This window comes from Pipistrellus hanaki (assembly GCF_964339955.1).
Source record: "Pipistrellus hanaki genome assembly, chromosome: 4".
NCBI classification, from domain to species: Eukaryota; Metazoa; Chordata; class Mammalia; order Chiroptera; family Vespertilionidae; genus Pipistrellus; species Pipistrellus hanaki.
In genome coordinates this window covers 52,148,521-52,667,614 of record NC_140506.1, presented here as the reverse complement: position 1 = coordinate 52,667,614, position 519,094 = coordinate 52,148,521, and the positions used below count along the sequence as shown (strand labels likewise).

The 519,094-nt window shown below is 36.9% G+C and overlaps 4 protein-coding genes and 1 pseudogene across 32 annotated transcripts; 1 reads left to right on the top strand and 4 right to left on the bottom strand.

The window, feature by feature from the left end:
* Positions 1–32,260: 32,260 nt before the first annotated feature.
* Positions 32,261–93,973, bottom strand: PPIP5K2 (diphosphoinositol pentakisphosphate kinase 2). Of its 16 annotated transcripts, none has more exons than XM_084881806.1 (32): positions 93,837–93,973; positions 88,833–89,219; positions 85,557–85,752; positions 82,977–83,067; positions 81,408–81,493; positions 79,711–79,865; positions 78,461–78,562; positions 76,935–77,096; positions 75,107–75,228; positions 73,833–73,934; positions 73,164–73,250; positions 72,088–72,167; positions 71,895–72,000; positions 70,914–70,999; positions 67,811–67,936; positions 67,550–67,671; positions 67,092–67,274; positions 62,065–62,206; positions 61,087–61,310; positions 59,580–59,707; positions 58,891–59,005; positions 54,688–54,795; positions 54,481–54,597; positions 51,336–51,500; positions 49,390–49,510; positions 48,549–48,718; positions 47,180–47,252; positions 45,542–45,661; positions 44,614–44,676; positions 40,659–40,799; positions 36,074–36,212; positions 32,261–33,968 (listed from the first exon to the last, which is right to left on the bottom strand). In XM_084881806.1, exons 2-31 carry the CDS (start codon positions 88,944–88,946, stop codon positions 36,082–36,084), a joined length of 3,738 nt encoding a protein of 1,245 aa, XP_084737932.1. In that variant the 5' UTR covers positions 88,947–89,219; positions 93,837–93,973; the 3' UTR covers positions 32,261–33,968; positions 36,074–36,081. The 16 variants fall into 16 exon arrangements, with proteins under 16 accessions (XP_084737932.1, XP_084737921.1, XP_084737929.1 ...); XM_084881795.1 differs by having other exon boundaries at positions 36,087–36,212; XM_084881803.1 differs by having other exon boundaries at positions 36,087–36,212; positions 67,550–67,668.
* On the bottom strand, positions 90,297–93,312 carry LOC311621096 (S-adenosylmethionine decarboxylase proenzyme-like; annotated as a pseudogene). Its single transcript has 3 exons — positions 93,181–93,312; positions 91,120–91,243; positions 90,297–90,800 (listed from the first exon to the last, which is right to left on the bottom strand). The product of its transcript is annotated as an S-adenosylmethionine decarboxylase proenzyme-like (transcript).
* Positions 93,755–120,755, top strand: GIN1 (gypsy retrotransposon integrase 1). Of its 4 annotated transcripts, none has more exons than XM_084881817.1 (8): positions 93,755–94,163; positions 100,274–100,419; positions 102,307–102,500; positions 103,395–103,697; positions 108,410–108,601; positions 108,695–108,871; positions 109,381–109,666; positions 117,215–120,755. In XM_084881817.1, the coding sequence occupies exons 2-8, from the start codon at positions 100,281–100,283 to the stop codon at positions 117,487–117,489; spliced, it is 1,566 nt and encodes a 521-aa protein (XP_084737943.1). In that variant the 5' UTR covers positions 93,755–94,163; positions 100,274–100,280; the 3' UTR covers positions 117,490–120,755. The 4 variants fall into 4 exon arrangements, with proteins under 4 accessions (XP_084737943.1, XP_084737942.1, XP_084737945.1 ...); XM_084881816.1 differs by lacking the exon at positions 93,755–94,163 and adding an exon at positions 94,188–94,272; XM_084881819.1 differs by lacking the exons at positions 93,755–94,163; positions 117,215–120,755 and adding exons at positions 94,188–94,272; positions 112,927–115,923.
* Positions 120,756–127,047: 6,292 nt separating this feature from the next.
* PAM (peptidylglycine alpha-amidating monooxygenase) lies at positions 127,048–365,249 on the bottom strand. Of its 10 annotated transcripts, none has more exons than XM_084881780.1 (27): positions 365,105–365,249; positions 327,851–327,943; positions 259,061–259,524; positions 257,949–258,069; positions 233,157–233,214; positions 221,246–221,333; positions 211,909–211,994; positions 210,484–210,567; positions 187,728–187,776; positions 186,210–186,277; positions 184,630–184,710; positions 184,267–184,343; positions 183,823–183,926; positions 177,574–177,758; positions 176,476–176,541; positions 167,511–167,834; positions 158,965–159,094; positions 149,366–149,482; positions 147,169–147,241; positions 146,043–146,253; positions 145,447–145,647; positions 143,403–143,518; positions 138,319–138,418; positions 136,147–136,200; positions 131,354–131,557; positions 128,496–128,552; positions 127,048–127,843 (listed from the first exon to the last, which is right to left on the bottom strand). In XM_084881780.1, exons 3-27 carry the CDS (start codon positions 259,153–259,155, stop codon positions 127,662–127,664), a joined length of 2,931 nt encoding a protein of 976 aa, XP_084737906.1. In that variant the 5' UTR covers positions 259,156–259,524; positions 327,851–327,943; positions 365,105–365,249; the 3' UTR covers positions 127,048–127,661. The 10 variants fall into 10 exon arrangements, with proteins under 10 accessions (XP_084737906.1, XP_084737912.1, XP_084737913.1 ...); XM_084881786.1 differs by having other exon boundaries at positions 128,496–128,549; XM_084881787.1 differs by lacking the exon at positions 128,496–128,552.
* Positions 365,250–473,575: 108,326 nt separating this feature from the next.
* On the bottom strand, positions 473,576–475,160 carry LOC311621592 (tubulin alpha-1B chain-like). The gene has a single exon (XM_084881779.1). It carries the CDS (start codon positions 475,071–475,073, stop codon positions 473,733–473,735), a length of 1,341 nt encoding a protein of 446 aa, XP_084737905.1. The 5' UTR covers positions 475,074–475,160; the 3' UTR covers positions 473,576–473,732.
* Between the last annotated feature and the right edge of the window lie 43,934 nt (positions 475,161–519,094).

Below are 519,094 nucleotides of genomic sequence, written 5' to 3'. Positions count from 1 at the left end.
TGGACATCTTGGTTGCTTACTAGCAATGCTGCAAAGAACACCAGGGTGCACCTATCTTTGCAAATTAGTGTTTGTTTTCTTCAGATAAGTACCCAGAAGTGGAATTTCTGGATTTTATGGCACCTGTATTTTTAATATTTTGAGGAATCTCTATACTGTTTTCCATAGTAACTGCACTAACTGACAACCCATTGACAGTGTACAATGGTTCCCTTTTCTCCACATCATCACCAGCACTTGTTATTTGTTGATTTATTTATTATTCATCCAAGTGTGTGGTGATATTTCATTGTGATTTCAACTTGCTTTTCTCTGATGGCTAGTGATGTCAAGCATCTTTTCATATACCTGCTGGCCATCTCTGTATTCTCTTGGGAGAAATGTCTAATCAGGTCCTCTGCCTATTGATATAAATAGTGTCACCCAGCAAACAGCCAGCTACAGAGAACAGGGTAGGTAGACTTGATAACATAGTGAATATAAAGCAAACACTGCAAACCCAGTTGTGCAAGAACTATCACATCTCCACCTTTTCTCTAAACATGCATGCTTCAATCTGGGGCTAACCAGGAAATTAGAGACTCCAAATATTTACAAAGACAATTGAATGTGAGGAATTGATAACACCAGCAATGGAAGAACTCAGACGCTAAAAGGGAGTTGGTGAAGTAATCCAGAAATTAGCAAGTGTAGCCCGTAGCTGGAGAAATAAAGGGAGGAAGCAGGGTTACTGGAACCCAGAGGCCAGGCAGTATGGCCAGCCTGGTGAGAACTGGAGAACAGCCTGGTGAGAACTGGAGAACTACTGTACAGAGGAGAGACAGCCACTGCCACAGAAGTTGTGTATGGCAGGGAAAATATACCATAGATTCTCCTCTCCTCCTGCCCTCTAATGTCCTGTCAGTGCCTTCCAGGTAGCCAAGCCTAGACACCAACTGCCATAAGAGCCAGGAAAACAGCCTGCAAGCCTGCAACATAGAGGTGAATAGGGGAAGGGCTTGGAATATGAAGCCGAGGGCAAGCAGGCCCCAGGTCAGTACAGTATTTTATTTCACTTTCAAGGCGTCAGTCTTTCAAAGGTTTTCCCCCGCTCCCTTGGGTAGGGTCAAAGTTCCAAGAGCATATGTTATTCCAGGCCATGGGTAGGTAGTAATGATGGGAAGTAGGAGGAGGTCTTTTGGTTTATATTCAACTGTCCACAGAGGTTTCTACTGTCCTTTCCCACAAGCTGCCAAACACTCTTGATTCCTCTCGTCAGCTCTCTCCTGCTCCAGCACCACATTTGGACCAAGGATTATTAGTATTTCTAAGATGTGGGACCATCACACTAAGCCTCATCAGTATTTCTATATAGAGTCCTGTATGAAATATAATGGTATAGACAGGTTCAAGTAAAAGAATACTAAAAGATATTGTATGTAAACAAAGTAAGATTAGCTACATTAATAATAAATAGAATACACTTCAGAGAAAAAAAATTACCTGAAACGGATGTTATATAATGATAAAATGGTCAATATACCCAGAAGTCCAATGTATATGCACCAATCAATAGAGCTATAAAACATGTGAAGCAATGCTGACAGAACTGAACAGAGAAATAGGCAACTATACAAGTATAGTTGAAGACTTCAAACCCCTCTATTAACAATTAATAGAACACCTAGACAATAAATCAACAAGGATCAACACCACCATCAAACAGAGGGATACATTTGACATCTATAGAACACTCCTTCTAAGAATAAGAAGAATGCACCATATTTCAAACACCCCTGGGCTATATACCAAGATAGACCACATCCTAGTTCAGAAAACAAATCTCAACAAACTTAAGATTTGCAATCATACAGAATGTCCCCTCCAACTACAATGAAATCAAACTAAAATGAATGACAGAAAGATAACAGAAAAATGCCCAAACACTGGGAACAAAACAACAAACTTGTGAATAATCCATGATTCAAGGAGGAAGTTTCAAGGGAAATTAAAAAAAACAACAACATTTGACTGATTACAATATGTCAAAATGTGTGACACACAGGTAAAGCAATGCTGAGAAGGAAATTCACAACACTAAATGTGTACAATAGAAAAGAGGGAGATCTCAGGTCAGTAACCTAAACTCCTATCTCAAGAACCTAAAACAAGAAGAGCAAAATAAACCTAAAACAGAAGGTGAAGAAATAATAAAGATAAGATTAAAAAATCAATGAAATTAAAATGGAAAAAACAAGAAAGAAAATAAATGAAACAGAGAGGTGATTTCATTGAAAGGATCAACAAAATTGACAAACCTTTAGCAAAATTGACTAATAACAAAGAGGAAAAGACCTAAATGACCAATATCAGGAATGAAACAGAAGATGTCTCTACAGACCCTACAGACAATTAAAAAAAAGGACAATAAGGAACTATTATGAACAACTCCACACCGATAAATTTTACAACTTAGATACAAATTTTAATTCCTTGAAAAATACAAACAACCACAACTCGTGAAATAGATAATATGAACAACTATATAACCTTTAAGGGAATTTAATTCATAATTTTGAAACTCACCCCCCTCACAATAACAACTAAAACAAAGAGGCAATAGCTGAGCCTGGAGAACTCTTGAAGAACTCTACCATACGTGTAAGTAAGAATTAACACCACCTCTGCACAATCTCTTACAGAAGGTAGGAGTGAATATTCCTCTATTCATTTTATGAAGCTAATGTTACTCTGATTCAAAACTAGAAAAAGACACTATTACAAAATAAATATATAAACATCACTTATAAATATAGATGTAAAAAATCAACAAAATATTAGCAAATACATTTTAGCAATATATAAAAGGAAATATATACTACGACTAAGTGAGTTTATTCCAGAGATGCAAGGCTGGTTTCATATTTTTTAAAAAAATCAATCAATGTTATCCACTACAGTAATAGACTAAAGTAGAAAGTCCATATGATCACATCAATTAATAGAGAAAAGGTGTTTGACAAAATTTAACATCCATTCATGGTTAAAAAAAAAACAAAAACACAAAAAACTCATAGGAAAATAGGAGTAATGAAGTTTTTTAATTTAATAAAGAGCATCTATATAAAAGCTACACCTAACAGTATACTTAATGATGAAAGACTAAATGCTTTCCACCTAAGATTGGGGAAAAGACAAAAATGTTTTTTGTCATCACTGGTATTCAAATTGTGCTGGAATTTCTAGCTAGTACAAAAAGGCAAGAAAAGGGAGACAGATTAGAACAGAAAAAAGTAAAACTGCCCCTATTTGCAGATAACCTGATTGTTGACATAGAAAATCTCAACAAATAAACCAAAGCAAAAACAAAAACCATTAATAAAAATACACTCCTAGAACTATTGATTTCAGCAAGGTCTCAAGATAAACATAAGAAATCTATGTATCAATAATAAATATTTGGAAACCAAAATTAAAAACACAATATCATTTACATTTACTCCAAAAAAGATAAAAACTTAGCAGAGATATAACCAAAGAAGTTTAGGACTTGTACGCTGAAAACTACAAAATACTGATGAATAAAAAATATATATATCTAAATAACAAAAACCTATTGTGCTCATGGATTGGACTCAAACTAATAAAGATGTCAATTCTCTCCAAACTGACCTATGTGTTTAACGAAATCAAAATCCCAGCAAAGTTTTTGTAGCTACAGACAAGCTTATTCCATAATTTATCTGGAAAGACACAGTTCCCAGAATAGCTAAAACCTAACAAAAAAGAATAAAGCCTATCCCATTGTATTTTGTGAACAAGACCAGTAGGACAGCATAGAGAACTCAGGAATAGACTCACACAAGTATGGCATTCTTATTTTTGACATAAAAACGAGTCAATGGAGGAAAGACAGCCTTTACAAGAATAGTTCTGGAGCAATTGGACATCTATAAGCAATATGAACCTCCACCTGAGTCTCACACTTTATACAAAAATTAACTCAAAGTGGATCATGGACCTAAATTTAAAACTGAAAACTGAAAAATGTTTACAAAAAGGTAAATTTCTTGGATACAACATGAAAAACATTCTTCACATAAGAAAAATTGATAAGTTGGACTTTATTAAAATTAAAAACGGTTGCTGTGCTCAAAACTCTGTTAAGAGCAAAAGACAAGCTAAGACTAGGAGAAAACATTTGCAGATCAAATAGCTAATAAACAAGTAGAAGCATATCCAAGAAGTGGAAAAATATTAGTTTCCTTTAGGGAGGAAAAATAATGGTTGGGAACAGAGGTGGAAGGTAAACAATTTATTTACATATTCTTTTGCATATTTTGATTTTTGAGCTATGCAAAATTAATGCTTACTCAAGAAATAAAATTTTAATTATTAATTTTAAAATTCCTCAGCCAATCAAAGCTTGATGCTTTCCAAATGCTAGCAGTTTTCGTTAGTCTGTTAACTTTTACTTAGAAATTTTCTGAAGTGGCTTTTTAACCTTTCTAACCATTAGCTTACTTCAATATTATAACTTCTTGTTCTTCCTAAACACTTGGCCAAAATCCTTATCCTTTTTTAAGTTCTGAAGATTCACTTCTATATACTCATTCTTTTCCAGAATAAAAAGCAGCTTATGGAAGGAAACTTTGGCCCTATGTATAACTATTGCTGGGAACTATTTACACACTATGGGTCAGTTGGAGCTGTCTTGACATCCTACCTTCTCACAGAATTCCTTTACCAGACACTGTGATTACATAGAGATAGATGGACCTGGAAATACAGTCCAGGATTTCTAGTCATGCGATCTTGTTCTAATTACTTATCCTACCCAGCCCTGTGCCATTCCTTAATCATAAAAGAAACAAAATAATATCCATTGTCCCAGATTGCTCTGAGTATTAAGATAACCTATATACAGTAACTGAGACGTGGTAGTGGCTTGAGAGTTAAAATTAATGAAAGAAACATTTAGTTGCTAAAAGCCTAAGTCCACCAAAATAACATGAGTGGGAATAGTCTATGGACACACACCTTAGAAAAATAAGGCCAGGAAACAAAGTACCACCAACTTTGTGGCAACTTCAAAGTTATGAGGAGCTTAGATGTCTTTTTGCTGCATGGTCCGTGTCCCTGTTATATTAAACATTCGCTCCAAGGACAATATCGGGAGCTGGAGGCTCCTGTAGCAGGGTGTTATGGGAATCTGTCAGAGGGGCAACTTAATCTCAACTTGAGGAAGCCACTTTTTACAAAATACTCTGAAGATACTTTTATTATAAAAAGGTGACCTTTATGATATTTGAGACATGAGGTAAGGTCACCTTTTCTGTCTAATGCACATTGTTTTATGTAGCTCTGCGTGCTTCTATGTATAGTCATTGCTGGCTCTTCTTCCACAGAAATTCTTCCACAAGAATCTAGAAAAATCAGCACAATATTTAAAACTGCAGTCCTCGGCCATCTCCAGCAACTCTACTATATCCCCTTCCTTGTTTTGTTTGTCTTGCAAGTATTTATGGCATTCGACCCATTCATTTAATTGATCTTGTTTGGCATCTGCTTCCACCTCTAAAATGTGAGCTCCATGAAGACACAGATTTTTATCCCATTTATTCACTGCTGTAGTTCTAGGACCTTAAATGTTCTGAGCACCTATTAAGCTCTTGATAAATATTTGTTGATTGGATAATAAAATTCCTGGGCCTTACTTCCATTTTCTCATTCATCATAAACAGAAACCTCTTCATATGTTGTTTAGATATATAACAGTCCTTTAGAAATCATATCCTGAAATGCTTTCCATTAATTTTTTATTTACTGCTCAAATTTCTTTCAGAGTTGTCCTTCTGTGGTCTTCAGCCTTTTCTTAATTTATTTGTTAACTCAGGCTACCTGATGAAAAATCACTTCCATGTCTCTGGACTACTATTCTTTTTTTTTTTTTTTTTTTTCCAATTTAATGACAGTTGTTAGGCCTAGCCCTGAGTCTCAACTCCTGACTCTTTACTGTGCAAAGCTGGGACATTGCAGACATTTCTGCATTGCCTGGTGAGCTCTGCCAGTAGGGGGCAGTGGAAGGAGATGGGGAAAACAGGAGGAAGAGGGTACTCCCTGCTTCCAGCTTTGCATTTTGTGCCTGTCAGTATCTCTGAAGTAGGAACTCCTCTTCCCACTTGCAGCAATTAGTTGTTCAGTTTCCAGCACTTCCCACCACCAGCACTGCCAACCTCTGATGGGTAAGCTCAGCCCCATAGAGCCCCTAGGTCACCCCAGTCATCAAGCTGCTTCCTGTAGTTACCTACTCTGTGTTGCCTTTCTCATGCACAGATTGACCTATTTCACCAATTCTCCCTTTCTAAATGATCTCTGTTAAAACAAATGGTATGATTTCTGTTTTCCTGATTGAACTCAGGCTGATAGGTAACTTTAACAATTTAGCATTTTGAATTATTATAATATCTTCTGGCCATTTTGAGACATATTTTGAATAGATCACTGTGCTTCTGTTTGTCAAAATAGTGTGAACTACAGTATTTGTAAGATCAAAACCTCTTCTCCCCAACTTGGGCCAGAAGTTGAAATAACCACAGATTTCAAAAACCAAAAAATAAAAGTGTAATTTCAAAGCTGTTGACAGAACCCTGTGTAGCAAAGTAGAGGGCCTGGAGGGTAAGGAGGCTTTGTAATGTACCTGCTGAGTAAGCTAGAGGAAACTAACATGGCTGAATAACAACCTAAAGTGTATTCCATCAGCCTATATTGTATTACAGTCAGGAAAATGTTTCTAACTCTCAATATGAATTTAGATGATTCTGCTCTGAGATTTGTTGTTCAAGCTTGGTGTGTGTGTGATCCAGCAGTTATCCCTAGGAAGGATAAAAAGGCATAGCTTTACCTTAAACCAGTGGTCGGAAAACTGTGGCTTGCAAGCCACACGCGGCTCTTTGGCCCCTTGAGTGTGGCTCTTCCACAAAATACCACCACCTGGGCAAGTCTATTTTGAAGAAGCGGTGTTAGAAGAAGTTTAAGTTTAAAAAATTTGGTTCTCAAAAGAAATGTCAATGGTTGTACTGTTATTTGGCTCTGTTGACTAATGAGTTTGCCGACCAGTGCCTTAAACCTTAAGGATGCTCTACCTTTACAGTAAGCCCATCTGGACTCTGTTGAAATCTCCTTAATATTCCTAATGGAGTATCTCATCGAAAACATGTGGTTGGATATGATTTCATTTTCTGGATTGAACTCTTTGGGGAAGGAGGTTGGAAACTAGAGCAAGACAAATCCCTGTGGGGGCTGGCAATAGATAGCATTTTACTACAAATGGAAGGAATGGACATCGGAGACAAGGAAAAAGAACTTGCCTTTCTTCTTCTTCTTCTCCTTCTCCTTCTCCTTCTCCTTCTCCTTCTCCTTCTCCTTCTCCTTCTCCTTCTCCTCCTTCTCCTTCTCCTTCTCCTTCTCCTTCTCCTTCTCCTTCTCCTTCTCCTTCTCCTTCTCCTTCTCCTTCTTCTCCCTCTCCCTCCCCCTCCCCCTCCCCCTCCCCCTCCCCCTCCCCCTCCCCTCCCCCTCCCCCTCCCCCTCCCCCTCCCCCTCCCCCTCCCCCTCCCCCTCCCCCTCCTTCTCCTTCTCCTTCTCCTTCTCCTTCTCCTTCTCCTTCTCCTTCTCCTTCTCCTTCTCCTTCTCCTTCTTCTTCTTCTTCTTCTTCTTCTTCTTCTTCTTCTTCTTCTCTTGGCCTAGAGAAACAGATATAGTTAGGGTATAATATTAAAGTGGGTTTTTTTCCTCTGTTGAAATGAACTTTCTTAAATTCCTTGTAGTTCTTCAGGGAAAACTGCTTCACACAAACTTGACTGCTGGTGTTCTGGGGAACTTAGACCAGACAGTAACAAAAGAACTTGTGGTAGAGCCACATTACAGCAACATGCAGTCCAGCCCAGGACCCTAGCAGGAAGGACAGCAGGACATTCCAGCAGCTAGTAGCCTGTGGTGGAGCTGGAAGCATGGATGAGATGCAGTGTGGAGAAGCAGGTTCCAAACAGAGGCCACAGGAGTAGATATGAAATGAACCTTTTCTGCAAACCTCAGAGAGAGTTCAGTCTGTGAAAAGGGAAGAGGCTGCCACAGAGATTATACTCTGTAGATACAAGAATCCTTACTCACAACATGAAAACCACCCGTAAGAAAAGCAACCAGTTCCCACTTTGGCCTCTCTCCTTCTTATCTTGGGTGCTTTCTTGCATTACAGGCAAACTTCCAATGTGAAAGACTCATCAGCTGTGTGGCCACCTAACCCAATAAGACAACAAATCAATCTGAGCCCATTGTAACAGGTGAGTTCCTATTAAATCGGCAAGTTAACACGAGTAATGTGTTGTATCTACACATGCACCCATCTCAATCGACAGGGCACCAACAGAGCAGAAGTCCCATGACGCTAAACTAGTGTTCATCAGATCAAACTTATAACTATCCAAGTGACATTTCCTTGATGTTTCTGTATTTCCATATTGCTTTAATAGTCACATGTGTTAAATGTATTCCTGCAATGTTGTAGGTAAAGAATGAAATTTTAAGATAAATCTTTTACTGTAACTTTCTGGTTGACATGTTGAAGTCCCCAAGATAATATATAGTAACTCTAACATTCACTTCCCAAAGCATTCTGCTCTCAGTCAATGTGCAATACGCACGTGGTTAAGTTCTTAGTTCAAACTATAATTTCGTCAAAAGGACAGTCAAATCACAGATCTTCTATATGCTCATTCAATAATAGTACACATAGGTTAATGTGAACCACATGGGGTGATTTTTATTTCTTAATTTTCATTTTTAACTCTAAGAGACTTTTATACTGAACTAAACATCCTGCCTAAGTATTCAGCAGAATTCATGAATAGAAGACTCATAGAGACAGAATGGAATGGCATGGATCCCGATGTTCACTAATCTCAGTTTCATTATGTTCATTTATGAAAAAACTAGTCTTATGACAAGGCTTTCCTTCTCTTGTAAATGACAGAAGTTTTAAAATGTTATTAAGGAGGTATGTACTTATGAAGGATAAACTGCTATTCAAAAAGTATCATGCAGTTCCTTTTCTCTTATCCTATGCTATAGTTTGTTTCATGGTTTTCCAACCATGAAAGATCAACTAATGAATTCCCTGGAAAAATTCACTACCAAAAGTTGCACAAGACAAGTTTGGAATAGAAAGTCCATGTAATAACTTATCAAGGAAATACTGCTTCTTGGAAGAGAGACCAGTTTGATATGAAATGCCTGCTTATCTAGAATGTGGGATAGGAACTATGCATACCATGGAAAGTCTGAGCTGATTATCCAGGTCCTTTTATGGGCCCTTTGGACCTCTCTTTCCTGGCTAACCCTGAAGACAAGAGCCCCAAATTGTTCTCAAACCTACATCTCCATTCCTCCAACCTACCGTTTCTGTTCTCTGAATATCTGAGTATTGGAAAACATGCCTGGTTGTCTCACTGTGGAGAGAGCATCTCTGTACTAAGCTCTTTTTAAAAATCTTGACAGCTTCTGTTTTTTTTCATATAAGTGGTATCTCTACCCACCTCAATTTAGTGTGTTTAATCAACATGCCATCATGTTAAGTACCATTGGCAAACAGTAGGATGACTGCAACTTCCTTATAAGGCACTGTGATTTTGCACTATCACTTTATTGATTATTTTTTAAACTCAAGGCCACTCTTAATGCCTCATCAGCCAAAAATCATAAATCTGCTCTTTGGTTCCTGTACTTATCAGTAACATAGCCATCTCAGAGACACTACATTTTCAACCTCTATCATAGGCACCAGGCAAAGTTAGCCTTTGTTCCTCATCAAAGTCAGATGCTAAGTCATCAAAGTCAGATAAAGTTGGTTCTTTTTCTTTCTTTTCTTTTCTTTTTTTTTTTTTTTAAAGGAGGGAGCCATTTATTTATTACATAAACACTTATTGATGACCTATAATGTCAGATATTATGCTGTAATATAGGAATAGAAAAATAATATAAAATTATACTGTGTGTGCTTAAGGTTAGTCCTTGAGTCAAACTTGATGAGTGTGTGTGTGTGTGTGTCTGTGTGTCTCTGTGTGTGTGTGTTTGTGTGTGTGTGTGTGAGAGAGAGAGAGAGAGAGAGAGAGAGAGAGAGAGAGAGAGAATTACATGGTTCAGATTCTTCACTTCCTCAAGTTTCTTAGCCCCCAGCATATTCAGCATAGGACTGCTAAACATCTAGCAATTGCTCACCAATCCTTGAGGTCTTGCAGAAAGCATAGGTCGGGGACTAGAGCTTTCTTTCTCTTTTGTCACTAAAATCATTTAGTGCTGGTAAAAAATAAGTGCTCAATGTTAAGAGAAGGAAAGGAGGAAAGCAAGAAGAGAAGGGAGGGAGGGAAGGAGGGAGGGAGATTTTGCAAATGATTTGGTAAAAAATAAACAAAAAATCTAGGCACTCATGTTATAGAGAGATTGATGGCAAGGAAATACTAACACCCATGAGGGTCATGATCATGGAGATTTTGCAAATGATTTGGTAAAAAATAAACAAAAAACCTAGGCACTCATGTTATAGAGAGATTGATGGCAAGGAAATACTAACACCCATGAGGGTCATAATCATGGTGACTACAAGGACAATGATAACAATGCTTACTCTAAACCTGCTGATTTTTAACTGGAAGACCAAAAAAATAAATAAAAAATGAGAAGATAGTTAAAATTTTGATCACTGCAATAATATTACTTACAATCAGGAACTGTTTCCTATCTAAGCCAGGTTACTTTGCAATATGATCATGATGATAAATACTTTTAAGTGGACAAGATTACTTTTATTATAATTTTATTCAATTAGGCTATTAATCTACCTATATACTTCATCATAGTTGTCCTGTAGCATTCAGAATGTTGCATACTTAGGACTTTAAAAGGATCAAAGGGAATATTGCATCTATTCAAGAAAATATATATTCTCTGGCCTTGTTGAATTCAAGTTGTTTTGCTTTGATATTAATTATTAATGTCCTCAAGCCAGTTTGGATTATTTTTATAATAAGCTTTTGCAAATAATTGTTATCTTATTTCAATTAACAGGCAAATTAAATACAATAAATGTTAGAATAATCAGAATGAACACAAATTAATAACTGTCAGTGAATTGGGGAACATGATTTGCTTTTTCTAAAATTTACCCAAAATTGTCCTTGATACATATATAATAGGTCTAAATGTGGCTTTTTCCTTATTTCTCATTTTTGTCACTCTATAGGTTTTTTCCCTCAAAACTGAAAGCATTCATCTTTAAGTCTGAGAAAATGATCTCCATTACTAGATGCCTGGTGCATGAAATTTTGCGGGGGGGTGGGGGTGGGATGGTGGGGGGGGAAGGGTGTCCCTCAGCCCAGCCTGCACCCTCTAGCAATCTGGGACCCACAGGGATCCCTGTGGGATTGGGCCTAAACCTGCAGTTGAACATCCCTCTTACAATCTGGGATCCCTGGCTCCTAACTATTATACTTGCCTGCCTGCCTGCCTGCCTGATCCCCCCTAACCACTCGCCTGCCTCCCTGATTGCCCCTTACCCTCTGCCTGCCTGCCTGATCGCTCCTAAGTGTTTGCCAATCTGCTTGCCTGCCTGATTGCCCCTAATCACTTGCCTGCCTGCCTGATCACTCCTAACCCCTCTGCCTGCCTGATAGCCCCTAACTGCCTCTGCCTTGGCCCCTGCAATCTACTCTTTATCTATTGTGCTCTTTATTTCAACTATCACATTTTTACACATAATATTTCCATTTGGTTCTTTCTTTACATTGTCTAATTATTGTTTCATATCGCCAATATCTTTCTTTAGCTGTTTCATTACATTTTATTATGTTTATTTTGAATCCTTGTCCCGACAGTTGTAAAACTTCCTCTTTTAATGGACTCTAATCCAATGAGCCATTTTCTTTGGAAATTGCTGTGTTCCTCAGATATCTCCTTATTTTAGCCTGTCAGTTACTATTCCTTTTGAGGTATTCATTGCTCTGTCCAGCAACATATACGGGAAAGGCCAAGGGTCAAACTGCAATCTGTCTCCGACCTGATGACCTCGGATTGTTTGTGGCCAAGAAGGGAGGTGTGAGCCTAAAGGTGAGTGCCTTATGAGCCAGAAAACCATCTTAGCTTGTGTCAGCAGTTGGGTGAGAACCCAGGGGAAGAGGAGAAGTGACTGTTTGAGGTTTATGAATTCTCACATGCTTTTGAAGATCCCCAACTAGCATTTGTGCTGCCAAGATTTCACACCTAAGGACACCTACATAGATATAGATTCTGGCCCCACTGGTGGCCCTGAGTGGAGGCAGAGAATAACAGTAGTCACGGCAGAGTGCCCTGGACTAGGACCATCATCCCCTCAGTCAACAATTCGGAAAAGTCCTCAATCTTTCCAGGAATTTCTGACAGTTTCATGTCTATTGACATCAGGGTACTTCTTGATGTTTCTCTCTAGTTCCTTGAGGTTGATCTTGGGATCTGATCTTGGAGTACTTAATAGCTCAGTACTTGACCTTACTTGAACTCTGTAGAAAACCATTTGTAGCACTCCAAGTGCTTCAGGAAAATGGTTAAGATTCTGTGTAGGCCCACCTGGGTAGGAAGATGCCTGACTGCAATGTGCTAATAATTGCAGTGTGGACTTTCAGGTATGTAAATGGTGTCCCATGATAAAATATATGAAGGATCTTAGACTGGAAATAGTAAAGCAATACATACCCTCCCCCCCCAAAAAAAAAGTTGCTATATTTTTTTTAATCTCTTCTATCTGAGCCATATGATTATGTTGTTTTTCCAATCCAGACAGAGATAACCATTTAAGATAGCATCATAACTATTGTAAGCTACCTCAGGTCCACCAGATCTGGCTGGAAAATTTGCTTTGGCTGCTCTGACACACAACAAGGCTAACTAACCCCTTGCTTCATTTGCTAGTGAAGCCAGCTAAAGGTATGCTTTGAAAACCAATCAATCCTCAAATCACAGTCGTTTAGCACCATATAAGTGGATTTTCTCCATCATGTTATCTGTCGCTATAAAATGCTCTACTTCATGTGGTCATTCAAGGACACAGCTGAGGGACATTCACCACTCCAACTCTGGCAGGGAAGAGAGTGAAAGGACATCTTTGTTCTTATCCGGCTTGCCACAGAATTGACACCTACCACTGCTGCGCAAAGTTCATTGGCTAAAACTAGTCAAATTGCCATGCATGCCTGCAAAGAGGCTGGAAATACTATTCTCTACGTGCCTGAAAAGAGAGGAGAACAGGATATTGATGAGCTGGTAATGTCTTCCACATGCTCTAAATGCTATGTCAATACATTAATGATATAAACTTGATTGCCAAGATGACACGATGCTCACATCCTCCTCTTAACTCTCTTATCCGTTTTTCCCTCTCTCCTTCCCTGCCACTCCCCAATGAATTACTTATTTCACTTATCCCTTAAAATGTGTTTCCTAAGGTTCAGTTTCCATTCTTATACTACTTTTCTTATATTCTATCTTTCTTGGTGATTTAAGAATTACCCATCATGGTTTCTCATAGTTCCTTAAGTAAAGTTTAATAAACATTGAATGATTGATCTACCAATTAACAAGTAATTGAAAGCGAAACAATGACTTTAAAAATGGAATATTTAGTAATTTTTTACACCCAAATAAAAGTCTGCAGCATTTTATATCCTTTTTTTCCTACTTTTTTTCCTCTTAACTGTTTTTTCCTTAACACCATAACTTTACTATAAAAATATTAACTGTATAATGAGCACTGTACTTTATAAAACAATTTGTAACAATAGCATGACAATATTCAAATTATGAAAAAGTAGACAAGAAAAAGATAGTATTATTTTTATTTTCTGATATTAAATCATTGAATGACTATCTTCCCTTTCAGATGTCTCTAATTAGTGTTACACAAATAATGCTAACTTCAATGCCAAAATACTTTTGGAACAGCATTTATTTTATTTAGCCTTCAATTAGAAACTATTTAAAAGTGGTGCTTATAAATAAATAATATCAACTTTTAGCTTTAAAGGTCCAAAACAAACTTATTTTTAGTATTATAAGTTATTTTTTATTATTAAAAGACTTTACATGAATATATAAATATTTTGTGATGCAATATTGTTCATTGATTTATTTTTTAAAATATTTATTCAATACCAACTGTGCTTTAGGCATCTTTTAAAAAAATAATTTTTCATTTTTCAATTATAGTTGACAGAGAATATTAAATGTCCAACATAGTGATTGGACATTTATATAACTTATGAACTCATCACCCTGATAAATCCAGTCCCTACCTGGCACTGTACCTACTTATTATAATATTATTGGTTATATTCCCTATACTTTATTTTACATCTCCGTGAATCTTTTGCAACTATCACAATTTATTTCTATAAATAATATATTTATTGAATTTGTTGGGGTTACATTGATTAATAAAATTACACATGCATCTTAACAAATTGAAATCTCTGACATATAGGTACCAATGAATATATTTCTAAAGATCTATCTAATCCCTCTAGATATATTTAAATTTGTGCATTTCATTCTGTGTAATGTATACAGACATATATGCTAATATACATTTCCCTAATGACTAATAATGTTATGCATTTTTCATATGCTGCTTTGCTGTCCATACATAGTATATTTAGTGACGTATAGATTAAGATATATGGAAATATTTTGCAAATCTGAGTGAAGGGTATAATAGGAGTGGTTTTTTTGTTTGTTTTCTTTAATATTTGTATTGATTTCGGAGAGGAAAGAAGAGGGAGAAAGAGATAGAAATATCAATGATGAGAGAGAATCATTGATCAGCTGCCTCCTGCATGCACCCTCCTGGGGACTGAGCCCGCTACTCGGGCATTTGCCCTTGAATCAGACCCAGGACCCTTCAGTCCACAATCTGATGCTCTATCCACTGAGCCGAACTGGTTAGGGCTAGAAGTGTTTTCTTATACCATTTGTTTTTGCAACATTTTAAGTCTGAAATTATTTCTGAATAAAAAGGTTAAAAGGAAAAAAATGTTATAAATATCACAAGATTGATAAATGGTAAATCATCTTTAACTATATATTACTATATTATTAATAATTGCATAGTATGACATAACATAATATGATATGAGTGGTAGAGTAGAGTAGATTAGTATAGTATCGTTTGGTAAACTCCAAATGATGTTAACAGAGATCAGGAAGTGGAGGAGGACAGTTTTGAAGAAATAGAAACTTAGAAAACTTCTCATCTGTTGAAGTGGGCTGAGTAAAAAAAAAAAAAAAAAATCAGTTTCAATCTTGATTTGCATAATCAGAGACCTATTTGTTCAATGCGAGTACAAAAAGTGGAAACCATACAGATCACTGCAGAAGACAAAGCAAACAAACCGTGTTCCTTATATTGAAAGAGACTTAAGATGACAGGACAAACAGGATAGTTACAAACAGTTTTTCAGATATGGGACAATGTTTACAACATACTGTTAAGTAAAATGTGTAAGATGGAAAATGTATTTAGAATGACCTCACATAAATTCAATATAGAAAAAAAAAAAAGGAAGCAAATACATCAAAGTACTTACCTTTGGGCAGTGAAATTATAAGTGACTTGTATTTTCTTAATTACAATTTATGTGTTTTTTTCCCAGAATTGTCTCTACTTTCATACCAAAATATGAGTTATATTTAAAAAAAGAAAAATATAGCTTTCTATCTCTCCCTGTTTCTAGAGCTACATCTGATTAAATGGTGCATGAAATGACATCACGTCCTTCTGCATAACGTATTTCACGAAAAATGTAAGTCTGCCCCTTGGGCGACATTGCCGAGGTAACAGGTTTTATCACTTACGTAGTCTTACCTGGAATGCTATCCCTCACATCAATTTTAGTTTCATCTTGGGCATACAAAAGGTCATATCAAGAAATGACAGGGATTAACATTAACGTCAGTCAGTTTTGATTAGAGAGATTTCTCCCATTTCTGAGGGGGAGTTTTTCCTTTATATTTGCAATTGTTGTTTGTGCTATAAAATGATTCCGGATCCCCTCCAGCATTCACTGGGGCAGCAGAGAGCAGATTAGGAGCGTGGGCTCTGCAGACAGAGGGTCTGGGTCTGACTCCTGGGCCTTGAGTAAGTTAGTAACTACCTATGTGCCTCAGTTCCCTTCTCTGTAAAACGAGGATGATGATAAGAATACCGACCTTAAAGATATTTTGAAAATGTAATGAGTTAATATTTGTAATGTTCGGAACAGTACCTGGTACATAGAGAGTCGTACAGAAATATTCATTAAATAGATAAATTTCACTCTACTTTCCAGGCTATGGCATTTCTATCTTCCTCCAGTCTTTTGTCCTCTTGGTGACAGAACATACCATTTCTATATCTTTCCGTACACTGAACTGTGAAACACACCCCATTCCTCCAATGGGCTCCTGTTCCCTTTTGGCCTCCCAGTCTTCCAGGTAGAGTGATTTTCATTCCTTTCTTGAGTCTCCATCACCTCCTCCACCTGCCCCTCTCCCATCCTATGAATCCTGCTTTCTGCTTTGCAGCATCATGGCTTGTTTACTGATTTGCATGCTGTTCCTTTTCACAGGGCCTGTTGGGAACAGTGACTCCACCCTGTGCATGCAGATTGGTGCAAAGCAGAACACTGGTCCGAGGTGTGTTAGCTGGTGTGCAGGGAGGAAAGGGTTCTGAGCTCCCATAAAGCCGGTAAACATGCCTTTGTGGAAGGCTCTAGGTCGGAGATGCTTATGTGCGTGTCCTAGTGGGGGAGGACCAAGGGCAGCATTTCCCGAACTGCTTTGACTAGTGAAGCCTGGCATTTCCTCTCTCTATTCCTGTGAATGGAAGCGTTGGCAGAACACCCCTGAGAGCTGGGGCCTTGGCTGAGGAGAGGCGCTCTGCGGTGACAGCGCCCCACAGCCCGTGGGAAAGACCTACTTCTGAGAGCGCCATTCAGCTCACACCATTTTTGCTTTGGTGACAGGAATAGGTTCACCACCAAAATCCCAGAAGAAATTCAACCCCCTCATCTTGCTGGAGGGCGGCATGCGTGCGCTCATTCTACAAATACTCAGGGAGGGCCAGAAGCTGTGTGGACGGGCCCGCCTGCCTTCCTTGCCATGGTCCCCACCGCCCAGTCTTACCCACAGCTCAGGAGGTCTCCGTGCTGAGGACTGGGAGCTCTGCGTCAGGTGTTCAGGTAAGAGACGTTCCCCTCCTGGGGACCCCCAGAAGAGCAGAGCCCGTCTGGGCGGGGCGGGATGGTGAAGGAACTAAGAGGAGTGTGGGTGTTCATGGGACCCGCTGACTTGGTGTCCTTGAGAACCTTCGTTCTGTAGTCAGTAAACAAATGACAAGGGCTGACTGTAAGAACAGTGATGAGTGATGGAAATATATATATATATATATATATATATATATATATATATATATATATATATATACCTCTGTGAGCACCTTCTACACATTACATCTGCTTCCTCTCTTCTTGGAGAGCTAACTCTCAGCCAGATCCCGTAATGACCTTTAGAATCTTAATAACTTCGGTGCTCTAACCCCCTCTAGGCACACGGATAGTCTCATTTTAATAGCTAATATGTTCAGTATGGTGAGTGTTATGATTAACATTCCAAACTTTCCTTCAAGGCAGCGTCCCTTCCGGGTGCCCGCAGGGAGTCTGGGGCCAGGGGAACTGGTGGGCAGCTTTCTTCCGACCCTTCCTCTGTGGGCATCACCTCCCGCACTCCCATCAGAGCTGGAGGGAGGGTGGGAGAGGAAGGGAAGGAAAGCTCTGCTTGGCTGGGACAGATGTAACCTCTGGGCCCTTCTGGCGTGGTGGATCCCCAGTGTGGATTCTTTCTCTCGTGGAGCTCCTCAGAGATACTGCTGCCAGGGCCCTCACACTGAGATGCTGCCAGTGCCTCAGCCCAAGCAGTCACCATCCCTCCCTCACGTCCTGGGCATCTGTTTGACACTCCATCTTCTTTGTGGTGTTACAGAAATTAAACAAGGAAGCCATTCTACTGAGGTAACTCTCTAATGCCTTGAAAGCCCATGTAAGCGAACAGAATCATAAGCCAGAGTCAATTCCTTTAAATGCACTTATATGGAGAAAATGAAATTTAAGACTAACCAACCACAAGCAACCAACTAGGTTTTCCCAAATGGTTTTCTTTTTAAATATATATATATATTATTGATTTTTTACAGAGAAGAAGGGAGAGGGAGAGAGAGAGTTAGAAACATTGATGAAAGAGAAACACCAATCAGCTGCCACCTGCACACACCCTACTGGGGATATGCCCGCAACCAAGGTACATACCCTTGACCAGAATCGAACCTGGGACTCTTGAGTCTGCAGGCCAACACTCTATCCACTGAGCCAAACCGGTTAGGGCCCAAATGATTTTCTTGCTTTGCTTCCTGGTCTGCTTTCTAACAGCCTTTCCCACAGCTCCTGTCCACAAAGAGCTCCTATCCACTTCCGGTTTGGCACCTCCCAATGCCAATCAGTTTGCTCAAGTCAACTCTTGAAAGATGTAATGCACCTCCTTTATCTTGTGGCAGTGGATATCACATTGTCCTTCCCAATAGGGATTCCTCAGAGTTCACATCTGGTTCATGAGAAACACCTGTAATGTTTGCGGGTCAGCTAGAGAAGTGACTTGGTTTCCAGGGCAGCTCTCTCCTCTCGGCTCTGTCTCCTCAGGCCTGAGCAGCCTTAGCCTCAAATCAGGGGACTCCTGCCAAGCCTTCCCCATGATCCTCCTGGAGATCCCTTTACCACTTGGTGACAAGAAACATTGCCCACTCTTCACTAAGGTGGAGATGCACAGTCCTCCAACAACTTTCTTCAAATACATGCTCTTCAAAAACTATGCTTTCTTTTCACCTACCCAAGCTCCCTTATATGCTTCAGATGGGTCTGAGGTTTGCAGTTTTTGACTACTCCTTTTGCAGGTACTTCATCAATGGTCTGCTGAATACCTTGCTACAAACGGTAGAGAATGGGAACTATATGTATACCAGTTTTACGAGTGAATTTATACATTGGCAATACTAGGAGTTGATCCCAGGCAATCTAGCTACAAATCTTATTCTTAACTATTATAGTCTCATGCTTTGTTCTGGCCTTTGGGGATTCAATGAAGACTAAGGTAGAGAGTCTCACTTTAACATCCGTAAACAAATAGTATTTGATTTTAACTAGTAAAAGTTCTCTGATTATTCTGTAGATTCTAGTGACTTAAAGTATAAGCATCATGAAGGCAGGATTTCTGTCCTTTCTTAAGTGCTGTATCCCCAACTCCTAGAACAATGCCTGACACATGGTAGGACCTCAACAAAACTTAGTTAAATGCATGTACTAATTTACAGATAAGAAAACTGAGGCTTAGAAAAGGTAAGTAACTTGTCCAAGGTTATTCAGCTAATAATCCATGGAGCACAACTTGAATAATTAGTGACATAAATCAATTAATCATAAGCAGAACTGTTTTATTAAAGCTTATTTATGTGTATTTCTGTGACCTTGTTTATAACCACTTTCAGAGAGGTTTAAAATTAATCTTTTTTTTTCTTCGTAGAAATCTTCTACAATTTGGTTACCCTTCTACAATTTCATTCAGATAGTCAGACTGGCTCATCAACCTGACCACTCAATAACCTAAATTTGGATGGCCACACTGCCATCTGGTGTTGGGTATATGACTTGCAAGTTAAATGTCTATTATTATAAGCCTTTGGGATTTCTAAACTTTACATCTATTAATTCATTTAATCTTCACAACAACTGCAAAATGGGAACAATTTGTATGCCAATTTTATCAATGAATTTATATGGTGGCAGGACAAGAAGTTAATCCCAGGATATTTAACTACAATTCTTATTTTTAACTATTATATTCTAATGTAAAAACAATTAATACTTTCAAATTCAGGATCCCACTTCTGAGTAAGCCACACAAACTTTTATTAGAAAGCAATGGTATATAAGTGAGGAGATTAGCCTAAAACATGAATTAAGGTACAAGCATACAGAAGAGTAATTCATAACTTTTATTTTGTTATTATAAGATCAAGGTGCTGGCAAGTTTGGTTTCTTCTAAGGCCTCTCTTCTTGGCTTATAAATGGCTGTCTCCTCACTGTGTCCTCAGAGTTTCTTCTCTTGGGCTCTATATGGTTTGTATCCATATGTTTCCTCTTCTTATAAAACCATAAGTCATATCGGATTAGGGCCCACCTCAATGACCTAATGTTACCTTAATTACCTCTTTAAAGACCCTATTTCCAAATACCGCCACATACTGAGGTACGGGGAGGGTTAGGACATATGAATTTAGGGGGAAGGGCACAAATCACTGATAAGGAAATATTATCTACCAACTTACTGTTTCAGTTATGCTAACTAAATGTCTTAGGATCTCTGAATCTTCACTCTTCTCCAACCTGCCTATTGTCATTTTATGGGGTTATCAATAGCTCCACTATTCAGCTGATGCTATGAGGATGAAACTCAAAATCATTTTATTATTTACTCACATAATTTCCCCCACTTGTTATTTAATATTTGATCCTTAATCCAAGTGAGAAAAGTTATAGTCTGGCATTTCACAAACTATAATGAAGTCTACTTTTTAACATTTGTCACCTCTAGTTCATAAGCACTGTGCAAGAATTCACATGTGATGGTGTTATAAAATCATAAACCACACGAAAACATTTGCCTCATTCCTTTACAATTATTTCTCCTAAAGTTAATACTTCACTATCTGAATAGTTTGGAAGAGAACAACTCTCCTTTGCTGAATCAGGAAGTCTAATTATTGCACATCATTAATCTAATGTCAAAGCACATTAAAAAAAAAAAAAGAGAGAGAGAGGTTAAATTTTCTTAGTGCTGTACTTTTAACGCTGTACCCATTATTTTCACCATGCTTATAACTTTAAGATGCCTTGCAATTTACAGGGCACTTTCATAGAGCTTTGTAAAATTCTCATGATTCACATTTGAAGTTAAGTACTCTTATTCTCATTTGCAGATGAGGAAATTGAGGCTCAGAAAGGTTTTTGAGACATTTCCAGGTGCATAGTTAATAATAGCAGCACTAGGGCTAGAATGCTGATTGTTATCCAGATCCAACCTATTTTAAAGGCCTTTCTGACATCCATGCTAATGTCAATTCCTAAATTATCTTCTTTCCCCAGAGATGCCTTCATGAGAAAAGGATTTCATGGTCGGATACATTTGGGGAACACTGTCTATTATATTCCGTGTTGGAATAATCACAGACTTATTATCATTCCTAAAGGCTGTGAGGGCTTCTGCATTAATGAAGCCCATTTAACTTTGTTTAATCTAAGCTTATTCCAGGATTCAATTAATCATTGAACTCCCTTCTCCCCCCCCCCCCCCAAGTAATTGCTACTAACATCCAGAGTATCTGTATTAATAACTGCTCTAAATGAGCAGCTTAGCCAGGACTGGTTTGGCTCAATGGATAGAGCGTCGGCTTGGGGACTGAAGGGTCCCGGGTTCGATTCCAGTCAAGGGCATGTACCTTGGTTGCGGGCATATCCCCAGTAGGGTGTGTGCAAGAGGCGGCTGATCGATGTCTCTCTGTCATCGATGTTTCTAGCTTTCTATCCCTCTCTCTTCCTCTCTATAAGAAATCAATAAAATATATAAATAAATAAATAAATAAATAAGCAGCTTATTATCAACCATTCAAATAGGCCTAGGTACTACTAATTCTTCATGTGGACAGGCCACGGTTTGGATGAGAGTTTAGCAAAGATTAAAGCAAGAATGTGGTCTTGAAAGAACAAAAAGAAGAGAATGTAGTTAATTATATTATAATAACTATATTGTGTCAGATGGATTCTAGACTGACATAGGTGATGACTTCATAAGGTGTATAAATGTTTAACCACTATGCTGTACATCCAAACCTAAAATAATTTTGTGTATCAACTGTAATAAAAATATATTTTAAAAAAGTTATCTATAAATTGGAGAGAGGAATAATTTTTTCTAAGATACTTATTTTTTACTTAAAAAAATGAATTCTTCTCCCTCCCCCCCCCTTTTCTATTCATTCCTCTTTATCTACTTTTGTTGATCAAAAATTCTTTATCTAGGAATTATACAGTAAAAGGATCTGCAAAGTCAGGGAAAGTGGGCAGGCCTGGGTGGAGTGCGACCTTCTTCAGTGGGACAGAAGCACTGGGACATCTGGGCAACCACAAATACAGTCCACACACAGATGCTTGTTAAGTTGGTACATTCTGCTCCCTCTCCCTCCAGCAAAGTGGAAGATAAAACATAAATCTAAAATGTGTATTATGTCATATTTCTGTCAAGCCTTTTAGGTGAATAGTTCAGGCTTGGCACCATATTGCAGTCTTTGTTTCATGAGTCTTCCATGAATGATAACTCTGCTTGTGATAAAAAGTTAACATATTTGAACATGTTACTAACTATTTAATTCTTGCCTGCATGAGTGACTACATACACACAGAGTTTACTAAATTATTTCCTTCAAAAATGCTGTTCATTGATAAGAGAATTTGAAAACCCAGCAGGAAGATAAAAAGTCTGAAAACAACTTGTAAACTACCAAGTTGTAGTGACTTGGATTTAATTCTACAACTGATTCTCTATTACTCTCACCCCAGGAGATTAAGAATTTTATCTCGCTCTAACTGGTGTATGTTTGTACTTTGGGGAAAAACCACTAGCCTATTGTAAACTGCAGCCCTCGTATAGCTTTCGTAGCAGAAATTTTTACTAAAGGTCAACGACTTGTATCATTCATTCCAACAAATCTTAACAGAAGCGAAGGCTGAAATGTCTTAAATGTCTTTTCACTTTCTCCCTTCCATTAGCCTAATAGCATCTCTTCACCTGTTCTGTGTATTGAGGAAACAATAGTATCTCACCAGTGTGGTGTGTTTTACAATTTACCATGCACTCTCCTGAACATCATGTTATTGTTGCTTATAAAACACCCCATTCCTGGTGCCGCAGGAAAGTAGATGTCATTCTCAGTTTTACCTTGAGAAAATTGAGGTTCGAGGAAGGTAGCCAGTTTGCCCAGGGTCGTGTACAGTGGAGGGTAAGACAGATAGGCCTCCCAGATTGTCGTCCAGTGCTCTTCCCATAACCACACTACAAAGAGTTGTGACACAGGCTGGATAAATAAAAGACAAAATTGAGTTATATTTCTTGAATGAAGAGTTCTGAAACCCATTAAGCTCCCAGAATTGCTGTGCCCTAACTAAAATACTGGTACTTCTAATTTGGAACAAACATGCTCATTATGAAAACCCAATGATATTTCCTGGGAACTAAAGCCACTCGGCAAGGTTAGAAAGTTAAAGTAATAAACAGGGAGACAAGAGAACTAGTCCTTGAGAGATGGTTCCATGAGACAAAAATGCATGGGCATTGGGAAAAATAATGCACGGGTGGTGGGATACCGAGTTCCTTTTCCAGCTTTGTCACTGACTTACTGTGTTTCCTCTGCCAACTCTATAATGTCAACTTTCTTCCGACTTTCTTCAAGTAAGAATAATAATACAAGTACTGCTGACCTCCTGGGCTCTTTGAAGAACTAGGCCAGATTATTTATGATGAAGTTGAAAAGAATGTTTCCATACAAATGAAAGGCCTGTAGTTAAATTACTTGACTAGAACTTCAGCTGTTTAAAACCATGTGAATAATAAATAGGCTTAGCATTTTTGTGTGTATTTTTGTTTCTGATAACATTCAGAAAAGTATAACCAAATAGTGCTATGTTCCTTTGTGATGTCCTCTACTCTGTTTTTGCTTACACTCTTTTTTTTAAAATTTTATTTTATTAAAGGTGTCATTGAAGGTGAGATATATACTCAAGGAAATAGTTTATTGTTTGTCTTTAGTCAGAGTAGAGTGAAGCAAGAATAAAAAATTGGGCAGGATTCAATCCAAACAGATTTTCTAGTACACTATTCTCTACAAACTGAAAACAGAAATTCTAGGAATTTATTCTGTGCACTTTCAGCAATCAACTTTTTAGTAATTCAAGTAGGACAAAGAGGTAAGAAACCACCCTCCCATTAGCAATAGTTTAATATCATTATCTAAAAGCTGGCAAGGTACCAGAAAGATATAATAACTTCGTCTATGGATTACAAAAAAAAAAAAAAAAAAGTATTTCTTTTTTCAGAGGGAGAGAGCTCCTTTTTATTATAATAGCACTTGCTAAGCTCTAATTAGGTGGAGAAAAAAGCACTTGTCAACCTTCAGATACCTAACCTAGAAAGCCTTGAGGGTGTGAACAGTTGGTTAAAATTTAGAAATGATTTGATACCTAGAAACTTCAAAACCAGAGACTTTTCAAGGGTAGAAAATGGTAATTAGTGAAATTAAATGTGGTAGTGAGGTTATAGAACAGGGTGTTAACACCAGAGGACTAATTTGTTTTTTATTTTTTAATCCATACTTATAGCTACTTTTAACGTTATTTATTTACTTTTATTGTACTTGATTTTACATTGCAGAGTATTTTGATTTGGGGAATAAATGTCTCAGTATGAATTTTGATATTGAAACTCAGGTTAATTTTTAAGAAATGCTTATCACACAGAATTAGGAGATTGAACTGTATACCAAAGCCTGCACTCTACTACCCCACACTGTATCCTTTATGGCTTTTTACCCCATAATTTCACTTCTTATAATTTACTGCAAACAAAACAAAACAAAACAAAACAAACAAACAAAAAAAAAAACAACAACAGAAGAAAACAAGCTGACAGGAAAAGAAAAGAAGGCATGTAAGTGCGCTACAACAAATTATGGTAGGTTAACTAATAGGCTATATTATACTTACTGTGAAAATGATGGGATTTCACAGCAGTGAAAGTTAAACTCATGCAGCTTACCTACACCTCCTCCCCACACCACTCCCAAATGACAAGATAATAAATAATAAACCATAAAGAGAGTATGAATGAAAAGTACATCAGATGAGAGGTATCAACAACTTTCAGAAAATAGAAAGTACACAACAACGTGTTACTGGATTTCAAGAGCAGAGAGAGGCAACTGCAACCAACGCAAAGCAAACTGGCCGCCCCAGAAGCAAGAAGACTGGGACCAGCAGCACTGTGTTGCATAGAAAAGCACAACTTCTCACCCAGCCCCTTACGTGCTCACCCTTCTCCACTGAGTCCTCAGAGAGTGACGGTGCTACCCTGTGACTCAGAGGAAGACGCAGACTTAGAATCTGGGAAAATTGGAGTTCACACAGGCAGACAGAGGATGGGGTTTAGGGAGCAACCTGCCCAGCGTTGCTCCCTAAACCCCATCCTCTGTCTGCCTGTGTGAACTCCAGAATGTGTGTCCTCTGATGCCCTCCAGGGCAGCCTGGGGGCACACAAAAAACTCACAGAGCACTTTGGTTTTTAAAATGCTCAATTTAGCAAAGCTAACAATTTCAAAATTCCTAAGCATTTAAGTTGATGCAAAGATAACAGTATTCCATTTGTAAACCTAGTAAATTTTAATCACTTTTGAGCGATCCTTTTATTAATATTCAATCTCATTTATTAGCTTGGTTCACGATACCCACTGAAGCATTTGAGACTGCATTTGAAACGCTTTAAATGTCTGACAACTATTCCACGGCACTGGTATAATTCCTAGAAAATCAGGGACGGGGGCTCTCTCCCTTATGAATGGAGCTCAGCCTTGTGTGTAGTCTGCAACCTCAGCTCCTGTTATGCCTCCTTCAGAGTGCCATTAGCTATAGCTCATGTTAACCAAATCAATTAGCTCTGAAAAACCCGGGACTGAGGTGCCCTTTGAATCCCTCGGACAGAGGGACTTCAAGTTCGATTTAGCTGTTGATTCCTTTTACATTTGTGATAACTTCTGGCTTTAATGTCTTGCTTTGAAGCTGTTACATGTATTTCCAAAGTAAATATTTTATCTAGACTTTTTAAGTACTTGGAATTGGAAGTTACTCAGGCATTTTGCCATGGATTCTATGATTGCTTTAGAGCACTAGATCCCTACTAGCCAGTACACTTCTTGTGGGATGGAAGCAGGACTTTTTAGATTTGTATCACCAGGGTTTAGCACAGTAACTGCTTTATGATCAGCCCTCAGCACACATTTAGTGAAGGAATGCCGGTTCTCTGAGGACTGTGAGAAAAGCATTTGATTAATTATGGGATTAATGGCTGGATTAGTGAAGTAAGCCTTCCTAGGGCATTTGCATTTAAAAGGGGGCTATCTACGTGTTCTGAAAAGGAGTTCACCAAGGTTTTTTTTAATGATCCTCTTTTCTCTGCCCCCCCCCCCCCAATCCCCCTAATAGGATTGCCTGTTGACATTTCAGGCACTAGATCTAGCAAGGAGGTGTTATTTTCAGCAGAAAAATTCCTCCCAAATTCTCACACCTTATAGGCAAACAGCTTTTCTGCTTATGTAGCTCCCTCCTGGCCCAACCCAGTAATATGAGGTCATCTGATTCTTTTGGGTCACTCTAGTTTTCCGGGATGATTTTCTTTTTTTGGGGGGGTGTCAAAATTAGTTATAACTTGGTTTTATGATAACATTATATCAGGTCTATTCTTCCTCACAGAGCAAGATAGATACTTATCTGTGGTTGCAGCATTAGTCAGAATACAGAGGGCAAAGGTAACAAGAAAAAGGCCTTTCTTAGACTCACAACATTATAGACTGTGAGAGAGAGGTGAGAATCCAGATAATTTTACAAATCAATTTTACAGATATGAGTTTTAACAGCCAATCAGACAAGGGTAATAATGCACATGTAGTAGGAATATGAATCATATTCAGTACACACAAAAATGTCCCCACAGTCAACTGATTTTACTCAAATCTATCAGACTAGACTACCCAGATTGATACTGAGTATATATTGTTCATTGTAAAAGCATTTTTATAATATATTTCATTTGTTTAGACTACTATGAAATATTAGTTTGCATTTACAATATCAACTAATATGCAGAACTAAATGCATTCTGGGTAACAGAAAGAGGCCATTATATAAATATTCTCAGATTGATAATTCTCAAAATTATTATAATAAATATTGTAGCATTAATTGTATTAACTGTAAATCCCTCAAAAGATCCTCTGGAAAGCAAGAGGGAGTAGTAATGGGAATCAGTCCACTAACTCTTTTGTTAGTTATGCTATCTACCTAATTAGTGTTCAAAAAACACTTAACTATGATGAAGGAAGGAGCTGGTGATAGGAGGAATGGTTAAGGGTCTAGAATTCTGAGGAAGAGAAGGAAACACAAGTTGAGACAGATTTTGGAATGAAGTGGCCTGTAGATGGCAAAGGTAAGGGACCTAGCAAAGTCTGGAGCAGTGCAGTCTCCAGTAGCAGAACTGAGATTCCAAGTCAGGTCTCCTTTTTCTTGGACCCTTACACATACCCGTTATAGCAATGGCCTTGGTCTTTCCTGAAGAGGCTTTGAAAAGTGTAGAGAAAACCATTATAACCAGAAGACTCAATATATGTTATTACATGCACACATTTCATTGCCAAAGATTGGATTAAAGCATTCACCTGTCCAGTGCTCTGTGGTCTTGCCCAAGCTGTGTAATGAGCATGTGTTGGCATCTTAGTCACGTGATTCCAAGCTGGACCCTTACTGTTTCTTATAGGCCTTCTGAAATGACTCCGTGTTTCCTTGAGCTATTTATTAGACATTATTCTATTTCCATCTTTTAAAAAGTTGATTACATTTCCCCCAGGTGGAGCAGACTCAGTTCCCTTCCAATATGACTATTGTATGGTTTATTCTCTTTGTGGTTTTCCCAACTATCCCACTGGGAGGAGGTATGGAATATGAGACTGTCAAATATGTTCCTAAAAAACCAATGAAGAATCAGTTATACAAAATTTGGTAGATTATAACATTTGTGACTCCCAGGTCTCAGTTTATTGTCATTAATTTTGAGCCAGGCATTATAGGACAAATTAGCATTCCTATGTGTATGAAAGAGACATTCTTTAATTATTTGGCTTCCAATTTCTTCACATCAGCAATTATGTTGTTGTTTTAATTGTAATAGAGCCTATGTTCTCTTATTCTGTCTCACCTCTACTTCACTTTCTCTGTTTTCTTTTATCCATCCACCCACCCACCCACCTTTCCATCCATCCATCTATCTTTATCACCGCTAGTGGCATTGACTAGCTTGAGAAAAATGTTTGTTTTAAAGTAGCAAAACCACTTTCAGAAGGCACATTGTTATTTTCTTTAAAAAAATAATCCTTCCATATATCAAGTACTCTTAACGCATTTTATATAGAATGCTAAAGAAATAGCCTTCTTTCCTCATGAGATCCATCCTTATCAGCTCTTTAAAATAAGTATCTAAACTGTACAGCCATTACCACACAACTGTGTCATCCACACCACACACAATATGAGGTGCATGGGTGGGGGGGCAGACCTGATTTTACTTTGTTAAATATTGTTGTGTTTTCTTAAAACTCTTCTTTACAAATTACTGTATTGCCTTATTTTAAAGATTTTTCAAAAGGGAAAGATGCCAGTAACCTTGGGGTATTTTGTTTGTTTGTCCAATTGTTACTAGGCAGGCTGTTCCCGTGACAACAAGAGCAACCTGAAAGAGTATTGAGAGCTGTCTAGAACATCCTTGACAGTAAAAGTGTTGAAATACCATTGAAAACAGAGGCCTGGTCGATACTTGAACTACATACAACTAGATTACAACAAAAGAATACACAAAATGCTCCAAATAGGTTCTTCTCTTTACAGTTTCCAAATTATATTTGATCCTGACAACATGTTACTACAGGCAGGACTGGCATTATTAACTTCTTTTAAAAAATATAACTGTAATGGAAAGACATGGGCTTCTCCTTTCCCACTTCCTCCTTTTTTCTTCTTATAGTAACAAAAGATGTAATGCCCAGTTTAAAAACAAAAGAGAAATCACTTCCCAGCAAAAATTTAACTCTATATATAAAACCAATATATATTGTCTTCAACAAAATTAGAAGACACTTGTAACCTTAACTACAACATATGAGAAAGAGGCACCAAAGGGAGGAAAGGTCAGACAGGAAGATGCCAGAAGAGAATGTTTATAGTTTCCGATCTCAGTCATTAGAACAAGACTAAAATCAATGGCATAATCTGAGTGGCAAACCAATTCTTTGTCTGAAACAGTGGAGATGGGCGAGTGCCAGCAGTAGGGGGCTTTCTGGATATCGCCTGGTACCAAGGGAGGAGCAGGAGAGACCAAGCCAAAGGAGCAAATGCAGACACATCACATTCATAAGCAGCAGCCTGGAGAGGAGAGGGAGGGGAGAAGAGAGACTCCAAAGGTGAGAGAATAAAAGGCTAAAACCGTTCCCTAAGCTCCACAATCTCATCACAGGCAGCTCACTATAACTCTGACAGAACTGTTAGCCCAACGTGCTGACCTACCCATCATATATGTTTATATCAAATAGGTGAGCCAAAAGGAAACTTGCCTCATTTAAAGATGAAACTGCATAGCACTCATACAAAAACACTCCAATAAAAGGAGGAAAGAAACAGGAGAAACAATAGCAGATAAAACCATTCAAAAGAAAAAATAAAAATAAATAAAAAAGAGCCCTAACCTGTTTTGCTTCACTCAGTGAATAGAGCGTCTCCTGCGGAATCAAGAGTCCCAGGTTCAATTCCGGGCAAGGGCATGTACCTTGGTTGCGGGCACATACCCAGTAGGGAGTGTGCAGGAGGCAGCTGATCGATGTTTCTCTCTCATTGATGTTTCTAACTCTCTATCCCTCATCCTTCCTCTCTGTAAAAAATCAATAAAATATATATTTTAAAAAATCTGATGAACAGAATAAACTGGTGAATATAATAGAATCAGGGGCATAGAAAGGGAGTGAACTGACAATTCTCGGTGGAGGGGAGGGGAATGGGATATAGGGGGTGCAGGAAGAGACTGGACAAAAATCATACACCTATGGATGAAGACAGTTGGGGGGGGGCACTAAGGGAGAAGGGTGGGGTGGAAACCAGGTGGAGGGGAGATATGGGGGGGAAAAAGGGGAACAACTGTAATAATCTTAATAATAAAGATTCATTAAAAATAAAGAAAAATAAAGAAGAAAAACGAGTCTACTGAGCACATGAAATATGTGACCAAATATTGTGTCATAACTCAAAGAACTTAAGGAAACAAACAGTTCATACAGAGGTAGATATAGGTGGTCAGAACTGCCATGGCAAAACAACCATAGGAAATGCAATATGAACTAACAGAGTTCAGAAAAGAAAGGGAAAAGAAAAAACAAAGCCATCCCAGAAATGCATTAAATTATGAGAAGGCAAAGAGGAGATAAAGTGGAATGATTTTTCATCTCCATTAAGCAGGGATTCAAAATATAGCCTTTAAATTGCTAAGCATGTAATAAAGGTATAAACATATTTATAGGCACAAGGTTAAACATAAGAATAACCAAAGAAATAATACAATCAAATAAAACTACAACAGAGGAAAGGCAGAAGAAAGCATTAAGTATACTAATTGGCCATTGCTCAATTAGCAGAGTCAGTAGCATCTAAAAAAATTAACATGTAATTCAAAATTAGAGTTAAGAAAACCTCTGAGAGAACTATAGTAAATATAAATAAAATAAATATGTATAGTATACATTGTTGATTATTCATGTTATTCATCTCTCCCACCCTTTCTACCTGAACCCTAACTTGGATCATATATCCTTGTTTTCGTCACACAATCTTGTGCTGTAGGGCAGTGTTGTTGTTTTTTTTTTTGTTTGTTTGTTTTTAAACATATTTTATTGATTTTTTTAGAGAGAGGAAGGGAGAGAGATAGAAACATGGATGAATCATTGATCAGCTGCCTCTTGTACAACCCCTACTGGGGATGTGCCCGCAATCAAGGTACATGCCCTTGACCGGTAGAACCCGGGACCCTTCAGTCCGCAAGCTGATGCTCTATCCACTGAGCAAAACCAGTTTTGTCAAGGGCAGTGGTTCTTAACTGGGTGTGATTCTACCCACCAAGAGACATATGTAATATCTGGAGACATTTCTGATTCTCAAAATTTAGGGGGATGCTACTGACACATAGACCATCAAATTTCAACCCACACTAGTTTTTGCAGCTGAGATGCAGAATAAGGAGACTGGCTCCAGATCAAAATCCTAAGAATGATCTTTCAGGCCTTACCATAGGCAGTTACAAAGGTGTTGCCTAGCAGGCTTCATAGAGTAAGATTGTTCTACCAACAGTCTTCTAAGAGAGCTGTAGTCAAGGATTCAGGCCCCCTCAGCCAGCATCTCATATGCATACCTGTGTTCCTAGCTCAGGCAACTCCATGACCTGATCAGGGACCTGGACTGAGATACCTTTTAGCTGTCTTCACTGAGATTCCACTCCTGACCTGTACCGCCCCCCTCCGCCCCGCCCCCAGTCTCCTGGGTTCACAAAATGGCAGGAACCTTTTGTTCAGTGCTGTCAGCAGTGAGACCATTTCCTCCATCTGAACCACATGCCATTTGATTGACCTTGCCTAGTGCCATTCCATGGCAGAAATGCCACGAGGAGCCAGCACTACATTTCTTTTTGGCCTCTTGCTTAGATTATCACAGTAAGTGAATAAAGACTTGCTGTTTTCATTTTGGCTCACTGTCTTAACTGATGACCTCAATCCTTGCAGCCTGGCACAGAGATACTGCTAACCATTGTACAATGTGCAGGACATCCTCCCACAAAGAATTATCTGGTCCCAAATAGCAACAGTGCTGAAGCTTTGGGGGAACATGACCCCAGGACCATCTCCACAAACAGCATTCTCCTGGAGACCGTTAATCATTCGGAAGTAGACAGATGACCACACAGATTGGCCCTATCACACTGAAGTGAAAGTGGCAGAGGATTTCATTCATATGTGGAATTTAATGAATAAACTGGACTAATAAGCAAAATAGAAGAGACTCACAAACAGCTCTGATGCAGGGATGTGGGCAGGGTTATTGTTGAACAAAAAAGGAAAAGAGAGAACTCATGGACAGGACAACAGTGTGATGATTACAGGGGGAGGAGGATGGGTGGATGTAGAAACAAATAAAAATTTGCCATTTAAGCCACTCTCTGATTCTGGAAATAAAATATTTTAATTCACTTAAAAAATAAAAGTGGGTTCCTAACTCCCACTATGAGCACATTAACCACATTTTCACATACAAAAAGCTTAGATACATTCGACTGTTTACAAGACATGTCTCCGTATAATACATTTACATTCATGTGAAGTATATGAACTTACATAATTGTATATATTTGTGATTTCACATCTGGTACCTTTTAAAACATGTAATATGATTATTTTCTAAAAGTCAGTTCATATATGATGATTTAAGGTTAGTAGAGTCTCTTTTGAAGAACTGTAATAGTTGTATTCATATGAGAATTCAATAATTTTTTAACTATAAGTTTCAAGCTAATGCTCTAGCAGTTTAAGTTACCTGACTGGCAATGCATGAAATTCTTATCAGGTTGCATTGTTTGGTTTACAGTTTAAGTCATTATAAGTGGCATATAATTAACTATTTGCGCAGAGGGGAAAAAGCACCAAGGATAATATTTTTTTTTACATCATAGATGAAATCACAACACAATCTTAATTTCCCTTTGAAATCTAATCACTTGAAAAAAGCATTTATTTCAAATCCTCAATCTTTAAGGTTTCTTAGTGAAATCAACTGATACACTAGAGATAAGGATGGAGTAAAAACAGATGCTATGTATAATCTGTACTAACTACAGAATTCAGATAGTCTTCTCACATTGATGATTTCTATTTCTGAATTTGAGTTCCTTAGATCTAAAAAGAACCGAAAATAAATGTTACATTTATAAACTTGTCATCTATATCTTAAAAAGAAACTCTAAGGATGACTTTCTTGCCAATTTGTGGAGCAAAATTTTTCTGAACAAAAGCACCTTATGGTAAGAAAATATATAAAGAAAATATTTTCTACAAATTAATATACAAATTTATGCACATAAAGATGTAGCTATCCCAGCTGTATCTGTAATATTTTAAATAACACACAATAAAAAAATTCAAAGCACAGATTGAAAAAAAAAATAACCCTTATCCTGTAACTCCAGTTATTAAATATTGCAGCATATATGTAATTGTAACAACTGGGGGGGGGGGTGTTATAATCTAAATGGTCAATATCTCTTTGGAAATGTACTTTTTTAAAGCCTGAAATATGTAATTCTGACCATCAAATTTCAACCCAAGCTACAGGTTTTACAGCTGATACACAATCCACGATACTGAAAGTGAGTACAGAAGCCACTTCACAGATTCTTCATTAAACAGCATTACTGGAGCCACATGGTACAGGCCAGCTGGGCATTCATGTTCCTTTTCTTCCCACAGGCATACGGTAAACATCATATTCAGAACAACAGACCTCTATCACCATAAGTTTTGCTACTCATAAAACGCTAATAAACATGGTTTTAAAGATTCCCAGATCATGACAAAGGTTTCTTACCTGAAACTATACAAAGAATTATCTAGATTTAACATATTTTTAAATGAATACAGAGATGTATAACAAGAAACATAAATTACTTGCTTTGACAGTTTTTAGCCAAGGCTTATCACGTTTTTTTCTAATGAACATGTGATTTTGGTAAGTATAAGGATTTCTAGCTCCGGCTAAGAAGATTTTATTTCTTCTTCCCAGTGGTTTTTTTGTGTTCATGCACTTCTGTTTTGCTACTCATAATCTTTTTTCGGCTTGAGGTATTAGGAATAACTGCACTAGAAGGTCCGCTGGTAGCTAAACAAAAAAAGAAAAAAAACTATTGCTTAGATTTTCACAAGCAACCAAAGGGTAGTAATACTGATGAGTGACAAAATAATACAGTTTATGTTGTAATTATAATGTAAGTGAAACATTGCAACATTTAATAGAGCATTTTTAAATTTTGAGAATTCAACACCAATACAGAAAAGAAGTGTCAATGGGCTGCATTCACCAAACACATTTTTTTTTCCCACTCTACATTCTTCCTGGAAAACTAATTTATTCCATCATTTTAACTAACATCCACTGTGCTAACAACACTCAAATTCATAATTCTTGCCCAGGCCTTTCCCCTACCTTAAGATCTGTATATCCTACTAGAAATCTCTAACAGGAAACATAAACTTAACATACTTAAAATAAAACTCATCAGTTTCCCAATAAACATCAATTTTCTCCTATATATCCTATTTCATCCCTATTTAAAAAGTTAAAAGGCTAGCCAAAACCAGTTTTGCTCAGTGGATAGAGCATTGGCCTGCGGACTAAAGGGTCCCAGGTTCGATTCCGGTGAAGGGTATGTACCTTGGTTGTGGGCACATCCCCAGCTGATTGATGATTCTCTCTCATCGATGTTTCTAACTCTCTATCCCTCTCTCTTTCTCTCTGTAAAAAAACAATAAAATAGATTAAAAAAAAAAGTTAAAAGGCTAGAAAACTAGAAAATTGGCTTAGGACTCATCCTTCTACATGCAAACATCATACTCTGGGTTATCAAAAAGCAATTCTAAGCTGAGTTACATGTCTATATAAATGGGTAAGCTCATGTCAGATGAATCTTCCTGCACATAACAAGTATTAACTCTGAATAAAGTATGAAAGAGTTACTGAAGACTTGGAAGAGTGAACAAAGGCAGGCACATACTGGGGGGAAAAAAAATCAACACTTGAAAGAAGTGAACATCATGAGATGGGTATCTTCCCCCAAACCCAACCCTAACTCCCAACCCCTTTTTAAAAAACCAGAAGACGGGCATTGGGAAACCACAGCTACTGGAAGGTCAGAGAGCCTCCAATTTGTTATACAAACAGATTAAACGTATGACATGAGTAGAGCAAGCTCTAAGAATTCCAGCTAAGGCCTAAAAAAATGAGTGACAGTGGAGCTGCCAGCCACTTCAAGGGGCAGAGTTTTGCAACTTGAGGTCAGTCAAAGTTAACTCTTTGCTTTAGAAAAATCAAAACAACCCAATACTCTTTGGAGGAACATAACAAATAATAGAGTCCAAAGTTTCTATCGTATATCATTCATAATATCTAGGATATAATCCAAGATTACTCAATATATGAAAAAACATCTTCCTCTCTGACAATGGGTAAATTCATAGAGACTAATTCTGAGGTCAGCCACATTAATAGATAAGAACTTGAAAGCAACTATTTTAGCTATGTCTAAGAACAAAAGAAAATATGCTTATAATGAAAAAAATATTGAAAATCTCTAAAGAAAAACTATAAAGAAAAAGAATGTCTAAATTTAAATAATAAATATTTGGAATAAAAAATTTACTAAATGGGTTTGACAGTAGAATTAAAAATAACAGGTAAAAGTGAACAATAACAAAGGTTATTATCCTCTGCCCCTCCTAAAACATCCTTTCATATAAAATTATGTCTAAGCTTAACAGAAAACCAAAGGAATACAGTCCATAAATTAGTTTGGAAAAATGTATGAGTATGGAATACATTTTATTAACAGATGTGGGGGAAGGAGAAGACAATAGAGAAAAAAATACATACATATCAAGAGACTACAGTAAGATTTTAAAAATACATATTTTAATTGATTTTTAGAAAGGAAGGGAGAGGGAGACAGAGAAACATTGATGTGAGAGCAAAACATTGATCAGCTGCCTCCAGCTTACCCCCTACCAGGGATGTGTCCAGATCAGAAATTGAACCAGCATCCTTTTGGTGTATAGGATGAAGCCCAATCAACTGAGCCATACTGGCCAGAGCTACAGCAAGATTTTTTAACTGTTAGGATCAATTAACTTCTTAGAGTGTAATGATCCCACTTAAAATAGATCACACAGTTAAAAAGCAAGCTAATTGCTATATAGAATCTATAAACTTACACATTCACCTAACCTGGTTTGCTGCTTGCTTTAGTACTTTTTAAGGTAGCTGGTGGTGTTGGGAGGATCTTTGCAGGTGTATATGTATTTAAAGGTGTTTTTCCTCTCATTACTGAACTGGGACGTGAAGCTGTGGAGGCTGAAAAAAAAAAATAGTGGTAATTCAATAATTTTCTGTCAATTCTATCTTTACATTTTAGAAAATTTCTTTTGACATGTTTCACAGATGTATTTTTTTACACAGTAAATAATAGGGGAAAACTGATAAGACATGGTTTTCAGACTAAATTCAGCAAATCCCTCTTTCCTATAGGACCTTTTCTAATACTCTTAGTCAAACACATGTTCTATTTATATTGTAAACAATAAGCATTTGACAGTATTCTCAAAGGAATGCTAATAAGAATAGAGCAACAGACAACTTTATTCTGCCCTAGTAGAAACTCAGATACTTAAGGGATGACAGCTGACAGCATAGTTTTATTGACTGGTAACAGAAAACAGAGTCCCAAACTGTTTTTCTCTCAAAAACATCAAATAGAGATTCAGAAATAAATAAGCACGATAGATTCATCTTTAAACTATCCTATGTAAGGGCTTGGAGATCAACTCTCCCCAGTGATACCAACAACAAGCAAGGCTTAACAACAAGACTGCCTACACAGTCCACAAAGGGCTGCACCAAGACTGTCCACCTCAGGTAACTGGGAAGGCTGAGCTACTGGGCCCAGCTAGGACACCTAGCACACAAAACTACTCCATCAACTCAGGGAAGCAGTTAAAATGCAGAGAAGAGGCAGGCCACAAAGGAAGGAAATGGAGGAAAGCAAAAGAATGAACATAGAGTTCAAAACCACAGTTATAAGGTTTTTCAAGAATTTCCTAGAAAAAGCCGATAAAATAAACGAGACCTTTGAGGATATGAAAAGGGATTAACTAGAAATAAAGCTTACACTGACTGAAATAAAAATATTATACAGAGTCCTAAAAACAGAATGGAAGATCCCAAGAATCAAGTCAAAGATTTGGAACACAAAGAACCAGAGGACACTCCTCTGCAGAAGCAAGAAGAGAAGAGAATCCAGAAAGTTGAAGATAGTGTAAGAAGCCTCTGGGACAACTTCAAGCGAACCAACATCAGAATTATGGGGGTCCCAGAAGAAGAGAGAGAGCAAGATACTGAAAACCTATTGGCAAGATACTGAAAACCACCTGGTGAAAAAAAGAAACTTACAAGCCCAGGAAGCACACAGAACCCCAAACAAAAGGAACCCAAAGAGGACCACACCAAGACACATCATAATTAAAATTCCAAGAACAAAAGACAAAGGGAGAATATTAAAAGCAGCAAGAGAAAAGCAGTTAGTTACCTATAAAGGAGCATCCATATGACTGTCAGCTGATTTCTCAACAGAAACCATGCAGGCCAGACGGGAATGGCAAGAAATATTCAAAGTGATGAATAGCAAGAACCTACAACCAAGATTACTCTACCCAGCAAAGCTATCACTCAGAATGGAAGGCCAGATAAAGAGCTTCACACACACACACACACAAAAAAAAAAAACAAACCAACAAAACAACAACAAAAAAAAACAACAAAAAAACAAAACTAAAGGAGTTCATCACTCACAAACCAGAATTACATGAAATGCTGAAAAGTATTCTTTAAGAGGAGGAAGAAGATAAAGATAAAAATTATGAACAACAAATACTTAACTATCAACAAGTGAATCTAAAAACCAAGGGAATTAAAAAATCTGATGAACAGTATTAACTGGTGAATATAATAGAATCACAGGTATAGAAAGGGAGTGGACTGACGATTCTCAGGGAAAAGGAGAGTGGAGGCTGCGGGAAGAGACTGAACAAAAATTGTACACCTATGGATGAGGACAGTGGAGGGTGGGGAAAGGGCAAAGAGTGGGGTAGGAACCTGGTGGAGGGGAGCAATGGAAGAAAAAAAGAGGAACAATGGTAATAATCTGAAAAATAAAAATCTATTTAAAAAAATAATAAAAATAATTATTTGTGCCAAGAAAAAATGCGGGGAGATAAAAAAAATAAATAAAATAAAATAAACTATCCTATCTGAGAATAAACTAACTAGATTACAATAATTAAATAAACCATATTGTCTTCCTATATTACCCAGCTAAGATGTATATTCATGCAAGGGAATTGTATAGATTGTGTTAACTTCTAGCTCTAACTTATCTAGTTGGGATTCTCACACCTTTTCCCTCAATCTGATACTGTCAGTACCCCATTATAAACCAGTTAGTTACCACAAAAGTAATTTTGTCCTAGGTGAGGAAAAAAAAAACTTTTGTAATGATAGAAGATGAATGTTTTTTTCCTTGTAACACCACACAATTAATATAGTTCTATATTATGATGGTTCTTCCTTGACAAATTGGGGAATTAAGTATAAATAATATAAATACAGGATGGGGGAAAATAGGTTTACAGTTGTGAGTACATGAAACATGTACTCATTTATTACTACATTATTATTCATTAATTATTGTACTTTTTCTATATAAACAACTATAAACCTATTTTTGCCCCACCCTGTATATTGTGACTACTAAATATTAATTCTGCAATTACACTATAAATACAGGATTCAGATGCTTCTATCATAATTGGCATCCTATTTGAATATTCAAAAACAATAAGGAAACCCATACATTTTAGAGGACCTGAGTTATAGTCTTGTTTGATCACTAATTGGTTGATTTCTTTAGCAGTGTCACTCTAAGTGGTTTCCTTTAAACAGTAACCTTTTCTCAAATGTTAAATGAAATGGATCAAAGCAAATACTCTAGTTGAAGGAGCCCTGAAAGACACATTCAGTACCCCTCTTTTTCTGGAGCTTCCAGAGAATATAGTTTGAAGACTAATGAGCTAAATTAATTCTAAAGTTCACCCAATTCTATGAACTGCATTAACAATATTTACTTTCTTACTTAGTTCCTTTAGTAAGTAATGGCATGAAAATTTAAGAGAGCCACATGAATTTGACTACATCTTGTGTCCATGACACAGAGGAGAGTTTATTAGAACTGGAAAATGAATTTAATATTCTTCATTTATTTACCTCAGTATATACTCTGATGAAGTAAATTCACTAACCACAGATATAAAGCCATCATAAAATAACAGCACCACACAATAAACCTTCAAAAATGACCTTTTTACACATATTTCACCAAAATATTTTCCAAAACAAACCCATTATTACTACTGCTGTTATCTTTAAGTCATTCTTTGAAAACCTTCTAAATAGCATTGATACCTACTCTATGTTCTTCCATTTCATATGTAATTTTTTAAACTAAAGCCTACTTCTCAAAACTTAAAGTGAGATATTTTAGATCATACCAAGATTCCTCTGTTTCAACTAATGACTGAAAGTTGATCTCTACTACCAGAAGCAGAGGAAAAGGGAAAGGCCACTCTACTGTAGAAACGCAGGGGCACCATTTGGATAGAATACCATGTGAACAGAATTCTCTCAAATAGCACGTGTGGTGGCCCAGGAAGGGAAGGAGAGTAACAGCAAGATATGAAAGAGGTTTTCATTCCAAGATCTCCATTTCATTCTTCCAAGAAACATATTTATAGCATTCTGTTTACAAAGAGGAAAATGGTGCACACAGGAAATTTGTAATTTTTCTAAGATATTACTAGAACTAGCAGGTTCTTAACTCTAAGCAGAGCATTGTCTCCCAAAACTAATGTATCTGACACTGGAAATTTCAATGTGCTGAAAGATCTCATTGAGCTGAGAATGACAACAGCCAACAGACTCCTAACACCTAAAATGTAACCCTGAACATTTCCTAAAATGAAATCCCTTAGAATAGTACTACAAGATGTTTAAACATTACCAAAATATATTTTCTCAAATGGTAAGTTTTGGAAAATCTGGGTACACGTTTCCTTACAGAAGGACCTTAGCTGTTGTAACTATACCTCCAAGTGGGGCTGTAATTCCAAGAGGTATAGTTACAACAGCTAAGGTCCTTCTGTAAGGAAATCTGTATTATAGGAGATAACATTGTTTCCAAAACTCAATTAGCCATAAACCCTTTTTTATCTCACACACAAACCAACTTCTTCAGAATGTTTTCTGAAGAACATAATTTGAAAAAAATGTTATTAGTCATTTTCTTCTTAGTCAAAAGTTCTTTCTGAATCAGTATGAGTAATTACCATGGGCATGTGTGCATGTATGGGTTAATGTAGATGGAATATTTTACAATTTTTTAAAAAGTTCATTATAAAATGACATATAATAGGAATGTGAAAAAAAGACCCTGACTCTATATTATGCTGTTGACTTCTATTGCTAGGCCTTAGATATTTTTCCTCCCTTTTTGTACAAAAGTTTTGAGAGGAGTCAAAAAAAAGTGGTATATTACATAATACAACAAAGAATTCCAAATAATGTTTCCTTACACTGCTTTCTCTCCTAAAATTCTATTCGCTACCACTACTTGAGTTTGTTTTATAATTTTTTTTATATTCAAATAATATCTATGTCCCCCATATCAAATAACAATAATAATTTTCCTACAGATCTCAGGGGCCGTCTGTGGAACTTCACTTGATGGAGAAGCAATGGAAGCAAGAAATTCATCCACCTGCTTTAAAGACAGGGCATTGTGAAGAGTTTCTAGAGGACAAATAGATGGCACCATGGAATACAACTCAAAGCCTGGAAAACAAAAGCAAAAACAAAAGTTGGATATTGAAAAAAATCAGTAATTAAAAAGGAAGCAGGGCATTGTTTTGACTGGACAGTTTAGGTCTTTGTAGTCTAGCACATGCAAACACACGGATCTCTGAAGTCATGACACCAGATGCTATGCAACACAGGCCTGGAACAAGATGTGACAGAGATTTCACTTTAAAGTAATCACATAGTACAGCATGCACACAATTTCATTCTATACTTTCATAAAATCTAAAAATAATACTTAAAGAAAAATACCTGGGGAAAAAGAAAAAAATTATAATTTTTCAGTATTTTACATTTTAAAAGCAGTTCTATTTGAAAGGTGGATAAGCTGATTCCAGGATGCTAAAGGTTAATTTTTTAAAAAAAAACAATATGTAATTACTTGCCAAGAGAGACTTTATAGACTTTTCTAGTCTTACCAAGGCCAACAATACTCTCTAATGTGAACCCAAAAGAATATTAACTTATGCTGAGATTAAAATACCAGAACATATTTCACCCATCTTTAATTAATTAACACAATAATTCTATTATTGGAAATTGCTAGCTGGGTAAAGTTAAGTCAAGTAAAAAGCAATACAAAATATACATGTTTGCATTCAACAATGGCACAGAAATACAAGAATTTCATGAAACAAACCATGCAGATATGTGTTAATACCATCAGTAAAACAATTGTTTAAACATAGTTTTCTTTTAAAACAAATAGGATCTAGATTATTTGCCTTTTATAAAAATGTCTTGTCTACATATTCAACTGAATGGATTTTAAAATTGCTTTCCTATACAACCAAAATTAACAAGTCCTTTTGCAATACTCTTTCAAAAACACAAATTAATTTTCTTCCAAAGAAAATATTTTTAATACTTAAAAGTTTTATATTAAGTTTAATATATAATTAAAAAATAAAAATTAAACTCAAATGGGCTATAAAATTATGCATCTATAATAATAGGTATGTGCTCATTTTAACAATGGCATATTTATTTAATTTTGGGAGAAAATATTGACCCAAGAAATGCTTAATTCTTAACTGGAATAGGAAAAATTTGGTTAAAAAGAATTTAACTTTCCTATAAATATAACCAAAGGATTAACAAAACTGGAATGTCTGATTTTCAAGTGCAAACCAAAGTATGACAGAACATACATGTATTTAAAAAACAACCAACAACTATAATACCATAAGAGCAGCTAAAGCACCTAAATTAAACACTAAAGAAACTAAGTTTGCACAAGTATTACTTTTTTTTTTTTTTAAATACAAGATTCATGCAAATAAGCACTAACCCTTTCTTTTGCAATTAACAATGTGGTTTTTATCCTTTCCTTAGAATGTTTATAAGTCTTCGGTAACAACTATTTTCCTGCATTTGCCTATTAGACTTTATAACAGGCAAATGGCAACATAATCACGTTCTTCTGGACTACAATTTCCCCCATTTATCTCCAGTAAAACATTTCCTTTAATGCACGATGAAAGGGTTAGCGCAGCAATTTAAAAAGCCACCTGCTGTCATGTTTAGAAGCTATGAAAACATACCACTGAAGCCTAGAAATTCCACAGAAGAAATGAACCAGCACCTACAGAGGTTTAGATGTTCAGCACAGAGGCCCAGATAATAAGGTAAAGTACTGTCAGAAGATAACTTGATTCACCACGTTCCTTGAACTAAAGATGGAGGCAGGGGTAAGTCCATGATATATGTTAAGATGGAAATAACATGAAAGTTAGGAAAAATAAAAAGTGAAAGAGTCAAATGACAATTCATAGGACAGATCAGACAACACAATATAAAAAAGAAAAAAAAGACTCAAAGAAATATTTCTTGAGTTGAATGAAATGCATTTTATATGGATTAAGTTTCACAATGTGTGGACTATCCACATTCTTTAAAAGCCTAAGTCAAAGAAATATAAAATTATTATACTTTCTGTTAAATCTAACAACAGTACTTTTTTTTTAATAGCTTCAATAAACAGATTACTCCTTGCAATATAAAACTTGCAATACTGGCTATTAAGCACAAGCATTCTGCAAAAAAAAAACAACAAACATATTTAGTCTTAAATCTGCAAGGTCTCTTAGAATTTTATGACTTCTCTTTTTCTTGTGATTTTGGTTCTCATGCAGGTTCTTTCGAAGCTGAAGTGTATCAAGTAAGAATCGTTTTCTTCGAAAAGTAGCATTTAGATAGCTACAATGGAGGGAAAACACATTAAGCTTTGAGGTTACATTTTGACTTGTTGAGAATGAGATCTTATACAACCTTCAAGAAGTATTGGTGCATTGTTATTTAGGTGTGCTATTAAAGGATCTAGAAGGGAAGAATAATTATAAACTTGTGTTCAATCCTTTAGTTTCATACAAGTTTTTGAAAGATCTGACTTGAATTTTTGAAATACTTAGTAGTAGTTAAAAAGAAAAAAATGTTCCAAGATAAAAATACCTTTATTCTGGATAACCATAAAAACCTGTATGTTTTCTTTTAAATTCTTAATCCTGAATTATTTAAAAACTAGAGGCCCAGTGCATGAAAACTCATGCACTGGAGGGGGGTGGGGATGTCCCTCAGCCCGACCTGCCCCCTTCAAAGTCCAGGAGCCCTCAGGGGCGGGAAGTGACCGGTGATCAGGGGAAGGCAATGCCCCATCACATGTCTGCTGCTGCCACTGCTGGCCACGGTTACCTGAGCCTTGGGCGGCCCTGGGCAGCTGGGCAGCCACCATCAGAGGCTTGCCTGTGCCTCGGGCTAGCCCTGGGCGGCTGGGGGGCTGAGGGAACTGGGCGCTGCCATTTTGTGGTTGTGGGCACCGCCATCTTTGAGAGCAGGGCAGTCAGTTAGCACATTCCCTCCTTATTGGCTATGGGTACCACCATAATTAGAATATTTCCACCTTATTGGCTGTGTGTGCCACCATCTTCGAGGGAGGGACAGTCAATTAGCATATTCCCTCTTTATTAGATAGGATGATCAGTAAACATTCCCTCTTGCCTCATAAAAACAAGCTCCATGTAAAAAAGCTGTAGCAGTGCAACAATGTGGTGGATAAATAATGGCCACAAAACACTTTCCTGTTCAGCCTCAAAAACTCAATTTAATTGAATTGGATTTCCAGATGTTTAGCTTAGTCTTCTTCCTATCAGTGGTTCTCCAAATTTTAACAAAAAGCAGTGGTACCAAAAGAAACTGGTTGCTTGACAACAGTGAACATGTAAGTGAATGCTGGATGAAATTTTCAGAGTGTTCCAGACCAAGTCGGGTTTTGCTTCAGACAAAGAGCCAGGGATAAATGATGCCACACAGTGAAATCCACATCCTCTGGTTCCCAAGAATGTCTCAAAGATACATCTCATTTGGTTATTTGATGAGTGTGGCTCTGTATTTGTTAAATAGCTCAATAAACAACCATGTGTTCAAAAAAAAAATTAGGAACAAAAACAAAAATTATTATGAATTAATAAAGAATACTAATTAAAAAAATTTTGTGTAGACAGATCACCTCAGAAATTAGAGGAAATTTTCAGGTGCTGATTTAGTATTAAAACTCATCATCATTGTGTTCATTTAAAGTCTGATGAGTAGTGTTAAATTATTGTGCAAATTAAAGCTAAAAAGAGGAGCCAGCCAGTATCAGTACTTTGGGTGAATTATAAGCTGGAATTACATGCCAATTGAAATTAAGGATGGATAAATGAATGATACTGTATATTCCAAATATTGAAATAAAATAAAAATAAAAAAGGATGAAGCAGGGAGTATCTTTTAAAATAAAAGCAAAACGTACCATTGGTTGGGTGTCGAGCAAATGAGATAGAAAACCTTTTAACAGCAGAACCGCGTGTGGCGTCTGAGAAAGAGAAAAACAGGTACCTGAAATCGTAACAGCTACCAAAAGAAGGACACTTAAAAAAAAGGGGGAAAAACAAATATAAAAGGAGGTTAGTAATAGGTGACATGCAGAAAGGACAATGAGAGAAGGTAATAAGCCAAATACTAGTTAGAGAAGAAGTAAAATGATGAAAGAGGCAAAGTATTTAATGAAATAGACAAAAGGAAGAAAAGCAGGATGAGCTGGCAACTCTGACAAATCCATGTTTTACCGACTAAGGTAAATTTGTGGATACATAAGAAAAAGTTTTCAATAAAGCTAATCCTGATAAGGCTAATTACCACTCCTATTAACAAAAGGGACAAGGTTCCTTGAGCCTCATGTGATTGAGAAAACAACAACATCCTAAATACTAAAACTTAACTTATATTAACAGTACTGAGAGGATCTCCTTCAACTAGGGATTCTAAAATATTCTCATTCTGTTTATTTTTATAAATATTGCCAATATATTTTTTTCTATTTATAAGATCAATCAGCAAAAATAAGGGTTAACTATGAACAAAGTTTAAAAGATCATAGGTTTATTCTTTATAATATGGCTTATCATCTATCTAAAAGAATAATACACATGATGCAGTTCTAAATTTCACATTTCAACAAACTACTCATTGAATAAGTACTGTTAAGTCTAACTATAATTCACTGTTTGATGAAAATGGATCCAAGCTGTGGATAACAGAGAGAATTGATATTCTTTTAGGCAAAGGATTCTAGGATTCCACTTGATTCAGTCAATGGCCTTAAGCTTGCCTTTGTGAAATACTGTCTCCTCTTGGGTGTGTGCGTGGGTGTAGGTATAAGTGTGCATGTGTGCACATACCATCTATGCAGCCAGAAGAGGTCAGCTTTTTACGATGAGTACGAGCATAATCCTGTAGGTTAGGTGCGCTTGAAGAACCCCCGAGCACCGAGGTGCTAAACAGGCCCGCACAGTGAGACCCTGATGGGAGTTAGAGAAAATACATACAACAACGGGTGTTCTTCCATTCACATTGGGAATTCATGCAGCATGCAATAACATGGCTCTTACCACACGTATTTGGAAGTGCCTTGAATAGGCTCACAATCTGCTTGTAATTCAACTTCAATACAATCAACTAGCACTATTTATCATATGTACAAATGAGGGCATTTAACACTGGACAAAATGTTGTCTTTGAAGAAAATAATATGTCCATACAATAATTAGATATACACATACTAAAATATTAAAACATTATTATAAAAATTAATTTAGGATGATAAGGAATTCTGTCAGTCAATTTGCATGAACAGGCCATGGGGGGGGGGGGGGGTGCTCTGAGCACAAATTAAGCTATATTAAATCAATATTTCTGGATGTATGTCTTTAAATAATTATCAGTATTTGTTATGATATAAAACAAATCAAAGTTTACTTATTTGTGAGAAGACCAGGTAAAAACAATTACTTTTAGGTCATCCAGGCTTAAATCAGTTTAAATTCCAATACTTAAATGACTTAAGATCTTTAATAAGACCCCAATGAAACACATTATTAGCATATAAAACACAGCCAGAATAAATTGATGCTTATTTTGTAGCAGAAGTCTTTACAACCAAGCAAAACTTTTACTACTGGGTAAAGATTAAATAAATCTAGCTAATACATCATAATACATAAGACAAAGTATTTTGAAAATAGTAAAAGCTATCAACATTAGCTATATATAATTAACTAAAGAAGTATCTTCAAGTAGGTAGGCATCAATAGACAGTTCATATACTTACTATAAAGATCATAGTACATACACAGTTGAAACTTACTTATGCTTTTATTAAACCTAATTAGACAGCTATTTCCAGAAAATAATATGCCATCACCTCATATAGTTTATCAACAATGAGCTTAAAAGCAAATAAGCTTAGAAAGGTCTTTTTTAATGTTGCTTTGTTTGCGTGTTAGCAAAAAACCAATTGTGTTCTATAAGTCAATAAGTAACATTGCTAACTGCATTAGTTTTGCATTGGTTTTTCATAAGAGATGATCAAACGAAAAATTAATAATCCCAGATGGGGTCGGAAACACTCCCTACTTGACTTTTTTTTAATCAGAAAAGAGGGTTCTTTTTTGTATGTAATAGCTTATTTTCATCTTTATCAACTGGGAAAAGAAGTTGCTTCCTACGTTGAAACATGCTGGAATTTTAACTTACAGAATAAAAGATTAAAAACTAGCCTTGGCAATTGAGCTAAGTAGTTTATATTGTGGGCATTCAAAAGGGTTATAAAACAAAACTAAAGGCTATTTTTAATTCATTTTACCAAAACTTTGTTGTATATTTTGAGTTTTACAACTCAACATTTCTAAATTAGTGTACATTAAATTAAACAAAAACTAAAGCATAGCAATTGGTCATGTTTTCACCACTGAAGAGTTTTACATGTGTGCAAAATAGTGAGTTTAAGGTTTGGAGTACAATTTTTTCAGACCACATACCTACAGGAGGATTCTGTTTCTGTTCCACAAGAGTTCTTGGTGTTCGTAGGTAAGTAGCATTTTCAGTAACAGCCTGAACAAGGAAAACAAAATAAATGAGGTAAAACAGTAAAATGAATTCAGAAGTCCATATTTCATTTGCATCCTGTTCCAGACAGACAAAGGTTAATAAGCTGTATGATAAATATTAGTAGAAATAGATAGAATACGAAGATCATGCAAGATCCCCTTCTCAAGGGAGTTCATTTCATATGAGATCCTTGCAATGAAGTGGTGCAAAGCAGGCATTCAAGAATGAAAGATCATGTATGAAGCAAGACAGATGAAAAGAAACAATTAATAGAATGATATAGTTTCACTTCTCTTACAAGAAGCCAAATACCCACTCTTAAACAGCTCCTGTATTTGAAGGGAGGAAAAACAATCACAAACAAAAGAAAAGACAGACAGAGACTGTTGAGGTCACCATACAATTACTGATCCATGCATGGGCTTTATCAGAGTAACCTTTAAATATTCACAGCCTTAATGGATACCATAATCCCTTTTCCTATAATCAAAAGCATTATATTTCCAAAAGGAAATAGCTAAAATTCTCGGAAAAGTCATGTGTAACAGGCAGACCTTTCATTGTAAAAACAAAACAAAACAAAAACACACACAAAAAGACAAAAACAAAACAAAAAAAACTTTTAAAAATCCCAAATGTCATCACAGAAAGTCCTTCAGAAATCATTTTATTTGACCCATATTGTTATTGGGCAGACATAAATTGCCCCCTCTTATTTTAAAGAGAGCATTAAAACATTAATACAACTTAAAAAAAACCCAATGTATCCTTTCAATTAGATACTTCCAGACAATGGAATAATGAGAATGATCACTGTTAGATGTATCCTGCTAATTAATTCAGGGCCACATAAATTTTGATATTTTAAAAAATGTTCATTCTCAGCAAATTCCAAGTGGAATCTCATTTTTCAATTATGGGGGAAAGATTATTTTTCTTACCAGTGAATTATGTAATTTTGATTCTGAATGTTTTAAAAGATAATTAGGTCAAAGAAAAATTCTATTCTTTTTAAAATTTTTACTAACAAACTAAAATACCGGGACTGTGTAATTTATTAATTTTTTAAATCCTGAATATTTTAAACCATCCCAATACAAAAGATAAACACATGCGATTTAAGTCATTTATTTCCCCCAAATATTTTAGGTATCATAAGCATTTTAAAATAAACTCAAAATTAAAAAAACAGAAGGATTTACTCTGATGTAAAATAAGGGATTAGATGTCCTCAAAGATAGCTGTTTGTTGCTCTGAATGCAGGGAGTAAAAATGTTTAATGAAGTAAAGTTTAAAAACCTGTTGCCATGAGCCAAAAATACTGGATGTGAAAGCCAATGATTTGGGGGAGACAGGGGAAGAAGTGATTTGTTCCCCTGATCTGCGTCTTCGACGCCCAGTACCCACACCACTGGTATAATGCAGCCAGGTACCAGTACCCTCTGGGCTAGACACACTCAGGGGGCTCTCTTCCTGGAAGTGAGAAAGGGGGTAAAGAAAAAAAAAAAAAAAAAAAAGCAGAGCATGCAAAGTTAGATACAACAGAGCCAATGACCAGAAAGAAAAAAAAATACAGTTTGTTCGCATTTGCTTATCAATTTTTTAAAAACAGTAATTTGGGAGCCAAATATTTCAATATCTGAGAAACTGATAGGAATGACATACATACATTTAATTGTATTGTGATAAAAATTGTGAGAATTACCTTATTATCTTAAATATACAACATATATTTATACTGCTTAATAGTTATTTCTTCCCTCTTAAACCTGGAGATTTAAAAAATGTTTATCTTAGCAGTTATAAAATATGAAAGTATTCTGCTTAATTTTGTATATTCAAGAGGTTTTGTGCTATAGCGGGTAAAGTTTCCAACCCAAAGCATGAAAAAATTATGCACGGGGTGAAAGAGATTTCAATGTATATAATGTAGAAAAGAAAATCTGTCTGCCAGACACTAAAAAAATGTAACCCTTAGATGGATTCAAATGGTACTTGTTTATACTTTCAACACTATCTGTTTATGTACACCCTCCAAAGATTATTTATAGAGTACAGTAGGCAAAACATGCAGCAAACATTCTCATTTTATATGTTTGCATGTTCAGGTTTCAGACAGTGAGGACAGAGTAAAATCTACTTGCACAAAATGAAGAGAATAGTCTTTTTCTCTGTGTGTCTTTTGGAAGTACAAACTTCTGATATCCATGCAGATGGCAGACGCTGGAAAGAGTCTTCAAGGTTTTACTTGAATAATTTACCTTATGAAAGTAAAAGTTTAGCATGGCATAGAAATAATCTCTTGAAAGCAACTATTTAACTATTTATGAGAAAATATTTATAAATGTATTCTGTGTTTTAAGAGTTAACAAAGGGCAGTGATTTTGTTGAAGATTTTACAAATACAGATGAGTTGCAAAATGATAGCTAAATCAGTGTTTAAGGCTTTTTGGAGTGCAGGAGAAAACTGGTAAAATTCTGAAAACCCGATTAACAGCAAATTGCTTTGTTCAGCAACATCAAAATCACTGCCCTCAAGTGGTAGCTTAGGTTATTTTCTGAAATTAAAGATACTTAAGCATAACCCCAGGTTTTATTATTTTTAATTAAACTATAATAGAACAAATAACCCAAGTTCTACAATTGTTAATCATCTTCTATTATAATTAACCTAAAATATTAAATTAGTGGGAACCCTAACTACTATACAATTTCCATTATAAAATTACAACAATTTATTGTATTGGTAGATGCTTTTTCTAAACATAACTGTCAAATTAAGGCACAGATATATTTGAAACTTAAGAATCATAAGTCACTTATGTTTGTATAATTTGGGGCCATAGAAATGAGCATAATTCGTTTTTTGTTGTTGTTTATATTCTTATTCATCAACTGCTAGATAATGTTATACTCTTAAGACTTGGTATACTTAATTAGCAACAAAATATATTTTCTGCCTTGGCTGGTTTGGGTCAGTGGATAGTGTCTGCGTACTGAAGGGTCCCAGGTTTGATTCCAGTCAAGGGCACATATCTGGGCTGCGGGCTCGATCCCCAGTAAGGGTTGTGCAGGACAGCTTATCAATGATTCTTTTTCATCATTGATGTTTCTATCTATATCTTCTCCCTACCTCTCTCTGAAATTGATAAAAAATACTTTTTAAAAAAGCTTTAAAATAAAAAATATAGATATTTTCTAACTTACAAGTTGATGTTTCTTCTGTGTTAAAGTTAAATTATTGCTTTATACTGCTACTCATGCATTTAGGAAACATTTGTTAGCACTGATCTCAATCAGTGCTTGAAAAATCATCTGACAAAGAATATAGATAATCTAGCCGAAGCCGGTTTGGCTCAGTGGTAGAGCGTTGGTCTGCGGACTGAAAGAAGATAGATAATCTAAAATAATGGCATTTAAAGTAAAAATATATACAGATATTAAAGATTTAAAAAAAATATATTTTATTGATTTTTCACAGAGAGGAAGGGAGAGGAATAGAGAGCTAGAAACATCGATGAGAGAGATACATCGACCAGCTGCCTCCTGCGCACCCCCTACCAGGGATGTGCCGGCAACCAAGTACATGCCCTTAACCAGAATCGAACCTGGGACCTTTCAGTCCACAGACTGATGCTCTATTCACTGAACCAAACCGGTTTCGGCCAGATAGTATAGATTTATTTAACAAACTCATTCCAACTGTTCAACTTTCCTTTTAAATGTTATTTTAGTAGCTATTTAAATGTTATTTTATTATTGAACATAACAATTAGCTTTAGTTATTTAAATGTAGATCTTAATACAAATTTTTCAACTATATAATCAAATTTCAAATTCCTGTATTGATTTTTGCAATCAGGCTAACAATTTAGAATTTCATATCTTAATCTACAAGTATCATTGGAATCAGTTGTTGCTGAAGCATCACTGGCAATTTCTCTTTACTTTTAACCAAATATTATTCCTGATACAATATTAAAAAATTATGTCCTATTCTATAATTAAAGCTGTATTTTCTTTTCCGTTTTATTAAAATATAGTTAGTTTCCTATATGAAAAACATGCTTTGACACATGCACTTACTTCATTTGTAACCATCTTCCTAGATCTTGAAAGTGGAGATTTCCTGTGTATATGAATTGGGTCTGATACCATAGGTTTGAACAACAGCACACCTCGATCAACCTCATCTTTTTTAGAAGTATGTGGTTCATCATCATCAATTTTAAAAGGTCGCTTGCCTTCATTCTGTGGGAAACAAATATACCATATAAAGGTCAGATAAAACAACAATCTCTTCTGATGAACAAATTGTACCACCAATTGGTATTGTCACTGAAACTACATATACAGGTTTGTTTATTCAAGTAAATTAATAATAATTAAATTCTTACAACAGCCTCGTATTATTCTGGGTATTGTGAGACAGATGACAGAGTTGCTGACTTTAACAAATACATATACTCTATGGAGAAATTAAACAATAATCCAACAAAAAAGCCATATAAGACAAATTGCACAATTAAATTCCATTATATGCCCAAATATAAATGAACAATACTGTAAAGAAGAGTAAAGATCAGTTTTGTTATACAGTATCAACCCAAGCATGAACTAAACTTCATTCGAATTTATACATTTCAGAATACTTAAATTCTATGCCAAATATTTCCACCAAATGGGATGACTGCATACATAAACAACAATCATTTGATGAATCATTAAATATTTACTGAGTGTTACCATTTGCCAGGACACAGATGAATAAGATACAATCTCAGATTGCAGGACTCTCACAGTATATAAAGTGTAGGAGACAGATAAGTTAAAAAATTTATACCAAATACCTGTCTATAATAGAATGAGTAAATTGGGGCATAATTATATAGTAAAACACATATTTTAAAGCAATAATAATGAATAAACTAAAACTAAATACAACTATTGATATATCAACAAATCACATAAACATAAAGTTAGACAAAAGAAGTGAACAGAAATACATAAAAACCCTCATCAAACTAAGTGGTATAGAAAAAAAAGGGGAACTTCTTTAACTGGATAAGAGATATCTAAAAATTTGAAACAATCAACACAGTTAACAATAAGTCACTGAAAAACAAGAGTGCCGCCATTACTAAATCTATTCAACATTTTACTGGACTTTTGTTATCATTACAATCATATACTTAGAGTTACAATCATTTACATAGAAAATCATAAACAAAGAGATACAACCATATACATAGAAAATCCAAATGACTCTCTGGATAAATTATTAGAATGATCAACACTATTTAGTAAGGCTGCTAGTTATAAAATCTTTATACAACCGAAACCGGTTTGGCTCAGTGAATAGAGCGTAGGCCTGCGGACTGAAAGGTCCCAGGTTCAATTCCGGTAAGGAGCATGTTCCTTGGTTGCGGGCACATCCCCAGTAGGGAGTGTGTAAGAGGCAGCTTATGTTTTTAACTTTCTATCCCTCTCCCTTCCTCTCTGTAAAAAATCAATAAGATATATTAAAAAATAAATAAAATATTTATACAAAAATTAGTTAAAATTCAATATGACAATAAAAGAAAATGAAATTTACATAATTTATGATGGCATAAAAATATAAAGAACTTAGGAATTAATCTGACAAAACAGGTCTAGCATTTAAAAATATCTTAATTTTATCAAATATATAGTATCTAGCAAAAGATATATTAAGTCCTTGGACTAGAACAGGGGTCTTCAAACTACGGCCCGCGGGCCACATGCAGCCCCCAGGGGAGTCTGATCCTGCCCGCCAGGTTTTTTGGGCAGTGAGCGCAGCCAAGGTGTTATAGTAGGGATTAGTAGTTCATATAGTCCGGCCCTCCAGCTCTCTGAGGGACCGTGATCTGGCCCCCACTTTAAAAAGTTTGAGGACCCCTGGACTAGAAGATCTAACACTGTAAAATTGTTACTTCTCTCAAAATTCATTTACAGAGTTTCTGTAAATCTCAAAATTCCAAAAAGGTATCTCTGGAACATTCCTCTTCACTTTAGTTTAAGAATGAATAAGGATGCCTAGTATCAACACTTCTATTCATTATCATAATGGTCTTAGGCAGTAGCACTTCACCAAAAAGCATATCCAAATGGCCAATAAACATGCTAAAAGGTGCTAATCTTTACTTGTCATAAGGATAATGTAAATTTAAACCACAATGAGATAGCACTACAAGCCTCCCAAAATAGTTACATTAAAAACACTGCTCATATTAAGTATGTAAAAGGATATGACAATATCTTTAGAAAACAACTGGGAAAACTATTTGACTGTATCTTCTAAAGTTGAATACATGCATATCTTATGATTTAACAATTTACTTCTAGATGTATGTTCAAAAAAAATATGTACATTTGTTTTCCAAAAGATTTGTAAAATAGTGTTCATAAAAACATTCATCTTCATAACTTGAATTAGAAAAAAAAATGATTATCAAAGTGTAGTGGAGTAACACATTCTACTATATTTATTTAATAGAATCCTACATGGAAACAAAAACAAAGAACAAAACAGATGAATCTCACAAACTTAATGGAAGAAAAAGCCAAATCTACTACTCATATATTTTGTGATTTCATATATATAATTAAAAATAAGCAAAGTTAATCTATGACAATATGTACCTTTGGGGAGAAGACAGGGAGGTTGTGATAAAGAGAGGGCATAATCTGATCTTGTGGAATAATGATACTGTTATAGTATGACTCAGCTGGGTGTTCAATTGTGTTCATTTTATAATATATCATTAAGGTATATACTTATGATTTATGTACTTTTATCAATATGTAATACATTTTAGTACAAAGTTTTAAACTGAGTACGTATTTAACCTTGTAAGGTTACTATAAAGATTAAAATGCAATTCATGCCAAGTGCTTAGCACAGTGTTTAGCATGAATTAATCTTCAAGTAAAACAATAATAAAAACCAAAACTAAAACAATTATAGTTTTTTATCCATCCTAAATACTGGTCTTAAAAATCCAAAATAATCTAAATAAAAGATAAAATTCAACCATGCCTAAAAATGTCCATCTAAATCATAATTTAAAAATGTAAATCATCTTGCTACTCACTACTTAAGATAAGAATTCTAGCACATGATAGAAAATTCTTTTAGAAACTTCATGAAAAGCTAACACTGCAGTGCTCTCTTGTGGTCACCAAGCTCTGAAAGTTTCAGCATCATTACCTCTCTTGAAGCTGGTCTATATCCATAGCCGGATGGTAAATTTTTGTCTTCTTCACATCCTTTGGCTCCTGGACTAAAGTGTAATTCAACATGAAAGCGTTCTTCTGAAGTAAGATCCTAAAAAATATCACAGAACATCTGAAAAATAAGAAACTTAAAACTATTTATTTACCTCGGGTAACACATACACATCAGTAACTTGGTTACCTTGTTAGGATCCTCATAAAGCATGATAACGATCTGAGTCATGTAGTTGAGCTCATTGACAACATTTAAATAATCCATAGCTCGTTTCCACTGTTCATCCTTTGATTCCTGAACAAAAAGTATATGGAAAACATTTTCTCATTTCATATTACTTGAAGTAACTTTATATTTATTATGGTACTTTGCTTAATCCTGAGTGATATCACAAAGAAAGGTGAATATATGTACAAATCTTTCAAAATAACTCCACTATATTTAAGCTTAAGTAAATTATTTAAAAAAATATCTTATCAACCTGGCTGGCATGGCTCAGTGGTTGAGCATGGACCTATGAACCAGGAGGTCATGATTTGATTCCCAGTCAGCGCACATGTCCAGGTTGCAGGTTTGATCTCCAGTGGAAGCGTGCAAGAGCAGCTGATCAATTGTTCTCTCTTATCATTGAGGTTTCTATCTCTGTCCCCCTATCCCTTCCTCTCTGAAATTAGTAAAAACATATTTAAAAAAATAAAATTAAAAAACATCTCATGAGAAGTATTAGAAATTCTTGTAGTAACTTAACATAAGGCTTTCTGACAAGATGGTAAAAGCAGTATTGTCCTCCTCCACAACCACATCAACATTATAGCTAAACTACCAAACAGTCATCATTGAGAACCACCTAGCTGAACAGAAAACCTATCACTGAAGAAGCCATGTAGAGAATGGTAGGAGGGACAGGCTGGTCCGACACAGAACAGGCTGGTCCGACACACAGGTGGCAGTTAAAAATCAGTAGGGCCCAGCCTCTGTGGCTGTTGGTTGAGCATTATCCCATGCACCAGGAGATTGCTGGTTAATTCCCGGTCAGGGAACATGAATGAATGGGTTGCAGGTTCATTTCCCAGTATGGCTATTCATATCTCACATTGCTATAATGCCAAGCCACTAGATCAGCCACTCGCCACCTAAGCACTACTCTGGAGCAAAAGCTGCATCTGTATTAAGTGTTTATATGTACATGCAAAGATGTATATATATTTTTTCAAACTTGATAAAACATAAATTAGCATAGCATCGCTAAGTTTCATTAGATGTAAATTATTATAAATAATGAGTTTAAGTTAAATACTACACTATTAGTAAGAACATCATGTAATACCTAATTTACTGTTGCAGTTATATTTTGCTAGGTTTTAATGAAGAGATAAAATAAAAATTAGTAGCATACTCCTGAACACAATATTTAAGAATTCATAAACACACACACACATATGAACTAGAGGCCCGATGCATGAACTTCGTGCAAGAGTAGGCCTTCCTTCTCCCTTATGCCGGCACTGGCTTCCCTCTGGCACCCAGGACACAGGTTTCCCTCATAGCCCCGGCTTTATCTGGAAGGACATCCAGTATAATTAGCATATTATACTTTTATTATTAGACTAGAGGTCTGATGCACAGAATTCGTGCCCTGAGGGGAAAGGGGGGGGGCGTGCCCCGGCCCAGCCTGTACCCTCTCACAGTCTGGGAGCCCTCTGGGGATGTCCCATTGATGGCTTAGGTGGGGGAGTGAGCCTAGGCCATTAGTTGGACATCCTTAGTGCTGCCATGGAAGTTGGAGAGGCTCCTGACACCGCCGCTGTGCTGGCCAGCCATTAGCCTGGCTTTTGGTTGAGCGGCACTCTTTAGGAGTGCACTGACCACCAGGGGCAGCTCCTGCGTTGTGTCAGCCCCCTGGTGGTCACTGTGCATCATAGCTACCGGTTGTTCCACCATCAGACCAAAACCGGCTTTCTGACATCCCCAAAGAGTCCCAGATAGCAAGAGGGTACCAGCCAGGCCAAGGGACCCCACTGGAGCATGATTGGGGCCAGGGAGGGATACAGGAGGTTGGCCAGCCAGGAGGAATTATGAGAGGGCTCCAAGGTATGTCTGGCCTGTCTTGCTCAGTCTTGATTGGTCAGACTCAGCAGCAAGCTAACCTACGGGTCAAAGCATCTGCCCCCTGAGGGTCAGTGCATGACATAGCGACTGGTCAACAAGTCAACTGTCTGTTTCCTGGTGGTCAGTGCATGTCATAGCAAGCAGTTGAACAGCCTTAGCATATCATGCTTTGATTGGTTGAACGGCCAACCAGACAACTGGACACTTAGTATATTAGGCTTTTATTATATAAAAAAATTACATAGGGTATGCATTTTTAGCATACAATATCTTTATGTTTTATTAGCTATTAAAGACTTAATTTGGTTTTTACTTTTCAAACATGCATCATTTTGCTTTCAACATGGTGAATGGTATATTAAAAACCAAGCAAAATCAAGTGCAGGCTTTACTGACTTAACTTTGAATATTTGCAATTATCCCTTCATAGATTATTCATAACACTAAATATCCCTTCCATGTTGCCAGGATACAGAATTTTAAAAAGAATGTTGAATCACTTTAAAGAAATTTAGAACAATGTATTTAGGAGAAAAAAATATTTCTATTGTTCATGTATTAACCGATTATTTTCATTCAAGGCCACTGGATATTATGTTTTATATATGGGAAATTACATCTATGGAATAATAAAATATACATATATCCTTCTTTCCCCCCCGTTTCTGGAACAGAGCTCCTAAAACTCTTGTCATTTTCTAAGTGCTAAGAACACTTAGAGCATCTTTTGTTTTAACATTTGCTCTTTGAGCTCCTAAAATCCCTTGGAATTTTCTTGGTAATAGGAATATCTTGTTCTAATGAGATGGTTCATTTTTTAAAAAAATTTAAATTCTTTATTGTTTAAAGTATTACACAAGTATCCCTTCCCCCCTCCCCATTAAACTCTTCCTGACCCCTCCGACCCCCCCAGTACTATGCCCTTACCTCCCCCGATCTGTGTTCATTGGTTATGCTCATATGCATATATACAAGTCCTTTGGTTGATCTCTTAACCCCCAACTTTGGTCATAGGTTAGAGAGTCTGTTCAATGCTTCTATGACTCTGGTTCTATTTTTGTTCATCAGTTTATGTTGTTCATTATATTCCACAAATGAGTAAGATATGTGATATTTATCTTTAATTAAGGCTCATTATATGTATTCCCTGAAACCTTACTTAATCTTATTTCCCAAACCTTTTAAAAAAACTATTATAGAGGAATAGATTTTACCCAAGCCACATTGAAACATCAAAACTTTCAACTGGGAAGATATTGAACAAGGTTTTAAGTATATTAGTTACAGGGTCTTATATGGGCAATATGAGTTGGGATAATATTTATAGTTCATTTGTTATAGCATTTAATTTTTACTTTAATAAATACATGTAATGTTTTTTCTTTTATTTGGGAGCACAGATTTTTAAAGAATGGAGTTATGCAGCTTTTGTTTTTGAGAAGTGCATCCAAATACAATATTTACTCAACAAGCTCTAATTCTAACTGCCACCACCTTGATTCAAACTATATCATCTTTTAGACATTTCGGTAACTTCCTGATTTCCTTATATCTACACCCACCTATGTAATGTCCACACAGTAATCAAATATACTTACTTCCCCTACTTAAAACATTTCAATGGCTTTCCAATCCCCTTGTGATCCAAGGCACTGGCTCTCCAAACTTACCTGTTGCCATCTATCCATCACTCATTATTATGTTCCAACTACAGGCCTTCTATTGGTTCCTATGTCCTGCACATTCTTTCCACCTTCTAAATAAGTGCAAAAGGGTTAAAAGGGGACTACACAGGAGACATATCCCTCCTCTCCAAAAACAATTCCATTGTTATTAGTGAATGGATTAGCTCTTGCCTTGCTAATTAAGGACCACGTTTTTTCCACTCACTATTTCATTTGTTAAAGTTCCACGAACCTACAATGTTGCAAGGGATGCCACTTTGCTATTCTTTGTTGAAACAAAGAAGGACCCAAAACAAGAGGAAAGGACATATGAATTGGAAAATATGATAGGCCCAGAACTTCGAAATAGCCTTGGAGTAACTTGGATAATAACTTAAGCTATCAAGTCCAAATAATAAGATAGATTCAGAATCTAGATACCAAATCTTCATTATTTGAAGGGGTCAATGTTGAGGGGGGGGGGAGGAACTTATGTAATACTTTCAACAATAAAGATTTAATTAAAAAATTACACAGTAAAAATAGACATTAGTAATGTGATGACAAATTCAAGGAAACATTTGTTAAGTAGACTGGAATAACTTATTCTACTTACATTGCATAAGGCACCATATCGAAGAATAGATAGTAAAGAATGTACATGACTTTCACTGGTGAAATATAATCTGGTACGGACATGACGTTCAGGAGACAGAACACCCCTGGAATACCTAAAGTTAAAAGCAGACAATGGTAAAACAACCATATAGTCAAAACTTAATAAGCATTAAAATTATTCTGTAAAATGGAATTTAATCTTACTAGAAGTAAAAGACCCCCGTAAGTAAATCTATCCCTCTTCCAACTACAATTGAAAAATATTTTATTAGATATTCCTTTAACATGAAAATAATTGAAACTGGGACCTCTGAGATTAGTCAAAGAAGAATTCACATTAGTCAAATTCACTGCTGACAGCTCACTGTAGCTCCTCTACTAAAAATAACAGAGGTCACAGTACTAAAGAAATTCACAATGTTTATGCTGCTGAATGGGGTACATGCTTAATTATGTGAATAATGACACATATTCCTTTTTCCTTTTCACTTCAGTTCTTACCCAATTTGGAGGAAAAAAGAATCCTGGTTGGAAGTTAGTTACTAGGAATACCTAGGCAATCCTTATTTCCACAATGTGCCACGTGACACATTCCTAATTGCTTCACAGGAACATTAAAAAGTGATTTAGATTTGAAGTATACCAAAACAGATAACTATAGATTTAAATACCAGTACAGTCTCTTACACAGGATGGAGTTTATTTACAGTGTCATCATCTTGTGTCCTCTGAAGGTCTGAGCGAATTTTTCTAACTAGAGGAGTACAGTAGCCTTTGGCAATCTCCAGCTTTTCAGCTTTGGTTATACCATATTCCTGAACAGAAACATATGATATTAGAAAAAGAAGTATAATGCCAAAGACCTCTAACAAGTGCACTGCTAAATGAAAAAATTGTAATAAGACTTTTAGAAAAACGATACACAACTTCTAGTTTACATTTCTGTAGCTTTTTAAGTATACTATTCCCAAAACTATTAAGTATAATTGAAATAATTTTTGGTAGGACTGAAAAAAAAAAAACACCTAATAATTTCTGAAGAAGGGATGATGAATGGATGCATGTAATATTTATGGGTTGTAGTCCAACTCAATTGGCAGGTTAGGTTTTGATGGATTAAGAATACGAACACTGAAGCACAGAACAAATAGTCAATAAACATATGAAAAGAAATATAAGTTAAAACTGAGATTTTTATCTATTCAAAAGTCAGATTAAAAAGGTTAACAAATTATATTAAGCCTTTGGCCAATACTTTTAAAAGTTTTAATTAGTGGTGGGCAAAAAAAAAAAAAAAAAAAAAAAAAAGCCATAAAATTACCAAAATTCATGATATCTATAATTACTATAGGTTAAATAAATTTATTTGAGATTGTAATATGAGGTATAAATAAAAATAAATTATAAAAATGACTCTAATAAAAACTAGTTCAAAGGGGTAGGTAAAAAAATGATGATATGAGAAGAGAAAAATCCACGATGTGTGTGTAGATGGGATAAGAAGAGAGAAAAGGAAGAGGGCAGAAAGTGAGGTGGACAAGAGAGGTGTACTATATGAATCAGTTATTTGAGGGGGTCCCTCGGCCCCACCTAAACCCTCTCCAATCTGCAGGTATAATTTTTCTCTTAAATTTATAGATGTAACAAATGTTCTTTGTAAAAATAGAACCAGGAAAACCACACTGTTTTACAACATAATTCCCCCACCCCCGCCCGCTTCACTTAGCATTAAGAACTTCTCATATCAGTACAGCCCTCCTGTAGCTCTTTTGTTCTTTAGGTTCAATGAAAAATGAACCTAAAGAACAAAATAAACTGATGAATAAAATAGAACCAAAGATCTTATATGCATATATGCATTACCTATGGACACAAACAATAGGGTGGTGAGGACCTGGGATGGGATAGGAACCAGGTGGAAGGGGACAATGGGGTAAAAAAGGGGACAACTGTAATACTCTCAACAATAAAGATTTTTTTAAACAAGTTATTAGAAACAAACTATTAGAAAATCAAATAATAATTTCATATAATAAATAAAAGGTTCAAAATATAAATTCATAATTATTTAGTTTCCTTTTTGAAGTTGTGGGTTTTAAATGAACATGAAAATCAGCTGTCTTTTTTCCACTGATAAGACATTTGTAAAGTATCTATACAACACCAAGAAATTTGATTCCTAGGAATTACTTACCTGAGGGATAACAATATCTGCTAATGCCTTTGAAAGACCATATAATTCCATTGTGTCTTCTAACTTCAAAGAACAGTTATGCTGGACGTCGTATTTTATACAGTCATATATGTCAGGGATTTTGCTAATGTCATATCTTCCATTCTTTGTTTTAAAGTCTTTCTCCAGCTTGGACCATCTACGTAGCATAAGCTCTAATGTCTCACTATGGTAAAGCTGGATATCTAAAACAACATGACATTTTTAAAATATTAAAGTTAAAAGTCAAATTAAGAATATGCTAAAAGATTGATAATTAGCAATTTTTTTGAATGTCAAAGATAAAATTATTAAGGAGCTAGGAAATGTTACCATAGGCATAAGCTATTAACAATCATATATTTTATAGACTTGAATAAAGGTGTATATATAGGTTAAAACTTGGGCTTATAAAGACCTTTCCATACGGTACACTCGTCAATAGTAAGAAACAGAAGAATTATATACAAAACTCTTTGAAGCTAATAAATTTTCAATTTTGAATTTTAACTTTTTTAATATTATCATTTATTATTTTATTAGATTCACATAACTGAGTAGACAGTTATTACAGAAAGAAACCGTACAGATTAAATAATTCAAAGACCTACTTTTACTAGTAAGTAATCCAAGATTACAAGGTTGTCCAAGTTATTAACCAAGCTAGTCTCAGAACTGGGTCACCTTCTTATTGTTTGCTCTTGCTTTTTATGCTGTCTATTTGCTATTTAGCTATTTGGCAATGCTGCAGAATGAACCAAATAAGAACTTTTTTTTTTTTCATGCTATCAAGGCGGGGGCGGGGAAAAGCAACTAAAACTTAGCTATTTATTCTTTTTCACACCTACATGTAGTACGAGAAGTTTTATTTTTTAAGATTAGTGCACCTTATTTTAAAATGTTTATAGTAACCAAATAGCAATTTTTATTTGTGTTATGCTCTAAGAAAAACATATTTACCTGATGATTTGGGATCTTCCATGCGATGTCTGATTTGAGAAGTCAAACTTTGTATCAAAGAATACACTTTGTCACAAGTCTTCACAGGATTTTTAATTAAATGCATTGATTTAGTAAGAGAAATGCTTCCAGACGGAGTAAGCTACAAATGGATAAAGTATATATTTTACATCTGTTTGTGCACAACTGTCCAAGATAACAATATACAAAACTGAAGAATAATTCCATACTACAAATTAAAATGAACACATCATATAGTAATAAGATTAAAAATGAAGCAAAACCCTCAGAATTTCATGTTAAAAAAAACCTTAGCTTGAGATCATCTTCAGAGAAAATATGGCAGACGTACTACAACTTACAATGCCATTTTATTCTAACTTACGTCAACAATTTGTTGACTCAATATGAGTAAATGTTGTTCTAACAATTTGACACAGATTTACATGTAATAACCCTAAGGTTCTCTCTTTATAATAATTTTTTTCTTCCAGTTGAGGTATTTAGAGGTTAAGCCCAAGCTCAACCACAGGAATGTGAAGAGTGGGATAAAAAAACAGGTAGTCTGGCTATAGAGCTGGTGCTCTTAAACACCATGCTAATTCCTTTGTGATAAGATTTTTTACAAGTCAACAAAAGCCATTAATAACAACATATTGATAGTTTCAAATTCTAGTTTTTATACTTAGCTTGGCAAGTTACTTAACTCCATCAAATGAGGAAGTTTCTACAAATAATAAAAAGTGTAGAGTTCTACTTCTCATTATGATGAACTAGTAGTTCAGCTTAATCTAACCATTGTAAATACATAAAAATTTTGGGCAAAGAACTTGTATACTTCTGCTTTGAGGTATCTGATAATCTATATAATAAAAGCCTAAGGGACCATTACGGTAAAACAACCAGAATGACCGGTCGCTATGATGCACAATGATCACTGGGGGCAGATGCTCAATGCAGTAGCTGCCCCCCTGGTGATCAGTGTGCTCCCACAGGGGGAGCGCTGCTCAGCCAGAAACGGGGCTCACGGCTGGTGAGCACAGCAGTGGTGGTGGGAGCCTCTCCTGCCTCCACAGCAGCACTAAGGAGCAGCAAGCAGGCGGGTGTTAAGGAGTGAGTTGTCCGGACATCCCCTAAGGCAGCGTTTTTCAACCGCTGTTCCGCGGCACACTAGTGATGTTGCCTGGTGTGCCGTAGGTGCAGACAAGACAAGAATTTTATAATTTTTCACTATTTTGTTTACTTAATATTTCATAATAAAGTAATTATAAAATACTTTCTTTGTGTTTATTTGATTCCTATTCAAGAGAATTACTTTATATATAGTCAATATAGGCACAGAGTTAAATTTTTTAACATTTTCTAATGGTGGTGTGCCTCGTGATTTTTTTCATGAAACAAGTGTGCCTTTGCCCAAAAAAGGTTGAAAAACACTGCCCTAAGGTCACTCCCCATGCACAAAATTTGTGTACCGGGACTCTAATAATATAATAAAGAATTATAGAACCAAAACTCATATAGAGAGTGTGAATGTGGCATTTAAGGCTGTTTCTGAACTGGAGACAATTGTTGATCTTGAATAGACAGCAGAGAAGTGGAGTAGAGCTTTAATAGTCCTACGAGGCCAGTGGTCGGCAAACCGCAGCTCGAGAGCCACATGAGGCTCTTTGGTCCCTTGAGTTTTTAGCAAAGGTCAGCTTAGGAATACCCTAATTAAGTTAATAACAATGTGCCTACCTATATAGTTTAAGTTTAAAAAATGTGGCTCTCAAAAGAAATTTCAGTGGTTGTACTGTTGATATTTGGCTCTGTTGACTAAAGAGTTTGCTGACCATTGCTCTAGGCTAAGGGAGCAAAAGTGAAGTCCAGAATTTCCAAAGGTATAACACTGATAAACTGCCTCAGAAAAGTGAGAGTGAATCAGAGGCAAACTAATCCACCAACAAAATGCAGATCAGGTTCAGGTCAACTGCTGATCCAAAAAGATCTGTTCTGAAACTGGATTAAGGCAATCTTAGATTGCTATGTCCAAAGGTATATAGCAAGGACAAATAAAAAATCTTATTGGAAGATGGTAATATTCTATTTATTTCCACAAAGTATTCAACCATAATTAAATGTATTCAGGCACACAAGAAAACAGGACATCATGAATAACAATCAGGAGAATAAACAACAGAAATAGAACTAGAGACTCTAAGTAATAAAATTATCAAAATCTAAAAAAAGAGAGACTTTCTATGATCAAGAAGATATAAGAAAATATTGAAAATTATCAAAGAATTCCATATTATCAAAAAATGAAAATATTATACTTAAAAAAGAAGTTAACAGAAATTCTGAAATTAAAAAATACACTGGCTGACTTTATAAGTACATTAGATACAGCCAGAGATAAATATAGTAAATTAGAAACTGGTTAGAAGATATTATCCAGAATAAATTACAGAGAAAAAAGGATGAAAAAAAATCCAAAGAAAGGATAAGACAAAGTTCTAGCAAGCATATGTTTGGAAACCTAGAAGAAAGTAATAAGGAAAACAAAACAAAAACTTCTTAAAACTAAAGCTGAAAACGCAAGAATCCTATTAGAAACTATTAGAAGGAAAAATTAAAAAGTAATTTACATCTAGACATAAATTAGAAAAACTGCTGAAAACCAAAGATTAAACTATGCCAAAACGAGTTATTTTTAAAAATTATCTTCAAAGGTGAAATAATAAGATCAACAACTAACTTCTCAAGATAAACACTGGAAGCTATTAGATAGTAAAACAACATCTTCAAAGCAATAAAAAAAAGTAAGTGCTATCCTAAAATTCTATACTCAGAAAAAAAATATCTTAAGAGGAAAGTTGAAATAAAAACATTTTTAAGCGAAGAAAAAAGAATTCACCATCAATAAAGTGATACTAACAGAATGACTATATTGCTCTCCAAACAGAAAGAAAAAAAGGTAATTTAAGAGTCAATTCATAGGTAAATCTAAATAAATATTGCTTTTATAAAAGAGTAACAAAAATAACACATTGTGGGGTTTAAAATATACAGAATAAAAATAAACAACATTGTATTTATTGTATCATGTAAATTGCTAGCTGAGCAAATGTTACAATGATTTGGGGCCTTACTGCTATATAGTTTAAGGACTAATAGTATTGGCATGAATTGGAAGCTTATTAAAAGTGCAAAATTCCATTCCCCACTCCAGATATGAATCAGAATCTGCATTTTTTTAACAAGGCCCCAGACAATTCTTATGCAATTTAAACTTTGAAAAGCCCTCTTTAGGGTCCTTGCATTGTCCAGGAAGAGAATAAAAGCATGATGTAAACCTTCAACTTTTAGAAGTCATAGAAGCCTACTGCTATCTCTGGGGTAATATCAACACAAATAGTAAAATGAAACAAAAATGTCAAACTAAGAAAAATAAAAAAAGTATCAATTCCAACGAGAGAATAAAACAAAATTCTCATAAGAATTATTCAAAAAACAACTACCCGTATTTTCTGGCGTATAAGACGACTTTTGAAATGAAAAAACGTCAACCGAAAATCGGGGGCAAAAGACCAAAATTGCACAAAAATTACCTGCAGATCTTGACGGCAAAGTAAGTCTTTTCTTTGAAGTGGGGGGTAGTCTTATACAGTGAATATAGGCCTAAACCTATGTTTTAACTGTAAAATTAGGGGGTCGTCTTATACGCCGGAAAATACGGTATATGCAGATTTTAAGAGAGATACCTAAGAAATACAGTTTCAGAAAGATTAAAAGTAATCTGATATACTATGCAAACACCAAATAAGAGAAAAATGACTGTTGTAGCTATATTAATCTCAGACAAAGTAAACTTTGAGGCAAAAAGTACTGATTGAAATATATCTACTCTAAATTTATATGCATTTAATAACATGGAAAACATTGAACTTGAAATTCATGAAAAATAGGAATTTCTGTTTATCAAAAGATATAATAAAGGCTCAGAATAAGTGGTAGTATATATAAAAAGGAGCTCCTACCTGAAATATATAAAGAACTTCTACCACTCAAATAGAAAAACACAGACAAGTAGTAGAAGAAAAAGGCTTGAAGAGAAGTCCTCAGGAAAGAGGATTATCCTATGAAGTACTACTATACATCTATTGATATTTTCAGAATGGTCAAAATTGATTAATTTGAGAATGACATGAACAGAGACTATGTAGAACAATGACAATTCTCAAGGAACTTTGATGGGAGTGTAATTGGGACAATGACTTTGGAAAACAGTTGGCCATTGTCTACTGATACTGAAACATAAGCATATTGTGGGTTACAATTCTACTCCTAGAAGAGATCCAAGAGAGGCATATACTCATATGCAATAGGACCCACACAAGGATAGTCATAGTATTATTAATCAAATAGCCTAAGACTATAACAATAATAGAACATGGGGTAAAAATAAGGCCTGCAGGGCAAATGTGGCCATTGACACAGCCCACTAACTAAGAATGGTTTGTCCATTTTTCAAAGGTGGTTAAAAAAAAAAAAAAAAAAAAAAGATTATGCAACAAAAGACCAAATGTAAACTTCAAAGCCTAAAATATCTACTACCTGGTATTTTACAGAGAAAGTTTGCCAACATCTGAAATAAACTACTACATAGAGATAGATGATTATTAACTATTAAAATCCTCAAAAATACATGTGCATTTCACATACAATGTTAAGTAAAAGAAGCCACACATAAAAGAAAACATAATTCTATAATTTGAAGCTTAAAAAAGAGCCCAACCTACTAAAACAATAATAATCAGAGATGCAGATTTATCCAGTGATATGATTATGAAAAAGAGCAACATAAAAAGCCAGGATAGAGGTTGCAATCAGGATAGGTAAACAGAGGCTACAGTTGTTGAAATGTTCTATTTCTCTATTTGAATGGTAATGATTATATGATACAATACAATAAAGGCTAAGTGTATGTTTTTGTACTTTTCTGTGTGTATAATATTTCACATGTAAAAGAGTTTGTTAAGACCCACCTTTTCATAATCTTCAGTAGTAAAATCTCTGTCCTTCTGAAGTATTTCATGAAGTCTTGCTTTCACACGTTGCTGACAACTGCTCAAAGAGTCGCTATCACTGTCCAGAAGACCGTTCATGTTAGCACTTTTTACCATCTGAACAAGGATGGGTGTGAGCTCTCCCTCCAGTGCCAATAGCCCCTAAACATGTTAAATAAAGCCAACACAGTTTTTAAAATTATTATATAAAACAATAGAAAGTATCACAATTATTTTGTTACCTGCTGAATTTTATAAGGTGTAAACTATTTACAATAAATTTTATTACTAATATAATTTGTCACTGTCATTTCAGGGCTTTAGTTGAAAGTTTCAGATTTGAAAATTTAACACTGTCTTAGTAAAAATACTTACTAAAATATCTGATAAAAATATTAGGTAAAAATTCCAGTAATTCTAAAAACATTGACTTATACCTTGGCAAAAGCAGCTGCAGTCATCTGCACTCGTCCTTCATCAGAGGCATATATTTTGAGGTCATGTCGGTAGGTACTATGCAATCTAAGTAATCCACAACCAGGAAATCCTGCATAATCTCCTGAAAATAAATCCTCAAATCACTTAAGCTATATTTTTATTTCACTATATTTCTATAAACATTTAATGTCTCAAAATACATAAAGATATGAAAACATAATGTATAAATTTAACCAAATTAGAGAAACTCCAAGATTTACCTTGACCTCCAGGATACATACACCTGAAAGCTCTTCCAAGTTCTTCAGCCTGGACCCTGCCTGCAGGAGTTAGTTCTCCTCCCCATTTTAGAACCAAAAGTAAGGATGGCTCTTCTCTTCGGCTGTCTAGGATACATGTGAGTGGATAAAGCAAATGTCAAATTTGTTTATTTTAAACACATGTTTCAAGATTAATTTTTCTTTGTGGCGCTTAGGTATTACTTTGTACCTTAAACATACCTCTCTTGGTAGGCTTCTGACAGAAATACCTCTTATTCCACCTATTAAAAATCTCAAAATCTCATCCATACTTTGGGATAGGCTCTTTCCAAGTTTTCTGAAAGGAAGTATTGCTTCTCTCTCACTGCTCTCATAGTGGTATAATGGCAATGTATGTAATTGTGCTACACAGGCTAGATTAAGAGCTCCTTGATGATGGGATCCAGATCTTGTCTTTATATCAAGAGCTGTAGTGAAGAAGATATATCCCTTTTCTATGATTAGGAATCAGTGATTTGCATAATTTTTAGGAAGATGTGAAATGACAGAGCCTAAAATTAATTATAATTGAATTATATAGGTGAGATATACAAAAAAATGTAGCCAAGAGCAGCTTTTAAAGTTAAGACTTGTGAAATGTTTAATTGTTGTTTTGTACATCTGAAACTAATGTAATACTGTATGTCAAGTGTAATTTAAAAGTAAAATAAAATTTGAAATTGTGGAATCTCTATATATCCCAGACCAAGTATTTTCTCAGACTCAGAGGAGGTACCATAAGTAAGCAATTTGTATACTTAATTTTGATCTGACCTTTATTATGTCCTAACTTCTGTGTTATGCTACAAAAACAAAGATATTTTAAAAACAAGCAATGTAAGTGCTAAAGAACTTGATGATTCATTAGAAATGATAGAAAATCACCCTTCCCCTAGGGCTAGTTAATAGTTCTTTGTGCTTTACCATGCACACGAATATTAATTTATGGAAGAACATTTAATTAACTGACTTTTAATTTAGTTATTTGTGGAATGTATATTTATCATAAAGATTAAGATAAAAGAAATTAAGCTTATTGCTATTAGTCATCAGTACAATAAGAAGACAACACATCAAATTTTTAAAATCCTATGTAATATAGAGGTAATATGCAAATTGACCATTATGCCCTCACACAAGATGGCCACCCCATGTGATCACAAGATGGCTGGCAAGGGAGGGCAGTTGTGGACAATCAGGCCAGCAGAGGGCAGTTAAGGGGTGACTAGGCAAGCAGGGGAGGGCAGTTAGGAGTGACCAGGCCTGCAGGGGAGCAAAGTTGGGGGTGACACAGCCTGCAGGGGAGGGCAGTTGGAAGCAATTGAGCCAGCAGGGGAGCAGTTAGATATCAATCAGGCTGGCAGGGGAGTGGTTAGGGGGTGATCAGGCTGGCAGGCAGAAGTAGTAGGGGCACTCAGGTAGGCAGGCAGGTGAATGATTGGGGGCTTGCAATCCCAGATTGTGAGAGGGATGTCCGATTGCTGGTTTGGGATTGGGCTTAAACTGGCAGTTGGAAACCCCCCATGGGGTCCCATATTGAAGACAGTGTAGGCTGGGCTGAGGGACAGCCCTCCCACCCAGTGCACGAATTTCGTGACAGGGCCTCTAGTCTATAAAAATAAAAGCATAATATGCTAATTAGACCAGATGTTCTTTCAAATGAGTCCTTCCAGATGAACCCGGGGCTGCGAGGGAAGCCCCAGTCCTGGGTACCTACCAGAGGGAAGCCAGTGCCAGTAGCCAGGGGGAGGAAGGTCTACTCTTGCACAAATTTTGTGCATCGGGCCTCTGGTAAATATATAAAGATCAGCATAGTCTAAGTTCTGTTTGTATGTATGAAAATCATTACTTCAACTTTTGTAGTATAAATAATGCCATTTTGAAAGTTCCAATAGATCAATCTTCCCCTGAATATTCAATTATTTCCTTGGGATAAACTCGTGTAAGTAGAAGTAAGGTTAAAACATATGAATATTTTTTGAAGTGCCTGATATAAAGATATTGACATATTACTATTCAAAGAGTTACATCAATTTATACTCCTACCAGTAGACTGAAATCCTGCCATGCTACATTCTCATCAGCATTATTTATTACCAATTTGAGAAAAGAATAAAATAAGAAAATACTTTCCCAATGTGATAAGCAAGAGTAATTATCATATTAGAGGCCCAGTGCATGAAAAATCATGCACTGTTTGGGGGGGTCCCTGTCTGGCCTGCCCCTTCTCACAGTCGGGGCACCCTCAGGGATGGGAGGCAACCTGGCAATCAGGAAAAGGTGATGCCCCCATCATACCTCTGCTGCTGCCACTGCCAGCAGCACAAGCTTTGGCTGGTCCTGGTTATCTGAGCCTTGGGGGCCCTGGGCAGCTACCATAAGAGGCTTGCCTGCACCTTGGGACCGCTCTGGGTGGCTGGGGGGCTGAGGGTGGGTCTGGCCACTGCATGCCTGCCACCTGCCCTCAGTGGAGCTGAAAGGACTGGGGAACTCTGTCGGGGCTGAGGGAACTGGGTGCTGCCATCTTGTGGCTATGGGTGCCACCATCTTTTTGATGGTGTGACAGTCAATTTGTATATTCCCTCTTTATTAGATAAGATTATATTATTGGACATCTGCATTTCTCCACAAAATGACTTTTCTAACCTCTATTTTTCTTTTGAAAGGTAAATTAGTATATGAACTTTTGAGCTGACTGCTCTGAAGAGACTAACCATATTTAAATGCTCATTCTGAGAAAAAATATCTATTTTCAAACACATTGATTGTGTATTTTTTTAAAATAGTCTTTTCATACTTTTTGAGCTTCCATACTGAATAGTTTGACCACTTCTACCAATAGAGGGAGAGGCTCATTAAATACCACTTAGTTATAAATAAATAAGTTTTCTGAAACAACTCCAGAGTAAAAGAGTTCTATGAAGTTTTCAATATAATAAAATCTACCCTTTACTTAAAGGATAAAATCTACATTTTAGATAGAAAGCAATTAACAAAATACCACTAAAAAGCAAACCAATCCTTTCATATAATTAAAGCACAATAGGCATTAAGAATGACACACCTTCCTCTTCACTAGATGTTTTAGGACAACCATGAGGGAGATAGGTTAATTGCACCTTACGATTTATTCCAGAAAAGTGGCCATACCTGAAAAATAAAATGGCAAACAGAATGAACAATATTCAGTAAGTGTTCAATATTACCTCCTGGAAAAAAACTAATCCATCTATAGAAAAAAACTAAACCTTACATTTATTGCCTCCTCTATTTGTAATTACCTTGTTGAATGCTTCGAAATATCCTAGTAGAAAATCAGTTAGAAAAGTAGTCATTCTAGCACCTTAAAAATGAAAATGGAGACATGGCAGGTGTGGCTCAGTTGGTAGGAGGATCCTCCAGTACCCTAAAAGGTTGAGGAATTGATTCCCAGTCAGGGCATATATCTAAGTTGCAGGTTTGCTCCTGGCCCAGTTGGGACACTTGAAGCTTGCAGGAGGCAACTCATGAAACTCATGAATGTTTCTCTCATTTCTCTCTCTCTCTCTCTCTCTCTCTCTCTCTCTCTGTCTCCTCTCTCTCTCTCTCTCTCTCTCTCTCTCTCGCTCTCTCTCTCTCTCTCCCCTTTCCTCGTCTCCAAAATCAAGAAAATGTAATCTGATGAGGATTACAAAAATAATAATAATACAAAAACAATGTTTCTCTACAAAATTTAGATGATTCTGAAGAGATGACAAAGTATAGACATTATGTTGTCAAGTTAGCAAAGAGAGCTTCATACTAAGTAGTACTTCATAGAAGATCCAAATTTGATGTCCTCTTTTCATCTTTTCATTAAAATTAAAAGTAAAACAATAAACTTCAATACAACATCTATTTTCTCACTGGTAAGAATAAAAATCTCAATAGGCTTTCACTAATTTCTCCTCTGCTATAGTGATAAAAATTAAAAATATCGAGCTGAAGGACATTAACAAGGAAAGTCACACATATTTTCAAAACATTACAAGTCATCATGAAAATTAAGGGGTTCATAGATACTCACATCTCTAACACAGTCTTAAGTTGTTCAAGTTTTGACTTGTTTTCTTCAATGTCAGAATCATTATTTTGCCCCAGTTCCGTAAGAAGTTGCCGTGCAATATCCAGCACTTCCTGTAAAATAAGTTAAGAAAGAATTACATTTTTATATAACTTTCCCATTAACAACTTAAAATTCAACAAGAAATCAAATGCACTTGCCTGTAATTGTTTTGGCTTTTTGAGTTTTAATTTCCCAGATTTATATCCATCACACTTTTCAAAAAGATCAAAAAATCTTATAAAAAAGATAGAGCACTATTAGTTATTTGCAATAATTAATATTTTCACCATATATTTAAATCAATTTTAATAAATAATAGACATAGAATTATAATAATAACAAATCATAGATATGGGACTCAGGCTCTTTGAATTTCAAATAGTGTCCTCTTTCCCTCCTTCACTATACCATGTTGTTTCTTTACATTGATTGATATGTATATATATTAAAAAATATATATATATTATTGAGTTTTTTACAGAGAGGAAGAGAGAGGGATAGAGAGTCAGAAACATCGATGAGAGAGAAACATCGACCAGCTGCCTCCTGCACACCCCCTACTGGGGATGTGCCCGCAACCAGGATACATGCCCTTGACCGGAATCGAACCTGGTCAGTAGCCGATGCTCTATCCACTGAGCCAAACCGATTTCGGGGATTGATATATTTTTATATTTCCCTAATCCATATCAAACTAATAATCACCAAATTATATGAAAAAGTTTCTCATGATAAAAATATGATTTTTTATATGATTATAAAACAAAATATCTGAAATATATGTTCTCTGAAGTCACAACACACACATATATACTTAAAAAATATGTTTCAGTATATATTTAATGGCTCAGGTTTCCCATGTCAAATACTAAATAGAAAAAAACATAAACTTTTATCATAGTAATTTTCTTCTAGAAGTTTGGGAGGTTAATGACTATCAGAGAGCAATATAAGAGAATAATAAACCGAGATTAAATAGAACATATTTACAGCAATAAATGAAAACTAGGTGAGACTGAGGGTCATTTATAGATACTGCCACAATAATTTTCAGATACTGATATATACAATTATTTTAAATGGATTCTGTTTGCAACCATAGGTTTAAATATTAATGCCAATAAATAGTAGTAAACAGTTTTTCTATATGATATAGTAATAAATAGCTAATCATCTATCAAAAATAATAAATTATCTTCTGAGTATTAAATTATCTCCCTTAGCACATACTTTTGATGCCTCACTTCCATTTTCATTTTTTGTTTTGGTGTTCGATCCCCATGACGAATAACAGCTATGACACATCTAAGTTCCATCCTAAAATTAAAACAAAAGAAATTCTCAATTTGTGTTAAGTAAGTTTGGAAATATGGGTTTAAAAACAAAATTAAATACTTTTGTCATCCTCCCTCCCAGGACTTCTGAGAATGTTTAATATGTTAATGTAAGTCTCTAAGCTGTGAATATGAACAATTTGGTCAATTCACCTGAGTATAAGTAAGTTTCAAGCAGTAACGTAAACTAGAATGTTATGAAACACTTTGGCAATATTCGTTCAAATAACTTAAAATATAACTTTACATTTTTCCTCTACATGCTAAGCATTCCAAAGTTGCATGACCACTAATTATAAAAGTTTAAGTAATACATCTGTTGTCAACTCTTTTATTTTTATGGTTTAATTAAACAGTTCTACAATTATTCAGCGTTTTGGGGGATTTTATTTCAAGAGAATCCCTGTAAAAGCATATATTCTATTGCTCCATCTGCAAAGTGGACCAAATGAAAATATACTAAATAAAATATCTAATAATCATTCAGAAATTTAATCTTTATTGTAATAGCACAGACTACTGGGGAAAACCGAAGGAATTTCTAAATGAAAATACTCAAACTTACATAGTTCCAGATGTAGTTGGTACAATTGGGATATCTTCAGCTTCTAAGGGTATTGACCAGGGGATATGAAATTGTGGAGCAAGCTCTCTCATCACAATATTGCTTTGAGGAAAAGTACAAATAAATAAATAAATAAATAAATAAATAAATAAATAAAATAAAATAAAAAGTACTTCATTTTAAGACAAAAATGAGAAAATCATAGGAGCAAAACTCTATCTAGTGATTATTGTAACAACTGCACATAAGTAACCCAGAGAATCAATCCTGATCATGAAAAATTAGACAAACAGTTCTAAACTCGTGTATCAGAACACACTAATGGGATACCATAAATTTAAAAGTATTTACTTATATACCTTAGTTTTAAAAATGTAAGTCACATTATATTCAAATAATTCACTATAACGGTATCAGATCTATCGATACTTTACAAAGGTTCTAAAACCAAAGATGATCTCTTCTGTATGGTCACTAATCAATTCTTACTAATGTATAGGTCACAAATAAGCTATTTTAAATACCATTGCCCGTTTTTAACAAATTTCTATCACATTATTAAAAGGGTTAACAAACATGTTTAAGTAATTAAAAAATACTTTTGGTTTTGTTTTAGTTTAGAATTTGTGCTAAAATTTAGTAAGCTCCCAAATTTCACTTTAAGGATAAGTTCACAAACCTTTGAAATATACAATAAAAGCTGATTCCAATTATGAAAATACATTTTAAAGTGTAAGTTTCTTATGGCTTTGTCATATATACTTTAAAATGGTTTAGAGATAGCTCTTGTTTTGTACGTCTTTTAAATCAGGGTATAAACAGGTTAAAGAATATAAAGATGGCATTTCTGTAAGCAATAATTTCTCTTACATTCAGTTGATAATCTCATAAGATCTTTAAGTAACATACTTTTTAAAAAGTAGTATTATTCAAAACAATCCTCAATTCCAAATACTTCTATTTCACTCTGGTTATATACTTCATGAATGTTAATTTTGTGCCACATAAGAGAATGAAACCATAGCATTTCTAAATCTATGAAGAAGCCTTTAAGCCTTTATCTACACTGGTCATAAATTAATCTATCTTTGATAACTCAAATTATAAGTCATGATTTGGCATGGTCTTCGGGGTTGCCATTTTATAAACAGTGATTTTTACAGTGCTAACAAAATCCTAATCATTTGATGTTGATAATTATTTAGTTTCTGTATAACTAGTATATATTAGCTGTAATAAAGGTAAAGAAGAAATATAAAGAAAAAAATTCATACCCAAGTATTTTTGCACAATCATCATAATACTTCATGGAATTTTTCACAAAACTGAAGCCATTGACATCACAGACATAGGACTGTCCATTGGCTCGCAATAAATCAAAGCCACAAACTGTTTGCTATTTAAAATAAATTATAAAATTTAAAGTTCCATTTGAATTAATATTCACAAATTCCCAGGCTTGTTAGAACATATCAAATTATATAAATGCCAAAAAGTGTATTATTGTTTACTAGTTTACTTTATAATAAAAAAAAATGGTATTACTTATTTGTAACTTCAGTACCCTGAAAATATATAACACATGCCATATAATCATTATTATAAAGTAGATGTAGAACAATAATGTTTAAGGAACTAAGGAGACAAAAAAAAAAATTTTTTTAATCCAGTTCTCAAGAAACATTTCTTTAAAAAACAAAAGTAAAAACATATATAGGCTTTGATAAATTTTGTGCTAGTAGGAATGACATCACTATAATCAAAAAAAAAAAAAAAATGAAAAAGAAAAAACAATTTTGAAGAAATATCACAAAGGAAAAGTCAAATTATCCCTATGAATCTTTCAAACCCTAACAATCACATATTTGTGAGTATCCAAAATAAATTTATTTTATTTGGGAGAACAAAACAGTTGAAAGGTATGCATTTCCTGTTCAAGCTCTAGGAATTTTCCTATCTTCTATTTTATATTTAAAGCATCACATATTAGCATAATTAACATAATGTGATGCTAAGTCATGGCTTTGAAATCTTAGTATTACAAGTTTAAAATGATTTAAACATAGTTAGTAAAACATATTTATAGGCTAATATTCCTTCCATAAAAGAGACCTCAAATTATTAATAAAGAATTGACTTCTCGTTTACTATCCAATACACACTCATCTTTAAGTTATATTTCCAAGGCAAGTCTTCAAAAACGTAGCTTTAGAAGTTATTAGACACAAGTTTTAAAACTTCTATCTAAATCTTTATAGTAGATTTAGTACATCCTAGCTGGTTTGGCTCAGTGGATAGCACGTCAGCCCGTGGACTAAAGGGCACATGGTTGGGCATGTGTAGGAGGCAACCAATTGATGTGTCTCTCTCACATCTATATGTCTCTCTATCTCTTCCCCTCTATTTCCTCACTCTAAAGAAATCAAAGGAAAAATATCCTAGGGTGAGGATTAGTAAAAAATGTAAAAAGAATAATAAAAGTATACTTCCATTAACATAATCATAATAACAAAAATATTAACCGTAGTAAATGCCTAACAAAATAGATTGAGGGATGTAGTTAAATATTGGAAGTAAAAAGTTTTAAGACATATATTTGTATTGCTTTCATGAACATACTTTATTAGATATAATAGGCTAATAGATTGGTTGTCAAGGCTAGAAGAATACTGAGGATCTCTGCTACTCGACAACAACAAAAATTGTTTATCAATTCTATGAGTAAATAACACAACCTGTTTTGTTTTTGTTTTTGTTTTTTTAGTATGTTAAATAACAACCCTAAACACTGGTTAACTCTAGTGTTTTGTTTTTTCTTCATAATTTTAATTTCTGAATAAATTGACAGTTACCTTTTATGTAATATAGAAAGAATACAGAAAAGCAAAGGTCTTTACTTATTATGTATTTTTATATTTTGGCACTACAAGAATCCCTTGAAGAGTACATAAATTGTTCAGATATACCACTTTTATTTTCTCAGCTCATTCTCCAATTATAAGCCCAAATAAGTTATTTTACTAAAAAAAAAAGAAAAAAAAAAAAAGAAAAAAAAAAAGAATTCCTTTTACATAGGTCTATATGGGCTGTTTAACATCTTACCTTAAATGCAAGACAGACTTTCCAAGCAATTAATTTTTCTCGTGCATTGAGAATAACAGGGTATCTTACTTCTTTTCCTTCACTGTCTCGTTCCACCTTGCCATCAAGTGCTGGAGATTTTCGAGCTTCAGCATGGGCATAATCTGGACCCACTGTATAAACCTTTCATGAATGTTAAAGTATATATTTTATTAAAATATAAAAAATATTTGTCTCTAGATAGGCTTTCACACATCTTTCTACTTACATGTCAAATTTTTTAATATGTTGGAGATGTTATAAATAATTAATTATATGGAAAAACTGGTAAATTGAAGTTCAATTCTCTAGAAAAAAATTATACTGAGCATTATGAGGGAATAAGAGGATGTAAATCATGTAATTTTTCTTTCTTTTTTTTTTTTAAATATATTTTACTGATATTTTACAGAGAGGAAGGGAGAAGGATAGAGAGCTAGAAACGTCGATGAGAGAGAAACATCTACCAGCTGCCTCCTGCCCACCCCCTACTAGGGATGTGCCGGCAACCAATGTACATGCCCTTGACCGGAATCGAACCCGGGACTCTTGAGTGGCTCTACCACAGAGCCAAACCGGCTTCGGCAAATCATGTAATTTTTCTTAAAATTTTTTAGTTTAACAAAGGAGAGATACAAATAACAACAACAACAACAACAAAAAAACCACACAAACACACACACACACACACACAAACAAAACATTATAGAAGTAACTGCCAAAAGATGATTTGAAAAATGGGGAAGGTGAGGGAGAGCATAAATTTGAAGGCAGACAAGAGAGGGAAAGGCGTTCTAAGCAAAGGTAATAAACACAGATGGAGGGCAGAAGCATGAAATAGCACAAGGTATTCAGGTAAGAGTATGTTATTTGACCTGGTTTATACCCTAAGAAATAAGGCTCATAGGACCAACAGCAGACAAACTATGAAATAAATATCTTGTATGCCAGTTTTATGAACCTGATAATTATCCTGAGGTCAATGAGGATCCACAAGATAATTTTTAAAAGGACGTTCATGATCAGATTTAAGAAAGAACACTCTGGTTAGACAGACTGACAAAAAGTAAAGCAATTAAGACTTGTCTATACCTGATTCTTTGCCAGCAGAAATCACACATTTTTATAACACATTACAGTTGTTGCATATCTTAAAACATCATTTACGCTGATCAGTGATGGCTATTACACTCACTGTATTTTATTACTTAATGTCCTTTTAAAGAAGAATACATATTATATCACAAGGTTGGTTTTTAAATATCTTGATAACTATATTTCAATAAAATTTATCTCATTTTTTTTAACCTTATATGTTTTATTTTAAGCATTTAAAAACATATTCTATAAAATTTATTTTTTAAAAGGGTCATAGCTTTCAGACTTCCAAAGGCTTTCACAGTACAAAACAGATAAAGACTAGACATTGCTAATTAAAGGGTGTTCTATTTTCTGATATCACTGGTAAACTCTAAATACAAAATTAAAATATACTTTAATCAACCTACCTTAACATCAGTACCATCTGTGGGCATAAACTCTTCATAGATATATGAGCCCGTTTTCCGCACATTGCTTTCTGGGGAATAAACACTACTTCTACTGCCAATCTGAAAACAAAATATGTCCATCAGCATAAAAACTAAATTATTCTCCTCATTTTTTATAATACAATCCTTTAGCATCTATTTCCATCTTAGACAAAAATAATTTGTTTTAATCCACAAATATTTAACAACACTGTGTAGCTGACACTATATTTTCTGCTGCATTTGTAACTTACATGTAGTTAAACAGTATTAAAAAATACAATGAACACTAAGAATAATGTTTCTAAGATCCAACCATGTTGTTGCATGTAACTCTAGTTTGTTCATTTTTACTACTATAGAATTTTTCACCATATAAATATACTGTAACTTATTCATTCTCCTATCAATGTATATTTGAGTTGCTCCAAAGCTTTTCCTATTAGAACAACATTGCTTTAAACATTCTTAAAAGTGTCTCTCTGGCACATGTGTGCAAGAGTGTTTCTAAAGTACATATTAGAAATGGAATTGCTGGGTGAGACTATGCCCATATTCAACTTTCAAAAATAATGTCAAAATCTTTTATACAATGTTTTAACAATTTACAGTCTCTCCAGCAATGTATGTGAGTTCCCACTACTCTACATGCTTGTCTATACTTGGTATTGTTATACTTTTTAATATTTGCCACACTAGTGGATATAAAATAGTATCATTGTGTCTTTACTTTGCACATCCATGACTATTTATGTATATGTGTGCTTGTTTTCCAACTAATTCCATCTTTTTTTTATCTTTGCAAATACAAAGTAACTCAATATCATTATCTTTTATTCCTGATTTGCATTTATTTTATTATGGGTACAATTTTGAGCATACTCGCAGGTATATAAAAATTATTGGTATTACTTTTTCTATGAACTATCCATTTTGGGAGCTGCTGATATTTTCTACAACACTGCTGATATTCACTTAAATTTTTCATATGAAAGATATATAAATGAAAGGTAGAAAGAAAGCAACTTCTTAACATTCTATAGGTAGAAATTTTGCATAAGCAACATTAACTAAAAGGATGCCTTGTTTTTCTAACATAGTATATTAGTTTTAATAATTTATATCTAAATGATACATTCTTAATCATAGTTTTAATAATTGATTTCTTTTAGTAAAATTTAAACAACAATGTATAAAGAACAGTATTCACTAGGATAACAAAAATTTACCTTTCGAAAAAGTCTTTGACTTCCACCACCAGCAGATGTTGGATAATAAATGTAAACATTGTGATCTTCTGCACTAACTGGCTTTTCTACAAATGGCTTTTGAAAAACTTCCCCATTTACTTCTACATGATCTTCCCCTTCAATCAGGCTGCATTCTATACATCAAACATAATAGCAAGCAAAATTAAAATACTAATTTGATTTTACTTTAAAACAGTGTTTTTCAACCTTTTTTGGGCAAAGGCACACTTGTTTCATGAAAAAAATCACGAGGCACACCACCATTAGAAAATGTTAAAAAATTTAACTCTGTGCCTATATTGACTATATATAAAGTAATTCTCTTGAATAGGAATCAAATAAACACAAAGAAAGTATTTTATAATTATTTTATTATGAAATATTAAGTAAACAAAATAGTGAAAAATTATAAAATTCTTGTCTTGTCTGCACCTATGGCACACCAGGCAACATCTCGTGTGCCGCGGAACAGCGGTTGAAAAACGCTGCTTTAAAACACGTATGCATACAACATATACCAACACTTATGATATACTAGAGGTCTGGTGCATGAAATTTGTGCACAGGGGAAGGAAGAGGATGGTGGTGTCCCTCAGCCCAGCCAGCACCCTCTCCAATCTGGGACATCCCTCTCACAATCCAGGACTGCTGGCTGCCTGCCTTCCTGATTGCCCCTAACGGCTTCTGCCTGCCAGCCTGATCACCCCCTTACCACTCCCATGCCAGCCTGATTGATGTCTAACTGCTCCCTTGCCAGCCGGTTTGCCCCCAACTTCCCTCCTCTGCTGGCTTGGTCACCCCTAACTGCCCTCCTTGCAGGGTTGATCACCACCAGCTGCCCTCCCTTGCAGGCCTGGTGCCTGCCAACTGCCCTTTCCTGCTGGCCATCTGTGTCCTCATGGGAGCAGCTATCTTGATCTTGTGTGCTGGAGTGATGGTCAATCTGCATATTACTCTTTTATAAGGTAAGATTAGAGGCCAGGTGCACAAAATTCGTGTATGGGGGTGTGTCCCCCTCAGCCCAACCTGCACCCTCTCCAATCTGGGACCCCCTTGGGGGATGTCTGACTGTTGGGCCTAAACAGGCAGTTGGACATCCCTCACACAATTCTGGACTGCTGGCTCCCAACTGCTTGCCTGCCTTCTTGATTGCCCCTAACCACTTCAGCCTGCCAGCATGATCACCCCCTAACCACTCCCCTGCCAGTTTGATCGATGTCTAACTGTTCCCCTTCTAGCCTGATCATACCCAACTGCCCTCCCCTGACAGCCCGGTCACCCCCAAATGCCCTCCCCTGCATATTCCCTTTATTAGATAGGGTTATTTTTCTGCCCCACCCCCAGCAGTTTGGCGCCTGCACTCATAGGCTCCGAGTGGCCAAGGGGCCTTCTGGGGCCCCTGCCGCTCAGGGCCTAAACAAGGGCCTACAGGCTAAGAGCAGCCTGGGTCCGGAGAATGTTTCCAGGACCCAGGCTGCTCAGCGCCTGCATATGCAAATTAACCGCCATTTTTGTTGGGCTAATTTGCATACTCGCTGATTGGCTGTGGGTGTGTAGCAAAGGTACAGTCAATTAGCATTTTTCTCTTTTATTAGTGTAGATGGTTTTAAGAACTATAGTTCTTCAAAATACGTCGAAAGATAGAAGATAGCTTGTTTAAAATCTCTTACTTTTACCTTTGGGATTATTTGGATCACGGTTCAAAATTGCATAACGAGGAAGTAAAATACCTTCAGCCTGAAGAATACTATATACTTCTCTCCTGAAGAAAAAGGAAAACAAACATCCTTATTGTTTTATAGTTGTTTCACAAGTATATCATTGTATTCTTCATAAGTATATTACTGTTCTACCACTAAAAATGAAATGTATGTTAAGTTTTTATTTTTTAAAGAAATGTCATTTAAAATATTAAAAAATGTATTCAGCAATTAGAACAAAAAATGTATGCATAATACATTATGTGGCATATTAAAATACTAACTTTTAAATTAAGAATGTAACTGTATAAAAAGAAATGGTTAAAGTTGCTACATTGCAATGACAGGATATTACCGAACCATTAAAAACTTTACACTCTATATAAATTTAATAAAATGGGAAAACAAGAGAACAGTGACCCTAATTTTGTAAAATGTGAGTGTAGGTATAATATATATCACTTTCTATATGAACAAATATGGTAGATGTAATGGTAGGGTTAAATGTTTTTCTTTATGCTTTTGTTTTCCAAACTTCTTAAAATGAATTTGCATTTGTATATGCACATATATTTATAATACATAAACATGCATTAATATGTAAGCCTAAGAAAAATGTTGAAAAATTTTAGATATTAACAAAGTTACTATCTGAAAGAATAGTAAAATACAAAAATAGAAAAACAAATAAACTATAGGGTCATATACTTTATAAAACCCTTTCATATATATAATCTTATATTGTAATGCTAACACAAAAGAAAACACAATGCTACCATGTTTCCCCAAAAATAAGACATCCTCCAAAATTAAGACCTAGCGCATGGAAAGATAAGATATCCCCTGAAAATAAGACCTAGCGCAACTTTGGGAGAAAAATTAATATAAGACACTGTCTTATTTTCGGGGAAACAGGGTAGTAAAATTATAAGGGTAGCCATTAGACTAAAATATCAATTAAGTGAAATACATTCATATTTTACCATTTCTCTTAGAAATGCATGCTTTTGGCCTGTTAAATTAATTTTAAGATATAAAGTGAAATGTTTTTCAAATGGTTATACTTTACCATTAAAAATAATCTAATTATAACGAGTAAAGCCCTAATTGCCTCATCAGTCACATGTTTAAGTAATTGTTCATCATTTTCAATGGTTTAGTAAGCTTTGGAAATTAAACAAGACTGGTATAAGTCCTTGCCCCACTACTTGTGGAACTAGCAACTTTAGGCAAATTTACCTAGAGGTAAGATTACCTCATAAACAAATAGAAATCTCTATATAAATAAGAATATCACAGTTACCTGGTGATTTTTTAAAAATTATATACATGATTTAAAAATTATATACATGATATATTGATATGCTTAGATCTCAAGTTTCTTCATCCATAAAACTGGGTATGAATACCTACTTCCAAGTATTATTTCAAGGATACCACAATTTAAAGTATATGAAAACACCTGATCCCATGTTTGCTTACAGTAGATACAAAATAAAGTTAATTTTCCTTCCCTTAATTCAACCAACTTCACCACTCACTCACCTATCTTGTATGAGATACTGCATATTCAAGTCATTGATTATAAATGGATTCCTGAGTTTTGCATAGGCAACTGCTTTGTCCAGTGGAAATCCTAAGAACACATATCATTAATATAGGCTGTACAATCTTAAGATAAGCTGACATCTATAACTTTATTGACTTAAATTTAAGCCACTTCTGATCAAAGTTGAATTTCATTATGCATATAACTACTTTCTTTATAGACGTGGAATAATAAACACATAAAACTTGATTTGACATGTACTATTAAATAAACTTTATTATTTCATAGTTAATTTGATTGATAAGGCATAGCAAGCCAGTGATTATATAATCAAATTTAGAACACTGACGTGTTAGTCACTGATTGGTTATTTAAAGTAACCTGATAAAAGGTAAGATTACCTCATAAACAAATAGAAATCTCTATATAAATAAGAATATCACAGTCACCTGGTGATTTTTTAAAAATTATATACATGATTTAAAAATATTTAAAATATTTTGATGCTTATATATATATATAAATTAGCTGATAGTTCAAATAACATATACATCTTTAAAAATAGCAGCAAAACAAAAATTAATTCACATGTGACAGATATATGCTCAAAACATAAAATACAAGAGCAAAAAACACTTGCTGCTACTAATAGGTCAGTGTTAAAATATCAGCTATTAACTCCCTAACCTTTCTAGACTGGAATAACTAATTATAATGGAAACAAATCAAATGGCAAATATAGTCTTTAAAAATCTAAAAAGTTTTAATGATTATATGTCACTCTTTGTATTGGCAGTAGAAGCCTACAATTTTATCCATCAATTCACATTATTAAGACAAGCAGTATACCATAGAGGTTAAGAGCATAAACTGGGGTTCAAATCCTGGTTCCACCTTTCACTAGCTATGTGATCTTGGCAAAAAACATTTTTAAACATCTCTAGGCCTCTGATTCCTGGCTATAAATGGGTATTACACCATTCTTACCGAGTAGGGTTTCTGAGGAATTAAATAAAAGTGTATATAAAATACTTAAAACAATACCTGGCACAGGAAGTACTCAACAAACGTTAACTGTTATTATTTCTTAAATGATAATATTTTAATGGATATTTATCTAAAGAAATGGGTAAAAATCAGCAAGCATGCATAACTTTAGCATTAACTATATTATACCCATGAAGACCTGAAGGAAAGAAGTATTAAAGCATACTCAAGGTAAAAATAAAACAAAATACTAGTCAATTAAGGAAGATTTATTCCAAAGTTACTCATAGTTTTTAAAATTTAAATAGAAATACTCTATACCTATACCAAGAATCACATGACCACAAATTACAAACCCTTTTATGGAGACTCTCAGAATTATTCACTTGTAAAGATGTCTCAATGTCTCTAATTTGAAGGCTCCTAACAGAATTGAGCAACACTCAACCCCCTGCTTTTGTTGTTGTTAAGAGGAACTTTTTCCTCACCAAAAGACAGCATATGGGATATGACCTTATATCGCACCTACTTTTTTATAGACAAATAGGTTTTGTAGAAAGAACCATGTGGTAGTAGGGGAAGAACAGTTTACCCTCAGGGATAAGCAAATTTTAAGGTTCTCTGGAATGATGTACTCCAGTCTATAAAGGGGACCAGGACCTTAGCTCCTTTAGAATAAAAACCAATATAGGCTGTGGAAGCACAAAAGGTCTGAACCATAGTCCATCTCCATCGTGCTGAAGGAAATACTTCTTGAACACCTAACTAAAGTGAGAGTTTAATACAGCTGGGGACTACATATTTGGTAACAAGAACCATATATTATAAATATGTTATAAGTTAGCACATATCTCCTATAATTCTTAGTGAGAAATTCACTTAATTCACAGTCTTAGGTTATAAATTTTCAGACATACATTTAACAATAATTTTGCTTAGTAGACTTATCATGAAGAACTACTTTACTAAGAAGTAAAACTTAAGCTTAATGATATTTCAGTTTGATTTATAGAAGTAAAACCTAATATTATAAGTTTAAGTTCTTAAGAAATAAAGTATGAATATATATATTTCCTATCTGGCAAAGTATAAAGAATTAAAATGTTAAATAATTCAAAATTTATCCTAAAAAATTTAGAGGACTTCATCAAAACCTTATTTTTTTTAATTTAATTATTATCTGTGTACATATTTTAACATTGCCCCCCCCCTCCCAGTTTTAATAGTGAAAACTGGAAACCATGTAATTGTATTGATTAAATATGCTATCGTACTTTCATACAATGACACACTAAAAAATAATTAAAAACCAGGTTTTTAAAGAATGATGTGGAGGAAAAAAAACTTCTGATATAACTAGTTAAAAAGTTAAATATAAAATTACATATACACTATAATACTAAATATATTTCTAAAAATATGCACACAAAAAAAGGTTGGAAATATGTAAAAATGTTTATATCACCAATCTGTGAGAGTAGATAAGTTTCATTTTATTTTTCTAATTTATCTAATATTCTATAATTAACATGTATTAGTTTTACAATCAGAGAGGATAAAAGGGGGTTTCTGTCCCCATTCTTTAATACCTTTAGAATGGAAAGAAATAAGACAATCACATAAAGGCCAGTTTTCCACTGGTTCATTCAAAATAACTTCCTCTTCAAATACTTTTACTGTAATATATTTAAATAAGGAGATCCTTTCAAGAATTTCCTTCATTGGTTTTGATTTGGACTTCTTTGCCATGGAACATATTCCAACCACAATCTGCCTTTCCGGTGGCTAAAACGGAAAAGAAACAAAAAAAATCAGGTTGACTTAATAAAAACTCCAAAGTACTGCTATTGTAAATCTTTCTCAGAAGTAGATGAGACTTGTGATGAATTAATAAAAAAAAATGGCACATTAACAAAACAAGGCATTTTTAAAAATTATATCGTCATAATACATATTAACAAAATAATAGTTTTCTACAAAGCTCTGAAAAACAATTTAGAATAAACTTTCAGGACATTGTCATTAGTTTCTTTCAAATTTTAAACTTAAACAAATTCTCCTTTAATTGTCCCTAATATTTACCTTCTTCACACCACAAAGGGGCAAATAAAAGACAAACCCTATCTAATCCAAATAAAAGGCCAATGGGAGTGCGATAAAGAATTCTCTTGACTAAAATATGATGTTCTGACTACAAAGCTATACAGTATTAAACTATTTTTGTAGATTAAGTGTGACTATTAATTGGTCAACTATGATAAATTAGAAGGAAATTTTAGAGAAGGCCACACTGCTAAGTACTGTCAATGCTCTGTGACACCCCAATCATCATACTCTAATATTCCTATTTAATGGTACTGTTCCTCTCTGGCACCACTGCTACAGTTCAAAGGCCATGATTTGGCCTGAAACTAAAAAAGCAGAAAATGAAAATAATAACTCATAAGTAGCTCACAGGTTTATAAAATTACTCAAGATTCAATGAGGCCTTTGCATTCAGGTGCTTAGAGTTTTATCAAATATATAAAGAAAGCTGTGTCCAGTTTCTCATTGCAATTCTCTTCCATTTTATATATTTCATATGACATTATAATCTGGGCTCAAATTATACTAGAGCTCGAAAGTTTTACTAGACTCTAAAAATAAAACTGGATAACATCATAATTAAATTGGTATTTTTAGCCTAGAATTATATTTCTTCACTGCTCTAATTCATATAAAATTCAAATAGGTATTGGATTTGATTGTAAATCCTAACTTCCCTGGGATCTGCTGTCTTTCTCACTGTGATCATCCACTTTAATGTTCCCTTATTAAATTTTTTCCTGATGAAAAGCTTAGGCATAGCTCATTATGATGTTCCTAAAGTAGATTTCATAGACAACAAAAGTGCTCCATCTAATATTGCATACTGCTTTACAGTTGAAAAAATTAAAAGCTAATAAGTTTTATTTGCTTATTACAGATCTATTTAATGAATAGCTGATCATTGCCTAAGATGAACTGAAAACATTACAGTTTAAAATGTACAAATAAACCTATATTAAGAAAAAATAACAGAATTTTTCTATTAGGTAAAATCTTAGAAGAATGAAAATAATTTTTAAAACAGGTCTAAATTATTTAGTTAGATTTAATGTCTAAATGAAATTCTTTGAAATTTTAATAGAAGAATGTTCTGAAACAAACTGTTTTATCAATTCATAGGTCAAATAAATCATATCAAGCTCCTCAAAAATGACAACTACACATCATGAATATAAACAATTTAATTAGTTTGAATAGTCCAAGAACTATAAATTAAGCACTAAAGAGTTAGACATATAAAAACTACCTGTCCTCAAAGTTCTTTGAGTCTAATGGGGACAGAGTACTAATATAGTATATTATGATACATGAAATAAAAATATATATGTCAAGTTACAGAAATAGTATCAAGGAAGAAGTGCTCAATTTTCTCCTGGGGAAGAAGGGCGAGAGTGAATATGAAACCTAAGCATTGTTTCGAAGAATGAAAAACTGTTCACAAAGCACCCCCAACAAAGGCATCTCATAGAGACAAAGGAGTGCATACAACAGCAAAAAGGCATGATACAACATGGAATACATAGTACCTTTGATATTGCTAAAACATAAAAGGTAAAAGGCATGAGAGACAGTACAGGTCTAGATAGAGTTGAAAAAAAAAGTCCTTATGTATAAGACTAGACTTGATCTACCAGTGGTGTCCACAGTGTGTTCAGAACTCTATAGAAAAGGGTTAAGTTCAGTAGAAGCTGAGTCAATAGTTCTTTTCAGTCTGTCAGCCAGAGAAGCTGTTTTTATGTTTATTTACTGGCCTTGTAGATAAAACTTTAGAGAAAGAAAAGTTTTGGCTGGCAAGAAAAGCTTGAAAATCTTTTTTTTTTTTTTTTTTTTTTCTGTAATGAGGAAGGTGGTGGGATAGGTTTTAAATGAGTGACAGTCTGATTTGTATTTCAGATGTGTAACTGCACTGTGAAAGAATTTAGAGTCATGTAACAACTATTTTTGGTCTGTTTTTCCTGCTTTTACCAAGTATAACAGGTTTTTGTTTTAAGACAAAACTATTATTTCAATTAGAAATGTAAGAAACACAAACATAAGTTTGTATTTTAAATTGGTTCTCAGAGTAAAGCTATCTCAAGTTGTAAAGAGAAAACAATGACAAGAATAATATTGAACTAAGGGAACTATAGCAAAACAAACATAATAAATGTATCCTCAAGATCCAACATGGATGTACATTCCTCAAGATCTAACATGGACAAACATTCTAATAGATAAGAGAACAGAATTTGCACACACTTATACATACTTAAACCCACATACATACACAATCTGCAGATATGTAAGGTAACCTCTCCTTCTAGCCACACAATTTATTTAATTCGGATTAGTTAATAAATAGGGATATTCTACGGTCAATCACCATCTGTGATGATGACATGACAAACTTAAGCTGGTTAAGTGTCCTATTTTGGTACCTTTGAAATATTTCCTTCTTTATCTTGATGTATTTGTTATATATTTCTACATGCAAACCCTTTCGATTCATGACACTTTTTCAAGCTAGTCCTTTGTTGTGGTAGGCATATCACTGAATGACACTATAATAGGAATCATTAACTAATTTAAAAGTCTGAGCCCTAATTGTATTTCTTGACACACCATAAATTCAATGTCACTTATAAAATATATTTTCAGTTCAAAATATCCCCAACAAATTTCCATATGAAAAAAAATTCTTCACAATTCCAGATAAAATATTAATTCACCTTAACAATGATCAGTAAAAAAAATCTATCCTCTATTGATCTTTTCTCACCAAAAAACAAACAACTTACACTCTCATCCTCCTCCTCCTCCTCCTCTTCTGCATGGTGGAAGAAATGTCGATAATTACCAGGGTTGATTTCTGTATCTTCAGGCCCAACAAAGAATCTGGCGGCTTCACTCATTTTTATTTCATTTGGTATAGATTATAATTTAAATGTGCTACATTAAAATTGCTTCTACATAAATAGCATCACAAGAATGCATTCTCTTTATACCAGCTGACACATAGGTCTGTTGCAGCTTATTTCTGCTTATACAGTCACTTGAATTGTGATGACACTTAGTTGGCAAATGCTCCTTTGTTCTCAGATATCATTGCTTCATTGTTGATGCAGTTTAGAAAACAAAGATAGTGAGGCTATTGCTTCAGTGAGATGATTCAGCAATCATTTTACCTAAAATACAATGAAAAAAAAATAATTTTAAATAACGCTTATAAAATCTGTATCAATAACTTGAAAAGATATTTTCTTCCATAAAATTAAGAAATTAAGACTCAGATCTTCAATATACAACTTTGTAACTGGACAGATTGATACAAAATAACAAAAAGACTAAACACTAAAATCCTTAAGTGCAAAATTAACAAATTAGGAAAAAAATATTAAAATTGTAACAAAATTAAATTAAAAGCTAAATTCCTCTGCATACAGTTCGGTAATATCTGAATGAAAAACAATAGATAAAAGGTAATGGGGTTTAATAAACACTGACCCCCATCCATCAGTCTGAAATTACTTTAAATCAATTCTTTTTAAAACAGTATATCACTTTATTGGGGTAGGGCTGAAAGGGGAGTCATCATGGTGGGAAATTAAATCCAGTAAAGGAATACAAGTGCAGGAAGCAATGATGTTAAAATAATAATACACAAAATGGATAACTACAATCACTTTGTTAAGAGGACTCAACTTGTGGAAGAAAACTTTTAATTGCTGTTGCAAAAAAAACAAAACAAAACATATCTGTATGAAGTAGAATTTGGTTTCAGCAACATCAGTAGAGAATATGTTCTAGAATTTGGAGGTAATTGGACATAATATCCTGGTAGCGATTTAATAGAATAGTCCCAAACGATTAGGCTGAGGCCAACACCTAAGGGGGATGAAAGCCAAGTGTTCGGGGAATTTTGGATGATACTTGGAGAAATCTTACGTTGTGCATAAACCAAACTGAATTATCACAGTGTTATAAAGTTTAATATAGTAAAAGTTTTTTTCTACATGCACTTCAATTTCACAGCAAGGGTGGCATAGAATACTTAAACACAGGAGAGAACATTCATGCAAAATATCGAACTCCTTGATATAAGAAAGTATTCAATTCAAAACGATTACACTATCACTGAGTCTAGGGCTTTCTGCAACTACAAGTGGTGGCTATGGAAAGCATGGCCTCCCGTATCAATATCTGAAGAGCAGCACCACCTTCTTCTATGTGTGTTCTCTTTTTGCATTTTTTCCTCGTTTTTCTTAACTCTGCTGTTGTTACTTTTTCTTAGCAAAACTGGTAAAAAAAAAAACAAGGTTGTAATCACTGAAGGTAGCATTCTGACAATTAAGACATTTAAAACCTTCAATCTGTGTGCCACTTAGAACTCTGGTTCATAAATAAGATGGTCACAAACTTTCCTGGTTTGAAGACTTCCTGATCATAGCAGGCCTGACTTAAGTTTGTTTCAAAGCTAACATAAGAAAATTCTGGTTCTAGAATAATGTGAGTAGTCCAATAAGTTCCATATCCGATTCCATGCCATTCACTGAATGCCCACAAGGATTAAACACTGTGGCATCAAGGACAGAACCTGGTATCAGGTCACAAATTACATTCTAACGGATGGCATCCTGTGCAGTAACACCATCTTTAATGTAGAACTGGTCCATTAACTGCTGGGTCAAGCTCACTCATCAGAATTTTCAAGGTTTACCGTAATCTGGCTAATTCCCTTCTCTCTTGGAAATCTAAAGTATACAACAGTCAGAAGTCAGACATCCCATACAATGTGCTGCTCCACTTGGGAAAACTGTGATAAGAAGCTGTATTTCCCCCCAGAAATTCCAGTGTCAGCACCCTTGGTGAGAAGGCTTCATGAAATTCTTACGAGAACAAAAGCAACTTTAAATTGCGTCCAACCCACTGTGATCCCGTGTAAGTTTCAACAGGGGAACTAGTGCTTTCAGCAAGAGGATGATACCACATATCTTCAAAACGAAATGTCTCTCAGAGACAAACATGTTACTCTTCATAAGCACACTTATAATTGGACAGTGCACATCCTTCAAAAGTAGGTGCTACTAGATCTTGGGATGGTGCGAAGATTCCCAGATGCTTGATGTGTGTCAGGTTGCTGCCTGGAGAACCAAACCTCCAGTAGCTTCTCAGTCCCTTTTAAAAAATGTGCAGCTCCTTCACTGTGAGACTAGTTAACAATCAATAACCACAGAAAATCAACTAAATTAAATCTCTTCTCCCACTGCTGCTGAGGATGGTTCCAGCTGTTATTACTAAAACTATCAGGTTTCCTTTTTTTTTTTTTTTTTGGTTTGTTCTAATTTTATATTAACTTTTCCTTCAAAAGGATGAATAAAATTTTCCCAGCTTTTGTGTGTGTGTGCAAGTGGGACATGAGTCTGTTGGAAATAGAGGCAGATACACTTACAGTTCAGTCTCTTGTCGTCTGCTTTTCCCTGTTAGAGAGAGCAGAGACAGAGTGAGCTAATGTTGCCTACTGCACTGAGGAAGCTGAATCAAAATGTAAAAGGCCCCAATTTGTAAAGTAGATTTTGAAAAAAAAAAAACAAAACACACACACACACACACACACACACAAACACACACAAAAAAAATGTATGTAGATTTTTAGAGAATATAACTATTCTGTATTCTGGTCTCATATAAATCACCAAAACAAGATTAGAGTGAAAAAAGTATTTGATCCTATCAGCCCTTAAACCTTCAGAAGTAAAAAAACTGGCAAATCTGATATAATTTATGGATTCTCTTAGGGAAAAAAGTGCATGTGCACTAAATCCTTCATGCAACTGTATGTGATGAATTCCCATCCAAACTCCTCCACATAAACATGCCCAGGAACATCAGTTTAAGAACTACACACAACAGTGATATATCTCAAGGCTGTTTACATGTACTTGTCTCTTGGTCATATTAAAACTAATTACCTATCAGGATGAAATTACATATCAAATATTTCATTTGATTACTGGTAATATAAGAACTTACTTGATCAAATATTCTTAAGAGCTGAACGCTATGCTAGATAGAATTGCAAGCATAACTCCAAAAGTTCTATTCCCAAATAGCTAATTCCAGTAAAATGGGGTGATAAATCTGAGATTATTTTGATGATTAAATGACTATGCAGACAACCATAGCAATTAGCATATGGTAAACATAAAGTAAATATTAGCTGTTCATATATAGTTGTTATAATGATGGCAGAGATTCTGACCTTAACTTAGCTAGCACAGAATACATACTATTTTTTCATCTCATGGCACACATAAACTAATTACTTAGATTTTGCAGGACACCAAAAAATGTTACAATTTTTGCTGATCTGACAAAAAACAGGTATAATTTTGATTCATGCACACTGGGTATCTATTGCTGTGTTGGCTCTTGTCATTTTTTTTTTTTTTTTAATGTGGCAATCTAAGGGAAAAGAGGTCAGTGCCCCTGACTAAAGAGTTTGTTTTAAACAAACTATTGCATGTTTTAAAAATTCTTGTGGCACACCGTTGCTTTAATCCCTTGCTTTAAACAAGCCCATGCTACAGTAAGTTCAGTATTTTGGTTTCTGAAGTACTGAATTCTGCATCACAATACTGATGCTCCATAAAGACAAGAGATCATGTCTGTCTTTTGTTAGACACTCAAAAAAAAAAAATTTTTTTTTTAATGAATGCTTTCAGCCATTGCAAACGTTAGTCAAGAAACCGGAAGCGATGAAGCCTATAGGCAGGACAATAGTAGCTGTAATAAGGAAGCATGCAGAGGCTGGAGTCTGCAAAAAACCTGGTTTCCCATGCAGGTTCCACTGTTTAACAGCAGCAGTAGTGTATTAGGGCCAGTGATGCGACCTCTCCCAGCCTCAGTTTCCTCTTCTGCAAAAATGAGGATAATAACCTGCCTTCTGGAATTGTTGAGGGGCATAGGAGAAAACATGTAAAAAGCACTTGGCACACGGCTCAGGTCAGCTATCCTTATTGTTTTATCTGCCCGAAACAAAAAACTTTAGTTTTCATTGCAGAATTTTTTCAATAGTAAAACAAAAGCCTATCCGCAGCGTGGAGAGCAGCAGTGGTAGGTGCTGGAGCCAGCAGCCATGCTCCTGACCTCCAGGGGAGCCTTCCAGCGCGCCAGGCAGGTGCTACCCACAGGCTCCAAAGGTCGCAGCTCCCCCGGGAGAGGCGCCGAGAGCCCGGGGACAGGGATCCAAGGGTCACCCCGCGCTCCTGCCTCCTCCATGTGCCCAAGGATGCACCCGGCTCCCCAACGGACTCGGCGCGGTCACGGGTCCTGGCTCCGGGAAGCTGCCACGCACTGAAACGAGGGCGGAGGCAGGGATGGGCAGGGGATAGAGGCGGGAAAAATAAAATAAAATAAAAAAATAAAATAGCCATTTCTACGCACATGTAGTCCCCAAACTCGAGCTCGCCTCCTTTGGTGGAGCCAGACCAGCAGCCGGGAGCCCCCGCGAGAAGCGCTCGGCGGCTCCCCGCCCCGCTGACACCTCTGGGATCCCAAACCCAAGAAATTGACAAGGGGAGCGATGGAGGAGGAGGAGGAGGAGGAATGGGAACGCGAAACGACCCGCAGAGCGGTGCTGTCACTCCCCCACGCCGCCTTCCGCTCCGGCCCCGGCCCCTCGAGGAGCGCGTGGCGCCGGCTCCGCCCGCGGAGCTCAGCCGGAGACAAAGCGACGAACTGCCCGGCGGCGCGGCGGCCGGGCTCCGCGCCTCGGTTTTTTCCTTCGGTGTCGGCACCCTCACCTGCCAGGGCTGCGGGTGTCACGCCAGCGGCGGGAGATGGCCCGCACCGCATCCAGGTCTCGGTTTCCCTTTTAATCCCGAGGGCAGGGCGGAGGAGGTATCCGTCCGCAGGCTCCAGCTGTCAGCGTGGTCGCGGGTCCCCTTTCTTCTCACCAGCCGAAGAGCCACATGGAGGTAGCGCCAGGAACTGCCACACCGGGCAGCCTCCGCCACGCCTCCTCCGCGCCCGCTTCGGGTCTCACTCGGACACCTCGCCGGGCAGAACCCGTTTCCCGCGGGAGCCAAAGGTTCCGCCCTAACCTGCACGGACCAGAGCTCCACCTCCCCGTAAGCCCCGCCCCCCCTCTTAACGACTCGGTTAGTTCCGCTTCCGGCGGCACCAGATAAGTCGCGAGAGGAAGCTTAAGTCCTGTCGCTTGCCTTTAGGACCACTTCGGTGAGTGGTCGTTCCGGTGTGCTGGGTCACACCTGATGGATTTTTTTTTTAAAGCAAGGCGTAACCTGACCTTAGTTTCGAAGCCGTTCCCGTCGACTGGCCTGGGAAGGGTTTAATGGGATGTTGCGCAGGCGCCCTTGGGGCGGCGGGGCCTGGCGGTGTCCCGTGGGCAGAACTGAAACGGGGCGATTTCCGTTTTCGGGCCCGGGGAGGCGCCTGCTCGGTGGAACTCCGGGTTTTGCTTTTAATGGTCGCTTTTCTGTGTGTGCTGAATCTTAGCCGGACCTTTTTGACTTAAAGATTTAGCCGCTTAAACGCTCTGGAAAATACTCCTTTAAAGTAGCGTCAGAAGTTGGGTGCTGCACTTGGTTGACATTGAAGAATTCTCCCTCCTTTAAGCGTAGTTGTCATTGAATCTGAAATATTACCCTCCCCCCCCCCTTTTTTTTTTGCCCCCAATTAAAATCTCCTGTGCAGGGAGAAACGCTAGCTCAAGGGAGAATCCGGTGTCCTGGTGTTGAAGGAAATGCACCCATTTTTATCTCTATGGGTTTTCCTTAAAAGGGTGTTTCTGACCTAAAGTAGAGAAGTAACTTTCAAAGTGAAATGCATGTATCACACGTGAATTCCTTTGCATGCATTTGGAGATGAAGACATTTTTTTGTTAAACGAATGCGTGCGTTGAAAATGAAGCGCAGATTACAGGGACTTGTCTGGTGTACTTAGATTTCCCAGTCCTTGACGCTACCTAAAATTGTGCTCTTACACTTTTAGAAATTAAAATAGAAGACTCGAGAAGTGAAGTTCTGATCAACAAGTTAACATGCTTACGGAAATATTACTAATTTTGAGTTCTTAATTTGGAACATCTGCATATAACTTTTAGAGGCTTTAAATTGGTGGCCTTGGTGAAACAGTTAAATCCTGATTTTATTTAAAGTGATGCTTCACTGCCTTTATTGCATCCACAAGATAAATTTATTCAAGGAATTAAGTAATAAATATTAACACAGATATTCGTTAATTTTATTTGATGTTGTACAAGGGATAGAGTAAAAAGTTCAGCCATTTCCTCTTGCAAAGCTAGAAGTTGTAATGAGCCACCTTCATTCAGTACTTTTTTTTTTGACTGTCCTAATTGCTTATTAGGTAAGAATTTTACGAACATTACTTACATTGGCGGGGACGGTGGAGCTGGAGAGGATTGACCTTCCCCGGGCGGCACAGCAGCAGTGTGCTGGGACTTGTGGCCCTTCCCAGGGTATGCAGCTGTTGAGTTTTCTAGGTTTCATTGTTAGTAAAACTTATACTTTGCCAGAAAATATTAATCAACCTTTAAAGAAAGGAGTGAGATTTTAAAATCTTATTCCTTGTAAAGATTTTGAGAAGTGTTCTCTTACTTTAAACAGCTTGATATAGATGATAATACTGAAGTACTTAAACAATCCTGTATAATAAAAGCCTAATATACAAATTGAGGACAGCAGAACCACCAGTCGCTATGACACGCACTGACCACCAGGGGGTAGATGCTCAACACAGGAGCTGCCCGCAGGCCCCAGGCCAGATAGCAAGGGAGGGGGGGTGTCCAGATCGCCCAGCCCGTAACCCAGCAGAGGGAGGGGACCTGTGGTCAGTGATTGGGCGGTACCAGGCCAGCTAAGACAGGTGCCCTTGGGGCCAGTGGGGGCCTCCCGATTGCCCTACTGGTCACCCCACAGATTGGCCCTGATCGCCAGGCCTAGGGACCCTACCCGTGCACGAATTTCATGCACCAGGCCTCTAGTATTTATATATTGATTTACCATTTGTAAAAGACTTTTCAAATCCATTATCTCATTGATCCCTGTAATTATGAAAAAGGTGGGATAAATATTATGTCCTTTTTCTTTTAAAAAAAATATATTTTATTGATTTTTTTACAGAGAGGGATAGAGAGTTAGGAACATCGATGAGAGAGAATCATCGATCAGCTGCATCTTGCACCCCCCCACTGGGGATGTTCCCGCAACCAAGGTACATGCCCTTGACCGGAATCGAACCTGGGACCTTTCAGTCCGCAGGCTGACGCTCTATCCACTGAGCCAAACCGGTTTTGGCTATTATGTCCTTTTTCTAAATGTGAATACTGAGGCTTAGGTAACTCACTCACTAGAAATGCTGATTCCTAAAAGCCTTATCTTCTTAGACACACCGTACTAACAGTACCACATGCATTCAAGGAAAGTAGTGTTTTCCCAATGTGAACTTTGGAACATGTGGCCTCTTTTAATCCAATGCTAACTCTTCTATTAGGAAATGCAAGTAATACTTTACTTATTGACAAATAGTTGAATGATCATTCTGTCCCAAACACTCTGTGAAACAATGTAAGCATTAAGAATTAATAAGACCTGTTCCTTATTTGTAATTTAAATTATTTATTATAAAATCACTTTATAACCTTTACTATCAATTCTCGTCCTTGGTAATACTTAGTATTGTTAGGTTTGTTTTGATTAGTTGTTGTTTTTGCCATTTTGATGGATATGTACTGGTATCTTATTGTGGTTTAATTTGCATTTTTCATTGTGTAATGGTGCTGAGTATCTTTTCATGTGTTTATTTGCCACCCATATCTGTGTACCTAAACTCACAAAGATTTTCTTTTTTGTTACCTTCTAGAACAGGAGTGGAGAAGCTTATATATGCCAAGGGACCATTTGGATATTTATAACATCATTCCCGGGCCATACAAAATTATCAGCTTAAAAATTAGCCTGTCATACATTTAATAGACTCACCCCTAATGCCTTTGCAGGACCAGAACAGATTATTTTGCGGGTCTAATATAGCCTGCGGCCCGGACGTTCCGCACCCCTATTCTAGAAGTTCTGTAATTTCAGATTTTACCTTTTGGTCTATGGCCCATAGTGGGTTAATTTTTACAGTTGGTGCAAGATATGAGTTGAGGTCATTTTTTTTTTCTTCATATTGATATTTAGTTGGTCCAGCAACATTTCTTGTGAACATTATTCATTCTCTGTTGAATTACCTTGGTGCTTTTTTTCAAATATCAATTTATAATTTCTGTATGGCTTTTTTTTTTTTTTTTTGATACTCTATTCTGGTCAGTAGGCCAACGGCTCTCATTTTGCCAGTACCACACAGTCATGATTACTACAGATACACCCCATAGATACTGCAGGTTCAGTTCCAGACCACTGCGGTAAAGTGAATATCACAATAGCGAATCACACAAAGTTTTTGTTTTCCCAGTATATATAAAAGTTATGTTTACACTATATTGTAGTCTGTTATAAAGTACACAATAACATTCTCTAAAAAAAGTACTTACCTTAATTAAAAAATACTTCATTGCTAAAATGTGCTAATCATCCTCTGAGCCTACAGTGAGTCATCTTTTTGCTGGATGAGGGTCTTGCCTAGATGTAGATGGCTGCTGATTGATTAGGGTGGTGGTTGCTGAGGGTTGGGAGTGGCTGTGGCAGTTTCTTAAAAAAGACAAAAATGAAATTTTCTGCATTGAAAACTCGTCTTTTCATGAACAATTTCTGAATGCTTTTTTCTTGCATAACTGAAACTCTAACTCTCCTTTACTACCAACCCCCACACCCAGACAAACACCATTCTACTTTCTGTCTCTATAAATTTAACTTCTCTAGGTACCTCATATATAGACTTATACAGTATGTGTTTTTGTTACTGACTTATTTTACATTAGCCATAATGCCCATGTTTTAGTATGTGCCAGAATTTTCTTTGTTTTTTAAGGTTGAATAATTATTCCATTGTATGCATATATCCCGTTTTGTTTATCCATTCATCCAGTGATGGAAACTTGGGTTGCTGCCACCTTTTGGCTATTGTGAATAATGCTGCTAAAAACTTGGATGCCAAAACAATCCTTTAACCCTAATAGAATGTAAACTCCATAAGGGTTTAGAGGATACATGTCTTGTTTATTATTGTATCTCCAGTGTGGGTCCGACACATGGCAGGAGCTCAATAATATTTTTTTAGATCAGTGAATAAACCTCATATTTGTCTCTAGCAACTGTCTTCACAACTAAATTAAACTTATTGAGTACATTTTTTCAGTGTCTCCTTAGTCTGGTTTCCACCTGCTCTGTGCTACTCTATTACCAAAACCACTAGACAAATTTTAGTTCTGATATTATGCAACCTCTCCTCTACTTGGTGTTCAAGAGCTCTTTATTTCTAGACATCCATGACAGAACCTCTTCTGTTTCTTTTTTTCCTATTTCTCTGGTTAATCTCATCTTGCTGAGGGATTTCCAACATACTAGTATTTGGAGAGAGACATATAAACTAGTAAGTTGAATAAAGTGTTGCAGATTTTATGAAAGTGGTGTACGTATTGTGGGAGCACCAAGGAAGGTGTGCACAATTCTACCTGAGAGGATGATGTGGTCAGGAAGGATTCATAGATGAGCGTATTTATCAATGTGAATGTTAAAGGATATAAGGATATGTCTACTGTTCTTTTTAGGTGCACTTTCCATGAAATCCTTCTTCCACTGCCTTAACTTCATCTACATGCTTAGGTCATCCATGAGCTCAATATAACATGTTCAATACTGTCATTGTTCTCCCTAAGCCAGAACTTCAGAAATGATCCCAGCCTCTTAATTTCATTCACTCACAATCCAGTCGGTCACTATACTTATAAAATGTATCTGTCCATTTCCACTGATACTGCTTTGACTTAGAATTTTATCTTTTCTTGCCTAAATTATGCAGTTGTCCCCTAACTGTACTGACCTTTCTGTTTCCCACCCCAATCTGTCTTATTTGTGCAGAATGGACTTTGTGGGAAAGAAAGCTATAAATGCAGCCTGTAAAGGTCAGTCTCCTAGGGCTCAGCAGCATGGAGAGAAAAGCAGAAAATGATTCTGGATGGGGTAGGGGTGGTGCCAAACAAAACCAGCACAGGCTCATTCCTTTCAACTGAAAATATGAAAGAAAATTTTTTCTTTTTAAAGAAAACTAAAATAGAGAAGTGTTCCTTTATTTTGGCCTATATAACCAGATTTTTCTTTATAACATAGAGAAGGTATACATAAAATAAAAAATAATTTCTATTAAAAAAAAGCAGCGTATGTATTGTTCAGAAGAGTGTATGAGCTCTAGAATAACTAAATATCTCCTTTCTTCTTTATTATATGAACATTTCCAAAATATATCTTTCCCATAAATGATTTGAATAGAGTTGTGTGGTTTTTTTTTTGTTTTGTTTTGTTTTTTTTTTGTGTGTGTGTGTTTTGTTTGTTTGTTTTGTTTTTTGGCATTTTGCAATGACCATAAATATATATAGAAGTAATATAAAGCTGAATTTCTCTCTTTATAACCTATTGTTTATTTAAATGTCGCATAACAGAACCATCCTGTATAAGTAACACTTTAATTAATGGGTACTGAGAGACTTTAAACAAAACTCTTTGAAGTGTACTTCTTCATTTCCTTTTCCCCCCAATATGTGGAAAATTGTCAACATTTCTTACCATGTAGAAAGAGACAAGATAATTTGTCATGATATATCTCAAAAATAATATTTAAATATTTTAGCTCTTATACATCATACTGTTCCTTTTCTGTACTACAATACAGTAATCTCTCTCATGTAATATTTTGTGAATATTCAATTCATATGTAAAGCAGAAGTGTAACAGAGTCTGAACTGAAAAAGCAACTGAACTAGCTTATTTAAATTATATATTTTAAATACAGATATATGTAATTATTTTTTACTGAGCTCAGAGAGAGAAAGGGAAAGGAAAAGAAGAATAGAAACATCAGTGATGAGAGAGAATCCTTGATCTGCTGCCTCCTGCACGCTCCCTACTGGGGATCAAGCCTGTAACCCAGGCATTTGCCCTGACTGGGAATCCAATCGTGACTTCCTGGTTCATAGGTCCATGCTTAACCACTGAGCCACATCAGCTGGAGTAAACTATATCTTTAAATATATTTTACCTAGGTTCATAATGGTACGTAGTGGAAAAAACGGTGAACTTCATCTTAAACAAATTGCATATTATAAACGAACTGGTGAATATCATCCAACTACACTGCCGAGTGAGAGAAGTGGAATAAGAAGAGCGGCAAAAAAATTTGTCTTCAAAGGTAAAATTAAGGCCCCAAATCTTGAATGTAGAGTGAACATGGATGCTTCTCCATATGTGTTCTTTATGGAATCCTGAGAGTTTCTGTAGTAATTGGTTGTTGCCAAACAATTACTAGTTGAATAGATGATGACACTCAGTCAAAAGCAAAATAAAAATCACACAGAAGTTAACTGAAGGCCATGAAAAGGGCATTTAAATTTATAGTCAGAAAATGATACCTTGAGATAAAAAATAATAACATATACCTAAATTAACCTTGCCTGCTTTTTCCCTCAGGTGGTTTCTAATGGTGTATTTTTGAAGCACTTACCATCAATGAAAAACTTGTTTGATGCTTAATATGAAAATGTTGACAAAGTTCACTTGTTTGTTTATTATACTTATTTCTGTGGTCCCCTCCTTTCACTGCTATTAAATAATTTCTGAATGGGTTAAATATTAGGCAATAGAATATATGTATTGGAAGTTTATGATAATTTTTGCCTCTTTGCCCTCTTCCAAAGAGGAAGGGAAGTTTGGAATGAAATAAGAGGTATAGTCACAAGATAACTGAACGTTGGTGCTACTAATGAGAATTTTGGCTAGAGGCACAGAACCAGGCTTTCCTCAAAGAAAGTCAAGAAAATTCTATGATCCTATATAATAAAAGTCTAATATGTTAAGTGTCCAGTTGCCTGGTCATCCATTTAACCAATCAAAGTGTAATATGCTAAGGCTGCTCAACTGCTCACTATGACATGCACTGACAACCAGGGGGCAGATGCTCTGACTGGTAGGTTATCTTGCTGCTGGGGTCCAGCCAATCAGGACTGAGTGAGATGGGCTGGACACCCTGGAGCCCTCCTGTGGTCTTTCTCTGGCTGGCCAACCTCCCATGTCCCTTCCCAGCCCCCATCATGCAGCTGTGTGGTCCCTCGGCCTAGATTGTGGCCTCTCGAAACCCGGGTTTTGGCCTGATCCCACAGGCCAGGCTGAGGGACCCCACTGTTGCATGAATTTGTGCCCCGGGCCTCTAGTAATAAATAAACACCTATTCATTTCTCAGTGTGTACATAACTCCCTTAAGCTTAAGAACAGACATACTTCTTAGACTAAAGTGAGGATTTATTTATTTATTTATTTAATCATTTATGTAAAAAATGTTTACAGAGTTCCTAATGAGCAGGTCATTAGGCTTGGAGATACATTGATAAGAGAGTAAGATTTCTGCCCTCAGGTTGCTTAAATTCAAGTAATGACTCTTTCACTGAGCATGTGCTTAATTAATCATATTAGTAACATAATGGTGTAATCTGGATTTCAAACAGTTACCTCATCTACACTGGAGAGGCGAAGGTTCTCTCCCTGCTAGATTCTTGTCAGGTATCCTCCAAAGGAAAGCAAACTATCTTGAGGATTAATGTTCTCCCACTTTTTGGCTTTACCAACCCCACCTCCTACTCAAATCCAAAAAAAATTTTAAGAGAGAAGGTCGCTTACAAAAATGGAGGTATTATGACAAATTCTGTTCCTGAAGTGGCTTATCAGTACATAGGTTGCTAATTCATGCTATTTTTAGAAGGTGTCTGCAAGTATTTTTCTAGTTTGAGTAACCCATAGAAAGTTAATTTCATACTTCCATAGTTTCCTTGTTTTGGTGAGCAAGCTAGTTAAGCTAGTTAAGTAGTTATAGAAGCTAGTGCTCCTCATATATATCTAGTAAGTCTAACAGCTGAAAGCCTTTCAGATTGTATGTTAGCATCATTACAAATATTCTGTCTTAGAGATAAAAAGGTTTTTAATTTTTTTTTTAAACCTTCATGGTTTAAAGAAAAAGGCCATGATTATCTTAAAATTATATAGATCTCTAAAAATTGCAATTATATTTTTGTCTCATTTATTCCAGATAAAAAGTTGTTTTATGTTGGAAAAGACAGAAAACAAAATCGTTTGGTTATTATTTCAGAAGAAGAAAAAAAGAAAGTCCTAAGAGAATGCCATGAAAACAACACTGGAGCCCATCATGGCATATCCAGAACTCTCACTCTAGTGGAATCCAATTACTACTGGACTTCGGTGACCAATGATGTCAAACAGTGGGTATGGCACTGATTTAGAATATCTTGAATAATGTTACTGTAATAGATTATCCAAAATTCATTATTGCTCCAGATTTACTCTGGATAGCAGTTTTCATTAACCAGTTAACTGCCACAATATTTTGAATTAAATTAAAAAAGGCCCACTACTTGGGTCTATAAAACTTATGGCATACAAATGGTTTAGTACCATTTGTGTGGGTAATTTCTGTACAGAAGCATTTTGGATGTTTTATTTTCCTTCAGAATTCTTCTTTAAAATCACTAAAGTATAATATGAACTAGAACAAAGCATTATTTAAACATTATATTTAGACAGATTTTTTAGAACCAGACTTCCATCATTTATCTCTATTGTATAGGCAGAATATAAATGGGGTTGAAATTCCTTTAACTAAATGAATTCTTGAAGTGAATATGTTCATGAAAAGTCAGGTCCTATGTGTGCTCTCATCCTTTGTGCCCATTTCATCTTGCCATAGAAAATGTCAAATATGGCAGAAACCTAAAACCAACTAAATGCAAAGTCAAGTTGTAAAGATAGTGAAATTAGTCTGAGTTTTGTAACTTTGTAACTCCCTAGGACAGTGGCTGCGACCCTTTAATACAGTTCCTCATGTTGTGGTGACCCCCAACCATAAAATTGTTTTTGTTGCTACTTCATAATGTAATTTTGGTACTGTTAATGAATCGTAATGTAAATATCTGTGTTTTCCGATGGTCTTAGGCGACCCTGAATTGAAGGTTTTGTTCTATTCTAGAATAATCCAGAAATTTCTTCTTCAATACACAAAGTATCTTTTAGCTATTAAAGTTTTAGCTTTGTAAGACTGCTTTTATTATGTTGAATATATTAAAGTTTACGTCTTTTCTTCACTGTGTGCTTGTTTTGCAGGTATATGCTTGTCATCATTGTCAAGTGGCAAAAAATACAGTTATTCTAGCCCCTAAGCAGCACCTCAAAGTGGAAAATCCATGGAGTATAGTTACTGTTGATCTAATGGGTCCATTTCATATAAGCAACAGACGTCATGTATATACTATAATCATGACAGATTTGTTCACAAAATGGGTTGTGATTTTGCCTCTGTGTGATGTTTCAGCATCAGAAGTTTCTAAAGCTATTATCAATATATTTTTCTTATATGGACCTCCTCAGAAAATAATAATGGACCAAAGAGATGAGTTCATTCATCAGGTAAGACAGCTGAGGTCTAAGCTCTAAAATCAGTAAACATATTCTCAGGTGAGGATTAAACAAACAAACAAAAATCTGAGTAAAGGATTTTACTATATATATATTGCATATTCACTTATTGACATAGATAATTATGTAAAAAATAGGTATTAAAACACTAAAATAAAAACCCTTAACGTTAACCATGGAATTATTTTTAAAAGGAATAAGATTATAGATTTTTTTCTTAGTTTTTCAGTTTATATGTATTATCAAATTGCTTTTATAATTTTAGTGATTGAAATATGCATAATTATCTGTTGCTTTTGTCATATAAATTACTAGTGCTCAGCAATAATTGGTTCTCATACTCTTTAGATATAGATGGCTCCTTCTTGTAGGTAGAGAAGCCCAAATAACTAGATCTAGCCAAAGAAATTGAGTAGATGGATGTGTGCCACTTTTACAGCTCGAGGTAGTGTGAAAAACTCATGCCCAGTTCTTCAATCTCCCAATCTTACTCTTTTCTCTGGAGAATTGACAGAATATTCCAGATACTATACTAGAGACTGATGGGATTTCTCTCATCCAGAATTGCTGAGGCACCTAGTGGAGATAGTTGCTTTGGAAAGACATTCTGACCTACAACTGACTTTGAATGAGCAAACGGTAAAACTGTTGAATTAAGCCACGGAAACGTGAATGTGTTTCGTAACTGCCACATAATCTTACCTAACTTGACTGACACAGCTGGAATATGCAAAATAGGGATGTAAGGCCCTGTTTTGTTTGATGACAATATTAGATCTTCTGTTTATATTTCTTTTTTATCTAATAAGAAAGAGATACATCTTTACTGATAATGTGGACAGATTGATAATATCATCCTGAGTCAATAAGGCAAATGATTGTGTGTCACACCTAGTGTGTGACGGTATCATAAGAGAAAAGTGAGAGTCCTGACTGGTTTGGCTCAGTGGATAGAGTGTCGGCCAGTGGACTGAAGAGTCCCAGGTTCGATTCTGGTCAAGGGCATGTACCTTGGTAATGGGCACATCCCCAGTAGAGGGTGTGCAAGAGGCAGCTGATAGATATTTCTAACTTTCTATCCTTCTCCCTTCTTCTCTGTAAAATGTCAATACAGTATATTTTTTTTTGAAAAAGGAGAAAAGTAAGAATCCTCAATATATAGGAATCTTCAGTGGTTTCCTTTCTCTTGCTTTCAGCAATAATTGAATTTATAGCTATCGTGTAATTTTCAGCAAAGCAAATCCTCACAGAGTAGCCAGGTGGCATAAGTTTTTTGTAATAAAACATGATAATATCAATAATGCAGTCACCTATCAACCACAAGAAAATGATAGAACTGACACTTTTAATTAACTTGTGATATTAGATCTTTCATAGACACATTAATGAAATGAAAATAAATATGAACTAATCCAATCTGATAGGAAATTGGCCACCAAAATTCAAAATTATAAAGAACGCTATTTGGAAATATTTGTTTACCTCTATTAATGAGGAGCCTCACCTTAAGTGCATATAGTGCTTCAAGAAATGAAATAATGACAGCATAAAGCCAATATGAATCATCAGCAGTTTTTCCAGTCATGTTTAAAATCATAATAATCCAGCACTTTGAAAATTTTACCAAAAGCAACAATAAATATTTATAATTCTCTTTAATAATACAAAAATTTAAAAATTATACATGATTGGGAAAATGTGTCCTTTTTGCTATGATTTAAATGGCTTAAATATTACAAAGAAAGCATAATGACTTCCAAATGTTTTATTTTGTCAGCAAATACAGAAAACACTGGTAAAGTATTGTAATAAGATTAGAACAGTGTACACAAAGTGGGAGATTTATCATATATTGGGTCGGCAACTAAGTAATTGCGGATTTTAAAAAGAAAATCAAAAACAATTTTTTCATGGAACTAAATAACTTTATTCTGTAATGTATTGCCCATTTTGATCAATGACCTTTTGCCATCTTTCAGGCAGCATCATAATCCCACGTTCAAAAAACTTCTGGTTTTTATTAGCAAAAAACTGAATCAGGTACGATTTGACATCATCATCATTATTGAAATTTTTACCATTCAAGGAGTTTTGTAAAGTTCGAAACAAAATGTAATCAGATGGTGCAAGGTCAGGACTATATGGTGGATGTGGCAAAACATCCCAACCAAGCTCCATTAATTTTTGCCGAGTGACCAAAGATGTGTGTGGCCTTGCATTGTCATGATGGAATACAACACCTTTTCGATTTGTCAATTCGGGCCGCTTTTCTTCAACTGCATTGTTTAATTTCGTTAGTTGTTCAATGTAGACATCAGAATTGATCGTTCGGTTGGGTGGTAAGAGTTCAAAGTAGACAATTCCTTTGTAATCCCACCAAACTGATAACAAAACCTTCTTTTGATGAATATCAGCTTTTGATGTTGTTTGAGTTGGTTCACCTGGCCTGCTCCACGATCTTTTCCGCTTGATATTGTTGTAAACAACCCATTTTTCATCGCCAGTTATCAGTCGTTTTAAAAATGGATCATTTTCATTACGTTTCTTTAGCAAATCGCAGCTGCTAATGCGTTGCGTTAACTGTGATTCTTTCAGTTCGTGAGGAACCCATGTATCGAGTTTTTGAACATAGCCAAGTTGTTTTAAGTGATTTTCAATGCATGTATGTGATACATGAAGCTTCTCTGCAATCTCACGTGTTGTACTGTGACAGTCCGAATTGAATATTGCTTTGATTAGGGCGTCATCACTTCAACTGGACGACCAGAGCGTTTTTCATCTTTGAGTGAAAAATCACCAGAACGAAATTTGGCAAACCAATTTTGACACTGCCGTTCTTTTAAGGCTTTGTCACCATAAACAGCACATAACTTTTTATGAGCTTGCGATGCGTTTTTCCCTTTGCGGAAATAAAAAAGCAAAATATGACGAAAATGTTCCTTTTGATTTTCCATTTTTCAACGAACGCCAAACGAAAACTACAAAACAGATCAAAAAACTTTTTTTACTGATTAACAGCTGAATAGCCAACTATCAAATAACAAAATGTGTTTTACATTTGTACTACGTCTGCAAACCTAAAAATTCAACTGAAGCCATATATGTGTGAAACCCGCAATTACTTAGTTGCCGACCCAATAGTTGGATGAAAATATACATTTCTACTGTAACTTGGCTTAGAATATTTGCTAATTGTTTCAATAAATATAGATTTTTGTAAGCCTCTGAAGAAGAGAGAATAAACATTTTCAAATGTAAAATTGCTTCTTTAATTTTAGAAATATGTTTTATGGAAAACAAAAATTGTAACCACTAGTGGGATGTCTGGTTTAATGGGAAAGGCTATTGTGGTAAGGATATCAAGACAGCATCTCAAAAGTGGATTCACTGGATCATTGCTAGGCAATTTCCTGAAAGAAAGAAGTTGAAGCCACTCCAAAGGTGCCACTTAAAACCACTGATATGACCCCAGATTGAAGCTTACCCAAATATACCTATTCTCTAGGATTCCTTTTTAATTATTTCTTAATTAAGAGGAGCTAGCTTACTAATACATAGTATATTAACTAGAAATTTTATTCAGCTGCAAGTAACACAGAATACTTCTCCTCCCAGTATATAAATTTAGGTAAAAGAAGGCCCAGGAAGGGTAACTCTGAATGTCATTGGGAACTGATGCTTCTAGCTTACTCTTCCATCTTTAGGAGGTGACTGTCAAGCTTGTGCTTCCAGTATTGCTGCCAGAGCCCATGCCACAAAGTCTACATTTTAGTTAGAGGGGAAAGGTAATGGGCAAACAAAAAACAAAACAAAAACAAAAAACTAGTACCAGCTTAGTTCACCCAACAACTATTAATAGCCCAACAATTGCACTTGTAACTTTAAAAAAATATTCTTTTATTGATTTTCATTTTAGAGAGAGAGGAAGGGAGAAGGAGAGAGAAATAATTGATGTTAGAGTGAAGCATCAATCAAGTGCCTCCTGCACTCCCCCTACTGGGGATGGAGCCTGCAACCCCAAGCATGTGCCATGTCTGAGAATCAAACGGGCAACCTTTAGGTGCACAGGATTACGCCCAACCAACTCAGACACACTGGCCAGGGCTCAAACTCATTTTAGGTCATGTACATTACAACAACAATAATAGTAACATCATGAGTTATAAATTGCCAGGAACTGTTTTAAGTCTTTACATTTACTCATTTAATCCTCAAAAGAATCCTGGGTGGGATTTTCCTGATTTTATAGATGAGGAAACAGTACACAGAGGTTTGGTGAGTTGGCCAGGATCATATAGCTGATGATTGGATTATGTGACTAGTGTTTTTTAGAAACTATCTACTGAATTAAAATGTTATTTGTACTCAGAATTGATGTTCAATTCTGTTCTTCCACTGTCTTGATGTATGTGTGTCTCTACCAAGGCACTAAACTTATCAAAGCTCCACTTCTTACCTTTAAAATAGGGTTAATTTTACCTTATATGATTGTCATGTATTATGACAACAATATAAAGCATCTAGTCCATTGACCAGCACATAGGACTCAATAAATGATAATTACTATTTTAAATAAAAAACATGTTTTTATATAAAATGGCCATGGTCAATGCAAAAGGCAAATTTCAATTTCTTTTGAAACCTTTTAATCAAGGGGAAATAAAATAAAAATTTAAAGTCAGCTTTGTTTGATATATTTTCAGATCAATGTTGAACTGTATGGAATGTTTGGAATGAAGCAAATTGTAATTTCTCATGCCTCTCAAGCTGTTAACCAGACTGAAGGTATACCCAAAACCATCAAAACATTTCTTTCCAAACACTGTGCTGACTACCCACACAACTGGGATGATCACCTATCAGCTGTTTCATTTGCCTTCAATGTAACTCACTTGGTATGCCCCTTTTTGTAATTCTATACTTTTATGAGTATTCCTTGCCAAATAAGTGTTTTTATTGTAAATTGTTGTTTATTTTACTTAAAACAGGAGCCTACTAAAAATATGCCATACTTTCAAATGTTTAATCGAAATCCTTATATGCCTGAGACTTCAGATGTTCTCCATGAAGTGGATGGTGACGATACAAGTATGTTTGCCAAAATTCTAAATGCAATTAAAGAAGCTGATAAAATAATGGAGAACAAGACAACTTCAATGAGCCAGGTGATTCTATTTAATGGAAAACTCTATAATAGAAAAATCTATAAAGTGATATTTTAAATTTTGTAGCATACACACACACACTCTCACACACACACACACACACACACACACACACACACACACACCTGATAGATCCTTAAACCAAATTCTTTTCCCACCAAATTCTGCTTGTCTTGATTAAAACTAGCAATGAAATTCTGAAAGAATTTATAGAAAAACCATGCATTTTGGACTCAAGTAGAGCAGAATTCAAATCCCTCATCTTATTGCTTTCCAGTTGTTTGATGGGCAAATTACTTAATCTACTACAGTTTATTTTGTTTGTAAAGTTGGGGTAATGCTGACTTTCAAATATTATTTTAAGGATTAAGTGGGATTCATACCTAACTTTAAAGTAGTTTCTTAATAAATAATCATTTTTTTATTATCTGCACTTACCTTCAAGAAGCTATAGCTCTTCATCCCCTTTGTTCTCTTTTTTTCTCTTTTTCCCTGCCCCATACTTGTAGATGGAGAATAACACTGTTGATGAAACACATAAAGACAAAATCATTGTTAAAAAGAAACCAAAGCAGTTAAATCCATTTCATCTAAAAGTGGGTCATGAAGTTTTAAGGCAAAGGAAAAACTGGTGGAAGGATGGTCGTTTCCAGTCGGAATGGGTTGGTCCTTGTGTCATAGACTATATTACAGAAAGTGGATGTGCTGTTCTGAGAGACAACACTGGGACTAGGCTTAAGAGACCTATCAAAATGTCTCACCTTAAGCCCTATGTAAGAGAATCCAGTGAACAAGGTAAATATCTGTCATTTCTCTATATTTTTACTTTCTTTGAATGAGGAGAGAAGTTAAAAATAAAACCCCACGCATTTTCATTTTATAAAACATGGTATAATTTTAGATCCCAGGTAGTCTGTTTTATTAGAATTATCTCTTCTGGAAACATCAGGCTTAAAAGATTTTATTTTGATTGCTAGTGTGTTTCTCACACTTTCCCATAGTTCATGTGAGCAATACTGAGCCAATTCACAGATGAATTACATGTTCTCTGCTTTCATATTCAGTATTTTATGAGCAACTTTGTGTCTCATTTTAGCATGAAAAATCAGCAACTAAGATAATGCCAAAAACAAACATACTGTCCCAAATCCTGTTGTGAGATAAATTTACTAGAGGACTTAAATGTGATTAGTTTTTAACATTGCATCATAGATGGGTATTGGGGAGGGGGCAGAATAGGGTGTACTCAGAATGTTATAAGGTGCTATAAGAAGAGGTCATAACACCCTAAACAAAGTTATACTTTCCCCCCAAAATGGTACTGAGCAGACAAGATATCCTGATTTCTTTAACCCTTTCTTTCATAGACTAGAGCTAAATGACATTTTGCTATGGGTTTCAGATTAAATCCCACTTTTGTGAGACTTGTTTTGTCCTAGTGTATCTGCTCCTTAGAGTTTCTCTGTGCTGGATAACTGAGAAGGAGTTCTTTGGTACCTTAGCCATTTAATTTTGCCTTTTCCATAAAGAAAGATAAAGCATCAATATTATTTGAATATGAATAACAATTTATGGAAGATATAATTTAGTATAGTTTTAAACAGGATAAACAGCTGAGTTCTTTACCAGTCTTAATAATAATTAGAAGAGCACAGATAACCTACACTTAATAGGACACTAGAGGCCCAGTGCACAAATTCATGCATGGGTTGAGTCCAGCTGGCCAACTCTCCCAATTGGGGGGGAAGTGACTGGAGGTAGGGATGGCTGGGGGAAGGGGCCACAGCTGGCTGGGGGGAAGGGCTGCAGGAGGTTGGCTGGCCTCCCCCGCCCCTGATTGGGGTAGAGGGGCAGGTCGGGGGCTCCCCCTCAATCAGGCCGGTTGGCTGGCTGCAGTGGGCGTCATAGTGACTGGTTGTTATAGTCGTTCCAGCATTCCAGTCTCTTGGCTTTTATATATATAGTGGCCTGGTGCATGAAATTTGTGCATGGGGGAGGGAAGGGGTTCCCTCAGCCCAGCCTGCACCCTCTCCAGATGGGTATCTCTTGGGGGATGTCCAACTGCCAGTTTAGTTGAATATCCTGGCAGTCGGACCTCCCTCTCGAAATCTAGTACCACTGGCTCCTACTGCTAACTGCTCACTTGCCTGCCTGCCTGGTCTCTCCTAACTGCCTCTGCCTGCCTGCCTGATCACCCCTTACTGCCCTCCCCTGCTGGCCTGATCTCGCCCACAATGGCCCTCCCCTGCCAGCCTGATCTCGCCCCCAACTGCCCTCTCTGCCTCGGCCTCCACCACCATGGCTTTGTCCAGGCGAAAGGTGGATGTCCGGAAGATGGCTAGTCGACCCGGTCTAATTCGCATATTACCCTTTTATTAGTATAGATAGATGAAGCCCTTGCTGTCTGTTTACTCAGTAATAGTTCAATTGTCGTTCTGATTTGGGTCACAGCTCTCATTAGAAGCTCTTAGTGCCTTTCCATCTGCTTGTGACAGACCCAGTTGCTCTATTAGTAATCTTATCTTGAACTATTTGAATTCTGAAAGCTCATGGTACCTTCAATTTCTTTGTTAGAAGATAAGCACTTTATTTCTTGTGTTTCTTAATTCTGAGCTCTCCCTTATGATTTCTCCCTTCTGTAGAAAAAGTTTATGCGGGTACATGTGCTTTTATCTTTAGCATGATTTTCTTCTTAATCTTTGACATTCAGCTTCTTTCTAATGTGTTAACCTCATTAATACGAAATTTATATTTAAAGTATTCCTGTTTCAGGATCTGTTCCAACATTTTGCAATTTGCTCTTGCCAAAGAAACAAGACAAACATTTTGTTTCTCTGTATATTTCAGAATCCAATTATATATAACAGTTTCTAAAAAGAAACTGCTTGCTTGAATTCTCTGAAAATACTTTTTCCAGCATATAAAGGACGTTGCAATTTTAGTACTAGTGTACACATTAGAAACCTGAGATTGGTGGGTAAACTTGTTTTTCTTGTTAACTAAGAAAGTGTTCATCTAGCCATCTTGGAATCTGGTTTATGATTACTGTTTGGTCCTTTTTATGTTTCTCTTACTTGCAGCAATTCAAAATACAGTGGAACTTCAGTTCTCAAACTTAATTCATTCCAGAAGGCTGTTCGAGTAGCGGTTTATTTGAAAAATGAATCTTTTTATTCCATTAGAAAAAATGTAAATTGAATTAATCCGTTCCAGATCCCCAAATGATTCCCTGTTTTAACCCTTCTTACATACAGTGCCTGTCTAATGTACTATTTAATCTATAAACAAACACTTCCTAAATGCATTAAACCGTCCCCTAATAGCCTTAATTTCTTTATTTAAAAAAAAGCCTCAACAAAGTATATATTTTTTCAATTGATTTTTAGACCCAGTGGAAGGGAGGGGGGCAGGGGAAGAGACAGAGACACACACATTGATTGGACCCTTTGGTCTAAGGGCCCACCCTAGCTAGGGCCTTAAATGAATTTTTCATTTATCACTGTCTCTGAAATGCAATCACTGGCTAACTGCCTTTTGTTTATCCAGTCAGCAACAGGTTTTGTACCTGTTCATTTGCTTGTGATTGTTTTAAGTGTACTTTCACACCTTTAGCAACATTAGCATTCTTTTTTTTGTTTGTTTGCTTATCCTCACCAGGGGATATTTTCCCACTGATTTTTAGAGAGAGTGGAAAGAAGGGACTAGAGATGGAGGGAGAGAAAAACATCAAAGTGAGAACACATTGACTGGTTGCCTCCCACACCCAACCAGGAGAGCCTGCAACTGGAGGTATGTCCCTTTGACCTGAATGGAACCAGGACCCTTCAGTCCTCTCACCAATGCTCTATCCACTGACCCAAAAAGGCTAGGAAATATTAGCACTCTTGATGGTCTCTTTATGTTTTAAAATTGTGCTAATCATTTGATTTCCACAGCAACTAAAGCATTCTGTCCTTTGTTGCCTGAGAGATGCTTTTTGACATGCTGGTATCAGGATGAAAGGGTTGTCAGATCTGAAACTAAAGTTTTGGTTGATAACAGACATTTTTTCTCAGTGAACTGTTGATCAAGAACCGAATTGTTGGAGGTGGGAGATGCTCCAGAAATGAGGTTTGACTATAATGTGATATCTGCAGTCTTTTTCTTCAATATCCCATATTTTTCTGAAAATCTTCACCTCAGAAGCTGATTTTAAAGAGTCTTGAACTAAATGTAAGGCAAACAAAATGTCTTTGAATAAGCACCCCATTCTTTTATTTGACATAAATTTGGATGAGCTATAGCCAAAAGAACTATGAATTTGTCTATACTTGTGTCATTGCTACTTTTACTAGCCTTGAAAGTTTGTATTAAAGGCTCACTGACCAAAGCAGATATGCTTCTGATGCCAACCTCTTATCCAGAACATGGTGTAGAGAGAGCGCATTCTGTACGATGTCTACAATGTTTCTCATTATTTTAGCAAGTCCTATTTGTCATTTTGTCTCTCTAGTCCAATGTCAGGTGTCTTTTCAAGATTAATTATTTTAACAAGAAATTTAATGATATATCATTGTGTCTCTTTGTAATCATAATGTTCCCCTTTGAGATGAAAATGTTATTGAACCATTGTTTTATCCATCATAGATTTGAAATAGTTTCATTTGTTTGTTTTGTTTTGGATAGGAGTTATTGTGATAGATTGTGTTTGTCTCCCTCAAAAGATAGTGTGATGACCCTTCACAATTTGTAAAATGGTTTTTATTATATGTTGTTTCCTATTGCTGCTGAACAAATTATCACAATTTTAGTGGCTTAAAACAATACCAATTTATTATCTTTCAGTTCAATAGCTTAGAAGGTCCAATAGCTTAATAGGTCTCACTGGGCTACTAGTAAAATCAAGTCATTGTCAGGGCTTTGTTCCCTTCTGTAGGCTCTAGACAAGAATCTGTTTCCTTGCCTTTTTCACCTTCTAGAGGCTACTTATAATGCTTGGCTTGTGGCCCTCTTCCTCTGTCTTCAAAGCCAGCAATGGCAGGTGGTCCTTTTTACATTATATAACTCCAAACTTCTATCTTCCACATTTAAGAACCATAGTTTTTGGGCCCAACCAAATAATCCAGGATAAACTCCCCATAAGCTTGTTAGTAACTTTAATTCCATCACTATCCTAGTTCATCTTTGCCATCAAGGTAACATATTCACACATTCCAGAAATTAGGACATGGAGATCTTTAGTGGCCCATTCTTCTGCCCACCACAATATGGATTATATCCATGAAACAAAACAGAGCTCAGTCTCTATTTTATCAAACCCATGATCTCGACTTTATTTAATATAGTTTATGCAAAGAGCCTCCCTTTGGCCTTTTACTTATATAATCTGAACTCAGTCATTCAGTTTTCTGTTGTTAGTATTGGTTATTTATTACAACAAAAACTATTGTATTATAACAATATCAAATTATAGTTATTGTTATTTTATCATGAGAAGATGAGTATGGCAACACATTCTAATGGTTTTAGGATTATCAGGCCATATACACTGAGTGGCCAGATTATTATGATCTCTGAATGCATAATAATCTGGCCACTCAGTGTATACCTTATATAATAAAAGGCTAATATGCGAATTTTTCCCTCGACCAGGAATTCAACAGCAGGCAGGCTATCCAACTGCCCATGTGCCCTCCCTGGCCAGGCTGGCCGGACCCCACCCATGCATGAATTAATGCACTGGGCCTCAGATATAGATATAGATATAGATTAGATTAGATATAGATATAGATATAAATATAAATATTTTGAGTGGCCAGATAATTATGTGTTCAGAGATCATAATAATCTGCCCTCTCAGTGTATAGGAATAGTCAAGTCACCTCTCTTCTGAATAAGAAAATTAAGTATTTTTAAACCCTATACCCTATACTTTTGTTTCTATTTGAAAAAATAAATTAATCCAAATCACTCAGACTGCTCTGAGGCTTTGACTTTATTTTTCTCCTTAGGAATATTTAATTTAATTTAATTTTTTACAGAATAGCCATGGGGGTGTAAACTACAGCAAAGGGAATAGTCAATAATATTTCATAAATAACTGTGTATGGTGTCAGATGGGTACAAGGTTTATTGGGGTGATTAGTAAGTTAAATAATATCTAATCACTGGAATGTACACCTGAAACTAATATAATATTGTATTTCAACTATAACTGAAAAATGAATTAAAACACATAAATAAGTAAATAAATAAATAAATTCTTTAGAAAGGGTAATATGAACACAAATAAACCTTAAAAGCCTAAAAATAATTTGCTGCTTAAACTTATGTTTTACTCCTTAAAACTGCATAAACTGAAATATTGCTTTAATCAGAAATAACTAAGTCAATATATTGAGAAAAGAAAAATACTTAGTCTCTTCTGTAATGGGACTGAGTAGAAAAGTCCTTTAAAAATGTTTGTTTAGCCCACCCAGTGTCACTCAATGGTTGAGCACTAACCAGTGAATCAGGAGGTAAAGGCCCGGGTTGAGGGCTCAAACACCAATGGCAGTGCACAGCCAATCAATGATTCTCTCTCATCATTGATGTTTCTATCTCTTCCCCTCCCTTCCTCTCTGAAATCAATAAAAATATTTTTCTAAATGTTTATCTCTCTTTAGTGAAGACAGAACTTATCTTGTTCTTTTTTATATCCCTAACTCAGAATTCTAGATCAGTCCCATCCAATAGATATACAATGCAAAAAATATGCAATATGTAACTTTAAACTTTCTAGTATTCACATTTAAAAAGTACAAATAGCCAAGACCAGTTTGGCTCAGTGGTAGAGCGTCAATCTGCGGACTGAAAGGTCCCAGGTTCGATTCCTGTTAAGGGCATGTACATTGGTTGCGGGCACATCCCCGGTAGGGGGTGTGCAAGAGGCATCTGGTCGATGTTTCTCTCTCATTGACATTTCTAGTTCTTTGTCTCTCTCCCTTCCTCTCTGTAAAAAGTCAATAAAATATATTTAAAAAAAATAAAAATAAAAAGTACAAATAGATGAAAATAATTTTAACAATATATTTTATATAACCTAGTGCAGTGTTTTTCAACCTTTTTTTGGGCAAAGGCACACTTGTTTCATGAAAAAAATCACGAGGCACACCACCATTAGAAAATGTTAAAAAATTTAACTCTGTGCCTACATTGACTATATATAAAGTAATTCTCTTGAATAGGAATCAAATAAACACAAAGAAAGTATTTTATAATTACTTTATTATGAAATATTAAGTAAACAAAATAGTGAAAAATTATAAAATTCTTGTCTTGTCTGCACCTACGGCACACCAAGCAACATCGTGCCGCGGAACAGCGGTTGAAAAACGCTGACCTAGTGTATCAGAAATATTATTTCAATAGGTCTCAAGAGTCATTGTTCTGGTAATTTTTGTAATCTTTTTTTTAAGTTAAAGAGCATTTCTATTGGCTCCAGTAGACAGACTATCGTAGGAGTTAAACATATTTGACCTTTCTGAATGAATGAGAATATTGTTTTTTTTCCCTACATAAATAAGGCTTGAAATCTCCAGAGTAGTATTCTATTACATTTGTGTAGAATTTGCTGAGTATAATCCTTATTACAATAAGTTATATAAAAGCCTAAGTGACTGTTCAACCAGTAGCTATGATGCACACCAGGGGGCAGACACTCAATGCACAAGCATGGAAATATTGAACAGACTGATGAATCTCAAAGGAAAGGGGGGAGGCAGGAAGAGATTAACCAAAGATCCTTTAATGCATACTAGAGGCCTGGTGCATGGCTTTGTACACCGGTGGGGTCCCTTAGCCTGGCCAGCGGGGACTGGGCTAAAACTGGCAATCTGACTTTCCCGAGGGATCCCAGATTGCAAGAGGGTACAGGCCAGGCAAGGGCCCCATTGGTGCATGAATCCATGCACCGGGCTTCTAGTTTAAAAGAAAAAGTGTGTGTGTGTGTGTGTGTGTGTGTGTGTGTGTGTATCACATATATAGAGTGTGTATCACATATGTATCACAAACTTATTCTGACAAATAAGTTTGGTAAAGTCCATTTGTTACTAATTCTAATATAACTAATAAGTACTTAAGCTCAAGATCTATAAATGCATTTCTAGCATATCAAAGTGGTAACTATTTCAAAATATATAAACTTTCAAATTCATATATTATTTTATTCATTCTCAAATGTTTAGTGGGTAGGAGAATCCAATGAAAGTTAATCTTGCTAGTTAATTCTTACTACTAGGGATTTTGTTCTTCATTTAGCATTATTTAATTTGAAGTGATGTTTAATTATAATTCTAAAAGGCAAACTTATGTTTCTTCTTTCAGACAGTCTTTATCTCTTACAAAGTTCAGTAGTGGCAGATCATGACTACATTGGACTGCCTGAAATTACAGTTGGAGCATACCAAGCCAGTATTCTGGTAGAAGACGCAACTATTGGTGTAGCCGATAATGAACTGTTGACATCAAGCAAGGATGGTGAACTATTAGAATATAGAAATACTAAAATCTCTCCGCTAATAGAAGATAATAGTAATCTTGAAAAGCAGACATTCAGTTTGTTGGACTCCTCAAGCCAAGTCCTTGAGTACTTAAGTTAGTAAATGCCAAAATTTATTTATAGTGCTTGTTGAGAATATATAACTCCTTGAAACTTGATATTTTTTCCATTGAAAAGGTTGTATAGAAGTGTCTGGACACACTCTTAATAACTAAATTCTGAACATTTATTTTATAACTATTTATTGATCTAAAGCTGTACCTTTTGGATGTTAGTGCATATATATAAGGGCAAAGAAAGCAAATAATATATAAAATTCACTTTTTCTAAAACAACAACCAAGCAATGCTTGTTTCGTAGGAAGTGAAGTAAATTCAGCTCAAAACTTTTAGATCTATTGATATGGTACCATGTTTCCACTTTTAATTTTTTAAAAAACATGTCTTTAAAAAATAAATTTGAATTACCTTGAATGGGATTAATAAATATTTATTTAATCATAACAATGAACGAAGTGAAATTTCTCTCTTTGTCACTGGGACGTCTAAAAACAATATTGTAGGGCCCTAGCCAGCATGGCTCAGTGAAAAGAGTGTTGGCTTGTGGACTGAAGGGTCGATTTAATTCCATTCAAGGGTATGTACCTCTGTTTCAGGCTCGATTCCCGGCTCTGATCCCTAGCTCTGGTCAAGGTGTGTGTGGAGGCAGCCAGTCTATGTGTCTCTCTCACATACATGCTTCTCTCTGTGTCTCTCTTTCCCCTTTCCACTCTTTCTAAAAATCAATGGGAAAATATTCTTGAGTGAGGATTAGCCAAGAAAAATTTTTAGAAACAGTATTGTAGAAAAATATTTAGTTATTTAATTGGTTCTTACAGGAAGAATATTGACAATTTTACCTTGTTAGTCTCAGGATTAACCAGCCCAGCCTAGGATTGTGCTCTCCAGCTGTCTATCCACCCTCCTGGAACTGACTAGAAAAGCTGTCCAGGGAAGAAGGGCATGTCTCTAGGCCCTGTGGTCTCACCCTACCGGGAACGAGAGACTCCAGCAGGCAGAACCTAGCCCTCAAGCAAAGGGTCCAGAGTTGGGTCTCTCTTGCCTGGGTTTAAAGAGGTTTTCGATATAGTAAAATTTTGAAATTTCTGAAAAAAATTCAGAAATGTTTTTATGAGGTTTTGTGTGCCACCTTGTGGTATTACTATGAACACTTAAAATTTAACATGATATAGAGAAGGAAATGGAAACGCTGAGCTAAAATGAAGGAAAAGTATATTCTGAATGAGAATAATTGCCTGGTTTGAAAAGTTTTTAGGTATCATGGTTAACATTTCTTGTGTGAAATGTTCTGATAGTGCTATCTAAAAAAATTTAACTCACTAAGATTGGTAAAAGTAAACTTACATATTTACCTGTCAGATTCATTTAATAGACTCAAAAAAAAAATGTAAGTAAATGCCTCCCATGTTTCAGGTACTGTTCTGGCACTGAGGGTATATCAGTGAGAAACTGCTCTCCTAGAGTTTACATCCCCAATGCAGAGTGAAATAGTAACCAACAGTTTTAAAAATATTTCTTTACTTACATCCAATCCTAAAATGTCATTTATAGCCTTTACACAGGCATCTTGTTGGGATCCCTACCTGAAGCCTTAAAAAGCAAGTGTTCTGTTCCTCTTATTTTTGGACTGTGTAGAAAGTCGTAACTATTATAAGAGGTTTAAAAAGGACTGGGCCTTATATTGGAGAAAAAAGTTAAAAAGTAATAATCTAAGCATCCAATTTCATGTGTAAAAAGAACAAGTGAATAAACATAAAGAAAATAGGTTTAAAATAAAAAAAGGTAATAGAAATTAATGAAATAGGAAATAAATATATAATATGAAGAATAAGTCAAATGTTGCTTCTATAAAATTACTAAGAGAGACAAATCTAGTAAGCCTAATAAAAAAAATAAACTTAGATAATTCATAAATAAACAATATTGTGATGTAAAAGAGACAGAACCATGTATAAATGAGGATGTTTAAAAGGGATATTACAACTTTTCCTAGTAAGTTTGAAACTAACAAAATGGATACATTTTGGAGAAATTTAGCTTGCAAAAGTGGTTCAACAAGAAATAATAAAAATAAAAGAAGAAATAATAAGCCAGATGATTTTACAAAACATAATAAAATTTAAGGAATATGTACTTTAAATCTTACCTAATTTTTTTCTGAGTGTAGAAACCGAAGGAAGACTCTGAAATCTTGGCATGAGGGTGGCATCATCTTGATATAAAAATCTGAAAGGGACAGAATGAGGAAGGAAAATAACAGGTCATTCTCTCATGGACATAAATACAAAGGCCTGCAAAGAATTTAACAAACTGAATCTAACAACCTATAACAATATGCATTTTCACCAAATTGAGTGGATCTCAGAAATGCGAGGTTGGTTTCATGTAAAAATAAAAACCAATTAATATAATTAATGGCTACGTTTCTAAGGGTTCTGGTAAGAAGGAGATGAAACACATAAAATGATTTCAACTAAAGATAAAGAACTGTTTAAATGGAGGATTAATGGGGCTCACAAAGGATGGTGGAGCATTTGGTGATGAGCAGTAGCCAGAAATCTATAGGCCTAAAGGATTAAGAAGAGGAAATGCCCAGTGAAGGATGGGTTATGGAAAAGGGTTTAACCAGAATTTGTATCCATAGAAGAATGCGACCTCTGCTGCCAGAATCATAACAAATCAGAACCTTTGTGATAATCCCTCTGGAAGCTGGAATGAGAATGGACTGAAAAAGCAATGGAGGACTAGTTTGGAGGCTGTTGCAATAGTTCAGGTGCTGGATGATGATGGCATTGGTAGCAATGGAGGCGGTGAGACATGCTTAGTTCTGTTATATTTTGAAGCTAGATTAAACAATTTGCTGACATTAGGTGCAAGAATTTAAAAAAGGAGAAAAGAATATGATGACTCTAAGCTTTTCAAGCTAATCTATGATGACTAAACTTTTTTAAAAAAAATTTAAATTCTTTATTAAGGCATTATGTAAGTCTCCTTTCCCCCAATTGATCTCTCCTTGGCTGCGCCCATCCCTGAGCACATGCCCTCACCTCCCTATGTCCATGTCCACTGATTATGCTCATATGCATGCATACAAGTCCTTTGGTTGATCTCTTACTCTACCCCGCCCCCTTGCCTTTCTTCTTAGGTTGGACAGTCTGTTTCATGCTTCTATGTCTCTGGCTCTATTTTTGTTCATCAATTTGTGTTGTTCCTCATATTCCACAAATGAATGAGATCATGTGATATTTATCTTTCTCCGACTGGCTTATTTCACTTAGCATAATGCTCTCCAGGTCCACCCAGGCTGTTTTTTAATCCACTCATCTGCTGATGGGCACTTAGTTTGTTTCTAAATCTTAGCTATGGTGAATTGTGCTGCTATGAACATAGGGATGCATATATCCTTTCAGATTGGTGTTTCTAGTTTCTTGGGATATATTCCTAGAAGTGGGATTACTGGGTCAAATGGGAGTTCCATTTTTAGTTTTATGCGGAAACTCCTACTGTTCTCCACAGTGGTTGTACCAGTCTGCATTCCCATCAGCAGTGTGGGTTCCTTTTTCTCCGCATCCTCGCCAGTTCTTGTTATTTGTTGATGATAGCCATTCTGACAGGTGTGAGATGGTACCTTATTGTCATTTTGATTTTCAGCTCTAGGGTGATTAATGACTTTGAGCATATTTTTATATGTCTCTTGACCTTTTATATGTCCTCTTTCAAAAAAAGTGCCTATTTAGGACCTTTGCCCATTTTTTTTTATTGGATTGTTTATCTTCCTTTTGTTAAGTTGTATGAGTTACAATCTCCTGTAAATTTTGGAGATTAAACCCTTATCGGAGATAACATTGGCAAATATGTTCTCCCATGCAGTGTGCTTTTTTGTTTTGCTGATGGTTTCTTTTGCTGTGCAGAAGCTTTTTATTTTAATGTAGTCCCATTTGTTTCATTGTTCTAGGAGCTGTATCAGTAAAGATATTGCTACAACGTATGTCTGATATTTTGCTGCCTATAGATTCTTCTAAAATTGTTATGATTTTCCGTTTTACGTTTAAGTCCTTTATCCATTTTGAGTTTATTTTTATGTATGGTGTAAGTTGGTGTTCTAGTTTCATTTTTTTAATGTACCTGTCCAGTTTTCCCAACACCACTTATTGAAAAGACTGTCTTGACTGCATTGTATGCTCTTGACTCCTTTGTCAAATATTAATTGAGCATAATGGCTTAGGTCGATTTCTGGGTTCTCTCTTCTGTTCCATTGGTCTATATGTCTATTCTTGTGCCAGTACCAGGAAGTTTTGAGAATAGTGGCTTTGTAATATAGCTTGATATCTAGTATTGTGATCCCTCCAACTTTGTTCTTTCTCAGGATTACTGAAGTTATTCAGGGTCTTTTTTTATTCCAGATGAATTTTTGAAGAGTTTGTTTAGGACTGTGAAACATGCCGTTGGTATTTTAATGGAGACTGCATTGAATCTAGAGGGTGCTTAGTGTAGTATGGACATTTTGATGATGTTGATTCTACCAATCCATGAACACGTATATTCTTTCATTTGTTTATGTCTTCCTCTATCTCTTATTTCAACATCCTGTAGTTTTCTGAGTACAGGTCTTTTACCATGACTAGACTTTTTAGGCTTACATTCTGGAAGGGATGGAATTGATGGTAACTGAGATGAGGAAGACTAGAAGGAGCAGGTTTGTAGAAAAGAGTTCAGTTTTAAACGTGTTGATTTTTGAGATGCTTTTTATACATTCAAGTGGATCTGTGGAGTAGACATTTGGATATAAGAGTCTGGAGTTCAAGAGATAAGAAATCAGCATTCATTTATGCACAATTCAGACTTCCCAAAATAAAACTTGAATTAATGTGTCATTTGGGGCAGCCAACGCAGTCTCTGCTGCAGAGATCTGCACTTGCCATTGACCTGCCACACTTCTTGTTCCTCATTGCTGAGGCAGCGATCCAGAGCGCCTGGTGATTGATTAAACATAATCTAGGACATTATTTATATTACCTGGCAGAGCAAACAGATGCTGAAGCAGGTCTCCCAGCTTTGTGAATGATGGCAGCAGAGCATTCCTCCCCTTTCCCCGGGTTGATGGATATAGCTGATGCTAACACCATGTTTAAGGGACTACAAATAACGCAGGCAAGTTTTCAAGAATCTCATTCTCATTTGTCAGTGGAAACTGAAAGAGGCAAAACATTAGTAACTTATTATTTTGCAATCACATTGTACTTTGGCTTTGCTAAGGAATTCACAATCCAATGCAATTTATATAAAATTTCTGAGGTTGTTCCAATATCACTTTTCTATTTTAACCTCAATTTGCAATTTGAAAACTGCAGAGAGGAGAATTTCTTTTTTCCAGAATGAGAATCTGGATTTCTTTAGAACATCTTTTTTTTTATTCCACCTCACAAAGTTAAAGTTATTAACCTTTAGTGATGAACTTTCCTGTGAATTCCTGTCAGTGCACCTAAAATTCTTAGCATTGTACATAATTTTACTAAGATACCTACATTATCTAGGTCATTGGATACAGGTCTTTACTGAAGAAATATGCATTTCAGTCCTCTCTGAGGAGGAAGCTGTGCTTGGCTCTAGTGGTAGTTTTATTCCCACTATGATAAATGACTGGAAGGTCATATGTAATTGGAGAAGACAGTAGTCATTGGGGGCAGGAAAGAACCAGAAAGCCCAATGTGTTCTGTTCTTCGCTCACAGGAATTCAACTTTTCCTGTAGCTATCTTCACATCTCTCCCCTCTGGCATTTGATCATCTGGCTGATTTCCATGTTCAAGACCATACAACTCCCAGCAGGCATGATAGTCAGGATAACCACCTGCCCCACGTGGACAGGTTCACTTGCACGTGGTGGTTGCCACTGGGCTGCTCACCAAGCTCCCGCCTCCATTCTGTCCAACAATACTCACCCGATTCTCTTTTTTAAAAAAGCTGAACCTAATTTTAATACACCCTTATTTCTTAACATGGCACTAGATTAACAAAATATGCAAATGATTTTGAATGACATCACTGTGTTATTTTTGCCTCTTGAAGTTCTCGTGTAAAAAACAGCCAAACAATTTCATGATTTTTTTGGTCTCTGGTTAGAGAATAGTGACTATTAGCAAAGAGGACATAGATACTGTCGGTATCTGTGTGAGACCTGAAATTCCAAATATTTTCAAGTGTCTGGATGCTTGGCATGATGCAGACATAAAAAATGCATGACTAGAAGAATTTTAAATTACTCTTCTTGAAAACAGAGCCATAATTCACTGAATAGCACCTCTTTAATGAGGACACAAACCCACACATGTTTTTTACTGAGTTTTACCACCAGATGTCAGCCATACCCTGTACTGGTAATAACTACCCTGAAGAGAGTTTTATGAGGAATCCATGTAAGTGGATGGCTCTTTCATCTCTCCTTCCCTCCATCTCTTTTCCACTCTTTCCGGCTATCACCGTCAGTCTGTCTAACCAATCAGTCATCTATTGATCTGTCATCTACTTAGTTACATTGCACATAGGTATTCTATCTAAATAATGAAATAGTATTTTGTAGAAAAGAAAGTTTAAGTATTTACATATGCAAATATGAAAGTAAAATGCTTTCTAAACTTGGATCTGGAATTCAGCCTTTTGTTAACCCAGTCACTTAAGTACTAATGCCATATATTTGGCCTTTGTTTCAGAGTATACTTTCCACCATCACACAGAACCTTTGCCTTTTGGAACTTTTATTAGATTGTTATTGTCATTCTGGAATTATATTCTTATTGGAAGAGTATCAACCTCGTATTGAGAAAACTATGCAATACTCGGTCTTCAGAAAGGCTTTGGGTGATTTAAAAAGCTAACTATTAGAGAACTATGCAAAGAGAAGTTTCCTGTTCCATCAACTTCTAGTTAATTTTTTTTTCTATCTAATACCTTCTTGAACTTTTAACACTTACCTTCAATGATTCTTCACCCAAACTTTGTCAGGTGCCTGGCTCTACTTACATCACTGAACTTAACACAATGAATTTATGCTTCTTTCTCCTCTGGATAGTGAGTTATTTGAGGTTTGGGAGCTTAGCAGGCATCTATTGATAAATGGATTTTATTCTCTAAACAGGGACTGCAGCCAGCCTGTAGTCAATTGCTGGTTGCCTACTCAGCAACCATTTTCTTCTATCTTTCCTTCCTATCCAAATTTTGTTTAAAACTCAAGCACTTCTCTTTTGGAGCCATGAAATTGAGGAAAAGTTCATCCCACCCAAACTTCTAAGTGGTCTAAAATAATCCCATTCTGTCACTAAGGATTAGTTCAGAAATGACCATGTAGTACATGGGAGGGAAATTTTTCTTAGAGGGTCCAATGAAAGCTTTCCTCACTCCTGAGTGAACTGCAAGATGCACTAGTGGGTAAATCTTTGCAAATCCATTGTCATTTCTGAAAAAGAAAACAGTTGTTCCTGTGTGTCTGAATCCTTTGCACTGAGTTTTCATGGAGAAGATGATATCTGAGTAAGGGAGAAGAAGGCTAAGGGACAATACTGGTCATATTAGGGGATTAGCAACAGGACTTGAGCTCAGGGTAGTTAGAGGAGCAGCAGTAGATAGGCTGGATAGCCAGGTTGGTGCAGCAAAAAAATATTTCTAAACCATGAGGAGAAATGGTGATTTAATTGCATCTGATCTACTTGCTGTTTACAGGTTGTCCCCCCTAAAATGTACACACACTTTGAATTAATTCCATTGGGTTAAATCTCAAAAGAAACATCAATTGAGCTACCAGCTATTAAAATGTGCATCTATATCTATATATCTACTAGGGTCCTAGTGCACAAATTCATGCACCTTGAAAGGAACTGTGGGCTGTGAAGCTGCAGTAGGCACAGGGGTGTGTCTCAGCCCATCCTCTGTGCCCCCGCCCAACCCCTCCCACTGTGGCATGCATCCACTGACAGCACGGAGCATTGGGACTGGCACCAGCAGCAGGTGGGAGCAGTGGCTGCCAGCCCCAATTACTCCTCAGGAGCAGGTGGAGGTGGAGAAGCCTTGAGGGGCAATTGGGGCCACCACTCGCACCCACTGATGGCACCAAGCTATTTTTTTGGCAACTCCCAAGAGAAGGAAAGGTGGGAAAGCCTACCATCGAAAGGCTGGTAATCAACTTTCTGCCAATAAAAAAGGTAAAGACTTGAGCAATTAGCTGGGAAAATAAAAGGCATTTGACCGTATTTGTACCATGAATTTGTACCATGCTACATTGGTTACAAATAAAATGAGGGGAACATTTTATGCCATTGAGTAGATGCTGCTTGGGCTGAGAGTCAGCAAGATTCTCAGGCTTTCACAGAAGAATGCCTGCTAATGAAGGTGAAAGGACAGAATTAGAAATTCATCACTATAATTACCACTGATGTGGTGAAGGGCATAAAGGAGCCGTCATTGAGGACAAATGTGGTGTTCTTTTGAGAAAGAAGATAACAGGAATTTAAAAAAATAAAGTTTCTACCTGGGGAAGGCACCCAAGTTACATTTTAATAAGGGAAGTAAACATATAATAAGTGATAATTTCAATCAGATCCTCTTTGGTGTTAATTATGAAGGAAAATAAATCTATGTTAAGTTAGATTTTCTATAGAATATGGATGAAAGTTATGTATTTTCCAAGTAGCATGAACTGTCTTCATGATTGGTTCAGTCCAGCAATTTTCAACCAGTGTGCCGCGGGTGTGCTGCAAGAATTTTTAAAGCATGCAATAACACTCGTGACTCAGGGCCACGGACCTCTTTTTCCCTCAGATTGTCAAATAAAACACTGATAACAGCCAACACAATATCTATCTGGTGTGAATGAATAAAAATTAAACCTATCTTTCTTGTCAGATGGGCAAAACATACATTTTTTGGTATGCCGCGTAATTTTAGTAATTAGCTTCTGTGTACCATGAGATGAAAAAGGTTGAAAATCACTGGTCTAGTCAATTAAATCACTAATATCCCAACTATAATAATGCCTGAATTAATAAGTTCTAGAGTCTGGTTATTCTGAAAAGAACCATCATCAGCTTCTTCTAAATTGCATGGTTGGGACATGAAAAACATGTTTTTAAAATTAATTTGTAGTCACTTTAACAAAGGAATATTATTATGAATACATGGGAATTTGAGTAAACTTTTTTTTTTTTTTTTTTTTTAAGAAAACTATTAGTAACCTACACTGGGATTCACGTGCTTATGTATTGAGATGCAGTTTTCCTCTTAGCTCTATTAAAATGTGCATCTATATCTATATATCTACTAGGGTCCTAGTAGATATATAAAGTATTTACTTTCTGATTGATAAACAGGCAAAAGCTCTCTTTGGATTTTAAAAGAGAGCCTGGTTTTACACATGTATGTAAACTGTTAGGCTGGCTTTTAGTTTATATTGGCTACATAACAAAATATCTTTTTAATCTTAATGAAACATTTCTTTGGCCTGAAGACATTGAGAAGGTTTCACGATATCTGTGGTTTGTGTAATTTACACGAAAGTTGTATATAAAACTCTGAAATCTGCAAACATTGCAAAATACACGCGGACAGCTAATGCTCTGAAAACACTTTATTACACAAGTTACATTCAGATTCTGAAAATAGTGTTCTAACAGTGGAACCATCTAAAAATAAGACATCCCAAAAACACACCAACTAAAGAAGAAAATTTAAAAAAAGAATTTAAATAGAGACTTCTTTTCTTTCCCTTGTTGCAATATAATGCTAGTGATTTTAAAAAAATAGGAGATTTAGCAGCTTTGTCATCAGGCTGAGAATGCTGAACAGGAAAGGCACCAAAGAAAGACATTGGCAATGGAAGCGCTATTGGGAAATACTGTGTTCAAGCAGAGCGGGCTTAGTCACACCTACAGAAAAGTCTCAAAAATGTAAATGAGCAAGCCTTCCATCATAAAGCAGTAGTGTGATGGAAGAAGAGGACTGTTTCTATATTCTATGTCCATATATAAAGACCATGGCACTGTTATGTACTTTTAGGAAACTCAACTAGAAACAGAGGCCAACTAAACCCAAATGAAGTAAATAAAATGTGTACAGCCCCGCACAGACTTGTACAGCTTACAGTTAAACACACAAAACTCTAACGTGCTAAAGGGAAAAGAACTGGCATTCTTGGTACATCTCCTCAGCCGGACCAAAGCCGGGCGCTCAGGAGGAGGGCGGTGCGGGTGGGGGCAGCGGTGCCGAATACTCCTCTTCCGATTCACTCCCATCGTCTTCATCTTTCTCTTGGTCGCTGCCCTCGGTGCTCAGGCGGTCAAACCCTTTTCGACTGTAGCCTTTACGGCTTGCAAAGAAATTTCCAAGGTTTAAGCCTCCACTTCCCTTCCCTGAAGAAAGCAAACGACATAGAATTGAGATGAAGGTCACACAAATGACTCACAGGTTCTCTGCATAGTCTCACATGGCACAGTTGGAAGTTGGGGATGGGAAATGGTAGATATTAGCAGAAGAGAAACAAAAGACTGACATACAGAGACACTTATCCTACAAAGTCAGATGGGCACTACACACAGTTATTGAAATACAGAAGGCAAAGACAAAGCTCCCGGGGACTATGTGTGTCTGCAGGATTGTTTCAGGTTCGCTTTTCACCTCCTGCAGTTTCTAGGCTCTGGGGAGCTGGCATCCCACAAGCAGCTTTCCGTTTCAGTGAGTTTACGAAAAGGGCATCTTCAGATGCCCACTGACATGCCCACAGGAGGGACAGGACATTTACTGAAGACGAAGTCAGATAAAAGGCAAGGGGGGAGAATTAGATAATGCAGAATGGCAAGGTGGAAAAGAGACGGGAAATTCACCACCACAGCCACACACTTTAGTTTATAGTTTGCATTCTGTGTTCAATGCTGGGGGATGCTATGCTCACACAGGGGCTTCATTTCCAGAGAGGACATGCAAATTATCTCCTTGCTCTTTAAGAGACACGAGCTTGCTGACTTTGAACCAAATGTGAAGGATTTTAAAAGGTCAAGGGCATACCTCTAAGTTTTCCCAGCACTCTTCCTGAACTTGACTCGAGTTTATGTTCAGAATCTGCTAGAAAAAGATGGCACATTTCAAAAGGAGCCCCAAGCACACTCCTCAATCCATGGGCTCAACTTTCAGTATAAATTCAGGAATTCATAAATAATTAACAAGGTCTGGCTCTGGCCTGCATGCAATTCCAAAGGGAAAAGGGTGATATAGTATTGTGATGCACACAGGGCCACAGCTGGGTTCGATGTCTGCCTGCTCTCTCATAGGCTGTGCAATCTCAATCACTTCCCTGAGCTTCAGTTTTCCCCTCTGAGGAAAGAGGGATCAATGACACTACCTACCTACCTGGAAAGATTAGAGGCACACAGCATGTAATGTACTTAGAACAGTGCCTGGCAAGTATACAATAAGTGCTCAATAAATATTACTTTCCATGGGACAAAATTAAACTACCAGTAGTTTGTAAAAATTGGGAAGTTTTCATTATTACAATTTAGAAATATTTGTCTTGGGCGTTAGTCTTTTTTTTTAAAGAATAGTACATGCCCTGCTTGAGGAAGCTTTGGGGCCCATGCACATCATTCCCCCTTTATATGACCGAAGTGAAAGCAAAGGACCGGGAACCCTGAGCATTTTCAATCAGATGAGGTGACCCAAGTGTCCCCCATGCGGCTGCCCAACTCCATGAAAGATCAACTTCCTTTCTTTCTGGGGAGGCAGAACGCCAGCGGGACTTCATTTCTCTGTTGCTGTGTACCTCCCTGCACTCTCTACCTTGGCTTCCACCTCTGAAAGAGCTGTGTAGGGAACAAGGCTTGTGGCTCTCCTATGAAATCTCTAGCCAGGGATGGAGGCAGCATTATGAAGAAAGCGAGCAGGCAGATAACAGAGGTGAGGCAGCATAGCAGGTGGGGAGGGGAATAGGGAAGAATGGAAGAATCTAGGAGGACTGTTAGAAAGCCAACACATTGGGCTGTAAGGTCTACAAGGGTGCAGGACAGCCGTTAGCTGGTTTCACCCCCTGAGCCTACTACAGGGAGCCAATACGCAATGAGGGTATGCTGAATAGACAGGGGGTCCTTTAGGAAGGTTTCAAAAACCCTCACAGAGTGGATAAGATCTGTCAAGAACAAGTGTTGAGAAAAGGTGAAGTTGATTTCCTTTTAGAATTAAATGTGCAATTATAATTGCAGTTTTTACTAAAGAAAATGTGATTGCACAATAGTAATTTCCTATGGTTCAACCTGGGTCTCTCTGCCTTCCCAACACGCACGTGTGGACTCAGCATTCTGTGACCGTGCCATGGCAGGGGAGGCCAGACTTTGACTCTCTGGTATTCCTTCATCCAGTATAGTTTGCTTGCCAATAGTACTGCTACCTGCCCAGTCCCCACGTGCATCCAGTACTCCTGGTAATTACCACTGCACTTACCACCCTTGCTAATCAATTTCATGTGTCATCTTTTTTTTTTTTTTAAATGTCATCTCTCTTTTGTGTGTCATCTATTCTGTAAGCTCCATTTATTTCTCCAACAATTATTTGTTGAAGCCCTAGTGCCAGGAACTGTTATTTGTCCTAGGGACATACCGATAAACAAGACAACTTAGCCAGATTCTTGTTGGTTTGAAGCTACCACCTAACTCCATGAAGATAATGACTACGTCTCTTTATCTTTGTCGCTGCTGAAGAGTTCCCTACCCAGAAGAGGGGCTCAACAGAAGTGTTTTTGGGGAAGAGTTAACTGTTTTTATGCAGGGCTTTGCCAATTGCCTAGGAAGAGTAAAAGAAAGTCCTAGGAAGACTCCCTTTCGCCGCCTATTAAATTGAATCCTCTGGTTTTTGTTTCTGTGTCAGGGCTTTGCTGTGGGCACTGAATTCCTGCCATGGCCCCTCTGGCCTGAAACAGTCAGATGCTGTCTCCTGATCAAATGCTGCCTCCCACCCCAATCCATGGACTCCTTTCCAGACGGAGCTGTAGATTCTTGCCTTAGGCCAGGGGACCCAGCCACAGGACTGCTTCTGAGATGTGAGAATCACAGGCCTAGTTGTTTGTTTGTTTGGATGTCCTAAAAGGAACGAATGATAATAATTCGATAAAATACTGACTCCGGTTTTGGAACCTGCCTTGTATGGCCAGGAAAGGTGGACTGATGGCCTATTGGATGACGATTTAAAAACTACCAGATGGTCTGTTATAGAAATAGATGGTTTCCTGAAATAGCTGAGTTTTAAGACAAGTATGTTTTTTTTACTCCTTATGACTTTTTTTACTTTGCTACTCCTTAATAAAAAGCACTTACTAGGTACTAGGTACTGAGATAAATGCTTTCTGAACATTATTTCATTTATTCCTCACACAACCTGATTGAATCTTTTATTCCAACTTTACAAATGAGGAAACTGTGGCCGAGAGAGATTAAGTAATTTGCCCAAGGTCAAGGAGCTAAGAGCCAGGACCAGCAGGTGGGGAGAAAGACAACTCCCCAAATAACCAGCCCCGCTATTTTTGAGAACTGAGCTTGTTTCTAACAGCGGGGGTCTCTGTCTGGACCCTGCAGCTCATGTACTCTGACTATACAGTATACATCAATTGGGCTTAAGCCAGTTGCTAAAAAGCAATATCAAAGGTTCTATTTTAATCTAACCATCCAAATATCCACATTTCTGAGGCTCCAGATACACTTTCTACTGTGATACTAACTATAGACAATATTGGGAACATAGACATTAATGTCTAAAAAGGCAGATAACACTTAAAAAAAAAAAAACATTGGAAAAAATCACAATGGAACTTTGAGAATAATAAGGCCAAACACTCTTTCAAACGTAGACTTTAAGTTCAAGGGGCACATTTTACTTGCCTCCAAAGGCCCTTGACTTTTTCCACCGAATAAACACGGCAGTGGCCAGCAGGACAACCACCGGAATAACCAGAAGGGTTGTAATGAGAACAACAGGCACTCCGGAGTCTGGCTCTTTGATCAGTTTCTGTTTCTGTTGCAGCTTCTGCAATTCTGAGGAGGCGGGTTTGTTCTCCACTTTGGTGTCAACAACTGCCTCGGATTCTTCAGGGAGAGAAGAGTTCACAATATTCAACTGACCCAAAGATTCCAAAGCCCTCCCACCACCCCACCCAGGCAGACCAACAATGGCTCACAAAGAACTTGCTGAGCCCAGTGCACCCGGGGTTCAGGCTTCATTGTCTGAATCTATGAAACTGGCAGCACGCATTGTGATGGGTAATACCCACTGAATGGTTTTTCACCTTTAAATTGTTTTGTTCTGTTGTTCTATGTTTTATTTCCTCTTAGCTGTAATTCCACACAAAAATATAGCCCCCTTTTGCATCTTTTCAAAGATAAAGCGAACAGGCAGCATGGTGTAAGGGATGGAATTGGTGTGCAGGCTGGAATGGAGTCAAGAGGATCTGGCCTCTAACTCCTGGTGCCTGTGCAACCGGCTGCGAAACTTTGGGCAAGTTACTTAAGTGATCTGGGCCTTAGCAACCTCATCTGAAACTTGATATGCCTCCTTTGTAAAGCCGCTGGGCACAAATGTTATCATAAAGAAGTTGTTTAATAAGATTTTGTGTCCTTATATCTTTACGAATCTCTTTCATGTTCAATGAATTATTTGTACATTGTATGCATACATTTATTCTGGGACTAAAACCTGGGAAGAGGAAGTGTGTCTTTTTCGGGGTCTTTTTTTACATTTCCCAGCAAACTGAAAGTGCACACATATGCACTGTGTGTCCTTTTGAGGTTGATGAAAAGAACAGACAATTATTTTGTGATATTGGCAGGTTTTAGGCAGATATCAGACCTAAAGTATTATTTGGGAAATTGATACAATGACATTATGTAAGCTGATGCAGGGATCTTAATAATTAGTGATTTAAAAGTGACGTGAGCCTTGAGGCACTGTTGCCCTCAAGAGGCACAGATGTGTGTTGGTATAAAAACCCTACTGTCCCAAGTCTAGAAGATATAATCAGGATTGCCAAAACGCCCAGTTTCCGGAACTTCAATTTCTTGCAATGCCCTTCTAACCTATGATACAGAATGAATCAGATGGCCTCATGGACATTTTGATAAAATGGCAGGGATAGGTGGTTTACCATTGTCAGGAAAACCTTTGGTTAATGTTTAATATATGTAGACACAGCTTAGTAGATAAACTGGACACTTTTCCAAGAAAGCATTTCTCAAATTACTTCAGACACTGTAAACACAATGTTTGACATACACAAATGGCAGGTCCCAGCCTTTTTGCTTAAATGTTCTGCGCCAGCCTCCTTCATGTCTCATTGATGCCTATTGAGCACTTAAAGAGGTATCAGGCCTTGTTCGCATTTAATCATCACACCAAGCCCATGAGGAGGCACTATTATTACCACTGACTTACAGATGGCCTGTCATAGTCCTTATTTCCTTCCCTGCACTACGGCTAAGAGGAGACCATTATTTCTCTTCTTTTGTCAAATGAAGTGGCTCTCAAAACTTCAGTGGAGAGAAGGAAAGGGATTGGTTCATAAATCTAGAGGGTTCAAATTTAACCTTTCTAAGTCTCAGTTTCCATGAGGAATATAAATGTGACTTGTATTCTTCCGAACCACTGTTTTGTCTTCATATTATTGTAGAAGAGGTATGCAAGTTGTTCAATATTCAAGCATATTCTATATTAAAGCAGAAAAATACATAAAATACAACAGGATTTAAATATATATATATAGATTTAAATATATATAGGATATATATGATTTATATATATAAATCATATATATCCTATATAATATATATATATATATATATATATATATATATATATATACCCCAAAGTTACAGGTTGGCAATCAAGAATTTGTTGCCTTGGAAGAAAGGTTTATTTCTTTTTGAAGGTGACTGTAAACAGAGACATTACTTAGCAATTTCTACCTGTCATTAAGTATGGTGGGGCTATATCAACTATATCTAGATCCTTTCATAAGGCAGGACTAGGACTGGGCTATGCTATTGATAAAGTAAGTGATAGTCCAAAATAATCAGTTTAGCACTCATAGAACGTGTGCTGAGAATGAGGCAGTAAACTTGTTAAAATATAAGGTACATTCATTGGACTTCTGCAACTCCTCACGCCAGCTGGGGCAGTGAGTGTCATCATCTTTTCCTGGGCAATGGAGCAGGGGTAAAGACTGTACTTTTGGTGGGATACTGGCATATCTCTTATCCCTGGTAACTTTATTTGAAAAGTTAAATTTCTTTCCTGAGTTTCTTATCACCACAAATTCTTTTATCCCCACAACTCCCTGAGAACATAACACTGGTTCTGACATGGTATGTCAGATGGTATGAGTGCCACTAAGTAATGTCACAGAGTTGCCCTGTGAACATTCACTGTTGGAATGAGTGTCATCCAAGGTGATTCAAATTTGGAAATTTACAATCAACATGTATGAACAAGTCTATTAAGTTTGGGATGGTGTTTCTCACTCTATTTTGTAAGGAGTGGTTTAAGTTTAGCTTCTGGATTTTGGTAAAAGGCATACTCTGGAGATCCAGCATGATTTATATTCCTTTTTGAAATGAGAAAGTAATCTTTAAAAAAAAAAGAGGGGGGGGGGTTAATGAGTGTCATATGGGCTCAAAAATGAAAAGAACAACTTCATTTGGACATTCCTAACTATTAAAATGGGACTGTCATGACACGACACGTCAATAAAATTTACTATTGGAACCGCTGCATTCTGCCACAGACCGGGAGGTTTTCCAACCAGATGACTCAGTGGGCGCACTGAGGAGAGGCAAAATGAACTACAGGGATGAGCACAGTTCACCCCTCACTGGTCAGTGTGGTTGGGCTGTTCTCAACAGGCCAACCAGAACAACCTAGAGAGAGAAAGAGAGAGAGAAAGAGAGAGAGAGAGAGAGAGAGAGAGAGAGAGAGAGAGAGAGAGTGTGTGTGTGTATGTATGTGACCTATTTAAACAGATATGGTTTGAGGCCTCTTTGAAATACCAGAGGATTAAGAGTAATCTACAGCCCTCTCCACATGAGTGAATTTAAACTTATTATTACTACTCCGTTTATTAGAAACAACGATGCTAATTGTGTAGGTTTAAAGGTTCAGGATACAGCAGAAATTATTGATCATTTAACAGATTCTATTTGGAAGAATTTATGGTGAGTCAATTGGTAGTATTCATCTCTCCTCAGTGGTACAGTACTAGTGGGTAAGAGCCCAGGCTTGGTGCCAAACAGACTTTGGTCAAAACCTAGCTTTGCCACTTACTATTAGAGTAGTCATTCTTATCTTCACGTCCTTATATATAAAATGGAGATAATGCAATGATCACATTGTTGGTGTAAGGATTAAACTTGATAATTCTGTGTAGCCCATTGTTTGTGCTCCATAAATGATAGCTATTAATAATAATATCGTTCCCAACATATCTTTATTCCAGACAGAAATTATCAATATTTCTCTATATAATAATAAAAATATAGGGGCCTGGGAACTTTGTCATTATATGAGTATGGTATGAATGCCACTAAGTAATGTCACATAGGTAGAATCACTACAAATGCCAAACAATTGCTATTTATTTACTTTATAATATTATCTTACCCCTTTCAACCTTGAGCCGGCTATATTTTCTTATCTGCCTACATAAACTCCCTAAACTCTCTCTTGATTCTTGCTTCTTTTCATCTCTTTCCACCTGCTTTCATGAGAAAGGAAAACAAGTAAACCTAGGGTTAAGTCTGAATATCTAGGCGAGTCATTTGTAAAGCAACTAATAATGGAATCACTTTGCTACTTAAATATTAGGACCATCTCTAGTGAGTTCTTAACTATATACAATGATGCCCAAACTCTGTAGAAGCAGACAATGTACAAATATAAACTGATTTTAGACTAGAGAGAAAATAACTTGACAGAGATTCCATACGACCCAAGTGGTTGCTTACTAGCAGTTTAATCTTATCTACCCATTCTTGATAATATATACCATTGTTATGCATATCTGTATATATGTATATGTATGCACACATACACATACACACACACACACACACACACACACACACACACACTCCTTATAGGGTGTAAGTCTATTAAAGTCAGGCACAGTTTCATTTCCCTAAGACCTATTACAGAGATTTACACATAGATGGCTTCCAGGGGAGCTAAATATTACTAAGATAGAAACTTGGGGAGCAGCTAATCTTCTCAGGCTCTTACAATATTAACTCATCAAAGTTTATTTTCCACTCCTTTAGACTAGAGCCCCTTAGGAAAAGGCCTTTTCCAGTACTTGAAAAGTATTTTTCTGCTTGTCTGAGGTTAAGATACTTATAAGTTACCAATTTATTTTTTTCCTCCCTGAATGTTTCTGGTCCATTTTTAAAAATAGATTTCTTAATCACTTTTCACCTGAAATGAGTGAATTTGAACTTACTATTACTACTCCGTTTATTAGCAAAAACGATGCTAATTGTGTAGGTTTAAAGGTTCAGGATACAGCAGAAATTATTGATAATTTAACAGATTCTATTTTTAGCTTGATACTATTTTAAGTGCAATTAAGAGCCATAAAATAATCCAACACAAATAGCCTTGGGATTCACAGTCAAAGAGGAACCTGACCAACCTTTGGTTTCCTGGACCTCAATGCCAGCCTTCTTCACTGACCGATGTTCCATTTCTGTAACACAGCAAGGAGACAGAGCATCATAACCCCACAAGGACAATGGAAAACTCAAAGGACAATGGAAAACTTAATTTCTATACTAATTTTACTCAGTAGGAAATATCTCCTTAATTCATCAAATTCATTCTCATATTAGAAAAGAGTTTAATACCAATCCCTAAATCTATACTAATTTTACTCACTAGGAAATATCTCCTTAATTCATCAAATTCATTCTCATATTAGAAAAGAGTTTAATACCAATCCCTAATTAGGTGCCAGGTATAGGAATCCTGGATAAAATTTCCTAGGGGAAGTTGAAATAATATTTCTAAGGTCTTCACATTTAAAATGAGATTTCCCTTTTTGATTTTTGAAATAGCAAGTTTTTCTGTTTTCATGTGACATCTCAGAGATAACTAGTCCTGCCATGTCCATCAGTTTTCTAGCTGACATAGATGGATGTGACTAGCATGCAGATACAAACACACTTCTTTGGCCCCAGATGACAGTCTGATTGTCCCAAAGGTTCTACTTTCCTGGTTTGTTATTTGGTTACATTCTGGACTATGCAGAGAACTTTTCTGTTTCGAAGCTGAAAGCTTTATTCAGTGCTTCTCAATCAGGAATACATAAAAACCACCGGGGAAGCCTTTCTAAAATGCACACATTTTCATTCCTCTTCTTTCTGTTGATCTCAAGTGGGGTGCGACCATGTGTATTTTGAAAAACCCTCCCCCAGTGACTCAGATATACATCTCTGTTGAGCACTAACTATGAGGATGATATGAAGAGCCTAAACTGGAATCTTACTGAATTCAAGTAGCACATTCCTATCTGCCAAGTGGAGATATTGGCTAGGTTTCTGAAAGTCTGTTCCACTTTGAAAGGTATTCATTTATTTCTTTATTCTGAAGAAAACCTGGGCTCAGACATGCGATTGGGAATTATCCATCTCTCTTTGCTCTCCTGTCTGCCCACACCTTCTGGTTCCTCTTGAGGAGGCAGGTGGTGGGAGCCGTACTTGCAAGGGGGATGGGAAGCTGCTGCGAGAGGGGAACCATCCTGGGCACCGCGGTGCACTCAGCCCTAACGGGTTTTATTACAAAACCAGCAAAGGCTACTCAAAGGATAATTCTGAAGACAGCAGTTCTCAAATCTACTTGGGGTCCAAGACCTGCAAGGTACCCAATTTCTTTGTTATCACTTGTTTTTGTCCCTTGTTATAATTTGCATTTTTCCCTGTTTTAGTTAGCATTTCCTATCTCCATCAAGTCCATGTTTCCTTATTATTTCTCTGTCTAAAGCTGCCTGTTGCAGCTCTGATACCACAAATGTATCAGCTCTGATACCTCAAATTTATCAGTTCTTCTCCCTAATTCCATCTTCTCCTACTTGTTTAGACCCTACCATATTTTAAAAGGATTTCTGGACACTAAGGTTTGTGACTTACAAAGCATTTCGTGCTTTTAATTTAGAAAGCTTATGTTTTATTAGTCTGATATCAGAGGCTAGGTTAGTATGCTTTCTAAGAATTAAAAATAATGTCCAAATTGCAATCAGAAACCCTCCCCCCCATACTCCTTTCTTGATCCTGACAGAGAAACTCTTCTGTCCCATACATACTTTTGAGCTACATGAAAACAGCGGTGTATAATTGTGAGTAAGCTGAAGCCTAAAGGAAAAATGCCGAGCGCCTCTTATTTGGAATGATGTGTGTCTGACACGGACGCTGGCGTTCCTAGGTGCTCTGCAGCCACGGAGAGCTGAAGAGTCACTTGGGGAGTGATGCCTGTGTGGAAGCTAGTCAGCCCATCTGCTTTGCCAAAGCCGTCTCCCTCCCTCTGGAGAGAAGTTGGAATTAACATTGGCTTTCAGTGCGGCAGACATTACTTCAGGCATCAAGAATTTCCTGTGGAATATCTGTGGAAACAGAGGGACAACTGCCAGCAAAAAAAAGTCTCTTTCCACTTAAAAAATTTAATTCCTGAAATGAATACCAAACAACTACCACCTATACCTTGACTTCCCACACCTATCAATAAAAAGAGAAAGAAACACATTTTTTTCACGTGTTTTTTAAGCAATAAAACTGAGGGGGAAATATGCACCGTACTATTGCTAAAACCATACTTTCAGTTGTGATGAACTTCCACACGGTATTGGTGTGAGCATCTCCAACGTACACAGTCCCGTCCTCAGCGGCAGCGATGTCATGAGGCATGTCGAAGTGCTGCCCAAACAAGAAGCACATATTAGGGTGGCATGCCCGTACTTGGATTCTCCATAAACAGGCAAAACCCCACAAAACCACCCAACAAAACATGAGCATATTACTCAAACCAAAAAACAAAACAAAACAAAAACAAAAAACCACAAGCAAAACCAAAACCAGTAATTCCCATCAAAGCAACTCTGGGCCAAAGGGAGTCACTCATTCATTCTCGGGGCCCTGACTCTGCCAGGCACACCTTTAAAAGAGTGAACATGGACAAGTAGAACCTCTTTTTACAGTGTTGATTACTTGGTGTTGCAATATCTACACATTTATTTATATTTATTTTAATAACTATCAAATTTGCCCATTTAAATCTATACAAGTCAAAAAGATCAGGTATTAAGTTTTGGCTATTATCCCAGTCAAATTATCGTGTGCTACCTTAAAAACTAGTTATATATTACTGATTAGAGAAATCATTTTAAAGATTCAGTACATTTAGATTTTTTCTACCTAAGTATATTCTTACTGATTTTGAGAGAGAGAGAATGAAAGAGAGAGAGAGAGAGAGAGAGAGAGAGAGAGAGAGAGAGAGAGAGAGAGAGAGATCAGTTGCTTCCTGTAAGCTTCCTACTGGGGATTGAGCCTGAAACCTGGACACTTGCCCAGGCCAGGAATTGAACCAATGACCTTTTGATTTATGGGGTGATGCTCAACCAACTGAGCCACACCAGCCAGGGTGATATCTAAGATGTATACCAGGAGAGAGGCAACAGTGTTGAGTTTTATACTCTGAAGCCCAGTGTTTACAATATCTTCAGGCAACAAAGGAGTGATGAGTGTTACCTCCAGTACTTTCTCAGCTTTGGTATCTACTTAGCTATTTGGTGTTTCATTATGTCTTTCTTCATGACATATTTCCGTTTCAATCATCACAACCTCAGTCCGAGGACACAGGAGACTGGGAAGCACTTTGTAGAAACCACACTTTCAGGTGGACCCAGGGTCACCACCCAGTTTCTAGAAGAGCAGCCTTAAAGCAAGTGCGGTGGCCACTTCCCTCTGCCTCCTGGGGCCTGAGGAGGTGACGTGTGGCTGCCAGTCGGCAGGACCTGAAGGTGCTTTTGCCTTTGGGGCCAGCCAGGCCTGCCTGAGCGCACAGCTCTCAAATACAGGACCCGTGAATATGAACAGGAGCATTATCCCACCGGTGGGCTTACCAATCAGCATCTGCCCACTCTAGTTTGCTGAGTACAACGGCACTGATGAGGCAAACTGCAGTGCTCAGTTCACTTTAGGACAGAACACACGCTTTGGAGATACTATCGTGCTTTAAAATTCAGCAACCATTTGTCACAATGAAAAGAAAAATGAGACGGCAGTGCCAAGGAGGCTCAATCCTTCATACTACTAAATGAGCTGTGACAAATGTGCACGAGAAGGACAGAGAGCCAGAAATCAAAATGCTGCCTTGCTGAAACCTAGCAAGCCTGTCATTAAATGTTCATCTTTATTTTGGGTTCAGCTAATGGGTGGCAACCGACTTGCAAATTATAGGCAGTTCCTCTTCTATACCAAAATATGTTCTTTAAAAAATGGCTTTGCAAAACATATGGTTGTAAAGTGCTCCAGATTTTCTGGTAGAAAGTATTATAATGGGGGGAGGGGGGGGAGGGTGGTGATAAGGGTGAGGGGGGATGTGTGAGCTGTTCATCACTAAGTCACACAGTTTGTCATCAGTTCAAGGCAACAATAACAGCAAGCCTCTATCTGTTCTCACACTGACACAGGGAGCCAAGAGTTCTGTCAGAAATACTTTGGGACACAGGAGGAGTTCAGGGGAGGCGTAGGGGGCGGCGCCTCGGGGCTATACCACTACTGCGATCAGAAGCACTCAGGTGCTTTTTAATGAACTAGCCTATTGTTCTGCATCATTTGAAAGAAAAAAATGATGTTGTGAGTTTTCAGACTTCAGAGTTTAAGAGATTCCAAGATCTTCTGACCGAGGCTTTGTAAACGCTTCTTTGGAGGTTCTCCTCCCCAGCGAAATGAAATAGAAAAAGAGGATGACAGCATCCTCCTGGGCCACCCGGTGACAAAGCCCTGGACAACCGCCCTCAGCATCTGTTATTCTGCCTGAAATGCTCCTAAGGATTTTGTGTTTTCTATAACCTAGCTTGTTTGCTATGACACAAAAAGATATTGAAACTTACTTAATGTTAAGTAAAACAATTCTCTAAGAAATTACACCAAGTTCATGATGAGGTTGGAAACATCCCTTGGCAGACTAATGTGTGCCTCAGGGGAGTAGGAGGTGAATCACAGTCCCAGAGACCTGGGTTTGAGGTTCAGGTGTGCTTCTTACTATGTAGCTTTGGGTAAGTAATTTAACCTGTGGGATCCTTTCAGCTCAAATATTAAAATTTTAATCTCTATTATTTAGCTCAGAGAAATAACACAAATCTGGGTCTACTGGAGTTGGTTTTTTTTTGTCATTATTGTTGGTGTTTTGCAAGGAGGGGTGGGGTTCACTTTCCTCCTTTTCCACATGGGCTGCCTTGTAGAAGAGAGAAGAAAAGAAAAAGAAAAAGAAAGACAGCCTGAAGGATGTGTGTGAAAGCAGACAATAAGGATCATAAGTCTTTCCTCTGATGTGTGTGTGTGTGTGTGTGTGTGTGTAGAATTTGGGGGACAACCATGTGCTTTGCCCTTATAGCTTTTGACACCATTTGACAGAACCATCTTATTTATTGTCCTCTGTCTCAGCTTCCCTGCATAGACATAATGAAGATCAAACGTTGGAGAAAAAAATTCTCTGAAGAATGTAATAGAAGAGGGAAAATCAAGACACACAAAGAGACAAGTAATGGATGGGCACGAGCAGAGGCATACACGCGTTACATAAAACTTGACTTCTGACTTGAAGGAAGAATATCTTCTTATATAGGAATTAATACAACTCATTTTTTCCTTCACCCACACTTAATCTTTGTGATGACAACTTAATTAGGTGACAATTCAGAGAGGTTCATGAACTGATTTTTCAGTTTACTGAGTCAACACAGAACCAATTCTATATTCTGGTGTAATATCAAGTCATGTTTATTGAAAGAAAAAGCAAATTTCACCTTGGAGTTAGACTCTCTTTTCAGGTTTCCTGTGCTGATCCATATACAGTGACTCATTCATCACCGAATGTCTGATGAATGCTAGTGTTTGGGCACAATGCTTTCTGAAATTTTAATTCAGGGCTGTTCACATTTTTGTGAGAGTAAGGTTCATTTAGAATCTAACTCTTGCTTAGCATTTAGTTTTGATTTCAGGATGCATATTTGAATTAAAAGTTAATAGCTGGCCGATACAGAAAAATCAAGGCAAAATATTGCAAAATGAAGATCTAAAGGAAAGTTAATCTTCTCACTTTATTAGTATATAAGAGAAATTTAGCTCAAAGTGGCAAAATGATGAAGATTGGATAACCAATAAGGATCTGAAACACCAATAAAATAAAATATGTTATCAATGTAATTAATTTCCTTCTGAAGAGCTACTATGATTTGATATTTGATTCCTTAATGCTTTTCAGGTGAAATATGTCTATGAAAACTTTTATTTATTATATATGAACTAGAGGCCCGATGCCTGAAATTTGTGCCCGGGTAGGGTTCTTAGGCCTGGCCAGTGATCAGGGCTGATATGTTGGGTTACTGGCAGGATGATCAGGGGGCCCTCGCTGGCACTGCCTTGGCTTTTCTGGGGCCTGTAAGCTGGCTGGGACAGCTCATATGTTGAGTGTCTGCCCCCTAGTGGTCAGTGTAACCAGTTGTTCCACAGGTCATTCTACTGATTGATCAATTTGCATATTAGGCTTTTATTATATAGGATAGAAACCCACACAGGGAACTTGTACTGGAATCTTTAGTTCAGATTCAGTTTGCTTCCAATCAGATTCTATAGCTCTTGTTAAAACTCCATTTGAGTGAGAGGGGATGTCCTGTTTTGTTCATCATTATATCCTTAGTGTATAGAATAATGCCTAACACAGATTAGGCACTGAATAAATATCTTGAGAAAGAATTCTAATAAACCCCAGACTAGCTGTCAGTATTCTAACAGGCACATTTCTAAAATATCAAGGCATTTTAAAGTATTTTTTTTTAAATATAGCAAAGTTGATCTTAAACAATACTATAAGCATTATGAGTATGGAGTTGCAATTTATCTGGTGGCTTATGATACCTGTATTTTGGTCCAAATAAGCCCAATAAATCTTTACATGTTTTTAAAAATAAAATCTATATATGTTTTAAAAATTCAGCCTGCAGTATTTTAGCAGGCTGAATTTTCTAAAACTGAGGTACCACAAGTATATTCAGGCAGTGTGTGTGAACATTCTTATCATTTTGGTCATATGCAGAGAAAGTAAATTGAGAAGATAGTGGGCACAGTTCCCATCATTGTAAAAGACATTGGTAGAGTAAATAGTGGTAAGCCATTTGTGAAGCCAAAACTAGCCTTTCGTCTCTTATGTAGGCCAAGTCTTTAGGACCTGAATAAATTCCAGGAACTGCTATTTTCAAGTATTGTTGCTCAGTGTAGTCATAGTACTAAAAAAGCAAACAAGATTTCTGTTGAATCTAAGAGAACTATGAAAATACAGTTTAACATACTGTGGTATCTTCTCTACTAGGATGAAACCAGAAAAGCCTACTTTTTTTGGTATTCTAACTACAGTAAATTTAAACCTGCCACTGTATGCAGAGTCTATTAACAACCTTAGAACTGCGTTCAGTGTTAATTTGCAGCTGAAGAAATTGATCAGAATATAGGACATTTATTCTAAATAAAACATTGTATTAGAATGTGTCCAACCTACCTAAGAAAGTGATTACATCTCCTTCAAGCTTTTAAGAGATTATTCAAGTATAAATTGAATGCTAGGGTTTGCATTTTAATTCTCTCACATAAAAATTAATTTTATCTCATTACATGTGAATACCTTGCGCACTGGCTTGAAGACGTCTATAATTTCCCCACTGGAAAAGTTCATCACAAATCCTTGCACTGGTTCTTGATCCCCAAAGTGAGGTTTCCCATTCACCACAAAGAGCAAACCTGTGACAAGATATTCCATTAACTATTCTTTAAAATATGGATAAGACTGGCCTTCAAAGATATGCATGTACATTCACACAAACAATAAATATTGGGTCAATCTGGTCCCTACAGCTGGCAACCAAAGTAGGAAACAAAACACTTAGCAAACATCTTCTGAGTAAGAATAAGATCAGGTTATGAAAATAACCTCCTTGTAATGGAAAATCAGAAGAAGCTACGCCTGTTCCACTTAGGAAGTCAGTAGAAATCAGGAATACATAGATAATATATATATAGATATAAATGTAGATGTTGATTTAGAGATAGATGTAGATGTAGATATAGATATATGATATAAAAATATAAGTATAGACACATAGATATCACAGGCATCCTAAACTGGGAAGAGTCAGGTTATTTGAGCAAATCATTTTAGAGTATCAGATTTTTAAAAAGTTACATAATTCCTGCTATAGTTAAGAGAAGAATTAGAGGAAAATATGCTAAGAAAGTAAGTTATAGTATAGGCAGAAGAATGGTTTGAAAATGTGAGTGCATATTTCAGATTACCAAAGACACAAATTTTTCATAATTTAAAAAATTAAACCATTTTATTTTTATTAATTCAATGAATACTCTTTTTAGGAAACTTTTATTTCTTAGTATAGTAGTGTTTATCCAAAATAATAGAAATTACGATGTCTTGGTTAAATAAGTACTTTAGATGATGAAAATTACATTTTCAAAGAATTAAAATATGCACAACACTAAATCACTATTGAAGATATTTTTATCTTTAAGGATTTCAGAAAAGGGTTCTTTAGCATATTACAGTAAAAAAAAAATCAACATTGTCAAAATCAAATACTATTGTGCAATATTGTAAAGAGAATTCCAATTGTAATAAACATCATCTTTGGCTTAGATTCTGTTTTTAATCAGATTTCCTCTCATCTTCTCTCCTGATGTTTTTCTCTTCACATTTGATTTGTTTTTATTCACTAGGTCAATGGTCTTGCCAAATTTATTCCTTAACCATGAGATAAAAATAAAAATGAGACTATCTTTTGTAAGGATATTAATGAGAGTCTTTTATCACTTTTTTATTATTTATTCCATGGTAAGGCAAACTAGCTCCTTACCCAACCACCTGAACCCCTTTATTTCATGTTCTAAATAAACTGGAGGCTGCTTGGGGAGATAGTAGCTATATGCAACTTTAAAGGCATAAAAATATAAACATTATAGCAATAGCTATAAATAGCAATGCTACTTTAATATAGATATGTTTAATAAAACTTATGGCAAAATCATATGCATATTTTAGAAATTAAATATCCTTTCAAAATGTTAAGTATTCATTATTTAATGAAAGATTATGCTAAGTTATCTTGTACTATGAATCAAGTGGATCTTATTTTATGAGTTTGGATAATTTTTTCTGGTTTTCTTCAAGTCAAGAAAATCTATTTTGCAAATGAGAAAAAATTTCCAGATTTTATTGGTCATTCCTCCTGGCATTTAGACATAAACCTCACTTTACATATTTATCTTTATGAAAAAATTTGGTCATCTTTTTAAAAAATATGTCAGAGGTATTTTGAATACTGATTTTATCAGGCATATATCATCTGTTGATGATGTGAGAATCCATAACTAACTAGAGCAGATGATCATAATCAAGGAAAAATAAAAATCAATATTTGGGAAAACATTTTTAACCCATTGCAAACAGTAAAATCTTTGAGTTCTTCATTAGATTCATATAAAACTTCAGTTGAAATTGATTTACAATGAACTAACAGTTTAAAAATTATTTTAAGATCTAATATATAAGGTATCTTCAATCCTTTAAGAAAAAAGAAAAAGAGCATGATACTAAGACAAATACTTTTTAAGAACGGAGTATAGTATGACAAAAACAAAAATAAATTAAGGTAAAATACCTGGTATATATGAAATTGCAAATACATTTCTTCCAAATGATGCATGCTTAATCTCTCGCACGAATTCTTTGGTGTCAGTTTTAAAACACTGGATCCGACCATTTTCCCTGTCTGCCACACATAATTGACCCAAATGAGGCACAAGGGCCAAACTGTGAGGAACAGTAAACTGGCCTGGTTGGGGATTGCTCCCTGAAGATTCTACAAAACACAGAAAAACCTCAGATATATAAATCTGTAATAGCACCAAAAGTCTGACTCTATAGTTTTGTTTTCTAGATTCATGACAGCAAACCATTAAATATCTGGAACCAGGGGGGAACTAGGGTAAAGCAGTATATACATTTACTCCATTAATATCTATCACCCACCAACACATTAGATATTTACTCTCTATTTAGATAAAATCTGGGGGTAGAAGTATTCTTTTTCCTCTTATAAGATGTAGAGGGGTGTGTGTGAGCGCGTGCATGCGCCAGGTAGATGCATACAGAGGCCCTGTTTTCTCTACTACAGGGGACAATGGCATCCTAAAGGACGTGAGGTGTACCAATCTCCTGTTCTTGCAGATATTGGCAACGAGTCTGATTTGGTACCTTCTCCCCACTGTGTGATGAACTTCCCACTTGGAGAAAATTGCACAATCCGACTGTTGCAGTAACCGTCTGACACATAGATGGCTCCGGTGTCGGGATCCACGGCCACATCAGTGGGTTGACAGAAGTGATTCTGGTCACTGCCTGGTTGCATGCTCCTTCCCAGGATTAGCAGAGGGCCTGCTTTGCTGTTTGGATCCAGTTTGAACACCTTTTTCAACAGGAACAAAAGCCTCATTGCATGGTTATTACTGACATCCACCCTCATGGCTAAGAACACTTGCACAGGCAATTAGAGTGTAAGCTCCCAGAGAATTACTTAAAACAAGATACTTTTTTAAGAACTGGAAATCAACTGGTCAGTTCCTTCATTAGATAAGGGAGGAGAATAGAGATTAATTAGTTTGTTCAAGGTCACCCAGGTAATTATTAGTGAATGAAGACTAGTACAAGGATGTCCTGTTCCATCCACACCTATTCCATGCACTTCCTTATCTTTCCTTAGCTTACAATGCTCTCCGGACAATACATGAACAATAAGCGTTTACTGAGATAATGCTTGAAGACCCTGGTAGCTATGTCTTCTGAGTTCTAGCATTCCCTCCCCCCGCCCCCTCCCAACCCCCTAGTTTCTCTAGTTCTTTGCTGCCTACTCTAAAAACAGGTATCAAATCTGAACTTTGCTTCTAAGGGAAAAACTTATGACTATTCTGTGATTGAAATATAACTTATTTTAAAAAAGACAGAATTTTAATATTTAATACATAAACATGAAGGTACCAGAGACCTAGTCTTCAATTTAGTGAAGATGAAGAAAAGAAAATAGAAAGCACAAGGAATGAAATAGAACTAAGACCTGAGGACAGAGAAAAGCAAAGAAAACGTGGAAGCAAAGAAGGAGGTTGGCACTAAGGTTCCTGTCAATTCAAAGGAGGAGGTGACTTGATCATTTACGAGTAGCTTTTCCTAGCACTAACTTCTAAGAGAAATATTTGATATGGGGCCACTCCTTTTTCTTGTTATAAACTAACTGGGTCACAGGAAAGATGCAGGTAAGGCAGAGCGTTTTGAAAGCAATACCTCATGATCTTGTATTTGAATAACTGCCAAATGGAAGATAAATTACCTGATGCAGAGCCACGTCAGTGACCCAGTAATTTCCATCTTTATCCACACTCAAGCCATGTGGCAAGTAAAACCTGCAAAATAAGAATAACTGTCTAAAATATAAATTAATTTCCAAAGCATGTGTATGATGAATGTTTTGGTAATTAACCTATAAAGACAATATAAATTAATAAATGTATACCAGCATTACAATAGAAAAGACCAAAATGAATTGTTAAATTAAAATACTTGTTATAAAAAGAGATAGCCTTATGACAAATATGAGAGATCAACCAAAAGACTTGTATGCATGCATATAAGCCTAACCAATGGACACAGACAACAGGGGGAGTGAGGGCATGAGTGTGGTGGGGGGTAGAGAAAGAAATGGAGAGATAATGTAATACCTTAATCACTAAAGAAAAAAATTAAAGAAAAAGTTCTAAGATCATAAATATTAACATCTTAGAAATGTACATAAACAAATTTGGCTAGAGAAATAGAAATTGATTTATATAGTTTGAATCATTTAAATACACTGCAAGATAATGTAATTCTGAAGTAATATAGGACATCAGTATATGACTTAAAAGCTTTAAGAGTGCCTACTAAAGACACTAAAGTATAACACACAGAAAACAACTTCCAGCAGACATGGGCTGTGCCCATCCAAGCAAAGTGAAGTGGTGTGCCGGATAATCATTTAACAATCAATTGGGATGATCTGGGTAAGCAAGTTGTAAACTAATGTGGATAGAAGCTCACAGGCTTAAGGAACTTGGACGGAATTAACAAATACATGGACAATATCTTAATATGGTGTGGTCAAAAGACATCGGACAATCTCCAAGCTGTTTGTCAGCGTCTGGCCTTAGCATCATGCTGGCACTACACTTTTTTTTTTTTTTTTTTCATGACTCAAGGCTATGATATTAATTCATTGAACTAGATCTCTGTTTTGGTGACTGAATGTAAGAGCTATGATATGATTTTGACATAACTCGCCACTGTTAGCCAACTCCATTTACGGTAGCAGCCATTGCTCTGCCCTCCTCTTGAATTCCTTTCTGGAATGAGAATGTTTCTGATTAATGGGTGGAGCATCAAGGAGACAGGTTCAGACACACCGAGTGGTGGAGCTGGTATTAGAATTTGTTCCTTGACTCACAATCTTAGAATCCTATAAAACTCTAATTATTGCCCTTCTCCATAAGCAGCTGCATTCAAAGAGGTGGCTCCGTGCCTTGCAAAGAAGCTGGCTCTCCCTGTGCCCAAGCAGATGGAGAGGGAACAGTTCCTGAAGACGCCAGGTTCAAATGGTTGAGGACACTCTGTAAGCAGGTGACCTTTCTTCCCATGACCATAAAGTGTCAGCCAACTTTATTTTTGGCTGCCAAATGCCATCCAGGAATAAGATCAAATAATGAGTGGCTTTCAAGGCCAAATTACCTATGCATACTAAGGAAAGATAAAAAGGACATTTGGTCAGTCTTCAATTTGAGATTGAAAGACAAATGCCTTTTTTCTTTAATGAGTTTGATTATATCACTTTTCTGCTGAATAATTTTTTTTAAAAAAATCTTCAGATGTAGCTGAGCACAACTCCATCAGCTATGTGTATTCATGGCTCTCTCAAGCCTGACTACCTATTAGAATCATCTGGGGAGTTTTACAAGTATTCTGATGTCCAGGCCTCATCCCAGACTATATGTGAATCTAATCTTTTTAAGCTTCCAGGTGATTTTAATATTCAACCAGGGTTTAGAATATGCTACTTAGAAATTGAAAGATGAGATGGCCTAATTATTCTCCTCCTTTTTTTGTTGTTGTTAATCCTCACTGGAGGATATTTTTTCCCATTGATTTTTAGAGAGCGTGGAAGGTAAGGCGAGAGCAGAGAGAGAGAAACATTGATATGAGAGAGACACAGCAATTGGTGCCTCCCACAGGCTCTCCAACTGGGGCCAGAGATCAAGCCTGCAACTGAGGTATGTGAGTGTCCTTCACCAGGATCGAACCCACAATCCTTCAGTCTGAGGGTTGACATTTTAACCACTGAGCCAAACTGGGTAAAACAGCCTCCTGTTTTCTTAAGCTGTGCTTTCTCACCATGGCTATACAGCATACTCTTCCCAAGACCAGACCCAGCGATGCCCTTTGTACCCAACACTCTATGTAGTACTCGCCTCAGTAACAATATAAATACTTCAACTCACAGATTTTTCCCACTGGATTGGAGAACTGCAGCAGTATTTGGATCGATGACAAGAATAGTGTCTTCTTTAATTGGCCCAAGTCCTCTTTGCTGGTAAACAAACTTGCTGTCAAAAGAGCTTTAAAAAAAAAAAAAGCATTAGAATAATAAATAAATAAACTAAGTCAATGAGCTTGAGAATGCAGACTATTTACTTGAGATTCTAAATACAGAGTAAAAAGAGTAAAAAGAAGAGCTCAGATGTATCTGACTTCACTCTGTCCTGGACGGTTCAGCACCCTGGATCACACACACAGCAGCCGCTTGCAGAACTGCTGCTCAGAATGGCCACGGAGCAGCATGGGAGCTGCTGGAGATGCAAGGTCTCAGGTCCCAGTGAATCTGAATGTGTAGCTTCACACCATCCCCACGTGACTCAAGGGCACACGATTTTGAGGAACATTACCTGTAACTCTTAAAGTAACTAATATTTTTTAAAAGGTCCTCAAACTACTTTAATAGTTATTTTCTTTCAAATTACAAAAGAAAGTATAACTTACTTTAATTTTCTCTGTGATGATAAAGGAATTATAAATGATAGCAGGAAGAGTAGTGATAAAAAATAGGTTGCTATTGTACTAGCCATAGATACAACATACAAATCACATGAAAAAAATATGAATGACATTAAATATTGATGGAGACATATTGGTACTTTGGAAAACCAACAGACTAGACTGCTCAAATCTGCATACAGCTGTTGATCAGTTGGTTGGTATTTTTATGGAACTTATGTAGAGTCCCAGTAGAACAAAAATTTCAAAATATAATCTGTTGCCATTAAGAATATACATCACACAATTATGTGAGCATCTTGACTATTATAGTCTTTTGGGTATATTTTTCCTGAAAGATAACAATAAGTCCCTGAGGTAGTTCTTATTAATGACCCATTCAATTGAGTACAAAGTATTGATTCATCTTTGTCAACCTAAAACTGAAGTAATACTGGTTACGTATGCCATTATGTATAGTTAAAACCACACAACAATATGTAGAAAAAATCGACATAGATTTATGAAGTAGAAGTGACATCACTAACAGAGCAGATTTTATAAGATATTCATGGGATCATTATTAAATTGAAATGTGACATTTTATTCGTAGTGCATAAGGTGTTATTAAATCAGGAAAGTCTGGTAAAGGGCAAACATGAATGCTCTCTTTTACTACTGTGAGATATCAAAAAGTTTACACTATATCTGAAAGTATTTTCAGTATGAATTTTTATACTAAAGACATCATAAATAATTTTCTAGAGAACAAAGGTACCAAGTTCAGTATCAATGATGATTTCTTCCCAATCTGACCATGAGATTGGATAACATCAGTAACATCAGTTCAGCATATCTGAGACTCACAGCATGCTGTTTCATATTCATGTGTAATAGGATGAAGTCTCTTCATTTATTGTCTCTTACAGTGTAAGTCTTATATTCTTCATTATTTAGAAATATTCCAGTGCTTTGCAATGGCACTATGGCAATCTAAATTACGTGAGAACTATGCTTTCCCTGTCTGTAAGAAGTTAAAAATATGGTTTCCCTTTTTCTTAAATTGAAAATTTTAGATAATTGTAGACTCACATGCAGTTCTAAAAAATAATACAGAGTGATTCCTTGTACATTTTACCCAGTTTTCCCAAGCGTAGCATTTTGTACAGCTATTATAAATATCATAACCACAATACTGATACTGATAAAATCCACTGGTTATATTTAGATTTCCCTCTTATATTTCCTAATTGTCTTTTTATTCTTGCAGTTTATTTGCTTGGGCATGGAATATACTAGTATATTACTAGTCCCCACATAAGAGTTAGTAATATGTAAAGTTGCCATATATTCATAATTCTGACAAGTGCTATCATTGCACATGTAGACAGTGATCTGACCCACTGCTGGCTGGTAGTAATAGTGCACTCCAACTGTAAACACCGATAAACAGAGAGCAGATAAGACCTCAGCATACCTAATGTCATCTCTTATTTGTAAAATGACAAACTGAACAAAAAGCCAGATACTTTTACTTGTGATTTCCTCAAGAAATGGGCTGCAATAATTGTGGAAAATAACTGCCCCTTTGGTTTGTCCTGTCATTCACTTAAATAGTCACCGTCAGTCCTAAATCTCTGGTCCTAGGGTCCTACTATTTTAGGAAATGACATTCGTACACCTCATAGAATGGGAGAAAGTATAAAGGAGACCCCCTCCCCCAGAAATAGATACTGAACTCGAACTTAAAATTATTTTTATAGCTCCAGCTTATTTCTCCAGCACTCAAATATTTCAAAATGTAAACTTTAACTCACTGGAAGCCATGTCTCTCAGAGTCAAGAACCTGAAATGTTAAACTTGACTTCCAAGAAACCAAGCTATGGTAAGGAAGAAATATAAATAACCCAGATCCATATCCTATGTCAGTCAGATGGAATGAAACTGTTGTAGCTGATAAATAGGTAGAGGAAAAACATCCTTTATCAATGGCACTGTTCTGTACTGCCCACAAGTGTAGGAAAAAATATATCAAGTCATTGGTGCTTTGCTGTGATAAACACAATTTGTGTGTGGGCATCTCTACTCATAATCTAGAAATGTCAAATTTCTAGTGGTGGTAATATATAGTAGCTAACTCATCTGAGGATCATCCCCTTTCATTTTATTATTTACTTGTTGGTGGTGTTATAGCAAATGGTGAAATAGCAAATGAAGGAACCAAGAAAAAAAAAGTAATAAAACTAAATTAGCTACCGAATAAATAAATCAGATATTTTAATTAAAAAATTGGATACAAAGAAAATATCAGATCTCTCAGTTTATCAAGGTATCTTTCTCAGTAGCATATCACAATGTAACAACAATTTACTTTGTGTGCTTTTTTAGACTCTTGGTTACCATAAATTATCCTCCTGTCATTAGTGTGTAAAGAGGGTATTTTATGTGATGCTTTAGACTAGCCACTTTTCCTACAGTATATAGCTTTATGATTATTATTCATGGTATTACTATCATTCTGCTATATCCATTAAGGATCTCAGTGATTAGACAAGTTCTTGAATTTACTGTTTAGAGAATCTGTTCATTTAAAGACCACCTCTCAAAACAGAGGGAAAAAAATGCAAAGTAAACATGACAAAACAAAAACTAAAGATGACATCCTACTTATATTAGCATCATTTAAATATATCAATTTACTTCAGAAACGTAAAAAGCAAATAATGAAACTCTAGAAGTCTTAAGAAGATTACAGCCTTAAAGAAATTAACCAGAACACAACAGGCCTGACTGTTGCATTAAAAGTCTTTTGTGGTACCCTTTAACAGACGGCCATATGTTTAAACTGGAACATTCAGTCACTCTAATGGTTGGTGGGCCAGTCCTAATCCCTTCACTTGGGATGCTAGGAGTTCCATGTAACTAACAGCTGCCCCCTGGTAGCTACACAGAGTAAGAAAAGAACTTGATATTTCTTTAAATGACAAATCTCTCTCTCTCTCTCTCTCTCTCTCTCTCTCTCTCTCTCTCTCTCTCTCTCTCTCTCTCACACACACACACACACACACACACACACACAATCTGCCTAATAAACTAGTTTATAAATTCTGTTATAATTCACAGAAAGGTAACCTTTGAATAGCTCACAAATAGATGTCAAACTACAAAGTTGGCTACGGGGTTGCTATAGCAAAGTGCATATTTGGTGTTCTAAAGCAGCCAGCCCGGGTTATGTGTTGCAGAGAAGTCTTTATTTCAACCACATTTAACTTTTTACAGGATATAATAATACCCTGCACATTTCACCATGCCTGGAGCGCTGCTGATCTTTGTTTGCTTCTTAAGAAAAAGCACTCAGCTGAAAAGACTGAACTGTGGCCTGTGGGCCAGAATTCATCAGCTCTTTATTTTTAGCAGTTTGAATCCCCCACTAATGATTTTGCACATTAGCAGCTAATCAAACAGTTTAGATAAGGCCGAGAAGAAATGCTCTGCTGTGGTCATACAGAGAAAGAACTAGAGTAAGGAGAAAATAAACTTCTGTGCCATCAATCCCAATTAAGAGAAACAAAATAAATAATAGCAACTGAAGAGAGAAATAAAATATAATGTTGTAATTACATAAATTAAGAAGCTGGGGAAACAGCCATAGATTTTCAAGTGAGAATTTAAATGGAAATGTACCCTCAATGTTAGGAAAGCAAAGACATACCATACAAAGGCTAGAGGTTTTAAATGGAGTATAATTTGATACTACATTAAAAAAAAACCACTTACTTCTGAATATATACACATTGCAAAAAATCCCCGTGAGGAGAGAATGTGACTATTCGGTGCCCTGATGGGGTTAGCAGGAGAGATGTCACAGACAGGAATAAAAAAAACAAAAAAAACAAAGGATGAGATATCAGGGCAGTGGGGACTGGTCAGTTAGGGCGGGCACTTGGGGATGAGTCACTTAGCACTGGTTTTTGTTACTCACAGAATAAGGCACTATTAAAGACCTTATGTTTTTGGACTAGAGACCTTGAGAGTTAGCGAGTTCAAATGTCTTGATGCAGGCCTCAAGGTTAGGAATTGATAACCAAGTTTCAAACCCAGGTCTGTTTTTAAAAAAGAAAAAAAAAGTGGCCTTCTCTTACTGGGAATGTACTCTATTAAATTGAATGTAAATGTGGGAGACACAGAAGAACTTAACTCACCAAGAAGAATGAGAGGAAGGGGTGTAAAACTGGAAGAAAGGAGCTGGAGGAAAATGGGAAATGGCAATCTTCGAGAAAAGGGTAGGAAATGGAAACGTTGTTGTTGCAGATTCCTTACAATTTTCTCTCAGATAGGAAGGCACTAAGGTTCCACTCAGTCACTTTGAGTTCTGTTTTCCAGGCACAATTAATTCTTAAGGTATGAGAGAATTTGCAGATGTAGTTGCAGAACCTCGAGCTGGTATCTTGAATGAGTCACCAGAAAACTAGTGAGGCAAATCTTGAACTAAGTCTCCTGCAAGTTAGGAAGTGGATAGATTTCTGAAATAATTGATTTTGTCAAAATTCTTTAAAGCATTGATGAAGAGAGGGACTGAGAGCTATCTGGGGAGCAAGAGGAAGAAGATTCCCAGAAGACTAAATCTTTGAGAACAACGTTTGTTTAACCAAGCATTTGACTACTCAAATTTTATAAACAACATTTAAGAAAGATATGACAGGCATGCTCATCCAGCAGATCTAATACAAACAAGGCTGGGAGGGACAGCTCTCTCTCTGGTTAATTAAGAATAAAATGGTATCTGAAAACTGAAGCAATGCTAAATCTACTGAAGTGAAATATAACTGGAATAAAGTCTTGCATTTAAAAAACACTCTATAAGTTTCCAGTAAAAACTTGAGCACAGTTTATAGAATATATTTGGAGATCTTAGCATGTTACGAGTCCAACACAAGTCAACAAGGTGGCAATATTCTTGCTGAAGAAAAGTGAATACAATCGCAATAGATACCTACAATCACATCAAGGAAATAACTGTATTGCTGAGCAGATACTACATGAGGTGCTGTGGCCAATTCTCAACCAAACCCTTTAAGGGGCTTGGAAACCAGAGCCCTTTCAGATGAAAGTATCATGTCAGCACCAAGACTGGGTGAGGGTCTGGGGGTATTTAGTCTGCAGAGGACAAGGCTGTCTTCAAATAGGCAAATAACCACCCTGGGTAAATGGGAGTAAATTCATGCTGCATCAGGCTGCCATGAGATGGAGTTAGGGACTCAGATTTGAGATTAACATAATGAAGACCTTTATGACATCTGGATGAGTCCCGTAAATGAAGAGTAAGTCTCATCTCTAGGGAATTTCTTGGCACTGAAATAATGCTAGCACTGGCTGACTGCAGGAGATTTTGTAAAGAGATGTCTGCATTAGGCAGGGAGCTGGAGAGGAACTATTCATGGTATTACTACAATTCTGGTGGATGTGTGCCATTCTGGGTGCCCAATGTCTGCTGCACTATTTTGTGCTAATGAAACCTCATTTTTCCTTTAGTTGACCCAATATTTTGAACTTCTCTCTCAGCCCATTATTTTTTGATGATGTCAACTCTACTCTCACATCCCAGGAATAGAAGAATAACAACAAAATTGAGACTAAGCCAAAGAGTGGATTTCATTCTTCTGCCTACAAAGACTGGTTCAGGGATGGGGGAGACATGGCTCAGTCAGACTGAAGAATGCTAAAAGACTCAATTTAAGAATTTTTCTATTGAGTTATCAGGGACATAAACCATATCTTCACTGTAACTAGTATGATAATGGATTCTCAGGGACTAAGAAAAGAGCCAATTAGGAGAAAGTGTGTTAAAAAACAGATCCCATTGATACTGTTCGGGCCATCATACCTTTGAAGTTTTCATTTAGTATGCAAACTAACAAATTTCTTCTTTCCCTAAGCTTCTGTGTGTTGGGTGTTCTCTCTTACTGGTAAAAGAAAGACTCGCAAGTGATACAACTCCTGAGATCTCTTTCAACTCCATGTGAAGAAATAATAAAATATATAAAGAAAGCAAATTTTAACACCTAAAAATTAGGGGTAAAACACATGGCTAGGTTTAGTTGGTACGTGATGTGAGTCCTGCACAGTAGACCTTTGACCACAGCTGGGTAAATAAAAGGTCAAGAAGTGATTCTTTGACAGTGGGGGTGATTTTAAGACAGAAACCCAGGAACAGCTGTTACTGAGCCAGGAGCTACCCAGCTCCTACAGGGAAGCATTTAAACATCAAAGAGCTCTAGCTGCCATGCTGCCCTAACACCAGGGCAGACAAGAGGATCTTTAAAATTTCATTACACCCTGCTGGTAATAGGTATTTCCTATTTTAGCTGGAAGAAGCTTCTTAAAGTAAGAGACAGAGAGGAAGAAAATAGAAATCAAATTGAGAAAGGGAGTGACAATCATCTTTCAGGATGTTAACTGGTTTATTATTATTATTACTAACTGGTTTATTATTATTATTACTAGGGTCTCTAGTGGCTGGCAGCGGCCACTGGGTACTCCTTCCCTTCCCCTGGCTGGTCCCACCCCCTGGTCAAACTCCTGGAAGTTTGAGGGGATAATTTGCATACTATGCTATTATTATATAGGATTTTGGTTGCTATGCTTATTCAGCATGGTAAAGTAGAAGAGTAAGAGCTGATCAGGGATGTTGGATGAGAATGAAGAGTAATAGTGAAGACAGATGGTGTGATGATGTCAAAGGAGCTTTGGGTAACAAGTATAATTAGAGATTATCATTAACTCCAAGCATTGTCTGATACTTAAAAAATAACCTTCTAAAAATTAGGGGACACAGAGTGTATAGAGTACTTAGCTTTGGTTGAAAGCAAGCCTTGGCCTTATGGAACCTATAATTTTGTGAACATGAGGAATGTTCAGCATAGGAAAGACTCCAAGAAAAATTAATGTAGGATTTATCACTACTCTATCCAAGCAGTGGTAGCAATAAGAATGCAATTTCCACACCATTTTAAATTTCCATTGTCTCTCACCAGCCCAACATAAATTCTACAGGAAAGTGCTTTTTTCTTTGTAACAGTCCTTGGATACTTAACAAGGGAGAAGAAAAACTATGTACTCCGTTTTATTTTACATAATGTGACTTGTGTATGCAGGATGGGTGATCATGTGTGACTGTTCAAAGAACAGAGCTCACAAATCCGAATCTATTTTTCTAAAAAAAAGAACCTAACAATGAACAGAGCAATCCACTCCTAATTCCCCTCATGAATGATAAAGCAAACAGTTGTTGAAAGCAGAGTGCTGGGAGCTGGGAGAGCGTTTCCTCACAAGCACGACTGCAAAGGGTGCTAGAGGCCAACTGGCAATACGGGAGAGGCGGAGGGCACGAGGGAGAACAAGGATTCTCACACCTGAAAGGAAGAGATGAAGAAGAAAGGGGACACAGAGAGGTAACGAGTTGAACCAGCACATCTGCTCTGAGGAAGTCTTGCGTTTTAAACACCACCACGTGGTTGGTGCCATGTATGAGGATAAAGACACCAGGGCTTTGGCAATGACACCGGAATTGCTTTACACATGACACTGGGTATCCAGATGAAAGCTAGATGCCAGGAAAGAGCGGTTTTCCAGTTAGAACCACATGTCACAGATAATGTTCTTACGTGGTTCTTGTTTCGAAGTCTCGTGTCATCTCCCGCCCAAAGCTGCCTTTCACTGACTCTCTTTTTTCTAATAAGCTAGTCCAGCCTCTGCTGTTTAACTGGAATAAATATAACATTAAAATGGAAAATTGGGCTTTGTCCAACTCAACTTTAGCCAGCTAAGACAGCATCAATGGGAGGGAATGATGCCGCAATTTTCTTCTCTGACAAAATGAGGCTAGAAATCCATGCAGAAAACTTGGCAATGTTCATTAACATGAAGAATATGCTACAATGAATAGTAATGGTTTGCCTTGAAAAGCACATGTTAAATACCATTAGATGTTCAATAATGGCTAAGACGATGTATGAGAGATGCATGAATAGGAATATCGAGTCCGATTGTTTCCTCTGAACTCTGCAAATGATCTCTTTCTCCGGCCCCATTTTCAAGCCTGACAACTGGAAAGGACAATTAAACAGGAACAAAGAGACCAATCTACTCTGAAATGCTGATTGCACTCTACCTTCAACTGCACAAAGAAAGCTATCGACATGTGTCTGTGATGCGGCAGGTTTAGCATGAGTAATCAACATCTCTGAAAAAAAAAAAAAACGAGGGAAAAGAACCATCGAAGTACACATGTGGATCCTCCATGTTCCGGACCCTACCGATGTATTCTTGAAAGGAGAAGACTGATCCACTTAATTGATAAGATATTTAAAAATGTACCTTCTGATGTAAATGTGTGATAAGACAAATTCATAAATGGGTATCCATTACTCAGGAAATTTAAAATAACCAGCTAAATTTTGGAGCAATCTTTAAAAAAAAAATTTATGTGAATGTGTTTATAACCATGTAACAGGCAGCATCTCAAAATGGGTACCGATCATTTCTACGCGGGTGGTGGCCAAACTGCTCCGGCCACAGTCCCTAGAGGCTACTTGCCATCACAGTCCGAGGGAAAGGGCCAGTCCAGCGGCCTTAGGACAGGCTTCACCCAGGATCGGGAAATAACAAAGTGCGGTTATTATAGTCGAAGAGTAACTTTTCACACACTTCCTTTGAAGTCTTAGAATTCCTCAGCCCATTTCTTAACTGCTTTCAGGATTATTCTCCTTAGAAATGTGAAGGTAAGCTTAAAGGGAGCAAAACATGGTAGGTAGGCAGAATCACAGATTGTTATTGCCTTCTTCTCATAAACTAGATGATAAGACCACTACTTTGTTTAAAGATGCACCAGAGTTCTGCTCTGTTACTTGTCATACAATAAAAGAACAAATATATTTTGCTCGCACAAATCAAGTTCAAAAAGGACCTTGAACGTTCTGTTCTCTCAGCCCTGTTCTTTAAGCGTCATAAAAAGTGTCGCATGCTCTTTTTATTTTCTTTGACTCTTTGAAGGAAAAGTATTACTTACTTTCCGTCCCAGACATGGTCACCTCTGTGGAAAATCACCAGGTTTTTCTTAGGGTCCACGGCCACCCCCGAAACCTGGCCTGCTAACAAGTACACGCCAGGCCAATCCAGTGCCTCTTCTATATGGAAATCTACGAAACAAAGCCGTACATTGAGTGTAAACAAGAAAGCTGGTACAACCTCATGAAGATTCACATTCATGCAGTAACGTCACTAGATGCAAAGAAAAAAATAAATCAAGCCGTGCTCTACATGATATTCCACATGCACACGCCAGGCAGCCTCTGGAGCTGTGAATCGGGTAAGCGATTGTGAACTGCCCGGGAATTGCATGCTCCCTTGTCCTATTGATAAGATGCCTATAAAACCTGCTTACCTTAAATCAGTAAGAACAAATGTGAGACCACCTTCTTCTTAGTACGATTCTTATTTTAATTAGTATCTTTGGAAAATGTGGCTACATGGATGGCATCATTTTAATATAAAGCTTCTAAATGTTGTAAATAAATGCCAAACATGGCTAATTAAGCCTCTCTCTCTCTCTCTCTCTCTCTCTCTCTCTCTCTCTCTCTCTCTCAACTCTTGTGTACAATCTGATGTTCAATATACACCAGACCCTACAATAAGCCATCCCTGTACAAGGAACTATATAAGATGCCAATTTCATTTTTTCCTAATTTCAGAGTTCCTATGAAAAAATGGGAGTGGGGAGACATCCGTTTTCACTGCTTATATTTCACTGCTTCTTAACATAAGAAGAAGGAAAAATTACAGAAACTCTTTGTCTGAATGACTTCCAAGCCATTCTTATTTCTGACCAGAATACATTTACAGAGAATAGCTGGGTTCATTTGTGGTAATCCCTTTACAGACATTCAAGTAAAGTGGTATGATGTATGGAGTAGCTACGCTCAGGATATATAGTTACAAAGATGCTATGAAATCTGTTGTATCAGTGTCAATATTTCTTCCCCTCCAAAATGCTTCAAGAGAGATGCTGAGAAGTAGAAAAGAAGCGATTCCAGTCTCATTTATCCTTCCACCCTCTGGAGGATGTAGCAACACTGCAAAAATCTCAAAGACGGGCATTCAAGACAAGGCAGAAAGGGAGGCACAGGGCTTCCAGAATTAGCTTCTGTCTGGGAACTTGAGAGGACGCCAGTGTGAGAATAAACACTTTAAAATAATTCTCTTGACTATAAAAATTAGTAATTTTTCACTTAAAAATATTTTACCTTTGCACATTTATCATTTCTCTTTCAAAAAAATTAACAAAGCATAGCACAATCAATAGGATGTTAGATCAGTTCTGCCTACAAGCTCTGCTGAAGCATCTTTAACAAACATCCCCTAAGTGTACCGTGTAGGTGAGGCATTATGCTAGATTCCGGGAACACACACACACACACACACACACACACACACACACACACACAAATAAACCTACTAGAAATAAAACATAATTTTTAGCCTTGAGGAACTACAGAATGAGAAACAACAGAAAGCAAACATAGGGCAGAGAATGTGGGAGAGGCTGGGAGAGGGGAGGGTGAAGGTCAGACCTGAGAGGTTTCCCAGAAGAAATATTTGTGCTTACACTTAAAGGTAAGTGGGGGGAGAGCATTCAGATCAGAAAGATCAAAAGAGAGGATGCTTATAATTCCAGGATGTGTTTCAAGTTCTTTATGTAACAGGGAAAGAATGCTTGTGTACCTCAGGTGGGAATCCGGAAGCAGGAGGCAGATGAACAGACCCAGAAATCTAGGTTAGACTGGAAAATGTGTTGTAGACAATATGAAGGAATACGGATTTAAAAATAAATGCATCCGTAGTTCTGAGCTGGGGTGTCTTGCTCTATGATTAATTTTGAGGCATGCTGCAAGTACCTCACCAGTAGCAGTAAAGCACAGAGTTTGGGAAAATTTGCTTTTGAAATATGTGAGCGCACATGAGAATGTCATTCCCGCTCACGTGTGCTTTGATATGCCCTCTTGAGTTGGGGAGGAGGGGGGCAGAGTTACAGCTGGCATTTCTAAATCTGTAAACAGTTCTGGGCGCAGCAGTGGATGTGAGAGGGGCTGCTCAGATGAACAGCATTCATCATTTATCACGCTTGTCATAATAGGAAGAAAGGACACAAATTGCTGCTGCAGGCGGTTGGGAGCCGCTGAAGGTTTTAAGCATAGAGTGGCATGATTAAAACCATGTTTGTGAAAGTAAACTATGGAAACAGGGCATAAGCATAGTAATTAGAGATGTCTAGATGGATCAACAGATGGATAAATCATTCCCCAAAGAAAAGGTTTTAAAATATTTTAAAGGTGCTTGAATTTCAGGTTGTACTTCATTCATTCTCATCTCAGTTACAGCGTGTCTGTTTGGGGGTCATGATGCTGTACTCATTCGCCAGCTCCTGAGGATTCTGGATAGGCTCCAAGAAAACCTCAAACCTCATAACAATATAAATTATTAGTTGCTTTAGTCAGATTTTTGAAGCCTAGAACTACGACAAATCTAGATGGAATTTCTCGAGAGCAGGGATCATGTCTTATTCACTGTTTATTCACCAAGGCTTGCACGGGGCCTAGCCTACTGCAAGGGCCTAATAAATGCATGAACCTGAATGGGATGCTGGTCTTTTTTGCTTATTGTTTTCAACTAGCATTTAAACAGCCTTATAATTAACTTGTATTACCCCTTGTTTATCCCTAGCACTACACTAGAGACATTGTGAAGTGACTCAGTAATAAAGGCTAATTGGTGAATTATTTTCATTAAATACAATAAATAGATATTATGGTTCCTGGAACCTTTCTAGTCAGTGGTTCACCAGCTGGTAATGGAATCGAGGTGCTCATGAAGGTGCAGAGATACTAATTCTGATAGAAAAGATGCAATTTCCAAAATTAGTACATTGTTCTGGGATCAAATGTGATTTTCTTTTTATTGTTGTTATCCTTCACCTGAGGATTTTTTACACTGATTTTTTAGAGACATTGGAAGGGAGGGAAGGATAGAGAAAGAGAGAAATGTGAGCGAGACACATTGATTGGTTGCCTCCTGCACATGTCCCAATGGGGGCCAGGTAAGTGCCCTTGTCTAAAAATTGAGCCTGAGACCCTTCAGTGCCCAAGCCAATGCTCTGCCACTGAGCCATACTGGCCAGGGCTCAAATATAATTTTAATAAAATATTGGAAGTATTGTGTGAAGAACTTTAACCTAGCTATGAATGATCCCAATGATCACTGACCTTAGATTGATGTGTTTGAAAGTCTACAAAAATCATTGACTAATGGGTTGCTAACAAGCTATTTTGTCACATATAAGAATCTTTTTTGGTCGGAAATTTTCAATAAGAAAATTTCAAGTAGAAAACTCAGTTAAATATGTACACATTTATTTAAAAGTATATGCTTTTGGTGAATTTTCAAAAGGTAAGGTGCCATCTGAGGAAATATGTAAGAGGTCTAACACTGAGCAAATTGGCTCCTTTATTATTGAGTCACTTTGAAGGAGAAATGTTTTGTGCATGGCAAGAATGTTTGTAGAAATTATATTGAATTGTATTAAATTTCATTAAAAATATAATTGTACATTTATTAAGCTTACCTACCCAAGACCTCAAAATCTTCAGGATCTAGGTCTCTGAGTTAACTAGAAATTCTACAATAAAGGAAAATTGTTCTCATCTGTGAACATTAGCTCAGTTAACTGATGTTTTTGCTTCCAGTGTCACCATCTTTTAAATTATTAGGTAGTTAAAGGCTATTTGCTTCAAAATGAAATGATCAAGAATCAAGGCAATACTTTACAACCAGTGATATGTATATATGGAATTAATACAGATGTTTTCCCAATACCAGTCCACCTCTACATGAGAATCATAGAAGGCTAGAACATACTGGCTCACCCCAGATAATTTTATCATTTCATAGAAAAGAAACCGTGGGCTTAAGCCAGACTTCAGGCATCAATGTCAAGGATGGTTATTTTCTATTAATAATAATAATTTCTCTAATGAAGAAAAATCTCAAAAACCTTATTAAAAAATTGTATGATAAAATATATTTGGGTTCTAACTTAAATTTAACATTAACAATCACAGAGAAGTTCAAATTTTGAGTTCAGATTCATCTTAGTTTTTATTTAAGAATTGATTCAGTACATAATTAATTAATTCTGTGGACTTAAAGTTTTAATTTGAAAATTAAATACACATTTCTTACACATGACCTTGGGAAGCTATTCCCATCAAGAGTCTGCTGCTCTAAATTTGGATGTCAAAGAATAGGATTATTTCAGAAGAACCCTTGCATTTATTATAAATAAAGGTAAATGTTCAGCCTTATATTCCACCATGAATTTATAAAAAAAAGTTACTGCTTTCAGAAAAAATTAAACATTACTATTAAAATTGTATCAATAAATCACTAAAAGGATTAATGATTATACCTTTCCAAGAAAAGATTAATGTTAATGATCAATGCTGCTTTCATATGAAATTATTAATGAGCATTTAAAGGTTCATTTATCTGTTACATAAGGACTAAAGGAATTAGATAACATTGAGAAAAAAATATAATTCCCAACCCAGAACTATGACCTAACCTGAGCATAACAAGGCTCTTCACATTTAACCTTATGGAAAGGATCCTGATGAAATTACTGGGAGACCACAACAAGAACAAAGGGTGGTGGTTGTATTTTCTACACTGGCAAATTCTCATCTAGTGAGGAGAAGATACATTATTTTGGTCAGGGATTGTTATTCATCTGAGGTGCAGGAATAACAATAATTAACTAACAGCATAGGAAAAATATTTACCTATGTCAAAAAGAAAACAAGAACTAATTATAATGTTTCATTTCATGGGAGTGAAGTGAGGAAGAAAGTTAAGACATAACTAGGGGTTCAAAGCATTAGCAGAATTTATTTTCTTTTTAAATAAGAAAATTAGATCAGCATTTTGCAAATGAGATCTTGGTCAATTTGTTTGGATAGTGATTGAGAAAGCATGACCAAAGGTAATATGCAACTACAGTTATTATGATCATAGATGAGATAATGGGATGATTGGAAAAAGGCAGTCATCTTATCTATCTATCTATCTATCTATTAGTATGTTTATTTTATTGTGATAAGGGGAATAACAAAATGATTAAAAAACAAGACTTGGAGCAAGTCTGCCTGACTTTTTTTTTTCTTTTTTCTTTTTTCTTTAAAACTTGGTTCCTTGCACTATCTCCTTCCAATGCCCCAGTTTCTTTCTCTCTACATAAATTTATAAATACCATACTTGTTATGATGATGAAATGAGTTAATGCATCTAAAATACTTAGCTTAGCTCAGAGTAAATGCTATATAGGTGCTTGTGCTTATTATTTTCTTCCCTTACAGCGATTAAAAAATCAGCCAAATGAATGACTCATTTTACTCTATAAATATTTCAGATTTGAACCTAGAGGTAAGCATATGGCTGAAATATGTTAAAAGGATGGACTCTGAGTTAAGTAAAACTTGTCCGCAGAAATTGAATTCAATCTAAGTGTATCATAGAATACTTAAAAGACTCTGAGTTTTCTTATCAGATGGAAAGCATCACACAAACACAGATTATTTTTAAATATATCCAGTGGTGTGTAATTTATGCTGAATCAGGCTTCCATGTGCAATAAAATTTGCCAGAGAATAGCTACTGTGTTTTTTAATGCATTGTTCAATGAATCTAGTTTCCAGAGGCAACTAGAATAAAGACAGCTAACATTTTGCTTTTATTCTGTTAATGTTGTCTCAATATAGATATCAAACTAATGATGGAAATCAAAATAATGTTTGGTGTAAAAAGGAGTGCACTTGCGTCTCAATTTACCAAGTTGAGTATTTTCAAACCGTACATCAAATATCACAGGCAAATATCAAGGCAGATCAATATAAGTAATCAGAGATTTGAAGAGCCATAAACCCAATTATGATAGAACTCTTTCAAATCATTTTCATAATTTATCAAATTAGAGTGCCAGATTCTGCAGCTTTCCTACACATTAGAAGGAAATTCTCTCAGAAGATGCTGCTTATGTTAAAGTAATTACTATTTAGTTCTACTGTATTGGTGCTTAAATTTTTGAAATTTTCATCCAACATGACATTAATGGTAGCAATAATAATCATAATTGTTGTTAACATATTATAACATTTATTAAATGTTTTCTATGTGCCAGAAATTGTTCAAAGCACTTTCCATGCATTATTTGCCTCGGGACCACATATAAATGGTGTTCCCAGGATTCAAGCCAGGCAGTCAGCCTCGAGTCTGAAGTGTTCTATGTATATCATACTACCTCCATGGAGTTGTTTTCAATTTTTTTTTTATTAGACAAATGGAGAGCTACTTGGGCGTGAGGCTGGGAGGAAGCTGTAGTGTGTGTGTGTGCTTCTTTGCATATGTGGTAGGGAGGCGGAGGTTACTACTTCCTGCTGGAGGCACCCTCTATCCAACAACAGTTGGAAAGTCTCTCTGGGCTAGCTGAGCCTGTCTAATACTGCTTCACAGCTGTTGGGAAGAGAATAGATTCTGAACCACCAAAGGTCATGAAGACAAGACTTTTAAAAAGGGGGGGTTTGTGATGGTTGTGTTCATAGAGACACATTGAAGGCACTTAACCATCTTGTTCCTTGGAATGCCAAGGACTTTCTCAGCTCTGCAAAGCTGGAAGATATCAGTCTATGCTGCTCTTCATGGATCTTGGTGCTCACTGACACTCAACCCATAATGAGGTGGAAAGCTCAACTTTAAAGGCATTTGCCAGGGTCTGGAACCAAGTGAAATCCACACCAACCAGAAGGTCCACAGAATGGTGCTGCCCTTGAAACATTCAGGTAGTCCTGGGCCTACCATATTGCAGGTCCAAAATCTGGGAGGGTCAATGAATCTGAAGTGCTGCTTCTGAAAATGGGGATATAAGTGGTAATCTTATCTTCTGAATATGAAGAGATTTGGAAAGTCAATGTATTTTGGGGATTTTAAGCACTTCTTTCTTTGGAAAACAGAGTAGGTTTCAGGTATGTAATGTCTAAATCAAACTATGTTTTTTTTCATTGACACTTACGATGCTTATAAATGATGATGTTTTTTTAAATCGAAGAGTAACAAGCAAACACAAGCCCTGGAATAAAGCAGGCTGAACTCTAATGTTTAACACTTGAATAGAACTGTATTCTAACCCGAGGCCCTTTTGCCTTTTATTCTTATGTTGTTTGGACTGCAACTTATCGTCCTTACTACAGAGGTTCAGACAGATACCCCAGTCTATTTATGAAATGGAGAGGGACATACACTGCCGATTTCTGGGTAACATACTCAAGAGATGCAATTCACGGTTCTCTGGTAGGATTTGAGAATCTAGGTTTCTCAGAAGCACCCTCGATTCTGATGCAAGGGAGTGTAGGGACAGCCTTTTGAGAAACACAGTTTTATTCAACAAATTTAGAATCCATTTGAGCAGAGCTAATGTCTAAATAGGAAGAGGTAAAACATCTGGGTTCCAGTTAACATCTCATAGAGACCATGAGGCCATTCCCAAGGGACAATGCTAGACATTTGTGTCAGAAAAAAAACAAAACCCCGCATGCTAATTTTTTTCAATTATAAATACAAATCAGATGGGTGTTGAATAATTTATGATTTCCTACAAAGCTGTATTGAAAACATTAAATTGGCAGCCTGCGCTATTCCAGCCCACGCACAGGAAGATGCCACGCACGGCCATCGGTTACTTTCTGGAGACGATGCCCACATGCTGTGTTATCAGGCTTCCCACATTAGCAAGGAACACAAAACACAATCAACATCACAGAGGCCACAACACAATGAAAGACAAAGAAGAGGCATCCATCGCTTGCTGGTACAGAAACCTGAAGGGAATAAGGTATTGTCCTCTAATTATGGCAGCCAATCATGGTTAGAAATAAAGATAAATCTGATAGTTACTCCTTGACTGGAGGTCCTTTCAGAAATAACTACTTGACTTCCCAATTAAGGTAGTAATTAACGATGGAACTTAAGGAATCAAAGTCATAAGCATAGTTACAATGTACAAATCAATGGGATGAGACGTAAATGATTCCTTTGAGAAGAAGGTAAATACCTTAATAGCAGGTAGTGCATTGTAAGTATTTCATACATGGGGAGTTTACATACCATGTTTTTGAATTTTCAGTTTCTTCCCATGGAACAACATGGAGAACGTTGATATAATAAGAATTTGTTACCATGAACTTCATATGCTACCATCCCCAACACGATACAAGTGTTTCTGGTCCTGGTAATTCTGGCTCACCAGTTGAATGGATCTGAATTTACTTAGCATTGGACCAAAACACAAAGAAATACTCCTCAAAACAATGTGATATCTGATAACCCAAATCTGATTAACATTTTTTTAATGATAAGTCCTTTTTATTGATGAGTTTTTTCACCATTGTTATTCCCTTCAGATTTTGCTACTGTGCATTGCAGCATTTATTCTCCCAAAAGCCCTGAACGCACCTCCTGTGTGTTCTGATTCCCAGGTGCCTTCACCAGGTAGGGGCTGCGGTACTGAGGAAACTCTGCTCTCTGCGGGCCTCAGAGTAGATTCTAGTCTGTGAAACTTGTGAATTCTGTCTCTGACAAGAATAGCATTGGCCCTCTCCTCATGCTCTGCACTCTCTCTTGCATCAGATCGACCAAGGTCCTTCTTTTGGACTACATTTGCAATCTCAGCTACCAGGTCTGCCTCTGATTCTGCCTTTTCGGTAGGATTGTATTTATGCACATGAACAACATCTTCCCTTTCTCCTAGCAGCTTGGAAAGCAGTGAATAGAAATCACCTGTGGAAAAAAGAGAAGAGATAAGGGGGGGAGGGTTGATAAAATTCCAAAGTTGACAAACTTTTGTGTCTTAAAAATAAGTGGAAGAGAAGGTTGCTCTCAAACTTTCAAGCATGGGGGGGGGGGGGGGGGAGATAATCTTCCAGAAAATGAAAAAATATCATGCTTCACATTTCATTTTATACACCACCTATTTCTGTTATCTCAGGAGCCAACCATACTGAAAAACCTCTATTCGCATTTTAGTAGAAACAAAATAATGCACATATGATTGTATAGTGCATGCATTTTTCAATAAATGGTTTTCACAGTATAGTTGGATTGATTTGAAGTTAGAGACCATCAGATTTCTAAAAGAAAATATTATCAACAGCTATATCAAAAACAGTTATCTTTACCTACAAAGCCTTTGAGGTTGTCTTTAAAATTCTATTAAAGTATAATCTACAAGAAATTAAATGTATATTTTTGAACAGTTACTATAAAACACAAAAAATATAACAGATATGAATCAGCTTGGCAACTGGAAAACCTAAGTTATATTGTGTTACTATAAGTAGCTCTATTGTTGACTTTAAACAGTAAGTGAACAAATTCCAGAAAAATAATTTTGTGAGAAAAGAAAACGTTTTAAATCAGTTTCAAACAAGAGAAGATGTTAACAAACTAATATAATTGGAATGATTCCATGCTAAAATGTATTCAATGTCTTCCAATGCTAAAAAGTAAACTTGGATAGGGTAATCTACTTCCATAAAAATAAATTATTTATAAAAGATTTTGACAGGTATAAAACATGCCGTGGAGACTTCATGGAGTATTTTAATCATCATTTACATGTATGGCTTCAAATCCATTTACAAAAGCTGTGTGAATGGGAAACATATGTATATTCTAAATGGAAACACAATTTGCTTTCCTAAGCCAAACCCAAAGGTAACCCATAGCTCCTCCTTTTCCTTATTCTAAGTCCTGCTAATAAAATTACTAATTCGATAGAGTCCTATTGCTTGTTTTAATTACATTTCCAACACCATCAGATAACATTTGTAAAATCTTTCTTATGATCATTAGGAAATGAAAATGATGACTGATTTAGCCATGGTATATTTCACTAAAGAATATGTTATTGAGAAACTGGTATAAGGAGGATATAAAAATCTTTCCAAAATGATGCTAAGAGACCCTGTCATGTTTACAAATATTCTTGGGTGAATAATTCCAAGTAGGTTTTCAATTCTTGCCCATGAAAGCAGCTTATCCCAGGTGAAATCTTCAATCAGAAAATAATTAGCAGTTAATAGGGCCAATCTCAGTAGAATGAACAAAGCAAATTACAACTCAACCAAATCTGTTAGGCCACAGTGGCATTCTGCCTCATAAAAGAGAAATTAATCCATCACTACTAAATTCTCCTGCCCCAAACACTACACATGAAGAGTTCAATATGCTGTTATACAGCGAAACATTTTACATGGAAAATAAAATACAAGATTATTTCAGGGACAGAGAAGCAATATGATTTTAAATCTTGAATCAATGCCATTAGGCTAATATTGATGGAGGGACACAGACTCAGAACTATGCATACTATTCAGTTTTGTCAGTTAAAAACCTAAAATCTGTGGTAATATACCAAACACAGAGCACTCAGTTCCTCTGAAATTATCACTTACAATGATCACTGGGTTAGGACAACCAAAATTTAACACTGTAATAGGCATGGCGGCAGGCAGGTTGCATTGCTCTTGTGAGAATAGTTTCTGAGAAGCATCTCGATAAATAGCTGCTCCTGGGGACAGAGACCACTAGATGGCTATCTCTTACATTCTTATACACAAACCAGAAAGGGTTTCCCCCCATCTTCTGGTGTACAAAATATATAAAATCTTGACATTTAACCATTTTTATTAGTCATATCATGATCCCGATTTAGGGAATATACCTAACCTTGAGTGTAATGGATGAAGTAGAATATAAACAAAGGAAGCTTTGTGGTCTCTACCACAACCTCATCTCCTCTCAATGTTCCTTTCTTTCAGTTCCATCAACTCTCATATGTTGCTTTCTCTTTCTGGGACATTCTTTCTCTAGTAATCAACTCTTTGCTCAACCTTCAGCTATTATGTAGGCATCACTTATACCCAGGAAACTACTTCCATTAAGAATTATTTTTTTTAGATTTAAAAAAGATTGTTAATGTAATATGCCCAGTCCAATGTATATCATAAACAGGTACTACTAAATTTCAGCCATTATAATTACCAGTGAAAGATATAAACTATAGTTGCAACAGGCACCTGCTTTAATCTATTACTTACCTAAAATTAAGTAATTTGACTGAATGGGTTTGGTATTTGGAAAACACGATTGCGGTAGTCAGGAAAAGAAATGCAGCATAGTTAGCTACAAGAGAATCTAAAACACTACCAATTAAACTCCAAGTTGTGTGCTTGCAATAACTTCGTCATGCCTCAAAAGGCATTTTTTTGTTTTTTGTTTTGTTTAGTAAAGACCACACCCTATTCCCTACCATTAACATGGAAATTCTTCGGTTTACTTTTAGGAATATGGTGAGATCAAACTAAAAAATGAAAACACTGAAAAAATTGGCCGATAAGTTTGTTTTGTTTTAAATAAATGCTTTAAGATTATTGGATGAAAAAAATGTGTATCACCACTTTTAGACAGTATAAAATCTTAACTGTGGCAGGCATTTTAATTTTTAAAATGACCAAAAACCTCTTGATAATCTTTCAGAACATAAACTCCCATTTCCCCACATATATCACCAGTATTTCATTACCTAAAACAAGCAGCTCTTGTTATGGCTAATTGTTCTGTGACTTCCATGGGACAAGGAGAGTAAGTGCGGGCTCATCAGCAGTTTAACCACTGACAAGTATGCCAACTGGCCAAACTGAGAGAGAAATGGGGAATGAAAAAATGAAAGCACTTCTTTTTAGATTTGAACGTTTTGCTTTTTGACCCAGTCATGGCTGGTTAAGGTCTATTTGGGTTATTGACTGTTTACTTATTACTAATCCACAACATTTTATCCTGCTAGCCTTAGAGAAATAAAAGGCATGACCACGGTGACCCGCTTAGGGATCAAATTAAAGTGAATATGTTTCCTCTAACAGGACTCATCTGTTTGAAAAAATATAAAAAATGACTTGAAAAATAAACGGAGAGAAATATTTTCTAAAAGGAGAAATTAGAAGATAATGGCTTTTGCAACTAGCACACACAAGATCTGTATTGGAAAGCCAGCCACGTGATAAATGATCATTCACATCTGCCTATTCTGTTATTAGGAAACTTAGCTTCCCAGAGCCTTGGGGGGCATTTAGAATGGTGTTTGATAGATGAGTTCAATAAATAAAGACTTTGAGCTGCTCATAAATCACAGCAAACTGATAGATTTTTAGTGAATGGGAATACAAACAAGAATTGTATCTTCCTTAAAACAGTAAAAAAACATTGGGAGCGCTCAAAATTTGCTAAGAAGATGCTGCTAAAGTCATTTGTACTTTATTAAGAAAAGAAGGGACTATCCTATTTTGAAAAGAGTAAAGGAATATAAATTTTAGCTACTAAGCCTAGTCTTTGTCTCACTGTTCTCATAGTTTACCAACTATTACTTTACTAATCTTTTACAGTAATCTATTGTCATTTTAGCTTGCAGCTTTGATCCCTTGATTTGATAAAACATGCCAATGATAATTTCATTTTTGTGAGCATAAAATCACTATGAAATTACTCTGTTTCACAGAAGGGGTCTGAAGACCTTTAATTGTCTGGGGTCATAAAGTGTTTTCCCGCTACAAATTGTATTTTTGTCATAGTCTCCCTGCCTTGGGAATATAGTAGCTCACGTTGACCTTTGAGCAGAAAGATTGATTATATGTGGGCACAAAGACTACAATGAGAAGAGTTTGGAGCAAACTGAATAAAACATGTTAAAGGCCCTTTTTGCAGAAAAAGAAATGCTGTCCAAAGTGTAATGTACATTCACAAGGACACACTGGTTTTATAGAATTTGACTTTCAATTTTGCCTTGAGTTTTTTCCAATATATTGAATCTTCCCAACACAGCTGACATAAATTTCAATCCTACAGCTATACTCTGAATTTTAAAGGAGAGGAACACTCAAATCCCGAACTCTTAAATGCAGCTGGCGAGCCTTTTAGTTTCAGCCCATATTCCCTGCCTAAACAATGTTGATACAAAGCTCGTATATAAGAAATCATAATGGAAAAAAAATAAAAGGAAAGTACAAAGCATGCTTTAGTTTTCTGAAAGTGCTAACCATTAACACATAAGTAAGGGACAAGTGTGTGCGTGTCTGCTCTGGAAAACTTCAACACTGTCATCTCATTCTGTACAGTCTCCTAGGATTCATTTCCTTTGCCCAGAATCACTGTCTAATTGGGTTTTATTGTTTAGCTTATTGTACTTATTACATACATAAATAATTCTTCAATTACAATGCTTTAAAAGATGAGGACATTTCAGTTTGTTTTGAATATTTATTAGTGTTGTTTTGCAGGCAGGCATAATCAAGTCATTCACAGAAAAGCTCACCTATAGGCAAATAGGCTATTTTCAAAACAGTTTGTTTTGGGATATTATAGAGCAATTAAAAAGTGTGCTTGCCAACCTGCTGAATGGGAGAAGATATTCGCTACTGACACATAGAAAAGGAGTTAACATTCAAAATTTATAAAGATCTCATATGACTCAACACCAAGAAATAAACAATCTAATTAAAAAATGGGCAGAGGACCTGAATAGACACTTCTACAAAGAAGACATACAGATGGCAGCAGACTTATGAAAAGATGCTCAATGTCACTAATAAGGGAAATGCAAATTAGAACCCCAAGGAGGTATCATCACACTCTGGTCCGAATGCCAGCAAGTGTTGGTGAGGATGTGGAGAAAGGGAATCTTCATGAACTGTTGGTGGGAATACAGATTGGTACAGCCAGTAAAGGAAAATAGTATGCAGGGTCCTCAAAAAAAAGAAAGAAAAAAAGAACTGCCTTAAGGACTCAGCAATTCTACTTTTGAGTATATATCTAAAGAAACCCAAAACCCTAATTCAAAAAACTATATGCACCCCTATGTTCACTGCAATTTTTTTTATAATAGTCAAGGTATGGAAACATCCAATTCATCAATAAATGATGGAATAAAAAACTGGTGGTATACACACACACACACACACACACACACACACACACACACACACATATAATGGAATATTACTTGAACATAAAAAAGAATGAAATCTTACCATTTGTAACAGCATGGATGACCTAGAGTATATTGTGCTAAGTGAAATAAGTTAGTCAGAGAAAGACAATTATTATATAATTTCACTTACATGTGGAATCTAAAGAATAATATAAACGAACAAACAAAATAGAAACAGACTCATACATACAGAAAACAGACTGATAGTTGCTAGTGGGGAGAGGGACTGGGGGAATGGATAAAGAGGTGAAGGGATTAAGAAGTAAAATTTGGTAGTTATAGAATAGTCACAGGGATATAAAGTACAGCATAGGTAATATAGACAATAATATTGTAATAACTATGCATGGTGCCAGGTGGTTACTGGAAATACCATGGGGAACATTTGTAAAGTATATGTTTTTCTAACTAATATGCTATACACTTGAAGCTAAACCAAAATAATATTGAAGGTAAACTGTAATTGAAAAATAAAATTAATAAAAATTAATTAAAAATTGTGCTTGCCAATAATTTTTACAGGAGAAATATTCAAGAAATAATACCGTTAAAAAGATAAAACTATGCATATATTTAAATACTGTTAAATAATGTGCATATATGGATAATACATATTTTACACACAGATATACATATATACCCTTATTTCTAGGAATTATGTATGATTTTTATTTGCTTCCTCATACTTTCCTGTAATTTCTGCATCTTCTATAATGAATATTATTTTTAAAATCAGTCAAGCAGTATTTTTAAAGTACTTAATTAAAGCCTTATTAAAATGTTTCCCATGTTGCATGATCCAGACATCCTGACAGGTAGAGCTATATCATATAATGAGGTCTTCCGGTGTGTTCACAATTACATCTTTTGAGACAGACTCTGAGATGCAATTGCCTTACCCCAATTTTGGTGTAGAAGGCGCAAATAAGACAAGGATGCTGCAGAAAGCTAATGTGCTGTGAGCAAGCACAGGCTGAGTTACATGGATTTACACAACTCAACATATTTCTTTCAAACTAATTTGCAATTAAGATTAATATTCTGGCAAAAAATTAATAGCTAGCAATTTTAGTGATAAGAATTTCAAAGAAAATAAAATACTTAGATTGCTCCTAGGGAAACAGAGTATTAGATTAATCTGTGTTATTTAAATAGTTAGCTGATTTACTTTGAATTTTTTCCCTCCATGTTAGAGGTACCTAAAAGTTCCTGCCAATTTGAGGCACAGTTACACATTTTGTTTTCAGCTTATGAAATATGAGTATTTCTCTTTTTTACTACCTTAATAAAGGTTGTCCTTTCTTTCCAACATAACGTATATTATATACCTTCACTTTTATTGCTCCTATCTGCTTTCCAATGTTTTAAAATACAAAGCAAAAATAAAATACTGTTTGTCTTATTCATGTAGAACTATATCTAATATTAAGGCACTGATTGATGGGCACAGTGCCTGCCTTGGAGAGTATGTCCTCTGATGTCTCAGATCTTTTCCTTCCTGCACCTCAACTGTTTTTTTTTTTTTTTTTCAATGAGGGTTGGTCACCTTCTGTGAAACCAACATAGATTCTGTTGTTTAGCGTGTGGCTAAAACAACTGAAATAATTCAGGGCTTTCATTTATTGGAAATTAAAAAAAAATAAAGAATTAGTAGAACCTGGAAGAGTACTTAGAACATACATTTTTTTTTTTTTGGCCTGATCACAAAAAAAAAAAAAAAAAAAAAAAAAAATGCAAAGGGTTAAGTTGAAGGCTTAATTTAAAAATCTGCCTACATGGAATAATTTATATGAAGAATTAGAACCCTTCTATTAGCCACTTGGAGGGAATGAATGCAAATAGACATTTGTGCAAACAAACATCTCCGGGAAGCACTGGATACTCTCTTGGTAATAAGTTGATTTACCCTGTGTATTGCAAGGAGATAGATTGATCTCATTAGACTATGTACTGTGGTGTATAAATACTTATCTGGTATATTTCTATACTTCTCTTTCAATCCTAGACCAGTGGTCCCTAAAGACCAGTAGAATAATACACAAGCTACATGGGTCACTAAAATGACTTTTGGTGAGATATTTATTTTCACAAAATATAGGAGGTGACATTCTGATAGACCCACTAATTTCAATATATGAATACCATAGCCTATTTTCTTCGTTATGAAAACTGAGTCAGAATAATGTTTCCTTTTCTTTTAAAATATATATATATATATATATATATATATATATATATATATATATATATATATATATTATTGATTTTTTTACAGAAAGGAAGGGAGAAGAATAGTTAGAAACATCAACGAGAGAGAAACATCGACCAGCTGCCTCCTGCACACCTTTTACTGGGTATATGCCTGCAACCAAGTGTACATGCCCTTGATCGGAATCAAACCTGGGCCCTCTAAGTTCACAGGCTGACGCTCTATTCACTGAGCCAAATCAATCAAGGCAGAATGATGTTTTCTTACTTCCCAAGTAAAATCACTTTATAGAATTTTTATTCATAAATAGAAAGAAACAGTTACCATAGTAAAATAATTCATGTGTTCATGCAATTCTTTCCTGGTACCAATAAGACTTTTGGGTATATTTAAACTTCTTGATACTATATATGTGCTACCAAACACAAAACGGTAAAAAAATGAATGCAAAGTATACAAATGTTTTAAAGGATTTGGTTTGCAGGCATATATGATATTCCCTAAATCCTATTATTTAGAAAGTACTAACTTCCAAACAACTGGCAATAAACCAAGATTCTGGAGAGCAATTTCTAAGTGCCAGAATATGCAGTATTTGACATATAAGTATGAAGTATTCCACTTAAAATAAATAGAACCCAGGAAGAACGATGCCTTAACTCATCCAAGGGCAATTTAACACAAAACTACAAATGCATAAAACAAGAATCCCTCCTACCTTACTGAAGTCAGAGAAGAAAGACTTAAGAGAGTCAAGAGGTGGGTTCAATTCTTAATTTCTTTTTTTCTTGAACCTCAAATATAGTTAGTGAACACACCATACTAAATACATAGGAATTTAAACGGTAAAAGTTATTAGATTTCAAAAGCAGACTTCTAATTGTTTCTAATGGTTATATTTGCACTATGTATAAGAGTTACAATATTAAATAAGTAAAAACAAAGAAAAATCTAATGGGACTAAATTACACTAATGAATTTTACTTTCAATGCAACCAGTAAGAGCAACAATTGACCATTTTCTCATAAATTATGCATTAATCAAAACAGCAATACACAACATTGGAGGCTCATAAAGACATAAAATATTTCAATAACTTTAAAATGTGTCTGCCTACTTAGATAATGAACATTTTTATAGGCCTAGCTACAGAAATAAGCATACATACCCTGTCCTAACACTTCTTCTTGTTTTGGCTGCTGAAGTAAAGAAGTCTTATCTTTGTTCTCTGTTTCTGTAAAGGATCAAAGAAGCAGAGCATAAATTTTTAGTATACATTACATGCTTCTAAGTAGTTTATTGGAAATATGCCACCAACATAAAAATATTATTCAGGGACTTGTGTTTCATTAAAGCAACAGTAATATAAATTTACATGTAGAAGTACTCTAATTCACCCAGAAAAACTAAGGTAACCACCAATAACTTAATAACTAGATCTATTACCCTTTTAGTCATCTATAAATGATACAGAATTTTATACATGCAATAATAAAACTGTCCATGTTTCTTTTTTTAACTGAATTTTATAATATTTTAACGCATATTCTTTAAATACACCAGGATCTTAATAAATGACCTGATTGCTATGTTAACTTCTTTCATAAATTTCCACCAAAAATTATAAATTTCTCTAGTATTTTAAGAACAAACTTGCAAAACTCAGTAAAGTCTCAGCATACTGCATTTAATAAAGCAGGGTGTAGGTTTTGAAATTTTAATCTAAAAAATGACCACCAATATGACTGTTTTGCAACGATTCTGAGAGAATAAGACCAAAAAGGCCAAGACTAGTAATGCTTCATAAATCAAGAATTGTTCTTTGCTTGACAAGGCCCATTAAATAGATGATTGAGGGTATGACTGGAAGCGATACACCATTTTCATTGGCAAACTCTAGCACTCTTTAGAACATGGTATATAAATTCATAAATTGCATAAGTCATTACTGGCTATGGGTAGAATGAAGTGTGAAACTAGAAAGTACACTTTAAGTAAAGAAAAATCTAAAATAATTGGAATCAATCCCCAAACTAATACCTTGCACCACTAGTTGAGATTTTTCATTTTACCTGTTTTGATGGGGGCATGTCAGGAGGGAAGGAAGGATTTAGAAGAAGGAAAAGAGGGAGTCAGATTATGGGAGCAGATGTGATTGTTGGACAGAGAAGAATGATTTTAAAAATTTAATCAGCTAGTTAAATGAAACACATAAGGCAATAGAAAATACAAAACCATATGTTACTTTAAATGACACCAATTTTACCTCTGTGATGTCCATGCATCATAACCATATCAGACTTCACAGGAATTGGAATATTGGCCTCTGGTGGTATGTTTCTGAACATATCAGGAGCTACATTCTGTGTACAGGTCATGAAGGAAACTGCATGCAAGGCTTCCATGTAATACATAATGTATAAGTTGCACATTTCATCATTAGATGTGCCACTGTGGGCAGAAAAAACAGACACAACAAATCAGCCAGTCACATAAAACACATTCTAATGCAGGAAAAATGCAACCAGTAAATCTGCCAGAAATGGATTCAAAGGTGAAAATAGTGTGCATTTATTTTATGGCTTTCATTAAAACCCATCCCAGTTTCCAGCACCAAAAGCACATTGTCAGAGGCAGAGTTCCACTTAACAACGGAGTACCCATTTGCAGTCTCTCCATGGATATCAGCAAATACCGCAGCTGGAAATAGCAATGGAGTAGCAGCGAGATAACTGTCTTTCCTCTTCTAAAGCCTTTTATTCTTTAGTCTTTCTTCCATTCGCTAAAATTCGGATTGGGCAGCGTACCTCGCTTATGGAAAAATCTTAATTATTTACTACGTAACAGTAAAATCCAGAACACTTAGACAGAAATGTCGTATGTTATTTACAATCTTTAAAAATGACTTTTTCCACAACTCTGAGAGTCCTGGAAGTTGTTTTTGCTTACTGCCACCTCCTCCCTTGTGGTCAGGTGAATCGTGAATCATGTGCTGATACTAAAACATCATAATTGTTTCCCTAATATCTGATGTGGCACCTTGGCATCGACAGCAGAGAAAAATGGGGCCTCGGATGATAGAAAAGGAAATCAGCCATAATACCCATGTTTCCCTGAAAATAAGACATCCTCCGAAAATAAGACCTAGCGCATGGAAAGATAAGACATCCCCTGAAAATAAGACCTAGCGCAACTTTGGGAGAAAAAATTAATATAAGACACTGTCTTATTTTCGGGGAAACAGGGTATCTCCGAAGGGCTCAGCCCTGAATGGGATCTGCTATGCAACTGAATGACTCACTGTTAAAAACAGATGTTGCAACAGAGAGATGGGCACTTCCAAGAAACAGTTCCCAGCAATATAAATAATGCTTGGTGGTTTAGAAAACATGTTTTTTTTCTTCCTCGGTTCACATGGGTTACTATGCATTTCCTTCTCTTCACTATTATTAGGAAGGAATTGTTTACATCACCACAGAACTTATATATACCACGGCAGGTCGGGCACAGGAATAGTCCATGAACTCTGACAACGTTTAGCAAGCCCATGCTAATAAACAAGTTACACGGTGGACGGTTTGCAGGGCAGAAATGCGTCACTGTTGGTTTTTCCAGCCATGTCATGCAGCACTCACTTCCTCTCCATAGCAACAGTAATGACATCAGCAAGGGGAAGAAAAAAAAATCGTTTCCAAACAGGGATGTGGTTTCTCTCAGCTCTGAAAATTGAGAGCCCCTGAAAGGCCACAGGCATGAGCCCCTGCCCTTGGGAAGCTCTGTCGATGCTTTAAAAATAATTTGGCTTTTCACTCTCTGAATCTGATACCTGGAAACATACTTGTTCCTCCTGTGGAATGTAAGCAAATGTTGAAGTGCAACCCCAAACAAACACATGTTCCCCACACATATCTTTAGGTGTCAAAACACCATTCCTTAAGAGTTACATTTTAACAGCCGTGGAGGTGGTTAGAAAATTGTGTGCTCCACAAGGAATGGCTGGTGCTAAAGTAATAAATCAGAGCCTCCTGCCATAATGTCCTCCCTCCCTGTTCAAAATGAGGAAAAATGTTCAGATCAAGAGAGAGAAATGATGGAAAAGAATTTTAAATTGTGGTTCCTTCTTAGAAAACCTTGAGTCATCTAGCAGACAAGGAAAGCAAAATAAGCATATAAGCTTCTCTAATTAATGAGAGAAAAAAATTAATAACTATATAATAATAAATGAACTTGCAGCTGATTTTTGGACAGATCCATCCATATTTTTCTTTTTTGGGGGGAATACAATGCCCGTGTTAGCTCTAAACATGTGGTTTAGTGATACAGCCTGATCTACTCACCAATGTAGTTCATTTAAGGTACTGATTCCTATTCAAAATAGAGCTGACCAAACAATTTAAGAATCTTTGCTATTACAAATAAAATTTTATTGAAGAGCTGAAAAGAAAGTAATATTTTATTCTTTTCCATCTGTAATTAAACTCTGAGTCAAGCTAACTCCGAGCTCTTATCGAAAGGATTATATCCTAAACATGTGTGGATTCCAGTCATTTTTAATGCTAGAGTTTGCCTATTTTATTTCACATTCATCCTTTTTTCACTCAGAAAAAAGATAGCAACCCCCAAACCTGACTTTAGCCAGAGAAATTGCTTTCAGTATTTCTATGGGAGAATTCTGACACCCCAACCCTTATTTTCCATAGAGAATAATTCTGTAATCAAACTCTGTGAATCTGAATAGCTATTAACATGAGGAAGTATGGAGGGAGACTGTGTTCACACATCTGCCCTGACTCCACTGAATGGCCTTTTAAACATTCCCTAACGCTAGTGTGATTCTCTAAATGATGATTGCAGGCATCACTTATATTCCAAAATTACAGCGTGCGTTCCTTTCACCTTCTTGCATAATGAAGTGCTTTGGGGATAACTACTTCTTTATGCCAGCTAGCTTTAAATCTGACAAAGGGTGGCGAGCCCGGACATAGCCTTCAATAAATATTTGTTAAATGAAGAAAGAATGAATAACCTATTTTAATAAATGTTTACAAATTACTATGGCATAAACTGTTAGCCCTGGTATATACTATACTGCCAAGTCAGGTCAATTTTGCAAACTCAACTGATTTATGGCATTTAAAAAATATTTCTATCTATCTATCTATCTATCTATCTATCTATCTATCATCTATCTATCATCGTCTAGCTACCATCTATCTAGTATCTAATTGATTGATCCATCCATCCAGGTTCTATGAGAATTTCCATAAAAAGTAATTATTTCATATTATAATGATATATAACAGATAATTAAGTACCAAGTATTCTGAAATGCACCATTTAAAAACTCCTCAATATTATGGTACATATACCTTGACTATGTCTCAGACAGTGACACTTCTCTTTGATGAGTCACCCATTCCTAGCCCCTGTCCCTTACTAGTATACTCAACAGATGTGAGGCTTAAAAATAATCAGTGATGGGTACTACTAATTTTGGAAAGAAACTAGGACATTTAAAAAAAGTTATTTTATAAAACTTTTGTTTCCTAAGATGTTTCATGGTGGCTTTAAACTTATACATTAAGACGTTATTGATCATATAACTCTATCTTTGCACATAATGCATTTTTAATGACTGAAGTGTTGTGCTTGGTATCTGTGCATATTCACTAGACATTCTTATATATACATGAAATAATTAATTCCACATGAATAATATGACTAACAAAACTGACCAATTCTTAAGAATTAATTTTAAATTTTAGCATATAAACTTTTAGGCAAATTAGCTTAATTGGCTGACAATCAAATTCTTTTTTTGCTTGTTTAAACTTGACTAAACATTCAAAATAAATTTAGGTGTTTGGTTAAATATAAAATGCATTAATAAATGTTTCATGTCTAATGCACTCAGGTGTAGGATATTGTTTCCTCATAGGTTAATTAATACTATGCTGTCAGTTTATACATTAGTACAATTTTGTCTAGGAGATACTATTCAAATTTACTAAAATATTAAAAGAAATATACCTGTATTAAAAACGTTACCATTAAGTATTAAGTCTTTATTGATCTGACTTGTCTTAAACCCACCTATTTTTAAATGGTAAACCCACCTATTTTTAAATGGTTTTATTTTGAGATAAATCCCAGGAATGGAAAATCAGTCCTTAGTTTTTAAAGTTTTTTTTTTTGTTTGTTTGTTTATTTTTTAGTTAACTATGCTTGTTCTAACTAAGCAACATTTTCACCAATCCGAAAATGTCCAGTTGAGATTAGCTTGGATTGGGTGGGAGAATCACTCATCTGTAAATCTTCCTAGTAGGCCACTGATGATACAATTTTCCTTTAAAACCTAGTTTCCAGATGGCTGCATCATAAGGGTAAATACCTAAAGTTGATACTTTGCCCAGTGCATGGAGGGGGTATCTACTGACCCCACACTACCTTTGGATACTTGGCGTTTGTACTACTAGTAAGTTGGCTTCAAGTTGGGGGTTCTAATACATGGGTTGGGGGTAGATGGGAAGGGAAAAGAGGGAGAGGAGAATTACAGAGTATCATTTAACTTCATAGACATCATAAAATACTAGTTTTCGTTTTTTTTTTACTGGTTACATTCTCACAGTGATTCCATAGTAGCCTATGGTAGTGGTATCCATTACTTCACACAACAGAATATTGCTGCTATTACCTTTCTAACACTAAAAAGCATACAAAGTGCTATAGGAAAGTTAGGCATTATTATGAGAATTTTATTCATATGTACATTTATTCAAACTTGTCTTACTAGTTTACTAGTATCATTCCACTGGAAGAAAATTGCTTCTTTAATATAAATGAAATATTCAGTTAATGGACTTGCTCAATAACTTAATTTCCTGTAATTTCTTTGTTCCATTTATCTTACAAAATGAATTTCCTTTGGCCCACATGATATTTACAAAAAGACAGATTAGCATAGTCATTTTAGGCTATTATTTTAAAGCAAAATGCACATTATAAAAAAGACAGAATTATTCTTAACTCATGGAACTGCGAGAGGCCTGCAGAGATCACTTCATTCTCTCATCCTGGTACACAGGCATTAATTTCTGTGGTTAATACTGCCTCACCGAGGATACTCAGAGGGCAGAATCTGACCAACATTACAAGATCCCCACACCACCACCAAATTATAAAGGGACCCCCAAGCAAGACATTCTACTAATTCCACACTTAAACTTGCAGACTAACACACAGAATGTGTTGAATGGGTTATTTTTACTACTTGGTATACCTATTACGAAGGTTGATAAAATAACCAGTGGCATTTAAGCAAAGTTCCTGGGGCTCTACAGAAACATAAATCAGAGAACAACTGATCAATATCTTCTGAATTGTATTACTTCACATAGTTAAAGGCTGTTATGAAGTGAACTGTCAGACTCCTTACATCTAATTTTGTCTATTTTGTCAACCCTTTTCTTACCATTACCATTTCATGCAATTCAATCATGTTATTGCTTTCCTCAAGTCTCTTTCCCAAATTTATCAAGTTTATCCAAAAGTAAAGGTGTTGGAATCTCCTTGTTTAATATATATATATAAATTAATAATTTAAAAGTTTACTTTTAGCCCCAAAATTGGTGCTTAGTGATATATAAAAACTCTTTTAGAGTAACTTAAAAAAATGCTACTCCACCATCTCAGGTGTCTTTTTCTTTTATGTGAATTGGCACTTTCATCTTTAGTGCATCTCATACTGTTTTCAGATGTCTACTTTCTCTAAGTTCTCACTGATCCAAAGATAAATGTTTTAATTCCTGCTTCTAAGTGGCATCAATAAATATTTTATAACTTAGTTTAACATGGAAGGGAGGCTCCTTGTTTTTCTTTCTAACAAAAGATATGAAAAGGGCTTTTAACCTTTATTTTTAATTTTAGCAAAAATTTTTGAGAGTTCAGAGTGCCTTGAAATTTCAGTTAGTATTATAAAATATACTTATTTCATGGAGGCTCAGTATTTTGAAAATTATTTGATAGTATGACATTCTCTTTTGTAAAGTGCTGAGTATTATTCTCATTTTGTATAATAAACTGGAAACATTAAGTATATGGAAGTTTTAACAGGAAGAAAAAAATCATGGTTGTAACTGGTGTGCACTAACCAAGTGCAGAAACCATATATTTGCCTAAGTGTGAACACAGGGCAAAATGACTCTTGAGAGGGCAAAAACTCATAATCATTATATTTTTCTTTAAGATGAGAAATATAAACTCTGTGATAATCGTAATCATGTAGAGGCATGATAGTGAAGGTCTTGAGTAAGCAGGAAGAATGAAACATTAAAAAAAACCCTTATGTTCTAGAGTTTATCCAAATCGATCAGTTCTAGAATGATACAATGCTAAAGTTAGTTGTAGTTGTTCATGATAAAAAATAACACAATTCATTCACAAAGATAACTATCACCTATAACCATGCCTTGTCCCAATAAAAGCTTTTTAAACAGTGAAATCTGCAGAATCATACCCAATGTGGGTGGCTTCTGTCCTTCCTTCACCAGTGAATACACATCTTGCTGCTAATATGTCACCGAAACTTACATCTACTGGGTGCTCCACAGGGTAGAAAGCCTGCCAAGAATCGAACAAGAAGATTCATTAAAACTACCAATAAAGTCCAGAAACACTTGCTTTAATAACATGAGGCTTGGAGCATCCTGGGTAGAAAGTATGAAGAGACAGGCCTCCACCCCACCCCCACCACCAGCACCACCAACCTTAGAAATATTAAGAGAACTGATAAGAAAACCACCAAGTTCAAAGGTGTATGGAACTAAATCATACACAGTAAAGGTAGATTTAGAGAGGTTTAGAGTCTAGAGAAATTCACAAGGGTCCTAGGAGAGCTTTTAAAATTGCTATCTGCTGCTTAATATTTTTTTTCTTCAAAATTAAACTAGATTCTACACACCTGTGGCAGTTGGGGGCTCTGGCGTCCAATCAGCGCCCACTGTCCATTTCTTACTCTGTATCCACTTACTACCTTACCTGAAATGAACACAAATTATAATTATATAATACAATAAGGTATTAAAAAATATCAAAATCATCGTTTGCTTTCTTAACTCAAAATAAAATCTAGATATTTCCAGAACTCCAAATGCACTAGGTTTTAATGAAAACTGAATGATGAAAAATCATACAGAATTTCAAAATATTGAGCAAAATCAATTTCACTGAAACAGATTTAATGTCAATTTGCATTTTATATTTTTAGTATTAGCAAGCACAATGGTAAATATTTATAATTTAACAGGTAGTTTAATGTTCTTACCTAAATGATGAGTGTGAACTCTATAGGCAAAGACATGCATTGGATAATTATTATAATGACATGAAATGTCAGAATTCACCACTGTTAGAAATAAAAACAAAGAAAAAAGTCATCATTCAACTCTAAAAGTATGTACAAGATATTCACAAGCTGATTTTCTTATGAAGTAAACACAGTCGCATATACAGCAGACACTAAGCACTCATTATGCAACAGCCTCTTTACTAAGATAAGTTCAAATCCCTTTGTCTTCACATTTTATAACATTCATACACAAAATGACTAGGGCCAAATCAAAATATCCTATCAATGAAAATAATGGCTTAATTTGTTACCTTTATCATTAAATTTACACATTGTTTTTTAAAATTCATTTTATTTTATTATTTTTTTCATCCTCACTTGAGGATATATTTATTGATTTATAGAGAGAGGAAGGGAGAGAGGGAGAGAGGGAGGGAGGGAGGGAGGGAGAGAGAGAGAGAGAGAGAGAGAGAGAGAGAGAGAGAGAGAGAGAGAGAGAGAGAGAGAAACACTGATCGGTTATCTCCCATATAAGCCCCGACCAAGAACTGAATCCACAACCTAGGTATGTATTCTGACTGGGAACCTTTTAGTATACACAGTGATCCAACCAACTGAGCTACCAGCCAGGGCTGTTTCTTTTATTTTTAAAACAGAAGGAATTTTGAAATTTGATTGCAAACACCTAAGGCGTCTAGATTCACAGTTCCTAATGAGAAGGGGCCATTCTATATACTTTTCCTTCCTTAGAGTCTAATGCAGAGTAGCTATTAAATAAATGCCTTTATATTAAGCAAGTGAACTGTTACAATGGGACCCTATTTGTCATTGACTTTAAAAGATTCCCAGTAAATCAAATAAAAAAAAATTTACTACGGCACTTCCATCAGAAGATCAGATACAATGATAAGTAATATTTTACTTATTCCAGTAGTTTTTTGTAACTTTAGGAGAATCAGCTATTATCCCCATTTTACAGATGGAGAAATAAACCCAATACTGTCTTATCCAGGTTTAATGATCTTGAATAGGGTTTTCTTAGGAGCAGCTTTTAACTTTAATGAAGAAATGTTTTTCCTGATATCAGTGGAGTATTGGTATGAATTAATTAAATGATAATAAATAAAGCACTTTTCAAAGCAAAAACAAACCAAACCAAACAAAAAAACTTGCTAGTTTCTTGATTTTTGAACCTCACAGTCTTTGGAGTAGTTTATTACACAGTATTTTATGAAATTTATTTTGTGCATCTAAAAATAGGTAATTGATTTCTAAAATACTAGTATTCAAGATTTATTCTTTAATTTATATAACCCATTACCTACCCAGGGCCTCAGTGCTGAACATCTCAATAAAATAATGAAAAATAATAAACTACTGTGTTAGAATCATGTAAAAAATATCTTTTCAATCCAGAGATAATAAAGAATTGATTTATATTTCAGGGACTTAAAAGTATTGGTCATTTCAAAAGTTTATAAAAACTATACACTAAATCTCTCCTATAGTTTAGGTAATGAGGTAATAGTAAATACTAGAAGGCCATCATTACTCACCTTTCTCTCCTGGTGGTATAACAGTGTCAACAGACATCATAAGGTACATGCCAGCAATTAAGGGCTGTCTGCAGAAAACAGTGATATTTATTTCATCTATTTGAAAAGTCAAAACTATTGCCTTGGAAAAATAATGTACACTTCAATATACTCGTCTATAAAATATAATTTATGTGAAAATTAAAACAAGATAATATTTTTAAAAGGTAGAATTTTTTCTGAAAAAAATAACCTATTTTGTTGGGCAAATAGCTTACTACACATATTTATGATGTAGTGTATGTGGAAGGCAGCATTTAAATGGCTCCTGAGATGGTTGATTGTGTCAATGTGGCTAGGTTTAGTGACCAGCTGTTTGTTCAAATACTAGTTTGGATGTTGCTGTGAAGGTATTTTTAGATGTGATTAATATTTAAATCATTGACTACGAGTAAAGCAGATTACGGTCCACAACGTGGGTAGGTCTCTTAAAAGAAGAGATTGAGGTCCCATGTAAAGGAGGATTTCTACCTCCAGACTGCCTTTGAACCCAAGATGACAAAACTGACTCTTGCCAGAGTTTCCAGCCTGCCAGACAGCCTTTCAGATTTCAGACTTGCCAGTTCCCAAAACTGTGTGAACAAAGTTCATTAAAGTAAACTAATCTCAGCCTCTTTCAAGTATATGTAAAGAATTTATAAGCATATATGCATAACTCATGGACACAGATAACAGTATGGTGAAGGTCTGGGAGGGGGAGTAGGATGGGTACGGGAATCAATGGGAAAAAAGGGGAGCATTTGTAATACCTTTAACAATAATGATACATTAAAAAAAAAACAAAAACATTATTTTGATTCATTTTCTCTGGAAAACACTAATATACCTACCAATGATTCCCATCGTTCGTATTCATGCCCCTTTCTAATCCTCTTCCCTTGACTTTAAGTTGACCTAGTAACTGAACCCAGTAGTAATTAGTTATTCCTAGCAAACAGATATGGCAAAAGTGATTTCGTGGGTTTTTTTCCTCCCTAACAGGAGTCAGACTATGAAGATTTGTGGCTATTTTCTTTACCTATCAGACATTCATTATTTAGTAACTTATGAGATTAGGCTATGAAAAACACTCAGCCTGCCACCTTGCTTTCTCCCTTGCTGGCTGTGATGGAAGCCAGATGCGGCATTGTTGTGAGTTGCCCTGTTTAGAGTCAACATCGAAAAGAAATGAGGGAGTGCCCTAGCCAACAACCAGAAAAGAACTGAATCCTGTTACAGCCAGGTGAGTGATTTTGGAAGTGGCTCTTCCCAGTCCAGCCCACAGATGACTGATATACCAACCAAGAGTGAGACCACCACTCACAGTTAAGATGTGCCCAGATTCCTGATCCACAGGAAACAATAAGTAATTGTTGCTTTAAGCCACTAAGTTGAGGGTAATTTGTTGACAACAGATAACGAGCACAGTGGATTTCCCCCTTTCATGCTCTCAAAGATCTCAAAAGCTGTCGCTCAGCTAAGACAACTAGAAGTACTTACGGCAGGCGTGTGAGATGTAAGGACACACCAGAACAGTCCTTGTGATTATCTGAAATGCACACACAAAATACACATCTTAACTATGAAAACATGCAGAATAAATCTCAAAAATAAAACATTTTAAAAGATTATAACTCAATACTAACAAAAACTATGTTTCATTTGTATGGTGCTTTACAATTTGCAGAGTATTTTCATATTCATGAATTCATTCAAAGTATCATTTCAAGCACGCTGTGATTTTTTCTTGGCTTATCAAAATGACCAGTTATCTGCTCGCCTGCAGACATACTAGATACTAATAAGCTCACAGAGGGAAGCTGTTGCTACTCTCTGTGTTGTCTAAATATCCAGAAAAGTTGTTCTATGGCACTCTAAACAGCTACTTTTTATTCTTTAAAAAATAGAAACCACATGGAATCTCCTTGTTTGGTTCCTAAGACTTGATCATCCCCACATTCTAAACAGAAACTACTCATTCTTATTACATCCTAACTTCAGTGGAAAGCCTCCACGTATCTCTTTATCTTTGCCAAAGACACTTCAGAAACATCTTACAAATCCTCCCTCTTCTATTTTCCATTGCCTTCCCCAAGTAGAAATTAGGTAAAAAATTAAGTCATTCATTCATCTAAATCCTTATCTGTGATGAACTTGCTGATGTCTCACCAGAGACTACAAATAGTAACTCATACTTATTCATTCTATTTCTGTCCATGTAAATTTCTTCTACTTTGCATTTTATTCTAAGAAATTATAAAACTTTATATCTTGATGTTGAGAGTTGATTTTAATAGAAATAACTATTGCATTGTGTACATGTGTAAAATCGACAGATTTATGCTAGAAACGAAGAACTGTGCTAATAAATAACACCAGATGGAGTAGTTTCTTTAAGGTAATTTTTTTTTTCTTTAGCTGTAATTCTCATGAGAAAAACAAAGGAGCTTCATAGAGATATATGTAACAGTTAACAAGACACGCATTTTGATTTATCATAGACAAAGTTTAGAAAGTATAACAAATCATATTTAATACTTTGCTAATAAAATATAAAGGAAATTTCTTTGTACATATTATATAGGGTTAGGGTTAGGGGTAAGCTTGATTTTTATAAAGGTGGTTCAGAAATAAACTTATGACAAAAACTTTATATTTAATAAACTGTTTTTTGTTGTTATTGTGTGTTTTTTTTTTTTTTTTTTCATTTTACAAAGGAATATCTATCCAAGCTAAATCAATTTCAGTAGGGTGCTATTTTCAAAACAATTTCAGTGGTGAACTTTAAAGAGATGGGAAAATAACTAAAGTAGCAATGAAAATAACAACCACTGTTTTATCTCATTTTTGCCAATGTTTTTAAATATAGAGAGAATAAATGAGTACTATTCTTTAATTTATTAAAAGAAACATTTAATTTTGAGAACAGATTTCCTAAATGTACTGCATGAGATTTACTAAATTTGCGGAGTTTGTACTACTTTTAAAATGACTTCACTCAGAATTATTTAAGTAATTCCACTGATCAAATGAGAATAGTGGGGGGGAAATACCATTCATTCATAGTAAATGAATTCTAAACTCTAGAGCCTCACTTAATTAGCTTAGTAGATTTCAGGGGAAACATTTCTCATGTGCAAAAAAACATCACACCTATCTTAAAAGGTTACTCGGAGAAATGGCAGTCATTCATCTAAGTAATATTTATTGAGCAATCGTGATATTTAAGCCCTGTCTTATACACTGTGGATACAGTGAAAATCAACATATTCAAGTTTCCTGCCCTAGTGGTATTATCCTCTGACAGGAGTGGAGCCAGGGGGAAATAGGGTAAGAACAGGAAAAAACAAAACCCCAATATATAAACCAGATAATGTCACACAGTCAACTTAACAAGGTAAGAGATCGTGGGGTAGCCGTTTTATCTACTGTGGACCAAGAAGGACGGAGTGGCCACAAGATTGGCAATTATCTAGCAACACAGAGCAAGTAAAAGTTTATTTTATTCTCTGTCTGTAAAGAAGCCATTGGAGATTTCAAGCAGTGGAGTGACAGATCCTGGAAGGTGTTCATCTAGCACAGTATCTGGCACTTGCTAATTCCTGGATTTTGTGTTTGTAATTTTTTTATTTTAATTAATACCAGGAAAGTGTTTGTTCCTTGTCCAATGTTCATCCAAATAGAAGGGTAAAAGTGCAATGAGAATTGTCACTGGTTTTACATTACATCTTTGCATTGAATGAATCAAGTGAATCACATGTTGATAACCAACTTGGTTGATATTTGTACCATGACTTAAAAAATTAAATGGAAAAAATTAATAAGTAAATGAACACATTTCAAGAACTATTAAAGAAGTTTATCCTTGAAGTTAAAACATGTCTACAAATTCAGAGCAGCAGGAATGTTACTATTGCCAGTAGCAGTGCATCTTCCTGTTAGATAATGTTTTCATTAGAATTGTCTAAATTGAGAGCTTTGTACTCAGAAAAAGAATAGCCTCTGCTATATAATTGTTGTCTACTTGCTTCCTTCTTTACAGGTGAGCCACAGTCTTACCACTCACTCCACTGCAAAGACATAAGTTTTCTTTTGAGCCTACATGTTTATCAACGGCATGTCCTATAAGAAAGTCAAGTATATCACACAACAATAACAAAATGGCTAAAATTCAAGTAATAATATGATGTAATCAAGTTTTTAGAAAAATATACTGAACATCTGACTTACATATTTTATAACAAAATGACTTTAGGAAAAACTGTATTTTAGAGGCTCTAAGCTTTGTCTAATAAAATGTAAATCTTATACAGATAGAGGGGCGGTGAATATAAAGACCCAAAGTGAAAATTTTGCCTTTTTACAAAACAACAACAAGAACCAGAAAACAAAATACAAAGAAGGAAAATTAGTGAAGAGATATACTTTTAAAATCACATTAGAGTTTAAGTCATGGCTGAAGTAATTTATAGCAAATTTATCTGGCCAGTTTGATGCTGTGTGTGTGTATGAATAAAACTCTGCTGTGCATGTGGGTGCATGTGTGAATAAGCATGTATTTATTATGGTTTAAATTATGGATAATATTTTATCATTATTATTTAACCATAGGGTGAGAGAATTATAATTCTAACTATGTGACTTTAAGAAATTCTGTTATTTGGTAATGGATATATACACATTTAAGTGATATTTTAGTTGAACAAAATTCTAGATGTTATCTCAAAGTAAACACTTACAAAGCATATTTGCATATGTTTTTGACATTATTAAAGTCAACTGCTATTCATATAGTCATTATTTCAAAATCAATTTTATTATTGCGAATGATTGTGATATTTTCTAGTACAACTTTCTACAGTTTGACCAAAAGGGCCCATACGCTTGCATAAACACAGTGGGAACAACTTAAACTCCCTCAAATGAGGTGGTCTGGGATTGGGAGGGCTCCTGGATAAATAGCTAAGTATTCTTATAGCAAGTGCAGCTTGGGAGGGAAGCATATTTCAGCCTAATGTTTGGTGTGAAGATTCTGACCTTCTAACTCCAATGCACAGTGATGCATTATTATTTCCATAACCTCTGTACTGATCTTACTTCTGGTGAACTCAGAAACTTCAGCAAGTTTTGCATATTTTACCGATGATTTCCAGTGCGCTTTGAATTTGTCTGCCCTTCTATTGTAACACAGTGCGTTAGACACAAGATATGAAGCCCCGTAAGAATTCATTCATTTCCATTCACTAGGCTATATATATGAAGTCTGTCTGACATGCATAATCATAAAAATGAATGACTAAATATGTCTATTATAACTAAATACATCAGTGCTAGTATTTTATCACATAAGATGAAAAAACAAAATCAGGACTGAGATAATTTAGAGATATACAAAGAATGAACTCAGAATATCAATATTATATGGTGGCTGAAAAGGGTAGTTGAAAGGACTGATTCTGTGTCTAAAATGAAAGTCAATAAGAGGAAAGAGAGGAGATAGATGAAAAATTTAATGCAGGGCAGAAGACCACAGAAATGGATTTCCATAGCTTACAAATAGATGGGAAATGGTCTGAAGTTATAGATTAAATTTCTCTGAATGAAATGTACACTAGGAAGTGGAATACTCCCTTAATTTATATTTCAATATAGATATTTTACAAGAATTATTGCATAGAAAATTTAGAATCAGTATATTTTAATCACACACAATTACTGGACCACAGTGCCTTGTAAGATCATCATCAGATTTCAAATATATCCTTATTGAGTTACTTTATCTAAAATGCATAGAATCTAGAAGGCTATCTATTTGATAATTAATAGATTTGTACTCATCATCAATATCGATACCACTAAGAAATTTCAGTCTATAAATGAAATAATCTATGTAAAGAATATAGAACTCTATTTGGAGCACAGAAAAATAATCCAATAAATGTTAGTTATTAATATCATTATTTTTATTGGTAGTTTAAAATTTTGGATAATATTTTATCATAGTAAGTTTACTTTAAAATTATATTTCAGTCATAGGTCTGGAATTTCTTTAATTGAAGAAATCAAAGCACATCAATTTCTCTAACTAATAGCATAGGAATAGAAGAAAGGGGAGAGCAATTTGGGAATTCTAAATGAGTAAAGAGATGGTCAAAAAAAGAAATTAGAATTGAAGTGGTATATTAAAGAAATTGCAAAAAATAGATATTCTCAAAATGGGAACAGAAATGCTGATTCAGAAGAGTCTGAACTAGGTCGAAACAGAATAGAATCGCCAGTGAGATAAAGACATTTTTAGTAAGAGACCATTATGCTAAATGAAGTAAGCCCGTCAGAGAAAGACAAGTACCATATGATTTCACTCATATGTGGAATCTAGTGAACAAAATGAACTAACAAGCAAAATAAAGAGAGACTCATAGATAGAGAGCAGGCTGACAGCTGTTAGAGGGGTACTAGGGGCTTGGGTGGGGTGGGGTTGAGGGATTGGACCAAACAAAGAAAAAAAGAAACTTCATGGACACAGACAACAGTGTGGTGATTGCTGCGGGAGGGAAAAGGGGAGAGGTAGAAGAGGGTTTTTGGGGGGATGAATGGTGACATATGGAGACTTGACTTGGGGTGATGAATACGCAATACAGTCTACAGATGATGTGTTGTGCAATTGTGCACCTAAGCCTGTATAATTTACTTTTAACTGATTAAAAAGAAATAAACCCCATGGTCCGGCTAAATCAAAATTCTTGGGTTCGGAACAATAGGACTGTGAAGAAGTTGATAATGTATTATTTCGAGGTCCTTCCCTTGACCAGACACAAGACAGTCTGCTGCTTTCTGAGTTCTGGGCTAGAAGTCAGTTCAACAGGATTCTATGTTTGAAGGAAAGAGGGTGAGGCCATTTTTATATTGATGGCAAAGCTGTTTTCATCTGTATTTATTCACTTATCCTACACAACGTCATTATGCAAAAATTGTGACAGCTCTTCTTCCCAGGCAGTTCATTTATCTTATTTTAGCTTTCTTATTCCAACATAAAAGCATTCTCTCCTTCATTGGACTGGGTGACAAGCTCACTCTCTCTCCAAGGTACGCTGGCGAATACTTGACTTAGCTATTAGTGTTCTGTACTTACAAAGGATTGAACCCGAGACATCCCTGTTAAAGAATATTTCATGATTGCCCTTCTCCTTTAGTAAGACATAGTTTCAGCCTACTGGATTTCAAGATAAGGAGATAGAAATTTCATTCACTAGACAGATATCAGATGACATTAGAAGGTATATTTCATTATATCCCATTATAATGACATATGTATGTACTAGTAGCTTTTGCAGTGGTGAAGATGCTAACATTGTAAAATTTAAAAGAATCATTTTTTAAAAAGAAATGTAAAATAAAGTCTGGTAATGCCTTAGAAGCATACCACAGCATAGTGCAAGACCTCTGTACTGGTAGTTGAGTGGTAAGACTTCTAAGGAGTAGTCTGATAATGAAAGAAACAAGTATTTCCAGACACTGGATGACACTTGAAAATGGCATTCAATCAGAATCTAATCTCCAGAAAGATGAGCACTGGATGGCCGCTCTCACAGGGGCTCCGCTCGCTTTTTTTTTTTTTTTTTTTTTTTTAGAAATTGCTCTCCTCTGCTTAGACAGAGATGAATACACAAAGCAACGTATTTATCAAACATACAGACTCACAGAATTTCAAAATTGAAAGCAATCCTGCCTATAATGGAGTTCAACTCTTATGCTTTCTAAATAGGAAAAAAAAAAAAAAGAGAGAGAAAAAAAAAAGTGATTACAGAGATTTAGAGCGTGAGGCCAAAGTAATTCAGCTAACTGGTGACACCGGGGTATCAAAACCAATTCTCCAATGTAAACATTTAGTCAACATGATTTATTTAAGAAGAAGAAAAGAGTTGCATGTATTAGAGACGTCCAAGGCATTTTATCTTTGAAATATCCTTTAGCTAAGATAAAGGAATAAACCAAATGGATAAGTAACCAGTGGTACTCAAGACATGCATTTAAGCAGGAAGTTCATTTTTCTTAATGGAAGGTGGATGCATGGAATATGAGGTTATCCATTCCAAACTATTTAGCCTGCTTTTGTAATAAGAGCATATAGTTCCTGCCTGGATTGGTAGCTAAGTAGTTCAGGAAGTATGTGGGATAATGCATGATAATAACCCATTACCTCTCAGGTCCTTAGGAGTCTGTTGGTGTCTCCTAATCTTCCCCTCTAGAGATAGCCCTCTGTACTGCATGAGCTCATCTTTTCCTGGTCGTTTCCTGCTTCAATAAAAGGATAGGCTAACCATCGATCCTGAGGGAACCTATGTAGTGTTATGAACTATATCCCACTAATTGGAATGAGAGTTGTAGAGTGGATTTCAATTCACTGCTCTCTCCTAGGAAGGTACAGGGAAAGGATAAAGTATACCCATTACCTACTACCCCAACCACAGTGTTGGATAATGAATCCCTTCCTCATGGAAGTCCAGAGAAAGCATGCCTGGATCCACTGCCAAGTCTTATGAAAAACAAAGAGGTAAACATCTCCAATAATAAAAACACATTCTAGAAACTGTATAAACAAATAGTTCTAAATGGTATTGTACCCTTCCACCTTCTCAGTGTCCTGAACGTAATTTAAAAGCTGCCTTCCTGGCTTTCTCCCTGTCTTGAACAAACAAAAATGAATCAAATATAGCATAGCAATAATTTTGCAATAATAATATGCACATAGATATTGTAATAACTACATGAATATTCAGCTGGCTTAATATTTACCTTATGGTTCTTTGTTCTAAATTCACAAAAATCAGTGAATGGGATAGATGTTGTTTTCCTAATATTAAATCATGGCTCCCAAGGTGACCAAGAATAGGAGATTACTTGGGGATTCATTTCTAAAGTCTGGGAAAATTTCATATAATCAAAATGACTTGGAAAACCCCTTAGGAGAGAGTAGAGTCAGGAGCCAACAAAGCCAGTTCCCTGAGCATTGGAACAGATTGCTGTCAGGTGTGCTGGCTGAGCCATGTTGTTAAGACCAAGTTATTTCTGTAGAATTGGACTGTGTTTCTACACAGAAAGTTTATTTCTGTACATCTGAAACCCCGCAGCAGCGGAGAGATGGGCACAAGCACGGGAAGCAAATAAGAAACAGCAGAGGGAACAGCTGACCAGGTTCTTTCTTTTGTTCGCTCTGGGCACAGGAACATGACATGGAACCCTGGGTTTAAGAAAGCAAAGATGCAGCTCCTTTATTGCTTTTTGGTACCGCCTGGATTTTTAGCGCAGGTCCTATTGATAGCACTCAGTAAAAAGATGATCCTCTATGCAGTTTCCCAAACTTTTGACATATGTGTACCCCTTCTATAATTTTCGTGACGCTGAGTACCCCTCGTACTCATGAGAACTTAGAATTAGGTGCAGCTAAGCACGGTGCAGTGCATATCCCCACCAAACTCTGGTGCAAAGCGTACCCCCACCAAACTCTTCCCGTACCCATAGGGGTGCGCGTACCACACTTTGGGAAACACTGCCAGGCCAGAAAATGCACATATTAGAGTCTTTCATTTGAGTTTCTTCAAAACAAAATCCAAGTCACCAAATTTCTCAGAGGGAATGAATGGATCCCTGAAAGCATATTCTCAGAATATCAGGACTCCTCTGTTACAGATACACTGATGTATAATAGTCTCCGTTCAAAAAAGCACAAACACCTTATGCTGTCAGGGCAAATGCGTATCTGCTTGGCAAAAGTACCTGAAATAGGAGCACTGTTAATACACGACACAAGCAGCACAGGTCTCCTGGGGGATTCTGAAAGCTGATTTAGCAGACAAGCTTCAGTGCTAAATAAACCAGCACCATGAAAAAAACCCTTCAGAAAAGAATTCCTTTTGAAGCTGTCACTGCAGTGAGCCAGCCTCTTTTGATTTTGTATTCCCTGCGACGGGACTAGAAATTACTAGCTCCCATTTGTCCTGTGGCAAGGAAGGGAGAATGCATTTACCCATCCTGCAAGAAGATGGCTCTCACAATGATGGTCTCCGCCGTTTCCAAGAGAGATCAAATGGAAGGCGGCAGGCAGGCAGGCCCGCCAAGGTGCTTTTATGATCACTCTGTGTGTGGAGGATGTTACAGCATGACTAATGTCAGAGCACGTTCCTGTTTCCATATTTTATGAATGCAAAAAAGTAAAAATCTACAGCAAAAGCTTAGGATGTACAGTTTTTCCCCTCAGAATTATGAACCTGTTTCAGAATCATACCTCTAAGAAAGTAAAATTAAAAGACTACACCATGGGTAAATACACTGTTCTTAAAAACTGAATTTTTAAGTTATTGATAGGTTTTTGAACTCTTTTTGAACCATAATATATAGAAAAATGTACAAATCAGAAGGTACAGCTATAGGAATTTAAAAAAAACAAACACATCCTTGTAAGCAGAACCCAGATCAAACATCAAAAGCCCTCCACTTGTGTCCTGAGGCATTAAATTTTAAATCTTTACGTTTAGGTACAGACAGTATTTAACTTCTTCCTGAAGGAGTTGTCTTTTGGCTAAAACCAGGCACATTTAACTAGCTTGTCCACTGGCTTCATTAGCTTTGGATGGATAATTTTAAATATTATACTTAACAAATATTTTTAATTTTCCCATCTCTCAGTGAAAAGTCCTATCGACCAGTTTTTACTTCTATATTTCTACTTTTAAAAAAATGCATATTTTTATTGATTTCAGAGAGGAAGGGAAAGGGAGAGAGAGAGAGACAGAAACACCAATAATGAGAGAGAATCATTGATTGGCTACCTCCTGCATACCCCCTACTGAGGATCGAGCCTGCAATCCTGGGAATGTGCCCTTGACTGGAATTGAACCCAGGACCCTTTGGTCCACAGGCCGACGCTCTATCCATTGAGCGAAACCAGCCAGGGCTATATCTCTATTATATATAAATATATATATATATATATATATATATATATATATATATATATATATATATGAATATATATATATTCATTTTAAAATGATAACCTAAAGTTTCTTTTGCATTATTCCAATTATTGTCTGTTCTTTCCACGGAGGGCAGAATGTACTTGTAAAAATGTAGGAATGAAAAGGAGTTTAGAGCTTTTATCAAATAAAGATTTAAATTTAATTTGAGATATAAAGCCTAAAAACATGTTTCTCATATAAAATCCTCAAATCCTCTATAATAAATTTTGAATCATTTTAAGAGTAATCATTTTCTTCACACGCTTTCAATTTCTCAATTATTTTGTACAACGTTTTCTCCCTCTTTTATTTAACTTGCACCTCTAAAAGCTCAGGAGTGATAAATATAGGATACCTAGGAGCAACACCATTCCATTTTGTTTTAAAAATAGTAAGTTTATCTTCTGCAAAGGCTGTAACTTAACTGGAATATGATTTTTGAAAGTCAACCTAAAATCAGTGGCCACATTTTCAACCCTATTATCTTCAACAACTTAACATACTATTGTGTATTGTGTTTAATTTTCCAAAGAAAAAAATCCAAAGCATATAATTTACATATAATTATGCATACACTTTGAACATTATAGCTTATATATTTGTTTTAACATTAATTTGCAGTCTTTCAATATATTTATGTTGTAGTGTGATATGAGGATTCATAAAGTAACACTTATAAAGCAATTCTGAGCTGAAAACTCATATAAAATGCTAGGTATCATTACTCTACTGGTATTAAAGGAAAAACACTGAAACCCCCAGGTGAGCCACATTATCTCTTAAAATTCCCTCAGGTAATAAGCAAGGCTTATACTGTAAGATAAAGGTTCAGTGTAGAAGGGCCTGTGGGTACTAATTAGGTTTCTCTTCCTTTCAGTTATTAGTAATTATTAGTAGGTGGTGTACTATAGTTAAGTTTGCCATACAAGCATAAGGGATACTTAGGAAGAAATGGGGCTAGAAAAATGGGTGTGGGGGGAGAAATATCCCTATAAGAAGACGTGAAAGTTTTCAAAGATGGAAAAAGGAGAATCCTATATAATAAAAGGCTAATATGTAAATCGGCTGAATAGTGGATAAACGAGTCACTATGACATGCACTGACCGCCAGGGGGCAGATGCTCGATGCAGGACTTCCCCCTGGTAGTCATGTACTCCCACAGGGGGAGCACTGCCCAACCAGAAGCTAGGCTTATGGCTGGCAAGCACAGGGGCAGTGGAGGGAGCCTCTCCTGCCTCCACAGCAGTCAGACATCTCCTGAAGGCTCCCAGACTGAGAGGGTGCAGGCTGGGCTGAGGTCCCCACATCCCGCAAGTGCACAAATTGTGTGCACCTGGCCTTTAGTTAATATATATAAAAAAGAAATGGAGAGCAAGGGAAGGGTTTCCAAATTGGATGAAGAAAAGAGTAATGTTCCTGTTGGCAGAAATAGGGAGAGTAAAGGGTATCTTCTGGGCCCAGAAAAGGTTGAATTTTATCTTTCTAACATATTTTATAAATTTCATTAGGTGTTATTTCAATGGTTTTCAGCAAATGCGTTTTTGGTCATGTATTTATTTAGGGTATCTTTTCCATATTACAAATAAGTCAATCAACTAACATAAAAAAATGAATTAATAATATAGGAAATGGAATGTGCAAATCCTAGCATTTTTTCTCAAATGACTTCCATCTTTTACTGGAGTTCCTACAACACATATGTAACATGCCAGGCAATGAGAGGAGCAGGGAGGGACAGGGTGAGGGGTAGGAAAACAGATGGAGTATATGTGGAGTATGTGGGTCATGGGTGAGGGTGGGGGGAAGCCATGGATAGTGCTGCTAGTGTTCTAGACTAGATTTCACAGAAATTTGATTGTATCTCCTAATTTTTATGAGACAATGGACTAGTGACTTGATTTCTTCTCTCAATTTCTTTTGGTGAAAAATGAAATGTTGTCTGCTATTAATTTAAATTATTTAATGATTGTGTAGCCCTGACCAGCTTCAAAATAGAAGTTAATTATGAATGATTTAATAAACATGAGTTACAAAGGGGTAAATGAAGGTAAAATATAAGGCTTTCTCAAAAATCCATAAACTCTAAAAAAATTAAATGGTATTAGGGAAATTTTTCCCTTAAAAACTCATCATTTAAGCGAAATATTATATTATTCAATGTTAAGCTGCTTTAAAAACACATTTTAAAGGATAAAAATATTCTGAATATATTCTTTAAAAAGAATACTGCAGTGCTTTGCATATCTTCTCATAACCAAATGAATAAAAATATAATTCCTGATACTTAATGACCATATTTAAGTGTTAAAATAAACAGGTGTCCCATGGAAGGCATGAGAATAAGGATCATTAGTTTTCCATACCAGGGATGATTAGCAAAGTTGAAATGCAGGGAGCTAGAGAATCAGGGCACTCATATTTATGTGAAGAGAGTGGCAAGAGCAAAAGAATACTTCAACATAATAAGCTCCTTTTGGATCATTTGAGAGGTACAGAATAGTTCTAAAACCATTCCCACGACTCACATCAAGCTGCTTGTGTATAATGAAGGTTAGAGAAGAACATGAAGAACATCCAATTACAATTCTTCTAAAATCAGTGAGATTATCAAGCAACCTGATTTAGAAATATTCTTACATGATAAGGGAAGTGGATTACTTCATACATCAGAATGAAAAGGCATAAATGAGATAAGGTAAATGACTCGAGTCTTTATTCATATTCATTCTATTGTGCATGAATAAATCCATTCATCTCCATCCCCAGTGGTTCAAATGACTTCCAGAAACACTGACTCCATCACTTGTTTTATGTTGTTAGGACATGAACTTTGGCACCTATACGAACTAGAAATCCAACACAAATTAAATTCGTTTAGTTTTTAACAGCATTGGTCTAGTAACTATACCACCTTAGGCAAGTCATTTAACCTTTCTAAGCATCGATTTCCATTCTGTAAAATAGAGGGGCCAGGCTAGATAATCCCTTCCCATTGGGTTCTCATGCAACCCGCCTGAAGACTCAATCTCTGGTGCTATAAAAACCAGTGCTTTAAAAACCAATTAGCTTACGACACCTAAGAGCTATAGTTTTTACTCTTTTCTTTTCAGGAGAAAATAAAAGAAACATTGCTTTCTTTTCAAAATGTCTTTTCAGCATGTTTCCATCTTTCCCCTATATTTGGAAGAGCCCACGAGGCTATGGATTTTCATGCACCTCAATGTTACCTTCTTGCCAATCACTTAATCTCAGCATTGGTCTGGTGGTTTCTGCTTTTCACTTTCTAGTCCCTGTCACCCATACATTCCACTAAAAAGAAGAAAATTGTAAAAATGAAGGGATATAATATTATTTTTGCTTATTCTTCAAAAAGGGCTGCCAAGCATAAGTGTAAAAAAGAACATTTGCACACCTATATAAAGGGAGGGGGTGTCCAAGAAAGTCATAGATGCATTTTAAGTGACTTATACTATTACAGTATGTTAAAACCCAAAGACCAAATTTTGTGAAAAAAAGAATAAAAATAAACCATTCTCACATCTCTAGGTAAAATAAAGTGCTGGAATAACCACATAGCAATTAAGTACATTTTCTTATTTCAAAGCTCCCCCTTTCTTAAGAGAATTGAAATTTAATTATACTTATTTTGATAAATGCAAATGATTCTGCTCCTATCTCAAGCCTCAGGAGATTGCCCTGACATACCTGTACCAAAGGGGAAAAATTCAGAAGTAACTTCAATGCTTACTAGGACAATTTGAGCTGCAGTTGTCAAACTTTGGTTTGAATAAAAATCAACTGGGGAGCTTGTTAAAATTTCAGAATCCTGGGCTCAGCAGTGTGCATGGCTCTCTGAAAAATATGACTATGTGTATGGATACATTTATTATATTTTTATTAATATAATTTTTAAAATAATAAAACATGTAATGCTCTTTATTATAAATTACATATAACCAATTGAATATCACAAAATTAAAAAAAACAAACAAACCTCTTTTGGTATGGTTGGAATTGATGAGTGAGTGGTTAAGACAAAAATGCTTGTGGATATTCTCGTTTATTAAAACTACAAAGATATGTTGGAAGTGCAGTTGTTCATCACTGATGTGAGCAGAATCCTTGCTGTATTGGATAACAATTTGTAAATACTAGAAGAACATTTCCTCAAATTTTTGGCTATTCAGAATAATCTGTATTATTGACATCTTTTCCTTCTTTTAAATCTACACAACCAACAAAATAGTTTACCAAGCACTGATCTGTAGCATTTGCCAATTCCCATGGTATCATTTCCCTCACCCTGATGGATTTCAAGCTATCAATGTGACATCACTGAACACTGGGCTGGGAAGAGATGAGCAGTTAGCACATCATTTTATAATATTTTCACCACAGAGACACAATAGATATAAATACCTTCAAAAAGATAGACAATAGTAAAATGAGGTAAAATAACTGGATGTTGATGTTTGAGTATCCATTGCCTTTATTTTTAATGATGGCTATAATGAACAATCAGTTCAGTGTGGTTACTGTGAGATGTAGGAGATGGGTGGAAGTGGGAGAGGGTATATGGAGGATAAATGGTGATGGAAATAAAATAAAGTAAAATAAAATAAAGGGGGAAAAACAATCAGTTCATAAAGTTCCTGAGAATTATAATTGGCTCCTGTGAGTCAATATGAGGCTATTCCAGTACCTCACTGCCTAGACTCTACTTATTGTGCATCTAATTCAGTAGGTCTGGTCGCAGCCAGCAGTTTTCATTTTAAGAAGTACCTCAAGGAGATTCTGGTGCAGGTAGTTCTCAGGTTAGAGTGTGAGAAATCCTGACTTAGACTATATACTTTTGAGGTAATTCTACTCAGACCTTCCAATTAATTCAGATCCTTTAATGAAATAAAAGGAGTGTCTCTGTTTAAGCAAACACTGAGCAAACATTTTAAAGTATGAAAACATCTGGTACTGGTAAGAATATGGGTCTCATTTATTCACTATAGATTGTAAATTGGAAAAATTGTTTTGTTGTATTTGGTGGAATCTGTTAAATGCTCCATGACACAAAAATCTCATTTCTAGAAATCTACCTTGCAGTGGCAATACATAGTTACCTAAAACAATTCTAATGATAACATTCATTGCAACATTGCTTGTGATAGTAAAAAAACCCAGGACTTAAACGTCTTTAATAGAAAACAGGATCTATAAATTACAGTATATCTGTACAACAGAATACTAGGCAACTGTTAAAAATAATGAAAGAGCTTTACATGTGCTGCCTTAGAAATAAGTCCAGGGTACAGTAAATAAAAAACAACAGCAGGTGCAGATGTGTGGAGAGTTTGGTCTTAACTTTGTCCAAAAAGAAAAAGTTCCTATATACATGTGTGAGATTTCTGTGTGTATAGAGAAATGTTGGGATAAGCCTGTGAAAAACTGGCAGACATAAATGGTAGTTATTTGGAGGTGGCGGGGGGGGGGGGGGGGGTAAAAAAGGAAGAAAAGGACTGAAGAGATATAATTCACATACCATATAATTTACCTTTTAAAAGTGTACATACAATTCAATGGTTTTTATTATCTACACAGACATGTGCAACCATCACCTCATATTATAAATATTTTTCAATATATTTTATTGATTTTTTTTTTTTTACAGAGAGGAAGAGAGAGTGACAGAGAGCTAGAAACATCGATGAGAGAGAAACATCGACCAGCTGCTTCCTGCACACCCCCTATTGGGGATGTGCCCACAACCAATGTACATGCCCTTGACCAGAATCAAACCTGGGACTTTTCAGTCCACAGACTGATGTTCTATCCACTGAGCCAAACCGGTTTTGGCTAGATTTTTTAAAATCATAAGGCAGTATGAGTGATATTTTACTTTTATTATTTTCTCAAAAGATGCAAAATAAAGTTTGAGAGAACATTCCAATTTATCCAGAGTCTTCCAACCTGTGTTAGTATTTTAACTGATATATCATGTATCAAGAAATAGGTTTCTTTGTTCTAATACTAGAACTATTTGCAATTCTGAAAGCTGAAAAGCCTAAAGCTTTTTCATAATAAAATTTGACAAAAAAAACCCGGTCTAAATGAATGTAATGCTACTTATGGTCTATTTATCTATGATAGTGTAACTATTTGAATATTTTGCTATAGGTGAATATTAGTGTATTTGATCAGAGATGGTGCCTCAGACCCTCAATGTAATATACAAATTATGTACTTGAGTACTTTCTTTTTTTTTAAATATATTTTTATTGATATTTTACAGAGAGGAAGGGAGAGAGATAGAGAGGTAGAAATGTCGATGAGAGAGAAACATCGACCAGCTGCTCTTGCACACCCCTTACCGGGGATGTGCCTTCAACCAAGGTACATGCCCCTGACCGGAATCGAACCTGGGACCTTTCAGTCCCCAGACCAACACTCTACCACTGAGCCAAACCGGTTTGGGCTACTTGAGTACTTTCAAAAAGGTTGTACGTTTTTAACACTAAGCAACATGTGGTCCAAAGTATTTAAATACAAGTTTGTACTGCTTATAAAGGGCCAAAATATTTAAATAAAAGTTTGTACTGCTTATCAAGGGCTATTAGCGAAATAGGAAGTGGGAGTTGGGGAGGGAAGAAAGCAGACTTGCTGAATGGCACGGGACTTGGAAAGAGAAAAGGGAAACAGGTAAAGTTCACCCTTTCTGGAGCCGCACTTCTATAATTATTGAGGATGTGGCTTGTTAAAGCAGGTGGCTGTCCCCAGTGTTGTGAACGTGGAAACATGGTATGTGCCCTAGAGTAAAAAAGATTAGGCATGCTGGGCCACGTGCATGCCAGGGCCCCACTCAGGGAAGGCCAGGCCCAGTGCAGGCTGAGTGCGAGAAAGGTGCAACCGTGCCTCCCAGGGTAGAGACTCAATGGCTTCAAGCATCTCCATGGGGGTGGGGAAGCTTTAACAACACCCTCCTTATCAGTAATTTCAAAGGAAATTCTTAGGTATGAAAAGCAATCCAAAATGCTTGAAAATACATGGTGTAAGCACCCTGATGCAGAGTGTCTGTCACTTCCCAGAGGAGTGAGAAAAAGCAGTTTGTCTATCTCACTGGGAAGCATGCAGGGGGAAGCTGCCAGGACAGATTTAGAAAGGACAACAGTGGGAGCAATGGGGAGCAATCTTCCGAGGTTTCCCGCTATCTCAGCAATCAGGCAGCAAGGAGTCAAGAGCACTCTAATGCTTACAGGGGAGTCACAGGCGTCTGCTTTATCCTGGAATGAAATAATTTTAAATGTAGCTGCCCTGCCACTGATCTACGCTCCACCTTCTTAAAAAATGCATTAGCAAGGGATTTCTCCTGGGCTTACAATTTCGAAGCTTTCCCAATAGCTTCCTGGCGGTCGTCCTGTAAGGCAGAGATGCAGGGGCATTGGGATTCCTCTGGGGTCCTGCGTTGCCTCCTGCTGCCACTGTTTCCAACCCCCTGGGTTCCCCTACTACTCCTTCAGCCGCGGTGTGACAGGAACTCCCGCTGTGTGTATGTGCACATGAGTGTGGAGTGTGTGAGCCTGAATGCAGGTTCCCTGTGCAGTTACACACACCTGTTTGGGCCTAAGCTACAGAGAAGCCATGATGAAACAGCACAGAGAGGGCAAGGAGAGTTCAAATCTGAACGTCACCAAGGCCAGGGACTAGTGTTCCAAGATTTCATTATTTAAAAAGTTCCCTTTAAGGGCTTCAATTCAGACTATGCTTTTTTAAAATTTACTTTATCATTTAATGATCAGAAAATGTAGCTACCTAGATTCTGCATCTAACACATCGATTTAGAACCGGGGAGAAGGATGCTTCTAGGTAATCCATCTGGCAACAAGAAATCTCTTTCTCCACTTGGGGTAGTCTTGCCTACTTTCAACCCCCTCCCCCACTGAACTGAGAGTGTACTAGCTTATGTGATTACAGTTGTTTTATTTGTTCCCATTTGCTCCCATTGGACAGTGAGCTACACAAAGCAGAATCTGTTTTTAGTCATCTTTGCCTCCTTCCATGCAGTGCTCTGAATTAAAACGAATTGAAGTGGTAGCTTGACAACAGAGGAAGCTATAGAAAATCTAGAAAAGCAGATAGGAAAAGGCAGCAAGCCCAGTAACATGGAAAAACTCTACTCTTAAAATGAGTGTTTGTGTGTGTGTGTGTGTGTGTGTGTGTGTGTATGTACATGTGGTCTGTATCCTTCATAAGGAACATCTATTAGTTTTCCCTATGCATAACCGAGGCTTATGGGTAGTAAGCAGCATGGACATTTTGCCAAACCAAAGAGTCAGAGCCTATGCACATGGGAATTTTAAGAACATCAGTTCCAGTTCCAGTTCAAACCAGATTTCTAGTTTGAGAATGAGTTACTGTTGGAGACCAATAAGCTAATGCCAGGCACTCTGGAAAGGAGAGGCCAAGAGTTTGCTTAAGATTTCCCTGGGCCAGACATCCTGAATATGGAAAATTTTTGCAGCAATCTCAGAATTGTCTCTTTGCAACAAGATTATTGAAAAAACATAGTAAGAGAAAAAGGAAGAAGAGGAATCTCTAGTTCCCACGGTTCTAATCTCCTGAAGTACAGGGACTTGATCTTGTAGTTTCTTTGTCTAACTGAACTACAAGTAACAAAACTGCTGTGGAGAACAAACCAAAACTAGGAAACATGTCCAACAATGTGACAGACATGAACATGGTTCTGGCTAAACATAATGAGAAATTATAATACCCTTAAAAAGTAACCAATATACTCTTCCTATTATGGGCAACTATGACAACTATGCATTTCGGGAGAATTTATGTGCCCTTAAGTCTCTCACAGGGACTATAATGACACTAGTTAACATTTATTGAGTACTTTCCAGGTACCTTTAGAAGAACCATTATGATCCCACATTATAGAGGGGGTGAGCAGGGAGGTTTGGAAACTTGGTGAGGGTAACAAAACCAGCAAGTGTCATTGCCAGGACATCTGGTTCAATCACCTAACCCCTGTTCCCTATTGCCTATATGAGACTCTCATTTCTAATTAGATTACATTCTGTTTTCCACAGAATATTAATTTATAGAAAGCCTACATTTAAAAAAAAAAAAAGAACTCATGCTGGCCTTCCAGGGCCCCTGGCCTGGCTCACCTTGGCCTCCTGGAGCCCCGGTCCTTTTTTCATAAAGCCAGTAGTAACATTTCCATGCCCTCAAGACTAGGACTGAAGTGGAAATCTGATTGGATTATTGCTTGGCTGATCAACACTCTGAGTGCCTTCAGAATCAGGTCTGAACAAGAATCTTTATGGTCTGGTCCCCACCTTTCACCTCTTTTCTCATTTCTTGCCACTTCCCCCTTTGCGTTTCATAGTAATGCCATATGACCACCAGTTCCTTGAGGACATGAGGCTCTTCACTCTCCTGTGTCTACGCAATGCCTTTACCTTTGTCTGGATTGGGTCTTCTCCTTCCACTGTCTACAGGGGGCTCCTGATCACTGCTCAAATCCTTACTCTGGTTCCATCCTCTGAGATGCCTTTCATAGATGACGGGCCCCTTCCCTTCCGGGCAGACCCATCCACCGCCTTTCTACAGCCTCCAGACCTGGAATGCATTTCTACAATCGCCTATAAACTCTGTTTTTGCTTTTCTTTCCCCTGCTGGAATATATTAAATGCCCAGGGTTAGGTAGATTAGTATACCCAGCACAGGTCTGACACTCGGACTGACATGGCATTTAATAAAGTTGGCTGCTTATAAATGATGTTTTTACAGCTTCACATTCTGTGCAATTTCCCAAACAAACAAAAACCCAAACAAAACAAACATTGAATGTTATCCAGCAGAAGTCGCACACAATTTTTCCCCACTAATAGAGATCATACCCAGTTGGCTTCAGGTTATATTCTTCCTGATACTTGACCACAGTCCAATAAATTTTAGAAGAAATTTTACCTTCACTGTTGGTACTTCATTAAATAAAAGTCCTAGGCATGTCCCCTGTCCAAGGCCTTCCCTGTGTGGAAAATGGCTCATACCTTTATGCAAAGTACTGCCCCCTTTTCAGAAGAGTGTAGTAATTTCCACATAGCCTTAGTCTGCTTCTGATGCACAATTTATGTCATCATCAATAGCTTTAACATTAAGTTCAAATCTTCACTAATACTAATATGATTATAAATGAGTGTATGGTGCATATATAACACCTATGATGTATTTTTAATCATTAGAAGATATGATGATATAATTATTTTCCACTTCTAGGTGCCATCTGAGGGCAAGAGTATGATCACACTATAGAAACTTTTTAAGAGTACAAGTCACTCCTTACATAAATCAAACCAGTCATATAGAGATTTACATGAGCTCTTCTCTGTCAGGAGAGCAGGGAAGGGAATGCTGTACACTCACTGGTAGGTACTGAGGGACTTAGCATAGAGCTTCTACTTGTGGGATTTAAAAATATGACATTTAAAGATTCTGAAGGGGAAAAATATCCACACAATCCTGTCTTTCATATTTATTGACTGTTCCCTATTCTTCCTTGTTCTTTATAATCCTTGCAAACATATAAGCATACATATAGTTTTAGGTAGTATATTTAAAACTTTATGCTCAGCTATTTTTGTTGTTGTAACATTTATTTAACTAGTCCCCTATTAAGGGATATTTGTTAACTTCTGGTTTTTCATATTAATAGTTAATGATGCATAAATAACTGGGGGTAGGTAGATCATTTAAAAACAAAAATCAAAAAACTCTTTCTTTAGAATAAAAGTCTAGAGCAAGATTTTAATGTTCTATGTAAAATGTATATAATATACTAAAATTGCATTTCAAAACACTACACTAATTTATAAAGCTCCCCAAACTGTTCCAGATTCATAAACCCTGGCAGTCCTAGGTTTTAGAATTCAATCTCCATTCACCCCTAATTTAATAAATGTAAAATGATCTCTCATTGTTTTAGATGAGATTTGACATTGTTTTAAATGAGATTTGACATTTCCCCATGTGTTTATTTACTATCCTAAGACATGTATCACTTAAGACATAAGATAACACCTAATACAACTGAGTGAGTTACATGAACAAAAATTGTTTATATTTTCATTACAATAAGTTCTATGAATCACAGCAACAGTAATCTTTCTATCTCATACCCTCTTTCACAAAAACGACTCTCGAAAAAGTGAAAAATAAAAAATTAATATAAAAGTTTCACATCGATCTTTTATATATATTTACATAGTAACTACCAATACTTTTTAATTACCCCTAGATTTTACAAATTCCTTAAAAAAAAAAACTGTTGAGACTATTAGAGATGTCCCATTTCTTCCCACTTTGCGCACCTTCACCTAACCCTCTCCCCCTCCCCCCCCCCCCCAGCCTTCACCACACTGTTGTCTGTGTCAACATAGGCTATGCACGTATGTTCTTTGGCTAATCTCTTCACCTTCTTTTTTCCAGTCCCCCAACCCCCTCTGACCTCTGTGGGTCTGTTCCATGTATTCATGCCTCTGTTTCTATTTTGTTCATCAGTTTATTTTATTCATTAGAGTCCACATATTAGTAAGTTCATATGGTATTTGTCTTTCTCTGACTGGTTTATTTCAATTAGCATAATAATCTCCAGGCCAAAATTCCTCATCAGTAATAAATTAATTTAAATTGAATTATTACAGTAATATATTTTAAGAAATAGCATATATCATCCATTTCCCCAGAGCACCAATGCAGTATCTGTTAGGACTACAAAGCTAAGAGGAATTAGGTTGAAAAGGAAACTCTAGGGGTTCTATAGAGGGATATAGAGCAGGGAGCATGTGTGGATATGTTAATTGTGTGGTCAGGGAAAGTCTTCTTTGCCTTTTTAGAAAAATTACAGTATTGTCAATGCTTTGGAAGTCAGCACTCTGACACCAACATAGTAAATTCTTAGAGCCTATAATTTCTGTCTTTGTTCCTTAAACACAAACATTAGTTATTCCTTTGTTTTCAACAAAACCTTGTCTTAGCACTATAGTTAACAATAAGATTAGGTTCTGTTCCCAAAATGAAAAGCTATTTATATATAACTCAAAGCATGTTTTAATATGAAAACAAGTTTTATTTGGAAGCTGGATTCATGGGCTGGTCCACAGGAGCTTGCTTAATTGATGATACATCTAACTGAAGTACTAATTGTAATTTTTCAATGACATAAAAGTATTATTCCCAACATCTTTTCCCGGAGGAAGATACATTTATTGTCACTGTCCTGGATGCTGAGAATCTGTGGAACGTCTCAGCTAAGGCCCCAGAGGACATTCGTAGGCATGGATGAACATGTACTTCTAGACTTAGATGTGGGACAGAAAGCTAATATGTCTGGAGAGGGAAATGTATCCAGTTAGTTAATAGAAATATAATGTTAAAATAGAGAAGTTGGGGAAATATGAGTAAGTCAGCAAGACAGTATGAAAACTGACAAGCCAATGAGAAGACTGCTCAATGTTTACACTCCCATGAACAAAGGAGTGTGAACCTAGAATTCAGCTGAAGTTTAACCAAACGCAGCAGAAGAAATAGCAAGCACCAGTCCCAGCTGCCTTGGGAACAGGGACCCTTCCTCAGGTTAATGATTCTATAACAAGAAAAGGAGCATTTAAGTGAAGTGCACAGTAATCACGGGCAGAGCAGCAGGAGCCTAGGGTAGTGCTCAGCAGCGGGTGTCTCAGGGGTGGGCGGTCTTTGCAGGAATACCGTGGTCAATGGCTGAGTTCATTAAGTGGAATGTGTGGGTTATAGATACAGCACTGACATGAGCCTGAGGGTTGAGAACATCCCTGGTATTGCAAAACTTGCTGATGCTCCCAAGGGCTTGCTTACAGAATTAAATAATTTACTAGTCCTTACACTCTCTGACCATGCTGCTTAGAAGGAATCTTCTAATGGAAGGGGGTAGATAAAATAATACCTTGAAAAGCCAAAGCACCCTAAAATCAGCGGCGTAGAAGAAAGCACAGTGGGATGCCTAAGACAATAAATACGCCCTTCACAAGAAAAGCCTTTACCCGCATCCTCCCAAATGAAAAGAATCAAAGACAGTTGTTTCCTAGTGGGCCCCGAGGGTGTGGCCAAGTCTTGCTTTTAATAAGTGAATAATAGTTAGTATATATATTTTAAACGGTACAGTCATGAAAGCTGTGCTTAGTTTCAATATTTCAAAACTTACCTCTAAATGCACTAATGTCCCCATAGTGTACTTGTAGTACGAAGTATTTACTTCCAGTCTCTCCTCCAACTCTGAATCCAACACCTAAAGGTTTACAAAAGGTGAAAAATTAATATTTTAGAAATGGAGGCCTAACATGGAGCTAATCTCAGGTTAATGATCTGTGAAATCCAAAGGGAAATAAAATAGCCTATTGCATATGAAACCGTAATATGAAAATGAAAATAAACTAGGCATTTTCTGATAATTTCTAATATAACTATCAATCCTCTCAAAGCTCTGATAGAATTCTGTGCATAGTTCCCTCCTCAGAACCAGGGTAACCACCTACACCTTAAGAGGACAATTCGCTCATTTTGAAAGGAACAGGATAAAGCAAAACAAAATTATTTTCTTGATTATGCAAGACATTTTACTTTGTATATATTCATATTTATTTTTATTTGCTGAGTGACTATAGGAGCCTCTCAGAAAAATTACTTTTCTTTCCATATGAAAACAGGTACCTGCAAAAATGTTACTGAGGAAACTGTTACCAACTAGATTAAAAACTCCAGTATGCCAATAAATTTTTTGACTCTGAAGGGATCCTAATAGTCTTACTATTAATAGAGTTTGCTAGTAAGCTAAAAATTATCTACCGAGAAAATATTGAGAGGTGGAGAAATATTTTTCTTTCTGCTCTACTAATAGGTCTTTAAAATGTCAACAAATAAATGACAGACCCCCTTATTAATTTCCAAACTGGCTTGGTGGTGGCTGCCTGGCAAACTGTAGAGAGGAACCTGAAGCAAAGCCAAACAGACGTCAGTTAGAGCTGACAGGAGTTACTGAGGCGGAGAGGACTATGTACTTAACAAGCCCCCTTCTGCGCTCCCCCCCCCCGCCCTCTCCCTTTCCCCACCATGGCAGACCTATTCTGTAATGGAATGGTGCATCCACTTTGATATTAAGAAACATTAAGGTAATAAAAGAGAGTCCGATAATTCACTCACACATTGGAAGCCATAAACAGTTAGAGGTGAAGTCAGAAAGCCAGTGAGGTTTGGCATCCTCCTAAATACCCAGGTTCCAGGACTATAAAAGAAATCTGTTTGCTGAAGCAGCAGTTTCTTTCATTCCTGGCTGTCCTGGCCCCTGAACCTCTCCCGCTGGCCAGAACCAATGTACCCGAGGCCAAAGGTGTCTTGAGGTGAACTTGGTTGTTTTCTATCTAAACTGCCATGTAGGCAAATTGCAGGGAGAAAGAGTAACTCCCTAATGAAACCTTTTCCATACAAATCAAGCCATCCCGGTACTTTCTTAGTGTGGAACTGCGAACAGAACATGTCAAACACTGCTGGAAAAGGACACATAATAAAAAGTACTTTGGAATCAGAAATCAAGCAGCTTAATGTGAAACTGTCCAAGAGGCCCCAGAGGTACCTTCGGGGAGTCTGGTAGGGGGCGCGTTCCTTGCCCAGGCATACAGGATGTTGGCCTTGTCTGTGCAGGTTCCTTCATCACAAAACCTGAAAGAAAGGAAAAGCAGCCATAAATAAAGATTCAAATAGTAAAATGCATACATCACTCACTGTGAAGGGGGGATAAGAGAAAATGTATAAAAACAAAGTAAAATACTACATCAATATATTTTTATTGTAGTCATATCAGCCTTAACAACCTAATAAAGACTGAAGCAATGAATATTTTCAATGTGGGGAAAAAAGCATATGCAAAAGGAGATTTTGTTTGTTTATTTGTTGGCTAATGTAAAACAATTCTGTGAGGTAGCTATACAATTTCTAATTCAGTATGTTCATATGTGGAATGTACATGAAGTAATCAGGTAGAAAACTAAGCATCACATAGGGAGTCTGAACAAACGAAAGTTAATGCAGAGGAAATTTAAAAGTGGGCTAAAAGGAATGGCACACCTTTCCCCTTTGGGGATCAATGTTGTAAGTCTTTGGCTGTTGCAACAAACAGTACACATGCCTACACTCATTTGGGTGAACAATACAGGGATCACAGGCAGAAAGACATCTGGAGGTGAGTCCCAGAACCTCCCTTAACAGCTGGGTATTTTGAGCAGGTCCATTGGCAGACATGGCCCATACAGAAACCTCTCTGGAAGGGCTGCGATGGTGATGTATAAGGCACCAGGTACAGTAACTAGCACTCTGGCACCTTTATCGCTAGATCCAATTTCATAAATGGTAAGTTGACTCCAAACCACATAAGCCCCAACCCCCATTACACTATTTCTCCTAATGTGTTCTGTTATAGAATGGTATTTGTTCAAAACCATCATTAGGTGACATTTTTATAAATCTTTTATAAATCTATGCTTTGAGAAATTAGCACCAAGCAAGGTCAGAATCAGGAGTTTAGGCAGATCTGAAAGATCTGAGGACAATCACGGACAAGGTCAAGCATTCACCCTACAAATTTACCCTATAAAATTCACCTTGGGCAGAAGGCTGACTCACAGAGAAGAAAATGTGTACTGCCCCTGACCTGGAGGGAAAAAAAAGGGCAGACTCTAGGGACTCCCTAAAGAGGTTAGAAACCAAGGCAACAAACCTGAGAACAGCCAGGGCGCAATCAAGAAAACCATTGGTGCGAAGTACCTTCCTACTCAGAGGAAAGGACTCCTAACCTGATTCTTGCTTGTAGCCAGAAATAGGGTGCAATCGGCATTGAGTGCAGACAGCTGTGACCTGTCTGAATAAAGGGTGAGGGGGCAGGAATCAGGAGGTCCCCACAGGTTACGTACAGCAACTATTCTTGCTTTTTTATAAGTCAGGCTGCAGAAAGAAACTGGGTAATGTGCCATGTAAAACACATTGACCGGTGAGTTCTTACTGTTCACTGTCAAGAACGATGTACTTACAGCGAAGGATCATCACCTGACCATGTGAGACACCACGCACGGGAGCAAACGTCTGGGACGTCCTTATGCCAAGTGTGCTGAAAGGCTGAGGGTCCTGGACCGTGCCCAAAGCACTTGGCCTCAGGCTACAGTGACTTAAAAATGGAGATTGTCTGATGCGATGAACTTAGTATCTCACTGCTGTCAGCTACTAAAATGTCAAGATCTGCGTGACAATTTTTATAGCTTTCAACAAAGACCATGAATGTACAGTGCCTAACATCACTGTGACGACAGTCTTAGTTTAAGCAAGATAATTATTTCCTCTGCTATGGAAGGTGATTCAGTGCGTGACTAGTAAGAACCAGAAGGAAACAGTGAAATATAATCGAGAGAGCTGGTTTAGTAAATTTTTCTCAGTGACATATTTGATTATGTCACTCGCTGGCACAAAATCTTTCGAACGCTTCCCAAGAATCACAAACAGTGGAATAAGCTCAGAGAGTTTTGGTAACTGCCAAAGGTCACGCAAGTGGAGCCATGATTCCAACCTCTGGCTATCACACCTCCTTCTGCCTCAGTTTGTGAGAATGGCTTGCAGGCAGAGAAAGGTACTATCTGAAGATAAGCTTTGATGACTACTGTCGTCTCTGCACTACCTTGCAATTTGTGTATGCAACTTCTAAAACCAAATCCTACATCAGTTCTTCTGACTTATCCATTCTGGTAAAAGAGCTGCAAAAGCAAACTTCGGTTTGCTTTTCAAAATCCCATCTTATGATTTTTTAAAAAATGTACTAAATTCAAGACTGAGCAAAGAATGATTCATTGGAGGGAGCTGGGATGTTGAAACGAATCCTAAAACCTAGTGAGTGAGAGGACTAAGGAAGAGGAAAAACAAGAGGCCGAGAGCAACGGATTCTATAGGGAACAACACAAGAGAGTGGCAAACAGCACTGGGCTCCAATCCCTGCACCTCCTCATTTTCAGATTCCCATTTCCCATTTTAAATAAAAATAGTATCCTATTTTCCTCCACATCAAAGGAATGACAGGATAAAGTGGACATTGTGTATTTTGGCTCTCCAAAAAGGGTCTTAACCAAAATAGAATTTTTACTATCCTTATTTATTATATAATATATATTTATTATGTTTTAATAAATATATTAAAGGAAGAGGGAGAGAGAGATGGAAACATCAAATGATGAGAATCATGGATTGGCTGCCTCCTGCATGCCCCAGCCAGCAACCTGACAGGGAAACCATGCATGATCTCCTGGTTTGTAGGTTGACGCTCAACCACTGAGCCATGCCGGCTGGGAACTCTCCTTACTAATAAGAGTCTGAAGGTTAGGAAGCAATGTAACCAACCCTTGATCAATGGCTGTTGTAATTTCAGGCCTCATCAACCAGGCTCCTTATTCTTTTAGCAGCTTCTCCTAAAGGCTCCTCCAGATTAAGCCAATTAATTGTGAAAAGATTCACATAGCTCCCTTGTGGTTTCCTAGTATTCACTGCAAAAATGATGAGAATTAACATTTGAAAATAAAACCATTCCGGATTCCTGAACCTTTGCTGTAGAACCTTTTCACCTCTAATCCATGGGGAGACCATTCAGATGGCACGAATATTTTTAGACTATGCCAAGAACTGAAAAGTGCTAGCCTGTCATTTTAAATTATCCAAATAAAGCACAACCGACTGTTAAAAAGTACTCTCTGGTTGTAGCTTTTAAAGGCTATTTAAAATCCAAGGTTACTCAGGGAAGATCAGAAATGATAACTCATTTCTTCTTTTGGCTTAAAAAGTTAAAAAAAAACACAAACCTGTCAGGCCCTCAAGTTAATAAGTTCTCTGCCTTCTCTTCCAATTTTAATGCATTACATCTCTAACAGAACCACAGGAAAATGAATCCAAAGTTAGAACGTTTCTTTAAGAAACACAACATAAAATCAATCAATGGCATAAGTGGAATATCTCTACCTTTCAAAATTGGATCCAGTGAGTCATGTATTCAAATTTCATTAGCTGTTTTATAAAACCACAGAACATAATTTCCCATTCAGACAACCTCTATGTGAATTTCAATGCAATGGGTATCCATTAACATAATATCAGGATATTTAGTGGGAAAGCTAAACAAGAGCATCGATGAATCAGCAGCAGCCTGATAAACAGTGCCGCAAAATCCACTACCCTCCATGTGATTAGAGAAGCAATAGGGTCCATATGAGCAGTGTGTCTATTTTGTCCATGCCGAACTCTCAGTGCCTAATAAAGTGCGTGCACATAGCGCAATTTTTATTAACCAATATTTTATTAATAAATGAATAAGGATAATAACTACCATGTATTCAGTGCTCCTATGTGCCAGGCACTGTGCCAAGCACATTATTTACATCCCCTTATTTTTCATAATGGCCCAACTAGGCAGGATTAATATCCCCATTTTACAAACGAGGAAGCAACCCAATACAGTTAAATAATATGAGTGATATTTATTACAACTACTAAGGAGTAGAACTGAGATTTGAACCAAAGATGTTCTGCTTTTGAAGTTCTGGTTCTATGTTAAATGTTAGATATGAGAGTACTGTGCTATAATATTGCTATTTTGTTTAACATAAACACTAGTTTTCTGAGGCAAAAAAAAAAAAGTTCAAAATTACATAATGTTTGCTTCTATTGAAACTGTCAAAATGGTTACATCCATGACATTCTATTCTCTTAAAGGTGACACTAGTCTACTAGAAATTAGCAGTTGCTAAGAAACTCTTATCAACACCTCTAGTCCAGGCACCTAAAAATTAGCCAAGAAATATGATCACTGGTAACTAGGAGTTAGAACAAGATGCCAAGTGTATTGTAGTGATCTTTTATATTGTAGTGATCTCAATATAATATGAACATATTATAATATTGAAGTAGAATAAGGAAATGAATAAAATTAATGTTAGTCTAGAAAAATATATGTCTAACCTCTGCTACTATACTCAAAGACACACTTTACAGTGTTTAGAACAAGGAAAACGGTAGATTTTGGAGACTATATTATTTCTGTTTATATTAACAAGAACGTTATGTATATTTAACTTTAGAAGTTTGTTATGGGAGAAAACAAGAGGAGATTGCAGAAGCCACAATGTGATTCTTACTGCATAGTGTACAGATGGCAAGTAGCTGGGCATAGAGTAGATGCATAAAGACAGCAAATATCATATTCAACCAAAGGATCAATGTCATCATGAGGGAGGCAAGGAAGTTTTAACAACATCAACCCACAAAAGAGTCATTTAAATGAGTAAACAAGTGGGGTGTTTCATGCTTCTCTCTAAATATATATTTATGTATATGTTTAAGCTATTTTCTCTTTCCCTTCATCAGGGTCTGTAACCCTGTGGAGACAGTGGCATTTAAAAAGACACAGCAGGTGGTTAATAAAGAGAAGCAATGGAAAGGGATTCAAGCTGAAGCTTCAGAGGATGGTAAAGCACTAGTGCTTTAGCTGGAGAATGATTCCAAGTTGGAACAGCTAGAAACAGCCTCATTTAGTCAGTTGGGATTCGTCTTCTCAAAAAGATCAAACAGCCGATAGCAGCCATATTTCATTTGTAAAGAGTTATTGGTCTTGTTAAGCGTCTTTAGGAATAGTTTCCAAATCAAATATTAACTGCTATGACTAAATACAATTTCAGCTCTGCCTAGAAGATCACACCAAAGTACAAAGCAGGATACATAAGAGGCCTGCTCACTTTAATCATGGAATATTAGGAACACAATCCTGGGGTGGACAGTCATAAATTGCTTTAAGCCTTAAGTGCTTTACTCAGCAGAATAAAGGTACACAAGCCTGTGGGACCTCACACTACAAAAAGCCAAAGTACTCCAGGATTACTCCACATGCCAAGGCAATTTGTATGAAGAAAATACCAGGCTCTTTCAAATCCTAGAGCTCTTTGTAGTTAACCATTCATTTAAAAATGTTATCATAAGAGTAAAAAAAAAAAGTAGAGAAAGTTCTCATAAAATAGATATATGCAATATTTCAATATCCAAGATTTCCTAAAATTTGCTATTATTTTTAGTGGAGAGCAGTAATAAAGTGTATATACCGAAATGACTCCATTTTCACCACATTTCCCTACTGACCCTAGAAAGCCCCAAAGAGCATCTGCTCACCTATGAATCCTATGTAGCCAACAAATCTGAGGAACTTAGAATGCTCTGCTTTGAATAAAGTCTGCAAGCTCAAATAAAGTACAACAAGTCATGCTATAGCTATGCTTGCTCCAAGCTTGGTGCTAGTACTTTCCATTGGTCCCGTGATATTTTAATTGTTTCTTTTCAAAGCGTGAGGAAGAAGGTGTGTGGGGTGTATCTGACAGGCGCTTTTGCCTTCTCTGGGCCAGGAGAGCTGCTGCTTTTCCACCAGCTGGTCCTGATTTACATCCTCCAGAGATATGTAAATTCGGAATTGAGCACCAGGCCCACTCTAACCATAAAGGGACCACCCTACAGTATATTAAAAGGTTCACATCAATGTGTGCAATTTAAATGCACATGCATATAATTAACTAGACACATTACCAGTGTGAGCTGCTAATTTGGAATGAGACACAAAAGACTGGAATATGTGCAGAGGAAAAAAAAAACTTTAAAATTAAAATGACTACATAATGAAAACTGCTTCATGCTGTGTCTACTATTTTCATGTAAACTTAATATAACTGTAAATATATTTTAATGAACAGTAGAAAGAGGCAATTACAGAGAGCAAAGGAGGGCACTGTAGCGGTGAAACATCATCAGAATGGCTCTTTGCCTCGATATTAAAAGTGCTGCTTGAAGACAGGGGATGAATTATAACTTCATAATTTCAGGGAAGATGTTTTATTTTATTAGAGACACAGACCTATTTGCCAACCTGCTGGCAATGAAAATAGAGCAGTCAAGTGAATACAGGGACATCCTATCTAACCAGCAGTGAAGAGAGGAAATCCTAGCTTGATGTTTTGGTGTTAAAATAGCCCAATATTAGCTTTTTCTTCTTTCACTAAAACATCCTTACTTTTCCATAAAGACTTCTCTAGAGTGTGAATCAGTTTTTGATATTCTGAAGCCTCAAAAAACCATTATATTAATAATAACCAAAAACACAGGTGAAATTTGGAAATCTTTTAAGCACTGTCTGCATCTTAGAGCAACTGAAAATTAGATTTGCATCTGTAAAATGAATGTGATAAATTCCACAACTTAGATACTTTAGATAAATAATGCAGGGCTTCAGACAGTGACAGATTTTGGTGCTTGTATTATAATTCAGGTGGGACAGATAAGAGGCTAAGCAGCTGGAAAACATTCGCTGTTGGTTCTGGGGCTGAGCCTGTGCAGTGTTGGGGGTAGAGAAACAAGGATATACTTGTGAAGCAACTGAAAAGTTCATCCCATAAAATATCCAGAGAGGTCTAATTCTTTCAAGACCAATGAGTTTTGCTAATATATGGGGGGGGGGGGGGGGGATCTAACCCATCTTTCAATGGGGAGTATGGCCGGTTTGCAGAAGTCAATCACTAGAAACAGTTTTACGTAATGCCTGTCTCCCAGTTTTCATATTGAACAGGCAACGTATATATCCTACTTTTAAATGTCAGATGAACACTTTGGGCTTGGTTAAAAAAAGATAAATAACAGCATCGATTACTGTCCTTGTTTTATGGTTACAAAGTCAATTATAACAAGCCTATTGATTAAGTTGAAATAGGGGCTGCAAGACAGATTTTTAAAATCTATTTAAAATGCTGTGGGTATAATGTCATTAAGAATTCTAATTACTTAATGATACAACCCAATGGCAAAAGGCAGCAGACGGCCTGCTTGAAGTGATTCAACCACTGCACACATCTCCAGCTCCCGATGATGATGCCTTCCAGTCTGACTCAGCCTTTGCATGCAACTTCTATTCACAGAACTGTGGGATTTTATAGATAAATGACCCAGTGAGAGTATCTTGATAAAATGAAAAACCAGGGCCAAACACGTGCGACAGGTAACATGCCCAGGGAATCCAGCCAGTGAGTTCATTACTCTTTCTTTCTACTATGCTGCCTTGCCAGTAATAATTTTAGCAAAAGAGTATATGAGTAGCAATTACGCTACTCAAAATTACTGTTTTCACTTTCATTTAAAATTTGCTTTGAGTTCTCTTTCCTCAACATAGAAGTCCTTTGGATGGATTTAATATCAAAATAGTATATTAAAGAATATGAATATAATAAAATAGCTAAAATAATGTGTTTGCTTTGATATTCCTTTAACATGAGACCACTGAGCTAGGCTTAGTTCACTTTATATATTTCCCCTTAATAATCAGAACCATAATAACGTGTAAGTGACGTTTTACTTTTTCACTCATTCTCTTCCATCAGGGTGAAACTAAAGCAGATTTTTCAAGTTCACATCCCTCCTAGCTATTTTTAACCATTTTAATCCAAAGGTAAATTTTGCTAATTTCAGAAAATTTATTTTTTAAAAACATAAAAACCAAGGGATATAATTGGTTAAGTCAGATTCAGAAATGCTGTCAGAGAATAATCTTTTAATTCCAACATTTTATTTACAAAAATCTACTGGAGAACAAAAACTGGAATGTTGATATCAAAGGATATTAACTGTGATTTGCTGACTCCATTTTTGCATAAATTCAGTCACGTGAGAGAGGTTCCTATGTGATATGCCCCTTTCATCAAATACTCATGCCTATTAACAAATGCTTTGATGTTACTTGGTCCGTGGAGATTTCCGCTAATATCCCTGTGCTTTTAACAGTTCCAAATACATATAACAATTGTTTATTATAAAATTGACCAGAAAGCAGTTGCCGCATGCCTTGAATCAGCACAACGCATACGAGGATGCGCAGAAAAGGGTCTATCAGCCTCCGTGATCACGCAGCAACAGGACCACAAAACATTCCCCTTCCCAGTGCAAAGGAAGACATACCAGTCATTGTGCCCTGTTACACATGTAACACGATTCTGACTATTAGTGCAAAATGTGAGGCTTAGAATGCACAGCGATTTTCAAAGTTCACTGATCATCTCACCACCAAAGAACAAAATGAAAGGGAAGATCTCAAGCCATAATTATGCTGTAAGCTTCTGGGGGCAGAAAATATATCTATTTATCTTAGAACCTCCCACAGCATCTGCTGCAGTTCTGACATATAACAAGCATTTAATAGATGTTTATTGATTGTTCATGACATGGTATGAAGGCTCACCGCAGTGATTAAAATAAATTCTAAAACAGCAACAGTTACTTGAATAAATAAGACACAGTGTGGTGAAACAGAAGTAACTGGATTTGGACCAGGACAACCTAAGGTTCAATCCTGGTCTGACACTAACTGGCTGTGTTACCTTCAGCAGGTTAGTGAATCTTTGTGCTTTCAGCTCCTTGTCTATAAAGGGAGGTAATAATAGCTGCTTTGCAGAGATGTTAGGGTAAAAGGAAATGGTGTACACAGATCACCTAGCCTGGTGTCTGGAATAAAAAAAGTGTTCAATGAATATAGCCACGGTGCTATATTCACGGATGTAAAAACAAACAAACACCAGAGTATACGTTATCTAATTTTTTAGTCTTTCTTTTCAAGCTGCAGGCATTTTGACACACACTCTCTGTGACATTATTAAGTCAATGTCAAAGATCAACGGATGTGCTCCAGAGCAGAGGAAATAACTGTGATAAGCAAAACATGAGCACGACTTGATGCAAAAGAACAAAATTCTTTTTTTAAAGGAGAAAATATTCTGCCTGTTTATTAATCAATTGTAGAATACTTGCACAAATGCACTCTGTACTTATTAAAAACACACATTTTCTACTATGAGCCCATTATTCCTTACCAGTAACTTCCCGTGGACGAAGGCATGTTACATCCAAAAAGTAACATATGATGGACAGTATCCATGCTGGCACGAGGTTTGAAGTCAACTGTTAAAATAAAATAATACATGAATATGAATACAAGTTACATTTCCTTATACAAATGTCACAAGAGACTATTCAACCGTTCCAACAGCTATATAACAAAGATGTTTTGATGCTCTTAGGATAGAATTCCCTCACTGTTTAAGTTGTCTTATTCCTTAAGATGAGCATGATTTGATCATTTATTTAGTACGATAGTAAACTATCATCTAACAAAAATAAAATGAGTTAGTGGGCTGAAACTACACATACACCCACTCACACTTTTAAATGGAAGGCCTCTTTTAAAATGAAGAGAGCATTATGTGGGTATAAATGAAAGCTCCAGGCTATGGATTTACAAGATATTCTGTCCAGATATCAGCAGAATACTAAATGCCATAAAACACACAGCACCACACGGCACGAAACAGAAACCACAGTAAGGGGTCAAACATGAGCAAAGGGATTCATAACGCAGTATAAGCTTATTACCATCTAAAAATTACAGAAGTAACTAGGATATGATCTGGAGAAACAATTTACTAGAAAAGTGGAAAATATATCTTTATAAAAATACATAAATGACTATTTAGGATGAGTGCTGTGCACTTGTTAAAGGGATACGGAAACACACTCAATGTCCCTTCTCTTTTTCTCCTAATAACAGTGGTTGAAAGACATTAAAATAAACAAAGATCAGTTCAGAGGAAAAGCAAAGAAAGAGATCAAAGCTAAGTATACTATTATGGATGATCAATATTGAGCACAAGCTCTCTTTTCTGGTTTGGGTTTGGCTCATCTCCTTTAGTCTGCAAACTGCTGTCTTATGAAGTAGTTTACAAGTCACCTTTACACAGAAAAATGCTAACCAGACTCAAATGTTCTTATTTTCAAGTATGTATAAAACTGTATCTTTTAGCTCTTTTTGTCTGGTTGATAAAATTAACAAAGCACCCTTTGCTGCTAAAATATGTATCTGAGACATGCATATTTATAAATAAAAAATATTATACTATAGCATCATGACTTGCAAAGTGTGGTTGATCAGAAAACACAGGCTACCTACTAGGAGACATCTTGATTTATAACTCTCAGGGAAAATAAAAAGCTTTTCATTTATTGTGTTGTAAAGAAAAATTTAAAGTCTAAAAATAAACACCCGCACACTGTGAGATTTTTATACCACCATTAAAAAAAACTAACAGGAGAAGGCTGGAAAATGGACTTCATATAACCTGAGGCTTTGTTTTCTATTACAAAAGAACACAGTAAGCCTAGGAGATTAAAGAAGATATTTGGAAGGAAAGAATCAATTGGCAGTTACAACAGTTCACAAACCATAGAAAATCATATTGTTACCAAGCCTTAGTTTGTTAGCAAGAGAAATAAAAAGAAGAGGGATTCTATCTCTACAAACTCTCAAACTCTCAAGCTCTGCTTCCTCTCTCCCATGATCCTCTCACAATCATCCCTGGCAGAAAAGGAAAACTGAAAAAGTCCCGAGGTGGGCTTTTTGTCTCTGTCTTTTTATTTTGGTACTAGAGGCCTGGTGCATGAAGTTCGTGCATGGGTACAGTCCTTAGGCCTGGCCTGCGATCAGGGTCATCTTCCCCAGCTGCTGGCAGCTAGCCCTGCCCCCCGTCGCCACCCCCCCCCCCCAACTCCTTGTTCACCATTGGGCAATCAGAGCAGCTCCTGCATCAAGCGTCTGCCCCCAGTGGTCAGTGCGTGTCATAGCAACCAGTCATTCCACTGTTCGGTCAGTTTGCATATTATCCTTTTATTATATAGGATGTGCCTCAGTGGCATGGGGATTACTTTGAGCTAAAGGCAACTGAGAACCTGCAGGCTCAAAGAACTTTCTGCTCCCCTCCCTTAACTGTCGACAGGTCAATTTAAATTAGGAACCTGGCCCATGAGGACAGTCATCACCATAAATGACTTTTTACCTTTGTATACGGCAGGGCAAACCAATAACTGCTGAATATGTGGTTTCCCTGCAATTACCTTCTGAAGCCCCAAGCTGCATTACCTCAGCCCTAGCTCAGAACATCTTGTATACCCATATTTCCTTTCTGTCTATGAACCTCTCATGTATATAGGGTCTCTGACTCTACATATGTAATTAAATATGGTTATTTTTTCTTGTTAATCTGTCTCATGCCTATTTAATTATTAGATCACTGAGAGCAGAGGATAGTTCTTCCTCCCCCACGGAAACAGATCGATATCGTTAAGTGGTAGTAAAAGAAAATTCCTCATGGTTCCCTTTCATAAACACTCTAACCCATACATTCTTTCAAAACTCAAGATCTAATTTAAATGCTAAGTAAATTATTAGTACGGAGTGGAAATAGGCACCCAACCAACTTTTCCTTATCCTAACAGAAGAGTATGCTGACGTATTTGCATTGTTACAGCTCAAAATACAATTTATTGCCTTTGAAAAATACCTCCAGCAAAAAAGAATGTCATATCAAAATGTAAATCTAAAACAAACAGTAGATACATAAAATAAAGCAGGACTGGGACAATTTCATCAAAGGGGTCAACTGGGAAAAGACTGGCTGGCAGGTTCATTTCCTGGGTTTCTTCATTCCTATATATATGCCTGGCTGTGCAAATCCAGACCCCATCCCTTGTCAACAACAGTGAGGACCACTGAGTAGGCTGGAGCTTTCAACACTACACAAGACAGAATATGGAAAGATATTTTAAAAGCACATTTTATAAGAAATTCCCTCCTCTTTCTTTTTCTCCCCTCAAATACCAAAGAAATAATGGATCCAAGGGGAAAAATACCTAATAATGAAGACAACTGCACTTAACTGTGTGTCTCTGACAGGCAGAATAAACAAAGGCAGCCTCGAATGGGGACAAACAGGCATAAACACAGCCTTGTGAGCATGCAAGGGAATGCTATATCTGATAAGATTTAATGTGCCACCTACTCTTCTAACTCAATAATAAGATGACAGTTGCTTAAGTGGAAATGGTACTTCAGCCTCAATGGCTGTTCACAGTTCAGATTGCCTGAGGCAGAAGATCAGGGAAAGTTTTATAGGCAACTAAGTGTGACTAAGTCCTGGGATCCAAATTCTCCTGAAGGACTAAAACTCCAGAAATAGTGCCTCATGCATATTAATTAGAGGGAATATGATGACACACAGTGCACAGGTTGAAAGATTTCTCAAAGGATAATGCCATCTGAAATGAAAGACATATTGAGCAAGGAGATAACTGGGTCTATTTTCTGGAGTTCTAAGCAAAAATCTGTTTTAACTGTATGAAGTTGTTGGGGATTTATGGTCTCTTTTAGCTAACATCAGACTACAATCAGGGCCATAAAATACACTAAGAATGTGAACTAAGACAGAATTTCATTTAACTCTTGGCATTCTATTTTTCCTTTCCAAGAAGATATCCGGATCTGCATGTCAACATTTGACATATCTGCCAGACCCAGGATGTGGAAAGACTTCGAAGAACACAGATAGCCAAGTGGAGGAATGAGCAATTGAGGAGATATCCATGTACATACAACCAATCCTAAATTACCCTCTTTATAATGTGGAATACCCTCTTTAGCTAAAAGTACTCAGTAGGGGAATCCTATCTAATAAAAGAGTAATATGCAAATTGACTGTCACCCCAACATACATGATGGCTGCCCCCATGTGGACACAAGATGGCCACCACAAGATGGCCAATAGGAGGGGGCAATTGGGAGGGATCAGGCCAGCAGTGGAGGGCAGTTGGGAGGGACCAGGCCTGTGGAGGAGGGAAATTGGGGGCAACCGGGCCTGCAGGGAAGGGCAGTTGGGAGGCACACAGGTCTGTAGGAGAGAGCAGTTGAAGAGGACCAGGGGAGGGCAGTTAGTGGCAATCAGGCTGTCAGGGGAGCAGTTAAACATCAATCAGGCTGGCATGGGAGTGGTTAGGGGGTGATCAGGCTGGCAGGTAGAAGCGGTTAAGGGCAAGCAGGCAGGCAGGCAGATGAGCAGCTGGGGGCCAACAGTCCTGGATTGTGAGAGGGATGTCCAACTGCCCATTTAGGCCCGATCCCAATAGGCATCGGACAGTCGGACATCCCTGGAGGGGTCCCAGATTGGAGAGGGTGCAGGCTGGGTGGAGGGACACCACCCCTGCACCTGCTGTGCACAAACTTTGTGCACTGGGCCTCTAGTACTATATGTAGGCTTTGATAATTAACCTATGGAATAAAAAAGAACTGATTTGCAGGTGCAAGTTTGGATCTCCAGAACTTAGGCCTTTTAGAACTGCTGTGTAATATATCATTAGAGAAAATTGTTGCTAACTCTATTTCTTTTTTTCTCCAATAAGTGGGGAACATATTATACAAAATAAAAAGTTTATTTTGCATACTGTAGGTATTTTTCCATGTTACTAAACAATTTCCATCAATAGTACTTTACCCTTGGTTTTGTGCATGAGAAGTACCTTGTTCAAAATACAAGTGTCAAGAGTCAATGCCAGATCAGCCCTGTCCCTTCCTTCATCAATATTTCATTCAAATCTCCCAAGATCATTACAGGCAAGTGTATCTTTGAAAAGTTTCACAGATGAATAACAGGGGACTCTGACTATAATCAACATTTTTAGTGCCTGAATTTACTGCGTAGTGTGAGCATACTAAAAATTCAGTTAATTCATCTTAGTTGACTTGGACTGCCTTACTCTTTTATGCGCATAGGACAAATAGTAAAAACAAGGTTTCTCTCAAAATAAATATATAAAAAAGTTTCTGAAGGCAAAAGTTAGTTGATCCTTTAGAGCTGTTTCAATATTGAGAGAATAGAGAGGTGTAAGGTTTAAGAAACAATAATGTGAAGAAATTGTCACAATGAAAAAAATTACAAATAGGCCTCTGAATTTTAGTATCACTCATATAAATATGTCTTTATTTCCAAAAAATACAGATTATATTTCAAAAACCATTCATAGGAACTGAGGATAATGCTCTAAATTGTAACTGAAGTGTAGGATATAATCAGCCTTAATGTGTGTCATCTTGCAGTTGAGCCAAAAGGTTCAGAAAAATGTAAAGCTCACAGCAATTCTGCCCATTGGGCAGCATGTTAAAAACCCACAGCAGTGGCAGATTATATTATCTTCTACCAGCTCCCTGTGTGCCCATAAAGCAATTCTACGCAAGCAGAAAGACCTTTGGCTTTAACATTTTAATCAGAAAATTTAATAGAGAAATGGTCTTTAACTCTCACTAGCAAGGACAATAATACACAATTCAGAAAGCATCCTTAACATGGTTTATAAGGACTTTAAGCTACTGTTGCCAAATTATCCAAGAAATAAGATACCTGAGCAAGTCTATAAATTTAACCCAAATTAAAAATGAAATAAAATAACACTTACTTCCAAATAAAAGAATTTTAGCCCATGATGGGGAGGGGACAGGAGTGGGCTGGAAGAGGTTAATGAGTAAAAAGTAGGACCTTTGCAATACTTTCAACAATAAGGATTAAAATAATAATAAAAAATAAAATAGAACTCCGAATTTAAAAAAGGAATTTTAGCACAAAAAGATTAAAACTTGTAGATGCTATACCTTTTAAAACTGAACTTCTTGGGCATATTCCAGGATCAAGGAAATAATCAATAAATACAGTGTCAGCCAGGCTATGCAAGATGAAACAGCAGAAGCCCCATTAAGCTCAGTTTTTGCGAGGTCACTCCTATAACAGTCCCCTATTACTTTCCTCCAGAACTGAATCCATATCCTCCCTCTTGCCTTTCCTGATCATGCATAATATTGCACCATATTTCTAGCATGACCGCTGCCAACCTGCATTCGGCACTCACATCAGGCAGCCCATCTCACTTAACGGCCAGAATCACTAACATTTCCTGAGGGCTTACCCTATGCCAGACTCATTTACTTCTCACAACAACCACAGGAGCAGGTCCCTCTTCCCTCCCACAGATGAGCCTGAGGAGAGAGAGGTCCAGTAACTTGTCCTCAGCTACGCAGCTAACAAGGAATGAGGCTCACACTCTTGGCTGGCTGGCTCCTTCATTGCTCATACCATTGGCCGCTGGAGTATTCTCCTCCCCTCTGCAGACCTTCCCTGATCCAGATCAATTCTTGCCTATCTCTCTCATGAAATTTTCTCCGACTAGAAAAATTCATACTAGTTATGAATTAGAGAGGTCGTCCCCTTTCCCCCATGAAATAGCTGAATCGGCTACTTCAGCATGACTGTCAAAGCAACACAAACTCTCGCCATTGAAGGACATTTGCACAGCAATTCTGATTCAAACCCGGCTTTCTGAATTGAATTGACAGTTTTACTGGGGGTAGGATGATGGTGGCATTTTGATATTACTGCATTAAAACAACTATGTCCACATGTTATATATATATTAGTAGCCCTGCACATGAATTTGTGCACCAGTAGGTCGCTGCTGCTGCCCTCCTGTAGCTCTCTGCCCTGCCCTCCCATAGCTTCTCCCACCCCCCTCATAGTTGCTGCTCTGCCCCCTCCTGTAGCTCTTCATCTCCCGCTTGCTTGCTGCCCTGCCCCGCCCTGTCCTGTAGCTCTCTGCCACTCACTTGTAGTTCGCTGCCTCACCCTCCTACAGATTCCTGATCAGGTTGTTATGCAGTTGGTCATTATGCCTCAGAGAGTAATAGATAATTAGCATATTCCTCTCTTATTATATAGGATATATGAATATAATGGACATATAACATTATAATTGTTTTAGGTGTACAACATCATTATTTGATATTTATATATTTTGTAAAATCATCACCAGGATAAGTTTAGTTAACATCCATCAGTTATGTTTTAATAATCCTACATTTATCTAATTAAAGACTTTCCTAAATCTGAGCTATATGAAATACAATCAAATGGTTCCTACTCCTCTCCCCTCTTTTTTTTTATTTGATGAGAAAACCCTGAGGTTTGTTGAGGGTCTTGGGCATTTGGCTGACCTACGGATAGAGGACATTTAAGAAATACTCTGAAACAAGGTCCATAGCAGCAGCTTCTCCTTCACGATATGACCAGGCAAATTAGGTTTCATCTATTAATCAGAGACCCTAGAATAGAGTGTCTTATCTGTGCTACCTCAGCTCTCTCCACGTAGCTTTTGCTATGGAACTAGAACAGCTTCCTAGGGTGCCTGCTGGAAGGTATGCAATGGTCATGTGGGAGACAGAAATTACATTATTCATTCTGAGGAAAATCCTAGGTGGAAGCAAAAAGGTGACAGAGTGATTGCATGAGGATGGGAATCTACACACACACACACACACACACACACACACACATTTTTATTTACTGCTGTCAAAGCCATAAAATGTGGATATATGAGCATTATAACTGTGCCAGACCTTGATCTTATAGTCACACCATGTACTAACCCATGAACATGATCAAAATTAGGTTGTCCCTGCAAGTTTTGAAGTATTCCAGCATCACCTCAACATGCGCTTTGTTTAAGAAAGGCCACGTTTGGAAATAGTCAAGTATAACTGTGCAATACTGCAATAGGAATTGTTCTACATTCAAAAGAGAAGCCCAGGAAAACAAAAGGCAATAAATCATTAGATTAATTTCATCTGTTTCTAAATCCCATGGCTTCCATCTCATTATATAGTGCATTTTGATAGATAGGGACCTGCCATCATTCACTAAGGAAAAGACACATTTATTTACTCGTCATCCATGTGAAGGAAAGCAAGTGAATGACGATGACAGTCAAATTTCTTGGCTGAATGGGCTGCTGTCAGAGCCAATTCCTCTGAGTGTCTGTAAAACACCTTTTAGACAGCCTCACAGTTCAGTGGTCAAATGCAGATTTTATCAGACCTTCCCAATTCTGGGACTTCTTAGTAAAACAATAAACAAAAGCAATGCTCTAGGGAGAGCCATGATTTTGTTCAAAGTATACAAATTATACTTATTTTCATTCTAATATTTCCTCAAACACCCACTTTAATTTACACTTAATAATTCAACACAGGTAAATGAACACATCAAATGTTGTGTATGCTCATATGTAAATGTGACAGGCATATCCACATATAAATTTCATGACAACTGTGATGGTTGGTGTTTTCTCAAAATTAAGAACTATGCTTATCTAAAATGAATTACCTAATTTGTCACACAAGCATAAAGCCCAATTTATGATTTTTTTCAAATGCAACTTCATTTTTTAACACCATCTTTCTAAAAAATATATTTTTCTTGATTTCAGAGAGGAATGGAGAGGGAGAGAGAGATAGAAACATCAATGATGAGAGAGAATCATTGATTGGCTGCCTCCTGCATGCACCACACTGGGGATTGAGCCCACAACCAAGGCATGTGCTCTTGACCAGAATCGAACATGGGACCCTTCTGTCCACAGGCTAACACTTGATCCACTGAGCCAAACTGGCCAGGGTTTTAACACCATCTTAATAAGCAATCTGAATTGTACTCTTCCTTTTGTGATTTCCCCCCCAGAAATCTAAAAACCAAAAGAAGAAAGTCCTTTCCCTATGCTTTGACATGTTTAGTCATTCTTTCCAGAATTCTCTCAGGCTGTGGTTTCCTTGAATTTATGTCGCACCTCACATCTCCATTAACTGGCACACAGCAGAATTTATGAACAAGTGGCTTTTCTTAAAAAACACATATTTCTTTACATTCAAACAAGGATATAATTTAAGGCAAAAAGGTAAATTGGCTACTACTCGATATGTTGCCTTAGAAATGGCCAAACAAAACACTTGTTCAGTGTTCACTTGTGTATTACACAAACAATTACTGAGTCCCTACACACCCTGTGGTACATGTCCTGCTGGCATTCAAACATTTTAAAGGCATAGATAATAAAAGTAGGAGGTATAAAGCAATAAAAGTGACCTAAGAAATGAATAAACCAAGTATTATAGGTCTTTACAATCTTCATTTCCAATGAATAAGGCATTCTGCAACCTAGAATTTAGGACAACCCACAAAAAAAGGCTTCATTCATGAAAAAGCCAAGTTACCATTACCAAACTTTCACTTTGGGAGTCTGGAAAAGTTATGTATGATCATGCTCCCAACATACAATCTAAACATGCAAGCCCCTTTCCTTTGGCCAATCTTTAAAATTTCACATGTACTGGGTTTTATTTCATGAGATGGCTCTTATTCTTTCATGAGGTTTACTTACTTGTGGGCAAAATTTTCCGGAGTTGTTCCCAGTAGGGAGTGAAGGTGAGGGAAGGAAAGAATAATTGTATTTGATGTGAGGAAGACAGAGATGTGCTATTACTGTATTTCAGTCCCATCTACCCACTTGATAACTTCTTTTCTTTCTTTCCTGTACCACTATCCTTGCACCCAAATCTGTTAGTATTTAAATGGCATACAAGTAGGGTAGCTAGCAAAAAGCTTGGGCATGTTCCTTAATCTCTCTGACTCCGTTTCCTCTTCGATAAAATGGCTAAAAATACAGTGTCTGGCAGACTGTCAGTAAATTGGCTAGTGTTGGGCTGATTATATGAACACAGATTCCATATAAACTATTGTCCCAACACCCAAATAAATCAAGAACACTGATGTTCCTGTCACTGTTTCTCTAACTCTAAAATGGGACTAACTTCAGGGTCATACTAAGAATTAATGAGATAACATATACAACATTTCCTTATATAAATAATTTGTGGTATTTCTCTTTGGTTTTCTATTTTAGGTGCCTACACATAAATTTCTGCGGTTGCTGGATTATGCAAATAATGGTAATCAGAAATCATCTGGGGGTAGTACATTAAAGGACTTACATTGAAAATGAAACAACTATTTTGAAAAAGAGACAAAATCTTTAATATTCATACAAACCTCCAGCTATAAAGAGAAGAAATACGAAATTTACTTATTAATCATGTAAGATTCTTTAAGGACTTTAGAACTGGGAACAGTTTAATCTTAGAAGAGAGTTGCCTGAGAAAATGCAGGAATGTCTAGTACCCTGATTCTATTATAGCCCTTTATGTGTTTCCCGTGAATATTTTTCTTGACTAAATATATTTTCTTGTACTTTTCAACTTTAAATTACATAAAAGCAAACACATTTTTATTAAGAGAGCAGTAATACATTCCAGGATATATATTTATAGTCCTTATAGTCCCCAGCTCTGAAATCATACACTACCACTAACCTCCAGAAACAAACCAGTAACCAGTATTAATGTGAGACCTGTAGTCCTGTTGTGAAACATGACCTTCATGTTAACACAGATGTGCAGAGTGGCCTTCGTTCAAAGCAAGTGTGAAACAGGAGGAAACAAGACTATCTCTGAACTTGCACAGAGAAAATATAAAATTAATAAGGAAAAAAACCTTCATGTAAAATTCTTTTTATGAGTAACTAGAGGCCGATGCATGAAATTCGTGCAAGGGGCTTGGCCCTCACAGCAGTGGCAGTTGCCTTGGCCCTCTTAGCCATGGCTTCATCTGGAGGGACATTCAGAAGGTCATTCAGCTGCCCCATCTAATTAGCATATTACACTTTTATTATTATAAATTATTATCTTCTAAGACTGCCAAATACATGGCTATGAAATTGAGGAGATTTTTAATGCTAACATTTTAATTATTTATACCTAAATAACATTTGGTGTTGCTCAGCATTCTACAATTAGGAATCTAAATTATTTTTCTATCTCTAGAGTTAAAATTCAGGATCTGGGAACATTGTCCTGACTTTTTTCTTGGAGATGTTTAATTATTATACAGAATAACAACAATCAGGCAATGGTCAACTTCCTTCAACTTTCTAAGGTCTGATTTTAATCTTTAGCTATTAACCATAGAGGATATTCTGTTTAGAGAGTTTGTTACAGGTGTATTTTCCTTTGTGATCACCACCAAAGTATGTGGGGGGAAAATAAAGGCACATTGCTCTGGCCTTACAGGTCTACAGTGTATATTCCCATGGGGAGCACCTCATGGAAATTCATCCTCAGCTGGCTCCAAGGCTACTGTACACATTGTACAATCCAAATAATAGCTGTTTCAGACAGCCCACTTGAAGACTAGTTTCAAAGGACCGAAGTACAACTCTCATTATCATCACTTTTTTTCCAAAATCAACACTTCAAACAGGAAAGTGAAGTAGGAGGAAAAAGCAAATCCATGAATAATTTGCCAACCACACTTCTTCCCTAAACAGTTAAAAGAGTCTGCCATAAGGCAGGTCTAAATTAAAACAACCTAGATGGAAACAGATGGTGCTTTGTCATTTTCCTATCTGATGTGAAGATCCAGTTAGGGAAGGGCTTGTCATTTACAAGTCCTCTTATTCTGTAATACAGACAACAAGAACAACATTGCTTCCGTCCTCAAACCATCCCTCCTTCTCTTCTTTCAGACTCTCTTTTCTTCCTTCCTTCCTATCCATTTACCTGTCTAACAGGTAAAATATTACATCCTCCAATGTTGATTCTAAGTGCATTCGATTTACAGCATGACCCAGCAAGTAAATAAACAGTCTGTTGAGTGAAGCAGAATTAAGCATCCAGCCACAGACAGAAAGTCAATACAATACAAATGGGACCACATGGTATTGGCAGCCATTGACATCTGCATGCAACTGCTTAACTACTATTACTCATGCTTCTCTCCAGATACAGTTTGTAATCCTATCTCTCAGTGGCTCTCACTAGTTGGTTTCCACATTAGGCATGATAAATGCATTTTAGAAACTGACAGTAAAAGATTAATATGCTCATAACCATCAAAGAGGACCTTTCACTGATTTCAAAGAGCTTGCCCTCCCTTCAACTGCCAACCACTACCCCATCCAATTATTACTTACTCACGAAGGCTTCCTCGTCCGTTGGCAAACGCATCGACATGCAGAAGTATGTATCAGACTATTAAAGAAAGAAAGACAAAATTCAAATTAAATTGCTGCTAGTGAGTAAAAAAAAAAAACCTAGTCAAAGCATAGGCTATATGACAGGTGAAGTTGCCTGCCACACACTGGGTGCCGGGTTCGTGAAGGGGCTAATTGTAGAACTTCGGTAGTCTAAAACTCTTCAAATCCTATTTATAAAACCAATTATCATGAGCAATATTTCTAGTATGTCGCAGTTAAAAGGCAACCATTTTAGATGCTTATGTGAAGAGCGATACAATTCATTAATGCATCTGATTTTAAAATGGTAGAAAACTGGTTTTGAACATATTTGCTATTTGAAAAATTAAGGATTTAATTTCCTGGTTCACTTTACAATGTTCCAAATGTTAACTAGAAAAGTACAATGAGTAAAAGTTGGTGTTAAAATATATCATATTTGTGTTTTTTTTCTTATTTTAAACATTTTATGTAGTTTATTAAAGGAATCGATATTAATTCAATTATTCTTTCTTTTCTAGTTATTGGTCTTTTATCTAAATGGCTACTTTCCTGCTATCAAATGTATTAACATCAAGAATTTTTAGTGATAAAAATTGAAATTTAAGGAGAATGAGCTTCTTTTGATCTATGCATTCCTCTTCCTTAACAGAAATCCATATTCAGTGAAGTATGTGCTATGGTTGCTAATATACCAAATACAAATATAGACAACTCATTTAATAATTCATACTTCATGGATTATCACTGCACTGTGCTGGATCAAGAGACTACACAACATGAATAGATATAATTTGGGTTTCTCTAAACCTACTGGTTAGCACCAAAAGATTGCAGAATTGTATCTCTTATTTTTTTTTCCTGTGTTGGGAGTCAAGGAGGTTCAAATACACATCAAGCAAGTATATTATAATTTGTAAAATTATAGAAATATGACTCAGTCTTCATTTCTACTTTTGAATATGCCATTTTGTTTCTCAACTGAACAAACTGTTTCATTTCTTAAAAGACTTCATAATTATTTCAATTCACTATTATTTTGCTAAGAAGGAAATGTACTGGGAAATGTTGAAGTTTCATAGTAAGAAGGTTAAGCCACATAAATACAAGAGATGTGAACTGTGTATCTAAAACCCAAAAAATATACAGGCAAAATAATGTTCAAAGATCTCACAGTCATGTACAAGATTGCTCATAAATATTTTCCAACCTCTGAGTTACTAATTTACAAAATATTCCTACTCTGTTCTAACAACAATAACAAAAGAATAAGCTCAGATTCTTTTCTATGTGCTCACCCTTGGCCATGAATAAATAACTACTGCAAGATATTTTGTGTCTACTACAGCTGCTATTGTTACAATTACTATTTCTAGTGAACAATTATTGAATGCTTATAATGTGCCAGGCATTGTTCTCAATGTTTTATTTGTATTATATCATTTAATAAATAAAGCAATCCAAATGACAGATATGCAGTATTATGAACTCCACTGTAGATATACTAAGAATGACAACATTAATTGAGAGCATAGTATGTGCCACTACTGTTCTAAGCACTTTACATGAATTAATTCTTTTATTCCTTAAAACACAATCTTATGATATAGGTAATATTGTTATACCCATTTTAGAGATGAGGAAACTGAGGTAAGCCATGGTTAAGTAATTTCAATTTGTTCTAACCAAAACCTGACAATAGGCAGATAGGCTTCTGAACACCCTTCTTATTAGTGCAGTTACTTAAGGAAGCTGGCAACTCTTTTCTCTGTCTCTGAGATCTAAAGCTTCTACCACCTGGAACTGTCTTCTCACACTTAAAGAAGTACTTCTGCTGATTCTTAGCCACTAAATGCCTTGCTCTAACTTACATCGCTGCTTCCTCTCATAAAGATAGTACAAGTTTGTTATTCCTCTGGTTAAGTGCCAAGTCACATGGACCAATTACCTCAACACCCCTCAGTCCGTATCTCTTAACACATCCAGCCTTTAAAAGGTCTCCTGTCATTTGTGTCAGCAAAGTTGAGTTCAGTTCACATTTCTTCCCTATTGCAATAGTTAACATTGAAGAAGTCTGCCTTTATCATTTTAGTGTCCACCTAGTTTACCTTTGGAGCTGGGATCTGAACATCAGTAGTCTGACTAATAATGCATTAGAAATCATTCAAAGCACTGTGAACAATTAATGACCTAAAGGCAAATATTAAAAGAGTAAATTTAAAGTAGAAAACTTTATACTTCTAACAAGAAAGGATCCAAAGGTTGCAATGTAATGCAAACCAAATAGAGGTTGTTTTAAATTTGGACTAATAGATTTTGGTTTTATTTTATCTTTGATGTTATTATAAGCCACCTCAAGTTGTTTTTGGAATAGACAAGTTATATCCATAAATAGAAATATGAAATCCAGCAAGTGGGTTCTTTTGAGATAAGAAAAAAAACAACAATGATTACACACATAAAACAAGGGAAACTACTACTTATAGTGAAAATTGATCTGATCCATATTATAATTCTTGTTCTTATCATCAGCTAAGCAATTTAAAGTGACAGAATACATATGTAACACCTTAATCAATAAAGAAAAATTTTAAAAATAATAAAATGATAATAACATGGGAATGTCTTTCTTCAAACAGTTTGTATTTCTTGGTTTATAACTTTTGTATTAATGAGAGTGTGTTCAGATTTCAATGGTTTCTTTACTGTTATGTTAAGATCAGTTTAAAGAAGAAAAAAAAGAACAAAGAAAAGGCACTGGCTGGTGTGGCTCAGTTGGTTGGAGCATGTCCTGTACACCAAAAGGTCTCAGGTTCAATTCCTGGTCAGAGCACGTACCCAGGTTACAGGTTCAATCCCCGGTAGGGGCATGTAAGGGAGACAACCAATCTACGTTTCTCTCTACTTTTTCTCTCACTCTCATGTTTCTCTCCCTCTCCCTCTCCCTCTCCCTCTCCCTCTCCCTCTCCCTCTCCCTCCAATTCTTCCTTTTTCTCTCTCTAACTGTCCGTTTTTCTCTCAAATCAATAAACAAATATCCTCAGGTGAGAAAAAGAATAAGAAGAAGTGATAAAGGAGATACTCTGCAGAATAACTAATCTACAAAATTATTTTGCAAGAGCAAAGTCAATACCATTATGCTCTGATTGAGTATTTTACTCATGAGCCATTTTTCAAGATGAAGACTAATTCTGTTAGAAGAAAAAGAAGTAAAACTTTTTTTAAAAAAAAAATAAGTACATTAAAGATACAGTGTGGCCCAGCTGATGTGGCTCAGTGGTTGAGCACTGACCTATAAACTAGTTTACAGTTTGCTTCCCAGTCAGGGCACATGCCTCGGTTGCAGGCTCCATCCCTGGTGGGGGTGTGTTGGAGGCAGCTGATCAATGATTCTCTCGCATCACTGATGTTTCTATTTCTCTCTCCCTCTCCTTTCCTCTATGAAATAAAAATATATTTTAAAAAAATACAGTATGTATCAAATCAATAATTAGCCTTCAGCTGAGAGCTCTGAAGACCACAGTTCAATAGATCAGGGACTAGTTAAAGGTATTTAATTATTTTTTTCTACAACTGTAAAAAGTACCAGTAATTTTGGTCTGGAGTATTCCAGTTCCATAGTTTGGTTTCCAGAATTAGGTTGAGAGCTCAAGATCCAGGAGCTTAAGATCCATGTAAAAAAGATACACCATGAAGGGTCATTTACGTGGCACAACTGGAGAAGCCTGCTCTTAAAGCTGCTGCAGGGCCACGTTCTGTCTGTCTCTCTCAGACTGGATTAGTATGAGTGAGCACTCTTTTTTTGTTGTTGTTCACTTTCTTCTCCCAGTTTTTCCCTGAATGGTTTAACAGGAACTGCAACTTCTTTTTTTTTTTTTTTTTTTTTTTTTTTTTACAGAAATGGGAACTAATTCACAGAAATGTTTCTGATCTACCGAAGGCCACCCAGGTAGGTAGTGTCAGAGTTAGGAATAAAAATATTTGAGTTTATGCCTTCATGACTATTACAGACAATTATATATCTTTTTTGACACTTACTAAAAATTTTTTAAAATTTTTCAATTACAGTTGATATTCAATATTATATTAGTTTCAAGTTTTAAACTAATTAAATTGTGACTCTGGAGAGTCTTTCTACCTTCATACCTCTGTTTATGTAACTGATGAGACTACATCCTATATTTTAAATAAAATTTCATGCTCATTAATACAGATTTATTTCTATAGCATGTCACCATGAAGACTATTTAAATTTAAATTTTATGCTATAAGCAGTTGGTTTAAGAATTTAAGACTATAATAATGTGTTATCACATAGTTAACTACCACCAACCCTGAGAATGAGAAACACACACACACACACACACACACACACACACACACTAAAGCCTCGTGAGGCAACAATATTAAGAAAAGCAGAATGATGCATTTCTCAAAGTAATAAATTCATCACATCACTAATATGTGCAAATAACCAGTTGTGTTTTTCTTTTTTGCAAGATAAACACCAGGAACAATATTTAACAATGTCCTGATCAGGTAAATATGACCTCACAACTTCCGTCATTCAACAAGATAAAAAGATTCAAATGATTTAAACATATGATCGGTACTTAGCATATGATACCTTGAGGGAGAACTCTGATTGTGCCTCCTACTACAATCTAGAAGATTTCCATCATAATTATTTCCCATTTTAATGCCACCAAGTAGGTATTACTGACACTCATTTAAAGATGGAAAAAAACTTAAGTTCAAGAAGACAAATAAATTGTTTGTGATTTTTAAAAAATTCTGGAAACGGATGAAATGGAATTTGAACCCAGTTCAATACAGTACTTCTCTTTCCAATATTGAAGACAGATATTAAAAAAGGGGGAGAGGCAGGCAGAGAATAATCAAAGAAGTTATACGTATGTATGCATAGTCCATGGCCACAGACAATAGTGTGGTAAAGGCCTGGGGTAGGGCAAGAGCCAGGCGGGGGTGGGGAGCAATGGGGGAAAAATGGGGGACAGCTGTAATACTCTCAACAATAAACATGAAATTTTTAAAAGGCTATTTTCAAGCCCCTTTAATATTTGAAAAGAAAATGTCAGTTCTTAGGCACAATGTTAGTTGTTTACTTGATTAATGGGAGAAATAAAGGAATCTAAGATGTATAAAATTTAATGAGAAGTTTTTGTTCAAGTCCTCAAAATTTCCAATAGCACTTGAAAACATTTCGTGAAAGCTTGTCAACGAACTGCAAAAAGCCAGACTATAGAGCCACAGCTATCTAATTCTGTCACTATTTTGATTCTGCAAAGTAAAGCTATTTGAAAACATATACATAACTCAGATCAATGTTTCTCTCTAACACATCCTGAAGACACAAAAACAGCACCTTCTGCCCATTATGGTACTTCTTTTATTCGAACACACTGTCCTCGAAAGGATGCTTCTATAATTCACCCCAAACTACCAGTACAACCTTTCACAATTTTCCATATATCATCATCACGAACCCTCTTTTCCTGTCTCTGGGAAGAACACCATAGCTGAGCTCGGCACCAGGGGATTGACTATAAAATTCTGTAGATTCAAACTGCTAGCATAATGCTCAGCGGCACAAAAAGGGAGGCATATCCTGTGAATGTACACAGCCAGTCTCCGGTGCTGTCTGCTGTGGTACATCAGCCAAATCTAATCGAGAGGGACATGATATTGCTGACGCCTCTTTACTGCTGCTGTTGGGAATGATCCTGAAAAAGCACTTTTTTTTTTCCTGACAAAAGAAGATACTGTGCTAGAAATGAAAACAAATGTGCCTAGTAGTAAAGAACTCCTACTATAGTCTATTACTACCAATTTTAAGCTGAGTTCTCAATGCAGACGATACCAGTAAAACCTTGTTTACGTTATTTAAGAAAAGAGTTCTCTCTTTATTTTGATTTAGTCACTTTGGAGATGACAGAGATATAGTGGTTTCTATGGAATAAGTACTTAATAACACCAACTGCCTATTTAAATCAATACAGGACAAACAAAACCATCTGTATACCATTACATGGGAAAACTGTTCACATGAAAGCAGTAATTTCTGTTTGGGGAAACCAGAGGTACCATTCAGATGCTAGTGCTGAGCGCTGTGATCTGATCCTGACTGGATAATATCCTCACTGCCCTTTTATTGTTCAGGCTTAGAGAATCCCTGCAGACCACCTTCCTTACAGAGACTGCTCAATGTGGTAACACAAATGTGTGTACAGATAGACAACATGATCCTTTTGCTTATTTTGCGGCTACTTGCAAATTAGTTGTAACCCATGGAAATATCACGTTGTGTACAGTATGGTCTCTGGTAACTTTTCTCTTGTTAGCTAACCAGAGCAGTGCAACCATCTTATGGGGGCAACTGTGTCTTTGTGCCTGCTCGAAATAGGTAGCTACCTCTCTACTAACCCAGGGCATGCACATTTTGAATCCAATCCAGAAAAACAGTGAAGGATCCATGAAGCCCTACACATGTTCACATACTCACTCTGGGTTAAATTACTTAAGTTCTCTAAAGAACTGGTGGAAATCTCCGGGATGGACCATGGTTCTTACCAGACCAACAAGACAAAAGTACAGAAAGTGTTCATTCCTCTTTGACAAGAAGGTGAATTATATTGAAAGGAAGAACACAATTGGAAAATTATTTTTTTAAGTTTTCTTTGAATTGATCCAGATAGAGGATACAATCAAATTGCTATTTCCCAAGGTAATTTTAGTACATGCCTCTTAAGCTTATACTGACTTCAGTGGTCTTTGTACTTTCAACTTTATCCTAGTATGAAAGAATTAGAACTAAGGAAAACTATACCAAAGTATAGGTGATTTTCTGCAGCAAAGAACTCAGGTTTAAAAAATTTACCTCTCTGAAACCAGAACTGAAGATACTTCATTACAGATTTTTTTTTTTTTTTTGCTAAGTCTTTCTCTTACCATATAAATTAAAAAATATGTTGTCCATTTTTTATATTTATTAGGCTCTGTAAGAAATAGTTACAGTGAAGATTTGATGTTAAATCCGTCGTAAGTGACTATAAAAGAGCATCCTCCAAAGTGCTCTATTATTGTCCTTAGCATTAAGCTAAGCTCCATTCCCAACAACTTTGTGGATGTTTATCCTAACCTACAATGCAACCTTGTCATAAAAATGTCTGCTGGCATCCTAAGCATTTAGAATAATATCTGGCACATACTGGGAGCTCTATAAATATCTGTTGAATTTTGCATGAATCACCTTCTTCCTTTGGTGGCAATAAGCTCAGTTTAAGAAAGGCTGAACGGAAACCTGTGTTGTAGATGCTGCCTAATTAGGGTTTTACATAGCGTCCCTTTTTCATATGAGTTTTATCCTTCAGTTGATTCATCCCAGAATCCCATTTGCATTTTTAAACTATAATCACATTGTGGCTGATGATGACAAGATGCTCCATGCCAAGTAACTGAAATGGGAGCTGCTTTCCTGGCAAGGACTCTTCTTTGGGAATCACCAATGCATACTAGCAAATGATTAAGAAAAAATATTTTGGTGAGAGAACACCTCTTAGAGCTCTCACACAGTTTCATTTCAGAGGAAACCAGAAAGAGCATACTGATAATCCTATATAATAAAAGCCTAATATGCTAAGTGTCTGGTTGGCCATTCAACCAAAGTATAATATGCTAATATGTTAAGGCTGCTCAACCACTTGCTATGACATGCACTGACCACCAGGGGGAAGACAGTTGACTGGTCAACCAGTCAATATAATGTGCACTGACCACCAGGGGGCAGACCTTTCAACCACTAGGTTAGCTTGCTGCTGGGGTCTGGCCAATTGGGACTGAGCAACACGGGCTGGACATGCCCTGGAGCTCTCCCACAGTCTCTCTCCGGCTGGCCCACCTCCTGTGACTCCTCAGGAGATGTTGGAGAGCTGCTTTCAGCCCAATCCTCAGGCCAGGCTGAGGGACCCCACTGGTGCAGGAGTTTGTGCACCGGGCCTCTAGTGGTCTATAATTGATTACCAAAGCACAGCAGGGGGTAACAGTGGTGGGATCCTCCTTGGCTCCGTGGTTTCAGGTTAGTTATGTGATGGGAAGTATACTGTTTTGAACAGGGAGTTGCTGACAATCTATGCTACTCACCTTCCCTAAGCTTAAGCCAGTGGTTGGTGCTTTTCACCAAGTTTCCCTAAAAGTGGAAACTGTCAATTTTCTGAACCTTGTGTCAACAGTCACTAGCCACACCTATGTTCCTCTCCTTTAGCACAGCTGACTGGAAAGGAACTATATTTATCAATCTGTTCAGCAGGCCTGGCCATCTTGAGGAAAATATGAGAGGGAAAGCTAATTCAATTCTAGGTAAAATGAAGAAAACTGTGACTTCTGCAAAATGACACTTTTTCTTTAAAAGAAGAGGTACAACAGGCATGGAGTACTTCTGCTTAATGATGAAGTCACACATTTGGTTAACTATGATGAAGGGCAGGATCATTCTGCTTCTCTTCACCTCCCTCACAGTGATTCCATTACCACTAATTTCCCTCAGACTTGCAACTCATAAAGAAATCATTATAGCAGGTTTGCATCCTTTGCTTTGAACTTCTAAGAGGAACTATAAAATCAAATACAAAAATATTCTTTGGACCCCTCTTTGCTTTTCCTCTGCAGGTCATAAACATCTTGGTTTCACAGTAGGTGTTACAACAAACCTCCTTGTTTGCTAGTCTGTCTCTTGCTATTGGCCTGTGTTTTAATGGCTGAAGCCTTGATTTATTCTTGTTTGTATTCCCAAAGATCACCTGGCATAAGAACTGGGTATGCAGTGCTTGTTGGTTGAATTGGTCTGTTGAATTCTCTCATGCTACATGACTAATAACCTTTCATAAAGGGCCTATTCCTCCTAAAATAGCTCCAGAGCATTGAGTCACTTTTTCCTTTACAGACTTTATTTATGCTTTTTTTAAAGGCTATCAAACCAAGTTTATCCCACTGTAATTTTCCAACTTCCATCGAAAGACAAATATTCATAATTCAAGGAAAGGAACGAATCTACAAAGGTTGTCTTCTCTTTGTATTTTAACTCCCAGGGGTAGATATTTGTCATGTAGTTAATGGGGCTTTTGTAATAATGAACCAAATAGCTGTAGGAATTGCAAATGCCCACTTCCCAGACATGTTTTTACTTGTCATCAGTTCATTTTACATTGTAAACATAAATGCTGTACTTCCGTGCATATTGTCCTCCTTTAAGCCAAATGGGAAATTCCTAACACTAAATAAAAAAGTAAATTTAATGCTTTAAATTTTGCTTTGTTTTCTTACTTTTCTGAAACTTATATACACATACAACCTAAGTACAACAAAACTAAATAATCTTAAATTATCATTTTATAATTAGCTTTCTATTGTCGGTGACCCCTAGTAGGCATTATAAGAAAACTTGACCTTTTATACCCAGCGGTACCTCTGCAGACACCAAAGGGGAATATCCAGCAAGTAGAGTACTTCCCTGCTTTCATACTCCTGCTTTGGCATTTTAAAATCTATAATAATAAAAGCATAATTTGCTAATTAGACTGGACATCCTCCTGTCCTTCTGGACAAAGCTGGAGCTTCGAGGGAAGCCCCGGTCCTGGGTGCCAGAAGGAAGCCGGTGTCGGCAGACGAGGGAAGGAAGGCCTACTCTTGCACGATTTTCATGCACTGGCCCTCTAGTATTTAAGTAATAATACAATGGAAAAAAGAGAAAGTGACCCTAGGCTTCTCTTAGCATCTGAGAGGCCCTGAGCAGAGAAGCTGAGTCTCTATGCATGAGGGGAAGAATCAGATAAACAAAGGTAACCGGAAGATCCCCAGAGTTGAAAACTCAATTTGAACAAATCCCAGAGATGGAAGCAAGCAGGTGAGGCAGAGGCAGAGTGGTGACTGGACTAATAGACACAGAGGTGACACTTCAGGGAGTTCTGAGGAAGGAAACTGGGTAGGCTGAATAAAGCCAGGGAAAGAAAGGGAATGGGAGCTGAAAACTTAGATAAGGCTAGTGACTGAAGAGACAGAGCATGAGATGATGAGGGTAGTCCTTTAGGAAGAACACTTGAGGAAACTGAGAATGAGCAATGAGGATGCAATGGGAGGAAGTCAAAAGAGTCTGGAAACAAACCAGGAGGTGTCGCTACCCATTTGGGTTAAGTCTGTAACCGGAGAGGAGCAATGGAAATCCAGCCAGCCAGTCAGCCACTGGTCTCATATATCTAACTATCCACCCAATAGACACCGAGTCCACTATTGCCAGGTCCTGGACTAGACAGGGGCATACAATGGTGAGCAGAAACAGATGTTTCCTGACCTCAGATGGTCTGCCGTCTGATGAGAAAACAGAGGCATGATTTGAGTAATGACATGAACAAATGTAAAGTTGACATTGTAAAGGGGACCCTGAAAAGAGGCATGAGGTGCTATGAGACCTATGACAGCTCTCTGAAAGGTGGGGGTGGGATGGGGAAGGAGGGAGAGTGGGAGGGGATCCAGAAAAGCTCCTCTGAGAAAATGATGTTCAGGTTGAGGTCTGGAAGCTGGGAAGACATTACCCAGTGTAGACAGGGAAGGTGAGCAAGAACACAGCAGGGGCAAAGACTCGACAGGCAGTGTAGGAAGCACAGGGAATGAAGGAAACCACTGTCATTGAGACAGAGAGGAAAAGGAACAAATTTGAAAGACATTTCAAAGGATGAAGTAAAAAAGATTACAGACACCTAGAATTTAAACCATTAAGGAGTTAAACAGCCTAATGTGGTTCTAACCGTTTTAACCAAGGAGATAAGATGTTTAAGTGCCTAATCAACCTGTATTTGCTAATGTGCTTTGTGCCTTGACCAAAGAACCCAGCCAATAAATATTTGATCTACACAAATATTTATTAGGCCCTGTGCAAGGCACTGGGAATATTGCCTTAACCAGACAATCTATATTACATCACATGGATCATCAGCAACTTGCTTTCCTACATATACTCAAGAGCAGAAGAGCTAGGCATAGATTCCTGAATGATCAATTAATCAATGAATATTCACTGAGTACCTTCTATGCAAAGACATTTTACAAAACACTCTGTAAATAATATCTTGTCTGCAGCACAGACAGGGGCTGGCTTCTTTTAAATATAGATGTTTGCTCAGTATGAGCCTGAACTGACAAAAATATGCACAAGGAAGAATGCGATGCAATCATTGGTTTCAGAGACCCTTCTGTGTGAAAGATTTAAAACAGGACAATGAATCACTGAACGTACAATATAACCGGTCCGTAAGAGTGATGCAAATTATCATGGCCTTCGGATCAGATCAGTTTCAGGCAATCTGGTGGGTTCACAGGGAGAGGGAACCATATCCTGTAAGTTAATGAATGGGGTCTGATTTCAGTAAGTGAAGATGCAGGGCAAACATATTTTCACAGTCAGAATAATGTCAGGAGATTCAACAGCATCTAGGAATACCAGGTGCCCTGTGGTAGAAAATGGGGAGACTCGGGTAGGAGATGCAGAGAATAGAACTTAAAGCAGCACTGACAGGGATCAGAGGGTAAAGAATTTAAAAACCACGTTGCATTATGGAGTGGTTAGGACAACGGAAAAACAATATAGAGACTATTTGTTTTAAACTTCTTTGACTGTATTACAGTCACCTTCTTAATGCCTCATTTACTAGGCTGCCAATCCATTTTCTTCCTTACATTTACTGCGTCTGCCTTCAAAGTTCGAGGCAAGTAGTTTAAACAATAAAATGTCTGTGAATACTGCCTTAGTATTTATGGAAAATACACTAAGGACAAAAAACTAAATACTTGAACATGCCCAAAATGGAGAAGTTAAATATTATAACTAATATATAACATCAATTGCAGAAATAATGAGGTAAACAGAATTTACATTTTTATAAAAGCAAACTGATCACTCATTTGGAAGCAAATGGTTTAACCATAGTTCAGTACAGCATACCATACACACTAGTTTTTATTTCCATAAATGATGAAGGCTAAAATATTTTAGTGGTATTTTCCTGCTTATATTTAATTTGATGCCAGTTTTTGTTAAGAGTTTTTTATTCTATAGATATTTCCAAATTAAAACATTTAAAAATAATCAATTAAGCTTTTTCAGTTATGTATACATTTATTTTAAAAAGGGATAAAAGCATTAACTGTGTGCACATCTGAGATCTCTGAAAGGAAATATTCCAATCTCTCAGAAACATCATTTGCCCTTTGTAAATTGATGTTGCCATGGCAAATGTTTTCATTTAGTACTGCATTAGCTGAGGGTAGGAGGATGACACAATGTACTCATTATTTTTAGACGCCTTCCTCTTTAAAATTGCTCTCAGGTTTGTTGGGTGGGGTGACTTTTGCACACGAAGACACAGCAATTCCTTTAATGTACATGTCGGATTTGTCCCTTTAGACTTGATTAAGTAGAATATATTATCTGTGAAAAGCAATCTGTTCCTTGAAAAAGTGTGTTCTGCATTTTCGCTTAAAGAATGCAACATGAATGCAACATGGTTCCTAATGCTCCTCTTGGATAGGGTTATTGAAATATCAATTCAGTTTTGGAAGATTATATGTTTCTAGGAGCTTATCCATTTCACTGAGTTTGTCACAACTTGGTAGCATATAGTTGTTCATAATATTTTCTTACAGTCCTCTGTATTTCCAACTCGTCAGTTGTTACTTCTCTTTCATTTCTGATTTTATTTTGGTGGTCTCTCATTTTCTTGAAGAGCCTGGTTAAAGGTTTGCCAATCTTGTTTATCTTTTTTTAAAAAAAAAAAGCAGCTCTTTGGTTTAATTGATATTTTATATGGTTTTCTTTTACACTCTATAATCACTTATTTCTATTCCGATCTTTATTATTTCCTTTCTTCTACTCATTTTGGGCTTTTTTGTTGTTCTTTCTCTAGTTACTTTTGGTATAAAGATAGATTGTTTATTTGAGATTTTTCCTGTTTCTTAAGGTAGGCCGGCAATGCTATGAATTTCCCTCTCAGGACTACTTTCACTGTGTCCCACAGATTTTTTTTTCCTTCTCATTTTCATTTATTTCAAGGCATCTTTTTATTTCTTCCTTGATCACATACTTAACCCATTCATTGTTTGATAACATGTTATTTAGCCTCCATGTTTTTGTGTGTTTTTCAGTTTATTTCCTTGTGATTGATTTCTAGTTTCATACCATTATGGTCAGAGAAGATGCTTGATATGATTTCAGTCTTCTTAAATATCTGAGACGTGTTTTATGTTCTAATAGGCAGTCTATCCTAGAAAATGTTCCATGTGCACTTGAAAAGAGTATATATTCTGCTGCTTTGTGGTGAATGCTCTGAAAATGTCAATTAAATCCATCTAATCTAGTGTGTCATTTCTATAAGCATACAATCTTAAAAAAACTGAAACAGGCAGAGTCAGAGAATCTGAATAGACAGATTCAACTAATGAAATTGAAGCAGTAATCAAAACACTCCCAACAAACAAAAATCTTGTACCAAATGGCTTCATAGACAAATTTTACAAACATTCAAAGAAGAACTAAAACCTATCAGTTTCAAACTATTCTAAAAAATTTAAGAGAAACTTCCAAGCTCATTTGTAAAGCCAACGCCAACATTATCATAATTATGAAACTAGATTAAGAAACTATGAAAAAAGAAAATTATAAGCCAATATTCCTAACATAGATGCTAAAGCCCTCAACAAAATATTAGCAAACAGATTCAGCAATACATTGAAGAGATCATACACCATGATCAAGTAAGATTTATTTTGGGGATTCAAGGTTGATACAATATTTACAAATCAATAAATGTAATACACTACATAAACAAAATGAAAAAAATCACATGACTATATCGATAGATGCAGAAAAAGCATTTGATAAAACCCATCTATTTATGATGAAACCTATCAGCAAAGTGGGAATAACTCAATAAAATAAAGGCCATAAATGACAATGGGCAAATACTATAAGCTTTTTCCTTATGATTGGGAAAAAGACAGGAGTGTCTGTTTTCACCATTCTCACTCAACCTACTACTGGAAATTCTAGCCATAGCAATCAGACAAAAAAGAAGAAATAAAAGGCATTTAAATTAGAAAGAAATAAGCAAAACTAGCATTATTTGCAGATGACATGACACTATATAGAGAGAACCAACCCTAAAGATTCTACCAAAAAATTATTAGAACTTATCAACGAATTCAATAAAGCAGCAGGATATAAAACAAAATATTCAGACATCAGTTACATTTATATGCACCAATAATGAACTATGAGAAAGGGAAACTAACAATTCCATTTACAATTGCATAAAATAAAAAAAACACCTAGGAAAATAAATTTAACCAAGAATGTAAAAGACCTGTACTCAGAAAATTAAAAGACACTGACTAAACAAATTGAAGAAGATACAAATTCTTCCTCTGTTGTTCATGGAGAGGAAGAATTAACATCATTAAAATGCCCATATTACCCAAAGCAATCTATAGATTCAATGGGGCCTGGTCCCAGTGTTGCTCAGTGGTTAAGCATCAAACTATGAACCAGGAGATCAAGGTTTGATTCCCAATGAGGTACACGCCCAGGTTGTAGGCCCCATTCCCAGTAGAGGGCATGCAGGAGGCAGCTCATCAATGATTCCCCCTCTTCTATAGTTAGTGGTCTGTTCAGTTCTTACTAGTAGGTTAATTTGATGGCTAAGTATTTTCTAGAACATTACCCATTTCCTCAGGATTATAAAATGTATTGACATAGATTTGCATATAATAGTGTCTGAAATTTTGTCTTTATACTTTCTAATAAGTAATCATGCATAATTTTTTAACTTTCTTATCCATAGTTAGGCTTGTCATGAATTTATCCATTTTAATGGATGTTTCAAAAAAAAAAAACCAGTTTCTTATTTTGTTTATACTTCTTGTTTTTTATCCTATTAATTTCATCTTTTATCTTTAGTCTTCCTTTTCATTTACTTAATTGCTCTTTTCCTCATTTACTAAGTTGAATGTTTATATAAATTTACTTTTATTATAGTTTTCATTAAAAAATAATTTTAGGCTATCAATTTTTCTCTGAGTACTGATTTTGATGGAGCTCATGGGTTTTGTTTGGAAGTATTTTCCTTATCAGTACTCTCTAGATAATTTATAATTTCGATTTGTGTTTTTTGCTTATCTCATAAATTATGTAGAAGAATTATCCTTAATTTCCATGACATCTCTTCATAGTCTGTTTCTAGTTTTATTGGGTTGTTATTAGAGGACAAGATCTATAAAATTCTATTGTAGTAAAATAAAGTTCCTTAATGTCTAGTTTTGTGATTTTAATAAGTGTTCTATATGCATTCAAAAAGAATATATATTCTTTCTAAAATTTAAAATTTTATATCTACATAGATATTGAATTATATTTACTCTACATTATTCTGTTGATTGATATAGTTACATGCTTTATATCCATCCCCTTTGGAGTTTATTTGATATACCAAATATCCATAATGATATTTTAACCAACATCACTTTGAATTTTTGTTACACATGTTGGGCACATGAAGAAACTGAAGCTCACTAAGGTTTAAGTATCTTGCCTACGATTTTGTAGCCAACAAGTGGTAGAACTAGAGTTCTGAACTGTTTTGTAAATATAATGACTGATAAGAGAAATGAGGGATGAGAGACACAGGAGTGAGAAAAGGTTGCAGGAAAAAAAGGGCTTTGTAAATTGTTATAAAGTTTGTGGTTTTAAATGGGGTACAGGAAGCTCTTAAAGGGGTATTTCCAGAAGGGTGGTGTGATCTGACTTCTGTATTTATCATATCCCTGCAGCTGCTGCATAGAGCACAGGCCCTTAGGGATGTAAGGGTCCAAGGGGGACAGTTAGGAAAGCTACTGTAATAATCCAGGAAAGCGGGGATGGTGCTTGGACCAGAGGAGAAAAGATGAGTATGCGGAGAAAAGACTGGATGCTGGATATATTTGGAGGGTAGAAACAGCAGGATTTGCTGGCATATTGTTTATGGGGTTTGAGAAAGAGGAGCCAAGAATCACTCCAGTATATTTGGCCTAGAGGAACTATAACTGAGGAATTACCATTTACGGATATTGAGAAGTCTGAAATACAATATTCCAAAACAGAAAACCCTTGTTTATGACCATTTACTTAGGAAAGCCAAATAGGTAACAAGGATCAAAGTGCTGTTAACCTTTCACTAGTATTTTTATTCTCTATGTTTTGTAAGTCAGAAGACATCGTTTGTGAGTGGCCAAAGGTTAAATCCATTTATTAGCGTAAATGGCATATGCAATGGTTTCGATCAAGGATCAGGGAACTGCAGCCTGTGGGTGGCTGCTGTTTTAGTAAATGAAGTTTTTTTTTATTGGAAGACAGCCAACTCGTTCATTTACATACTGTGTATGGCGGCTTTCTAACTGCAGTGGTTACAACTGGGACCATATGGCTCTCAAGTCAAAAATATTTACTACCTGACATTTTAAGAAGTAATTTGCTAATCTCTGGCTTAGATTTAGACAGGGACAATCACAATTGTGTTGAAATAAACCAGGTTGATTATAAGGTATCTTTTAACAGTCTGATGATCAGGAATATTGTACCAGAATTCATATTAGTGACATTTCTTTCTGAAGATGAAAAAAATGCAGTAAAAAAAGTTATTCAAGGATTTAGGATAGAGCCAATATCTTTTATTTTGGTTGTTTAACAAAATCAAGCTTTTATTTTACAACATGTGTATAATAAAAACATGTATGAATGTGTACATATCCTTCACATTTAAAGCCAAAAACATCATGCATACATAAAATATATATATATATATATATATATATATATATATATATATATATATATATATATATATATTAACATTCTCTGGGAAACACATAGGCCATTAACAGATTGGCAGTGCAGATTATCCAATGAGCATGGGCTTCAGATTCAAATAAATCTATATTTAAATCCTTATTCCTTTATTTACTGGCTATTTGGTTAGACAGATTATTTAATCTCTTTGAGTTTCAATTCTTTATAATAAATGAGAATAATAGATAATAGTACCTTGAACAGTTTTTATGAAAATTAATGAGAATGCTTATAAAGTGCCTCATACAGTAGTGATACATAATGAGCACTCATTAAACATAATTTCTCCTTTACAAATTTACTAGAAAAAAACACAGAAAAGAACTCTAAATCTTATTGAAAAAAGAGGTGATCATAAAGGAGTCTCTTATAGTGTAGATACTTTTTCTAATATTCTCTTAAGTTTCACATTATTTAAAAATATAAAAAGTTAATTGAAAATAAAGTCTTTTTATGTTTCAGATTTTAATAAACAAAGGTCTATGTATATTTGCAATTCTGAACCCAGGTGACATGTTTAGATTATTCTCTCAGAGGAAAACATTATTAATAGTTCAATCATATCTTTCTGAAATGAACACTTAATAGGTTTTATAAAAATAAAGAGGAATTATGATAATTTAAACTTAAACAATAGGCATTGAGCTACATGCAACTTTAACCTGCTGTTTATAAGCTTCATTTAACATTTTTTGTTTTCCATTAAATTTGTAGCATTGAGCCTCACTGATAAAGCAAGGGGAGAATTATACAAATAAATACAAGTTGAGAATTTGACTGACACTTATCCTGAGCTTTCAAATTAGAAAGTGGAAAAACCAATTTCATGAGAGACAGATAAGTAAACAAAACAAGAGCCTGGAGACTGTCCTCTCTAATAATCAGCTTCTCCATTGGTAAAATAGATAAAGTTATTTCCTGGGTTTGTGGAAAGGCCAGGCTATATAGCTTTTTAATCTTTTTTGTTGCTCTTCTTCCAAACTTCAAAATTTTAGAATACGCATTGCCTAAGTCTTCCTAAATAAAAAGCAAATGCTGGTCCAGAATTAGGATATTCCTCGATTTTTTTCCTTAAAGATCACCATGCTACTTTTGTTTTTTGGGGAAGGGAGAAAAAACTAAGAATGGGGAAAAAAGAAACACTAAAAGCCATGAGTCATGCTCATATTTACAATAGACAATGACTTAATGTACTCAGGGTCTATTTTTTTTCTAAGCAACCAAAACGCACTGGTGCAGGACTGGCTACTGGAACCACCACTCTTTCACACTCATGGCCTCACAGTTTTTAACATTTCCGATCAGCTCCTCTCAACCAAATGGCCTTGTGTCAGAAAGCAAAAGAAAGGGAGAGATAGAAACATCCTACTGGGGATGGAGCCCACAGTCTTGGTATGCGCCCTGGGGAACTGAACCATGACCTCCTGGTTCATAGGTCGACACTCAACCACTAAGCCACACCTGCTGGGCAGCATTATTTTTTTTAATGCAAGTATTGTTTTATACTAGTAACTAAAGAGAAGGAAATAAGAAAATCAGAACCTTCAAAGAACTAAAAATTATTCCAGTAAAGCATCACCTTTTTTCTGAATTCCTTGCTAATGTTGTCCTGAATTTTAAACACTGACTGGGGCCATTTCCCCCAACCCCCCCATAATGAGAGGATTAAAACATTTAGACTCAACATATTATAATTTCCATAAAATCAGCCAGAAGCCGAACTTCTGTTCAACTAAGTGACTAGACATGAAAAAGTTAACTTAATCAATGTTCTGATTTTGAGAAAAATTAAGGATCCACAGCAATTATGCACTTAATTTGTATATCACTTCTTTGATAAACATATTCTGAACAAATACCGGTTTTAAGTGATGTTATGATTATGGCTTGACATTTTAAAATTTATTTCTTAAGTGGGTGCTGTTAAAAAAAAAACAAAAAACCTGAAGTGCTAGATTCTTATTACATGATCATATGTATACACTACTGAGGCAAGGAGAATCTCTTTCCTCTTCTGTTAGAAAATGAAAAAGTTAAAATATATTAGTAAATACTTTCTAACTAATGTTCATTTTTAAGAAAAAAAAAGATAAACACTGGGAAGCTTTTGAAAAAACATTTGTAGAAGTATTTTGTTCATTCTGGTTTTATTTCAGTGACTACATTCTTTCATATTATTTTAAAATAAGTGGTAACTTAAGACTCTAATTTCAGGTTTTTCAACTTTCTGCTCTGGGTTGTCTGATGTGATCTTTAAACTCAGAATTGTTCCATTTCCTAGGGTTTCTGGAGATAGATAATGTATGCTAATAAACACAGAGAAGGCTGCTTTCTGATTTCAAAGCATGATCTGTTACTCTTTAAAAAACAAATAAAGAACAAACAAGTGTACGCATGCACATTAACATAACCAATGGACACAGACACTGGGGTGATGGGGGCTTGCCCGGGTGAGATTGGCTGGAGGGAGGGGACAATTGGAGAAAAAAGGAGACATATGTAGAACTTTAGACAATAAAAAGAGGGGGGGACAAACAAGAATTTGCAAGACCTTTAGAAAGGAAAAAGTATACTCCTCCACAGTTTTCACACTTCTCCCAATGACTACACTGATGACTGTATAAAAAATGGGGGGGCGGGGGGGGGGAGGATCTCAGTTACATGATCTCAAGTTATTACGTTCAAAGAAAATATTTAATTTAATATTTAATTTGTAAAATCATATCATTTTCAAATTAGTTTGCATTTATAAGTCCATAGCCAAGAATATAAAGTATCTAAGTTGAACAAGTAATAGGCAAATAAAATACTATATAAACCTAGGATATGAAGGGACTTACATTAGGAAAGAGTAATTTTTTAAGAAGATTAATGTACAAAAATCCTCAGCAACCTGAGGAAATCCAGGCTAATTTCAAACTGCTATCAAAAAAAAAAATTAAGGCTTCTACTGATGAAACTGCTTTTGATAAGTTCTCTTCTAAGGAGTATAAAATATATATAAGAACTTGGAGGAAAACAGTGTTCTTTGATTCTCTGATCATAAGGGATATTTAATGGAAATACAATAACTACCTAAAAATAAGCTGATTGAAAGATTTACTTCTTTGCTTACTTTCTCCAGGTCTCCCTTGTCCTGGTTCAGTGGTTTTTGTTTTGTTTTTTCAGGTTTGTATTTTCTGTTTGGCTACCTTTCCTCTCCTTCAGAATTATTACAATGCCTTACTTTCTCCATGAAGTCATTATTGAAAGTATAAGGTTTGGCAATTTCTTTCTCATCTTAAGGCTCATTCACATTTTCCCCAACACATATAAAAATAATGAGTTCACATTTTCTGAGAGTTTACCATGTGAAGGGCAACTGGAACATGCACTGGTCTTACCTTGCTTAGACCCCAGGATAATCCTGAATAGATACTACTATTACCTTGTCTACGGATGAAAGAGCAGGACTAGCAGGTTAAGAAACATACCTGACTGGCTTATTTCACTCAGCATGAGGTCAATGAAAGAGAAACACCACATGATCTCACTCATTTGTGGATAATAAAGAACATTATAAACTGATGAACCAAAAGATAGATATAGAGACAGTAAAGCAACAAGCAGACTGTCAAATTACAGCAGGGAGGGGAGGGAGATCTGGGGGAGATAATAGATCAACCGAAGGACTTGTATACATGCATAAAAGTACAACCAATGGACACAAAACTCTGGGGAGGGAGGGTATGTATGGGGGGGAGCAATGTTAAAATATGTACACAGATAAATAATTTAATAAAAAAATGTAAAAGAAAAAAAAATAAACATACCTGAGCCCTGGCTGGGTTCCTCAGGGGGTTGGCCCACCATCCCGTACACCAAAAGGTTGCAGCTTTGGTCCCTGGTCAGGGCCCATACCTAGGTTGCAGGTTCCATCCCCAGCCTGGGCCCATATAAGAGGCAACTGATCAATGTTTCTCTCACTCTCCCTTCTTCTCTCTTTCTCTCTCTCTAAAATCAATAAAAACATATCCTCAGGTGAGGATTCTTTTAAAAAAAAGAAGGAAACATACCTGAATTGACACATCAAGAGCTGGGACAAGAATGCTATCAGCCTGGCCCCAAAGCCTTCATTCTAATCCACTAGATGTTGTTTAGATTTAGATAATAAATCTTATGTAAAATCATGATAATTATGCCAAATTTTATTTAAAAATCAACCCCTATGGAATATTTAACACATCAAACTGATGATAACACCTTCCTATGACCATGAACCGGCAGTTTGTCAAATTGTCAGGTTTATTGATATGAGAGTTGGTGACACCAAAAGCCCACAGGGTCCCCAGTGAAAAAGGAATCAAATGAGGAGGAAAGAGCTAAAAGAAGAGTGTGGAGGTACCACCACTTTGAGGCACTGCTGGATATGAAGCCAGTGCCATCAGTCAACAGATTCTACCCAGGGCTACTCCAAAGCTGCTTTTTCTTCTCCCTAATCTTCCCACAGCCTGGAAAGAGCACTGATCAATGAGAACTTTATGAAAGAAGACAAAAATTCCTTTTCTACATTTCAAGTCAGAGGAGAAAAAAGAATAAGCTCACTTTGATTATAAAATTGGTATTGGTATTACAATTGATAATAAAATACTTTCCCTGGACTCTCTGGAGCTAGTTTAGCGGGAGCAATTTTTAAAGCCTGCTCTGAAGTTTACGGAATAGCAGAGTGGACTGCAACTCAGAGAGGCCTGACACGACTGGATATTCTTTGGTAGAACATTAATCTAGGCATGTGCTTCATCAGCAAAAAATAAGTTAGCTGTTCAATCTATATTATAGGTGAGGTTCTCTCAGCTTCAATTCTACACCTGCTGTTTCTCTATCCATAGCTGCCTAACAATCTTAAGCTTCCCAAGGAAAGGGCTTACACAAGATTCACTGATGTATCTTTTATTCTTGCCAAAATATGTGCTTTATTATAAAATCTATTGAATGAACATCCCTTACTCAATTTGGTGTGCCTCAATTACCAACTCAAGTTCTGGTTCTCAGTCCTTCCCTTCTTTTAATTTTGTTGTTTTCTTGATCTTCTGCCATTAAAAAAACAAACATTTTAACTCCTCAATGCTTTCCTTGTTTTTATGATTTCCTTACTCCTCTCTTTCTGATATAATTTTTAACTGTTCTGTTCTTCATATTATAGTTATTCTTGATTTCTTTTTTTAAAATTTTTGTTCTTGATCATTCTAGTTTCTTGTATTTCTTTTCTTTTGCCCTACTCTTCTTATTCCCTTCCATCTTTTATTTCTTTCCTCTGGTACTTTATTTTTCTTCCCTTGCTTTTTTTATTTTATTTTATTTTTTATCTACTTTTCTTTTAAGGATCTGTGTTAAATTTACTTTCACCTGCATTTTAAGAAAATAATATTTCTTCATCAAAAGTGCTCACACAATTAAAGCACCATGTCTTCCTTATTAAGCACACCAAGTTCAGGAGAAAAGGGATATGGAGTTTCTTTATGCACTTCTTTCGGAGGATGCTCAATAAGAAGTATACCTACCATTTCTCATGAAGGTTATAAGGTACACAATCGATATGTCAACCAAATCAAGTCAGTAAGTACTCGTGGCATACAGTCAGTAGAGGGTGATGGGGAAGTGGCAGAAACTTTAAACAGCCTGCTCTGAGCTGATTAGACAAAACAAGTGAATCACTTATCCAGTTAGGTAATTTCAGCCGCCAAGTCAGAGAAAACCCAACTGGGCTTGGCTGAAATAAGAACGGCTAATATAGATGCAAATTCCCTAAGGAGCATTGCCACCAAGAACCTATATACCTTCAGTCTTTCTGCATTGCCTTCTACAGTATTAGTTTTACTCTAGGCATGGCTCCGCTCATGAACTCAGCCAATCCTAGGACTGGCTCACATACAACAGAAAAATCGATTCCCAGCAAAAGTCCTAAGATTTAATTCGACTCGTCTTGATCATACACCTTCTTCTGAACCAATCACTGTGAAAGGGAAGGTGGGTTACAACAATCTGCTAATGCTAGTTCGTGTGCTCCACTTCTGGATCCTGGATAAACAACTCCTGAGAACCACAGAGTCTCAAGAGAAGGAGCAACAAAAAATTCTATGCTGGGAAGGGAACTAGCACATTTTTACTGCATGAGGCAAAGCTGAATGCAGATAGTGCAAAATAACAAGCCTGTAATTTACTAAATATATATTCTTTTTCCATGGAGTTACTTTGATAATTACTAGTATAAGATTATAGTAATAATGAGTAAACACATTTTACTTTAAGAAAATGGTGCTCTACATTTTTTTAAAAAAATAATGAATCCCTCTAGGAACTCTTTCTGAGAATATTGACCCCAACACAATTACTTATTATGTTACATAATTTAAATGTTCTTACTATAAAATAATGAGAAGAAAAAAATAACAATAATGAACCACATGACTATTTGAGAAAATAAGAATATTCTTGGGAGGAAAAAAGGTGCAAAAGATCACAGTGGTTTAAAAAAAATAATATAAAGTCAGTTAAGCAAATATAGGAGGAAAATCACTTAAAAATGAGGACAAGAAGAAGCAGACTTCACAAGTGAGCAACTGTCAATAACTCCTATTCCCAATTTCATTACAGCTCTTCTGACTAAATATTAAATAATGACCTTATGGTATTAAAGGCCAGAACATTAAGAACTGAACATACAGAAGAGTCATCTGGCTGGTCATTTGAGTATGGGCAGGGGTTAGGAAGGTGAGGGAAATCCTCAGAATAGTAAAAGAAGTCAATTATAGATTGTTAGATCATATACAGGTTTTCAAATAAATGAATGTCAATCCTTAGTTCCCCCAAAGAGGACTATTTATATTTTCTCGAGCTTCTGAATGTCTGCTTCAAAGGAATTCTCCCCAGTAAGGAGAAGACTTTTATTTTCCCAGTACTTAAAAAGACAAGAAAAATAGAATTTTATCTGCAACAGTGAGTCATCAGCCACTGCAGTTCTGTAACGGTCAGGCCTCTCCCTGTTGCTGCAGCCCTTAGGAAGGAGAGGGCTATCTTTTAAAGACACAAATAAATCCCTGCACTGCCTGCTTGCAAAGCATAATTAATTCTGGCCTTTTCATGCTTAATGAAACACCTTCAACACATGAGAGAAGTGAGTTTGAGCTTCTTGTGTATACTTACAACAGGGAAAGCCCTTGCCACAACCTAGTTCTACTCAAAATGCTGTATGTGATGCTTGTATGAGTTCTGCAATCATTTCTTCATAATCTCTTAAAACAAGCAAATTGTGCTACGGAACACTTACAATCCACCACCTGTATGAATAATTCTCTTAACTTTTAAAGTGTGAAATATTTTATTTTTCCGATTCTTGGCAGGAAACACATGTCTTTGGCTCTTAACTTGTGGCTGCGATAGGAGGGTATGTAAACAAAGTAAACTCCGAGATGTAGCTGCTCAATATAATTTCCTTTTATTAGAATAATTTTTCATATTTTAATCCATAGGACATGCTGCAGTACAGAAGCTATTATTCCACTGAGAATTTCAAAACGTAAATTTTCAAGGTTCCGTTTCCAAACACAACTAACAATATGAGTAAAATTTGGGGGGGGGGAATTTAACTGAAATATATACCTTGAAAGATGTGCTCCTCTCTATTATAGTCAATTATTCTAGTCCTGAAAAGTCTTGAAAGCAAATTCTTCTTTTTAAAGAAGTTACTACTGCTATAAATGCAGTTTCTCTGCTTTAATTATAAGTTATACATAGAACAATTGAATAATAAAATATAGAACTCCCCTCACCTGTTTAGGTGTAACCCCAGGCATTCGAATGTCCAATGCAAAATCAGATGAATCGATAGGAGTTACTGGTCGGGAGGTACCAAGACATTCATTGGAAATTGATCTGGTAGTTTCTTTAAACCTTAAAAAAAAATTTAAAAAAAAAGGTAATTTCAATATCTTTGGACATAATGGAATTTTAATTTGACCATGAGAAAGAAAAAATAAAGGGATTCTATGACTGTAAAATTAAATATTATTGAGTTAGACCTGATGAAAAGATGTGATAACTACATAATATTCTAAAACATTCTCAGAATTGGACTTTATAGTCCATGAGCAACAAATGTCTAACTTGTAAACAAAATATAACCAAAGCAAACAAGCAGGTTACATTTAAAATTCAGTTCAATAAAAACTTGTCAAATTATTTGTTTCTAATTAATGAATATACAGAATTAATTAATTAGAAATTATCACAGGCCTGACAATTTTCTAATGGAAGAAATATTAACTATAACCTAGTAACATTTTTGTATTTTATGAGTGCCCAGTATTACTAGTCAGAAACAAAAACCAACACTAATAATGCTAGGAGGCACAACAGGAGGAGGGAGGGGGGCTGCGATGTGAATTACAAATGTATAAGTGCATAAATATTTAATTATGGTAATTATGAGGCGTGTGTCTACAGCTCGGTGTCTTCTCCTGAGCTATTACAGCCCCTGATCTGCTTCTCCCCATCACTTACCTGGACAGATGGGTTATTCCCCCAGCTATGCTAAAAGAAGGCATTCCAGTCTTCTTTTAGATGTAGTTTCTGAAAAACCTCCCCAAGAGGGAGCGATTTGTATTGGAAATCACAACTTCTAATTGAAGTTTGGAAAAGCCAGTCAGTGCAGCTCAGCTTACACGACAGTGGGGCTTTTTGTTATGTTGTGGTGGTTGTTGTTTTCCTGTAAAGGGGGACTTCACCAGAAGTTCCTGTGCTGAAATCCCAAGCCAGCCGGCTCAGCAAAGTCAAGCAGCCTGGCCGGCTCCTCGGACACGCAGGTCCCTAAAAGTGATCCCCATTTCCCACCGCGGGCACCCCCGGCCCCTCCGCCCCTCGCCCAGCCAGGGCGCACACCCACCTCTTGAAGACGGAGAGGGGGCTCCGGAAGCCCCGGCAGCCGCTCTGGCTCTGGAGCACGAGGAGGACGAGCAGCAGGCGCCGGGCGCCGGCCATGGCCACGCCGGCCGGGGAGCGGGCAGCGCGGCGGGGGCCCGGGCAGCGCCGCTACTTCATGGCCCGGCGGGGGCGCGGGGCGCGGGGCGGGGGCGCGGGGGTCCTGCTGCGGCCGCACCACCGGCGGGCAGGACCGGGAGGTGCCCGGGTCCCCAGCCGCACGCAGAAATCCCTGGGAAGGCGGTAGTACTTTTGTCCGGTCCGCAAGCGGAAGCTTTCCTCCTTGGAGAGCTGCTTTTTCTGTTTCTTTCTTTTTTCTTTTTTTTACTCTGGTGCTGCTGGAGCTAGACGCGCGGGTCCCTTATCGCTGGGCAGGGACAGGGACTGTGAGGGATATCACACAAACCCGCGTCAGTCATCATTCGGGACCTGCAAAAATAGAAGCAGATAATGGATGACTAACACATTACAGCATTTGTCCTCAGCAAATCCCAGGCTGAGGCTCTTTAATACATTCGCAGTTTCACAAGCCTGAGCCCAAGCCTGGGGAAAATGCTGGTCAGTGGATCGCCCTCCCCCGCGACAGCCCCCAAGATTTCACAAAGCCCCCGTGGTCTCTCCTTCTCTCTCTGGGTTTGGCTCTTTCTTCCTACCTCACACCCACTCTCTCTTTCCCTCCAGACTTTTCTGTCCCCCCTTTTCTCTCTCATCCACCCCACTCTCTCGGTATTTCTTCTGACTTACTACATCATTCCCTTCTATCATAAAAAATGCACTTAATACTCTGCTGAATATAAACAAACTTATTTACGCAAATGACAGGCTAAGGGCAAAAGAAAGGGGGCGCTAAGAGAAGCAGAGACAAAGCACTTGGATACAACAGTAATCAGACAGAGAAAGATGTTGAACACAAAGGCATGTTTATGTAGATGTACCACAGAGCTACAGATCTGAGGGAGAACACCCCCTGCTAGGAATGAGCACCACAGAAGCAATCAGTGAAGTTCCCAGGATTATTTCAAAGACAACCAAAAGTCTACAGCTAACATGATACATGAAATGCAAATGCCTATTGAATAATTATGCATCTAATATGCAAAGGAATAATGACTTATAAGGTAGGCCTCCCGAAACATATTCTTCCCTGAATAAAGTTTGGACATTTACAATGTGATGCATGCAGAAACAACAGGGAGAATCTCAGCTGGCCTCCAAATGAATCGATCTACAAAGGGTATGATTAAGAACTTAGCATTGATATAAAAAGAGGCCAGGCAGAACTGGTGCAGCATCTCAACGTTTTATGAAGAGAATCAACTAGGCTAAAATCTAACATATGCATGTTTTGATATTGTGTTGTGCTGAACATATTTCAGACTATGTTTCAAGTTTGTAAATTGTGGCCAGAAGGCATTGTTTTCAAATCTATTATTCACAACATAAAAATGCCAGAAAGATTTCTTAAAGTTTAATTTTAACCACTGATCATAAACTTAGTTTGGGAAACCTCAAATCCCATGGCCAGATGACTAGCATCAGTAAGATCACATAGAAGTGCTCCCCAGTAATACATTAGCTTCTACACTATCCTCAGGAAATCACAAGATAGTGAAGCTAATCTAAAAAACAAACAAGCAAAAAAAAACCCCAAAACTAAAACAAAAAAAAGCTCAAACTAAAATTAAACGTGTGAAGACTTCATGGTCAAAGCTTTCTAGATAAAACATGAGAGAGTATCCAACCAACCCAAAGGTGCTTGGGGCTGGCTCAGCAGTACCCAAGGACCACTGCTAATTTACATAAGCAATGATATTTTTAAAAGACTGATGATATTTGTTTGAACTTTCTCTTTGGCTTGCTGTTTGAACTTTCAGGGGGGAAAAAAGAAAAAGAAAAATACTTCAGCTTTGTCCCAGACCCTGAGTAAAGGAAAGAACTCCTTAAAGGGGAATGGAAACAATTGGCCTGAAGGCTATGCCAGCAACAAAGTAAAATCCTGTCTGATGACAATACTTAACATTCCCTGAAGTTCCTGTTTTTTTAAATATATGTGGAGTAGGGGTAATATTTTATTATTTCATGCAGAACAGGATTCAAGGACAATCTTTTCAGTTGGCAGGGAAATGTGGTATTATACAAACACTTGAAAACAAATTTAGTATTGAAATTCTTTAACAGGAACACATCTTAAGTATTAGCCTTTGAAAAAAAATTCCACTTATCTCTGATTGATTTTATTACCTTTGATGTGCCAAAGCACCCACTAAAAGAAAAGGGAACTGAAGTTGTGGGTGGAAGCAAAGCTGAAATTTGCAGCCATGAACGAAACACAAGGTCTTACAGGCATAAAAGCCAATTATGGTTCTCGGTACTGATGCCTTATAAATGAGAGACAAAATACAAATCATCAGATGAAAAAAAAAATCATTTCTAATCATTTCATTTGTTATTTTATAATTCCTGATAATTTTTAAATATATAATATTCAAAACAATTTAGTAGTCTTCTGATTTAGCATTTTAAAAATTCAAATATATTTCTTTGAAATAATTTATTCCCTCATGTGTAATTCCATATTCTGTAGAAAATATTGTTAACATGTTGGGGTTTAATAAATGAATAAGACTAAAAGAGAATATAGCCTATTATGGGAGATGAGGACTTGACACGATTAATAGAAGGTATGTTTAAAATGTTATAAAACGAGTACTGTAAAAAGGATTCAGGGAGTTTTGAGGCAGGAAAGGTTATTTTAACCTTCAAGAGGAGGGTCGGGAAGAACAGAAAGGTAAAGCAGTCTTCAGCGGGAGAGGTGACTCCTGAGGGGAGGGTGGAGGGTGGTTGGGTTTCCACTGTAGGAGATGGGCATGGGCATTCCTGGTGCAGAAAAGGGCAGGGGCACAGGAGTCCAGGTGGGAGCAGAGGATGTGTTTAAAAAATAAGTAATGCAATATAGGTTCTGCCTCGAGGACTCCAGCTGTAGATCCAGGTTGACTATTTTATTTATAATACAAAGCAAATATTCTGTTTACCGACCCATAAATTCTTAGTAAGAACAATTTACAGTTTATACCTGTACAGATATTAATTCCAGGAGCAGTACTATTACATAGCGCAGTCAAACCTAGTATAAAGGACCATAAAGCTAATTTGGCTTTTACAAAGTAAGCAGTCCATTCCATTTAATTTTCATTTGGAAAAAAAAAAAAAAAAAAAAAAAAGAAAGAAAGAAAAAAAGAAAAAGAAGAAAAAGAAAAGAAACCCCTAAAGAGTTGAATTTTGTAATGGGTTAAAGAATTAAATAAATATATTGATCATTCATTCATTGATTTATTTTTTTAACAAGAGAGAACCAGGATAGCTTAGTGGCTTAGAGCTTGTAAACCAAAGAAAAACTACTCATGGGTTCCTGGCTCCACCATTAACTAGCCTTGTGAAACTACTGCGTGTCCAGCCTCTCTCTGATTCAGTTTCCTCAACTGCAAAGTGGAAATAATCCCACCGCACATCTCATAGGGTTGTTACAAGGAATAAGTTAATTCAGATTCTTAGAAGAGTTCCAGACACATAATAAATATATGCTATTCCTATGGTTGCAACACATATTTATGGAGTATCTCAGACTATCTTAATGATGGGATGGTAATAATTGAAACAGATCAAGTTCCCACTCTTTCCTGGGGGGGGGAACAAATGAAAGTAACTACCAAATATAAATTTCATTTTATTTTAAGGATGTTCTATGTGGTTTCCTACAATGACTTATGATTAAACTGATTAAAGGGTACATATCCATTCACATAGCAATTTGATTCCAGGGACTTATTCTTGGGCAAAATTGAACAAGAGTATAAACATGTTGATAAGGATATTTACTAACACTGTTTATGATAACAAAGAATTGGATGTTTATAACAGGAATCCATTTAAATGCCCATCAATGAAAGACTGGTAAAAGAAGTTATTTTGAATACTGTACATCTCTTTAAAAACATTTTAAAAATATTCTATATTTTTCCTTTTGGCTACTTTAAAAAAAATTTTCAACAATCTCAAACTTACAGAAATATTGCAAGTGGAGAACTTTTCTCTTCAATTGTCTGAGAGTGAACTGCTGTCCTGATGATGCCTCGTCACTTCTGAATAATTTAGTATTTTCAAAAGTTAACTGACCCCCACTGCCAGCCAGGTTGCGCCCAACTGCCTCCTCCCTGCTTGCCTATTCGCTCCTAACTATCTCCCCTGCCGGCCAGGTCGCCCCAACTACCCTCCTTTGCCACCTAGTTGGCTCTAACTGTCCCCCTTGCCAGTCTGGTCGCCCCCAACTGCTCCCCTGGCCTAGTCACCCCTCACTGCCCCCCCCGCAGTCTAATTGTCCCAATTAACACCCCCCCCCCCCCAGCTGGCCTGGTTGCTCCACAAGTCTGCTTGTTCAGTCGTTTGGTCGTCCCTCACTAACCCCCCTGCTGGCATGGTCGCCCCACACAACCTGCTTGCTCAGTGTTTGGTCATCCCTTAGGCTGGCCCTGGGAGGCTGGGGGCTGAGGGGACTAGGGGATTCCGAAGGCAGGTGTGAGATGTGGTTGGATCCACTGGGTGTGGCCTGGCCATGCCGCACGCCTGCCGCCCCAGCAGGGCTGAGGGGTCTGGGTGTCGCGATCTTGTGGCTGTGGGTACCGTCATCTTTGAGGGCATTGCAGTCAATTAGCATATTCCCACCTTATTGGCTGTGGGCACTTCCATCTTTGTGAGGGTGTGACAGTCAATTAGCATATTCCCTCTTTATTAGATAGGATGCTTTTGTAGTCTTTTAACTTTCAAAAGCTTATATTATTTTTGTAACCAAAAAAAGGGATTTTATACATATTATATACATACATGTGTACATTTAAAAATATTTCATCAAATGTGACTCTACAGATTTCAATTTAAATGTAATGTCTTATGATATTTTGAAAAAATAAATAATTCTTTTTTGCTTGGCAAGAACTTTAAAAACTAAATTTTATGATGCTTGTGTAGCTGGAATGCAGGGTTTTTAAGCTCAGCATTAGAAACATGTTACACTGCATAATTCTTTACTGTAGGGGACTGTCCTGTGTATTATAGACTGTTTAGCAGATCTCTGGACTCTACCCACTAGCTTCCAGTTGCACTCCTTTCAGCTGTGACAACAAAAATGTCTCGACAATACTTTGCCAAGTGTCTTCCGGAAGGGAAAATCACCCTGGTTGAGTGCCATTGTCTTAATATTGTTCAATAAGATGAAGCTTAATTTGTAAGTCAAATGTGATGTAATTCCCTTCAAATACATGTAATGAGACATAAATTTCCTAAAATAGTTTGCAAATATGGAACTTCTAAAGAATGGGGGAAATCATTATAGCAAGTAACATGTATTGACTATATGCCAGGCATTAATTTTATGCACATTACCTCACCGAGTACTTATTACTTTTTTTAAATGTTCACCTGAGGATATATTTTATTGATTCTAGAGAGAGAGGAAGGAAAAGAGAGAGGGAGAGGGAGAGAAACATCAATCAGTTGCCTCTCATACATGCCCCAACCACAGATCAAACCCATAACCTAGGTATGTGCCTTGGCCAGCAATCGAATCTGCAACCTATTTGGTGTATAGGATGAGCATCAATCAAATGAGCCACCTGGCAAGGATAGGTTTTTTGACTTTATTTTCCCATTTTACAGAGGAGGGATTTGAGGTTTAGAAAATTTAGGTAATTTTCTCTGGTTATAAGGCAAGAATTCAAATACTGGCTTGCAGACTCCAGAAGCTATCTTTTCAATTCAGATTCTTCAACACAGAACAGGCTCAATACATTGACAATGGCTATTTTTATCAAGTACAACAAAAGGCAAATCCCCTGAATATGATCATATTGTAAAATAATAATTGCCAACGTTTATTAAGCAATTACAACGAAGCACTGTATACGGATTAGCTGATCTGAATCCTGACAAAACTGTATGACATTTGTACCATCATCATTCCCATTTTACTGAAGAGGAAACTGGACACAGAGGGACTTGGTAACTTGCCCAGGGTATATAGTCAAGATATAAACACAGGCAATCTGATGTCTAATAGTTAATAGTTAAACCCCTTCACTATTCAGCTATAAATTATCCGTCTCCCCCCCCCCCCCATTCACATATTAGGAAGCATGAACATTTCCTCTACAACCTTGCCAACATTACTCATTAAAATAACTCAAAAAGAACAAATTGAAGATCTATGACTAGGGTCTAAATCTGATACAAAAAAACAAGGTTTAGTTTGGCTTGCAAGAATTGTCCCAACTCCTCCTGATTTTGAATTCTGAGTAAACATTTCAAAATGAAAATTTCACATAAAAACCAAGATTTCCAGTGTCTCTTGGAGAGTTGTGAAATGTGGCATCGCCAGCCCTCCATTTCCATATGGCAACAATTAGCTGGGTAAATGTCCTCCTCCTCAGACAGGGCCAGCACTCTGCACAGCACCACGGTCCCCACCGCTCCGTTAGCGCCCGCTCCTGAAGCCCAGAGCAGTTATTTGAACTGCCACTCGGCACTGAGGCTCAGTTGTCAGTCTATTCGTTTGTTTTTGTTTATATACGTGGCCATCTTTTTTTATTAACATTATTTGCTGTACCCTAAGATCATCTGTGCTGTGATCCCAGAGTTATAACCTTCTTTATGGGAGGTCAACTTCACCATGAGTATAGCACAGAGTTGGCCACACTCAGATACACTAAGTCATTGCTTCTTTTCTTTTAAGGCTCTGTTCCTCTTCACTAGCAAGGCACACCAAATCGAATGGCAGTTTCCGCACATGGATTTGTTTAGACAGCAAATTTTGACCTTTTCCATCTCATGGCGCACATAAACTAATTACTAAATCCTGTGGCACACCAATATATATATATATACATTTTTTGCCAATCTGACAAAAAAAAAAAAAAGGTATAGTTTTGATTCATTCACATGAGACTATTGTGTTGGCTGTTCCCATTTGTTTATGTGACAATCTAATAGAAAGAGATCAGTGCCCCTGACTAGTCAGGTATTGCATATTTTAAAAATTCTTGGGTCACACAGTTGAAAATCGCTGGTTTAGACGTATGCCTTTCAACATACAGACAATTTGAAGTGTACTTCCCTTGCAAGTCAAAATTGGTTAGGTGTCTATTAGAATATATATGTTAAAAAAAAATCTCAGGGGTAACATTCAGTATATGATTCTACTGCAAAAACAAAACAAAAACACACACACACCAACTTGCCAGAAGTAACATTTTTATTTATTTATTTACTTGTTTTTGTCTCCATGGTCAGTAAGTAGCAGATGCCCTTTAAATATGTCCATTAGTCATCAAATCACTGAGTCCTGTAAATACTTCCACAGAGGGGAAAACAAGAGACATTATTCTTAATTAAATTTCTCAACTTGGGCTAATACAAATGTTACTTCATAACACATGTATCTAAATTCAGTGCTGGCATATTTTAATGTAAGACAGAACAGATCCCTGTGTTCCCATCGGCACACATCTTTAGTTCTAAGGACTGCGCCGGGAAGTTCTCAGGAGACTGGTGCACTGCCCAGGGAATCATTAACCATTACTGATGACATCGGAGAAAGAGAGAACAGCTCCTTTGTATGCTGCTCATTTGCCCACCGGGTATCTTATTTATTTATAAGCTAAGAATGTTACATAGACTTTAGTTTCAGAAAAAGAGCACAAAGCACTTCTGTAGTTATCACCTCTCCTTTAAAAAGTCTTCTGGAGTGTGTGCATGTGTGTGTGGTGGGAGGTTCGGGGGTTGAGGGGGTGGGGCACAGGCCATTAGCCTTGCCCTGCGGTGATTTATTTAGCAAGGTGTAGGTCCCCAGTGACTTCTGTCCCAGCTCATGGATGAGTCAGCGATGAGGGCCTAAACTTCTAGGCTATCACCACAATATGCCATGTCAAAAATTAAGAAGCTCTTGCCAAAACTGGTTTGGCTCAGTGGATAGAGTGTCGGTCTGCAGACTGAAAGGTCCCAGGTTCAATTCCGGTCAAGGACATGTACATTAGTTGTGAGCACATCCCTGGTAGGGGGTGTGCAGGAGGCAGCTGGTCAATGTTTCTCTCTCATTGATGTTTCTTGCTCTCTATCCCTCTCTCTTTCTCTCTGTGGAAAATCAATAAAATATATATTTTTTTAAAAATTAAGAAGCTCTTGCTCCTCTTCAGTGAAGTTTTTGAGAAACTAGTTTGAAACTAATACACAAGACCTGACTAAATTTCAAATGTCTGGGTTGGTTTTTCAATGAAGTCTGAATCGTGGGATGACCCACTGATTTAGGTACTGAAAGATCTTTTGCATTACCTTTGTAGAGCTTCCTCTGTGTCTTTGCATTATTATTTTCTTCTAAAATCATAGCATTTCATGTTCCTGTACACTGTATGCGGATACTACCGTATTAATAATGAAAATGATATGTAACATTACTGAGTATTTGCTATATATCAGGCAGCATTTTAAATACTTTTAATTCTTAAATACTTTTAAATACTTTTTAATTCTCACAATAGCATGAGCAATAATACTATCCCACTTTACAGATGAGAAAATAGAGGCACAGAGAGGTTAAGGAACTTGCTTGACACTGGCAGATTTTAACAGTAGGAGCTATTAACTGCAAGTTACACTTGATGGAAGGTATATATCTACTACATGTTTATTAAGAAAATATGTAAATATGTAAGATAACTTGTTGACTTAGTAACACTTTAAATTAATCTATATTTTATTCCATTTATAACTGAAATCAATAGTACACATAACTGCAAGGCATGCTTTCCATCACACAATGCCCACTTCCTGCCAGTGACTTAGACTTGACATCAAATCTCCCTCCTCCAGCTCATTCTGAGTCGACACAGGGTGTAACATGCAGTGCAGACTTGCACTTGAAACCACAAAATCATGGTTCTAAGCCCCATTATAGTATTCTCTTGACATTTCTGAGTCTTGGTTTCCTCCCCTATAAACAGGAAATATTGATAAATGTACTGCCATGGGGCAAACATGAGAAACAAAATAATCTGAGGAGATATAAATTCTTGTTAGGGTTTACTATTCAGCTTTCTTGTAACCTCATAAAAACTTCCTTTCTTTAACATGACCTTTTCTCCTTTCATTCCTTTTGCTTCTAACTGGCCTGACCCAGCACTCAGACTGACCTGTCTCCTTTTTCCTTGCCCATCCACCTCTTTAATCATTAAGCCCTCAGGACAATGAGGTTCTGATCAGCATCAAATAATCTTAGGAACAAAACCTGTCTGAAGACCCTGGAGGCAAAGTTTAGATCAAACTAAAGATAACATCTAGGCCTCAGTTGTATTTCAGCTCCAGGCCCAGAAAAGCTTAGAAAGGAGACAAAGTAACACCATGGCTTACATTAGGAGCAGATGCGCTGATCAACTACTCCATCCTAGCACTTAACAATCAGTAGAGACCAGGACCCTGACCATGACCCTAACTCCCTTAATCACCATGATTAATTCTTTTTCCCCTGGAAGCCATCAGGGAGCCAGGTCTTGAAGCATGAGCTCACTTGTGACTCCAGAAATGACCCACTTCCTAAAAAGTATCCCCCATCTTGTCTTATTGGGCTTTGATGCATGCAGGGGATCGATCCCTTTTGTCCATTAATATTCTCAATAGATAAGTTTTAACATATTCCTTTTATTTTTCTAATTTCTCACTGCTCATTCTTATATCTCACCTTTGAGTAGTTTCAGAGTAGCACAATGTCTTCAGATGGCAGACACTGAATCACTGAGCTGGGGATGGGAGATTGGGGGGAGGATAGGGCTAAAAGATTCAAAAGGTCCAAATTTAAACACCCTTCCTAATGCTAAAAATAAAAAACAGTAACTCCACCATTTAGCAAAAATGTAACTAAAATCTTAACCTAAATCATTTGAGACGTGCTCTAGTAATTGTGAAAAACAATTTATATTTCAAGGAGATTACCAGTGTTATGTCCAGATTATTAGGGGACATTTATTGGATACTGCCTCCGACAGGTACCAATGTTCTGACTTCAAATTCATTTGCATGACAAACTATAGAGAGGCAGGCTTGTGGAACCAACTGAACCCAAAAATCAGTGGTGGAGGTAAATAACCCAAAACCAGATAGATGTTTTATAGGAACAAATAAGTATAAAATGGTAGAGCCAACTAGGTACCTGGGATTTAAATGAGACAAATAGGTTCTTATTAGTAATACCTGCTTATTTCTTTATAGGAAGACTGTCATAAAAATGTAACATAATTGTAAAACCTTTAAAATTGAAATGTGCTGTGTGACTACTAAGTATTATACAAGTACTAAATGCTATATGAGTAATAAGTTGACTACTATTTACTTGATTCTATTTAATATTTATTCCTAAATAGAAGAATCATGTGAATTACCGGCTGGAAGATGGTTCTTTTGAAATGGAAGTTTTCTCAGCTTTTCAAATGCAATTTTAAAAGGCCATATATATGCACAAATTTTATTTTTTTTAAATGTTTCCCAAGATAATGAATTTCCATTACCTTAAGATTAACTCTCAAATGGTAAAGAAATCATGCAGATAAAAGAAACTTAGATCATACCACTAACTCATGACAATATGTAAAACTGGTAAAGCAAACAATTTCCTACTATTCCGGTAATTCCGCCAAACTTGTTATCTCTTTTTAAATGGCATATTCCTAAAAACTGCATAAAAATAGAAAACAAATAGAAAAAAAATAGGAACTTAAGCTATTATTTATACTACTAGAGCCCTAGTGCACAAAATTCACGCACTCAGGGGGGATCCCTCAGCCCAGCCTGTACCCTCTCACAGCCTAGGAGCCTTTAGAGCAAGTCCAACTACCAGCCTAGGCCTGCAGGGAGCGGGCCTCAGTCAGCAGGTGGACATCCTTAGCACGCTGTGGAGGCTGGAAAGGCTCCCACCACTGCCGCTGTGCTTGCCAGCCATGAGCCTGGCTTCTGGCTGAGTGGTGCTTCCCTTGTGGAGGCAGCTCCTGAATTGAACATTGCCCTCTGGTGGTCAGTGCATGTCATAGCAAATGGTCATTCTGCTGTTGAGCTGAAACCAGTTCACTGACATCCCCTTAGAGGCCCCAAATTGAGAGAGGGCACAAGCTAGGCCAAGGGACCCCACCAGTGCACCATCGGGGCTGGGGAGGGATGCATGAGGTTGGCCAGTCGGAAGGACTGTGGGAGGGCTCCAGGGCTTGTCTAGTCTGTATTGCTCAGTCCCAATTGGCCAGACCCCAGCAGCAAGCTAATCTACTGGTTAGAGCATCTGCCCCCTGGTGGTCAGTTCACGCCATAGTAAGCGGTTGAGCAGCCCCATATTATTAGCATATTACGCTTTGATTGGTTGAACGACTGACCAGCCTACCAGACACTTAGTATATTAGGCTTTTATTATATAATATAGAATTAATAAGGGTAGAATAGTTATAGGTTTAGAGTCATCATATTTATTGTTACTTTAAAATACATTAAGGGCATAGTCAAATTCTTTAAATTTGACAAAATAAAACTATAAAATAATCAATGGATCTCATAATCAGCCATGAGGTATATCAAAATGTACTTAAAAGAAACTGAACATTTTATCTCTCAATGTGATTTTCAGAAAAATTTATGTCTCTATCAATGCATTCAAAATAAATGGCCCATGCTTGACCGGCAGGTCATTTCCACTATCATAATGGCCAACAAATGACCACTTTGTTAATTCAAGGATGGATACCAACTGGGAAGGCAACTTCTAGATTGGTGATGGTGGTATACATCTAGGAAAATACTGTACCCATACTGCTCTTTATGCAGGGTAGAATTTGTATTTTATTTCATGTTATCTTCCTCTATGATTAATGAAAAGATAAACTGAAAGACAGGAATCAAAGAATAATAGTTAAATATAAATGGAGTTAATTAAAATATAATATACTTTAATTACTCTATCAATTAGGTTAAAGTAAAAAAAAATATGTGAAATTTATTCTTCCATAGACAATAACATAGCACTAATATGCTGTCTTTGTCTTGAACTGAAGGCCACAGAGTTGTTTTAAGATACTAAAAAAATACTATTAATTCTTTCATTCTGATTAAGCAAAATTAACATTTTGGATGGCCTACTTCATTCCTTGTTCCTGACACTCAGTAATTGTCTCCTTATCTTTTCATAAAATATTAAAAAATTTATTGCTATCCAAAGAGGTCAGCATCTTTTATCACTAAGTTTTATCTTAAGGAAATGTTATTTTTAAAAATCAGAAAAATGAGTGGGTTAAGCAGTATTAATTTCCCTAAAAGAAAATAAAATTGATAAATTTCCCCTTTCATTTTGATATTTAAATCACTATTGGTGTAACATTGTAATGAGATAAAGGTTCATTAAGACAGCCTTTGTTATATAAAAACAAAACACACTACAGGAGAAATTCTTTACTGAGCTACAGTTATCCTCCAAGGATATAGCAAATGAGACATCATTAAAATATTTAAGTTTAATTATTCAACATGTTCCAATACAAAATCAAAATACATATGTGCACACATAAGGATTTCATCCACTCCTGAAACTCTCTGAATTTTTCTCCTAAGAACATTAATAAAATTACATATCATTTTAGAAATAGGAAATGCATGTTTAAAAACGATTTTAAAATCAAAGCTGTATATACACATAGTTTAAAGTGAAATAGTACTAAAATCTTACAATGAAATAGCAGTCTTCTGCCCAAATACCCCAATTCCTACTTCTCAGCAGCAATGTTTCAATTTACAGATTCACAGTTTTATTCATTATCTATTGACTTTTTACTTTGGAAGATGAGAATTTAACTTTCTTGAACTCCATCCTCCTCCCGCCCCTCACCCCCTCGGCCCTTCTCATCCTGCCAGCTTTCCAATAGACATCTCACAACTGTTAGTAAAATCTATATTTAAATTATTAAAATTATATAAATATTGCTTTCCATTGAGCCAAATAAGTGTACTATGATTGTTACATTTCTTGTACACTTTTTTTTTTTTTGCTAGAATTCAGGAAATACAGCATGGTTCCTGAGCCATGTTTGAATAACTTTATTTTAACTTATTCCTTCATGTATTTGGCTATATAGAGATTTACAAGATGACAAGCATTTCTTCTAAGAACTTGAAAGGTATTATTCTTTTATATTATTTCTTATATAGTCAGATGCCATTCTGATTTTTCATAATTTATCTGTGATCTTTCTCAATATCTCTCCTTCTTTGCTCTCACTCTGGAAGTTCTTAAAATTTTCTCTTAGTCTCCTGTTCTAAATGTTTACTGATATACACTGATACAATTCTTTTCTCATTCATTCTCCTCAACATCTCATTTATCTTGCTATGCTGTTTTAAGATAGAGATTTATGAACTGCTCTATTGATAAACATTCTTATATCCTCCCTTGATTATTTGTTTTCTTCAATTACCTTTGTTATTTCTTTTTTTAGAACTCCTATATTTGGAGTTCTTTCTAGTGTCTCTCTGTTTTGTTTTCATCCTTTAGATATTTCCTCAATTTTACCTTTCAATTTTTTTTCTAGTTTCAGCTCTTTCTATTTTCTATTCCTCTTTACATTGTTCCAGCTGGATTCCTTTTTCTTCCTCTCCTCCCCGCCCCCCCCCCCCTTTTGAGTCCTCTCTTTCAAGTCAGATACCCCCTAAGTTCCCTTTTACCCCAGAGCTTTTCAATTAACTAGAGAAGAAGCCGCCTCTCTCCTGAACCAGTGACATGTGCTGCCAATGTTCTAAGAGAAAGGCAGGGCGAGGAGGCCAAAGTGAGCTCACACGCATCCCTGGTTTTAGCCCCCTATTGCATCCCTACTTTCCATGATAGGCTCAATGCTTCTGTGTTGTTTTTGAAGCCAATCAACTTGTTTCTTATGTGTCTTGCCTCTCAGGGCACACAGTTGAAGAAGCTACTACTATTGGTAAATCTGTTATTAGTCCTTTACTTTCCACTTTCCAAATATGTCGTACTTGGCTGTGGAATCTCTCCTATGCTTTTTATCTTTGCAGATTTATAACTTTTAAAATTCCTTTTCCAACCATTTTAGAGGGATTTATGGAGGTAAAGAAGATAAAAATCATGTACACAATCTGCCCAGTTGAACATGAAGTCCCAGAAGTATAATTTTAAAGGAGATTATCTGGAGATTGTTTAGTTCCCTCATTTAATAGACTGAGGAAAGAAACAAAGGTAGGTTAAGTACTCTGCTCAAAGATCCTTCTCTACGTTCAGAACAGAACCAGGGACAAAATGTACCATCTTTTTGTCCAGACTTTCTTCAACTCCCAATATAATGTCTTCATTTAAAAAAAAACATTTTGGTGACCTTCTTGATAAGGGATAAACAATGTACCACTGAACCTTTCATAAAATTACATGATTTAAAGAGAAAACTAATAACAAGGGGAGCATACATTGAGTGCTGTAAGTAAAAAATAATAAGCATCCAGATGTTGAGAGAAGGGGAGATCCCTGAGGGTAGGAAAATTTTAAAAGGCTCCATGAAGCAACTGAGATTTGCATTTGATCTTGTGACAGGCCCTCCAGGTAAAGGGTGAACAAGAGCAGTGTTTTGGCAGAAGGCTTATGTTGGGAGTCGTAAGGGAGTGGGTGCTTCACAGACTTTCATTGAGGCCACTTTCATGGAAGGTGGAATCCACTCCTACAACACGTCCCTTTCTCATCCTGCATTCCGGCAAACGCCCAGGGTGCACTAACCACCAGGATCACTGTTTGCTCTTCTGGACTCTCTATCTGTACCAGACAACAGGATTTTATTGACTCTGTCATTTGTATTGTGAAATCAATGGGTAATTTTTCATATATATATATATATATATATATATATATATATATATATATATATATATATTATGGCTGTTTCCAAACTACATACCCTGCTATAGCTTCAATAGTTCTCTATATAACTATAATTATAGGACAAAAATATGGCTAAGTGGGCCAGGTCAAAGGTACAATATTAAAAATGTAACTGAAAAACACCAAAAGCATCCAAAATTTTCTACTTATCTCTCTTCCTATGTCACATATCAAAAGAAATCTGAGAGCAAGAAGAAACACTTCTCATTAACCAATGCCATGGAATACACTACCTTGCAGAATTACAAAGTCACTATTTTACACAGCTTTATTCATTTTCATACAATATTTTTGTTCCCAGAAGGTAGGAAGCTATCCAATTAATTGAATGACAATAGGTACACTTGGATATTTGTCTGTCTAAAACGTTTTAAAAAAAATCAACGTAAATCCCAATGTATAATAACTTATGATAGCCGATAAATACAGAATGGAGAAAATTAACAAAAGATTTAATTAGAAGCTAATTTACTTCTATCTACTCTGAATGCAATAATTTTTTTCTGGAAAATACTGTGTATGTTAATGACTTTAATTTTATAAAAATGTGTGCCTATCCCAAACTGAAACTATTTTAAGAAAACTGTTTCCTAAAATAAATGGCTAAAAATAGAACTGAAAAGAAAATTCTCATTCATAATAGTGCTAAATGTCTTTAGTATAGCAATTCTAAACCAATAATAAATTTCACAAACAGCAATAATTTTCACAAAAGCTTACAGTGCTAATTCTCAGCTGTGGGATTTTGGAAGATATACATTTGTGCTCAAGAACAATAACATGTAATAAGGGCCTTCCTCTTTCTGCCCTATTAAAATTCCTGCTGCTCGCTATTACTAGGCTTAATTTTCTTAACTATTTCAGTTATTGCACACTTCCACGAGGAGTAACTGGCTTTTTGGTAAAATCTTTAGACATGGTTTTGCTGTACTACAAATGCCATGTAAAAAAGAGGAGGCTTGGCAAAAGAAATAAGCAATAGACCAGGAGCAAAACAATCAGTACAATAATCTTGTATGTTGGGAAAGTATGTTAATCTCGATAGTAATAAATGGGTTGTTGGCCAACTGTGGCTAATTCAATTACATGGCCTGATGATAGTGAAGTCAAAAGGGTATATCGTTACTCCTTCCCTCTCCTTCACCTTCTGTGTCAATGTTCTGCCTTCAAAACATACATATGCACATAATGTGGACCTGCTAAATTTATCATGGCTAGTGCCTATAATTCTAAACACCACCAAAACATGAGCCCTGGCCCACAAGAGGAATTTAATGGGAGCATATGCCCAGATCAGACAGTGATCAATCTACCACCACTTCTAGAAAAAACACAGTGGTGCACACCTATTGTGCATCACCAGCTACCAACTGTGAATACAGTGGGCATCAACATTCCCCAGGAGCTCTGTGGTCCCTTCTAGTGAGGCTCTACAATTTTGATTCTGTGGTTCCAGCCAAACAATTAAAGCTCTAGTAATTTATGTATGTGTCATGGTAACAAGATATAAATTACACAACAGGGCTGGCAGAATAATATTATTACAGAATAATAATGACTCTCATTTCTTGAGCGCTGGCTGTATGATGGTGTTCTGCTTCTTCCTTTTCACGGCTATATTCCTAGCATCTAACGCAGTGATTCCCAAAGTGGTCTATATTGACCCCCAGGGGTCTATGACAACCTGCAAGGGGTCTATGTCAGCGGAAAAAAAAATTGGGGGTCCATGAAATGAAAATGGGGGTCCACGATAGTGGATCTCAACATACACTGATAGTACCTATTTAGTTACATCATATTATCTTATAATATAAAAATATATAAATTATTTATAAAAGTACCTATGAAGTAAAAAATTTATTATATATGTTTATAAAATTGTGTAAGTTGTAGGATAAAAACCTGCACATAATGATATACCAGTATCATCTTGTTACAAGCATACACGCAGTAAACATTCTTGCCAATTTTTGTCTCAAAGCTTCGCAAACTTGCACCGACTTGTTCAATCCGTCACTCTATAAATATGAATGTGAGAAAAATACGTTCATTCGTTTCCTGAATCTTGAATAGGAAAGTGCTGAGAAAATATTTAAAAAAATATAAACTGGTAGTTTATCATACAAATTATAGTGAATCAGTGTTATTTTGTTTGAGAATGCCGGAGAAAAGTAGGTACATTATTTTTTATTAAATTTTAACACTAAACTTCACTACAGTTAGAAATTTACAAAAAAATCAATATCAGGTAAGTAGGGGGTCTACCCAAAACCGAAAAACATGGCAAGGGGTCTACGGCACAAACAAGTTTGGGAACCTCTGATCTAACGCAATGCCTGACAAATAACAAGCGATCAGGAATACTTGTTGAATGAATGAATGATGAGTGCTTTAGTGACTCACAACAATCCCATACGCTAGGTTTTATTATTGCCCTTATGGTAGAAGTGAGAAAAATGATGCCTATGAGGTAAAGTGACGTGCTCCAGGTTACTTGGCTATTAAACAGAAAATCCAGTATTTGAAACCAAGTTCTGTAAGATGCCAGGGCTTGCCCAGTAACACCCCCTGATTCCCTGCTTCCTTGCACACACTACCTCTCATAGTGGTAGGCCAGCACAGGGAACACCTCTCCTCTCCTTCCCAAATGGAAGTAAGCTCTTCCTCCTACTGCTCTGAAGTACCAGGACACTTTATTTGGGATAATTGCCCTTGGGATTCTGATCAATTCCTTATTTTATTGAAAGGTAGGAGGACAACCATTTATTAAACACGTATCACGTTCCAAGCACCATGTGTGTACTTTCAGGAATATTCTCTTATTCATAGTTCATCACAATCAATTGGGTAGGCATTTTCTTTTAACCTCCATTTAATGAGTGAAGAAAATGAGAGTGAGATCTTTTGTCAGTATTTCCAAGACTTACCCAATATCAAGAATCTGGAGGGGGGAGAGTTGCTTGATATAATAGCAGGCGATACCCCAAATCTTTTTACTTTGAATGTTGAGGCAAAGAGCCTACCTTTGTCTGACTCCCAAACTAACTGCTAGTCCTTTAGGGCAGGAATCACATGTCAGCATCTTTTTTCTCTTCACTGCATATACTAGGCCCAAGCTGTGTCTCATCTTTCTAAAGCACAATAGTCTATAAGGTACATTCACAGTCTTCCCCCAAATACTCATAAGTAGCAAGCATAAGAGGTATCACTAACCTCTTGTAGATGGAAAAAATAATGCACAATCAAGTTGTATGGCTCCTAGTTAAAGAGAAAAAGGAGAAAAAGAAGGTAATGGGGAGAGAGAAAGAGAACATATTTGAAAAAAAAATTTTAAATTACCCACTTCTTCTCTTTGGGTAAGAAATCATGCTTATTTTATTCTGCAAATTCCAGGATGAAGCAAGAGGTTTGTCAAGAGGATCGTGCAAGATATTTGCAATAGGTCCCTCAAAAAATAGTATTTTTCATGGGCAATAATCAATAAAATCATTATCATGTTTTATTCCCTATTACAGAACTGGTTCTGTAAGATAAATTCTCAAAATAGGGCATCATGGAAAAATTTAAAGAATGTAGTATGTATTTAAAGAAAAAAAAAACCCTCTATAATTCTCAGATCGATTTTAGCTTTAATTGAGTTTCTTTAGGATATTCCCAGTCAAATAAGCTTTCCTAGAAAAATTTTGCCCCTTATCATCTAAAGCACTCTCGCTGGAATAGTCTTAGGAAGTAGTTGAGCTGAATGATATTAACCTAAATGTAATTTTACTATCTTTAGCTCACTCCTGTAGATAAATTTGCACAGCATAAGGGATTTAAAAATCTTTCTTTTATAATTTATTCCAATGTTTTCTTCCCAAGTAAACAAATAGTTAAGTCCTCTGAACCAACCAACTACAAAAAAAAAAAAAAAAAATTATAATCCCAGTGAGAGCATGTCTAGTGAAAAAAGTGAACTTGCTCTTCTTACTTGGCATGAAACTGTGAGAGGAAAAACCACCCTGAAATTTGGAGAATTTCTCAATATGAAGTCAGAAGGCAGAATATCACTTTGTACATCAAAAGAAAATGAAAGAGCCAAAACCGGTTTGGCTCAGTGGTAGAGTGTCAGTCTGTGGACTGAAAGGTCCCAGGTTCGATTCTGGTCAAGGGCATGTACCTTGGTTGTGGGCACATCCCCAGTAGGGTGTGTGCAAGAGGCAGCTGATCGATGATTCTCTCTCATCAATGTTTCTGACTCTCTATCCCTCTCTCTTCCTCTCTGTAAAAAAATCAATAAAATATATTTAAAAAAAAAAAAAAAAGAGAGAGAACGAAAGAGAGAAGAGTGACAGAAATCAGACAACACCTGGGAGCATCCATGGCTCCTGACTGTCCTCTTCTATCCCAAGTGACCTAACATATTTCCTGTCCTAGAGGGGAATGTCCATGATGTGGCCTGCTCTTTCATTTATGTAAACATTTTTATTTGCGATATTCTGAGTGGGTTTCTATTCCTTGAAACCAAACAGCCTTGACTAAGACAGGCAGCTTCACAGACAAAGTACCTATCTGAGCTAAGCAGCAGGTATTCACCAGGTGGCCAGTGGAGAATGAGCATCTCCAAAAGAGGAAAAGCCTCTAGGTCAACTTTGAGTTCCAGTTCTAAGAACTACAAGTAGTAGGTACAAAGCACAAGGAAATAAGGTGTAGGAGTCTGGGGCGCGGGGGGTGGGGGGCTGTTAAAAACTGAAAGGAAGGCCAAAAGCCAATGCAAAAAGGACCTCGTGATACATGCCAAGGTACTTAGTAGGGACTATTTATTCTACGAGAGGAGAAAAAAGAAAAGAGCATTAACTTGGTCCTAAAGAAAGTCAGCACAACCCCCTGTGAAATAACCCCCTGTAGCTTAGCCAGTGGTATAAATTGCACAGGATTGCACCCTTCAGGCCTATGTTCTAAAGAAACTTCTGGAAACCCAAGGGGTTGGTGACCCATGAGCACCACCAAATGTGGCTTAGTATCTATAAAATACAGATCACAAAAGAAACTCACACTTGGAAATGCCACACAATTTCACACTTCATTTTCCCAGTTCTCAAAGTCATTGATTAATTTCCCATCAAAACATAAAGCCACATCAAGATGTAGTTACCTCAGGAAGCATGGCACCTTTCATAAAGCCTGATAAAAGCGTTAATCATTAAAGACTGCCTTTGAAAGAAGGGCACCTCAAATTCTTTGGCTCAATATTTTTGTGCAGTTCAGTAATACAAACGGAAAACATGAGCATCCCTGAATAAATGGAAGCTATGGATCTCTGATCCTAATTAGTTTAGATAATAGGGCAAATCAAATCCCCAGATATTTAAAAGGATGGAAATGGAGCTGTCAGGCTTGGTGACAGGCAGGCTGTGGACACAATAAACTTCTCTTCTTATCAGTAAGTTCTCTTACACATGAATGTAGGAAGTAGACATTATTACACTGACAAAAAAATAGCTGAGTGCAAAGCACCTCTTTAATAGTATGCTTTGGCTTGAGTTTGTCTCTTCCCACACTTAAAATGTCTGTCAACTGTCCACTTATGGATGGATCCCATGCTTAAACTACACCCTCACAATGGTTGCCTTCCTCTCTCATTCCATGCGCCACTGGAATGCAGTATGCTAACCACATCTGAAACACTGTTTGTTGTGTAAGGTATTCTTTAAGTCATTTTAATTGCCAACAGCCAACTTAACTGGGCCAAACCTTTCATTCTTGCTGTGCAGTGAGTAATCCACCAATAATAGCTTTAGCATCAACTGGAAGCTTATTAGAAACAAGAGGCCTGGTGCACACACTTGTGCACCATGGGGTCCTTCGGCCTGGCCTGTGGGGATGGGGCCAAAGCTGGCTCTCTGACATCCCTGAGGGGTCCTGGATAGCAAGAGGACAGTTGTTGGGTGACCGGCCATGGCATTGGGCTCCCTCCTCTCTGGTGCTGGGTGCATCACCCAAAAACTGCAGCTGCCAAGTCACTGCAGCTCCGCAGCTCCTGCACTTATGTCTACTCCCTGCTGGTCAGTGCGCATCACAGCTACCAGTTGGAGCATCTGCCCCCTGGTGGCCATTGTGTGTCACAGATACCAGTCGGACAATTGAACAGTCAGATGGTAGCTTAGGATTTGATAGATAGATAGATAGATAGATAGATAGATAGATAGATAGATAGATAGATAGATAGATGATAGATAGATAGACAAAGATAGACAGACAGACAGACAGACAGACAGACAGACAGACAGACAGACAGATAGATAGATAGATAGATAGATAGATAGAGATAGACCCAGGCCCCACCCAAGACTGATTGCAATCTGCACCTTATCAAGAGCTCCAGGCGATATGATATTTGAGAAGCACTGCCAGACATGTTTTAAAAATATTTTATTGATTTTTTACAGAGTGGAGGAGAGAGGGATAGAGAGTTAGAAATATCGGTAAGGGAGAATCATTGATCAGTTGTCTCTTGCATGACCCCCACTGGGGATATGCCCGCAACCATGGTACATGCCCTTGACCAGAATTGAACCCAGGACCTTTCAGTCCGCAGGCCGACGCTCTATCCACTGAGCCAAACCGGTTTCGGCTGCCGGACATTTTTGGAAAACACAATTGAGGAGAGTTTGACTAAAACCTAAGATTTTATCTCAATATTCTTTGCTAGTCGGAAGAAATGGCTTCTAAGACCGACACGTAAAAACAACTACTATTTACTTTGAGCTGGGCTTTCCAGGAAGATGGTATTTGCTCTGGAAACACAGACAAACCTTGAAGCCAGAGAGCTCTGAGTTCAAATCTGAGCACTGCTACTCATATGCAGTCAGACCCTGGGAAAGTTACCCACACTGTTGCATCTTTTGTCCCATTTCCCTGAAGTTGAAGGGACCATTAGCTTTTTGTTTGCTCTTGTTTTGTGTGGTTTTTAGATCATTGCAGCTCATATGCAGTTAGGAGAAATAATAGAGAGAGATCCCATGAACCTTTCTCCTGGTTTCCTTCTTTGGTAACATCTTGCACTAATACAATAGCACAAGAAGGAAATCTGTTCTCCATCCCTTATAAGTTTGCCTCTTCAAGAATGTTCCATCAAGAGAATCATACAGCGGGTATTCTTAGATTGGCTTTTTCACTCAGACTAAGTGCCTTGAGATCCATCCAAGTTGTTGCATGTATCAATAGCTCATTCCTTTTTTTAAAAAAAAACATATTTTATTGATTTTTTTACAGAGAGGAAAAGAGAGGGATAGAGAGTTAGAAACATCGATGATAGAGAATCATCGATCAGCTGCCTTTTGCACATCCCCTTATTGGGGATGTGCCCACAACCAAGGTGCATGCCCTTGACCGGAATCGAACCTGGGGCCTTTCAGTCCGCAGGCTGACGCTCTATCCATTGAGACAAACCAGTTTCAGCACATTCCTTTTTTATTGCTGAGTCCTATTTCATGGTAGAGATGTACCATCATTCAACTGTTCACCTTTTGAAGGACATTTAGATTGTTTCTAGTTTTGGGCTTCTACAAATAATGCTGCTATAAATAGGCATATACAGGGTTCTGTTATGAACATAAATTTCTATTTATCTGGGACAAATGTCCAAGAATGCAATTGCTGGGTTATATGGTCATTTTATGAGAAACTGCCACAATCTGCACCAGAGTGGTCTATGCCGTTCAGATTCCCACTGGGAACTTATATGAGAGATCCCATTCTCCAGAAACTTGATATCATTTGGTGTTAATACTTACTCAGTCAAAACAATGCCTAATGTGAGTAAAAGCAAACGATGCACAAGCTGTCACTACTCATAATTTTAGCTTGTATGATAGGTATGTACTATGGTAGTGATATCTCACTGTGCTTTTCATTTGCATTTCCCTAGTGGGTAATGATGTTGAGCATCTTTTTATGTGCTTATTTGCCATCTGTATGTCTTTTTCAGCATAATGTCTATTCATGTCTTTTGTCCATTTTGTAATTTTTTTTACTGTTGAATTTTGAGAGTTTGTTATATATTCTAGAAACAAGGCCTTTGTCCCATATGTGGACTGCAAAGATTTCTTTCAGTCTGTAGCTTGTCTTTTGATCTTCTTCACAGGATCTTTTGTGGAGAAAAGTTTTTAGTTAGGATGAGGTGCAATTTATGGATTTTTGTTGTTGTTGTTATGGATGTGCTTTTGGTGTCAAGTCTAAGAACTTTTCATCTAGCCCTAGATTGTGAGGACTTCCTTCAATTTTTTTTCCCTAAAAGTTTTATAACCTTATGTCTTACATTTAACTCTGATACACTTTGAGCTAATTTTTTTTTATAAACTGTGAGGTTTATAATGAAGCTCTTCCCCTCTGGTTTTGAATGTTCACTTGCTTGTGCCATCAATTTTGCACACTCAACTTAATAGAACTTTGCAAGAAAAAACAACAAGAGTCACTACACTAAATGTACATATTAAATGTAAGAAACTAAAGTTCTAGAAACATTAAAAGGTTTCACCATGTCCAGGATCATATCTGGTGATGCATTTGCTCACAGGTTAGCAAACTCTGATGCTGTAGTGCTTTCTTTAGAATACCGGCCCAAGGGTAGAGCATTGTTCAACAATACCACTGACCAAGCTGTAATAATTCGTTTTCACATGGTGTTACACTGATTTGCTTCTTAGGACTATATTGGTGAATTTTTTATCCTCCTCCCTTAAAATAGCCCCTGATGATGTGATAAGAATGCATCTAGATTCTGAAACTACCCCAATACTAATATTATTGTGCATAGCCAACGGAGAAGTTATGTCTGTCTCAAAGTCTTCTCATAAAAGTCACCCAAAACAACCTGTATATTGTTTGCTTCTTCTCACATTTATAACTTTATTGATTCAGTAAATAATGCAATGACTCATTACATTTTTGTTGTTTAAGATGCTAAAAAAAAAATGCCAGTACTCAGAATGTTGTGAAAAACTACCTCACACAACACCCTGTATCAATTCCATTTCTTTAAATAAAGTAGCTCCTATTAACAATGTTACATGTATTCTTCACTTAACTTCCTTAGTAGGTTTTGCGAGTGTAAGTAAAATGCCATAAAATAAAACCAATTTTGTCATAGGCTAATTGATATAAACAAAAATTAAGTTCCTTGGGCATATCATTGATCAAAATGACATTGAACATACCGATGTTGAACAAAACAATGTTATTCAAGAACGTGCTGTATGTGGAGCCATTTACCTAAATTTAGGTTGTATTATGTGAAATCAAATGATTAACATATTTTCTCTTGTGTTTGTCTCTCACTTTTAAATCCTTCCCCCACCTTGAGATTAGCTGAATTATGGTTTCATTTTCAAGAATAACTATTGAATCCATCTGTAATATGCTTTTGTGTATGGCATGGAATAGGAATCAACTCTTATTTTTAACAAATAATTACTCAATTATGAGTATGGCTATATTAAATCCTATGTTGATAGTTTTGACAGATTCTTTGTATCTATAAAAATGTAAATATATTTTCCAGATACTTATTGTGTTTCACTGATTTACTATTCTTTTTTTTTTGGGGGGGGGGGGGAAGGTCAGATTTTTACTTTATAATGAATACCTTTAGACATCTAACAAGTCAAGTCTTCCTTGCTTTATTTGTCAATATTTTATTGGCTATAATTATCTCCAGCTTATTTTTCAAGACAAATAAATGAATCTATATCTTCAAGTTAAAAAACAAAACCCAAGCCGAAACCGGTTTGGCTCTGTGGATAGAGCATTGGTCTGTGGACTGAAAGGTCCCGGGTTCGATTCCGGTCAAAGGCATGTACATTGGTTGCGGGCATATCCCCGGTAGGGGGTGTGCAAGAGGCAGCTAGCTGGTCGATGTCTCTCTCTCATTGATGTTTCTGACTCTCTATCCCTCTTCCTTCCTCTCTGTAGAAAAATCAATAAAAAAAAAACCCAAAAAAAAACAAAAAACAAAGTCTAGTGAGATTCTGATTATGACCAAATTTATAAATATTACAGAGTGCTCTGTATTTTTGCAACTATTCATTTATGTCCCTTGGCAAAGTTATAAAATATAGATTGAGAGAAATTATTGAGAATGCTCTCTAATTTTACTTAAAATACAAAATTTCATGCCTCTCTCTTTTGACCTTTAAAGTTCTTTAGGTCTTTATGTACAAACAACAAAACCACCACAATCTTCAAAAACGGAGAAATCACAGATGCATATGTTCTAGTAACTACTTAGTTTGATTTTTTTTTTAATTAGAAAATAATTATCCTTATGCTACAAAGTAGAGAAAGAACAGGCTCTCTGTGAATATATTTGGAGGTATTTGAGAATGAGCAGGTAGAGATGGTGGAAAAAGCCAAGCTCGATTTTGAGTCTTAGAACATATAAATAAAGAGTGTGTTATTACTCCACCTGCAGAGGACAACTGCTGTAAGAAATGCAAAAATATTTAATCTGGAAAAAGAGATGGTATTAACCCAGCAATTATGCTAACGACAACTGTTAGCATTAGTTGCCTGAAAAAATTAGGAAACTTCACTCTAAACAACTGAATTTTAATGAAGCTTATTATGGGTGTTTACTATTCCCAATGACAAATTGCCTTAAAATAAAAACAGCTCGAAGACACACTATTCCTACACTGAAAGAGAGAAGGTAAAATTAAATAGAGTATGGTTGTTCTACTCTTCCAACAATTAAACTGGCTTAACTATTAAGTGAAAATATCTACCTGTGACCGAGACCACTAGCCTTACACTATCCCTTTTTCTTTTCTGCCGTCATCAACAAGAACCCACATTTTTAGCTGGCCATATTGCTGCTCAATTAAAAGACGAGTATCCCAGCTTCAGCTGCAGATAGGTAAAGTCATGTGGCAAAGCCCTGTGTGTGCCTCCTTGGCTCCCTCTATCCTGCTGGCTAAGGGGACATGGGATGGCTGGAGGTTTAACAACTACTGGACCATGAGGACAGGGATTATATCATAAAGATGAAAGAGGGGTGAGCTGAAGGAGCCTGGGTCCCTGATGATATACGGGAAAACCATACCATTATCTTATCTCCAAAGGAAATAAATCTCTTTCATTTGTGATATAAATTAACTTCTATCTTATTGAAGATACTTTCGTTTGTTTTGTTAGATGCACCTGAACCCAATACCAAATTGATTGATTCTCTTTAATGGTTATAGACCTTTTTTATTTTCTATTTCTTCTTGAGTTCTATTGAAATATTTTCCCAGTACTTTGTACATTGAGACAGTTTCATTGATTATTTCTATGCAATAAAAAGAGAAGTGAGTTTAAAGGTTCTTGTTTAAACTCCCAGTTCCATCATTTACCAGGCATTGTGTTCCAGGCAAGCCAACATAGACTATGAATCTGCTTCTTCATTTATTAACCAGACATAATAAGTCCTAGCTCAAAGAGCTCTTGGGACTATACTTAATTGCTTAATAGTGTACTGCAAGCACTATAGACTATATGACATTATACTTTTATAAGACACTAGAGGCCTGGTGCACAAAATTTGTGCACAGGGGCATGGGGTTTGGGGGGGTGTCCCTTAGCCCAGCCTGCACCCTCTCCAATCTGGGACCCCTCAAGGGATGTCCAACTGCCCTCTCACAATCCAGGACTGCTGGCTCCCAACTGCTCACCTGCCTTCCTTCCTGATTGCCCCTAACCGCTTCTGCCTGCCAACTGATAACCCTCTTACCACTCCCATGCCAGCCTGATTGATGCCTAACTGCTCTCCTGCCAGCCTGTTTGCCCCCAACTTCCCTCCTTTGCCAGCCTGGTAACCCCTAACTGCCCTCCCCTGCAGGGTTGATCGCCTCCAACTGCCCTCCCTTGCAGGCCTGGTCCCTCTCTACTGCCCTCCCTTACAGGCATGGTCCCCCTAAACTGCCCTCCCCTGATGGCCATCTTTTGGTGGCCGTCTTGTGTCCACATGGGGGCAGGATCTTTGACCACATGGGTGCAGTCATCTTGGAGTGATGGTCAATCTGCATATTACTCTTTTATTAGACAGGATTACTCTAACACACAAATGAATAATAATTATGCTATTCCACCACTAAAGCCTTTGGCTAAGGGGCAGGAATTCAAATTGCAGATTCTTGGAGGTAGAAGGTCAAGTAGTTTGAGAATCTGTCATTACCCACCTCTATAGACCACCCAAAGGACCAAATACTCACTACTTTACAATATAGCCCTCTCCGTCTTTGGAGAGCTACACTACTTAAAGGTTCTTTATGCTGAGCCACAAGATACTACTCCCCACAGCCCAATTTGATGTACTTTTTTCTTTTCTTGGAGAAAAATCAAGTTTTTGCTATAACAACCTTAAAATATTTAAAGTCAATTATAATCTTCTTGCCAATAATGAAAAGAACATGGATCTGGAATTAAGACAGGAGTCTGTGCTATGTGAAGATTGCTGTTCTTATAAAAGAGACCATGGAGAGCTCCCCGCCCTTCCTCCACGTGGGGGTGCAATGTGAAGATGGCCATCTTTGAATCAGGAAGAGGGTTCTCACTGGAAAACAAATATGCTGGGGCTTGATCTTGGACTTCCCAGCTTCCAGAACTGTGAGGAATAAATTTCTGGTTTTTTTTATAAGCCACCCTGGGCCTATGGTATTCTACTATAGCAACCCAACTGAACTCAGGCAAGAGGATTATGATCTATTCTGCACTTTATTCAGAGGTGCCTCTGAAGCCATACAAGGTGTTCTGAAGTTGATATATAGTATAGTGAATCCCCTTTGTTTCCTTTTCAAAGGTGAGATTCTCATTCCTTGCTCCCATCTATAAATTAAAGAAGAACTGTATTATAGTTAGTCACACAGAAGTCAAGAAGCATATTAAATCTAGATAAAACATGGAATACATTGCAAGATTATAAAGGTAACATTTGACTGAGACTCATAGGTGGTCAGGGAGGGAGCACAGTGGATATCAGTAGGTGTTCCCACATAGATGAAAGAGCTGCAGCTAAGCAGCTACAAGGAGGCAAATGTGGTTGAACCAAGATGGGGCAAGTCAGGCAGGTAATGGAGAATGGATCTGTAGGGCTTTAAGGTCTCTGCAAAGACTGTGGCTTGTGCTCTGTGTCAAATGGAGAGTCACTGCAGAGTCTGAGAAGAATGACATGATTGGATTTCTGTTTCAAAAGGATCACCTTGGGTCCTTATTGAGAATGAACTGAGGAAAACAGAGGAGCAAGGGTATGAACAAAAGAAATTATTATTTTCTGATTTAATTCAGGTGGTTCTCTCCAGGATGGTTGAAATAATAAGTGCAGAAGGCATCCCCTACCCATCAGGGATATATTCCAAGATCCCCAGCAAATGCCTGAACCTGTGAATAGCACCAACCCTATATATTCTGTTTTTTCCTAAACATAAAGTTTAACTTAAACATTAGGCAAAGTAAGAAATTCACAACAATAATAAAACACAACAACTACAACAATACACCATAATAAAAGTTATATGAATGTGGTCTTTTTCTGTTTAATAATTGATCTGATAACTTAGGTGGATACTAAGTGACTAAGAGGCAGGTAGAACATACTGCATGGATGTGCTGGAAAGTGATGATTCAGTCACAGGTGGGACAGGGCAGGATGGTTTGAGATTTCATTATGCTACTCAGAACAGTGTATAATTTATAACTTATGAAATATTTGATTTCTGGAATTTTCCATTTAATGTTTTTGGATTAGGTTGGCAGTTGGTAACTGAAACCATGGCTAAGATTAAAAGGAGAGGTTACTGTGGTTGGGTTCTGGATATATTTTGAAGGTAGACAAAATAGAACACCTTAATGGATTGTGTGTGAGATGCAAGAGACCTAAATTAGAAGAAATCTCAACCAGGAAAAGTAGAGACAAGAAACAAATAAATGGGGTTATAAGAGACCTAGGGAGAGAACTGGGGAAAAATATTGACGAGTTCCTGTTCTTCACCTCAGCTAGTGATAATAAAAACCATGACCCTTTAATACATTGAAGAATATACTCCAACAAGAAAACTGAACACTTCATTCAGAGATGCCTCTGGAGCCAGACAAGGTGCTCCAAAATTGATATATAGGATAGTGAATCCCTCTGGTTTTCTTTTCAAAATGTAAAGAAGAGGAAAAGACAAAAATGCAGTAATATTGTAAAATACAGTGCAAACATTGAAGATTGATATCATCCAAAGTTACGGGCTAAAGATATTCTGTATAGTGATTTTTTTACAATAGCATCTGTTTCTTACAGGTCAAAATAAAGACGACCTGTGCTGTCTTACACCATATTTAATGTCCCCTGTGCCTTGGAATGCCAGAACATCTCTCTTTGTGAACTGTCACATCTCTGCTGATGGCAGCTTGGTCCCGGCAGCAATGATTATTAAGCAGAGCCACTACAAAGCATAAAAGTGAAGAAGGAGGGCACCAGAGAACAAAAATAAAGAATGTAGCAGGGGCACTAATATTAAACCTGATAGGGGAAATATGTAGCACATTCTTTAATTATAATAAATGCCTATATTTAATGGTATCCATTTTTTTTCTCTCTCTCTCTTTTTTTTTTAAATGTAGACTTCTGTAAGGCTAATTTAATTTCCCTTCATTTATTCTCTCTTTTCCAGTAATCTAATTGCATATTGCTATACTGTGCCAACAGCTCTCCCAAGAGAAGAGAAAAAAAAAAAAAAAACACCACACACACACACACACACACACACACACACACACACACACAAACACACACACACCCCGCAGAAACCGGCACCCATCTGCTCCTTTATCACTGGCACCATTTCAATGATGTTTATAATTCTTTTTACAGTAATGAAGTATCTGCTCAGTGGTTAATAATTCAAAATACAGTAAAACTAAACCAAACAAATGGGCCCAATGTAAGAAATCAGTATAAGAAATAGGTTTGGACATAATGCAATAGCTGTCAGAAGGAAGAAAAGCAACATGTTTTATGGGCAGAGCACCGAGGTGTAGATTAAAAGATCTAGTGTCTAGTCAAGAATGGCAGTGGGCATTCATTCTTTTCTTCTGAAAAATCTGATTACATGCTGTTAAATCGTTTGTTTGCTGTCTTATTAGTCAAAAATTGCCTTCTGGGAGCTACCTTCTACTCCGCTATTTAAACAACTGGGAGTTCTGTTGGATCTGTTACATCATCACAAAAGATGGATTTCATCGGTGTCAATCTAAGAATCTCTTCTCCACCTTATCTACCCAAATCTCCTTAACTTTTCACCTTAAGCCTCTGCCTTACAAAGACAGAAAGAAGGATGCTTCCCAGAGCTTATTCACCAAATGCATCAACTGGCACAATTACCTACACATATACTTTTACTTTCAGCCACTAAATATATTTCAATATATTACCAGAATTGGAAATAGCTCTCACATAAAGAGGGTTTAACTCTTTCCAATAATAAATCCCTGAAGTTCTGGGGCAGAGAAATAATAATTCTACATGGAATCCTTGAATATAAACTTTGAAAACAACTGGAACTGGATTTGATAGAAAGTAAATGAAATTTCACATGGAGAGGACTTCTGGCTAAGGTTCTCTCTCTTGACCTAGTTGGTGGTTCCATAGGAGTTTATAGCTATTCTTTAAACCATCTGAGCACTAGACATGCATCTGTATGTATGACAGACAGCTGGCCCTACATATCCACAGGTTTTGCATCCACAAATTTAACTGTTGATCAAAAATGTTAGGGGGGGTAAATATCCCAGAAACTTCAAAAAAACAAAAATTGATTTGCCATGTATGAAGCCCTACATTGAGCCCATATGCATGAAATGATGGTAGGCATACATTGCTGTAGCCTGTACGTGCAAATACTATTCCATTTGATATAAGGACTACAGCATGGAAAACGTTGGTATCCGTGGGGTTCCTGGGATCAATCCTCTGTGGATACCGAGACATAGCTGTATGCCACATTTAAAAAGTAATACAATTTCCTTTATAGATCTTTTAGGAATTTAAATACTTAGGTGTACTTCTAATGAGATTCAGGGAGTTGGAGGTGGTATTTCAAAGTATGTTTCAGTTTCTGAGTCTATATTTATTACGTATTAGTCAATCCATCACTGTCAATTCTCCATACTAAAAAATATTTCAAGGTGAAAAATCAGAAACTCCATCTTAATCAAAATTTTAAAGCAAGAATTAAAGACATTCATGATATATTGTATGTGTTATCACTAAGGAATGTGACTATGATAAGAAGCTGCGAATTTTCCCTCTCCGCCCTATTTTTTCCCTATTCTATTTACTGATGATAAACAGAAACTCATCATGAACGAACTATCCCCTTTGAAGTCACAATAAATTAACAACAAAACAAAAGCAAACATCAACCTTCAGAGTACAATTACAATAATGCTACATTTCTCTTTTAAATAATACAAATTATCATGCAAGTAAAACCTTAGGAGTTAAAATAAATTTCTCTGCCATGCATGAAGAAAACAAAATGTAAAAAAATTATCAAATTATAACCATGTCTTTTCTTCCCTTATTTCCCATATTTTGCTGAATTTATCTGTTTACTGCCTCATAATTAGCACTGTAGAAGGAACTGTATAAAAATGTTCTTAAATGTTTTTCTTTTCACACACACACAAAATGAATAAAGTAAAGTATTTATGTTGCTTATAATTCTTTTCCTTTTTTGAGAGTAATTCATGTCCAAAGAACATAATGGCTATTCTTTAAAACTGGCATAATTAAAAAGAGTGAAATCATATGTAGACTTTAAAAGACTTTACCAGTAATAGTGAAAAATGCCATAATATTTAAAGGCAATCACTGGTAATCTGTAAATGAGTGACACATACTTTTTAGAAAAGCAAATGGAAAAATGGCAAAGAGTTTTAAAACTATAAGAATGAACTCAAAGGTGAAGGAAGAAATTAAATTTAAAAAAAGAATGAACTTGCTATCATCAATTTCTTTCCATCTTAGGAGTAAGCAAACAAATAAAAGCATGTATAATTAAATATTCAAAATATAACTTGTTTTTAAATGTTGCTTTAAAATGTTTAATTTTTTCTATGAAAAATTATAAATACCTATACTGATTCCTATAAATGGCGATGACATCATCCACATAAAATATTTCTTCAGGCCCCGGCATTTTTCTCGTGTTACAGTATAATTTAAGGTAAGCCACAGAATGGATTGCATTATAATGAATCATAGATCTTCAAATGACTTATCTAATTTCACTTTACAGTCTAAAAGCACATACATAACCATGTTGTTTCTCTACATGTCTTTATGTTTCTTCCTATTAATTCTAAATGTGGTCCAGCAATCGGCTCTCTTTGCATGAAAAAAATCTAAGTAGTAAAAAAACAGGAAACATTTTTAATGTAACTTCTGCATTTCATTTAATTGACAAGAGTGCATAGTTACTTAAATTAACCTGCTACATTACATTTCATGCTTTCCTTAAATCGCTTGGCTATTAGAAAGTAGAGGAGTGCATTTGTGGGTCAAAATTATTATAAGAGCAAGCATTATAAGATTAAACAATGTATTAATTTGGTTTACAATTCAACATAGTTATTGAAATGTATTTTCTTCAGACACTGTGTTAGCCTCTGGAACAACAAAGATGACTAGAAATTATGCTGGCCTGGCTTTTATTGGAGCAGGTGAGGCTGGCATTTTGGAAAGAGATGGGAAGCAAATATTGCAAGGCCTATATTAAAAGCAAGTACAACATGTGTGGAATGAAGAGGAAGGAGCAAGGGGCAGTGAAAGGCTCAAAAAAGGCTCCTAAAATACGTACATAACAATTAGTGACTTCTCAACAGGAAGTAAGGAAGTGTAGGCATATTAGGAATGTCAGTCCATCTGCTGTCTGGTATATCCCAGGAGACAAAAGAAGAGTATAGTGTGCCATTGGCTTCAACTATGGGCAGATAGAAGCTGTGAATGCACCAGGCTGGTATGAATCTGTAGGCTACAGGGAAGGGGAAAAAGCACAAGAAGGAAGATATGGCTGGCTCTCTCTTATCATTCAGATTTCAGCTTCCCTGCGAGGTGAGTGGCCTTCCCTCACTCCCCAATACCATACTGCACAGGTCTCACTACTCTCTGTCTTGGCCTACTCATAGTGAATTTTTCATTTGTTTTAAGTTATCGTTCACCTTCCTCACAAGATGGTACCTTTCGAGAGTCAGGGAACTGCATTTCTAGCACCTAGAACAATACCTGGTATATAGTAGGCACTCAATAATATTGCTCAGTAGTGAAATTAGATCAACAAGGAAAAAGAAAGATCCAGAGACAGAGAAACATAGATCAGACCATTAAACCTCAGAGGGAAGGTAGGGAAGGAGGGGGGTAAAGGGGAGAGATCAACCAAAAAACTTGTATGCATGCATATAAGCCTAACCAATGGACACAGATAACAGGTGTGTGTGTGTGTGTGTGAGGGGAAATAGAAAGGGTAATGGTGGAATAAAGACAAATATGTAACACTGTAATCAATAAAGAAATTAAAAAAAACAATAAAATGACAAAAAAAGAAAGGAAAAGGAGAATGTAAAGAATAGTTCACATTAAAAACACACACACACAAACAAAAAACAAAAAAACAGGAATAGTGCACTATAAAGCACTGTCTCAGATCAGATGTCAGCCAGGGTACCAATCCCCCAGTCTCAGAAACCATTCCCTGCCAAAAAGTTCAAAAAGAACATTTCAAGAGGACTATGCTTACCACATATTCTACATGCTGCAGAAACTTGTTAGATTGGAAGGCAGAACATTGTCTGCATTTTACACATACTGCTATCTCAACAAAAAATGAAAAAAGATGTATTTTAATGGGGATATTATAATTGAAAGCTTATTCAAGTAAGTAGGTTTTTCAACGTAAAATATTAATCTGGTCAATAATCATATTTGTAAAAAAGAAATGGAGTATTATTGTGTGAGCCATAAGTTCAAGTTCCTATCGTGAGTATTTAAATATTTTTTTTACAAACATCACTATATTAATCTGCCTTTTTTGCATTTTACTGCTGTTACTGTTCAAAAATTCAATCTCCTAGACAAATGGCAATTCAAGAACACATTCAAATTCCAGTGATATATTATTCCTGTGACTACAAAGGTATATTTGCACATTCAGTCTTTTTATTTTTTTCATTCAATAGCTGTTATATATCTCTGAATACAAAATACACACTCTGCTTTCTCAACTACTATAACAGATAGCAATTTCTACAATCCCTCATTCTTTCTCTGAAAACACTTAAAACATACTTACATTTAAATTAAATCATACAGAAAAGTTATTTATGCTATTTTGACATAACTTGAATATTTTATTTTATTCAATGTATCTTGTAGGTTAAAAGTAAAATGTCACGAGCCTCATTATTTAAAGTCTATATAGAAAAAGTACCATTGCCTGAAATATTTTGACATATACAAGGCAGTACTACACCTAGTATTATTGCCCTGCAAGATTTAAATATCTTTTGGTATTATAGCTCCCCTGCATTAGGAGGGGTTCTTCCAGTTTTAACACACTTTTTTCTATTTCATTTTTAGATATATGAATCCAGCAAAGTTGGAAAAAATGAACTTCTAAGGAGAAACTCATAAATGCTCTTGCCTATTAATAATTTCTTCTAAACAATTTACAGATTCAGTTCCAATAACAATGAAGTCTTTTTCAACTTGACAATCCAGCCACCACAAATGATGGATATACTCTCTAATGAGTCAGCAGTTGAGTAAATTTCTTTAAGTGATCCCAAATCCCATTCTCCAGAATAGAAGGTTACTGGTTATTGCTTAGTTTGTACATACTTAGGGAAGCCACTATACACACTCCTGAAGAGGGAAAAGAACAGCTAGCTACATGACTCTGGGCACATCCCATAAACCTGGAAACTACCAGCCACTAAAAAAGCTGTGTGAGGGTTAGGTGTGGCAATACATATAAGAATGTCCGGAAAACTATAAAAAGCCATATATTGGTACAAGATTCCTATTATTACTAATTATGACTAAAAAGTGCAAATGTCACTGATTTATCTTTTCCCTTCCATGTAAGATTTGAACCACAAGGGGGAAAAGTGCAGAGACTAAAGATAAACCAACTGGCCCCTTTGCACTGGTCCTCATTTACAATATACACAGCGTTAAACCCTCAGTAAGCAGACAGACACCATCTTCTCATGCCAAGGTTGTCATACTTGCTTCCTAACCCGTCTCCCTGTTTGTGCCCTTACCACCTTATAATCTGTTCTGCATATGTAGCAATCATAATAAGCCTTTAAAAATAAAGTTTTTCATATCACTCCTCTGCTTAATACCCCTCCACAGCTTCTCATCTCCATCAGAGTAAAAGCCAAAGTCCTTAGGCTGGCAAGCAAGGCCCTACAAGACCAGCCTCTCTGCTTCTACCCCACCTCCTCCACCCTCTCCCCTGTGGAAGGTACTCTAGTGGCCTCCTTGCTCTTCTTGGCACAGGCATGCCCCAATGCCAAGTCTTTGCACGTGCTGTTTCCTCTGCCTGGATATTCTCACACCAGGTATCCATGTGGTTTCCTCTCTCGCTCACCTTTAAGTCTCCGCTCAATTGTCACCTTCCTGGTAAAGTCTAAAATTGCAAGCCTACCCATACCCCTGGCATCCCCAGCCCTTTTTCTATTCCAAAATAGTTCCTTACACATGACTTATTACTTTGCCTAATTTCTGACTGTCGGTCCTATAAGAGTGAGAAGGCGATGGCCCCATCACACCTCTGCTGCTGCCACTGCTGGCAGTGCCAGCCTTGGCCAGCCCTGGTTATCTGAGCCTTGGGCGCCCCTGGGCTGCTGGGAAGCCACCATCTGAGGCTTGCCTGTACCTCAGATTGGCCCTGGGTGGCTGGGGGCTGAGGGACTCCGGAGATAGGCATGGAGTGGCCGGCCCGCCTGGAGGTGGGCTCGGCCTTGCCGCATGCCTGCTGCCCCAGCGGGCTGAGGGGACTGGGCGCCACCATGTTGCGGCTGTGGAAGCCGCCATCTTTGAGGGCAGGGCAGTCAATTAGCATATTCCCTTCTTATGGGTGTCGCCATTTTTTGTGATAGGTGCAATCTGTGTATACAAGGGAGAGAGAGGAAGAAAGAGACGAGTTCCTATAAAAAATGATGATACTATAACAGAGTACCAAAAAGTTCATTTAGCATCTTAGAGTATTTTAAAAATTGTATCACATTAGCACAGCAATAAATTTTTTCTAGTTAAAATGAATACTGCATGGGGAAAGAATTAACATTACTGTTAGATATTTACAGTGTGCTATGAAGGATACCCAGGGAAATGCACAAAATCCATTGGCCTTAAAAACTATATGAAATATAGTTGTATTGTGCCTAACATCATAATAAAAACAATTACTCTTAGCTATGGATAAATATATTTCTATTCCACACACATGGATATATGCATGTTTTGACAATTACCTATAAATAATTCAAGCTAATTCCCCAAGATTTAATACATGTTGAAATGTGTCCTTTAAAAAGCTGATAGCATACTTGGCAGAAAAGCTTAGTAATGAAGGGTCATACTTTGAAAATATGCATATGAGGCTACATTTTTCTTTTCTGCATTTTGAAACATGAATAATAAGCATGGTAGTTTTAACAAGGTAATTTTCACTTTCTTTGCATATAATACAAATGTCAGAATATTAACCCTTTATGCCTACATAATGGATTACATGGTTTAAAAAGTACAATCAATATAAAGGTTTTCATGAGGTTTATATCGATAATAAAATGATTAGGATGAAAATGAGATTAGAAATCCAAAGAACAGGGTCTAATCCAGGCTCTGCCACAAACTAGCTATGTGACCTTGAAGAATGACAAATCTATGTCTTTCAAGTAGCAAAAATCCCGGTGGACCAGAGCTGACATAGAACTTGAAAATCATCTATCTCCAGACTAGTAGCTACTGTTCTGAACTTTGTATTATGCACTATAAGTTGAGAGCCTTGGCTTCTGAGTTACCTGGTAACCCTAAGACTCTCAGGTAACCAAAAAAGCAGAGTCAAAGGGCTAACAAGTGATGAAGACATTGTTCCTGTAAAATTTGTGAGACTCCTTTCAGTCTTCCATTTGTTTTTCAAAGTAAAATGTTCAATATGCCATGTACAATATTCTTAATTAATAGTAGACAAGTATTATTCAGCAACATACTAGTAAACAATGCACTAGGGGAAAGAGGCATGAGCCATAATATAGATTCTGAGATTTCTAAAGGTAGTATAACGTACAGCCTATATAAATTTGAATAAGAGACAAGGTATATTCAGGATTACTATTGGCCCTTGAACAACATGGGTTTGAACAGTGTGAGTCCACTAATACCCAGATTTTTTTCAATAAATACTGTAAATCTATTTTTCTTCCTTATGATCCTATAAAATAAAAGCCTAATATGCTAAGTGTCCAGTCATCCATTCAACTAATCAAAGTGTAATATGCTAATGCCATGCCAAGGCCACTCAACCACTTTCTATGACAGGCACTGGCCTCTAGAGGCAGATAGTCAACCGGTCAACCAGTCACTATGATAAGCACTTGACCACCAGGGGCCAGACACTCTGACAGGTAGGTTATCTTGCTGCTGGGGTCTGGCTGATCTGGACTGAGTGATACCCTGGAATCCTCCTGTGGTCCCTTACTGGCTGGCCAACCTCCCACATCCCTCCCAGTCCCTGATTATGCACCGATGGGGTCCCTTGGCCTGGCTGTGCCCTCTTGTTATCCGGGATCTGTTGGGGGATGTTGGAGAGCCGGTTTTGGCCCAATGGTACACACGAGGCCGAGGGAACCCATTGGTGCATGAATTTGTGCACAGGGCCTCTAGTTTTCTTAATAATTTTATTTATTTTAATTTACTTTATGGTAAGAATATTATATATAATATATATAACATAACATATTATTAATCAACTATTTATGTTATCAGTAAGGCTCATGGTCAACAGCAGGTTATGGTTAAGATTTTTAAGAATCAAAATTTATATGCAGATTTTTATTACACAGGGTGGGGGTGGGGATTGGTGCCCCTAACCTGTGCATTGTTCAAGGATGAGTTCTATTTCTCACAAGTACCATTTTCTAAAATAAAAAGCTCCTACCTGCTGATTTTTGGCTCTTTTATTTAAAGACTACATGTTAAAGATCCAAAGGGGGTACTTACCTATATGAAAACATATATTTCAAAAATTTAGCAATTTTAAATTGTTAATTATAACTTTTTAAAGCTTAGCCTAAACAGATAAAATGATTTTTTTTTTAATTGGCCTAAATTGGCATATCTAGAAAACATTTTTTATATTATGACTTTTAGCCAAAATCTGTAGTTCCCAACCTCTATCACAAGGGTTTTACTGTTATATCAGCAATAGCTTGTTTTTGCTGGGAAAATGTGGCTTGGTGGTTAAGCATTGCTCCATGAACCAGGAGGTCACAGTTTGGTTCCAGTCAGCGGACATGTCTGGATTATGGGCTCAATCCCCAGAAGAGGGTATTTAGGAGGCAGCTGATCTATGATTGTCTCTCATCATTAATGTTTCTATCTCTTTCTCCCTCTCCCTTCTTCTCGCTGAAATCAATAAATAAATTAAATAACCTCATGAGGTAGGAACTTCTTATCTGCAAATGCTATTGATTAAGTCATGTATTTTTAGCCTTGGCTGAGAGCCATATCATACTACCTTAGAGATTATACAGTTTCATTGCTTTTTGTTTGTTTTCTTTTTTTAAAAAAAGCAATGACCAATGATCAAATAAATGATCAAAGCCACAGCTGATATCAGCACATATTCAATTTCAAAGCCAAACCCAAACTAAAACATTTACATTTTCATTTCCATCTATGAACTAGGGAACTAAATTTATTGAGCATCTTCTACATGCCAGACATTGTCAAATGCAATTCAATCTCATGTAACCCTCAGCACTGCCCTAGTTATGTATTCCTAGCCCATTTTATGGATGAGAAAACGGAAGCTCAAGCGGTTAAGTAACTTACTCTAGGCAATAAGAGAATGAGCAGTAAATTGGGGATGTGATGTCAAACTCAGTGTTCCCTAGGGTAAACCCTGTGGTTTCCACTGAAAAGATACAACCAGGAGCCATCAAGATGAAGTAAATGTACATATAGTCAATATAATACATCCAAGAAGAAAAAGAAATGATCATTTTAGAAAAAATTGAGAACATTTCCAAAAGAAAAAAATTACAATAAGTATTAGTTTTACCATGCTATTATTTGTTTTCTTCTAAATTAATGTAGCTCATGAGTAGTTTTTATACTAAACTCTTAGTGGTCTTCAAAAGATACTGTAATTTATATTTCATATTCCATTGGAATACTAATGATAAAAAATGTGCTTCATAATAAGTAAATTGGGATATTTCAAGTATATATTTTGTTAAAGCAATATTTACTTATAATTTAGTCATTAGGATATAACTTAAAAAATGAATGAAAATATTATGAGTATGATCAGGAATCTGTCATGAAACATCTTTACTAAGATTTTTATCTTGTCTCATTTTCTAAGGATCTCAAATGCCTATATTATTCCTCCAAAGAAGTAACAGATGGCTGTTGAAATAGAATAGAAAAGAGAAGAACCAAATAGTTTCTTGAATTTTATTCCTTTTATAATGAATTCTACCAAACTAACTGGTTCAGAACATTTTAATTATCAAATGCTATACTTAAACTAAAAATAGTAGTATGTCCTAGTATATACATATATTTTAAGTAGTAAAAATTAAGGACAATAAATTTTCCACACATGGTTGACTTGCTTAAAAAAGCATCTATATATCACTGTATTCTAAATTTAGGTTACAAATTCCTTTAGTGATGCCATTATTGAAGAACAAAGATGATTAGCAACTGATTTTAACTCTCTCTTAGACTACTTTCTGTTAAAATCTTTGAGTTTCCTAATCCAGCAAATAAAAAGAGGTCTGAGGTCTGTGTTTTCCATCCTAAGACTGCCAAGTTTCATGATAAAACTTGTCAAAGAGCACAGCATTACTAGCCAGAACATTTAGAAACAAATTTGTTTCCTTAAGGTTGCAGTCCCAACAGAATGCTAATCCCCACTACCTTAAGAAAGGTTTGAGGTAGACTCTCTAAATGAATTGCAAGAGGTAGGCAATCCCTGGTCCATTTCAAATGCATTCTCTTGACAAGGTACCAGCAGCTCATTGTCATCCAATGCTTTTTTCCTCTCAAATAAAATAAAAAAACAAAACAAACAAAAAAAACACACCACAAAATCCTAGATATATAGATTCATACCAGCTTCTCCTGTTTTACCCTAAATCCACCAACAAAACAATTTAAATTGTTATTAATTACAGAAAACTATAATCAATTAAAGAGTTCTAGAGATCCATTCCTCCTCGAGTCCCTTGTGTCATAAAGCTAAAACATTACTTATAGAGGGGGCATTATTCATTTAGGAAGAAAACTTCTCATTCTACATAAATACTAAGCTTTAAAAATATTCTTATTTATAAGATAGTGTGTGGAGTAACAAGATTTCAGGTAAAAGTAAATAAACATTGAAATAGACATTAATAATTTTAAACAAAATTAAATTTTATTTCATTATTTAAAATCTCCAGGTGACATTGTAGAGATTAGGTAAAAATAGTGTTAAAACAGCAACTATTATTTTTGAGGTCTTACTCTGTAACAATCAGTTTGTAAATACTTTTTCTTATCTTTATTGTGAAAACAATAATTTATTGGGTTAAGAAATTTACCCAAGATAACAATGCCAAGAAATGATACAGCCAGAATTCAAAACCAGGTCTAACAATGCACAAATCACTTTCATAAACAATCTCATTTCTTTCTCTAACTCTAGAAAGTAGTATAATTTCCCTCATAATTTTATTAGCTGTGGTAAAATTGAGACTCAAAGATATTCCATGACTTGGCTAACTTCATTCAGACTGATGACTCCACATTAAATGGTCTTTCCAGCATTAAATGTCCAGCTGACATTAAAGCCTGGCATTCAATATTAAATCTCACACATAAACAGTCCATGGCCTGGCTCATATTAAGATTGTACATGATTCTATTCTGAGTCATTCTCCTGAACTATTAAGAATATACTTGATTTCAGTAATATTTCATCTCTCACCCGTAGTCTAGATCTAAAATTTGCAATGTTGAAGGGAAGATAGCAGGGTTTTAGCTTCTAAAATCGCCTGTATTAGGGAGTTCCATTACCCAAGGATTTTTCTCCCAAGTTCTCTAAGGAAATGCTTGATTTTAAAAATAAAACTATTAGCCATTTAATTCATGTATTTGGAATGGCTTAAAATAGACTCGTTCCTTTTTCTGTTAACCTAACAGAGCAGGCTGCTGTGTTACAGGCCAAGCGCCTGCAGGGCTCCCACAGAGGATCAAGGCTGACGTAGAAAAGGCTCTTCCTCTCCAGCTGCCGAGTCTCTGGGAACCTCAGAAGCCTCTCATCAGACCAGTACCTGTTTTGTTATAATAGTGGGTGATTTCCTGACAAGCCTAATTTGGCATCTAGACCCAGGTTCAGAACTAGCAATAATATGCTAACTGCATGGATTATAGCACAAATGTTTATTTAGAGTGAGTATTCCAAAGAGCTTACATTTCTTAATCAAAAAAGCAAAGGTCAATAGAGTTGATGAATTTTTAAGTGACTTACTTCTAGTGTCATAAAAGTAATTATGAAACATGTCACCTGTATTTAATACTGCTTTGAAGCCTTCTTTTCCTCACTGGAAAAAATACAATTAGCATGTATTAAGCAGAAAGCAAAAAACAAAAAACAAAAAAAAACCTCACAAATACAGTGGCTATAGCAAAATAATAAACTAAATAACAGGGACAGTAATCAGATGCCAGCTATCACACTTATTCCCATTAAAATTAATTGTACCCAGCTTTTTAATGTTGCAAGTGTTGGGAAATATTTCAAGACAAAAACTTGGAGATTCTATATTTAGTGTGAAGGAGTTTAAATACACAATTATTTATCCCTGGGACTATTATAAATGGCAACTTTCATTTGTACAGAGAATGAATAAGATAAAACAATGCAACTATAAAGTTTTGGCTGGATTCATTATAAAATTCTACACTCCACAGGTTAATAAAAATGCCGTATGAGTAAATGCTACAGATTTAGAAATGCTTGTGGAAACCTTATCCCGTGGAATATCTATTTGGTTTCATATAACTACTGTGCTCACGAACACTTGTCTCTTATGTTCCTGAATATTTATGAATAACATGGTCTTTAACTCAACAGCGTTTTCCTGGCACAGCTCTTCTTCCAGATGCAGCATCAAGTATGGTCTTGAATTAAGGATCAAGTAGCATCCTTAATGCTGCTTCCCTACACCATCTGCTAGGTTTGTGGCTTTTTAATAAATCAAATGTTATCCTAAAAGTTTCCATTTCCAATGTTCCTAACAACAATGAAGTAAAAATGGTAGGTTAAATTAACTTATTGCTTAGTAAAACAGAACATACAAAGAAGAGATAAAATAATGAAAGTGTATTTTTTTCCCCCCTAGTAGAGAACTGGGGAAAACTGCTTCCTTTTTCATGGTCAGACTCTATTTGAGAATGTTCCCTTTCTGTGACTGCACCATCACAATTTTGGACTCTGCTGTGTGATATTGGTTCTATTAACAGTTAGCATGTCAGCATGGATCTAAGGCTTTATAGTAAATTTAAACTCGGAACCAGTAGAAGTTAAGAGTGTGAGCTTGAGGTCATTTTCAGTTTCTTTCCTTATGTCCATTCTTGGGAGGAAAAATGCCGAGGGGAAAAGAGAGGATCCAAATTCTGATTCTTAGTCAAGCACGCTAAGATTACTTGGTCTTAATTGCTCTCCCTGATTGTAGTTTGGCATCTGCTCCAGGGTTCCTTCCAAGAATCAAGTCACAGATGCAAGAGAGCCTGAACCACCCAGTTGTTGAGTCTTTCACCACTATTTCTCACATCAACTTCTGCATGATGGTCACACTCAAAACATTTTAAGGAGAAAAGAATTTTAAGTTTTGACTTAAATATTTTTTAAAATTGGAGAATCACATACCATTAATCCCTATTTATGTTTTGAAAAATAAATCGTTTTTCATTGTCTTGTAACTAACTCTCTTCCCTAAAGTTTGTAGGATTTTATAGCAATTTGTTACTATTTCAATTCAATGTTGTGAAATAAACATTGTTACGTTAGTCTATTCTGTAACAGCTTCTGGTAGTTTGAAAACTCTGTTGTGGTGACAAAATTTATAAATATAAGACATCTAACTCTGAAGTAGCTAATGCTTTTTCTTTATATTTTCTCTCTCTTGATGACTCTACATACTTCATTCTTTCATCCTCTTCCCCCAGCAAAATTTTCTATTCCAAAGTAATAACTTTTGAGAAGTTTTTGGTTCTCAATACTGTACAAAAAATTCTGTAAAATAACCTCTATCACATCCATTTGGAAAAGCTTAAATATTCATAGTTGAGAAATTATGGGAGGTTGGCAGTGGGAAAACTTCTGTGTTATCCTCAAATCACATTAAACACCCAGCCACTGTTTTATGACTGTACTAAGAGGCGTTGAGCAAATGAAATGTAAACATGGATGACATGCTACAGTCTCTGCACCCTGCTGTTGCCATTTAGAATTTAATAACCCAGGAACCTTAAAAAAGGAGGCGATGCAGGGCTCCTCTCAGAGAAGCCTTGTGTGGTGTTCATGCCCGGCTGGGGACATTCAACTTGGGGTTGGATTCCCACTGAACTATACCAGGAAGAATCAAAATTTTGAAATGTGCACCAAGTACCTTAAAAACATGTTTGTCTCTTCATGGAAGTTTTCAAATCCCATCCTTTTATCCCTACAACTTCAGACACTGACACTGTCTGTAACCTATTCCTGCTCTATCAAAAAACGCTTCGATTGGCTACTTTTTAGAGATCGAGATCATGTCTCATTAAACTTCTTGGGCAGTTTGGAGTTGGCTCTCCTGGGAGCTAGGGCTATCTATCATCATGTGAGTGACGGGGCTCACACCCTCTCCCCTCCCCCCTGCCTGAGCATGTGAGACCAGTTTAAATTTATCTGCTGGGGAATGGGAAGCGAGGAGCTGCCTTCTGAACCACACCTTGGTCGCATCCTGCGCTTGTGTCCCTTGTCCACCTCAGTTTTATTCGCCACACCCCAAGTACTGATGCCAGTGCCACCATTCCACTCTCTCTCTAGGGTCAGTTGTTAACCCTCACTCTCTAGGGTCAATGCTGCCTTCTGGGTTTTAGGAACAAGTCATATTGAGCATGGACTTTAAGAACTTAGGGGACTGAGGTAAAAGGAGACCAAAATAACCAATTCTAAATCAGCATGGCCCAGAATTCACAGCAGCAAAAATCTAGGCTGCCCAATTCTGTGAATGAAATGGGGATAGTGTGGATGAGGTGTACCACGAGCATGACGGACCTGGCTGCCCTCCCTCGTCTGTGCTTCTTTCCATGCTCAGTACTCGTCGTTCAAGCTGAGCATTATTCCAACTTTTTTCATCTACTCTCTCTCCTTCAATCTTTCCACCTTGTTTAATGCAAGGCATTTTAATCATGTTATCTTCTAGCACTGATGTCATCTGACACAGCAGATTACCCATTGCCAAAAACTTGGGGGTTTTTTGTTTGTTTTTTAGTTTTAGACTGGACAGAACAAAAAAATCACTTTCAGCCAACTATTAATGTGCTATTTGCAGTGAAATAATAGTTTAAGATTTTAACCTAAGATAAGAATTTAAATTAAAAATACAAAGAAGTATTTTAAAGAAACAGTCAGAAGTATACGAACACATCATCTGTCTACAGAATAGGGGTGGGAGTAGATGGAAGTGCATTTAATTGGTTATACAGAAAAAGCTGTAGCATAAGAGTGACATGAACTCAACAGTTCTGTAGAACTAATATTTATGAAGTGTTAACTATGTGCAACGCACTGTCGAGATGTGTGAGCCTCCGATAGTAACTGCCAGATTGAGAAAAGAAAGAAAGTAGGTAGGGCCCTTGGAAGAAGTAGCAACAGCTAATTTTTTTTAAAAGGATAAAAAGTGCACTGCAATTTTAATATGACCAGAAGAAAAGAAAAAAAAATCAAATAGTCTCATAGATATTTCAAGAAGTAAAAATAGTGAAGGGAAGCCAAATAACAGTTTATCATACACAGGGTCTGTTACTGGGTTGTCTCAGACCACCTTCCTAATGTAGCTCACCTGTCTGGAATCTGTGGTCCTTACTTGGAGTTTGCTATTTGGAACTTCCACACTGATTGGAAATTCAATTTTTAACTGCCTTACTTAACCTTTATTCCTCTGCTGTGTGTTTGAATGAAATGCATATTTTAAATATATAATTCAGGGATTTCTAACAAATTATACACCTGTGTCAGCACCATATCAGTAGGCAACTTCCACTGCAATCAATCCCCACAACCCCATGGACAAGAGCTATTCTTGTTTCTTTTACTATATTTAACTTTTCCTTGTACTTAACTTGTTATACATATTTTAATAAACAATTTTCATGTCTGCTCAGATAGACTGTTAGCTCCTTATACTCACCAGCTTTTTTCAGAGCTGGCAGGGACAGTAGAACTATTAGCCCTGATCCCTCATATTACTCACAGGGAAACCAAGAATCGGACAGAGCAGGAGAGAGTGAAACTGGGACTAAGACGAAGGAGCTCACATTCCCTTGGGACTGTGAGCATGCTGTCATGTTTTAAGTAAGAAATTTGCTTTTCTACATCCTAGTCAATACCGAGTCCAAGTGCTCAGCAATCTCTTTTAACTGGAAAAACAATTAATAAAATGAAACTTCCTTTCCACTAAGAAGTATTTTCTTCACGCTATCTCTAGGGTACCCATCCGCCTTTAGACACAGATAGAGGGTATAAACAGGGATAAGGCGGAGGGGCCCAGGGACAACCATGGTAGGGAGTCTGTGTTAATGGTGTGTGTGTGTGTGTGTGTGTGTGTGTGTGTGTGTGTATGTCGGGGGAAGGGAGATGCCTGTAATAAACAGTCTCCTCCCTGCCCAGTCTCTTCTGACTACTGTTGCCCTTCTCGGCTCCTCTTTCCTTAATTTCTCATCATGAGGTGCTCTTCTAGGTCTCCTCTGCTCCCCTTTCCCTGGGATTAAATCCAGAGGGGTGGGGATAGGGGAAATTCATTCCACACTTAGGGCAGTTCTAGGAGCTGGGTGGGCTCAAATGGCACTACAGTAATACAGTAATCTGGCATTCTGTCTGGAGTAACCCCGATCCCACTACTGGATTAACTGGGTCATTTTAGGCAATTTCCTCATCTGCAAAATATGGTAACGATAATGGTTACTGCTGTGAGAATGAAATGAGGAAAGTACACGGAAAAGTATCTGGCATTCAGTAAGTACTCAATAAATGGTGACTGTTTGCAAATGTACACTCTATAGGAAATGGTAACTCAATAGAGGCGGCACAGAAATAAGCAGCAGGTCGGGAAAGAAGACAGCACGTGTTTGAGCAGGGGAACCTGAGTGAGTGGATGTTCACACGGTATGGGCTCCTCTTCATTTGGGGCATCCCTGCTCTGAACTTGCAGAGCACTTTGTTTATGGTACTTATCCCAGTCTGTTGTATTGAAATGATTACATCCTTTCCCTCATGAGAATGTAGGCTCCCAGGGGTAAATGTTTACTACATAAACTAAAACACATTCCAAACAACCAGTTACTCTTTTCTTTCTTTCTTCTCCCACCTCTTACCTTGAAAATTTCCAAGCCTGAATAGAGGTGATTATATATTCAAGCATAATGAGAGGCTAATTCAAAGCTTATCTGTAAAGGTTTCTGGTAATTGATGACAAATTTCTATACAGTCATAATTACTTCACTTCTTTTCTGTTGGTTCACCTCCAAATGCATTGTGTTTTCTCTCCAACTGTGAAGAGGTCAGGTTTACAAATTTAAACATCAACTTCTTGCCAAAGTCCAAAAGTCACTGTTGCCCATCAGTGGGTCTCCACAGGAACCATAAGTAATGAGTGTATTCCAGGGGTTTTCAGGATGTTTTTCTAACTAATTCTTTTATAACTTGTTCTAACATTCTGTGAGCAATAGTCTAATTCATTCAGTTTCCCCCATAAGTACTACATAGCATGTTTTTCATCTTGGCATCCATAATTATTTATCCATTTGGACAGAGAAGGGGAACTCAAATCAGTTTACCATTATTTAATTATGTATAGAATTTGTGTTATTATGTATAACACATGTGTATTCTTTACAAATCTAGACTATATGTTTGCAAAAGCAAACATCTCAAAATATAGCTCTAGGACAATAAATAATTATCTTTTACATTTCCTTTTTAGAGATGTCATTTTTCCGGTGCTTCCAATGTCTTTTTTTTTCCTTTATCGATTAAGGTATTACAAATGTGTCCTTACCCACCGCCCCACTCATGCCCTCACTGCCCCTGTTGTCTGTGTTCATTGGTTAGGCTTATATGCATGCATACGAGTCGAGTCCTTTGGTTGATCTCTCTCCCTTACCCCCACCTTCCCCTACCTTCCCTCTGAGGTCTTAAATGTATGGTTTTTGACATAATAATCAACTCACATTCAATTATCTGCATCAAAACTTGATGAACATAAATTTCAACCCATTTATTATCCTAATATTTAGATAAAGAAGTATCATTTACATAATCTATTTCTAACAGTTATAAATATACAATAATTTTTAGATGGGCATTTTCTTCTAAAGTGTTGTAGTGTTGTAAGAGGCAGCATACTCAAGTATTTTTACTTGTAACTAGTGCTGGCACTAATGGTTCAAAACATAGGACCCCAATTTGAAATCATCTCTAACAACCTCGCTAAAAACAAAATGCTCCATCCACTCAACTTATTTAGAAACAAACTTTTTAAGATGTAGTGATTTTGAAATGCTGTGAATATTTTAGTCAAAGAAAAGGAGTGGTGAACTTCAAAAAATTTATTAACGAATATTTCTGTAAGTTGCAAACCAACTGTCATGAAAACCCTTATATATTATGTGCAGCATTTCAGAGCTTCAGGAAGAGTAATATACTCTATTTAAACTGGCTCGATTGATGACCAGGAAATTCCACTGCGACCACCCCCTCCAAGCTGAGTGGAGGCAGATGGTGCTGATGTGTTCAGCTGAGGGAAGTGTTGATCACAGAGAATCTGCCAATCAAACACTTGGGAAAGAAATGAGCTCCATCTGTGTTTTAATTACTACAGCAAAACCATCCAGTGTAATTGCCAGAGCTGCACATTTTCATAGAGTACAAGAGGCATAACATGTACTTTCTTTCATAAATGAAAGTAAAAACTGCCACATACAGTACTGGCAAAAAATAGTGCACTGTCAATTAAGAACAAAATCTAGTGACAGTACAAATATCCTCTCAAAAATATTCTATTTATTTCTATTTTACCGGAGCTCCATGTGTTATACACTTTCTGTAAGGCAATTCTAATGTACATGAGAATCATATAGGTATAAAGAGACAATATCTGAAAATTACTATCCATATATTTTGAACAACTAACAGTAATCCTACTAAAATGGAATTAAATGAGAAATTTACAAATGTACATATTTATATATTCGTTAATATATTCTTATAAAACTTTATTTTATTAAAAGAAATACCAGAACTTTCAGAAATTTTCTAACAAGTGACATACTTCATTTTTCTCCCAAATGATGTCAGGTTGTTTTGCTGTTGTCCTATCTTGTTTTCTGTTTGCTATTATTTTTATAAGTGATTTTATTCTGGGACTCACCTTATTTCATTCTGGTGAACAGAAAATGTGAAAGTGCAGATATAACTTAGAGTCAGCACTTCCACCCAGGAGGGTGGGTTTCAGGAGCTCTCTGTAACTAGACCGAGCAAGCAAAAGGATTACAGGGAGGGATCGCAGGGGAAGAGCTCTCCTCTTTCTCTCCATTTTTGTATTCTCCCAACTCAGTCTTCTCTTCGATACTCTCATTAGCACTAAATATTCAGCATCAAAGATTAGAGAGTAAGTTCAGTGATTCATAGCAATCTCAAGTGTATCAGTTATGTTTTGAAATTTGACAAGGACTATGAGCACACATAAATATTGACAATGAACGTATTTCTAAACTCTTAATGTGCACCATAACAAAATGTATTCATTCATCCAATAAGCTCTTATCAAGTGCTTATTATATGTTGAGAGTTGAAGTATAAAGATGAACGAAGATGCTACCTTAAATGATCTCAGATCAGTCTAGCTAAGTGGTCAACGCCATAAATAACTTGAATGTAAAACAAAGCCACATATAATATGAACAAGGGACATGACTGGTGGCAGAGAGGAGGGAAAAATTAATCTTGTTAGGATTCAAGGAAACATTCAGAGAGCTAACTGGGCTTTCACTGGGACAGTTAGGCAGAAGGGAAGAACATACCAGAGAGAAGGTGGCATGCGGACAGGCAGGGACACTTCCTAATGCTTTCTCTTGGGAATGGTGATCTATAGGGCCACATGCTACCAAGAGGTTATTTGGGATAAGGTCTGAAAGGGCATGTGATATTTAGCCATTTAATAATTTTTTATGACTTTTTACAGATTAGTTCTAAGGCATGAAGCAGATTGAAACAAATTAATCAGCAGTGAAGGGGGTAGCAATTTGAGTGAATGATAAGTGAAGTAGGTACAATTTGGTATGGAACAAAGAGAGCAAAGAGGGAGAAGGGGAGGGGAGGCAGGAGAAGGAGTAGGAGTAATAGGAAAAGGGAGATGAGTGAATTAGGTTTAAAATTTGAGCATGTTAAAATGTGACAGTAATGGTTGCTATTAGTGATACTGTAGAAGTTTGATTTATTTTTATAATTAATTGAAGAATTATGTTTCTTTTTACATTGAATAATCAGAAAGTTCATACAATCATATAGAAAATACTTAACTTCAGCTAAAAAAAAAAAAAAAGTTTATTTTTTTCTTATCCAAATAATCCTCCACACTTAATGCTGCCTACCTTCTCATAATTTTATTTCTCATTTATAGCCCCAGAATAAGTGGTGACAAGACAGTCAATGTATGCCACCGCTCTGTCACATTGGCAAAGACTTGGTCTTATGTTGAGACTTTTCAAATTTATTCTGGAATTCAGATATCAACTCATTTTCAGATTTCTATAAATATGGATAATTCAAAATTGAGTGCATTAATAGAAACACTTTCAAAATGTTCTAAAAACACAAAACTTTAAATAGGTCTCACCATTATAACCCTAAAATCATCACTATTTTATAATTATCAGAACCTTGATCCTCAATTAAATGCTACCTCATCCATCAGAGTTCCTAGGAAACCAATCTAATACTGACAATGAAACTTTTCAATAGCTGGTCACCTTTCCTTTCCTTTTATTTTATTTTACTTTAAATTTTTATGTCTTGAAATCATATCACCCACCCTTTTGCATGCTCCAACAAACTATAATTCCTTTGTAAAGAAAATATGTTCAACATATAAAAAGTTATTTATTAGAACCAGTGACTAAATCTGCAGTAGAATAAAATACATTGTACTCTGTTATATTGCTACTTTAAAGGTTTATTTCCCCATACAAGTAAATGTACATATGACTTGATAATTTTATCACTACAGCTAATAGTTCTATTAAATAAAATGATGAAGAGGCAGCTATAATCCATTAGAATAATAGTTCCAGAAAATAATTCTTTACATGGGAGACAGAGGGATTTTAAATTAATAATTTTTTAAAAAAGAAAACCCTGGTGAGTGACGGACAGGTGAAAGTACATTCTTTGACATTTATAACCCTACAAAATACTCAAAATACTCAAAAGTCAACCAAAATTAACTATTTTATATTTCACTGAAAACAATGAAGAAATATCACACAAGGTTTCATAATCTTCTGTACAAGTACTCTATCCTGTCAATGTTCAGGCCAAAAGCCTTTGGAGTCCTCCTCAGTTCTTTCATATCCCAATCCATCCGCCAAACCTCTCCTCTCTACCTTCAGAATATATTCAGAACCTGCTCTCTTGTCTCCATTGCTCCCTGGTCCCTATCACTTCCTACAGGCGTGAAGCAAAGACCTGAGGATGTGAAAGCCTGGGCCTGCAGGTACCTGGAGAAGAGGCTCTGGCTGGGGAAGAGCAAATATAAAGACCCAAAGTGGGAAACGTGTTTGGCTTATGATGGGGAGAATGCAGAAATAAAGCCCAAGGGATAGCCGGGCACCAGCATCTTTAGGACACGACTTTTACTCTGAATAAGAGAAGAAGCCATTGGAGGTTTTTGAGAAGAAGAAAGACATGATCTGACACGTTTTTAAAGAATCACTTTGCCACTATTTTGAGAGTAGGCTGCAGAAGCATTAAGGCAAGAGGCTGTTGCAAGAAGCTAAACAAGAGCTAATGATAACTTGGACCTGAGGGGGAGAAGTGGGGGGTGAAAAGCAGCCATGTTCTGGATATATTTTAACGGTAGCTCCAACAGGATATGGATGGCATATAAGAGGTAGAGAGGAGGAAAGGCTACCCCAAGAATTTCAACATGAGAAACTAGAACAGTGCTGTACAATAGGAATATAAGATGAGCCACACACATCATTTTTAATTTCCATGTAGTCACATTTAAAAAACTAAAAGGCCAAAGATGAAGTCAATGTTTAAATCACTCTTATTTAGCCCAATAAACAAAATATTATTTCAACAAGTAATCAATATAAAAGTTATTAATGAGAAATTTTACATTTTTAAACTAAATCCTTTAAATCTGGTATTTTACATTTACCACACATCTTAATTTGGAATAGTCACACTGAGTGCTCAACAGTCACATATGCTTAGTGGCTATCATACGGGGAGAGTGTAAAACCAGAATGATGAAGTGCTTGTATTCTTTCTATTTTTGTAATGGAAATACTAGTCATAGTTTATATAATGACAGTAAGTCATGAAAGCAATTCAATGTTTACTAATCTATTAGGAGTAGTTAATAAATTATGGTATAACCAAGTAGTTACTAAATGCTAGGTTTCCAACGAATACTTTAGGGTATACAAAACATGTTCTGGAAATATTGGGAGTGGTAGGGTAAAAGAAAACAGTATACACAAAATGACATTAAGAGTGGTGGTGAGAAATATACATCCTCACCCACATGAGCTTGGAAAGACATATACCAAAATGTTTCCATTAGTTGTTTCTGGAATAACTATGAGGAAAGATTGTAGAAAGAGCAAGTTCACCACAGGAGAAAGACCAGTAGTCCGGGAACATTATGTTTAAGGTGCTTATTAGATGTACCTCAAGTAGTCTACTGTTCGAGAGAAGCTCAGAAAGCAATATGACTTTGGAAACTGTCAGTGTACAGACTGCATGTGATCACTGAGAAAGTGAGTTTCAACAGAGATGAAACCAGGAGCAAGGACTACATTCTCGGATATTCCAACATTTAGAGTCAGGAAGGTGATGAAGACCCAGCAAACAACATAACAAGGGGAAGAAAAGCAAGTTAAGCTGGAGGAAATCCAGAAGAACGTGGTAGGAGTAGAGAATGATCAATTGTTTCAAATGACACAGAAAGTCAATTCCGAGGAGGATGGAGAGGTGACCACAGCAATGACCTGGCAGCCACTCATGATCCTAATGTGAGCAGTTTTGGTGGAGAGGTGGGTTCTGAAAGGAATGGGTTCAGGAGAGACCAGGAAGAACTGTACCGCAGACAAATGCATGGACTGAACTTGAGCACTTTTGTTGTAAAGGGAGACAAAGAAATAGGTGTGTCTTTATCCCTGTGGTATCATACTCCTTGCATTCTCTTCTCTCCCCTTAAAATTTAAGTTCCTTGAAGCAGGGGGTGCCTTAATTCTCTGAGCCAATGTTGCTTTTGTGGCAAAGAATTAAAAATGTGTGTCTAGCAAGAACATAGTGATTTTGCACAGGCTGGCAGACTGACTCTGAGGTAAACTACTGGATTAATGTGAGAGTTAATTCATGATTCAGATCAATAGACAAAAACCTCAACTCAGAGTAAACACTTCTGAAAAGTAACTGCAATGCGATAATTACTGGCTGTCTGGAAGCTTAAGTATAAATTTCTGGATATCGTAGTGAAAGCTTTCATCAAGAATGACCTTTTTTCTTTTCCCCACATCTCAAGGTTAAAAACCACTAACTCCTACATTTCTTTTGATTTAAGATGAAAAAAATCTTCAGGCAGATAACAAGTGAGATATCTGTTATAACACTCAAAACCAAATCAATACAAGAGATTGTGACAATGAAAATACACTGACCAGAAAAATCAACTATTCTTCAATTTTCAACATTTTACTAAATTTCAAGCTACTGTTTCTGCACAGTCTTTCAACAATGGTTAAACCTAACTGGAAAAGACTCATAGAGCTAACACATTAGGACATAATTCTAGATAATTATCAAGTCTACTTTATGGTGATTCTTGGCATAAGAACATCTTCCCCTTTAAGTTCCACTTATAAAGCACAAGTTGTTTCTAAAGATTATGTGGGGCTTTCACTTTAAAAGTTTAGCAGTCAAGATGAATAAGTAATGGCCAGATAATGGGCAGGACAGAGAAATAATTGCAGTGATATAAAAAAATAATAATAAGGTTTTGAGGTTTTTAAACCTGGGAATTAACTAGTTGAAAAGGATAAACTGGTAAGTTAGTGGAGAAGTTTCAATTTGCAAATATGGCGATCTATTTTGCTCATCAAAAAATGCTTGATAAAGCACACAATCTAATTCAGCTGGTGCTGCTTCTTTACCTTGTCCTATAGACTTAACAGGACTCCCATTTCCACACAATCGCAATGCTATTTCAGTTCCTATTTTTTGATTTCCAATTGTATCTTCAATTTCTTTTCTCTATAGCCAGCTGTGCCCCTTTCCTCTGCCTGCTCTCTCCTTTAATGTTACCTAACTTCTACCCATCGAAAGGAAATACTGCTGACTGTACAATCAAAGGTCTGCAGGGGGAGTAAATGGGAGTGGGGGGGGGGGGCAGAGGCCTCAGTGTGGAGCACAGTGCTTTACACTCAGTAGGCGCTCAATAAACAGGAGTTGGGTTGTTTAAATAAATGTTATTGGAAGCCTAAAAGAAGATGGAAATAAGAGTAAAGAGAATGACTAGGCTAGGAATCATTTATAGAGTAACACTGTGTATATGAGTGTATGCACGCTGCGTGTTTGTGTGTGTGTGAGAGCACACAAGAGAAAGAAATATTAATTTTAAAGTCAGGCAAGTGGGACCAAGAGAGGTGGGGAAATAAAAAACTTAACAGGATAACAGGCCTGCCATCAAGAAAACATATCAGGCCCTACCTGGCTCAGTGGATAGAGCATTGGTTCTGGGTTTGATCCCATCAAGGAGGCTCGATCCCCAGTATGGGGCAGAAATAAAGCAGCAATCAATGATTCTCTCATCATTGATGTCTGTCTGTCTGTCTGTCTGTCTCTCTCTCTCTCTCTCTCTCTCTCTCTCTCTCTTCCACTTCTTTTCTGAAATCATAAATATATATTAAAAAAGAAAACATCAATTCATTCAGAATTTTAATATAAATTTACTTTTCAGTTGAATGCAAATAAAATGAATTTGCCCCTAGGTTAAAAGTACCATGAAAATAAGACAATAATTGTTATTCAATGATAAGAACATTTTCCTACATATATAGTTCTGCTCTTAGATGAAACTCCTTGAAATCTGAGGTTACATTGTCCTTTGATTAATTCTGCATTGTGCTTAGTGCACTGTCAGGTACATGAGGGCATTCAATAGTAATTACTAAGATTGCATTTTGACTGAAGACTGACCTTTGCCAGTGAGGAAAACAATGCAGCATGACTCCTGCCATATTCCAACTGGTGAGTCATAGTCTTGTGTCACTTTTTCTCCCAGGACTTGGGAAATTTTTTGAGCTTATATTAGTGGTATGTATGTGTTATTGAGAGGTTTGAATTTATAAACATCTTTTAGTTGTTGAGCTCATCCCCTTAGTTAGGAATATTGAAGGCTGACTAATGGTCCTTAATTGCACTCACTCCCCTCCCCTGTACTCTGTCATAGAGAAAAAGCATAGATTTTCCAGCATGGCTATGGCTCCAGCCCCAACACAGGCTTAGGATTTTTGTAAAGCCATCTATGACAGATAGTAAGCCCCAGGCTCTCTCTTATCTTTCCGATCTCTTGGATAGTCCTACAAAGCAGTGGTCACAGCAACTATCCCTCAGAAGGTGGCAAGCATCTGCCCCCGTGCCCTCATACCCTTCAAGGTATTTCTGCTTGATCTTGACCTTTCTTCTTCCTAATTTTGGCCACAGAGTTAGTTAGCTTGCGGAACAGGTACCCTTTATTTCCACTAATCATCACTCCAATGAAACACAGGATGTAGCAATTCAGTATTAAAATGAAAATTCTGCATACAATTTTAAAACCTGTTTAAAGGTGTTTGGTTTCTATTTGTTTATGTTAGCACTTGAAATGGCTACCTTAGAGACATTAAGAGGGCAGGGGAAGGGGGCGGGAGGAATTGGTCCACTTACAGAATCTCATTTCCATATCAGAAACCCTAAGAAATTGGGGCACTCCACAAAACAATTTTCTTCATAATTTCAATAATTGTTTTTTAAAACAAATGTTGATTAAAGTCAATTAAAGCAACAATAAGTTAAAGAAAATCAACTGATCGCAAGGTCAGTGAGGAAATGAGTAGAGCTCTCCCAGTGGTTCTCAGGTTGCAGATCCTCTAGAGCAGGAAAACAGGATGACTGCCTAGTTCCTTCACTGACTTGCCATTGCTTTACTTCCATTCCAGGAAAATCCCCCTAGACTTAAAGTCTCTGAGCTAGCTTCCAAAACAGTCAATTAGAAATCATAAGAGTCTTTGAAGTTTTTGATTTTGAAATCTCCTTCCATCTTATCAAATACCATTGACCAAATACCATTCAGAACCTCAAAACTCTCTTCTCTCCATTAGCTCCTTTATCTCTGATCTCTCTCAAAGATAAACTTTTAAGATAATTTTTAACAAAGTTAAAGGATCAGTAAAACAACTGAGGCAGTTTAAAATGATTTAAAGATGAAACAGTCTCTTCTATCACAGAGAAAGAAGATGCTTGAAGTTTTTTCTCTCGTGCTCTCTTTCTCTCTCTCTCTCTTTTTTTTTTTTTTTTTTGAAACAAAGATTTGATCTCTACTCACTCTAATTTACCATAGCTGGAGAAATTCTATATTAAAATGAAAATTCTGCATACATATTAAAACCTATTTAAAGGTGTTTGGTTTCTATTTGTTTTTATTAGCACTTGAAATGGTAACTTACTATTGATAAATAAAAGAAACTGAACACCGAAGTGAGTTTAATATATGCATAAAGAAACTCTTTCAACTAAATATGTTTTTATTTATAGAGATGTTTTCTATAGATACACAGCTATTTTATAATTTAGCAAATTGTGTAACTAACCACTTTAATTTTTACTTCATTGTCAAGTAACATTTTCTTTTAATGATAGTATTTTATTGATAAATAAATCCCATGATGGCATAAAATCAGATTTTGCTTTTATCTAGAATCCTAAGGTTGTAGTCCTTTAGTACCAAAAAGAAACAATTTTAAAATAATTACTTCTTCCAAAGAAAGGTGCCTTCCACAAACCCTGGTCTTCTAAGCGAAGGTCCTACAGCACTGTTCAGCTGTCCTCCAGAAAATAATTCTAAAAATAAAAAGGAATGCCAGCAGGAAAACAGCTGGTTTTCCTTCCATCGCCTTTACCTGAGAGAAGCACAGCAAAATGCAACGTTAGGCTTCCTGTCCAAAAGTAGTACACTAAAGTAGTGACTCTTCTGTGTCTTTCACCACTAGGGTTTAGCAAAGAAGGTTTAGAACCTACTACTAAGATAAATTATCTTATACTTAGTGTGGATGGACCAAGGTTCAATGAAGTGGCTCAAATTTATGGTAAACACAGGATGTGAAAAATAAAAGAAACCATTTTTGCAGCTGTTGTCCTCAAGTCTAGCATTACTAATTATGACAATATATTGTGCTTTACTAGGGAACCATGTAAGGCATATCTGCCATATTCATCAGCTGGGTCTTGTGACTTATGTGGCTTAAATCCAGATCTGTGAACAACAGTGTTATTCAAAACTCAGGGTTACTAGATCTCACATTTGGGTCTCTAGTGGCCCAGCCATTACCCTTCAGTTTCTAAAGAAACCCAGGCTCATTCACATAGGAGTTAACTAATACAATAGAATTTGTGCAATCCCAAATCAGTTTTGTTTAATTAACTTCATTTGATCTCAGTGTCGCACTAAAAATATTAAACTGAGAATAGTGTCACTTTATGAGGCTCACATCTGTACCTCAAGAGTTTTGAAAGTTTGGGCTGGAGAAACATTTATTTCTAATCTGATTTTCCTTCATTAACTCTCCTGAGGCATCTTAATATCCTTAGGGAAGACTGCATCCATCCAATTAGGTCAAAATTTCATGGTCTCAGTTGGTAATCACCAGTGTAACCTATAGTTGTCAGTAAAAATATATGACTTGTGAATTTAATATTGACGGATTCGGCCATACGTTTTGAAATCTTTCTGTGGTGGGCAGAATGCTGATCCCCAAAGATATCTGTGTCCTAATCCCCAAAGCATGTGAATATGTTACTTTACGTAACAGAAATATTGATAACTTTGCAGATGTGATTAGAAATTAAAGGCTTTAACATGGGAAGAGTGTTCTGGATTATCCAGATGGGGCCCATCTAATCACCCCAGTCCTTTAATGTGGGAACCTTTCCCAGCTGTGCAGAATCAGAGATGGCTGTATAAGGATTTGGTCTACTTCCTAGCTGTGAAGATTAAGGAGGATGGCCATGAGCCAAGGAATGCAGGTGGCCCATAAAAGCTGGAAAAGACAAGTAAATGGATTGTCCCCTAGAGCCTCCAGAAAGAAATGTAGGCCTGCTGATACCTTGATTTTGTAGTTCATTGAGATCTGTGTCCGACTTTTAACCAACAGAGCTCTAAGATAATAAATTTGTATTACTTACACAACCAAGTTTGCAAGTCATTTGTTACAGCAACAAAAGAAAACTAATACACTTTCCTACCTATTATACTGTTTTAATCACTTCTTTTGTGGGAGAAGTTGCCTAGGAAAAATGTACTCAATTCCAACTAGTGAGTGTGCTGCCATTCAAATGAAAAACCCTCCTGTGAGTGTGGGCTTCCAGGTCCCAGCCCTGGCTCTGCAGTGAAATGAACATAGAAACTGGGCAAAGTGCCTGGTCTGTATAGCTCAGTGGCTGAGCGCTGGCCCATGAACCAGGAGATCATGGTTCAATTCCTAGTCAGGGCACATGCCTGGGTTGTGGGGAGTGTGCAGGAGGCAGCCAACCAATGTTTCTCTCTCATCAATGTTTCTATCTCTCTATCCCTCTCTTTTATCTCTCTAAAATCAATAATATATATATTATCAATATATATATTTTTAAATATATTTTATTGATTTTTTTACAGAGAGGAAGAGAGAGGGATAGAGAGTCAGAAACATCAATGAAAGAGAGTCATCGGTTAGCTGCCTCTTGCACAACCCCTACTGGGGATGTGCCCGCAACCAAGGTATTTGCCCTTAACCGGAATCGAACCTGGGACCTTTCAGTCCTCAGGCTGACGCTCTATCCACTGAGCCAAACCAGTTTCGGCTATAATATATATATATATTATAAATAAATATATATTATAAATAAATAAATATATATTTTTTAAAAACAAAAAACAGGGCAAAGCACATAACCAATTTCTCACAGCTTGAGTTTCTCTCCTATCATTGGACAAAATGTTTATTTCCAGGTCCATGTTCCCATTCAGCTTCCTCTAATTCTTTTGGGTGCTGGTTTGTTTTAACTTATCATGTGCAGAGAGTCAAAGTGATCCTTTTTCTGTCATATTTATATTTCTTCATCTCATGCTTTACCAAGTCTACAGACCTGGCATTTTATATTTCAGCAGGAATAAATTTAAATATCTGTAAAAGTTAAAACATTCTTATTATGACATAAATTCGCTAAACCAGTTTTTAAAACCACCCTGCCTAAAACTGCTTGGAAACATTTCCTGACTAAAGCATGAAGAAAACTGTCATCTCTATAGAGCACTCGATATAAAATGCTATTTGTATCATTCAAGTTGGCAGGAGAATACTTGAATGACTATCTTAAGGGTTCAAAACTGCATAAGCATTTTTTTATTGTAGAGTTAGCTACTTAGATTAAATTATATTACCAAAAACATTAATACAACAAAGAGCAAAGCCCTGATATAATACATCCTGAAAGGTACTCGCCTTCTTTTCAACATAAACATTCTGAAAGTGTTTCAATAAAAAGGTTTTAAAAATATGGAAACAGTTTATACAGATTCAATTTCTTTACTATTTGACCCACCATGGCCTAAATTAGGTAGTATCATATGTTATCTCTACTTTTTAGAAATTTGTTTTAATAACAATTAACCGGCAAATTTTCAAACACAAAAACAGGATTAAGTCTGAATTTAGAAAAGAAATTAAAAGTCAAAGCATTTAGCATGCTTTCAGAGTAGAAAGGAATTCATCAAATATGCATTTATGATATTTAAGATAAATAAGAGAGATATCCTCACATACAAGCAACTAAATTTAAAATTTTAATCTATTTTTGCACTCTCACAGATGTATTTCTCAGTGACTCTTTATAGCAAGGGGAATGAAGAGGATAGCCAGTCCACTAATACAATCCCACACAAAAAAGCAAAGGAAAGTTAGACAGCAGTGGATATTCCGGAAGTCTCCAAACATAAAATGCCAGTTTCAATCTATGTCCCTCTAGAAATGGACAGTCTAAACCGTTTACCAACATCTCAAAAAAAAAAAAAAAGCCATCCGTCTCTCTCCAACGCAGAATAAAGACACGAGAGAGCTCTGCACCCCATCTATGCCATTCTCATTCTTTTTTTTTTTTTTTTTTTTTTTTTTTTTTTTTTTTTGGCATGGCTATCTGTTGATTGATTAGAAACTGACTTCACCTACCTCCTCCATTTAAACACAGTATTACATTCTTTGAGGGATATACTGAAAGAGTCCCCTGGGGATCAAGAAGAAGGAATCATGCATGACATATGAACGGAACTCTCAGAATGGAGAGATTCAGAAGCTGGTAGGAAGCAACCCATCTCTGTGCTTCATTCATTGTCTCTTTCTGAGGAAATACTGAATGAAACAACTGAAACAGGAGACTAACTTTTCAAGGAAAATATTTGTCCATGGCTCTTCTACTTGAATGTTATATAAGTGATTCTACAGCATTCTTCCCATAAAGCTGAACCCAGTTGGTTTATCCTTAAGAAGCCTCGCTATATTATATGGAAAACTTTCATGAAGCACTAATTTCATTTATCACAAGATAGGGGCATTATTTCCACTATCAAGTTGTGAGATATTTTCACAAGCATTAAAAGTATAAAATAAGTATGCAACCATGGTTAACAATATACTTTCTATTTCATATGTCGCCCCATAACTAAATCTTTGCTCTACAGTGAAAGTTTTAATATCTCTAACATAAAGGTTCATATCCTAACTTGGCCCTGCTTTCTAATATATCTGCCACTATCATCTTAGACCTTTGAAATGTTAATATTGCTTAAGCTGGATAAAACATATAAAGTATCAACAAAAATATGTAATTCATACACTTGAAATATAGCCCCATTTGTGCTGTGACACCTGTCAAAATACTTTTAAGAAATTTACATAATTCAAATATTAAAAATTAAATGCTCAATCGTGTTTGCTATTGCTGCCAACCAGGGAGAGTAGCAGGCATTACATTGTGCTTTCACAGTTATTTTTGTCTGTCCCACGTGTACAAGCACACGCGCGCGCATACACACACACACACACACACACACACACACACACACACAGTATAAACTGTGACTATTCTAGAAAATTGGCTTGAAATGCTCTAAAACATTATGATTTCAGGCAGTAGTATATCTTGGAAAGCATGAAACCATTCATACACCTAAAACAGAATAATAGAGGCGTTTAGTAATTCTCTGATATGCAAAAGAAGGCACTTACCCTCCATTTCCAGGGACTTCTGAAATCGCACTGGAAACCCAGCAACGAAAAAGGGGCTTTATTACGGGTGAATCATCCCCACGTAGATGCTCTGAACAACCCCTGTATGCATACTGACATCATCAGGAGAGACTTGGAGGCAGAGGATACTATGGTAACCAAGCAATGTGCTGGGAGACAGAGCCTTTAATTGCTTTAACAACTTCCTGGGGCTGGAGCTACCAGGCTTGGATTTGCTAAGTAGGAAACAAAGGTTGTCACAGAGAGCTGGTGTGACACAGAGCAAGGGACTCAATGAATTCTGAATCTATTCATTGCGATGTGACTTTTTAATGACAAATGTCATTACATGAATCCATTAGCAATATTCCTCTCACAGCTGAAACTCTGATGAAGTCACAGGTCAATAAATAATGCTCACAGGTAGCAATAGTATAAGTATTCATAGATGGTTTTCTCATTTAACAAACATTAATATGATTGTGTTTAAAACATCCTTTTCCTTGAGGTTGAATACTTGATTCCCCCTGAAAAGAAAGCTCACATCTGTGCCTTCCGAGGTCAGTGTGCTGATAACAATGAAAACTAATTCTCTCTATTTACTTCTCCAGGAGGCAGCAGCTGCCCGGTCCATTTATCTCCAAGCTCCAGTAAAGCCCTGCCAATACATCACTTATCCAGAAATCACCTCCAGCAAAATGCCTAATTATGACACTCTAGATAAAGTCAAAGGAAATCTGCCATCTTTCTGCTACACAGTCTTCTTGATTAAGTCTCTCCTATCACAGCAGAATTACTTCTACTTCTGATAACCCGCAAGCTACATACAATTGAAATCTTCCCTTTGAACTATCTGTCCTGCCCTGCTTCTGTCACCCACGTTCATGGAAATATCAATACAACCCCCTCTTAAAAATGCCAGGTTTAAAGTAATTGCTTAAAATAACAATGCTTCAACATCAAATTGAGTCTCTAATAATATGTCATGCTTAGTTGATCAGATGCAATGCTTTCATAAGTATTTAATTTATTACCTGTACTATGCAAACTATTGTTTTCTTCTCCATGAATATTGGATTGACATGTTTTCAAACAATACCGTGGTCTAACTTTTCTGCTGCAAATACTGTAATTGTAAAGATAAGCAAGTAACTTGGCAGATCCTCTTTAAGATAGTCATAACAATAAAATATGAAGGCTATCATTTGGTACTGTATGCTTAGATCTAAGCTATTTCAAAGAAACTATTATTATTTCTACTTCAATTTAGATGAAGCTAAGCCTGCCTTTAATGTTTCCCTTGTGATAAAAAAAAAAAAAAGCATACAAGTGAATCGCAATAATGCTGCTTACAAAAATAGTCAAATGGAATAAAACAGCCCCACTGTATAATCAGGAAAACTACACAAAATTTAAACCTATTTGAAAATTTGGAGGGAGAATTCTGAAAGAATGGTAAAGTCTGCCCTCACAAAACGCAGAATAATTTGGTTTTCCTTAGCTTAGGTAAAGTGAAAAAGCTTTACAACAAAAACGGAACTATTCCTCTACCTACTCACTTGATTTTCCTAAGACCCTCAGTTTTAGAAGCAAAACATGCAAATGTTATCATATATAAGTGAAAATGATACATATAGAAAATTTGCCATGATACAAGTGAAAATAATCTACACACACACACACACACACACACACACACACATCATATATATGACTCAATTTTTAAAATAAATATATTTGTTTATTTAAATATGTATTGAAAAAATGTCTAGAAGATACACACCCAATTGCTAGGTGTATTTACTTCTGGCTGTTTCAATAAAAAACTGAGAGAGTCCTCCAATTTTTATATTGTATATTTTTAAACTTTTAAGTTTTGTTTTGTTTTTTAACCATTGGATATGAATCACTATTTAATTTGAAAGAAATAGAAATTAATTTCAATGTGTTTTAAACTTGCAATCCTGGTTTACCTGCTCTCAGAAAAGAACAAGTACTAGATCCTAGCATACTAGCCAGACTATTTCAAGGTGTCTGACAACTTACTAGGGAGATGATCCACCTGTCTAAGCAGAATTAAGATGGGTAAAGCAAACAAAGGTTATCTATATAACACACACCAAAAAGAGACAGGTGTATTGACTTTTTCAGAGATGGATGGTCATAAAGAAACAGTCCAACAGTAAAGCTGGTTTGTTAGCTTTTCTTTTAAAGGTACTGACTTAAGAAGAACCTACCCCAAAATAAGACCAAACCAACAGGCCTCTGACCACTGCAAAAGCTGAAGGGAATAGGAAAGATCACCAGCAGGAGCAGAAATAAAGTGTCAATGAGACAAACAGCCCAAGCCAGACTAAGTGTCCAGTTAAACAGGCTTGCTTCAGAAAAAACAAAGGCCTAATTTCCCCCATATCCATTTCCTAATTTTAAGCAAGTGTCCAGTTAAACAGGCTTACTTCAGAAAAAACAAAGGCCTAATTTCCCCCATATCCATTTCCTAATTTTAAGCTTCCTTTTGTTTTTATTCTCTCTTCGTCTACAAAAACAGCTCACTATGCCTAGTTCTCATCAGTATTCTATTTCCTCTTGACACCCCAACTAAATTTTCTGATCAGCCCAACCTCACCACCATTTCAGAGATCATAAACTCTTTCTCAGGAGGATGACTTCTTACAAAAGTCACCACCTCCTTTCCTTGGATTCCTAAGGACAGCACAGAGAGGCTTTGTGAAGTGCATAGCCACATTAGGCCACTCACAGCACTGCGCTGGGAGCAGGCACAAAATCTACCCAGTAACAGCACTAGCTCTGAAATATGGTAGCAACAATGCTTGGGTAAAAACTGCTGTTTGAATTTTAACCCTGCTATTCTGGCTTCGGTACTTGCTTACTTGCTTAAACAATAGGGTAGTTGCCTCAGCTTCCAGATTGAGACCTGGAAGCTAAGCAATTTTCCTGTGCCTATGGACCAGGACCACAGGAGATTGATTCTCACTGACTCAGTAGCTTCAGGAGTAGAAACTGTAGATAACCTTTGAGATTAACCGCTGAGTTCTGCTTCTGTACTATCTGCTTTTGTTCAGAAGGATGTGGAATTTAGAATTTAGAATTCAGAACAAAGGAGAATTCTTGTGGTTTAGACCTTTAAAAGAACTGACTACACCTGCAACGGTGCGGTCGCGAGTGTGGCCACCTGCGTGTGGTACTCTTGCGGCCATCCTGGCCAGTTCAATAAATCCTTGCCTGCTTTTTTTAAATCAATCATCAGCCTCTGTTGGTCTTATTTTGAACCCAGGGTTTGACCCCACAACAGCTCCACCAAGCCCTGACATATTTTCCCTGGATAACTGTATATCCCCTGATCTGTCCTAAACTTCAGAAAAATCTACCTTTTTCCCAGTGGTTCCCAAGGCTTCAATGACATCTATGATAAATAGTATTATAATTCCTCAAACTGAAAGAAAACAAAAGCTAGAAGGTGGAAATATTCTTTCACGGGGGAAAAAAAATCATAGCACATTTCCCAAAGAAATACCCCTTGACTGTCAAGGTTTTGTAAATCTCATCAGCTCCCATGCAGCTACCCTTAATCCTTAAATTGAAACTTGGGGTTCACCAAGATCCTGAGCTTAACTTGTTTCTTAAACAAAAGTGAAATCATGTTGGCAAGTGCCAAGTCAGAAGCAAGTGGGGATTAAAGTTCAGCCTCTGAGGGATTATTTGGCCAGGATTTCTAAAGCCTTGACAGTCAGTGGCCAGCCTGCCTCCTCTCCCAAATCACCTTTCTGATGATAAGGCAAAACAGCCTTCATCCTAAGCTAGTTTTGCCTCAAAATTTATCTTGAATTTCCTTCTAGTCCAGATGAGCAGCATTCTTGGCTCCTCTGGTCTTGATACAACACGTTTCCTAATTACAGTGAAGCATATAAGTACTGAAAAAAAAATCAGTGGTATATGGGATTTTATGACTAGCATTTGGGTTTAAATTTGTTAATTAAAACAAATGCATATTAATTTGATGAAAAAGTATCACAGAACTTTCAAAGGCAAAAAGTTCTAACTCTCCATCACCCTTAAACCCAGTCTGTGGCCAAATTTCACTGCTCTGTCAACTCTTTGTTCCAGTCCCAGGCTGTCCCCTCCAGCTTAGATCTGCTCCAGTCATCTCATGATGCTCTGGTCTCCTGACTGCAGTGCCTTTCTCATTTAATCATTCTATGTATCACATTGTCCTTGATGAACTTCAAAACCATTGTCCTACCAGGTTACTACCAAACTCCAAAATCCCCAAAGGCTCCCCCTGTGGTCACTGAGTCAAGTGCAGATTTCTCAGCTGCAACAGAAGCCCATTTTTGTCACTCTGGGCACCTGGAGCTACAGCCAATGAGACAATCTGATACAAGAGTATGTCTCTGTATTTTCCCTCCCCCAGGACTTTGCTCTAACTGCTTTCTCCTCCTGTCATCCCACACATACCTACCCATTCTTCCCATCACATTCCTTCTGTCTCTCCTTCCCACCAATCTAAACCCTACCATCTCTTTAAGACCCATCTCTTCCATCAGGAATGGGTTCTTCTTCAGAAATTCCAGTGTTCTCTAACTTACAAATTGCATTTGAAACATTCTATTGCCTGTATTTTATCATGCATCTTATCTTCCTACTCATTTTAATCTTTTGAGAAGTAGAGACAAAGTCTATATTTCCTTCTTATTCTCTATATAGCACCATCCTTTACATTTGCCATTCATTTGGGTAAATACTTACTGAATAAATGAACAAAAATGGTATGTCCTAATTATATTCATTTTACAAAGTATTTTAGATATATTATTTCGCTTGGTCTTTGAAAGAACTTAATGTGGTTGAAATGAAAACAAATAGAGGCTCAAAATAATGCCATAATTGCATTTGTGTCTCATAGCTTTTAGGTCCCCTGATTCCCCAATACATTCAACCTAAACATCTAGTGCTATTGGTAACTAGAATGGAGGTGCCCTCATATTCCCTTATGGTGAATCCATACAGAATTAAAGCCAAAATTGCCTTAATTCTTTTTCTCTTACTATTGACCCATGGCATACTCATTCACCATAACATTTCAAGTCAACTGACAAGGCTTGGGAGGAATACCTGTTGTTGCTCTTTTCTCTTCCCTCTATCTGGCTAATGACAGATATCCTAGAGAGGCTGCCTCCTCAGCTCCCACCTACCTTCTCAGAGTAACTAATACTCTTGTTAAATCCCTAACTTTTCTAAATACCAATTCCTAATTTTCAAAAAGAGAAGAACAATACCTAATATTGTAGTTATGAAGACAAAGATAATGCATAAAGTACTGGCACATCACAAGCCCTTAAAACAGTAATTAAATTTAATGACAATGAATAAAACCAGAGAATGGGATTACACCACCTTTCCTGAAAGGCTTTATCAGTATTCTGGAAGAGTGTGGTAAGTGGGTAATGAAGAAGCAGAAGTTGGCCAAGTAAGGGCCTTTAAGAACTTGAATAATCATGTGTGTGTGTGTGGGGGGGGGGGGGGGAAGAGAAGAAGGAGGATAGATGTTTTTGTTGTTGTTGTTTTTGTTGTTGTAGTTGTTGTTGTTTTGCTGTTTAAAATGAGGGTGTTGGTCCTTTCCAGTTTAACATTTCTATGTGCTGTGAAGCACCTAGTAGCAATTTTCTAAATTTCTCCCACACAAATATTTGCCCTCTTCTGCAACCAAGCCCAGCAGAGTGACCAACGTGTGGGTACTTCACACAGTTCAGACTGTAATGACTGAAATTATTCTAAGTTTTATCCTTAAATAATTTTAATTTCACTTTCATTTAAGAATCCAGGACTATATTATCCTTATACTACTTGGAAATTACCCACAAGTCAATTAACTTTGATGTTTTCCCAAAACTAAACATGGATTATAAAGCCTTCAATGTTTTTATTCTAAAAGTCAAAGGTATTATAAATGATAGCTTACTCTAATGCCAAAAATTTATTTCAACGTTTCATGATTCTAATTTTGATTATAATTCCCAGAGGAAGTGCTGGATTAAGTTCTAATATACTTTTCTAAAGAAGCCAGTTTTAGATAAGTTCCCATTTTAGTCTCTCAATTAGTGGAACTTTAAAATACCTTTTCCCTAGGACACAAAGAAAGAACTTGGAGTGAAATGTAGAACATTTGTCTGAATCTAAGCATAGATATTGTTTTCATGAGATAAAAGGAAGCATAAAAAGGGTTAAAGATGCTGCCAGCAGTCTGAGAGGACCAACAGAGCCTAAAGGGTCTGACAGCAGGATGTGGGTTATAATGCTTCTGAATGAAATCCTTTTGTGCAAGGGCATTGCAAAGGGCATCCGTGCAGGACTGTGTGTGTTTGGATTTAAATTAATCAAGTCAGTTACACAATACCACGATTCCTTCTCTTTAACTGGTTAAGGCAGGCTTACCGGCAGTTCCCAAATGATGTCAATAGCTTCTAAAAGGTCAAATGCAATGAAGCACACCAAATGTCCTGAAGTAAAAATGCCAATAACTTCTCCCTCTATAATCTGCTGGGTGTGACTTATTATGCAGTTGATTATCCCATTTTAATCAACTGGTCTGGTTTTCTTCTTTTCGTTCCCCCCGCCCCCAAAAGTTAACACATATTTATACATTTTATGATACACTTGTCAAACTGTCTTGTCTTATTCTGCAGAATGCCTGGCTGAAAACAACATAAATGGTCCCACTGCAGCATTGGGGGTGGGGAATGGGATGGGAAAGGCATGGAGGTAGAAATATTCTAGTTAATAGGGGCCAAACACAACCAAAGCATCATCTGTGTTATTAACAAAAACTCACGAAAGAAAGTTGTAGCTATAATCAATGGTAATGTCAAGTAACAAATGCTCAGAAACAGCATATATATAAAAAGGAAGAAACCAAGTCGGTGGAAATTTTCATTTGGGTTCAAAATCATGAATTCTAGGCCGTTGGGAGCTTCTTTAAAACCCAGTGTTTGTTTTTCCCAGGCAGTGAGGGTTCAAATGCATTCTGGTAAAATATTAACCATGGGTGTCTTGGGCACTGAATCAAAAGGAAAAAGGAAGGGAGATAAGTCAAGAGTACTAGAGTATGAAGTAATCAGGACCAGCTCTTGCCTGACAATGGTAGACAAACAGTAATTGCCAGCCCAGGGAATCAAGGAAAGTTACAAGCACTCAGCACAGCCCCCGCCTTCCTATCAATGCCCCTGATCTTCAATTGCATTGTTGCTCAGGTTGTTAGAGCCCAGCATTGGGTCTATATCTCAACTCTGCCACTTCTAATGCCCATGATCTTGGACAAGCTACTATACCTCTCTGGGCCTCACTCTGGTCACCTATAAAACTATGGAAATAAGTAATCATACCTCTGAAGATTGGCAAGCCACGCACAGTTTCAGGTCTTTGGAGAACAGGGTTGAACAAGCCACAAAGGCCACTGCTCTCAGGGATCTTGCATTCTGGGTTGGGAGATAAGAAAAGTAAACAATCAAATAAATAACATAATTTTATATATGTGGAAAAGGGTTTTTGAAGAAACATATCATAGGATGATTGAGACAAGAAACTGACGAAACTGAGAATGACTTAATTCAGTTGTTAGACATCTCAGGAAGGTAAGGGCATGATTGGGGGGATCAAAGGGGAGATAAGGATACATATGTAATACCTTCGTCAATAAAGATAAAAAAATAAAATAAGAAATGACATTTGAATAAGAAAAAGAAGCAAGATGCATGAAATAAAAGGAAAGAGCCTTTCAGCAAGAACAAAAGACTGAGACAGAAATAAACTTGGATGCTCAAGGAACATAAGAAGTCCAGTGCAGCTAAAAGATAGTGAACAGTGAGCAGTAAGTTTAGGCACCTGTTAGACAATTAAGTGAAGGAGACAAATGATCAACGAATTAATGAATGGAGCCTGGTTAGATGATGAAACTGGACATAAAATTTTGGGGTCATCTACCTAACACAAATCTCTGTAAGGCACATAGCATGGTATCTGAACACTGTGATTATTGACAACTAATTTCTGCATTCCCTCTTTTCCAAGTAACTGGGAAGATATTTGCATTATGGAGACTGTTTGCAAAATAGAAAGAGAAAAGACAGGTAGAGTTGCATTACCTCAGGGATAACAAATAAGTTTCACATTGACTGCCAATTCTGCAAAATAGTAGGAACTTCCTGGTGTTCTGAGTTGAACAAGATTCTAAGGGCAAGCAAGAGCCTGTGTGATGATCTGTTCCATTATATGCAAAATATATAAATGTTAATAGATTTCCAAGGCTCTGAAATTGGCAGTTTTTGATCACTATAATTTTTTCATATTTAGTAATTATTTCTCATAATAATATGACCCACAGGTTGAGAACCGCTAGCAGGGTCGCCTAAGACCACAGATATTTACATTATGATTCATAACAGTAGCAAAATTACTGTTATGAATAAGGGTTGTGGCATTAGAAAGGTTGAAAACCACTTCTCTAACTGTACTTTAAGAGTCTTTCCAGCTGAGCCTGGTTGGAGCCAAGTATCTGGTTCCAGTATGGAATGTTTTATACAATCATCAGTCTCCTTCTGGCATATTCTCTGGTTTCTAAATTCATGTTACCTTCTGAAGAAAGCACCCAGGTACAATTATTTTCTGTATTGATGATAATGGAAAACATCCTAATTTTTAAAAAGCCAAATCCTATTTGATGCACAGATTAGGTAATCTTTAAGTAGGATGACTTAATTTTAGCAACTGTCAGAATTGTTTTAGCAATCACCTACATATTCTTCATCCCACCTTATTCTTCAACATATAGATTCTCATAGAGCTGCATTTAAAAACACAAACATACACACTTTGTTAAATTAAGTAACAGCCACTGCTACTATTGTTACCTTACCCACAAAAAGCAGATTCATACACTTTGACTAAAGAATAGGAATTCAGTCCTAAGGAATAAGAATTCTAAGGATTGTAGGGCAATGAGAAGTAAACTCCTGTGCAGATTACAGACTAACCACAACACAGGCATCAAGGGTAAACTATATTTAACCCCGAATTGCCTTGTAATTTCTCTCCACCCCATGCTGTTTTTTCCCACCTATTTTCTGTGAGAGGGCTTCATAACAAAGGGGGGGAGGGGTTGGGGGGAGAGAATGCCATATAATACATTGATTTTATTCTAGCAAACTAACCAGTATTTGAATTTTTATTAGCAAGAGCCATATGCAAAAGCAATAATACACTATCCTTATCAGAGTGGTTAGTTTTATTCATGAACCCATGCTGAGTTAAAAAAAGAAAAAGGACAAAAAAACTAACTTCAAAGCACTGCTGAGAGATGATTAACTCTTTAGCCACAAATGAGAGTCACACACTCCTTTGATGTGTGAGGATTTTTAGTGCCCAAATTTAAAGAAAGGATATCTACAATACAAGTTTAACCATTTTTAAAAAATCCAATGATACACTTCTTTTGCATCTAGAAAACCAGTAATTACCTGAGGGAATAAACAAAATTGGAATTCAGCATCAGAAATTAAGCCTTAAGTGCAAAGCACACATACAATATTCCTCCCTCATATATAGTTCAGTGGCAAAATGCCAGCTCTAAAATATTCAGTATAGAAAATGTAACTCTTTTCATTGTCATTTTTTTCAGAGTACTTTGAGCTCAATCAAGCTGCATACACATCTTCATCTCAAAAATTCAACTATGCTGAAATTGAAGTGTTATTCAGTATACAAACTATGCAACACATTATTACATTATTGCAAAGACTACAGTTGTATAAACGCTTGTGCCAATACTTAACTTGAAATAAATGTTGACAATGATCTAAAATTGCTTGTATGCATGCATATAAGCGTAACCAATAGACATAGACACTTTTTGGGGTGAGGGCATTAGGGGGGTAATGGGGGAATAAGGACACATATGTAACACCGTAATCAATGACGAAATTTAAAAATAAAATAAAATTTATAATCTTGTAGCCCTGAATAACCTTTATCATTCATAGAGTATATGTCATGGTCTATTTTTACACAAAATTTGAGAATTATTATTGAGTATCTATAATTCTTAAAGGTTGTGTGAAAATAGGCCATGAAATATATGGTATAAATTTCAAGAGAAAATTAAAATTCTCAAGAAAAAAAGTGTGTAGATTAAAATATGTGATTTTTCAGTGCAATGGCCCAAAGACATGGGAGAGATGAAAGGTTAATATCATGCACCTAAAATGGCTTTTAACATGAAAATATATCAGATCCATTATTTGCTAAAATACTTGTATTTACCAATCTGAATATATTTAAATATTATTAAGACCTAAATGCATAACATTATAATTTTCTCTTCTTTTACCAATCTGACACATCTCTATCAATAATTACTTGAAGAAATATGCAAGGCAATCTCAAAAAAGAACTACTGTGCTTCATTGTGCAAGATAAAAATGCAATTTAAAATATTTTGTCTGACATTCAGGTCTATATGCTGGTACTTCAGGTCAAAAACCATTAGCCACCTGCTGAAAATACATAGAAGAAAATAAAAAGTCCCTCAAAATTATTTTGTATACAGTATTCTCAAAATGAGTGAGGTTACCTTTTAAATAGTTAAAAACATGATACCTCAAAAAAGGAAATACCCTCATCATGCCAGAAATTAATTTATAAATAAGATTTAATGATGGCCATATAATTTAGAACATTCATATTGGATAAAGAAAGCACCATGTCTACTATGAGAGAAATTAATACACAAAAGTCCAACACTATTTGTATATTGTTGTCTCCTTTTCCAATAAAAGTAACAAATTCAATATGATTCCTAGGGTTCTTAGGACATTCTCTCTTACCATTGAGAAGTCTTCTGGGGACTGACCCAACAGTGCTTTTGTATCTTTAAGACATTCTATAAGTGTATTTTCATAGAAAAAGCAAAACACCAGCCCCCAAAGAATCCACAAATCTGTCCTGTTTAATATTTTGACACTTGGAAATGAAACATATGGCTCTCAATCATTACTATAATAATAGGTTCTATCAGTAATTATTAGACAATTGGTCACTCAGCACTTTATACAGACAGGTATTAAGCTAAGTGCTTGATACATCCTAATGCACTTAAACCTCACAACAACTTTACAGGGTAGGCAATAGCCTATTGCCATTTTATCAGTAAGGAAATTAAGGCACAGAGAGGTTAAATAATTTGCTCATAGTTAAACAGATAGCAGGTAGCTACATTTCAATGAGGGAAGCAGAGTTCATAGAATGTGAGGTCCTCTAATATGATGGGCAAGCAAGGGAAAGAAAATGGAGGCAAAAGTACAAAGAGAGTCAAATGAAAGAATGAAAGAGAAAAATGCTTTCTCTTTCACTATCGTCTCTAATCTTATCTGACTGATTGTGATGTGCTTAATAAATGAAAAGAACTGTAACCAGTTTTGCGAGAACAAAGATGACTCCTACCTTAGACACCAGGAAGCTCATAATTTCTTGCCTTACCTAAAAGATTGATTCTGCTATGTGGATCTGCAAATACCCAATCTCAATGCCCAGGCTCTGAGATGAAATCTGATGAATAAATACACATTTTGGTACCATGTCAGATTCATGGGCTGTATAGACACAGGTGGGTGGGGGTATGAGAGTCCTAGACTATTCCCCCATAAGCCTGGCTCCAGCATGGATGAAGGGCACCTGGAGACTCACCTCATGAAGAGGATGAGTTTCCCAGGTTGTTCGCTCCATAGGCTTCACCTCTGCTGGTGTTGCCCCCGTTGACTTGATCCAACCTAAACTTGTTTGTGAAAAAAAATCTTAATATGGCTCCCCAATATAAATGTCCAGTGTCCCTTACAGGGGCCCTAATCTAAAATGTATCAGCAGATCATGGCGGGGTGGGGGGGAGGAATGTTGATGCCATTGGGTTTTGGAGTTTTCTTTGATTATTCAATAAAAAGACATTTCTCCTTTAAGCATAGTATTGCAGGTTTCTAAAGCTTCAAATATAAATTAAACAAAATAACTCTTGGTTAATAAAATATGAATGCAAGCAAAATGCTCTTGTCAAAGTGGAGAATCTAAAAAATTTCAGGAAAATTTTCACAAAACCCCCTCCGATAATAAGGTTGGAAAACATCCCTTTTTCCATACCCAAAACAAAGGAAACTGGATCCCTGCTTTAACTGGAGACTGTTGCTATCTGCTTTTGTGGATAAAGGCCAAATTATGCATATTTTTGTGACTTCAGTAAAGAATCAAGGTCAATCACCAGATATTCTCCCACACCAACAACACAGTAGCAGCATGAATACAGATATCCCTTATCTTTTTCACCGTTTTTTTTAAAAACTGGGTTTTCCTCTCAGAGCAGCTAAGATTCCTTTGTCAAAAGGGTACCCATTAAGAAAATCACTTAGCTAATAAGCAAGGAAATTAGCTAGCAAGTCTGATACAAAACAGACAGTAACAACTCTAACAGCAATCTGTACACACAAATTAAGGCAGCAAAGAGTTGTCTGGTAAGTACTTTGAAACTGTTTCTGGAAATCAAAATCTCAGCCTTCACTACTTTTAGGGGTCAGACAACAATTTTACATTTTTCTTCTTGTCTCACTTGGTTCCCACAAAAATCTCAATAATAGTTTTTGAGTTTTATCTAAGGATGTGCGGAAAAAGATAGCGGCAAAAAGAGAAATAAGAAAAAGTATCAGGCCAGAGTAACTCATCTCCCTTTTCAACCAATTTTCTCTTTCTTCTTTCACTTGTCAATGTTTGGAGGAACCGTCTAACACTTGTTTAATTTTGAGAAAAGTCTCATAACCTATGTAAACAACACAATGGAAATAGGACTTTTGAATCTCATGAAAGATGATGCCAGAGAGGAGCGAGAGGGGAAGAAGCAAGAGGAGGGGGGAGAGGGATAAACATGGATTTGCTGTTCCACTTATTTATGCATTCATTGGTTGATTCTTGTATGTGCTCTCACCAGAGATCAAACCTGCATCCTTGGCTTATTGGGACGACACTCCAACCAACTGAGCTACCCAGGCAGGACAGAAGATGTAAGATTTTGAAGCACCTGGTTAGAGGGCTTCAAGCAAAAATCGAATATGCGAATTTTCATAGTTACATATTACATGCTCAATAGATACATATTTTTTCAGATGGTAACCTTTCATTTATTCACATAATTTTTATACAAAATAACTAACCAAATTGTAAGTTTCATATTTAACCAAAGTCTTCAGTTTTCTACAAAAATTTATTTTTCTTAGAAGGCTATATTTAAAAATCAAACAGATTAGGAAGAATCTGCTAATTTTATAAAATTAGGTACATGGATATGTCCAATGAATTTTTTAAAAAATTAAAAACTGTCCGTTTGTTAAACCAAAAATTCTTAGGTAAATATAAAACAATATATTCAATATGTTTCACATTTTGCTGACTTAAAACTTTTGAATTCTAAATGTAAGAATAATATGCTTTAACTTTAATCACTTCACAAAACTGATAAATTAATTCTGCACATAAATCTAGGATTAAAGTGTTGCTCAAATTACTTAATGCATTTAACGTTTTCAAAAATCTTTTTAAAAATATTTTACTAGTTCATATTTTTAAATGAGAAAGGATATTACTATAACACTGCTAAGCTTTAAAGTAAAGCCAGTACTTTCCATACATAATATACTTAAAATACTGAACTTAACCAACAGTTGTTCTAATTAAAGATTTTCCAATAGTTTCGAGGGGTCCCAGATTGGAGAGGGTGCAGGCTTGGCTAAGTGACACTGCTCCCCCCCCCCCACCCCTGTGCATGAATTTTGTGCACCAGGACTCTAGTATGCATATAAGATCTTTGGTTAATCTCTTCCTGCCTCCCCCCCATCCCTTTCCCTCTGAGATTCATCAGTCTGTTCCATATTTCCATGCCTGCACATTGAGTGTCTGCCCCTGGTGATCACTGAGCATCATAGCTATCGAATGGTAGGTTGGCTGGTTGGCTGGTTGCTTAGGCTTTTATATATATAGATTCTTGTATTATTTATTTGCATTACAACTATAAACCTACTGCTATGATGTGCGCTGACCCCCAGGGGGCATGTGCGGAACATGGTGGGCGTCGGCAGCAGGTGGCAGAGTGTGGAATATGGCAGGCATAGGCTGTGGCAGGATGTCGGAGAAGTTGAACAGGGGCACCAGTTGCTGTCAGCAGGATGAGCCTGTCGTGGTTACTGAAAATTCTTTGCTCCTGTGTGCCTCGGTCCCACTGGGCACCTGCTGCCAGAGCCAGAGTTGCCGCTTGCTTCCATTCCTGGCACCCAGCTCAAGCCCCGATCACTCAGCATTATCAGTGGGAGTGAACAGCAGTTGCCGACCCTGATCACCCTTGAGGGCTTCTTCACTTCCCCCTACTCCTGAGGGGTGATCAGGGCAGTAGCCACTACTCGCACCTGTTGACAGCCTCAGCCCCACTAGCACCCGCTGCTGGTGCCTGCCCCAATCGCTCTGTGCTTTCAGCAGGTGCAAGAGGGGTCATCACCAGTGTGAGGGAGTGGTGGTGGTGGGAGAAGGGCTGTTGGCAGACAGGGGACTGAGGCGGTGGGCTGCAGCAGGAAGGATCAGAGGATGGGTCAAGAACTACTCCTATGCCCATGGCACGCAGCCTTGTGGCCCACAGTTCCTTTCAAGGTTCATGATTCGTGCACTGGGCCCTTAGTGTCATAAATAAAACCCTAGAAACAAGCTTTCTGAAGTTATCTAGTATATCATAAAACTGAATGCTTTACAATTAAATAACAGGATAAGTTCTTTCTCACCTGGTGTTGAAGAAAATGAATTTACCATATCTACCTTGTATTCAGAAACAAATCTCATATAATGTTGTAATTTATTTAAAAGGGGCTTTTTGTTTGTTCTTTTAATTCTTTTTATTATTTTCCTTGGCAACATTTGGCAAAACTATGACAACAGAAAAATTCATTGGAGAAAAACTACAGCAGGTCCTTGAATGAAGTTTTTTTGTTAAAATGCTGATAAGCAAAAAAAAAAAAAAAAAAGTTGGTTCCAGCTGGAGCAACTGTCTATATGGAAAATGCATGTTCTCCTCATGTCACATGGATTTTCTCTGGGTCCTCTGGTTTTCTCCCACATCAAAGCCATGAACCTCAGGTAAACCAGCATGTCGATGCTGTCCCATTCTGAGTGAGTGTGTTGTACCTGTAAGTGCACCCTAAGATGGAAAGGTATCTTGTCCTGGGTGGGTGATCACCTTGTGCTCTGAGCTGCTGGGATAGGCTCTGGCTACACTGTGACCCTGAACTGAAATAAGCAGGTTGATAAAGAATTCTCTTACACAGCCCCTACCGCCCTGGGCCAACTGGCCCAATGGCCCCAATTAGAGTGGCCAACCTCCTGCGGGCCACTCTTCCCAGCCGGCCAACCTCCCATGGCCCAGATTGGTGGCTAGGCCAAGGGACGCCATCTGTGCATGAACTTGTGCACTGGGTCTCTAACAGTAAAATATGCACCAGGATGGCCACAAGACCCACTGTGATCTTTCTACCTCTATAAAAAGGGGATAATAGCACTATTGATGCTAGAGGCAATCTTTCCGGCAAATAAATGTCCATTTCTTGAAATATTGTTTTATATTAACAATGAAAATTTATGGCATGTTTTATAATAACTAAGATACATTAATTTCCATAATCTAGTATATTGTACACTATTTTAAAAAAAATCCTCACCCAAGGATATGTTTATTGATTTGAAGAGAAGGGATGGGGAGATGGGGAGATGGGGAGATGGGGAGAGAGCGAGAGAGCGAGAGAGCGAGAGAGCGAGAGAGCGAGAGAGCGAGAGAGCGAGAGAGCGAGAGAGCGAGAGAGCGATGAGAGAAACATGGATCAGCTGCCTCCGATACTCATCCTGACTGGGGTCTAAACCAGCAACACTGGTATGTGCCTTGATTGGGAATCGAACCACAACCTTTTTGACTATGGGACAACACTCAACCAACTGAGTCACCTGGTTAAGGCGTAGACAAAGTTTTTATTGTATGTATTTTAAAGGTTTCATTTTATACCTGTTCTGTGAGCTTTAAGTAGACTTAACAAGTTACAGTTAAGGATATTATTGTGCACATGAAGCTAAGACTATAATTGCCTGAATAAACAAATATCAATCAACAAATATTTAATGAGCATCTTCAATGCTTCAAGAATTATGTCAAGTACTGAAAAATATTTTTAAATATGGGCAAATTATTCCCAAGATCATATACAAGGAAATGAAATTGTATTTTCACAAAATTTAGGCTACTGATGACTACTGAATATTTATGAATATGAATAATTGGCTAACCCTTATATTTATCTTATTCTCTAACTGGAAGCATTTTATTACTTTATAATACCATTTTAGTATATTTTTCTTTTTATTGTAGTAAAATAAACAAATGCTTACCTTTTTAGGTATGGTAGTTACCAGAGGGTGGGGGTAGAGGGAGTAAAAGATAAAGGGATGGAAGATTATATGACTTTGAGTGGGGGACACACAATACAATATACAGATTATATATCACAGAAATGTGCTCTTAACACCATATAATCTTATTATTGAATGTCACCCCACCCAACACATTTAATTAAAAATTCCAACTGTCAATAAACAAGTTTTTTTTATTTTTAAAAAATCAGTATCAAATTCAGTCTGTAGACTGAATTTTTAATAGCAAAACAGTTATTTTATTCTTTTTTTACTGTATGCTTTAAAAACCAACTTAAAAGAAATGTACTTTTCATACCTGTGACTTAAAGGTTTGTCTCCTAATAATGCCAATATTAGCCAACTTTTCTCTAGCAAAGTGCATTACTCTTTGGTAATGTTATCTATACTAATAAAAGGGTAATATGCTAATTAGACTGGCTAGACCAGATGTCTTCCAGACATCATTCCAATGTCCTTTCTGACAAAGCCGGGGTCGGGGCAGCGAGCCCAGGGTACCAGGTGCCTGCAGTTTGCCAGAGGGAGGGAATCCCAGGTCTCAGGTGCCTGTGGCCGGCTGGAGGAGGGAACCCTGGGTCCCGGTGCGGGGGCTGAGGCAGAGGCAGTTAGGGGTGATCAGACAGGCAGGCAAGTGGTTAGGGGCAATCAGGCAGGCAGGCAGGTAAGTAATTATCAGCCAGCATTCCCAGATTGTGAAAGGAATGTCTGGCTGCTGGTTTAGGCCTGTGGGATAGGGCCTAAACTGACAGTCAGACATCCCTCAAGAGGTCCTGGATTATGAGAGGGGCAGGCCGGGCTGAAGGACCCTCTTCCCTCCACCCTCCTACCCCCCTGCAGGAATTTCGTGCTCCAGGCCTCTAGTCTATATATAATCTTTGTTTTCTGACATCTAGCCACTGCCCTTGAGTGCCAACCATTAGGACACTTAACCACCAAACCATTCTGTTCTTGTAGCTGATATGTTCCCCTTCAACCATTAACACATTCTTATCTCCCACTCCTAGATAACACATACATATTTTAATAAATGACACCAGATTGCTCACAATTTTGCTGTTAAACTAAGTTACTTATTAGGAACCGAGCTTAAGAATTTCATGCAAAAGGGATAAGAATAAAACAGTATGCTTCAAATAAAATTATAACCCTCCCTCAACATAATATTTAATTTCATAATATCATGAAAATGAGATGTAACACAATTGACCCATACATAATACAGATTACCATTACTGTTACTCAGTGGTGTTACAAAAGGATTCAAATATTTTTTAAATTTAATATGAGGATTCTACTCATATTAATATATGAGTAGTTTTTTTTAATTATATAAATTTAAGTAAGGTATTTCATTGCTGTTGTTAGTGGAAATATAGAGAGACAAACATCACCATTTTGAATTTCTAACTGAATTACTGACCACTTGAGAAATCTAGTTTCTATAAAAAATTAAGTTACTATGCCTTCCATACAATCCATAACTTCAAGACACCAGTAGCATGATGAAGCTATTAAAGTCTTTCTGACAAAGTAAAGACCATAATAATTCACTGCCACCTTCATCAAAGTTAGTGAGTTATGGAGTATATGCAAAATAATTACCCTTCAACAGAGCATGTGGGCAGTTTCTTATAATAAATTTTTATCTTTACTACATAAATTGTCACACTGTGTTAACAAACAATTTAAAGCAGGCTGAATTATGTGATTAAATTATAAAAGAAAATTACTTCAAAACTGTTAATTTCTCAGCTAAGACATCAAATATAGAAATTCTGTTACTAGGGCCCAGTGATTGGTACTCAAGTCAATGGGAGTTGTGGAAGTACAAATTAACTGAAATTGGACTTTCCTCAAGTATTTTTTACAATGAGGAAGAGCAAAAGATGTTTCATAGATATGAAACGATTTTATTTCTTAAATCTAAAACTAATTAATCTATTTTGCCAAATCTGTCAAAAAATGACAGAACCCTTAAATATCTGTAATATATATACCATTTAATAAATCCCAATTCATGCACTCACTATCCTTGCTAAATCATGACTTAGAGAACTCCCAATTCCTTAAATGGGGAGCTATAAAAAAAAATTCTGGAAATACCCAATATAGCTTGACAATATCCAACATTCATTTTTACCTCTGTAAAGCCCTATATATTTCTATTCATTCACTAAGGAGTACACTTCTGAAAGAGTTACTGGCTCTGCAAGTATCATGAAATAAGGATTTCCTTGATGAGCGTTGCACAATAGCTCCCTTCCAGGAGTATAGCTGATTGGGATCTTGTCCAGGATGAGTTTAAGCACTTAGAATTCACAGTTGCATGCTTTCAATACCTTTTTCTGGGCCCAGGATGTTTGTCCCAACCATGGGTCATTCTCAGAACACAAGAACTCCAAGTAGGACAGGATAGTTAGCTATATTTAGAACCTCTCTGGACATATGCCTAAGTTACAAGAGCTCTGTGGATCTGACAGATCCTAGACATACAAATACGCAGAACTACATCTATTCCTTAATTTCCAGCTCCCCACCACCACTGAAATAGAATGAAAAATATGGATTATAAAACTTCTTTGAGGAAGATAAGCAGAATGTTAAAGATAAAGCGTTTCTCCCTGGCCTTTACACCAGCATAATGACTTCTAAACTAAGGGAAGATCTGAAGTGAAGTTAAGATCATAATAATTGAGGAGTGGTGATGAATGGCCTTAATTTACAAATCTCATATGAAAGAATAAGATCATTTTCTGCTTTCAGAGGTGCTGCCTCCTTCTCATTGCCCTTTAGAGTCAAATATTAGAACAGTGGTGAATTATCATTATTATTACTAATTATAATCACACTTTGCTTGGTAGCTTTCTTTTATATAACTTTTGATGTAGAAATTGTTATGATATATTCTTGACCTTTATGCTATGGCTCAAAAGTGTAGTAATATGCTTATTCCTGTGTTCAGAGTAAATATGATTTGCTATTAACTTTGCTCAGAATGAAGATTAATTAAATAAGATTTAAAATGATAAAGAATTTAAATCCTCTTCCTCCTGACCCCTACTTTGAGCTAAAAAATTTGCATGTGTCTAAATTTAAGATATATTTAGAAATTATATTATGTATTTGATACATTTCTATATTTTCTTCATGAATGGGTTGGAATTTAATTCCTAGCAATTCTCTGGTGTATAATCATTCCCTTCAATGTTCAGAGTTCATAAACAGACATAAATAATATAAAAACTCAAACTGTTGATAGCTACAATTTAGAAAGTAAGACGAAATAGTGAAAAAACTGGATTTCTGTATTAAAAACAAGCTTACATTTTATGATTGCTAATTAAATGCTGAGCATTTTTCAAAGTACTTTGACAAATATTAACTCGTTCAATTCTTATAAAAACCCAGTAAAATGGATATCATAAACTTAGCCATTTTGCCATTGAGGAACTCAAAGCAAAGAGAGTCTAAGTAAAATGTCCAATGCTATGTCTGCTATAAGTAGGTAATACTCTGTCTGGTTCTAGAAACCTACAGAATTGATCATGACACAAAACTGACTTCTCTATCAGCCACAATGAGAAATTTATTCTTGTCTCCCCATCTCAGTCTTTTGTGGTTTTTTTTCTCTCTGAAAATGATGCGCTTGGTATACATTTGACAAAAGAATGGAATATTAAATTTGCAAAAAGTAACTCTTGTTACACTAAATTTTGCTAGCACATTGTACAAACTCATTAATTACCAAAAATAACTTCACATAAATGACCCAAATAGAAAAGATTACAGATTTGTTTAAAGCATATCATCTTTATCTCAATGTGAAAGGAAATGAACATGTTTTAAAATAAATTATTTAGTGCGTACATATAATCATTTGAGTAATTTAAAAAATGTGAATTTCATGGTGAGAACTCCCAGTGCTACCCCCCAATCACCTTTTGCTTTCAAAGTTCTAGAAACGAATTCTCAACTAGGCAAAACATCTCTTGGATGCTTAAGGACACCCCATAGTCAATATCTTTACCATTTTCCCAAGCTTACACTTTCTAAGGACATTTCTATCTTGTTTAAATGTTAAACAACATCCTTTAATCACCCAGAAAGAAACTTTACACATTTTGTCTCTCTCCTTCAACCCAATCAATCAGCCACAAAATCCCACCAATTCTGTTTCTGGAAAGTCTCCTGAACCCATTATCTCCCTTCATTTATGTACATTGCTCTACTTCTTCACCCCTTCTTCTTACCCCCATGATCCTGTAAAGGTAACAGCTTTGACAGGCTGCCTTATCCCTTGTCGGATCCTTATTCATCAGTCCCCCACACATCTACCAGAGTTCTCTTCTAGAACACAAAGTTTTTAAAACTTTCAGCATTATCCAATTGTCTATAGCAGAAGTTCCAAACCTTAAAATGTATTAGAGTCACATGGAGGGCTTGTTAAAACAAACACTGATTTCTGGGGGGATGTCCCCAACATTCTGATTCAACAGGCTTGGAGTGGGACCTAAGGATCTGCATGTCCAGCCAGTTCCTAGGTGATGCTAATTACTGCTGGGTCAGTGATCACACTTTGGTTTCTCAATCAGTGCTGTGCACTAAAACTACTTGGGACAGTTTTATAAAATGCCCTGCTGAACCCTAAACCAATTACATGCAGGCACTGGTTGCTTCTTTTTATCTTAGATGTGGTTCTGATTTGTGGGCAGAATTATATACTTGAAAATTGCTAAGAGTGTGGGGTTTAAGTGTTCTCACCAAACACACATACCAAAGGTAACAATATGAGGAGATTGATATGTTAATTAGCTTGATTGTGATAATCATTGTATAATGAATGCATAGATAGAAAAACTTCACATTGTACACATTCAATATATACTTTTTTTAATTTGTCAACTATACCTCAATAAATCTGGAAAAAACACCACACAAATTTAGCCAAGTAACCTTTAATTTTACTTGCAAAATCTGACAATCCTACCAACATTTTTATTTCAAACTGGGCCCTACAAATTATGTAGCTGATCTAGACCATGGAAACAAATTTAAATATTCATTTTTGCCTATACCAATATCATTGGCAATAAATAAAATGAGGAAGTGAGAGACAGAGAGTACTGGGAACATAGTACTTAATTGATTCTGCCTTTTCTACTACTTGGAACTTATAAACCTAATATTGACTTTGGAAATATTTCTAAACCCTGTGATGCTATTGTAATTTTTAAATATTATGTTTGAAAGTTTTGCATCCACTTCTCAATAAATATAGATGTTTTTCCTTCAAGTATCTTTTTGAAATAAGGGTGGGTTATTGTTTTTTGTTTTTTGTTTCGTTTGGTGTTTTGTTTTTGTCTTTTGCTTCTTTTTATAGCTGTCAATCAAATATATTGTTTGTGTCTACTTCAAACTCATTTTGCAATAAAGGATTTCAAAATCTTCTCTCTCTCTTCTGGGGTAATAACAAGGAGTGAAACAAACAAGGAAGATGACTTTATGTACTCCTTTCATCTCAGATCCCGGTTCCTTCCTGCTATGAACTTCATGCAGAGTACTGCTTCCGATAGACAAAATGAAAGAAGCACTTATATCCTACAAAGACCAAGTTCACCTTTCGTGTAAATGTTGGGGAACACTGGTTTCATCTTTGAAGAAAATATAGTATGCCCTGAAAATATTCAGATTTGAAACTTTCCAAACATTTAGCTCCTAGGAATATCAATTTCACAAGCAGGATATAACAGCAAGCTTTCCTTAAGGCCTGAAGCAGGTAGACTGGAGTAGGTGACTGACAAGAGGACGGGCATGCCAGCAGAAGGCTTGATCCCAGCTCAGCCACTTATGAATGCTATAACCTTGCACAGATTTCTTAGGCTCTTGGTATCTCATCTAATGTATCTCATCAGTACATTAGGGGGATGAATAATAATAACAGTACCTATTCTTTTTTTTTTCAATATTGTTATTGATTTCAGAGAGGGAGGGAGGGAGAGATAGAAACATCAATGAAGAGAGAGAATCATATCAGCTGCCCCTGCTGGGAATCAAGCCCACAACCCAGACTTGTGCCCTGACCAGGAATAGAACTGTGACCACTTGGTTCATGGGTGGACACTCAACCACTGAGCAAACACCAGCCGGGCAACAGTGGCTATTCTTTAGGGCTGTTCTAAGCCTTGAAAGGCACAGTTCTAAGAACAATGCCTAGTCTACAAAAGCACCATGAAAATGCTGTTATTACATTAGCATAAAAATATTTCTGGGTTTGAATCTATGAAAGCAAGTTCCTGTATATAATACCTAACCTTCTCACTTATTTTTCCTGGCATGCATAATGGAGACCAAGGTTTTAAAGGAAAGTGTTATTTTTGTCTTTTATTTCTTATCAAGAGTCAGAGCTTGCAGAGAGCTAAAGCTGTTTTAAAATAGAGCCTGGTTGACAGGCACTGTAATGTACAAAGAACAGTGTGGGAGACACCCAAGACAGGATTAACGTCCTGGTTCACAGTTAAGCTGTGACTGCACTTTTCTCATCTGTAAAATACAAAGGTACCCATTGAATGTCTAATATTTCTTGCAGAGCTAAAATGCTGATTTTGTAACCTTTACCATTAATGTCGAACTTGTCAAAAAGAAATTTGGTGAACTCCTTCTTATCAAAGGGTTTTTTTTTTTGTGTGTGGCAGTTTTTCTTGAAGTTCTCGTATCACAAAAAATTCATCATCTTGTACTATACATACTTCCCACCCCTCAGAGCCAGACAATTAAATAATGCCAACTGTAAAAGCTTCCATTACCAGCTGAGCCTGGCAGAAAAATTAATAATACCTATTAGTGCTGTATGCAATGCTTTTATCCATATTAACAAATATTATATTATACTAATGACAGATTAGTGCTTCTGAGAGTAGTGCTTCTCAACCTGGGCAATTTTACTTACTCCCCAGGAGACATTTGGCAATGTCTGGAGTCATTTTGGATCATCCCAACCAGGGGAGTGCACTTGTATTGAGTGGGCAGAAGCCACTCCAATACATTCTCCAATACACAGGACAGCCCCGCACAACAGAGAATTCCCTGACCCCAATTGTTACAAGTGTTGAGGTTTTCCATGAGGGCAGTACTGCCCCGTAGAGGCCATTCAGAAATCTGGTAATTGGTACTGGTGTGGGGTGAGGACTACTAGACTGGTGTGAGCAGACAGGGTTTCAGAGATATATCATGCAACATGAAATACAATCAGTCCTTCTTAATGAAATACTGGACCACATCCTACTCAACTTTCAAATGTTCCATGAACTACATAGGTCATAAACCCGTTCATGATTATCTAAGCCTCGGACCCAATTACATTTTACATACAAAAGTAAAGAACTTCTTGAATGCTTTAAAAATTTCTAAGTTTAGAAAGTCAAATTGTGTAAGTCAAAGTAACATGAAATCTCCTTTGACTTGAAACTTTCTTAAGAATTGCTCATGATTCTGGAAAAATAACTAACAACAATGCCATTCGTGGACTACAGATATCCATCTGCAATTGTAGCCACCACATATAGTATTTGGCTTCTGAATATACTTCATAACTTTCCTATGTGATCATAAGTAAGCATTTACATATTTAAATGTTATCCTATCTAATAAAGAGGGGATATGCTAATTGACTGTCACAGCCTCACAAATATGGCAGCACCCACAGCCAATAAGGAGAATATGCTAATTGACTGCCACGCCCTCAGAGATGATGGTGCCCTCAGCCACAAGATGGCAGTGTCCAGTCCCCTCAGCCCTGCTCGGGCAGCAGGTATGCATTATATAATAGCTGGGCCCGCCCTGAGGCAGGTCTGATCACTCAGCACCTGCCTCCAGAGTCCCCCAGTCCCCTCAGCTCTCCAGCCACCCAGGGCTGACCCTAGGTATAGGCAAGCTTCGGATGGCAGCTCCCCAGCCACCCAGGGCTGCCCGAGGCTCAGGTAACCAGGGCTGGCCGAGGTTTGCACTGCCGGCACTGGCAGCAGCAGAGGTGTGATGGGGGCATCGCCTTCCCCTGATCACCGGGTCACCTCCTTCCCCTGAGGGCTCCCGGACTGTGAGAGGGGGCAGGCCAGGCTGAGGGACTACCTCCACCTCCAGTGCATAAATTTTCATGCACCAGGCCTCTAGTTTTATTATAACTACTTGATTTGGCACTCTGCTCTTTTATATTATAGTTAGGGAGCATATATTTTTAATTATACAGGTTATATTCTATATGAATTTCATTTCATGGTAGTAAAAAAAGCACTATATATCATATGCTATAAAAAAGAGGCATTGGATCCAATAGAGTTGAGAATCTGTACTTTACAGATTAGCTCACTTAACCCCTTCATTTTATGGAAGCCATGGTCTTAGATGGCAAGCCTACTTGGTTTCCACAAAACGTCCTTCTCTTCTATTCTGATCTTGGTCCCATGCTATCAACAGATCTCTGAGTACTAGGGGCTGCTTGATTCATATTCCCTCCAAACACACAATGTAACCTGTATAGCATCAACATATAAAATATTATCATGGGAACCATGACAAGGACAAACTGAGAAAATTATCATCACCAACCTATTTGAAAACTAAGCTTCATTCATTTGTCAATGCAGTCTTCCGTGTAAAAACAAAGTGAATGAAAATGGGAATGACTCATCTCAGAGGTTTCTAATTTGGCAAGATTAAATCACCAGAGGTCTAGAATTTCCCCTGGAACAAAATGTCACAGGCCAGACTTTGGGAGGAAACAATAACAATCATCTACTTGAGCAGTCCCACAACTCATTTCACCCATTCATATGGGGTCCAGTTCTCATTTCGCTCTAAATGCCAGGGAGACCAAATGACTGTTTTGATTACTGTGACTCCTTAATATGGTTTTGGGTAATATCACAGTCTCCTTCCTGAAACCTTGTTTACCTGTGAAGCAAACATTAATTGAATACTTCTTGTTTAAAACATGGTACACAAATGCTCTGGGGAATTGTGAAATAGAAGACAAACCATCTGCCATTGACAGTGTTGCCACCTAAAAGAGAAGACAGAATACAAACATATAAACACAAGTACGGGGCAAAATCAAGGAGACTGCAAAAGAGCAATATGCAAGTATTAAAGGGGAAGACAAATCAAATATTAAAAAAAAAAATTGTGGGGAGCTGAGGGGGCTGCAAGGCAATCTGTCTGAGTCTCCTTTTTAAGTTTTCTGTGATACATGCTTTCTCCTTTGAACTATTTCTATCTAGTGGCTGGGGTAGTGGGGGGGGATGTCAGTGGGGATACAAGAGGTGCTTAACTCAAAACAGCACAATACCATTCAAGTCTTAAGTCACTATTACCATACTTTTGTCTGCAGAAGAAATAACCATAGGTCTTTCAAGGGCAAATAGTAGTGTGGCAGATGACCTTTCATTTTCAGCACCACAGAAGAAATAAACACAACTATCCCATTATTAATCTCCAATCTAGCAAAACAACTTTTCTCTCTTCAATTTTCACCTATAAAATTGGAGAGATAACACTAATGACCTCTATTCTGCAGGAAAAACTTTAAAAGTGGCTTAACCAATACACTTTCTATTTCCAAGGGACAATAAAAGAGACCTCCACATAGTAAACAGAGCTCTGGGAATGAACAGTAACATTCCCTGTTCCACACGTATGCAAATATAAATTACCTCTTAGATAAAGGCAATTTTTAGAATGTACATTTTACCCATAGATTCCTTCTAGGAAGAAAAAGGTCTCATTTGGGCTAGTTTTTAAACCTTATATTACAGTAGAATCAGATTTCTCACCCTTAACTAAATTAGGTCACTATTTTCAGAAACCCTCACTTATATACTTGATTTTTCCCACCTTAAATTTTATTCATTTCATTAAAATTTATAGACTCTTGCTATATTCCCCTGCTGTTTATGTTCTAAAAATCCCAGCCCGATGAAGTTTCAAATTCTAATGGAGACAGACAATAAGGGGGAAATATTTAAGTAAATTATATGTTAGATAATAGTAAGTGATGTGGGGGAAAGTGAGTAGGGGTACAGGGATCAAGAATTAGAAGTGAAGCTTTGCAATTTTAAATAGAGAAGTCAAGGTAGGTCTCAATAAGAAAGTGGCTTAGAGTCTACATCATTTCAATTTATATGCTGCTTCACTTTTTCCATTTCCGTATTACTACCTCAATAGCTGCATGGTGATTTAAAAAAAATAATTTCAACTAAGATGAAGTTCCATGTAAATAGTGCAAGAAAGAAAGAAAGAAAAACATGCCAAAAACACACACCACTAAATATGTAGGAATATCCCTAATAAGATATGTGTGGGTTACAAACAAAGAAAAACAATAAAATTTTGCTGAGAGCTAGTAACGCACTTAGGCAACAATGGAAAACACATATCGTCGTCCAGTTTGAGAAAACTAAATACTGTAAAGATGCTATTGCTCCCAAAATTAATTGGTAAGTTTAATGCAATTCCATTAATAAGCTCAAGGTAGCATAGAACTGAGTAGAATAATGCTGAAAGTCTTTTAACAGTGATTCTTAAACATGATGCATATCAGAATCCATTAGGGAGTTTTCTCAGAATACATATGGTTGTGCCCCACCTCAATTTACTAACTTATAATTCACAAAGATTATGTATATTTTTACAAAGCTTCCCAGATGCACAATGCTGATGCATAACACTAGTTAAAAATCAATGATCCGAAATAAACAAGTGAGAGAAAGCTAATTGATTAAAAAATGATTAGAATGTACAAGTTACAAGTCATTATTGCTATTTTCAAGCTCCAAAAATGAGATCAATGTGATACTTGAAGAACAGACATATCAATGGAGAATAAACTTATATACTTCCCAGGAATCAATGCCCTGATTCATATATAATAAATAAAATTCACAAACCAATGGAAAAGTAGACTGTTCTTTAACTTGTTTCAAGTGAGGAAGGGGTCAAGTTTTAATTATGCCTTACACTTCACACACACACACACACACACACACACATACACACACAACCAGGTGGGTTAAAAAACTAAAGAGGGAAGGAGATGGGTACATGGAAATAGAGTGAAAAAGTGATTGAAAAAGAAAATTTAGGTAATTTTTACTAGATCACTTGAAAGAAGTAAAAAGGAAAAACAGACATGACCCCACAAGTGAAATTAGAATACGAACAGTGAGTAAAACAGGTTACAATACAGTAAGCATAGCACAACTTCATTCTATGTTTATCAATACGTACATATTTATAAGAAAACTAGATGCCCCTTGCAGGAAGATTCCTGCAATAGGGCTTCCTGCTGTGGTCTCCACTGCCCTGCCTGCTTCCCTCCCTTCTCCCCCACCCCGCCGGCTTCCCTTCCTTCTCTCCACCCCGCTTGCTTGCTTCTCCGAAGCTTCGCTCCCTTCTGCAGCGCTTGGCTTCTTTCTACACTGTCTTCAGCCTTTGCTCTGGCCTGGATATGCAAAGCAACCGCCATCTTGGTTAGGTTAATTTACATACTCGCCCTGGTTGGCTGTTGGGTGTGGCTTGTGGGTGTAGTGAAGGTACGGTCAATTTGCACGTTTCTCTTTTATTAGAGAGGATTAGAGGTCTGTTGCATGGATTCGTGCACTTTGAAAGGGAATTAATGAGAAGGTGGCCAGTGGGATGGGACTGGGTGAGACGGGCTGGACATGCCCTGAAGCCAACCTTCCACTGTCCCTCCCTGGCTGGCCACACCTGGGGCGGCGCCTGGGATTGAAGGGTGTCTTCAGAATAAGCAGGTCTCTCCTGTAGATGGGGTCCTCGGCCTGGCCTGCAGGGATTGGCCAAAACCGGCAGTCCAATATCCAGAGGGGTCCCAGAGTGCGAGAGGGAACTCTGCAAAGTTGCTTTCCCTTGGCAGCTCCTGCGTTAAGTGCCTGCCCCAGGTAGTCAATGAGCATCACACCTACCAGCCGGTTGGCTGGTCGTTTTTATATACATAGATATAATCAAATGTTTACAGCTGACTATGGCTGACATTTTTTCTCTTAGTTTGTGTTTTATTCTTTGGTGTTATGTAATGAATTTGTACCACATTTTAATTTTTAATTATCTATTTTTCAAAGCTATTTAATTAATTTGTTCTACTGATTTTTTTTTTCATATGATGGCAGATTGGGCACATAATGGGATATGTTTAAAATTCTTCATGTGTTATAGTATTTTGTTCATCTTTAAAAAAGTTTTCCATTAATATTGTTTCTCGTTAATTTTCAGCTGCCTGGAAACTGCTACTCTGACAGATCATAATTATTTTTTAATATGTTTTTATTGATTTTACAGAGAGAGGAATGGAGAGAGAAAAACATCAATGCAATTTTAATTAGAGAAGTCAAAGTAGATATCAATAAGAAAGTGGCTTAAAAGTCTTCAATTCATAGAAGACTCCCATGCCCACCCTGCCTCCTGCACCCACCCTGACTCCGGTAGAGCCTACTACCTGGGCATGTGTCCTGACCACGAATTGAACTGGCAACCTTTCCGTGCACTGGACAATGCTCAACCAACTGAGCCACACAGGCCAGAGCCATAATTATTTTTTAAAGCTGGAATAACTATGTTCAATGATAAATGTCCAATCATGGCAACGGGCTTGACAATTAAGTATTCAATAAAAGAGACATATTAGAGCAAACCAAATTTGCCAAAAGGGATGAGTGCATTTGGCACTCTGCCTGATACACAGAGGGGACTCAGTAAGTAACTGTTCAATAAATGAGCCAGCATAGAGTTGCCAACCAGCCTATCATAAAAGGTCAGCTAAAAACAATCTGAATGTCCAAAACAGATTCCTTGAAGCATTTTCCCCTATAAAATGTATGCATGTTCTTTAAGACAAATCTGAAAGCTGAAGCACATAAAAGACACCCATATCCCATCTGATCAGAGACACGAGGTCTAAAAGCATTTCTATTTCACCCAGAATTATCTAGATATTTTTTAAAAAAAAATTTAAGTCCTGAGGGTAAAGCCTTATGCTAAATAAAATAAGCCAGTCACAAAAAGACAAATACTATATTATTTAAATTATATGAAATATCTAAAGTAATTACATTCATAGACTATAACATAGAACTGTGGTTACCGGGGCTTATGGAGGAGGAAGCGGGAAGTTGTTATCTAATAGGGAAAGATCTGGAGCTCTGTACAACAATGTAAATACGTTAACATTACAGAACTATACACTAAAAAAAGCTAAGGTGATGATGTGATGTTTTACCACATTTAAAAGATAAATAAAAATTTAAAGTGATAAAAAGGTTTCATATTACACCAAATGATCAATAGTGAAGACCAGAGAACAATGTCATATTAACAGCTTTGTTTTAAAATTTTTTCTTCAGACCAAATTCCATTCAACCAAATTATTTAGTCTGATAAAGTCGCATTTTAAATCAGTAGACAAGAAATAATTATTCAATTAATGATACTGAATTAATTTGTATAATCTATATATAATATACATTTAGATATTGATGACATATATAAAATTAAGTCCAGAATTAGTAAATTATGAAAGTTAAAATAGAATAAAAATTTAGTTAAATATCTCATCTCAGATTGAGAATATTTTTATAAAAATAAAAACAATGAAATAATTATCTTCAATAATTGAAATACCAAAATAAAAAAAGATAATATCTGATTTTTGAAAAAATAAAAACAACAAAAATAACCACATATAAAAACAAAAGGCAAAAAAAAAACACACCAGAAAAGTGATTTGGAAAATATCTGAGAACGAGTTAATACATAAATAGGTATTGTAAAGAACAAATAATAGCTCAAAAGAACAACTAAAAATAATAAATGGCCAATAAACAACATGACAAACTGTACAACCACAGTAGTAATTACAGCAATAACAAGAACTAAATCTACAAACTACTTCTCAATGTTATGTGTTATACATCCAGTCTCTTATTTCATCCCCCAAAACTATCTGACATACAAAGAAAAATCTTCCCCTATTTTCCAGATGTCACAAACAGGGAAACAGGGGAGGTAGTCTTACTTCAGAGCCACTGTCTTAATCACTACACGATGCTGCCTCCAGAAATAAAAGCCAAAAAGGGTCCTGTCCACTCCACCCATTGTCATCTAGGTCAGGCCTTAAACGAGGCCCTCAAGTCAAATCCTCACCACCCAGTTTTTGCATAGCCTGCATACTAACAGTAAATGGTTTTTACAGTTTTTAATTGTTGGGAAAAAAATAAAATAAGATTCTGTCATGTGAAAATTATATGAATTTAAATTAAGTTTTATGTACTGTCTACGGCTGTTTTCATGTTGTAACAGCAGAGCTAAGTAGTTACAATAGGGACTAAATGAGGCCTGCAAAGCCTAAAATATTTACCCCATTCAGCCTCTCACAGAAAATATTTGCTGACTCCTGAAAGGGGATATGATAGGCTGAGTTCTCTTTCTACACTTGGACTGCAAATGGCAAATGTAACTTAAAGCAAGAACTTTATATCTACACTAGAGGCCCGGTGCACAAAATTTGTGCACGAGGGTGGGGGGAGGACGGGGGTGCCTGCACCCTCTCACAGTCTGGGACCACTGGCTCCTAACCACTCACCTGCCTACCTGCCTGATCGCCCCTAACCACTCTGCCTGCCTGATCGCCCCTAACCACTCGCCTGCCTGCACAATCACCTGTAATTGCTCACCTGCCTGCCTGATTGCTCTTAACCACCTCTGCCTGCCTTCCTTATTGCCTTAACCACTTGCCTGCCTGTCTGATTGCTCCAACTGCCTCTGCCTCACCCTCTGCCTCACCCCTGGCTTTGTCTGGAAGGACGTCCAGAATGACATCCGGAAGACTGTTTGGCTGTCCAGTCTAATTAGCATGTCACACTTTTATTATTATAGATACTTGTTCACCCAGTAATTTTAGTTTATTGTAAAGTAAAATTTACAGAAATTTTTATGTAAAACATATTTTTGCAGCAGTGTGAACCCAGGAAATCTGACTCCAGGTTCAATGCTCAGTGACAGAACCTGGGATGAGGTCTACACTTAAATACTGATTCCAAGGCAAAGACCAGCTTTTCAAATTGATCATGTACCAGCCATTAAAATTGGTATTCCCAAAGTCCTATTATTCTGAACTATCTAATAACACCTTGAAATTATTACTACCGAGTTATATGACCTATTTATTAAAGAAGACTTCTTTTTGGTTAAAACATATTAAAACACTGATATTCAAATGTTCATGATATATTAATATGATGAAATCAAAAGGTAAACACAAATTAAACAAACTCCATCTTGAGTATGGATAAAACCAAAATTTAAAGTTTACTTTCAGCAAAATAACACATAAATTATTGCAAATACTTGAATTTTATTGGTTTTATAGTCTTGTTGGCATTTCATTTGTAAATTTGTCTTATTTTATAACTACACTAGTGCCCTGGTACACGGATTCATGCATATTGAAAGGAAATTAATTAGAAGGTAGCCAGTGGGGTTAGAGTTAAGGTGAGACTGGCCGGACATGCCCTGAATCAAACCTTCCTCAACTGCTCCCCGGCCAGCCTGGGATAACACCACGACTCGAAAGGTGTCTGTGGAGTGAGCAGGTGGGCTCTCTTGGCCTGGCCTGTGGGGATCTGGCCAGAACCAGCTCTCCGACATCCCCCAAGGGGTCCCAGATTTCAAGAGGCCAGTTCTCAGGTGATGCACCCCAGAATTGGGCTCCCTCCTCTTTGGTTCCAGGGTGCGTTACCCGAGAATTGCCGTTGCCAAGTCACTGCAGCTCAGCAGCTCCTGCGTTGAGTATCTGCCCCCTGGTCATCAGTGCGTGACATACCTACCAGCCAGTCGCTTAGCCTTTTGTACATATATAGACAAGTGCTATAAATGAAGACATTTACTCCACATTATAATGAGTGTGGTGTGTGTGTGTGTGTGTGTGTGTGTGTGTGTGTGTGTGTTTATGTATATATAATAACAGGGCATTATACATATATCTATGTGTATTTGTATATATGTAACATCATGACAAACATATTAAGTCCAAGTATCAATAGAAGAGAGGATGTTTTTGTTTCCTTTGAAAGGGGCCGATATATATTTCACATGTTTGAGAACACTGTGCATATCTCATGAACTGCATAAGCATCCTAGCACATAACTTTAAGGGGTGGAAAAAGGTTGCAATCTCCTTCTGCTCTATCTCACAAACTTGCTTATTGATGGACAATACCAGTGTACAACCATCATGCCGAAGACGATGGCAAAAGAAAGACCATTTCCCCATACCTTCGCATTCCAAACAAAGTGAATTTTGTGGTTTTCAAGTTTTGGTAAAAGGGGGGCTACTGAAGAGTTATAGAAAGCATTAAAAATATCCTAGGTAAGGTATCCAATCCAACATTTAATAATAACAAACTTAATGTTTAGATACTAAGCATTTAACCATGTGGCCAGGCATTTGGTATGCATCTTACATGCATATAACATTTTATATGCATCGCCTCAAAAGAATAATGACAACCACCACAGTATATGAAACAGGTCCCAGCATATTCTGGTTGAAAGATGATCAAGCTAAGGCACTGAGAGGTTCAGGTCTGGTAGCTAGTAGGAGGCCGAGCCAAAAACTGACCCAACTATCCAACGTCAGGAAGCTAGTTTTCTTCTCTACATAAAACTACATCAATAAATGGAAGCGATTATTATGCTACAGGTGTTCACAATGAGAACACATAAACATTTCTTTTAAACCCAGTCACAGACCTTCTAGTGAACCACAGCCTGCAAGAGGGCCTCTGAGCCTCGCGGGTCATAAACTTTTCCAGAATTCCTATTTTTCAATTGGCATTAGGCTTCTCTATAAAATCTGGGGCATACAGTGTAACTTTGTTTTTGAAAGGCTTCAAAATTCTAGCTGACAGCAGTGTAAACATCCATTTCCTCTTCTCAGGATGCTAAAGGGTCACTCCCTGCCCCCATCTTTCCTCCCTTTGTGTTTCTGAGTTGAAAACTCTGAAAGAAGCCACTGGAGGCATAGGTACACAGTGCTTATGGAAGGAGCCAAAAATATGGTCACCACCAAGTTTGTTGTTCAGATTTTAAAATGCTTTGTTGACATTACAAAGTTGATGAGTTTAAATCCCAGAAGGGTTATGCTTTAAAAAGTAAAACTACTTTTTTCCCATCTTCTGTTTCCCCTATTAAAAGAGTATAGCACCAACAAAGATTTCCAATTTCATTCCGACCTGGCAAATGGGTTTATTTTCAATGACATCTGAAATGGTAATTAAAATAGAACTCTAATATTTAGAAATGAAAAAAAATAATAATTGGGTGATATAGTTCCCAACCAGTCTGAGAAATTATCCCCCTCAAATTGAGCACCAGAAGTTCTCTCTTATCTGTGGGGGGTACACTCCAGAGCCCCAGAAGCTGCCTAAAACTGAAGCTAATAATGAATGCTTTACACACTATGCTTTTTCCTATGCATACATTCCTGTGATGAAGTTTAAGTTATCAGGTAGGCAAAATAAGAGTTTAATAATAACTAAAAATAAAATGGAACAATTATAGCAATATACTGAAATAAAAGTTGTGTGTGTGTGTGTGTGTGGTCTATCTCACAAAACACCTTACCGGATAGTACTCACCCTTCGTGGGAAATGTGATACAGTGCCTGATGAGATTAAGTGAAGTGAGTGACGTAAGCATTGTGACAAAGGGTTAGGCTACTATAAGTGATACTGTTCTCATAATCTGGTTATTATTAACAAGAAAGGACCAAAGAGGAGACTAGGTAAAGTAGACATGCCATTTACACAGCTTTGCCAGGAACCTGCAGTTAACACTCTCCAAGTCTGTTCCCCACAGATCACTGGGGAAAGGACTGGAAACAGACAAATACCGAGGAAGGTCTGGGGGATGTGGGTAAGGTGCTATGTGTCAGTCACACCTGGGAACAAGTCAGTGGCCACTGAAGAGGGAATATTTAAACTCCTGGACACAGGAGCACTCTCTTGGCTCTCTCTCTCTCTCTCTCTCTTGCAGCTGGCCCCAGCCACTTTACTAGGTAAGGGGGTAAAGGTCAAGCAGTAAATTTTTCACACACAGAAAAGTCCACATAAAAGTTATATGAATAAGACGTGGGTTGTATTTTTTTTCCATTCACATCAGTACAATAACTGAACATGCTATTAAAATTTGGAAGGAAAATATTGGGTGTTATTGCTTCTCTTGATTGGCCCTCTCTGCTCTAATTTAAATCAATTATAAATTAACAGGACTTGCAAAATTCCAAAATAAATATGTATGAACATTCAGAATTTCATACAAAATTTTTTATATCTCAGGAAAAATATAAGAAATTCATTTTACCAATTAGATATGCAAGAGCTAGTTTTCTGTATGACATAGTGCAATCATAAATATTTTAACTTGAAATACTTGGTAAAAAATATCTCACTATTTACCTCTACAAGTCATTCTAGTAGCACAGTATTTGTGATTATCCCTCCTTGCATTTGTATTGAATCAAGGTGATACAGGTTACATTATGTGCCTTAAAAAGACATTAAGAGTCTTAACTTCTAGTATCTGTGAATATGACCTTATTTGGAAATAGGATCTCTGCATATAAACAAATTAAGATGAGGCTATTAGGATGGGCTGCAATCCTACGACTCTCTTCTTATAAAAAAGAAGAAGTTGGCCACAGAGACATAGAGGAAAGACACAAAAGAAGACCCTGAAAGAATGTCATCCACAAGCAAAGGAACGTCTGGCGCTAAGAAGAGGAATGGCACAAACTTGCCCTCACAGCCCTCAGAGGGAACTGTGACAAAAAGAACATTTCTGTTGTTTAAGCCATCCAGATTGTGGTATTTTGTTCCTTTGGCCCAGGAAACGAATACAGGTGCTGCACATTGAGTTGTCCCAAGCTTCCATGGCGTGGCTAAAAGCTAAAAAGCCTCACAGAATTCCTGCAGCATACATGTAATTCCATGCTGTCTGAATTAGTATGAAAGACCTGCAGTTTATAGGAGAACCTAAAATATTAAATACAATGGCTTTCATGTGTTGAAAACATGTTCTTTGTGTTTTACTTCATTTATTTCTCAACTACACCATAAATGTAAGAAGGGACACTTATAATCATCTTACTGACAAGGACAGAGAGTTGAATATTTTGGCCAAAGCAAACACATATGCATGGCAGAGCTAGTATTGGTGCCAAATCTCTTCTAGGAAGAAAGAATGCAATCATAAATATTTTAACTTGGAACAACAGTGGCCCTTGAAAGTAGTGCCTTTTCAAGTGACTCAGGAAAAAAACACATTATAGCCCATAAACTGATCTAGTGATCAAGGTAGGATGGAATAAACTGGAGGTAAAGGTGGGGGGGGGGGGACCGGTAGACAAGATAACTCATAGCTTGTGAACCTGGCCTTGAAGAAGGAGATAGAAGTAGACTAGCAGGCAGGATAGAGGCACCAAGGTGATAAATGTAACACCTAGGTGATGAATGTTACACCAAGGAGAAAAACAATAAATTATCTAGAAGGCCTATACAGAATTGGAGGAAGGCCTTCAACTGACTGATTGGAAAAGTTCAGTGAGGTCTGCATTGGGAAATGCAGTTAATATAAGGAAAGGGCCCTTCCATCTGTGATGATCAAAAGGTCACCACAGACCTGCTGGACTCGGAGTTATCACTGTCAGTTCTTCAGCAGGGTGCCATGGGATGAAAGAAGCTGTTCCAGCTGCAGTGTTAAAAATAGTGTAGTGGCAGAAGCAAGCTGAGATTGCGGTGGGTGCAGTATGTGGTTAGGTCTAAAGAGAATATAATGAATCTCTTTAGATGCTTTTAAGCTTCAACTACTGGCAAGGCATCCTTGGCACCTGTCTTTCCTCCCTCCTTTCCATATCTGCAGGTACAGTGGCCTTCTTGGTATTCTTTAAGGGTGAGGTGTCCTTTTCAAGCCTCAAGAACTTGCACTTGTTCCCTGTCCCGCTCCTTCATTTGGGTTTTTGCTGAAATACCACTTATTCAGAAAGGTTTTTCTTAGCTACCCGGTAGAAGAGGACACTCCTCTGTCGTTCTCCATTCCCTCCTATGGCTTTGGTTTCTTTATAGGACCTACTTTTATTTAAACTGGGAAAAAATGGGACAAAAGAGCCTGTTTCATTAAAGAACTAGACAAGCACCAGTTCAAACAATTTGCTAAAACTATACAATTATGAGTTAGGTAATGACAGCAACTAGGTGAAAGGTTTCATTTACATATCCTATGAACAACTCCTTGACTCATCGGTCTCCCTGGGAACATCTATCTGTGCAAGGAAACCATTCGAACTTTCCTACTTGGCACTTCACTTTATAAAAATGCTCCAAAAGCCCTTCCTCCCCTGGAAAATGTTTTAAAGACATTTCACTGTGGTTGATTAGGCATACAGTGATAGCTAAGTGAGGCAAGGGCCGTGGAGGAAAGGGCATATTAGAGAAAGAATTCACTTTTGCTCCTGATTAAAGTCACTCATGTGCAACCCGAGGAAATCTGCACACTGAACAATTCCGAGCACCACAGGAAATCACGGGTTCAAGGCCAAGGCCGAACCTGTAACCTTCATTGTTCCTGCTTTAATCACCTAACTCTGGAATCTATGCTCTAGTGGGGGCTCATTTCAAGTTCTCTGGGGGAAAGAGCTTACTAGTTGTTTTTTTGTTTGTTTTTTGTTTCTCTCAGGCTTCTTTTAAAATAAGATGTAACACTGACATGCATGAAAAGCAATCGAGTATCATTTGCTTTCATTTGAACCCATCAGTGAGTGACTCATGCAATAAACAGCAAGGCGCCTGCGTTTGTTGCTGAGGTCACACCACAATTTCCACTGCATACTCCAGTTTTGCTGGAGCCAGCTTTCCAAAGCAGATTTACTACACCCTGCCTGAGGAAGGACTGCGTGGAACCGGTGAAAATTCTGATCTTCAGAAATACAACAGACAATGATTCTTTCCAATTTCATGCTGTTTGTATGAGGAGAATGGCGGCACAAGGAAAGAAGTGTGCCAAACAAAATTGAAAGGAAACACTGAAAGCAGGCTGAACAATTGAAGCTACCAGATTTGGTTGGGGGCACAGGAGATGGAGGATTGTAGGGGGGGGATGACCAACCTTTTTCATCCCTACAGAAATAAAATATTAAAATTCACAATTTAAAAAAAAAAAGACATTTACCAAAGCAGCACTGAAGCACTAAATGGAGTGAAACCTCACTAATGAGAAATGTATGCAAGGGACTCTACATTGGTCCAAACACTAGCAGCACGGGAGTTTGGCAGCACAGAACTGACTGAAAGTGAAGAAGTATCTGTGTAAATAGACGTATCTTGAGGCAATTAGTAGTGCAAACAAGAAGTATATGTTTAACCTACACAAGTTTTCTTTAAACATCATAGAATCCACCAGTTGCACGCAAACAATCATCCCGCTATTTGAAAATTAACATATCTTTTTACAAAAGTTCCCCTCAAAGACTTCTGAAAGGTAGCATCCTTAGCAGGGCCTGCGTTATGTATGTTAGAACTCAAAAATAATAAATTCAACTTTCAAACTATCCTAAAATTCAGATTTTTAGAAACCTCTAATTAGCCTTCATGTAAATAAACTTTTACCTCGCTAGAAATAAGTACTATTTTAAAGCAAATTTCTTTGGCACGGGTAAATATAATTCTTAATATCTGAAGTTTTCATTAAAGCTCTTTCAGCTACGGAAATAGACGACTGTAGTACAATTCTTCAATAAGGGCCTCTGCCTTCATTTAAAAAAATCTCTACCTCCATCTTTTATTTTACTTATGTTAAAACTACTGACTAAATAGTCAACCTCACATTCAATGCAGGTAAAAAAATAAACAAATAAGTGATTGTCACAACTGAAACAACCAAACAGATGACCTAATAGGCTGCATGGGCAACCAGGCCGGCAGAGGGGTGAATGAGGGACAACTAAATGACTGAACAGCAGGCTCCGTGGGGCGACCAGGCCAGCAGAGGGGGCAGTTGAGAGCGACCAGGCCAGCAGGATGGGGCAATGAGGGGCAACCAGGCCAGCAGAGGGGGGCAGTAAGGGACAACCAGTCTGGTGGGGGAGGGTGGGAGAAGTTGGGGGTGACCAGGCTGGCAGGGAGATGGGGGGGTAGTTAGAGGCAATCAGGCAGGCAGAAAGGTGAGCAGTTAGGAGCCAGTGGTCCCAGATTGTGAGAGGGATGTCCAACTGCCCCTGAGGGGTCCTGGATTGGAGAGGATGCAGACTGGGCTGAAGGGACACTCCCCATGTGCACGAATTTCATGCACCGGGCCTCTAGTAAAAAATAAAAAATAAACTGCCCTCTGTGGCTGCAGCTGCTATTGGCTGGGCCTATAAAATGACAGAAATAATGATAGAAACAATGTTATGCTTTTGCTTCCCAGTACTTGTGGTCTATGCCCTCCCCAAAAATGAGCTTCCCCCTTGTGGCAGAGAAATAGACCTGCTGTTATTATTGATCCTTGGCACTGTCCTGTACCTCTATTGCATCATTTAAAATTGTACTTTCCAGAACATTTTTGTTGTTGTTGTTGTTTTTTTCTTTTTTAGCCCAGTTCCTTCTTATCTCAAGGCTGACTTCTTACACTCCCTGAACAGGAGCCATTTGTAAATTGTGTTGCTGCCCTCTCTCCTTTCTGTGAGTTCAGGCGGCACAGCTGGACCGCAGCAGGCCCTGCCTGGGTGCTGCGGGACTGGTCCTGCTCCAGGATCACGCAGGGAATGTGTCACTCTTGTCCTTTTATGTTAAGCTTGGCTGGTAGATGAGCTGAAGACAGTGTTCAAGCTCCTTTGGGCACAGATCCTAATCTCAGTCATACATGATTTTGAGGAAAGCCGTATATATGTAGAACTTCTGTTTCCACATGGCCCCGGTCTGCTTAGTCTCAAATTGACACTGTAGATGCTTTCCTACTCCCCACCCCCCAACAGGCCTGAACTAAATACTGTACTTGTTATCCAAACTGAAATATTTCCTTTACATAAAGGCTCTCCTGTGAACCTAACATGAAAATAAGCATCCTTTTCATGGTGCCAAAATCAACCACCTCTACTCACCCAAGAACACATGAGAAAATCTAAACCTTGGTCCAGCAACATCTGATAGAACTATCTGCAGAGATGGCAATGCTCTATAACTGCTTTGCCACTACAGTGGCCACTAGCCACATATGGCTATTAAGTACATGCAATGCAGCTAAGGTGACTAAGGAATGAACATTCTCTATTTTAATTCATTTATACTTAGACATAGTGGCTGTAAACGATATTAGAGTTTACCCTACTTGCAAGTGAACAAATAAGCATGCCACAGCTTCATGGATGCTGGGAGGAGGCAAGTTATTACTGTGGTGGAGACACAGGACTACATTACTCATAGAAATAGTAGCGGGAGTATTAGCATAGTTGTACCAATTCTCTGAAACCTAATTCCCATAGTATGATGTAAAGAAGGGTAGGTGACATGTACACACTAAATGATTCACATAACATAAGGGAAACCTAGCTTAGAATACCCAAATCTTTTACACTAGATAGGAAGCCTACTTTTCCTTTGCTGCAGAGGAAAAACTACCTCTATTTTCCAAGGATGTCTGCTATGGACCAGTAAGTGTCCTTGAATAGACAGTTTAGAACAAAAGCAGTCAGTGTCTCTGCAATGCCTCTGCTCACAGAAACCTGAGCGATTAGTGGAGAATTACCTCTAACAGTGGAGGCATCATACATATCTCCGAAACCCACCCGTCTCTTCCTATCCTGCTCAAATACCTGGATTTTAGCCATATTTATTTCTTGCTCAGACCATTTCAATAGTTTCCTAAATGGTTACCACTACAGTCTATTCCCAGGCATTCTCCATACAGTAGCCAGAATGTACCCTGTAAACACAAATCTCATCATGGCACTGTTGTTTTCAGGATTAACCCAACTCTCCTCGGCCAGCTCCACAGGCCCCGAGTGAGAGAGCTCTGCCCACAACTGTGGGCACTTCCCTCGCCTCCCCGTCTAAGAGGCATCCTTTTAGCCCCATGAAACCTTTTCCATTTCCTTAAAGGCAGAGGTCATAAAGTGGTGGCCCTGGGTTGAATTCTAACTACAAATCGGCTCAGACAATCATTTAAAATGCATTTGGGCCATTTCACACTTTAGAAGATTTCACTTTTACAAAAAATGTATTTTAAGCTCTTCTTTAAAAATCACACATCTGGCGATCCCTGGCCTGCAACTGAACCTGACAATACTTGGCTGAAACTGAGTATCTACTGTTCCTTTAGACCAGGGGTCCTCAAACTTTTTAAAGTGGGGGCCAGATCACGGTCCCTCAGAGAGCTGGAGGGCTGGACTATATGAACTACTAATTCCTACTGTAACACCTCAGCTGCGCTCACTGCCCAAAAAACCTGGGGGGCAGGATCAGACACCTCTGCGGACTGCATGTGGCCCGCGGGCCGTAGTTTGAAGACCCCTGCTTTAGACCAAGCCTGGGTTCTCCAGATTGCCACACTGCCCTCTCCTACAACTATTTATTTATCCTTTACTTTATTTACCTGACTCCCATCCTAATGGGTCATGCTCTGTTCCTTTTGGTCTGGAACACTCTCCATTATCCAACTTCTTCACCTGCTGTCACTTATTCTTCAAGTCTGAGAGTATTCATGGGAAGTTTTCTATGATTATCACCCACCCTAATTAGGATGACATGAAGCACCACATGACAGCCATCCATTCAGGGGCCTGTCATCCCATCCCACCTGTCTTCAGTGGTTCTCTGCTTTACCCCCTCATGGCACAAAGCACATAAAACTACAATTTTCTGTTCTCTCCCCAGACTTCCAGATCATGAGAGAGTGACTCTGCCTTGTACACCATTTGTACCAGTGCGAGAAAGAGGCCCAACACGCAGAGGAGCTCAATAAACACTTGTTGAATAAATAAACTAGACAAAAGTTAGCTGAGGAATTGACAATTCAAAATATTTTGGTTGTGTGTGTTTATGTTTTTATGTATTTTTTTTATTTGGACATTTAAAATGTCATTCCTCCCACCCCCCTCAAGAAACTACTTGAGTGGTAAACACATAATAAATAACTGGCAATATGTAAGTACTTCATATCAATTAGTTCACTTAATCATTACAACAGTCCTTTGAGCTAAATATGTCTATTATTTCCATTTTGGATATGAGGAAACTGAGGACTTGGGAGGTTAAAAGTAACCTGCGTGGGGTTATATGATTAGTAAATGCCTGCGCAGAACTCCAACCTAGCCCATCAGAACCTGAAGCCAAAATTTCTAGCCATATACATTAATAAATGTGAGATTTTAAATGTGGCCTGGATGGAAGGCCACATATAAAAGGAGAAACTATAGAACTACTTTCTAGGCAATCAAAATTATAGTTCCACTCCTGACAATAACTAGCTAGCTGTTCAACCTTAGATAAGATAGTCTTATTCTCAAATCAGTACTTGTAGAAGATAAAGACGACCGAAACTTCTCTCAAGAGACTTTAGAGTACATGACACCGCCACCTACTTTATTCAGAGCCCTTTTTAAAGCTATTTGTATGTGCTTTTAACAATTAACTTTTACTGGCTAAAGGAGTTGAAGGGTTGAAGAAAGTTCTTATACATGAACGAAGCTTTCTGGCTTAATATTCTTATTATACAAACCACATGGTTTTCAAGGCAGTGACAGGATCTTTAATCTCATTTCACAAAGAGGAAAACAAAGATTCAGAGCAATAGGCCAAGTGTAATGTCACATTCCTCAGGCTGTCCTCAAAGTGCCCTGTTTCACTGTGAGCTGAATCAAAGTTCTCAAAGCCCAGTACTGTATGTAATAAAGACTAAGCAATTCTACACATATCCAACAGATGGAGGGATTCTTCAAATAAGCAGGAAAAAAATCAGAGATGTCATTGAGTTACAACACATACAACCTAATCCGGTTAACCTTTTCCAGGTGGAATTCATGCCCATCCCTTGCGCCAAGCCAGATTTTTAATGGCTAAAAACAAAACAAAACAAAAAACTCTCAGTAAGAATCTTAAGTCAAATTTCCAGAGTCAATCCAGAGCCTGTCAGCCCATTAGGGTTCAAGTTTCAACTTACTGAAAATATTACATTCAATCTCTATTTTTTTTCTATGCATTATAACATAATTTCATTTTTCAAGGAGTGGAGAAAAAATTGCACCCATAAATTGACTTATTAAGTTAGAATTGCAATTTCTACAGCTTTCAACATTTGTTACCAAATCATACGTGGGTGAATGTTCTTCTGAGCTTTCGTTCTAAACATAAAGATTTTATTTCCAAGTATGCCTCTCATTTTAAGTAGGAGCATTTGAAATTTTATTCCAGAAAACACGAGTTTAGCTAAACATATTATTTGTTCACTTTATTAAGTAGATTCACTAAATAATGATCTAACAGGGCCTTCAATAATATATTCTTCCCAACATGCTACTTGCCACATATAGTCATTAGAATATACTTAATGTCATAAAAATATGAACTAAAAATATTAGTCTCTACGTTAGATTAGAAGTCCCTTTAGACTTTGAGTAAGGAAGACCAGTTTTCTAGATTTATCTTTAAAAGTGTAACACTGCACAACACAGGAACTCATGAACTGTCTATTAAATCAGGAATTTGTGAAAGGCCTTAAGTATTTAATATCAAGTCTAAAGCTGACTTCATTAGTCCACTTACTAAAGCTGACTTTATTAGTCCACTTTCTTCATAAAATAACTAGAATAGTGCTAAGAACGCTTGTGCCTGTGACTTTAAATTGAAAATGTTACAAATGATAGGGCACGTGTTGGTTGATTGAGCCAAACAGCTGAGGTTTACAAAAATCAAAGTCTACTTCCTGAGTTGTTTAAAATAAAAAGCAAATACAAATTTGCACTTAAGATGGAAAAGAGATAGTAAAGATTGGTAAACACCTAAAGCAAACACCTAGTAAGTTTATTTCCAAAGATTGGGGCCAATATTGATCTTCTGCTATTTGAATTCCTGTAACCATAGAATAAGGTGACCAGACGGGACGGTCCCAATTTTTAACAATTTGTTTTTAAAACGCGGCGGGACGCGGGACAAATTGTTAAAAATCAGGACTGACCTGCCAAAAGCGGGACGTCTGGTCACCTTACCATAGAAAGATGCAAGGTACAGCTTTGAACACAGAATTAGGTGGGGAATAGATGATTTCAATACTAATGACCAGATCCAGAAACAGGAGTCTTTTATCCCAACAAAGCTACTGACCAAATCAGGTAGAGACGTCTAAGCAGGAGGATCTGACCTCAGAGGATTAGAACTCAGGACCTGCCATCAGGCAATGTGAGAAGACCAGAGACGGTGGTCAAAACAAAATCAAGTGATAAGATACTTAAGTCCTTCCACTGGGATGGTGGGTGACAACAACCCTCAGCATGGGCAGAGCGGGCGCGCGTTTTGCAGCCAAGAACACAGAGGGGCCCAAAGGCCACATCAATGGGAAGGAGACTGAAACAGGACAGAAACCCCCGTCTAACTCCAAGTGGTGGATACTTTCCACCCCGCCTCTGCGATCACCCTTGGCCGGCGCATTCCACTCCAAGGCTGGCAAAAGGGCAGGGAGGAGAGCAGAGCTGGCGCGCCCGGAGGTGAGGAGGGCAGGAGGCGTGAGTCACCCCCAGGAACTGGTCAGGGCCGGGCTGGTGGTGAGAGCGATGAGAGAGAGAGAGAGAGAGGTTTGGGGAGCGCGAGGAAGGCTGGGTCCCCGCGACCCGCCCTGGCCGCGGCGCCGGATTCCGGGACCCGAGCTGCCCATCCACCACCGCCTTGGCGCCCTGGGAGCGGAGGCGGCAGGATCCCCGTCCCAGCCCCGCAGCTGCCCAACTTGCTGGACCCCCTTCCGCGTTCCCACCCTCCCCCTCGCCCTGCCCGCCCCGCGGCGGCGACACCCACCTGCGCGGCCGCGGGCACTGGCGCTGCCGGGACGGAAGCCCGGGGCGGCGGGCGGCGGGCGGCGGGCGCGGACGGGCGCGGCGGGCGGAGTTGGTTGGAGCTCGGGCTCCGGGGCGGGGACAGGCTGGGCGCGCGGCGCTCCCTCCTCCGGGCGCGGCCCCACCCCGTCCGCTCGCCGCTCCGGGCTCCCCGGGACAGCGCCCCGCCCGCCCCCGGGAGGCCGCTCCGCCCCGCCGCCCGGCGCGGTGGCCGCGGGGCTGGGAGCGAGGTCCCCGCGGTCACCTCCGGCCGCTGGCAGCTGCCCGGGGTTTGCACTCACGAGCGCGCAGGAGGTGGCCAGGAGCTGGGACTCTGGCCCGGGAGCCCCGGGGAAGGTGGGGGGGAAGGGGAGGGAACAGACCGGGTCTGAAAGTCTGGCTCCCTTCGCGCCGCCTTGTCCCACGTCCCGAAATGTAGCCCCGCGAGGCGGCCACGCTGCTGCCCTGCCCGGGGACTCTCCCTCTGCCCAGCGCGGGTAGGAGGACTTTTGCCGTCCCGGGTTGGGCACTCCGGCAAAGGGGTATGCAGAACTGGCAGGCGGGCCCGGGGGTTGAACCTGTGAAAAGGGGTTCACGTCCATTTAGGCCACACGTCCATTCACATACTCACCACGCCGGGCCCTGGATTTAGGCCACTTGGCTCAGGTGTTCTTAGTGCTTCCTTGCTGGCACCCCTGGCCTGGGGGACCCTTCCTGACTCCTGACCTGGCTTGTATTCCCACCTCTGCCTGCATTATCCTTTTTTTATTTTATTTTAAGTTGGCACTGGACCACTTCTCCCCTAAACTGCAGACAAGAAACCCAGGAGCCAACTCCCTCCCCGCCTCCTCCCAAAGCAGGAGAAAACCGGGATGTGGGAAGTTCCAACCCGGAGGTTTTACACCCAAATGACTTAAAGCTGTGTTACTGACCCCACGCACAAATTGATACACATTTAATTCGAGGGTGGATGTTTGTCACTGCCTTTAATCCCTGCTTGAGTGTGCTCACCTCGCCTTTTCCTCTCCAACTCCAGCTGCCTGGCTTGTCCCCAAGCCTCATCCTCCTTTCTCCCAATCCCTCCCACACCAGCTCCTAACAGGAATCCCTAGCACAGTGCCTGGGCGCCTCCTGCTCCTGGGGTCTGCCAGTGGGAGTGGGGGCGGGAGCAGGCTGGAAGGAGGGACGCTGAAGAAGATGAGGAAGAAGAAGCCAGCGGGCAAGGAAGGAAAGTGGAACCTAATGAGTACGCGGGAGAAGGGCTGTAATGAAGGAGACAAAGCCCTCCAGACTTAAGGGAACTCTCAAATGAAAATTTCTCTATAGGGAAATCACTCTTGCCTTGGATAAACTTCAGGACCTAGGTCCTAGCATGCCTTCACCTGCCCCACTTCCCAAACTCAATTCCAAGGAAGGCTGATGACCTCCAAGCTCTTGGCCAGTAATGAGAAATTCATCCTGGGAAGTGAGGGTCACTGACAAGATGCAAGGAAACAGCTGGGTCCGTTTTCATCTCACAGGCTGTTCTGCTTTAGTCATCCCATAAGGCCTTTATTCCTCCCTCCTGGCCTGGGTTAACTGAGGTAAACACTTGGGACCCTCCCTTAAATAAGAAGTCACTTTTGGTGAGAGGAGGAGATGGGGAGGGCCAGGAGTATGAAGGCTGTGGTAACGGTTATTTTTAAGCTCTATTCGGAGCATTTTTACGTCAAGATAATTTTCCTGTTCTGTGGGTGACCACATGTTTGCCTTAAAATGTGAGAGAGTGGCTGGGAGAACACTTCAGTGTTACCTGATGGCAACCTTCTCTCATAACTTCAAGGTCCTGATGGGCACAGCCACAGCTTCATCTGCACTGATAGAGAGAGAGCATGTGTGTTTGAAGAAGCCACCACCAAGCCCAGATGTGACGTCACAGCCGCAGGGCATTCCAGGCGGTGTGTAAGTCCCGCTACTGAGCACACAGCTCAAAAGGGACTTATGGAATGGAGCCAACCACGCCCACTCTGTCGCTGAGAAGACTGCTTTCTCCTGGCCTCAGGGCTCCGCTTCACCGGAGGTTGGCTCTGCACTCTAGCACTGTCATTACAAAACCAGTCCTCAGTGTCCCAGTTTTACTTCTGTACAGACTACCTCCAATTTCACTGTAAAATCTCCTTTTGTGCCCATCTTTCCTCTAGTGCACAAAAAGCTAAGCCATTACAAGTTCAAGAGGCTAGAAGAGACCTGCCTAAATAGTGTCTTCTTTTCTTCTCATTAAAAGAAAAGTCATCTGTAACATGGAACCCTATTAAACTTGAAATTCTTTCTGGATATGGCAATCCATCTATTAGTTTAATGGCACAATCATATTGCAAAAAGTGTCCAGTCAGCTGATAGGGATCAAGATTCCAGCTCCCCCCTCTCAGGAAAAATTATTAGAGCCAAAAAGAACAGGAGAATTTATTCAGAGCTGGTCCCAGGCATTGTTACAGAGTAGATGGAGATGGACGTGCCTCCATATCCTTCCTTTTTATTTTATTTTTTAACACTAGAGGCATGGTGCACGAAATTCATGCACTCTGGGGGAGAGTCCCCGGCCTGTGCCCTCTCACAGTCTGGGAGCCCTCAGGAGAATGTCCAACTGGCATCTTTAGCACTGCTGCGGAGGCGGGAGAGGCTCCTGCCACCGCCACTGCATTGCCAGCCATGAGCCCAGCTCAGGGCTTCTGGCTGAGCAGCACTCACCCTGTGGAAGCACACTGACCACCAAGGGACAGCTCTTGCATTGAGCATCTGCTCCCTGGTGGTCAGTGTACATCATAGTGACCAGTTGTTTCGCCATTCGGTTGATTTCCATATTAGCCTTTTATTATATATTATATCAGAAAGGAAGGGAAAGGGAGCAAGAAATAGAAATATCAATGATGAGAGAAAATCATTGATTGGCTGCCTCCTGCACATCCCCCACTGGGGATTGAGCCTGCAACCTCGACATGTGCCCTGACCTGGAATGAAACCAATACCTCCTAGTTCATAGGTCAAATGCTCAACCTCTGAGCAACACTAGTCTGGCATTCCTTTCCTTTTTTCAATTTACATTTGTAGCAGCCTTGTCCACCTAATATTGCAAATTCTCCAAGCCAATCCACCTCACACAAAGGTGTTAGGGGCTGAAGATGCTGTTCCCTGCTAGTGTTCGTCTTGGAAAAGAGTGACATTTTGAGAAGTAAAGGATGACCCATAGAGAATCTTTCCTAAACTTCTTATGTTTAGACCTTTTTAGTTGCTATTTTATTGTAAAGATGGGTCCAATAGACATAACTTATCCTGGCTAACTTGCAGAATGCGCAGGCCTACAGGCTTCTTTAGAAATAAATAAAAGTGCATCCTTTCTCATTTTTCAGCATTTCAAATAAGATCTAAGAGTACCCAATGTTGATTGAGAGCAGGAAGTTACATACAAGTAGTAGAATGTGTTTCAAATTGGTTATATCAAACAGTCCAATTTGCTTATGGATATTCAGAAAAATAAGAAAATATTAATTTCAGTTTATAAGTCATCAACAAGTACCTATGCACAACATAATCAATAATCCTATATATGTTTGTTCTTTCACAAATAAATTTTCCTCTGAAATACAGACATCTGTTATGGAGTCAATTATCTTGCACAGCATGTGCTATAAAGGCACATAAAAGAAATAATATACTACATTGCTTATTTGAAAGTAATCAGAAATACTCAGCTCCACACTGCCATGTCTTTAATTTTATGGTGTTAAGAAAAAACTATAGGAGTATGAAACAGCAAACCCTTTCCTACTGGAGTACTAATTCAATTGCCTATTATGATATATATGGAAGGAAAAAGTTTCCTCAATAACTGGCTGAAACACTGTGGGACTATTTTCTTGTCTTCCTCTACTAATCCCTGTAGAGAAAATGTGAACATGAAATTTCCTTTGAAAACAAACGGATCACCACACTCTGATCAGCTCCACGGGTGTGCAGAAGAACAAGGCTAGAAATGGCATTCCAAAGACATAAATTATCATTTAAATGAGGCTACACTCTAAGAAAATTCATGCACCAAATAGACCTTAAGAATTGAAAAGTGCAATAAGAGATAGTTAGGCCAAGTCAAACTTCCTTGATGTAATGCAAATGTGAAACCTCTTTCCGTCTCTTTTTTTCAGGCAAGCTCCCACTCTCCCCTTTCACTGCGTGATGCACGCATAAATAAAATACCAAAATATTTTGCAGAGAGCTCTGGCAGATTAAGTACACAGAGCCTTCTTGAAAAACCTCCATATTACTTTCTCTTGTGACACTAAAATAGGCTTAAGAAAAAAAAAAAAACTCTTAAGAGGAATATTTTAATAGCTTCCCAGAGAGTAGAATGCATTATCATTATGGTACAAAGGGCATCATTCATTTTTAATTCTTGGCTCCACAGGTGTTCCTGCCCAGACTGTGGTTGACACTTAGAGGGCCTAATTATGATACATACATCCCACACCACCTAGGAATTGTTCCTTCTAGTTTCACACTCCCTGTATTCAGAGGAGGAAAATACATTTCAATCTAGTGGCTAGACAGTGATTCTCAATTCTGAATGCAGGATTAAAATCACCTGGGCAGCATTACAATCCTAAACTTCAACCCTGCCTCTGACCAAACAATCAAGACTCCCTGGGTGTGGGGCCTGAGAATAGGGGTTCATTTAATTCCCACAGCATTTTTCTATGTGCAATCAGGGTAGCCTTTGGTAGAATATAAACATCAAATTTAGAAAAACATTATTTTTTTAACTAGAGGCCTGGTGCATGAATTTGTGAACAGGTGGGGTCTGACTGGCCCACCCCAAATGGGGTTGGGAGCCGATGAGGGGTAGGGATAGTCAGGGGGAGGGGCTGAAAGCAGTTGGTCAGCTGGCCCTGCCCCCTGGTTGAACTGCCAGTCGAACTCCCTGTTGAGGGGGCAATTTGCATATTAGCTTTTTATTATATAGGATACACTCCTCTTTGATGTGAACTGATACTCTTATTAGGTGAAGTTTTTCTTACATTTTTTTAAATAAAAAAAGCTGTTCACTTGTTTTAACAAGGTGAGTTTTCTCTACCTAGCTTTCTGGCTGAGACAGCAAGGCTGGCTCACAGTGACAGTCCATGGCCTACTCTTATTCTGGTGGATTTTTTACTGGAATCAAAGCCATTGATCCATGCAGGGAAATGGACTAGAGAAAGAGTGAATCTTATAAATCTTAAAATCAAAAAAGTAATCCCATGGAGTTATTAAACCATTATCCAATTTAGCAGTATAAAAAGAGATACATGCTATAATTAATTTATTCTATAAAGTCCAAGGTCTAGAAACAAAATAATTTCAAGGACAACTAGGATCATCAATTTTATGTAGTTTCAGTGCTAATGAAAAACCAAATATTTGACTCTGGAAAAAGGGAGTTTTAAATACTGCTGGCAATTTCACCTAAGTAGCTATACTTTGAATATGCTTGTGGGATAAAAATAATTTAACCCCCCCCCAAAAAAAAATACATGATGGTTTTATATATATGACATTATGCTATAAGCCATAAAAACTTTCCCCATTCAAAATGTAGTATGATTGGATAAAGAGAGGTGAAATAGGGGGGTATAAGAAGGAAATCCATTGATAGGAAATGGATATAATGGAGGACCTGAATACGCTAATAGCATTTGACTGGACAGTAGAGATTACAAGGTCAAGTAAAGCCTAAATCAACACTGCACTTCTTCACTGCCTTATTGAAGAGTTACTAGCAGTGTAAGAAGTTGGTATGGCACTAAAGGGAAAGAAATCGCAGCAAAGACCTACTGGTAAGTAGTAGAAGCACTAAAACTTCTAGAAATGCTATCTAAAAGAAAAAAAATAAATATTGTGGCTAAACCTTTAAAAAAAAAAAAAAAAGTTGTTGGTATGGCAAAGGTGAAGGCTAGCATAGCTCCTAAATGTGGAAACCAATGTCTCCAACACTGCTTCACAGGCTTTTAAAAAAATCCTTCCCCTGAGGATATGTTTTAATTGATTTTCTTTCCTTTTTTTTTTTTTTTTTTTTTTTTAAATGAGAAACAAGAAGGGAGGGAGGGAGCGGGAGAAAGAGAGATGTGAGAGAGTAATATCTATCAGCTGCCGCCCCGACCAGGAATCGAACCTGTAATGTAGGGATGTGCCCTAATCTGGAATGGAACCCTCAGCCTTTGGATGTAAAGGATGATGCTCCAACCAACTGAGCCACGCAGCCAGGGCACAAGCTTTAATTTTCTTAAAAATAAGAAATTCGCGGTTCGATTCCTCATTGGGGCATGTATTGGAGGCAGAGCCCATATATCTTTCTCGCATCGATGTGTTGTGTGTGCATGCGTGCGTGCGTGCGTGTGTGCGTGTGTGTGTGTGTGTGTGTGTGTGTGTTTTCTCTCTCTCTCTCCCTTCCTGTCTTTAAAGTAAAAATCAGAAGAAATTCAGTTAATCTTTTGCCAGATAGACTAACTTCCTAACCAATAGTGGGGAAACCGCCCCCCCCCCCCCCCCCATGTTTTCAAGTGAAAAAGTGTGCAAGCACTTACTAACACATGTAACTATCAGGACTGATATGTTCTTTGATAAGTCTTGAGTGTATAATCTCAATTATGTCCTCAAAGATACCTTATACAGTAAGCAGTACCTCCTCTGTGGGTTTTGCTTCCTGTGGTGTTAGTTACCTTCGGCCAGCTGCAGTCTGAAGATATTAAAGGGAAAATTCCAGAAACAACAATTCCTGAGTTTTCTTCTGCCTGCTGTTCTGAGAAGGGGGGTGAAGTCTCGCGGTGTCTGGGGCGGGCAGCCGGTGTGAACCCAGCCCATCCCGGCAGCTCCGGCTGCACGGCCATCCGGTCAGTCACTTAACAACATCCGGGTCCGTTAGTCACTTAGCAACCATCCGGGTTATCGGACCCGCTGTGGGCATCCGCACTGCTTGTGCTCAGGTGGCCCTCATTTCACTTCATTGTGGCTCTAACACGCGGGAGTAGAGGTGCTGGCCATTCGGACGCGCCATAGAGAAACTGTAACGTGTTTCTTCCCTTTGGTGAAAAGGGGAAAGGTTGCCACTTAATAAGGAAAAAAAAAAAAAAAAGAAAAAAAAAATCGAACGCTGAGGTTGTTCAGGCCTATATAGGAAGAACGAATCTTCTCTTCATGAACTTGTGGCAGGGGTGGGAAAAAAGAGAGACATCCATGCTAGTTTTGCTGTGGCACCTCATACTTCAAAAGCTGCCTTCACACTGCGGTCAGTGCCCTGGTGAAGAAGGAAAGGTGGTGTATTTGTGGCGGGAGACATGGACGGAGAATGTGTTTCCATGAAAGACAGTGTTTTATGCTGGGAAACCTTGGGACACTACAAAGACTTCCGCAGGGGGCCCCCAAAGAAGAGACACCAAGCTATTAACTGCAAGTAACGGAGATATCCGGGGGTAGGTTTGAACTGAAAAATGTAATAATTACTAGAGTGCCTGCATCTACTGATGCAGCCACTGGCCCGTCCCCAGCGGAGCGGGGGAAGTCTTCTGGGGCCATGACACTGGCTCTTCCGGGGAAAGTTGCCCGGCAGAATGCACCTTCGCAAAACGCAAAGGAGGCGCCAGGGCATCAGACACGGAAGGACGGACTAACCCTGGAGCTTTGTGACAGTGCTAACAGGGCCTATGGGGAAGCCGGGGTAATGTACAGGGCAAAGAACCCAGAGGCTCTCAAAAACAAAATTTATCTGCCCGTGCTCTGGCAGCATCACCAGAAAGCCTGGATGACAGCCATCATGTTTATGGAATGGTTCCAGCTATGCATCACAAGAAGAAGAAGGGTGAGTACAGTGCCATAAGATATTTTGAAAGAGAGAGAGACCACATTCACATAACTTTTGTCACAGTATATTGCTGCAATTATGCTATTTTATTATTAGCTATTGTTAATCTCTTTCTGTGCCTAATTTATAAATTAAACTTTATCACAGATATGTATTTATAGAGAAAAAAACACTATATATATATATTTTTTTTTTAAATAAATTTCAGTCCTGTGGTTTAAGGTTTAAGGCATCCATTGGGGGTCTTAGAACTTATCCCCCTTGAATAAGGGGAGGACTACTGTACTACTATGGATTTTCCAAAATAAGCATGTAATACATTATTGTTGGAAAAAAATGATTAGTGTTATTTTCAAAAGGCATAATCTACAACAACCTTTGCCATAGCATTCTGTTTCTTTTCAGTGACTTGAGAATGGAAAATGAAGTGTATTTCCTCACAAATAGTTTTCTTTCTCGTCATATTTGTAATTTCTTTTCACTTTGCAGCTGTAGATTTGAGTCTCTATTTTAGGTTCTTAGTGGGATGGCATTGGAGATTTGGTTTCAACAAGAAAAATCCCCCAATGTATAAAGAATGACAGATTTTCCAGTTATATTTAGCAGCAAAGAAAAACCACATAAGGGTGTTGAATATTTTTGTTTTTATCATGAATAGAAAATAGTCTTTTCAAAGTAGCATATGGGAAGTCAGAATACCTGACTCTTATTATAATGCATTTATGGCTAATGAGTTGTGTGGCATACCCATCATTTCTCCTTTCTGAGTCTTAGTTTTTACAATACACAGTGAGGGGTTGACCTAGAGGACTGCAAGTTTCTTTTAAAAATAACGAGATTATTCTATGAAAAAATGCAAAAATTAATGCAAGGAAGTGCTTTGAGATTAAACCCCTGTGTTTCTGAATATTGATGGCTACAATGAAAAACTATTTTTAAAAGCCAGCAATTTCTTGATGCTTGAGCACCAGACACTCTGCTGTGACCTTTTGTAAGAGGGTTTTGAGCTAGGTGCATGCAAAAGTGGGCATTTTTACTCTCTTGAAGTAAAGGGCTGAACCTCATCAGGAAACAGCATCTGAGACATTGAATGCCTGAATACCTAGAGCAGGTATGGAGGAATTGGTCAAAGTGTACTCTGGTCAATGGCAGAGTATTGGTACCTGCAGCAGAGAAATCAGGGAGAGATGATCACTAGAAAGATTGTTGTGTAGGGGTATGAGTAATGGACTATCTGCGCAGCAGTCATAATATCCAAGTTTAAAGTTCCCTGTCTGCATTGTGTTCATTTTCTCAACCCCATACTGGCTTTGCTGAGTTTCGGAGAATAAGGGAAGGGGTGGATCAATGCTTTGAGAAGAGCTTTTAGAGACCTCTGCAACATCTGCAGCAGTAGGGAAATGATGCTGTGACCTACAGAGCAGCCCAGGTAACTTGTGCTGAGTGTGGGGCAAGGGGTCAACAGCAGAACTGATTTGTGGGACCTGTAACACGCCTTGGATGCCTTGGGAAGTGGAGCATGATAGGAAGTAGCCCTTCCAGTCAATACAGTTTGAATATACTAGATGAAGAAAGGAAGATAAAAAGGGAATGAGGGAAAGAGGGAGAATTTTAGCTTCTTGGATCCCAATCCCAGGGTGTGCATGTGTGTAGTTTTCCTAATTAATTTATGTTTTGGTGTTTTTCACATGCTATAGTTCACTCATTTCGTTACTCTATCTGAGCAGGCTACAATGTATTATATTCTTAATGAGTATTTGAAAGCTTTCTGGGATTTTACTGATATGAATAATACTGAGCAAACATTCATACACATGTTTCCTGGTGCATATTTGAGAGTTTCTTTGGGGACTATGTGAAGGAGCAGAATTGCTAGGCCATGGAGTATGTGCCTTTGGAGATTTATGAATTGATGCCATTGTTTCCTAAGGTGGTTGCAATAATTTCATCCTTATTATTTTTATAGTGAAAAATACTCTTTCTTAAGTGTTGTTTCTGCCTTTAGTCTTTCTCTAAATTAATCTGTCCTGTCTACTACCATTAGTCTGGTCTTTCTAAAATGCTACTTTCAGTATATGTTTTCCTCATATCCTGTGTGCTAATTTTACACAAGAACCTACTATAGTGTGGAGAAACAGAGTTTTGCCATCCAAAATATGCATTTTGGGGGCTATTGATTATTTTAAGCTGGTTATTATTTTTTAGAAAAGATTCAAGAAGAGCCTTCTACTTCTCCCTTAATTGCCTAAAAGAATTCAGATAGAAAAACCTACTGAAAGGGAGCTATCATCTTAATATGAATTAAGTATGGCAGACAGGGAGTAACCTAGCAAAGTCTATTTGTTAGACTTCCCTCTCTGTCCCATTGTTTCTGGGTGGCCTGGCAATAATTTGTTTACCAAATGTTTACTCTTTCATATACTTGTGAATTGCCTACTTTCCCTTTGAAATCCCAGACCCTTTCCTTCATCTCCTTAATCCAGAATGGCATTTAGAACTCACCTACCTGATTTGTCCTCACTCCCATATTCCCCCCCCCTTTTTTTGTTTTGTTTTTTTTGTTAAGTCCTCGCCTAAGGGTATGTTTTCATTGATTTTTTTTTAGAGATAGAGGAAGTAAAGAGAGAGGTGGAGGAGAGGGAGAGGGAGAAGGAGAGGGGGAAAGAGGGAGAGAGAGAGAGAGAGAGAGAGAGAGAGAGAGAGAGAGAGAGAGAGAGAGAGAGAGAAATATCAATGCGAGAGAAAAACATCAATCAGTTGCCTCCTATATGCACCACAACTGGGGTTTGAACCTGCAACCTAGGTATGTGCCCTTACTGGTAATGGAACCTACAACATTTTGGTGTATGAGACAATGCTCCTGGCCAGGGCCTCAGCTCACATATTCTTACAGAGCTTCCATATGTACATACGTAATAAATTTGGGTGTTTTTTTTTTCTTTCTTTCTGTCAATCTGTCTCATGTCAATTTGATTATTAGATCAACCAGTAGAACTTAGAAGGGTAGAATTAAAATTATTTTTCTCTCCCCACAATAGCAACTTATTATCTACATAAACAAATTCACTCTTCTGACATATTTTTGAGGTTTTTCATATTTACCATTCTCAATTAAAACTTTTGTCCTAAATAGCTTGGAATTTTGTAGTCTTTACCCTTAGAATGCATATTCTCTTTGTCTCTGAGCTTTTGCACCTAAAACTTCCCTGCCCAGAATCAATCCCTTTCCTCTCTGCTTTCTAAGTGCTACCTATTCTTCCAGTCTGTTGATGTCTTCCTTTTCTATGATTCCTCCCCTGGTTATTTCCATTTGCATTCTCCAAAGTCTCCTAGCAGTAAGAGTATGTTATTCAGTCACTTATTAAAATACATATTTGGAGGTTCATATTATGACTTGTTATGTATGCGAGGAGAAAAGACCAGGGTTTAAGGAGTTGCTTACAGAACAATATGCCCACCAGTTATGTATCATTCATCAAACAGAGGCTGGACCACCATTTATCATGAGTGCTGGAGGGAATTGAGGGTTAACTGCTGAGTTGGACCTGATCATCACCATTGTCCCTTTCAACATATGATTTTATATGTCTGAGTCTTGCCATGAGAGATCTGATATGGAGAGACCTCTACCGTCTGATCCCAACCTCCCTTTCCCCATTTATCTCTCACCAGACACTAACAGAACTCTTTGCTGGTCCATTTGATCTTTTTATCTTCCAAAGTCAGTCTTTCTAACTGTTGCCAAATCTCTGTTTGGACACCTCTCAATGGACCTCAACACTTCATCCCACTGAGCTAAATGCTCTCCATCTTTCTAGAACTGGTTAGAAAGCCATTTCAGGCCATCTTAGCTTATACAACTCTTCTCTCAAAGAATTTTTGGTGCTCAACTGTTACTGCCTTATAACTATCTTTTTATGTGTAAACATCAAAATCAGGAAGCATAACTTAAACTTAGGTGAGCACTGTCTTGAACAGGGATATTATTCAAAGGCTAGCTCTTGATTGACAAATGATGGATACTGCAGAAATAACTCTGATTCTAGTTTCTATTTTGGTTTTATAGATGGATGATACAGTTTGCATTTAAAGATTGTATTTCCTATGCTGGGTTTACTTACATCAGCAAGATTTATGCTTGAATTCTTAACTGGAATACTGTTTTGTGATAGTTATTTTTTTATTTTATTTTTTTACTTTGCCAGTTTACAAGTATGAAATACAGAATGAAAATTAGGATTTGGGACACATATAATCCAAGGATGTTGCAAGACTTCTGAGTATATCCACAGTAGGGATACTTGGCATCTGTGATATTTCAATATGATATAGAACCCCTATTTTTTTTACCCAATCTTTAAGCTTTTTGAACATTTTCTGTTGTTGTTTTCTTGTGTTAAATTGAAGAAAGACCTGCTACTGATTCAAGGCAGTTTGACCTAGGATTACTGAAAAGATTGTATCCTAGTTTTCAAATCTTAGTATTTTTTGATACAAATTTTCTTTTAAGCCTAGCCTCATTTAAATGCTAATTTCTCCTTCATGCAGCTAGTTTCTTTTTCTACTCTATATTTCCTCAGAGCTGACCTGAGTGTGGAGATTCCATTCACATCAAAGGAAACTTTATGCTTGGATCCTCTCCACAGGGGTGCTCAGACTAACACAAGAAATGATCTCTATAGCTGTCCCTCATCCCCTGCCTGCCCCTGCATTTGTAAGGAAAATAAAATAAAAAGAAAGATTTCCCAATGCATTTATTCTAAGAATCAAATCAGTACTGTATACTGAAGCATTCATATACTATTGCTAATTCACAGTCCCAGTTATCCTTTTCAGAAACACTGGGACATTAGAGGTATGTCAGTATAGTAGAATATATTCGTGTACCTATTACTTTCAAACAAATAATATACTATATTATTACTCTCATGTGCATATGCTGGAAATGGTCTCGTGACTACATTATAAATAGACACACTTTACATGCAAAAAATATTATTACCTTAATGTGGTCATATAGAGTAGCTAGCTATTACATGTCTAATAGATGTTCTTTCTATGGTTTGTATATTTAAATTGATCATTTTTTTCATCTGCTATCTTAGATCTTAATTTTTTTTGTTTTCTTTTGTTTGTTTTTTTGAGGGGGGAGTCTTACAACATGAATAATCTAGAGTTCATCAAGTTGAAGATAGGAAATTATTATTTAAATTTTCAATACTCTTGATACTCAAAATTAAGAGTCTCTTTTGTTAGTGTAATATTCATAATTAAAAATGTTTTTCCCAATATGGATAACTTAAGAAGATTGTTCAGGTATAATTAATTTGAATTGGAAAAATAGTAATTAATATTACTATCTGTTAATCTTTTCCTTAAAATTTATAAGCTACTTTCACATCCATTACTTCACTGGAAACCCACAAAAAATTCAAAAAATAAAATTAATTTTACGATTTCCCTTTATACATGAGGGAATTTAGGACTAGATAAATCAAAATTTCACCTAGGGGCTTACAGAGCTGGAAGGGAATGTAGCTGGAATTCCAAACATGATTTTGTTCCTTCTAACCCCAAAGTCTTGACTATATGCTGCTGCCTGTGAATGGTTGATAGGCCATTCAAAGGAGGTTTCAGATATTATTGTTTATTCTAATAGCTACTTATGTAACTAAAAGACTCTCCCTGTGTTTTAGCTTACGTGGCATGTTTTATTAAAAAATAAATTTAAAAAATATATATATATAAAATCTAATACACAGAGTGTTGTCTACTGTCAGTTAGTCTATAACAAAAATATAGATAATCATAATAACTATATTAGATGTTTGGGTAATAATTCCAAAGGGATATTGTTACAGCTTTTTTTTTTTTTCTTTTCTTTTTCTCCTGGGATAATCTGATTTAACTGATTTTTTTAAAGTAATTATAAAGTGAAGCCCACATTTTTATCATGAATTTATCATCTGATTCATCTGAATAATAAAAAAGGGTTACTACCATCCCCTATGGACTTATATGGGAGTTTGAAATAAAAAAAACAACTCAGGGTTTCCATAATGACTTATGAATATTATTTTTTAAATTACAGTTGATAGTCAATATTTTATTATTTTCAGGTGTGCAGAATCATGGTTAGACAGTTATATAATTTATGAAATAATCCTCTTCAATAAATCTAGAACACCCCTGATACCATACATAGTTATTATAATATTATTGACTATATTTTCTACACTGTACCTTGTATCCCAGAAATTACTTTGTAACTGCCATTTTGTATTTCTTTTTCATTTTTGAATATGTTTTAATTGATTTTTAGAGAGAGAGAGGAAGGGATAGGGATAGAGAGATAGAGATATTGATGAGTGATAACATCATTGATTGGCTGCCTCCTGCAAGCCCCCTACTGGGGATGGAGTCCACAACCTGAAACCCAGGCTTGTGCCCTGACTGGTTGAAAGGGTGACCTCTTGGTTTCTGGGTCGATGCTCAACTGCTGAGCCACATAGGCCAGGCATTTTGTATTTCTTAATCCCTTCACCTTTTTCACTCATCTCACCAGACCCTCCCATCTGGCAAGAGTCAGTTTGTTCTCTATAAGTTTGTTTCTGTTTTGTGTCTTCATTTATTTTGATTTTTAGATTCCACATATAAGTGAAATTATATGGTTTTCTTTCTCCATCTATTTCACTTAGCCCTCTAGGTCCATTCATGTTGTCTCAAATGGTAAGATTTTATCTTTCTAAACGACTGAGTGATATTTCATTATATGTATTACTTCTTTCCAATCAGTTATCCATGGACACTGGTTGCTTCCATACCTTGACCCATAGTAAATAATGCTGCAATGGAACATAGGGGTGCATATATCTATATTTAATTAGTGTTTTGGATTTCTTAAGATACATATACAGAAGCAGTCATATACTAGTGTTATTTTTAATTTTTTGAGGGCCCTCCACACTGTTTTCCATTTTGGCTACACCAATCTGCATTTACAGCCCTATGTTCATTGCAACATTATTTACAAAGATAAATGATTCACCCACAAATTATTCAATGCACCTTATTTCATATTGACTAAACCATGAAAAACAATAGTTCTAGTTTGAGGTCTAGGATATAAAATCAGATGCAAATAAAGAAATACACATAGTATGGATAAAAAATAGAGATATTCAGGCATCCGAATTGAAAAAGAAGTAAAACTGTCACTATTTGCAAGTGATATGATACAATAGAGAACCCTAAAAATTACACGGAAAAACTATTATAAGTGTTACATGAATTCAGTAAAGTAGCAGGATTCAAAATTAATATTTAGAAATTGACTGTATTTTTATACACCAATCAGAATGAGAAAGTTTTTAAAAATTTGCTGGCATGAAATTATTTTGATAATCATTGTCTTACCCTGGCTGGGTGAGTTGGTTGATTGGAGCGTCAGTCAGTATGTTGGGGGTTCAATTTCCTGTCACAACACATGCCTAGGTTTCCGGTTTCATCTCTGATCTGGGCAAGTACATGAGGCAGCGGATTGGTATTTCTCTCTCACGTTGATTTCCCCCTCTCCCCTCTCTCCTTTCCTTTCTTCTTTCTCTAAAAATAAGTGAAAGCATATCCTCGGATGAGGATTAAAAAAAGAAAATAATAGTCCGGCCAGTGTGGCTCAGTAGTTGAGTGTTGATCTATGAACCAGAAGGTCACAGTTTGATTCCTGGTCAGGGCACATGTCAGGGTTTTGGGCTCAATCCCCAGTAGGGGGCATGCAGGAGGCAACCAGTCAGTGATTCTCATCATTGATTTTTCAATCTCTGTCCTTCTCCCATCTTCTCTGAAATCAATAAAAATATATTTTAAAATAATAATCATTGTTTTTTTTCATGGCCATCCACTCATATTAAAAAAAAAAAAATAATGCCATCTTTACTTAAGAATGTCATAGATGTGGCAGTAAAAATAACTTTATTACACTAGATATTTGAATACCTTTTTAAATTTTTTTGTGACCAAATGAAAAGTACTTCTACTAAATGAGGTACTTCTGCATTCTCAATATTGTCATGAGGAATAACATTTATTTAATTTTTTGAGTTGTGCACTAAAATAGCTGCTTTTTTCATGCAGTACCATTTTTACTTGAAAAAAATTATTGGCAAAGAAAAGTGTTATTTAGTTATTTAGACTTAGTATTTGGAGATATTCTCTAGAAAATGGAACGATGTGAGCCTGTGATTTTAAGGAAAATAACCATATTGGTTGCCAATGATAAATACCAAAATTTGAAATAAAAATTAGAGTTTTTGAAAACTTGTATTTACCAATGTTTAAAGATTTTTCTTAAAGATAATTGATGGTATTAACAAATGTAATTTTTATACTGTGTAATTAATTGTGCCAACATTTGGGAAATTGGCATAACTCAGAGAACCAATATTTTTCAAATGACCACTCCTGATGATTGTAGGTCATTCTTGGGTAAAAGATTCATTTATAATATAAGATAAATCGGTTGATTTTTAATGTGAAGGGTTGTGTGGAATGCCTTATAAATGTTGATTAGATCCTATTAACTAATTGTACTGTTGAATTTTTTTCTATTCACATTGATTATTTTTATCGAGTTGTTTTATTAATTGTTGAAAGAGGGGTGTTGAAGTCTCCAAGTATCATTGTGTCTATTTCTCCGGTAACATTTCTTTTTTTCTAACTGCTCTACATCCTTCCCACATCTGCAAGCCCATAAATTATTCTATTTTATGCCAGTGTTAGTTGCATTTCTACTACTGAACAATAAATTTGGTTTAAGTCCTAGATTGTGGAGAAGGTCCAATCACTCATTCCATGATAACATTATTTCTCAAACTAAGGTCTACAGATATATTTTTAGCATGCTCAGAAAACTATATACAGATTTAAAAATGTTTGTTTTTATTTCAATTCTAAAGTAAAATAATTAATGTAATCATAGTCTGGTTGAATAATGGTGTTTGTAATTAGAAAGCAACTCTGGTACCTTACTGCCTGGGTTTGAATCCTGGCAGTATCTATCTATCTATCTATCTATCTATCATCTATCTATTTTTTTTTTTTAATTCAGATAGGAAGTGAGAGGGAGAGAGAGATAAAAACATCAATGATGAGAGAATCAATGATCGGCTGCCTGCTGCACGCCCACACTGAGAATTGAACCCAGAAGTGCTACATCATGCCACAGTAGAATATGGATGGATATGAGCAATTCTATATAATAAAGATTTAATATTCTAATTAGACTGAACAGCAGAAAGACCATCCGGACAACATTCTGGATGAAGCTGGGGCTACGAGGGCCAACCCCCTTGCATGAATTCATGCTTAGGGCCTCTAGTATAATAATAAAGAAAAAATAAGTTTCCAAATATTGTATATCATGTCTTCTTTTATGAAGTCAAAAACAATAAAATTAAATAATAAACTTTTTAGAAATATGTAAACATGTTAAGACATATATAAAACTATGCATATGAAATACATACCTTTGTAAAGCAAATGGATGGTATATACAGACTTTAGAATGATAGTTGCCATTGGTGCAAATAGGAGGGGTGTATTGTTAGAGTATATTATTGTCAAGATCTTAAACTATATTTTGAATGGTGGGTTTACTGTTATTTATAACATTGTGAACATTAACTAGATAACTTAATAATAGAGGACCATGAATATATTAATGATGACAATATGTGATGAGCCAAAGATTATGATTTATTCAATTTTGTACACCTGAGTTCCAGCATGAGTGGGGGGGGGGGGGCGAGAGAGAGAAAGAGAGAAAAAGAGAGAGAGAGAAAGAGAGAGAGAAAGAAAGAGAGAGAGAAAGAGGTTATTCATGGCACATGATAGCACAAACATGTTGACAAACCTTGTTACTAGAGCAGTGAGTATGATATTCATGCTAGAAGGGGCATTTTGTTTCAGCAAAAATTATCAGTTACATTAAGTCAATGTTAAGAATTTTTATTTTTTGTTTACATTTACTTTATAATTTTAAATTTCACTTTAATAGTTGTCTAAGTACTTAAACAATGGAATTTCCACCTTGTTTTTAGTTTTGTTTGTTTGTTTTTAAATATATTTTTATTGATTTTCTCTGTAAAAAATCAATGAAAATATATTTATTTTTATATTTATTTTATAATATATTTTATTTTATAATTAATATACTTTAATATTTAATGTATAATCATATATACAATTAATATATTTATTTTATAATATATTTTATTTTATATTTATATTTATAATTAATATATTTTAATATTTAATATATAATTAATATATTTATTTTATAATATATTTTATATTTATTTTTATAATATATTTATTTTTATAGAGAGTTAGAAACATCCATGAGAGAGGAACATCGATCAGCTGCCTCCTGCACACCTCCTACCGGGGATGTGCCTGCAATCAACGTACATGCCCTTGATGGGAATCAAACCTGGGATCTTTCAGTCAACAGACTGACGCTCTATCCACTGAGCCAAACCGGTTTTGGCTATTTTTAGTTTACAAGTATATTATTTTGGAGATAATTTAAGTGATCATTGGAGAGTCCAAGAAATTATTTTTACTTCAAAAAGATTCTGTTCTTTAGGAAACTCTGCACTGTAATCTCAATGGTCCCCTTTTAAAATTCCTTTATTTCAGAGATACCCAAAATTAAATCCAAGGATGGCTTAGGGATGCTGAAATACTTTTAGGCTTCTACCACAAAAGTGTAAAAAACTCCACAATCATTGAGGTTAAACATTAAAAAGACACTTATTTGCTTTCATTAACTCTCCCTCATGAGTGTACAGTAGAATTTTTGCAGAATCTATATGATGTGTGATATCACAAGATTAACTATTGAAGAAGATAAGAGAGGTCAGAATCTACATTTAATTCTGGCTATTAAGTCAGACATTAGATTTGCCAACATGTAAATAATGACATTCTTCTCATTATATATTTTTCACCGTGGTTAGCATAGGATATATTTTCATAAATGCATTATTAATGTGACACGTAATGAGTTTGTGATTTTTTAATGAACAAATGAATATTTTTAAATCTCTTCGTTTTAATATAATAAATATCCATAGGCATTATTCACATAAACAAGAGCTCTTTGAAGCCCTCAATAATTTTTAAGATTGTTAAGGGATACAGAGATACCAAAACTGTTGAGAACTGCTGCTTTAACCTATCTTCTCTTATTTCTGTATTCTTACTAGGACTTTCCTGAAATATAGAAGACATGAACTACTGTCATGTCTCTCTACAATGAGCTGCTGTGAAATTATACATAACTAGGGGGAGCAGGGTAAGCACAGAAGGTTGTCAAGGTGACAAGCTCATGAGAGGACTCTGAGGCAGACTCTTGATTGAGAGAAGTAGGTGAGCAAGTATACACTATTGGATAGAGAGATGTTAAAATCTGTGGAATTTTTGGAATAATTATGTCATTCATAATTATCACATGAATGACATAAAAGAACATCAAAGACATCAGGTGAGGGGGAAACAAGAGGATGTGGTAGTGAGACTCTGCCCTCCACTGGGCAAGTCAGCAGGTTGTATATGGCCTGGCCTGCTGAGTGGTGTCTGGTGGAGGGGCTCTGGTCAGTTTGCTTAGCGGTCCAGGGCTTTGGAAGCAGGATGGCATTTTTGTTTAAAATATGTGAAAGTGTACACACACAAGGATGCTCAGATCTCCATGAGGTACATATAAATCACTTCCCATAGGATCCTAGAAAAAGCTGCCTTTTTAATTTTACTAGTTAGTCCCTATTTCAATGTTTGATGAAAAATACAATGTCTGCTTCTTGGTTTTGTTTGTTTGTTTGTTTGTTTTTTGATGGGGAAAGGGCCATATTTTAGATGTTAATGAAAGTTTTCAGCCCTTTTTTCAATGCCATGGAGACATGTATGTGAATAATAAACTCAACAAGAGACACATTTTAAAAGAAATGTGTACCATGTGTGGAAAATTGGATAATGAAACCTGAAAGCTTTTTATTTCATGACACTAGTTAGCAACTTCATCATTCCATGCTCAGCTTCTTGGTTTTTCAACTTTATATCCTCAGAAAAGATAGGCACCATTCATTTTATGAAGACTTGGAATATTTTTATACCCATGCATCATCCTTCATGTAACTGACAAATTACTTCTAACTCAGATATTTTGAAAAGAAATTCTGCTCCCTTAGCTACTTTGCCAGTAAACTCCAGTCACCTTTATCATGTTTTTGGTAGCTGTATCACACGGATATTTATTTTAAGCACATAAACACCAACCATATAACAATATATGACAGGATATCTGAGGCATGGCATGTGCAAAGCTTGAACTTTTCTCTGACCTTAACTGAGGCTGTCAATCTGTTTAGTTTAGAATCTTAGAAGCAATGTGCCAATGTTGATCTTTTTGCTCTTGCTCTTCTGAGGTATGCAATTACTGAAATTATCTCATTTCAACAGAAGATACCTCTGGCAACAACAACAAAAAAAAAACACATTAAAAATCTTCAAAAATCTCTTTTGATAATGGAAATTATCCCATAATTTCCTGCAGGCTTAAGAACATTTCATGATATTTTTTCTTGCAATCTGTCACCCTTACCATCCCGCTTCCCCCCTAACACACCCCTTAATTCTCATTGCTTCTAATAGAAAGAGAATCCTGTTGAGATCCAGACTATCCATCAGGGCAGAGTTTTCTTAAATTGATGGGCTGAGCCATTAGTATTATGAAGAGAAGCAAATTGTTTTAAAAGTTAATAGAGCACAAACCATATAAATTCAAAAGTAGTGTTTGGGTTTTCTGTAGGCACTGCAGAAAAAACTGAGTGGTGTTAGAATGATCAGGGGTCCTCAAACTTTTTAAAGTGGGGGCCAGATCACGGTCCCTCAAAGAGCTGGAGGGCCGGACTATATGAACTACTAATTCCTACTGTAACACCTCGGCTGCGCTCACTGCCCAAAAAACCTGGCGGGCAGGATCAGACTCCTCTGCGGGCCGCATGTGGCCCGCGGGCCGTAGTTTGAAGACCCCTGAAGAGGATGCAATACTTCTCATCTCTTTATCATAAACAATTGGAACAATTCTTTTCTTCTGTGCAGTAGCTAATGAGGTAGTATTCACAATTCTAGTTTTTCTTTATAATGCACTTAAAGTAAAAGCAAAAACAATTATATGGAAACAATTTGGGGAATGGGAAGGTATTTAAAAAACATTTAATATTGAATTATAATTGCTTATCCAATAAAATGCTTTATTTCCTGCCTCTTGCTTATATATATTTTGATAATCTAGTTTCATAACCTCAATTTAAGTGAATTGTCTCAATAGCTATTGTCTTGATATTATTCTCTTCCCTAATTATTTGAGAAAAGAAAAATACTTTCATTTAGACAGAAAGTTCAATAGGTCTTGGAATCTCTATTTTCAAGGATTACTGAGGCTTCATCAACAACTTGTTCCTGCCTGGGTCCAATATTTTCACTTATTGTTCATCAAAAATGTGGATCATCTTTTACTTTTATTAAGACAATTCAAGTTTATTTTATATTAGTCAACATTGTGAGGCATTAAGTAAGAATGCCATATAAGAGACCATTCATTTCAAAGATAGCTCTAAACTAACATAAGAGCTTGAAAAGCAAAGGACCATGGATAGCACTACTATATACTGATAATGTTAAACATAATGGTGATTTGTTATGGTTACATATTCTGCTGAACTAGAAACATATTATATTAGCAATAACTTAGTTTTGTGTGTGTGTGTGTATGTGTGATGAAAATGTAAGTGGCCTTTCATGGTCTCTTAAGTTTATATTCATTAATTATTTTTTTTACAAAAGTAATTTACCATATCCTGATATTCTAAATAAATCAAAATTATGTTTTGCCCTACCCGGTTTGGCTCAATGGATAGAATGTCAGCCTGCAGACAGAAGAGTCCTGGGTTTGATTCTAGCCAAGAGCACATTCCTCAGTTGCAGGCTTGATCCCTGGCCCTGGTCAGGGCGCATGCAGGAGGCAACCAATGTCTCTCTCACATAGGTCTCTCTCTCTCTCTCTCTCTCTCTCTCTCTCTCTCTCTCTCTCTCTCTCTCTCTCTCTCTCTCTCTCTCTTCTCTCAAAAAATAAAATCAATGGGAACATATCCTTGAGTAAGGATTAAACAAACAAACAAACTCCCTACTATGTCCTTTCCTGCAAATTGTATTGGTTCAGGTCTCAGATTTGAAGTGGGCTTTTTTATATACTTTGTTTTTAAAGTCCAACTTTCTCTTTTCTTGGGGATATGTTGAAAGATAAAACTTATCTTGCTTTAAATGGAAGAGCCAATTCAATTCCAATGGCAACCAACATTTATGTAGTGCTTATAAGTAAAGGGGATTGCTGTGGGGCTTGTATAGGGGACAAGGGCAAGAGCACTGAAGTTAGATGGCTACACATAAAGCCTGCCTCCATCCTTACTCTCTATATTAATTAACCAATTGAGATATAAGTGTGATTAAAAGAATCATTGAATTTAAAAGTGGGATAAAAGTTTTATATCTTATAATTTCTGTTATGTATTTTACTTTTCATAAAATTTCTGAGGCAGTGTTGTGGACTGTGAGCGTAACTGAGAATAAAAAAAGAAAAAAAAATCAGAAAACAATAGCCTACTTTACAATTTCTATGTGATTTCCCTTACTAATCAGATATCAGGGGTTTGTTGACCATGTATAGGCTACAGTACTAACCTTAGGAGCAGATCTTGGAAGCAAGCCTGGCTTCATTTTTCAGAGATTCAGAGCTGTCTATAGCACTTGGTAGGACTTGAAACTCTGCCATTATTTATTCATTCACTATAGGTTCTGAAGGCACAAACATTTTGAAGAAAAGCCTATTAAAATGAGACCATTTGGTAAAGAACAACCTGGATATGAGGAAGAACTACATGTTTATGTTACAACTCTGATATAGAGCCAATCCCTCTGTACAAAGAGGGAGGGAGGGATAAAGGGAGGGAAAGAGACAAGGGAAAAGGAGGAGGGAAGGGAGAAAGAAGAGAGAGAGGGGAGAAGGAGGAGAGAGAGAGGAAGGAAAGTGGGTGCTGGTGAAGAGAATAGAATCAAAGGTGAATTTTCTTCACATTTTTTCTTAGGATTGGGAAATACTAAGGTTGTCTTAAAATTATTTTGCTAACATAAGAAAGTCAACAAGATATCCTTCAGTACACATTGTTAAAGTATCCATTTGATTTATTTTTGCATCTTAAAAGTAATTCTTTTGTAGAAAAAGTATTCTTAATGAAGGAAAAGAACACAGTGCTCCTACTTTATAAAGAAACAACATAACTGAAAATTGGTACTAATACAAAAAGTATAATTTAACCCAATTACATAGTAATATTCATGCAGAGTCTTATGCTTTTAGAGAGTCAGTGGCTAAAGCTGATTTTTTTTCAAAGAATGACATCATCTCTATTTTAATGCTGTCAGATATGCATCCTTTTCCCCTCCCAATATTTTATTATAAAATGTTTTTTTAATAGGAAAGTTGAAAGAAAAGGTGTATAGCAAACATTCAGACCTACTTTCTACATTCTATAATTGACATGTTACTATTGTTGCTTTATTTTTTAAAAATATATTTTTATTGATTTCTTACAGAGAGGAAGGGAGAGAGATAGAGCTAGAAACATTGATGAGAGAGAAACATTAATCAGCTGCCTCCTGCACACCCCCCACTGGGGATGTGCCTGCAACCAAGGTCGTGCCCTTGACTGGAATCGAACCTGGGATCTTTCAGTCCAAAGGCTGATGCTTTATCCACTGAGCCAAACCTGTTTTGGCTATTGTTGCTTTATTATATACCTACTCATCTGCCCATCTTTCTACCCATCTATCACTTTATTTTTATTTTTTTAGGTCTACATCTTACATTTTTTATTTTTAATATATTTTATTGATTTCAGAGAGGAATGGAGAGGGAGAGAGTGATAGAAACATCAATGATGAGAGAGAATAATTGATCAGCTTCCTCCTGCATGCCCCACACTGGGGATCAAGCCTAAACCCAGGCATGTGCCCTGTCTAGGAATCAAACTGTGACCTCCTTGTTCATAGGTTGATGCTCAACCACTGAACCACCGTGGCTGAGTGATGTCTACATCTTTTAAAAAACAGGATAGAATTACTAGTTTGTGCATGTATATTTGAGACCAACTAGTAGGATTGAAAAAATGTTTTGTATTTTTCAGAGGTTGTTTCTTATAAAGGATTGTGTTAGTTTCCTATATTTTGCTGTAAAAACATCATGTAAACTTGCAGGCTTAAAACAATGCAAATTTATTCATCTTATAGTTCTAGAGTTCAGAAATCTGAAATGGGTCTAGTAGTCTACAGCCATACCATCCTGAATGAGTCTGATCTTGTCTGAAATGGGTTTTATAGGCTAAAATCAAGGTGTCTGCAGAGCTACATTCCTTCTGAAAACTTTGGAGGAAAATTGGTTCCCTTGTTTTTTCATCATCTAAAGGACACTTTCATTCCTTAGCCCATGGCCCCTTCCTTCACCTTCAAAGAACGTCACTCCAACCTTTTAGTCTTGCATTAAATCTACTCTACTTCTAATCCTCCTGCCTCCCTTTTCTAAAGACCCTTGTGATTACATTGACTCCACCAAGATAATCCAGGATAATCTCCCTATTTCAAGATTCTTAATTTAGTCACACCTGCAAAATCGCTTTTGTCATGTAAACTAACAAAATCACAGATCCTACAGATCAGAATATTTACATATTTAAGAAGCCATTCAGTTCATCAAAGGATACTGTGTTGTGGTCTTTACTGTGTGTTTTGCTATTAGCACCCTTAATACTAGGGGGAAAATGTATGCTGAGTTTGTTTACCTGTTTGGCACATTCTGTGAAATAAGTAATGCTCCCTTATGAAGAGCTCTTACCATATGAGACAATGAAAGCATCAGTAATATACTATTCTTCATGAACACAAAGATGCCCTGTTATTTTATGCACAACAAAATAAGAAAACACAGCCAATTAATTGACTCGCCACCAATTTAAGATGCATATAAGCCTAACCAATGGACACAGATAACAGGGGGTGAGGGCATGAGCGGGAGGTTGGTGTGTAATGGGTGGATAAGGACATATATGTAATACCTTAATCAATAAAGAAATTTAAAAAGATGCATTCAATTTGATACATGTTAAAATGTGATAAAACAAACAAAATACTCAAAATAGTGGTTTCATTGGATTACCTGGCACAGAAATGGCCCGGGAAGTTCTTTTTCTTTGCCATTAGCAGTATGATTATTATAAAGTTCCACCTGGAGGTGGGAAAATCTGGCTCTGTTAAAATGCAGCATTGAAAGAAATACCCCAAGTGATTTAGTGCTTGCAATAACTAAATGTATGCACATTTCCACTTTAAGTTATATTTAGTGGTTTCCTTTATTCCAGTACTCTGGATACTAAAAGTGAAAATACTAGTCCTGCTAAGCCTGCATCTTTTGAAGATGAACCTATTATTTTGTACCTTCCAGTGATAAAATGGCAGAGCAATCATCTATAGCATGAATTAGATACCTAAAGGCACTGAAGTAATTAAGTTACATTATTTAACTGAAGCTTCCAGATCTCTGAGTTGACAGTTACTTCATAGCCAGGATGGATAGAAATGGAACAGAAACACAATTTTCTTTAAATTAAAAAAAAAAAAAAAAAGGCAAACAAGCTGCATCTTGACTGTCCTTATCTGCATTCCATGTTTATCGTCTCAGGAGCAATTCTTCCAGCATGCAGCCCAAACCCTTGTGTTTTCATTATGTTCTGCCAGCAATCTCTCTCTCTTTCCTGGGAGAAACATCGAAAGTTAATAAAGAGATAAAAACCTATTTTCTTCCAGCTGTGATTTTCTCCTTGTTTTTTGTTTTTTTTTTTGTGTGTGTGTGTGTGTGTTTTTTTCCTCAGATTTTTTAATATTCAATTAGGAAAGGGCAAAAGTTGCAGATCACCTTACAGAAAAAACTGTTATATTATTCTGATTCCCCCCCCCCCTCCCATAATGGTATTTTTCAACTTGGATTTTGAAATTTTATATTGCTCAATGAGGCTATGAAATAATGATATGCTTCTGAATTCCAGAAAAACTTGGAATAACAACAACAAAAAAGATTCTCATTTCTCAGAGCTTTGCACTGTGGAGGGCTCCCCTGTGCTCAAGAATATGTTTCTTCAAATTATTCTTGTCAGGGAGTACAGGTTAAGCCTTAAACTTCCCTGCCTATTGCAGTGGATAGCATGATTGAAACGATGCTCTCATGAGGAAAAACTATCTGAAAAGGTAGCCCAACCAAGAGGAAGAAGAATCATGGAATATTTAAGCTAGCAAGAGCTGTAGACTTGACCTACTTCCAAATTCTGAATTTTACAGATTAAGAAGTCGCATCAGAACTGGTGCCTAGGTAATTCCGTGTGTGTGTGTGTGTATGTGTGTGTGTGTGTGAGTGTGTGTGTGTGTGTGTGTGAATTCTCACATGCTGTGTTTCTCTGAAAATAAGACATCCTCCAAAAATAAGACCTACTTACAGGTTTCCTTCTGAGTGAAATATAAGGCATCCCCCGGAAATAAGGCCTCCCTAGGCTAAACATGAGAGATTTGGTCCACTGATTCTGAAAGAAATGGAGTCACAAGAAATTCACCAGGAAATTCAGGAATTGGATTGTTATGATGATGTTACAGAAGATGATGACATGATTGTCATTGAACAAATGAGTGAATTCTTGATACTGTAGGATTCACAGTTTGTCTGGTCTGTGTTAACAACTACCATACTACCGTACCGTATACAGGTAGTAAATGTCCTTTATTTTCATTTAACAATAAATGTGTACCGTATTCTTCTTCATGGAAAAATAAGACATCTCCTGAAAATAAGACCTAGCGCATCTTTGGGAGCAAAAATTAATATAAGACATTGTCTTATTTTCAGAGAAACAGGGTATTTACTGTATAATTTCTTGTAGGTTTTGGATATGCAGAACTAAGCTAAATTGTAACTCTAAATTAAGACTACTACCTGAAATTCAAGCTACCAGACATACTGAAATAGGGTTTGCTTATTTAGTTTGTACTTTTAAGAGGACAGGGTGTATACAGCAGAGTTGAAAGCACTTATTCCTTGGAGTGGACATACAAATAACTCTAATGAAAAAAATGATTTTTTTCTCCCTCAATTTATTTAAGCATGAGACTAAAAAATGTATTTGGTCTGTGGATATTTATGGTTTCAAAAGTAAATATTCTCCTTCTTACTCAAAATCAAAATATATTTCCAAGGGCTTTGACTTTTGGGTCTAAGAAGTTCAGAACCTGAGCAAAAGGTACCTGGGCAGATGAAGTCCTTCTTGGGTTCAGGATGATGTTTTGTGACCCCTTGTACTTTCTCTTTTGATGGTAGAAATTCCTAGGAATTTTATCTCACATTGTAAGGGTATGACATAACTTGAGATAATAGATTGAGCATCTTTTTTTTTTTTCAAACCCAAGAGAAGTATCTACTAAAACTGTTGCCTCTTTTTAATAAATGGGACCATAATATTTTCATGTGAGTCACATTCCCAGAGTGCATCCTGATACAGGCTACCTTGTAGCCAATAGAGACCAAAATATCACACCTTCAAATTCCTAGCAAGCAGTTTAATTCTGTATCTTTCTCTCCTAGTTAAGAAACCACATTGGATATTAAGTGCATGATAATGTTGGGGAAAAACATTGGCTCTACTATAATTTACTTGTAAATACCATTCATAAGTTTTATTATAGAAAATGGTTTGTATCTAATAGAGCAAAAGGTTTCAGAGTATTATGGATGAGAAGAGCTTTGGGGCAGCATTCATGAATTTGATCATGAAACAGGTTAGGAGTGCAAACAACAGATTTCATTTTTCCTTTATTGATCTTATTTTTATAATAACTACATTGATATATTACTTAGAGTAAAAATTATAGCCCTAGCCAATTTGGCTCAGTGGATAGAGCATCAGCCTGCAAACTGAAGGGTTCCAGGCTCAATTCTGGTCAAGGGCATAGGCATATGCTCAGGGTTGTGGGATCGATCCCCAGTAGGGGGCATGCAGGATGCAGCTGATTAGTGATTCCCTCTCATCATTGATGTTTCTATCTTTCTCTCTCTTCCTCTCTGAAATCAATAAATATACATTTTTTAAAAATAAGTAAATAATAAAATCAAAATTATATAAATGGATATGTACTGACAAGTCTCAACCTTGCATCTGTTCTCAATAACCCTTCCCCTTTCTTATCCTTTTTGGTAAGTTCTTGTGTTTCTTCATATAAATACAAATATACACAAATATATATTTTTACTTTATACTTTTCACAAATGAAAGCTATATTTATTGTTCTACACAAGTTTTTTTTTTTTTTTAATTTAGCAATCCTCATGAACTCTGTCATATACTTGGTAATATATCACTACATGGAATATACAGGGTGGGACAAAAGTAGGTTTATAGATGTCCTGGAACAGGTTATTATTATATTGTTTATTAATTGTTATAATATTTTCCATACAAACAACTGTAAACCTACTTTTGTCTCACCTTGTAGATGTTTCTCCTTTTCCTTTTCATCCTCCTTAATATTATAATTATTGTTATAATTACTGATAGTGCTTTTCAAAATTTGTTCAAGAATTTTCTTCTCTTGGAAGTTGTTACTCAGAAGGCTCTATTGACAATGACTTTGCTTTCTGGAATCCACGTCTCATTGAAGAAAGCGATAAGAGAATGAATCATTCTTTTAATGTGTGAAAAATACTAGCTTATAGGTAAGCCATGCATTGTTAAGGCCAGCAGTATGTCTGGCACATTGTAGGTGTTCAAGAAATATTTGTGGAAGGTGTGTTCACAAATTGAGTTCTACAATAATACATGTCAAACGAGTATAATATACTTAAAAATTACATGAATTGAATTATAATTCTATTTAATTTTCATTAGAGTAAGATGTACTAGTATTGGGCTTTATTATTGTGTTTCATTCAAGTGTTTCTGGGGGATATGTCAGAGACAGTTTAAACTGTTATTTTCTCTCATTTTGTTGAATTAAAAACATTCTATTCACTAGAATTAGAACATTTGAGTTTATAATAAATGATGACAGGAACTTTTTAAATATCCGTTCTTAAATAATTTCTTTCGCCCAGGAATTAGTGTCAAAATTCATTAATTGTGTAATTTGTTAGATCAGTAAGTTTAATATTTTCTTGAGTGAATGGCATTTCTTCTCCCCCTCACCATATCCTTTATATTAGTCTACTTTCCATGTCACTAGATCAAGAACACAAAAGGCTCTCTACAGCCAAGGCTGTCAGAATAGCTCATCAAGAGCCTCTCAGGAAAACCAAATAAACTGGAACAGGAAAAAAGGGGCAGAGATATAAATGCTCTAAAGCTGTCTAAATTTCTCTTTAAGCCCTAAGGTTTATTTTCATGTCCATGAAATAGCATGAATAGAAAAATATGGTTTTCTGACCATTGCCTTATTGTTATTTTACATTTACCAACACTAGGAAGCATAATCTGTTTGCTAATTTACCTTTGAAGTATAAATCATGCAGTATTTTCACGGTAGAAGTCATATGGTTTAGCGTAACAAGAAAATCGCATCAGCATTTCATCTTTATAATGAACAACTGGGATTTATTATTCCACTGACCTATGGAGACCCTTCAGAAAATTAATGTACTGTACTGCATGTGTTATATACTAGCCTTGACATCTGTAAATATTCTGAAAAATTATTCATTTAGTTAGCTGTATTGTTTAACAGATTTAGCAATAACGGTAATCCTTTTAGCAAATATTTGTTAGTAATGGCTAAATATTTGTTTAAATATTTGTTAAATGTGTATGTAATTTGTGTATAGTGGTATCTATCTGAAAGAAAAATTAAATCAATAATAATTCTGTAATAAGTTATTACATCTCTAGTTTCTGGTATGCATGAAGCCATTCCTATCTTCCTTCATCTCTAAGATTTCACTAAGTATCTTGGCACAAAACTAAAATCAAACATGATGCCTAGCACTATATAATTTTTAATGCTGGACTGCAGTTCAGAAACAAACTAGATACTTGGCTTGAGGTTCAAATGGTAGCTTTCTTTCTGAGACTTAACATGATGAATCATATAATCTGTCCAAATTGAGGGGGCCAATATACCAAGAAAAGTGAGCTCTCTTCCTTAACTTTTTTCAAGTAGTCTTAACAAATTGTTTTTATATTGTAAAGAAATATTCAAAATTAGAGACAAAATGGAATTATGTGGTGCTTTAAGTCAAATTTTTTGTAATTCCAAAGTTTATGATATAATCAAGTTGCTTTGGAGTTTATAATGATCATCATTTAATTGAGAGCCCAGACACCACCTTTCAGTGAAAGTCATTTAGCAGAAATTTAGCTCTTTTTTTCCTTCACAACACTACATCAAAGGAGAGAATACTGTATAGCACAAGTGAGGCAGTGAGCTCCTTGGTGGCAGGGACATATTTTCCCTTTCTTTTGAAGCTAAAATGTTTCATGGTTTCAGCCAAATTTCCCCAGGACTCTGTACATCATGTATATTCAATAAATAACCTGCATGTAATTAATCTGAGCACAGGAGATAAAATTTATAGACTCTATTTCCTATAATCAATTCTTACTGTAAACATGGGAGATATTAGGATATTCTTATAAAGACCTATTTTTTTCTGCTCTTTTTCTAAGGAATTTTTGCAAATTTCTATTTGTGATCACTAAAGTTATACTTACATGTTCAGTAGCAGAAACATTAAATAATTGTTTTGGGTCTAACTTTTCCTTACACTCCCAGCAGCCTGGATTGGCAAAATCAGTGGAGACCTGGTATTTCCCACATTCATGGTGCCATTGGTCCAACTCAGAGTTTCTTAATATTGGAACTATTGACAATTGGGCCCATATAATTTTTCGCTGTGGGGAAATGTCTTGTGCATTATAGCATGTTTATCAGTATCCCAATGGGTACCAGCAGCATTATTTCAATTGTGATAATAAAAAAATGTCTCCAGACATTACCAATTTTGTCCTGAACGTAAAATTACCCCCAATGAAATGAGGAAGAACATGTTGGGAGACTATCACTAACAGTTATCTCACAAGATGGTTATAAGGATGAAATAAAAATGTCTTTTTTTTCTGTTTGGTAAAGCACATAGCACAGGTATGGCACATAATACATGTTTAGTAAATACTAATAGCATACCAATTGTAGCCCTATCCTTTCATTGTGATTGTGCCTCCTATATGGTTTAGTTTTTTCTTCAAAGAGAATAGTAAATACACACCCAAGGCATTTTTTTTTTTAATTTCATTCTGATTACGTGTGCAAGGAGGAAGCACAGTTTTAGAACTCCGTCCTGACTTCAAGTCTTCCTTATCCCAACCTTCATTTTGTCAATTAGAACTTAGGAACAAGAAAACAAAAGGAATTCTACTTTTTATATAATTGACTAATTTTAAAGTTGACTAATGTTTGTTATATCAAACATTAAAACAGAAGAAAAAAACCCCAATAATTTTAAAAATTAAGAGTAAGGAGATTACTCGGTATGCCTCCATTCAGGCCGGCATCTGGTCCCAGGTGTTGCAGCCACTCCTGTACAGCTGTCCACATCAGTCAACTTGACAGGATCACACTGTAGTGTTCACTTAGTGAGAGATGGCTCACATATTAGAAGTGTAGACACAGTGGGAGTTGAAAACAAGGACTATTACTTTTACTGCATTTTCTTCTAACTGCCAATAGTTTATTATAAAATAAATTTTCACAGATAGCTTTCTTTGCTTTTTTCCCTGGACTTTGATAGTTCTTTCTACTTCCACCCCACCCCCTTCCTATCAAGCACAGAAGACAAGGAAAGGCCAAGACCAAACCCTGACTGATTTGGCAGGCTAAGAGACAATAAGCCACTTTTAGATTTAGAGACTTTGCCTAGCTAGTGTTTCTCGGTGGTTACTGCATTGGCCTGTGCACCAAATGGTCAAGGGTTTGATTCCCAGTCAAGGGCATGTACCTGAGTTGCAGGTTTGATCCCCGACCCTGGTTGAGGTGGGTATAGGAGGCAACCAATCAATGTGTCGACCAAAGCCAAAAATAATATACTTGTGGGTGTGGAGATTTACTGAGTTTATTACTTACATAGACTGCAAAAGGAAAAATAACTAAAGATGCCAGCTACCAGGTCTTATTCCAATACACCTGAAGGGTTGCTACTCAAACCAAAGGGGTTGAATGACCGCAGTGTTCCTGGAGGGACACCCCATTGCTGAGCACCCATGCTGTGTTACACCTAAGTAGTTTCACAATCTGCCACTGTACCCTGAAGGGCATGGAGCAGAGATTCTTATACTTCATCATAGGTGATGAGAAGCTATCTCATGATCGTCGCCTGGGCCGTGGTCAGCAAACTGAGGATCATGAACCACATGCGGCTCTTTGGCCCTTGAGTATGGCTCTTCCACAAAATACAAAGGCCTGGACGAGTCTATTTTGAAGAAGTGGCATTAGAAGAAGTTTTAGTTTAAAAAATTTGGCTCTCAAATTTTAATTGTACTGTTGATATTTGGTTCTGTTGACTAATGAGTTTGCCGACCACTGCCCTAGGGGAGATGGAAGGGTGGTGGGAAATGCCCCGAAGGTTGTAACTCAACAATCTCCTACTTGCCTATTTTCTGGGAGGATCAGCCAAAGTTCAAGCTTTTGCCCCTGTGGAAAGTTCTGTACACCATGGAGCAGCCATTCCCCTACATTTCCTATTCTTTTGCTCCAAACCGTTTCCCACTATCTATTAGGAGGTTTTATAGTATCCTTCTTTCTTTATACATACACACAGTTGAACAGTATTCTTAGTCTATAATGTGAGCTCTGGGTATAAATTTTACCATCCTCAAAATTTGAATAGAAAAAAAATTCACAGTATTTCATTCTTCAAAAACAAATTATACCTGATTAGAAAGGCCCCATTCTTCAGGTATATCTAGAAAATCAATCTCAGTCATTAATGTGCCTCCCTTTCCTTCAGGGTAATATAAACATAAGGGTTTGATCAATTCCAAAGAGGACAGAGGATATTCTCAAGTTTGCTCTCCACTGTCCGTGTGGATACCCTCACTGTCTAAGTCTCCATGGCCAGTGTTTGCGTCTTCACCTGCCCTACTTGCACATGAGGTTGTCAGTTTCAGTGTAGTTTGCAGCTTCTCTGAAGGATTAAGGTGGATATTCAACCATTCTTCAGGGCCCTGCCAACTACCTGGGTGCAATCTGCTATCTCCCTAAGCCCTCCAAAACATCTCCCCTCACATCTTTCTCTTTTGCAACTTCCTCCCCACTTCTCTCTCTCTCTCTTCATGAGTTAGTTAACACAATTGCTCCTGAATAGGCTTTTAGGAACACCTTGCTCTCCTTTTAGGAATAGCTGTTAATGAACTACAAGATAAAACTAGTAAGTGTCCTTGCTAACCCTCCCTGTTAAACATATTCAATCATCAACAGATGACATAGAGCAGGAATGACATACTTACTGAGCTGACCTCATCCTTAGAGCTCCTGATGTTTTCCAGCATTTGCTAAATAGATGTGCATTTCTAGAGCCCAGAACTCATCATGATGTCATTTTTAGAGGTATGCCAATGACTCATGGAAATATTTAGTCAACTGTTTTTATCTCCAGATTTTCCACTCTTCTCCTACTACTTAATAAGAAAATATCTATTATGACATTTTAAAGCAAAGCCTTGCCCTAATTTATTCTTATTTGCTAATTTGTATCAGTTCAGTGGTTACACTATTTAGTTATATTCATGCTGAGAGTTGGGTTAATATAATTACGGGATAATAGCTGGGATTGAGATGATGGATAAGGACAGCCTACTCAAATGTGTGTATAGATACAATTAGGACTCTCAAATTAAAATATGTATATATTTCCACTTATAGAGTGGTGGCCAAGAACGAAGACAAAAAAAAAAAAAAAAAAAAGACCAAGGCCAAAAACAATATACTTGTGGGTGTGGAGAGGTCTAGGAACAAATTCCTGCCAGATACCAGGCTGGCCTTTCTAGATCTGGCTCAGCAGCTTTCACTGATGGCTGCAGACAGTTTCAGACCACATAGTTCCTGGGATAATACTGGCTAAGCCTGTTACTGTATACTTCTGCTAAGTCACCCTGTTAAATACAATATATTCAACATTTAACAGGGTGTTTCTCACAAGTGGGGGTTTGGAATATATCTTGCTTCTGTAAACTGGAGGTCCCTGAGATGAGCCTCTAGGGATCTTCCTGATTACCATATTGCAGTTTTCTTCTCAGCCTGCACTGTGATATACTTAGCTCATCAGATACCCTGCTTGCATTACAAATACCCAGTTGGAACAGAGCCCTAACACCAGCTCACTTATTTGAGGCCTGGATGTCTTGGCAGTCTTCTAATACTCTTGCTTCCTACACATTTGGTTACTGGTTCAGAGCTTTCTCTCAATCTGAATTGCCACCCACAGCCTAGAAACTCCTGTCTTCTATGTCACCTGCCTGTTAGGTATTAGTTCTGGTCTGGTTGGAGCCAGAGTTCGATCTGATACTTTGGAAACCATGGTTCAGAGTACTGGTCACTCTTTGAATTGTGAACCCTGGTCTTGCCTGCACCCACGTTTTGACTCCCTTTCCCCAGAAGCCATTATTAACTGAAGTCCTAGCATGCCTCTTGGCTAAGCCCATAAAGACCATGTCCCGATGATTAACTCTCTGGCTACTTACCCTCCTACCTAAACAATTTGTCCCAGGCACACATACAAATTTTCTTCAGAATTCTTCAGCTAGTCCTCTAAATAAACCTACATTCAGGAATCATATCAATAGGATCAACCTGTTTAAATTTGTCCAGAAGTACAGAGTTTGAATGAAAAATAAGTAAATAAACACTTTTTAAAAAGAGATTATTTGAGGAAAGATTTTAAAATACTGTCCATGCTGAGATAATTCACTGTTTTCTCACCTGGAGGAAGGTAAAGAAAAATCAGAACAAGGACTAGGCTTGTGATTCTCAGCTTCCTCCCACATTCCTCTTAAGACACAAACAATCTAAAGACCTAAGGATCATCTCCATCATGCAGCCGCAGATTTAAACTACTGCTCTGAAGTGACTCCAGTGCTTGCGGGAACTCTAAGCTACGAAGGCATCAATTAGGGCTTTTAGAGATATAGGTTTTATTTTAAGGACATTAGGATTCTCAGTTGCATGTGTTCTGACTAAGTTAACTGTTTAATTTTCACCAGGTTTGGCTGGTACAGATGTTTCCCTTGTACTGGCAGCGTCACCACCAGTTAACGAAGTGTCTTAGCTCATGAATCTCTCCTACCACTCACACTGACAAGTTGGAGAGGAAAAGGCTGCCTGCAGATGGTGTTTCAAGTGTGTACAGTGCAATGGGTTCCAAACACATGGAAGCTCTGTTTGGGTTGCCAAAACTCACTGTGCTCTCACACATAGTAGAATGCATCTGATAAAAAGAGACCAATTTATAAGCAGTGTTTTATGATTAGAGGGGAAAATATTGGCTCTCTTGGCTAAGGAGCAAATTTAAACTGAGTCCTATGGAGAAGGAGAAGAAGAAAGAGTTCCTAATTTTAAAGAAGCTGCTATATCCTTCTTAGTACAATCTTGGTGGTGTGGCTGTGTCAGGTCACAAGTAACTATGATTGTGGACAATGGCAACAAAGGCCTTTGTAATTGCAATGGTTCTTTTTTTTAACTCTCTGCAGGCTTCTCATTAGTCACAACTATTGTTCCCCCATCACCTGCAAAAGGATAAATGTTAACTTCCCTGTTGAGTGAGGAACTCAAAGTTAGAACCCAGATTTATATAATATGAACCACAATTTGTATCCAAGACTTGTTCTGAGAAAGGACTATGATGAATTTGGGGATGTCTAGGCAAGTAGAAATTTAAGGTTGCAGGACAAACACATATTCCTGGTTTCTCTGTAAGGATGGGAGCACCTCAGATGCATTCCTTGTGTTTAGTATAGAGCCTCATTTATAGTAGGTACACGATAAATGTTTGACTGCATAAATAAAGGAGTGAATGGCATCATCTAGCACAGGGTTTGACACTGAATTTAGAATACATGAATTTTACCTTTCTCACTAATATTCTCCTCGAGAGTACATTTCTGAAAGTAAAATTGCAAACTTTTAGAATGAGGAAGAATGAAATGACCATTCAGACTGATTCTCATATTTTAGGGATTATGATGATGATATTTATCATGCTAGGCATTTTGTTTAAGGCTTGTCTCATTTAACCCTCACAGCTACTATAAATAGGTACTAACCCATTTTATAGTTAAAGAAATTGAGGCATAGAAAGGTCATTCATCTAGTAAATAAGGAAGCCAGGATTAAACCCAGATCTTCCAACTCAATCTTCCTCATGTACTATTTTGGTTGTTACTCAACCTCAAAGAGGTTAAATGATAGACCCAAGGCTGGCACAGGATGGGTTTCAAACTTTGTCTCCTGATTTTCTATCTCATTGCTTTGTCTCCTATCACAACCACATCCAAAATCAGAGAGATAACTGGTGAAGTGGTGGTGGTATTGTGATGCATAAGTTAGAATGTTGTCCGCAGCAAGTAATTAGAAATTCTGAATCAGGTGGCTTAAACAATAAATAAAATGCATTATTCTCAAAGCAAGCAGCCCCAAGTTTGGGTAGTGTTGCAAAATAATCTGAGTACACTGATACTCTTAATTTACTGTACTAAACATTTATTAGTAAGCAAGTCAATAAAATGAGTTCACATAATCTGTTGTCTAGGTTTCAGGAAGTCTCAGCTCCCCACCTTTTAGCACCTCAGAGTACATCGAGTATGAAAGGGTCACTGAAGACAGTCACTGGGATTCCTGACTCAAGATTCTTTATAGTGGTTGTAAGAAACCAGACTTCTAGATTCCAGAGCTAGCAACTACCTTGTTTAGGGATTTAGCCTGTGGCAAAATTTCAAGGAATACAGGCTCTGACCTTGCTAGATTCCTATTCTCTATTCATGCCAGAATAGAAATTGTCTATGAAATAATTTCAGCTAATCCACATAACTTCAATACCTTTAATTTCACCAGTGAGAAGCCAGTTTTAACATTCATCACACTTGTCAACTGGCTGCTATTTTTATCACTAACAGCCCTTTTCTGATATTTAGTATGCTAATTTGCAAAGTGTAGGTTATTAAGTAAGACACAGGTAACAGAAGTGTTTGTAATAAACCCTTCTGGAGTAGAGACATCCAGATGAGAATGCCAGCAGATCATTCCCGAATTCTTAATTGCCATGCTCATTGACCACTCCTGGACAGGGAATCTTTTATTAGAATATTTAAGGGCAATGTTCATCTTTATTTGACCCTTCATCTTACCTTCTCCCCTAGTCCAGCTCTTTTTGTTCCTTTGTTGGTTGGTTTGTCTTTGCTATTGCTATAATTTCATTCACTGAGTCTTCTGTTAATATCCTAAACATTTGAATTGGGAGAAGAAAGTTACAGTTTTAAAGAGCATTTCTAGCTTTGATAGTTAACCTAGAGTCATTGTAGGATCCCTCATGAATTTTCATCCTGGTGCATGCTGTTTATCATGTTAAATTTGATATGCATTCTTCAGGGAATGTTCCTGATTTGAGAACATAGAGGCTGAAGAAAAAAGACTTGCCATGGCATTATAATCACTAAATCATCCTTTAAAAATGCTGTTGGAAGGTCATTTGCTTCCCTTCCATGTCCAGCCAGAATCTCACTCAAAACAAGTGCTTTGACATTTTTTCAAAAAGTGATGTTTGATGTTTCAAACAATCACCTTCAACTTCTTCTTCTCCCCCTGGCTAGTCTTAAGATGAAAGAAATTGCAATGTGTTTTAATATCAGACTAGAGAGCTTGTGTCAGAGGATAAGGGCATATTCACTAAATATTTACTCTTCCAATGTCTTTAGAGAAAAGAAGGTGGACAGGGTACAAGTTAAAAATGGGTTTTATAGAAATAACAGAAAATGAATGTTGTACAGATTATAGAATTGGTTTTTAAAGTTTAGGATTATTCAAAAAAGTAACAGGAGTAGTTGGCAAGGGTTGGGTATTAAGAAGAATTATCTGTAAGATACAGTGGGGAAATAAAAGTAGATATTGTTGATGTCTTTTTTTACTTTCATTTTATGTTGCATTCAGAGTTTGTGAGTAGAAAACAAAAATAACATTTTTAAAAGTCTAAATATATTATAAATTGTATCTTAACATTCACACCTTATAGGAGATTATAATTTTAACTTCATCATACAATAATATTTTTCCATGGTGCATTTATTTTCTTTCATTATGAGATTATTCTTTACCCATTGTCCAAGCTTCCACCCCATTCACTTAAACACACACAGCAGATACACAAATATAAACCTGCTCCCCTTCTGTGTTATCTAGCTTCATAATGTTATCACCATTCTTCTAAAGTCTTGAAAATGCTTTTTATCTCTTTCTCTTTCAATTTTCATACCCAATTATCACAAGTCCAATGGATTCTGCTCCAAAACATTTCTTGCTTTAATTTCTCATATTTTTCCTTTATTACTTCTTTAATTTCCACTACTATTACACTTAGAATTTTTCCATAAACTATCAGTCAGATACTTTGCCTCTGGCTTGTTTCCTCCAATCTACGTATCTTTCACAACTACTACCAGACATACTTCCTACAATGCAACTTTATACTTGAAGGTTTCTTCAGTTGCTCCTCTTTGACTGAAGAATTTTAACCCTCCTCTGTGGCACACACATTCTATTTGCCAACTACATTTACAACCTCATCTCCTTTTATAATTCCTGCAAACATTATAGTCTCAAGCTTATGTAACTACTTTTACCCTCTTTGCCTTCCTTTGCTTACTGTAAACACTTGTCCCCATGATTTCTCATGTCAAGGTGCTTCCCATCTTTCAAGGTGTAGTTCAGGTGTTGCTTCTTCCTCTTTTGCCAGAGCTGACCAGCAGATCATGAGCAATGGATGAATGATTAATCTGACACACATTTCTGTGAAAGAGATGAGCTAAGGGATTGCCTGGCTAAAGGCTTATCTCTTTAGGCTTTTATTGTAACAACATCTTGAACTAAAATTAACTATTACATGTTATCAGCAGAGTAAGCACCCTTGAGAAGACATATGCATCTACAGTGTCCTTTAAGCAAGGACATCTAAAGAATAAACATAAAGATTCCAACAAAACAACCGGGAGCTTGTTTGGAAAAGTCAAGGCAGGTTCTGCTGCCTTTGGCAAGGCCTCTGACCTTTTGAAGAATGCTCCTTACAGACTTTCCAACCAAGTTCCGTGTTTCCCCACACTCTTTAATAACTTCCTGTCCTTCTTTAATACTTCTATAGATCCCCTCCCCTCCAATAACCTTATCAGCTTTTTTTATAGTGCTTATCTTTCTCTATTTTGAGTTGTAGTTGGATATGTTTTTTTTAATTTCTTTTTTAAAAATATACTTTTATTGATTTTGGAGAGCAATAAAGAGGGAGAGAGAGATAGAAACATGAATGCTGAAAGAGAATCATTGATTGGCTGCCTTCTGCATGTCTCCCAGTGGGGATGGAACCCATAACCCAGGAATGTGCCTTCCTGGTTCATAGATAGATGCTCAACCACTGAGCACCCCAGTTGGACTCTGGATGTTTTTTTGTTTTTTTAAATCAGTCAAACACTGTGCCTAACACAGTGTTTCACAAATAGCTTGGTTATTGCATTGGGTTGAATTAGGGAGCTAACACTACATTCTATTAGCTTATTTAATGCAGAACCCAATAGAATGTAGTCTGTTAATTTCCATAGATCCTAGGATTAGGGGAAAGCCCAATGCAGAATAAAGGTCATAACATTTCTCCTAAACCCTGCTATGATTTTCTTGCATAATGACAAGAACACTTTTTATAACCTATTCTAATTTTCTCTTTTCCCTCCAATATCCTTTCTGCATTTCCTAAGCTAACTTTCTTACCTGAGTTCCCTTCATCAACATTTTATGATTTCTATCTCCCTATGCTTATTTGTGTATCTATTTCTATGCTGGAGTGAACAACTTTGACTTTTGCCTCCCCAGTACCATTCTCCCTTCATCCGCTAGTTTTTCTAGGAGGATGATTAGCATTGGGAATAAGCACATGATCTAGAATCATATTCTAGCTTCATGGCTACAGTGAAAGTCTTAGGCATAATTTGGTGGGCAAGGGTCCAGTGAAACTCTAACATGGTAATATGACTTTGATGATTGGAATAGAAAAGTTCACTTTTTGATAGGAGAGAAAAAAGAGAGCTGTGGAGCTGTGGTTGATTTTCTCTAGTTCCCCTGGAAGAGCTGACCTGAATGAAACTCATCACAGAGAAAAGCAGACCCAAAAAAATGGAGAGAGATGAAATGCTGAGGGAACCATATGAGTTCCTGGAGCTGTGCTTGATTTTCTCTAGTTCCCCTGGAAGAGCTGACCTGAATGAAACTCATCACAGAGAAAAGCAGACCCCAAAAAATGGAGAGAGATGAAATGCTGAGGGAACCATATGAGTTCCTGGAGCTGTGGTTGATTTTCTCTAGTTCCCCTGGAAGAGCTGACCTGAATGAAACTCATCACAGAGAAAAGCAGACCCCAAAAATGGAGAGAGATGAAATGCTGAGGGAACCATATGAGTACTAGGATTTCTATTTCAGTTTATACAAGACAAATTTCCATTTGATTAAGCTTGTTGGAGGTGGCTTTTCTTCCTGAGTAGATAATAGCCCCTACTCATACATATACCAAAAAAAGGGTTCCTCTCCAAGGCTACTATTCTTAGCCTTTCTCTTTTCCATTCATCTTGTAAAATCCCCAAGCCTCTTTTGAAAGATGTAAAAATAGGATATTAATGATACCCTCATTTTATATGGCTTTTATGAGAAGCAAACAAATGTAAGATGCTTGAAATGGTATCTAGTATATTATACCATGTTAATGTTAAATACTATCATCTTCATCATCATCATCATTTTTGTTATAATGATTAGATCACATACTGGAGTCTTAAATCCACTGAAACTCAATTTCTAGAAACATTTATTTGTCCAGGATATCATCTTTTGGCATTTTCTTTTTTTTAAAAAAAAAACTACATTTTATTGATTTTTTACAGAGAGAAAGGGAGAGGGATAGAGAATTAGAAATATTGATGAGAGAGAAACATCAATCACATGCCTTCTGCATACCCCATACTGGGGATGTGCCCGCAACCAACGTACATGCCCCTAACTTGGATCGAATCTGGAACCTTTCCGTCCGCAGGCTGATGCTCTATCCTCTGAGCTAAACTGGTTAGGGCTGGCATTTTCTACATTATTCTTTTTCTCAACAACTTTCTGTATGTTTGGCAGAGCATTTTATCTTTTAAAAATATAAGGATTGTGCCTATCGGTTCTGTTCTTGATAGATCCATACCAAAAATGATCATTTCACAAAATTCCATTTGTGACTATCATTGACTGATGATATTTGTACTATGTATTAGTATATCACTTTAATGTAGCTGAGAAGACTATTTCTTTCATTTTTTGGGTACTCTATTAATAGGGCAGAATATTGGCCTCTAAATTTTTAATCCAAGAAATTAGTAATTGTCTTTTAAGACATTTCAATCTTATCTTCATTGTAGTACAGCTTTGTTTTGATTTGGAATTATGTTCCCTGCGTTCTAGTTTATTCTCTGACATTAATTAACTAAGTAATTCTAAGAAGCCATGGAATCTCTATCGACCACTTTCCTCATCTGTAAAATGAAGTTTACACTCTACATTCCGTGTGCATTCCAACTTGAAAATTCTCTAAATTCCTTTCAAGTGAAAGTTTATCGTGAACACATTTTTAGAAGCACTGTTATCCACAAGAAGGACAGAAGAGGGAAGCACTAAAATTATTTAAGTATGCAGATGATATTCAATTTGTAAGATTTAATTGGAAGAAATAAAGTAGAATAGTGGATATAATGCAAAAGAACTTAGATCAACTTAAAGTGAGAACTTAAAGGTGGCAAGTTCAATTCAATCTAGTAAAAACAGTGCTAATTAAAGTGAGAGCTAAGACCAAATTGGGGAAAAAAAGGTGATGAACTATACAATCCTACAGCACAGCAATTAGGAAAAGGGTTTGATGAGTAGGACAGAGGTCAATGAAATTATCATTTTATCCTAGAGGAAGGTGAAGGAGGCACATTTACTTCTACCAAGAATTACTGCTTGCATTGATTAGGCACCATACACTTGTCCAGAACTGGTAAGAGCTCTGAGACAGATGAGAGTTTTTGCTTAACTCTCCCTCCTGAGGTGCACCCAGGCCATATATAGTAACTAGGCAGCCATTCACAGTCAGAGCTCTTTTTTCCAAATGAAATCTTGGATAAATACACAAGAGATTTATTTCTTTGGGGTCCATGTTAATTAAATGCAGTCAAAGTGAAATAAATTCCCTCTCAAAGTGACAAGCTTGCTGCCTATCAAAAGAGCTACAACAATAATTCAAAGCATTTTCCCCCTACTTGGATACCTGTAGTTAGCAGTTTACTAGATGGATAGATAGATTTATATTTATATAAATAGCTATAGATAGATATAAATGTATAGACATTTATAGATACATATTTCTATGTGCTGAATTGTGTTCCCTCAAAATTCATATGTTGAGGTTCTAACCCCCATTATGACTGTTAGGATATATGGACGTAGAGGGGAGGTGTAATTAAGGTAAAATGAGGTTATAAGGGTGGGGCTCTAATCTGAAAGACTGGCATCCTTATAAGGAAAAGAAGAGACACCAGAGATCTCTCTCTCAATACACATATAGAAATGATGCTGCATGAGGACACAATGAGAAGGCTGCTGTATGTAAGCCAGGAGGAGAACTCTCATCAGAAACCAGCTATAAAGGCACCTTGATCTTGGATTTCTAGCCTCCAGAACTGTGAGAAAATAAATGTTGTTTAAGTCACCCAGCCTATAGTATCTTATTATGGCAGCCCAAGAGGACTAAACATCTATCTATGTAGCTGTCTAGCTACATTTTCTTATGTAATTGAAAGCTTTACTCGACCCATTTTCTTTGCCTATTCTCTTCCCAGTTTCTCTATATTTGTAATCTAACAATGGGTTATAACTGTACACTAATTTTTAATTCTGAAATTGGGAACCCAGGTCCCAAAAGAGTATTCTATAATTCAATGTGCTGTCACTATGGTGAGTAGTTCTCAACTTAAGGGCTAATATTAGAATCACCCAAGAAGCCTTTCAAGCTTTAAAACAACACACTGTCTTTAAGGTTTTATCAGAAGCTTCAGAAGAGAAATTGGATATGAGTTGTTTGAAATCATTCCCCTGTCAGTGTGAGCCCAGGATGTCCTTTCTCCTTTCTCCTTTGTCCACTTATTCCAGGAGAAGAATAATTTATCAGGCTGTTAGAATTCTTATATCATAACCTGTGAGAATTTATTGTGTGTCAATTCAATATATGTTCTATCTCCCAAATCAAATTTCTTGAGTTTAGGTTTACAGTTTCAATTTTTATATTTCTAGTACCTAGCCCAATGCTTTAGAACAGAGGTTCCCAAACTTGTTTGTGCTGTAGACCCCTTGCCATGTTTTTCGGTTTTGGGTAGACCCCCTACTTACCTGATATTGATTTTTTTTGTAAATTTCTAACTGTAGTGAAGTTTAGTGTTAAAATTTAATAAAAAATAATGTACCTACTTTTCTCCGGCATTCTCAAACAAAATAACACTGATTCACTATAATTTGTATGATAAACTACCAGTTTATATTTTTTTAAATATTTTCTCAGCACTTTCCTATTCAAGATTCAGGAAACGAATGAACGTATTTTTCTCACATTCATATTTATAGAGTGACGAATTGAACAAGTCGGTGCAAGTTCGCGAAGCTTTGAGACAAAAATTGGCAAGAATGTTTACTGCGCGTATGCTTGTAACAAGATGATACTGGTATATCATTATGTGCAGGTTTTTATCCTACAACTTACACAATTTTATAAACATATATAATAAATTTTTTACTTCATAGGTACTTTTATAAATAATTTATATGTTTTTATATTATAAAATAATATGATGTAAGTAAATAGGTACTATCAGTGTATGTTGAGATCCACTATCGTGGACCCCCATTTTTATTTCATGGACCCCCAAATTTTTTTCCCACTGACGTAGACCCCTTGCAGGTTGTCATAGACCCCTGGGGGTCGATATAGACCACTTTGGGAATCACTGCTAGAAGGTAGTAGTAATCTCTTGGGTGTGGAACAAACTCTTTAGGCTTGTTCTGGCATTACCTATTCCAGAGAGCCAACAGAATTATCCTGGATCAAGAGGATTATCAGTGAGTGCCACATGTGCTAGACAGTGATTTCTAGATTAGGCGTATGCTTATGTCACCTGATTAATCAACAGTCAATTCTTATTGTTTTTCATTGAACACATCTCCCCAGATTTTCCTAGAAGGCACGTTATATCTTGGGCCAAAAGAGAGCACACTGCAGTACATCTTAATAGATGTTGACACCCACTTCAAGTTTGTTATATCACCAGTCTTCAGTCTTTCAAAATCCAAGGGTTTCATTCCAACCACTAGGTAATTAGACTCTCTTACTTGCTTGGAACAACAACTAGCTCTTTATCTGACTTGTTTTTATTGTTGAGTTGGCCAATCTTAATTACATTCACCTGCCTGGATCCTTCTAGGTTTTTATGTTACAAGATCTAAAATTAGAAATCTAAATAGACCCTAAGGGAAAAAAAAAGCAATTCTGAGAAAGTAAAAGCAACGTAGATGAATCCACTTGGAATAAAAGTGAAGAAAATAGAGAATGACTAACTCATGGCATGAAAAAAATGAGAATGAAGGGCATTATAGAAAAGGGAAATAATGGAACTGATTTTCACTTGTTTGCGTCAATTCCAATATTAACTTAAACAGAAGTTGCCATTTAGAAAGCTAAAATTATCTGTAAGTACATTTTCCTTCCCATAAGTCATAGTAGTCAGTGCAGTTTGGGCAAGGCATTTTGATTGTATCAATATAGAAAGAAATTGCATTATAAGAAGAGGTCTGTCTAAATTTATTAGAAGCAGTTTTAAAAATATAGGTTCCCTGTAAATATTTAAAGATATAGCCTGTAATAGAAATGGCTAAATCTCTGATATGTTGCTTTTACTTACTGGCTCTATATGTACATATTTTTGAGTGATTACACAATGATCACTGCAATAGCTAAGTACTTGAGAAGTATTTTAATATTGTTACTAAAGTTAAATAAGTATAAATGAAATGTATAAAATACAAAAAGTCACATAACTCCAGATGAAGTTCCATTATTTCCAATACCAAGTAATGTACTCTGTACTAAAACAACTAAACAAAAAAAAAAAAAAAGGAGAACTCCTTACAATCACAATGAACATATACTCTACACAAAAACTATAAAGCTCTGATAAAAACAATCACAATAGTATATAATATTTTAAGATAGCTAAACCACATGTGAGTTTATTACCAGGTGAACCAGTTAATAATGTGGATTTTTTCCAATATATATGGAGTTACACATATGTTGATATATATGTGACTTGTAATATTGTATTATTGACAGTGAGCTTCAAAACTTCATATGTCAAATTTTTCTGAAGGTGTTAACATCATAGATATTTTTACACTTAAAAATGTCAAATTTCATGCCAAAAAAGAGCATTTGCAGGAAGTTTTAATTCATTACTTTATTTTGAAGAAAAGTGCTGCTGAATATTTTGGGAAGCTTATAGTGAACATGCTCCATCTCATTATACTTGTGAACACTGGTTTAAATGCTTTAAAAGTGATGATTTCTATGTGAAAGACAAAGAACATCCAGATCAGCCAAAAAAGTTTGAAGACCAACAAATACAAGCATTATTGGATGAAGATGTATGTCAAACTCAAAAACAACTTGCAGAAAGATTAAATGTTGCTCAGCAAACAATTTCTGATCATTTACAAGCAATGGGAAAGATTTTAAAGGAAGGACAATCGGTGCCACATCAACTGAAGGAAAGACAAATGGAAAACCGAAAAGAAAAGTCATCAGTAAAATGTTTTTTTACTGTTATATCACCAGTCTTCAGTCTTTCAAAATCCAAGGGTTTTTTGCATCGAATTATGACTGGTGATGAAAAGTGGATTTATTTTGAGTATCCCAAATGCACAAAATCATGGGTTGATCCAGGTCAACGATCAACATTGACTACAAATCGTTTCAGAAAGAAGGCAATGCTCTGTGTTTGGTGGGATCAGGAATGTGTAGTGTAGTGTATTATGAGCTTCTAAAACCAGGTTAAACTATTAATGCTGATCGCTACCGACAACAAATAATCAATTTGAACCACACTTTGATAGTGAAGTGACCAGAATGTGCCAGAAGACACAGCAAAGTAATTTTTCTTAATGATAACTCACCATCACACACTTCAAAACCAGTTAAAGACATGCTAAAAGATCTTGCCTGGGAAGTATTAACCCACCTACTGTATTCACCTGACATTGCTCCTTCACGTTACCACTTATTCCCATAGATGGCACATGCACTTTCTGAGCAGCACTTCAAAACATATAAAGAAGTGGAAAATTGGGTCTCTGAATAGTTTGCCTCAAAATAAGAAAAATTCTATTGGGACGGTATCCACAAATTACCTAAAGATGGGGAAATGTGTAGCTAGTGATGGACATTACTTTGATAAAGCACTTTTGATGTTTCTCTTGAAATTATCATGTTTTCTTTGATTACAAAATCTGCATTATTAACCACTACACATGGTACTTGTCTGTCTAGCATACCTCTTTGGAGGACCAGATCTTCCCACTTTTGTAAAACTTCTCCCCTTCTTTCCTATGCTCCCATTCCAACTATCCCTCCATAGTCTGAATTGGAGCTTTCTTTCTTCCTACCTGACATTGCCTCTCTGGCTTTAGTGATGAGTGTGAGACCAATACTTCAATTGTCCATCTTAGAGAGGTTTCATACTAAGATGGCTATGAGAAAGAGTCAAGAATTGTGAAAAGAAATTTTCTTTTTAAAAGTGGTGAATCTGGGATAATCTGAACCCAGAACTTGCTGCCAAAATTAAGTCTCAGTATAGAAAGACCTTAATGCCCTAGAACTGTGGTGAGCAACTGCTGTTTGCGAGCCACATGCAGCTCTTTGGCCCCTTAAGTGTGGCTCTTCCACAAAATACCACGGCCTGGGTGAATCTATTTTGAAGAAGTGGCATTAGAAGAAGTTTAAGTTTTAAAACTTTGGCTCTCAAAAGAAATTTCAATCGTTGCACTGTTGATATTTGGCTCTGTTGACTAATTAGTTTGCTGACCACTGCCCTAAAAGAAATTAAGTAGTGGTTAACCTACAGGAGAAAACAAACCAGAGAGAGATCAGAAGAAAGCAAAAGAGTCCCAAAAATATGTATTCTTTGTTCTAGCTGCCCTTGCCCTTTCCTTTATTATGATGTCTTTGTTTCTGCCAAGTTAATGCAAAATTTCTTTACTTGAAATAAAGTCTTAATACACACCCTGAACTTCGATCTAGAAATGGCATAAGAGAGAGAGAGAGAGAGAGAGAGAGAGAGAGAGAGAGAGAGAGAGAGAGAGACACAATTAAATTCTCCCAAATGGGAAAATGATTCATTAATGCAAGTCTAGTCTCTTTACTTCCTTGACATTTTCAATAAAATTTTAAACAATCAAGGGATTACTGAGAAGAAGAAACAGAGAAACCTAGCCATACAGAATTAAAATGGCTATAAATAAGTACCTCTCAATAATAACCCTAAATGTAAATGGATTAAATGTTCCAATCAAAAGGTGTATGGTAGCTGAATGAGTACAAAAACATGATCCAACTATATGCTGTCTACAATAGACCCACCTCAAAACAAAAGACACACACAGGATGAAAGTGAAGGGATGGAAAAAAATTTTCTATCCAAATGAAAAAGAAAAAAGAAAAAAAGCTGGAGTAGCAATACTCATATCAGACAAAATAGACTTTAAAAGCATCGTGCTAAGCTAAATATCAAGTCAGAGAAAGATAAATATCATATGATCTCACTCATTTGTGGAATATAATGAACAACATAAACTGATGAACAAAAATAGAGCCAGAGGGGGGAAATATTCTAGAATATAATAGAAGTAATCCTGTTATTTTCAGATTTTTAATATTTCCTACAACTTTTGTGATATCATACTATGTTAGCACAGTTTTGGTAATATTATTATACTTAACCTCCTTTTATCGTGCATGTAATATATATATAAGATCATTTTTCTTGAATAATTGGTGTTTATTGCATGTAACATTATCATCCTATATAATAAAGAGATAACATGCAAATTAGCCCTCACTCCATCTCAAGATGGCTCACAGCCTCACCAGGCCAGCAGGGGGGTTAGTGAGGGATGACCAAATGATTGAACTAGCAGGCTATGTGGAGTGACCAGGCTGGCAGGGGGATTAGTAAGGGATGACCAAAAACGACTGAATAGCAGGCTGAATGGGGCAACCAGGCCAGCAGGGTAGTTGTGAAGGGTGACCAGGCTGGCATGGGGGGCAGTTGGGAGTGACCAGGCCAGCAGGAGGGGCAGTAAAAAGTGACCATGCCAGCAAGGGGGCAATTAGAGGTGACCAGGCCAGCAGGGGGGGATGCAGTTAGAGGTGATCAGGTCGTCAGGGGGGCATTTGGGGGCACTTAGGCTGGCAGGGGGCACAGTGAGGGGTGACTAGACTGGTATGGGGGCTGTTGGGGGTGACCAGGCCAGCAAGGGGCAGTTGAGGTGACCAGGCTGGCAGAGGGGGGGCAATAAGGGGTGACCAGGCTGGCTGGGAGGGGGGCAGTTAGGGGCAATCAGGCCGGGATGCAGAGACAGTGAGGGGGCGATCAGGCCAGCAAGGGGAGTCAGTTAAGGGTGACCATGCAGATGAGCAATTAGGAACCAGGATTGTTAGAGGGATGCCTGACTACATGTAGTCGTACATCCCCCAAGGAGTCCTGGATTAGAAAGGGTGCAGGCTGAGCTGAGGGAACCCCCTCCCCCCCATCTGTGAATTTTGTGCACCGGGCCTCTAGTATTTAAAATAAAAAAAAAGTGGTGGTACATATAAAAAAAATCTGTTGTATAAAGAAGTCCAGTATAAAATGTGTGATAACAAAATATTTTTTTCTTTTCCAAAAACAGAATTCCAATCTTTAGTCAATGACCTACTTATCCAAAGTCTAAAAATAACAAGACAACTTGCATGAAAACTATGTTCTTTATAATGGAATTTTATTTATCTCTATTTTCATAGAATAATTGCAGAAAGTTCTTTCCTATTTCCCCTGCTGCCATCCTGAAAATGTTCCTTCCAGTTTATATAAATGAAAGTCTCATAGATAAGATCAGAAGCAGGTTTTGACCTCTCACTTGCCTATCTTTTTAATAGCTCTTTGAGTGCATGACCTGTTGTGCATAAGAGCAAGGACTGTCTGTGTATTTTTAATTTGTGGAGCCATAGACCCTAACACACTGGGCTATGTCTTTGTACTAGGTACTAGTAATTAGTGAAACATACTTGTTAAATGAATAAATGAATGGAAGATTGGCAGATGCCAGATACTAATTTTCTCTTTAAAAATATTTTAAATTTTCTCATACTATTGCCTTTAACTGCATTTGTAATTCCTTCATTAAGAGGCACCTTTACTATACAGTTTATAGATGGTACAAATATATATTTTCTTTGCTTCTTTCTCCTTGCTATAAAAACAAATAAAACTAAAAATAGAAAAGCAAAGAGAGAAAAAGAAAGAGAGAAGAAAGATAAAGCAAAAAGGAAAGCTGTGCTCTGCACTGTGGGTTATTTACAATCTCTGTCAGCTGGAAGAAGACAGAATGTCCTGGGTTTGATGGACTGGTGAGAGCTGGTGCCAGATGTTGACCACAACAGGTGCATAATAAAACACCCTTTGTGGTTTTCCCTCAGAATTCTAAATATATTTGGAAAAAATTGAAACATCTGCTTGATATTTCTTTCATTCACAGACTGCTATATCTTTTTGAACTGATTTTTTTTAATTGGGGCCTTATTTTTGTGGCATTCTAAGTAGTACTTCATCTAAACGTTCTTCACAGAAAAATTCTATCATGTTTTGATACCATTTCACTTACTAACTGGCTACATTGTTCCTTCCATTCCTGCCCATCTGCCCTTTGGTTCAGAGCAAAGTCACATATGTTTAATAAAACTGGAACAAACCCCACTTATTGTGATTTCAAGATTGTAAGGTTGCCCTGCAACCAGAGTCACCACGTGGTGGGCACTCCTTTCCTACTGCCTGGCCTGTGGCAATCAAGGCTGGGGCAGCCTGTGGCACAGTTCTTGCTGGCTAGTTGAGACTATATATGAGAGCCATAGGAAAAGTAATAGATTTTGAATCAGTGGCTTCATCATGGTTCCAGCACTGCTCCCTAGGCAAGTACCATGACCTGACCTGCAAGGTTTGAATAGTTTCTCTCTCAGTCTATTCCATTTTGAAATCTCTAAAGGAGACTATATGAATAGAAGTTAGCAGCAACTTAGAGGTATATGAGCTCTATTTGTCCAATGGGATAAATAGATAAATGAAGATTTTTCTCAGAATTCATTGTGCACAGACAAGTGCAAAAGAGTGAGTCACTGGTCCCTCATAGATGGAAGTCTGAGTAATTGGCTATCATTATGTAGATGATAGGTGCTATAGGCGGGTTAAGGAGTGAAATGGTCACATCTCCCTCAAGCTCCATTATGTAGAGGAGACAGGGACTAGATTTATCACCCAGATACCCTTTTTATCAACCAATATCCTTTGCAGAAGCTTTACATTAACTTATTATTTCTTCCTTTCTTGTCTTTTCCTGACTTTTGTTCCTATAATCCAATAGGGATATCAGGATTTAATAACCAAGTGCAATAACTTATGATAGCTTCTGCCCCTTCTATTCTTTTTTCAATCTTTCTTCTGTATGTTTAATCTGATTTAGTCAAACTTCCATTTTATAGCTGTGCCTGAGTGAGTTTCATTCTCTGACCTGCCCTGGAGACCTAGCTTATGTAAACAGGGGTCCTGGGGTCTATTAGATATTCCATTGGAATTCTCCCAGAAGTGAAATAAGAATCCCCAAATCCCAAATCCAAAAAATAATCTTTATTGTTTGCAGCAAAGACAAGAGAAAAATATTGGAGCCAAACAACTTAGAAGAGTAATGTAAGGAGATAAGAAAGAGCATCTGCTCTTCATAAACAGAAAGCTTGTATTCCCTGGAGTGGAGAGGGTGAAGTGGGCAGATTTATACATAAAGCTCACAGCGCATAAAGCTCAGAGTTAGCTTCTGGGTTGACTTTCTTCATTACACTAGGGGCACACATAAAAACCCATTCCCCTTGCACAGTTCAGTTCTGCATGGTGGAGCAGGGATTCTCAAGAGACATAAAGGACACCATCAAAACCAGCTCTTGGGCCTTTTTAAACAGAGTTTTGTGGACACTCTCCCACTGTCTCCCTCTCCCCTATTGAATGTTACTGCCAAAGTGAGTTACATACAATCGCTGATAGTTGTGTCACATCCTTTAGGTGCATCTGCTAAATAAAAGGATAAGAATTACTATGGACATCCTCTGATATGTGTGCAGTGCTGTGCAGGAGAACACCAGAAACTGGACATGATTTTGCAAAGCTGGCAGCCATGCTTTTCCCAGTTCCCCACTGTCAGTTGTGTGTGTGTGTGTGTGTGTGTGTGTGTGTTTGCTTGTTTTTGTGGCAAAGAAGTAGTAACTTACAGTATGTCATAAATCAAACACTGCTCTGTTATTCAACTAGTTTCTAAAAGGCAAGAACTATGTCTTATTTATCGTTTTATGCCAGTGCCTTGTACAGTGCCTGGTGAGAACAATCGCCCAAGAAATATGCTGCAAGATGAATGAGAAATGATCTTGGAAGGATGGAAGCAAAGCAAACAAAGGTTTTATAAACTTCTAATTATTTTAAACACTGAATTTTCCTACCAAAATATTTGAAAATGGGCCTTTCATACATTAAGCATTTGGCTTATTTGGTAATTATTATTCTGCTACCTCACACTTAGAAAACCTAGCATTATGAATAAAACTAATTTGAGGTCTCTAAAGCAGCTGTTGATTTTCAAATACTTTTCTTCCTGACAAAAAAATAATACCCTCTAGGGAATATTTTTCTCAATGTTTTTAAAAAATTTATCTTGATGAAGTAAACAACAATAATTGGACAGTGAAAACATTTAAATCATGCACTTTAGTGCAATTCCCAGAGCTAGAGAAGACAGGTCACTGTGATCGAAGCAATGGATTGAATCTCTGCTGCCAGATGGCGGTTGAAATATAATGGGCTTACAGCCGTCAGCCACAGCTAGAAGTCTACATGCAAAGAGAAAGCCTCTCAGTGATGGAAAATGGAAAGCTGGGTGGTTACTTGAAATTCTTGCATTGTTCTTAGTGGCTTATAAGGCTCAGGGGAAATTTCAGTCATGCAAGCTCTGTTTAGGATAATGTTTGTAATGGAGCTGAATAAATGTACTGCTTGCATCATGGTATTATTGCTATTTCCCATGTGTTCTGTGTGTTTGAAATACAAACACACAACTGAAATCAGAAAAATGAGAACCAGCATCATATTTCTCAATCTATAATGTTTACATGATTTTGCTCTAATTGTTTTTTAAAAAGATACCATCAGTAGAGAATGGCTTCTCACATCCCAAAAGTTTTTAAGCATCATGGCATTTCAAAAATTTCTCTAGTAACTGATTTGATTTTCCTTCTTGTGCTGTATACTACAATTGGTTCAGAACAAAAAATACTTGGAATTTCCTGCTCCTTGTCCGAGTAGCGCTGAAATAATATGATACTTGGTAGAAAGAAGCTGTTCTCCATGTTCCCATGGCTTCTGTTAGAGAATGCATCTGGATTCATTCAACCATGTTCAGTGTTTTTAAATGCCAAATGAGGGCTTCAGAAGAGCCCCTTGAGGAAGCGAGATGACATTTGCTATGCTCTGCTAATATCAACTCAGGAAGAAGAATATATCTGGCAACACATTCATTCTGATAAACATAATGATAGGGAAAATTTTTGTTTAAGCATTGGCAGCATGTGTTTACTGCTACATCTGTATACAGGCTGTCAGGTCGCATAAAACAGGCCATAACAGAAGACAGTTACAGGGAATAGGTTATGTAATGAGATCAAGCCATTGCAAGCCTGGCATCCAGCTGTAATTTTACTAACAGTGTGGAGAGTCTTCTTATTCAACCAAGACAAGGATTTTTTCTTTTTGGTGTAGTCTTTCTGGTCACTGTTCATGAAATTACATTGCTATCCCCTTTAGAAGTTCAGTGAGCCAATAGAAAGAAGAATAAGATGCATAAAAATGGGAGGGAAAGGAGAAAGACATTGGGCTATAGAATTTATGGGTGGAGAACTCAAGATTGTATGTAGGTAAATTTCTTAAATGGAAAAGGATCACAGAGACTTGAGCCATTCAGAAATAAATAGGCAGTCTAAGTTTCTGATGTTCACAAAGTCCTATTGTATTATAATTCTCATTCCCACAAATATAAGACACTAGTGTTTAGAATGGCCTGAAAAATCATTCCAATGGGGGAGATACCAAACTACTAAAGCAGAGATTCCCTTAGTGTAAATTAGTAGGTTTTCAATCATGTTAGTTTCACAATTTGACACTATTAAGGCTAATTTATAGATGCCTGCTGGCACAGCTACCATTAAGAATCTATCAGTATTTCCACTATAAATTTTATTTTTCAGGGGTTAATCACTTGATCATAAAAATTCACTGCAGACTGAAATCAAGTCTTGAAGAGAAATATTTCCTTAATCCCAAAAGAAGAGTTTGCTCATGTTTCTGAGAATGAGATAGAGACCAGAAAAGGTAGAATATGTACAAGCTTTCATTCCTGAAAATTTAGCATCAATCCTGGTGCTGTCAGATGTGGTGCTATGCACTGGTGTTTTATTAGCTTGTTGCCTTGCCTTTTCTTTTTCTGCCTTCTCCTCTACCGTTCCTCCTCTTTTTCCTCCAGCTCTTCCCTGGCCCTCTTTCTGTATTGTGGAAGTTGATCCTTTTATGATCAATATATAGACTTTGCTTAGTGGAAAAATAGTAAGGAATTTGGAGTTGTACCTACATTCATCAGAAAATAAGCTCTGGGCTTCTTTCCCTTCTGACTTCTTGTAATCTTTTCAGCATTGAAATGTCTAACAGAAATATTATAAAGTTACTTTGGTAATTTAGGAAAGCTGTAAGCTCTTACCTTGTGGCTAAGTGAGGAAACTGAATTAGCATCTCACAACTTTTTGATGAACCAGCAAAATATTTATAAACTTTCCCTATATTATGAAATGCATAGTAACGACAAAGGAGTGCCATATTAATACAGTCAGTGAGACTAGCAAGGAATTAAACAATTCTACATTTTCTCATTGCTTGATAGTTTTTAGATCTAGCTTAATTTTTTACAGAGCCTAACTCTCTGGAAATATTCTGAAAGGCAAGGGCTAGCCTACTTTTGGACCAAACTAATTTCCCTGTGGTTATACACTACTGAAAGTTCATCTTCTCTTTTCTTTCGGGGTTGGAGGGAGCATTCAACCTATCATTATTGTAGACCACTGAACTATTCTAAATGTTGTAGAACTACTTTCCCTGTAGGCTTAAAAGACAATGAGTAGAAGAGAGAGAGAAAGTACTCAGATTTAACTGTGAGAAATCAGGGCAGGATAATGCCAACCATTTTGTACTGTTTTGGTGAATTTGGTGGGAGAATTAAGAAATTGTGGACATACTGATTTCTAGAAGCATAAACTTTCTCAGTTCCAACCTCAATGGTGTGCATAAAATTTTGACCTGCGTATTCCTACTATCTCCTCTTTCTAGTTCCTTATCCTGACTGATGAGTTTCATTTTTCTTCTATCTGATGCTGCCATGCCTCATGTTGCTCCCCTAGACACTTTTCTAGCTCAACTGGCAAGCTCCTGCAAGTTCCATGAGGGAACTGGTATGCCCTACTGCCCCCTACTGGTGATAAAAAACTATTGGGTCTTCTAGACAGATTTCAAATTAAAAAAGTAAATTTTATTACTGTAAAATTAGTGGTTTTGTATTTTGATTGTTTTCCTTTATAAATTTATGAGGAATTTCTTAAGTTCTTTCGATGATATTTTTCTAAAATTAGCATAACATTACTGAAAATGCAAAGCAAAGTGTTTTACCAGAATTTTGCAAATATTTTTCTTTGAACACTGAAACCAAATCATTTATTTCTTATGGGTTTGCATGTAGTTCTTTCTCTAAATAAATACAGATTAGATATGAACATTGCTTCTTTAAAACAGGTTTATTTTTTGTGTATTTATTTTTCTTTCTTTGTTTTAATTATGTATTTGTCTGTTTGGGTTGCTTTAACAAAGTATCCTGGATGGATTACTTAAACACAGAAATTTATTATCTCACTTCTAGAGTTTGGAAGTCCCAGGGCAAGGTCTGGCATGGTAGTTTTCTGGTGAGGCTTCTTTTCCTGGCTTTCAGAGGCTGCCTTAGGGGAGAGAGAGAGAGAGAGAGAGAGAGAGAGAGAGAGAGGGAGGGAGGGAGGGAGGGAGGGAGGGAGGGAGGGAGGGAGGGAGGGAGGGAGGGAGGGAGGGAACACACACACTCTGGTGTCCCTTCTTCTTTGAATAAAGGTACCAGCTCTATTGGGTTAGGACTCCACTGTGATTACCTCATTTAATCTCTATCACCTTCTCATAGGCCCCATCTCCAAATGTAGTTTCATGGAAGGTTAGGGCAGCGGTCAGCAAACCGCAGCTCGCAAGCCACATACATCTCTTTGGTCCCTTGACTGTGGCTCTGCATTAGAACCACTTCTGCAAAATAGACTCTCCTAGGCTGAAAACTGACTTCTGCGCATGGGCCATGGAGTTTCAATTGCACTGTACGTGTGCGCCCACACATGGTATTTTGTGGAAGAGCCACACTCAAGGGGCCAAAGAGCCGCATGAGGCTTGCAAGCTGCAGTTTGCCGACCATTGGGTTAGGGCTTCAACATATAAATGTGGATTGGGGGGGTGGGACACAAAAATGACAAATGCTGACATGTGGATTTTACAACTGATTTTCAATTAAGAAATCAAATTAGTTTTTAAAAAAATCATATGTCATTGGCTAATAATAAATTGAAATGAGTTTGGTATTAGAATGATAATGTCTAGGGTTTTATTAACTTCAAGGGAGGGGTAAGAGGAAGAATATTGTACTTCAAGGAAGGTATGTTCAATACAATTTAAGGAGCCTGACCTCAGTCAGAGAGAACACTTACCACCTACAATAAACGTTATTGTTTAATATTCCCTGAGTATCCATAGAGTGGTGGTTCAGAATACACATGGCACAGTCTTTGTTCTTTGGAAGTTTGCAATCAAAGACTGTAAATACGCAAGCCTGACAGCTTGGTGCTTTCAGAATTTGCTTAAATCACCTGCTATTTTCCCACCAGGCTACTGCTCCTAACTAAAGCAGTGGGTTATTGTCTTGGGCTGAAGCATGCCACAAAGAATCATTGATGTTTGGCTTTAAAACAAAACAAAACTCTTCCTCCGTTTGTTTCTGTTTTTGGTTGGCTGCTGGGTGGGTACAGAATAATTTCAGAAACCAGTGGAGCCCCTAGCTATTCCAGAGGGCAAGTGGTTGGAAATACTGATTGGGTTAAAAACCTTGATGTTTAACACTATTTGTGACTTCTCTGTAAGTTCCACTCAGTAGTTCATTTATTCCTCCAACCAGGGGTAAACCAGGCCTAAAAAGAATAATTTATAGCACTGATTTATGAATGTAAAAGACACTCACAGCTCTACCTACCAACAATACCTGTGGAGAGAGCCTATCAGACATGCCTGATCTAATTATACAAAATCTAATTATACAATTTCCCATCAGATAAATGCCCTAGGCTGATCTAAACTGACTTACCACCATCAGGCGAAAGATTGTTTTGAACTAACTAGCAAAATAGAGATAGACTCACAGAGAGCAGGCAGACAGCTCTGTTTGGGGGTGGGGAGGGTCTTGGAGGGTGGGTATGTGGAGGTATTGAGCAGTGAATGGAAGTGGAAGAATATGGAGGGATAAATGGTGATGGGAAAAAAAATTAAAGGGGAAAAAGACATTGTGACTAAATCATATCTCCTTTTGCAGGATCTGGTTTGAAGAAAAAGCTGTGTAGTTGAAATTTATCTGTGACTTTGTCTCTTATTTCAAAATCATTTTCCTCTCTTTGCTTTTTGGACTCTTTCCCTAGTCTCTGTTCCTATATTTCCCTTGTGCTCCCACTTCTACTCTCCCCATCATCAAAGGAGAGTGTCTCTTATCAGTCATGTAAAACCTGGTATGAATTTAAGTCATGGTGCTCTTTCTCTTAGGGAATTAAATTTTTGTATTTACCTATAATTCTAGAATAAATGCCTTTGTCTCCTGTAAATTAAGCTTTAGGCATGAGCATAGCAAAGAGAAGTGTTTTTGAAGTTCAGGGGACTTACTGTTGCTGTTGAAATCACATGAAATTATTGAGAAGATTGCTATCTAAATTGTAAGAGTATCTCTAAGTTAGTGATTTATGTAAAATGCAATATCAAAATTACAATTAAGGGACTTATTACTAAAGTGTTTTGGTGATGGGAAAATGAAACTGACATTTATTGGGTATCTATAACATGCCAGGCTGTGTGACAGGCATCCTCACATTTCTTTAGCCTCAATTAAAGTTGCTGGCAATTCTGTAAACTCTTCACCGCATTTTACCATTGAGGAAACAAAGTTCTGGAGGTTAAGTGTTACAAGTATCCTGCAGCTAGCAAATGATGAAACCATGCTTCTCTGACTTCAGAGTTCATTTTCTTGGTGCAGGGGAGATAAAAGTCAGAGCGCATGACATTTGAACATGTGATTTAGTTTGCTCTATTAAAACTGTGCTTTGGATGTTTTTGAATTAAACCCCTTTAATCACAGAAGTACATGTACTTTGCACCATATCACCTTGATGATTTTCAGTGTGCAGAACCTAAATGAATTGGCTTCAGAAAAAGTTTTTTAATTCATTTCTGTGATTAGAAACTGTCAGTGTAAGCAGAGGGTGAGGCTATAATGCAGAAATTGCATAGCTACTAAAAAATTACCTCATACACATTGATATATGTTACTATCCAACTAACTTTGGATGTAAGTATTTCTGCACTAATTAAAAGTAAGCTAGCCAAAGTCAACCCATACAATGGGTGGAATAATCATATATCTTGAGTCAAAAATTTGGACTTATCTATCTACCAACTAGTTGAAATTATGATTGCCCCATTATGTTAGGATATTAATGTTTATAGAGCGTAATTTTGGGTGTATTCTCAATTAACTATCTATAGATTTATTTGAGAATATAGTTTTAATTTACTAAATGTATCTGCCCATTTTTAGATTTTATTGAAAAATAAAGAGAAAATTATGTGATAAATAGAAACGATTACTATCAATTTGCAGAGTGAAAACTGACTTAATTACTTATTTGCCACGCTTATTTTCTTTGGAAATAGACCATTTTGGAATTCTCAACAGTAAGAATGCCTAAGCACTGTCATGAAGGGAACTAAAATACAGCCCTGGCCAGTGTTCTCACTAGTTAGAGCATCAACCTGCAGTGCACTGAAGGGTCATGGGTTTGATTCCTGATCAACATACCTGGGTTGCAGGTTTTATGCCAACCCTGATCGAGGCGAGTTTGGAAGGCAATCGATCAATCTCTCTCTCTCTCTCTCTCTCTCTCTCTCTCTCTCTCTCTCTCTCTCCCTCTCTCTCTCTCCCACTCCCTCCCTTCCACTCTTTCTAAAAATAAATTGAAAAAAATATTCTCGGTTGATGCAGGGAGAATCCAAGATGGCTGCTCGGGTAGGCAACTAGCCGCAGCCGCACACAACAATTTTAATAAAATACAACTAAAATATAAAATGGACATTACCCAGAACTACAGGAAAGTCGACTGACTGGAAATCCTACAACAAGAAGCAAGGAGAAAACCAGAAGGAAGCGTGGAGGAGCTGGAAAAGCCTAAGGTACGGAGACACGCAGCGCGCGGAGAGGACGGAGCCGGAGAGGAGGGAGGCCGAGTGCCTGGCGGGCATTCCCTAGCGGAAAGGAGATAAAACTCCGACTGTGCTGGGCCCCTGACTGCTCTGAACCCCAGTTCTGGGCCAGACCCCGGGGACTCAGGCTCAGCCATAGGGAGCTGGGCTGTAAGTCGGAACCCCAGGGTAGCGGAGAAAGGAGGTCCCGGAGGCGCGCACACTGCCCCCAGAGAAGGACGGTCGGCTGTGCCGCGGGATTGCCCTGACGGGAAGGAGACTGGGGCTCCAGACTGCTGTGAACGCCACCTCCAACTCCACTTCCAACTGAACTGAACCCCAATACCGGGTTCATTGGGGGAGAGCATAGACTGTTTGGCAGCAGGCGAAAATCGAGGGCACCTTTCTCTCAGAGGCGCCGGCAGCGAGCACTGAAGGACCCGCATAGGGCGGGGCTGACGGAAGCCAAAGCTGCAGGCTCCACCCTGAAACCCCGTCCCATCTGTAACTGCGAAATGCGACAACAAAATAGATCACAAACGAAAGAAATGGAGGACAAAAAGCGTCTGGATATAGAGTTCAAATCTACGCTTATAAGGTTTTTCAAGAATTTCCTAGAAAAGATGGATAAGGCCTATGAGGATATGAAAAGAGATCAACTAGAATTAATAAGGAGTCAACAAGAAATGATAAGGGATCAACAAGAAATAAAGAATACATTGTCTGAAATAAAAAATATTCTACAGAGTCCTAAAAACAGAAGGGAAGATCGCAAGAATCAAGTCAAAGATTTGGAACATAAAGAGCCAGAAGACACTCCTCCACAGAAGCTAGAAGGCAAGAGAATCCAGAAAATTGAAGATAATGTAAGAAACCTCTGGGACAACTTCAAGCGAACCAACATCAGAATTATGGGGGTTCCAGAAGATGAGAGAGAGCAAGATATCGAAAACATACTGAAAGAAATAGTGACAGAAAACTTCCCCCACCTGGTGAAAGAATTTGACTTACAAGTCCAGGAAGCGCACAGAACTCCAAACAAAAGGAATCCAAAGAGGACCACACCGAGACACATCATTATTAAAATTCCAAGAGCAAAAGATAAAGAGAGAATATTAAAAGAAGCAAGAGCAAAGAAGGTAGTAACTTATAAAGGAGCACCTATACGATTGTCAGCTGACTTCTCAACAGAAACCATGCAGGCCAGAAGGGAATGGCAAGAAATATTCAAGGTGATGAATAGCAAGAACCTACAGCCAAAAATAAGCTACCCAGCAAAGCTATCATTCAGAATCGAAGGCCAGATAAAGAGCTTCACTAATAAAAAAAAGCTAAAGGAGTTCATCACCACCAAACCAGAATTATATGAATTGCTGAAGGGGGTTCTTTCAGAAGAGAAAGTAAACAAAGATAAAAATTATGAACAACAAATACGTAATTATCAACAAGTGAATCTAAAAACCAAGGAAATTAAAAAAATCTGATGAACAATATTAACTGTTGAATATAATAGAATCAGAGGTATGGAAGGGGAGTGAACTGACGATTCTTGGGGAAAAGGGGAGAGGGGGGCGTGGGAAGAGACTGAACATAAACTGTGCACCTATGGATGAGGACAATGGGGAGAGGGGAAAGGGCAGAGGGTGGGGTGGGAACCTGGTGGAGGAGAGCAATGGTGGGGGGGGGGGGAAGGAATATTTGTAATAATATGAAAAATAAAAACTTATTAAAAAAAAAAAAAAAAAGTTGTTGATGCAAAAAAAAAAAAAAAAAAAAAAAAAAAGAAAAAAATATTCTCTGGTGAGGATTAACAAAACATACAAGCACACACAAGAAAACAAATTTCATTGAGCTTAACAAATTCACTGACTCATTTTTTGGATTAAAGTCTTCCATATGAAAGAACGCCTATTTGAGATCCCATTTTTGTGTTAGAAAGCCCATTTTGTATGTCCATTTTTAAAAAACAGCCCTGGCCCTGACATGAAATATAACATGTCATTGGTTTTCCAAACTCTTTAAGAAGTTACATTAAGTCAATGAGAATAATAACAATAAAGCTCACCAACTTAAAACATTTTCTTTAGGTTTATGCTATAGGGGACATTATTAATTAACTTATTTCTCAGAAATATGAATCTACAAAACAATGAAAAGTATGTTTTTAACTATAATTATTCCATCTAATATGATGGTAATACAGACTTTTTGCTTTGCCTATTTTCTCTCTGGGTACCTGCCCTTGAATAATCCTCTCTGCTTATAATGATCATGACCAGAGATTAGATAAGAAAGGGGGGGAAATATAAGAATTTTCTCAGGGCTTGATCCATCTTTACATATAATGATGGTGGAGAAAAAAAAATTGAAACAGATATATAATGTAGACTTGGATATTCTAAAGGCTCATCTATTTATACTACTTATATTTTCAACTTGGCATAAATGAAATTGAGGCTCTGACAACATAATTTATAAAATTGATTCATGCCACTAAAAAGTTGGTTCCATTAAAATGTATTTTTAAAATGTTATGACAAAATATTCTGCCATTTAAAAACCAGACTTAGACTAAATTGGAAGTACCCAGGTCACTTTAAAGAAAATCTTCAGTGAGTAAATAATTTCTAGCAGTCTACTTACAAAGTGACTCTTGCAGTCCTGGGCCACAGTACTCATGTGTGGACCATTGAGACATCTTATTACAAAATATATAATAAAGTTTTTAAAAGGGAAGAGAGGAAAACGTGAAAGATCTTTGTCAAATTAAAGAATAAAGTGGTGAAAGTAGAGAATAGTTTTTTTGCTAATGAGATTGAATATTTTTCATACTTTTTAAAGTAATTTTATTTTCAATAACCCTTTACCATTTGAGCAAAGCCTGAGGTTTTCTTGGTTGAAAATAGTAATAAAAATATTCTGAGCACTAAATAAGGAATGGTGTTTCAATGAGTCCTGCATATAATGAACACCTTTAAAACAACATCCTTAATTTTTAAGCATCTGTTCCTTGCATTCCATGGTGTAGAGCTCTCATTATGCTTTTCTTTAGATACTAGCATCTACAGTGGGGCCAGACACATAGGAGGCACCTAATAAAAATTTGAACTAAAATGAACATGCAAGATGGAGAAAGCATTTCAGGAAATGGCAATAGCAAAGATATGGAAATAGAAATAGAGATAATATGTGGGAATAATAATTGGTATGGGAGTGGTAAGAGAGAAGTAAAGTAATTATAACATTCCTCTAATCTCATCAGAGGTAAGATTTATGTAGGGTAATAAATTGTGCTGGATGAATTGGTGGGGCACAATTAGAAGAGGGCCAAGCCCAGGAATTTAGATTTGATGTGGTGGGTAATAGGGAGTCATAGTATTTTGAGAAGGAGTGGCATGATAAAAATGATGAGTAAATCAATTAAGACTTTCGTGGTCCAATAAGCAAATTATTTTTAGAATAATAGTTATATCACTATGATCGTTAATGACTGTAACTTGATGCCTTCTTACTTGATTGCAAGAGGAACAAGTCAACATATTTCTCTTTATTCAAGTTTATAAAGAAAAAATGCTTTAGGCATTATTTTTCATATTAGATGTGGCCATGTGCTGCAAACTCCTTTAAATCAGTGAATGCACTCCCTACTGGAGACGTTGAAGGGTGTCTTAACGATAATGATTAATGACTTTAAAATGCCCATAAATCTTTGAGGAATGAACAAACCACTATTAAAGCAATATGGTGCTCTCATTCTTTGCATGGAACTTCCACAAAAGTCACTAGGAGTTCAGTGGAATGATGAAGGCAAGCATATGGCACTAGATCTGAACTAAATTAATAACAGTATGAAAACGCAGTTAAATAGTGATAATCCCCCTTGTTATCCAGATTTTTTTCTTTTTAGACAACCTCGTAGTATATAGTTCAGCACCAAAAGACACTTGTTAAATGTGGAGAACCAACATGCAAGGAGAAGCCATGTGGCATATCTTTTGAAATAAGCTGAAGAAGCAGCAACTTGGAGCTTCCTTGTTCAGGACTGCCATAGAGTCATTTAGAGTTCAAAAAAGAGCCTAAACCTACCTATGCTTTAGGCACTCCATCTGGCTCTGTCCCACATTGTTGCCATAGTCACCCATCTCCTAGCAACAAGGAATAGCATTTTTGTGTCTCTAAAGTGGCAAAGCATCTGAGCACAAAATATAAATGTAGTCACAATAGACTAATCATCTGAGAGGTTATCTCTTGGTTAAGCTCACTGTGAAGATCTATATGAATCTTTGGTTTCATGATCCTATCTCTTCTGTGATAGGTTTTGATTTAAAAAAATACTTGGCTCAAATTGAGGCAGTCTGACAGCTTGCTATTGAATATAAAGACCACAATATTTTACAGAGAACACAAGGGATATTTTATTTTTAAAAGAGAAAAACACCATTATCCCTTTGAATAATGTGTCCATCATTACCTAGACTCTGGGTAGAATGGACTGGGGTGGAAAAACTCTGGCCTTGGGTCTTGGAAGAAGGAATATTCCATCCTAATACATTCAAGCTAAAAATATTCCATTAGTAGCCTTCGTGATGAGCAATGAGTCTCATTTGAGGTCACTAATCAGAAGCAGTAAAGAAGCCTAAATAAAGATAAAAGCAAATGGTTATATGCGTCATGCTTGTCCTTGAGGCTAAGTGGAAAACAAACTATGTGGCACTTTTTAGAGGATCCTTAGCTCTTTATTTCTAAATATTTGTACCATATTTTTAAATAATCATTATTTAAATATTCTGCCTGAAGAAATCCATTTAGATACTAGCCTTATTTTCTAAAAATGTCATAGTCTTGAATCCTGGTAAACCTTGCTATTATACTGAGCTGTAGGCATAAAATGAGAACTCAAGTTTAGATATCCCCAGAGATATTAATAACAAAGTAAACAATGCCAGTTTTCATTTTAAAATGACATTTCGTGTGTTATTTACTGATTCCATCAGCTACATTTCATTTAGAAATAGGAACATACACACACACACACACACACACGCACGCACGCACGCACGCACACACACACCCACACACACACACACACACACACACACACACACACACACACACATATATTGTGTGTATATATATATATATATATATATATATATATATATATATGTCATTGTTTGAATTATGCTTTCCTGATTTTGTATTAGGACTTGTGCATTTGGTAAATGTCAATGAAAGATGCACACCATGGGAAGTAGATTCAAGAATGTCATGGAGAGATTTCACTTGAGGGGAAGTAGAGCATCTAAACAATGTCTCCAAGATGAAATAATCTTCACACCTAGGCAGGCCATTATGATGCGTTTACACATTACATGCAAAGCAGAGTTTATCTGTGTTAACTTCTTTGTGAAAGGAAAATCCTCCTGAAATTAAATAACCAAAGGAGATAGGTGAGTGCTGATTTTATGAAATAAACAGTGATCGAGAAAGAAGAAAAACCAGCAGGACTCAGTGTGAAGCAAATTAATTCATGTTGGAGATTTACTCTCCTGAAGAAACTAAATTGCCCACTCCCTAATCAGTACAGTTCTTGGCATGCCTTTCTTTCTCTTGCTTTCTAAATTTGTTTCATGTTAGAGCCCCTTGAGTTTTTATTCACTGCGTTTTGAATTATAGTCTGAAGCTCCATTTCTTTGTGTGGTTCTGTGAAGTTCGGCACTCCATCAGGTCCTTTATCATTTCTTTGTTTTGGAGAAGAAAATTCTTTTCCAGTCATCTCATTTGTTTATTTCATTTGCCTGAGCTTGAGAGTAGACTATCAGGAGACACCATGGCTATTGCATCTCTTCTGCATTATACTGATTTAATGGCTCAAGGGATAAGCATGTTTTTATTACAGTAATTTAGAATCAGTGAAAGAAACTACATCTGAGAGTCCTTTCACAGTATACGGCTGCTCAATGTGAATACAGATTGCTAGGTTCTTTCCCTATCCTTCTTATCCTCTAGCAAAGGAAAAGAAAAGGCACAAACTGGTGTTCTTCCAGTTAATTCTGCACACAGAGAGATGTCAGCACACATTAAAACTGAAACCACATTTGAGAAGACACACAGAACTTAGCAAATGCCACTGTTGTTTGCAGAGCTTTGAGCTGGAGGTGGTATCATATGTTTTTCAGTCTGTTTTTTACTCCTTTTCTGTCTTAAAATAAACCATGAAATACTTGTTCTTGGCCTTAGAATATGAGTGATGCCATCAATCTGTTGCGAATCATTTGCTAAATTATTCCAGTGATGAATGTCTCTTCCTTCCTGTAATAACTGTTTAGGTGTCGCTTTTGCCTAATGGAAGCCATTGTGTCTCTTGGAGGGCTGACAAGGAAGGGAGGGAGAGCAGCTATATGGCACAAGCATGGGATGATAATCAGAGCCTGTAAGCATTTATTTGAATTCTATCTCCTTTACAGTTGGCTGGTCGGAAAATTCCATTGGCATTGCCAGCATTCCAACCCTGATATCAAATGGTGAGATCAGATTTCTAAAAGTAAGATATTGGAACATGATCATGCTTTAGACTTGAAGCCAATATCACACTTACCTCTGCAAGTTATGTATATGAAAGTAGTTTATGTCATGATTAACATGTCCGGGCAGTTTTCTTCTCCTAATATGTCTGATTTGCAGGAAGGGATAGGTGTGGTATTAATACCTTTGGGGCATTTATTATAGTTCCTTGTAATCATCAGAATGCAAAGGGGCTAACCTGAACTTCTAAACAGCTGAGTTACTGCCAAATATTCAAAGTACTAAAGGCAAGAGTGAGATTTCTTTTTTACTCTCAATAAAACTGAGTTGGTTGCTTGAAGGTGTTTTAATATTTTAAAAGATTATCCTCCTGGCATGGATGGGGCAGGGCATCCCTTAAGAAATGACTGAGGAGTGGGTGAAATAAAAAATCTAAGTCAAAGAGGACTTAGCCAGCTTTTGGTCATGTCCAGCCTTTGGTCTTTAGAAGCCAGTTTCCTTCTACGTTGAAAATAACCTCACATTGGAACTAGAGCTTGAAGTAAGATCAAAAAGAGTACTGGCTTCCAAAGAGGAAGAGAGAGAAAATTTCCGGACCTGGTTGTAAGGCTGTTAAGATACTTGTGTCCGGGATCTATGACACAAGGACCCTAATGAAACCACGCCAGATATTGGCTAGAACAAAAAGTAAAGGGTAGAATGAGTTTACTAATTTAGTTAGAGTAAGTTAGGAGCTATCACAATAAAAGTCTAAAATGTCAATAGTTAACACAATAGAAATCTATTTCTCCTTCTCATAATAGTTCAATGCAGGTGTTTCAAGTAAGCAAGAGTTTCCTAAATATAATGATTAAGAGACTCAAGCTTCTTTCATTTCATGACTCTATCTCTAGTAAGGACCTCAGAATTTTCAATTAGTGAAAGATTATTTTTAATGTCATGGAGTCGGCACACTTACTTTTCCTGCTCTTTGGCCCAGAAGCCATCTTCTGTGTACATGCCATTGGCAGGAAGTAGATACACAGCATCATCAGATGCAAAAAGATATGAAAAATAATGCCCAGTAAAAATCCAACACTATGCAAAGGAAGCCTGAATTTTAGTGAGTAGCAGCTTGCAAATATGTTTTGGGATAGCTGGCAGAGGAAGAACTCTTTGAGTCTCACCTGGGAAAGTGCTTTATTACAAACTAGAGGCCTGGTACATGAAATGCATGCACACGGAGGTGGTGGTGGTGTGGAGGGGGAAGTCCATCAGCCTGGCCTGCATCCTCTCTCAATCCAGGACCCCTCAGGAGATGTCAGGCATAAACCAGCAGTTGGATATTTTCTTCCAATCTGGGATGTTGCATGCACCAGTGACCATACTTTTCATACAGGGAAAAGGCATCTTGCTGTTGTATGAGCAGCTACATTTTTTTTGCCCTGATTATAAAAAGTAGTAGATAACATGATCCTTCTGAGGCAGTAGTACCATTTCCCCCATCTTATGGGTGGGAAAACTGAAGCGGAGGGAAGTTATGTAATTGGTTCTATCGCACAGTTATAAGTGTCAGAATCAGGGCTGACCACAAAATGTGCAAGCTAGAATCCATGAATGCCATCACTATATCATACTGTTTTATCAGTGTTAGAGTAGTCTTGCCAGGTTTTAATTTTTAAATCTAAGAGACTGTTCCCAATATATAGGGTAGGGTCCCTAGGCCTGACCGTCAATCAGGGCCATCTGTGGGACAACCAGCAGGCGGTGCAATCAGGGGTCCCCCACTGGTCTTGGCTAGCAGCCTGGTGCAACCCATTGGTCAATCCTGCCCCCCACTGCTGCCGCTGGTTGCCTCCCTCTGCAGGATGACCGGCAGGTGGGGCCATTGGAAGGTGCTGGCACCTGCCTTGGCTGGCGACCTGGTGATGCCCACTAGCTGGCCCCATCCCCTGATCACAGCTGACACCTCCAGTCTCCTCCCTCTTGGGGGGCAGACATTCAACAATGCACTGAGCGTCTGTCCCCTGGTGGTCAGTGTGCATCATAGCAACTGGTTGTTCTGTAGGTCCTGCCATTTGGTTAATTTGCATATTAGGGTTTTATTATATAGGATGTGTAAAGAGCAAGGGCAAGGATAAAACATGCTAGTAATCTTGTAGGCAGATGGAATAAATTAGTTCTATTCTAAAAGAAAATATGAGTTGGATTCTAGAAAAGATTAGTGATTTTATAAGAATCTTAAGCAGTACCAATACAAAATATGATGAAGCAAAAAACTAAGTAGCTATATCAAATATTACCAGAAAGGTTTTGGGGAGGAGGGTTGAAGGGAATATATAATTTTATGAGATGAAAATTTGTGACCTTTGGCAGGGTAGTTTAAAAAAAGAAAGATTTCAAATGATATCTGGCTTGAAGCGCTTGAAGCAGCTTCCCCATATTTCTGCTCAGTATTATTAGAGACCTAAAGAAAAATAGAATTTACTACTTAAACTTATAATTACCAGAAAAGCTGATGTAAAAATCTGGGATATGTTTTTATCAAATATGAGAAAGCTAGATCTGGATTAAGAAAAAAATAGCTACTACACACACTTATTTTGCCTCTTAAACTCCAAAAAAATTGTTCAGGTATGCCTCAAATATATGAATTCTGCTTTTTAAGGTGGCTCAAATGCTTGTCCCTGCTTTGTCTTTTCTTCCAGAAAGAGACAGAGGAACAAGGACTACAAGTTGGATCCTTATTGATAAAGAAAAGTGGAGTATAGAAAGAAAAAGCTTTGGCATCAATCCATATTGGATGTGTTTAGTTTTTATTTTTAGAGAGAGAGAGAGATTTTTGGCAAGTTCTGTCACAGCCTTTTGAAAATATACATATTTTTTATTTCAGAGAGGAAGGAAGAGGGAGCAAGAGATAAAAACATCAATGATAAGAGAGAATCATTGATTGGCTGCCTCCTACATACCCCCTGTTGGGGATTGAGCCTGAAACCTGGGCATATGCCCTGACTGGGAATCAACCATGATCTTCTGGTTCATAGGTTGAGGCTCAAACACTGAGCCACACCAGCCAGGCTGATGTTGTTGTTTAAGTTTATTAAATCAGAAAACCAAGGGAGGTGGTAGAAAATTCCTATATTACAGGAGAGCTGCACTATAGGAATTCCCATAAGGCACTGGGATTGAGCTACTGCACATCAAAATGCTTTTTTTACTGTAGACCTTAGGAGAGAAGGCAGCCAGCACCTGTAGTTTCCTAGCAAGTAGTTAGTGAGTCTGGGTAAAGGTCTCTTTCATAAAATGTGAAAAGGAGGAGTATGGGGCAATAGATAGGTTTAATACCTAGAGTAGATTTTCTGGGTTATTGGTTATGCCTATGCATACATGTCCATCTGGAGTAAATATCACCAACCAGTTTCCCAAAGAAGTTGTATTCCTACTAGCAGTGTGTGAGAATTACAGTTGCTCTACATTCTTGCCAACTTTTGGTATTTTCTGTGTTTTTTTGTTTAGCCATTCTGTAGGATACATAGTTTTAATATCATTGTAGTATTAATTTGCTTTCCCCTGATGACCGATGAAGTAGGGCATATTTGATTAATTAATGGGGCTATCTCTAAGAGACCAAAGAAGCAGCAGGGAGAATATTTCATCCAGAAGTAAATTCAAACTATTTAAGAACAAGTAAGACATAGGATGCAATCAGAACACTGGCCTAGAGTGATGAAGTAAGGTCCTGCAAGCCCTGACTGTACCATATGCTAACTCCTAGTTGATGGAATATTGCCAGGTTTGAGGGATCCTGGAGGAGGGCCTAATTTGGGGAAGTAAGAGCAGGCACTCAGGAACACAGTGCAGAAGTTGTATGCAACCCATGAAGACTGATTCTGTAGTTAATTAACTGCATGACCATAGTGGTATATACTAGCTGAATATCAGCTGTATCTCATTCTATGGGAAGAAATAATCACATAAGACTAGTCATAGAGGATGAAAGGAGAACAATATTGATTATAGCATAGTAATTAGGTCAGTGCGTCTGAATATAGGATAGAGAGGTTTGGGGCAAAAACTGAGGGATTATAATAATAAAAAAAAGAAATATTTTACTATTTTACTAAAAACCCTCTGATGCATTGAGGTAGAAGAATCATGATTTTTGACACACACTTTATAATAGGAAAAAGGAGATTATTTATTCCCAGTTTTGCTTTGGTATCTTGGAACCATTACTTTAGGTTCCAATAAGAGATGCTGGTTCTCAGTGAATAATGGATAAAGCAGAATAGAAAAAAAAATCATGTACACTCAATACACTTACTCTTGAATACACATGAGCAACACCTCATGATTCAGAAGTAATAACATGTAAATTTATCAGAGGACTTCACAGGTAGAGCAGAGAGTCAAGGCTACATTTACTTGTTCTTTATATTATTGTGGTGAAAATATGTAATATAAAATCTACTAACCATTGTTAACTGTATAATTCAGTGATATTATAATACATTAGCATTGTCATGCAAACCATGTCACCCTTCATTTCAATAACTTTTTCATCTTCCCAAACTGAAGGGCCAACAGAAATTAAGTATGAAAATGAACATTTATTCAGAATTATAAATCACAGAAAGTTGTAATAAAATACCCAGCTAATAAATATCACAAATATTTTCTTTTGTCTATGATTTTGGCTACTACTTGGATACTTTTCTTTTGATAAATTTGGGTTTTGGTATTCTTAATAATTATTTTTTTTAAATATATATTTTATTGATTTTTTACAGAGAGGAAGGGAGAGGGATAGAGAGCTAGAAACATAATGATAGAGAAACATCGACCAGCTGCCTCCTGCACACCCCCTACTGGGGATGTGCCCGCAACCAATGTACATGCCCTTGACCGGAATCGAACCTGGGACCTTTCAGTCCACAGATGGACGCTCTATCCACTGAGCCAAACCGGTTTCGGCTATATTCTCAATAATTCTTAAAAAATAAAAAAGGAAATCTGAAGTTAAGGAATACAAAAGAGCAAGTCAAATGCACTCAGAATTAATGCTATATTGTAATAGGCTACAATATATATTGAAAATATATAGGCAGGAGCTTAGTCATAGAAACATTTGTTTCCTTGGGGCATTTTGTTGCCTTGGTAGTGTTTTTATATGTCCTTTCACCTGGAACCTCTGGTCTTCATCAGAATAGTGCATTATATATACTACTAGATTCCTGTTGCAGGAAGATTCCTGCAATAGGGCTTCCTGCTGCGGTCGCTGCCCCCACCTGCTTTCCTCCCTTTTCCATCAGCCCCCCTGCTTCCCTTCCTTCTCCCCCACTCTGCTTGCTTGTTCTCTGCAGCACTTGGCTTCTTTCTACACATCTTCAGTTTTTGCTCTGGCCTGGATATGGGGTTATTTTGCATACTTGTCCTGATTGGCTGGTGGGCAGGGCTTGTGGGTGTAGCGATGGTATAGTCACATGACTTCACATACAACTATACTTGTTTTTTTGTAGTAATGTTTCAGGTTTGTGCCCTACAAATTTAGAAATCTTTGTAGGGACTGACGGGCATACCCTGAGCGACAGATGAATAGATTACTCTGACACACATTTCTGAAAGAGAAGGCTAAGGGGCTGTTTTGCTTTAGGACCAAGCAGCATCCATTGCCTGCCTCCTTATGCTTTTAGTGTAATAACAGCTTGAACTAAAAGTAACCTCTGAGTACAGTCAGCAGGTTAAGTATCCTTGAGAGTGCACATGCTTCTACAAGGTCTAGTCTTAAAGACTAAACATAGAGATTCTAGCAAAACACTTGGGGGCTTGGACTTGTTTGGAAAAGTGAAGGTAGGGGCTGCTGCCTTTGACAAGGTACCCCCGGAGGCCCCTGTCCTTTTGGAGAATCCTCCTTAAAGACTTTCCAACCAAATCCTGTGCTTCCCCACAAGAAATCTCAATAAATTCTCTTTTGGACCAGTCCCTAAGAATGTGCATTTATAATTGCATGTGTTATATTATTGAGGAGAAAACTTCAGTTTTGATCAGTCATTGATGAGAATTGATTCCTGTTATTACAATTTTATATGTCTTATGATTAGAAGAATTTTTCATAGACTAGTTTCTGGCTCTAGATTGTCAAACCTTATTTATTAATTAATCACATACTTATATCACAATGAAACCTTTGGACCTTTACCTTTCTGCAGATGAATCATCCTTTGGCCATTCCTGGAAGCCATTTCTGCATCAGGATAATTAGTAATGCACAAACCTTTGTGTATATAGAAGTCACTGGGAGCCACACTAAACCTATAGCAAATGAATTTTCATCTCGAATTTACCCTGGTTGAATTCACAATGCACATGGCTACTACAGTGCCACCAAACATATACGATGGTATGATGGAAAGGAGGTTGGAGTGTAAAGGGACAATGGTCTTAATTGGTTGCAGTTTTTTTAAAAAAATGTATTTTTCAAATTTTCAAATACAAAGAATCACACAAATTCCTCTTTAAAACCTCTCAGGCCCATGAAAAGTAAGGTTAAGCTTTACTACTAGCGTCACAACATCTTCCTATATTTCCATGGTAGGAAAAACAGACTGCTAGGCTCTCGCTGGAATCCTTGAAGTTTACAGTTGTACTTGAATATCCCAATTTTCTCAGGTCATGAGAAATGGGAACAATTGGGTTTGAATAAATCCTTTTACAGCTACTCAGAGCTGAAATGGGTTAAATGGGCCATTCAAAGCCCAGTGCCAGTCACTGCACAAGTACTCCTTTGGGGAACAAAAGGAAATACTGGGAAGCATATTATGACATTAAAGGATGGTGGTGGAGGCACAATGTACACCACTCCTGTCTTGTTGTTTAGCCTTGGACTGCAGTTTCCTCACCTGTAAAATAAAATAACACTACTGAATTCATAGTGTTGTTACAAGTATTTGTAAAATATATATGTTGTATGTCAAATGTCTAACATTGTTCCTGGCACCTGTTAGGCATCCAGTAAGAATTAATGAAATATTCGTGAAAGTAGAGTTCAAGACAAAGGCCTGTTTATATTACCACATTTTTGTTCTTATTACCAGCTAATGTTGGACTAAATTTTCCACCTTCTGATGAAAGTACTTCCTTAACAAAAGCATGATTGTAATTCATAACAATAAAAACTTATGATATGCTCAATAAAAATATCTTATCACCAAAATCTTGCACAATTTTTAGAGCCCAAACCTTATCAGAAGCTCTTAGTGGGGATGGAGTGAGTGTGCTCACATAAAAGTATGCTGCTGCTGAGGAAAAGATTGCAATAATTTTCCTCCTTTGAATTTCAATTGTAGGCTGACTTGACTAGTATGATGAAATCTCCCATCATCTTCCTCTGTCTCACTTGGTACTGAATTATCCCTTTGTTCACTGTACTACACTGTGTAGGCTACCCACCTGTTAGTCGCTTAGCATCCATCTTGGTTACCAGATCAACTGCTGAGGTGTTGCAGTGCTTGTGTTCAAATAGCCCTTATTTTACTTAATAATAGCCCCAAAGCACTATATAATAGTAAAAATAACACTGGCAAATTGGACAGGTCAAAGAGAAGTCACATAGTGCTTCCTTTAAGTGAAAATGTGAGTAGGGTACAAGAAATAATTTTGAAAGAAAGAAACCACAGTCATCCAACTTTTATTATAGTGCATTGTTATAATTGTTCTATTTTATTAATAGTTACTATTATTAGTCCTTACTGTGCCTAATTTATAAATTAAACTTTATCAAAGGTATGTATGTATAGGAAAACATAGTATGTATAGTATGTATAGGGTTCAGTATCATCTATTCATGTTTTCAAGCATCCAGTGGGCTCTTAGACTGTATGCCCCATAGATAAGGGGGAGCTAGAGTATTTAGGTGGGAGCATGCCACTGGAATCTATAGAGTGTCTGGTGTTAAGAATCAGTAGTATTTGAACTAAGCTCATGTTTTCGGAATTTTTACATAATCTGTAACTTTGCTCTATGATTATAGAGCAGCTACTGCCTCAGGAAACGGCCAATATATACATAACTACTACTCACTCTATCATTTTTGTCACTATCCACATATTATTTAAATAATAGCATAACAATTCTTATAGAAGCAAACCTAGAAGGTAAGGGTAGAAAAGGTCCTTTTTCTTCCTGGTTCTTTCAAACAGCCTTCCAGAGAACAGTGTTGAAATGATTCTGTTAAAACTTCTTATTCTCCCTGTTATAGGAAGAGCTGTCTCACAGCAGGATCATACTAGTATAGCAAAGGTTGATTCAGGAAGACTTTACATACTCTTTATATACTGCTGTTCAGAGGTCAGGAAGGTGGTAGGAAAAAGTATCTTCTTTCAACCTTGTACCTAATCCCCATACTTTAAAATGTAAAATAGCCCAGTTGGTGTGGCTCAATGGCCGACCTATGTACCAGGAGGTCATGGCTTGATTACCATTCAGGACACATGCCCTAGTTGTAAGCTCAATTCCCAATGTGGGGTATGCAGGAGACAGCTGATTCTCTCTCTCCCTGTTCCTCTTCCTTCCCATTCCTCTCTGAAATTAATAAAAATATTAATTTTTATTTAATTAGATATTTTTTTATTAATTTCAGAGAGGAATGGGAAGGAAGAGGAACAGGGAGAGAGAGAATCAGCTGTCTCCTGCATACCCCACATTGGGAATTGAGCTTACAACTATATAAAAGTGTAAAATAACAGTCCAAATACTCATTAGAAATTTTGCAAATATATCATGATTTTTAAAAGTCTTGGATTTATTAAAAGTCTTTTTCTAATAAAATATAATCACAGTGAAGATATTAGGTTATGATTGAAAGGTTGGTAAAGCAGGATTACCTCTGACCTTTATGTATAGGTTAAGTAATAGAAAACTAAAGTATAGTTGCATGATATTCCAGAATAATATACTTAATAAATTTATGAATTATAAAATTATTAAAATTAATTTATGTATCATTAAAATTTAAAATTATTAATATAAACTAAAATAATTTATCAATTATGAATTAAGAAAATATGCTTTTAGAAACACATTCAACTCATCCCATTTTACAGATCAAGAGGTATTTGGGCACTGCTTCATTAATTAGTAATGGATTAATTCAGTAAACTTTAAGATCAGACAGTTTTAAACCCATTCTCTGTCCCTATAGTTATTGAGGAAAATACACTAGTTTTGTTCAATGGAAAAGCAAAGGGAGGAGTGTTTGCTCTCAAGTCTGTATAAGTGGAATAGCAAAGAGAAGAGTAAACCAGAGTTCTGTCTCATTCCTTGTGCGCTTATCCATAATCAAGTTAAAATGCAAAGTGCTATTGCACTCAGATCTCAGTCGGTTAGCATGTCCAGATACACTGTGGTTGAGGGTTCTATCCCTGGTTAGTGCACATACAAGAATCAACCAATGAATGCAAAAATAGGTGGAACAACAAACAAATCAGTGTTTCTCTTGCTCTCCAAAAATTAATTAAAAAAAAAATCTTTAGCAGGAGATCTAGGCTATAGGCTCCATTCTTTCCTCTTTCACTATCTCCCACCAAAATTCTCCTACTCTACTTTCCCCACTAACCCCAAGGAGTTTGAATTCTGATATGAGTCAAGCACATTCATTTATTAAGGAGGAGGAAAGAGGTTAAATGCTCCCTTTTCTTCAGATCCCCTTTTCATCTGGGTCTCTTGAAGGATCTTTTCTTTTGTATCTTTTCTCTCTTCCTGCCCATGAGGTGCAGTCAGATGGTGCATTGCTGCTCTGCCTTGGGACCTTCCCTCTCCCCCTGGGAGCCTCAGTAGAACCAGGGGAGGAGACCAAATAGAGGCCCCAAAGTTCCCCTGGGCTTGCCAAGATACAAGATAACTCAGAAGTTTGGTGCTATCTTCTTAGTGGGTAATTAAGAATTCATTTGTCTCAAGCATCTGCATGCAAAGGTTCTTCCACCATCCATGGCAGCTGGATTGGGGATAAGAGGCTCCATGTCTCCCTTTATTAGAGACACAGCTTATCCAATGCGGGTATATTGTGTTAGCCTTGGCGTTTCTTTCTGTGGCTTATCGCCACTTTGGTGACCAATATTCTCAGGGTCTCTTCTTCTCAGTTCATTAAGACCATTTTTTAGATTATAGTCTGGTAATTTACAAACTCTGAGTTTTAATAGATACGGCCATTTATTTCCCATACAGAAGTTTTTGCAATAGATCATGGCTTAAAATTCTTGATTATTTTGAAATTTATGTCTAATATACAAAATAACAACTTTAGGACTTTATGTACCTGCAACAATTGTATAGGAGGAGTTTTGGAGTATCATCTTACTTCACAGGAGTCTCCTCAGCCCTGGGTAGGGCTGAAGGGTGGAGACTTGGCTGCTGATACCTCAGAGCATGTGAAACACTTTGTTGCTCAGTGCCCGAGGCAGTATCCTGTGCAGGTAAGAATTTAATAAAGCTGTATAAAGCTCGAAGGAAGTTAGAGAACCTACCACCTACCTCCATGCTGCTTGCAAACAATATTACCGAGTAAAATTCTCACCACTTACCAATGACATTGTGATGAAAGAACATTGCAGCAAGCTGGAAACAATACTTTGCCTTCCTCCCCATGGTTATTCTGCAGAAGCTTATTCACATTGTGGAAATTACTTAAGCTCTAAATGCATTATGGTCCTGTTCTCTGGGTTCACCAGAAAATCCCTTGTCTTTTAGGATACCTAGCCTGTGTTGGAACCTTTATTTTCTCTATAAAAAGACCTTTTTTTTTTTTTTTTCCTTCCAACAACCCTGCAGTTAAGAATGACTCCATTTGGAATTTTGTTTAAAATGTTGCAATCTGTCTAAAATCAGGACAATTTTCAGCCAAAATGTGAGGGCAGCCCGGCCACAACATCTGTTACTCCTTTGATGACCAGGATTGATGTAACCAATTTTAGTTTCAGTAACTCTTCCTAAATGTATTCTAGAATTACTTCAAGTTGTGGGTTTCATGATCAGTGAAAATGGAATTAATTTTTCCTACATAATGACTCATTGGAGGAAGACCTTTGTGTGGAAAAGAACACAAAGAATATGAACCCAGATATGGATATTTATTTGTTGTTTTAATGGCCTTGGCAGGGTTTGGCAATGTTGGCTCATTAGCTTTGCATCTAATTGCAGAAGCTTGTCAGTCAACTCCATATAGTTATCAGCTCCCAGGCAGGGCTCTCTGCCAGGTACAACAGTCCCATTTATCCACCATGCAGCCAGTCTATGGTGTTCGACTGTGGGCACTCTAGTAACTGATGGTAAACTGACAGCAAATGTCTGGCAGTGTAGAAGTGAGGCAGGCACTTACAGAATCCAGGGATTGGAGAAGCGGAATAATTTGGGATAAGAAATACCTCAAGGGGAATTTTTTAAGTGAGTCTTACAGCAAGTTCATTGATTGATTGATTCACTCATTCAGCCATTCAGTTACTAAATAAATATTTCTCATGTGTCTCCTATGTGTTAGCCTCTTGAGAAGTATCTATCATGTTTCCCCGTAGATAAGACATCCCCTGAAAATAAGACCTAGTGCAACTTTGGGAGAAAAAATTAATATAAGACACTGTCTTATTTTGGGGGAAACAGGGTATATATAAAAGGCTAATATATCAAGTGTCTGACCATCCAACTGGTCGCTATGATGCGAACTGACCACCAGGGGCAGATGCTCAATTCAAGAGTTACCAAGCTGCAGTGACTTGGCAGAGAGGAGGGAGCCTGATTCCTCATGGGGCCATGCAATTCCACCTTCATCCCTGGATATGTTGCTGCTGGGGCATGTCAGCCCCGAATCTAGTTTACTGCAAACTTGCAATTGCATTCCACACCCTGTCCCACCCCCCCAGCCACCTTCTAATTAATTTCCTTTCAATGTGCATGAATCTGTGCACCAGGTCACTAGTTATGTATGAACCCTCATTCTTTTGTGGCTTCACTCTGAATTGAGAATCCAGCTTTTCTATTACATTGTCCAGGATCAAAATTTATAACCCATTTCCAAAACACTCATGGATTTAAATCTGAAATTAAGCATGAGATATTAGCCTTTCAGCTATGCTTCCACACTTCCTTAGTCTTGATTTTCTTCTTCCAACTAACATGTGGATTATCGTATATCTCAACTCTACATTCTTATTGCTTACAATAAACTCTAGATGACCGAGTGTGTGTGCACGCGTGCGCGCACATGCTGAGGAAAAGTCCTGATGATGGCAGGTATGGGAGAAAATTCAAATGATTAAGTTTATATTTAACACAGTTGAAATGACTTGGATATTGCTAGGAAAGATTTCTGCTCTCAGCTTTACTTCTAGGTGAAAAGTAAATGTATCTTGGGTATAGGTGAGGTAATTGCTTTGTAAGATCATGGTATTGCTCTGTGCTTTGTAGCATTCAGAGATATGATATGCTTTAGTAAGCTGAAATTGTTAAGAAAACTGTTACAGGAATCCAAAATCTTGGCACCTGGAATCAGATAATCACAGTGGTTTGAAGAATGGATAAGTCAATAAAAGGATGATTAGAATGGTTTAAAATGTATGCTTGCTGTTTGTAGATCTTCCAACTGTTTGAGCTTGTTTCTAGCCCCACCACATGCTCTTGCTCCTTCATAAATTCTGGTCTCACTGTCTACTGGGAAGAGGGTAGTATTGATGTGTACATAAGAGTAGTATGAAATACTAATAAAAGCTTTCAAATATACATCAGTTTTGCTCTAGGTCTTTTAAGGGGCCTAGCAATTTCAAGTCCTCAGACATATGTGACTGAGTTTATTCACTATGTGGAGGATATGTGAGGTTCTTTGAGACCTCAGCAAGACACTTACCATACTGTTGAAGGTCTCCAACCTCATGTGTAAATGCACTTAATTGAATGGTAGAGGAGGCTTCAATTAAAATGACTGGCATTTGAGTGAAAGTTGCCTAAAATAAGAATAGGTGATGGAGGGGGTTGTAGTAAACCAGAACAGTGCATCTCAAATTATCTTTTTGGATTTAATAGAGATACAGTTAGCTCGCCAAATGGCATAAAGGTTTCTTAAAGCTGAAGTTCAACTTCTGTAGTTAATTAGTTGCAGACCAATAACATTTCATGAACTGACACTGATTTGTGGATGAAATTTAGAAAGGGTGAGGATATTAAAATTAAGGTGTTATAAAAATATGTACTGACCAGATAAAGTCTACCTTTAGGCAAAATATGACCTGTGGTTGTGATATCTAGATTAGATAATGACTGGGAATTTTTAATTTCTTACATTTCATCATTTTGTCAGTTTTTCCTACAATGTATTAGCAGGGCCTACATCTCTTAATATTTAATTTCCCTTATGATCTGGATTCAACACCTCATGCCACTCCAGACTAACTCTGTATTTTTAAATAATTCATTTGACTTCTCATGTAAGTTTTCCTTTCTTGTAAAATCTGAAAGTACAATGACATAAAATTTTAACCTAGTAGCATTTATTTATTTAGCCATTCACATAGAAAAACATTTCTTTAAGAAATCCCTTTTAATAGAATCTTGACTTCTTACTTTCAGTGTGGTGGATAGAACTATACTGTGTAAATTTAGGTCATCATTTCTAATATAATCTAGTAATGTCTTCAGGGGCTGTTATGTAGGGCTGATTGTTAGTTGCCTTCACAGAAAATAGCCTCTAACCACTTTTTTTATATCAACTGAAGATTTTGAATTTTTGTCTTTGAGTCAGTAAGTAAGGAGCCATTGAAAAATTTTAAGCAAAACCATGAGAGAATCAGATTTATACTTTAGAAAAGGTATTTTGGGCAGCCATTTAGAGCATGGGCTTTTAAGGAGTTAAGAGGTTAGATACTGTAAGAAATAAAGCATTAAGATATTTTGGCTATGGTCTACAATTTATACATATCTGCATTGCATATAATCTATATAGTTCAAAAATAACAGGTAAAAGAAAAGAATGAAAAAATTCCACTTATTTAAGTGTTATAAAACACTTGAAGCAATTTAGTAATAGTTATAGTCATTGTATCCAATTTAAGTAATCAGGTTAGAAAATGTACTTGTCCTACTCTGCTTTCAGATTTTAAGAAACAGAGACGTTTACATGAGAAGTTAAACAAATTTCTGTGAAGCACAGAATGAGTGGCATTAGAATCTTAGACTCTGTTGAAGCAAACCATGAAAAATATGAAAGATTACTAACGTATTAAGAAGTGGTGGTGGAAAGGGGAGAATGGATTTGGGGGTTTGAGAACCACTAAAGAGGTAAAATCATTAGGATTCAGTTTTCAATTGGATGTGATAGTTGAAAGATAGAAAAATGTCAAGGACACCCCCTGGCTTGGACAAATCCTATAAATAAAATCATATATATACACATACACATACACACACACACACACACACACACACACACACACACACACACACACACACATATATATATATATATAATAAAAGGCTACTATGCAAATCGACCGAATGGCAGAATGACTGGTCGCTGTGACATGCACTGACCACCAGGGGGCAGATGTTCAATTCAGGAGCTGCCCCCTGATGGCACCAGGAGGAGTGCCACTAATCTAGAAGCCCATGGGCTCATGGTTGTTGAGCGCAGCAGAGGTGGCAGGAGCCTCTCCTGCCTCTGCGGCAGCGCTAAGGATAAGTCTAAGCCAGAAGCAGGCCTAAACCATCAGTTGGACATTCCCTGAGGGCTCCCAGACTGAGAGAGGGTACAGTCTGGACTGTGCATGAATCTTGTGTACCAGGCCTCTAGTGGGTATATAATATTGTCCAATAGGAAGAAAAGGATGGAAAGAGAAGAAACTGATATTAGGAGGGAATAGTGAAGATGAGATAATAATTCAGGACATGTTGAGTTGGAGGTCCCTGTTGGACACTGAAGTAAGCATATCCTAGGAGTAGTAAGATAGTATATAAATATAGAACTAAGGAAAGAAAGCTGAACTGGAAGGTAATTTTAGGAATTGTTAGCATCTAGTGATGGTCACAGCCATACATTTGGATGAAATCACTTCTGAGTATGTGTATAAAAAGCAGAAGGCCAAGAATACAATGCTGAGGAACTTAAATGATAATCTTTTTCAGAAAGGCCATGTGGCATAGAAGAGAGAGCTCTATTGGAGCTGAGCTTTTTCCCTACTAGTTTGGGTAAGTTTCTTAACCACTCAGTCTTGGTTTCTCATCTATTAATGAGGATAAGTAATGTCTACCCTTAAGAGAGTTAAAACAGTTATAAGGATAATTAAAATAATGAAGTGTTCCTATGCCAGTGCCTAGGATATGTAGCTATCATTAGCATCTTTATCATTATCGTCACTACTAAGCAGGATTGCTAGAACTAGGACAAAATCTCCTGAGTGAAGACAAATATACTATCGAGTAGAAACTTGTGGGTTTTGGTGTTTCAATGTTGAAGTATACCTTTTGTGTACTCAGAAAAGCTTTTTTGATTATTACTATTTGCAACTACTTTAGGATAGTTAAAATAACTGAAATATATTATTATACACTTTCATTTACATACTTCACATTGGGCAAAAAGGATAAGTAATTTACTACAGACTGTCATAGGACAAGTATTATCTCTATCAAAGACAATAAATTATTATCTCTATGTAGAATAAAAAGGAAAGTGACATTGTTTGACTTCCTTTTCTTGGCAAGTTAGGAAATGCTCCTCCTTACCACCAATATTCCTTTTCTTCTATATTTACCATATTAATAAACAAATATTGATCCATCATTCTCTCAGGCATACAAGCAAGAAAACTTAGACTCATCCTAGTACAGATTATCAAGAAAAAGAAACTTCTGAAGAATTTGAGAACAGTTTTCTGAACAAAATGATGGCATTATTTCTGGTCATGACTCATATGAACCTTGTGAATTTGTGGCTGAACACATAAACCATAACTCAGTTTTGAGGTAGACAGTATTCCTCTTCCCTACCTTCACCTCTTAGTCAATCTGAGACTTTGTGAGCCTATCATATTGTGTCACTGGAAAAGGAAATTGGGCAAAATTTGCAGTTGCTTCTATAATAGTAAGACAAAGGCTAGTGGACATACTATTATATAATTCACTGAAAAGAAAAGCTCTGGGACAAATTACTAGGCTTATCAATAAAAATAAATATGTCTCACTTGAGGCAATAATTTAGGATATTTCCCTACAGAAGACACCGGTTTTGTATTGATAGGAGGCATTATTCACAAACCTGATAAAGTCACTACTCACAAACCAGCAGGTATGGTAACCTGACAGCTAAAAGACAAGCAAAAATGTGCAAGGACAGCATGTTCTGGGGATACATGGGCACTTCAGAGGGTAAGTCATTCACTTTCATTTGTAAGAGGGAGGATGGCTTATGAATGTTTTAGCACTTTAGTAAATCTAACTTGAGTTGTTTAAATCATGCAAATTTGCTAATTATTAGAGAATAAATGAAAAATTTGTTGAAGGTTCAGAGTTATCCTTCAACAAGTTTTTCTAACCACGAAGTTGGTTATAAAATAAGACCTTCAGGAAGATTAATTGAACTGGGGTTATTCTGCCTGAAGCATAAAAGCTAGTGAGAAATTTAATAACTGTCTGTTTCTATCTTCATTAGTTTTACTGGTTAAAAGAGAAATAGATGCTTGTATTAAAAAAAAAATTGAAGTGATAAGAAATGTGTATGCACAAAGTGGAGAATCACTGCTATTTCCCCAGCAGCTAGGGGTCTTCAAAAAATGCATACACACTTTAACAGCTAGTAGCTAAATTTAAAAAATGAAATGTATTTTAATAAACACCACCTTTATAATTATTCAGTGTGTATATACATTTTTGGAACTTTGAGACACCCTATATGCACTATATTTTTTTTTCATCCACACATTTCATCATGCACATATCAATATATTAATAAGACTTTTTATTTTAATAATAATATTCAAGTCCAACATTTCTCAGATTGGTTAGGGAAAAGAAGAAAGGAGAAAAAAACAGCTGTTACAAACACTCTAGAGCTGGAGAAAATAGTAAAATTTTGATGAATATTTTTCTCTATGACCAAATACAGTTTGGGGTACAGTGAGGAAGAAAATGCCTCTAAGAATGTGGGGAATGGAGATTGCTTTCCCATTATCTACATGCCCATCTTTCAGTGTTGGGTGAAAGGGTAGAGTTCACGCCAACCTGAAGATCCCAAGTCACATGTTGCTTCCCATACAAGTTCTCAATCTTCATCTCTATTGGTCACTTTCTGGAGGCTGAGAACCCATATACTTCCTTTGGCTAAAGATGACCGAAAAGATGTATTTTAAAGTATGTTGATGAAAGGGTTAAATGAACTTGGTACAAAATGCTTTTCCTCTTCTTCCTCCTACCTTAAACACAGCATGGTATGAAACTGTAGCCATCCTGAAACCTGACAGAAAGCCAAAAGACAGGAAGAGCCTGGACTCTGACAGCATTTTTGAGCAGTAGTAGCAGTGACAGAACCACATAACTCTAGTGTTTGGGTTGTGGAAAAATAACCTACATTTGTCTAAACCACTGTCAATTGAGATTTGTTTCTAGTAGCTGAAAGTATCACTAACTGACACAATGTCAAAGCCATTTCTAATATCTGCTTGGGTAATACTGGTAGATAGAGGCCCGGTGTCAATATCTTTAGAGATTAGAATCAAGTTTCTTATAGGCCCAAGAAGAAATATACGAAACAAAATCTATAGTTCCAAATTAGATACCTGTTAGGGAGTGATGGCAATTCTTTTCTTGGATATCCTGCCATCTCAGGGACATATATCAGCGGCAGAATTCTCTTAGTGCAATGTATGAATGTGTATCAGAGATACAAGGGACAGTGTTTGCCTGGGGAACCAGATTAGCACCCACTCTGGAGGCAGAAAGTGTTAGGTTGCACCTGACATCAAAAGTTACTATTTCTTAAAGAAGGAGTTGTAATGGACTTTAAATGGCTTTTTGTTCATATTATGAGTCATTAAAGCAAAGTAGTTTTAAAAATATACTATGAGGTTGAATTGCCTGGAGGTTTACTCCAACATATCCCAGCTATGAGACTTGGATGAACTAACTTCTTTGTACCTGTTTCCTCACGTGCAAGGTGAGCAGAATAATAGTACCCACTTCATAGGATTTTCACAAGGCTTAAATGAAATTATATATATATATATATAAATTCCTTAAAAATGCATGATTTTCCTTAAATGGTGGGTCTACAGACAAGACTGCTGTTTTTTAGCATGTTACCTGTCACATAAAAAAAAAAAAAATGCCCAATAATGTAAGGTATTATTATTTAATTTATGGTTCCTAGATTTTTGTACAGTATTTTTGGAAGCCATAAATAGAAAAAATTTTAAATCATTCCAAGAATATTTTTACTGGAGTGCTCTTCTTGAATTTTTGCATTAAGCTTAATGAATACTTTTATAGATTATTGCTCCTGCCCTATCTTCATAGATATCTTTAATCTTTTAAAATATATCTGCAAAATAGTTTAGAAGATATTCTGAAAAGCTTTTTACTTAAGACAATTCAGGCTGAATTAGCTGTAGCAGTGACTCCTTGCCCAAGGGCTTAGCCACAGGTAAACTGCGGACAGCCAATAAATAGGACAGCCATGTGATTTATTGTTCAAATGGGGGCATTTCTGATAGAGGGAGTGCTAGTAATAAAGAGCCAAGACAACAGAAATAAATCTGGTAGGTCCCTAATGATTCCCTCCGTTCAGATACAAGTGTTTCAGGAACTCTCCCCAAGCTCTGCCCACCCACACCCTTACAGGTCCTTCCATTAGCTTCCAGGTTTTGAAGGACATTTATTTTGCCTAGGTTCAGGGAGTCTCAGAATGGAACCATTTGGGAGGAAGCAGAAGCACACTTCCTCATAAGGCATAAGAATGAATGTCTTTCCTAGAAAAGAGTATAACAAAACAGCCACATTTACATATTGAGACAGACTAGTGAGCCAGGACAAATGGAATAGGGAAACTGAGACAGATAGTTAAACAAAATGACCAAACAATTTACAGCAGGATACAGAAGGTCACCTCTGTAGAAATAAAATCCAGGCCTCAGTTGTATTTCAGCTCCAGACCCAGAAAAGCAACAAAACAGGTGGTCAACACCAGGACCAGCTCCAATGATAATGACCCCCTGTGCTCACATTGACCAATTAGTGAAGACCAGGACCCTGAAGGAACACACCTAGAAAACTGATGAATATTCTGTTGAAACCCTCCCCTGAGAGCTCCCCTCATATTCTCTTCAGAGAAAGAGATAAAGCTTTAAGACAAAGGATCAAGCTCATATTCTCCTTCTGGGGAGCAGTCCTTACCATTCCCTTTCCCCTCTTCTTCCCTCACTTCTTCCCCCACAAGCATGCATCTCCTACACCCTAAAGGACTCCATGAGTCTTGCAACTAAGGGAGCGATGGGCAGTGGCAGCTGGTCCCAGGCTAACCCTTGAATTGATCCCAAGGCCCCCTTTTCTCTCACTTCCCAGAGAGCGAGGGCAGCCCAGCATAGGCTCTCCTGTTGCTTATTCTATGCTAATCCCTTTCTTGTTTTATACCCCAGCTTTAATAAATAGTCCCTGATAGTCATCTGGATGCGTGTTGTGAAATTTTTCCTGCAGGAAGTCAAGATCTCACACACTATACTGGCTGGTCCTAGGCAGGCCTCCCAAGGGTCAGGTTCCTTTTTCAGTAACAATTGTAACATTTTTATTTGTAAACTTTTCAAAGTGTTGTCTTTTAGCTCCACATTGTGAGGACTTCTTGAAACTGTCAGTCAATTTGGGTTACTATAACAAACTAGTGGCCCAGTTCATGAAATTCATGCATGAAGGGGTATTCCCTCAGCCCAGCCTGAACTCTTTACAATCGGGGACCCTTTGGGGGATGTCTGACTGCTGGGGGATGTCCCACAGGAATCAGGCCTAAACCAGCAGTCAGACATTCCTCTTGCAATCTGGGACCACTGGCTCCTAACTGCTCACCTGCCTGCCTGCCTGATCACCTCTTACTGCCTCTCTCTGCCAGCCTGATAGCCCCTAACCTCTCTTCCTGCCTGCCTGATTGCCCCTAACTGCCTCTACCTGTCCTCCTGATCACCCCTAACTGCCCTCCCCTGCCAGCCTGATATTGCCTCCAACTGCCCTCCCCTGCTGGCCTGGTTGCCCCCAACTGCCCTCCCCTGCTGGCTAGACCTTGCCCCCCATGGCCCTTCCCTGCCGGCCTGATTTTGCCCCTAACTGTTCTTCCCTGCTGGCCTGATCTCATATCATTTATGTCTGGTTTCTTATAACATTACTAGAGACCAGGTGCATGAAATTTGTGCACTTGAAGGGGGGGGGGGGTGTGTCTCTCAGCCCAGCCTGCACCCTCTCCAATCTGTGACCCTTTGGGGGATGTCTGGCTGTCAGTTTAGGCCAGCAGGGATTGGACTTAAACCAGCAGTCAGAGATACCTCTCACAATCAGGGACTGCTGGCTCCTAACCATTCACATGCCTGCCTGCCTGATTGCCCCTAATGCTTCTGCCTGCCAGCCTGATCAGTCCTTAATTGCTCCTCTGCTGGCCTGATTAACATCTGACTGCTCCCTTGCTGGCCCAATCACCCCCAATTGCCCTCCCCTGTCAACCTGGTCGCCCCAACATTGCCCTCCCCTGCAAGCCTGGTCCCCCCCCCAACTGCCCTCCCCTGCCAGCCTGATATTGCCCCCAACTGCCCTCCCCAGCTGGCCAATTTGGTTCTGATTCATCAGTTTCTATGCCAGTCAGTGTCAAAAGCTCCACCTCCCAGGCAGCCATTGGCTCCTCATAGTTCACCCAGATTTGGTCCTGATTAGTCAGTTTCTATGCTCATCAGCCTCTCTGGGCCTATCTCTGGGCCTGATCAGAAAGTCTGGGCTGATCAGTAAGCCCCCACAGAGGCCCAGAGAAAAACAGGCATGGCTGCTGGTGAAGCCTGGAGAGAAAGAGAGAGGCAATGGCTGATCAACAGCTGTCACAGAGGCTGCAGATCAGACTCTGCCTCTCTCTTTGGGTTTCTCTCCATGCCTGATCTGCAATCTCCTCAGTAGTCAGTGCTGGGTCACCACACCCACACTGGTGGCAGTCAGTGCTGGGTCATCATGGCAACCCAGCACTGACTGCTGGACTGACTTCTGGTGTTGGGTTGAGCCTTCGGTCAGTTGTTACAGACCCTGGGTTTTTATATATTAGAATACTGTAAACTTGGTGACTTAAACAGCAAACATCATTCCTCTCAGTTCTGCAGACTGGGAACTCCAAAGTCAAGGTCCTGATAATTTCTGTATCTCGTGAGTGCCCTCTTCTTGGTTTGAAAATGACACCCTACTCTCCTTGAATCCTTACAGGGTGGGGTTTGAAGGGGATGGGGAGAGAGAGCAAGAGAATGAGAGAGAGAGAGAAGCCTCTCTTGTGTATTTTTTTATAAGGCACTAATCCTATTCTCGAGTACTCCATCCTCATGACTTAGGCCCTAAGGGGTCTTCAAACTTTTTAAAGTGGGGGCCAGATCACGGTCCTTCAGAGAGCTGGAGGGCCGGACTATATGAACTACTAATTCCTACTGTAACACCTTGGCTGCGCTCACTGCCCAAAAAACCAGACTCCTCTGCGGGCCGTAGTTTGAAGACCCCTGATTAGGGGTTAGGACTTCAACATAAAAATTGTGAGGGGACACAAATATTCAGTCCAAAACACCGACTTTATTTATTTCCTGACTATTCTGTGCACAAACCCCTTATTGCAGTCAAAATGTTTTCTTTATTATTCTGAAAATGTGCTGCTTGGATTTCTACCTCTAACCTTGTATATACCTAGTCTCTGCATGTAATACCCTCTCCCATATAAGAAGTTATTTCATAAAATTTATATATATATATATATATATATATATATATATATATATATATATACTAATAAAAGGATAATATGCTAATTAGACCAGGTCGATTGGCCATCTTCCTGATGTCTGACTTCCTTCTGGATAAAGCCATGGTGGTAGGTGCCAAGGCAGAGGCAGTTGGGAACGACTAGGTCAGCAGGGGAGAGCAGATGGGGGCAATCAGGCCATCAGGAGTGGGCAGGTGGAAGTGATCAGGTTGGCAGGGGAGGGCAGTTGAGGGCAACCAGGCTGCAGGGAAGGGCAGTTGGGGGCATTAGGCAGGCAGGTGAGAGGACCTGGATTGTGAGAGGAATGTCCAACTTCCAGTTTAGGCAGCCTAAACCGGCAGTCAGACATTCCCCAAGTGGTCCCAGATTGGAGAGGGTGCAGTCTGGGCTGAGGGACACCCCCCCCCCCTTCAAGTGCACAAGTTTCATGCACCGGGTCTCTAGTATATTTATAGGAATAAATACAATGCAACTACTCAACATTAAAATCATATAACATAGCAACATAAGACTCCTCCAAATGACAGAAATAGAATGAGTGCTTCATCTCCCACATTAAATCAACCCTGCTTGCCGGTGTGGCTCAGTGGTTGAGCATCAACCTATGAAACAGGAGGTCATGATTTGATTCCCGGTCAGATCACATGCCCAGGTTGTGGGCTCCATCTCCAGTGTGGGGTGTGCAGTAGGCAGCCAATCAATGATTCTCTCTCATCATTGATATTTCTATCCCTCTCTCCCTCTCCCATTCTCTCTGAAAGAAATAAAATACCCACAAACTTTTAAAACAACCCTAACAAAATTTCCTAGGTTTTTTTTTTTTTTTTAGCAATTAGGTTTATGATCCTGCAACTATAAACAAGTAGTTTATAGTTGCAGGATCTCCTTTCTCCTTATAGAGGATTACATTTCTGAAAATTTTGATGTGGTCTTTATGTTAGAATTTATTATTAAGAGGCAAAAGTAAAGATTAAACTATATGATTTATTACTATTATTGAAATGAGTAGAAAGTGATAAAATGTATAATAGTTGTGTGACTGTGCTCCATTAAGAGTAGCATGTTGATATGTATTTATATATCTCCCAGGTTAGCCTCACCCCTTTAACTTTTTTTTAAACTTTTTTTATTTATTTATTATGGTCTCACATAATTGTCCTTATTCCCCCATTCCCATACCAAACCACTCCCTGATATGCCCCCCCCCAACCCCCATTGTCCATGGCCACTGGCTAGGCCCATATGTACGCACACAAGTCCTTTGGTTGATCTCTTCCCCTTATCCCCATCCACCCTTACTTTCCCTCTGAGGTTTGAGAGTCTGATCACTGGTTCTCTTTCTCTGGGTCTGTTTATGTTGTTCATTATTTCCTCTAGATGTGTGAGATCATGTGATCCAAGAAATACCCTTGTAAGAGCCTAAACTGCGGCAAGCCATAATGGTTATGCTGAGAGGCAAATGTGTGTCTGTAGTGAGTTCCTTTCTGGGCCAACAGTTCTTTTGAATCCCAATTTCAATGCCAGATAGTTCCTTATGTGTACATGCCAGCCATGATATTTCAGATATGGTTGGTGTGTCCACCCCCTTTAACTTTTGACTTGGTCCTCACATCTATTCATGTGGAACTGAAGCCCTAGAGTAGGGGTGTCGAACTCAATCAGAGAAGGGGCCAAAATCTAAAATCCAGCCTAAATCGCGGGCCGAATGGTTTACTGAACAGTCATAAACTGACAATGTCATAAACTGACAGTGGAGTGCAGTGATGACAGCGCGGTGCGGGCCACATTGCAAGGCCTGGCGGGCTGGATTTAGCCCGCGGGCCTTGTGTTTGACACATGTGCCCTAGAGGTTTAAAACCAACTTACAGTGGGGAGGAAAGCTCTCATGACTTAGTAGCTTCACAGAGTGATGACTACTACATGGCAGTATTTAATAATTTGTTGAATGTGGAAGATGAGTTGAAAATGTAGAAAAGGTTTACCCACTTAATCTCTAGTTGCAGAATTAAATTAAAAAACCTATATTTAAAAGTGGTTTTACAAACTAATTACAGCATTAACAAAATGCTCAATAGATAATTTCTTACAGACCTCTGCCTAATGATTTAGTTACTACTAATTTATTTCAACCCTTGCTATTAACTCTGTTCCATTTAAGATTTACTCAAAATTTTATTGTGATCAGGTGTTCAATTTCAGAACATTTTCCCCTCCATCTATTAAGATGAACATATGGTTTCTCTTCTTTAATCTGTTCAATTGCAATACTAGGTTTTCTAACTCAAGCCATTCTTGCATTTGTGGAATAAATCTAATGTAGTCACAGGTATTTTTTATGTCACTTGCTAATGTCTTAATATGAATGATTATAAATGAAATTATCTCATAACTTTCATTCCTGTATTGTCCTTGTCTGAGTTTTTATTCATCATTGATTCTTCTCCAGGCATTTGCACTGGTTTAGTGGTAATTTTAGCATCTTTGGGCCTTTACTTGCTCCTGGCCCTCTGTTTCTCTGACTCCCTTGTGGTTTAAAAGAAAAGAAAAAATAGTGGTATTTTTTTCCTTGGCTTCCTGCCACCTCTTCCTTTTTCTTTTGATATTTCCCTACTCCAACAAATAATTGGTTGAATTTGTAGTATAGAAGGGTCAGATAAGCAGGGTCTTTCCAACATAAGAACTTAATTCTCAAATCATTCAGGAGAAGCTCCTTCAAGAAATAAAACAAGATGATTAGTGTGATGTTTAATTGCAGAATTTATCCTTTCTTCTTGAAAAGAAAATGTAATGCTTATTTAAGAGCAGAAATGAAGTTATGTTTATTTTATATAATATAATGTTTGTAAAAGAGAGTTCAAGAATTAAGATTAAGGAGGTTACAATTATCTTCAAAGTAGAAATAGTTATTAAAATGTATGCCTTATAAGCAAATGGTTTGTAAGAAAATTAGCCATTAACTTTTGCAAAGCTGAGAAGACAAGGTTAAGATGAAGGCTTGATCCATCTTCCAAGTGTTAAGAGATATCCCTTTATCATTTTTAAAAGAAAATTGGTGATATTCTTATAGGGCAGTAGGTACAAACAGTTTAAAAAATAGGTGTGAGAGACAGGTGTTACGAGATGAATGCATGATGGTTGAGTTATGAATGTCAGCGAGGGCTCTCCGTGTCTCAATTAAACACCTCACTAAACCTGTTGGCAGATCTTGAGCCACTTCATCACAGGCTCTTCCTCTCCTTTGTAATCCCAGCAAATGACACCCTGCTTATCCTCAAGAGGTGTGAGAGAGGTCTGGGAGGGCCCCGTGCTGTGTGCTCCCCATGTGAGGAATGGCATGTGAGGATGAGCTACGGAAATGAGCAAGTTTGGAGCATGCTGGGTCAAGTGCATGCAGCACATACACAAAATACTTTCTTAGATAAGAATGAAACATGCTGCAAATGTGTGGAACAGGAAGCAGGGTGAGCTTTTGCTCCAACGATCAACAGAACATATTACTAGATATTTTTGGCAGGAGAATATTAAACATCCCAGACCTCTAAACACTTAGCCAATTGATACCAGTTAATGACACTGATGGTAATTTTAGTGGTGTGACATGATAAGTTAGGCAGACCAGCAATTCATTTCTCTTGGACCACAACAAAGCCTTACATGGTTATAATTTCTCTTTACATTTACCATGACCCAGGATTTAACAGCACTTATTCTCATTTTCTTAAGTATCAGCCATCCAAATGTTAACACCCTGGTAATGGAAAGAAAATAGTTCTTAAGAAATACAAGGCTATGCAATTTAATCTGCCAAATATAAAGTAAGTGGATGCTGAATACTGCTGTGGTCTATAAAGCATAGACATTCTGAATAGCATTTTTTACTGTTGCGGTAGTGAAGGAAAATATAGTTTCCATGATAACTATCCAATTTAGTATTAATATGTGACAGTATATTGAATATGATATAATGTAGTTTATATGTCTTAATTATTCATTTTTAAAAGTGTATCTGTCTTATTCATAAACAGTAACCTCCTGGAGAGCAGGAGAAAGATTGTATTTTATTCATCACAGGGTATAGCAATAAACAGATGTTCAATAAATGTTAATTAAATTAGTGAATGAAGCATTACCAGATCCCTTTTTATTTATTCATTTATTTATTTATTTTTTAAATATATTTTATTGATTTTTCACAGAGAGGAAGAGAGAGGGATAGAGAGTTAGAAACATCGATGAGAGGGAATCATCGATCAGCTGCCTCTTGCACACCCCCTACTGGGGATGCGCCCGCAACCAAGGTACATGCCTTTGACCGGAATCGAACCTGGGACCTTTCAGTCCCCAGGCCGATGCTCTATCCACTGAGCCAAACCGGTCCTGGCCAGATCCCTTTTTAAATACATTGAATACTTACTACATGTTAGGCTATCCAGTGTTTCCCAAAGTGTGGTACGCATACCCCCAGGAGTAAGGGAAGAGTTTGGTGGGGGTACACGTTGCACCAGAGTTTGGTGGGGATATGCACTGCACCGTGCTTAGCTGTGCCTAATTCTACGTTCTCATGAGTACGGGGGTTCTCAGCGTTATGAAAATTATAGAAGGGGTACACATATGTCAAAAGTTTGGGAAACACTGGACCTTATTTCATCTATTCCTAATGGTTACTATAAATCTGGGTAGTTTTATTATTTCTAATTTAGGGAAAGAAGATAAAGAAGTCTGGAGGGGCAAGTAATATGTCTAATGTTATATAGCAAGTGAAGTTGCAGTCAGGATTTGAATTCAGGTCTTTCTAACTTCATAGTTAGAGCTGACATTTCCAATGAAAATAAACACTTCATAAAAACATATTTTGAGAAAGTAGTTGTGTTTTATTAATCAAAAGAAAGACTTAGCAACAATACTTCTTGTACAGATACAAAGCAAAAATGAAATTTAGACTAATGGTTCTTGGGAGCTTGGTACTTTTACTATACTGTGGTCTTTAGATATGGAACATATTTAGTTATGTAGTTGTTATTGTTCTCTATAAAACAGGTTTGTAAGAAGAAACTGCTGATTTAAAGTATGAGCCTAGAAGGAGGGCTAAGTCAGAGCTCTCTTGACCTTCTCAAAATGGTCTGACTACACTAGACTGCAGGATGAGTCATGGGGCGAACTGGGGTGGGAACCCAACCACTGTATTTTATTAACAGGAAGTTTGTAATTCTGGATAACTGAGGATTAAAAGGGAGAAATGAGAATTCTTCAGACTTGAATTTCTGTCTGATTTTTGCTTCTAAGCTTTAGCGATTTCTTCCAGGAAGACAAAGATGGCAAAGTAGGAATAAATACTGCCCTTGTTTGGTTTTCCTCTGAAGCATACTGAGAGAAGAATTCAAGTGCAAGTGGTTTATTCAAGGTCATCCCAGGAAACGGCAGCAGGAAAGTGGGCAAGTTAAGCAGGAAAGGAAATGAGACCAATAAAGAATTTATTATCAGGGGTATAAGGACACATATATAATACCTAATCAATAAAGAAAATAAAAGAATTTATTATTAAGCAAATGATTACTGTGGGTGTGTCCTGAGGAAATGGGGAACTCTGGGAAGCCTTTTAAGAATTGCACCTCAAATTGTTCCACCTGAAGGGCAAGGAAGGTGGGGTATTCCATTCACCAATCTCTCTTTGGTCTCTGGTTGATAGCTACATCTGAGAAAAAATATAGGCAGTCTTTGGGTTACATTGGACTCGAGGTATGTCATTTTGTGGTCGCCATCTCCCATTTATTTATGAAAAAATAAGTTCTGTCATTTCGACATATATATTGTACATATGTGCTTTATGTTTTTTATTATTTATTTACCAAAAGTAAAGGTCAGGAATTGTTATCCTTCTTTTAATTTTTTTTTTTTTTTTTTTTTTTTTTACTGTTTCACTTCATCACTGCTGTGTCTGTGCTCCATGTGAGTGACGCAGGTACTTATGTAGGTGGGTTCACTTTACCTTGTGCAGGAGGATCGGATCTCCTGAATCTAGATCTCCGACGTAAGCCGAAGACTGCCTGTAATTGGCACTTCCAGCTTGCCTGGAATGTACCGAATTTTCCTTTATAACCAGAGTGACAGGCATTTTCTGTCAGTAGCCATCGGTGTAAAGAAGGTTGTGTTGAGGGAATCTGGTATTACATATCTCAGTACTAGATACAGGTAGGTAGGTAATAGTCTACATCTTCCCCTGTGGCATCTTTGTTTATTCTAGCCCTACTTCCTGGAAGGCTTTCCTTTTTATCTGTACAGGCCTCTATACTCTGCAAATTCAAGCCTTAGCACAAATGCCATCTTCTCCAGAAAGTCTTCCCTGATATGTTCAAGCAAAAATCATTGTTTACTACCTTGTCTCATCATTGTTTGCATAATCAATATCAATGTCTTATCCCCCTATTAGACTATCCTTTACATGTCTTGTTCATGACAAAAGTTCAAAATATGTGGAATTTTTAAATGATAAAAAGGAGGAGATATATCTCTTCAATTATAACACCAAATTAGTAATGTTAAACGTCTTTGTATTATTTATACATGGATAATGAATGATTTTTAAGAGGTACAAATTAAATAAAAATAATTTCTTAGGCCATGTAGCACATCTATAAATGTTGTAGCTGACAAGTTAAACAGGAATGTGTGAAAAGCCATTGCAAACTCTAACAGTTGGAGTGTATCTCAAGGCCTATAAATACCTAAAGAGGACTGTTGAAGACTGAAGAATGGTTTTAATAGTACATAGTGTTCCATGTAGATTATATAAACATATGGTTTTAAAACTACCAAATTAAAATCTTGTTTGTAGTTCTCTACCCACAGGATCTTAACTAATTCTTTCTTTTCAAACCACTTGAAAAAACAAATGAGAATATATAACATGAATGAGTTTTATATTTTTAATCCCATGTATTTTTTAATAGAAAAATTTTCTTGCTTTGAATCATCATGGGTAATATTTATTCTGATGATACTTATGTTTTCAACATAATTAATATTCTATAATTTCAGAGTGGAGAAGCAATATTAGATTTCACAAATTTTAAAATAGTTTGATTTTCCATTTCTTTAAAATGTATTTGAAATGTGGACATTCTTATGGATTTTTGTTTTCATAGTCTATATTTCAAGAACAGTGCATATTTTTGGATCCAAATGGTGTTTTCTTTCTTTTTTAAAAAAGTTTGGAAGGCAAATAAAGTGGGGTTTTTGGGCATCCCTCTGAACTGTAAAAAATAGGGTTAATGTACTGAATAAATATCCTTAGACTCTTGAGATCTTCTGTAGACTTAGAATTCTTGTGTGTTAGGGAAATCTTTTATATTGGGGACCTACTTATAGAGAAGAAAAAAAATGTTTTCTTTCTATAATCTTCCACACCTCCTATGGTGTTTTGTTTTTTCAAATAAGATTTGAAAACATACAACTTGATTAAACGATCTAATTTGAAAGTTATAAAATGAACACAAAAAAAGGAAATCTTTGTATTTCCAAATAGAATTAACTCTTGGAATAGGGACACACCTGAAAGGAACCATGTCTCAGGATGAACCAGTTCAAAAGTAGTATTACATTTTAGCAGATTAAATAACAATAAAATGGCCTATCCTGTTGGGGAGGGGGAGTGTGTTTTTAAAGGCAGATTTGGAAACCGGGCTCTCATGATGTGCATTTAACTGTTACCCAGCAGTTATTTCTCTTGCCCTTCACACTCCAATGGAAGGAGACAGAAGGAGGAGTATCACTTCCTGAGACCTCCATATTTCTCTCCTCTTTGGCACACATTGATTGACAGCCCCTCACTTCTCATTTCTCTCAATTTGGTTTATATATACAAGATGTCTGTTTTTTGGGCTACATGAGTGGGTATGTTAGTTTGGTAGAATTGATGAGCCTTGACCATATAAAAACTGTATTACAATGATACAAACACAATCGTTTTCAAATCCAGTAATTTTACAACCAATTAAAAGACTCTTCAGATAAAATATAATGTATTTTATCAAACCAAAAAAAAAAAATCAATGATTCATATGAAAGCATGTCCTTCTTTTGTTGTTCTTTTAAGTTCCATCTTAGGAGAATGGCCCAACAGCCAAGGATACATTTGCAAAGCAAATACTCTATAACATTTTTATTACATGGTTTAGGTATCTTTCCTTTCCCTAGTGTAGCATTTTGATAATTAGTTGCTTGCTTTCTGAAATTTAGATTTTAAATCACTCTTTAAATGTAGCTAGGAGAAAATTTAAGTTAAAATGATAAACGTGGCATCTCACATACACTAATTAAATTGTCTTATAAAAGATGACTTGCATATTTATCTGTTTAATATGTTTCATCAAAACTGTTGCAGTGATATGTAATTTTAATGTAAAATAGCCCTCTTTGCAGGGAATTGAGCCTGCTGCTGGATTTTTAAATTTTCAGTGTCTGTTGTCATAGCAACCAGAATGGATTCTAGTACCCACTGTGTTCAACATAAATTAATTTAAAGACATAGCATTTGAAACAGTTTAGTCAATTTTAAGTTCTTGTCTAGCTAGGCATCAGATTTCAATGCTGTTTCATATTAAAAATGTTATTAAAATGTGTTTATTTATTCTAATTAGACTTATTTATAGGATTCTTAAATGTGATTTAAGAAAAAATGTTGGAAAACTAGTTTCTGAGTTGTTTGTGAGATGTAAGCTTCTATAGTGTAAAGATTATTTCATTTACTAAAATACTGGAATGTTACTACTAGTTTTACCCAAATACCCTGGCTTGATGTTACCTAAATAAATCCTCATTTTGCATGCTTTCATCAAAGATCCCTCATGTCTGTATTCTGATATCATCTGAGAAGAAGGAGGATGGCTATGTTCTGCCACTTTTTATGCTTAATCAGTCGCTATTACCTGGTGGAAACATGGATTTTCTCATTAAATGATTATACTCAGCTTTAAAATATTTTTATATAACCTTTGGAGCATTTGGTTTTCCAGATAGACACAGTTAAAAGACCAAAGAAAAATTAATGTATATACCTTTTTTAGTGAAGTTCAAACTTGTTCTGCTTTCTTTTTTTGACATAGGCAATTTTGACAGCTATATGTACTATATTTGTTCAGTAGATATTTTATTTTTTCATAGTCTTATTATAAAAACAAACAGGGAGGTAGACTGCACATTGTAATAAATGTCAAAGCTTAAGGAAGAGAGAAGCTCTGATGTTTTTCACAATAATATAATATCAATTTATTATAGAAAAAGATTTCTAATATTTCTTAATAGTTCCAATTTGTCCAATAAAAGGCATTATAGCTCAATTCTGAAGAATAACTTTTTCATAGTGCTATTTAGCTTTATGTCATGCTCTTAAGATCAGAGGAAATATTGTGGCTACTATGTAAACACACATGTAAATTTTTTTCCCCCGTTCCTTTCAGAGAAAAGTGGTTTTCTTTGAAATGGTTTCATTTCTTCTGAACCAACTAATGCCAACATAAAGACATTTGCATTGTAATCCTTCACTTTCAGATTTCAGGAGCACCACCTTCATATTTCTTCTGAAATTAGAAAGGACCCTGTACATTAAATATTTAGAATTTTGTTGTACACATAAAACTTAGCTGCCACATCAACCTCAGGTTTATATGTGTGAATTGTTTTCTACCTTGCTATACTGATATAAACTAGGACAGTACACTTAAGGAAAGATGGGAATCTGTTACAGCCCTTGAGTGACTCATCGATGTTCACCAGACAGTGTCATTAATAAACCAGCAGAGACAACACATCCAAAATTCACTGCTCCTGAGGGGATTGTTCTGTGAGAAAGACATATAAAATAAAAATGTGGAGTCTGAAAACTTTCCTGTTTGAATTAAATCCCATGTAAGCCTATCTCTAGAGGACTCTACCATCAATTATTATGCTAAATCTTCTTTAGTCAATGATCATGAGTAAATTTGGAAATTTATCATTACATTCAAATTGAGAACACATTTTTTAAAAGAAGAGCCAGATTTCCTTAAATAATAAACACATACTTAGGAATTAAAAAGCAATCATAATGTGTCATAACTTGACTCTTAATTCAAGGCTTGATATGAATTCTGTATGGTACAGTTTATAACAACTCTGAGGAGGTAATAGTCACTGCTAGAGAAAAGAATCTAGTAGAAACTTTCTGAGCTGAGATACTAGTTTTTCCAAATTATTCTTTCTTTCATCCTGAGAAGCTTAAATTTGATACAGTGACACAGATTCAGGGAGCTTGGAAAAACAGCAGGCACTTTCATAAAGTATTATCACCAGGCTTGTGAGCAAAGCTACACCCTTCCCTACTCTGTGCATCCAATGCTAACAAACTCTGAAATTCAAGGAACTTCAAGACTCACATGATTATTAAAATTATTCAAAATGGATTTATATCTTAGAGCTTTGCTCATATGGCATAGTCATACATAAAATAAATTATGGAGTAATAGTTATGTTTTGAAAAGTATTCCCTGTCTCTCTCTGTCTCTTTTTCTCTACCTCTATCTCTATCTCTGTCTCTGTCTCTATTTCTATCTCTCTCAATCCTATTCAGCTTCAGCAGTACAAATGTCTGGGGAAAGATCAGAGTTTGCTGGAAAAGGAAAGCAAGGGCAGAAAATAAAGAGTTTCTGTTTTGCCAAACAAGATTATAAAGTAGCATAATAGCCAGGCGATTATTTTAAGACAGGATTTCCATTTTCTTTATCTCCTTCCTGCTCATAATAGCTTGGGTATTATGGTTGTAGGACTCTATAACATTCTTCTGTAGGATAAAGATGTTTCTTCTTTGCCTCTGACAATGAAGCCACCAGATGGTTCTTAATGACAGAGCAAGGAGGATATAGACCACAGGAAGTACAGATACCTTTCATCACCTGGGAATTTTGTTATAGGTCTCAGGGAAAGCAAAAGGTATTTTCTCTCTCCAAGCTAAAGTCCAGAGTGTGCGGGATAAGTCATAGAGTACCAGTAGGTTTGGGAATGGAGAAGGTAGAGACAGATTGGGGACAGGTGAAGTTTCAACTTACTCCCAATTTAGGACTCTGAAAAGTGGTCACCTCTCTGGTAGTAAACATATTATCTTGGAAGCTAAGCCACTTCGGCGAGACTGATCAGTGGTCAGAAAGGAGGCATGAGGCTCCGGATTCCAGTGCAGAATTAATGCAGAATTAAGCCAGCAAGTCTACGATAGCAGCAGAAGCCAAGGTGGAACCAAAGGACTAGAGGCTGGAAGAAGAGTGTGGCAGATACTTGTGAGTAGGCAGGAATGAGAGCTGAGAGAAGGCCCAATTAGCCTTTGTCCTACTCATGACAGATCTGAGTTCTACTAAACACAAGTTTGAGTTTAGCTTAGAAGGAGCAACTGTGTTATATAGGCAGGGACATAATCCCAGAGAGGAGAGAACTTGGACCTGAAGAGCCTCATCTTAATTTTCTTCTACAAAGTCAGCCACTTGCTCCTAACAGACATCTAGGCATCACTTTCAGAAGGGGGGGGGGGGGGGAGAGAATCTGAGGAAATGAAGAATGTTTGTGAAATGGGGCAATTTTGTCTAAGAAAGATTTGATACTGCTACTTAAGAACTACTTAGATTTTTCAGATTGAACTGAGTTTAAAACTGAAGTGAAACTTCTCTCTCTCTCTTTCTGTCTAACTCTTCTCCCCCTACCCCATTTCTCTCTCTGTCTTTCTTCCTGTTCGACTCATTCTCCCTTATCTCTTTCTTTCTGGGACACCAATTACTGTGTTCCAACTTCATGGAGGTTTTGTTCATTATTTTTTCAATCATGCTTCTCTCTGCACTTCAGTATGGATGATTTCTTTTTACTGTCTTCAGGTTTACTTATCCTTTCTTCTCTTACATCTAATCTACTATGAATGTCATCCATTGCATTTATTTATTTATTTATTTATTTATTTATTTATTTATTTAATAGTTTCCACACTATTCTGAAATTTTCTACCATTTCATCTATTAAATCCAATGTTTTCTACAGATTCTCTAACATTAATTATGATTATTTTAAGTTTGCCTATTAATTCTAACATCTGGTTTGTCTTTGTGTAGCAATTATTTCTTTCCTCCCGACTATGGGTCACATTTTTCAATTTGTTCATATGTCTGTTCACATAAATTTTATGCTGAATATTGTATTGATACACTAAGGAAAGTCTGGATTCAATTGTCTTCCTCTGAAAGGTTTTTCTTTGCTCTCAGGCAGTTAAATTGTTGATCAATTTCTTATTCCTGTTTTGTACTTTTTAATTCTAAAGCGCAGTTCCTTTGGAACTCTAGTGAAAATCCTGATGTATTTATCAAGCCACTCTAACTTGGCAAAACTCTAATTCCAAAATCTAACTCCCATGTAGGATGCATTCTCTGAATTCTCAGTTAACAGTTGCTTTCCCTCAACACCATACCAATCTGCAGTTTGAGTCAAAGATTTGAATGAGCTGTACATAGATTTGTGGGTTTTCTCATATGTAGCTGTCTTCTTTCCTGAACTTCCCAATCTCAATTTCTAACCACTCAGGCAGCCCCAATTTTCTCTGACTCCTCCCAAGCTAATAATATTTTGCTTGAATTGTGACAACCTGGGTAAGCACTATTAGGGGGAAAAAGCATCTAAGTACGGATTTTCTACCAATGTAGTTCCCTTGGTTCAAAGATGGAATCTCCTTTAGTTCATGTTGATTTTGTCACTCCTCCACACCTTCAAACAGTAGCTCTTTTCCCCAGAGTTTCTAATTGTTTCCAGCAGGAGGGCTACTTTACCATTATTGAAAGCCAGAATTACTAAAATTGGAATGAGCTGCAGTATAGAGGCCAAGGAGGTTGGAAATATAACTAGAAGCTTAATCATGCATGGGTTTTCAGGCCTTGGCAAGGAAGTTAAAGTTTATTCTAAGTATTATATAGACATTAGATAATTTTAAGGAGTTATTCAATCTTAAAGATACAATGGTAGTTCTACATGAAAATATGGTAAATGATAGTATTGGTAGTTCTATATGGTAATAGATGGCTAATAGTATTGGATATAGTTGATTGGATATATATTTATAAAATGACTAGGGCAGTAATAGGTGCCAACATAAAATGTCATTGTGGGGAATAATATTGATACTTATTCACCAAGTAAGGACGCTTACCAATTGACTTATTGGAAAATAAAAAAAGGGGTAGCTATGGCTTTAAAAACTAAGATTCTTCTGATAGTTGAAATGCAATGCTTCATTAATTCTTTTATTGAGTTCTTCCTAGCTGCTCTTCTAGATACTAGGGATGTAACACTGAATTAATACATTTTTTGGAGAAACATACATCTAAGTGGTTTTGACATTTCATATTTGACTTACGCCAAATAAAGTTAGGGACTTACTTTCTCAATGAGACCTGGTAAATGGACTTTACGAGAGGACAAATTCTAACCCTAAATTACAGGGGGAAAACAACACATAGTGGAAAGAACCCTTCAAAGCATGAATACAGTATCGTAATAATAATTACTTTTTATTTGAGTTCCAATCTTACTAAATTAATTACCATTTTTATGTTACCAAAGATTCTTTCTGATAGCATGGCTACTTCACATTTTTTTCCTGGCACAGTGATTTCTTCCTGGCACAGTGAAGTTAGGGTTGTAGTTTATCTGTTAATGTTTTAATCTTACTAAGGAAACTGTAAAAATGATTTAAGTTAGGAAGAAATCCTTCAATTGGTTCCAGAATTAAACCATGTGCCTCCTGAGGAAATTCTCTGAGGTTTTGTGTGTGTGAGTAGGGCAGCTCAAAAGCCAGCAGCAAATAATAAAACTAAAAGAAATATTTACAGATCCATTGCATGCAAATCTGTACTCTACTTAACTTTTTCATTTCAGGGCTTTTGGCTCAACTCTGAATAAATAATGCACATTCATGTGGGAGCAATGAGGACGAACTGTAACATCTGGTATGACTTTAAAAATAACTTCTTAGTTATATAACTGAGATTTCACCAAAGATCAATGAGATTTTTTTAAGTCTGAGACCTAACATTGGGTAGCATGAAATAGTTCTTTGGGAGGCTGTTGATTCATGTAGCACTGCTATTTTGAAAGAAAAACTTTCCTACCCAAGAAGCAGATGTTAACAAACCAGGGCCCTAGAGTCATAACTCTAGGTTACTGAGATCCAAGTTTGTGTTCTCAGCTTCATTTACAATCATTAAAAGCCTTTTACTTTTAATTACTTCCTTATTGATCTCATACTGCACATTTCTTGTAGCCTATACAAAGCATCAACTTAAGTGGAGTGGGCAGAACTGCATTCAGGATTCACAATAATGCTAGCTAGCCTGCTTAGTTATATTCCAGAATGGTACCTACTGATTCAGATTCACTGTTTGTGGATGACAATGTGATTCATGCTATTGAATGTTTCTGAAATAAAAACCACTTTATTGCTTTAGCAGCTAAGTCCTGTGCTGCTTTTGAAATATATTGTAGCACGTCTTTAGCTTTTCAGCTCTGGAGAGCTGTGGAACATGTTGAGATCAGAACTTATTTGTGGCCCATCTAAAAAATATATTCACATGGGTTCTCCTTTAAACTTTCATTGAGAGGATTTTTCCTTTAACAAGAAATATGTCTGTAAGTAGAAAGCACTTCTCGATGAATTCTGAGCTTTTACAGGTCACAATAAATGCCCCACCATCTCTGATAAGTAGAAGCTTTGAAAATACAGGGTTGGGGAAAAGTAGGTTTATAGGTATATTGTATTAATAGTACAACAATCAATAAAAACTGCAAGGATAAACTGTTCCCTGTACTCACAACTGTAAACCTACTTTTCCTCACCCCTGTATTAGATTATAAAGCCCAGAGCATAGTAAATCCTCATATAGTACATTTTTAGAAAGCATGAATAGGATTAAAAAGTGTGTGCTCATGCTCATTTCTTGATAAATTATAAGAAATTTCTGACTTATCCCCTATTCTTATGATCCCCTTTCCAATTTTCTAAACTCAATGACATAGGAACTTGTTGCTCCCATTAAGTGAGTGAATCTGAGGTTCAAGGAAAATGAAATTACTAGAATTGATGAATAGTTTAAAAGAAATATTTGTAAAGGCCTACTTGAATATGCCATCAAAAATAAAGAAAGAAAAAAGGGGGGAACACATATTTTGAAGGCTGTAGTAATACTCAGAACATATTTATCGTTTGTCATCTCATCATCTGGCCATCAGCAGTTGCTTTAGATGTCATGGTTATTTTTCATAATTCTGGTCTCTTTTGAGTTCTAAGAAAATAATTTATGTATTATAATTGACCATCTTTGCTTTATTTCTTTGGATTATGCAAATTTTAGTCATTCCTATATCCCCAAATAATGAAATCACTGTGGTAATAAAAACACACTATATATACTTAAACCATGGGCTCTACTGTTATGTGCTACAAGAAGCACACTTGCTTTCCTAAATCAGATGAAATATAATAAAGTTGTTTTTTCATGGAGAAAAAAATAAGCCCTTAAAATTTTTTAGAGAAGCATTATGCAGTGTGGACAAGAATAAAGCAGGGAATCAAGAAAATGGGTTTGATAAAGTACCAACAAGAGTAAACTTAGAAAACTTTCCCCCCTATGTTAGTTTCCCCCCTATGTTAGTTATTCAAATGTTTGAATATATACAAACATTTCAATAGACAGCAAATAATACTAGTTTACTTTCTGCTTATTTATTATACCCCTAATGTGTGCACAGCATTCTGCTGGAGAAACACAGATGCAGATTAAAATTGGAATCCATAATGTAACATCCAAGAGTAAACTTAGAAAACTTTCCCCCCCTATGTTAGTTTCCCCCCTAAATTGGAATCCATAATGTAACATCCAAGCCAGTGCCCAAATTTACATTCTCCAGGTGACTGGCTGTGACTTGGCAGATTTCCTCCAAGTTCTCTTAGAACCTTGACAGTGGTTTAATGATGGAATATACTAGTATCTGTTAGCCATCTATGAATCTGACTTTGAACTTACTGTAATGGAATTTAACAGCTAGGAAATGATTTGTCATAGTTTTGCCCTTAAATTGTACACAAGAGTTGAGATTCTTTATGCTGATCCAATCCAAGTCTTTGTGTGGCCTTCTCTTTACTCAGAGTAGAGTATCTTCTTGCCTGATTTTTTTCAAGATCTGATACGTCCTCTCAAAGCAGCCCTCCCAACCTTCCAAATCTATATTCTGCATTCCTGATGCGTGCAAGGCTTACTGAGTTGTTTTGAATCCATTGCTATCACTTTGTGCCTTTATGGAAAGAAAAATTGGAGACATAGTGAATTCTTTGCATCTTATTGTTTTTATATTTTCTCTTTCTGTAGAAAATATGCCATATTATCAAATAGAATGCAATACAATTTACAAAGTCAAACAAACCCAGCATATTCACATATGGTAATTCCTTTCTGAATAGTACTTCTACTCTTCAGTTTATAACAGGGTGTTCTGGTTGAATAGTGCTGAGACTCATCAATGCTATTTGTGTGCAGTTTGACAAACTCAATCTCACATCCAGATGTAATTTTTTTTTTTGTACTCTGTGTAACCAAAGCCTTCTTAATTGTCCTAGATTCTTTTGGGATGCTATCGGCCTCTTGAGAGAAGTGATCTGGCAGGGTAGGCTAGACTTAGCAGCAAGCCCTTATAGGGTTTGACCCATTACATCAAGAATGTTAGTAGCACCTGTATGCGTAGAGATGGCAAGTGAAGGGGATAAATGTGAAAGAACTGTATAGGCTCTCTAGCCCCAGTGCTCCTGTGCTATAAAGAGGAGCCCCAGGAATGAGAAATAGTGAAGAGGAATGCTTTTAAAGTAGTACCTGTCACAGTTTAGCTATTGTAGTAGGGGAATCACCTGAAGAGTTCCTTAAAACGAAATTCTGAGATTCTGATCTGGTACATTTAATGTTTAGAATGTGGCCAGATATTGTGAATTTTAATAAGCTCACAGTTCATTTATCTGAAGCTACAAATCTGTGGACCACACTTTGCTCTGAGGCAGTGACTAAAATTTTAGTGAGCATCAGAATTAACTAGGGTGTATTAAAAACACAGATTTCTGGGCTCAGTCCCCAAGAATTCTGACTCAATACATCTGGGTCCAACAATCTTCATTTTTAAGAAGTTCCCTGGTCATGCTTCTACTGATGCTGCTGCTCCCAGGACCACACTTTATTTTTATTTTTTTTAATACATTTTATTGTTTTTTTACAGAGATGAAGAGAGAGGGATAGAGACTTAGAAACATCGATCAGCTGCCTCTTGCACACCCCCTACTGGGGATATGCCCACAACCAAGGTACATGCCCTTGAACAGAATCGAACCCTGGACCCTTCAGTCCACAGGCTGACGCTCTATCCACTGAGCCAAACCGGTTTCGGCAGGACCACACTTTAAGAACCACAGCTTGAAATCATGGAGGTAAAGGAAGAGTCAACAACACTGTGCAGGGAGGGCAAGGTGTCTATTAGTAGGATCTTTGGGGGCATAGCCAATCTGTAGACAGCTGATGTGCTCTAAGCAGCAGTGACATTAATGTTCTAGCAGTCCATAGGATTACTGGAGACACTTGGAGACATGTTGCATTTTGTCCAAAACAAGTATTTTAAAATATATTTATTGGTTTTAGAGGAAGGGAGAGAGGGAAGGAGGGAGGGAGGGAAGGAGGGAGGGAGGGAGGAAGGAGGGAGAAATCAATGATAAGAGAGAATCATTGATTGGCTGCCTCCTATATATCCCACACTGGAGATCAAGCCCACAACCCAGGCATATGCTCTGACTAGGACAAACTCTTACCTTACTTAGGCCCTATGAGTAAAGAAAAAGAAGGAAGGCATTTGGCTGTGATATTTTAATAATAGTTATACTTAAAATGCCTACAAAGAACCCCATTTTCCTTATTTTTGAAGTAGAATACTTCACTCTTTTTACCAAAATGTCAAATCTGAAAGGTTTTCAGCATCTCAAGAGAGTTACTCTCACATACTTCAAAATAAATCTCTTAGTGGTAACCTATTCGCATGCATTTCAGTTCAACCTTAGACATGAATATCCCAAAGGGAGCTCTGTACCACATTCCTCCACTGGAATAAAACCTCTCTCTGTGACAAGAATATTCTCAACAGGAGGCTGGGAGTTTGCCCATCACGGGGATACTTGATCAGAATCACATGGTGGGAAAATGTCACACACTGTTCTGATACTCTGATATGGCTTCTTAGGTGAGAGTTTCTTTTCTCCCCAACTCCCTTCCCTCACACCCTGAGAATTCTAGCCAACTTTAATCATAATAATGTGTAAGATTCCTTAGAGATGTTGGGATATTAAAAAGGTAATTACTGGAGGTAAGCCTGGTGCATTAAGATTATGTTCATAGATTCCATCCACTGAGAGTTTTCACCAAGTCTTTCCCTTAGGCCAGGGATCGGCAACCTTTAAGACATAAAGAGCCACTTGGACCCATTTCCAAAGGAAAAAAAAAAACACCTGGGAGCCGCAAAACCATTGCGACATTTAAAACAAATATAACACTGCATATATTGTTTCTTACCTTAATGCTATATACCGGATCGTGCAGTTAGCTGTCAATCTGAAGAAAAAAAGGATTTTTTCACTTAACAATGTAAAATATATTTTTGCAAATTAATAGCTAATTAAAATATTTAATTTACCTGGTTAATGGGATTTTTTCTCCGGAACCTCAGTGCACAGTGTCTGCACATCAGGGCTGTAAGATGTTACCTTCATTTTCACACAGGCTTGCAAGTTGTCATCTGTGAGGCGTAATCGATTGTTTTTAATATAGTTCATGTTGGAGAAGACCTGCTCACATACATATGTGGAGCCGAAGATCAACAGGACTCCAAATGCATACTTTTTCATATTTATATAAGTGTTGGGGATGGCATTCCATGTTTCAAACACAAGTTTGTCCTGTTTGGGAAGGTTTTCAATATCACTCCATTTATGATTCTGAGCCAGAATGGCCTTCTGACGGGCAACATCCTTAAGAGTAGCAGCCAAGCATTTGAACTTGGACACCCATATATCTTTGTCGGCTATATCGGCCAGTTCCATCTCAAGATCAGGTTGACTTACACCTGCAAATGCAATCATATTCAATAGGGATGGATCGATTGCTAGGGGAGTGACAGGGAAAGATAATGTGTTTTTTTCCTCTCTGAACTCACAGGATCGTTTCCCAAACGAACTTTGCATTGTGGTGATTGCAGACTTCAAATATTCCAAATTTATCATATCATGACTTTGTTTGAACTCTCTCAAAGAGGGAAAGTGAGACAGTGTACCTCTCTGTAAATCTTTGACAAACACTGTCAACTTGCGCTCGAATGCCAAAACCTCCTCCAGCATGTGCAGGGCGGTGCCTCCTTTCCCCTGAAGGGTTGTATTGAGTGTGTTTAGATGTGCTGTCATGTCTACCATAAAATGTAATTTTTCCAGCCATTCTGGTTGTTCCAGCTCAGGAAAAATGTAATTTTTCCAGCCATTCTGGTTGTTCCAACTCTTTGCTGGCCAGGAAAGTTTTTACTTCTTCCAAACATGCGACAAAGCATTTTAGCACCTCGCCTCTGGACAGCTACCCGGACCTTGTTGTGGAGCAGGAGGTCAGAATATATGCTTTCCATCTCATCCAATAGCAAACGGAACTGGCAGTGGTTTAAACCCTCTGCCATTATCTTATTAACAATCTGAATGACCACATCCATCACTTTTGTGCATTCCGGGGGAAATGTTTGAGCACACAATGCCTCTTGGTGCAGGATGCAATGAAATGAGAGCAGCGTTCTACCCAGAGCCTTCTGCAGTAGAGCCACAAAGCCCTTCTGTGCTCCTCTCATGCTCGGCGCCCCATCAGTAGCCACTGAGACCAGGTGGTTGGTGTTTATTTTTTCAGCACTTAAATAGTCCAGGACAGCCTTACAGATATCCTCACCCCTTGTTTGGCCGTAGTCCGGGGAGGAGGCGGCGCTGTAGAGCAAGTTCCCATGCAGCACCGGGAAGACGACAGGGGCGGCGGGGTCGGAAGCCACCAGCAGCACCGCATCCTTGCAGCGCGGCAGCACAGCCAGGATGTTGTCAGTGCTGAACATGCTGGTGGGCATCCCTGAACCCCGCGCTCGGAGGAGGAGAAGCGCCTCAGCGTGTGGGGGGTCCGGAGCCGGAGCAAACCGAAAGAGAGCGCTGGTGAGCGTGGTTGCTCCCTCCCCACCCTGCCCCTGCGCCCGCCTCAACAAGTCACCTTTTTTTTAAAAAAAAATTCATCAGGCCCCCAATATTTTATAAATTAATTATTGAGCCATGCATGCCATAAAAATAATTCATCAGGCCCCCCAATATTCCGTAAATTAAATTAAGTAAATTAAATTTTAAAATGTAAATAATAACTTAATTAATTTTTTTATTTAAAAAAATTTTATATAATAGCCACAAATTTCCTACAGTGTACATCTTTTTTTTTTTTTTTCTTTCTCCATGTCTTTACTTTTAAACAGGAAGGGAAAATCGCACAGGTATACATTAAAAAAAAAAAAAAAAAAAAAAAAAGGCAGACATGATTACAGGTAAAAGCAAAGAAAATTTAACCAGAAAGCTTTAATGACTGTCAGTTCTGAGTAGACATGTTGCAGGGCTGAATTAGTATTCCTCTCCTTCCTCACCCTCTCCCTTAACAGAATCCACACCAACTTCCTCATAATCCTTCTCCAGGGCAGCCATGTCCTCACGGGCTTCAGAAAACTCTCCTTCCTCCATGCCCTCACCCACGTACCAGTGGACAAAGGCACGCTTGGCATACATCAGGTCAAACTTGTGGTCCAGGCAGGCCCAGGCCTCAGCAATAGCTGTGGTGTTGCTTAGCATGCACACAGCTCGCTGCACTTTGGCCAGGTCTCCACCAGGGACCACAGTGGGGGGCTGGTAATTAATGCCAACTTTGAAGCCAGTGGGGCACCAGTCCACAAACTGGATGCTGCGCTTGGTTTTGATGGTGGCAATGGCAGCGTTGACATCTTTGGGGACCACATCACCACGGTACAGAAGGCAGCAAGCCATGTATTTACCATGGCGAGGGTCACATTTCACCATCTGGTTGGCTGGCTCAAAGCATGCATTGGTGATTTCTGCTACAGAAAGCTGTTCATGGTAGGCTTTCTCAGCAGAGATGACGGGGGCATATGTGACCAGCGGGAAGTGGATGCGGGGATAGGGTACCAGGTTTGTCTGGAATTCAGTCAGATCAACATTCAGGGCCCCATCAAACCTGATGGAGGACACAATCTGGCTAATAAGGCGGTTAAGGTTAGTGTAGGTTGGGCGCTCAATATCGAGGTTTCTACGACAGATGTCATAGATGGCCTTGTTGTCAACCATGAAGGCACAATCAGAGTGCTCCAGGGTGGTGTGGGTGGTGAGGATGGAGTTGTAGGGCTCAACTACAGCTGTGGAGACCTGGGGGGCTGGGTAAATGGAGAATTCCAGCTTGGACTTCTTGCCATAATCGACAGAGAGCCGTTCCATCAGCAGGGAGGTGAACCCAGAACCAGTGCCCCCACCAAAGCTGTGGAAAACCAAGAAGCCATGAAGGCCTGTGCACTGGTCAGCCAGTTTCCGAATTCGGTCCAGGACAAGGTCAATGATCTCCTTGCCAAAGGTGTAGTGTCCACAGGCATAGTTATTGGCAGCATCTTCCTTGCCTGTGATCAGCTGCTCAGGGTGGAAGAGCTGGCGGTAGGTACCAGTGCGAACTTCATCAATGACTGTGGGTTCCAGGTCTACAAACACTGCCCTGGGCACATGCTTGCCAGCGCCTGTCTCACTGAAGAAGGTGTTGAGGGAGTCATCTCCCCCGCCAATGGTCTTGTCACTTGGCATCTGGCCATCGGGCTGGATGCCCTGTTCCAGGCAGTAGAGCTCCCAGCAGGCATTGCCGATCTGGACACCAGCCTGGCCAACATGGATGGAGATGCACTCACGCATGGCTGCGGGTTTGCAAGCGCAGGAAGCAGGAGTAGACGCCGGGTCCCGGTTACTGTTCCCGACAAGCTAAGAGTCGAGGTGAGTAACGCACTCTACAGTGTACATCTTACAAAAGGACCTGTCTCCCATGCTTAACCAACAACAAAAATTAGTAGTATTAGAGGTAAGTGATACAGCTCCCCGCCCGCCCCCTGCTGTCGGCCCTGCTGGGAGCCGCAGCAAAGGTTCAAAAGAGCCACATGCGGCTCGGGCTCCGGAGCCGCAGGTTGCCGACCCCTGCCTTAGGCCATGCATTTTCCTCTTGTGGAGAGCTTAGGGAAACAGTTAAGTAGTTCCTCGTTGCAAGAAATAATGCAAAATGTATGTATATCTTGTCAGTTGTGGGTCATCTTTTCATATATGAAGAACACACATACCATTGTCAATACTCTATATAGACGAAGACACATTTATAATTGGATTCCATCTGTAAAATTCTCTCAGGATACAGAGGGAATATGGCAACTCTTTTCATGAGTCAGTGATGAAATGTTTTTTTCCAAACTGGGCCTCTTCCTGCTACATAAAAATTTGAAATTTGGTAACTAAGAGCTAATATTCTGCTTCCAAAGCATGCCTGGGAAATGATTGCTTGAATCAAGGACATTGCTATTAAAGTGATGACAATCTTGCCTTTTGGTTCATTAGCTTTTTGGAAGGTAATGAATTTTAAAAACAGTACATTGAACCTCTTTTTAATGATCCAAAATGCAGAAGATAAATTTTAAAAATTAATCAATGAGAAGATTGAGCAATATTCAATAAAACTGACATGATTTGCATTGTAAAACACAGGTTGGTTTAGTTCAACTAAAATTTATTAAATGCATATTGTATTTCAGGTACTGGTAATACAAAGATGAATAAAAAATTGTTCCATAATTTTCAATTAATCCCATTAAGTGATGCGACATGAACAAATAATACATGCAGAAATAGGAGATAAAATTTGGTAGTGGGCAACCATGTACTTTGAGATCAGACAGGCCTTGATTATAATCCTGGGTCTTGCTTTAATTTTGTGGCTTAAATAAGCTACTTTACTCTTCCTAAATCTCTGTTTTATCATAAAATATGCATTTGATAAATAGAAGCTCATAATAATATCTGTGTATAAGATACTAAGGTAATATAGCAGAGATAGTGATTTTGAGGGACTGATCAGGGAAGGCTTCAAAGAGGAAGTTGTGCCTTCAAAGTGTTTTGTTATTTAAATAGAAATTTACCAGATAGATGATGTTTGTGAAAGGGTTCTGTGTACAGAAATTAACACTTTCAAAGGCACAGGAAGTAAGAAATGTAAGAACTGATAAGTTTATGATGTTTATTACATTCATTATTTGTGGAAAGTAATTAGAAATGGGGCTAGAGAAGAGGCAGGGTCCAGTCAGAGATTGAAGATGTTTTTTTGTTAATGAGTTTTCTCTTTCAATTTTTTTTAAATTTTTTTCATGTCATTTAAGGTTTAAAAATGGGGATATTTCACTTAAAATCCACAAGTGAATTTTTTCTGACTTCTCTTGGAAATTTGCCATAATGAATATGCATTTGCTCATGGCAACAACTGGTTGGAGCTGAGTAGAGTCTGCTCCTCCAGGGGTGCTTATGCTCTCTTGATGGGCAATAAAGAAACTATAGAAAGTCTTGTTTTATTTGGTTTGGTTAGAAATACTGAATGATTTTGGGTTTATTAGAAAAAAACATAGCTATGCATGGGTATTATTAAGTAGGTTGGTTATGTGGTGATATTTGTTATAGGGCCATCCTTCTCTCCCTGCTGCAATTGAGGGAAAAGAGGCCAGAAATAGAGAAAGGTTGATTAGATAAAACATTATCTAAGGTTATGTTAATTGATTTGTAATGTTATTCAGACTGGTAAGGTTAAAAACAAAAGCCAAATGAGGTTAAATATTACTCTAGGAGTGAGAATATGGATGTCCTATGTAGACTCAATAATTGTTATTTGTTGGAGAACAACCCCTGAAGGATGAAACCTCTGATTTTATTTTATTTTTTAAAGACCTCTTAAAAAAAACAACAGAAAAATAAAATGATGTTGTAATACAGAGTGGGCAATTAATCTCCCTGTACTTTCTCTCCTCTTCTCAGAACTAGAAATCCCTATCCTCCTTATTACCATCAATAGAAGTGGAAAAGGAGAAAACAGCTATGACTGACTCACAACTCAAATCTAGAAACCCATAAAGATTTCAAAGTCCCATCAAGAGGTTAGAGACCTGGTACTAGTAACTACTGGGGGAAAGTCCACTATTCAAAAATGGAGGAAGAAGGGGGACTAAAATTTGTAAGCATGAGGGAAGCAAGAAGAGAGTACAGGAGGAAGGGAGAAGAAGAAGTCCATGGGGAGACACTCTGCCTTTGGAGTAGAGATATGCTGAAGGTCTAGGAATGGACTTTCAAAAATGGGGATTAGAATGCAAAGCCATCCAAAGTCCACTTTGACTTCACTCTGTCACTCTGTACAATTTGTACTTTATCTTTGAAGCCTAAAATAATGACCAGTTTAGATCTTTTTTGGGGTCCCATGCATTTGGGTCTGAAAGAAGAGAAAATACTATCCTACATCCTGGAATGGCAGGGATCTTCATCTTTCCAAAGGGAGACTGGGGAGCAAAAGGAGCCATTTATGGACTGCACACAGCTGGAGAAGGAGGCAGAGTATTTCTCTGACTTACTCCCTACCCCCTAAAAGTCCCCTTCCATGGGGTGAAGACAAAAGCCCTGGGTTACAAGTAGATATATCATTGGGTTCAAAGCGAACTGGGATATGCATGTACAAAAATTGGGGATGGTGGAGTGGTGCAATGAATTAGAAGATTTTTTAAATAGTTTGAAGGAAGAATAGGGCCTCAACTAAAGCTTGGCAGTAGAAATAGAAAGGAGACAGCTTCATGGCATCCCATGTCTCTAGGGCTTTTCATATTCCTCTTGATCTATCTGGACTGTATTGCCCTCACTTCTTTATCCTTTCAAAATCAGTGTTACCTCCACTATGAAGATTTCCATAAGAAGATTCAGATATTTCTTCTTATATGTAAACTTTCTACTTATAAATAATTTTAACAAGGAGATGTTTTGTTGAAACCTTCTCTGCCTGCTCACCAGAATATAAGTTTCTTAAATCTAGGGTACAGTGTGTTTGAGACTTATAATCACCTATATCAATGTGTTATAATTATTGGGACTAAGAACAAAGACCACCTGTGTCAACATGAGTTAGTATTTTGTTTCAGGAAACATTTACTCAAAAAAAGATAAGACTATAAACCAATAAATAGTTTCACTATTTGTGTCAGGTAATTTCTGCAAATCAATTTATCTGAGACAGCAGTCTGCTCACCTAGGCAAACAGCTCACTTATCAAACAGCTCACTTATTTCTTATCTCACTATGATGACCAATCCTAAACTAGTATGTTATTAGCATTGCTCCATCCCAATCAGTTTCTGCTTTGAAAGACCCTTGTTAAATCACTGAGCCTAAACTCTCAACTCCTATGAATATTCTTTTTTCTGTGACATTGCTAAGACTCTGTTGAAGTGCTATTCTTCCTTACTACAGAAAAGACATTGTCTGATGGTGATATTTTGGGTATTCAACATCCTTCAGTCTTAATCCAGCCAAGAGTAACTAACAAGCAGTAGTGCTCAATAAATATTTGTTGAAAGAGGTGCTTCAGAGGGAAAATCAATATGACATGTTGCTTTGATTAGATGGGGCAGATGAGGAAAGAATTAGGGATACTTCCAAAGTACTAAGTGTTGTCTTGGCCTGTTGGCTCAGTGGATACAGTATCAGCCTGTAGACTGAAGGGTTCCAGTTTTGATTCCAGTCAAGGGCATACGCCTGAGTTGCAGGCATAATCCCCAGTTGGGGTTGTGCAGAATGCAGCTAAACAATGATTCTCATCATTGATGTTTCTATCTCTCTCTCCTTCTCTCTCTCTGAAATCAATAAAAATATATTTTTAAAACACACACACACACACACACACACACACACACACACACACACAAAAGAAAAAAAAAGTACTAAGTGTTAACTTGTGCCATCACTTAAGATGGCAAAATCACAAGAGTGGATTTTCAGTAAGAAGATAGTAATTTCAATTCTAGACATGTTCAGTTTGAGATTCCTGGGACATGGAAAAATAAATATCTAATTTTATGCTCAATGATGAAGGAACCAGATTTAAGATTTGTCAGGGAAAGTGGGAACTTCTCTTTTTTAAATCAGTGGTTTTCAAAATATGGTCTTTAGACCAATAACATCAACAACTCCTAGGAATTGTTTTTGGAAATGAAAATTGGTGGGCTTCATACCAGAACCACTGTATTAAAAACTCTATGGATGGGGCTCAGCAACCTATGTTTTAATAAGTTTTCCAGGTGATCTGATAACACCATAACATTTGAGTACCTTTGTCTTAGAGATTGATCAGAACTACCAAGAGCAATATGTTACCCAAACTTCTGATGCTATACTTGTTAAGGCATGCTAGGTTCCTGAGCCTAGGTTCCTCATCTGTAAGGTGGGAATACTAATAGTATCTAACTCATTGAGTGATGATTAAATGAATTTATATATAAAATATATATTAACTATGAAAAATGTATATGATATATTATCTATGTCAAATATGTATATTATATATTATCTATGTAAAATATATATGATATATTATCTATATAAAATATGTCATGTGCATAAAATAGTCAATATATATATAAAATGCTTAAATATATAATAAGTTTTCTGCTTTAAAAAACCTTAATTTTTTTAGAAAGTCACTGCTCTCTTATCTGGTTAATAAGTATTTTCTTCCTTACAAGTTCACCTCAAAGTTCTCATCTGTCAAAAGCTTGTATAGGTTAGCCATAGCATTAATTATCTTACATTGCTTTACCCAGATATTCAATAAATTTATTAGTTGAATGAATGCACACCCCAGTCATTTCCTTATTTCTTCTCTGAGTTTTATAGCTTTTATTATCAGTACCTTTTATTTTAGCAGGAAATTATCCATTGTTGTATTTATGCTTTGCTTCCTGATTACATTACAGGCTCTTGAAGGGGAATTATTGTGCCTTACTTATCTTGTCCACCTACACAGTACCTGGTACAGTGTTGACGACATAAAGGAAATTCAATAATAATCTGTGCAAACAACAGCAACAACAACAAAAGGAACAATTTATTTTGGTCTCAAATCCATTTACCTTACTAAGCTTTTGCAATTTCTTTTTTTTTTTTTAATTTTATCTTTCTCTTATAGTTTTGGCAATTTCTTATCCCTCTTCCCACTGCCCCCTTCTCCCCCCTCAACACACACACATCATAACAATTTCAAAATCTTAAAGCTCTATTACCACTTTCTCCCAAATGTCACAAGATGAAAAAAACTAGTATTCTTTTCCTAGTTCTGATGACGTTCAATCAGAATGCTCTTATTACGTTTTCCTCCATATCAACCTCAGAAATTCAGCCTAAAATCCCTCAAATTATTTATTGAGTCAAACCTAGGGTATTATGAATAACCTGTTACTCTTTTTTTTTAAATATCTTTTTACTGATTTTCTTACAGAGAGGAATAGATTTAGAAACATCAATGAGAGAGAAACATCAATCAGCTGCCTCCTGTACACTTCCTACTGGGGATGTGCCTACAACCAAGATACTGCTCTTGACCAGAATCGAACCTGGGGCCCTTCAGTCCACAGGCTGATGCTCTATCCACCAAGCCAAACCAGCTAGAGCAATAACCTGTTATTCTTAAACCAGAATAGTGTTGTGCCATCTTTATCTCTCTAGAAATATATCCCTTAATACTAAGATTTGATGTTATTTATCCTTTATGTAGTTTTATTTTCACCAGCAGCTTCCTTCAGCTCATTGTTTTGTGTAGCCCACAGTTGAAATTCTGCTGCCATGTAGGATTAAAAACGTCCCTACTTATATAGTCTGAAGCTCCTTTAAACATTTTTTAAAGATTAATGTATGTAATTTTTAAAATGCAAACTTTGGAAGAAGATAGATCTGAGCTAAAAATTTTTAGCTCTGTTGCTAATTGCTGTATGGCCTTGAATAAGCTACTCAACAGGTCTGAGTCTATTTACTCATCTGTGAGCAGGAATGGAAATATTTACCTTGTAGTGTTATGTGAAGAGATTAAATAAAATAAGCTATGCATTATACTCACATAGGTTTTCAATAAAATAGTGGATATGACTACAAAACAAAGGGAGAGAGAAAAGTATTGTAAATATCAGAAATAGAGGCTACTCAGAGTCTGCACATTGTCATTATCTATAAAATATATTCTCTTGTATTGTGGACATTAGTTCTCTTCTAAAATTCTGTTTAAATTCTGTTTAAATTCTGTTTAAGAATGACTTCATCAAGTTGAAAATCACCTTACTGATTTTCAAATAAGATCTAATAAATTATATAACTAAAAGTTCTCTCTTATATAGTGCAAACCTGCCATACTTCTACCCTAAAATCTCTGTTTACTGGTTACCTATAACTAAGTAGATGAGGAATGTTCCTAACCCATATACAGAGGCTGGCTGTAGCCAACAGACTATTCACTAAGCCCATCTAAACAACTCCTCTAGGAAACTTTGAGTGTCCTTCTTCTAGGATCTTTCAGAAATAGTTTTTCTCCCAAAGGGATTTTCTGATTTTTTAAAAATAAAACTCTAGCAGGAATAGTGAGACAATGAAAATCCAATGACACATTTTTTTTCTTCTTCAGAAAAAGAACATATAGCATTAAAGAAGAAAACAGAAAAGCTTTTATAGGTAGACAAGATTCAAGTGGTCCTGGGTGGCTGAGACAATTCTGAGGGGCTATTTGGAGATAAGAACATAGGAAAATATTGATATGCCACATAGTTTGTGAGGATTTTCATCCCCCTACAAAATATGTGGAATAAAATTCCTGATTAATATTCTGAATCTAGTTGTAAGTATCAATGACTCACACATGAGCATAGCTTCTATCATTCTTTCCCTCCTTCATCGTCTCCTGCGGGGCTCAGTGCTACCTTGGGACTCACCAGGGGGAAATGGCATTCTTAGATAACTTGGGATTCAGAAGTAGAGTCACAAAAGACCTAGGGCAGGTTTATAGAACTCAACTTCAAAGAAGCTCTCACATCTAGCCAGAGGGCAGAGCTGGCTGCAGGCCTTCTTCACATTTCTTATTCACATTGCCAAATAGAGCTTCATTTATTTTAATAAGTTTTCTATATTTTAAAAGGCAAATCTCTCTAAGGGGTCTAGAAACTTAAGTCATTCACATATGGACATAAATTACTTATTTGAATTCAATTAGTTACTACTGTCTGCTAGTTTACATTATGAAACCTATCACAAATATGATAGATTGAATAAAAGAGAAAACAATTGACACCTATAAATAATGGTTAATTAAATTATATCTAAATATACTTTATCCTATAATTAATTTTCATTCTCTATTTCTCCTGTGGAGAAAAGTGGAATATTTTTCATTCTTGTATAAACATGAGACCCATGTTTTATGACTATAGAGAAATATGTGTGGAATCAAAAATAGAATGTTCTCACTATTCAAGTTTGTCTTTGATTTATAAATATCCCCCTCTTAGCATTTGTGCTTCCTAGTTATTTTGGTGTTCTTTCCCTTTCATTGTCTCCATTTTTTTGACTGGCAGGCAGAAGTGGTTAGAGGCAATTAGAAAGGCAGGCAGGTGAGCAGTTGGGAGCCAGCAGTCCTGGATTGTGAGAGGAATCCCAAAAGCATCGGGCCTAAACGGGCAGTTGGATATCCCTCGAGTGGTCCCAGATTGGAGAGGGTGCAGGCTGGGCTGAGGGACACACCCCCCATGCATGAAATTTGTGCACTGGGCCTCTAAGTGTATATTATAAATAATTATATAGTGTTTTTTTTTAATTGTTGATTCTAACATTTTAAGCAAAATAATAAGACGGAGGTTGTGATATAAAAGACTGCCAAGGTTCTTGTCATTGTCAGGAGAAGAATCAAAATATGGAATAACTAGTGATTGTTAGTATAATTTATAGGTAATTACATATGTTAAAATTTAAGATTAAGATCTAAGGTAAAAAAAAAAAAGAGCAAAGTTTTGTGTAGAAAGGATAGAATACTTTATCAAATCAACCAAAAGCAAAGGATTAAAAAGAAAATAAGCAAGCAAGTTGCAGAAAACAAAGATGTCAGAAATAAGTCCAAATATATCTGAAGTCACAATAATGTAAATGGATTAAATTAATCTCTTAAAGAATGGTGGTCACTTAGATTTTTTAAAATTCAGATATATGTTACTTACAAATAAACAGCCATGTAGCAATATGGAAATATAATTTAAAGCAAAAATCATGAATAGAGTACTGGCTTTCTATAATAATGCAGTGAACAACCCATCAAGAAGACACAATAATCATAAATGTTCTTTCATTACATCATAGCCTCAAGATATATAAAACACAAATTGACAAAATTGAAAGAACAATTGGATAGGTCCACAATCATAATGAGATATTTAAAAAGATCTTGTCATAAGTGGGTAACTTCTGATGTGGCAGACTAAAAATTAATAATGGTTTCTAGCAGAACTTTTGTATATGCCCCATGGATTACAGGTGTTTTAAGATGCTGGCTTCCTCACGGTTGTGATTGCTGGGGCACCTGGAACATACATTCACTCCCTACATTTTTGAGCTGCCTAAATATTTATAAAACTGATCATGTCCCAGACCAAACTGGTGAGCAAAGATTAAAAAGAATACACACTATCTAGCACAGGGAAATAGAGCCAGAAAATTAGTACATTCATACATACATATAGGGTTTTTAATTGCTGTAAACACTTTGCACTATAATTTGGAAATGTTTTTTAAAAGCATTGGAATTTTGCATATATTTTGATTCAACAATAACAATTCTAGAAAGTTTTGTTAAGAATATAGTTACACAAATGAGCAAACATGTATGCATAAGGATGTTCATCATAGTGTTATATGTAATAGTAAACAATTGAAAATAACCTAAATCTTCAAATATATGGAATTAGTAAAAATATATGCAATTATTTAACCGAATAACATGTGATATCAAGAGATATAGAAATGAACCAGCAAATATTTGGTATTTATAACACAACTTCCCTACTCTGGACTTGTGAAGACCTTCCTCTTCTCCTCCTCTCCCTCCTCCTCCTCCTCTCCCTCCTCCTCCTCCTCCTCTTCCTCCTCCTCCTCCTGCTCCTCCTCATCCTCCTCTTCCTTCTCCTCCTCCTCCTCCTCCTCTTCTTCTTCTTCTTCTCCTTCTTAGTATTATTATATTTCTAATTTACCTTTATTATTGAAAGTATTACAGATGTCTCCTCCCCCCCCCCCTCATTAGTCCCTTCTAGTCAGCACCCACCCCCTGCCCCTGACCTTTACCACACTATTGTCTGTGTCTAGTGGGTGGGTGGGCAGAGATTAACCAAAGAATTTATATGCATATATGCATATGGAGACATTTGTAAATGGATTGAAGCATTCCTTCTTGCTGAGATCATGGTTTCTGAATCCTCTTAATATCAAGCTCTTTGCAGCTATAATCAGGATCAGAAATAAAATGAAACATGAAACTTATGAGCCATACCTATTGTAGAGGAACAGCTAATGACATAGAAAAAATGTTCCTTCATTATGCATTGTTAACAGGCAAAGGAGATTATTAAAGAGAATATACTTATGATTACATTTTCTTTAAAGAGTATTCATGCTTACATATGTATAGATAAAAATGTTGAATGTTAAAGTAATTATTTTCAGGTGATAGAATTGTATGTGATTTTTATCTTCTTTTATTTTCCACAGTTGAAGGTATATTACTTTTGAAGTGAGAAAAATTAGAAAGATTTTTAGTCATTTTCTTTAAGCCCCAGCATCTAAGAGTCCTTTCTCATATTGAATAAATTTCTTCCTTGACTTCCTTAGATGTCTGAGCCTCTTTTATCCCACTTATCAGATCTGACCTTTGTAATCTGTATATGTGTGTCTTTCTCCTTGCTCTGGAGTGAAGTGACTCTTATTATTCAGCACAAGTGGATTGCTTTTAATAGGGGCTAGGACACACTCTGTTGAATTGAATGGAACTAACTTTTGGAACACACTTTCACCTAAGTCAGGTAGCAATAATGCCATACACCCTAAGCTCAAGTACAGAGATAGTAATTGGAAACTGATTCCAAGTGGCTATGGACGTTTGAAAGAAAAGTAACTGGCTTGTCAGGCTCAGTGGACGTTTCTAGTCTCCGTCAAGTTTTCCTCCTACAACATTGTCATTTTGTGCAAACAAAGACAGATATTTCATTTCTACTGTGTGGTGTTTGATAGGATAAATATTTAGGCAGTAATTATCCAGTTTTCTGTATTAAGCTGAGGCACAGTTCATTTTTTCAGAGATTTGTGAAGACAGCAGATTTAGACTGTTTTCACCTCTGAACTCTGAAGACTATGGTGTTATTGTTAAAGAAGGCCAAGCTGAAATAATTTCTCCACAGGTCGGAATACTTAGTGACCTGAAAAAGCAGTTCCCCGCTCTGCTGCCTTTGTCTGTATCTTCAGGACTAATTTCTGTGGAAGGCACTTGAAAGAGGAAGTAATCTAAAGTCAGGATCAGAAGTGAAGGGAGAGAGATGAACTTCTGACACCACTTATTGAAATGGAAAATATGAGAAGCTAATCGAGGCCTGAAAAAAGGCGGTGGAGCTGAAGAATAGAAATATTTCCAGGAAAATTAAGCAAAATGTTATTATCAGCTATTTTTTTTTTCTTTAAGTTCAGGCTTACACAACAACAAATTATCATGTGGGAGTCCATCTTACTCATTCCTTTGCTTTTCTTTTCTTTTCTTTTTTAATATATTTTTTATTGATTTTATACAGAGAGGAAGGGAGAGAGATAGAGAGTTAGAAACATCGATGAGAGAGAGTCATCGATCAGCTGCCTCTTGCACACCCCCTACTGGGGATATGCCCGCAACCAAGGTACATGCCCTTGACCGGAATCGAACCCGGGACCCTTCAGTCCCCAAGCCTATGCTCTATCCATTGAGCCAAACCGGTCCTGGCTCATTCCTTTGCTTTTCTATTGGTCATTACCAAACCTTTTCAGGAAAGACAAAGTGACATCTTTTCAATGCTTTTTTAAACAAAGAAAGTGAAAAACCTTTCTTGATAAATTATTCCAAAGTTGAGCAACACATGCCTTAAATAGAGAAGGACATTACATATATAAATAACTGACAGTAATCCGATGAGTATGCCCTTTTATTCTATGTTTAATAGCTATGGGACTAGTGATCCTGGGTCTCAGTATTATAAAACTTTATTTATGTGAAAACAGGTACCAGCACCAGAATTATACTTTTTTAGAGATACCAATAGAAGATTTAAATGTACTTAAAGTTTATTTCCATCTTTCCAATTACTTACAGATGGTTAAAGTGGTCATTTAGGTGGCAAAATCATAAATCCATATTCATGTGTAATCTTATGTATAGGGAATATGATGAACGCATCTATGCAAATATAGTAACAACATTGTAACAAAAATTTCCACATTCTCTTCCCCATGATAAATAACCTAGCACATTTTTTCTTCAGAAGTCTTCATTTTAAAATCTTTACTTGATATTTTAGAGCTGGACAAGAATAATAAAATAATCTAGACTTACAGTTTTCCAAGAGAAAAACCTGGAAGACTAGAAAATTTTAGTCAGTTAAAGAGCTATGATTTTTAGTCATTTTCTTTAAGCCCCAGCATCTAAGAGTCCTTCCTCATATTGAATCAATTTCTCCCTTGACTTCCTTAGATGTCTGAGCCTCTTTTGTCCCACTTATCAGATCTGACCTTTGTAATCTGTGTATATGTGTCTTTCTCAAAGATACTTAATAGAACACAAGGCTCATGATCTGTATCCTGGGCTTTTCATACCATGTAATTACACTGCTCTGCCTCTTCTGCTGTACTTAGACTTTTATTTATATATATATATATATATACACACACACACACACACACACACACACACACACACACACACACTAGAGCCCTGGTGCACGGATTCGAGCACCGGTGGGGTCCCTCAGCCTGGCCTGTGGAGATCAGGCTGAAACCAACTCTCTGACATCCCCTGAGGGGTTCCAGATTGAAAGAGGGCAACAGCCAGACCAGGGGACCCCTCTAGTGCACTAATCCATGTACCAGGCCTCTAGTCTATCTATCTAAAACCCAAATATTCAAATCGGCTGAATGGCTGGTTGGCAGAGGGCAGGGCCAGTGAGTGGGTGGCACCAGGCCAGCCAAGATGGTGCCAGTGGGGAACCCCCAATCACCCCACCAGTTGCCCCAGAGATCAGCCCTGATTGCCGTCCAGGTCTAGGGATCCTACCCTATATATTGGGAACAGTCTCTTAGATTTAAAAATTAAAACCTGGCAAGGCTATTCTTACACTGAAAAAGAGGATGATGCAGCAATACCATGCATGGACACTGCCTTGCACATTTTGTGGTCAGCCCTAATTCTGGCACTTAGAACTATGTGACAAAGCCAATTACTTAACTTCCCTCTGCTTCAGTTTTTCCACCCATTAAATGGGGAAAATGGTACTACTGCCTCAGAAAGATCACGTTATGTACTACTTTTTATAATCGGAGCAAAAAATGTAGCTCTCCATACAACAGCAAGATGCCTTTCACCTGTATGAAAAGTATTGTCACTGATGCATAAAGCGTCCCAGATTGTGAGAGGGATGTCCAACTGTTGGGTTAGGCCCATAAACCGGCAGTTGGACATCCCCTGAGGGGTTCCAGATTGCGAGAGGGTACAGGCTGGGCTGAGGAACCCCTTCCACCCCCGTGCATGATTTTGTGCACTGGGCCTCCAATATGCATATAGGATCTTTGATTAATCTCTCCCTGCCCTTCCCTCTTCCCTCTGAGATTCATCAGTCTCTTCCATGTTTTCATGCCTGTGGTTTCCACTCTTGCGCTAAGCATCTGCCCCCTGGTAGTCAATGTTCATCATAGCTACTGGTCTGATAATCAAACAGTTGGCCAGTTGGCTGGTTGCTTAGGCTTTTATATATATAGCTATACCAGGGCCCAAAATAGTGGTACACTCAGTGTTATTCATGAACCTGTTTTGATCCACAAATATTTGTCACTGGTCCATGATGAGATAAGTAAATAAACAGAAAGTAAGCATTTAGAAACTTTTATAAGCATTTTGACAGAGTAATTTATATCTGTTGAATGTAATAAGCAATAGTTTGGACTTGTGTTTTCTGTGTCTGGTCCTGTAATTTCATTTACCTAGTAATTAACTTTTATAGTATTGATGGATTGAGAAGCACTGGTCTAAGTGGGGCACTAAGTTTTTGTAGCAATTGACAAGACATTAACAGAACAAAATGCTTATAAATCTAGAGGCCCAATGCATGAAAATTCATGCATTGAAGGGGAGGGTCCCTCAGCCCAGCCTGCCCTTTCTCATAGCCCAGGAGCCCTCAGGGGCAAGAGACGAACCAGTGATCAGGGGAAGGTGATGCCCCCATCACACCTCTGCTGCTGCCACTGCCAGCAGTGCAAGCCTTAGCCAGCCCTGGTAATCTGAGCCTTGAGTGGCCCTGTGAAGCTGGGCAGCCACCATCTGAGGCTTCCCTGCACCTCGGGCTGGCCCTCAGTGACTGAGCAGCTGCCATCCAAGGCTTGTCTCAAAGATACTTAATAGACTTAATAGACAATACCTAAGGCTGGCCCTGGATGCCACCATCTTGTGATTGTGGGCACCGCCATCTTTGAGGGCGGGGCAGTCAATTAGCATATTCCTTCCTTATTGGCTGTGAGTGCCACCATCTTTGTGAGGGCATGATGATCAATTACAATAGTATATTCCCTCTTTATTAGATAGGATAAAAGTAATTAATCTTAGTATTTATATTGTGGTGGGAAATGATACTTTGGGTCGTGGAAAAGCTGAAGAAGAGAAAGTGATGACACATTTTCATGGAACTGCCCTAACTACTCTCCAGTTTCTGAAGTTCTTTTGCAAATGCGATTTTTTTTTTTTTTTTTTTGGCCAGGGTAAACCAGTCTTTTTAAACTTCATAGCACATAGGACAGTTATTATACACTATGACTCTAATATATTTTTTCACAATATTTTTTATACGCAGTCAAGTCCATCCTCTTTTTTCTTAATTTGAATTTTCTCCTTAAGTATTCTAGTATTTGCCCTACTTACCTAGTCAAGTTCATTCTAATCACTAGTCAAATTCATCATTATTGTAAAAGGTCTAATTTAGTCCTCTGAGCTTTCTTATAGATTCAGTAAGCATAATTGTCTATCATTATCCAAGACAAAGGAAAATGCAAGGATGTTGGATACAGTATCACAATGAAATATTCCTTAGTCATTCCTCTAGAATTGATAACTATCTGTTGATAAATACTCCCTCCAGACACTCCAAACACTATATAATGCAATAAAGATGGAAAGCTAGCAATCTCAACTACCTGATCCAGCTTAAACCTGTCAGTACAAAAGAACCTCTGTGAGCAGTGAATAAGAACTATCATAAAAACAGCACATTGTTTTAATACCAGTTTGGAGTGTAAAGTTGTTTGTAGGTTCAGGTGGGTAACTGTTGCTTTTCTTTGTATTCTGAATAGCCTATTCAAACACCTCTGCCTGTCAGCTCTTTCCAATGAACAGATAGAAGGTAAGAACTATGTTTTATGTATTTTTGTATCTTTAGCACCTTGTACATAATAAGCGTTCCAATGTATTGAAGGAAAGAATAAAGTTATCTGATTTTGCCATCAGTTCTTTTGACGTATGAAAATATCATGCATCCTAGCTATCTTATTTTTTCTTAGTCATAAAATTCATTGCTTCTACATATCAGCAGGTTACAGTTTCTCGTTGCAAACAAGAATCCAACAGGAAGTATAAAAAGGCTGAAGTAGAAGGTATTTGTGTCAAGAATAAAACTCATGCCTACATTCCTGTCTCTGGTGCCATTGCATTAATCTCCCTGCCCCAATGTCTGACTCTTACCTGCCTTGACAGGAGGATAACTGATTGGCCCTTCCCTCCGGTGAGATGAGGCACATCCCTTCCTGTCCTATCTCCCACAGACTATCTCATGTCCAGTGTGCACTGGCCTCTTCTTTACCCTTACTTGGAATATCTGCCCATGTAAATGATTAAGTATGAAATATGAATATTAAATATGAAATATTAAATTTATAGCAAGACCATACTTTTCATTAGACTTCTTATACAGTGGAAATATAGAAGAGCAATGTGTAATCCTTGTTCTTGAGGAACTCACAATTTAGTGGGGAAAATAGATGAGCTAATAAATTATTAAATGACGTTGAGCTATTATTAATTGAAACAGTCTCTATACCAAGTCCTTTATAATCTCATTTACTTTTCTTTAGATGATATTATTATTATTCCAATTTCGCAGATAAGGGGAATGAATCTATGGAAGATTGTGTCAATTGCCCAAGATCTCATTACCTGTAGGAAACAGAATGAAAATTTAAATTTAAGGTGTTTGAATACCAAGTCTGCACAAGTAACTGTGCCATAATGCTTTTATATGGACATTTGAGTCCTTTCCTCAGCTTCTTCCCTATCTTATCTGGAAAATTCGTCAGGGGAGGAGAAGAGTAGACCTCATTTTTAAATTGGTCTGATAAAATGATAGGTATTATAGCTGTATTATATGTGTGAGCTTATTTTTTTATAATATTTTTGGAAAAAGTCTTGCATAATCTTAAATACATTTGTAAGTGATTAAAATATATGGCTCTGCCCTAATGTATTGGGTCTGTTACCTTAACATAGATTAAATTATTATTTTAAAGTTTATTATTTAAGGAAACAAGCAGGTTAATACCCATTGCCTTGCCCTCTATAAGGATCTTACAAATCAATTTGGCCTTGATTTCCTCTCAGTACATGGACAGGGCCTTGTACATATTCTTTACAGCTAAACTAATAAGTTTTTGTTCCAATTAGCCAATTTTTTTTCCTTTCTGAAATGTAATCAACCTTGTTGTCTTCTGAAAACTGTAGAATCTTGTTCAGATTCTCAAAACCAGCAGCTAGTTGACCCATAAAGACCCTGATAATTTCATAAACACCTTATTGTGAAAGTAATCAAGCCCTTTAGACTTGAACCATTTAATTTATTCTCAGGTATCCTCCTACTGTGGCTTGATTTCTTGCCCTTCCAACTTCTGTGAGGTCTGTTCTGTTGCCAATTACAGTTTACTTTACTAACATGATTTTGGAGTGTTCATAATATCAAATTGCCATTGTACCATAGCAAACGTTTGTACATAGTAAGGCAAAGGCAAAATAGTAATCAAAGGCAAAATCAGATAACTGTTTATTCTTTCCTTCAATACTGTGGAATATTGAAGGAAAGAATAAACAGTTATCTGATTTTGCCTTTGATTGTGCTCCCTCTGTCTTTCCTAAAGTGAGAAATGAATCATATTGAGCTAGAGTCATGTTTTCCCATAATATAGCAAAACCTCATCTTTCTTATTCTGCAAGTGACTGACACTTACTAAGGAGTGGAAAATGTATTTTCTACTTTATGTATTAATTCTGCTATGATACTTTTCTCCCCATAAACAAAACAGAAATCTTGTAATATGTTGGAAAAATTAGGTATTAGTAACTTACTAGTGAATGGATGCATGGGTGAGTGATTGATGTGAATTTTTATTTTAATTACTTTCTGCAATATTTGAAACTATGTATTTTCTTGATCATTTCACTAGCCAAGAAAGAAGCAACAGTCAATTCATTTTATTGAGAAGGAACAACACATTGAATTTTGCTAAATGCTTTATTGTTAACTAGTGGCTTGATGCACAAATGAAGATTCATACAAGAATGGGCCTTCATTCCCCTGGCTGCCAGCACTGCCTTTACTCTGGCCACAGCCTTCCCATGATGCCCAGAGGCCAGGAGTGGCTGGGGTGGTGAGAAGGGGCTGGAGTAGTACAGAACGCCACCATCCCTGGCTGTTCTGTGTCTGTGTATGCAAATTAACCCACCATCTTTGTTGGGTTAATTTGCATACCCCTGATTGGCTGGTGGACATCATGAAGGTACTGTCAATTAGCATGTTACTCTTTTATTAGGTAGATGCTGAAATTAGTTTTTCCTATTTCTATTGGGATTTAAATATTTAGAAGTATGCTATTTATATGTTAAGCACACAAAGCCGCTAAATATTTCTTGAGAATTTTGTAACAAGAAAGATTTCTGCATCAGAGATCTTTATTTTATCATCTTGGTTTACTCACTCATACAACACAGTGTGGTGCATTAGCCAGGGTTCTCTGGAGAAACAGAACCAATAAGATGTGTGCATACATATAAAGAGATTTATTTTAAGAAATTAGCTCTCATGATTGTGGAGGCTGGCAAGTCCCCATTCTGCAGGGCTGCCTGGCAGGCTGGAGGCTCATGATGATGTAACTCTACTCCAAAAGCAGTCTGCCCTTATTCCTTTAGAGACCTGTTTTTTTTTTTGTTTTGTTTTTTTCTCTAAAGACCTTCAATTAATTCTATTAGGCTTATCCACGTTATAAATAATAATTAGTATTACTCCATGTCTACTGATTTCAATGTTAACCACATATGAAAACTACTTTCATAGCAACATCTAGACTGGCGTATGCCCAAACATCATCTCCATTAAAATGAGTTGGAGATTGCTAATTGCTCCACTCTGTTTTCACTATGAGATAGCTATTTGCCAATGAATGATGGATGATGATTTACAGTGAAATAAATCCAAATGATAACTTACCTACTAGATATTCTGCTCCCAACACTGTTTTGTAACAAGAAATTTACTCATGCAAGTGCCAGACTCTAAGTTCATCTGCCTTTCATCACGTGACATAACTTCAAATGCAGGTAGAACTCTGGCCATTCAAAGAACAGCTTAAAAAGGAGAGTTAACCACTGATCTCCAGCCCTGTGAGTCCTTTGATAGGTTTCTGGCATTTGCTTCTTGCTCTCCCACCTTTCATGCTGAAGCTTTAATCTCCTTTGAAGATTTGTCCTAAGGAGCAGACACAGAGACATTTCCATAAATCTGGTTCTGCCAATTGAGCCTTCACATTTGGGGAACCATTAACTTTGGGAATACACCCATGTCATTACTGCACAAAGAACAGTCAGCTCAGTTCTTCCTTTCTCATTCTGCAGCATGTCCTCTGTGGGGAAAAGCACAAAAGCTCGCTACCTCATCCTGAGGGAGGATGCTGTATTCTCCTTTCCCTGCGTGAACCTGACGGGCGCGCTTCAGTGGCACAGCTTTGGCCCAGGGTTGCAGAACTGGATAAAACAAGTCAGAGCACCTTGTGAAAGTCCTCTTGGAGATGTCTCTTTCAAGACAATTCACGAACTTTAAAATTTTATATAAAGGAATAACTTTGGGCTTAAAAGACATGATTTTGAATCTCATCCCAAAACTTGCTAGCTGTATAAAAATTGACAAGTCTCTTTTTTGAATCTCCTTATAAAATGAAAATAATATGGTTTACCCCCATGCTGCTGTGGAAAAAAATAATGAGATGGTATATGTGTAAAGATCCTGGCTCCAGAAAGCTGCTCAATAAATGTTAATCCTGTTGTGTTCCTAGTAGGCGCCTGGCATTGTGCTAAGTGCTTCCAGGTACCATCTCATTTAATACCACGGCCATCTGGTGAAAGAGATCTTGTTCATTCCCATAGATCTAATGAGGAAAGGAACGCTGGAAGAACCAGATAACTTGCCCAAGTCACCCAACAGTAAATCCTGGGATTTGAATTCATCTGACAACACACTCTCCTTTAGCATGCATGGGCTTGGAATTTGAAATACAAGTTAAAGACCATGAAAAAGAATAGATTGGAGCTCTGCTGGACTCCTGTCATCGTGTCCAGGGGACCTGACACTTCTCTTACTTGACACTTGTTATTTTACAATTCTTCAAGAGTCATTAGAATATAAGCTTCTGAAGGATCATGTTTATTCTTTATTATTACTATTTTGATGTATCAAACACAGTGCCTGGAATATGGTAGAACTTAAATAAAAGATTTGTGAACAGGTAACGATTTCATGTGTAGGCGGGGGGTAAAGAATTGGGAATTGCATGGCGGGAGAAGGGCTCACAATTGCTCAAGAGATGAAGAATGGAGTGTGGCTTTGGGTTCAGACATGACTGTCCTGGAATTAGTAAGAATTTACAAGAGTTCTGGATTACTGGGTCATTCCGAAATTTTCTTAAACTAGGAGTTAGCCTGGAATCTGAAGCTCAAATCTGAAGCAGACCCTATGATAATTCGGGTTTCTTTGACATTCCTTATCAAGCTAGCACTGATTTCATGATGGTAATGTCTCCTTAGGTTTCCATGGTGTAAGTCAATCCCATGCCTGTATGCCTTATACAAGCTGTGGGGATGCACTCATAATTGCAGTTCTTTCAGAGTTAAAGGGAAATAATAGATAAAGTGATTTATAGGGAATGCTGCTTCTCTTGAAATTCCATTGCAGGAGGGCATCTGTAGAACTAGGAAAAGAAATCATAATAACGTTTCAAAATGCTGAAAGAAAACCTCATGGGAACTTTACCAGGGGTTTTGCCTAAGAGAAGAGGGCTTTTCTCTTGGACATTGATTCTGGACATTTTTATCTTCTTTCTTCTTGAGGCATCTTATGATCTCTGTTCAATAAAGGAGGGGAAAAACCAAAACACAGAGAGTGAGCTGTTCTCAACAGCTAAAAACATACCTTATGGGCAGATTTGAAAGAAGGAGAAGAAGGTGGGGCTGAAATGAAAAGCTGGAAGCAGCTTACTAGATAATGAAAGGAAAGAGAATATGGATTAATAATTCCACCCAGTTGTTTTTTGTTTTTTTTTTAAGAGGATTTTCAGATATAATTTACTATTTTTTGGTAGTCACTAACACTCATAGTTTCTGTTTTTTGAAATATTGTTCTGATATAAGAATTGAACACAAATTTTAAGCTAATTTCTTCTGAAGTACTCACATTTTTAACTTAATTTTTAAAAATTGCTACTTTCTAAGGTACCATATTCTTATTAGATTATAATTTTTCAGCAAATTTTTTTTATTGATTTAAGAGAGAAGAGGAGCAGGAGAGAGAGAGAAACATCTGCCTCCTGCATGTTTCCTACCTCAGATCAAGCCTGCAATGCAGGCCTATGCCCTAACTGAGAATTGAACCATGACTTCCTGGTTCATAGGTTGATGCTCGGCCACTGAGCCACACTGGCAGGGCAGTACGTGGTGTTTTTTTAAAGTTAGACCTCTCCTTAGATGAACATGTTAACAAATTATGCTTGTAAATTCTAGGGTTTCTTAGAAAACAGTTGTATTTTATTTATCTCTTTAATATTCATAAGACTTAGAATTTTAGAAAGAAGGTGGGATAATGTCAGTGGAATAAAAAAAAAAAAGCACACCAAAAAATAGAAATATTACCTAATTTAGTAATAAGATGCCTTGTGTTCTAGTTAAGATCCTATATGAATAACTCATCTCAATCTCAATCCCCATTTAAAAAACTACCTGATACATAGGAAAGTATTCTTGAGTCTGAATTTTATAACAAATATTCCCTGGTTCTCTACCTTCCTTTCCCACCAGCTCAAGCAGTTATACATATTTGTGGTACTAGAGTTTTTCCCATTATTTAAAACAACCTGCAGGGTATTGGTCTCCACAGTTGTGGTTTTTTCAGGTCTCAGATAAGATCCCCAGCTGCAGCTCTGATGTGGTTGTGAGAGGCAGCACATACAAATGTTTACCTTGCTGCCATCTTCCAGGAACTGATGCAGGGTATTTATATATGTTGCAATTATAACCATGAATATTGGTCTATTGTATCAGGAGGGATTATTATTGTCTGATGTCTCGGAAAACATAACAGAAAACTAAACAAAAAAGTATGTCCATTCTATTTTTAATGTCAAAATTAGGTATAGGGGGGATAAGTGAAGTAATCAAGGAAGCTCTTTGAGCTCTGAGTTGGACAGATACTCCAGTACAGTCAAGACAGCAATATAATTAATTACCTTTATTCATTTTCAAATCATTTGTTTCCAAACATAAGCACTTGTGGCCCAATAATCCTCTCTCAGTGTCCCCCACTGTGTCTCTTATACACATTTAATCTTTTGTTAGTTTCAAAAGAAGCAACATCTTGTTGCTGGAAAAAGAAAAAGAAAAAACAGTCCATTTCTTTAATCGTTCTTTTGCTTGAATCAAAATTATTCACTCTCATATTAAACTATTTTGAATAATCTGTTGTAGGTATTAGCAAAGTTGTTTTGTTTTTAACTTAAAAAAAAAACTAAATAATGCCCTCTGGTGGTGAAAATAAATACATTAATAATGATATTTCTAAAATGTTTAAATTACCTTTTGTATTGTAATAGTTTTATTACATAATCATTTTTAATGAGTTGACTGAGATCACTGGGAAGTAAAATGAAGATTTTATACATCAGATAGCAGTAAATAGTTTGGGATATATTTAACCATTTCCAATTACACAATGACAAAATTCCCAATTCTAAAGTCCCTTTCACCTATAAAGAGTGGTGAGAAATTGAGAGAATTGTGAAAAGCCTTGGGGCTGGTTCTCATCTTAAGTAGTTAGGAGTGGTAATTTCCTGGTATCTGATGTTCTCATTTTCTCTGTGGTCACATAAATAAAATAAGATCCATCCATGAAATCCCGGGCTGCTCTTGTGGGTGATGGACCAACTGCCTGAAGAGCTAGGATGCTCTATTGATTCCCTCTAAACTTTGCTCACTGCTGGAATCCGGTTATGTGTGAAACCCAGGGGTAGGCTGTTGGAAGGTTTTGTTTTATATTTTGTATGTGAATTGGAGGAGCCTGCTGTGTGAACCTGATGGGGATGAAACTGGAGACCAGTGTAAATTAAAGACTATATTTTACTAATCTTTTCTGTCCTTTAAAAACTAAGGTATGCCCTAAGAGAAAATTTATCAAAGTGGGAAATGTCTCCAGGCAACAAACGTCCTTCTTCTGTCTTTAGATTTCACTGAAAATTGGCTTTTTCTAGGAGGATAGGGAGTAGGTCTAGCTCAAAGACCATGTTCAATAAATGTTAGTAGAAGTAAATCAAAATGAAGAATCTTTCTTCCCTTGCAGCTCACACAAGGGGAGATTTCAACCAAAATGAAATTGTTGATATGCCAATCTACAACATCACTCTCTTGCTTAAAAATCCTTAAATGGAGAAGGATTTCATAATCAAGTTCAAACTCTTTACAAGTTCATTCACAATTGGGTCTTGAACACATTTCTTTATTTATCTCTTCTCACTTCTCACCCTCCCCCCACTTACTTATGTTCCCTACTCAAATGCATATCTATGTGCATGCATATGCATGTACACACACACACACACACACACACACACACACACACACACACACTTTGAGTAGATCTACTCATGCAAGACTACTTGCTGATCCCCAAGGCTTTTGGTAAGCACATGCTTGGTATAAACCTTCTCTTATATTTCTCATGTGGACAGCAGTATTTTATTCTCTATGCTCAGAGAACCTCATAACTACACTCTAATATAACAATATTAAAATTGTTTTCATGGTCATCTTCATTATTTCATGTTTCTCAAGATTAGTAATTGTTTTCTAATTTCTAAAATATTTTTTACCATTTGACTCATAATTGACTCAATTAAGTACTTATTGCATGTTTGTGAAAAGCATGAATGATAGATGGTAGAATTCAAGCTCCAATATGCAATCACCTCCACTATTTAATAGAAGCCTAACTAATTCCAACTTCTCCATAGCTACCCAGATAGGGATGACCATACAATTAAGTTCTTATGAATAAGATGTGACTGGACAAGCTTGACATTACATAGTACACACCATAAAATTTATTCTATATCATAAAGATGTCATCAAGATCATAGACTCTATTCAATTGATTAAATATATTTATGTGAAGAAGTATCAAGCATTCTAATCTAGTTTAACTTCTTATCTGCAGAACACCTCTAAATCAGTACTTAACATTGTTTGTAACAAAGGTTTCCTTAGAAACTCTATTTCCCCTCAGGATTCCCAGCTAATATGGTTAACTTTTTAAGAATATATATATATATATAATATTATATTATATACATTATATTTTATATATATTTATATTATATATATATATATATATATATATATATATATATATATATATATATATATTTTAATTGATTTTAGAGTGGAAAGGAGAGAGAGAGGGAGAGATAGAAACATCAATGAGGAGAGAATCATTGATGGGCTGCCTCCTGCATATTCCACACTGGGAATCGAGCCTGCAACTCAGGCATGTGACCTGACAGGGAATTAAACTGTGACCTCCTGGTTCATAGGTTGATGCTCAATCACCAAGCCATGCTGGCCAGACATGAGGTCAACTTTTGTGGTTCATTGCTTGTGTATTTCTAAGCCATTTATACTCAGTGGAATTTTTTCAAAGTAATAGTACTCATGAGTACTAAAATTTATTTATAAAATGTCAGTTATTCTAACTAATTTCTAGACCCATAATTACTAAGCTTCTAAATGCCATGTTTTAATGTTTTAATATTAACTCTTTAAATATGACAATTATTTTGCTTCCCCAGCTGTATTACTCATAAGTTAATAGGCAAAAAAAAAACCTCACAAAACACCAAAAACCTTGAAGCATCAATGCCCCATGATAAAGTAATTTTAACCTTTTATTCTTGAAACATAAGTTAAATAATATTATTAAAAATAATGTTAAATACCTCAGTAATAATTATTTTAATATTTATAACATGTTTAAATGATAATATTTTATATGTTAAATGTAAAGATATATTAAATTTATTTTATACTTATTCCTTTTAAACTTTATAAAAATGGATACTAAACAATTAAATTTATATGTGTGGCTCCCATTATATAAACATGCTGACCCAGAACTTACAGAAAAACTTAGGATAACTGAAGAGTAAAATAAACTCTTATAATTTTAAAAGTACACATTTTTAATATTTTGTAAGGCAGGAAAACCTTCTAAAGAATAGAAAATAATATAAATTATGAATATGCACATACTGTTGAACAAATATATGATTTCTATTCTTGACAAAATGTGACTTCTTAAAATAATCACTTCTTATGTGGGATTAATTATAAGATACTAATTGCTTCTAATTCTCCATACTTAATTTTTAAAAATCTAAACAGGGAACTTAGAGGAGCATGCAAAGAGTGGGTTAGATTCTTTTTTTTTTTTTTAAATGTATTATGTTTTTTACTCAAGTAAATCTAAATATATACAAATGTATGAACATTGTAGATATAATTGAAATAAAAATTTTATTTTATCTATTTCCAAAGGCTTTATGCTGTGAAATTTCTTATGGGGAAAATATAAAAAGAATTTCCCTTCTTATTCATTTGGTATATCATTATATAAAAATTGATATCTGCAGATTTGAGATGATGGCTGAAATGAAAGCTGTTCAAGGGTTCCCACCAAATGACATTCTTCTTGATTGATAATTTAATTTATGTTAATTTTTATTTTTAGTTTAAATGTACTAAGTGCCTAAAATGAATAGTTATGCACTTTTCTTTCTAAATGAAAGCAAAAGTCTGAAGAACTCAATGGATTTAATACACATTTTATATTTTCAGTAATATCACAATAAATTTAGCCTATGTGTTGTCAGTATGTCATTTTTGAAATAGAAAGATAACTGTTAGGATAGAAAGCATGGGTTCAAACTCCAAAATAGCCTAGCTTACTAAGTCAATATGAAAGCAATATTTCTAGCTGCCTGTTCAAACTTCATGGTTGCAAAATTATTCACTTATTACAGATGAACAGAAATCTAGCAGCCATTAGTTTTTTAATCAATTCTGTGCACTGTGACCTTTGGTGCATAGATAACTAGATCATGCAGTGTATTTTATTTAAGAACCAGAGGCCCAGTACACAAAATTGTGCACAGGGTGAGTGTCCCTCAGCCCAGTCTGTATCCTCTCCAATCTGGGACCCATCGAGGGATGTCCAACTGCCCATTTACGCCCAATCCCAGTAGGATCAGGCCCAATCCCAGTAGGATCAGGCCCAATCCCAGTAGGATCAGGCCCAATCCCAGTAGGATTGGGGCTAAATCAACAGTCTGACATCCCTTTCACAATCCAGGACTGCTGGCTCCCAACTGCTCGCCTGCCTGCCTTCCTGATTGCCCCTAACTGCTTCTGCCTGCCAGCCTGATTGCCTCCTAACCACTTCCCTGCCAGCCTGATTGATGCCTAACTGCTCCCCTGACAGCCTGATCACCCCCAACTGCCCTCCCTTGAAGACCTGGTACCTCCCAACTTTGCTCCTCTGCTGGCCATCTTGTGGTGGCCATCTTGTGTCCACATGGGGGAAGCCATCTTGTGTGTTGTAGTGACAGTCAATTTGCATATTATTCTTTTATTAGATAGGATAGAGGCCTGGTGCATGGGTGGGGGCCAGCTGGTTTGCCCTGAAGGGTGTCCTGGATCAGGGTGGAGGTTCCTTTGGTGTGTGGGGTGGCCTGGGTGAGGGGCCTATGGTGGTTTGCAGGCTGGCCATGCCCTCGGTGACCCAACCAGAGGCCCTGGTATCCGGGATTTATTTATCTTCTATAATTAAAACTTTGTATCCTTGAGCAGAAGCCAGAGCAGTCCAGGGTGGCAGAAAGCTTGGCTTCCTCCATCACCAGGAAAACCCAAGCCTCCTGCTCACTCCATGGCCACAGCCACTTTTGTTGGGATTTATTTATCTTCTATAATTGAAACGCTGTAGCCTTGAGAGGAGGCTAGAACAGGCCAGGCTGGGCAGGAAGTTTGGCTTCCTGCATCACCAGGGGAAACCCAAGCCTTCTGCTCTCTCTAGCTCCATGGCAGCTGCCATTTTTATTGAGATTTATTTATCTTCTATAATTGAAACTTTGTAGCCTTAAGTGGAGTCCAAGGCCGGCCAGGAAATGCAAGCCTCCTGTATACTTTGTGGCCACAGACATCTTGGTTGGGTAATTTGCATACTTGCTCCTGATTGGCTGGTGGGTGTGGCTTGTGGGTATGGTGGCGGTATGGTCAATTTGCATATTAATATTTTATTAGATAGTATTTAATAATAGACTCAGAATACAGTGTGTACTTGATACATTAACAGGTCCTTGATATCAAATGCTTTCTTTTACATTTGTTATTTTCAAAAAAACAATATGTGTATTATGCAAGAATTTTTACATATTTCATTTTTTATAATTAAACTTTATTTATTTATTTTTAAATTTATTTTTGTTAATACTTACCCAAGGATATTTTTCCACTGATTTTTAGAGAGAGTGGAAGGAAGAGGGAGAGACAGAGAGAAATATTAATGTGAAAGAGACACATCAATTGATTGCCTCATGCACTCACCCCAACCAGAGCTGGGGAACCTGCAACCAAGGTATGTGCTTTGACTGGAATCGAACTCTGGACCCTTTAGTCAGTGAGCCAATGCTCTATCATTGAGCCAAACCAGCTAGGGCAAAATTTTATATTTTTAGTCAGTCAACCCAGAGACTGTACTGAGAAAAATCCTATATAATAAAAGCCTAATATGCTAAGTGTCCAGTCATCTGTTCAATCAAAGCATAGAATGCTAATGATATGCTAAGGTCCGCTTAACCACTCAATATGACATTCACTGAACACCAAGGAGCAGATACTCTGACTGGTAGGTTAGCTTGCTGCTGGGGTCTGACCAACATGCTCTGGAGCCCTCCCACAATCCCTCCCTGGCTGGCCAACCTCCTGTGTCTCTCCCTGGTCCCAATAGTGCACTGGTGCAGTCCCTTGGCCTGGCCTGTGCCCTCTCACAATCCGGGACCCCTCGGGGGATGTTGGCAAGCTGGTTTTGGCCCAATGGTATAATGACCAGTTGCTATGACTTACACTGACCACTAGGATGTTCGACTGGTGGCTTAGGCCTGCTCCCCCTAGGGGGAACGGGCTTAAGCCATCAGTTGGACATCCCTCAAAAGCTCCCAGGCTGGAAGAGGGCACAGGCTGGGCTGAGGTACCCCTCTCCCCAGTGCATGAATTTCATGCACCAGGCCTCTAGTATAATATTAAATTATTTAGATTTCTCTTAGGTCATTTGTTTTAGATCATCTATCTAGACACTAGTAAAGAGTGACAACAAGAATAGCTTTGCAAAGTTCTAATTACATTGCAAACAAGTTACTTCTAGAATTTTACATGTTTTCATTATGGGAAATTGAGTACCAGTAAAAGATAATACAGGAATCCCTGTATTATTTCTTATTTATTGCATGTAAATTTAAAATTATCTCAAAATAAAAAAATAATTAAACTTAATAGTAATAAGAGAGCTTCATAAGATAAAATACAAAATCAACAAAGAAAAACCTATAACTTGTTCATCTCAGAATTAACTAATTAGAATATAAAAGAAATATCTTATTTATAATAGCATCAGCAACAGTAAAATGCTATGAAAGAAATATAATAAATAATATCTCATATTGAGAACTTGATAATATAAATCTTTGCTAAAAGAATTAAGACACAAATAAATAGATGCATGATAATTATAAAGAATGAAAGACTATTTTATAAATCTTCTGCAAATTAAGTTATTAATTCAACATGATTCCAATAAAAATAATCCAAAATGATAAACTGTTAGAAAAAAAATTAGTCTTCCTAAATACCAAAAGGTATACTGAGTAAAAGTAGAATAAAATGGACCACATTTCAAGAATTGTTTATTTGAAAGGCACAGGTACATATAAATTAATATCTGAATCTATAAAACAATATGACAGAAGGCCAAAACATTGATAAGATAAATATAAGTAAAATTATAAAATCATCTCCAGGAAGAAAAGATAACTATAAAATAGATTGAGAACTGAGATTTTTTGGCATGAGAGAAAGCATATCTATGTTAGAAGTTAATAAATCTAGAATTTAAACTGTAAGTATCAGTATGTTCTGTTGAGATTTATTTTTGTTAAAAAATTTTTTTTAGCTCTGTCCACTGTAACCTTGTAGAAACAATGATCAGCTCAGTAAAAATACACTTTTTAAGCATACAGATTATGGTTTCTAAATACAGTTTTCCACCAAAATTTAGCAGAATTTCTAAAAGAAATAGTAGATTCTAAGTCTGAGTCAGGAAATATACAAGTTAATTTTAATCTTCCTATTACTAGAAACCAAAAATGATATGAAAGACTAATCTGGTCATGCCTAAAAAGCTAAAGAGATTATATGAATAGATTTCTCCTGGTCAAAGAAGGCATAGTAATGAACTTAAGCACATTAAATATATACTTATACATTATTGTTGATTAATATATTATTAGTTAATTAATATATTACCTACAGTGGCAATTTTCTAGATAGTTAGGAAATGCCATTCAGTTTATGCCTCAATGTTTCTGTATCTTTCATAGCACTTAAATTGTCCTTCTAGTTATAATTGAGAGTTACAGAATTCTTTTTAGTGAGAAGTAAAATCTTTAACAATTTCTTTCAGTAATCTATAACCTGCAATTGTCCTTCAGCCAGAAACAAACTGCTTCTCAAATAGGGTCTTAATATCTTTCTGCATTCAGTATACTTGAGTTGTTTTCCCATGTAATTTTTTAGAACTGTGCAAGACAGGCACATAGAACTCTTAATGTCTTTGTGCATGAATATAATATAATTTGAATAATGTGATATGCAAAGAAGCGCCCTCCAGGTGGTGCTAGAGCATTGCGCATGAGTAGCAGCCTAGTTAGGGACTATTACAGTAAAATGCCAGATATTATAGATAGCTATGTACTCAAATCTTTAATAATGAAGAGGGAATTGATTCAAGGATGTACCAATATTTGAAAATTAATTTCAGCCTATAATAACCATAAAAAGATTGCCATAGGCCCGGCAAAATTACCTAAAATTTCAGAACTAATAAGTTTCTCTTTAGAAGAGTAATTTAGAACTTAAACTAGAATCTGATCAAGATTTCCCTAATTTGTTAAATAAACATATGCCTCAGAATTTCTGAAATATTTGGGAAATGTCTATTCTTTGAAAATCCTGGTATCTTAAAAATGAAAAGCTACCAAAATAGGATAACTAACATTGTGATATACCTTAAAGGCTTATATTAATCAAATGCAAACTTTTAACAGAAATACAACTTCTTGACTATGCCTATAAAAACTTGTTTGGTTTTAAATGGCAACAGGCTACATCTGAGGCCCTTTGTGGACTGTGAAGCCCAGTAGTTGTCCTCAGCATGTACTTTCCCAGAAAGCTCAGGACCCAGGTTTACACACTGTTTCTGCTGTTTATTCAAAATATGTCAATGAGCAAGAGGCCCAGTCTTTTGCATTCAATTGCTGTAATAGTGAACTTAGAATAAAATTCTTGACATGCTTGAAAGGAGCTGCATCATATCACCTCTTTCGCTTCATGTATGATGTACAATCATTCTTCCGCAAAGACCCTTGGTTCTGCCCCTCTAGGGAACTTTCACGCCAGCTGTGGACTCTCATTTTCTTAGTTTGTACCTCCTTCTTCATTCTCTCTGAATTTCGCAGTCTGGTATGGCCTTTCCCAAACTGAAGAGAGGACTGTGTTTTTTACCCTCAGTGTCTCCTGAAAATCTTCACGGAAATCTGACTCTTCAGTATCTTGAGTCTGAAGAAAGGGCCCTACACACTTGCCATTTTTACTCTGGTTTCCATCCAAATGATTATGCATGAGAAAAAGAGATAGGCCATTCCAATTAGCAAATGATATGTTTTAAAACTCGTATTCTAGGGAGGATAAGTACACATATATAATACCTTAATCAATAAATAAAAAAAATAAAAAATAATAAAACTTGTATTCTAGTAATAATTATTTTATGACTTAAAATAACAATACTATCTAATAAATAGGGAATATGCTAATTGACCATCACTCTGTCACAAAGATTACTGCACCCACAGCTGAGGCCAAGTTCCCATAATGAGCCTTAATAAGAAATCTACAGGGACCTGAGGCTACACCCTTCTCTGCCTCCATGGGGCTTGACAGGGGACCTCAGTCCTCACCCCCCCACCCTGGCGTCAGGCTGGGGGACCTCAGGCCGACCCCTACCCCAGTGCTAGGCCAAGGGACCTGAGACCATGCCCCCCTGCCCGGCGGGGCTTGACAGGGGCCCTCAAGGTATGCTTCCCATCCTTCCTGGTGCTGGGCTAGGGGACTTCAGGCTGCTCCCCCTGCCCCAGCACCAGGCAGGGGGACCTCAGACCACACCCCCTTCCCGGTGGGGCTTGACAAGGGACCTCAGGCCATGCCCCCCACTCCAGCACCAGGCCAGGGAACTGAGGCTGTGGCTCCCTGCCTGGATGGGCTTGACAGGGGACCTCAGTCTGTGTCCCTCACCCAGTGGGGCTTGATGGGGGACCTCAGGGTGCACCCCCAGTGCTGGCTCGGGGATCTCAGGCCGTGCCCCCATCCAGCAGGACATGATGGGGGAATTCAGGCCATGCTCCCCACCCAGCAGGGCTTGACAGGGAATCTCAAGCCATGTCTCCAACCTGGTGGGGCTTGATGGAGGACCTCAAGGCATGTCCCTGCCCTGGTCTGGGCTGGGGAACTTCAGGCCACGCCCCCTATCCTGGCGCTGGGCCAGGGGACCTGAGGCTACACCAGGGCAAGGTTTAACAAGGGTGGGACTGGCTGGGTCTGGATCTAGCCCAATGCGGGGGAGGTGGCCAGGTCTGGGACTCACGCAATTTTGAGGTGCATGTGGTGGGTGAGGACTTGACTCTGGGTCCCATAGTGTGCCCCAGACTCTGACAGGAGGAAGGTTTTCATATACATTTGACTAATTTTCTTTAATCTCTGACACTTTTATTATAGAGAAAGGACAAATAGCAATATTAAATTATTTCCTCCAATTAATCCCTTTTTAATGTGCATGAATTTCATGCACTGGGTCACTAGTAGGATTAATAATATTTCAACAATATTATTGAAATATTATATTATTGAAATGGCTGGCGTGCCTCAATGGTTGAGTGTTGACCTGTAAACCAGGAGATCATGGTTAGATTCCCAGTCAGGGCACATGCCCAGTTTCTGGGCTTGATCCCCAGTGTGGGACATATAGAACAATCAGCTGATCAATGATTCTCTCTCATCATTGATGTTTCACCATATATTTGAACCCCTCAATCCTTTAATACCCCTCACTCCCTTCCCTCTTGTAATCACCATACTATTCCTGTGTCAATGAGTTTTTGTGTGTTTATTTTTCTTAGCTGTTCATTTGTTGTTCTCTCCTTTCCTTTCTGAAATTAATAAAAATATATTGAAAAATATCTCAATAATATTATTTAATTGATGTTTCAAGAAGAAAAGGCTAAAATTACTTTATCACAAAGCATGGATGCTTTCAATTTTTTTTATTAATCCATTTATGAGCAGCATAATTATGGAAGCAAAGTAATTGTCATATTTAAAGAGTTAATATTAAAACATGGGATTTACAATAAACATAATTATAAGTCTAGAAATTAGTAGAATAGCTGACATTTTATAAAGAATTTTTAGCAGCCATGACTATTATTATTTTAAAATTTTTCCACTGTGTATAAAGCATTTATAAATATACAAGCAATGAACCACAAAATTTAGCCTCATTAGTTGGAAGTCCCTCCTGAGGGGAAATAGTTTCTAAGGACACTATGGAAGCCTTTGTTACAAACAATTATTAAGTACTGATCTAGAGGTGTTCTGCAGATAAGAAGTTAAACTAGATTAGAATGCTTGATATATCTTTCACAAATATATATTTAATCAATTAGATATAATCTATGATCTTGATGACATTTTTCTAATATAGAATAAACTTTAGGGTGCGCACTATGTAATATCAAAACTTTGAAAAATGTTTGTTTTGGCTTCTTTTAATTTGCAAGGATATTAAGACACAGAGGAAAGTATAGCAATTCTTGTTTTGTTTAAGTAACCCTAGATTGTCTATAACATGACAAAATTCAAGTTCTATTCCCAATGAAGAAAGTAGGACTTATATATAGTGCTCTACCTCCTACAAAAAATAATTAGCTATTTTTAAGTTGTTATTTTATTCTTAATTAGTTTTTTTTTTAATGACAAGGAGCATTATATACAATAAAATGTAATTGCTGTAATGAATAAAGTTAAGGCTAAATCTTTGGGTATATTCATAATAATTTCCTTGTAATAAAATTTAGAAGCATAACTATGGATATTTTAATCAATGAATACTACTGGATGTATTATGCACCTAAAAATTTATTCATTTTGGGGTACACAGATAATAATTTAATAAAAAAAAGAGGAAAAAAAATTTATTCATTTTATGTTTTCTATTGTATGATATAACCATTTTTCTGGACAAATGGTGGCATTTTTGGACATATTTATTTGTACCTGGATAATATATAAAAGATAAATGATGGAGTTTTAAAGGATGTAAAATATTTTTTATTATTAATAATATATTGCCATTGGGGAAAAGAGATGTGTTGAAGAGTATGCAATGCATTCAGATGATATGCTATATGATTAGAAGGAATTTATAGGAAGCTGAAAGGGAGAAGAAAATCACACATTTTAATAGAGCTGCATAATGTTACATCCATAGGCAAAGAGATAGTAGTAACCTTTTCTTTGTTTTATGTTGCTACACGAGTACCTTTTAATGGGTGAAATAAACTCTGCTAAATATTGGAAGCATAAAATATTGAAAAGCAGAGATATTTGCTATTGCTTCGGAGTTATGAGAATGAAGAAACTTTTTCAGTGGTTGGTATCTGGTTCTATATGAGGGAAATAAACTATATATGAGACTATAAGTACTGGGTTGTGTTAATGTGAAGAGAATAGCAAAATTAGTGTATTTAATTCTCAGCTATAAAGCTCTGTTATAGACCGAGTTTTAGTTTGATTTACTTTCCTAGAATATACTTACCTTTAATTATTCAGAGCTTAATGTTGATAAACTAGAAAATCTTATTGTCTTACTTTGATGTAAATCATCACCCAAATTTTCAATTCTTACTTCATTAAAATAAGTATAGGAATTGCATTATGTGAGTCTGTAAAAAGAACACAGGGGTTTTGAATCAGAAAGACCTGAGGTCATTAAAACTCTGCATTCTTCCAGTATTTTTTCTTTTGTCTTGGATATTTTTGATTGCTATGTATTCTAGTTCACTTATCTTACTTCTGAATTATTTAAACTGCTATTAATTCTTCCCCGTTAACTTTCATGGTCAATTGTAGCACTAAACTCACTTGTTTTCCTTTTACTCAGAGATCACATTTCTGTGTCTGAAAATCCTTTAATATATATTTATCTAGTTTTCTAGTTGTTAATGGTAGAAAGGTAATTAAGTTTCTGTTACTTCATAAGTAACAAAAGATGATGTCTTAATTCAATATTTTTATGCCATTACCTGAAATAGATTATTTTTTAAAATATTTTTAATTGATTATAAAGAAGAAGGTAGAGGGAGAGAGAGGTAGAAACATCAATGATGATAGAGAATCATTAATCAGCTATCTCCTGAATGCTCCACACTGGATTAAGCCTGCAACTCAGGCATATGCCCTGACTGGGAATTGAATTGTGACCTCTGGGTTCATACGTCAACACTCAGCCACAGAACCATACTAGCCAGGCTATTTTTAAAATTTTTAATTTAAATTAATTGGAGTGGCATTTGGTTAATAAAATTATCTAAGTCTCAAGTGTGCACTTATATGATATATCATCTGCCTATTGCATTATGTGCCCACCACCCAAAGGCAAATCTTCTCCATCACCATATATTTGACCCCTCCTCAATCTTTTAATACCCCTCACTTCCTTTCCTCTTGTAATAACCATACTATTTCTGTATCAATGAGTTTTTGTTTGTTTATTTTTCTTATCTGTTCATTTGTTATTTTCAGTCTTATATTACATATTAGAGGCCCAGTGCACAAAATTCATGCACTGGGGGTGTGTGTCTTCCTTGTCAGGCCTGCACCCTCTCACAGTCCAGGAGCCCTCAGGGAATGTCTGACTGATGGCTTAGGCCCACTCAGTGGTTAGCGGGCCGGCAGGTGGACATCCTTAGTGCTGCCACAGAGGTAGGAGAGGCTCCTACCACCACTGCCGCACTTGCTAGCTGTGTACCCAGCTTCTGGCTGAGCAGTGCATCCCTGCGGGAGTGCACTGACTACCAGGGAGCAGCTCCTGCATTGAGTATCTACCCTCTCATAGTCAGTGTGCATCATAGTGACTAGTCGTTCCACCGTTCGGTCTATTTGCATATTAGCCTTTTATATATAGGATATGAGTTAAATCATATGGTTGTTGGTTTTTTTTGTGTGTGTGTTTTTTTGTTTTTAAATTATTGTTCTGATTATTACAGTTGTTCCTCTTTCCCTCACCCCAACCCCCATAGTTCCCCTCCACTGATTCCCATCGTACCTTCTGCCCTTACCCCTTGGATACTATGGTTGCAAATCATGATAAATACACTTTCAGCTTCTAGAATAGTAGGTTGCTTGATTCACACTTATCCTAATAGCATTAATTGTGGACAGCTTGAGTAAATGCAATTCTAATCTATCTTTAAAGGGATTGATAAAGCCAAATCAATATACAGATGATTTACTGCTTCCCTGGTGCTCTTAGATACTCCTCCAGTTCCTAGATCATAATACATACTCTTTTAGAATGTTATACTGAATGACCAAAGTAATTGGTATTTTTAATTAGTTCATGTGTTAAAATATTTAGCTCTGTTTCTTTTTTAAATTGTTATGTGGGCATATGTGTGCATATGCAATGGTGCAGATAATTTCCACTCAAAATTGACAAGTGAATTATTAAATGTTTCTCTTTAATGTAGTTAATCATTTAAAGGTATGCATTTCCATATGTTCTTGTTATGATATTCTGGTGGGCCTGATGCAGATAAAGATTTCCTAGAGTATATTTACTTCTTTATAAACAGTCTACATCCCAGAGGATTTGATGCATAACATTATGTTAAATACTGCTTTTTTAAAGGCATTGAGCTTGTCATTGGCTTATTTTTTCTTTCTTATGAAAGGATACATGAAAAAAATGCATTAGTTTTATTAATATTTATTGAGTGCTTGCTATGTTTTAGGAACTGCTTTATATCCTGGAAATTAGCAATGAATGAAAGGCAATGTTTTTACTCTCATAGAGCTTGCATTCTTTTGGCAGAAGATGGAAAAGGAAAAATACTAAGTAAGCAAGCACATGAACAAATAAGACATTAAAGTACCAATAAGGACCCTAATACAAAATAAAATAGGGTGATATGTCAAAGTAACTCTTTAGAAGGTAAACACTGGTCACAGAAGTGAAAATTAAACTCAAATTTTAGAAGTCATGTCTGTGAGGTTAGATGATGAAACTGCTTGTGCAAAGCCCCCGAGGCGGTGTATTTCAGGAACAACAGTCTTGTCCCTTCCAGCAAGCAAAAAGAAGAGAATATAAAAATGTCAGTGTGGCTGGGTGGAACAGTGTGAGACAACTGGTGAATGCAGGGGCCATACACATAAGGCTTTGAAATATATCTCCCAAAATGCTCTTCTGGACAATTGTACAATTTAGAAAATACTATTTTTAGAATATGTTAGTGTGAAGCTTTGTTCCATAAATGATTTATGGATACTATTTTCTTCTCATGGTGTATTTTCATGGGTTGTTAATCTACATCCAATTTTGAATGTCTGGAAACTCAGTGACCCGATGAACACACTTATATATCTTTCTCAGTCACTTCTTGGCTCATTTACACCTGTCAAAAGATGGTGCACACCTTACTGATACTTGCTATCCTAATCGCCTTTCCCTCTGCGTTGAAAGGGTTGTGACAAGCAACACCAGTTCTTTAACCTATGTTCAGACTTTGGCTCTTGTACTTTAAGTGCATAGCTGGCTAGTTTCTATACATATTACACATGCCCACGCGCAAATTTAAGCTTTAAAAGAACTGAAAAGTTTTGGTCTAACTTCCCTTAATGTTGCTGCTGTAATGTCAAGTATGAAGAAGTTTTTGAATTGCAGCTGATGATGAAAAGCAGTGATGGTCAAAATCCTAAGTGTAACACCAGCTGTAAAGGATTCTATAGTAAGAAAGTTTTTCTTTTCCAAAACAGCTATGAATAGAGAAAATGGAACATATTTTTGTGTCCATCTGTTTGTGGAACAGCTTAGAAAAAATATTTTTAAATGATTTGAGAACTACTTGCTAGGTCTCTTCCGCAATGTTTGATATACATATTTCATAATTTGGCAGACATTTAGAACACTTTGAATGCAGTTGGCTTAAATTGCTCATTTATATTGGCTCTAGACTATTCAAAAATCATTTGAAAGAGTGACATTCTATTCCTGCATGCATATTTCATAAACCCTATTGTTATTATAAAATAACAAACTGCCACACACAGCCAGACCCATAAGAGCTATGTGCACTTTCATGCTATGAAGTCTGTGATAATTTTTCTTCCTCTCAGCTGACAAAACAGGTAACTTTGTACTGTTAATGGAACAATTAAATAATAAGTAAAATTAGAATATTTTAAAGGAATGTCACCTTCTGGATAAAACAATTAATGAGGCTTCCACAAAATCTCCAGTTCATCAGTATTCAAGAATGGACAGAAAAACCCTAAAAAAATTGAATCTCTCATTCTCAGCTTCCAAAAGGTAAATATTGCCTCAAGAAAATGTAGTTAAAGTTTTACAAGAGCAATAATATTTCTAAGAGGAAGTCAGTCTCCTCCTTGGTATTTAAGTACAAATGTAAAAACTCACAGTCTGGCTCTGTCAAGATGCCTCATTTGTAAAACTTCTTTTCCTCCTCTGAACAGGAGGGAGCAGGGTGGGGAGTGCTTTCAAAACAATTATCTGTGAAGGATCCCAAAATGTCGTTGTGAAGATTTTTATTTAACTTTTGAGATCACCACTCATAGCTGTAATTTGTCATGTTTTTTCCCCACAAATACTTCATCACCTTTCTCAGAACTTTGTTAACTTTCTTTAGTGTTAAGAGGAAATTTATGTGAAAACAATTGGCTGAAATTCTAGATCTAGTTTTTCCAAGGAAGAGAAAAGCAAAGAATATTTGTTGATTTCCTACTAAGTTATGCATGATCAACAAGATAATATTCCTACCATCAATAGGTTTATTATGTATTGAGGGTTTGGAGCATTTAAAAGAAAAATTCAATGCAATCAATCTTGCGTCTGTGTGGTGCATTCAGAGGGAAGGATTCCTGAAGGAAAAGAAATAATGACTAAACTGAGCTCTGAATGATACATAGAAATTCCCAGAAAAGAAGTGGGTAAATTGAAAGGACTGGTGTCTCAGGTAAGGAGACCAGCATATACAAAGACCTGTGGTTGAGAGAACCTGGTGCATTCTGTGAATGAGAGTAGCTCAAAATGATTCTAGCATCAATTGCATTTTGTTAAGAATGCTGTCTTAGCTCAGGCTAATATAACAAAATACAATAGACTGGGTGGCTTAAACAATAGATATTTGTTTCTCATAGTTCTGGAGAACAAAAAGTATAAGATTAAGGTGCTAGTAAATTTAGTTCCTACTGAGGACTGTCTTACTGGCTTGCAAATATTTTCCTTCTCACTTTATCCTCATATGGCAAAGAAAGGAAACTCTGGTGTATGTCCTCTTCTTCTAAGAACATTAAATCCATCATAGGGAATTAATCTAAACCTAAAAATCACCCAAAGGCCCCACCTACAATTATCATCACATTGTGAATTAGAACTGCAACATGTGAATTTTGGGAGGAAACAATCAGTCCATACCAAATGGGATTTTTCATAGTGACATCAAAACACATTCATGTATTATTGTTAAATTATTTATTAATTGTTCTTAATGATAGTGTCACATTCAAATCATTTGTAATTTTTAACTCTAAGACTATTGTTTAACAATCCTAATATATCAATATAAAAACCCAGGGTCTGTAATGTCCAAAATGACTAAAGGCTCAATCAACCAGAAGTCAGTCCTGCAGTCAGTGCTGGGTTGCTGTGGTGATCCAGCACTGACTGTGGGCGTGGTGACCCAGCACTGACTGCCAAGGGGGCTGCAAATCAGGCCTGGAGAGAGGCCTAGAGAGAGAAGCAGGGTCTGATCCACAGCCTCTATGGCAGCTGTTGATTAGCCCTTGCCTCTCTCTTTCTATCCGGGCCTAGCCAGCAATAGCACCTCTGTTTCTCTCTGGGCCTCTGCCTGGGTTATTGATCTGCCCAGCCTCTCTGATAAGGCTCAGAAATAGAGCCGGGCATAGAAACTGACCAATCAGAACCTAATCTGGGTGAACTGTGAAGGCAGAACCTAAGGTGGGGGCTGAGGAGGGTTTTTAAGGGCAACAGCTGTTTGGTGTAAGGTGTAAGAAATCAGTTCAATTTTTTAATGACCAGTTTGGCAGAATAGTGCATATGGCTGGCTGTCAGTCTAGATACAGGGATTATGTGTTTTTGTCTGCCAAGAACAACTCCTCCTGCTGAAAAAGGCTCCCTCCCCCACCCCCATTTTAGCAATCCTATCCTATATAATCTATCTATACTAATAAAAGGGTAATGTGCTAATTAGACTGGGTCAACCAGCCATCTTCTCAACATCTGACTTCCTTCCGGACAAAGTCATGATGGTGGGGGCAGAGAAAGTTAGGGGTGATCAGGCAGGTAGGCAGAGAGGTTGGGGCAATTAGGCAGGCAGACAGAGGCAGTTAGGGGTGATCAGGCATGCAGGCAGGTGAGAGGTTAAAAGCTAGTGGTCCCAGATTGTGAGAGGGACCACAGTTCAATGCTGGTTTAGGCCTGATCCCTGTGGATTTGGGCCTAAACTGGTGGTCAGCATCCCCAAAGGTGTCCCTGATTGGAGAGGGTGCAGGCTGGACTGAGGGAAACCTCCCCCCTCACCTCCACCACCTCCCATGCACAAATTTTGTGCACTGGGCCACTAGTAGTATATAAATGAGAGGAGTTAGTTGGTTTTTAGCTTCTATACTTGAAAGACAACATAGAAAATCCTATTAGAGGTTGCCTTCAAGAAAATATAAGGAAAGTATCTGTTATTTGCAATTAAATTGATTTAGGCTTTGTGAACTGATTGAAATCACAAACTTGGTTTTTAAAGTCCTCAGCATTTTATGCAAAGTCAACAATTAATGATTGCTATTCTATTTAGATGTTTGAAAGTTGTAATTGTAGGGTTGATGAATCAATCAATGTCTGCTGAGTAATTTCCCTTTTATTCCATATGTATTTCTAGATAATCACACATTCTTTTATTTATTTCAGTTAGAAAATATTGTGTTGAAATATGAATGAAGTTATTTTCCTTCCAAATTCCTGCACCAGTTATATTCTCTGTTCTTTTATACATTATAGTTCTTGGTGCTTCACAATCATGTACTATCCATTATCATCAAATCATGCCATTTCTTCTACCTAGAATGCATTTGAAAGCTAGTGCATTCAAAAGGTTTCACGGGTGAGCCCTAGACAGTTTGGGTCAGTGGATAGAACATTGGCCTGTGGCTGAAGGGTTCTGGGGTTTGATTCTGGTCAAGGGCACAGGCCTGGGTTGCAGGTTTGACCCCCAGTTGAGGGTGTATAGGAGGTAGTCGATTCTCGCTCATCATTGATCTTTCTCTCCCTCTCTCTCTCTCTCTCTCTCTCTCTCCCTCCCTCCCTCCCTCCCTCCCTCCCTCCCTCCTTCCCTCCCTCCCTCCCTCCCTCCTTCCCTCCCTCCCTCCCTCCCCCTTCCTCTTTGAAAGCAATAAAAATGTATTTTTTTTAAAAAAAAAGGCTTCACTGGTGGTACATGAAGGAAGTGGTGTCTCGGTGCTATGACCTCTCCATCACCCTCAAAATGTGGTCTAAACACTTCTTCCATGGAGTTTTTATTCATAATGCAAGCTGTATATTCCTTATGTCAAATTAAATGCCCTTGGATGAGAAAGTTAATTTCTGCTTTGTGTAATATACAGTATACTAGAGGCCCGGTGCATGGACTTGTGCACCAGTGGGATCCTTCGTCTTGGCCTGTTCTCTCTCACAATTTAGGACCCCTTGGGGAATGTTGGAGGCCTGATGCATGGATTTGGCCAAATCCCCGCAGGCAAAGCCAAGGGACCCCACTGGTGCATGAATCAATGTACTGAGCCTCTAGTATACAGAATTATGTAATGAAAATTCCTCCTCCTCCTCCTCCTTCCACTCAATTCCTGTCTAGATAGGTTGAAAACACTATTATTTTTTTAATCTATTTTTGCAGAAAAAATTGCATGCATAAAGGGTTTGACAAAAGTTGTGAGTATATAAAACATAGGATTTATTATAATTCATTACTGTATTATTTATTTATACTACAACTGTAAGCCTACTTTTTCCCACCCCACATATAAGTTAAAACATGTGTATAATTCCCCTATTTCTTCAGCACTTTGCTTTTCATTTTAACAACATATTCAGAAAACTTTCCCACATAACATATAAAAATTATAACTAACATTTATTTAGTGTTTATTGTGTGCAAGATTTTGTTCTCAGTGTTTTATATATATATTAACTTATTTAATTATTACAATAACCCTAAAAAATAAGTCCTATTATTATCCCCTCACTCTTTACTAAGAAAATACTGAGGCCCCAAGAATTTTAAGTAAACCTCCCAAGATCACATGGCTGTTAAGTAGCACATCTTGATGTTAGAGTACTAATAGTCTGGCTTTATGGTTCATGTTTTTATCCATTATGATACACTGACCTTTGTAGAGATTCCTTATTCTTGTTTACAGAAGAGGACTGAATAAATATTGGATATTTAACAGCTGCCTTTCAAATGCTTGTTATGTGCTAGGCACAGGGCTAGTCACATTGAATGAATGCAGGATGCATAATTCATATGGAATTCTCTGAATGTATTAGCCCAGGAATTGTGTGATGTGGTTACTCTTGGAAACACCTTTCAATGACTCATATTGAAATGAGGTATAGATTGGTAATTTCCCCAAGATTATATATAATACTAGCAAATGGTAAATTTTGGCATTAGACACTAATCTAACTGACATCAATACCTCATGCTCTTTTATATCTGCTTGTGTGTGTGATTTAACAAACTAACTTTTAAAAATAAATGGCTTTATTTAAAAACACACACACACACACACACACACAAAACAAACAAACAAAAAACAAAAAAACAAAAAACCACCAAACCGCTACACTAAATTGCTTCAATTGCTTTTAGGCTTCAAATCCTTAGTTAAGAAAAAAGGTATCTTTTAGGTTGTGATATTGTAGAGGAAAATGTGGTGCCATCTCTGAAAATTTCTCTTTAGGATGATCCTATATATTCCTCTTTTCCTGTCTACTACTCACTCCCAAACTTGCTATATCATTTCATTCTGTATTTCAATCCTAAGAGGAGATACAGAGAAGCTCAATTCTGTAAATTAAATGTTGAGTGTAAGATATGGTTGATTCAGTCAATTTGATTTTTAGACCACACTCTACACTCAAAAAGAAAGTGCAAGAGATATGATGACAAATGTAATTTAGAATAAAAAATAATTCTTTCCCAATCTGACTCAACTCTGTGTTTGAGGTGAACTTTGCCTTGGATTACATTTGTGGGGCTCACCATTCTGGAAATAGAAGGAATTTTTGGAAGTGCTTCAATAGCCTCTTCAACTTCTCCTTCAACCTTTGAAAGGGAGTAGTCTTTTGAGGGAAAATGAGCAGATGGAGCCTAAAGCATTTGCCAAATTTCTATAACAATGCTATTACTTGACTCTGTGTTGTCTGCTGGAGCATCTGTCAGGAGGTAGAGTTATGCTTCTGTGTGTCTCTTCTTTGACAATTAATCATACCTCACCTCCATTTCTCACTGCTCAGCATGTTGTCTTTTGCAAAATCTGGTGCCAAAAGATTTCAGTGAATGACATAATTTAAGAAAGGTACTACCACAATAGCATTATTGTGAGTCCTATGAGAAAAGGAAAGACTTCACTGGAAGAGAAGCTGACATTTGTTTGGTTACTGCTGACAAGAAGACTATGTAGAGTTAGTCACTTATCTCAAGGGAATTAAAATCTATGATGACATCTCAGTAGAGAAAAAAAGCACACTAATACACTATGAAAACTCCATATCATTTTCCTCCATCATTCTGTCTTATTTCCTGTCAGCTTATATTCAAATGTGTATATATGGTGAGGAAAATCCATCATTTATTCTGCCATGTGTCATTATTACCACATGAGATACCTGTGTCAGAGATCAAGTGTTAAAATACAACATTATTTGTAATATTGTCTGGATCAATTAAGACAGTGATATATGTGCCCATGACTATGCTTTAGCCAAAATGATGAAAGAAATGACAGGAGACATGCTCTACCTTAGAGCACTCATAGTCGTAACAATAAAACCATTAATCATGATGTAGACATAGTCTGTTTAAGTAGAATATTGTAAGACTTTTCAAGGATAGAATGAATAACTCCATTTCATAGGTAAAAACCAGGTTATGTTTTATATGCTAGGCTACTAACAATTCATGTGGCATTCTGGATACAATATCAATGACCCCCAACCACTTTAGCCAAAATTATGAAATTTTATTTTATTTTGCTCATCAGTTTATTTTGTTCATTAGACTCCACATATGAGAAATCATGTGATACTTATCTCTCTCTGACTGGCTTATTTCACTTAGCATAACACTCTCCAGGTTCATCCATGCTGTTTCAAATGGTTAGGACAAAGTCATGAAATTTTTAAATGTTCAGCACTGGTCCAGTGCTATATATGTATTAAGCTAAGTCAATGAGCTCTCCATCCTACATCAGAATTAGAAACTCACGTGCTGTCCCAGGGGATGGGGCAAGGCAGAGTACTCAGTTTCATTTTTCTTTTTCTCTGCCAAACCTGTCTTTCTGTTGTTGTTTCTTATTGTTGTTTTGTTTGTGTGTTTGAGGGGAAGTTTATTTTCTTCAGCTGATTTTGAAACAGGGAGGATATTTATGGGAAAAGAAAACAAGAGCAGAAGCTGTCCATAGAAAATATATGAAAGTTCAGTAAGAAAGGTGAGCCTCTGTGATATTTGAACCAAGACTGCTCCTCTTTTCCTCCCTCCCAACTCGAGGTAGAGTTGTCCTCCTGACTGCTGCAGCCAAGAACATAGTTTCCCTTCTTGCCTCAGCTGCTACCAGGGTTTTCTTCCTGCTGGAGAGGATAGGAGTGCTTCTCCTCATGCCCCTAGTTACTTACTGCTAAGGCTAAGCATCAGGGGATTGCGGAGAGGTGGGACTCCTTCCACACAACCCCTGTTTATGGAATGGAGACTACGTTGGGTGTCAAGCACTGAAAATACTGGGGTCCTGACTGTGTTTGCCACAGCTCCGGAGAGTGTGGATTCCTGTCAGGAGAGACAGGCTGAGAGCAACTTGGCTACTGCTCCCTCTACTGAGTGTTCAGCTTTTAGAATGGACTGGTCATGCAGAGAGAAGCCTGCCATCCTCACCACTTGCAGTTTCACAGCCCTGTCTGGGGGGAGAAGCAGGCCATAACATAGCTTCTAATCTCTCCCCAAAGGAAGTGACTTTCTTTGTACGGAGTTCAAGTCTAAGCAATCTG

Coding starts and splice junctions, on each gene's coding strand:
- PAM (XM_084881780.1), bottom strand. CDS start 259,155: ATGGCCGGCGCCCGGCGCCTGCTGCTCGTCCTCCTCGTGCTCCAGAGC. Junction 183,927..184,266: donor AGAGCCCCCAACTGCCACAG/GTGTGTAGAATC, acceptor GATTCTTGGCAG/GCTTTCTACCCTGTGGAGCA. Junction 136,201..138,318: donor GAAGTTCATCACAACTGAAA/GTATGGTTTTAG, acceptor GCTGTGTTACAG/AAATGGAACATCGGTCAGTG.
- GIN1 (XM_084881817.1), top strand. CDS start 100,281: ATGGTACGTAGTGGAAAAAACGGTGAACTTCATCTTAAACAAATTGCA. Junction 108,602..108,694: donor CCTTCAATGTAACTCACTTG/GTATGCCCCTTT, acceptor TACTTAAAACAG/GAGCCTACTAAAAATATGCC. Junction 109,667..117,214: donor AAGAGAATCCAGTGAACAAG/GTAAATATCTGT, acceptor TTCTTCTTTCAG/ACAGTCTTTATCTCTTACAA.
- PPIP5K2 (XM_084881795.1), bottom strand. CDS start 88,946: ATGAGTGAAGCCGCCAGATTCTTTGTTGGGCCTGAAGATACAGAAATC. Junction 77,097..78,460: donor CAGATGGTACTGATGTTAAG/GTAGGTTGATTA, acceptor CATTCATGAAAG/GTTTATACAGTGGGTCCAGA. Junction 51,501..54,480: donor ATAGACCAGCTTCAAGAGAG/GTAATGATGCTG, acceptor TGTTTCCCACAG/AATGAAGGCAAGCGACCTTT.
- LOC311621592 (XM_084881779.1), bottom strand. CDS start 475,073: ATGCGTGAGTGCATCTCCATCCATGTTGGCCAGGCTGGTGTCCAGATC.